At 47.3% G+C, this 451,526-nt stretch overlaps 3 protein-coding genes across 3 annotated transcripts; 1 reads left to right on the top strand and 2 right to left on the bottom strand.

Annotated features, from left to right (window-relative positions):
- Positions 1 to 47,441: 47,441 nt before the first annotated feature.
- On the bottom strand, positions 47,442 to 236,015 carry NUP88 (nucleoporin 88). The gene is made up of 16 exons (XM_086950279.1): positions 235,668 to 236,015; positions 199,973 to 200,142; positions 196,466 to 196,591; positions 196,127 to 196,213; positions 183,173 to 183,346; positions 160,363 to 160,549; positions 159,822 to 159,972; positions 139,678 to 139,776; positions 138,627 to 138,717; positions 137,370 to 137,474; positions 126,822 to 126,980; positions 91,472 to 91,597; positions 86,365 to 86,430; positions 86,082 to 86,162; positions 51,798 to 51,924; positions 47,442 to 47,447 (listed from the first exon to the last, which is right to left on the bottom strand). Exons 1-16 carry the CDS (start codon positions 236,013 to 236,015, stop codon positions 47,442 to 47,444), a joined length of 2,103 nt encoding a protein of 700 aa, XP_086806405.1.
- Positions 236,016 to 236,526: 511 nt separating this feature from the next.
- On the top strand, positions 236,527 to 289,999 carry RPAIN (RPA interacting protein). The gene is made up of 7 exons (XM_086950282.1): positions 236,527 to 236,664; positions 255,383 to 255,571; positions 258,620 to 258,692; positions 265,847 to 265,958; positions 266,092 to 266,155; positions 284,754 to 284,894; positions 289,841 to 289,999. The coding sequence occupies exons 1-7, from the start codon at positions 236,593 to 236,595 to the stop codon at positions 289,868 to 289,870; spliced, it is 681 nt and encodes a 226-aa protein (XP_086806408.1). The 5' UTR covers positions 236,527 to 236,592; the 3' UTR covers positions 289,871 to 289,999.
- A 55,581-nt stretch (positions 290,000 to 345,580) lies between these two features.
- C1QBP (complement C1q binding protein) lies at positions 345,581 to 359,420 on the bottom strand. Its single transcript, XM_086950280.1, has 6 exons — positions 358,967 to 359,420; positions 357,034 to 357,184; positions 351,391 to 351,475; positions 349,822 to 349,917; positions 349,122 to 349,244; positions 345,581 to 346,334 (listed from the first exon to the last, which is right to left on the bottom strand). The coding sequence occupies exons 1-6, from the start codon at positions 359,193 to 359,195 to the stop codon at positions 346,185 to 346,187; spliced, it is 834 nt and encodes a 277-aa protein (XP_086806406.1). The 5' UTR covers positions 359,196 to 359,420; the 3' UTR covers positions 345,581 to 346,184.
- Between the last annotated feature and the right edge of the window lie 92,106 nt (positions 359,421 to 451,526).

Here is a 451,526-nt window from a genome sequence, read left to right as displayed (position 1 = left end):
ACGGAGGTGGTTGAATAATGGGTGTAAATGATTTGCATGTGTGTTCCTCAGCCCCATGTGGTTATTCATCCAATTACAGTTCACATAGAATCCATACACAAACATAATTGGGGAACAATAAATACAAAACAAAATAAATCAAAATATAAAACCAGCTGCATACAACGGAGAACATGTGCAAAAGTCTCAAGTCGTATCACAATGCTGGGAATGTTAAACATAACATATATAGAAATTGCACATAACTCTACTCTGCCTACCAGAAACATCTCAGGTTTATGGGCAAATAAGAGTATATTGTAGATAAAGGCAGTTCAATGTGGAAAAACAAAAATTGCACCACATGGCCTCCACATAATTTCAACAGAACTGATACATCATAGATCTATCAAACACATGAGTGTTATATATAATTGGATTAGCTGAAGCTGACTGAACATGTACAACTAACCCTTGTTGAGGGTGCATATTTGTCTAGAAACTTTTGATTTCCCTTCCTCTCCAATTTTGGAGTATTAATTGTAGATCGCTCCCCAAAAATAAATTCAATTTATTTGATTTTATAAATGATGAGTCGCCTGATGCATAGTTTCTGACTGAGACCTGGCTCCACGAAAGCTATGGACCTGACATTGCCATAGCCGTTCCCAACAACTATGTGATGGTACGTCAGGACAGGGCTTCCGGGAAGGGTGGGGGGGGGGGTTGCTATTATTTTTAAAACCATCTACCAATGTAAGTTGGAGCCGTTTCCCCTCCCTGGATGTGAGGCCGCATTATTTAAATTAATGATTGGCCCTCAACTAACGCTTTCCGGTATTTTGATATATCGCCCCCCCGGGCAATGCTGGCCCTTGGATATCGTCGTTGGCTGATATTATATCTCCCGTGCTACTTAAAACGGCTAATTTCACCATTCTTGGTGACCTAAATATCCATCTTGAAGATGTTGAAGGTACTCTCAGTCAGTCGTTATTGTCTGACCTTGAAGTTTTTAATCTCTTACTTCGCAACTCTGGGGCTACTCACTCGGCCGGTCACTTGCTGGATCCTATCATTTCTAATCTACCTTATGATTGCTCCCAAAGGGCCCGCCCACTAGAATGATCTGACCATTTTGCGGTACACTTCATGTTACCTTTCTCTTCACCCAATTCTAAGCCCTGTGTTGGTAAGAGCAAGCCTTCCTATCGGTGGGACAAGCTCAATATGGTGGCATTCAATCAACATCTTACTGAATCTATTCCGATTCTGGAAAGCTCTGGATCAGAATCTAATGCTGCAGTTTCCCAGTGGTTATTGGATGCTGTAACTGCATCCCTTCCTCCTTTATCTAATAACCACAGATCCCTTCATCCTCCTGCACCTTGGTTCTCTGAAGAATTAAAATTACAACGAGCCAAGTGCAAGGCTTTGGAAAGAAAATGGAGGCTTTCCTATTCTACCCCTAGTAAGGTGGCTTATAAAGTAGCATTAAAGAGCTACCATGCTAACTGTAAATTGGCCAAGGCCACCTTTACGGCATCCACGATCACTCAGCCACAGAACTGTCCACTGACTCTTTTTGCAGTGGTGAAGAAGCTAACGGGAGCAGACACGGTACCCTCTCCTCCGGCTTTGGATAAACCAGTGTGATGCCATCGCAGATTTTTTTTTATCTCTAAGGTGGAGCGTATCCATGAATCCTTGATTACTTCCCCGCCACTTGCTGACTCCCTACCGGTGCCTACTTTTAGCAGTCCTCTTCCTCCCCCTTCAATGTATATTCACGACTGGCTTTTATTTGATGACATCACCTTCTCATCAAGCCTGAACAGTATTAGGTCAGGCTCCCCTCGGGACCCTGTTCCTGTGAAAATCCTAAAACTGTTGGACCTCGAGCCACGGAGAGTCCTAATGAGACTCCTAAATACATCTCTTACAGAGTCTCTGGTGGCGCAGGAGTGGAAGCATGCCATGGTCGTTCCCTTGCTGAAAAAGACCGGCGCGGACACCTCTAACTTAGCCAATTTCAGGCCCATATCCCTGCTGCCTGTATGTTCTAAAATCTTGGAACGACATGTGAACACTCAGCTTATTTCGTTTGTCGAGAACGTGGGATATCTTCATCCGTCCCAATCCGGGTTTCGCGCTCACTACTCCACTGAATCCGCACTCCTCGGGGTGACGGAGAGGCTTCGGCACGGTATCGATCGCGGGGAAACCTTTGCACTCATCCTTTTGGATTTGAGTGCAGCGTTCGATACCGTGTCTCATTCCATTCTTCTTGACTCTCTCCGCTGCCTTGGTGTTGCTGGATCTGCGCTGGCCTGGATTGCCTCCTTTTAAGGTGAGCGCACCTTTCAGGTGTTTTCGACAGAAGCTGAATCTGCTGTCTATCCATCGGCATACAGCGTCCCCCAGGGGTCGATTCTCAGCCCTCTGCTGTTTAATATCTATATCAGACCCCTTGCTACCATCGTGGAGGACGCCGGGTTGACAATCTATTTGTATGCCGACGACACGCAGATCGTGTTCTCTCTTTCCAGCAGTGAGGGCCATGAGGTCTCTGACTTGAAATCTGGCCTGTCACGCGTTGCTGCTTGGATGCACGACCATCTGCTCAAGCTCAACGGTGACAAGACCGAGGTTGTTATCCTGGGCAAGAATAAAGATCTGCGGGGCCCTCGGCATTGGCCCAGTGATATGGGTCCTTTGCCGAATCCAGCCCCCGTCGCCCGCAACCTAGGTTTCCTCATAGACGATAGGCTCTCTATGAGACAGCAGGTAACAAAGGTCGCTGCAATCTGTTTTTCCACCTTAAGATGGTTGCAGAAGATCCTATGGATGCTGCCTTGCTCTACTCTGAGAACTGTCGTCCAGGCTCTTGTGATTTCTCGCATTGACTATGGGAATGTGCTCTATCTTGGGGCCGATAAGGCCACTATAAATAAGTTTCAAGTGGTGCAAAACTCGTCAGCTCGTTTATTGTGCAATGTACCCCGGAGATCCTCTGCAGTTCAGGCTCTGCGTGACCATCATTGGCTTAAAGTCCCGAAACGTGTAAAATTTAAGACCTTATGCCTCCTCTTCAAAATCAGGCAGGGTTCTGCCCCTAAATACCTGCAGAACCTTGTCCAAGTCTATAAACCTGGTCGGACTTTAAGATCTTCCACTAGTGGCGATTTCTCTGTTCCCAGAATTAAACTGGCCAAAATGGGCGGCCGCTCGTTTTCTTATCTTGGCCCAGAGATGTGGAATGCTCTTCCGCCGGCTTTGAAAGCTGAGACTGATCTTCTCCCTTTTCGTAAAAAACTGAAGACCCTTTTGTTCAATTAATATCCCTGCACTGTTTGTTCCGTTTTTGGGCCTTAAGCTTGTTTTTCTTTCTTTTATCTATCTCTGGCGCCGGGAAACCCATTGAGGGTAGCTGCGCGCAATATAAGTTCAAATCAATAAAATAAATAAAATGGCCTCATACTCATTAAGACCCCTGCGCACAGTATCAAAAATGTGGATCCATTTGCACTCGCAGACATTCATTATGTTGGCAAAATTGCCACCTCGTGGGTTGGTCTGGACTTTCTCTATAACCCATCACTTCAGTCTCTTAGCCGAGAGTCCGAAAGTAGTGAAATGATCCACCAAAGGGGCACCTTGTGTGCTGCACCGAATTCTACTACAGTGCTGCAAGATGCAGCACTTCACTTTCTGCACAGTTTGTCCTATGTACAGGAAATCACATGGGCATGCTATGGCGTAGATGAGTCCGGCCCAGTTACAGTTAGTATGTTGCCTAATTGTGTGCGTATAGAAGTTGTAGGTACATTGTTTAAGTTCCTTGGTTAAGGGGCATGCCTTACATGTCCCACATTTGTAGTGACCCTGACATGGTGGGATATTTTTACAGGGTCGATTGGTTTTCTCTGGGTTTTATGGGTAGCAGTGATTTAACCACAAAGTCCCTTACATTTCTGCCTTTCTTGAATGCATGCATTGGAGGTTCAAGAATGCCAATTTCGTCTGCCACCAGGTGCCAATGTTGGTTAACAATCTTCTTTACCTCACTACTTCTGGTGCAGAACGTGGTGCCGCAGACCTTCCTTTCTTTTGCAGATTGATTGTGTGCTTTAAGTTCTAAAAGGAACTCCCAGTGACAAACCCAAGCACGTTTTTGAGCTTTCTTGAGCCGACTTCTAGGGTACCCCCTATCACTGAGGCGTTCCATGAGGTCAGCTGACTCTTCAAAGAAATCCTCTTTCTTGCTACAGTTCCTTCGCAACCTTAGGAACTGACCGAATGATAAATTGCCCCTAAGCTTGCATCAATGGTGGCTGGAGTAGCGCAGGAGTGATTCCTCTCACTGGGTTTTCTATAAAGGGTAGTATGGAGTTTACCCCCCCTCCTCCTTAATTGAGATGTCAAGAAAATGTATCACCCTTTTGTCTGAGTCCAGAGGGAACTGGATATCCTGTGACTGATTGTTTAACCAGGTGTGGAACTCCAAAAACTGTTAATCGCCCCTCCATATCATTAAAACGTTGTTGCTATACCGACGGCACAGAGAAACATGGTCTCTGTAGAGGTTTGCTTTGCTGAAGACATGCATGTGCTCATCTGTGTCCATGTAGATAATATCTAAATCCGGGGCGAAGCTTGCCCCCATCGCCACGCCCTTTGTTTGCACTTAATGCTCTCCCTCGAAATAGAAAAAGTTCCTGGTCATGGCGATCTCAAGTAACTGAATTGAAAATTCAGTGGGGACCTGCCATGGTCTGGGACGTTTATCTAGTGCTACTCTGATGGTATTAAGCGCTGCTAGTTGGGTGATGCTTGTATAAAGCGATGTTATGTCCATTGTAGCTAAAAGGTTCTCTCAAGGCTCGAAAGGGCGTTCATCTACCAATTGTATGGGTTGCATAGTATCACGTAAATAAGCTGTAGTGTTCTCTGCAATCAGTTTTAGAAAAACATCGATATATTTACAGAGTGGTTCTAAAACCGAACCGCACCCCGAGATGATGGGTCGCCCAGGTGGGTTGGTTAATCTTTTTTGTACCTTTGGAAGTGTATATATGGTCGGCATCCTTGGTTGTTCATTATTAAAGTACGTGTATTCAGGTTTGGTAAGGAATCCATGGTTCTTGCCATTCTCAGTCACCTGCCTGATGATGCTGGCGATATCCCTGGTGGGGTCCATTCTTAACTTACAGTAGTTACATTCCACCACAAGTTGTGTAAGTATCTCTGTTTCTGGTAGACAGGGTACAGTTATGTGTAATTTCTGTATATGTTATGTTTAACATTCCCAGCATTGTGATAGGACTTGAGCCTTTTGCACATGTTCTCCGTTGTATGCAGCTGGTTTTATATTTTGATTTATTTTGTTTTGTATTTATTATTCCTCAATTATGTTTGTGTATGGATTATATGTCAACTTTAATTGGATGAATACCCACACTGGGCTGAGGAACACATATGCAAATCATTTACACCCATTATTCAATCACCTCCGTATTGTTAGGTCTCGCGCCTGCGATGCATATGGCGAAGCCATATGCCATCGCGCAGGCGCGATACTATTGCTGTCGGGTCTGCTTCCCAGGAGACAGGAGATGTCACGCGCACGCTGTGGAAAGCGATCGGCGCCGGCCGCGCGCGCGCGTTTCCCAATCTCCTGTCTCTCTGGGAAGCACAGTGAGCCCCTGAGATTGGGAGGCGCGGCTCCTCTTGCTCAAGGGCAGAGTCCTCGCTTTCAGCTTTGCGTGAACTCTCTTCCCTGTTCCTCTATTATCACAATGGCTCGCTCCTCTACCGGCCAATGGGTGGGAGTGCTTTCCGGAAACATTGACCTCATCCACATTCGTCAGTTTGGATTGGGCCCAAACGTGGACAAACACATGACCGAGGGCAGGCTATCGTCCCGGGGCGGAGATCCATTCTACACTTCTCAAAGAATCCAGAAGGCGTGCAGCGTCAAAGCAAGCGCCTCGAAGCCTGCAGGCGTGGGATGAGAGGCGAGAAGAAGGAACCACTACCCTTCCAGAAAGGTAATCGCATCGGATGTTCTGGTGGCATTTTAAATAAGATGGGGCAGATTTACGAGCCCCTTGTTCTTACGGGAAGCGGTGCACGTGACCGCTTTTGTTAAAGAACCGGATTATGGAGCATTTCGATGGCCGAGAGTATCGTTTAATTTCCTGGCATGGAGCTGGGCTCGTGGGAGGTCAGGCCTGGAACGTGATGCCAAGCCAGTGCTTATTGCTGGGGCATTTTGGCGCGCTGAACTTTGTATGCTCTGATGTTTGTTTATTCAGCCTGCGGCCAGGTTTTGAGCAACGCATTTTGTCTGAGATCGTGTTTATTTGATCCTGAAAGCAGGCCCGAGATAATTGTACCGGTGTTCAATTGTGTCAGGACCTGTGATTGTCAGTCAATTGGGATCGATCCAAATTACGATACATTAGATTCTGGCCAAGCTTCGTGACTGGCGTTACAACAAGGACGCCATGCTGCTTGGACTGTAAGGGCTCTGCGCACTTATGGGTCCTGGGATGCTTGTGCCCTTGGCCACTGCTTTTGTTTCGGAAGGGATGTTAACGGGTGTTACTGATGTTATCATGCTATACTTCAAATGTGCATTATGCTTGTGACTGTTAAAGGTTGAGGCCACCCTTAAGACATCCTGTGGCTACTTTACAGACTTTTTTTTTTGTTCAAGTTGTGTACGTTGGGTGTTTTGCAATGTTAATCTCATTTACCGTTAATCGAGGCTACTTGAGCTATGCAGCATCTAAGAGCCAAATACTGGGGCGGGGTGGCTATACTGGGGCTATGCAGCAAGGAACTTTGGATTATGTGCTTCGCCACTGGAATATTGCAGCGACGTACAAAACACATAGTGTGTCCCTAAATTTTGAAACAAAAAAAAGGCTAATTATATGGTGTAATTTAACACATTGTGTTGCAGTCTAATTTTACTATTTTGCCATTTTATCACACATACTGTGAGCAAAAGCTTCCGCTTTACCCGTTTAACTCATGCCTACTGCAGTAGGCAACAAAAGGTAGACAAACCTTTGCAAAGGCCTGCCACTGTTCCACACCATATCAGTTGTGTGGCATGGACTTAAATGCTGTTTGTAGCAATGTAAATACTTAATGTAGCAATGCAATTGCACATCTGCTTGCCTGCAGTAGGTGGTACTAAAGGCATGGCTCATGTTTGGGCATATTGGCCTCTCGTCCATGTTGATGACAAATGAAAGGCTTGTATCTGCTAAAAACAAGCATTTGCAACGCAATAGGTCTTGCATTTACACAAGTTTAAGCTATTGGCATTGTAAATGACAAGGCCTTTTATTTTGGTTTTAAAAACCAAAACAGAAAAAAGGCATTGTCATTTACAATGCCAATAGCTCAAGCTCGCATAAATGCGAGACCTATTGCATTGCAAATGCTTGTTTTTCTATATCCAATTGATTACAACTCATTAACATGTGGCTTTTAATAATCCATTGTTCATATTTACTTTCCGCCTTTCACTAATCTGTGCATTTATTCGCCCGTTCAAAATACAGGACGCTCGCCACCCAGTCGTTCTACGCGGTCATTAGTTCCAGCACATCATGCCACTGCCGAAGCTCCTAGTTGTACGTTCACGCTGGTACTTAAACCAGCTGAAAAAGCCGATCACTAAGCGAGGCCAACGGATGCGGCGCCTGTGATTTTCGGATTAGGAGACTTTCGCCCTCAAGGTGTTTTCAGACCTAATGCGAGCCCAGTCTTCACTAATTTTATTCCCAGGAAAGCATCCTTCCTTGTCACGCTTAGTGTGATTGATTATTTTTACCATTCCCCGCACACATACGAAGCACTTGATAATAGACCAGACTCCCTCACGCTGCTCCTCCACACAGCGGGTGAGGCTGTCTACAGGTTTTCTCCTGCCCAAACTCCTTTACACGTGATTACACGTTGTCCTAATGTTTCACATTTGTATGTTTATTATTTGTAGTCCTGGGTTTATGTTCCCACATCCTGATGAACGTACAGGACTGATAATTGTTGAACCATGAAGGCAAACCTTGGTTACTCACCAGACTATGTGCATTGGTGAGCTCCACTTTATTTTATATGTTGAGAGGCATTATTCATTATGTTTAGGCACATATACATATAGAACTGCGCCTCATTTGGCACGGCCACCTTTTCTGAAATATCAGGTTTAATTTCAGATACCCCCTACCCCCGTCCCGAGGGAAGACCCGCAGCAGAGGACCCCACTCACCCTTATGCACTAGGGTCGAAACGTCAAAGCCACTGAATACGCCTACACTCTACATCTGACCCCCTACACCCGAATCACAGATTATGTTACACTGTGAAGAAACCAGTTTAGAAATTGAACTGTACTTAACTGTGTTTACAGGGGTAGGCCTGAATGTCTAAAGGGAGACCTTTCAATTCATGCTGGATCCCTCATGTTATAATTTATTTGAATTTCTATCTTGATGCAACCACAATTTTTTTCCTTTATTTTCCATTTTTTCACATGAGCACCAACCTTCACACACTCCCTTCTTCTTGATGATAACCGTGTGGCTATAACATTGTATATCATGTGTTTGTTGACTCATTGTTTTTGGAATAACCCATCATGACTGAATAAAATGACATTATCAGTCATTTGGTAGTGGCCTGGAAACTTTTTTTGCCTTTATTCTCATGTGCCTAATGAATATCTTTATACTCATTTACTTGCTTTGATATTGAGCTATAATAGTCAAGGACCACTGTTTTTCTATACCAGGTGTAAGATGTCAGCATGAGTTTTAATCTTGTAATAGATTTGGGTGTCCTTGGCGTAGAGGTAGTAGTTGATGCCTGCTTGTTTAAGAATGAAGGTGAGGGGTTCCATAAAGAGGTTAAAGAGGGAGGGAGCAAGAATAAATTCTTGGAGGACTCCAAGGGAGACAGGAGTGGAGTTAGAAGGAAAATGCTACTTACCAGTATGCATCTGTTCTTGGCATGTAGAGCTGCAGAGTTGTACACTGTGCATAGATCGCCACCTAGTGTTGGGCCCGGATGTTTGCAGTTTGTTGTTGTCCTGAAAAGTTCTTTGGAAGTCACGAGTTAGGTGACTCCTCCTCTGGACCACATTGCGCATGGGCATCGGCTCCATCCCCAGATTGTTTTTCGCCATTAGGGAAATGATGGAGCTTTGCAAGTACAGGAAGGATGCCCGTGTAATTTGTATCTAATTAAGATAATACTGGAACAGACAAGGGTAGCCGGGGAGGCGGGTGGGCGTGTACAACTCTGCAGCTCTACATGCCAAGAACAGATTCATACTGGTAAGTAGCATTTTCCGTTTGAGGCATATGAGCTGCAGATTGTACACTGTGCATAGATTATATAACAGTACCCACTCTTAGCGGCAACCACCCATATCTGTTGTAAATGTAAATGTATAGGCATTTATATAGCGCACTACTTACCCAGAGGGTCCCAAGGCGCTTCGACCGCTGCGAAACCCTTCCTGGCTTCCGTGAGAAGATGGTCCCTTAATGGGTATCTCCAGGGTGAGACCAGGCATCCCCGGCGGTCTGGTGGGGCCGTTAGTGAAGATGAGGCAAGCTAATGCCCAGAGTTGCCGAGTGTGATCGCTGATCAGAGTGGGCACCGAGGCGAGAGAATTATCGAGTTCGCTGACCCTGGTCCAGAAACCTGCCGCACCGGGAATCGAACCCTGGTCCCGGGCCGTCCTCTGCTCTCGGGTCTGCCGCCTCCAACCAGTGAGCCACACTTTGGAATAATGTTTTGATAACAGCCTGGCCCACATTAGCTTGTTGTTTTGTTTGCACATCTACACAATAGTGTTTTGTGAATGTGTGCGGTGTAGACCATGTAGCTGCTCTGCAGATGTCATCTAGGGGAATGTTCCCTAAAAAATCCATTGAAGCCCCTATCTTTCTGGTAGAGTGGGCTTTAGGAGGAACAGATAGTGTATGTTTAGCTTTGTGGTAGCAAATCTGTATACATTTGACAATCCATCTAGCTATCCCAGATTTTGAAATGGGATTACCCTTGTGTGGTGGTGAGAAAGACACGAAAAGTTTCTTTGTCCGACGAAAGGGTTGTGTTCTTTCTATGTAGTATAGCAACGCACTTTTGACATCTAATGTATGAAGAGCTCTTTCTACTACGGACTGTGGTTGCGAGAAGAAAATGGGCAGTTCCACAGATTGATTGAGATGGAATGGAGAAATGACTTTAGGTAGGAATTTTAGATTAGTACGCAGAACAACCTTATTTTGATGCATTTGCAAAAAGGGTTCTTGAATGGTTAGTGCTTGTAGTTCACTAATTCTGCACAGAGAAGTAATAGCTACTAGGAACGCAACTTTCCATGTCAAAAATTGTAATTCACATTTGTGAAGGGGTTCGAAGGGAGGCCCCATTAGCCGTGTGGGAACAACGTTTAAATTCCATACATGTGAAGGTGGTACTCTGGGAGGAATTATTCTTTTAAGGCCTTCCATAAAGGCTTTAATGGCAGGCACTCTGAACAGAGATAGATGTCTGTTTTGCAGGTATGCTGCTATTGCAGCAAGATGTAGTCTAATAGACGTATAGGCTAAGTTACATCTTTGAAGATGCAGTAAGTAACCTATGATGTGTTGAATAGCCACATCTAAGGGATCAATATTGTTGTTATGACAATATATTACAAATCGTTTCCACTTGGCTGCATAACATGCTCTAGTGGTAGGGCGTCTAGCTTCTTTAATGACATTCATGCAGTCTGGAGGAAGGTTCAAATATCCAAATTCTAGGACTCCAGGAGCCAGATCGCAAGGTTGAGCTGAGCTGGGTCCGGGTGTCTGATCTCTCCACGGTTCTGTGTTAAGAGGTGTGGAGATAAGTGCAGTTTTTGGAGTGGTACCACAGACAGTTGTAGCAGTGTGGTGTACCACGGTTGTCTGGCCCATGTTGGAGCAACTAGGATGAGGGTCAGAGAATGCTGCTGTAGTTTGCGTACTACTAGTGGCATGAGTGGTAGAGGTGGAAAAGCAAATTTGTTTGACCAATTCATCCATATCGCATTGGTTTTGGACAGTGGGTGTTGATATCTGGCGGCGAAGCTTGGGCATTTTGCGTTTTCGTGGGTGGCAAATCGGTCTATCTGAGGTTGTCCCCACATCTGAAAGAATGTCTGAAGAACTTGCATATGAAGTTCCCATTTGTGGGTCTATTGTGTTTGACGACTTAACAGATCCGCTATAGTATTTTGTACTCCTGGGACATGTTGGGCTAGAAGGTTCTGAGGTATGGCCCACCTCCATATATCCTGTGCTAGTTGAGATAGTTGCAGGGAGTGCGTGCCTCCTTGCTTCTGTATGTAATACATTCCTGTCATGTTGCTTGTGCGGACTAACACAGCTTTGTTTGCTACTTGCTTCTTCTGGAAAGCCTTTAGTGCCAGGAATACTGCTAGTAACTCCAGATGATTGATGTGGAGTAACTTTTGTTGCGGTGTCCACCTGCCTTGCATGGTGTGTTGCAGTAGGTGGGCTCCCAAGTCGGAGAGCGATGCGTCCGCAGTCAAGATTATCTGAGGAACTGGCACTAGGAACGGTCGTCCCTTGGAAAGGTTTTTGGTGTTCCACCACTGCAGAGAGCGATGAGTCCGACCATCTACCAACACTAGGTCTGTCAAGTGACCTTGAGCCTGGTTCCATTGACGTGATAAGCACTCTTGTAACAGACGCATTTGAAGTCTTGCATGGGGTACTATGAAGATGCAAGAGGCCATCATCCCTATGAGTTGCATGAACACTCGTGCTGGGAGGGAGTGTTGTAGCTGAAACTTTGTTAAGAGATTTTGCATGCTGGCGATCCTTGCTGGAGTGGGATAAGCTAGCGCTGTTGAGGTGTTTATTGTGGCGCCCAGGTACTATTGTACTTTGGATGGTTGTAGATGGGACTTGGTGTGGTTTATTGTGAACCCCAAGTTGTGGAGCAGCTGGATGGTGGCATGAGTGTGTTTTACGCATTGATTGTGTGAGCTGGCTTTTATGAGCCAGTCGTCGAGGTACGGTAAGACATGGATGTGCTGTCTTCGTAGATGCCCTGCCACCACTGACAAGCACTTGGTGAACATCCTTGGTGCTGTTGTGACTCCGAATGAGAGTACTTTGAATTGGTAGTGCTGCCCATCTACTACAAACCTGAGATACTTCCTGTGAGCCTTGTGAATGGGAATGTGGAAGTATGCGTCCTTGAGGTCTAGAGTAGCCAGGAAGTCGACTTGTGACAAGAGAGGAAGGACTTGCTGACTGTATGTATATGTTTAGCAGTCTGAGGTCTAAAATAGGCCTTAGAGAGCCGTCCTTCTTTGGAATTAGAAAGTATAGAGAGTAAACCCCCTTGTTTTGCTGGTGCAGAGGAACTAGTTCTATTGCACTTTTTTCTAGTAGAGATACTACTTCTTGCTTTAACAGTGATAGATGTTCTTGTGACATTGGACGCTGTTTGGGTGGTATGTTTGGGGGGGGTAGATGCTAGTTCTAGACAGTAACCTGACTGAATAATTTGTTGCACCCACCTGTCTGATGTGATGTTGATCCAGGCAGGCAGGAATTGTTCGATTCTTCCCCCCACAGGAGTGGAATGTTGGGTGGGTGGGGGGGGAGGAAAGTCATTGGGTAGGGGTAGAGGCATAGCGGGAGGTGTTTTTGCCTCTGCCTTTGTTGTTGTTACCCCTGTAACCCCCTCTCTGGTAGCCCTTTGTGAAAGTGGATTGGCCAGGGGTTTTGTAGGAAGAGGAGGGACTTTCTGCAGAGTAGCCTCTTGTGTTGCCTCTGTATGATGAGCGACAAAAAGAACTTCTGGGAGCTTGCGTCTGCAAGGCTCCCATAGATTTTGCTGCGTCAGTGTCTTTTTTCATTTTTTCTAAAGACACATCAACATTTGGGCCAAATAAGTGTCTCATATCAAATGGCTGATTAAGTATGGAGTTTTGTACCTCAGGTTTAGAACCTGAAATACTTATCCAGGCATGTCTACGTAGTAGGGTGCTGGTATTGATTGCCCTTGAGGCAGTATCTGCGGCATCCAGGGCACAACGAATAGAGGTATTGGTGATATTTGTACCTTTTTGTATGAGTTCTCTAGTCTGTTTTTATAGTTATCAGGTATGTGCTGCATGATGGACTCTAGTTCGTCATAATGTGCCCTGTCATATCTTGCCAGCAACGCTTGTATGTTGGCAATGCGTCAGATGTTAGCTGCTTGTACCGCAGTTCTTTTGCCAGAGGAGTCAAGGAGCTTAGATTCTTGTCTGGTGGTGAGGCTTCACCTGTTAGGGAATTAGCACGTTTACGTGCATTGGACACCACTAAAGAATCCAATTGTGCTGGGCCTTCAATATAAACTGGGTCTGCAGAGGCCGCTTTATATTTCTTCTCAATGCAAGGATTGAGGACCCTAGCTCTGACGGGGTCTTTAAAGACCTCTGTTGCGTGCTTGATGATGCCATTGAGCATTGGTAAAATGGCAGTAGACTTTTGTGTGTTGTCAAAAGTGTCTAATAGGAAGTCTTCCTCTACTGTATCGGTGTGCAAGTCCACCCCATGAAAATTGTGCAGCCCTTTGGACTAATAGGTTAAAACCTATGGGGTCTCCGGGTGAGGAAGGTCTGGAAGGGTATACATCATCTTGTGGGACGTTAGGCACATCAGGAGTGTTGTAATCATCCCATGGATTAGGTGAAATAGGGGGACTATTAGTCTGTGCTGGGTAATATGCACTCCCACCTTCATAATCAGAATCTGTGTGTACATCATCGTCTGGATTATGGGATGGTGTAGGAGAATGATGAGGTGGAGGTGGTGTAGGAGGAGGAACATTATGGGGAGGTGGTGGAGAAGGGACCCTTAAGGGAGAGGTTGCAATGTCTCTTCTTTGCAGGGGGAGGAGGTGCTGGCGCCTCAAGTGGTCTCTTCTTGGAGCTGAGAGTCAATTGTCCAGTTTCAGGATCCTTTACAAGAGTTTTTTGCTGTGGATCAGGTGTAAAAAGTTCCTGTGAGCAGGGCAAATCCTTTGACGTCGAAATTTTCGGCTCCATGGGTTTTTTAGGCACCAAGTCGGTAGCTGGCTTAGGAGTGTGCCCCTTCAAAGTGTCTTTCACTGGAACCTGTTTTTTCGATTCCGAAAGTTTTTTCGGCTCAGATGCATGTGAATCTGGAGCTTTGGTTGATTTTTTACTCGGCTCAGAGTGCGGTTTCGGCATCGATGAACCGCTGCCAGTCTTCGACGCCGTGTGCTTGGGTGTTGAAGCCACGGTCGACGTGGAAGAGGAAGATGGCTTTTTCTTCGGTGTCGGTACTGGGTCGGCACCAAAGTAGGCTGAAGGCTTAATGGGCTTCTTTGCCGGGCCCGAAGGCAGGGCATTGGAAGCAGTCTCTCGGTGTGCACCCGAGTCCGAAGGTGAGGATGTGACAGAAGCCTTTTTTGAGGGTGTCGAGGAAGGGGTGGGGTCGACGGTCTTATTTACGACCCGTTGAGCTGGAGTGACTTCCTCGAAGTCGGAGTCTTCAGCATCCGAGGATCCGATGCTCTCCTCGGCGTGCTGGTGTTCTGGCACATCGACTCCCTCGAAGATGTCGTCGGGCATCGAAGTGGACGAGCGAGCCATAGTTCTTCAAGCTCGTCGGACCCAAATGGTCTTCTTGGAGCGGAATGAGGCACACGCCGAACCTTCTTTGGCCTCGTGTTGCGGTGAGAGGCAAAGGTTGCACACCTCATGTAGGTCGGTGTGGGGAAACTTCGCCCCACAATGGGGACACTTTTTCAATGGTGTCCTTTCCATGTGCCAGAAAGTGAGGCCTAGGTAGGCCCGAAGGCCTTCGTCGACACCCGGAATCGAAGACTTCGAAGTGGTAGAGAATTGCGTCGATGTAGCGCGATCAAAACAATACCGTCAAACGGGGTGAGGATTGCGCGCCAAAGGAAATTCGGTTCCAAACCAAAGCGCAGGAAGCACATCCGAGCCCGATGGCGGAAAAAACCAATCTGAGGATGGAGCCGATGCCCATGCAAAATGTGGTGCAGAGGAGGAGTCACCTAACTCGTGACTTCCAAAGAACTTTTCAGGACAACAACAAACTGCAAACATCTGGGCCCAACACTAGGTGGCGATCTATGCACAGTGTACAATCTGCAGCTCATATGCCTCGAACAGATAGTTTTGAATTTTGATTTGCTGAGTTCGGTGTTGTAGGTAGGAGACAAACCATTTGTGGGCAGTACCATTAAGGCCGAAAACGGGTACTAAGCACATTTAGTAGGGCTGAAGGGTTGACTGTATCAAACGCTGCGGAGAGATCAAGGAGGATAAGAAGGCAGGTCTCGCCATTATCAAGTGAGTGGTGGATGTCATTGACGACATTGAGCATTGCTGTTTCAGTGCTGCAGCCTTTCCTGAAGCCGGATTGAAAGGGGTCGAGTAGGTTGAAGTTTTTGATGCGTTTGTCTAGTTGTAGTAGGACACTTTCTTCAAGGACCTTTGAGAGAAGGGGGAGGTTAATGAAGGGGCGGAGATTGTTTAGGTCATTGGGGTCAGCATTGGGGTTTTTGATTATGGGAGAGATTTGTTCAAGTTGAAGGGAGATGGGGACACAGCCAGTGGAGAGAGAGGTATTGATGACTGTGGTCGAGTATGGGGTGATGATGTGCTTAAGGGTAGGGACAAGGTTAGAGGGTAAGGGGTATTTTGTGTGGGAGGACGGTTTAATGATTACCAATCATTTTAAGGACTTATAGCTCAGTCACGGGGAGGAAATTGAGCAAGGAGGCATTGTTCTTTAATTGTGAGTTAGGGGAGTTGGTTTCCAGAGATGTGGTAGGGGATAGGTGCAGTGACTGATTAGGGGTGGGTGAGGAAGTAGATGAGGGAGGGGAGTTGCTGGGGAGTGGTAGAATAATGGGCGGAAGTGAGAAGGGGTCAACTGGTCGAGGGGATGTGGAGTAGGCATTAAAGGTGAGGACAGGATTGCATTGGAAGTTGGAGGGGAGCTGTGTGGAAAGGAAGGATTGATCAATTTTGGCTATTTTTTCCGAGAAGAAGTGGGAAATTTCTTCACATCTGGCTGAGGAGGCGGGGAAAGTTTGGTTACAAATGATTTTGAAGAGTACCCTAGGTCTGTTTTTGGCACGATCAAGTTGAGTGCGGAAGAAGGATGCCTTTTCCTTGAAGATGTGTTTTTTGGACGTGGATCTTGCATGTCTGAGGAGTGCAAGATGGGAGGGAGAGGGATGGTGTCTCCAGGTTCTTTCCGACAGTCTGAGTGACCGTCTTTCGATATTAAGCTCGGTATTAAACCAAGAGTTGGAGGGGGTGTTTCTTTGGTTTTTGAGTTTATGGGGGGCTAATTGGTCAAGAATACCGGTGACAGTATTGTTAAAGTGTTCAGTGAGCTCGTTAGCATTTAGTGAGGGGGGAATGGGAAGAAGTTGAGCCTGGAGTTTAGACTCCAGAACACCCGGGGATACGTTTTAAATTTCTGGTCAATTTCTTAGGTCTGTTAATTTTGGAGGTGGGGAGAGTTGCAGTGGTAGCAATGGTAAACAGTATAAGGTAATGGGCAGACCAGTCAATATGGACGATATTTTTCACGGAGGCCAGATCTTCGTAGGAAAGAAAGGCGTCAAGGATGGCTCCTTTGGTGTGTGTGTGTCGGGGACAGACATAGTTGTTTGCGTTCATTGATGTCAAGTAGATTAGTGAGGAGGGAGATAGTGGGATCATCGGTATCGTTCCAATGGAGGTTATGATCCCCACAAAAGATTTTTTGAGTTGGATAATGAGGATTGTGTCAGGAGTTCAGATAAGTCTTCAATGAAGGGCTGGGGGTTTCCGGTGGGCGATCTATGTTATGTAGACGAATTGGGTGGGAATTTTGAGTTGTCAGTTCAGCTTCCAGGTATTCACAGGAGGAGTAGCCAGAATTATTGACAAGGGATAGCTGAAGTTCACTTTTAAAGATAATGGCTAGACCACCCCCAACTCTGTCAGGTCTATCTTTTCTAAGAATAGAGTATCCCGGGGGTGGGTGGGGAGAAGTTGACAAGCAAACAAGTAAGTGGTGTGGGGTTGCATAAGGTGGGTGGGCAAGAGTGAATCAACGTGAGTTGGGCCGGTGGTCTGGGTGAAGCGGGGGAGGAGGGGATTCTATTTGTCTTAGGATAACAGGGATGTGGGAGTAGGGGAGTGGAGGATTGGTGGCTGGTAAACTAGGAGGGTAAGAATTGCATAGGTCGGACAGGGAGAGATGGTTCGAGGTGCGGCAAGGTCTATGTATACGGCAGCGGAGAGGAGTTGATCTCCAATGATTGTATTTGGTGTTTGGGATTTCTGGGAAGGGGTGGGTTGGGATTTTATGGTGGGTGAGAGAGAGTTCTGGAGCTGAGGAAGATTGAATCTTTCCTGAATTGAGAAAGTTCAGTAATCAAATTAGATCGGTCAAGTTCAATGTTGTGTAGGCTCTGGGCAATTAAGGTGAGGGGAGGTACAGAGGGGGTGTGGACTGGGTTAGTTGTGGAGGGTGGACTGATGTTTGAGGGGGGAGATAGGGTAGTGGGAGTGGAGTGAGGGGTGACGGGGCTGTTAGGTGTGAGGTGTTCGGTAATCAAATTGCATAGGTCAAGTTCAGTGTTGTGTGGGCTCGTGGCAATCGGGGTGAAGGGGGGTGCTGAATGGGTGTGGGCAGGGAATGGTCTGGGTTAGTTGCAGAGGGTGGACTGATGTGTGAGGGGGTAGTGGGAGTGGAATGAGGGGTGAGGGTGCTGTTAGGTGAGAGGGGTTCAGGAATCAAATTATATAGATCGAGTTCAATGTTGTGTAGGCTAGGGGCAATTAGGGTAAAGAGGTACAAAAGGGGCGTTGGCTGGGGGAAGGGAATGATTTGTGGGTAGGAAATGGTCTGGGTTAGTTGCAGATGGTGAACGGATGGTTGAAGGGGGTTTTAGGGTAGTGGGTGTGTAGTGAGGGGTGTCGGGCTGTTAGGTGTGAGGTGTTGGGCTAGGTTGGACAGGAGGTTAAGAACTTCAGGAGATTTGGTCAGAGAAGAGTGGAGAGCGGATATAGTGGGGTGGAGTGGTTGTGTATTTATCGGGGGTTGGGATAAAGGATTGGGAGGCGGAGTTCGGAGGGCCTGAAGGGGCAGACTAGGGGGGATAGGGAGGAGAAGAGGGTGTTCGGGTTGGGTAAGATGAGGGGGTTGAGGAGTTGTGTTAGGGGATTGAGGGGAAAGGACGGTGGAGAACGTGAGTATTTAGGTAGGGGGGAGAGAGGTTGGGGGCTCATGAGGAGGGGGTAATAGGGGAATGATAAGTAGATGGGAGGGATTGGGGGTAACCGTATTTAGTGCAGGGGTCCAAGGAGTGAGAGTTTCGGAAGTTAGGGTAGAGAGGGAAATTAGAGGGGGATGAGAAATAGGTAACAGTGGTTGGGGGATGTCAATTTCTATAGAGAAGTCCAGGGAGGGTGACTGTGAAGTCAATTGTTGGAGGATGGTGTTAGCTGGATGGTTGAGAGTGGAGGAGGAGCGAGGGGGAAGGGGAGAGAGAGAGAGGTTGGAGGGGCGTTATTCAGTTGGGGAGAAGGAGTGTTAGGCGCAGAGTGGGAGACATTATGCTGAAGTGGTGTTCAAAGATGGAAATGTGGGATACCGTGGCTTTCATGAGGATGTTACCTGTTTTAAAGATGGAGACATCAATATCATCATGAAAGGCTGGGGAGGGAGCAGTGGTAATTTTGAATCCATATGGCATTTTAATTGATTTTGAGATTGGGAGGTGTTGTAGGAAGATGTTTTTCCATTTGGAAGGACGTTTGGAGTAAAAGATGTAGTTGGTTATAATGGGGGAAGTGAGGCTGAGGTAGTTATCAACAATAAGCGTTTCAGGGTTACAGATAAGGAGTTTATGTTTGACGTTTTTCTTTGCATCTTTGGAGAGATTGGGGGGGTACATAGGGTATACAAGCGAGGTTTTATGATTGGACAAATGGAGCAGATCAAAAAGATAAATTATATTGACAGCATGGAGCAAATGAAATAGATAAACAATCGGCACAGATGGAGCAGATCAGTAAACCAGCAGTAACGTTTTTAATCAAATAGATAAACAGTCAGCAGATAAGAGCAGATCAGTAGAAGACAACAACAATGCTTGCAAAGGCGTGTAATGTCTAAATTAGAGAGGGAATACCAGAAGAGAAAGTAATACAATAGCATAAATATAGAATGAGTTAAAGGGACATATGGATAAATCAATGAGCTAAGAAAATAATAAGCAGTAAAAAAGTTAGAGTAAGAAGGTAGAGTCAACAATCAGTAGAAACAATTAGAAAGGGAATACCTGAGGAGAGAGTAATACCAGAGCATAGATATAGAAGAGTTAGAGAGATATATGGATATATCAATGAGCAACGCAAAATTATAAGCATTAAAAAGTTAGAGTAAGAGGATAGAGTCAACAAACAATAGACTTGCGAGGGTGAGGAAGGTCAGACTTGGAAAGGGAATGCATGAAGCATGAGTAAAACAAAGAGAAAGATTAATACAGAAAGAGTGAGAGAAACAGATGTATAAAAGACCATGATAGTAAGTTTAGCAATTAAGCATTGGGTCACACAAGATTTTTCAAATAGGTACATAAGCAATGTTGAAGGACGACCTAGTGTGGGGTCAGAGGCATCTCCATTTTGTAGATTTTGAAGAGATGAAGTGACAGTTGTGGCAGGAGGTAGATTAGGGAGATATATTGAACTTGTTCACCAGGCAGATATATTGAACTTGTTGCCTCCTTGTTGGGATCTTACAGTGCAGTCCTATTTTAATGATCAGCAGTTTTCATATGTCCTCTTTCTATTACTGTAACTATTGGCTGGGGCTTGGCCGTGGTCAGTTCACTGGAATATGTCCTATTACTGTTATTATTGGAGGGGGTGTGTCCTTGGTCAGGTTACGGAGACCTTCTTGTTTCTTTTTTTTTTAAAGATATTTTTATTATAGAAAGTTTGTGACAGACAAGGGAAACAGTTTCACCACATGTTGTTAGCTGTCCACAGTCATCATGATACACATTAACAAGGTCAATAGCACACTTACATTATGCTGGTACATCTCTGTCCACTGTCCTGCACATTTCTAACTCCACCACGGGCGACACACAGATATCTCCTCTATATACATTCCATTTCTTGTTCTATTTCTTCGGGCATCCCCTGGTTATGAACACCTCTTACTAAGCAATCATACATCTATCCAGCTCTTTAAGCCAAACCGCTACGGAGGGTGGTGCCACACCCCCAATCACCTTGCCAGTTCTCTCTTGATCAATGTGAATCCCAGCGTCACCAGCTGTTCAATTTCAGTCAGGTCAGTATCTGTCCATATGTTAAGCAAACATAGTCAGGACGTCAGGCCCACCGACTTCCCCAACGCAGACTGCATGTGGTTCGTGGCCCTCTCCCATATACGATTCACCAACGGACACTCCCACAGTGCATGATAAAAGGTAGCCTGCTGTTTGCAGCCTTTCAGACAAAGCTCCTCTTGTCTCGCACCTATTTTTGCAAGCACAACCCCCGTCATATATGATGGGTGCAGTACCCTGAGTTGTATTAATCTAAACCGAAGTGTGATTGCCGCTTCTCTAGGCGACATAAGGGCCAACCAACAGTCTTCCTCCTCAATCAGACCCAGGTCTTTTTCCCACTGCCCCTTAAGCTTGCCAAAGTTGTCAGGTAAGTTATTACTAAGTGTTAGACCTGGCATCTTTGGCTTGGTTTTCCCCTATCTTTTTGCCTCTACCTCCTGTATTTTTGATGCTGGGCTGGATTTCGTTTTTGCTGGTTTAGATGCTTTGGACACTCTGTCACTGCTGATCAGTGCCAGAGTGTAAGTGCTCCCTATGTAAATTACTATTCTGATTGGATATACATGTTTGGCATATTTGTGTCACCATGAAGTCCCTAGTAAAATGCACAGGGTGTGCCAGGGCTGGTGATGACAAATGCTACTAGTGGGCCTGCAGCACTGATTGTGCCATCCACAGGAGTAGCTCTAAAATGGTGTCTCATGCCTGCCACTACAGTGCCTATGGGCAGTTTAGAAACTGCCATGTCCTCCTGGTCAGTGTCCCCACTGACCAGGCCTAACCCTTCCCTTTTTGTGCACATCAGTCACCCCTATGGAAGGCCCAAGGTACCCCACTGGGCAGGGTGCAGTGTATGTGAAAGGTAGAGCATGTACTAGTGCAGGTGACATGCTCTGATAGTGAATTACAACCATTTTCGTTTTTCACTATTGTAAGGCGATCTTGCTCCATTGGTTAACATGGGGGGTGCTGGCTAGAGTGGCTTCCAGCATTTCTTCCCATAGGAACAAGATAGGACATAAGTATCTAGTATCCCTGAACTCAGAATTTAATAACATCTTTTAGGAAAGGTTGTTTTTAAATCCTGTGTTTGAGAACAGCACTTTTAGAAAGTTGCTGTTCTCTTGTCAGACCCTTCTGTGTGCCTTGGCCTGTTTGTGTATTGACTGTCTGGTTTGTGAGTGACAGGGGCTGGGGATTCCCCAGGAGGCTGGCTGAGTCAGCCCTAGGCTGAATGACTGCATTTGCAACCTGAGTGGTGGGAGGAGTTAGCACCTGGGCCTGAATAGGGCTGTGCCTGCCTGCCACAATGCTGGCTCCACCTCCTGCTGGGCGGCTGACGACCCTGCCCCTCTCTCTTTGAAAGCAAAGTAGAAGCCAGCAAAACAAAGTACTCAGGATCCACCCAGAACTGGTTCAGACCGGGCTCAGGGCCCACATGCACTAAGAGAACAAAGACTTTAGGGGTATAAGTACAGGACCCCTGACAACAGAAAATTAGATCATCCTGGAATCTAGAAGGAACCTCTGACAAGGAGAAAGCTGAATCTGAAGAAGGAAGACTGTCATGCTGTTGCTCTGCTGGACTGACCTGTTGCTTTGCTGCCAAGGAGAGGGGAAGGACTTTGCTGCTGTGCTGTGTCCCCTGGTCTTGAAGGAATCTCCAAGGGCCTGAGAAGAGCTGGCTCCTTGTTCTGAAGTCCCAGGAACTAAAGGACTTCACCCCCCAGCTTCCCTGAACTCTGCTGAGAGAGTTCTGTCCTTCCTAGAGTGCTTGATCCAGTTGTGGGGCCTCTGAAAGTTGTACCTGTGCTGGGAAGCTTGAGAGACTTTTGCAATTGAAAAGTGTTGCATCGCTCGCTTGTGGAGCGCATCCCCGACAGTGCGAGAAGTTTCCCGCCGCTACGAAGGTCGAGATCGTCGCAGCGCCTGACGCCGCTGCCAGAGCCGTCGCATCCTTCGTTTGCGGGACGCACCCGATCGGTGCGGGAAGCCGAATATCGCTGCAAGTGTCGTCGCAGAGCCTGTCGTCGCTGGGTGAGATTGCCGCACCGCTTGCTTGCGGACCGCATCACGTCGCTGCGAGCATCGTCGCAGAACCATCGCATCGAGGAGCTGCGAGAGAGAGGATCACCGCTGGACCGCGCATCGTCGCCCCGGAGATCGTCGCAGCCCCTACGAGATCGTCGCATCGTGCCTTTGCGAGAACAAACTTCCTACGGAACCTACGCACTGGAATCCATACAAGTGGCCTTCCTCCCCATACAGACCGGATTTGTCGCAACACGCCCGCTATTGCAGCGGGGCTGTCGCATCGCCTCCCCAGGGTCTCAGGAGCAACGCATCGCTTGTTTTTCACCGCACCAGCTTCTGCGTTTGGAACTTTGTTGCAACTAAAAGATACTGTGAGTAAACGTGACGCAACTGTGAACTTTTCACGCATCTGTGGATTATTTTATCGCAATTTAAAGAACTTGGACTATAACCTTAAGAACTCTTTTGAAACCATATTCTTGAACTGTGTATGTTGGATTTTTGTCGTTTTGGTCTTGTGTAGTTTAGAATAAATACCTTTATTTTCCTAAACTGTTGTGGAATCAGTTTGTGGTGTTTTCACTGTGTTACTGTGAGTGTTGGTACAAATACTTTACGCATTGCCTCTGGTTAGCCTAGACTGCTCGTGCCAAACTACCTAGAGGGTGAGCACGGGTTATCTCAGAGGGTTATCTCCTTGCCCTGACTAGAAGCAAGGGTCCCTATTTGGACAGTGGTAACTACCTCTGCCAACTAGAGACCCCCAGTTCTAACACTAAGTTTTTTATATGTTATGGATATTGCTTAACAATGAAGTGGCCTGTCTAGCAAGCGGTCCTCCAGAGGAGATGAGTGTGGTATGTCTTCGCAGTTCGGGAAGGCCGCCCGCAGAGCATGTCCTATCTGCAGGTATCGGAATATCTCCGCCGACGCCATCTGGTAAATCCTTTGAAGGTCCTCAAATATAAGTATGGTCCCCTTTTTAACTAAGTCCCCCACTGCCGAGATTCCTATCGTATCCCATCTATCAAATCCTGGTTGGTGGCATACCATGCCTAATTTCCGCATGCACCATAGTGGTGTGGCCTTAGTAAGAACGTCAGCCCATCCCAATCGTGTGTTTGCCAGACGCCAAACTTGTATCGTGTGTAGGCCAATATACCTCTGTCTCTCAGTGTGAGATAGAGGGCCCCCAAATATCCAGAGCGATCCATCTGGTACCTATCCAGGGCATAGGCCAGGTCAGTCGGTGAAGCATACCTCCAATGGTTCACAGCCACAAGTTGAGAGGCCCAGTAATATAGTCTGAGGTTTGGCAACACTATCCCCCCGTCATACCATCCTTTCGTTAATTTCTGAAATGCCCCTATAAGGGCCCCACCATCCCACAACAGCGTGCGTACCTCTCCCTCAACCGCTATACTCATCCGGGATTCGATGCGGGCAGTTCTGGAGGACGTATAAGAATCGCAGGAGCGCCAACATTTTAAAAAGGGCTGCACGTCCAGCAAGAGACAGGGGCAGCGACCTCCAGTGTTTAACATCTGCTTGCAGTCTGGCTAACGGGGCTGCTAAGTTGTGACTATAAAAGAGATCCGGGTCTGAGGTAACAAAAATCCCCAGATACTTAAAGCCTTCCTCTGCGACCACCAGCCGACAATCCTTAGGGAGCCGGGGAGCCTGCCCACACAATACAAATAATACCGACTTACTCCAGTTAATTGCATAACCAGAGTATTTCCCAAAATTCGTAAAGATTTTAAGAACTGTATGCATGGACTTGTACAGGGAAGCGAGATACAATAATATGTCATCTGCATATAGGGATATTCTGTCTTCACATTCCCATGTCCATCGCAGCCCCCGTACCATGACATCTCAGCGGACCCAGGTCGCCAGGGGTTCCAATATTAGGGAAAACAGCAGCGGGGATAGTGGACACCCTTGCCTGGTACCTCTTCTCAGTGTAAAGGCCCTGGACGTATAATTGTTTACCCTGACTTGTCCCTGTATGTTTGTGTATAGCAATTTCACCCATCCTATAAATTTAGGACCCAATCCAACCCTCGCCAGCACATCAAACAAATATGGCCATTCAATCGAATCAAAAGCGTCTTCTCTCAGAAATTCCCTACGCGCCATTACATTAGACAATCGCATAACATAAACCCAGATTGATCGGGGTGCACCAGGGAGGAAATCGCTGTCCCAAGGCGCGTGGCGAGGACTTTCGGCAAGATCTTCGCCTCCACATTGATCAGCGAAATAGGCCTGTACGAGCCACATTAGTCTACGGGGTTCCCGGCCTTGTGGATCACCACAATGCTAGCTATACGCTGGTCCGCAGGATGGCGCCCTCTCTCACCGCTTTCTTTGTACATCACCTTTAGGTGTGGGACAACCTGTGAGGCCACAACCTTGAGGAACTCAATGGGAGTTCCATTGGGCCCCATCGCTTTCCTTGACTTAAGTTGACCAATTGCTTTCTGAATTTCCTCATTTGTCAAGTCTTCATCCAACGCGTCCCTATTAGACTCCGAGAGAGTCGGCACATTACTATCTGCTAGAAGCTCTCTCGAGTCCTCCGCAGTGTATGCGGTGGAGGGAGAATATACTCTCTCAAGGTGATCAGCAAACCCCAGATTGTCCTGCAGGTAATTTCCGGTTTGCACACATAGTTCTTCTTTAATGTCAGGTATTTTTAACAGCCATGGGTTTATAACTATAGTGGAACGTGCCTGCCGCTCCCCGTGTGTGAACTCAATCCCAACAGGGAAGTGGTCCGAGATACCTCTATGTAACGTCTGAGGGTGTCTAAAACTGCTGATTGAGGTGCATACGTTAGGAAGTAGTCGATTCGGGAGAGACTGTTGGGCACACTAGAGAAGTATGTGTAATTGGAGTCTGTTGTTTGCAACTCCCGCCCCACATCTAAGAGTCCTAGTGCCTCTGTGAATTCCGCCATTAATCTATTTGATCTAGCCCCCTGTCTTCTTGGGTAGCGATCTATCGTATCATCCATGGTCATGTTATAATCCCCACCCATCAGCAAGGTACCGTGGGGGAGTCCAGTCAGTACCTTACCAAGGTCCATCAATGCCACTCTACCCAGTGCCGGTGACCAATAAACCGACAACATTCAGAGCTCTTCCCTCCCATTGGGCTTCCGCCAGGGTCCGCCCAAGTCTTGTGCACAATAAGGGGCGTGTTTTCCTAACCAGGATACCCGTACCCCTAGAACCCGCGGTATACTCAGCATGAACCAAAAGCATAAATCCCCTCCGATTAAGGGCTTCACATTTATTACCCACCAGGTGTGTAGCAAAAGATCCGGGAATGTCTTTTCAGATACTGTTGAACAATACCCCTTTTTATTTTATCACACAATCCATTTACGTTCCAAGACAGGACAGAGAGCACTAATTCCCCGTCAACCCTCATGCCACAGCACACTTACATCAACAGCTAAACAGGTCAATATAAAGGCTAACCCATTATGTCGCATCATGTGAATGAGAACAACCATTCTATATCTACGTCTGTCACTTCCAAAACCAACATATGAACGATCACATAGCAAAACATTACATTTAGAAACCACCCTGTCTCTGAAACACCTCCCCCCTCCAATTTCCACCCCCCCTACCTGCCTCCCTGGATTTAAAACTACCCACTCCCCAACATGGCAGAGCGCCTCTCCCCCTCCCCAACATGCTGAAAATGCACAGAGTCGGTCAGTCCCTACACACATATCACAATTTATTAATTACGCCCTCCGCAATTTACGAACACATAAGTCTTGGGTGGGACCCATCAGGTCAACCTGCAATACTTTACCAAGTTGCCCTCGTCCACTCTCAGTGACGCACAGTAGATTCTACTCAGTGCCAGTCTCTTACCAACCGCACTCGCTCTGCTCACAGCGTTGAAAAGCCTTCATACTCATCCACCGAGTGTCTCAGTCTTGCTCCACATCCGGCCCTTCTCTCACCGGCGAGCCATTCTCACGCATTTCTGACCGGCCGCCTCTCTGTTGACCAGACCTCCCAACACAGTTTCTTCTTTGGTTGCCAGCCTTTCTCCACCCTTCCATCCAGTCCCATGCTTCACCCGGGGATTCAAAGAACCACGTTTTACCATCCAATTCCACTCTCAGCCGCGCTGGAAATAGCATTGCATATTTCACTTCCCGGTCACGAAGTTCCTTCTTAACTTCGACGTTGGGCCTGGACCTTGGCTGTGAAGTCCGGAAAGAAGGCAACTTTATATTTATCCACTTACAGAGGGGGGGGCCTGACCTCGCAATCTGTAGGATACTGTCTCAGTCTCGATAGTTAAATACATGGGCTATCAATGGCCTCGGGCCCCTGGTTTGGGCTTACCTCCTGGCACCCTGTGGGCAGTCTCTATCCAGAAATAGCTAGATAGTGACTTAGGTTTGAGGTGCTTGGTGATTAGTCCTTCCACGTAGAGGTCGGCCGCCGGTCCCTCCGTTCGTTCCGGAACTCCCAAAATGCGTATGTAATTACGCAGGGCGCGGCCTTCATAGTCATCCAGTTGTTCCGCCATTCGATCTTGTTTCCTTTGTAATTCAACCACTTGCGTCTGGAGCTCAGACGTGTCAGTTTGCAAAGCAGTAGTAACTACTTTGAGTTCTTTTACCCTTTCTTTCATCTTCTTGAAGTCCGCCCTGATTAGAGAGACCGCCACCGTAAATGCATCCAACGAGGTGCGCATACCATTAATTGCTGCCATTACATCATGCCATGTCGGTTCCAGGCCCTGTTTAGGGGTATCTGGCCCTCCATCTTGCTCTACTTGCTGTGTCTCCCCCTTCTCTCCAGCTTTAGACCACGCAAATTTGGCCAGTTGTTTCTGATCGTTCACTTTTGGGCCCCTGCCACCCTTCGCCATATCCGCAGAAACACAGCTCAGGTGCTAGAAGGAACCCAGAGGCACTTTCTGATCGTGCTTGTTGTTTGCGTTGCCAGGTATGATGGCTTTCTCCTCTGCCTCGGATTGTTTCCTCCCAACCGGGAGCAGGTGGTTCACGTGAGAGTGTCCACCAGTCATATGCCACTATCTCCATGGGGGCATGAGGCACACTGGACAGCAACTCACTGCAGATCTAGTTCTCCCCACCGTGGCTGCCCGATATCACCACTCTATGCAGTGCACCGGCACTGAGTAGCCCAGAATGGCCACTTAGGGGAGCCACTTCCTTTGCAAAGAGCACTCCTAGTCTCAATGAGGGCTCACATGTACTCCAGGCCTCATCCAACAACTGCTTAGTCTCCTACAGCCACGTCAATAGTGTTGCCAAGGTGTTAAATAGGGGTCCCCCTGCTGCAGGCTAACAAATACAGCCCCATCCACATCATGACAGGGGAGCCAACCTCCCTAGTCATAGGTAGCGCCTGCCACCACTAGAATCACACCAGCCACCTCCACAAAGGATCACACACACCTCAGGCTGTTCGATGTGACCCCGCCTTCAGCTGCTGTATGTGCCGCTTCTCCTGCACTTGGGGCCGCAGGTATCACAGGCAGCCACACTACCTTTTGCCTCGAGTCAAAGAGGCACTTCTGGCCTTCCCGCCTCCAGTTTTCCCTTGATCGCAGCCTCCTTGCAATGGTCCCGGGGCCTAGCTGGTCGCGCCTTCGGGGCAGTGAGACCCCCTGCATTTCTTCCTCTAAGTTCTCCTTCAGCTCTTGCTTCACTTTACGCCACAAAGCTGCGCTGCATCACCCGCCAGCCTACCGCTTCTTCCCCACAGCTTCGTCGAGCTTCCGGGGCACCAGACCTGTACACAGGCACCTCCCGGCCCAGCAACTCCTCCGGTTTCCGCAGAGTGGCTCCGGCAGTCCGCAAGCCGGGGCCTCAATTAGGAGCCCTCGCCGGCCGGCCGGCCTAGACCTCCCAAGCCTCCACTGTGCTTGCGGCTCAGACCCACTCACTACACTCCAGCCGTCAAGCCTCCGCTGCAGTCCACGCCACCTCCAGACCCCCCAGGCACTCCCGGATAGTTGTCCGCCGCCACCTCTCAGGCCTGATCCGCCGCTTCAGGAGGCCGCCACTACAGCCCTTACAGCATCACTTGCAGAGAGGGGAATCAATCGCTGCACAGCCGTCTTGATAATCGCCAGCATCGACCAGTAAGAGGGGGTAGTCCCACACCAGCACAACCATCGTTTTGGTGCAGATGGCATAGGATATTGTAGAATGCAACGCAGGAAGACTGGAGCTAACCTAGGCAGCAGCCATTCTCGGTGGCTGCAAGCCACGCCCCCACCATTTTGTTTCTTGAGGGTAATGTGGGGAGGAAAGATGTCTGGGGCAACAAATCAGGTCCTTCCCAAATTAATCTTAGCAGCCTTTTCGGTCTGTTGCTCTCTAAAACAGTCTTTACATGCTTGTTCTTCTCCCTCTTTTCTTTTTTTTCACAACAAATGTTATTGATTGAATTAGGCAGAGTAATAAATGTGGCTCCCCACAGTCAGGAGAATGCCACCAAGCATCTTGGTACAGTTTACATCCCAGGACCAGTGCCCAATCAAGAATAATAGAGAACACAAATGAAAGGAACTTCCACACCCGTCCCTACCCCCCCCGAACTCCCATTACCCAACCTCCCTGCTACCCCTCGGTTATCCCTCCCTAACCCTGTGCACGTGTGTATAGAGCTTCAGTGCTTGGTCGTGGTATGGCAGGCATGACGCAGTTCACAGGCCCGCTTGATATCGTGCGCCTAGAGATCTTCCTCAGGTTCCGCTGGGGGATCTAGTGTCAACCCCCTATAGTCTGCCCACCTCTTCCATATCTTGAAGTGCTTACGGGGGCATCCTCGTGCTTCAAATACTGGTCGTTCTAGACCCATACAAAAGTCCAGTCCGGCTCTCCATGCACTCAGGGGGGGGGGCCCTCTCATCCTTCCAAGCTCGGGCCAGATCCCTTTTGGCAACCACTAGCCCCAACAACAACAAGTGGCGTTTATATATGTTCCCACCAACTCCCTCAAGGATGTGGAGTAGTCCTAGGCGACGAGTGCGTGGAAGGTCGCAACCCAGTACTTCAGACAGGCAGCTCCATACACCCCTCCAGAAACCAACTATTCTAGGGCACGACCATACCGTATGGAGCAGCGTGCCCACCGCAGTCCCACAGCGCAGACATTCCGGTGACCCAATCAGTCCTGCCTTCCACAGCCGCTCACGGGTGTAGTAAGCCCTATGGAGAATTTTGAATTGGATTAACCTAAGCCGCATTGCAATGGCAGTCCCCCGCGGCCTCCCTCCAATCATCCTCATCTAGGGGACCAATGTCTGCCTCTCCTTCTCCCTCTTTTCTGACTCATTTTCCTGCCATCTGCAGGAAGCAACCCCCAGTGCTCCCCGGTTGCGCCTCCATTCCCAATTCCCACCGCTCTGGCTAAACACGTCATGTCGCTCTGACTCATCACCCAAACCACTGTTATTGCATCACAGTTTTAAAACTCTTTCATTTGAGCTCAGACAGAGTGCAGCCGTATCCTAACGCTCTGACTGCTGCTGTGCGAGAGAAACCCCCCCAGAAGCCTTCTAATTTGGCTCCAATTGATCTCTCTTCAGATCAAGAGCAGTCCACCCCCAGCAGCGCGACCTCTCTGTTCCTCACCGCCGATAGCTGCAGTTAGGCAGGAGAGTTCTCCAGAAGCCTTCTTCCTTGCCCCTAATTGCGTCTCCTCGCTTTCTGCAGATCAGGCAGTCTGATCAGGGCAGGCGGGCCGGGCGGGGGACAGAATGGGCGGGCGGCGAAAAGACAAATGGTGCATTACAGGAGGAAAAGGAGGAAAAAGTGACGTGTAGCCACAGGGGTTTTAGATGGAGGAGCGCCGGCGGAGGTAAGGGGACCCCAAGTCCATTGAGAAGTGGCTCAGGTCGGGGAAGGCGGGGGACCGGCCGGGCGGGGGCCCGGCATAATGGACAATGTTGGGGCGGGCGGGGAAGCTTCCTGTTGCTCCCGGACAAGGTCGGGACGGGCTGCTAGTACTAATATAATAAAGAGAGCCCAAACCTTTGAGGCAGGTAATCTCAGGAACCACAGCACCAATCACAACACCCAATACAGCGTTGGAAAGGGCATTTGCAGCAGAAGGACATAGGCTATGCAGACGCCCACCATATACATTTAAAAGGTAAAAGAACTGTGCCAGCAAAGTAGTCCCTTGTGGGCATGTCTGCGTTCTGTGGACGTGTGCTGGGGGCGTGACAAACGCTAGGGGCGTGTGGTACGTTCAGCCCTTCATGCCATGTCTCATATTGTGTGCTAAATCCCACCCTGCTCCCTTTAAATACCCCTGCAACCCATAATCATAACCCACCCATACTCCTTAAAATACCCCAACACCCTTAAACACTAACCCATCTTAACCCTATAAATATAACCTGTACCCCAAACCCAAACCTATCCCTAAACCCTAAAAATACCCTTGTACCCCAAAACCCAAACCTAGCCCTGAACCCTATAAATACCCCTGTACCTCAAAACCCAAACCTACCCCTGAACCCTAAAAATACCCCTCTACCCCAAAACCCAAACCTAGCCCTAGCCCTGAACCCTAAAATACCCCTGTACCCCAAAACCCAAACCTAGCCCTGAACCCTTAAAATACCCCTGTACCCCAAAACACAAACCTAGCCCTGAACCCTATAAAATACCCCTGTACCACAAAACCCAAACCTAGCCCTGAATCCTAAAAATAACCCTGTACCCCAAAACCCAAACCTAGCCCTGAACCCTTAAAATACCCCTATACCCCAAAAACCAAACCTACCCCTGAACCCTAACAATACCCCTGTACCCCAAAACCCATACCCATCTGTGAGAAGTTGGCCTGATATGTAGTGTTTCCAATTCTGGAACCACTTGGTATCAGTCCAAACAAACCCCAAAGATGTCTGGTTGTAAGTCAACCTTGTTAGACAAGCTATCCTAGTGGTAGCATGGACTAAGCAGCCTTAAAGGCTTAACTTAAGAGGTCGTGTTAAGCGAGCTGTTTTACCACATACAATCCTGTAATCAAATGAAAGGACACCACACAAGTATATATTGTAAAAATATATGTATTTATTTCTAAATTACTCCCCAGTACTCTTTATGAGGAAAGGGGCACAAGCGTTAAATCAAAAGCACAGTATAACATACAAAGTTGCACAATTATGGATGAGGGCGGGTGGCCACTCAAACCATATACTAAAAAAATGGTATAAGAGATACCAATCGAACAGTGGTTAGGCCTAGGGCCTAGAGAATCGCTGGGAGCAGTCAGGACTAGCAATGCTGAAGTCGGGAGTAGCCCACAGAATTCGGGTGCAGCACGGAAAGTGCGGCTTGCACCAATGCAAAGTCAATGGTGCGTAAAAGTTACACAAAGTTAGTCAAAGGACACTTCCGCTGAACCTAGAGGAACAAAACTTAAGACACAGACCCTAGAGGTGTGTACCAACGTGGGCACACTGGCGTTGCAATGTTACCTCACCCACAGTAAGTGGGTGCACAGGGTCGAAGTGGCGTCGGGTTTTGACACGCAGATTCTTGGTGCTTGAAGCTGAAGATGCTGCAGGCGATGTGAAGGAGAAGTGTCCGGTGGATCCAAGGGTGGATCTGAAGTGGTGAAGACCTGAAAGCAGAGGGGACAATGTTCAAAGTCACTGACCAGTGACCACCGTGGAACCAGATTGGAACCAGGCAAAGTCGGGTGCAAACAGGTGATGAGGTGTTGCTTCTCTCTGCAGCCACGTGGACACGAAGAGGTCAAGGACGTCCAGGAGTCGATCACGAGCTGTCCCTCGAAGGCTCTAGCTGATGGCGGTGTCGGCAACTCGATTGAAGCAAACAAGCCTTGGCTAATGCAAGCCACGGGGAAAGTGAAAAAGGCTTATTACTCGGACCAGCAAGGTCAGAGCGGGTACTCCTTTCTACAGGAGCGAGGGCAGGTCTGGAGCAACCAGACCCACAGTGTAAATCGTAGGTTTCGTCGCCAAGATGGCCGCTGACCACGTGACACGCGGACGGGATGGCGAGTCGAGTGGCACAAAACAAAAGGGCCCCACGCAGATCGTGGAGGGCTGATCTTTGGTGCAAATGCTGCTCGGTTGTGGGGCTTCTTAAACCCCAAAGCACAGAGTCGAGGGTGCCTCGGGTGCTGCGCAGTCAGCGTCTCGGGGGTCTTTCAAGATGTCCGCTCCCACGTCTCTCGGTGCCTCCACGGGTCCCTTCTTTGCAGGGACTGTGGATCGGGCTGGGAGAAGTCTGGGAAGCTGGGTCTTGTCAGGCTCTGCACTCGGGCTCCGGCGGGAGGCGGCGGCAAAGCAGACGTCGAGGTGCTGGGTGATGCCTGTGTTCACAGGGTGGCCCCTCCTAGGCCACAAGGGGGATGCTCTTCAGTCTTCTGTTCATCAGAATGTCGAAGTCCAGTCGTCTTCTTAGTTTAAAGTTGATTTCAGGATGATCTGAGTTGCATTGGCACTGCTCCCACTCTTATTCCAATCTGAGGGGTGGATCTCCTGCTAGGTCCCTCCCCTATGGGTGGGACCAGGAAGGGGGGTGGTTACACCCCCTTTCCTTTGTCCAGGTCTCACTGGAGCTGGGGCTGGGCTGCCCCAGAACCGGTTTGACCGGATTATGCAAGGGGAAGCCTTGTGCTCCCCAGGCACTGTCTGGTTTCATTCAAACCTCCCTGCTACAATCCACTATCTCCTGTCTGGGGTGGTGTGACACCTCCCTGCAACAGGAAAGCCTTTGTCCAGGCCTCCTCTGCTGAGTTTCGGTCAGCAGCAGGAGGTCAGACATGTGTCTGTGGCAGAAGCATCAATTTTGTGGATCTGAGGCTCTTCTAAAAATCAACCGCGTTTTAGCAAAAGTAACATGTCGTCCCCTCTAGAGGGGTGGAATGCTACCCCCGTCGCCAGGACTGGCGAGGGGGTAGTATTCCAATTCGTATGACACCTTACACGACATGTTTTGATAAAGCCAAACCAAATTTGACATATAACCACGAGGATTATAATGCACTTAATAGTATATGGTTTGGCATTATCCCAGAACAGCTAAGGGAATTGGTCCCAACAGCTGCAGACAGGCTCAGCTCATGCTAGAGCACCATCTCACATTAAACCACGCACTCTGCCTTCAGAATTGTTAAGGCCTGCCATAGGAGTGGCTCACAGGTTTATATGTGTCCAGATAGGTTTAGATATAGGCATACTATATCTAAGCAAGGGGTGATTACACAACCTTGCCCCAGCTGAGTGATCAGCCAGTTGTGTCAATTTTAGATAGCCAGCCAGGGGTGGCAAAAAGATATGCTGCAGCCCCTGGTAGGCCTTGGATGCACCTATGCCCTGGGCACCTATAGTGCTCTGTACAGGGGCTGATAAGGTGACCCAGGCCAATCTAGTTATGCACCTAGAGTACATGGAATCCATTTTACAGAGAGAGCAGATAGCCTGGGGCCCTGATTAGCAGGGAACCAGGCCAACTAAGTCGAAAACCAGCTAAACACAAGGCAAAAAATCTGGGGTAACCATAGTCAGGTAGCCACCTTCCTACACAACCCCCCCCCCCCCCCCAAACGAAAGGAAATAAGGCTGTCCTTGGCCAGGTAAGCCTATATTGCCTGAGTGGCCATATAAGGAAGTACCTGCACTAGCATGGGTACCCCCTGTCTCATGGTCCACTAAGCAGTCCCTCACCCTTGGGGTATCAGAGGGTCTCCACCATAGGGAATCACTACCTTGGGTGTGTCTTTGCAAGTTAGAAGGCTGGTTTGGATATGGAGTTTTGAAGTGAGGCTCCACTAATTTAGGACTCAGCTTCCTCCAATTATCTTCCACCATGTGTGCCCTTCTCTCTTCAACTGAGTTGCACTGTGCTCTCAGGGTCAGCCTCTGGCTACCTAAAGCTGGAGGCTGGGTCCCTCTGTTTGGCTTGCTGGAGGGACAGTTCAGGTTTGGGCCCTTTGGGTCCCAGGTTTGGCTGTGCCCAACAGAATCCACCTGTGGGAGGTCCCTAACTACTTTTAAGGGGGCTCCCTCAGGAGTTTTTAAAGTTTTCACCTCACTAGGGCTACTAGTTTTGGTGCCCCTAATCTGTTGATGGGGGTGCTTTATTTGACAGGGGGCCCTCTGGGTCTCACTGTCCTTCTTGTCCTCTGCAGCCCTGGGCTGACTAAGGCAAGGTAGAGAGGGGCAGGTTACCTGCTCCAGACTGGGTCCCACCTGAGAAGGGTCCACTGCCATCAGAGGCTCTGTCAGGCCAGGCCTAACAACCTCTGGGGCAGTTCCTTCATCAGGGGTAAGATCAGTTCCCTGAGGAGGCTGATCCTGTCCTAATGTCTGGTGAGGGGAAGATTTCTCTTCCTCCTCCATGCTCTCAGTTTGGGTGGAGTGATCCATCATTTCAGGCTTCACAACACACATATCTGTTTGAGTTTGGGCTGTGGCCATCACAGCCCCACCAACCTTTTCAGGAGGAGACTCAGTTTGGGTTTCTGCTGTTATCATAACAGCTTTGCTATTCTGTTTTGGAAGAGCTTCTGGTAAAGATGGGGCAGAGAGTTGCTCCGCCCTACCAACCTTTTCAGGAAGGACATCTTGGGTTGGGGCTGTAGCTATTACAGCCCCACTAACCTTTCCATTGGAGTTTACCATTCTAGAATGGATTTCCTGTTCAACCTCAGCCCAGGCTGAGATTTCTAAATCATTACCCAGTAGGCAGTCTACAGGCAAGTTTGGTGACACTGCCACTCTCTTTGGGCCAATGACACCTCCCCAGCTGAGACTTACTACTGCCATGGGATGATTTGTTTTGATGCCATCAATGTTTGTTACCTGGTATGTGGCACCAGGTTAAAGTTGCTTAGAGGGGACTATGCAGTCAGCCACCATGGTGATGCTAGCCCCTGTGTCTCTAAAGGCTTCAACTTTCAAACCATTGATGATGGGTTCTTGTCTATATTTGCTCAAGGTATTTGGGCAATCAGAAGTTGGCAAACCCCATGCCAGTCTCATAAACAAGATCATTTGGTGATGGGGACCTGGATAGGCCAGGGTCCTCCTGGGCTCCAAAAGTAAACCCACCCAGATTCCTGGGTGTGCTCCCACCTCCTGGGGAATTACTGCTGACAGTAACAGGAGGTGTTGGAGCTGGCTTTGGAGGTATGTTTTCTTTATTGCCATTCTTGTGACAACAGCTGTCTGTTTTGTAATGCCCAACCTGTTTACAGGCATGACAATAAGGCTTTTTCTCAGTTGATGAAGTGTCCTGGGACCCACCCCCATTCTTGTAGTTTTGGGGCCCTGGGGAAGTCTTTTCTTTACTTTTATCCCCACCCTTATCTTGAGGCTTGGTAGACTCCTTCTTCTGGTTACTGTCCTGATTCTTAGGCCTAATCCTGGTTCTGACCCATTTATCTGCCCTCTTTCCCAATTCTTGGGGAGAGGTCAAATCTGAGTCCACCAGGTGCTGGTATAAGAGCTGGTTCTGACAATTACTTAGGATCTGCTCCCTCATAATCAAATTATACAATCCTGTGAAGTCATGTACTTTGCTGCCATTTAGCCAACCCTCCAGAGCCTTAGTTGCACAATCAACAAAATCAGTCCAGTCCTGAGTCTGTGTCTTCTGGGTGTCTCTGAACTTTAACCTGTACTGTTCAGTGGTTAAGCCAAACACATCTATTAGAACACTCTTCAGGACTTTGTAATTGCTGGCATCCTCATGTCTGACAGTGAGGAGCCTATCTCTCCCTTTCTCTGAAAAGGAGTACCATAAGATTGCTGCCCACTGTTCCTCAGGAACCTGCTGTACCATGCAGGCTCTCTCCAGAGCAGTCATCCATTTGTGGATGTCATCCCCTTCCTTGTAGGGGGGCACAATCTTTGTCAGGTTTCTACTATCATAGGACCTGGGTTTCTCTTTAGGAATATTGCTGCCACCAGTGGCATCTAAGCCACACAATTTTCTTTCTCTTGCTAAAGCAAGTTTAGCTTGGGCCAAGGCTACCTCCTCCCTCTCTATCTGAAGTTGGACAGCCCTCATCCTGGCCCTATGCTCTTTCCTCTGGGGGGAAGTCATTCCCCTTTGAGATTCTCTTGAGACACTAGAAACATGAGAGTCCCCTGATGGAGATCTCACCCTCCTGTTGCCTGGGAGAATTAGGTTATGGGATCTGGGGAGGTGCTGGCCCTCACCACCCCCATGTAGGTCTAGATTGGCCTGGTTAAGCCTGCCAACCTGTACCTGGGTCACCCTCTGATCCTGATCTTCAGGCTCTTCTACATCTGAGCCTTCCTCTTCCTCCTCCTCATCTTCTGGAAGATCCTCATTCTCAGGGGAGTTCTGTCCTTCTCCTAACTCTAAGGGAGCCTGACTCACCTTATCTAAGTCATCCTTTTCCAGGATGGCTATCAGGGAAGGAATGGTAGGGCCTCTGCCCCTTTTTAGCCCTCTTGCTGTGCACAAGGCACTCAAGTCTTTGTGGCTAAGGTTGTCATATCTGGTAGTTGCCTTGGTAGGGTCAACTATCACAGGGGTAGAACCCGAGGCTCCTCCTGTGTCAGACATGGCTGTTAGTGAGGTGTAAGTGGTGCACTTACCTACACTAAGTGTTTTCCTACTGTACCTTGCTAGTGAGTTGTAGTCAGGGTGTGCTAATCCCTTTAATCTACAACTACTAAGTTCAGTAGAACTTAATATGCTAAGCTTTTGATTTATATGTACCTAAGGTACTTGATGTGATCTTTCAATTTGATATAAAGATTGCAATGGTAAAACAAACAGCAAGCTCAAATCCGCACCGCTGCACACCAATGTGAGAAGTTGGCCTGATATGTAGTGTTTCCAATTCTGGAACCACTTGGTATCAGTCCAAACAAACCCCAAAGATGTCTGGTTGTAAGTCAACCTTGTTAGACAAGCTATCCTAGTGGTAGCATTGACTAAGCAGCCTTAAAGGCTTAACTTAAGAGGTTGTGTTAAGCGAGCTGTTTTACCACATACAATCCTGTAATCAAATGAAAGGACACCACACAAGTATATATTGTAAAAATATATGTATTTATTTCTAAATTACTCCCCAGTACTCTTTATGAGGAAAGGGGGACAAGCGTTAAATCAAAAGCACAGTATAACATACAAAGTTGCACAATTATGGATGAGGGCGGGTGGCCACTCAAACCATATACTAAAAAAATGGTATAAGAGATACCAATCGAACAGTGGTTAGGCCTAGGGCCTAGAGAATCGCTGGGAGCAGTCAGGACTAGCAATGCTGAAGTCGGGAGTAGCCCACGGAATTCGGGTGCAGCACGGAAAGTGCGGCTTGCACCAATGCAAAGTCAATGGTGCGTAAAAGTTACACAAAGTTAGTCAAAGGACACTTCCGCTGAACCTAGAGGAACAAAACTTAAGACACAGACCCTAGAGGTGTGTACCAACGTGGGCACACTGGCGTTGCAATGTTACCTCACCCACAGGAAGTGGGTGCACAGGGTCGAAGTGGCGTCGGGTTTTGACACGCAGATTCTTGGCGCTTGAAGCTGAAGATGCTGCAGGCGATGTGAAGGAGAAGTGTCCGGTGGATCCAAGGGTGGATCTGAAGTGGTGAAGACCTGAAAGCAGAGGGGACAATGTTCAAAGTCACTGACCAGTGACCACCGTGGAACCAGATTGGAACCAGGCAAAGTCGGGTGCAAACAGGTGATGAGGTGTTGCTTCTCTCTGCTATTACAGAAACAAGGGTCCTTAAGCAAGAAAAATTATGACAAAGATGAATATAGACCAGATGGAACTATATTTTTGGGGCAATGTCCAGCCGGACAGTTTATTACCCTAATACAAAATAATCACAACAAAATAGAACACTGTGTGTGATAGAGGTGGGACACCAGCCGATGTCCGACTAACACACTGGAAGAACATGAACAAAGAGAAAATAGTAGGCAATAACAGGTCATCTGATTATTTTGAATCATAAAACAGACAATCTTTTCTATACACATATGCATGAGAAATGTAAATCAACTATGCATTTAGTGCATTCATGTCGACGACGTTTCGAACCACAGTAATAATCGGTTCATCCTCAGGACAGAGGGTAATTGCCTTAAAAGTTCAAATATACAGTATATACAGTAGTATCACGGTTGTGTGAAACTAGGGTGGCAAATGGGCGGATGTTACCCAGAAAATTGTATGCGGCAATGATCAAGGAAGAATGTCCAGGGGGTAACAAGGGTCGAGGACAATGCCTTCATTACCCGGGTCAGGTCTGGCGGTGCAGACAGCAAGTCCACAATGGGGAGGCTTGCAGCCACGTGGACACGAAGAGGTCAAGGACGTCCAGGAGTCGATCACGAGCTGTCCCTCGAAGGCTCTAGCTGATGGCGGTGTCGGCAACTCGATTGAAGCAAACAAGCCTTGGCTAATGCAAGCCACGGGGAAAGTGAAAAAGGCTTATTACTCGGACCAGCAAGGTCAGAGCGGGTACTCCTTTCTACAGGAGCGAGGGCAGGTCTGGAGCAACCAGACCCACAGTGTAAATCGTAGGTTTCGTCGCCAAGATGGCCGCTGACCACGTGACAAGCGGACGGGATGGCGAGTCGAGTGGCACAAAACAAAAGGGCCCCACGCAGATCGTGGAGATGCTGGAGGGCTGATCTTTGGTGCAAATGCTGCTCGGTTGTGGGGCTTCTTAAACCCCAAAGCACAGAGTCGAGGGTGCCTCGGGTGCTGCGCAGTCAGCGTCTCGGGGGTCTTTCAAGATGTCCGCTCCCACGTCTCTCGGTGCCTCCACAGGTCCCTTCTTTGCAGGGACTGTGGATCGGGCTGGGAGAAGTCTGGGAAGCCGGGTCTTGTCAGGCTCTGCACTCGGGCTCCGGCGGGAGGCGGCGGCAAAGCAGACGTCGAGGTGCTGGGTGATGCCTGTGTTCACAGGGTGGCCCCTCCTAGGCCACAAGGGGGATGCTCTTTAGTCTTCTGTTCATCAGAATGTCGAAGTCCAGTCGTCTTCTTAGTTTAAAGTTGATTTCAGGATGATCTGAGTTGCATTGGCAATGCTCCCGCTCTTATTCCAATCTGAGGGGTGGATCTCCTGCTAGGTCCCTCCCCTGTACCCCAAAACCCATACCCATCCCTAAACCTACCCCTGTACCCCATAACCCAGTACTATATCTGAACCCTTAAAATACACAAACACCCCAAAACATATACCTCAGTACCCCAAAACATATACCCCTATACCCATACTTACCTTATCCATACTTACCATATCCAAACATTTAAAAAAAACAGGCTTTTACCATTCATGCTTAAATGTATGCTTGGTAAAAGCATATAAAATGTAATGCCATGCGTTATAATGGCATTGCGGAGTCATGGTACTTTCGTAATGAAAGTATGCAGAGTTTTGGTATGCGGAAAGAAAGTTGCGGAATAATGGGTGTTTACCCTCCCCCGGTAAGTACATTGGTGGTACGGCGGCCCACATCTCCAGCAACATACTCATTTTTCTCCACCCATTTGAAAAATGCACAGGTCTCTCTCATTGATGGCCAGCACCGACAAACTTTTATACACACCTCCAGCCACAAGTTCTAGAATTGCGAACTTTAGAGCTGGGGAGCTACGTTCGAATCTCGGCATCAGTTCAACATTCTGCGATTCCAGGCAAATCGCTTTGTCTCCCCGTGCCTACCACAAATGAATGTGTTCTTCTGTAATGTAAATTGTGCTCATGCCATGTTGTCGAGTTCGCGCTATAGAATATTGCAAGGAAAAATAAAGTAGGGAAACTCGAGTTCACACACTACTGAACGCGCACTCTTAAGTGTATCAGCAGTGCACTATGAATCTGAACGTTTCACAGGCCTGTCACAGATAGTAAATGCTATCAAAACAATATACTACTGGCCAGGAGCGATTCACACCCGGACAACGTCGGGACGGGATATATTATATATACATATATATATAATATCCATCAATATCATCAACAACATTAAACCCAAATTATTTGGATAAAAATTGTTAAAAATATAAATAACATTTTTAAACATTATCATAGCGGTAAAATATAGTAAAACATGGAAAAGCAGGAAAAATACATATATACGTATTTACAAACTATATGCTGTCCAACCTGTATGAAAAATAGTTGCATATATATATATATATATATATATATATATATATATATATATATATATATATATATATATATATATATATATATATACACATATATATATATATATATATATATATATTAGAACTCGGGACTCAGCCTGGCGCTCTTGAAAAACAATAATATTATCCCCAACCCCCATACCCCGGGCCCAATCATATAAAGAGGAGGGGGTGAGCGCGTCTCCCTTCCAGAGCATGTTAAGGCCCAGTGACACCCTGCCTCCCTCCCCCAATGCTGAATTATTAATATAAAGGGAAGAGGTCAAGCAGTACCCCTCCCAGAGCCTTTTAAAAACTCCGGGAAACCATCCCCAGGGCAGACTCACTGACTGTTCCTGGGAAGCCCACTGTAGGAACTGGGGTCACCAGTTCCCCGGGGGGTAGCCTGGCACGAGCAGGTAGGCACCTGAAAGCTTAGGTGTTAAGTGACTACACAGCATACGCATCCACTGAGACAATAAACGCACAAGCAATGACTGAGACCACACCAGTGAGGTTTTTGATTCAAAACAATTAATTTTATCTAAGACCAAAATCAGGGTGATCAATTACTCACGGCATTAATACATTTCATGGGATAACTGTGGGCTTTCGTTTAGCACTTCATTTTGCAAGTGTAGACATTTCATTACTCAGCATTACTTGTTTCATTAGGGTAAACCCAAACATTTCCTGACGCAGGACTGGATATGGCATTAAAGATCAGGCAACTTCTCACTAGGCAGAAATAAAACTACTTATGCAAGAATAAAACATTTCCTTAAGCAGGAATAAGCATTTAATTAATCTCATTCGCCAGTATGGAACATTTCCTACATCAGGGCTAACCAGGTCATTAGGCTGAACTAAGCATTTTATCAGGTAAAGGTAAACATTTTCATCTGGTAAAGACAGGCATTTGACCCTCCTACCGAGCAGTCAGTCCCCCAACATGGGGTCATCTTCAATAACCTTATACCCCAAAGGTGTCTGGCAGGACTTTGGCCCAGTTCCGGTTCCTTAAGGGGCCAATCAGGGCCAACAGGGCCCAGCAACAGTTTCTACCGGGGAGGTGCGAACTCGGGGCCTTCTCCGGCCTTCCACCCTCCTCCTTTACCTTGTGGTCTTCGGCTCCTCTGGCAGCCCTTGCGGAGATTCTCTGGCGCCGGCGCGACAAACACGGGGCACACCGCTGTGACAGGCAGTAGGGCTCGGGGACCCAGGGCTTCTCAAGGGCACCGCAGTTCTGGGGATACCAGCGCTTCTGGCAGATCAGTAGGAGAGAGCTGGAAAGGCAGCTGAGACCAGTGAGGCAGTTCAGGGGGCTAGCGCTTAGCAAGCAGTTCAGGCCAGGCAGGACAGCACTGAGGGGCAAGGCAGGACAGCGCAGGCCCAGATGAAGACAGTGGAGCGCAGCAGTGGCACAGCCCAGTACCTGGTCGATCCCCAGTAGTCCTGTGGCAGTTATGTTCCTTCTTGGCGCTTGGTGGTTCTGGCGCCCTTTGTAGATAATTGCTTGAAGGGGGAGGGGGGTTGAGTTGGTGGCTGAAGGCAGATGGGTCCTGGTAGGTCACTGCAGGTGGTCCCTGGGTTCCTCTTCCGCCGGGCCAGATCAGTGGGCTAGCTCAGTGTTCCTTACACAGCTTGGTGGGCAGCGCCTAAACCCTGTCACCCCCAGTGGTATAGGTTTCTGACCAGGCCCTACCACCTAAGTCTCCTGCGTAGGGTCCCCCAGGTCAGTGATGCCCCAACTGACTAGAAAGTTTCCCTCCCATTTCTTTTACAGTGGTAGTTTGGTAGTTGGTGACCACTCCCCTATTCTGGAGCGGTGGAGAAGTGTGGCTCAATGATTAGAGCATATTTACAACAAGGGGTGGTGAGGGACAGAGTCTCTGAATTAAGCAGAAAGCTCTCACCCAGTCAAGAGATCAGGGCTAGATCCAACACCGTTTTTTAGCTCACTGCACCATCCCAGTTTCAGAACCTGGCTGTATGCAAATTAGTCTGTTCCTGTCCCAGTGCATGATGGGAACAGGGCAAACCAAACTACAAAAGCCAATTCTTACACTGGGAAGGAAACAAGCTCCCGGGGACCGGTTTCTGGCATTACAGCCGTCTTCGGCCCGGTTTGCTTGAATCCTGATGGTGCAATGAGCAAGGGTCTCACATCTGAGAATACCCTTCCACGCTTAGGGTGGACAAAAATATTTACAACAAGGGGTGGTGAGGGACAGAGTCTCTGAATTAAGCAGAAAGCTCTCACCCAGTCAAGAGATCAGGGCTAGATCCAACACCGTTTTTTAGCTCACGGCACCATCCCAGTTTCAGAACCTGGCTGTATGCAAATTAGTCTGTTCCTGTCCCAGTGCATGATGGGAACAGGGCAAACCAAACTACAAAAGCCAATTCTTACACTGGGAAGGAAACAAGCTCCCGGGGACCGGTTTCTGGCATTACAGCCGTCTTCGGCCCGGTTTGCTTGAATCCTGATGGTGCAATGAGCAAGGGTCTCACATCTGAGAATACCCTTCCACGCTTAGGGTGGACAAAAATATTTACAACAAGGGGTGGTGAGGGACAGAGTCTCTGAATTAAGCAGAAAGCTCTCACCCAGTCAAGAGATCAGGGCTAGATCCAACACCGTTTTTTAGCTCACTGCACCATCCCAGTTTCAGACCCTGGCTGTATGCAAATTAGTCTGTTCCTGTCCCAGTGCATGATGGGAACAGGGCAAACCAAACTACAAAAGCCAATTCTTACACTGGGAAGGAAACAAGCTCCCGGGGACCGGTTTCTGGCATTACAGCCGTCTTCGGCCCGGTTTGCTTGAATCCTGATGGTGCAATGAGCAAGGGTCTCACATCTGAGAATACCCTTCCACGCTTAGGGTGGACAAAAATATTTACAACAAGGGGTGGTGAGGGACAGAGTCTCTGAATTAAGCAGAAAGCTCTCACCCAGTCAAGAGATCAGGGCTAGATCCAACACCGTTTTTTAGCTCACTGCACCATCCCAGTTTCAGAACCTGGCTGTATGCAAATTAGTCTGTTCCTGTCCCAGTGCATGATGGGAACAGGGCAAACCAAACTACAAAAGCCAATTCTTACACTGGGAAGGAAACAAGCTCCCGGGGACCGGTTTCTGGCATTACAGCCGTCTTCGGCCCGGTTTGCTTGAATCCTGATGGTGCAATGAGCAAGGGTCTCACATCTGAGAATACCCTTCCACGGCCAGATCAGTGGGCTAGCTCAGTGTTCCTTACACAGCTTGGTGGGTAGCGCCTAAACCCTGTCACCCCCAGTGGTATAGGTTTCTGACCAGGCCCTACCACCTAAGTCTCCTGCGTAGGGTCCCCCAGGTCAGTGATGCCCCAACTGACTAGAAAGTTTCCCTCCCATTTCTTTTACAGTGGTAGTTTGGTAGTTGGTGACCACTCCCCTATTCTGGAGCGGTGGAGAAGTGTGGCTCAATGATTAGAGCGGCAGACCCTGATGCAGAGGTCTAGCCCGGGACCAGGGTTCAATTCCCCGCCTCGGCGGGTCTTGGGCTCAAAATTCCACGGACCTGATAATTCTCGCCTCGGTGCCTATTCCAATCATGGAGTCCCACTCTGCAACTCTGGGCAATAGCTTGCTTAATCTCCACAACGCCCCCCACAACGCTAAGGATGCCTGGTCTCCACCTTGGGGGTGCCCAGGAGTGGACGCCTCACAGGGAAAGCCAGGATGGGTTCCACAGCGGTATTCGTACAAGCGCCTTGAGACTCTTGCGGGTGAGTAGTGCGCTATACAAGTATCAATTTACAAGTTACAAGTATCTGGAAGGTTCCAGGAGCTCCCTCACTCTAGCTATGGGCAGGCAGGCAGGCTGGCATTATTACAATGTTTAGGGGTTCCAGCCAGCTCCTGGCTATTAGAGCGCGTCTAAATAGACCACGCTGCAGTAGCAGGGGTCAGTGGCAACCATGTTGGGGGAAGAGAGCACCTGCACCTTGGCATTGGTTAGCAATGGAAAGGTGCCCGGAGACCTAAGGCCAACAAAAAGAAGGTGGGAAAAATGAGGCAAAGGTGAAAAAAAATAGGGAAAGACCACCCTAGGGCTGACCGGGCTAACACCCACTGCCAGGAACAGTTTCCCTGCCTCCAAGATGTGACCAAGGAAACTTGTCTACTTCTACCTAGCAGGAGCTTTGAAAATGCTCCTGCCGAGAGGGAGCAGAGTTGTTTCCTGCTTGCGCTCATGTGAGAAGGGAAACTCAAATTGCTCCCGCCTGGAGGAAACAAACAAAAAAAGCTGCTATCTCCAGGTGGAAGCAAAGGGGCCAATCAGGGCCAACGGGGTCCAGCAACAGTTTCTCCCGGGGAGGGGCGAACTCGGGGCCTTCTCCAGCCTTCCGCCATCTTCCCTGGGGTTTACCTTGTGGTCTTCGGCTCCTCTGGGAGCCCTTGCGGAGATTCTCTGGCGCCGGGGGGTGGGGGGTGGCTTGTGCTTTCCTCAGAGCCCTCCGGTGTGTGTGGGGGCCGGTCCGGGCCTTCCCTTGGGCTGAGCCGGCAGGTGGGGGTTACCCGGGGCCTTCGATGCAGCGGTGAAGGCCCCGCACTGACTACAGACAAGCCCCGATCCTCCCAATGGCTCTGGGGGCCGGGGATCACTCGACGCAGGCAGAGGCAAGGCCCGCTCGCAGCCGCCAATGACAGTGCGGCCTGCGGGGGCGCAGCTTCAAGGCCCAATCACAGCGCGGCGGGGCGGAGTCTCTTCCGACGCCCCCCGTCACGTAAGTCAGGCAGGGTGACTTCGGGCCTAGCGCGGCCCGTACTGGAGCAGCGGCAGCCCTCTCCTGGCTCCGAGGGACGCCGGGGGAATACCGATGCCCGCAGAGGACTCCAAAAGCGGCACGGGCCGCGGCGGTGAGTGTAGCCCCGCAACTGCGCTTCAGGGGCGGGGTGGAGCCACGAAGCCGGTCGGCGCTGCTTCTCCCTCTGGGCACAGCGCAATGCAAAACTCAAATTGCTCCCACCTGGAGGAAACAAACAAAAACAGCTGCTATCTCCAGGTGGGAGCAAAGCCGGCTCCCAATGCACCCGGAATGGGTGCATGAAAGGAGCAAGTAGGGCTCCCCGGGGGCCCTTGGGCTCCTGCAGGCAGTCCCTAAAATACTGTCTTATGGGTGCCCCCGGAGGGCACTCCCGTTCGGCCCATGGGGATGTGGTCCCTGGTGAGGGGGAGAAAGCACCTCTCTCCCCTTTAATAAAACAAAATAGCCACAGGGATGATGTACTCAGGCCTGTAGAGGCTTGGGAAGACAGGCTGTGCACCCCTCTCCCCTTAAAGGAAACAGCTCCAGGGGATTGGGTCATTAGGGCACTAAAGGCACGAGGGGGCCCTCTCCCCTCCCCAATATTTAAAAAAATAAATAGAAATGCTGGATCCCGCGGACACTAATGATCGGTGGTGGCAGGCGAGCCGGCAGGGTCCAGCCCTACAGATGGGCTCCGGGACACCCATATTAAATTTAAGAAGAAAAATGCATGAGCAGCAGAAGCCAATCATTAATTATTCGCTGCTTCTACGAATGAGTACCCCAAAATGCCCTAGGACATTTTGAAATTCTATAGTTTCATGCGTGTGGTGACCCTAGGAGAGGCGGGGGCACCTCAAAGCATTTTATAATGTTGTGGAGTGCTGCAGGAAGTGCAGCAGCCCCCAAACAACTTTAACAAAAACAGTAAATCTCCTGGGTCATTAATTACAATGACCCGTGGAGAAGTTGCCATATTTTTAAAGCACTCTGAGCTGGAGCTGTATACTCTTCAGCTAGAGTGCATGGCCTTCTTGTGACTGTTTTTATGACTGCATATAGTGGACTAAAAATGTTTAAAAGAAAGACTCAGATATGTTGGATTTATATTTTTACTTTAATGTTTGAGTTTTTCTTGTCATTATGAGCCCATCAAAGGAAATTATAAAAACAATGTTAAAAGAAATATTCACAGGCGTGTTGATTTTTTTGAAATGAAAACCAATACTGTATGGAGGGTCTAAGGGAAGTTTATAGACCAGCCTAGGTTACCATCCCCAATAATACTATTCCCTACAAGAAAACCTAGGGGTCTTGAGTATGAGGAAGAAAGAGGAACCTCTATTTAGGGGTAACGATATCTGTCGAGTATACCGAATACCGAGGCGATCTTGCTGCTAAATTAAGCATTAAAACAATGCACACAGAACCAAATAGTGTTTGTGGGTGAAACAAATCAATGTTGGATTCCCATCAAAGTCTTGTTGTGATCAATACTATCATCTGGTCATCTTTCGGGATGGTGTGTCTCTAGATCATTGAGACGTTTCTACCAGACCTCGGTCGGAGTTGGGTTCCGACCCACAATCACTCCAGGACCATGTAGACATTGATGTGTGATGGGAACCGGTGCAGTGTAAAACCAAAAAGAATGTGTTGGAGTAGTGAGTTTAAGATAGGACAGAGGACAAAAAGAGAAACTTTAATAGAAATTGGCCTCTTTGTAATTAAAACCAGGAACAGTGCATGAAAAGACAGTTTCAAACAAATAACTGTATAGGGACCAACATGTTTCAGCCTTAAGGGCAATACCCTAGGCTTTCTTCAGGGCCTCTGTTCTTTAATTTTTAATGCTACTGCATGTGCTATTCGAAAAGAATGTGATTTACTTTTAAGAAGTAGTGATTAAGTTATACAAAAAAGGATATGTATGACCGGAAACTAATTACTCTTTTCTCCCTGTCAATCCAACATGTCTCACACCTGAAACAACAAAACACTATATGAAGAAAACTGTGTAAAAGTTTGATGCTATTCACCAATAGTAGTTAAGAAGTAAATTATCACTCACCCGGATTGTCCGAAGACCAGACCTCACCTCTCCTGGACCAGGCTCAGGAATTTGGAGGCCCCGCTCTTAAGGTGTGAGGAAAGTAGTGGCTTAACATAAACCTGGGAACTATCATTACTGCCCTTTATAGTTTAGCTATATAACCACCAAATATTTCCCTCACATCCTTGAGTAACCCAATTAACCTCTCATCAGTGCCAAAAGGCTCACCCTATGGGGAAGACACCAAAAGTTACTATATTACAGAAAAGAAAAATTTGGAAAAGTTGGAGCGCAATCTCCAATCTAAGTTTCAGGGGTATAGATGTAAATAACCCAAGGATAATATTATGACTAAGTTCTAGAAAAAGTCTAAGTCCCAACCAAAGGGACTCACATCTGGTAGAACTAGAAAAAACAGCAAGAAAGAACCTTGCCTACCTGTCCGTCGTTGCCTCTGGCGGATCCTGAGTCAGGGGGAGGCAAGGACTGGACCACTCTTAGTGCTTTAAATAGTGGCTACTTAGGCATATGGTCCAATAGTGTCTCTGAACAGGAAGGACCATTAGCGAATGCCAGTAGATAGAAAACACCAATTGCCAGCTCCCAAAATAGTATTCAAATTTGACATACTAGATAGAAAACAATAGCCTGCCTTTGGCCTGGTGGTACAACCAAATTCCTCTGCGAGCGTAATCTTGCGATGTTTCACGAACTACTAAGTGACATCACTCTTCATAGTTCTGTAGTTCTATGCCCAAAGAAAATAAGGGTAAAGACTAGTAATGAAGTTCAAGTTACAACCTTGTACTACCTTAGATTATCCTGCTCAACAGTTTAAAGGCGGCTCGTAAATGTATACAGTTATCGGAAGAGCATCGCGTTGCTGTTGCGAGCGTAATCTCGCGAGACTCTGAGAACTACCGAATGACATCACCATTCGTCACTCGGTAGTTCTAATGCCTGAGTTCAAAAGTCCTTAAGTGATACTAGGCGTCGATGAAACAGGAGGATCGTCATGTTCCCCTTTGTCAAAATTCCTAACAGCATGATCGTCTTATCAGATCAATTGTATGGTTTCGAGGGCGCCGGGGGACTCAAATGTTTTAACTGTTGACGCGGTCTCGCGATATTTAACCGAACTACAGAAGGACGTCAGAAAACGTCAGCTAGTAGTCCGTGAGACCTAGAAATCAAGAAAAATGTAATCTTGATGGTGAGTGTATTAGTACACATTATAATGAAAACCTCAAGTTACACCCTTGTACTGCCTAAGATTATCCCACTCAACAGTACAGTTATCGGAGTAGCATCATGTTACTATTGCGAGCGTACTTCTTTATAGGGAAGTCTTGTAAGAACAAAAGACAATGAAAACCTTAGTAATTCACCTTCAAAAACGAGATAGTACAAGAGAACCCAGCATATCAGTGTTGGTCTAGATCTATGCTACCCTCTTGAAAACAATAAACCACCCATAGATACTGGTATATGTCTGGAAAAAGGGGGGGTATGTATTCAGAAACGGACTACCTCTTCTTTAAATATTCCATTGCTTATGGAGTGTACCCGAATTTCTCAGTGGATATATCAGAGGCTAGTCCAGGGTATTCCGTCATTGAGGCCGCGGCTGTCACTCATCAGCTTGTATATACATTTCTACTCTTTGGTGAACAGAAACTTGGATACATCCCCTATGTATGAGGGTATGAAAGGTTTTTCCAAAACAATCCACTTGAAGTCTGACTCGCTGTGATTACGTTCAATGTAGTGTTAATTTTTTTTCCATTTAAACATTAAACATTTTTATGATAATCATTATTATGAATTAGTAAAATATAGATTAGGTTAAATATATTGGTGATTTTTGGAGAACGATGCCCTTTAAATATATTGTTATGCTCATCAATTGATAGAATCAATAGATCCACTTTTTATGTGTGGTGTTGAAGTCTGTGGTGTGATGTTACCTGACTGAGTGGGAATGGATGCAGGGCCTGACTACACCAGGCCCTGTAGTAAAACTCACACTAAGCATGGCCAAATGCCATACGCAGAATTAGGTTGGCATTGCATATGGCAATAAAACATTACTTCATGTTTAAAAACACAACTATAAATTAACTGAAAAAAACACAGGTTAAAGTAAAGTTATAATTCAGTATCATAATACTATATAACTTAGCATTTGAAAAACCATAGAAGCTTGTGCCCTCGCCATGCAAAGTTTTGTCCGCATTAATATCGTTGCTAATGTTGTAGTTATATTTCAATGATGTCACAACTGATGTAAATTACAGTTACCTTAGGGCACTACTAATAGTTCCCTGACATAACTATAACTGGTGTTTCAGTGGTTTGGTTAGTTTAAAACGGTATCTTTTCACTGACATTTTCATCTAACTATAACGTCCCATTAACCTTTGATTTTTTTTCAGTGAATATACATTTATATAACCTTGGCCAATATGTACAATTACATTTATCAACAGACATAGAATAGGCAAAACCCTTCGATACATCAGCCTCCTCTTCCAACAAGTCAATGCTGATAGCAGCTCACCTGCCAAACACCAAAGGCAGTAAACATTCAATGCAAGGTGCAGTGACAGGTACTTGTGACAATAGTGTTGTTGCCTTAAACAGGGGATACTAGCGAGAATAGGACACAAGATTTTCCACATAGCAAACAAATTCATAGTTGGAATGTGTCCCATTGTTGCATGATTCCTTCAGTGAATCCCGGCTTTTTATCCAACTGCACTTAACTTAATGCAATTTCAAGTCCTAGAATTCAATGTGACGACTGTTAAAAGGTCAGGACTGACAAAGTGAGACATTTGCCATGGAGGCACTTAGCCACTATGAATGTCTTCACAACAGAGTACAGAAAAGCAGTGGGCAGCATGGTTAAAGAATCAAGTTTCAGATGCTTTAGAATGCATGGCTATAAATGTATCTGCTGAAATTCGAAATGTAAAAGATTTAACAAAGTACTATGCTGTTGGGAAGGTTGCCCACTGTTATAATATTCAGTAAGGTGTAGGTGAATGAGCCCCAACCAACGTCTATAAATGAGTTTATTAAAACATTTGAATATAGCAATCTTACTAGTTTTAATGCATGAATAGTCCCTTAACCAGACAGAGCCCCAACAGAGCAAATGTGAGAGGTAATGAGATGTGGGTAAAAGTGCATTACACAGCCTTTCTATGCCAAGAACCCACTGCCAATGGTAAAAGACTACATCCTCTGTTACAAGGCATATTTAATTTAAAGAAGTAATGCAATCAGTGCAACAAAAAAATGTTTTTAAAAGTGGATTAACAGTTTTTGTCTTTTATGGGAGTTAACAGCTGAACAAACACTGATAAGCACTGATTTCAAAGGGTTTGGAAAACACTGAGAAAAAAACACAAAATCACTGAAAACTGGACAGTTTGATTATAGGTATCAAATCAGCACAGAATCTTAGAGAGGTATAAACGAAATGCACAGACATTTAGTATATTGTATATAGCTAATTCTAAGCATCATAACAAGATATACCAGTTATGTTAGGACATCCAAAAGAATAGCATGAAATACTAGCAAATATATGCCTTCATATTTTCCTAGTGTGACTTTGACTTCAGTCTGGTCTTATTTTTGTCATGCCACATTGCATTGTCACTAATGTCGATCCGTCAAAATACTTTATTTCGATCACACAGATCAACAAAGTAGAAAAATATGTCAATTTCCAAAGTGTAACATAGATTAAAAAAACAGACTGGCTGTTATAAAACAGATACAATTATTAACCCCTTGGGTGCTTATGACAGAACCACGCCGTCATGAGTCATGGGCGGCTTTCGCCCATAACAGCGTGGTTCCGTCATGCCGCTGCCGGTCCCCTGTGCGGGCGAATTAATGAGCGGGAGGGGTCATGATGGAACCGCGCCGCCATGAGCACACGCCGCCCGCGACTCATGAAGGCGTGGAGCCGCCATGAGCACCAAAGCGCCGCGCTCACCGCCTAGCCCCCACTCCCCCCGCAGTGGAATTCTTGGCGCAGGGAAGGGTTTAAGGCAAAGTAGAAACAGTTCATAAGCTAAACATATTTACGATTTGCAAAACACTTCACTGGTTTAATCTCTATTGTATTGCTCAGGAGGTGGCTACCACATTTTATAGGCACTTGGAGCGCCTTATCATCAAGGTTGCCATGAGAAACTTTGCCACACCGAAAACATGGGACCTGGATATACTAGTACTCAAAGTGCTAATGTCTATCAACTTACTTGTTTAATAGCAGTTCCCAGGTGGTCCAATTGATCGTTCACCATCTGTAATTCTTTCCTCATATCCCTCTCACTGTCAGATAGAACTGGGAGCTGGGAATGAAAGCTACGCAACACTTTTTTCATCCTTTTAGAAAAGATAAAGAATGAATGTTTACAAAATAAAATGAGGAAGCACTCAATATAAAGCAGGGTTCTCTAAAGTCGGTCCTGGAAGGCAAGATCCATTTCAGCAGCATGTCCCCATTTAGATAACCGTAGTTATCTTTAAAATCTGGCATGGATCCGGCCCTCAACGACCAACTTTGAAGAACCCCGATATACAGGGATGCAAAAGAAAAATGTAACCACTTCTCAGTTACTATATGAAATGCCAGCATTCATAAACTTTACAGGAAATCATTTTGTAAAGGAAAATTAAAGAAATAAATATTAACTAGCGGATCATGAGGCAGATGGGGACTACCTGATAGCAAATTAAAACCATAAAGTACCAGTCAGACTCATGCAAGGAGTGCACTGGGGCCAAAAGAGTTTACCTTTTAGTTACCTATTTTTTGCATCTGTGTTCTAAGGCAGCAGATCTGAATCCACACACAGCTTCTCTTTACAGATTCCTGTGGCTTTACTACTGAAAGTAACCACACACACCCTCATTCCTTTTTAGATGGGGACCATGATAAAAGCGCCTGTTCAACGGGCTTTAGTCCTTTGTTTGCAATGCATGGATTTGTCTCAGTAGGCAGTTGGTTTGTGCTGGTGAGGCACCTTTCAGTCATTTAGGTGGTCACACACCCTAGCTTTGAAGTTAAAGTTAGTAGGTAGGGTAAAGTTCAAATTCAACTGTTGCTTAGCTCCGATGAACGCCTATATGAAGGTGAGCAGAGATCCTGGCTATCTGCCTTTGCCTATGATTATATTGAACACAAAACGGAAGTCAGGCTACTCAGGTGTGAGTCAGGCTCTCATCAATGATACTTAAGCTCATGTTTTTCAAAAATGTAATTAAGAACAAGTTAAATATTAACATACTGCAGCTGGACCTTGCTGCTTCAAGGTATACTTCCAGCTGATTTACTTCATGTGAGATGCATTAATGAAATGTAAAAAGGGTTCGTTTGGAATGTTAACACCAAGGCCAGAGCTACAGTGTGACATGGCTGTCTCTCTGTACAAGTACTGGATTTTGCGCTCACATGTAGGTAGCAAAATCTATTCTGTGGGCCGCATGATTATGTGATTCATACACCACTTGCAAGGTTTGGGTGTATTTTAAGGCTGTCTTTAAAAAAGAAGTTACATATGCCAAGTTAAATCACAGCAAATCATTTCACATATTTACACAAAGTAGTGGTTCCAGGGACTATTCACAGATAAAGATATTATGTTGAAACGTCAAAGTGGGTACAAACTGGCTGCAGTTTTTAGGTCTGGTGTGGCAGCACAGCTATCGCTAGACTTTGTTATCAATAGAAAACTAGTTTTCAGAAGCACAAATGAGAGCGTCTCAGGCTATGGACAAATGTGTTTTTCATAAATACAGTATTTGATTGGTCAGAACCTGTGTGCTTCCACTGAAAAATTGTGCTTGTGTTGCACTTTTTTCCTTGTGGGTAAGCTTATGCTCAATACAGCAGGTCTGTGTTAGTTCAAGTTAGTGTTAGTCAAGGCTGTGGCCTGATCGGTTTATGAAAAGTTATGATAAAAGAAGAAGACCTTACATATTTATTTGTAAAAAGCATATGTCAAAATCACAGGCATTTCATGGTAATTATTATTACTCTGTATTCAAGCCTGCAGATATGTACTGTTACATGGAATCTCAGATTACCGTAGTAAGCAAGTGTTTGGTTGTTGGCCACCCCCTCCGAGAAACCATGGAGATAAGAGATTTACACTGTGATAATTCTGGATAGGCCGCAAGGACAGGTAATATTTTGATTTGTCAAATGTACGTTTGTATACATTTTTAATTTTACAACTGTTTGACTGATGTTTGTCTTGTGGGAAAGTGTATACTCAATACAGTAGACCTAAGTTGCATATATTGACAAGCAATCCATAAAGGCCACAGAACTGATTGGTTCAATATAAGTTAAGTCTGATGCCATAAATCTGATATGTGTATTATGAAACATTTTGGCAAAAGCAGTAGGCATTTATTAAAGCCAATAGGCCTTTTAGGTAGGGCTGTTATTGCACTGTGTAAAGCCTGAAGGAATGTATTTTCTTCCATAAAATCTCATAGATTTTCTTCGTAGGCAAGGATTCTGGTGCCAATTACAATCTCTGCAAACCCTAGGAAAGCGGTTCTTAACCAGTGGTTCGGGGACCTATGATGCCTACTCAAGGGGTCCACGACTGCTTAGAAAATGAAATATTACCAAAGTAATAAAGTAAATAAAAGAACCAAGCGGTGACAGATTTTTAAAACATTCTGTAAATATGAAGGAATTTGAAATAGTCGAATCTTACGTGTGTGCAGATTGGACGGCCCCGGCCATCCTCGGTATGGAAGGGGTTAAATAAAATATATCAACATTTGTGTATTTGTTTGCTGTATATGTTTGTTTAGGGATTTTGGTGTATTATTCTGTAGTTCAAATCTTCAAAATTGGCTAGTGGGGGTTGCTGAATTACAATAGCGACTCAGTTGGGAGCCTGTACTTTGGTAAAGACTAAGCAGGTGTCCACGATTCACGGGCCGGGAGGGAGGAGTGGGGGGTGGAGGGGTTGCAATCTCTTTGAAAGACCTGATCGGCTTCACTGTGTGCCAGGAGTTTGTAATTGGAATAAAAATTACAATGCATACATATATATATATATAAATACATAGAAGAGCTTTGGGTCAGGCCTCCTCTCCATTGGCTCTTTTAGCCTGTGGCTGACGGTATTTGATCACATGTGCAACTCCCTTAAAATCGATGGGACTGTGCTTCAGCTCCAGGGCTGGAGGGGCAGGTCTATAGTTTTCTATTTTCTCCTTTTATATGTCTCTTTTCTTTACGGACCATCTTTTTATTTTCATTTTAGAGTACACTCCAATTCCCCAGACCACTTGTTTCCTGCTAATTTCATCTACACCACAAGTAAACCTTAGTCCGCCAGTAGGGTATCCCAATCTTCATCCCTAAATTGCGTGTGAAGACCTGATTACCACAAGGCATGCAGTCCTGTGTATGTGGGTGAAGAAAAGCACGAGTTCAGCAATGTGACCTCTCAGGGGTATATGCAAACCCAGTTCTTAATGCTGCTCCACATTGTCATGATCCGTGACACCACAAGGGGCCAGCATCTGCTGGGTCACTAAAGAAAGTAGTCATTGTGGGACCGAATGTTATGTGGGCATGAGGTTAAGGTGTAGTCTCTCGCTTGTGGGTGCAAGAGTCTACAAAGGTCAAAGAGCGCATGATCCTGCATGGAGTCTCATTGGGCATGCCTAGCCCCATCAATGTGCGTGTATGGCCTGCCTGATCTGTCCAAGAAAGAGACAAGTGTAACACTCCTGTCCCCTCCAATGATAACTCTAAAGGTTCCAAATGCGGTCAGCAACCTAACAATCTTAGAAAGAAACCCATACTTAGATGTCTGTAGGGCAGAAAGAGGTAACAATTACAGGCGCCCCCGGCATTGAGACCTTGGAAAACACACAGCTACCACCAGTGTCCAACCAACTTTGGAGGCTTCTATAAGAGAGGTGTTGTGTAGAAGTACAGCAACGCCCTGTTTCCTAAGTGGGTCATCCCCCTCCTTCAACAATTGTGATGTGGGGGAGATGCTCGCGTGGTGGACCCAGCCCACCTTGCCACTCCGTAACTTATCCCTCTCTGCCAAGGTCTGGTGAGTTTCTTGACGGAGGGCGATGTCAGATTTGTGTTGGCCCAAAAGGGTGATTTCAAACTCCTTGCACACAGATACATAGCAATAGACAACATAGGCCCACCTACCTGAACAGACTCAAACTCCCACCAACTCTTCTGACACCTCGGCTCAATGTACTAACACTAACACACTTTCGCTGCATACACAAAAAGAGAGGAGGAGGTCGGGCCTTCTCCTACATCTCTCCGACAGTACATCAGAGCCTCCTCCTCACTTCTTGACTTCTATAAGAAACTGAAGACTTTGCTTTTCAAATAAATCTCCTGGGAGACAGCTGTGCACCCATCTGCGAAGCACTATACAAATATGCATAACATTTCCACATACGCTCGAGGCACAGGCATACTTATAAAATCAGGAGTAGATTACTGTCCTCTAGGGCAACTGCAAGACACGCGAGGCAGATATAATATCATGTGGGGTAGACTCGTTGGGAATATGGTCACATTGGTATGCTGTTATGCACCAAACGTTGATGACTCTGGGTTCTTCGCCAATCTCTGGGGCCGCATTTTAGAAATCGGATCCATGCACATAATCTTGAGTGGAGCTTTAATTTGACACTTGAACCTACGTTAGATCGATATCTCATACATACTCACATCTTCAGGCGTCTAAGCTTCTTTCAGATATAATGGTAGACAATCAACTGTTCGATGCATGGAGATTCCTTCACCCAACGAACAAGGAGGGCTTCTTTGTCTCCATGTGCATTCTAGCTGGTCAAGAATTGTTCTCTCGCTTCTCTCATCCGGTCTCAACACGTGGCTCAAAGGGGTGTCACACTTGGCTCGGACCTTATCTGACAACTCTCCGGTGCTAATGAAGCTCTACCCGCCAGGCAATGCCTCCCCATATCGATCGTGGAGACTATTGCCCTCGGCTCTATTAGACAGAGCGTTCTGCGAAGAAATATGACAGGAGATCGAAGAGTTCTTCCCAATTAACATTGACTGCATAGTAGAGACGGCATTTGTGTGGGAAAGCTTTAAAGTCATGATGAGGGGGCTGTGCATGGCCAAGAGTGGGGGAGATTCTCAAATAAATAAGTTCGAAACGGATATCAAAAGGACGAAAAAGGCAATTGCAACCTCTCTTGATCGACATCTCACTGCAAGACTTAAGGAGCGCCTCATAGAATACACCGAAGAAGCAGAACGTGAATCCAAATTTTGCTCGAAATAGAAAGAGGCTCGAGTGTATGGGGAGGGTGAGTGGCCAGGCAGGGCACTTGTTGAGGCTATTAGGGCCCCTAGGTTTGCCAACCATGTACTGGACATATTGGATGAAGAGGGTATTCGGCACACAGACACCAGAGAGATCCTCAAAACATTTTCTAACCATTATTCATCCCTTTATCGCTCTCGGGAACACAAAACACCTGACATAGTGTCTTTGCAGACACTGCACTGGGCTGGATAAATGACTCTTGCAGAGAATTTCTATCTGCAAAGTTTGAGGAAGACTAAATATGTGCTGCCATAATGGGGTTGCGATCGGGCAAGGCAATAGGGCCCGATGGACTGCATGTAGATTTCTCCAAAAGCTATATTGACCTGCTGGCCCCTATACTCAAGCAAGTTTTTGAGGAGGCTTTGGAGAAGGGTACTCTCCCCTTATCAATGCGCCAGGCCAAGAATATATCACTGCTCAAGCCAGGCAAAGCGGCCAATAACTGCGATGCATACAGGCAGTTGTCGCTAATTAACTGCTACACCAAAACCTTGCCACGGTCATAGCCAACAGGCTATCCCTACTGATGGATTTCAAAAGAGAGGGTACCCCACTTTCGCCAGGGAACAGGGTAAAACGACAGCAAGTCAGAGGGAAATCCCTGGAGTGCGCTAATTGACTTCACATACCAATATAGATACACTTATACATTTAAATGGCAGAAACCTATAGTTTACTGTGCTATAGGGAATACATAATAATTTCCACAGAGAAATAAAGTTGTTTACAATCTATTTTTAATAAAAGCCATACATCTGAACAGCTTAAAATACAAGACAATTAAAATTTCAAAGAAATATTCTTTGAAAAGTAAAAATACTTGAAATCAATATCTCTCATGCAAAATTAGACAATACAGCAGTTAAAATTTCAGGACAATGGGAAAACATATATATGACATTTCAGCAGTTCATAAACGATCAACAATGAAATACGAAATAAACACTACAAAGTGACGAACCCCTAGTATAACTGTGGCTCCTAGATGTCTTTGCCACTATTGATCTATAGATCCAAGGGCCTATTATTACATTAGCTTCTGTAGACAACTGTGACAGTAATACATGTACATCCAGTGTTTACTGGGCCCTAGTTGGATTCTTTATATCTGAGAAATGCGTCGACGCGTTTCGGTGCAGTACATTTAATTCTGTGGCACCTTCTTCAGGACTTCTTTGGTAGGGGTTTCTTGTTTCAAAGAGTCTTGGTTTTTACTTTCTCCCCACTGACTGTGGTAGAGGATCCAAGCTGGGGCCTGTGTAGCGTTTCAGTGGATTTCTGCAGTCTCTTGCTACTACGCCCTTTCTCTTTTTAAAGAAGCTCCTCGTATTGGGATGTCTTTTTCCGTCTTGTCAGTCCTTTTGGCAGTATAAACTTGTATATCTTGTAGTATTTTAAAACTTTCCTTGAACGGGCATAGGAGAACAGGATTCCTCCCGGGAACTGGATATGTTCTCGGTCTCGCCGGAGCCGCGTCTCTGCCTCGTTCAAATCACTCTCAAGAAGGTGCCACAGAATTAAATGTACTGCACCGAAACGCGTCGACGCATTTCTCAGATATAAAGAATCCAACTAGGGCCCAGTAAACACTGGATGTACATGTATTACTGTCACAGTTGTCTACAGAAGCTAATGTAATAATAGGCCCTTGGATCTATAGATCAATAGTGGCAAAGACATCTAGGAGCCACAGTTATACTAGGGGTTCGTCACTTTGTAGTGTTTATTTCGTATTTCATTGTTGATCGTTTATGAACTGCTGAAATGTCATATATATGTTTTCCCATTGTCCTGAAATTTTAACTGCTGTATTGTCTAATTTTGCATGAGAGATATTGATTTCAAGTATTTTTACTTTTCAAAGAATATTTCTTTGAAATTTTAATTGTCTTGTATTTTAAGCTGTTCAGATGTATGGCTTTGATTAAAAATAGATTGTAAACGACTTTATTTCTCTGTGGAAATTATTATGTATTCCCTATAGCACAGTAAACTATAGGTTTCTGCCATTTAAATGTATAAGTGTATCTATATTGGTATGTGAAGTCAATTAGCGCACTCCAGGGATTTCCCTTTGACTTGCTATCCCTACTGATGGACAGACTGGTCCTTCCCGGCCAGGCTGACTTTGTACCGGAAGGACCACCTCGCACAATTTTAGGATCACTTTTGCGCTACTACACGACATTGAACCTGATGAATCTGCTGTGGGAATCTTCTTAGACGTTACAAAAGCTATTAAAAGTTATTAAACACCAAGCCCGTGGCAATAGTACAGGTCAACAGGCTATATTCGGACCCGAACGCCATTACGAGGGGCACGCGGCAGGGGGTGCCCGTTATCCCCACTACTTTTTGCTCTATCGAACCCTTAGCTGCCAAAATTAGGCAGCACTATAGGGAATATGCTATTCCATACTCTTCTCCTCAAATACGGATATCGCTCTATGGCTGACTCATTCTTGCACGACCCCAGCTTCGGCCTCAATCCGATACTTTGGGAGTTCATAAGATTTGGTGATTTATCGGGAATTAAACTAAATTGGGCTAAATCCCTGATATTTCCACTCACTTCTAAAAAGGCATGTTTTGCCCTGGACTTCCCGCTATGTTGGTGCGATCAGGAAATCAAGTACTTGGGGGTTGTCATTACCAGGGACAGAGAAGCAACTCTCCAAACCAACTATGGCACAACAATTGAAACTATCCGCTCCTGGATAGATAGATCGATAGATGGATAACACAACCGCTGTCCTTGGCTGGGAGAGTGGCATTAACGAAAATGTATATCCTTCCCAAGCTACTTTATGGAATATGCTACTTACCAGTATGCATCTGTTCTTGGCATGAAGGGCTGCTGACATTCATATCTGTGCATAGATCGCCGCCTAGTGTTGGGTCCGGATGATTGCACATTGTTGTCCTGGAAGAGTCTTCGAAGTATCACGAGATAGGTGGCTCCTCCCCTGGACTACAGTGCGCATGGGCATCCTCTCCATCCCCAGATTGTTTTTCGCCATTGTGGCAGAGATGGAGTGTAATATTGAAAATGATGACCATGCCTGAAAATGCTTCTGAGAGCTGCAGCTGCGACAGGCACCGGGGAGGAGGGTGGGCGATATGAATGTCAGCAGCCCTTCATGCCAAGAACAGATGCATACTGGTAAGTAGCATATTCCGTTCGAGGCATGAGGGCTGCTGAATTCATATCTGTGCATAGAATAAATAGCAGTCCCCTCCTTACTGGCGGGTGCCCGTGCCAGCTGCAGCAGTCTGAAAGAGAGTTCTGAGAACAGCCTGACCTACAGCAGCTTGCTGTTTGGAGTGTACATCTACGCAGTAGTGTTTGGTAAATGTATGTATGGTGGTCCATGTGGCTGCTCTACATATGTCCTCTAGAGGAATATTACCCACGAACGCCATGGAAGCCCCTAACTTGCGTGTGGAATGCGCTCTTGGGGGAACTGTTAATGTGCGCTTAGCTTTTTGATAACAGATCTGGATACATTTAACAATCCACCTGGCTATACCTGACTTTGAGATAGGGTTGCCTTTATGTTGTGGAGAGAATGCAATGAAGAGTTGTTTAGTCTTCCGAAAGTCTTTTGTCCTGTCAATGTAATACAGGAGAGCTCTTCTGACATCTAAGGTGTGCAGTGCTCTGTCTGCCACCGAATCTGGATTAGGGAAGAAAACTGGCAGTTCTATATTTTGGTTAAGGTGGAACTGCGAAACCACCTTTGGCAGGAATTTAGGGTTGGTGCGAAGCACCACTCTATTTGCATGAATTTGCAGGTAAGGTTCCTGAATCGTGAGAGCTTGCAGTTCACTGACCCTTCGCAGCGATGTAATAGCTACTAGGAAGGCCACCTTCCAGGTGAGGAACTGTATTTCACAGGAATGGAGCGGCTCAAAGGGCGGCCCCATGAGTCGAGTGAGAACGACATTTAAGTTCCAGACAGGTGAAGGGGGGTGTCTAGGAGGGATCACCCTTTTAAGTCCTTCTAGGAAGGCTTTAATGGCTGGTACCCTGAAAACTGAAAGGTGCTGCCTGTTCTGTAGGTAAGCGGCTATGGCCGCGAGATGGATCCTGAAGGAACTGTACGCCAGGTTGCATTGGTACAGATGCAATAAGTAACAGATGATGTTTTGTGTAGACGCGTCCAACGGATCAATGTTGTTGTTGGAGCAGTAAATAACGAACCGCTTCCATTTGGCTGCATAGCAGGCCCTGGTAGTCGGTCGTCTTGCCTCCTTGATGATGTGCATGCATTCTGGAGGCAAATTAAGGTACCCAAACTCTATGACCTCAGGAGCCAAATCGCAAGGTTCAACTGATTGGGATCTGGGTGCTGAATGTCGCCATTGCTCTGCGTGAGGAGGTTGGGAGTGAGGCGCAGCCGCTGGTGAGGCACCACTGAAAGTTCCAGGAACGTGGTGTACCAAGCCTGTCGTGCCCATGTTGGAGCAACCAGGATGAGTGTCATTGAGTGTTGTCGCAGTTTGCGCGCCACCAGAGGTATGAGGGGGGCTGGCGGAAAAGCGTACGCAAATCTGCCTGACCAGTTCATCCATATCGCATTGCCCTGAGACTGCGGGTGTGAGAACCTGGCGGCGAAGTTTGGGCATTTTGCGTTCTCGCTTGTGGCGAAGAGGTCGATGTCCGGATGACCCCACTGTTGGAAGTACGGGCGGAGAACAGACGGGTGGATCTCCCACTCGTGCATTTGATGACTGTGCCTGCTGAGCAGGTCCGCCATCTGGTTGTCGACACCCGGGAGATGCTCCGCCAAGAGGAAGATGTTCCGTTGAATGGCCCACTTCCATATGCTCTGGGCTAGGTGAGACAGCTGCGGGGAGTGCGTGCCTCCCTGCTTCTGGATGTAATACATGGCGGTCATGTTGTCCGTCCGGACTAACACGACCTTGCTGCACAGGTGCAGCTTGAACGCCTTCAGTGCCATGAAGATTGCCATGAGTTCCAACACATTGATATGCATCCGTTGCTGTTGTGCAGTCCATAGTCCCTGCACTGTGTGGTGGAGGACATGCGCTCCCCAACCCTGGAGAGATGCGTCCGTCGCCAGTACTATTTGTGGGACAGGCTCTTGGAACGGTCGGCCCCTGCAAAGGTTTTGTGGGTTCCACCAATGCAGAGAGTTGTAAGCCCGACCGGTCACCAACACTAGGTCCTGTAGACGACCATGAGCCTGATTCCACTGACGGGCTAAGCATTCTTGAAGGGGTCGCATGTGCAGCCTCGCGTGCGGGACAATGAATATGCAGGATGCCATCATGCCGATCAGTTGCATGAAAACCTGCGCCGGGAGGGACCGCTGAGGCTGGAACCTCCGGATGAGCGCTTGCATGCTGTTGACCCTGGCCGTGTTGGGCTGCGCCGTGGCTGACTGGGTGTTTATCGTCGCCCCTAGGTACTGCTGGACATGTGATGGCTGCAGGTGAGACTTTGCATAGTTGAGAGAGAAGCCCAGACTGTGAAGGAGATGAATAGTTCGTGACATGTCTTGGCCGCACTGCTCGGCAGATTTGGCCTGCACGAGCCAGTCGTCCAGGTAGGGGTACACGTGAACACCTTCTCTGCGAAGGTGTGCTGCCACAGTCGCTAAGCACTTGGTGAAAACTCTGGGAGCAGTAGTGACCCCGAACGGCAGAACTTTGAATTGGTAATGCTGACCGTTGATGGTGAACCTGAGATACTTTTTGTGACTTGGGTGAATGGGAATGTGGAAATACGCATCCTTGAGGTCCAGGGTGGCCAGGAAGTCGCCCTGACGGAGCAGTGGCAGGACTTGTTGTAAAGTTAGCATGTGAAAGTGCTCTGAAAGGATGTACTGGTTGAGGGGTCTGAGGTCTAGAATGGGCCTGAGGGACCCGTCCTTTTTTGGAATCAAGAAGTACAGGGAGTAAACCCCCGCACCCCTTTCGTCGGCAGGCACGAGTTCTATGGCTCCTTTTTGCAGCATGGAGAGTACTTCTTGCTGCAATAAGAGCGAGTGCTCTGCGGACATAGGACGGCTCCTTGGTGGTATGTTGGGGGGGGGGTGGAGGTTAGCTCTAGACAATAGCCGTAATGGATAAGTTGTCTCACCCACCTGTCTGTTGTGATGTTGTTCCAGAGTGGCAGGAATTGTTGGAGTCTCCCCCCGACGGGTGTTAGATGGTCGGGGGGCAGTGACACGAAGTCACTGTTTGTTGGGAGTGGAGGACCTGGCGTTGTTATTGCCGCGGCCTCTCCCTTTGGCATTGTTCCCACGGTAACCACCTCTGGTGTTCTTATTGTATGTAGATTGCGTGTTGCCCTTGGCGTACTGCGAATGCTGTTGAGCCTGTCCTCTTGTTGCTCCCCTGTTACCGGAGCGACGAAAGGAATTGCCCCGAAACTGCTGTGACTGGAGAGCCCCCATGGATTTCGCGGTCTCAGTGTCTTTCTTCATCTTCTCAAGTGTAGTGTCAACTTCGGGGCCAAACAGGAAGTCCGGATTAACCGGCTGATTGAGGAGAGTTGTTTGGACCTCGGCTTTAAACCCTGAGATGCGCAGCCATGCATGGCGGCGAAGCATCACGCTAGTATTGGCTGCCCTCGCTGCAGTGTCTGCTACATCCAGTGCGCATTTGATGGACGCATTGGAGACTTGTTTACCCTCTTGAATAACCATCTCAGCTGCCTCTCTGTACATGTCAGGCATGTGCTGCATCAATTGTTCTAGGGTGTCGTAGTGCGCCCTGTCGTACCTAGCCAACAGGGCCTGTGTATTGGCTATTCTCCAAATGTTAGCGGCCTGCGCCGCCACCCGCTTCCCAGATGCCTCAAAGATCTTTGACTCTTTGTCCGGAGGGGGAGCGTCACCAGTGGATTGAGAATTAGCACGTTTGCGCGCATTAGCCACCACAAGGGAGTCCAATGGGAGCTGGCCTTTAATGTAGGTTGGGTCCACTGGAGCAGGCCTATATTTTTTGTCGATCCGGGGATTGATAACCCTGGCTTTAGTAGGCTCCTTGAAAATGGCAGGGGCATGCTTGAGGACTCCTTTAAGCATAGGCAAAGTCTTGGTGGTACGTTCAGAAATGGAGAAGGTATCAAACAAGAAGTCCTCTTCCACTGGCTCAGCATGCATCTCGACGTCATGGTTGAGGGCAGCACGCTCTAGCAAGGCATTGAACGCAGTAGTGTCCTCAGTTGGTGAAGGTTTCACGACGTAGGACTGAGAGTCTGGAGCGGAGTGGGGGTCATCAGGGTCATCTCCTTGATCCCCTGCTCCAGACCATTGATTGGAGACCTCTTGATCAGTGTCAGTATTATAGGAGAAACCCATTTGACTAAAGTCTGCATTTATGTCCTCCTCACTCTGTGTAGGAGAGTGAACATATGAGTAGTCCTGTTCCACAAGGACCGGAGAGGTGGTGGAGACCCTTTTTTGTTTGAGGGGAATTTTGTAACCCTCCAAGGGACGGTCAGGCGCATGCTTCCGTTTGAGGACGGTAAGCTTGCCTGACTCAGAGTCAATATAAATTTTTGCCTGGTCGTCATAAGAAGGTTCCTGATAGACGAGCCGTGCCTGGGAGGACACTGTCTCAGTGGACACTTGTAGTTGCTTCGGACGGGCTGTGGGCGGGAGGCCAAACTTAAGCGGCGTCGAGGCCGCGTGCTTCGATCCCGAAGCGTCTGTTCCGGTTTTCTTCGACGCCTGAATAGGCCTCTCACTGGACCGCGTCGAATCGAGCTCCCGGCGCGGTGCGCCTCCATCCTTGGGCGTCGACGACAAAGTCGGGGCGTCCTTGGCAGTGGCTTCGACCCTTTTAGGCAGCCCAGCCTTGAGACCCGAGAGGGGCGGCTGCAAGTCCTTTTTCAGCGTAGGTTCCTTGCCCTTCCCGCCATCTTTTGCCGATGACGCGGGCGCCGAGGCCGTCGAGGCGACGCTCTTGTTGACTGTGCCCTGCTTCGAAGGCCCAGCTTCGGCGCCGACAGGAATCTTTGGCGCCGAAAGGGCGTCGACAGCCTTCGAGGAGGTCTTCGACGTCGAACCGACCACCATCTTGAGCAGTTTCGGTTTCGATTTTGGCTCAGTCTGTTTCGGTTTCGATTTTGCAGAATCGACCGATGGCTCCTTCGAAAGGGTCATAGCCTGGCCATGACGCGGGGCTGTAGACCTCGAGGATGGATCTTGGCTAAGGCCTTTTGGCGATGCCTCGACCGGAGCCGGAGTGGGCTGATTGGCAATGGTAGGCCCCGTGGGCGGACTCGGTTCTCCACCGGAGTCGTTATCAACGGCCGCGAGGGCCTGATCGTCGTCCCCTACCTCGACGACGTTCTTGTCGTGGGCGAAGTCCTCATCTGGGTCGTCCACCTCGAAGTTGGAGTCGTGTTCCGACGCCGGTTCCGACATCTCCTCGGGAGCGTCGTCTTCAACCTCTTCATCGTCTTGGAAGAGTTCATCGTACCCGGCATCGAAGATGTTTTCAGGTGCTGGGGTTGACCGCTGGGCCGACTGCCTCGCCGCGCGTCGAAGTTTGATAGTTTTCTTCGAGCGGAACCTGGAGCAGGCGAAACATTTGGACTCGTCGTGGTCGGGGGACAAGCAGGTATTGCACACAGGGTGTACATCTAAGTTCGAATATTTCGAATTACAAACGGGGCACCGCTTAAATGGTCGTCCTTTCCATCGTCGATGTAGTCGGGGTCTGTGTAGCCGAGAGAATCTTCTTTCGACGCCGATCGAAGAACCGAAAGGGCCAGGCACCGAACGATACAATACCGACGCTAAGAAGGCCTTTTGGCCTTAGAAATCGAAAGAGTATAAGTTATTTAACTGGAGTTAAGATTAGACATCCGAACCCAATGGCGGAAAAAAACAATCTGGGGATGGAGAGGATGCCCATGCGCACTGTAGTCCAGGGGAGGAGCCACCTATCTCGTGATACTTCGAAGACTCTTCCAGGACAACAATGTGCAATCATCCGGACCCAACACTAGGCGGCGATCTATGCACAGATATGAATTCAGCAGCCCTCATGCCTCGAACCTATTTGTTTATATAACTTAATATGCTGGCCGACCTTTTAAAAACATGATCCGCTCCTTGCCGATTAAATTAGCATGGGGCGGTAAGCAGCCCAGGGTGGGATGGAAGGTCCTGACAACCATTTGCTGGGGGAGTGGGTTCAAAGCGCCGGACATGGAACTTTATCATAGCGCAAAAGCACACTATGCCACTTACTGGCTTCGCCCCCCCTTTAAACCTTTTGCATGCTCATGACAAGCTGAGCTCGCCATGAGGCACGGTGCTCCGGTGCTCATGACTAGATCAGCTCGTCATGGGCCGTGGAACGCTCAGGTGCGGGGAGAATTCCCCTGCTGTGCTGAGCGTTCCACGGGAGCCACTTCACCTGTGACGAGCTGAGCTCGTCATGAGCACAGGAGCGCCGTAGGTCATGACGAGCTCAGCTCGTCATGAGCATGCGGGCGCTGTGCGCGCCCCCCTTTCCCTCAGCACAGCAGGGGAATTACCCCCGCAGCGAAGAGGTTAATGCCGCATTTATTTGTCGAACAGGGGTACATGTGGCCCACGCCTCTAAATTCCTTCCTAAGCACCACGGTCCCTGGCGAGGGGGTAAAGCACCACGCGGTTAGTTGCACTAAATATGCATGGAAGAGACTGTACAACATACTGGGTGAACCAGTACTATATTCTCCTCTCCTGATGCTTCTGCATCTACCCAGTGCTCTGGTCACTCAGGAGGTTGCATGCCGGGAAATGTTTCGGAAACATAACCTTACTGCGTGGGCTGTCCTCTTTCACAAGGAACAGTTTAAAAACCAGCAGGAACTACTATCGGGAGAAGGGGTTACACCTTTGGAGGTATTCTTATATATAAGACTCAAACATGAGATCCGAGCCAATGTCCCCGGGTTCCCAGCTGATCCTCCTGTATTGGAGACACTTCATGCAACACAAACTAGCGGCCTGCCCATGCTGTATCTAAAATTTATCGAATAGCACTGAATGAGAGACCACAAGGGGTACACGAGGATCGAAAAGACTGGGACGCGTAATTGGGGGAACCCCTATTAGACGAGTAATAGACATACTGCTGCTTGCAAACTGAGGCCATCACTGCAAGTAGCAGACTGCGCAAAACCCATTTTAAATTTTTGAACAGAATATATTTCACTCCAACCAAGCTGCAAACATTTTTTTTTTTTAATAGTAGCATTTTAAAAGACATACAATGTCCAACATGTAAGTAACATACAGACCGTTGTACAACAACATCCATCATCCAGTTTTTCCAACTTTACATTGTTACCTGTAAATGCATTTTTTACAGCACAGCTGTTAAGCACACTTAGTCAACTTGGTACATTTGCAAATATTCAACCAAATATTTCCAGTAATCTCTAGGCTTTGAACTCGTGGGTAGCTCCTCCTTATATGTTTGCAAGGTATCTTTGCAATACGTCAAATCTTTGAGCCACTGTTCAATCTTTGGGGCCTTTCTACTACCCCAGCACAATGATATTCTGTGTTTGGCTAGCAGTAATACAATTACATAAAATATGCGCTTAATGGCCCGCACACCTGAAACAAGTCCCAGCAAGCATGTATGCACAGAGCAGCCAAACAGTAATGCCCAACATATCACCCAACATCTGTTACTTTTTCCCAAAATTCAGTCACTGCAGCACAAGACCATGCAAGGTTTATAAAATCTGCTATTTCTGCGTTGCAGCATTGGCATTTAGAATCCGTACGTAATCCATACCTACAAAGCCTTGCGGGGCTATAATAGGTCTGGTGCAGGTACTTACAGTGTAACATAGTGTCACAAGGGCAGCCGTGAAGAGAAAGACCCATGGGGTGACTGGTGGGAAGCCCAGGAACATTCAACCCATTTGTTTTCTCCTCACCAGGAAGATACTTGGCCAGTATCAGATACGGAGCTTTCTGCTTGCGAGGACGGTCCCTTTAACTGGGACGATGCCGCCCCCTCCTGTGAAGTCATGAGTTGCCACTCAATAAGGTGTCACAGGATACCGAACGCGGTGTGCGTCGACACCGGAGGAAGTCTGGGGAGCGCGGAAGGAACAGGACGTTGGAGTAGCACTCCCGAAGAGAACCCGAGTGGACCGGAGCAGATATCAGCCCGGAGGGAGAAGACCCGCGACGAGACTGGGAGCTGAATCAGGGGGCCAACAGGAATACGCTTCGCCGAGCCACGCCCCCGGAGGAGCGTGGCTGACCCAGGTACGAGCCAAATTCTCAGGCTTGGTCGGGAGGCGGGAGAAACCGGAGGGTTGAGATCTTTACCGCCTACTGCCTCCCTTTGTAAATATTTGTACTTAAACCCCTTCCTCACCTTCACTCCTCGCACACTTGCGTCCTCGTTGCCTCTCACCGGTGCACCAGAGTGATTCCTCACCCCCTCCCCCGTGTGTGCTAAGGCTACCGGGACGAGGTACTGACCGGGATTTGTGTTTTTCTTTTGGGCAATACGGATAACAATCCCTGCCTGACTCAGACAAATAGGACAGGACGACCCCAGCCGGAAAGAAGAGGAGGACTCTTCGTGGCATTCTGGTTTTCTTTCTCATTTTGTGTTCCTTCATTTAACTTTTTGAGCTCCCTCAAAAGTACTGAGGGGTAAAACTGGCTACCCACAAAAGACGAGACTATTTAAAAATAAAACCGTCTCTACCCAGACGCAGTGTACTTCATATTCCTTCAGATCCTGCTACACTGGTAGAGAATGCAGGCATAGGCACCCCCATCTGTGATACCAAGATGGACGCGCTAATTCAATATATAATTAAGGGGCCGGAAAAGCTTGAATGGGCAGTCGAGCGTCAGATGGCCTCCGCCAAAGCAGACAGGGACGTTTGTAAGGACACAATGGCGGCGCAATTGGAATGCCTTCAGAAGGCAGTAACAGAAACCCCTGCCAACCCCTTACGTGAAGTCCGAGGTCCCAGTCACCACACACCGGCTGGTGTCTCCCTGCAGAAATATGTACACGGGGAGGATCCAGATGCCTTCCTCACCAACTTTGAAAGGGTAGCCAGGGCATGCAGTTGGCCTCTGGAAAAGTGGCCATTTTTTTTGGCTCCTCTCTTGACGGGAGAGGCACAGGCGGCATACCAGGTGGCTATCGCCAATGGAGATACGCCATATAGCGAAATAAAACTGGTTATCTTAGACCACCTAGGACTGGACTCCGAGGCTTACCGGGTGCGCTTCCGGAAGGAAAGGGGGGCACCTGGCGACAACCCCAAAACACTGTTCTTGCGACTCAAGATGGCAGCCGATAAATGGCCAACCCCGAGTAACAGCTCCAAAGAGGACATAATGAAAAAGATATATCTGGAGCAGTACCTAGACGCGCTACCGTATAACATCCAGATGTGTCTAAGACTGCAAAGTCATTAACCGCTCAACAGGCGATAGAAATGGCGACCACCTTTTCGCGTGCCCAGCCAAAAGTGGGTGGATGGAAGACAGAGACTGCGACCCCAATAAGAAATAAGAAACCCAAGCCAATGGACATACCAAAGCCCAGACAACCAAAATACGAGCTACCTAATATAAAGGGCCCATAGTGCTTCGAGTGTGGGGAGTGGGGCCATATTGCCCATGCCTGTCCTAGGAAAAGACCGATGGAGGAACCAATGGAGGTGGGGTACATCCCCAAATCCATTTTGTACACCGCTGAGATGGGGTCAGCATTCCATGTAAGTGTGCAGGTGAACAGTAAGACAATAAAAGCCCTCCTGGACTCCGGCTGCAAACAGTCAGTTGTACAGAGCATGTGGGTCAACCGCGAGCAGCTAGTGCCTGATACCCAGGTACACATTAGATGTGTTCATGGGGATGTGAAACCCTATCCCACAGCAGTCATTCCCTTTATTCACACTGCTGGTATGAAGAGTTATATAAAAGTAGGAGTCCTAGATAGCCTCCCAGAAGATCTTATTATCGGACAGACAACCCTGACTTTCTTGACCTGTTCCGTGTGATATTGAAAGGTACGAAAGAGAGGGTACATCAACAGGACATCAACCGCGCCCCTGAGTCCCCCGCCCTGATCACCTCAGAACCATGGCTTCTCGATCGTAGTTTTAAATTCGCCCAAGCCAAAGATGCCTCCATGTATAATGCGTGGGCACAGGCCCATAGCTCTCAGGACAGCTCCAACCCCACCTACCCCAGATTCATAATTAAGGAGTCATTATTATACCGGCAGGCCGCCCCTTCTGAACCACAGCAGCTACTAGTACCCATGTCATTCAGGGAACAAGTCATGTTTCACACCTCACATTCATACCTCACCGCTGGACATACTGGGGCAGAGAAGAACACTCAGAATGTATTGAGGCATTTTTATTGTCCGGGTGTCTACAAAGACAAAAAGATACACTGTCAGACCTGTGCGATCTGCCAAAAGAAGAACACCCCAAGCCGTCCCCCTACAACCATTACTGGTAATAGGAGTCCCATTTGAAAGGGTCGGTATTGACCCGATAGGTCCTTTGCCACGTACCAAGAAGGGGAATGTATATGCACTAGTGAACGTGGACTATGCCACTCGCTTTCCTGAAGCCTGTCCATTAAATGCTCCTACTACTCGCAACACAGCGGAGAGATTCCTGGAGCTGTTTTCCCGAGTAGGCTTCCCTAAAGAGGTCCTAACAGACCAAGGCACCCCCTTCGTGTCTCGGTCAATGACAGAAGTCTGCCAAATCGTAAATCTGCGGCACATCAGGACGTCTGTATACCACCCTCAAAAATGGCAAAGAATGGGACCAGCTACTACCATTAGCCCTCTATGTAATAAGAAGTCCGGTACAAAACAGACTGGGCTGCTCTGCGTTTGAAATGTTATACGGCCGACAACCTCGTGGTCTCCTGGAGATTGCAAAGGAAGCATGGTAGAAGGAGGAGACACTAGAAACCATCTGATGCTTGAATATACACAAGGGCTGAAGGCTAAGATTGGGAAATTGCGTGACCTAGCATATACGAACCTAGCCAAGAAACAAACTCACTACTACAACAGAGGAAAACAAGCATTGGAAATGCAATAGGTCTCGCATTAGAAAAGTTGGAGCTATTGGTCTTGTAAATGACAAACATTTTATTTATTTGTTGGTTTTTAAAATAGCTAAATTGATATCTGTCATTTACAATGCCAATAGTTATAACTTTTGCGAATGTGACACCTATAGCATTTGGAATGCAACATGTTTTGTATTTACGTGACTTAGATGGCAGCTCTGGTCGTTAGGCCACATCTCTAGAGAGCAGGAGAGTGCAGCAGGGGAGAGAAGCACAGCAAGGGGTGTCGGAGGATAGGGGGGGGGGGTAGCTGGGGTTCTTGGTGCTGGCTTCACTGGCCAGGACCGTGGGGGTCGGTCCTGGGCTAGCTTGGGGGTTGGTGATGGGCGGAGTAGGGGCAAGGGGTCTTGTGCTGCACGCAGGCAAGGACATCGTGGGGTGGCAAGTAATTGTGAAAGTTATCGTTTAAAGGGAAGGACGAGGCGGATATTACATGTGTAGCAACATCATATTGTTGGAGGTCACTCGTTGGTGAAGAGGCACGCATGGTATACTGGAGGGATTAGGCATATATTTGTGAGTATGGAGCTGGTGGGGGCTCCCAGCAGAGGCGACCAGTAAATGGAGCGATTAAGGCATAGAATGTCATTAAGAGCGGTCCCAGTGAAATGTACGGGTGGTTGGGCTCGGGGTGATAGCAGGGTGCAAAAGGGAAACTGTGGTAGAAGGAAAGGGCGCCAAAGGGATTGGGGGGATGGGGCACCAACGCAGGCAGCCACAGAAGACCCGGCGTAAGGGGTAAGTGGCAGGAAAAAAAGATGGTCGGCAGAGGAAAGGAATTGGTAAGACGAGGAGAACAGGGAGGGGGCATCAGCTGCGGGGGTGCGTAGGTTAGGAGCCCTGCTGGGAGAGAGGAGGGGCTCGGGGAGGGACGAATGGGTGGGGGGTGGCAGGACAGGCGGCGATACGGAAGGAATGGAGGAAAGAGGGGATATTACATGCAGAGCCCATCATGTCGTGTGGATGGCACTAGACGGTGAATAAGCACTAAAGGCATGATGGAATTAAGGATGGATTGTGGATGAACTGGTTGGCTATGAAGGGCCCACAGCAGAGGGCAAGAGGGAAAGTTCACGTTACAGATACTTGAAGACAGTAATTGAGCCGGGATGCATAAAACGTCATTAGGCGCTGTCTCGGGGAAGTTGACTGGGGTTTATGCTCTGGTGGGATGGCGGGATGCAGAAGCTAATAAGGCTAATAACTTCTCCAATGCCTTGTGTATAGTGTCCGCTATATCTTCCTGTAATTTAACATATAGTCTAGACACCATGTGTTTAGCAGTGGGACCTGTGATTAGTAGCTGTAACGTGGACAATTGTGGTGGCTCCGCAGGGTAGGATGGGGATAGTTTCTTTATCGCACCTTGCAGTCTATGATATGTAAATTTAAACAATAACATCTGATTGCTAATAAATGAAAGCTCATCAAGCGATTTAAAAACACCATTACAATATAAATCCCCCAGGGTATCAATGCCTACTTGGCGCAGCAGACCCATGCCCACCTCTTCCTGGGTAACCAATAGTTCTGGATGATAATGTAGTGGCAGTGTAGGGGCGTATAACGGTAACTTATTGGCTTTTTGACCCATTATTCACCAAGCACTAGTTGTCGTATCTATAGTATTTATGTCTCGATTATGAAGTGGAGGCCTACAGTGCATTATGATTGCATTTAACGGAATTGGTATGGCATCGCCTTCTTCAATGGCGACATGAGTTAGGTAAGGGATCTGATGATACCAAAAATGCGCTTATTGTGCTTGTGCACATAGATAATAAAGTAAAAAATCCGGAACCTTGAATCCTCCTTGTGAATAGGGCAAAGTGAGAGCGCGCAACTCAATCCGGGCCTGTTTACCTGCCAATATCAGGCGAAGCACCATGGTGGTTATCGTATGAAAAACTTCTGCTGGAGGCTTAATCGGAATATTATTATAAAGGTACAATAATTTTGGCAGGATAACCATCTTTACAATGGCTAGCCGGTCAGCCAATGATAATGGTAGTTGAATCCATCGCCCTATTTTATCTTCCAATACACTAATTGCCCTGCCATAATTTGTGCGGATTACAACTTCTGGGTCACGGCGATACCAAACACCTGAATATCTTACGGGCTCTGATTGCCACTCTAGGGGATAGTCCGTGGGGTGTGGGTGTGCAGTGTCTGTTAATGTTATAATTAGTGATTTGGACCCATTTATTTTGAGGCCAGACTGTTGTCCAAACTTAATATATTCTCTCAGTAGAGGATTCAGATGGTTCTCAGGGTCTTGCACATATAACATCATATCATCAGCATATAATGATATATGCAAGGGTCTTTGCGGAAATTGAAGCGCTGGTTCCCTGCCTAATCTTACATGCTAACGGTTTAAGCGATATCGCAAATAATAATGGGGACAACGGGCAGCCTTGCCTTGTCCCCCTGGCAATAGGTATGGCGTCAGATATGTATTTATTGGCTCTAATACGTGCCGTCGGAGCAGTGCACAGTATCTGTATCCATTGTAAGAAAATAGGTGGGAATCCCATACGCCGTAGAACAGTGTGCAAGTACGACCACTCCATAAAATCAAATGCTTTAGCAGCATCTAAGAGAATTGCAGTGGCTTTAGTAGTGGGAATCAAGTAATGCGAGAGTGCAAAGAGTGTTCTGGTGTTATGGGCTGTTGACTTGAGGGGATAAACCCTGATTGATCTTGCAGAATTAAGTTGGTCATCAGTGGTTGCAGTCGAATGGCAAGGAGTTTGGTCAAAATCTTGGTATCCACATTAATAAGAGACAATGCACTATAAGAATCACAATATTCCAGGACTTAGTTAGGCTTCAAAAGGGCAAGTAACATCGCTTCTCTCAATGTTGGCGGTATTAGTTTCTTATCATGAGCATCCCCATACATCTCTACCAAATGAGGCGCCAACTGATCAACAAACAACTTATAAAATTCACATGTGAACCCATCAGGGCTTGGCACTTTACCATTTGGAAGCGATTTAATAACTTCAGTTACCTCCTCCACTGTGATCAGTAATGACAGGTAGACCCTCGGCGCATCTGATAACCACGCTATCGCTACATCTGCTAGGTAGTCCATTATTGTGTATGGGGGAACTGTATGCTGCGAAGCATATTAGTCCCCATATATGTTCATAAATTCCCTCAATATTCCCTGTGTATCATGTTGCAGTACCCCATTTGCATCTGTGACCGCCCAGACGATCTGTGGCACATGACCTGAACATATTTTAGCAGCCAGAATCCTACCAGGTCTACCATCTTCACCGTAGAATCTTGCTATCTGACGCTTTGCCAAGTATTTGATTTCGTCTTCTACATACGTTTGGTATTCTGACAGTACAACCCTAATGTCACCCAGTATCTTTGTGCATTGTGTACGCTCATATTCATGTTCCAGTGTGCGCAATTGCTCCTCGCGCATACGGAGCTGCCGTCATATATCCCGGAGAGTGCCAGCTGTGGTGCTTATGCAGACACCCCGAATAGTAGCTTTAAAAGCCTCCCATAGTAGGCCAGGATCTTCAGTAGTGGGCTGATTGAGGTCAAAATACTCTGTGATAGCATGACTAATGTTGTCAGTATACACTGAATCTAGTAATGAGTTTGCATTGAACCTCCAGCTATAAGGGGGTGGTACATAGTGTGGCATTGTCATGGCAAGAAATACTGGGTTGTGATCTGACAGTGTCCTGCACAAGTGATTTACGGAACGAGTCCATAGTAGTATGTCGTCAGTACCCAGCCAATAATCAATACGGGACCAGCTGTTGTGAGCTGCTGACACATGCGTGGCCTCCAGACGACCAGGGTGTTGGGCTCTCCAAACATCAGTAAGACGCAAATCGGTCATAATATCTTAATTTGCCCAATGCTCGTTTGTGAGGTTCCACTGATGTTCCAGACCTGTCAAGTCCGTCATGTAGTGCAATATTAAAATCATCCTCCAACCCCCCCCCCACAAAGCAAGGGGATATCTGGTAAATCATGAAGTTTGAGCCGCAATGTATGGTAAAATTCGGGGTCATCTATATTTGGGCCTTATGTATTAAAGCTAGTCTCAGTGTTCCCGTTATAATAACATAGCACCCCAGCTCATCTGAAACGGTAGTGTCTATATTAAATTGCAATCCTTTCTTAATCAGTATATCGGTATAGCGACTCCCCTATAGTAGGACGGATTGTGTATTGACTCCGCCCATCTTCGTCCTATGTGAGTGTTAGAGTGAGGTGCAATATGCGTTTCTTGCAGGAGGGCGATGTCAACCTGCAGCCTGTCAAAATATGCAAATATTTGTTGAATCTTTTTCGGGTTATTAAGCCCCCTAACATTCCAAGTTAACAAGTTTAAGTGTTTAGGTTGCAGTCTCTCAGTGGACATCTCTAACCATTGATGCCCAGTGTGTTGACGTGTAGAGCTTGCAGCATGCATTGCTATCGTTTTGTAGGATAAAACGAATGGTGCTGTAATCTTATTATGGCTCTGGACTTCAGCGATGTCTCTCAAGTACATTGGTCTGCATTAACAGTTCCCAATACCCGCCACCCCACCCAACACCCACTTCAGCATCCCAACCATGCCAAAGACATTCCCCTGTGGAAAAAAACGACATAACCTAACTTTGATTGGGGAACACCCGCTTAGGGGGCCCACCAGGTGCACACAACTCCATCCAACATAGTAGATGTGGTCAGGTATACATTAGTGATGCAGACTGAACATTTCCTACATTGTATGGGCTTCCATAATGACCGCCAGTTGTTTATACCTGGTTTGTACAACATTCTATTGCAAAGTGCCCATCACCCCTCCATATAATCCACACAAATTGCAGTGATGGACAAAGGGAGGGCCCAGACAAACAACAGAGTTATAATTTTCACATCAGTGTGTACAGTGCAAACACAGTACCATAATCTGCATAAACCTCCCTTGGCTTTACAACCACAGATACAGTTTTGTTCATTAATTTGAAATCAGCAGGGCCAATCGGGTAGACCATGCACGTAGGTCTACAGCATTTATCATCCCCGACAAGATCAGAATAAATATGTAGAGTGTAGATTCTTCCCTCTGAAGAGAGTAGGGCCCCCATTCGGGACTTCAAGTACATTAGTTAATCATTGGATACTCCAGCATGGTTTGTGTTCTGAGCTAACGTAGGCCTGGCCAAATATAGGCCTGTTCTTATCCGCCTACAATAAACTCCGGATGGTGCTGGAATTTTGTGCCTACGTTACCGCACAAGTATGTCAGCAATTCAGTCTGTTATTACAGTGCACACATATGCCTTACCAGTCTATAGTGTCCTAGATCCAATGATATCCTTCCCCCCTAGAAGCGTTTACTCCGAGTCCTGGTTCTGCTCCGCTCTCTTTAGTTCTTTCCGCTTATTGTTGATTTCCTTAAGGAAATCTTGTGCTGCCTTCGGTGTCTGGAGAAGTGTAGGGCGGCCCTAGTGTGTAACGCTCAGCTGGGCTGGGCAAAGCATAGCGTATTCTATTCCTAGTTCTCTCAGCTTCTTTTTAGCTGGGTTGAATTCTTTTCGCGCAAGTTGGACTGTCATTGTGAAGTCTGGGTAAAACTCCAATGCATTCCCCTGGTAGCTAATCTGTTGCTGCTCGCGAACCAGCCTCAAGATGACATCTCGATCTCTATAATAGAGGACACGGGCGATAATGGGTCTTGAAGTGGCGCCAGGCTTCGGTGGCGGGGCCAGGGATCTAAGCGCACGTTCTATCAGGAAGACCGCTGAAAGGTGTTCTGTACCAAACACGCTGCGAAGCATTTCCTCCACATAGGTTTCCATCCGTCCTGTTTTTGTGGACTCCGGAACTCCTGCGATTCTGTCAAGTCAAGTCAAGTCAAAAGATTTATATAGCGCGCTACAAACCCAGAGGGTCTCAAGGCGCTTGTAGAAGGGTGGGGAGTTACTTGTCGAATATCCACGTTTTGAGTTGCTTTCTGAATGCTAGGTGGTTCTGAGTAAGGCGAAGGTGAGTGGGAAGTGAGTTCCAAGTTTTAGCTGCTAGGTAGGAGAAGGATCTACCTCCCATGGTGGTTTTGTTGATGCGAGGTACAGTGGCAAGGGCTTGGTTGGAGGATCGTAGCTGGCGGGAGGGGGTGTAGAAGGATAGTCGTGTGTTGAGGCATTCGGGTCCGATTTCGTAGAGTGCTTTGTGTGCGTGGGTTAGGAGCCGGAAAGTGATCCTCTTATTGACGGGGAGCCAGTGGAGGTTTTTCAGGTGATCAGAGATGTGTTCTTTACGCGGGATGTCTAATATGAGCCTGGCTGAGGCGTTCTGGATGCGTTGTAGTTTTTTCTGGAGTTTTGCGGTGGTGCCGGCGTAGAGGGTGTTTCCGTAGTCCAGTCGGCTCGTGACCAGAGCGTGGGTGACTGTTTTTCTAGTTTCGGTAGGGATCCAGCGAAATGTTTTTTTGAGCATGCGAAGAATGTTGAAGCAAGATGAAGAAACGGCGTTGACTTGTCTGATCATCGAGAGTGAGGAATCCAGGATGGCGCCCAGGTTCCGTGCGTGGTCCGTCGGGATGGGTGCTTTTCCAAGGGCCTCTGGCCACCAAGAGTCGTCCCAGGCGGAGGGGGAGGTACCTAAGATGAGGACTTCTGTTTTGTCTGAGTTCAGTTTCAGACGGCTGTGCTTCATCCATTCGGCTACTTCTTTCATTCCTTCGTGTAGGTTGGTTTTGGCCGTGTTAGGGTCTCTGGTGAGTGATAGGATCAGTTGAGTGTCGTCGGCGTAGGAGATGATGTTGAGGTTATGTTGGCGTGCGATAGCCGCGAGGGGGCTCATGTAAACGTTGAAGAGGGTGGGACTGAGTGAGGACCCTTGAGGTACGCCGCAGATGACTTCAGTGGCCTCTGACTTGAATGGTGGAAGGCGGACTCTCTGGGTTCTTCCGGAGAGGAAGGAGGTGATCCATTCCAGTGCTTTTCCTTGGATTCCGATGTTTTTGAGGCGCTGTAGAAGGGTGCTATGGCAGACAGTGTCGAAGGCTGCGGAGAGGTCGAGGAGGATGAGGGCGACTGTGTCTCCATTGTCCAGTAGAGTTCGAATGTCGTCTGTTGCTGCGATGAGGGCGGTTTCGGTGCTGTGCTTGGCTCGGAAGCCGGACTGTGAGGAGTCGAGGGATTTGTTGGTTTCGAGGAATGCGGCGAGCTGGTTGTTGACAGCTTTCTCGATGACTTTGGCCGGGAATGGAAGGAGTGAGATAGGGCGATAGTTTTTGAGTTCGGTGGGGTCAGTTGTGGGTTTCTTCAGGAGGGCGCTGAGTTCGGCATGTTTCCAGCTTTCCGGGAAGGTTGCGGAGTTGAGGGAGCAGTTGATGACGTCTCGGAGGTGCGGTGCAATAATGGAGTCTGCTTTGTTAAAGATGTGGTGAGGGCAAGGGTCTGTGGGGGATCCTGAGTGGATAGAGTTCATCAGACGGATGGTGTCCTCAGTGGATTGGCTTCCAGTCATTGAGGATGTTCAGGGGGGGGTGGGGGTCCTGCAGGGGATTGGGTGGGTTGGTCTTCGGGTTGGTTGTCGAAGCTGTTGTGGATGTCTGCAATTTTGTTGTGGAAGAATGAGGCTAGGGAGTCGCAGAGGGCTTGAGAGGGGGTGATGTCGTTGGAGTTGGCTGAAGGGTTGGTAAATTCCTTGACGATGTTGAATAATTCCTTGCTGTTGTGGGCGTTGTTATCTAGACGGTCCTTGAAGGCTGCTTTCTTGGCATTTCGGATCAGTTGGTGGTGTATGCGGGTGGCGTTTTTGAAGGCGTCCTTGGTGCTGGTGGTTGAGTCTTTTTTCCAGGCCTTCTCGAGGGAGCGACAAAGTTTCTAGGATTTCTTAAGATCATCGTTGAACCAGGAGGCCTTCTTGCTGCCTAGTTTGATTTGTCGTTTTTTCAGTGGTGCTAGGATGTCGGCGCTGTTGGATAACCATTGGGTGAGGTTGGTGGCTGCTTGGTCTGGGTTTGAGGAGTGGGCGGGGGGCTTTTGAAGAAGCGATGAGGAGATCTGGTCGATGGTGATTTTGTTCCAGTTTCTTTGCAGAGTGGGTTGGGGGTGGTTGTTGGATGTGGGCTTGTTGTAGGTGAAGTGAACGCAGCTGTGGTCAGTCCAAAGGAGAGCTGTGGTGTGGCTGAAGGAAACATGCTTGCTGGAGGTGAAGATAGGGTCGAGTGTGTGACCTGCGATGTGGGTGGGGGTAGTGACAAGTTGTTTGAGTCCGAGGTTTGCGAGGTTGTCCAAAAGGGTGGTGGTGTTGCGGTCGTTGTTCTTTTCAAGGTGAAAGTTGAGGTCTCCTAAAAGGATGTAGTCCTCGGAGGGGAGCGCGTGTGGAGTGATGAAGTCCGTGATATCTTCACTAAATTGTGCGCGGGGTCCTGGTGGCCTGTAAAGGAGGGTGCCTCTGAGTGTGGTCTTGGGGTCGATGTGGATCTGGAAGTGAAGGTGTTCAGAGTTGGCGAGATTGACGTCTGAGCTGGTTGAGATGCGGATGGATTTCTTATGGACGATAGCGATGCCTCCTCCAGTGAGGCCGGTACGGTCCTTGCGAATGATCTTATAGCCTTCCGGGATGGCGATGGTGATGTCTGGGGCTGAGGAGGCATTCATCCATGTTTCTGTTAGGAAGGCGACGTCTGGAGAGATGGTGTCGAGTAGATTCCAGAGGTCAATGGCGTGTCTGTGGACCGAGCGGGTGTTGAGCAGGAAGCATTGTAGGTGGGTGGGATCGGATATCTGTTGTGTGTTCGTGGATGAGGAGTTGTTCTTGGTGCCGTCGAACTTGCAGGAGTAGCAGGAAAAGGGCCCATGGGTGTGTCCAGGAGCGGCTTGGAAGCAGGTGGGGGAGCGGCCAGGGTTAAGGGCTAGGAGGGTGGTGGCATCGTAAGTAATGCGGGAGGGGTGGGCAATACGGGGACCAGGGGGTCTGGCGCTGGGCGCGGTCCAGGCGCGGACGGGCGTAGACGGGCTTACCTTTGGCGCACCTTCGGCGCGGCCGTAGCGCGTGGACGCTGCACGTGGGGGCATTGGCCATAAATGGATGGTGGAGGGGGCGGAGCGTGGGAGGGGCCGCTGGGAGGCGGTCTCGGGGAGGTAGAGACGGGCCAGGAGAGCTGAAAACAACAACAAGATGGTGGCGGGCTGCTTGAAAACGAAACCGGGGCACAGTCCGAGTTAAGCCTGAGCTATTGCCACAAAAATAAACACCACTGGTGGGACCGGCCAGAAGCGCTATCAAAATAAATGCCAGGCAGCTCGCATGTAATTGCACAATCTAAATGCGTGCAGAAGCGCTATGTTATATCGTATGTGCAGCAGCCAGCAGCAGATAGTTCAGTGCAGGAGCGCAGAATTCAGACAATGCTAGCAGCGCTATGTGGAGTAAAAATGAGCAGTTAACGATACCAGCGCTGCTTCCAGGTTCGAGGGAGCGAGGAGAGCGACCGTGCAGGAGCGAGTCCATTAGGTCACAGCTGCACCAGGGAGGAGGCTAGATTGCTGTTCGTGGGTGGGAGGGGCCGCTGGGAGGCGGTCTCGGGGAGGTAGAGGCGGGCCAGGAGAGCTGAAAACAACAACAAGATGGTGTTATTGCGTCGAGATCTTGCTTCTAAATCCTCCGCTTTGTTCTTGATAACTTCCAGCAGCCTTTCATCTCCTTGCACTTTTGGGTCGTGCCGTGTGATTCGTCCTCCACCGCAATTATACGAGTTTCGGCCTCAACAAGACGCTCTCCGTGCTTGTCCAATTTAGCCGCCATATTGTCGACCCGTAGGGTGATGGTGTCCAAGTTCCCATTTATGTCCTGTAGACTTTGTTGAATTGCCTGCAAAACACCTTCCATGCCAGTGCTTGTTGTATTTTCAGTTTCAAGCTCTGTATCCGATTGCGCCGTCACACCCCTGGTGTTCCTTTTCGCTTCAAATGGCAACTTGGACTGTTGCTTGTCCGGCTTTACCATTGTTGCTTTATTAATCACAGCAGTCTTGGGAATGAAGTATCGCTTATGGCCTTGGTGCACGCGTGGTGGTGCGTAGATTTCGCTTCTTAACGTGTGCCCGTCCCCCTACTCAGGCCCTTCAACAGCTAAGTTAATCGTCACTCCACAACAAAGTCCACAACCAACCAGCAGTAAGAACGGCGTGTGATAGGAATTGAGGCGCCGCTCCAGGATCAGCTTCCCTCACCACAGAGGCAGATCAACTAGTGAAAGGGCCAAACCCACAGCTACTTCGCAGACTTGATCCTTCCTCACCCAGCTCTTGGCGCGATTAACATTTCACTGCGATCCCATCAGCCACATTCCTCGAGCTGCACAGAACAGGGGCCATCAGGACAGAAAGACAGTAGATGTCGCAGTCGACTCTCCTCATCACTCCATTACCAAGCAGTAGCAGTTCCAGCTTCTCGTGCAGGTTTGATGGCATCCAGTCTGGATTCAACAGCATGCCTGGTAATTGCGCACTATATACTAACCTCCATAGGAGATTCTCTGCTTTTGACCTCCATACATCTCCCAGTTGGAGCGCGATGTAATAGGCGCAATAGTTAAGTTACAGTCACAAGAGCTGGAAGTAGCAGCAGCGCCAGAGGGGGTCTCGCATCGCAGATCACACACATTAAGGCAGGGCACAATGTAATCTCCAATCTAGATGCCACGCTATCTTAAACCTCCGCTATCTAGTTCAAGTTCAAAGATTTGTATAGCGCACTGCTCACCCAGAGGGTCTCAAGGCGCTTGGGGAAGGGGGGGTTCAGTTTTTGTCGAATAGCCAGGTTTTGAGTTCTTTTCTGAAGGAGATGTGGTTTTGTGTAAGGCGGAGGTGAGTAGGGAGTGAGTTCCAGGTCTTGGCTGCAAGGAAGGAGAAGGACCTGCCACCCATGGTGGATTTTCGGATGCGCTGGACTACGGCGAGGGCTTGATTGGACGATCTAAGTTGGCGGGTGGGTGTGTAGAAGGACAGTCGAGTGTTGGGGCATTCGGGTCCTAGTTTGTAGAGGGCTTTGTGTGCGTGGGTGAGAAGACGGAATGTAATCCTCTTGTGGACGGGAAGCCAGTGGAGGTCTTTTAGGTGTCTGGTGATGTGATCTTGGCGAGGGATGTCCAATATGAGTCTTGCTGATGCGTTTTGGATGCGTTGGAGTTTCTTCTGTAGTTTTGCTGTGATTCCGGCGTAAAGTGTGTTACCATAATCCAGTCGGCTCGTGACCAGTGCGTGGGTGACAGTCTTTCTTTTTTCGAGGGGGATCCAGCGGAAGATCTTTTTGAGAATACGAAGTACGTTGAAGCAGGAGGATGAGACTGCGTTGACTTGTCTGGACATCGAGAGAGAGGAATCTAGGATGAAGCCCAGATTGCGTGCGTGGTCAGTGGGTGTGGGCGCTGTGCCCAGAGCGGAAGGCCACCATGAGTCGTCCCAGGCAGAGGGGGATGATCCTCCGTTTTGTCTGAGTTGAGTTTTAGGCGGCTATGTTTCATCCATTCGGCTACTTCTTTCATGCCTTCGTGAAGATTGGTTTTGGCGGTGTTAGGGTCTTTGGTGAGGGAAAGAATTAACTGGGTGTCGTCGGCGTAAGAGAGGATGTTGAGGTTGTGTTGACGCGCAATAGAGGCGAGTGGACTCATGTAAACGTTGAAGAGGGTGGGACTGAGTGATGATCCTTGTGGTACTCCACAGATGACTTCAGTGGCATCAGAGTTGAATGGGGGAAGTCGGACTCTTTGAGTTCTCCCGGCGAGGAATGAGATGATCCAGTTCAAGGCTTTTCCTTGTATGCCGATGTTGCTGAGGCGTTGTATAAGGGTGTTGTGGCAGACTGTGTCGAAGGCGGCGGAGAGGTCGAGAAGGATGAGGGCCACTGTTTCTCCGTTGTCCAGTAGCGGTCGGATGTCGTCTGTAGCTGCGATGAGGGCGGTTTCGGTGCTGTGTTTTGCTCGGAATCCGGACTATGAGGGGTCGAGTGAGTTGTTGGATTCAAGGAAGGCGGCGAGTTGGCTGTTGACGGCTTTCTCAATAACTTTGGCGGGGAGGAGGGATATGGGTCGATAATTTTTTAGTTCAGCGGGGTCTGCTGTGGGTTTTTTCAAGAGGGCGCTGAGTTCGGCGTGTTTCCAGCTTTCTGGGAAGGTGGCAGAGTTGAACGAGCAGTTGAGGACATCACGGAGATGGGGTGCGATGATGGAGTCAGCTTTGTTGAAGATGTGGTGGGGGCAGGGATCGGTTGGCGAGCCAGAGTGGATTGAGTTCATTAGGCGGATGGTGTCTTCGGTGGTGATTGGGTTCCAGGCGCTGAGGTTGTTAGTTGGTGGTGTGGGATCTGAGGAGGGTGGGGAGGGTAGTTCGCCAGGAGTGTTCTCGAAGCTGTTGTGGATGTCGGCAATTTTGTTGTAGAAGAAGGAGGATAGCGCATCGCAGAGGTCTTGGGAGGGAGTGATGTCATTAGATGCAGCGGCGGGGTTGGTGAATTCTTTGACAATGTTGAAAAGTTCCTTGCTGTTGTGGGCGTTGTTGTCGAGACGATCCTTGAAAGCAGATTTCTTGGTGGATCGAATCAGTTGGTGATGTTTGCGGGTGGCCGCCTTGAGGGTGGCCATGTTGTCGGTGGTTGGGTTTTTTCTCCATGTTTTCTCTAGGGTGCGGCATAGCTTCTTGGATTTTTTAAGGTCATCATTGAACCAGGGGGCCTTTTTATTGCCTGAATTGATCTGGTGTTTTTTCAGGGGAGCTAATTCGTCAGCGCTGTGGGTGATCCATTGCTTGAGATTGGTGGCCGCTTGGTTTGGGTCCGATGAGAGGGTGGGAGGGTTTTGGTTGAGTGATGTGAGGAGTTGGTCAGAGGTGATTTTGTTCCAGTTTCTCCGAGGAATAGGTTGTGTGCAGTTGTGGGTCAAGGTGGTTTTGTAGCTGAAGTGAACACAGCTGTGGTCCGTCCAATGGAGAGCTGTGGTGCGGTCGAAGGAAATGTGCTTGCTGGAGGTGAAGATAGGGTCGAGCGTGTGCCCGGCAACGTGGGTGGGGGTGTCCACAAGTTGTTTGAGTCCGAGATTGGCCAGGTTGTCCAGAAGAGAGTTGGTGTTGCTGTCTTGTTTGTTTTCGAGGTGGAAGTTGAGGTCTCCTAATAGAATGTAGTTTTCGGAGGCGAGGGCATGTGGGCTGATGAAGTCAGTGATGTCATCGCTGAATATAGTGCGGGTTCCTGGGGGCCTGTAGATGAGGGTGCCTCTAAGTGTGGTCTTGGGGTCGGAGTGGATCTGGAAGTGAAGGTGTTCGGCGGTAGCGAGGTTATCGTCGGTGCTGGTCGTGATTTTGATGGTGTTACTGTGGATAATGGCGATGCCTCCTCCTGTTTGGTTGGTGCGGTCTTTTCGGATGATCTTGTAAGCGTCCAGTATGGCTATAGCGATGTCGGGTGCTGATGATGTGTTCATCCATGTTTCAGTGAGGAAGGCGATGTCCGGTGATGCAGTGTCGAGTAGGTCCCAGAGTTCAGTGGCGTGTCTGTGGATCGAGCGGGTGTTTAGCAGGATGCACTTCAGGTGGTTAGATTCGGAGCTATGACTGGAGGGAGTGGATTTGGTGAGGGTCCTGGAGCAGGTGAACTTGCAGGTGCGGCAGGGGAATGGGCCGTGGGTACGTCCTGGGGTGGCTTTGCAGCATTGTGGAGTGCGTCCGGGGTTGAGGGCGAGGAGAGTTGCGGCATCATATGTGAATCTAGTGGGCTGGGTACGGCGGGGGCCAGGGGGTCTGGCGCTGGGCGCGGTCCAGTCGCTGACGGGCGTAGACGGGCTTACCTTTGGCGCGCCTTCGGCGCGCATGGGGCGCGAACGCTGCGCGCAAATGCAACTGCCGGCCATTTTATGCCGATTGTCAAGGGTCTTCACCATAGGCGTCCCACCGACTCTCTTCAGTAACTTCTGGGCACCCTGGCAGTATATCGCGGACTCTGGCCCCTCTGTTGCACGATGAACACAGCGTACACTCACTTTGATATGCCGCACCTCCGTGCTCTGCGCCGCATCTGCTCCGGTTCACCCGCACTTCAGGGCGCCGTCATTTTGTCCACAAGACACCTCGCAAGCCCGGCTATCTTTTACAAATTACCGGCGTTCACAGAGTGCTGCCAAGTTCTCGTTTCTCTCGCCTTAGGGCCAATATCTTCCGTTCCTCAGTCCTGTCATTTGCGGTCGGTTTCGCGTCCGCAGAACGCTCTTTTTATCACATTTTGGGCCTGACCTGCGGAGCGGTCTTAGAAGGCAGACATTCTGTAGTGCGCCCTCCAACCAAGCTGCATAAGTTTAAACTACGGGAGGATGATTGTTGCTTAAGATGCCGGTGTGAGGGGGCAGACTTTCTACACCTGGCATGGCACTGCCCGACTATCCGTAAATATTGGGGGAAGGTGCTAGAGGCACTATCTAAAATTACTGGGCTCACTATCCCAGACACCCTCATGATAACCCTCCTGGGATACACAGCTGTCTTGTAGGAAATTATTGCTCGCTAAACGCAGACTGGCATGCAGGTGGGGCAGAGGGCGAGCTCCCAAATTTAAATAATGGCTGTCTGACCTCACACAATGTAAGGACCAACTCACTACATACGCCAACCTCCTGCCACCATCATCTCGCCCCAGACACATATGGGAACCACTGATACCCTACCTAAGAGAAGACTGTGATGACTAATGTGCACGAATGTATAAACACATACACATATCCTTGGTAACAACTTGCTCTCGCTAGACTAGGTAAGAGCAGAGTACGACCAGCCCCCTACATCGGCCCAAGATGCATCCAATAGTAAAGTTAAACCAGATGTACCCTAATCTATTGTCCGGACTCACGTAACACCGATAATGAACTGTAACCAGGTGCCCTATGATCTGTACTTCGCATCAATCTATTGATTTGTATTGTGCAATATCTTGTTTGGATTCCTCATGTTATGATTTGTTGTACTTTTATTGGAAAATATAATAAATAAATAAAATAAATATGCATAACTGACCTGCTCATGACGTCCTCCTGCTTCTCTTTGGCATCTTCGTATTTGTCTGCTAAGCGCTCTGCCATTTCTCGAAGGCTTTTCCTAACATTAAAACAGAAAGTAGTCAGTGAAAAACCGAAGCAGACTAAGACAACATTCATAGGAAAATGGAGCTGCATCTAAAAGCAAGTTATCCGGTTCAATAAGATTCTTGGAACAATAAAGAATTTACTGTAAAAATACCAGTGACTACATATAAGTAAATTCTGTTACTGAAACTCAGTATTGGAACCAATAAACATACCTCTCCTCTCTGCAGATGCTGAGATCTTCAAGCTGTTTGGTCTTTTGGCCAATCAAAAACTTTACCCTTTAGTGGAAGAAAAAAATAAAACCATGCTAAAAACGATGTGCATTGTTTTTTGAAATTATAGGATTAGACCGTTCAGACTACAAGCAAAAGGAGACTGTAATGTTTACTTTCTTTGAACTATGTTGACCCCCATACTCTTTCCCATGCTAGTATGTATTTTGAAAATCTAATATGTGAAGTCTCAGATTACATATTATTTTACCTTGCCCAATAGTTTTTACCAATAATGTTAAATGTAAGTGTAATGGAAAAGAGTAGGCATGTGTGACACTGACTAAGGTTTGTAGTGATTTGTTTTTACACTTAAATGTGTTATTTTGTATACTGCAATTAAAATAATGTAAAATATTTAGAATAGTGCAAAGTCCATAAACCCTCAGTAGAACACCATTTCGTAGAGAACTTGTGAATGACTCCATAAAAGTTAATATTATTTAAAACTGTGGTTTGCTAAGTCTTACTTTGGGAGGGTAAAGGACAGTTTATAAGAAAATCCAAATCACTGTCCATCATTTACAAAATACATCCAAACCAGCAGACCTTACTACTCCACTGAAAAGGCAATTTCTCTTCGGTCATACTGCAGCATAGATCTAAAAAAAACTGGGGATCTCCTAAGAAACCAAAACACCGAAGGAAACAATATTTCTCATGAAACCTCCTGCACCTAGAAAGATAAACCCTTCCTCAGAGTATGCACACACATCTGTTCCTTCAAGAATACACTAATAACCCTCATCTGAGAATTTCTCCACATATAACCTCTTCCTGCTCAGCCTACACATTCTCTCCCACTGGTCTTTTGGAAGCCTATTTTAACTATACATATTCCTGCATTCTTGTTTTCCTGTTTTCCTCCACAACCCTTTGTAAACATCCATTTTTTATTTCTGCCACACACATGAACATAATTGCGCTCGATATAAAGAAATCCACTAATGCATAGGACAAGATTGTGCTATATAGATGCCCAATTAAAATAAAACCAGCCAGTTAACTACTAAAATCCTTCTATATCCTTCTGGTCAAAAGAGTTGACTGATATTTAAGAGAAGAGCCTTCACCATCCACAGTTGATGAAATGAGTAGCTGTAGGAACAAAGATGTTCTCTTGGATGCACAGTTGGATTTCTCATAAGGTTTTAATACTAAAGAACAATGCCTCAATTTATTTACTAGGGAACAAATACTTCTTAGATAACAATTGGGCAGGGGTACACTTGGCATTCATGGACTCTGTCTCCGTTCGGCCTCTACAAGCTATGGCAGATTCCGAGAAGCAGGAGGGTTAAAAAAAATCAGTTATTTTACAAATTGTGCTCACATCTCTCAAATCGAAGCATGGTATGGGTGCAATGGGGAATTTGGTCACTTTTAGATCAGAAGGGGATCACTAGGGGTTTGTTCAGGACCTATTCACTCATATTCTTGCTTTAGGTCAATGTTATGTTATGTTAAAATTATTTAAAGAGCGCACTTTCACCAGGCGGTTTCACGGCGCTGTGAACTGGGCACAGCAGATGAGTGAAAGGTGGGCATTGCGTTACTCATAAGCCTGACAAAACAACAGGGTTTTCAGAAGGGATCTAAAGTGGGTGTAAGATGTAGTTCATCTATATTCCAGGGGGAGTGAGTTCCAGAAGTGGGGGGCAAGGAAAGAGAATCTAAGACCACTGTGTTTCTTACGTTTGAAGATGGGGGTGGTAAGCAAGGCCAAGTGGGAGGAGCGAAGATCACGGGAAGGGAGATAACGGTGGGTCAAAGAGGAAATGAAAGCTGGGCCTAGACCGGCCAATGCTTTGAACGTGATGCAGCCTAGTTTGAATTCTCAGCGTTTAGCCACCGGGAGCCAATGAAGGCTCTTCAACAGGGGACGAAAATGGTGGTGTCTCGGTTGGTGAAAGAAGAGCCTAGAGGCCTGGTTTTGTACCAGTTGCAGACGGCGGAGCTGGTAGGCAGAAATGCCAACGCAGAGTGAGTTGGCATAGTCAATGCGGGAGATGACCAGGGCCAGAAGAGCGAGGGTTAGGACCTCGATGGTTAAGAATCTAGAGATCATTCGAATTCTACGAAGGTGGAAAAAGCAAGATGACACAACTGCGCTAATCTGAGGCTTCATGGATAGGTCTTTGCAGATTATAACCCCCAGGCTTTTAGCAGATTCTGCAGGACATGAAGGAGTGTCTAGGAGGGGGGTCCAGAAGTTAGAGTTCCATGTGTTAGAGGGGCCTCCAGTCAGGATCAGCTCAGTCTTGTCGCAGTTGAGTTTTAATTGATTGGCCACCATCCAATCGCCAATGAGGCACATGGTGGACTGGAAGTTGTTGACTGAGTAGTCGGAGGAGTCAATGTCAAACACCAGCTGGATGTCGTCTGCATAGTTAAAGGAGGCGACCTTACTTTCCCGCAAGGACCGGATTAGGGGAGTCCGATACTGGTTAAAAAGAAGGGGAGAGAGGGAGGATCCCTGGGGGACACCACAGGTCAGCTTAACTTTCACAGCAGAGAAGTTGGAAAGGCGGACGGCCTGGTGTTGATTACTTAGGAAGGAGGAAATCCACCTTAGAGCCGACCCCTGAATGCCAGCGTCGCTGACACGGCCGATCAAGATGTTATGGTTGACCGCGTCAAAGGCGGCCGACAAATCCAGGAGTACCATGGCCTGACTGATGTTACGGTCTGCCCCCCATCTCAATTCATCCTTGACTGCGAGATTGACCAACTCGGTAGAATGTGCTGGCCTAAATCCTGCTTGTTGGGAGTCAAGGAACTGTGAATGTTCAATAAATGAGCTGAGCAAATTGGTGACATGGGCTTCAAGCAGCTTGCTGAGGTAGGGGAGCAGTAAAACGGGGTGAAAATTACTCATCAGAGAAGGGTCGGCATTGGGTTTTTTCAGGATGGGGACGACTTCAGCTATCTTAAAGAAGTCAGGGACAGAGCCTAATCTGAGAGAGTTGTTAGGGAGTGCTAGTGGGGGGTTAGGGCAGGTGGCAAAGACTTCTTGTAAGATGTGGGATGGGCTGCAGTCTGTGGGGGAGCCTGTTCCCACCTTTTTTAATAGAGCGATAAACTTATCCCTAGTAATTGGGGGTATTTGGTCCACCACCTGGGGATAGTCCAGAGGAAGAACAGAGGCGAATTCACTCGGACGCCCAGAGAACTGGAGATGAAGACAATTGTGTCCTTATTCCTAGGACTGCGTTTCATCTGTAGCTTCTGCTGATCACAGTTCCTTATGGGTAATACTGGTCTCAACATAATGTACCAAAGTTGAAATGTTGTAAGGATCATGTCTTCCAGCGCAGAGACCCTTTTTTCATTTCAGTTTGAAGATGTTTTATTGATTATCTAACAAGTGATGAAATGCCATTGCGTCAAATGCACGTTTCTGGCATGTGCTTTTATTATGTAAATATAAAATGAATGTCAATCTGGTTTGGCTCCCTTGCACGTATAGCGCATTTTCAACGTGCCAGAAGACTCTGAGAGTGAATGGTATTTCGCATGGCCACCTTGTAGTCAAGAACGGCAGTGCAACTTGGAGAAGGACCCCTCTTTTAAACAAGATTTCATGCTCTGCAGCGTAAAGCTTCACTTCCCGCTCCATGGAGCTTTGGGTGCATGAGGGTGCACTTATCGCAGGACTTAGAGTTGTGACCTGGAGGACTAGCACAATAGGCAGACATCATGCAGATCTGTGACAGACAATTTCCTGCAGTCATGGCATAGCTTGAATTTTGTCGTTTTCAAGGAAGACATCCTTCTTGGCACACTGTCTGTGACAACGTTTAGAGTATGCTGACGTTGTAAGTGGTAATCAGTGTCCAAGTGAGTGGAAATAATGGAACGGACTTCAGCGAGCAGAAGAGGTGCTTGTATGCGGTTCTGCTTCATCACTTCCAAGTCAGTATGAAGTTACAACGGTCCCATAGGGCACAACCAACTGGCACACAGGGAGTATTGCTGAAAAAATCTCCAGATTCAGTGTTGCGCAAGGGAATATTCAAAAGGTGCAGAATATGCGGTCAGCAATATTGTTTATAATTTAGGTTTTATCTTCAAATTTGTTAGCTTTTCAGACCAATGCTGCTGGCCATCTGGTATTTGCTATGAATGCATTGTTGTGTACAACAGAGCAGATAAAATATTTTGACATCAGTATCCATTGGGTTGGAAACTACTAATTACAATACTCTGAAGGTGAAATACTTTGGCAGCAAAACAAGAATGTTCTTGAAACTTAAGAAACCCCTGCCCTGTTCTCTTTGTGGGTTTAAAAATATAGTGTTTGTTCTGCAGCAAATAATACTTGATTTAGATATGAATAAAAAGAACCGGGGGCTTCACACTGTAGGGAATGTAACGAGACACATGGAAGTTCTCAAGCCAGAGTAAAAGCTGGAGCTCCCAAAATTCCCTGAATAACACTATATTTGTCACCCACTTGTAGTAACTGCCAATAAGACTAACATTCAGCAAAACTGTCTTCAAAGCTAAGATTCCCATCTTTCCCTCCACCAACACAGACAGGCACATAACCCCATCCAAGATTGTTTCATAATAACGACCTATACTGTAGGTGATGAAATTAAATCACAAACCATCTTCCCTAATAAGGGAATCAAACGCAAATGCATCAAATACACTCAAAACGTATTAATCACTTTGTTCAGGGATGTTAAGTTGAGTCAGCGACCCTGATGTCGCTCCATTGATAGTAAATGCTGTATACCCAATGACCATGTTGAACCTTAAACAGGCAAGTAGAGATGAGGCTAACCATCTAATACACCTAATCGGAGGGGAGGGGTGGGTGACATTCTTCAGTCAAACCCTGAACCAAGAAAGAAAGCCTACGCCAAAGTTATTAAGTCTGTAACCTTAAGCATGATGCACAATGACAAAAGATAAAAAACACCTATATACATACACAGATCTGAGAAGCAAGGAAAATAGGAGAATAAAATGGATTCTCTGCCTCGCCTCCTCTAATCTGTAACAACAGATGTGCTTCCACGCTAAAATGGATTGTTACCTTCTTTGGATTTCCTCTCTTGCCAGATCTTGCTTAAGTATATATTCATCTCGGAAGACCTGGGTGGCTCTGCTTAGAAGCTGAAGACATTCTTCTGGTGGTGGTGCGGTGTCTTTGTCAGATGCCCTAAATAAAAAAAGGACATGTATTATTACAGTGGCTTGAGCAGTCATCAAGCATTTGGATGCACTCAGGTTGATCATAACTGAACACTTTAATATTTTAGCAAACACTGACAGAATCGTTGATCTGGTATTATTTTTCCTTGTAGTGCCAACATGCATAAGGATGTATTTTAGCATAGCTTAATAGGCATGAGAAGAGGGTACATGTATTTGTTCTTGAGTGAAACAAAGGAAAGCTGCATTTTTAAACCATATATAGCTATCATTTTGTCAACTGCTTAGTTATGAGATTAAAGTGCAACAGAACTGTTTACCTTTAATGAGAAGCTATAAACTCGTAACCAATAGATAGCAATGCAAGATGAATGAGGAACAGTTCCAAATGGACCTCCTCCATCTAGTTAAGATCTAATTAAGAGTGATCAGAAACAATATTAACAGAAACACAAGTTAATTACCTTCGGTGACAATATATCTGTAAGAAACATTAGTAGTGATAGATTCCTTACCTTAGAATTACCCCCAGGAGTCAGACTGGATCCGGAAAGTTTTCGGCAGCAGTGCCCATGCCCGTCGGTAGGCGTCGTTGAGCGGATCTGCGTGCGTCGTTGGCGCCGAGATGACGTCGCTGGATCTACTTGGACGCGCCCACAAGCGCGGACGTCAGTTCTGTAGACGACTTTCCGCATCAGGAACGTTGATCCAAGCAAGAAACTGACACAAGTTCCATGAAAGGGATGACATTAACCCTAGAAATCAGTTCACCGAACTGAGGGTGGGGCAGTAAGGAATCTATCACTACTAATGTTTCTAACAGATATATCGTTACCGAAGGTAAGTAACTTGTGCATCTGAAAGAAACACGCACTGATAGATTCCTTACCTTAGAATAGATTCCCCAGCAATACCAACCCTGGTGCCGGTGGTGGGTCTGCAAACCAAGATCATACCAGAATGTGCTGCAGAACAGAACGGCTAAAGAAGCTATCTTTCCGGACTTGGCTGTCCAGGCAGTAATGCTTGGTAAACATGTGCAGCGAGACCCAAATAGCTGCCTGACAGATGTCATGCAAGGGAACTCCCCGTCCCAAAGCAGTAGTGGCTGCCCTGGTAGAATGGGCACGTAGCCCCACCAGAGGCTTCTTTTTAGCCAAAGAATAACAAGCCTTAATGCACAGAACGACTCATCGAGAGGTGGTCCGCTTGTGCATGGTCAGACCTTTCTTGGCGCCCACGTAGCCAACAAAGAGCTAGTCATTCACCCAGAACTGTTGTGTGCAGTTAAGGTAGAATGAGAGCACACATTTTGGGTCCAGATGGTGGAGCCTCTCTTCCTCTTTAGAGGGATGCGGAGGTGGAAAGAAGGTGGGCAAAGTGATGGTCTGCCCGATGTGAAAAAGTAGTGACAACCTTTGGCAGAAAAGATGGACGAGTCCTTAGAACAACTTTGTCCTGATGGAGACTTTGAAGAAAGAGCCTGGAGCTCACTCACTCTTCTAGCAGAGGTGATGGCAACCAGGAAAGCAGTCTTTAAAGTGAGAAGACGAAAAGGACAATTATGAAGTGGCTCAAAGTGAGCACACATCTGATAGGTCAGAACTAGGTTCAAGTCCCACGGAGGTATTATGAAAGAACAGGAGGGAAAAGATGAGTAATGCTTTTTAAGAATCTGTTTACAACAGGGGACTTGAAAAGGGAAAGCTAATCTGGAAGCCGTAAAAACGCTGAAATGGCCGAGAGATAGCCTTTGATAGGGCCCAGAGCAGAGCCCTGCTGGGCCACAGAGAGGAGAAATAGAAGGACCTCTGAAAAAGGGGCAGAAAGGGGATCCACAGCCTTTGCTGTGCACCATGCCCCATATTTATTCCACCTGCAGGCGTATACCGTTTTAGTGGAGGGACGCCTGGCTGCCAAGATAACATCACAGACTTCGGGAGGCAGGTCGAAAGACGTCAATGTCCGCCGCTCAATCTCCATGCAAAGAGGTGGAGGCTGGACAGGTTCGGGTGGAGGACCCTTCCCAGCTGCTGCGACAGAAGATCCTCCCAAAGAGGCAGTCGGAGCGGGGGAATCGATCGCCAGGCGGAGTAGCTCGGCATACCATACTCTTCTAGCCCAGTCCGGAGCCACAAGAATAACTTGGGCCCGGTTGCGCTTGATCCTCTTCAGCACTCTGGGTAGAAGTGGTAAAACAGATAGTCGTATGGTAGACCACAGCTCCACTTGCGACGAAAAGCTTTGCCTAGCGAGTGCAGCCTTGGAAATTACAACGTGCAGAACTGATGACGTTGTGAGTTCTCTTCGGTGGCGAATAGATCTAACCAAGGCGCTCCCCACTGCTGAAAGAGACCTTGCGCCACTGATGGAGCAAGGATTCGCATGTTACGCGACTTGCTTGTACTCATGAACCTCGAATAATGTAACGTCATAATCAACCTGTTTTGTCTTATTAATATTGCACTTTTACACTACACGGGGGTGTCCCAGTGACGCTTGCCTATGTGTTTACTAATCCTAACTACGCTTGCATTTAAAATGGTCGCTGCTATGCGGGATTCTAGTCTGCGCATGCGTCGGTCATACCCATGTGACTGCACTCTCAGTTCTGGAGGGAAATTTTCGCTCATGCGCAGTACAGCTAAAAATGGCCGCTTTGTTTCTAACATGCTCTTCGCTTGCATTGCTGCTTTTGCTCAGCCGTTTCGTTCTGCTTAACTCCTAATGCTATAGTTATTATAAAATAAGGGATGTAGTATAGCCAATCATGGTATACAGTGTATTCATTTTTTCTGTGTTTCTAAATTGTTTTCGCTTACTTTTTATGTATCGATCTTTGTGGGCCTGGGAGAGGTGCGCCCTTCCATCTTTGAAGCCCGTGCGGTACTAATCACGTGATGAGGGAAAAGAGAGTCATACAGCAGTGGAACCCAGCCAGCTGGCTGCCGAAGCTAAGATGCTCCTGGGAAGATGACCCATGCCCCGGGAGAAGACTTCAACTCGTACCTGCATTCGCTACATGTTGCGATAATTTTTGTATGCTCTATTGTATTCTGAATTTCTATGCCATGGGAACTGGAATGTAAGGGGTGGGTTCGAAAACTGAATATTTAGTATGGGTAAGTTCAAATTATAGGTGGTGTTATGACCTAACCACCTCTCTTGTCCAATCCGAAGTTGGGGATCCTTTCACTTGCAACATTGGTGGGTGGTACACTGACCCAAAAACAGTATAACTAGCCTAGGTTTAGCTAGAGAAATTGTCTGGCTTGTCCGAATAGCTGACCTATCACTGACCCTACGAACTCTATAGGTGATTGATACAGAGAGCTGCGGAGCACTCTGTCCGTAATTTCCACAAACTCAGTCTGGGGTGGAAAACCTTAAGTGCTGTCGAAGCACTTTGCTGGGAGATTCGAGAACCCAATCGGGGTTATTGGCAGATTCCTTGCAGGGAGGGAGTAGCGCAGGCGTTGCATCCGAAGCTGCAGGTGTTGGTCGTACCCTTTGGTGAGCCCAGTCCTGATCCAAATCCTGGGGTGATCCTGTCCTGACTGTCCATGAGCTGTACCTGCTCGCCTACTGGCATCCTAAGTCCTTGAGGGTCCTTTCCCGCCTTTCCCAACTGACCCGTGGCCAGGGTTAGTCTTCATTCTGTCCTAGGTAAATATAATCCATGTGGGTGTTTGTCTATCTAAATCTTTTGTCCTCCTATTTTCTAAATAAAGCAAACTTGCCTATGTGATATTTTCTAGCATGTTCCTTATTTTTCCTACCTTTAGTCAAACATTGAATTTGTTTTGCATATCTAGTATGTTCCACTCTTACCCTCCCTATAGAAAATAAGTACATCTTGGAAAGTATCGTTTATTCTAACTCATTAGTATAATTCGAAATCAGCATTGTTTAGTATGTTCCCTTTCTTTACCCGCCTTTAGCAACGTCATGAAAGTCTGTTAGACATATTAAGCGTGTTCCTTAATTTTCCCCTTCCTTTAGTTCTCGAATTATAGATGATTCTTACTTTGATTCATAGCTATATTATATTTCTGATCTTAGTTATTGATGTTTTGATCTGTGTGAATTTCATTCTCATGGCATATGAAGAAGTTGATGACTAGATAAAGCTTTGAAAACTTCTTGTGTTTGTGGTTATTATATGGTATAAACATTATGCAAAATGTATATGGTATAGTTGTTTGGTGTTATCTTCCTACCCCTGCTAGCTCCTGATCGGTCGTGATCATAAGTACCTGTGACAAGGATTTGGTAAGTCAGGTACACGGAAATAAAAGTAAGGAAATAAGAATTACTGATGGTGGTGTGTAAGTTACCGGACCAATAAAAAATAGTGATAAACACGTTATGGGCCCAGAAGTGCATATTTTGGTAACATAAGAGTCGGGTGACCTGCGCGCTCTATCACCACGTCCGTGTTCAGATGCCATTCGTGGTCCATCATGCACCGGCGGCTGAGTACGTCCGCCCTGGCGTTCAGAGAACCTGCCAGGTGTTGAACCACCAGGGAAATGCCCTGATGGTCCAGTCATGTCCAGAGGTGCAGAGCCTCCAGAAATAGGGTCCACGACCCCACCCTGCCCTGTTTGTTGCAGTACCATATGACGGTGGTGTTGTCTGTGAACACATGCACTACTCTCCCCACGACAGAGGGAAGGAATGCCTTCATTGCAAGTCGGATCGCCCAAAGCTCCAGAAGGTTGATATGGAGCCGGGACTCCGACGGAAACCAGAGCGCTCTGATCTCCACCTCTCCCATGTGGCAACCTCATCCCAGAAAGGATGCGTCCGTCACAACTGTGTGTTCCAGTTGGGGAAGGGAGAGGGATCTGCCATGGACCCAATCGCGATCCGTAAGCCACAACTGCAAGTGTCGTGCAGTGCCCTCCGAGATCTGGGCGTGATCGGACAGGTTGCCCTGATGCTGTGCCCACTGGAACTTCATGTCCCACTGCAGAGCCCACATATGCCACCTGGCTTGATCCACTAGCAGGATGCAGGAGGCCATCAGGCCCAGGAGCCGGAGCATCATCCTAACCGAAACCCGGGATAGAGGCTGAAAAATCGGAATCAAAGCCTGAATATCCTGGACTCGCTGTTTGGGAGGATAAACCCGAAACTGTGCAGAGTTCAGAACCGCTCCGAATTAGAGGAGATTCTGAGAGGGAATCAGGTGCGACTTCTGCAGGTTGATGAAAACCCCCAGCAAATGCAGGAGGTCGGCCTTAATCTGGAGGTGGAAAGACGACTGCCTGGGGCGAGCCTGCCTTTAACAACTAGTCATCGAGATAGGGGGGAAACTGGAATCCCTGATCTGCGTAGATGAGCTGCGACCACCTTCACTTTCACTTTCACTTTCGTGAACATTGAGGGGCACTAGTAAGGCCAAAGGGGAGCACAGTCAACTGAAAATGATCGCGGCCTACCGTAAACCGCAGGTAATGGCGCTGGGCCGGCAGGACGGCGATGTGGAAATATGCCTCCTGCAAGTCCAACACTACCATCCAGTTTCCAGGGTCGAGGGCAGACAAGACCTGAGCTAGCGTCAACATCTAGAACTCCTTCCGGAGGAAGTGGTTGATGCTCCTACGGTCAAAGATAGAACGCAGGCCCTTGTCCTTCTTGGGGACCAGAAAGTAGTGGGAATAGCAACCACAACCTACTACTGCCCCAGGAACGGCCTTGATGGCTCCCTTGGCCAAGAGGGCAGTGACGTATAGCTGAAGAAGCACAAGATGGTCCCCAGACATGCCTTGGTACTGAGGTGGCATGGCTGGAGGGCGAAGTCTCAAAGGGGAGGTAGTAGCCCCTTCGGACAATTTGCAGCACCCACTTGTCCGGGGGGATGAATGCGAATTCTGCTTCCCACTGGCATTTGATGGCCTGAAATTCCAGACTTGGAAGGCTTTGAAGTGGATGCTGCGGGTTGGAGGTGGGCTGGCCCGCCCGTTGGCCCCCAGAACCAACTTGACGGTTCCCAAATCTGAGGCTGCGCTGATGTTGTTGTTGCTGCGGCCTGTGGCTCTGGAGCGAATGTGTTGGGGCACCCCTTCAGTGGCCACGAAAGGAGCGGAGGGAAAAAGGCAGAGGAGGCCGAGAGGCCGACAGGCCCAGGGACTTGGCCATAGCCCGAAGTCCTTAAATCGTTCCAACACACTTTCTGCCTTATGGCCATAAAAGGCGAATGCCATCAAAGGGCATGTCCATCAGAGTGATCTGGACATTCCCTGAGAAGCCAGTTGTCCTCAGCCAGGCGTGGCGCCTAAGCGCCAACGTCGCGGAAATCGCCCTGCCCAGCGAGTGGGCGGTGTCAAGCCCACAACATATGGTGAACTTAGCTGTGTCTCTCCCAAAAGTGATAGATTGGGAGAGTACTGTCCAGGCCTCCTCCAGACAGTTAAGCACCTTCGCAACCGTGTCCCAGAAAGAGTGGGAATAACAGCCCAAGATGCATGCAGTGTTCACTGACCGCAGCTCTAAGTTGGCAGATGAAAACAGCTTCTTGCCAAGCTGCTCCAGCTTTTTGGGCTCCCTATCCGGAGGGATGGAAGGGAACGCGCTCTGGGAAGCAGAATCTTGGACAAGCAAGCTCTCAGGGGTGGGGTGTTGAGAGAGGAAGAGGGGGTCGCCGGAGCCGGGCGATGGCGTCAGGCCACATCCCTGTCCACAGGAGCCCCTGTGTTGAGCTTGGACCAGGTGCCCAAAAGAACGTCAGACAGTGCTTCATTAAAGGGCAGCAAGGGCTTCAAAGAGGTTGCCGTCGGCTGGAGCACTTCTGTCAGGAGGTTAGTCCTGACAGCCACTGTAGAGAGTTCGAGGTGGAGGGCCTCGGCTGCCCTACGCAACATCACTGCGTAACTGGCTTCCTCCTCCGTAGCCACGGAAGGAGGAGACCGCATGCCAAGGTCAGGTGAGGTGTCAAGAGCACTGGCATCCCCAAATCCTTTGCCCAGTCCGGATCATAAGCACACTCTTGTGCGAGAGGGTCCTCAGACCCCTCCCAGTACTCCCCTTCCTCCGAATTCTGTAGAACAGGCTGAAAATAGGGAGGACGGACATAGGGAAAAAAGTGCCCCATCGGCGTCAGAATTGGCGCTGATCCTGCGTTGTGTCCGGTTCAGGGCTGAAACTGGGGACGAAGTCGTCCCGAGGAGCAGGCAACGTTGGTGGTGGTGCGGGTGGGGGGGGGGTCGACGTCGGTGAAGGCGTTATTAGGTCAACTGGCGTCGACCGGGGTCCGATTCCAGATCTCAGGGGGTCCTGAGGCGCCAGAGCCACCGGCAATGCAAAGACAGGACCCCAGTCGGGCCCGTGGGACCCGTAGGCACACCGGCGGGGCCAGACAACACAAAGAGTCGGGCCATGGCAGCAAGAAACTCTTGCATCTGAGCAGGCGTCGCCAACTGACCCGGAAAGGGCAGGTAGGCCGGTGGCGGCGACATTGCAGGTTCCACCGCAGCACCCTCAGCTGCGTCGCGCAACAGGAGAGCGCAAGTCGAGCAGTGACTACGCTTCTTCGACTTCTTTTTGGAATGTTTCATCTTACCGGACACCGTGTGTGAGGACTTAGATCCAGAAGAATGATGGTGACGGCTTCGCGACTGGTCCCTCGACCTCCCACAGGACCTTGAGCGGCGCGGAGCAGACTGCCGGACTTCCAGCAACTTTCGGGACACCTCCCGCAAAGTCTTCGGCGCCATGGCCCGGCAGTCGGGGCACGACTTGGAGTCGTGGTCCCGCCCTAGGCAGTAGAGACACAAGCGGTGTGGGTCCGTCACCGACAACATGCGGTGACAGTCCCCACAGTTCTTGAAGCCGGGCATCCTTACGACACCAGGAGTCAATCAACTCGAGAAAATGAGACAAAAGGCCGCAAAAAAACTGTGCTTGCTCCAGCGACGTCATCCCGTGGCCAATGATGCCAATGACGTTTGCGGAGCTGCACGACGACGCCTACCGACACGCAGGGGTACTGCTGCCGAAAACTTTCCGGATCCAGTCTGACGCCTGGGGGTAATTCTAAGGTAAGGAATCTATCACTACGTGTTTCTTTCAGATGATTGCAGTATAATCAAGCTGCCCCACCACCACAATAGGCCTCCAAAAGCCACATTGTGTGCATAAACCTTAATGAATATAAAGTTGTTTACCCTGGTACCCTCTCTTGGGCTGTGTATTGTCTCCGGGCCCATCCTCATGAACAGGTTTTTGGGGCCTTTAAGGAACTCTTTGTTTTTAGCTTTATACCGCCCACTCGCTTTACCTTTGTTTTATTCACCCCCTCCATGAGGCTTTTAGGACATCCTAGTCTTGACTTAATGGTCAGCCTTCTTACCCAATTCTTGGAGAGAGATTATACCTAGGTCTACTAAGTACTGATGCAGTTTTTCAGAAACACAGTTACTCACCGGAATGCTCTTTCATAATTAAATTATAAAGCCCATCAGTCTTGCATATGGTTACCTTTCAACCAGCCACCTAGTGCTTTGACTTGAGGTCAACAAAATCTACCCAAGTCTGATTCGAGGTTTTTTGAGTCTCCCTGAACTTAATCTTCTACTCCTCAGTGGTGAGTCCAAAGCCATCAATCGGGGTATTCTTCAGGAGGTCATAGGACTCAGCATCTGCCCCATTAAGGGTCAGGAGAACAGCTTCCAGAGTAGAGGGCTCCAATATATTTGGGGGAGTTTCCTTATCTTACAAGCCCTCTCAAAGGCTGTAAACCATTTGGTGATATCACCGTCTACATATTTTGGGACAATCCCTTTGTGGATTTTAGGGTCAAAAGCTTGTTTGTTCTCCCTATTTAAAATCTTGCTGCCACCAGAGTTGGGTCCTAGGCCCATCTCAGCCCTTTCCTATGACCAAGATTTTGGCTTCAAGGTGGTCTTTTAGCTAGTTTCTCAGGGTCTTCATCTTTTACTTCTTCTGGGGTACTGTTGGAGGTACTTCTAGTAGGGGTACAATCAGTAGGGGAGTTTTAAGAAATCATCATCATCCTCACTGACACCTCCATGCCCCGGAAGGTTTTCTATCATTGCCAGGGCTCTTTCGTGTTTGGCAATCAACTTCTGGAGGATGCCCTAATGAGTTTAGGTCCCATGGCAATGTCACATGCTTTACACAGGTCCTTAGGTTGTCCTAACTTAAGGTTCCTGTAGGGGGCCAGGTTGACTTCCTGGCTAGTACCCTCTGTATCAAACATGTTTTTAAAACAGCTGGGACCTTATTAGGAAATTCGAAAAAATTCTAAGAGACTTTTAGGCCTACCTTTTAGTATACTTTTTAAATTCTAAACAGTTTGGACGGGGGACTTAACACAAGGCCCTAACTTTTTTTTATAAACACATTTTTATTGATTTCACAGAAAGTACCAGCCAATCACCAAGATACCATGATAACAAAGGATTATTTGCATTAATCTGGACAACCCAAAGGCCAAAGACAAACAAATTCAAAAGGACAGATATATTGGAGCATCTCCATCGAGATCAGACCAATCCCCCCAACCACTTGCCACAGACCCTAAGATATTTCTTGGGGTAGCCACGTGCTATGTACATTGTCTTCTCTTGCGTGGCACACCAGTCCACCCCGGCCCACCACTTCCTCACGGAGGGAGGGTCAGGACACTTCCAGGCGGAAGCTATGTCTCTTTTGGTCACTACCATTGCCGTAGTGTAAAAAAAGTTTTTCGTTCCTGGTCCCATCCAACCAGTCTGTGATGCGCAGCAGTGCGTGTCTTGGGTTGTGCGGGATCTCCCACCCACCAAACACCTCAGTGAGTTCTCCTCAATGTCTCCCCAGAATCGTGCCAAGCGTGGGCATGTCCATACCATGTGAAAAAAGTCAGCTGGCTCATGACCGCACCTATCACAGGAGGGGGTCGGTCTGAGCCCCGGGCGATGTAAGCACACCGGCGTCACATAGGCAGAATGAAGGAAATAAAGCGGTGTTAGACGCAATCTAGCAGAAGCAGTGACTGTCCTGGGGGCCACAAGGGCATTGCACCAGTCCAGCTCTTCCAAGGAACCCACCTATTCCTCCCATTGAGCCCGTAATCGGTCAAGTGATGTTGGAGTGTTGTTTATGAGCGACCGGTAAATGCGGGAAATGCCCCCTCTCCCCAGGTCCGCCAGCATGATTCGTGCCTCGGGAGGGATATGGTCCGGAAGCTGTGTACCAGTCGCTAAGTGTACTTGAAGGGCGTGGCGAAGCTGCAAATATCTATAAAACTGTGAGTGATGCATGGAATGTCTTGCCTGGAGGTCCTGGAGGGAGCGCATGTGGTCACCCACCCAAATGTCACCTAGCTGGGAAATGCCTCTGAGGTCCCAGGACCGAAAGCCTTGTAGCCCGTGACTTCTCTGAGCCAGGTTCCCTGCCATAAGAGTGTGCACTCTGTCAGCGTGGGGGTCCACCCGGTGTGGCGCAGCGCGGCTCGCCAGACCAGGAACAAAGAACGCGTCACTTTCGGCAGGCGAGATGGGACAGGCGCCCCATACATCATCGACTGGAGGTTGGACAAGCCCAATTCACTGAGTTCCAGTCTGTAAGCCGGATCCGACCATCCTCTGTTGAGCCAGTCGTGCAGGGAGAACAGGCGTGTGGCTAGATAATACAAATATAGATGGGTCATTGGGCAGTATCCCCTAGTGTGCAGCTCTTTTACAATCATTCAATATTAGATGATTAGATTGATTAGGTGTGCGGTCTACACTACCAGAGAGCAGTTTCACTTTAGCCCATACCTGTGGACCAGCACCTGCCAAATTTGACTCAGGATGACGTCTTTCAAAGATATAGCAGAGTTAACCATAAATCAAGCAGAGTCAAAAGCATATACAGCGGATCAAGCCACATCAATTTGAAAATATGGAACAAGAAGCCTGGAGCAAAGTGTTGGAAGATATCAATACCAGATTGGATAATCATGCCAAGGAAGTCCACGAATGGAAAATACACAAATTCCGTTGCGATACCATAAACTATAAGCTGGACGAGGTCTATACTCGGGCGGAGGCATATGCCCAAAAAAGATTTTTCAAGAGGCCAGGTCATACATCATCAGTGGAGAGTGTTGTTCAGGATCAGGATTTATCGTTACAAAGACCACCAGCACCCGTAATAACATCTCAAACAGACAATACTACAGGAGAAGTGGCATCAACCTCAACTGAAAAACTGTCTTTTTTGGCGGAAGGCCATGTCATCCAATTTACCACCGGAAAAAGCGTTGTAATCAAAAGAAAGCGTACCCGGAGGGGACAAAGCAATAAAGTAATTTTATGAACTCAAAGTGAACCAACATGTTCTTGATCCAGATACATATATTCAGTTGGACTCTGACCCAACATACCAATTCACAAAGTTATTGGAAGGAATTGCAAATAAAGCCACAGATGAAGGATTGATCAATACCAACAAAAGAATTCTTGTGGATGACCACACCTAAAATACTGCATATGTATATGCTTCCAATGATACATAAGCATGCAACTGATCCCCCTTTTCGTCCTATAGTAGCCGGGTGCGGATCTATACACAAACCTATTGGCCAGTTTATAGACCACCATTTACAACCACTGGTGCAAAGTTGGGGAACATATGTGAAGGATACTACAGATCGTCTTGTCAATCTGGACAGTTTGAGTCACCTAGTTGATGATGAAACCATCCTATGCACAATTGACATTGTGCCATTATATACGTCTATTGCCCACAATGAAGGTCTGGAAGTGGTGGAATGGAGATTATTAAACTCAGACATGGACAAAGACTTTGGGATATTCTTATTGGAGTTACTCCACTTCTCTTTATATCAGTTATTTTGTATGGAAGGAGGAATACTATTTGCAGCGGACAGGTACATCAATGGGGTTTCCAGACGCTCCATTGTATGCGAATACGTTTGTGGCATACTATGAAGATACACACATCTAAAAAGATCCAAGGTAGTATGAACATACCCTGCTATATTTATGATACATTGACGATATACTAGTTATTTGGAAGGGCACCAGACTTACACTTGAAGACTGCATAAATGACATGAACGGGAGGAATCACAGGATAAAATTCACACACACTATACAAACTAACAAGATTAAATTCCTGGATATTGAAATCCACAAGACAACCCAAGGTTTTTCAACCACAGTGTATCGTAAACTCACCAATGTGAACAATGCCTTACACTATTCAGGTGCACATCTGAGAGCATTAAAAAAATCATTTACCAGTTTCTCAACTGATTCGTATAAAAAGGATAATTTCGGATGACACGATCAGTACAAACCTCATTGATGATCAAATTGAACGGTTTAAAGCCCGAGGTTACCCAGAGGAAGTTCTGAGGACTGCAAAACAGAGGGTAGCACAAACAAATCGCAGAGCCTTACTTAAAAAAAAACCAGTGAGGTCTGAAAACCCACGTATGGTATTTGTTCTGAAACAGTCTACTCAAGCAGCACAAATCAAGAAACAGGTGGGAAATCATAGCACAAGAACTAGATTTCACCAATATTTTTTAAGGAATGCCAATGTTTGCTCACAACTGTCCTAAAAATCTGAGGGAAATGCTTAAAAGCAAAAACATACCCACAAAAATCACATTCAAGGGCATGCTGTTCTGTACTGTTTTTGTTGCCTGTTCTCCCTGTAACTTGTTTTTTGCCTTCTGTATTGCTTGTTTCGTTTGGCCCCTTCGTCCTCCCTCCCCGCTCCCCGCTTCCCGCCACCGCCGCTAACCCCGCCTCTTTGCCTTCTGTACCCTCCCCGCTCCCGCCTCCCAGCTGCTCCGCCCCCCCGCGCACTTGGCCATATATGGCGACCGTGCGACGCAGGTGAGTGTGACCTAGCTCTAGGACACCCCCGCGCCGCACGGCCACCAGCTGCTGCGTGCGTCTTCCCCGCCTTCTGCCTCGCTGCCTCGCTAGTCGAGCCTCCGCTGCGTGACCACGCCCCCCGCCTTCTAGCGGCGTGGTCCGTGACCGCCTGACCTGCCCCCATTGTAATTGCTGTTCTGTACTGTTTTTGTTGCCTGTTCTCCCTGTAACTTGTTTTTTGCCTTCTGTATTGCTTGTTTCGTTTGGCCCCTTCGTCCTCCCTCCCCGCTCCCCGCTTCCCGCCACCGCCGCTAACCCCGCCCCTTTTGCCTTCTGTACCCTCCCCGCTCCCGCCTCCCAGCTGCTCCGCCCCCCCGCGCACTTCGCCATATATGGCGACCGTGCGAACGCGCAGCGGGCGCGCCGATTGTGCGCCAAAGGCAAGCTCGTCTACGCCCGTCCGCGCCTGGACCGCGCCCAGGGCCAGGACCCCTGGCCCACGAGGACCCCGGCCGACCCGCCTGACTTACACCGCCGCCACCCTCATCGCACTCAACAACGGCCGAACCCCAGGATGCTACCGAGCCACCCCACGACGCTCCCACGGACCCTTCAGCTGCCACGCCTGCAAGTTCACCTCCATCCGGACCTGCCCGGCACCAGCACCTGTCAAGCCGAACACCAGCAGCAACCACCTCAAGTGCATCCTCCTCAACACCCGCTCCGTCCACAGACACGCCATCGAACTCTGGAACCTCCTAGACGCCACAGCCCCTGACGTTGCCTTCATCACGGAGACCTGGTTGAACGCCTCTTCAGCGTCCGACATCGCCATCGCCATCCCAGAGGGCTACAAGATCACCCGGAGGGACCGCACCGCCAACCAGATGGGAGGAGGCATCGCCATCATCCACAGGAACACCATTCGTATCACGACTAGCACCGACAACACCCTAACCACCGCCGAACACCTGCATTTCCAGATCCACACCGACCCGAAGACCACCCTCAGAGGCACCCTGATCTACCGACCCCCGGGACCACGCACTCAATTCAGCGAGGACATCGCCGACTTCATCAGCCCGCATGCCCTCCCCTCCGCTGACTACATCCTCCTGGGGGACCTCAACTTCCACCTGGAGAACAACAACGACCGCAACACCAGCACCCTGCTCGACAGCCTCGCCAACCTTGGACTCAAGCAACTGGTGAACACCCCCACCCACCTCGCCGGACACACACTCGACGCCGTCTTCACATCCAGCAAAGACATCGCCTTCAGCCACGCCACAGAACTCCACTGGACGGACCACAGCTGCGTACACTTCACCTTCAAAAGAACGACGACCCACCACCACCAGCAACAGGTTGCCCGTAGAAACTGGAGCAAGATCACAGCCGACCAACTCGCCGCCTCCCTGAGCCATCACCCTCCTGCCAGCTCAGCGAACCCCAGCCAGGCCGCCGACAACCTCACGAAGTGGATCAGCAACTGCGCGGATGAACTCGCCCCTCTGAGGACCCCGTCCAGCAGACCCGGCAGCAAGAAAGCCCCATGGTTCACCGACGAACTCAAGAGCTCCAAGAAGAACTGCCGAGCCCTCGAGAAAGTCTGGATAAAGGAACCTACACCGGACAACATGACCACCCTCAAACTCGCCACCCGGAAGCACCACCAACTGATCCGCGCCGCCAAGAAAACTGCATTCAAGGACCGGCTGGACAACAACGCACACAACTGCAAGGAACTCTTCAACATCGTGAAAGAGCTCTCCAACCCCAACGCCGGAAACAACGACATCACCCCCTCGCAAGACCTCTGCAACTCCCTCGCCTCCTACTTCCACAACAAGATCGCGGACATACACAACAGCTTCAGCACCCAACCGACGCACGCCACGACCTCAGCAACACCGCCCACCACCACCCTCCGAGCCTGGACTCCGATCAGCACCGAAGACACCGTCCGCATGATGAACTCCGTCCACTCCGGATCTCCGACCGACCCCTGCCCTCACCACGTCTTCAACAAGGCCGACGCTGTCATCGCACCCCACCTGCGGGACATTATCAACACCTCCTTCGACACCGCCACCTTCCCCGAGAGCTGGAAGCACGCCGAACTCAGCGCTCTTCTCAAGAAACCTACAGCAGACCCCACCGAACTCAAGAATTACCGCCCAATCTCGCTACTCCCGTTTCCAGCCAAAGTCATCGAGAAGACCGTCAACAAACAGCTGGCCGCCTTCCTCGAGACGAACGGATCCCTCGACCCCTCGCAGTCCGGCTTCCGAGCCAACCACAGCACCGAGACCGCCCTCATCGCCGCCACCGACGACATCCGAGCCCTGATGGACAACGGAGAAACAGCGGCCCTCATCCTCCTAGACCTCTCCGCGGCCTTCGACACTGTCTGCCACCGCACCCTAGTGCAACGCCTCAGCAACATCGGAATCCAGGAGAAGGCACTGGAATGGATCGTCTCCTTCCTCGACGGAAGAACACAGAGAGTCCGCCTACCACCGTACAAGTCAGAGGCCACCGAAGTCATCTGCGGCGTCCCTCAAGGATCCTCGCTGAGCCCCACCCTCTTCAACGTCTACATGAGCCCCCTCGCGGCCATCGCACGCCAACACAACCTCAACATAATCTCCTACGCCGACGACACCCAGCTGATCCTCTCCCTGACCAACGACCCCGCCACCGCCAGAGCCAACCTGCACGAAGGGATGAAGGAGGTAGCCGAGTGGATGACGACCAGCCGCCTGAAACTGAACTCAGACAAGACGGAGGTCCTCATCCTGGGCTCCACGCCCTCCGCCTGGGACGACTCCTGGTGACCCCCCGCCCTGGGCACCGCACCCAAACCGACGAACCACGCACGCAACCTGGGCTTCATCCTGGACTCCTCCCTCTCCATGACCAGACAAGTCAACGCCGTTTCCTCGGCGTGCTTCAACATCCTGCGCATGTTACGGAAGATCTTCTGGTGGATCCCCACGGAGACCAGGAAGACCGTCACCCAGGCCCTCGTCACCAGCCGACTGGACTATGGCAACGCCCTCTACGCCGGAACCACCGCCAAGCTCCAGAAGAGACTTCAGCGGATCCAGAACGCCTCAGCCAGACTCATCCTCGACATCCCACGAAACAGCCACATCTCCGGACACCTGAGAGACCTGCATTGGCTCCCCGTCAATAAAAGAATCACCTTCCGTCTCCTCACCCACGCACACAAAGCCCTACACGATCAAGGCCCGAGCTACCTCAACAACCGAATCAACTTCTACGCTCCCAAACGCCACCTCCGATCAGCCAGCCACGCCCTCGCCGCCGTCCCACGCATCCGTAGAGCGACAACAGAAGGAAGGTCCTTCTCCTAAAAAAAAAAAAAAAAAGGAAGGTCCTTCTCCTACCTGGCCGCCAAGACCTGGAACTCCCTCCCGACCGACCTGCGCCTGACCCAAGACCACCTCTCCTTCAGGAAGAAGCTCAAGACCTGGCTGTTCGAGCAGTAACGGCACCCCCCCCCCCCCCCCCAAGCGCCTTGAGACCCTACGGGTAAGTAGTGCGCTCTATAAATGTCTTGATTGATTGATTGATTGATTGATTGATTGATTGATTGTGTAAATGTTGGAATTGCGGACAGTGTGGAAATGTAATAGTAGGCAATACATTTGCACATCCCAAGACTGGGCAAAAAATACCACTTAAACACACTTCAAACTGCAACACTGAAGGTGTAATATACCCCATTCAGTGCCCGTGTGGATTAGTGTATGTTGGGAGAACGTCAAGAAAAATTAACACTCAAATTATTGAGCATAAAAGTACCATTCAAAATAAACACCTGACGTCAAGCTTAGCTGCACATTGGGAGCATTCATCACACACCATTACACAAATCAGATTCACGGTTTTAGAAAAGGTAGAAAAAATAATGGGAAGTGATTATCATACATCCCTGTCTCGACGTGAGATTGTTTGGATTAAATATCTCGGAACAGTTATTCCTGGGGGTCTAAATGATCAATAAGAAATGTTGTGCTTTCTATAAAAAATGTTCACTAGTTGTCTGTATCTTGTACAGGATTTGCACATGTCCTCCCTGACCTTTCTGAGCCTACTCACCATAGGCATCAACAAGATCGTGAATATATCTAGGAATGCTTTCCTCCATTGTGCGCTTCGTTTAGTGTAAAAGATGATATCCGTGGTTATATGCCCATTGTTTGTAGAGAAGTAGGGATCAGAGAACTGTGTTTCCGAGTGTAGTTTTATCATATTGTGTTTAAAGCATTTAGATCACAGCTTTCCAAACTGTGTGGCGCGACACGTTACTGTGTCACGCCCCATGGGTAGGTGTGTCACGCGATCAGCATGCTGTTTAGATCACCTCTGCGGGCCTTCCAGCAACAGGCAGAGTGGCGCTGCAGGGACTCTAATATGAATGACAAAGCCTTATTAGCACGTTAAGTGGTCTTTTAAAAACCTGTGAAGTGCTCGGGTGCAGCTGTGTGTGTGCCCGGGAGCCGTCTGAGCCGGGGCTGACACACACGACAGAGGGGGGCTGGGGGATATTACATCCAGCTATTTGGGTGTAAACTGTGTTGTACAATGGGCATTGTGTTAAAAATTTATTTATATACCGAATGATTATAAAAATTGTTCCATTATATAAACACAGCGAATTCTGGTGCAGAAATAATTGCCATACTACACATTAATAGCATTTTTACTGGTCAAAATACACGGATACAGTCGGGATATAGTCAAGGAGGAAACTGTTGTTTCTTGTTTGCATAGCATGTGTTATCAATGTGCATTCTGTAACAAACATGATTACATACAGAATGCTACAAAATAAATTACATCATTGAGTTGTATCCACTCCACGGAGGGAGGCAAAATCATAGCGAATACAAGTGCAGGAATACTTGCTACATTACACACTATTAGCATTTCAAAATACATGAATACAGTCAGGGAGGAAAACATTGTATCTTGTCTACATATCAGAGTAAAGGTAGGTAAACCACGATGATGTTAATGCACTGTATTATGTGAATATTTGCCAAAATACCAATGCACGTGTGTGTGGCTACTCATTCATTCGAGAGACACGCTAGTTGGGAATGGCTGACTTCAGATTCATTAAGGCCATTATTGATGGTGTCAAGAAGTGACATGCATTTGCATTCCCTCACATCTAGTATGCGCCCCATATTTCCACACCTTGGGCCCAGAGAGGCCTTTTCCAGGATCAGCCAGCAAAGTTAATCAGGGCTATTATCAGCGTTCTGGAAGTGTTCAACCAGAGCATTTGTTAAACGGGGACCTGGAGGGTCGGCCGAGGACAAGGGGAGAGGCCTCCGGGGAGGGCCGTCTCCAGCGATCGTACAGACAAGTAACTTCCCCCCCACAGATGGACACCACACAAGGATAAGGTTAACGCTTTTTATATGTAGTTCTTGAAGCAAAGTATCACGGTACAGTGAGATCGGGACACGAGGGTCCTCTCAAGTCTAGTCTCTGGAAGGGAAAGGGGGTAGCGGGACAGTCTTGATACCGATCTGGTATTGAGGTGGAATGATGGATAGCTCACAATCCTCGAGCTCGGAGTTCTGGACGGTCGGGCCGTGGCAGCGCCAGCAGGCTCGGATGACAAGTCTCACTTGAGGAGGGCCGCGGCAGCGCCAGCAGGTCCCGACGATGATGTAGGTTGCAGAGGGCCGCGGCAGCGCCAGCAGGTCCCTTGGACGATGTAGGTTGCAGAGGGCCGCGGCGGCGCCAGCAGGTCCCGAGGACGACGTAGGTTGCAGAGGGCCGCGGCAGCGCCAGCAGGTCCCTTGGACGAGGAGGAAGGTTGCAGAAGGCCGCGGCAGCGCCAGCAGGCAGGACGATGGGTCACAAGGCAGGGCTGCGGCAGCGCCAGCAGTCCGTCAAGGATGAGTTCTTCAAGGTGTCTCTCGACTCCAGGATACAACTGCCTTCCTGCTCTGGAGCTGCCCCAGTTATAGGTCTGGCCTCCTTTGATGTCCGGACCCTCGCTCTTGGAGGTCGGGAGGTCCAGGATGAGGGAGTCCAGACACCCAGCAGGGGGGTGGAGCCAGCGCCCGGGGAGGCTGGGGGCGATCGGCACCTGGCGGGGGAGAGCCATCGACACTCCTCTCTCCCATTGACCTGCCAAGTGGTCCGTTCACCTCCTGGGTGGATGGTGGTGCCGGGATGTCGGGGCCTGGTCAGGCCCAGGGTTGGGGTCGAGCTGAGGCCACGCGGCCTCGTGGTGCAGTGTCCAAGATGGCGGCTGGCCCGGGCAATGGTGCTGGCGGAGGCCCGGGCCAGTGATACAGAGATGTCCGGGAGCAGGCGTCCCGTAGGGGACGGGTTGTGGGTTGCTTCTGTGGGTCGTCGGGTGGTTCTTCTGGTGACACCGGGAGAACCGATGTCCGGGCTCTGTCATGCGGGGAGGGAGCGAGCCCTTCACGAGGCCTGTCCAACATGCGTCCCCCCCAGCTGAAGGAGGGGAGAGTCACCCATCCTCTTGGGGACTCTCCTCGTCGAGGCGGAAAAAGCGTGACAGGCCGTCTGCGTTGGCGTGGTCCTGGCCTGGACGATGCTCCACAGTGAAGTCCATCCCTTGCAGGGAGATGGACCATCGCAACAGTTTGGGATTCTCCCCCCGCATCTGCATCAACCATTGCAGGGGTCGATGGTCTGTTTGTACCCGGAAGTGGGTACCGAAGAGGTAGGGCCGGAGCTTCTTGAGGGCCCACACTACTGCAAAGGCCTCCCGTTCGATGGTGCTCCAGCGCTGTTCTCGGGCCAGCAGGCGTCGGCTGATGAAGGCCACTGGCTGGTCGACTCCCTCGGGGTTTAGTTGGGAGAGGACTGCCCCAATGCCATGGTCGGAGGCATCCGTCTGGACGATGAACTCACGGCTGTAGTCGGGGGCCTGGAGCACAGGGGCGGTGCACATGGCGGCCTTCAGTTTCTCGAAGGCCGCTTGACAGTCTGGGGTCCAGTTGACGGTTTTGGGGTGCTTCTTGGATGTGAGTTCCGTGAGGGGCCCCACAATGCTGCCATAGTCCTTCACAAACCGCCGGTAATATCCGGTGAGCCCCAAGAAGGCTCGGACCTCGGTTTGGGTGACGGGTGGCTGCCAGGACTGGATGGCGGCGATCTTGAGCTGGAGAGGGGCCACCAGACCGCTCCCCACTTGGTGCCCGAGGTAGGTCACGGACCCCTGGCCAATTTGGCACTTGCTGGCCTTGATGGTGAGGCCGGCCTGTTGGAGGGCGTGCAGGACTTCTCGGAGGTGGTGAAGGTGGTCTGTCCAGTGGCGGCTGTACACAGCGATATCGTCCAGGTAGGCGGCGCTGAATTCTTCGAGGCCCGCCAATACCTGGTTCACAAGTCGTTGGAAAGTGGCGGGCGTTTTTCATGCCGAATGGCATTACTTTGAAATGGTAGTGACCATCCGGGGTAGAGAAGGCGGATCGTTCTTGGGCTCTGGGGGTGAGGCCGATCTGCCAGTAGCCCGCTGTCAGATCGAAGATGCTCAGGTAGCGGGCAGCCCCCATGCGGTCAACCAGTTCATCTGCTCGGGGAATGGGGTGAGCGTCGGTTCGGGTGACAGCGTTCAGGCCCCGATAGTCGACGCAGAATCGGAGCTCGGGGTGGTGCCCGGGGCAGCAGCTTTGGGGACCAGTACGACTGGGCTGGCCCAGGGGCTGTCGGATGGCTCGATGACTCAGAGTGTGAGCATTTTAGAGACTTCATCTTGGATGCAGGCGCGCACCCGATCTGGTACTCGGTACGCCCGGTGTCGGATAGGGGGACTGTCCCCAGTGTCCACATCGTGAAGGCACCAGGGGGTGACCCCGGGGGTGAGGGAGAACAGGCTTGCAAATTGCAGCAGGAGGGCCCGACAGTCTTGGCGCTGCTCCGGGGTCAGGGCATCGGAGAGTCGGACCCCGTCCACCGAGCCATCTTTCTCACGGGTCCTCAGTAGGTCAGGGAGGGGCTCGGAGTCTTCCTCTGTCCCACTATCTGTGGCCATCAGTAGGCTGAGCTCCGAGCGTACGAAGTGTGGTTTGAGTCTGTTGGCGTGAAGGACCCGGAGGGGGCTCCAGGGGGACTCCATGTCGATTAGATAGGTGACAGGGCCCTTGCGCTCGACCACCTTAAAGGGTCCTGTCCATTTGTCCTGCAAGGCACAAGGCTCGATGGGAGACATTACCCATACTTGCTGACCGGGCTCGAACTCGATGGAGGAGGCATGTTGATCGTACCATTTCTTCATGTCCTCCTGACTGGCCTCGAGATTGGCTTTAGCGAGTTCCCTGAATCGCCGGGTCTGGTTGCGGAGGGTCAGGAGGTACTTATACTCGTCCGGCGGGGTCTTCTGGGGGGCCATTTCCCATTCTTCTTTAACCAGGCTGAGGGGCCCCCGGACAGGGTGTCCGTACAGGAGCTCGAAGGGGCTGAAACCGAGGGATTTCTGGGGGACTTCTCGGTAGGCGAAGAGGAGGCACGGGAGCAGCACGTCCCACTGGCGACGTAGGGGTTCCTTCAGCCCCATGATCATCCCCTTGAGAGTGCGGTTAAACCGTTCGACCAGTCCGTTTCCTTGCGGGTGATAGGGGGTCGTGAACCGGTACGTAACCCCGCACTGCTGCCAGAGAGATTTCATATATTTGGAGATAAAGTTCGTGCTTCTGTCGCTGACGACTTCCCGGGGGAATCCGACTCGGGAGAAGATCCCCATTAGGGCTCGGCCTACCACTGGTGCTGTTACAGTCCGAAGAGGAATGGCCTCGGGATAGCGGGTGGCGTGGTCCACCAGGACCAGGATGAATCGATGTCCTTGTGCTGTTCGGGGGTCCAGGGGCCCCACGATGTCTATTCCCACCCGTTCGAACGGGGTGGTTACGACGGGGAATGGTTGCAAGGGTGCTTTGATTTTTCGGCCGCTCTCCCCGCTGGCCTGGCAGGTGGGGCATGCCCGGCAGTGGTTGGAGACGTCATTTCGCATTTTGAGCCAGTAAAAGTGGGTTACCAGGCGGTTGTACGTTTTGTCTTGCCCCAAGTGCCCAGCAAGGGGGACATCGTGTGCCAAGTTCAAAAGGAAGTCTCTGAAGCGGAGGGGCACCACCAGCACCCGACTGGCCCCCAATTCTGCAATTCTTTGCTCGCTGTATAGTAGGTCATTGTCCCAATAGATCCAGTGGGCCCCTGCGGTGTCTCCCGCGCTCTGGGCGAGTGCTTGCTGTCGGAGTCCCTCGAGGGAGGGACAGGTCTTCTGCTCCTGCCGGAATTGTTCCTGGGTGGGTCCACCCTCTTGACGCCACGGAGCCAGTTCTGGAAGATCTTGGAGCGGAGTGGGCCCTTCTTGGGTTTGCTCTGGGGTGATCGGGGGAGGAGGTGCTGGCCATTCGGGTTCTTCGGGTCTGGGGATGGCACGGGCGGCCATGGACCGGGTTGTTACGCACGCCCAGTCCGGGAGGCCCAACATCCCCAGGTGCTCTCTTCTCTCAACGGCCGCCCACGGGGAGCTCTCGAGGTCGTTTCCCAGGAGGCAGTCCACTGGGGCATCATCGCGGACAGTCACTTTTAGCATACCGGACACTCCTCCCCATTCGAAGGGGACGCAGGCCATCCGACACAGGCTCTCTGAATTGTCGGCTGATCGGACGGGGCAAAGAACGTTTGGCAGGATTTGTTCCGGGGTCACCAGGTGACAGCGGACCGCCGTCACACTGGCCCCGGTGTCGCGCAGGGCTTCGGCCTTGCGCCCATTTATGTTCACCCACTGGCTGTATTTTCTGGTGTTGGCGGGTAGGGGAGCCCGCGGGATCATGTCTCTTTCCCCCAGGCAGGCCAGGGTCATGGCGGCGGGTTCCCACTCGGGCTGTTCCTGCTCGTACTCTTCATACTCTTCGGAGGTTTGCTCCTCTCCTAGCGCAGCGGCAGCGACCTGGCGGGGCACGGGAGTCTGGTTCTTCGGGCAGCTCGGGTCGCTGGCATAGTGTCCGATTCGCTGGCACCGGTGGCAAGTAACGTTGGCTCGGAACCCTGGGCGCATCGGGGGGTTTCCCCGACCGGCCGGGGGCGGGGTGTTGCTGGTGGGAGCTGCCGGGACGGCATCTCTGCCCCGGCCCTGGCCTCCTCCTCCTCCTCGGGGGCGATGGAGACCTTGGTTGTTTCTGTTTTGTTCACTTGGCCCACTCCGGGCCACTCGAGTGCTTTCCCATCGGTCAGCTTCAGCGGCGAGCTGCCGAGGTTCAGTCAATTTACTGTCAAGGAGGTGCTGCCTGAGCTCGACGAAGCAATTGTTGGAGAGGTGCTCCCACACCATGAGGTTAAAGAGTTGCTCGTAGGTGGTTACGTGGCTGCCCTTGATCCACCCCTCGAAGGCTCGGCTGAAATAGTTCACATACTCTACCCAAGTTGTACCCGGGATCCGTTTGCAGTCGCGGAACCTCTGGCGGTACATCTCGGGCGTGAGTCCGTATCGAGTGAGGAGGGCGGCCTTCATGTGGTCATAGGAGGTCATCTGATGGTCCGGGAGCTGTAGCAGGGCATCGCGGCCTTCATTGACGAACCTCCCCGATAGTCCGGCTCCCCAGTCACTTCGATCAATCCGGTGGGAGGTCATGGCGATCTCGTAGGCCTTGAACCACTGCTGTATGTCGTCGTTCCGAAAATATTCTCTGACGACATCCTTGGGGATGTGGACCTTTGGTTCGGTAGTGCCCGGGCGCTCGGGCACCCCTAGATCTTTATTCTGTTTCCGCATTTCTATTTCTGCTAGCTTGCGCTCGTGTTCGTACGCCAGTTTTTTCTCTTCGAGTTCTCTCTGCCTTTGTTTCTCTTCCCGCTCCTCTCGGAGCCTTAAGTGTTCTAAGTTTATCTTTTGTTCTGCCAGTTTCAGCTCTCCGTCCAACCGGAGCCGTGCCAACTCCAATTCATGGAGTCTGCTTTTCTCTCGTTCTTGGATCTCTTCCAGGGAGAGACCCGCTCTCCTTTCTTCCGTCGGAGTGGTGTTGGTTTCTGGTGTCTCGCGGTTTTGGTTCCGGGGTGCAGCCGTACCCGTTTCTGCCCAAGATTCTAGGGTGTGTTTGAAGTCCTCTTTCGTGCTCAGTCCAGTGGTAGCAATGCCTAGTTCCATGCAAAATTGCTTTAGCTCTCGATGGTTGTACTCTTCTAGTTTCTCCATCTGGAATTTCTCTGCGGATCCGCTCTCTTTTGTTGTCATTGTGGTTGAGTCGTGGGGTGAGTTACTCTCTGTACGATTACGCGTCGGTTCGGATCGCGCCGCTGGCCACCAATGTTAGACGGGGACCTGGAGGGTCGGCCGAGGACAAGGGGAGAGGCCTCCGGGGAGGGCCGTCTCCAGCGATCGTACAGACAAGTAACTTCCCCCCCACAGATGGACACCACACATGGATAAGGTTAACGCTTTTTATATGTAGTTCTTGAAGCAAAGTATTACGGTACAGTGAGATCGGGACACGAGGGTCCTCTCAAGTCTAGTCTCTGGAAGGGAAAGGGGGTAGCGGGACAGTCTTGATACCGATCTGGTATTGAGGTGGAATGATGGATAGCTCACAATCCTCGAGCTCGGAGTTCTGGACGGTCGGGCCGTGGCAGCGCCAGCAGGCTCGGATGACAAGTCTCACTTGAGGAGGGCCGCGGCAGCGCCAGCAGGTCCCGACAATGATGTAGGTTGCAGAGGGCCGCGGCAGCGCCAGCAGGTCCCGAGGACGACGTAGGTTGCAGAGGGCCGCGGCAGCGCCAGCAGGTCCCTTGGACGAGGAGGAAGGTTGCAGAAGGCCGCGGCAGCGCCAGCAGGCAGGACGATGGGTCACAAGGCAGGGCTGCGGCAGCGCCAGCAGTCCGTCAAGGATGAGTTCTTCAAGGTGTCTCTCGACTCCAGGATACAACTGCCTTCCTGCTCTGGAGCTGCCCCAGTTATAGGTCTGGCCTCCTTTGATGTCCGGACCCTCGCTCTTGGAGGTCGGGAGGTCCGGGATGAGGGAGTCCAGACACCCAGCAGGGGGGTGGAGCCAGCGCCCGGGGAGGCTGGGGGCGATCGGCACCTGGCGGGGGAGAGCCATCGACACTCCTCTCTCCCATTGACCTGCTAAGTGGTCCGTTCACCTCCTGGGTGGATGGTGGTGCCGGGATGTCGGGGCCTGGCCAGGCCCAGGGTTGGGGTTGAGCTGAGGCCACGCGGCCTCGTGGTGCAGTGTCCAAGATGGCGGCTGGGCCGGGCAATGGTGCTGGCGGTGGCCCGGGCCAGTGATACAGAGATGTCCAGGAGCAGGCGTCCCGTAGGGGACGGGTTGTGGGTTGCTTCTGTGGGTCGTCGGGGTGGTTCTTCTGGTGACACCGGGAGAACCGATGTCCGGGCTCTGTCATGCGGGGAGGGAGCGAGCCCTTCACGAGGCCTGTCCAACAGCATTTGACTTTAAAATGTGTGATTCTGGGCAAATTAGTTGACCTCACTGTGCATAAAATTGTAAATATGTGTGGAATGTAACGTGATTGTAAATATATAAAATGTAATATCACAAATGTGCAAATCTCCTGTTCATGCTCTGTTACCAACCATGTGGGTTTTCTTCAGATCCATACAAAAATACGTACATTATCTGGGGGTGGATGTGTGTGGGGGTGTGGGTGGGGTGGTGTGTGTGTGGGGTGGTGTGTGTGTGTGGTGGTGTGTGTGGGGTGCTGTGTGTGGGGTGGTGCTGTGTGTGGGGTGGTGTGTGTGTGGGGTGGTGTGTGTGTGGGGTGGTGTGTGTGTGGGGTGGTGTGTGTGTGGGGTGCTGTGTGTGGGGTGCTGTGTGTGGGGTGCTGTGTGTGGGGTGCTGTGTGTGGGTGTGTGGGGGGCGTGTGGGTGGGGGTGGGTGGGGATGTGTGTGTGTGGGGGGATGTGTGTGGGGGGGGTGTGTGTGGGGGGATGTGTGTGGGGGGTGTGTGTGGGGTTGTGTGTGTGTGGGGTTGTGTGTGTGTGTGGGGTTGTGTGTGTGTGTGGGGTTGTGTGTGTGTGGGGTTGTGTGTGTGTGTGGGGTTGTGTGTGTGTGGGGTTGTGTGTGTGGGGTTGTGTGTGTGTGTGGGGTTGTGTGTGTGTGGGGTTGTGTGTGTGTGTGGGGTTGTGTGTGTGTGTGGGGTTGTGTGTGTGTGTGGGGTTGTGTGTGCGTGGGGGTGTGTGTGCGTGTGTGTGCGTGGGGGTGGGGGTGCGTGGGGGTGTGTGTGCGTGGGGGTGTGTGTGCGTGGGGGTGTGGGTAGGGAGTTTGTGTGGGGGGGTGGGTTGTGTATGTGGGGGGTGGGTTGTGTGTGTGTGGAGGTGTGTGTGCGGGGGTGTGTGTGTAGGGTTGTGTGTGGGGATGTGTGTAGGGTGGGGTGTGTGGGGGGGTGTGTGGAGGGGGTGTGGGGGGGTGTGTGGAGGGGGTGTGGGGAGTGTGTGGGGTGTGTGTGTAGCTGTGTGTGTGTGTGGGGATGAGTGTGTGTGGGGGGTTGTGGGGGGTGTGTGGGGTGTGTGTGTGGGGTTGTGTGTGTGGGGTGGGTTGTGTAGGGTGGGTTGTGTGTGTGGGGTTGTGTGTGGGGTTGTGTGTAGGGCTGTGTGTGGGGCTGTGTGTGGGGCTATGTGGGGGGTGGTGTGGGGGGTGGGGGGTGGGGGTGGTGTGTGTGTGGGTTTGGTGTGCGTGGGTGGTGTGTGCGTGTGTGGTGTGTGTTTGGGTGGTGTGTGTGTGTGGGGATGTGTGTGTGGGGATATGTGTGTGTGGGGGTGTGGGGATGTGTGTGGGGGGTGTGGGGTTGTGCGTGTGGAGGGGTGGGTTGTGCATGTGGAGGGGTGTGTGGAGGGGTGGGTTGTGTGTGTGTGTGTGTGGAGGGGTGTGTGTGGGGTTGTGTGTGTGGGGTTGTGTGTGTGGGGTTGTGTGTGTGGGGTTGTGTGTGTGGGGTTGTGTGTGTGGGGTTGTGTATGTGGGATTGTGTATGTGGGGTTGTGTATGTGGGGTTGTGTATGTGGGGTTGTGTATGTGGGGTTGTGTGTGTGTGGGGTTGTGTGTGTGTGGGGTTGTGTGTGTGTGGGGTTGTGTGTGTGTGGGGTTGTGTGTGTGTGGGGTTGTGTGTGGGGTTGTGTGTGTGTGGGGTTGTGTGTGTGTGGGGTTGTGTGTGTGTGGGGTTGTGTGTGTGGGGTTGTGTATGTCGGGGGTTGTGTGTGTGGGGGGTTGTGTGTGTGGGGGGTTGTGTGTGTGGGGGGTTGTGTGTGTGGGGGGTTGTGTGTGTGGGGTTGTGTGTGTGTGGGGTTGTGTGTGGGGATGTGTGTGGGGTTGTGTGTGTGTGGGGTTGTGTGTGTGTGGGGGGTTGTGTGTGTGTGGGGTTATGTGTGCGTGGGGGTGTGGGTAGGGTGTGTGTGTGGGTAGGGTGTGTGTGTGGGGGGTGGGTTGTGTATGTGGGGGATGGGTTGTGTGTGTGTGGAGGGGTGTGTGCGGGTGTGTGTGTGTGGGGTTGTGTGTGGGGATGTGTGTGGGGTGGGGTGTGTTGGGGAGTGTGTGGAGGGGGTGTGGGGGGTGTGTGTAGCTGTGTGTGTGTGGGGATGAGTGTGTGTGTGGGAGGTGTGTGGGGGGGTGTGTGGGGTTGTGTGTGTGGGGTGGGTTGTGTAGGGTGGGTTGTGTGTGTGGGTGTGGAGGAGTGTGTGAGGGGTGTGTGTGGGGTTGTGTGTGGGGTTGTGTGTGGGGTTGTGTGTGGGGTTGTGTGTGGGGCTGTGTGTGGGGGTTGTGTGGGGATTGGTGTGGGGGTTGGTGTGGGGGGTGGTGTGTGGGGGTGGTGTGTGGGGGTGGTGTGTGTGTGGGGGTGGTGTGTGTGTGGGGGTAGTGTGCGTGGGTGGTGTGTGCGTGGGTGGTGTGTGCGTGTGTGGGTGGTGTGTGTGTGTGTGGGTGGTGTGTGTGTGTGGGTGGTGTGTGTGTGGTTGGTGTGTGTGTGGTGTGTGTGGGGATGTGTATGTGGGGATGTGTGTGTGGGGATGTGTGTGTGGGGGTGTGGGGTTGTGTGTGTGTGGGGTGGGTTGTGTGTGTGGAGGGGTGTGTGTGGAGGGGTGGGTTGTGTGTGTGTGTGTGGAGGGGTGTGTGTGTCGGGGTGTGGTGTGTGTGGGGTTGTGTGTGTGGGGTTGTGTGTGTGTGGGGTTGTGTATGTGGGGTTGTGTATGTGGGGTTGTGTATGTGGGGTTGCGTATGTGGGGTTGTGTATGTGGGGTTGTGTATGTGGGGTTGTGTGTGTGTGGGGTTGTGTGTGTGTGGGGTTGTGTGTTTGTGTGTGTGTGTGTGGGGTTGTGTGCGTGTGTGTGGGGTTGTGTGTGTGTGGGGGGTTGTGTGTGTGGGGTTTGGTGTGTGTGTGGGGTTTGGTGTGTGTGTGTGGGGTTTGGTGTGTGTGGGGTTGTGTGTGTGTGGGGTTGTGTGTGTGTGTGTGGGGTTGTGTGTGTGGGGGGTTGTGTGTATGGGGTTGTGGGTGATTCGGGCTAGCTCGCGTACAAATTTCACAAAAGGTGTGTCACCAACATGAAAAGTTTGGAAAGCTGTGATGTAGATGCTTTTTTTCAGCGAGTGGGGGGTGGGGGGGTATTTGATGGTGTAGGTATGTGCGCCTGTGAGCTCCATAATAGGGCAGGCTCTGTAAATATGGGATAGGGTGTTAAGAGGCCACAGAAGGCGTAGTAGTCAACCAGAAAACACATTCGAACCAAAAAAGGGGCTGAAACAGCAGCCAACTTAAGAGCGGGCCAACCAAGACCCAGAGGGCACAATATCCCTCACAGAAAGTGTAACATCTCTCTGAAAACCAAAGATCAGGAGCAAGTGGGAAAACGTCTCCCACCAAGCCCCTGAAGAGCAGCAAACCAACCTCCGGAGGAGGAGGACGGAGCCCCGCAAGAAGAGTCTGCATGAGTTTTACACAGGACCCCATCAAAAGGGAGGTCGACCAGGCGCTCTCTATTGTTTTTACGGAAAACAGCATCGCATAGCCAAGCATGGGGGCAGAGAGCCACAGCAGTGGCCATAGCACGGCCAAAAGCATCGGCCACATTCAAAGCTGCACAAAGAATAAGCGCGGCCAACTCTACAACCAAACACATGGCCCGCAGATCAGCACGGGCCCCTCATGAGAGACATAAGAAACAAGGGACGACACAGAATACCACAGTAGAAGTAGCACTGGTCAGCACACACAAAGTGTTAAGCGCCCTCAAGGCAGCACTGGAAGAATAAAAGACATTACGTCACCATGAATCTATCCACCGGGCCTCCAGAGACGGAAGGAACAATACCACAGGCAAACACAGAAAACCATTGCGCAGTAGGGCGCCTTGAGTAGAAGGGTGGAAAGAAAGACAGACCGGGTCGAGCGGAGCAGGACGATGACGGTGGAGCAGTGCATTAGGCACCGGATCGCATGTGGCATGGCGCCCCCAATCCCCCATAAGAGAATTATGGAGTGGCGTTTCAAAGGGAAGGAACAAATACCGTCCACCAGAGCCCTGTTGGAGAATCTTCAAGAGGTTGTCTGTAGGAAATGGAGTGACATGTTCACCCATCCTCAGAATATCAGCAGGCATGGAAATAGCCCGAACAAAGGCAACACTGGCCTCAGTTTGGGCGCTGCGGAGGAGAAAGTCATTCCTCCGTGGGTGAAGGTTGCAGACTGAGCCGCCCATCCCCAAATCCAGGGGGAAGCGGCCAGCCCCACCATGTAGGAGGATCCACAGAGGAATGAGGAACCTGAGGGGCCCTAGAGGAGGTCGAAGATGCCGGTGGAGATGCCAGCCGTGAGCCACGGAAAGAAGGGTTTGAGGATTTAGGCCGTGGGGACAGAGGTGAGCCTTCCCTGGAAGATGTCGGTGAAAAGGCAACTACACGGCGCCCTGTCTCCGGAGACGAACACACCAGCAGATGACGGACCTGAGGCGAAGGGACCTCAGGAGACGAATCAAAACTTGGTGCCAGAGGAGTCCGCCATTGGCGCCTGATCAGCGTCGACTGGCGCCGGAGGAGGCCCACGTGGCGCCGGAGGAGGCCCTCGTGGGGCCGAACCGACCGGTGCCACCAAGTGCTCCCCAGGAGAATGCTCGACCTCAGACTTGGCAGCCATCCTCGCCGGGGACCAAGATGGACTCGGGAAGGCGCCCCAGCCCCCGGCCTCCACCCGCGAGTCCACCGGAGCCTGGGAGGAAGGTTCCCGGTGATGAAACGGCGCTGGCTCGACCTCTGGTAAGGCAGCCGCCTGCTCAGAGTATCGAGAGGGACTCGGGGAAAAGCCCGGAGTCCCGGCAGTCGCCTGCGACACCACAGGGAGCCCCATAGGGATTTGTGGCGAGGCAGGGAGGCTAGGCGCCGACGAGGGAAGCCCCGAAGAACTACACCGTGACAACTCCACCCTCCCACGACCTGAAGCCGAAACCTTTGGCGCCGCCGTGGAAGTCCCGCGCAAGGTAAGGGATCCGCAGGCGTCACAGAAGTTGGAGGAAGGGCCAAAGAAGCCTGCAGCGCTGCAGTATAGGCTGTCATTTGGGCTCTAGTCGCCTCCGTGCCAGGAAACGGCGGGTAGGGAGACGACTGGCGGGGGCACCTGTCCCGGGGGGGAGCCGTTGCCCACCACTGAAGGAAAAAACACAAGATGATGGACGGAATGTTGCACAATGGCAAAACATTCACCCCCAGTCACAGATCTGGGTTTAATCCATCGTTATTTTGCTCACCAAGCCACCCCAGTTCAGACATGGCCATATGCAAATCAGTCTTGACCCTGTGCCGCATGGGAACAGTCCAGACCGAACTGCCAAGCCAAGTCTTCCCTGGACCGGAATCAAGCATCCTAGGACCGGTTTCTGGCTATCAGCCGTCTTCAGCCAGGATAGCTTGACTCCAGTGGCTTAGTGAGCACGGGGCCCACGTCTGGGCATACCCTTCCCACATAGGGTGAACAGCGAAACACACAAGATGATGGACGGAATGTTGCACAATGGCAAAACATTCACCCCCAGTCACAGATCTGGGTTTAATCCATCGTTATTTTGTTCACCAAGCCACCCCAGTTCAGACATTGCCATATGCAAATCAGTCTTGACCCTGTGACGCATGGGAACAGTCCAGACCAAACTGCCAGAAGTAGGACAAGGCCTCGGAGACCTACTGAAAGACAAACTAGCCGGTGAGCCACGCCCAAAGGGCTGCGGCGAAAGATGATTCCGCAGACGCAACCAGCAGTTCCTTGCCTCCCAGGTATGGGACGGACGCTGGGACGACACAGACCTGGAAAAGCACGCCAACAGCAACTTCATCCATCGCTCCCACCGCGATTTAGGCTTAAGGTGTTGGCAGGCGTCCCAACTCTCCAAGTTGTGGTGTTCACCCATGTAACACATGCAAATCGGGTGGGGGTCCGTCGCCGACATGGGACGTGCACAACAGGTACACGTCTTGAAGCCCAAAGGCATTTGCACACTGTTCCACTACACTAGACGCCAAAGCGTAAAAAGAGAATGGAAGGCCTGATATGAGGCTAGGAGTGTAATCCAGATCCGCGTTGCACGCGGAAAGAGAAAAAAACCTGACGTAGGCGTGCCGGGGTGGGACTTCTGTATCCTCGCTGACGTCACCAGCGCGGACGACGTCAGGGCCGAGTCCTGTGGTGCTCACCCCTGGGGGTAATACTACTTTAAGGAATCTGCAGCTAGTAGTCTCTATCAGATACCTCTTGCCAGAGCAGGCGCTATTCCTGATTTCTCAGAGGGGGTCTCTCACTTCTTATGGGGTCAGAAGCACGTCTGCGGTGGCAGGCTGGACAGTACTAGTCAGTTAGCACACTTGTGGACTAGTAGGTTTTTAGGGGGTGCCGCTAAGATATCCTCTGGGTGCATGTATTAATGAATACATCACTGGAATCAGTGTGGGTGTATTATCAGAGATTTTTGATGCCAACCATCATTGGTTTCAGTGAAGCTATCATGTAGTTGGGGAACTCTTATTTACCATTGTTCAGTACATATCCTTAAGATGGCTTTCCTGTTTACCTGCTAGGTCTATAAATCGACTTAGACATCACAGGGGTATATCTGCTCATGAAGATATGTCTACACATGTAATATAATGCACTCTTCCTTAGGGTTGTAAGTCCTGCTGTAAGGGTGACCTATATATATTGCATGAAGTGTCCGCAGGCATTGCACACAGGAGGTGTGCCATGTTGTGTCTTCACTTTTGTCTGCACCGTCTCACGCAGCCAGCAATGGCAATTTGCAGGAGTGTGCGGAGGGGTCCTTTAGGGTGGCACAATACATTCTGCAGCCCTTAGGCATCCAGTTTAGGACCCAGGCCCCAGGTACCAAGTGTACTATCTACTAGGGACTTACAGGGGTGCTAAAGGTATTGCCAATTGGGGAACAAATGTACAGTTTTAGGAAAAGAGATCTGGCACTGGGGATCTGGATATCTGGAACCCAGTGCACTTCTGTCAAAATTGCATCAAATACCAGGCAAAAAAGTGGGGATGACTATGTCAAAAAGGAGCAGTTTCCTACATAGGGGTGCAGGACCTAGGCTCTGTGGCCAAACATAAGATGCCTTTGTCTGTTTCTGCCCTTAGTTGTAAAACTTCCGGGCAATGGGATGCCCTGAAGCGTTCACTGAAGGGCAGAGAAGGCAGGAAAGGATGTCAAATCGTGTTCAGATGGATGATGGAAAATGAAGCCCTCTTGCTTGCCTTCTTGTTTTAGTGGGAAAGCAAAAGCTTTGGTGAAATAAGCAAGTAATCCCTGAGAAACCTGAACTCCACCAATGTTGCAACTTTAGAAATGCAAGACTTTATTCACCTAACGACAGTAGCTTTAATCGTTGTCTTGCTTGAAGTAAGACTAGCGTTTGCAAAGTTGGTGCTTAGTCTCGTTAAAGGTTTTAGTCCACTCCAGGTAACATTTTAGGGCCTGAGACATCAAGATTGTGCAGGAGCTCTCCAGCAGAACAGAGATGAGATCAAAGTTGTAAAACTAAGAGGGCAATGTATCGGTTTCAACAAAACTTAATACCTGTGGAATAAAACAAGATATCTTTCAAAGAGCTACATTGGCCTTAAGTATGAGTGAGGCTATTCAGAAGGATAAGCTTTAGTCTCACCTTTGATTCGCTTTGTTGCATTCCAAATCGATTCTGCTGATGATAACGGCGAATCAACCAACCTTCTACTTATCCACCGGTCACCAAAGGCTCTAACCGCAGCCTTCATAGTGAGTGCAAACCCTTAACAGTCCTTATTTGGCATTTGTTTGGTTGAGTCAACTGATAGCGAGTTATTTTCTACCAGAAAGACCATCTCACAGATTAGCAAACAGACTTACAAGAAGCGATAGACCCCCAGGTTGAAGAATCATGTCAGAATTCTATCAATGGGCCACAGAGCAGACGGGGGCTACTTGGCCCTAAATGTGGTAGCTATGGTTGTTTTCTACTGGTGTCCTGGGCCCGTGCTACTATGGGTCTACAAACTGGACCAAGTACGCCCTCTCCGCACAAGACAAAGAGGAGGGGAGGGGAGGGGGAGAAAAGGGTCCAGCTCAGGGAAACTGGTAACCCCTCCATTCATGAATCGCTCCCTCATAGTCACTTACTTTAACTGGTCATTCTCTACATCAGGAACTTGATGGACTCCTCCTGCAGGGAAGGAAATACTCATTCCTTTGCTCAGGGAGAGGTGTGGTGCAACAGCCAGGGTGGCTGACTCCAGAGCTCACGGTTCGATTCTCGGTGCCGGAAGCAGCTCAGTTCAGCACCTTGTGACTCTGGGCAATAGCTTACTTGATCTCACCAGCTGCCCTCAGCGCCTTGAGACCCTTAGGGGGCGCTTTACCAATAACAGATTTAGATTTCAGCAGCCAGGCAGGTTTCTAGGCTCTAGGAAAACCGTAAGCTTCTCCAGACTTCAGGTGATACCTGCTCACATCTGGGAGACTGGCTATAATGCAGATTCCACCCTGGATCTCACAGAAGTCCTTTAAGCACTCGGTGGAGCGATTCCTTCCTTGGCATGAAGGATTTAGAATTGGAATTTTCCGACACGGGATGTGGGCCCACTATCTGAGGTTTTAGAATCTGTTTGCATTGGTTCTCGTTGAAGTGTAATTTTTTGGCTCTTCCGCAGACACTGCCTTTTTGTGATATTGTTCTCACAGCAGGTAGCAATGATGTTGGCTCCAAGCAGGAGTATCCAAATTAAATGAAATGCAAGATCTCTGCACCTGGCTGTAACCAGCCTTCCTGAATCTGTTATTAGGAATAGACAAAAGGCTAGGACCCTGCCTAGAAACATCTTTACCTTGAACACTTAAAAGTACACCAAATGAGAGTGCAATTTAGCAGCCCATTGTTAACAAGGCGCTTGTTGAATTTCGAGGGGGAAGCCTGGTCTACAACCCCCTTTATTTCAGTGTCTGGGACTCCATCCTTCAGCCACAGTAATACAGTCAATACACTGACACTGTCTGGGTAAGCTGTATCCACCCTCTTTCTTGTGCCATGCTAAACCAGGGATTCTCAAGAACAGTGGTTCTCATTAGTATTATTTATCTCTAATGTCAATAATCAGCAAATCCCACTACATGCACTGAATGCACCCAAATTAATACCTTATACGACCAAAACACTCCATATTTCAAGAGAAAAACTTTTCATCCAAAATTATCATCGAATTGTCAGTGTCCATATTTAAACTAACGACATGTGTGTTGTGTCCCCAGTGACAAAAAAAACCACAACTGAAAGTAAGGAAAGATAAGTGACTGTGATACAAACTATGTGTATTTATAACCAACAACAAATCATGGTAAAACGATTGGACAATTGTAAAATGTAGTTTGTTTCTTATCCTATATAGTCAATGACATTTCAACCCTCAACCTGGTACTGGGGTCTCATCACGTTAAAAATGATGAAGGGACATCCACAATTGTCAGTGAGTACGATGTATTAATGGTCCAAAAGTAGGGTAACACACGTGGGAATGATCACAAGTGCTTACAATAAAATGATATACTCACTCAGAGGATAATGTGTAACTCTGAGGAGTGAGTTAATTATTCATGTGCAACCACCACTATGTGTATCTCCACAGACAGTGACGGGCATCCTCACTACACTGCTACTACATCTCTGGATTATTCGTTTGGTTGAGCGGTCTTTCTGAATGTGGCCCTTTGTTCTGAAGTTAAAGTTCCTAGCACTTGGACAGCGCATACATCTGTAACATATACCTGCTTTCTAATGCAAACACTGCATGCATCACAATTTGTGCCACTTCCCCAGTTTTCTCAATGCCGCCTCTACCTACCTTAAGAGTGCAGGGTTAGCTGTGCTGCGACTCAAAATGCTTCGTATGTGCTTTTCAAATGAGTCTTGAGACGCTGCCAGAATACGTAGTGGAGTTTCCTTAACACCACTGTCCATCTGAGAGCACAATAAAGGAGGAGAAGCAGGGCGTATCGTTGTTCTACAAACAAAATGAAACCCAATTCCGGTGTAAAACATTTGATGACTGCTTATTAAAAATGTAGAGAAGTGGTTAAAAAGTTAGGAACAACATTCTAACTTTAATTTTTCACAAAGACTATATTGAATTCACTTTACATTTTGGTATTAGAATAGAATGCTTAGATGCTAAGAACTAATATTTGTTCAGCCTTCATGCAATTGACCATTAAATTGTTGAAACATGCAAGGGAACCAGTTTCTATAAATCACCTACTCAGTTAATACATGGGTCACTGCATTAAACACAACATTAAACATTCCTGGCATATTGAGTCAAGCTGTGGAATTTCAACTACCATTTGGAAAAGTAGACTTTTTTGACAAGACTGCAAATTCTGCTGCCTGGGCAGTTTCTAGATGCATGCTCTTTCCGTCTCGGTGAGGAGCCATTTTTGTAGTGTATGGAGTACTTCGCGTTTAATTATGCCTCAAAAGGGACCCAGGACAAAGCCCATGGGCTACAACATCGCCATTGCCGTTGGATCCTTTAGATATGCAGTTACTAGACTTGTTGACAATTGCGGTTAAGATTATCCTAACAGAATGAACATTATTTGGGTCCATATCCTATCATACATGGTGGGCTTGGGTATCTTTTTTTCCGTGGGGCTCATACTTCTGTGGAGGAGAAACATGTTTCACCCTTTATTTCTAGTGGGGTATGGAGATCTTTGAATAGATATGTGGACTTAGCTTCACAAGGCATAGTGGAGCAATATCCCTTTGTGTCTTTTCCTTAATTTTTCCCTCCCTATTGTAGCAGGGGTCTCGATCTCTCTTTCCCTTCTTTACTATTCTCTTCCTCGCTTTTTACAACTCTCTTTCTTTCTTCCTTTCTCTCTTCCTCTTACTAATTACTAATCCAAGTGATACAACTGACTTTCTCGTATTGTTCCTCTACGGTTTTTTACAACATATTAATTGATATGTAGGGGTTATATAGGACATTATTTATACTGATGTTTGCTTCTTTGTATGTGTATTACTTTTTATGGTATTTTAATTATTTATATTTCTTCTTAAATTAATAAAGATATTGAACACAAAAAAAGAAACCCAGGACAAATGTGTACCCATTTTTGCCCACAGTATGGGAATTCTAAAGGAACATAGGGTTTGTGAATCCCCCTGGAGGAAACCCAGAAAATAACCAGAATATAGTTTTTTGGATGGGGTCAAAAGGGTACGTTTGAAAAATTGGAAAAAGTACTGTGCAAGAAAGAAAAAGGGGCATTAACAAAAGGTATACTGTGCTTATAATAGTATGCACTCAGTTTTCAGGAACAAGCGGAGTTGTATCAAGATTTTTGAAGTGGTATTCAACTTTTCTTATTTTTGAGGTTTCCAGCTAATTGCTGTTTTTTGCAACACGTAGGTGAAAACTCACTAATGAACCCTGAATTCTACATATTCCTTAGAAGTAGACAAAATTCCAAATTCAGCAAGTGACCATTTGTTCAGAACACGAATGATAAAATCTGATTTAGAGGGCATTTTGCTAAATGTGTCCTTTCTTGTACACTGGCTTACATTTAGAAGCCAAAATTAGAGAGAAATTTAAATGAAAATAACATATGTTCTATTATTCTGTATTCCCACACTTCTGCTGATATAAATAGCATCCCACTTGTGTGGCTGGGTCTTTCGCCTGTGAAGGAAAGGCCACTAAAATATAACATGAAAATATCAACGTTTTGTGGTGAGAGTTGATCCATTTTGACGATGAGGGTAGGTGCAGTATTTCAGCTGGAGGAAACCTACTGAATCTAGACCTTTCTTAATATTGGACACCCAGGAGAATCCACGATGGTGTTACCTGTGTTGATCCCACAATGTTTTGTAAAGCAGAATGTCCTGCAAGCCTTGGATAAAATCATAAATTTTCTTCATATTTCCGTGAGGGAAAGTTACAGAACCTGCTTGAATCCACAAAATTCCTACCCCCCAACGTTCCCACACTATTCTCAATAAAAACTGTATCCTTCTTGTGTGGCTAAGCCTATTACCCGCTTCACGAACAGGCATCCAAACGTAACATGGAGACATCAAATTTTCACCATGAAAATTGAACCATTTTGGCAATAGGTAGCTTAGATTTTTGGGCTCAGGTTTGGCAAGCACCCCTTTAAACTACAAAATCTAGACATTTGTGAAAACTTGACACCCAGGAGAGTGCAGGGTGGTGCGACTAATGTGGATCCCAGAACAGTTTCTTAGCTAGAATACCCTGCAAACCTCAAACTCTAGCTCAAAAACAGACATATTCCTCCTATTTCTGTGAGAAAAGTTCTGGAATCTGCAGGGATCCACAAATTACACCAATTGTTCCCACACTTCTGATAAAAGCAGTTCTCATTTTGTGCAGATTGGCATGCCTCCGTTGACACAATAGGCCCCAAACGCAACTTGGAGACATCACGTTTTCCCCATGACAATTGATAGCAGCAGCATTTGGAACCGGGCTCAAACGCCACCTAGAAGAACCTATTAAACCCATGCATTTATGAACACTATAAATCCAGAAAATGCAGGGTAGCATGACTTATGTGGTTCCCACTCCGTCTTCTTACCAACAATATCCTGCAAACATCAAACTCAAGCTAAAAATAACATTTTCGTCACATGTCTGCGGGGGAAAGTTCTGGAATCTGCCGAGATAAACACACCTACCACCCAAGGTTTCCAAACTTCACCCAATACAAATTCTACCCTACATTTTATGGCTGGAATTATCTCCCGCGATTGAATTTGTTGAGACTGCTAAATTTTATGCCAATGCTTATAATGCTACACTCACATACACGGCCAAAGCCGCATCACTATTATGTGCCCTTCACAAACTCTCCATCAACACGACTCAGAAATACGTGATCAGGCTGGCGTTGCAATCTTAGTTCATGGTAACAGATTGGCATGTCACAGTTGGGGTGGCAAGCAGCCGGCACAGAAATGCACGAACAGGAAACTCGGGTCCATCCCCCAGATAAGCGCAACACCACCACAATGGTCTATGGAAATTGGTCCCAATAAAGCACACATTACCAGAGGGGTGTGTGCATTCCCACACACCATAAGGTTAGATGCCACATGGAGTTAGGAACACATAGACAATCAGGACACAGCACACATAGTATAGGAGAAGTATCTTCTCCGAGATAGGCTATGACCGCCTTCCTCTCTGGCAATTGTCTCCGGGGCAAGGTGAAGTCGTAGTGGTGAGCGTCCCGCCGTCTGCCACCCAAACCCTTTTGACGGTCTGTCCTGATCTCAGTGTTGTCTCCCTGGGTAACCTCTGTTAAGTTCAGCAATTGTATATCTTCACGCAACGAGCAGAGATGGTGAATCTTGCCTTCCCATTGAAAAATCAGCCGGAAGGGCTGGCCCCAAAAATATGGGACCCCAATTGACCGCAGGTGGGCCGTGACCTGCCAAACTCTCTCCTCTTTCGTAGTGTAGAGGCTGTGAGGTCTTGATATAGAATGGGCTGGAGGCCCCGAAATTCTGTTGGGTGCTTGTCTCTCGCTGGTCAGAGAATTCTTTCTTTAAGCTAAAAGTCATTTACACATGTAAGTATATAAGCCGGCAAGGCCGGAGGCAGCCTCGTTGGGCCAACTCTGTGTGTGCGGTCTAACTTGATTTACTGGTCTGGCTGGGCACCCAAGATGGAAGGAAAGAGATCCTCAACATACAATGCAATCTCTGGTCCCTCCGCTCCTGCGGAATGCCTTGGATTCCAATGGTATTGCACTGGGAGCGATTTTCAAGATCCCCCGCATGCGCCTGGCGGGCCAGATGTTGATCTTTTAGGCAGAGGATCTTTTAGGCAGAGGATCTCTTGTTGAAGTTGGTCTATCTCCTCGTCCCTGGTGAAGGCCTGCGTTTTTAATGTGTTCACTGTCTCCCAACGAGTCCAGGTCCTTCCGTACCTCCATGATTTCTTGTGCCAGTTCCTTTTTCATAGTTTAAGATCGTCCTTTAGAGAGGCAAACAGGGTTTTGTGGAAGTAAAGAGTAACGGTGACCTGACCTCTGCACCTGCTGAGGTCCCTGGCAGGGACAGCGGCACATCTACAATGGAGGTTGGTGGCTTGAGGAGGAGATCCCTGACTGAGCATTTTTTTCCCTTAGTTGACGTCATTTGTTGGGCACAAGGTGCCTTTCCTGGTTGGCCCCCTGGACACGTCGGTAACCTTCTGTCTTACTGTGAGTGACTCTAGATTGGGGTGCCAGCCTCTAGCGCTCTGCGGTGGTCTTCCAGAAACTACTTCTTCCCACCCGCGGGCCGCGCAGAGGTGCGCTAAGTTAGAGTTTGGAGCTTGAGGAGCCCGCCGCAGTTCCAGTCTCTCTGGAGCTGGCCTTCAGGCCTCAACGTTTAAGTGCCAGAGTTGGCCTCATATCCCTCACCACAGGGGGGAGAAGTAGCTCTCCTGCGGCGCCTATCGTGTATTCCAGGGGTGCAAGAGTTATCGTTGAAACACACCTGGTGATCCGTAGCCTTCACAAATGTGCAAGGGGTCCCGCCGTGCACGCCAGCAAAGTCACTCGCTACATTGTCTGACCTTCAGCAGTAGCGGTCTCAGCCCCCATTCAGGACCGGACCTACATCTGCTTTCAGCAGTCCCAAGGGCTGGCCGGGCCCCTTCCGATCTCTGAGGATTTCTCCTCTCCCCTCCGATCGTGGTACCCGGGGGCCTGAGCATCCAGCCACCCACTGTGGGGACCAATATATCCTCCAGCCGCCTGCCTGGGGGACAGCTCTGCTTTGTGTGGGTGGGTATGGGCTCTGCTGGCTACCCTCATCACTCCAGCTGCAGCTCGACTACTTGCTCCAGGAAGTCTTCGCTGGGGGCAGGGGTGAGCCCTGGCCTGCTCCGCTCGGCCGCTCTCCCTCTCGGGTATAGTGCCTGCGTCCGCAGTTCTGATCCTGCTTGTGGCAGTCTGATCTTCTTGCAGCAATTGCTCTGCTCCTGGAAGGGGACTCGAGCTTGTTCGACCCCTTGTCCCGCCTGGACGGCTCGAGCCCGGTATAGGCCTCGCTCTGGTCAGACAGCGCGCCAGCAGCATAGTTAGTTGGTCACACTGCTATGCGCTGGTCCGCCAGCGAGGAATGAGAGGTTGCTGAATTCCCTCTGCAGGCTGTCGTACCCGCTCCAATTCAGCTACATGGGCTCCCTGAGAAATTTGTGGAGGAAACAGAAGCCCCGGGAACCCCACAGGGCCGGCCATATGAGGCTTAAACTACGGAGCCCTCTCGGCGGGACGGAGCGACGAGCAGGCACGTCCTACTCAGTCTCCATCTTGGCCACGCCCCCCTACAATTTTTTTTACCAGACCTTCATGTTTTGTCCCACATCTTCTGCTACTCAACTTTGACCACCTATAAAGGAAGTGCAGTGAGTGGCTATGGAGGGAATGGACTGGATGTGGGAGGGGAAGTCAGAGGCATGGGAATGAGAGACAAAGAACGGGGAGGAGGGGCAACAATCAGAGGCACTAAGCTGATAGACACTACAACAGGAGGCAGCTATAGGACAGATTAAGAGATCAGAGAAACATGGTTGAGAGCCAAAAAACACAGAAGGGAGAGAAGAGAAAGGCCTATAGGTCAGAAATAGAGATCAGATCTTAAATAAAAATAAGTGAAAAAGCAGAAGGCTCCATGAATAGAGAGAGAGTTCCAGAGATGGGAGATAAATAGACTGTAGAGTGAGAGCATAGGGGGCTTGGTGAAAGACTGAGTGATAGAGGCAGACAGACAAGGGTATGCAAGACCGACAAAAAAAGAAACCAACAGAGTGTAGCAAGGAGAGAGGTGTGAGAGTTAGAGAGAACGTGCAATCGCGATGGGGGTAGAGGGGACATAGCACTATATTTCCATGAGATCTCGGACACTTAGCCAGAATCTTGTAAATATCCTGTTTGGCTAAACATTCTATCATCAAGAAGTACAGTAAGAATACCCTGAATTCGTCATCACAGGATAGGTTTTTTGAGAATAATATGATATATGCAATAAGAAACTGCTTAAATAAGGGTTTATATATGCTAACTAGAGGTAATGCCAGCGAGCACAACATACATGGGCAATAGACACACACCAAATGTACACCTCAAATGAGCACATTGTATTGCATTGTATTGTAATTGCATTTGTATAGCGCTTACTACCCCTGACTAGGCGTCAAAGTGCTTTTTTGGTGTGTAGCACGCTACTCCGGGACCCATAGAGAATTAGTGTTGAATTAGTATGAGGAAACATGCAAGTAAAATTTAAGGGGTGGATATGTTAGTCAGTTATTTAGATTCGAAAGGATAGCAGAAGGATGGAAGAGGAAAGAAGGTTTTCATTTATATAGCACTTCCAACCCCTGATTGGGTGTTGAAGCGCTTTTTTTGGCGAGTAGCACGCTACTCTGGAAACCCATAAAGGATTAGTGTTGAAAATTAGTATAGTGAAATATGAAGTAATTTGAAGCAGCTCTGATTCTTACAGCCAGCTATGGTTTTGTTAGCATTAGATTATACTTCTGTACTTGCAGACAATGGAGAGATGATATGCATGAAGATAGTTATCTGCCCTGTATTGCATAATGTGGTGAAGGTGAGAGGCGGGGCCTTGCTTCTAGTCTTAAACTAGTAACTCGATCCTTCAATGAAGAGTTTTCCCACCCTACATGGAAAACAAGAATTATCTCAACAGACCTGCACGTCAAGGCCTAGTGGAACAGGGCCAGAACTAGATAGAATGGGCCTCAGTGTACGATTCAACATGGTCTTGTTATCCAACTAAAAGCAATGAGTCCCAATGAATAAGAGTAAGTAGAAGACACTAAAAAGCAAACCTGAAACTATAAAACTGGCTACTCATTTGTAACAATAGGCTACTCTATATGTTGCATGTTATATATTCTACATGATCATCCTATCTTGCTCAATTAAAAAGATCAACTTCCGTGCCTCAAAACGTCTGTGTGTTGAGCATTAACTCAGAGTGTCTATAAAGAGACTATTTCCATTACAGAAGACCATTAACCTTAGCCCCATTACAAAATGATGTTCTTTTGCATCTTCTATTTTGGTCTATGTAGGGTATGATTCAGAAGTGCTCCAACTACCATGATAACCTCGGAGGAAAACAAATTGTATCGGTCAATTCGGGGTAGCATTTCTGCTGCAGATTCCTATGCTGTGCACAGAATAGCAAGTATTCAAAAAGGCTTCTGACCATCATTTTGTTCTACCTGTGAGTCTCTTCTTGCCTCTGTGTCAACACAGTAACACTATATGTCTGTATAAACAAGTTGTTCCTTAAATGCCTCGCAAAATAATATTCTTAACTTTAAAAAAAAAAGAAAAAGCAGCTAATCAAGGAGTTATAAGGCCCACTACACATCTTGTTTTTCACCTCCTTGCCAGAATGGCCATTACAAATCTAAATGCTCTGAACAATTCATCTGCTTAAAACAGGCTTTGTAATTTGTGTGCGAGAAAGAATGAGTGTGTGCGCACAAATGTAAACAGAAGTCTGCATTTTTAATGACTTGGTCAACATGAGGCGATGGGACCTAGGTAGCAAATTTATGGTAAAATGCACAGCACAACCCAGTGCTTATGTAATTTTATGAAAGGAACTGGTTCTGTAACTCAGTAACTCTTCAAAACTTTTATGCCTGGGATAAATAGCCTCAAACAAGGAACACAGAATTCTACTCTAGACATGTTTAAGCAACACCTGGCTTCATGGCTATAGGCAAATGGATTTAATACTTTAAAAAAGGGAAGCTGCAATGGCACACATAATAGATAAAAGTACTAGGGTCTTTAATTCAACACCTCTTCCATAGGTCCCAGAATGCAATTTTTTTTTCGGGGGTTTTATTTGTGGAAGATATGCCCATGATTTCTAGTTCTGTTACTATATATAGTGCTCAGGGAAGACAACTTAAGTCACGTACTGGGCATTGGTCATCACGAGTCACCCAGCTACATGATGGCTCCACTGAAAATACTGGTGTTTATTATCAAACATCTCATCTTAATAAATATATACTGAGGCTAGTACTAGATTTATGATTTAAACCCGGGTCCACCTTATAGGTGCCCCCTTGAACTTTACCAGTCTCAGAGTGCTGGCTGAACGGACTCTTCCAGACTTCCAGCACAGATGCGTTTCTGACTCCCTGCCAGGGAAAGCCCACGCTATAAGAGGCCAGAAACAATACCTGTTCCAAAGGAAGGTGTTCAGATCACCTCCAGCAGGATAGCAAGTGAAATTAGCATGTCAAGGCCAGAAGTTTCAAAGCTTCTGCCTCCTTTAATATGCAACCCTGGCTTCTTCCAGACCTGGAGAATACAACCCTCTGCTCGAGGCCCATTTAGCACCAGGACACGCAGGAAATTAGATAGTTCGGAAGTGTGATAAATTGACCAGCTAGTCATATCCCTAAGTGGGCTACCTGAAGTGGAGATGAAAACGAACTTCACCATCTTGGTTGTGGTGAAATTAGAACTATGAGACAGGGTTATGTCCACTCGCCACTGGAACTGGTCATATAGTAGGTGGTGTAGTGATCCCAGGGGTCAGTAGCCCATTCACTTCAACCCAATTCTCCTCTTAACGCTACTAAATTGAGTATTTAGGTGTCCCCCTGACACAAAAGAGCAGAAGACGTGAGAACAAAGGTTCTGCATCAAAGACTGGCACCAAACACTGGCAGGCTGTTTGCACTGCGACAACTACCGAGACGGACTCGTCCTCAAGCTGGCTTGCCTCCCTAAACCCTTGGCCAGCGCTTCATCAATCCAGCAACATCTCCCTTGGGGTGGAGGAGCCATCCACCCTGTATCTGCATGCCCCAAAAGCATTTGTCGGGTATCTCGTTCTGCTGACCATCAGTTCCAGCGAATGATCATCTGGTCACAAGGAGATCAGACATACTAGGTGGTCAGCCCAGTTTCCCCAGCGAGTTTCGAGACACTGACACCTCCAGGAGCCCCACAGCACTAATACCCTGGGTACAGGATTAGTTGCAGCATACAAGGCTAATTGGGTCCAGCCTGGACCCCACCGCCGAGGAACAGTCTGCTCAGCTAACATCTTCATGTTTGACACAGTGTACAAGTCACAGCATATCCTAATTTTAAGAGAATTTTTCACATGCCTTGCATTCAGCTTTGTTTTGAATCCGAGGCAAATACTAGTTAAAGGCATAGTTCTCATCACTTGAAAGGAACTTCAGGTTATAGCTGGATGGAAAAAATATACAGTTTTTCTTCTATAACCCTTAAAGTATTGCTATGCAGTTTAGAACTATAAAACTTTTAAAATATATACACACTCGCATATAACATGGTCTGGTGTCTGTCCCAAAAAGCCATGTGGTTGATCGCTGCATTATTTTTATGGAATGTGATTGGCAAATTCTCCTGCAGTGTGCTATGTGCCTGGAACAAATGACGGAAAACATCAAAAGCTTGTTTAGCAACATGGGCATTATGGAGCACTGACAATTAGATTAGAGGATTTTCTTAACAGACACTAGCATGGTGAACATCCACAATATAAAAATTGAGGGGGAAAGTTGGCCTTTCCAACAAAATCACAAGATGGACCGATATGGACAGTGTGTAAATCCAAACCAGAAGCATGATGAAAATGATGGCTTTATGCCTGCAAATATTGCACCTAAATGAAGCATATGAATCAATTCAATTGCTAACATGAAGGCTCCACTTTCTCCTGGTTAGGTTTGCACTATATAAAATGCCATATAAATACAGTTCCGATTCTCCATTTGGCTTTCCTTACAAAATGTTCAGCTACATAAATGTTTACAGTTAGGACTACTCTTGTTTACTGACCGCCAACATTTCTGAATTGTGTGTATCCAAAATAACTAGCCAAACAAACTGTAAACTTATAGGAAACTCTAAAACAGGGAAAGTCAGGAATAGAGGATTGTAGGTAACAGGCATGCACACCTTCAGAAACATCCATCCAAAAACCAGTTGTGCATGTGCGTTTTGTTTTAACCTATCCCACACCACACAGTCATCCAGAGACCCCCCCCCAAGTCATTAAGTTACACCATGCTTGAGTTCTGCCTTTTCATTCAGTAGCACATTGCAGTCTGAACCTAGTAGTTATGCCTTTACCATTATATGTAAAGTCTTGAAGAATCCTACCTCACAAAATGCTTTCATCTAAAAAACAATAAAACACAACTGCCTCAAAAATTCATTTGACACACAACAATACATGGTACTATAAATTGCTTAACATACTCAGTTTTATTGTCTTACAGCCCAGATGCGCTCTCATCCTCAAAGTGATAAGTAGGGCTACTTACAACAAAGGTCTTGTTATGCACTCGTAGGTGTTGGTAATGCAGATCATCGTCGTGCCCAACGATGCATCAGAGACAATCCAGAAGCCTTGAATTGGAGATGGCTGGCTAGGAACATAAATAGATTTGCATGAATGCATCCCTGAAAGTAGTCGCTAAAGCAGAACGAGCTGGCAAAGTTGAACATGTTTGTCAAGATAAATTTTTGATGAGTTTCAACACCCCTCATCTGTATCTCTATTATGCTTCTGTGTGGTGCATTAGGGTGTTACCTCTCAATGCATTTACAAATGTACATTTTGTCCACATTTTTGCCATCAGTCTATACAAAGATTGGATTTATTACACGCCTGCACTGTAGCATTTGCTCACTTGGTTAAAAATGTGAATTGTAAAATGTTGTAACCAGCTCACCTGTACTGGGGAAACGGCCACTACAACGCGGCCGTTCCACGCCAGCCTTTACCATGCATGCATTAGAACGCATGCGTAGTAAAGGCATGTGTGGTAAAGGCAAAAAAAAAAAAAGGCGGCTTGGGGGTCTCCCCCCCCCCCCCCCCCCCTCAAAGAAAAAAAAAGTGAGAAAAAAAACCGAAAACCACGTGAGTTAGCGAAGTAGAGGCAATCGGCGTCGTTAGAGAGGAAACTAAAAGAAACTTCTGCTTCCTCTTTACGACATGGGACGTCATCAAGGAACATGAAGAGACAACGTGAAGAGGTAAGGAGAATTTTAAATAAAACATTTTTTTTTAAAAAAGATTGAGGGTTAAGGGCAGGGGTAATTCGACGAAGGTTTGGGGACTGGGAGGGACACGTAAGGGCACAGGGGAGGGGTATAACCTTTCCCAAGAGTATGCCCATACCATGCATAAATTTACAACGAAAATCGTTGTAAATCTATGCGTGGTAAAGGAATATTCGTGGAAAAGGTAATGCGTGAAAAAAGCATTCCGCTGTAACGCATGTGTGGTAAAGGCATGCGTTGCAACGGAATGCATTGTAATGACATACAACCCTGTACTGTATTGAGAAGTCATACTGCATGGTCATAATTAACTTTTCACTGCACATGAATTTATTTAATAATGGTAGTGGGATTCAAATTCTCATGAATATGGGCGCCCAAGAATCAATTCAGGAGTACTCTACACTCAAGAAACATGGTGGGATTCCAAAAATCTCAACTGACAAGGTTATGCAAAAAGTCCGAAAGAGTGGAAAATAACTGAAGTACTTCTACCAAAAAGGATTATTCCTTACCTGCATGGCAACGGCTTGGTACAAAGAATGTGCTCCACAACACACCTCTGCTCTGCTGAAAGCTCTTGTAAACTGTCCTTGTCTTCCTCATCTACAAACAAAATCAGACAGCAAGAATAAATTAGAACATTTAAGGATGTGGTTGATCGAAGCTTGCATCTGTGATAGGTTCTTGTGTTCAGTGCTGGTAATTAAATTATGCGCGAATTAAGTTCTGTCATATAGTAGTGATATGAGGCATGCTCGGTCCTCTAAAAAAGTGCTTCACTCCTTCTCCCCGATAGTGGCAAAGATAAAACTGCTTTAGGTTGCAATCATCCACAGATTTAAGAATTTCCACGATTGATATGAGGTTCATCCTCAAAGATCCAGTCACAAGATCAAATTAATTAATAATTTGATCCTGTGACTCCTCTCATTCCTTATGGAACTATTTTGTTTGTTTCAGCCCTGACGAAGTCCTGTTTTACTGAATGGACGAAACACGTATTGGCATGAAGCTGTTATGTTAACCAAGAATGTATACAGAAGAATGGTTATGTTATGTTATATGCACTTCTACCGCGCGCAGATAATCGGAGGAGTGTCCTGGCGCAAATAGTGAATAAGAAGCCTAATGTCTGAATAAAAGACACTGGATAACTACGTACAAAAACGAACTCGTTATTTGATCTTGGAGTTTATCTTTAATTTATTGAGAAGACCGTTTTCTCCTGTCAAGGAAGACATGGTGGCTCTCACTCCTCCTCAAGCACCATTCTATAATATTTGCCTTTTCTATGGACAATCTTGGACCAGTTTGGAGTGTGCGTCATTTTCCCAGCCACCTAGTATAAAGCACTGAAACATCTTAAGTGAAGTGACGTGGTCGTGCTCTAATTGAATTTTAATTCCATTTTCAAAAACATGGTGCATCACCTGGTTTCCCATTCTTTACTCTGGTCATTCTGTATGCCCGTTTATTATGTCCCTTGTCTACCACCAAGCGTTCCTCTAATTTTTTATTTTACATTATCTCTTCAGTTGTTTAAATGAACATTCAGTTCCTTACCGGACGTGAGGAACTTCTGTAGCTTATTAGTCCATGAGAGGCCCACACTATGCACGCCAGCTTCATGTGTGCAGTGATACCTGACAGAGCAGACAGGATCTGAGAATAAAGAAAAGGGTCAAATTACGAGAAAAATGCCACACAAAGCCCTGCAGTATAAGATTAAAATTGAATGCCATTTCTGACTTAAATTACATGTTTGAAAAAACGGACAAACACAGATAAACTGGCTCCAAGATTGTACACGTCTCATGTTACCACTACTAACACATGTGCAACCTTTAGAACAAACATAACATTTTTATTCTAAAAGTATCGGTCATCTGGATGTTTTCTTTTAAATAAGCAAATAGCAAACTTATGAGACGCAGGCCGGGAAAAATAGTATGTTTTGAAATGCTGCTGATAGATGGAGGAGCTACCATCACACCTTACTTATCGCTCAAGGGATACTGCTCTCCCTGTTTTCACAGGAAGGCAAAAGCTATTCTCAAAACATATAGGCAACAGCAGTTGGATTTCTGAAAAATTAAGTGAACAGCAAAATATTGGAAAATTACTGAATTGGACTTGTGATATTTTAAAAGAGGAACCACTTAAATTCGATTTTTGCAGATTTAAAGTGCTGGTTACAAAAGTTTTTTTTTTAAATGTATATGAACTGAGGGACAATATAATGGGTCAAATAAAAGAGACAATTGAGATGAAAGTTAAGAAACCGACAGGAGAAGATTGGCAAAGGTGAATTCACAGCAGCACATCTTAGTTTGTAAGTGGGGATTATGCTTATATCATTAATTCACTTTATTATAAATTCAAACAGCTGCCATTTTAACATCAGTTTTGGTAGAAAAATGAACATTCCCATAAGTTATGTTATGTTATAAAATCTTTTATAACGCGCTCTATTACTAAAAAAAAGTATCCTGGCGCGGAGAAGTGAGGGCAAAGATAGCGAGGGGGTTACAGGTTCATATTGACCATCCTGACTTTGTCAGAAGCAGTCGCTCCCTTCAGCCCCTGCTCTCCTGTGCCTTCTCCACCTGGACACCATAGCGCTGCTCTGCTTTGCTGACCTTCATAGCGCTTTACTGGGTATCGTAGCGCTGCTTAGATCTGCTGAGTTTTATAGCGCTTGACTGGATATCGTAGCGCTGCTGTGATCTGATTTTAAAGCGCTTGACTGTGTATCTCTATGTTAAGGGCCTGACCGTTCTAAGCCATATTGCGCCCCATTCCCTAAGCGCCGCTTTGCCCACAGCATCATTATATAACTTATCTCCCCCAACCGGATTGCGGTTTCGTTTCTGCCGCCATTGTGATAGTGGTTGTTGTTGTGCCCGGAGCCCGCCCTCTCCACGCACCCGCCCCTCCCAGCTGCTCCTCCCTCCCACTAAGTGGCAAGGCTCTCCTAGCTGACCGAGGCGCTGTGACCATCCTGACTTTGTCAGAAGCAGTCGCTCCCTTCAGCCCCTGCTCTCCTGTGCCTCCTCCACCTGGACACCATAGCGCTGCTCTGCTTTGCTGACCTTCATAGCGCTTTACTGGGTATCGTAGCGCTGCTTAGATCTGCTGAGTTTTATCGCGCTTGACTGGATATCGTAGCGCTGCTGTGATCTGATTTTAAAGCGCTTGACTGTCTATCTCTATGTTAAGGGCCTGACCGTTCTAAGCCATATTGCGCCCCATTCCCTAAGCGCCGCTTTGCCCACAGCATCATTATATAACTTATCTCCCCCAACCGGATTGCGGTTTCGTTTCTGCCGCCATTGTGATAGTGGTTGTTGTTGTGCCCGGAGCCCGCCCTCTCCACGCACCCGCCCCTCCCAGCTGCTCCTCCCTCCCACTAAGTGGCAAGGCTCTCCTAGCTGACCGAGGCGCTGTGACCATTCTGACTTTGTCAGAAGCAGTCGCTCCCTTCAGCCCCTGCTCTCCTGTGCCTTCTCCACCTGGACACCATAGCGCTGCTCTGCTTTGCTGACCTTCATAGCGCTTTACTGGGTATCGTAGCGCTGCTTAGATCTGCTGAGTTTTATAGCGCTTGACTGGATATCGTAGCGCTGCTGTGATCTGATTTTAAAGCGCTTGACTGTGTATCTCTATGTTAAGGGCCTGACCGTTCTAAGCCATATTGCGCCCCATTCCCTAAGCGCCGCTTTGCCCACAGCATCATTATATAACTTATCTCCCCCAACCGGATTGCGGTTTCGTTTCTGCCGCCATTGTGATAGTGGTTGTTGTTGTGCCCGGAGCCCGCCCTCTCCACGCACCCGCCCCTCCCAGCTGCTCCTCCCTCGCCCCTCCCCCTCCACTTTCAGCATATGTCAGTTGCATTCTCGCACAGCGTTCACGCGCAGCGGTCGCGTCCCAGTCGCGCCGAAGGTGCGCCAAAGGTAAGCCCGTCTGCGCCCGTCCGCGCCTGGACCGCGCCCAGCGCCATACCCCCTGGTCCTCGTACTGTCCACCCCGCCCGCATTACTTACGATGCCACCACCCTCCTAGCCCTCAACCCCGGCCGCTCCCTCAACTGTGCCCAAGCTGCTCCTGGATACACCCATGGACCCTTTTCTTGTTACTCCTGCAAGTTCGACGGTAACAAGACCAACTCCTCATCTACAATCAGACCACAGATATCCGACCCCAACCACCTACAATGCATCTTGCTCAACACCCGCTCGGTCCACAGGCACGCCATTGACCTATGGAATCTACTAGACACCATCTCTCCGGACGTCGCTTTCCTAACAGAAACATGGATGAATGCCTCTTCTGCCCCGGACATCACCATTGCCATCCCGGAAGGCTAGAAGATCATTCGCAAGGACCGTACCGGCCAAACAGGAGGAGGCATCGCTATCGTCCATAAGAAATCCATCCGCATCTCAACCAGCTCAGACGTCAATCTCGCAAACTCTGAACACCTCCACTTCCAGATCCACACCGACCCCAAGACCACACTCAGAGGCACCCTCCTTTACAGACCACTAGGACCCCGCGCACAATTTAGTGAAGACATCACGGACTTCATCACTCCACACGCGCTCCCCTCCGAGGAATACATCCTTTTGGGAGACCTCAACTTTCACCTTGAAAAGAACAACGACCGCAACACCACCACCCTTTTGGACAACCTCGCAAACCTCGGACTTAAACAACTTGTCACTACCCCCACCCACATCGCAGGTCACACACTCGACCCTATCTTCACCTCCAGCAAGCATGTTTCCTTCAGCCACACCACAGCTCTCCTTTGGACTGACCACAGCTGCGTTCACTTCACCTACAACAAGCCCACAACCAACAACCACCCCCAACCCACTTTGCAAAGAAATTGGAACAAAATCACCATCGACCAGATCTCCTCATCGCTTCTTCAAAAGCCCCCCGCCCACTCCTCAAACCCTGACCAAGCAGCCACCAACCTCACCCAATGGTTATCCAACAGCGCCGACATCCTAGCACCGCTGAAACAACGACAAATCAAACCAGGCAGCAAGATGGCCTCCTGGTTCAACGACGACCTTAAGAAATCCAAGAAACTCTGTCGCTCCCTCGAGAAGGCCTGGAAAAAAGACCCAACCACCAGCACCAAAGACGCCTTCAAAAACGCCACCTGCATACACCACCAACTAATCCGAAATGCCAAGAAAGCAGCCTTCAAGGACCGTCTAGATAACAACGCCCATAACAGCAAGGAATTATTCAACATCGTCAAGGAATTCACCAACCCCTCAGCCAACTCCAACGACATCACCCCCTCTCAAGCCCTCTGCGACTCCCTAGCCTCATTCTTCCACGATAAAATTGCAGACATCCACAACAGCTTCGACAACCAACCCGGAGACCAACCCACCCAATCCCCTGCAGGACACCCACCCCCCCTGAACACCCTCAAGGACTGGAAGCCAATCTCAACTGAGGACACCATCCGTCTGATGAATTCTATCCATTCAGGATCCCCCACAGACCCCTGCCCTCACCACATCTTCAACAAAGCAGACTCCGTTATTGCACCGCACCTCCGAGACGTCATCAACTGCTCCTTCAACTCCGCATCCTTCCCGGAAAGCTGGAAACATGCCGAACTCAGCGCCCTCCTGAAGAAACCCACAGCTGACCCCACCGAACTCAAAAACTATCGCCCCATCTCGCTCCTTCCATTTCCGGCCAAAGTCATCGAGAAAGCTGTCAACAACCAGCTCGCCGCATTCCTCGAAACCAACAAATCCCTCGACTCTTCACAGTCCGGCTTCCGAGCTAAGCACAGCACTGAAACCGCCCTCATCGCAGCAACAGACGACATTCGAACTCTACTGGACAATGGAGACACAGTCGCCCTCATCCTCCTCGACCTCTCCGCAGCATTCGACACAGTCTGCCATAGCACCCTTCTACAGCGCCTCAAAGACATCGGAATCCAAGGAAAAGCTCTGGAATGGATCACCTCGTTCCTCTCCGGAAGAACCCAGAGAGTCTGCCTTCCACCATTCAAGTCAGAGGCTACTGAAGTCATCTGCGGAGTACCTCAAGGATCCTCACTCAGTCCCACCCTCTTCAACGTTTACATCAGCCCCCTTGGGGCCATCGCACGCCAACATAACCTCAACATCATCTCCTACGCCGACGACACTCAACTGATCCTATCACTCACCAGAGACCCTAACACGGCCAAAACCAACCTTCACGAAGGGATGAAAGAAGTAGCCGAATGGATGAAGCACAGCTGACTGAAACTGAACTCAGACAAAACAGAAGTCCTCATCCTAGGTACCTCCCCCTCCGCCCTGGGACGACTCTTGGTGGCCAGAGGCCCTTGGAAAAGCACCCATCCCGACGGACCACGCACGGAACCTGGGCGTCATCCTGGATTCCTCACTGTCGATGAACAGACAAGTCAACGCCGTTTCTTCATCTTGCTTCAACATTCTTCGCATGCTCAAAAAAACTTTCCGCTGGATCCCTACCGAAACCAGAAAAACAGTCACCCACGCTCTGGTCACGAGCCGACTGGACTACGGAAACACCCTATACGCCGGCACCACCGCAAAACTCCAGAAGAAACTACAACGTATCCAGAACGCCTCAGCCAGGCTCATATTAGACATCCCGCGTCAAGAGCACATCTCTGATCACCTGAAAAACCTCCACTGGCTCCCCGTCAATAAGAGGATCACTTTCCGACTCCTAACCCACGCACACAAAGCACTCTACGAAATCGGACCCGAATGCCTCAACTCACGACTATCCTTCTACACCCCTTCACGCCAACTACGATCCTCCAACCAAGCCCTTGCCACTGTACCTCGCATCAACAAAACCACCATGGGAGGTAGATCCTTCTCCTACCTAGCAGCTAAAACTTGGAACTCACTTCCCCCTCACCTTCGTCTCACTCAGAACCACCTAGCATTCAGAAAGCAACTCAAAACATGGATTTTCGACAAATAACTCCCCACCCTTCTTCAAGCGCCTTGAGACCCTCAGGGTATGTAGCGCGCTATACAAATTTCTGACTTGACTTGACTTGACTATTAAACAGATGGGTTTTCAGCCCATTCTTAAAGCTGGCGATGGATTGCGCAGCCTTAAGATGAAGTGGAAGAGCGTTCCAGGCCCTGGCAGCCCTGACTGAAATGGACTGGCCTCCAACTCTGGAAAGCTTAAACCTAGGTACTGCCTCGAAAGAGTCCTTGGGACATCATAACATTAACAACAAATCAGGTCAAGGCAGCCCATATATAGCCCCTTGCCTCTGTCCATGCTGCCTCTTTTCTTTTCTGCACAGCAGCCACAGATAAGTGTTCTCCCGGGGTCCACAAAGCACATCTGTAGAGTTTCCTGAAGCTGGAGTCACGCGCCGCCAGAGGGGCCTGAAGCCTTGAAAAACTTGGAGATTGACGCCACTTGCTGGGGTCTGAAATTTCTGATAGAGTACCTGGTTTTGACGCCCTAAGAGGTCTGTAATACAAACTATCTTGAGATGTCCTGAGGGGTCTGTAACAGTTGCATGCCGGCCATGCTGGTCTCAGTAGGGACAGTCACAGGCTTGCCCACTGTATTATCCTGGATTTTATGTCCCCGGGGCCTTATTTCCCCCTAATTATTGAGCCCTCCCCAGTGTCGCCAAACCCCACATGACCCCCAAGTACCATATTGACAGCGCTACATGTCGCCACTATACCTCTCGTCCTGGATGCCATGCAGACGTCTGAGAGTACTTATGTAGAGGAAGAGTCTCAGTCCTTTCTCCCTTGGGATGATGGTTTTTATGAGGCTGTTGCTTCCATATATAGGGCGGTTTCAAAAGCCTTAACTCCCACTGAAAAACGCCTCTAAAGGGGGTGGAGCTAGCCAGCGTCGGAGATGGCCGCCTGAATCGTTTGCTCCTCCGCCTAAGCAACTATCCTCGCAATTTTCCAGCAGGTGACGGTGCCCAAGCGTGCTAATAAGTCCTTCTAATCGCTTTATGAGGTGGGGAGCGGACGCTGGCTTGGAAACGACCGGCTCTGAACCCGGGAAGCTCTGTTTCTAGGTCGCCTTGGTGAGAGGCGATTGGAGTGGAGCCGGGCCTGCCAGGTAACCGCATGACTGAGCTGCCGGACCCCGGGGACCAGCTGTGAGGTGAGAGCATTGGACGACCAAGCCGGCGGTGCACCACGTTGCTTCAGAGCCATAGCCGTTTACGCGTGGATCAGGCCCTCGCCAGAGGGCGGAGAGACTGTGCGGGAGAGTGACACCCGGCCTCGGGATCCTGCTGCGGCGCTTCTTGCGAACGCCCGGCTTCAACTGCTCCGCCGGGCCTATCCCTCCTGCTGGGGCCCGGCGCTGACTGCGGGGACGCCTGTTACACCGAGACCTGCCCCTGGGATGGAGAACCGGTGGAGACACTCCGAGGAGAGGCGGCGTATACACATGCCGGGGGAGCCGCAATTCTCACCCCCACTAAGCCTTGATAGCGTGCTGCGGCCTGCCAGTGTGGCCCAAGGGGTGAATTGACAAGGCGTGGGAAGGACGCCCCAGGTCTGGACCCTCCACTCCCCCCCACCCCCCCCTCCTCTCTCCCCCCCTTACCTCTCCAACGCTGACCCGGAACGCTACTGTGGCAGCACGGACTGTACACACAGGGGGACTGCGATCTGGCCCACGAAAGTGATTTCCCCGCGACGCCATTTTGTGATGAGGGAAGTGTACCCTGGGGCAAAGAGTAAACCCCAATACTGACTGCAGCTAGGTCGGCCTTGCTAGTGGTGCTATATTGGCCCCCTCCGTGCTACATAAACATTACTTTAGCAGACGCTGCTGGTACATGCCCTGTGGATTGAGAGCTCTTGGGCTGAGGGGGACGGAAGAGTTACTGCTCTGAAGCCATTTAATGCCCGGGGATTGCTGCAGACACATCCAGGGCTGACGGCTCAAACACCTCTGTAGGCCTTGGACTAGTGGACCTGCATAGATAATACATCTCCTTGACGCTGAGGCTGGGCATAGAGACTGAGTAACGTGGCTCGAGTGCAGCTGGAGGTGGTGGTGCGGCCCCAGGACAGCGAGATGGATCGCCCTGATAGGACACAACCTAAGATATCATTTGACTCCAGCAAGAAGCCAAAGTCCACTGACAACCCGGCCCGCGAGGACGACGCTGGACAAGGAATAGCAACAGGGGGTGAGGATACTGAACCGGATCTACTCCACATATTGCTCGCCACGGAAAAGAATTTACAGGGCAAAATTACGCCTTTGGGAACCAAAATGGCCGCCTTAACGCACCGCATGGACCGCATGGCGGAGCGGCTCGATAAGCATGCCGAACGCCTGGACATGTCAGAGCGTCGCATTGGTGTGGTGGAGGAGGTTCAAACAACCCTGGACACAGAACATAAACAGCTAGGTAAAGTGATCCAACTACTCCGAGATAAGGCCGGGGATTTGGAAGCAAGGTCACGTAGATGTAATATACGCATCACTGGCCTACCGGAAAGCACCCCTACCAGCAACATGGAACTCTTCGTGGAGGCCCTCCTAAAGAAACTGTTGGGTGAATCTGCATTTTCCGGGATGTTTGTGGTGGAGAGAGCACACCGTACGTTAGGCCCCACCTCATCAAATTGTAGCAAAACGATTGAATTACAGAGACCGTGACGTTGCTCTGAAGCTGGCCAGAAAGAAGCAACCTCTGCACTACGAGGGGAGCACTATGTCCCTGTTTCCCGACGTCACGGCCCGGACAGGAGGCACAATGCCAATTTGTCCCCATGAAGCGCCAACTGAGAGAGCTCGGGTCGACTATGCAATGCTTTATCCAGCCAAACTGCGGATCAACAGCCAGGGAAGGTCTACAATCTTCACAGATCCAAAAGCACTTCAGAAAGCCATGAAAGACTGGCGGAAGGACCAGCAACGCTTTGCGGACGACGAACTATCGGAAGAGGCCTCGGGAGGGCCCATGGACTAGCAAGACTAACTCTAGGACCCGCTCACACGTGTGCTATTTAACCGCAGTGACTGCGGTGTGAATTGATCTTTTTATGTGACTTCGTACGTTGCCTCACAGCAGCGGGAAAATACCTTGACATATAATTTGAGAACAGTGTTTGCAGCATTCCAGCAAACGAGACAGGAAGTGCCGGCAGTAGCGGTATTCCTGGATATGGAAAAGGCGTTTGATTCTGTCGAATGGCCTTTCCTCCGAGCGGTGTTGCAACGCATGGGTGTTGGGGAACTTTTCATACAACTGCTGAACACATCACCTACGTCGCGTGTCCGCATAGGATCATTTACGTCAGAACCCTTCGGTGTTGGCCGCAGCTCTAGATAGGGCTGCCCCCTCTTCCCTCTCCCCTCTCCTTTACGCCCTGGTTGCGGAGCCCCTCGCGTGCGCCTTACGGGAGTACCATGAGCACTGTGGTATCAGTTTTCCTGGGTATAATTTGATAGTATCCACGTACGCTGACGACACCTTACTTTATGTGCGAGACCCGGAAACTAATCTCCCAAAAGTGCTGAGAGAAGTGGTCTTGTTTGGATCACTATCTGGGATTCAAAAGAACTGGAACAAAACCGTAATGTTCCCTCTCACCCCAGCCACAAGTAGGTTAGAGTCGGATTACACAATACAATGGACCACGGATTCGGTCAGATACCTGGGCACACGGCTCCACACGGACGCGGAGGTGGTCCTAAGGGAAAATTATGGTGTGGCGGTCTCCAAATTGGAAGACGATGTAGAAAAATGGATCCGGTCAGATACCTGGGCATACGGCTCCACACGGACGCGGAGGTGGTCCTAAGGGAAAATTATGGTGTGGCTGTCTCCAAATTGGAAGACGATGTTGAAAAACGGATCGGACTTCCTCTTTCCTTAAAGGGCCGCATCTCCTTTTTAGCAATATCCCCATGGTGTTGTCTAGCACGTTTTTTAAGCAACTGCATACCCCGATATTACGACTGGTCTGGGCCAGCAAGCAACCTAGGGTGGCTTGGGATATTCTTATCGGACCTTATGAGGACCGAGGCCTGCAAGCTCCTGATCTGGAATTATATTATCGAGCCGCTCAGGGCGCCCAAGCGTATTGCTGGATGCATGGTCCCGCTAATGCTCCCCATATACTTATTGAAGGAATAGTAGCTAACCCAACTCCGTTACCGGCACTCATGGCTCGTCCCCGAGACAGACGTACGGGCCGATTAGATTCCCTTAATGCTGTCACGCACGCTTGGCACCATCTTATGGATGCGCAAGCCTGTTCGCTACTGTATGCGCCGGGGGCCAAACTCGAATGGTGCTCATGGCTAGGCCCATGTAGGGACAGAGGTGTTTTATCAGCACTTGCAAAATTAAACTTAACCACCATGGGAGCTCTTTTTCTTAATGGAAAGGCTCACACGTGGGAAGAGGTAGACGCGGGAGATGGTCCAAGCACTCAGCCTCTCGCTCGGTTCCAGTTCCAGTTCCACAGGGTAAGGATTGCCCTAAGAGAATTACTTGGGGAGGATATGGAAGAACCACCGACAGTACAGACATATGACTATGTGGTCACGGCGAAATCTCCGGTGCGTCTAATATCACAACTCTATCGTGACACATTGACGGCGAAAACAACACATTACGCTAAACCCAGATTAGCGTGGCAGACAGATTTAGAGATTGATCTCCCTGAGGACAAATGGAGATATTGTTGCGTCAACGCCAGGAAAGTATCCCTTAACGGCCGCCACCGGCTACTGCATTTTAAATTCCTTAATAGGGTGTACTACTCCCCTGAGCACTTGTTCAGATATGGCTTACGAGATACTCCCAGCTGTGAAATATGCACGGCGCACTCTGCAGATTTCTTACACCTTGCCTGGCTGTGCCCGAAAGTTGCAGACTTTTGGCACGCGTTTACTCCGAGGTAAACAAGGTCACTAACTTATCGCTATCCCCCACAGCGCTGCTTGCGTTGCTGGGCTATTCCAAAGATATAACACCGGAATTTTGTCACCTGGTTGATATTGCCTTCCTAGTGGCCAAGCGATGCGTAGCGCTCACTTGGATGAGAGGGCCCGTTCCGACAATCACTAGGTTGTCTAGGGATATGGTATACTGCTGCACAGAAACTGGATTGTACAGCGAATTGTTACCTCCTCGTAATCGACCGAAGAACTACTGGGCGCTGAACCTGGAGAGGAGACCTGTAGCGGACGATGATGACTTTGAAGACACACGATCAGACTTGAAGACTAGGAGAGCGCGGGAACGCGCACCGTGGCGTGACGGGAGGGCAACGCAAAACATATACTGAGCATACTGACACTGACGATGTAGGAGTGGGACTGGGTATCGACAACACTCGGTGACTCTCACTGTCTGGTGTGGTGTCACACTGTCTGTTATTGATCGCAGTTGTCTCGGGACAACAGACAGATGGGCTGGTTGCGGACGGACATGCAAGAGGGCTACGCACTGATAATTTGTAAATTGCATTTCACATGAAGAATTGGATGTGTAGGGGATTGCTACGTACGTCAGGAGGGGAATAATGGTTATTGTTGAGAGTAATGCACACAGACTACAATGTATAGCAATATCAGTCTGATATGTATGTCAATGTCATTGCCAAATTGATTGCACTCCTTTTTCTTTTTCGATATGCCAATAAATAAACTAATTTAAAAAAAACGCCTCTAAATGCAGATCGTTGAGGAATATGTGAGGACGCCTCAACCTTAAGACTCCCAAGATTCGGGGGACACCCTACCAAAAACTAAACAAATGGGGGTGGATAACGATGCCTTTGGGAGCCTTAAGCGGGCCTTGCTAGTCCAAATCAAGTCCTTTTGGAGTTCCCTCAACCTAATTTTTTGGACACAGTGGAGGGAGAGGAATCCCATAGGGACTCAGACGAGGAGGCAGGTCCCGCAAGAACATGTTGCCCCCCCCGTCTCTACCTGCCACTCTTGAACACCCCATCCTAAACTGTAGCATCCACAGTGGATCCCAATACCATCATACAGCCTAGGTCAGCAGACTTGGCTCCAGCAGACAAAGTGGCCAAATATGTTGCAGGTTGCCGGCACAAGCCCCTAGAGAAGGAGCCACACAGCAGCCTACGGGCAGAATTCCCTCGGCACTGTCTTGAGGTAAAGGTAGCCCTTACCCCTGGAATTGATACAAGGATGGCCACATTCATAAGGGACACCAAGAACAGGATTCATCTTTTTTGGCATTCATTCCAGGATAAACTGGATGTGGTAGGTCCTGTGACAAAGATTTTAGATATGACAGAGGAAGCAAAAAGGTCTTGAGGTCTATAATCTCTCCTGAAGTGCTCTCTGTCTGGGCACAGAGAGCCATCATATTTTTAGGGAACACCAACGGTGCCCTTTCTAGGGAGTGTTGCCGCTCTCTTCTCATTAAGGTGGACCCAAATTTGGGTGACTCAGCATCCTCCGAAGCGGAGACAATGGCCCTGGGAGGTCTTTTCATCGACCCCTTCATCAAGTAGTTGGGGAAGTTTGTGGCAACCTTCTCGTCCCTTGACAAAGCCCAAACTCCTCAGGTTTTCCAAGGGGCTGGCCGTGGCACGGGACGACTGTGGCAGGGGTCACTCGGCCCCAAGCACGGGCCGTCCATTGTAGGGGCCACTCGCCCGGCCATTTCTAGTCTCAACTCCCCCTCCGGGGACGAGGCTCCAGTCACGAACAGTCCTGGTTCACGACATTCTACCCAAACAGAGGACAGAGAAGCAGTGGCGGCTCCAGGGGACAGGCCTTCAACTCCTCCACCAACAGTGAGTGTTCACCCTTCTTCCCAGCTAAAAGTAGGGGGCCACCTGACAATTAGTTTCCACACGTGGGTGTCCCTCCAAAGGTATGCGTGGGTCGTTCAGACAGTCCAGAGTTTCCAGATCAGGTTTTATGGGTGTAAACGCCAATTGTTGTGCCCCGGTTGATGAACTTTTCTCTGAAGAATATCAGTCTTACAGACAAGGAGGTGAGGCCCACTTAGACAAAGAGGCCATCTGTCTGGCTATGTCGCATCCCTACGGGTGCATCAGCAACCTCATTTTGGCTGACAAGCGAGACGGAGGTCAGTGGCTGGTAATCAATCTCAGGGAATTGAACGAGTGGCTGGTGTGCTGCCACTTCAAGATGGAGGGAATCCATCTTCTCAGGGTTGTCCTCCAGCCATTCGACTGGGTGGTGCGTCTGGATTTAAAATAAGTCTACCCAAACATCCTAATCTTTCTGCTCAATCAGTGTTTTCTTCAGTTTATCTAGCAAAGCCATGCCTTCGAGTTCACCACTCTCCTTTTCCTCGATTCGAACCAAGTCCCATTCCAATTGGTGATGGAGGGTTCCATAAGCGTGATGGCATGGTGGATTATAGGCAACTGTGGGAAATCCTGGGACTTTCGAGAAAGGTCGAGATCCTCTTGGCCAGAAAGCACGATTAAATGGTCAAATCGGCCTGGATGAGATGGATGGGTTGGTGTATGGAGCAGGGTCTGGATCCTGTGATTGCATATGTAGTCCAGATACTACATTTCTTTTATGACTTGTTATCAGAGTGTTTGGCTTTCAATTCACTATATCAGCAGGCCATGGTCTGATTGAAGGATCCCCGGAAGGAAAGCATCCTTTTGTACATTGATTGTTGCAGGAAATACACCTCTCCTTGCCGCCAGAGCCTTGCTACTCATCTCTTTGGGATGTTAATCAGGTTCTCAAATTCTTTCTATCAAGGCAACCAAATAGGTTTTTGTTTAGGAAAGAACTTTCCACAAAATTGCCCATGCTGTTGTGCCTGGTGTCATGTAGAAGGGTCTCGGATGCAAGGGCCCTTGATGTTACAGGTAGAGTATTTTACCCACAAGGCGTTTCCTTTACAGTTAGCAGACAAACTTAGTCCAATACTAGAATCATCTCATTCCCTGCGTTCGCCAAATCTCCCAAACTTTGGAGCGCTTGAAGGCCTACTAGGAGATGACTGAGGAACTCAACCCACTAGGTGAGCAGCAACTCCTGATTGCCCAGTGGAAGCCGTATAAAGCTGTCTCTCCACCCAGAATCACCTGTTGGATGCGCTGGGACATGCAGGAAGCAAAAGACAAATAATTAATGATAGGATCAACACTGATTTGCATATGGCTGGGTTCAAACTGGAATGGCAAGGTGAGCAAAAAAATTATTGATTTAGGCCCAGATCTCTGTATTGGGGTGAAAGTATGACATTGTTCTGCATTCTGTCCATCAATTGTTTTTTTTGCATTTATCACCCTGAGTGGGACGAGTATGTCCAGACGTAGGTCCGTGCTTCCCATGCCACTGAAGTCAAGCTATCCTGGCTGATGAGAGGTGAAACCCCAAAACCGGTCCTAGGATGGTTGTTTCCAGTCCAGGGAGGACCTGGCCTTGCAGTTCAGGCTGGACTGTTCCCTTTGGGCACAGGGTAAAGACTGATTTGCATATGACTGGGTTCAAGCTGGAATGACATGGTGATCAAAAAAACTTCTGGATTTAAGCCCAGATCTCTGTACTGGTGCGAATGTAGGACATTGTTCTGCATTCTGTCCATCAATTGTTGTCGTTCGTAGCAAATTCTGTTAGAGGAGTGACGGCCTTAAAATCATTTCAGCTAGGTGCTCGTTTGCAGGACATTATGAATACAGCAGACAGGTCCTTGGACTCCAAACCACAGGTGGGTGTGGCACAATTGGTGGTAAGCAAGCTTTCAACTAGCATATAATCACCTGTGGTCCAGACACAAAATGGAAAATTTCCTAGATGTTGTAACTCAAAGTTTCAATTGTAATAAGGACTCAGAGATAAGGATTATTCCACCCATCAAGAAGTTCTCAATTGATTTCCTCTCAGTTATCAGTAAGTAGTTGTGTTATTCTAAAATGTTTCTATTGATCGACTGTTTCTTGCTCATAACTAATGTGGTATTTTTATGGCTTATTCGATCTCCTGTCAGATACAGCTTTCACTTACTTACCTGGTTTCTCCTCCTTCACAAGGACTGATGGTTCCTATAAGGATTCTTGAGCAACTGGTGGAATTATTCATGCAAACAAGAGGCAGCATGGACAGAGACAAGGGAATAAATATGGACTGCCTTGACCAGATTGGTTGTTAATGTTATGGTGTCCCAAGGACTTATGGGAATGTTTGTTTTTCTACCAAAGCTGACGTTAACATGGCTGCTGTTTGAATTTTCAATAAAGCAAAGAAAAGATATAAGCATAATCTTTGCCATCGGGTCCTTAATGGAATTGAAAATTCCATTAAGACAACTAGGAAACTTTTCATTCCGTAATTTTTCCACCTTACAACACTGGGCAATGGTATGCATGTTAAACGGCTTTGGCACGAGGTAAGCTTTCTGTGACACCGACACTCAGTGTGGGTTATAAGGGACTATTTTCACTATCTTCGTGACCCCGGGGCCCTACAGGCTTTTCCAGTCAATATTAATAATCATTCTGTGGTATAGAGAACTCTCCCCGACCACTCCATTTCCCCAAACAGACTTACCCGTTCAAGCACTGGTGTACCTATACAAGTACTCTACACTTCGCCTGCACCCTGTTAGCTCTACTCCCAGTTCTCCATGCTCTGTCCCAACAGTATAGTGGGAGGTGGTGGGAATCTGAATGGAAGCACCAAATACAACAACTGGCCCTGCTATCAACCCTCTTTTTTTGTCTTTTATTTTTTTTAAATATGCTCTTCCTTTAGACTACTCTCGTATCCTCTTCATCTGTCTGAGCTTCCTAACTTCCTACCCTACTAACTATACTTTCTGCCTGGCTGCTCTATTGCTCAGGAAATTGTAGAATGTGCAAATGGTGTAGAGTTGATGAGAAATCTATACTTGGTACAACTGGTTCTAACGAGGTAGGTATGTGCCAAAGAAGACTCCGGATTGTTCAGTGTAACAGAAACTACTCCAATCACAGTATGAACACCCATATTATAATGATTAGTGTGCATGAAGACAATATATGGCAGCATACCACAACCTCAAAACTGGGACACAATTCACTATATAATATCGTCTTTTCTTAAAATTTTCATGTTAGGCTTTTCAGATCAGAGCAAAATCACAAAGAATACCTGCCTCCGAACCTGCACCGCACCCGCCAAGCCAAGCACCAGCAGCAACCTCAAGTGCACCCTGCACAACACCCGCTCCGTCCACAGACACGCCGTGGAACTCTGAAAACTGCTCGACACCACATCCCCAGACGTCGCCTTCCTCACGGAAACCTGGATGAACGCCTCCTCAGCCCCCTGCCATCGCCATCTCGGACGGGTACAAGATCATCAGGAAGGACCGCGTCAACCAGACCGGAGGAGGCATCGCCATCGTCCACAAGAACACCATCCGCATCACGACAGACTCCAACGACACCTTCGCCGCCTCCGAGCACCTCCACTTCCAGATTCACACCGACCTAAAGACGACCCTCAGAGGCACCCTCATCTACAGACCCCCGGGACCACGCACACAATTCAACGAAGACATCACGGACTTCATCAGCCCACAGGCCCTCCCCTCCGCCGACTACATCCTCCTAGGGGACCTCAACTTCCACCTGGAGAACAACAAGGACCGCAACACCGCCGCCCTGCTGGACAACCTCACCAACCTCGGACTCAAGCAACTGGTCAACACCCCCACCCACTACACCGGCCCCACGCTTGATCCAGTCTTCTCATCCAGTAGGCACATCACCTTCAGCCACTCCACCGGACTCCACTGGACCGACCACAGCTGCGTCCACTACAGCTTCAGAAGAACCACAACCCACCGCCACCCGCAACAGGTTCCTCACAGAAGCTGGAGCAAGATCACCGCCGACCAGCTCACCACCTCCCTCAGCCAGAACCCACCAGCCAGCAAAACGGACCCCAACGAAGCAGCCCGCAACTTCAAGCAGTGGCTGACCGCCGACGACCTCGCACCACTGAAGAACCCTCCCAGCAGACCCAGAAGCAAGAAGGCCTCCTGGTTCACTGACGAACTCAAGAAAACCAAGACCTGCCGCACCCTCGAGAAAGCCTGGCTCCTCGACCAGACCACTGACAACATGACCGCCCTCAAACACACCACCTGCAAGCACCACCAGCTCATCCGCACCACCAAGAAGAAATCACTGAAGGAACAACTGGACAACAACGCCCACGACAGCAAGGAACTCTTCAACATCGTCAAGGAGTTCTCCAACCCCAGCACCGGCAACAACGACATCACTCCCTCACAAGATCTCTGCGACTCTCTCGCCTCATTCTTCCACTGCAAGATTGCCGACATCCACAACAGTTTCGGCGCACCAACGCCCCTCACCGCCACCCTCCGCACCTGGACCACGGTAACCACCGAAGACACAGCCCGCACGATGAACACCATCCACTCCGGATCTCCGACCGACCCCTGCCCCCACCACGTCGTCAACAAGACCGACTCCACCATCGCACCCCAACTCCGGGACGTCATCAACACCTCCTTCAACACCGCCACCTTCCCGGAGAGCTGGAAGCATGCCGAGCTCAGCGCCCTACTGAAGAAACCAACAGCGGACCCCACCGACCTCAAAAACGTCCGCCCCATCTTGCTCCTCCCTTTTCCTGCCAAAGTCATCGAGAAGATAGTCAACAGATAGCTTGCCTTCATCCTCGAGACGAACGGATACCTCGACCCCTCGCAGTCCGGTTTCAGAGCCAACCACAGCACCGAGACCGCCCTCACGCAGCCACAGACGACATCCGAGCCCTGCTCGACAACGAGGAAACAGCGGCACTCATCCTCCTGGACCTCTCTGCAGCGTTCGACACGGTCTGCCACGGCACCCTAGTTCAACGCCTCAGCAACATCGGCATCCAAGAGAAGGCACTGGAGTGGATCATCTAGTTCCTCGCCGGAAGAACACAGAGAGTCCGCCTTCCCCCCGTTTCGATCCGAGGCCACCGAAGTCATCTGCGGCGTTCCGCAAGGATCATCACTCAGCCCCACTCTCTTCAACGTCTACATGAGACCTCTTGCTGCCATCGCACGCCAACACAACCTCAACATCATCTCCTATGCAGACGACACCCAGCTGATCCTCTCCCTCACCAGAGACCCCGACACCGCCAGAACCAGCCTACACAAAGGGATGAAAGACGTCGCCGAGTGGATGAAGAACAGCCGCCTGAAACTGAACTCAGACAAGACGGAAGTCCTCATCCTGGGACCATCGCCCTCCGCCTGGGACGACTCCTGGTGGCCCCCAGCCCTGGGCACCGCTCCCAAGCCAACAGACCACGCACGCAACCTGGGCTTCATCCTGGACTCCTCCCTTTCGATGACCAGACAAGTCAACGCCGTCTCCTCATCATGCTTTCACACCCTACGCATGCTTCGCAAGATCTTCCGATGGATCCTGACCGAAACCAGGAAGACGGTCACCCAGGCCCTCGTCACCAGCCGACTGGACTACGGAAACACCCTCTACGCCGGAACCACAGCCAAGCTACAGAAAAGACTCCAACGCATCCAGAACGCCTCCGCCCGACTCATCCTGGACATCCCCGACGCAGCCACATCTCCGGCCACCTGAGGGACCTGCACTGGCTCCCCATCAACAAGAGGATCACGTTCAGGCTCCTCACCCACGCACACAAGTCTCTCCACGACCTGGGCCCCAAGTACCTCAACGACCGCCTGACCTTCTACACGCCCACCCGCCAGCTACGGTCTACTAGCCTAGCCCTCGCCGCCGTACCACGCATCCGAAGAGCCACCGCCGGAGGCAGATCCTTCTCCTACCTGGCGGCCAAGACATGGAACTCCCTCCCCATCCACCTTCGGCTGTCCCAGGACCATCTCGCCTTCAGGAGACAACTCAAGACCTGGCTGTTCGAGCAGTAGCGGACCCCTTCCCCCAAGCGCCTGGAGACCCTTCCGGGTGAGTAGTGCGCTATACAAGTGTTATGATTGATTGATTGATTTAACATGGAATAAGTCTCTCAAAGACAAACAGTAACATGTGCAACTTTATTTGCCATCGAAAAGAATAAATAAAAAAATAACTGAATGGGCACATTTAATGATGTTTTGCAGTGCTCACCATAGAAGGGGAAGGGAGACAGATGCATAATTTACTCCATTTAGGCTGCATCTTGCAAAGAACAGCGTCACTTTGAAAACTCTAAGGGGCTCATTGCCCTTGCTGCGGAATTACTGCATGCACACACCATTCAGAGTTTCAACCTTCAGAAAGGGGGTTAGAGCACCAATAGAGTCTCTTCCCCTGTTGCAATGTGCGTCAATTCAGAGTGAGCGCAGTTTGCCAAAAGGGTTTACTCTAGGTATTATTTGGAGCTAATCAAGCAAACAAACTTCGGCGTTTGTACTAATTTGTGCGCAACTGAGAAAAGATTTTGGAGCAAGCTTCTATCTGTGCCCAGATCGAGATCCAAGTTGGAAAGGGGATGAACCTATAAAAGTGCAGTATGTGAATTGATCAGATGCAAAGCCAGTGAACAATGAAATACCAAAAACAAAGTAGTACAGGAAGACTGAAAGCAACTCTGCCACATGAGGAACCAATAGAAGCATGTTATCTCCTGTCAAGCCACTTCCCACAAAAGAGGGCACAATTAAGATGGCTGCACTACCAGGTTTATGGGAGCTCTTTTGGGGGAAGATTATTTCTGTCCAGCAGGAAGTTTGGGCTAGAAGACTATTCTATACTGCAAATATTTCCCTTCTTTCTAGATGGAAGACTCCCTTAAAATGTCTTCATGGAGGTCCCAGGTCCTACTCACATGCTCTTTGGCTGCTTTGAATATTGGGACTTTCTTTTAAATAAAACTGTCTCACTTGTTTTCAAACCCAAACATGGACTTCAGCTGTTAATCTCAAAAGCACAGTTCTGACCTTTCATCAACTGTTTCCTGTTTTAGTTTAACCACCTTAATTTTTAAAACCTTATACTTTCACCTAACTGCGAGTCCTGTATATTTTTGTAAACCATAATAATGGCCTGTAAGTATTCAATTTCTCAGTTTAGCATCTAAACAGTAACTTTTACTTTTCACCTTTACAGAAGTCTGACATTTGCTCAGTTTCTAAGCTCTGCATTTCATCAGATGCTTGATAGAAAGCATTATGGGTATTGATTAATATGTATGTATGCATACATGCATATACGCACTTAGCTAAGGAGAAAGAGTACAATGAAAGTGGCACAATCCCATGGATGTAGTTAGGCACATCATTCAAGGATGAGGTTTTACCAGTGTGTGAAGTTATAACGTTCTTTGAAGAAACAAGTCTTCATTCCTCCTTCAATTCAGAAAGAAGATAGAGCAGTTCTGATATTGACCAGAATGGTGTTACATATCCTTGGAGCATCGATGGAGAAAACACTTCTTAGTTTTGACTTTACGGCATGCAGGGGAGCTGGAACCATGGTGGACTGGAGAAATTATAGCTTGTCAGAAGAACACCTGACAAACTGACTCGCAAAATGTTCATACTCAGTCAAGGATCTAAAAAAAAAATGGGTAACTGGTTGCATGGCTTTTTCCCCAATGGGAAGGGTGGTGTGGGTGGAGTTGGGGGTTGGGGTGGAATGTGACGTATGGCAGAATGAGTTTACAACAATTCCTACCTTTGTGCAGGCGGATTGGGCATGAGAAATCAGACTCCAGTGTATCTTCAGTCTCCACAGAAACCACCTTCAGAGCAAGCTCCAACTCAACACATTCAAACATGTATAGAGACGGGATATGATCGGAGCGCTGGTCCCAGGATTTGTCGGTCTAGAAGAAGCATTAATACATATATATATATATATTTTTTATTTAACATCTGTTTCAAACAACAAACAATCTTGAGAGAAGGCAAATAAATACAAATTTGAAGGTGACACAAGTATTCCGTTCTTGTTTTTCCATTGATAATGCATGCTTTGCTATACCCCTTTGTTCTTCTATCCTTAACAACATATTTTGTTGCATTTATTACCTTCATTGATCTTTTACACATTTATCAGTCATGAGAATTATCCTGCAGCCTGTATGTGTTGGGGTACACTATGCAAATTTCTAACTCAAACAATAAGTGATTGTGTTGTTTACCATTTGATATGTTCATTGAGCAGCAAATAGCTTAAAGGAAAAGTACACAAATCATAAGGGAATTGCACAAACCGTCTGTTCATCATCCTCTTCAGCTTCCAATACCACACAGTGGTACAACATTCCTGATTCAGTGGCAATCACCAAGATGTTGGGGACACAGGGAAGGCAGAGCACAGCACAAGCATCATAGCCGTAGTTGTCCTCTGCGGCCGGGTGCATAGGTAAAGGGCCCAACAGCTTCCCAAGGTTTGCTATGCTGGAAGGAAAGGAGGAGCAATGTTTCTGTTCTGAGAGCAAGCTATATTTTTCAATTTAAACTTTAACTGATCGGTAGTTGTGTACTGACAGGTAAAATCATCATCTTAAACAGAAAGATTTTTTTGCTATGGTTTACCATGCTGACATTTACACTGAGCTTATCAAGACATACTTTCAATCTTCAGTTATGAACTGGCCCAGGTGTCTTTTTAGGTAGTATGGCATCTTGTTAGAAAGTTTCAATAAAATTATTTCAAGTTGAACTTCAACATTGAGAAAAGACCATGGTAGGATACTAAAAATTAAAGGAATTTGTGATACCACCTGCACCATCGGAAAATCTCCCTTGTTGTTAGAAGTATTAGTTATGAGCAAAATCAAAACCTTGTGTTGTCACCACCTTACACAATAATAACCTGCAGCATTATAAACGAGTTTCCATTTTTAATTACCGTAAAGTGTGTAACCAATATGGCATGACTCATGGTTATGGTGAGAATGAAAGGAACGCTGGGATGCAGACAAAGTAAGGATACTACAATCAGAAAAGGCAAGATGTGCTACAGCAGGTGTCTACAATCAGTCGACTGCGAGCTACAAGTAGCTCGCAGTAACTATGGCATTGGGTTTACTGAAACTATGAAAATTGTATAGTACAAGGAAGCCAACCTGAAGGTGTGGAATTAGGGAGAAGTCTTTAATGTTTGCCAAGAAACAACAACAACAAAATAAGCAAATAAGAATAATGGAAAACAAAGTCATTCGTTAGACTGACTCCCCCTGAAGGAGCCAAACAAATTCAGTACTATGGTACTACTTGTGGGCCACCTTTTTTGAAGAATGTACTCTGGTATTGTGCCCAGTTTTCCAAGATTGTCCTTGGTCCTTTTCTGTTATGAGTTGTCAGGAAAGGGCTTCCAAAATCATAGTCCCGTCCGTCGTGCTTGAACGCAATAAACAAACAAAAGAAAAAGAATAGGGGTTGAACCAAGTAAGGATCTGATTTATTTCTTAGTAGTGGGTTGTGGACTTTTACGTATGGCCTCCACTTTATCTATTTGGGGTAGGATACACCCGTGTGTTATTGAGTATCCTAGATAATTGATATGGTTTGTGGCTAGAAGAGTTTACTTTGGATTGAGGGTCAGGCCGGCTTGTGTGAGAGTGGCTAGGATTCCCTCCAGGTGTACCAGATGTTTTTCCCAATCGGGATTGAATACAACTATGTTGTCCAAATAAGCAGCTGCGTATCGTTGATGTGTTTTTTTTATAATGTCCATCAAGCGTTGAAAGGTAGCAGGGGCGCCATGGAGCCTGAAAGGAATGACCTTGAAATGATATAATCCCTATGAGGTGGAGAAAGCAGTTTTTTCCTTTGCTGTCTGTGTCAGGGGTATCTGCCAGTTTCCTTTAGTAATGTCGATGGTGGACTAATACTTGGCTTTTCCCACTTTTTCTATCAATTCATCAACTCTAGGCATTTGATAGGAGTTGAAGTTGTATATAGCATTTAATTGACGGAAGTCGACACAAAAACGAAGCCTTCTGTCTGGTTTAGGTATAAGAACTGGGAAACACTAGGTGCTTTGTGATGGTTCAATTATGTCTGCCATGAGCATATCTTCTACCTCCTTCATAATAGCGGTCTTCTAGATGCGGGTACTCGGTAGGGTTTCAAGCATACGGTTTCCCCTTTTTTGTAATAATGTCATGCTTTTTGACACTACCGTAGAGTATTTTTTTAACAACTTTTCTATCTGAAATTTTGGGAGGGATTTAATATGTGACATGTCTCCGCCCCCTCAGGGAGGTTTTTATTAAATATCTTGGGTGGATTATCGGATTGTTGTGCAAGAGTAATATTCGCTACTAACGCTGTTTTCTTTTTGGTTTGTGGCTCTTCCCATTTCTTTAGGAGGTTTACGAGATATATTTGTCCTCTATCACGTGTTGTAGGTACTGCTACCCTATAGGTGACCGGGGTTACCTTAGCTAGGATGTTATAAGGCCCCTGCCATGTGGCTTGGAATTTTGAGAAAGTAGTAGGTAGAAGGAGAAGGAACTTTTTTTACCTACAGAAAATTCGTTTATTTTGGTTCCTCTATCATATCCCTTTATCTGTCTTTCTATGGCTTTGTCCATATTCTGGTGTACGGTATCCCATAAGTGGCGATGGTTTCTTTAAGGGAAGCAGTAAAAGTTAGTAACGATTTTCCATTGTCTTCTCCCTCCACCCATTGCTCAAATGTCATGTCCAAAAGCAAACATGGTTTACGCCCGAAGACCAACTCAAATGGGAAAAACAAGTGGACTTTAGTTCATTGGATCAAATGGCGAACAAGACCAATGGTCGTTTTTTATCCCACTCCCTTCCTGTATCATGTACTACTTTTCTTAAGATTGTCTTGATGATCCGGTTATACCGTTCTACAAGGCTATCAGTCTGTGGGTGATAAACAGCAGTATGTATTTGTTCTATTCCCAAAAGCCTGCATACCTTTTTCAGCAATTGGGAAACAAAAGGGGTTCCCTGATCGGTAAGTATTTCACGTGGAAAACCAACTTTAGAAAAAAATTATATCATAGCCTGTGCGACGGATGAAGTGGTCGTTGTTGTTAAAGGAAAGGCTTTGGGATACCGGGTTGCATAGTCGACAATGAATAGGATATACTGATGACCTCTAGCAGAGGGTATAAGGAGACCCACTATATCCATCCCTACTCTTTGAAATGGTACGTCGATAATTAGGAGGGGTTCTAGTGGTGCTTTATTTATATGTGGAGGGTTGATCAGTTGGCATCCTGGACACGAGAAACAGAACCTAGCCACCTCACGATATACGCCAGGCCAATAGAATCGATTTAAGATGTAATTCAGGGTATATTCTTGGCCATAGTGACCTCCTTCCGCCTTGTTATGAACAAGGTACAGAACGTGTTCCCGAAAGGCTAAGAGTAAGAGGAGTTGTTTGACAGTCTTATCAGTGGTTCTATTTACTCTATACAACAGCCCTCGTTCAACACAGAAGTAGGGGCCCACCTGCTTGGAATCATTTTCTTCCTGTGCTCTTTCCCACGCAAATTGCAAAGTGCTATCGTCTCTTTGAGAGGCTCGAAAGCTTTGTGATGGAATCGTATCTGTGTCCAAAGAGGAGAGGACAGGAGCAGCGGAGGCGGAAGACCCTTTTTGGTAGTTCTTTCGTTCTGTCCTTCTCTCTCTCCTAGTTTTTGGAGTCTTGGGAGTGGAGGCTTCTATGTCGACCATGGAGAAAGGGCTTCTCCTAACCAGTCCACGGCTTGCGAGTCCTGTGGTATAGAAGCGAGGAGTTTCGTGAAACATTGTCGCTCAGTCCCTAATATAAGCTTTTCCGCCGAACAGGGGACAACACCCATTCTACACAACAGCATCTCTGAGTCGACTGTTAGCAGGACTTCAGCCACGGGATAAGATTTCACGTCACCATGTACACACAACACAGAGATGCTCTTGTTTCTCAAGGGGACTCGGGGAATTACTTCTTGAGAATCAAATGAGTGTTCGCATCCGGTATCCAATAGAGCCTCTACTGGCTTACCATTTATATAAACAGTTTTCATGTAGCAATTCAGATTCTTTCCAGTCATTAGAACTCTTCCTTTCACATAGCCTACTTCCATGGGTTCGGTGGTGTCTGTTTTATGAGGGCAATATCTGGAAATGTGGCCCCATTTGCCACAGTGAAAACATTGTGGGCAGGTATGTGGACTTAGGATTTCTGATTCATGCCTTGCTATGGTTTTGGGGTGAAAAGAACCCTTTTCTTCTGGCGCTCGTGAAACTGGACGAGAGGATGGTCTAGAATGGCTTACGGGGTTCTTTTGGGTAGCAGTGGTAGAATGGAAGTCAGGGGAACGGTGATAAGCATATACTGAATCGATTGCCGACTGAGTTGTTAGGTGGGTATGCTGCTTAACCCATGAACGTGTGTTAGTGGATAAGGCCTCCAAGTATTGTTAAAGGAAGACTTTTTCTGATACCTGTTCCACAGAGGAAGTGTCAGGTTGTAACCAGCGAATTCCTAAGTCACAAACTCTATAATACAAGGATCTAGGGTTATCACCTGGAACCCACTTCTCTTTATGGAACTGGGCACGATAGTACTCTGCATCACAACCAATACGTTCCAGGATAGCCTTTTTGATTTCTGGATGAGGAGTGGTACCAGCTGGGTTCGCTGCCTCATAGGCAGCCTGTAATTCGCAGGCAAAAGGGGGGCTATATACTGACCCCACCTCTCGGGTGGCCAGGCAGCAGAGGAAGCTACTCGTTCGAAGTTCACAAAGAAATAGTCCAGGTCATCTCCTTCTTGAAACTTATGTAAGACAGACTCTGGTACGTTTGGGTGTATTCTAGCACTAGCAGCAGCATCTGTGAGACGAAGTATTGCAGTATCCTGCACTTGTTGATTCGTTGTGATTAAGGTGGCTTGTTCTTTTAGTGCAGCTAGAAACGCAACTCGTTTCTTCTGAGCTGCTGTTAACTAGTTGTACACGGCGCTGCCTCCCAGCAAGATGCACTATGACGTCCTGCATGGAGATGGGTTGCGTTCTAGACACGTTATCCCACTTCTTACACCAACGTGGTATTGGGTTTACTGGAACTATGGAAATTGTATAGTACAAGGAAGCCAAGCTGAGGGTGTGGAATTATGGAGAAGTCTTTAACGTTTGCCAAGAAACAACAACAACAACAAAAAGGAACCAAGAATAACGGAAAACGAAGTCACTCGTTAGACTGACTACCCCTGAAGGAGCCAAGCAAATTCAGTACTATGGGACTACTTGTGGGCCCCCTTTTTTGAAGAATGTCCTCTGGTATTGTCCCCAGTTTTCCAAGATTGTCCTTGAAGCCTTTCTGTTATAAGTTGTCAGAAAAGGCCTTCCAAAATCATAGTCGCAGTTGTTGTGCTTGATTACAATAAACAAACAAAAGAAAAAGAATAGGGGTTGAGTGGGCTTTTTTTCTGATACGCAAGCTTAATGCGACCGCACCCTTCACTCTTGTGCTGTTAGGGTTGCTCTCGTGTTTACTCCACTCCCCTCCATCAGCTGTGTTTGGACAAAAACCTAAAGAGAGAGACTTGCCTGTAGCCACGTCCCTCCTGGGACGTTGAAATGGGGTGTACCGGCGAGTTCCTGCCCAGCCGCCTCGGCGGTAACAGGAGCATTTCTCAGTGTCTCCTTCTGGGAGGGCAGGGCAGCCTCATTTCAGAGCTCCTCCGCTGTACTCTCAGCGGTCTCGGTTTCATTGTCGGGCTTTCCGTAGTCTTCCTTCTCTTCTGGAATCGGGTCAAGTTACGATGAGGTTTCATCCTCCGAAAGACGCTATTCCTGGTCTTGCTCTTTTTTGAAGTCACCACGTCAGGTTCCACTTCCGGTTGGCGTACCGCAAATGCTGGTACGCTACCCTTTGTCTCTCTTTGTTCTTCACCGGCCGCCATGTTGGAATCTGGGGAGACGGTCGGGATGATATTACAGTAACCTTCAGGGTAACTCCCAGCTTTATGTTCATTTTTAACTAAGAACTGCAATAAATAGGTGTAGCAGTTTACTTTTAAAGTAAAGGGAAGGCTATGTATATTTTACTTTATTGACAGGCTGCAGTGCTCCACTCAGATTTAGGACCATGTGGGTCACAGAGATTCAGAACTGAAGCACCGAGGTATTTAACTCTGAAATAAAAGTTGGGTCTCAACTCAATATTGGAGCAGGAGAACAAAATTATATTTCTGAATGCTTTTGAATGAGAGAAAATTAAAAGAAGAGTTTAATGATTAAATTAACTCTTCATTTAATTTTTCTTCCATTTAAAAGTGTCAAAATGTCTCTATGAAACATTGTCTTAATGTTTTTCTCTACTTTAAATTAAGCCAATTAACTCCCAATGCTTTATGAAGCATGTTTCTTCACTTTAAATTCTTCACATTTGAACAAATGACTTTTTTAAGACACTGGGAGTAATGCAGCATGCAGATTGACAACCTGGCTAATTAAATCAGATAACAGTGGTGTCCAGCTAAATGTCACAAACAATGAACAGAATAATATTAAATACTCTCAGGGGGGAATTAACACAGCAGTTAATCCTATACAAAAGAGGGACAGATCCACCCCTGTGGAAATAGGTGCATATCTAGAAGTATTCCTCTGACAGCTGGACCTAAAGAGCCAGGAAAGGAAGGACCAGCTAATCTCGATAGAGGCAATTAAGGAAGCCCTTTCGGACATGGCAAAAGGAAAGACAGTGACAAGGATTAACTAACCAGAGACTTCTATAGAAAATATGTGGATTGCGTAGCCCTGAGACCAGCTATCCTTTATGTGGTGGTGTTTGATGTTGTAAACTGCCCCCCACAACAGGTGAGGCACTGATGGTATCACTGCAAAAACTCCTGAAAGACTCGCTTGAGAAAGCGTCATTTCGACACTTACTAACTTTAAATAAGGATTTCAAAATACTATGGAAACCGCAGGCCAGAATATTACACCTGCACAAGCAAGTATAGATCCATAGCTACTAGAATGGGTTTATGCCAGGCCCCATCACATCCTTTAATATCAGAAAGCTTGTCCAAATACTCTAGGCAGCACCCACTAAATAACTGCGATCTGTGCTTCTGACCTTAAACCTGGAAAGAGCCTTCGTTCCCCGAGTTGGCAAGATCTAATCCATGTGCTCAACATATTCGGCATGGGGAGAATCCTTATCAGGTGGCTCTGGTTGTTATATGCTGACCTGAAAGTCAGATTCTGCACTTGGAAAGCAATATCGGCCCCTATTAAAATGGTAGTAGGACCAGTCATGGATGCCCTGACTCGCCACCCCTATCTGCTCTTCCAGTAGAGCCCTTAGCTGTCATATTGAGGGGTGAGGGTCGATTGTGGGTCTTGCCACTGGCAGAAAGACTGCACTTAGTCTCACTATATACAGTTGACATACTTTAAGATGTGGGGGACAACTTGAATCAGATCACTACTGCATCAAGACACTTTGGGAAAGTGTTTTGAGGCTCTGAGTCAACTGGAGAAATCATGCTTATTCCCACAGACCTGGTTTTCAATCAGTATACAATTACGGTAAAGGGGCAGACAGTGGGCACCAGATTTTGAGCTGTACTATATGGCAGCCCAGACTCTGGCTGGACAGTCGTAATGTAGGTGAAGTGGGTAAATAGCTAGTCCCTCAATCACAATACATAGATATATAACCCATTAGTGTCTAGTGCAAAAACTGAGAACTCATCCCAACAGATAGGAGTCGCGCTGGAGTGTTACCACATAGTCCTAAATAAGACACGTCTGGACAAGCTGCATTCACCAATATTTTCACTAATGAGCTTCTCAGAGTGACTGCGGTTTCATTTGGAAAGAATGCAGCAATGTTGGGAAACAACAGGGATCACTGCGATAGGGGACTTGTTTAAGGACTGAATATTAGCAACATTTGGGATGATGTTGGAAGAGTTTGATCTCCTTAGAATACAATTCCAGAAACACAGGACCTTAATAGCAAGGATGTGCAAATTATGAGGATTCGTGGTTTTGGAACAACTAACACTCAAACTTGTACATTCATAATATACCTTGGGAAATGGGAGAAGACTAATAACATAGTTTAATAGAGCACTCTTAGGACAATCTGACACCTCAGTGGAGAGGCTTAGAGACAAATGGAAAAAGAGTGGGACACAATGCCAGTGCACCTCTGGGTGGGGCGGGGGGGTGGGAGAGCAGGGAGGGAGAGGGAGAGGGGCAGCCTCCTTTTTTGTACACCGTCTTTTCGGCAATCATGCAACGGTCCATCTCAGCCATCCAGCCCACCACCAACGGCTTTTCTTGGGAGCCCCATCTCATCGCAATGGAGCGTTTAGCTATTAGAAAACCCAACGCCGCCCACTGCAGTTCCAGTTCATTCAGGTCTGTGGCCCCCCTTATATTAAGAACACATTCTTTTGGCGACGGTAGGAGTGACATACCCAGGGAACTGCTCATTTTACGGATCGTTCAACCCCAAAAGTGTTGCACCACTGGGTACTCCCATAAGATGTGATAGAAGGTGCCAGGTAAGCCGCAGCCCCGCAGACACAGTGCGTCAGGGCGTCTGCTAATTTTAGCCAGTGTAGGAGTGGACATATAGGCTCTGTGTAAAACCTTCAGTTGGATTAGTCTGAACCTATGGCAGATAGCCGATTCTCTGGGGGACATTAGGGCCGCCCGCCATTCCTCATCAACTAGGGGATCCAAGTCTCCCTCCCATTTGCCCTGCAAAGACTGGAAGGATCGTGGAGATTGTTACAAAGCTTGCGGTAAGTGTAGGAGATGGCTTTCGCAGGGAGGGGTTCTGATAGTAGTCTATCCTCCAGGGGTGGGGGAGGGGGGGGGGGGGGGGGTTCAGGTATGGATGTGAGGTCTGGGATGGCGGCAAGGATGGTGTGTTTGATTTGCAGATAGCGGAAAGATTCTGTCAATGCAAGGGAGTATTTGGCCTGAAGATCTGTAAATGTCAGTAGCTTACCCCTATGGACATTTGTCGAATCCCTGAAGGAAGCAGAGGGAACCCAGGCGTTGCGACGACCATAAGGGTGTCGGCTCAGTGAGTTTATCTGAACACCCCAAGCTTTTGTTGGCCCTGTGCCATATTGCGACCGTGTGTGCCATGGGTCCGACATATCTATCCCTGGCTAGTTTGCTGTAGAGGGCCCCTAGGTAGCCCTCCCGTCCAGTCTGACATCTGTCAAGGAGGAAGGCTGGATCCAGGGGTGAACCATGAATCCAGTGATTGACAGCCACCAATTGCGACGCCCAATAATAAAGGCGGAGATTAGGTAGGGCGATGCCTCCGTCGTACCAGCCTTGGAAGAGTTTGACCCGCCATCCCACAACAGAAGATGGATTTCACTGTCCACAGTGCTAAAATAGGAGTCCGGGATCTTAAAGGGACAGTTTTGCAGAGCGTACAGGAAACGCGGGAACGCCAGCATTTTAAACAAGGCCGCCCTGCCGGGGAGGGAAAGTGGGAGGGGCCGCCTGTGGGCCACGTCACTGTGCAGACTGCGCAGGGGACCCAATAGGTTGCGATCATGGAACACCTTGGGGTCTGACGTGACATAGATACCAAGGTATTTAAATCCATCTGGAGCCACTGCGATAAAAAAACCCCGGGGTAGACGGGGTGGGGGGCCATGTAGCATGTACAATGTTGACTTAGTCCAATTGATCGAGTAGCCCGAGTATTTCCCAAAGTTAGTAAGGACATGGAATAAACTATTAATAGAGGACTGGGGGGAAGCTATGTATACCAGGATGTCATCGGCATAGAGGGAAATCTTGTCCGTTACCTCGTCATTCCATTGGAGGCCTCTGATGGAGACGTCCGTGCGGACCCAGTGGGCCAGGGGTTCGTGGGTGAGGGCGAACAACAGTGGGGACAAGGGGCATCCCTGTCGGGTTCCCCTGTGGAGGCGAAACTGTCGAGACGTGTGGTTGTTGACCCAGACTTGGCCCAGTAGGTCTGTGTATAGGAGCCGCACCCAGCTAATAAAATTGGGCCCGAAGCCAAATCGAAGCAGGACCTCGAAGAGATAGGGCCATTCGATCGAGTCGAACGCCATCGTGGCATCAAGGGATAAAATGGCGGCGTCTTGTTGTATGATAGATTGTCGACTCAAGACATTATTAACCCTCCGTAGATTTAGTGCTGTGTTGCGGCCCGGGAGGAAACCGGACTGGTCGTCGTGTATTAGGGAGGTAAGCACGAGAAGAAGGCGGTTTGCCAGGAGCTTAGCCAGGACTTTTGCCTCCGCATTAATCAGAGAAATCGGTCTATAAGAGCCATCGTCAGTGGGCTGTTTATTCGGCTTGAGGATGACCGCGATGGAGGCTACTCGTTGATCGAGCGGTAGGGTACCACATTCACGGCTTTCTTCAAACATGTTTTTGAGATGGGGACAATTCCCGGAACCATGCCCTTCAGGAATTCAATGGGGACCCCGTTGGGGCCCATAGCTTTGCCGGAATTAACGGCAAAGAGCGCCGTAGTGAGCTCCTCTGCCGTAATGTCGGTGTCTAGGGTCTCCTTATCAGCGTCTGAGATGGTAGGTAGGCGCATCACACCCAGAAGTTGTCTGGACTCCTCTGAAGTATAGCATGCTCCAGCGGTATAAATGAGTTCCAGATGGTCGGCGAAGGCCTCCGCTATTTCTTGCGGATCCACAACTTTGAGCCCATCCGGTCTTATTATGGATGACACCCATCTAGACCCCTGGTCACACCGTTCCAGCCATGCAAGCATCTTACCTGCACTGTCACTGAACTCATACACGCGGTGGCGCGTGTGGAGCAATCAAGCTTGCGCCTTTTCCTGTGCTAATGCTTTGTAGGACATTTGCTGGGTTCGGAGACGGCGAGGCGTGTCTTCCGAGGGGGCACCATTGTGGGACGTTTCTAGGCTAAGAAGGTCAGATTCGGCCTGAAGAATCTGTTTGTTGTGCTTACGTAAGTACCCCATCTTAAGTGCCAGTGTCTCACCCTTGACAACAGCTAGGAATGCCTCCCAAAGCGTGACAGCCGAGTCCACAGAACCAATGTTCTCTGTGAAATAGAATTCAGTTCGCTCAATCAGGCTATCTTTGATGTCTGGGATCTGCATGAGCCAGGTTTCAATAATAATGGGACCGCGTATAAATTGACGGTGATAGGTGTGGTCTACGCTAAGGGGTGAGTGATCAGAGATGCCTCGGGGAAGACCTTTCGGGCGGATGAAGCAGCCAATGTCTGTGGTGGGACAGAATAAATAATTCGGGATATGCGGTTGTGTGTGTTAGAATAGTGTGTGAAGTAGGGTGTGTCTGGATAGTGATGACGCCAAATGTACTCAAGATCCATAACATACACGAAGTCGGACAGATCTGAGCTCTGCTGATGAGAGCTGCGCTTAGGCCGGCGGTCCAACTCGTTACACATTGTCATGTTGAAATCCCCCCCCCCCCCCGATTAGGAGTGTGCCAGTGGCGAGGCCTAGCAGTCGGGCGCTCAGCTCCTTGAAGGAGTCACAAACTAGGGTCGGTGGAAGATATGCAGAGATAATGTTTAGGGGACGTCCCTCCCACGCAGCCTAAACTAGTGCAAAGCTGCCCAGAGGGTCGGCCCACGTCTTCGTGTGAGTGAGTGCGAGACTCTTTTTAACTAGAATTCCCGTGCCACAGGATCCAGAGGTGAACCCCGCGTGTACCAGTAGTTTATAGCCGCCTCTCTGAAAAGCTTGACAAGTGTTGCCCACCAAGTGTGTCTCTTGCAACAAGACAATGTCAGGGGAGTGGCGCCGTAAGTATTGAAGGACTATGCCTCGTTTTATTTTGTGCCCCAACCCATTAACATTCCATGACAGTATCGTGAGGGTTCTAGGGATGGGCTGCGACATGTGGGATCCATGTAAGAAGAGATGAAAGAGAGGCCGTTCGGGCCGCCGGTCTATCGGGACAAGATAGGATACATGATCAGGAGGTCTCCGGTTCTCTTGGGGATAAGGTGATACCCAAGGTGGCCAGCCCGCCATATTTGTACCCTGAAGGAGAAGTGAAGTGTGACAAGGAAAGACTCTGCTGAAAACATAAAAGAAAAAGAAAACCAAAACAGAACACCCTAGAACCCCCCTCCCTCCCTTTTCAACCCCCCTCCCTGCCCCACTGCCCGCAGACTTGAAACTATCCACTCCCCAACTAGGCGGAGTGCCTGTCGCCCTCCCAAACATTGACGGGGTAAGTGGAGAGCCATGGGTGCCCTCGCTCCGAGTTAACAGGATTGCAGAGCCTAATGCACCTTTAAGACGAAGTACATCAGCAATGGCATTCACACATTACAATAAAGAAGGAAACAACCTGGATGATCCATAATGCCCGGACCAGAAAGGATACGTGAAGACTATGGGCGGTTGTAGGAACCGGCCTCGTGGCGTGGTTCCACTCCTCCCGCATGGCGGGCCCTGGACGACAGCAACCCCTGTCCTTCGGCCTGAAGATACCCCCACCAACCTTCACGAGAGCCGCCACTCATGGCAACCCCCGGCTCTCCCCCACCAGAACATGGCGACCCCTACTCGCCCCACGCTGCTGGTCCGACCCCTATCCCAGGCCACCCTCTCAGGCCCCGACTCCATCTTGGGCCTCCCCCGTCCGGGCCCCGTGGCCTCGGCCCGACCTCGGCCCCAACATCGAGGCACCAAGGTCCGACCAGGTGGTAAAGTGGCCACTTGACGGATCAAAGAGGAGGAGAGTTTCAATGGCCCTCCAGCCGTCCCCGGACGCCTGGTTTCGATCGCCCTCCGGCCTCCCTGGGCGCTGGCTCCACCCTCCTGCTGGGTGTCTGGACACTCCTCCCGGCTCCTCTGACCCCCAGGTGCGAGGGTCCGGACATCAAAGGACTCCAGACCTATATCTGGGGCAGCTCTGGGATGGGTCATAGTTGTATCCCGGAGTTGAGAGACCCTGAGAAGAACTCGCCTACTTTGAACCCTGAAACTATCTTTGGGGCCCTGCTGGCGCTGCCGCAGCCCGACCTCGCTGAAACCATCTTTGGAGCCCTGCTGGCGCTGCCGCGGCCCGACCTCGCTGAAACCATCTTTGGAGTCCTGCTGGCGCTGTCGCGGCCCGACCTTGCTGAAACCATCTTCGGAGCCCTGCTGGCGCTGCCGCAGCCCGACCTCACTGAAACCACCTTGAGAGCCCTGCTGGCACTGCCGCGGCCTGATCTCGCTGAACCATCTCCGGAGCCCTGCTGGCGCTGCCGCGGCCCGACCCCGAGGAACCCCCCAGCTCGAGGATTGAGAGCTGAGCGTAGGGTATCCCCGTACCAGGCTGGTACCAAGACTGTCCCGCTACCCCCTTCCCACCGTTACTAAAATCTTAAGGATCCCTCGATCCGTTTGTACATATATTTCTGAGATAACCTGCCTTGATTGCTGATAAAGACGTTAAGAATTTATCCTTGTGTGGTGTCCATCTGTAGTGGTGTGATTGCTCGCCTGTACGATCCTAGAAGAGGAACCTCGCCAGGAGGCCTCTCGACCGCGCTCTGCCAGTTCCAGAAGGGGAGGTGGGTCTCGGGGTGGTCGCCCAGACAGCCTCTGCCTCCCCCCTGAGATCGCCTTTCTAACATTGGTGGCAGGCGGTGCGATCCGAGCCGACGCAAATCGTACAGAGAGTGACTCACCCGCTACTGACAGAAACACACTACGACCATGACTACTCGTGGAGAAGTGTGGCTCAATGCTTAGAGCGGCAGACCTTGATGCAGAACGGTGGCCAGGGACCAGGGTTCGATTCCCGCCTCGGCGGGTTTCAGGCTTAAATTCCTCTGACCGGATATTCTCGCCTCAGTGCCGATTCTAAGCATGGGTCCCACGCTGCAACTCTGGGCAATAGCTTGCTTAGTCTCCACAAAGGCCCCCTGATACACAAGGGATGCCTGGTTTCACCATGGGATGCCCAGGAGTGGACACCCCACAAGGAAAAGCCAGGAGGGGTTCCCTTGTGGTAGGAGTACAAGCGCCGGGATGCCTCCGGGTCACTGTTCGCGCTATACAAATACGCCACATTCACATCACATTTACAAGGAAACCAGACCGACCGGGGAGTTCCAGAAGGAACGGTTGGAAGACTATAACCACAAAGAATTGAAACAATTCTGCAAGGACCTGGGCATCGCTACCACCGGACTAAGCACCAAGGACGATTTCAAGCAGGCCCTGCAAACATGGGTAGAGATAGGAGCGATGCCACCCCAGAACAAAGATATCACGATCCCAGAGAGGCACCCGGAAACCATCACAACCACAGCAGAGGAAAGAAATACCAACGTAAACACGGGCCTCTCCCACGAAGACGCCCGAGAGCGAGAAAAGAGCCGGCTCCACGAATTGGAGCTGGCCCGACTCCGTCTGGATGGAGAACTACAGCTGGCCGAGAAAAAGATAGCCCTTGAGCAACTACGGCTGCAAGGGGACCTGGAGGAGAAACGAAGGCAGAGGGACTTAGAGGAGAAAAAGCTCACATACGAGCACAAGCGTAGTTTAAAAGAACTTGAGATCAAGCTAAAAACGGGGAGGCCAGCGCCTCCGGGAACCGGAGCCCACCTCCACCTGCGGACACAAAGGTCCACATCCCCAAAGAGGTCGTCCGAGAATACTATAAAAACGACGACATCCAACAATGGTTGAAGGCCTACGAGGTAGCCATGACCTCGCACCGGGTGCCGCAAAAAGACTGGGGTGCCGGCTTGTGGTGAAAGTTCGTCAACGAGGGGAGAGACGCCCTGCTACGGCTCCCAGACGCCGAGATGACCTCTTATGAACACATGAAAGCCGCCCTCCTTCCTCGCTATGGACTCATCCCCGAGATGTACCGGCAGCGATTCCGAGACTGTAAGAGAATCCCGGTACTACATGGGTGGAGTATGTGAACTTCTATAGTAGAGCCCTAGAGGGGTGGATCAAAGGCAGCCAAGTCACCACCTACGAGCAGCTGTTCAACCTCATTGTATGGGAGCACCTCTCCAACAACTGTTTTGTTGGACTCAGGCAGCATCTTCTCGACAGCAAACTGATCGAGCCACGTAAACTCGCCGTCGAAGCCGATCGATGGGAGAGCACCCGGGTCCCCCGGAACTCGATGGGAGACCACGGACGAGCTCCCCAGGGGCCCCACCGTCAGCGAGGCGGCGGAGGAGGCCCGAACAGGAACCGGGACGCCCCCGCGGTGCCTCCCCCGACCAACACTTCACCCTCTCTGGCCAGCAGAGGGCCCCCCCGCCCCAGCACGGCCAGGGCCCCGCTGAAACGTTATCTGCCACAAATGCCAGCGACCCGGACACTATGCCAATGACCCCAACTGCCCAATGAACCAGCGATCCAGCACCACCGGTCCGCCAAACCGCCAGATCGCCGCCACCTCCCTGGGAGAGGAGAGGGGCGAAGAAGCGGACTATGACCAAGACCAGACAGAGTGGGAGCCCGCCGCCATGTCCCTGGTATGTCTGGGCGAAAGAGACATGGTCCCCCGGGCCCCACTCCCGGCCAACACTCAGAAGTACAGCCAGTGGGTCACCATTAATGGACACCGGGCCAAAGCCCTCCGCGACACGGGAGCCAGCGTGACACCCGTCCGTTGCCACCTAGTGACCCCTGACCAAATCCTGCCCAATGTGCTGTGCCCAGTGCTGTCCGCCGACAATTCAGAGAGCCTGTCCCCCCTTTGAGTGGGGGGGCGGGGGGGGGGGGGGGGGTGAGTGTCGGGCATGCTGAAAGTGACCGTCCAGGACGATGCCCCCATAGACTGCCTCCTCGGGAACGACCTGGAAAGTTCCCCCTGGGCCGACGTCGAGCGGAGAGAGCATCTGGGGATGCTAGGCCTCCCTGAGTGGGTCTGTGCGACCACCCGATCCATGGCCGCCCGAGCCACCACCCCAACCGAAGAACCAGAGTGGCCCGAGCCTCCGCCGCCCGCCGTCTCCGAAGACTCCGACCCTGAGCCCGGTCCACTGGGACCCAACCGTGAAGAAATTGCCCCGCTCAGCGACCTCCCGGAACTGGCCCAATGGCGCCAAGAAGGTGGCCCCACACGAGAGCAGTTCCGTCAAGAACAGAAAACGTGTCCCTCCCTCGAGGAGATCCGACAGCAAGCCGCCGCTCAAACTGCCGGAGACCCCTCGGGGTCCCACTGGGTCTATTGGGACAACGATCTCCTCTACAGTGAACAAAAGATTGCCGAGCTGGGGGCCAGCCGGGTGCTAGTGGTCCCCCTCCGGTTCAGAGACTTCCTCCTGAATCTGGCACACGATGTGCCCCTAGCCGGGCACCTGGGGCAGGACAAGACATATAGCCCCCTGGTGACCCATTTCTACTGGCCCAAGATGAGGAACGATGTAAACAATCACTGCCGAACTTGCCCCACCTGCCAAGCCAGCGGGAAGAGCGGCGGGAAGCACAAGGTCCCCCTGCAACCCCTCCCAGTCGTCAACACCCCCTTCAAACGGGTGGGGATCGACATCGTGGGACCCCTGGAGCCCCGAACATCTCATGGTCACCGTTTTATTCTCGTCCTGGTGGACCATGCCACCCGTTATCCCGAAGCCATCCCTCTCCGGACCGTGACGGCTCCCGTGGTTGGCCGGGCGCTGATGGGGATCTTCTCCCGGGTGGGCTTCCCCCGAGAGGTCGTCAGTGACCGGAAAACGAACTTCATTTCCCGCTACATGAAGTCCCTGTGGCAACAATGCACATTGTACATATATTGCTGAGATAACCTGCCTTGATTGCTGATAAAGACGTTAAGAATCTATCCTTGTGTGGTGTCCATCTGTAGTGGTGTGATTGCTCGCCTGTACGATCCTAGAAGAGGAACCTCGCCAAGCGGCCTCTCGACCGTGCTCGGCCAGTTCCAGAAGGGGAGGTGGGTCCCGGGGTGGTCGGCCAGACAGCCACTGCCTACCCCCTGAGATCGCCTTTCTAACAGCGGGCGTCAACCAGCGGACACCCAGCCAGTCAATAGTAGAGGGCCTCATCAAAACAAGGCTGGTCACGGGCCAAAGTCCTGGAATAACAGTAGAGAAGAAACGACAGCTGAAAATGTTACTGGTCTCCTTGAGTGCCTTCGGGAGCGAACTTGGATCAGTGCGTGCAAGCGATCCCCGGTGATGAGTTGGAGTGGTCTTCGATGGATGCCATCCCTCTATCCAGTCCTAGACTTCCTCAGGGGACACAAAGAACCAGGTCTTGCCCTCAGACTCCACACGCAGTTTAGCGAGAAACAGCTTTGCCTATTTTATGTCTTTGCCGCAGAGTGCCCTTTTGACTTCAAGGAAACTGCGTCGGCGGGCCTGGACTTTCACGGTGAAGTCAGGAAAGAGCGTGATTTGAGCGTTCTCCAGGCGTAGGGATGACGCCGTTCGTGCCGTCTGAAGGATGACATCACGGTCACGAAAGTTGAATAACCGGGCAATGATGGGGCGGGGGGCGCCCGGCTTCGGTCTGCCCCCTGTGACCCTGTGTGCCCGTTCAATTGAGAAGTAGTTAGATAGTTGCTTTGGCTGGAGGTTTTTCAGAATTAAATTCTCGACAACGAGATCGGTAGTCGGCCCCTCCATTCGCTCCGGAACCCCCAGGATACGGATGTTATTGTGCCGTGCGCGTCCTTCATAGTCGTCGAGGAGCCCTCCCATCTGTAGCTGTTGTTTCTGGAGCTGTGCCACTTGTTGCTGGAGGGTGGAGGTGTCATCTACGAGCGATGTGGTTTTGACCTCTAGGTCTCGCACTTTGGAGTCCATTTTGCGAAGGTCAGCTCTGAACAGGGTGACCTCTATGTTCACCGAGTCTATACGGGTCTCCAACGAAGAGCGGACCCCGGCTATCGCCTCCATCAGGTCTTCCAGCGTGAGGGTTCGGCGGAGGAGTCGCCGCAGTTTTAGGTGCAGGTTCTGGGTTCCCCTCCTTGGACTCCCCTTTAGATCCCAAGGAGAGTTTATTAATCTGCCTTTGGTTAGGCGGCCTGTTGCCTTTGTTGGAAGCCATCGGGAAGGCCAACGCTCACAGTGCAGTCCAATGGAGCGAATCTGGGGCACAGTCAAGGAGTGGGCTCTCACACTCCCAGTGCAGGCCACCTGCTACTACCCCCAAATGGTCGGCGCAGCTAGAGAGTTTAGGGCTCTGGCAGGAGCGAGAGGAGTGGAGCAGAGCAACAGCGATATACAGGGGAGCGCAAAAGCACCACCCCCTGTGAGGCCGGTGACTAGTTGTGTGGTGAAGCGCCCCACTCAGGAGATATTCCAGCCAAGTAGTCCAGGAGAAGAGGGGGGGGGGGGGGGGGGGGAGACTCGCGTAGAGCAGACCCCGGGTGGCAGGGGGAGTCCGCAGGTGGCAGCACAAGTCAGCACTCACCGGTGCTAGTAGAGCAGGGTCTCCGCAGGGCCGCCGCCAGTCGTCTCCTCGGGCTCTGACGTTACCCGCAGCTCGTCCCAGCAGCACCAGGACTATGGAATCAGGCCCGGAGTCGGGCCCCGTAGCCAGCAGCAATCTCGGCCGCCATCTTGAGGTCTCGGGACCGCAGGGAGTAGGGAGCCTGTAGACAGGCAACAACGACCAGGCTGTCATGCAATCGTTACCCCGTGGTGTAAGGGGGAAACAGGCGCGTCGGCTGAGGATTAGGAGCCGATAATTGAGCGAGGGCCGAGGAGCCGCATTAGAGCGCGGCCGTTCCCCATTCCCCTGAAAGTTGAGGGGGATTTGTCAAGTGGGGGCTGAGAAAAAAGGGGGTCCCAAAACGTGTTTTCCCCATGTTATTTTCCATAGGACGATTAGACATGGCTACAGCCCGAACTACTGAACGGAATTACAAGAAATTTTGCAAAATGGTAGAGTCTGATTCGCAGATAGTGCTTTTGCTTAAATGGTGTAAATCCCTCCAGTAGTTCCTGAATAAATCAAAAGAAAAAATATACAAATATCTAGGAGCACGTACCCGTGCGCGTATCAGGTGTGCGCAAGCTAAATTCTGATTTGCTGTTAGACGTCTGTCAACATTTCAATCGGTCGAAACCAGGAACTGTTGGCCTCCATTTTGTGTCTCCGAGGCAGAAGAGAGCCAAAAACAAAAGTGTATAACGTGAAAAGGGAGCAGGGTAGAGACCCCCTGACCCTCTAGACCTTCTCAGGGGGTCCCTGAAGGACCCCGAAGGCCCAAAAAATATTTTTTTTATTTTAAAACACGCGGTATGCGCACGGTGCATGCACCCGTACGCGGACGGTGCGCGTACGTCGGCAAAAAAAAGACAAAAAAAATACAGTTAAATAGCAAGTTTGAGTGTTTAGATGTTGGTTGGCTCTAAAAAGAGCCGTTGTGTTCATTCAGTGTTTTTTGTACCTACAAGTAAGTACCAATGCAGAGTCTAAAGTTCATGAGGAATACTCTGTTCCCCGCATCTGTGAAATGTACACCGTATCCTCCATAAATGCCTTGCATGTTGTAACGCAAGTTGTTGTGGTATATATAACCCATGCCATAGTCTCTGAGGAAAGCAGAAACAGACTTAATTCACATGTTTCCTTGCTTTCTCAATCTGCGGACAATATTGGTTGGACCAGTTCCATTTTTGCCTATGGCATATATTAGAATATACAAAGGCAGTTTGTGGAAAACGTTACATCAGTTGCCCAAAGGTGTCCTTTAAAAGCATTTCCAGACCTACCCTAGTCAAAGTGCTTAGGTCATTGCCACCACAGTGCACAATTATGAGGTCAGGGTGTGGGAGATGCAAAAAGGATTTTACCAATGGCATCAATTGGTGACATTTCAATCCTCTCTGGCCAATCCACATAATATCCACATTTGGTAAATCAAGGTTGAGAAAGCATCTCTTTGCTGCATACTTTTCACTCCAGAAAATACAGCTGTGTCCCACAATTCACACTCTAAGCATCTTGAAGGGATATCTGGTTGTACTCAGATGGGCTCTGGAATTGAAATGGCAGTTTGTAAAGTAGGAGCTTAGAAACAAATGTGGATGAGATTCGGTGCACTTGAAAAAAAAGAATTGATTGGTGGTTTCTGAAAATTCAACATTGCAACATAGGGTGCATGCTACTGTTTTTTAAAATGAGTAATGCTAATGGTTGTGAAAAAGTCATTGAAAGGAACATTGCACAGAATAAGCTGGTATATTGAGAACTAACTATAACATGAGTGCTCCTCCAATGCTTCAGGGCAATTTGGTGATTCATTTTGGTGCACGGCTGCCCGGCCATGGGAGAAAGCAACATCGTCAGCTGGGTCAAAACAGTGTTCCCAGCTGGTTTAAGGCCAGAATTCTGAACTTATCAGGACTTTCATCGGTACGATGTTTTAGATACAAATTAAGCAGGCTTTCCAGTGCTTGCCTCACTCAGAGGAAATGGATGCAAATATTTTAAACACACACATGAACTTACTAAAAGGAGAATAATTAACTGCATAACGGACTCCATGCGCCATAATACATCAAGGGACTCCATGCCCCATAATACACCAAGGGAGAGTATAAAATCCTAACACCCATGGTGAGCGGAAATGGTGAATAAATACCGGAAATGACATGCAGGGCTCAAGTGTGTTGTTTATTGCCGAGGAAGAAGGGGCTTGTGGTACTAAAACGCGTAGGCAGAAGAGAAGAAGAAACATGCACTTTGAAAGCAGGCTGGATAATCAAGCTGGATGGCAAGACATTGTGAGTGCGCCTCCAATGCTTCAGGGCAATTTGGCGATATATATAAGTGCACGTTTCTTCTTCTCTATTTATTCACCATTTCCGCTCACCATGGGTGTTAGGATTTTATACTCTCCCTTGGTGTATTATGGGGCATGGAGTCCCTTGATTGAGTACTAGGTAGCGTATATATATATATATATATATATATATATATATATATATATATATATATATATATATATATATATATATATATATATATATATATATATATATATATATAGATAGATAGATATAGTATATATATACGCTACCTAGTACTCCTCAATTAGAGAGCAACAAAAATCAAGCCACTTCATAGTTGAGCCTGGATACCCAACAATAAGCAAGCCTGTTAACATGGTGCAGGACTGCTGAGTGAGGGCGCAACAATACCACAGTACAATGAGTTTCATACCCCCCCCCCCCCTCCTACTTACAAATTGATAATGTATAGCTGAACAGTTTAACACACCAGGCCTCAGATTTGCTTAGTGAGCTGAAAAAGTCTGGCAAATACTGCACTCCTCTGGCATGTGCTCTGGGTGCAGGCAGTACAAACACTTTGTATGTGGATCCGTCACATACATTTCTTTTCCCTACAAGATTTACAGTTTTTAAACGCTTCCTCTGTCATCATTAACATTGTTGTATCTTTACAGAGCTGTCAAGTAGGGTTACTCACACCTGATCGTGGGGTACATTATCTGACAGTTTGAAGTATCAGCAGGGGGACAGCTGGGTGTGGTGGTTTCTAATTGATTTAAATGTAGATCATTGTGCTGATAAGAATAGGTTGTAAAAAGTTGCAATGAATATTAATATAAAAGCATGTTTGTACCTCCGTTGGTAATGTTTACCGGGGTTTCCCAGTTTGACGACAGGGAAGAATTCAAGCATGTGAATCTATGAAAGATCCAATGCTGGAGAAGTATATATAGCCTTGGGCAACCTTGAATAGTTAACGGGGTCAGAAAACATTTTGATGTGACCAGCTGATTATCATGGTATGAAAGATTGAATACTATATATTAAAATGTTGAATAAGTAACTTGATACTGCCAGAGTGTCGGTATATGACAATAAGTTCATCAAGATGTGGAAAATGTATGCTTATTTTAGGAAAAAAAGTAGACCAAGCGCAAATGCAAAAACTCTAACCAGACACAAATCGAAAGCACGCCAAACCACTTAGAGAACACACAAAATATGAATCACATGGAAGATCCAAGGACCTCCCACAAACCAGAAACAGAATCAGATATATCAGAACCTTTGCACTGATAGAATGATGGTCCCTACAATTGCCCAACAGAGAAATGTGGCATTAAAAGATACAGCAGCACCCGAACACTAAAGGGCTCCCTGTTGACCCTGTTTTTGTTTTATCTTGTTGCATTTTAAATCTTTGTTGATTTTAAATTGTGATCCAATTACTTAGACAATAGATTGGTATTGAGTTTTCTGTCATTTTAAATTCTCTCTCCTTCTGACACACACACGTAATAGTCTTTATTGACTTTGTATGGTTTATAATTAACTTGACTTCATGTGTAAAGGAGGTTATTCAACATTGCAAGAAATACAAAAAAAATGTTTTTAAATGATCAAGGGTATTCATCTAGTCTGAGGAAAGGAGTTAGTCAAAGCCTCCTTTGGGGAAGAAGTGATTGATGGATGAAGAATTCATCTAGGGATAAACAGAAGCATGAAAGCTCATATGAGCAGCAGAGGGAGGACTAGAACAAGACAATCTGAAGGAGAGACAGATATGTGGATAAGTCAAGGCTTTGTCTACAGAGTCGGGCGAATGGTTTCAAATGTAGTAGGATATCACAGAACACTTGGGATGCAAACAACAAATTTGTGTCATACATATCACCAGATTTCTTGGCTTTTGTGACTAGGCTGAGATGGTCCCTAAGCTTATGGGCAATCAAAATGAAGGTTGTTTTATTCTTCTCACATTTACAGGGACTTGATTGTCTGCTCAGCATACAGAGGCAGAGGAAATGCTCCTCAATCCACTAGATCAATCAATTTGCTCTCCGGTCAGAAGACAAATTGAGAATCGTTGGCATATATATGAAAGTGAGTTAGATGATTTAGTATGTATGCACAATGGAGGTAAAAGAAGAACACAAAATATAAGAGGGATAACCAACAGGCCCTGTAGCCAGTGACCATCAAGCTTTCCCTTAACAATGCAGGGTCAGCCTACTCAAAGTGCAGCAATAGGACATTCGAACAAGCGTTTCACGTTCTATATAGCACAATTGGCAATACAATGGTAGTGAACATTAATAATACTTACTTTAGGGTAAGGTTGATATACAAAAGGAAAGTCTCCCCATTTTCATACAAGATGTAGACAGGGTAGGCCATCACTTCCTTCCCACTCTGACCCACTACAGTCTTCGGAACAGCTACAAAGGGACCAAAGTCAAAAGCCACAGCAGTTTCACCTAGTGAGGCGGTGTAAGAGCGCCTGAAAAATAAAATGAAATACAGTGGGTCCTGTTAGATCTAACATTATGCATGCAGTTCCGATTCACCCCTGTCACATATTTAGTAGTATTAATGTTTCTTGCACACTTTGTTCTTTGAATACCACCATATCTTCCTCAAATACCTCCCACAAAAACACATCATATAAAGTGCTCTTGTTGTATCCTGGCTAAGGAGCAATCCTAGTCTTACGAGCTGTTCGTTTCCTTAGTCAATCTTTTCAAAGACCATTGTAAACAACATTGCTCTATGTGCAGGGTTTCTTTTAAATCACACCAGGAGGAGGTTGCAAACCTCGCTAACACCATTCGATTCAAAGTATTTTATCCACATTATGGGCTGTGTTTAGAACCAACCACTTCTTTGTGAAGACAAAGTAAGGCCCATCCCTGGAATGACACACTCTTCACTCCTTGATCTATTCTCAATAACTAAACCTACCACCTCCCAGAACACTACATGCAGTTCTAAAATAAGCGGAGAGAATATCCATTGCAGGGTAAAAAGTATGTGTTCTGTGTTAATTAATAACATTATTAAAGGGAGGCATCTATCTCTGATTTTATCAGGAAGTGAATAGCATGTGGTATATGAAGCCTGAATAATGAAAAGAGGTTCCTTTTAATAGAAAGCATTGGCAAAGCCACTTAATGTGTCATTTTCACTTGCGCACTGACGAAAGCAATAACAAATATGTGCTGCAGTACAAAAAAAGAAAAAAAGATTGCCTGTGTATACAAAGCATAGAGGTGCTAACAAAATAAATATGCACTGACCAAGTGTATTTTTCAGATGCAAAACAGTCCCTTGTGCATTCCAAAGGTAGAATACACTCAAAACAGCTAATCGAAAGAAAGTGTGACCAAAATACTCCTGTGTGATACAAAATGTGATTTTTCTCTAGCCAATGGCTGAAGGTTCTTGAACAAACAAAAAACAATGGCTGAAAGAGGCTGAAGCAAAGCCCCAAGGAATATTTACAATATGTTCAGCATGAAAACTTCAAGTCGTACTACACAATAAACCAAATAATATTCAAACCAACTTTATTGCACTTTCTTCATTATTTTACTAAAAAAGATTCAATGAATGATGAAATGCAGTTTATTCATTTAATATGTGTGGTGAGTTTTGGACAGTAATGAGTCAAAAGCGGTCTATTAAAAAAAGTGCCTGCATTAGTTGCCCTTTCACTCCCAAAACAACTGTAGCAACGACTCACTCCTTGGAAGTGATTTCACTGGATCTTCAATAAAGTACTTTCTAATATATGCAGAAAACAAATTTTAGATTGTAATTCATTGGCCCATCTTGAAAGGAGGGTGTGAGATCTGTGAATATAGTTTCAGCATTCCATGACACATTTACATTACATTTCTTTCTGTGCAACCAGGAGTATGTAGGTTTGTTCTTCTATCCAACAATAAATCTGTATTCGATTTCATGGGCTCCATCAAAAGAGTGCTGTGTCCATGTAAACAATATGGTATTTTCTGATCTCAATTCCTGAATCTGAATGAAGTATTGTACTGTAGCATGGGTACAGCACTTCATACACATCACAAAGCCACAAAGCGCTTAGATTTCCATTAATTTCTATGTGACCATTTGGAGCTGTGTGGTAGAAAGTTGGTGAAAGTGCAATGCCTTACTCTCCTTCGTAGAAGTTGTAAGTTGAGGTGACTGAGGTGCAAGGATATTCTTCAAACATGATGCAAAAACCTTTGCATCGCATATGCAGAAAGTGTTGCAGAAAGAGTAAGAATAGCTTCATATTTCATTCTTTTATTTTACTTATAATAAAATCTGTCAAAACAGTGGGCAGGTTTCAATGTCCCATGTGTTGCATTTTGCCAAGTCAGTCCCAAAGTGAATCTTTTGCAGACAGGTCGTCCATTACATTTCAACAAAACTGTATCAAGTATGGCATTACTCTCAAAGCAGTTTCACCCATAGACTAAATGGAGTGCAGTTTCACCACGTCAAGTTAGTGCAGTTGTCAGAGATACAATGCCTAACAGCAATAATACTGTTCTAGGTTAAAAAAAAGTCTGTGTGCAATAGGGTGCTGTGCCTTTGTGCCTTGGGCAGAGGTGGTTCATGGTGCTCGTGGTTCAATACAGCACAAGATCAGACTTTCTTTTCAATCACAGCTACAGAAGGTGAATGGAGAGGCCATACATAAGCCCGGAGCGGAGGCCACCTAGAGACACCTCTCTGATCAATGAGGTGCACTGTCTCTGTCTGGGAGCTTCCCTGCCCCAATAAAACGTTGGTTGTGGGCGATGTGGATGGGGTACCTGGTGCCTATCCCCTGGTAGCAACGAAACACATTGAACTACAGCTTGAGCACCGGGTATCTGCCCCGGGGTATTACTGACTGCAGATCCCGGTGGTGGGAGCACTGAGGCTCCTTGCAAGTCTATATCTGTGGTAACATTACAATTACTCTACACTAGAGGGGTTCCCCTACAGTGGCATTCACTGCTTCCTTTGGTTTGTATTATGTTTTGGGGCAACAAACGCTCTGCACAGTTGGTGAGGAAGGCAGTTTTAGGTCTGTCATGCAGGCAGGCTCGGTTGGGGGGTGGGTGATAATGGGAGTTGTGTTATAAGCTCAATATGTTTTTTGTATGCACTTTCACTTTAGTGGTGACAGCTCTTTATGGCCAAGGTGGCAGACCAAAATACTGGACCCAATCTCCTTTCTACTCAACTCCAGTAGGGAGCCCCAGTGTAGATTCAAACTTGGTATTCCTGATGTCCTCTAGCCAATTGTTGTGGTCCCCGCTACAATGCACAAGCGCCTCCGCACTTGAGGGGGTCCCCACTGCGGGTGCGCCCAGATTTCCCCTCCAACAGTCCCCCATGGCCGCCAACATAGATGTTACAAGTTTCAGGGTGCTATCAACTCTTGGGAGCTGGTTCTTTATGTGATATACCAATATTTTGTAATTGGCTCTATTTGCGGTGTGTGGTCGAGCAGCGTTAGACCTAACACAGAGGAGTGCAAGTCATTTGTTATGTACACAGTGATTAGTAAATGGCACATGACAAAGAGGAGATCCACACAAATTTAAAAAATATGCTTCTTTCTAGGTTTATTTTAAGACCAAGGTTTACGTTAAAAGGCAAGTACATTTTTTAATAAAAATATTTTTCACGTAAAAAACTTTCAGTTCAGCAAAGTTATTCAATAGGAGGAAAACAAGAATTCATTTTGCAGGTAAGTATACATTCTTGGTTCTCAGGATAAAGAATCAACAACATGCAACGATCAGGTAGGTAACAACTCTGCACCTCCAGCTGCACAGGGGCGGCTGGGTGCAGGGTTCAAATTCGGAATCTGGCGCCAATGTTATCCAATGGAGAAAGGGGGTATGTATGTATGTATAATGTATAAAATATTTTATTACGCGCTCTGCTACTACAGAGTATCCTGGCGCGATATGTGAGCTAAAACAGAGCCAAACCAAAGAGAGAGGAAAAACAGCTAGATGCTGAGTTTAAAAAGATGGGTTTTCAATCCTTTCTTAAATTCTATCAGTGTCGCTGACGCTCGCAGAGAGAGCGGCAGGGTGTTCCAGACTCGGGCTGTTTGGACAGAAATAGACTGACCACCCAATCTCACATATCTGAATTTAGGCATGTCCATCAGAAGGAGATTAGCTGATCGAAGTGCTCGGCGAGGGGTATAGAAAATGAACCTTTTGTGCAAATATTGTGGTCCCTGTTGGTGCAGGGCACGAAAGGCCAGAACCAAGGATTTAAACACAATACGCTGTGCCACTGGAAGCCAATGGAGCTTTCGGAGATAAACAGATGCGCTAGTTCTTTTTGGAAGAGAGAAGAGAAGTCGAACCGCCGCATTCTGAATAATCTGCATTCGGTTAATGAGGTATTTAGGGAGACCACTAAAGAGAGCATTGGCGTAATCCAGCCTTGATAGGATCAGAGCACGCAGAACCGTCTCTTTTGCTTCCCTGTGGAGCAGTGGAAGGAATCTTTTTAGTGACTTGAGGGTCAAGAAACAGGTCGCCGTAAGTTTTTTTAGGTGTGCTTCAAACTTGAGATCCTGTCCAAACCAGACCCCCAAGTTTTTAGCCAGGCCTCCAAGAGAGCTGGGGCAAGCAAAATCGGACGGCCAAATGAGATCCTGAAAATTGGCCGGAAAATTGCCATAAAACAACAGCTCAGTCTTGTCCTCGTTACATTTAAGTTGGGCTAAAAGGAGCCACCGAAAGACGTTGGATAGACAAGAGCGGACGACACTGGCATCTAAACAATTTTTAGGCCAGGTAAACAACAGCTGAGTGTCGTCAGCATACGCCATTATTTTGGCTCCCCACTGCTCAGCCAGATGGATCAGCGGGGTCATATAAATGTTAAACAACAGAGGGCTTAACGTCGACCCCTGGGGGACCCCTGTGCTGAGCTTCTTGGGAGACGAGGCGTGGGGAGGCATCCAAACTTGCTGCGTCCGTTCCGACAAAAACGAGGACAGCCAGGCCAGAACCGCGCCAGACAGACCAACCTCGGCCAGCCGGTTCAGCAGCAGAGCATGGGGCACCGTATCGAAGGCGGCAGATAGGTCCAGCAAAACCAGGACCGCACTGCCGCCTCCGTCCAAACACTCCCTGATGGCCTCCGAGACTTCCACCAGAGCCGTCTCGGTGCTGAAGGCCGCCCTGAAGCCCGATTGAGCCGGATGCAGGGCCTGAGAGGACTCAATAAAATTATTCAGCTGCCTAAAGACCACCTTCTCACAAACCTTCGCTAGTGCCGGGAGCAGCGATATCGGCCGATAGCTGGACGTGGCTAGAGGGTCCAGGCCGGACTTCTTAAGGAGGGGAAGCAATTTCGCCTGTTTCCAACAGAGGGGCACAGAGGCAGAGGCCAGAGACAGATTGACCACATGAGTGGCCTCCTGGTATACCAAGCTCGCAGCACCCCCCAGAACCCTAGCAGGGCACGGGTCAGAGGGAGAGCCCGACTTAAGAGACTCTAGGATGGCCAGCACGTCCGCTTGCACAGCTGGCTCAAAGGTGGAGAATTGGCTGGTGGATTGCTTCACCCCAGAACTGGCAAAGGGTAACGCGGGCTGAAGAAGATCGCAAGAATCTCGGAGCTCCTCTTGGATTTTGATGATTTTGTTATCGAAAAAGCAGGACAGTTCCTCACACCAGAGATCAGAAGCCGGAAGAACTGGGCAGGCAGCACAGGGAGAGAGGAAACTCTGAACAATGGCAAAGACTTCTTTGCCATTGTTGTCCGCCTTCTCTATCCTATCAGAGAAGTACCTGCTTTTAGCAGCTTTAATTTCCGCGTAGTAAACCTTCTGCGCCCTCCGCAAATCAGTCTTCAAATCAGGGCGGAACTCGCGGCGCCAGGCTCTCTCCAATTTTTTACAGCCGACTTTAAGTTCCCTGAGAGCGTGGGAGAACCAGGGTTTAGAGGGTGATGACCTAACCCGTGTGCAGCCCCCTTTATTGGTGGGCACAGTGACACTTTGATTAACCCAAGCATTGAATAAATCTACTGCAGACTCTAGGTTAGACGGCAACGTTGGCCGATTAGCCATAAGCGAATCTGAAAAGGTGGTTACATTTATTCTCTGGGCGTGAACTTGAGGGGCAGGCAAATCACTCAACACTTTAGGACCCAAGGGCCAGGTGAACCGAAGAAGGACATGGTCCGACCAGGTGACCCTCATAGGGGGTGACATGGTGATCTCGAAGTTGGAACAAACTAAATCTAGCCAGTGACCAGCCCGATGAGTAGGGAAGTTCACCCATTGTGTTAGGTTCGCCACCGCAAGGACATCAGCCAAACCCCTTGATTCGGGCAGGTCCCCAATGTCCATATGGATGTTAAAGTCACCCAGCAGGAGATATCGAGAAAAATTAAGGGCACGAGGCACAATCACCTCCTCGATATTGCCCATAAAACTACCGGCATAGACGGGGGGGCGGTAGATGAGGGTGCCTCCCAAGGTGAAGTGGGGGGAAAGGACCACAGCAAAGTGTAACATTTCAGCATCGCCAAGTAAATCTGGCGGTTCACTCACCACTACCCAATGGTCACGGTAGATAACCGCCACACCGCCGCCCCTGCCAGATGGTCTATCCATCCTCGCGATCCTAAATCCACGTGGAATGGCAAGTTCGATCACCGGCATGCAGGAATCCGTGAGCCAAGTTTCAGTAATGAAGAGGAGATCGAACTCCTGGCCATCGAGCAGCTCAAAAATATCAGCCGCATGGCTGACCATAGATCTTGAGTTAATCAGTCCGGCTTTAATATTATCTAAGTTGGTCCTGGATATAATGGCAGGGGACGATTGGCGTGTAAAGCGGAACCCACAGGCTGAACAACAGCGGAGCGGAGTCTCCAATACCTCCCAGTGTTTGGCGGCATCGCAGCTGAAAGTATTGAGGGCGATAAGCTCCTCAGAGGTATACTTCAGAGAGCCAGCACTAGCACAACGCGCACGATAAGGAGGTGGCAGGGCCCTGGGCCCGTCCGGGACACGGACGGGCACAGACGGGCTGTCCTTAGGCGCTCCTTCGGCGCGCAGACGGCGCGACCGCAGCGCGCGACCGCTGCGCGCTCTACGCATTGACGCGTTAAATAGGGGCGGCCGCTTCAGGAACCTAGAGCGCCAACCCCGGTGCAATGCGGTCCCGCCTCACTTCCGGGAACCGCTGGGGCCGAGCGCTGAGGGCGGGAGTGCCCTGAAGTGTGCAAACACGCAAATTTCTAAAGTGCACAGTGCCGAACAGCATTACACTGAGGTAGGCAGAATTAATAAAGTTTCGCGCTAAGCGCCAGAGCAGCAGTAAGAAATAAAAGCAAGTTAAAAATGAGCTTGATTCACAGGTCGTTTAAAAAATACAAAGCGAGTCTAGGGCTCCGTCGTAGTCACATAGAACATCCCTCGCCTACCTGCTCCGATTAAATAGGGGCGGCCGCTTCAGGAACCTAGAGCGCCAACCCCGGTGCAATGCGGTCCCGCCTCACTTCCGGGAACCGCTGGGGCCGAGCGCTGAGGGCGGGAGTGCCCTGAAGTGTGCAAACACGCAAATTTCTAAAGTGCACAGTGCCGAACAGCATTACACTGAGGTAGGCAGAATTAATAAAGTTTCGCGCTAAGCGCCAGAGCAGCAGTAAGAAATAAAAGCAAGTTAAAAATGAGCTTGATTCACAGGTCGTTTAAAAAATACAAAGCGAGTCTAGGGCTCCGTCGTAGTCACATAGAACATCCCTCGCCTACCTGCTCCGATTAAATAGGGGCGGCCGCTTCAGGAACCTAGAGCGCCAACCCCGGTGCAATGCGGTCCCGCCTCACTTCCGGGAACCGCTGGGGCCGAGCGCTGAGGGCGGGAGTGCCCTGAAGTGTGCAAACACGCAAATTTCTAAAGTGCACAGTGCCGAACAGCATTACACTGAGGTAGGCAGAATTAATAAAGTTTCGCGCTAAGCGCCAGAGCAGCAGTAAGAAATAAAAGCAAGTTAAAAATGAGCTTGATTCACAGGTCGTTTAAAAAATACAAAGCGAGTCTAGGGCTCCGTCGTAGTCACATAGAACATCCCTCGCCTACCTGCTCCGATTAAATAGGGGCGGCCGCTTCAGGAACCTAGAGCGCCAACCCCGGTGCAATGCGGTCCCGCCTCACTTCCGGGAACCGCTGGGGCCGAGCGCTGAGGGCGGGAGTGCCCTGAAGTGTGCAAACACGCAAATTTCTAAAGTGCACAGTGCCGAACAGCATTACACTGAGGTAGGCAGAATTAATAAAGTTTCGCGCTAAGCGCCAGAGCAGCAGTAAGAAATAAAAGCAAGTTAAAAATGAGCTTGATTCACAGGTCGTTTAAAAAATACAAAGCGAGTCTAGGGCTCCGTCGTAGTCACATAGAACATCCCTCGCCTACCTGCTCCGATTAAATAGGGGCGGCCGCTTCAGGAACCTAGAGCGCCAACCCCGGTGCAATGCGGTCCCGCCTCACTTCCGGGAACCGCTGGGGCCGAGCGCTGACGGCGGGAGTGCCCTGAAGTGTGCAAACACGCAAATTTCTAAAGTGCACAGTGCCGAACAGCATTACACTGAGGTAGGCAGAATTAATAAAGTTTCGCGCTAAGCGCCAGAGCAGCAGTAAGAAATAAAAGCAAGTTAAAAATGAGCTTGATTCACAGGTCGTTTAAAAAATACAAAGCGAGTCTAGGGCTCCGTCGTAGTCACATAGTAATCAAAGAGATGCTGTTTATAGGTAAGTAACACGGTTTAGTAACCCCTCTCTGGGAGTTAAGCTAAGCATGGGGGTGGGGGAAGGGCACAAGGCAGCACCAAACTTAGCTCCCATCTGCCCCAGTGCCGCTGAGGGTGTAAGTACAAACACTGCATCGGGAACCAATGCAAATCAATGGGGGAGATCTGTTCTGGAAAATGGCTGCAGGTTCTGGCCAGGAGGCTGGACAAAGTAAACACACATCTGCCCAGATAAAGACTGATGCTTGGGGACACAGTTGGTTGAGCTCCCCAAGGTCGAGGGGCTTCGGGTGCAGGGGTGTCTATAGGCGTCGAAAAGTCTTACTGGAACAGATCACGGTTGGGGGAGGGGGTCGTGATGCAGAGGCTGCAGGTGTCGCTATGGAGTCTGACAGGGGTCAACCCATGATGGCCTCTTGCTCAGAGTCACCGGGGAACATTCACAAGACCAGTGGGCCACTTGGATTCGTGCCGTTGGGTGAAAAAATGGGTACGGTGGGAAGTTTCGTGGTTCCTCAGGGTAGAGCACCGGATTTCCTGATCTTTATTGCAGGCAGTCCTTCCAGGGCTTTTGGGGTTGCTGGACCTGCAAGCCAAGTCGATTTTTGTAGCAAGAGCAAAAGGCAGCAGAGAAGCTGGCAGGGCTGGCGCCAAGTCAGTCACTGGTCCTTCTTCTTTCTTGCTGTTGCGGCTCTTCAGTATCCAGGCTTCATAGGTCATCAGGCATCGGACTTCAGGGTCTGGGGGTGCCAACTAAATACTAGATATAGGGGTGTTACAGAGAAGTGACAGGTAGGAACCAATGGGTCCCTTACCTGGGGTGTCAACACCCTCTAGTATGCCACCCCCCTGTGGGAAGGGAGCATAGTCCTAGCCCTGATTGGATAAGTCCCGCCATCTTCAAGAAAGTAAGCACTGAAAAATGTGCATCACTTCGCCTCCAGCATATGAGGGGTGGAGTTGGCAAAGGGGGCACACCTCCTATTCTCACTTAGTTTTCCAGTGGTTTTCCCGCCAAAAGTGGTGGGATGAAACCGGGGATGCCATCTGCTGCTAGCAGGAGAGGCTGGGGTCACATTACAAAGGTAGCAAGGCCTTTGTAGCTTCCTTCTTAATGACTCTGCTTGCTTGGGGCAGGAGTTGCGACATCTCGGCCCAAATGGGCTTCGTTTCTGGCCTCAGAGAGCAAGGGCTCTCATCACATGGGTCCAGAAACATGTCTGGTGAAGGGGTTCGGGGAATCAGATCGCCCGACGCCCAAACCATGTTGATGTTTAAGATGGGCAAGAAGATTTAAGGTCTACTTTGTCAGACAGACAAGAAGACATTAAATTGCGTAAATAATATTGTAGCTGTTGGCACTCTAGGGCTCACAGTCAATCAGAAATGGTGACAGAAACTCTGAGAACCTTTGGAGGCCTTTGATCGACATGAGCACCGGACCGCACTACCCTCCCCCGCGTCACCATCATGTTACCAGGCACAGGAACAATCTATGCCCGTGCCCCCTTTAAACATGAATTGAGCGCAGTCAGCAACTAAGCAGTGCAATACACAAGTTAACATTGTCATTGGCTGCACCCCCTACCCGCCACCATCAAGAAATGGAGTAAGTGGTTAACCCTGAGGAATGGGGTAAGTGAACGCCGCACTGGAGGTCCAGCCTTGCACTAGCCTTAAAGGTCTGAGGTACCAGCTGCTGCAATGGGGTGTCCTCCCGCCGTAATTTCTAATAATCTGTGCTTTGAAGAGAGCACCAAGATGGAGATGTGCAAATGACTTGGAGGTGATTATCAGAGGTCAATGGGGAGGCCCGGGATTGTGACGATGTTCATTGCGAGGCAGCATGCACCCAAGGCAGGTGGGTGTCTACTGTGAACCTTTATGCGTGTGTTACAAGAGTCTGTTCTGCCATAGGCATATGTTCGCCACCCGTTTCTGTGTCACTTCTTTGTGTGTGAACGGTGACTCCAAATATCTGGTATTTATAGAATGCGCCACTGACACATTTTGTTTGTTTTTCAATGGTTTTCAGGAGACGCTGGCAGATTAACTGGGAGGTCATCTTGTTTAGTCAGGATCACAAAATCACCTGAAGAGAAATTCAGGATTATAAATTTTTTTTCTCGAAATGCAGTTAACAATTTTGACACTGGACTACATGCCGTGCCAGTGAAACGGAAGTCTGTATCAAAAGGATGTTCGTAGTCTTTATGGTATGTGGGCGACTGTGCATGTATTTTGGGATAGTTTAAGATGAGTGGGTCTGTGTATGAGGAATTGGCGATGTCTAGAGTGTATTTTTATTGTTAGATGGGGGTGATATTGATTTAAGATTTTTGGATCCTCAGTCTGTGGGTGGGCTTAGGGGTACTCTGCAGAAAAAAAAGAATGTCTGTGCATTTCCAAAGGTCATAAAATGCAGGGAATCTCAATGCCCCAGAAAAGCTGCACATGAAACAGGAAAACATTGCTTCAATGCCACATACTTTAAACAGTCACTAGTAAGAGGCTGGGGAGGGGATGGGGAGGAGAGGGGGTTTCATTCCTGCCATCATTTCGGCTCTGTCCTTTGTAAGTTGCTCTGGTGTCGTCTTCATTCTAGGAATCGGATGTAGGTTCCTGTCTTGTTATTTGTCTTTTCGTCCCCTTAACTCTGTGTGGCCCTGTGCTCAGACATCAGGCCACCTCAGCACCCTCTACATTGCTGAATGGTTATAAAGGATATACGACAAGCTCCATGTTGTGCTACAAGCAGGAAAGTCCGTTTTCACAGGGTCTACACTACCCAGCTGTCCCTCTGACATGGACTCTGAAGCAGTCAGAGCATGCATTGCAGTTTCACTTAAACTGCCTGCCCCCAATAACCTTGTGCATCAGACACTGGCAGTAGCTGAAATGCAAGTGCAGATGCACGGCTACTGTATTTATCTAGTGCTGCAGCAGAGTACTGGCCAGTTAACCCGATTGCTGCTGCACCAATTAAATAAATATGCAGTTGATTCACACATGTCAAGGATTTTTCTGCAAGTTCCTAATGATGTCTTCCTCTCAACTAAAAAAAACGCTGTGCTCTAACCCTGGGCCCTTTCGACTTTAGAATGTCGTAGCTGATTAAGAGCGGGGTGAGTGGTGGGATGGTAAGAGCCATTCTATGGTGTGTGAGAGAACATACACCAGTAAGATATTAAAGCCTGTAATTCTTATGCTATGCGTCTCAAGTGCAGGTTTAAGAACTTGGTACACCCCATCACTTATCCTTCATGATGCAGAACAGAGGACCTGCAGGAATGGGGATACAGGGCGTATAAGCAAGAAAAATAGCTCAGTGAGTTCACACACCTGCTGCCACCATAAGTGTACTGTCTAGTTGTTATGTTGTTATGTCAAGGGGTCTACCTCTGTATTTAATTTTGGGGTTTGCCCAGAGTGCTACCCATAAGGAGTTTTTGATGCTTATCTCAAGTTTTTGTTCTACCTTGAGGAGAGCCTGTTTTGTTATTTTGAAACTTGTTTTCCCTTTTAGTGCCTTATTGTTGGTGGTTAGGAGTGTAAGTGGATCGATGTTGCCGAGGATGGCTTTTTCTAGTGCTAGCCAGGTCGGAGTGTACTGTGGATTGTGGAGCACCCAGTGCATCCCCTGCCTGGCTATCGCTGCATTCTGGAAGGTTCTAGGGTCTGCTACGTTGAGGCCCCCATGTTCTTTTCTTAATCTCAGTTTAGCGAGGCATATTCTCGTTTTTTTGTCTCTCCAGATGAATTTGTTGAGAGTTTGGTCTATTTTCTAGTGGAAGTCGTTAGTTAGTGCTAGGGGAAGCATGCTGATTAGGTAGTTAACTATTGGGATGATCATCATTTTGACTGTTTCTTTTCTTCCCCACCAGGTAATATACTTGGGCGACCAGTTTTTAAGTAGTCTCTTTATCTTGTCCAGGGTGTTTTTCTCATTTTGTTCTAGGGTGTTTTTTCGGTCCCTCCCGAAGTTGATGATTAGATATTTGATCGTTCTAGTTTGCCATGCTAGCCCTGAGTTACCCAATACCTCTTTAATTGTGTATATGTTTAGTGGCATACACTCTGATTTGTCTCTGTTTAGTTTGTAGCCGGAGTGAGATGCGTAGGTGTCTATGGTGTGCATGAGAGCCGGTATGGACTTGGCTGGTTCTGGTTTTGTGATTACTAGGTCATCTGCATAGGCACTAGTTTTGCTGTGGCTTTGTTTATTGTTATACCTGCTATGTTCTCATTTGCTGTGATGTCTCTGATCAATGGTTCTTTTTTTTAATAAACTTGCATATTCTCTAGCAATTCCTTGTTTGGAAAGTCTTTATTTCTAATCAGCTGTTGCTAGTTACCATCATAGTGCAATGCTAGCAAGAAATTTATACTCAAACATAGGTGCCATATCATTAACAAGCAGCATAATATACGCATCCTACATACCATTTGGTACAAGTTTCTTTCCTGTGGACCATTAAAACAGGCATACCACTTACGCTTTTGGAAGCACAGTATTCTCTTCCTCAGGCTCTGAAAGGATGAGAACTTTCACAGGAGTAAGTGGGTCCTTTAAGCTGTATATCCTTGACAAAGCAATACATAAAAGAAAAATGATGAACAAAACAGTGGTTCAAGAGTCATAAAGTGGAAAAAAATCAAGGCATTTTGGCAAAAAGCAAGCAGTAAAGCATTGGGTAAATAAGAACAATTCTACAATTCTTCACATTTAAAAAAAAACAGATGATGCAAATTTTGAGTGTGCCTGGTAAGATAGACTGAAGGTGTACGTGAGAGGCAGTAGGAGAAAATAAACAATTTCAAGAAACCACTGTTACCTTATTGAATTATCGGATGTCAACAGAACTAAATGAGGCTCCAGAGACTCACAAGGATACCAGGCTGCATGTTTTAAAGTGAGTGAAGTCGAGCTGGTGAATAATCGTTCAGCCACAGGAATGGTCCTTAAACCAGAAGGAAAAACATATCAGTCATTTATAAACTACTTGGGGGGGAATCAATCACTCCTTTCACTATTCCCACATCTTGTCTTGCATATCACAATTATAAAATATTCATACATCATTAAAGCCTCAAGATACATCTAACTTTATATTTTAAAAACAATCAATTGCTTTGGCTAATCAATTGAATGTGAGGGCCACACACAGCAATCCATTTAATCCAAATGTTTAATATGAATTTGGTTCCAATTCAATAAAGTAATGAAAATCACTATGCAGTTATTTAAGTCTCTAATCACCACAGACTACACTTGAAACGCTCCATACACTTCGATTCCGGTCTATCGACCAAGCAAATCTTCTATAGTGAGTGCACCGAAACCAAATAAATGGTAGTTTTTTCTGTGTGGTTTGACTTCTGTTACAAGTTAAGATCTTAACTCCTGCCCTGATACTATATGTGGGACATTTCATCTAGCAAGTAACTGCGCATGACTGGTTAAAAAAACTACGAAGAAAGCCTGTCCCAGGAGCACGCTGTATGTTTGGTCAATCTACATTAAGTCTCTATTTCTTAGTTTCTTGATGCAGCAACAAGACAAACATCTAAAAGAAAGACAATTACCACAGATGTGTCATACAAGAGATGTGGGGAATGACCAGGTTTGACTGCCTATTGATTATCTGATTGTCCAATAACATAAAAAATTTTAAGGAGGGGGATACTGGGGAAGGTGTAAAAGGAGAATTGTCTGCCTTTCAGAAAATAGCTCAAATGCAGCTTTCAACATGGCTGATTTTCAGTTTCCCTTTAAAAATGTGTCAAGCAATGTTGTAGAATGGTCCCTGATGTAGTGGCCATGAGTCTTTTGATATATAATGCAGTTTGGGGATCCAGACTGATACAAACGTTGTCTTCAACTTCTTCACTTTAGCGTGGGACCATTGGGCCTGAGGAAATGCTAAAAACACTTTCGAAAGGGCAACATGGGTGGTCAGAGACCTTGGTTTAACATGGCATAGAACTCTGGACATTCGTTCACTGGAGCTGCGGAGTACTAGAGCTGGCTGGGACGGGGGGCCTTTCAATCTGCGCCCTTTCTTTACGACACAGAATACCGGGTATCAAAAGTGAAAGTCGAGCAGAAATATTTACAGTATTGTTTTTTAACAGACCAGTTAGGAAAGGTGATTTTTTTCTAATTTCTGAGCAAATCTGATTTACAAAACAACAACGCTAACACAGTGGGGGCACCATTTGAATCATTTAAACTCAGGTACTTCTATTCAAAATATTTTTGTGGGTCATCATACATAAATAAAGAAACACAAGGAGGCGATGGATGGAGAGCTAAAACTTGTCAGACACTCAGCCCCAGTCACAGACGTGGGTTGCTCACTTTGCCTCTAGATTTAAGCTAGTCTGGCTTATTTGGGGTGCTACCCCGAAACCAGTCCCAGGATGCTTGTTTCCGGTCCAGGGAAGACCTGGCCTGGCAGTTCGGGCTGGACTGTTCCCATAAGGAACTGGGTCAAGACCGATTTGCATGTGGCTGGTTCTGAACTGGGCTGGCGAAGTGAGCTGAAGAACGATGATGGATTCAACCCGAATCGGTGACTGGGGGGCGAGTGTCTGAAAAGATTCAGCACTCTGCCCATCATCTCCTTGTGTTTACATGAAGAGCCAGGGAAAGATGGCCATTCCAACCAACGATTTGACTGAAGACATAATATATGATTTGAAGGATCCCTTTGAGTGTGGGCTTGTGCTGAGAGATTGGTGGAACCTTAAAAGACCAGGATGGTAATTCCTGCGGAAAAGGAGCATTAAAAGTTTGCAGCAAAACATTGCCATCATCTTCGATGTACAGCGATTTGCACTAAAATGACTTCTTGAAACATCCACACAAACTATTAATTGAAAAGAACATCTTCAGCGTTAAGACATAACAAAAACTGGAATTTTAGATACCAAGGAAGGCAAAGATAACCATGTTACTACAGTGAATCTCTTAAGACAAAGACTGCTTGCATGTAGACTAATGAAATTTCACACACCAATCTCACATGCAACTCGATTTTTCTTTAACAAGAAACAAGAGTAGAAGGCACTGTTCAAATGAACCAAGACCAGAAAGCTTGATTAGAATGTGAAACGTGTTTGCTGTAGAAGCGTTCAACTACGTACAAAGGCAGCATAGTAGCAAGATAATGCCATCTGCTGGCAAAACATTTTTTGATTTAAAACATGAATTATATGTGGCTGTGATAACAGTGAAAATGATTTAAAGACCATGCCGGGGTTGGAATCTGGTTACACTGAGGAATGATTGATTTGAAGCTGCGCTGTAGATAAATGATAAGCAGCAAAATGTATTGGTTTATAAATAGGAGATTGGATGGAAACAAAGATAAAGAAAAACATGTCTGTGCTTTTAAGATTTGATGTTGTCTAAAATAGAAGTTGGTTGTGTCCTTCTTTAGAGAATGAATTACAAGCTTATTGAGTGTAACTGATTTTAAAATGATGGTGGTTAGGAAAATTTAATTAGGACTGTTGCCAATGTACTCATTGAAATGAATGTGTAAAAAGAGATATCTTTGGACAGCAGTGCTATTGCATGATCTCTCTCATCATAAAAGCGAAAATTCACTTAGACCTTAGTACTGCAAAAACTATTATCCAAGTCCAGATCATATTCTTAGGATGAGACTCCAAGCTTGTCATCTAGTAGGGCATCTTAACAATCCGTTACCACAATATTACCTCAAGTCTGAACCTGAATACACTTAATTAACGACCTACATTTCTAGACCAGATGTGCAACTTTTTAATCTATTTCTCTTATTTTATGCATGAAATAGATGATGCATGTGCTTATCAATTTAGAAAACATCTTATTTTCAGATACTTTATAGCTATATATTCGTTTCATAAACTGTTTCTTCATTTTGGTCTCTGCTAACTTTGTTGAGGGGCAATTTGTTAACACAAAACATTCCCAGAACCCTGGTGTACATTTTTAAAACAATCAGCTCCCAAATTGGCATTTTATAACAGGTTTGTGATTATTGATTATTGTGTGCTCCCAGCTGCCTTCAAGTTTCAAAAAATTATCTTTTTACCTACCACCCAGCTGCAATGGGATTCAAAGAGTATACTATTATTTGCCATTTGCATACTGTTATTTTGGTATTTGCTAAGAACCCAGCCTGCTGGTAGAGTGGCATGAACACTCCTAGGTTGGTGAGAGCAGGCGAGAAGAATTTGATCTGTTCCAACTTTGGAGGCTAGTTTCATTTGTCATTGCTGCTCCACTCCTATTCACCAAGTGTGTCAATAATGTATTTGTGTCCTATGTAATCTAAATAAACACTTACCGGCAATTGACAGTCTTTTCACCGCCTTGAAATTCCGAATTCTTCCCCCAGCGCTTTGGCACTTCTAGCACCATAATTCCTTTGATTCCGATGAGTGCCACATGGTGCTGCAGAGGACTGACCAGAACATGGAGGACTTCAAACAAGGGCGCATTTATGCATTGTAGAGTCTGAAAACGTGAAATGATGAAAGTCTCAACAGGTGTCGAAAAACGTAAGCAGAAACTTTTAAGCTATCACATGATCTTCAATTTAAAAAAATCTGGATAACATTTAACTACTGGCTATGGTAACTTGATGTGAAGTAAGAGCACCAACTACTGTGCCAGGACACCTTCCTGATGACTGAAATAATTGCAACCATCCCCCACCCCACCCCCCACACTGTTGACACTCTTCTGCAGGAGCAAATGACAAAAAGGTGCCTTTAAATGGCAGAACAGGCCTATGCAACCTTACAAAATGCAAACATTGATTCCCAGTGTGCCTACCCAGCCTCGCTAAGTGTGGCACCATCCAAGGAGCTTGTGTTAGACTACAGAAGGGTTTGTCCCTATCAACTGCAATAAAGTCATGGTTACTAATCCTACTACTGTAACCTCTTCACTGTTATAACTTAAACGTGTGCAGGTTATGTAAGGATTAGTAGAACCCACTTAGATACAATTGAGATCTGGAAGAATCTAAAATGTATGCGTGTGTTGCGAGTGGTGTGTGTTCCTTATGAAAGAGCCGACGCTGGTGGGCCTACTAAGAGATGGAGCATTAGCTGGCTTTCTGGAGACAGCCGGATGGAAGAGGGCGCTTTGCCGGCTTGTCCCTGAGCCCTTGACGACATGGGCTGGGAGCAGAGGGGTCTGGCGGTACCTACTCCAGGTGGACAACGTCTGGAGGGCCACGGAGGTACCATGAGCAGAGTAGCGTATCCAGGACAAGACCAGAGGGGACCGCACTGACCTATAAAAGCAGCCTGGATGGGCACAGAGGTGCCACCCACAGGCGGTGCACCCTGAACAAGCCTGGAGGGGGCCTTGCTGATCTGGCTGAGTGGCCTAGGATGATTTTTGGGCTGCATAGGAGTGCTGCTGGGACCCTAGAGAAGGTTGAGCCCAGTTCGCCTACAGCCTATTGACTGACGCAGCTGCAGCAATAAATGAGGCTTCCAGGGACCTGTCAGGGTTAATAGCCTGGCAGAGGAATTGCACGCCCTTGGTGAGAGCCATGTGAATGTTGCAGAACTGATGGGCAGGGAAAAGGCTGAAAAGCCAAAAACTGCCACCTGCACCGCAGCTGGCACCTCACAAAGATGCTCAACACTTGAAAGACATTAAACAATTTGATAGAACGTTTTTGGCGGGACTTGGGAGGCAAGGGTAGGCTCCAACCCCAAGCTACAGCCCTTGGTAAAATCGCACCGATTTTCTCAAACAGATCTAAACACTTCTCACCAACACTCACTGGTGGTCCACCTGCTTTTTCTGCACCCAGTACCACCCAAAGCACTTCGGAGGAAGCCTCCTCGCACCATGTTTTGGGCAAATCATTGTCCCATGTGGCTTTGGATCCTGTCATTGTAAGTAAAAACAAATATGAAGTTCTTTCTGATCTTTCCAGTAGCAGTCCTTTGAAATCTCCAATGTAACAAACACTACTAGAGGTGCATGTGTAACTCGTAAGTGTTAGCGCAAAGGAGCTGGGATCTTGAGGCAGTGCTCATTGTGGTTAAGAATTTACAAGCGCAGGTCAGCGACTTGAGAGCTGAAATCTCTGCCTTAGACCAAAAAGTGGGGGCCCTGGGGCAATTAAAACCCCCTCCCAAGGTGTCTTTTTCTAACTCCACCTATCATTTTCTTATAGACTAACAAAACTGTCCAAAAAGTGCAAAGGGTCAGGTGGTAAGGGCAGGGAATAGTAAAAAACATGCAGTCACAACTTGCAACCAATGCTAATGCCCACATAGCCGTGCGCAATAGATGCACCCTGAAATGGTCACAAATTGTTACTCGGCCAAAGATCCAGACAAAATAAATGAGGCTCTCTCTAATGCCCTCAGCCACAAACGTAATCTGAGCAACCCAGCTAATAGGAACCGGGACATTAAGTGTATTCACGATTCCCTATATGCTATGTTCCAGGACCTTCTTCAGCCCGGTCAAAGTAGGACTGGTTCGTACACTAAAACCAGTAATACATGATTTAAAAAGGAGTGTAGAGTAGCAAAGAGCAACTTGCTTGTTGCTTTAAGAAGTGGGGATCGAGAAACAAAGGCAAGGAGGGACCAGTATATAGAGATACAACTGAAAGTGCAGAGATCCTGGGATGCCCAACTATGTGATCTCATGTTTGAGGAAGTTAAGTCCAATGATCCAAAATATTTTTTTACGATCAACCACATCAAACCGCTGTCATCGTGGGAGAACTTTTTAACACTTTATGGCATAGAAGCCGAATAAGCTTACACACTTCCTGAGTTAGGTGGGCAAATCATCTCTGGTGTAGTCCCAGGCCTCTGCATTGACGTAGAAACAACTAGAAAGACAATCAAGAGTCTTGTTCCAGGTAAAGCTGCAGGCCCAGATGGAATCCCTGGGGATCTTTTTATTGCATACATTGATAATTGGGCAAACTACCTGAAAAAGCTTACTACGGCAATCCTGGAGGAAGCAGATATCCCATCTTCGTGGAAACCAGCAAAAATAGTTCTGATTGGCCCAAAGGACATCCCATTAAATTATAGGCCAATTAGCCGGTTAGATGTCTCTCAAAAAAACATTTGCCAGACAGATCTAATTATCTCTAGAGGCATGGATTGAGGAGGCTACTGCCATGTCCTAGCTCCAAGAGGGATTTCGCAAATAGGTCAGCCCCAGATATCAAGTGTTTTGATTCATGATTTTTTAATGGAAGACTGTGGACAACATCTTTATGTTATTTTCGTGGTTCTAAAAATGGCATACAATCTAGTTCCAAGAGTCAAATTGTGGGAGACGCTGAGGGACATGGGTATCCCTCCTCCTCTTTTAGATATTCTAATACGCCTACACACAGACGCCTTAGCAAAAGTCCAATGGGGGTAGCAAGGGGAACTTAATTTCAGGTTACGGTTAAACACAGGGTGCGGCAGGGCTGTGATTTAGCTCCTATTCTGTTTTCACAGTATCTGAACGGTGTAGTGGCCTCTATGGAGCATTGTAATGGGGATGCACCAAGGATAGCAGGTCACAGTACGCCAAAATTACATTTTGCAGATGACACCTTGCTGGTTTCCAGATCCTCAATGGGCCTACAGACCCTTATGGAATGCTTTTCGGAGTTCTATAAGGAAAGGGGCCTGGTAATGTTATGTTATGTTATCATAACTTGTATAGCGGACAGCTGCCCCAGCTAAGGGGCGTCCCGGCGCTTTGTCTGGCAGAAAGAACACAGCATAACAACAAGCATTGGAAATGCAATAGGGCTCGCATTAGGAAAGTTTGAGCTATTGGTCTTATAAATGATTTTTTTTAATTTATGTGTTATTTTTTAAAATAGATAAAGTAATAGCTTTGTCAATTAGAATGCCAATAGTTATAACTTTCGCAAACACGTATAGCATTTGTAATGCAACATGTTGTGTATTTACGTGACTTAGATGTATTGATATTAGAAATTACAATGGCAATGCCAATAGCTTAAACTTTGTAAATAAATTTTGTGAAGATTATGTTCAGTGTTTTTTATTGTGACGAAAATCCAAGAACAGAAGTGAAATATTAACATTTTTTTGTGATTTGTAATAAAGCATGAAAGCTTGAAAACAGCTTGAAACATTGAAAGAACATATTTGAACCAGTGATGCTGTGGTTGCGCTGAGTGATGCTGTGGTTGCGCTGAGTGATGCTGTGGTTGCACAGAGTGATGCTGTGGTTGCACAGAGTGATGCTGTGGTTGCACAGAGTGATGCTGTGGTTGCACAGAGTGATGCTGTGGTTGCACAGAGTGATGCTGTGGTTGCACAGAGTGATGCTGTGGTTGCACAGAGTGATGCTGTGGTTGCACAGAGTGATGCTGTGGTTGCACAGAGTGATGCTGTGGTTGCGCAGAGTGATGCTGTGGTTGCGCAGAGTGATGCTGTGGTTGCGCAGAGTGATGCTGTGGTTGCGCAGAGTGATGCTGTGGTTGCGCAGAGTGATGCTGTGGTTGCGCAGAGTGATGCTGTGGTTGCGCAGAGTGATGCTGTGGTTGCGCAGAGTGATGCTGTGGTTGCGCAGAGTGATGCTGTGGTTGCGCAGAGTGATGCTGTGGTTGCACAGAGTGATGCTGTGTTGCACAGAGTGATGCTGTGGTTTCACAGAGTGATGCTGTGGTTGCGCAGAGTGATGCTGTGGTTGCGCAGAGTGATGCTGTGGTTGCGCAGAGTGATGCTGTGGTTGCGCAGAGTGATGCTGTGGTTGCGCAGAGTGATGCTGTGGTTGCGCAGAGTGATGCTGTGGTTGCGCAGAGTGATGCTGTGGTTGCGCAGAGTGATGCTGTGGTTGCGCAGAGTGATGCTGTGGTTGCGCAGACTGATGCTGTGGTTGCGCAGAGTGATGCTGTGGTTGCGCAGAGTGATGCTGTGGTTGCGCAGAGTGATGCTGTAGTTGCGCAGAGTGATGCTGTGGTTGCGCTGAGTGGTGTGTGCATCGGTGGAGGTTAGTGGGTGCATTGATGGAGCTGTGTGGTGGGTGCATTGGTGGAGCTTAGTTGGAGCATCGGTGGAGCTGTGTGGTGGGTGTATCGGTGGAGCTGGGTGGTGGGTGCATCTGTGGAGCTGTGTGGTGGGTGCATTGGTGGAGCTGTGTGGTGGGTGCATCGGTGGAGCTGTGTGGCGGGTGCATCTGTGGAGCTGTGTGGTGGGTACATCTGTGGAGCTGTGTGGTGGGTGCATTTGTGGAGCTGTGTGGTGGGTGCCTTGGTGGAGCTGGTTGGTGGGTGCCTCGGTGGAGCTGTGTGGTGGGTGCCTTGGTGAAGCTGTATGGTGGGTGCCTCGGTGAAGCTGTATGGTGGGTGCCTCGGTGGAGCTGTGTGGTGGGTGCATCGGTGGAGCTGTGTGGTGGGTGCATTGGTGGAGCTGTGTCGGTGGAGCTGTGTGGTGGGTGCATCGGTGGAACTGGGTGGTGGGTGCATCGTTGTAGCTGTGTCGGTGGAGCTGTGTGGTGGCTGCAGCGGTGGAGCTGTGTGGTGGGTGCCTCGGCAGAGCTGTGTGGTGGGTGCCTCGGTGGAGCTGTGTGGTGGGTGCATCAGTGGAGCTGTGTGGTGGGTGCATCAGTGGAGCTGTGTGGTGGGTGCATCAGTGGAGCTGTGTGGTGGGTGCATCAGTGGAGCTGTGTGGTGGGTGCATCAGTGGAGCTGTGTGGTGGGTGCATCAGTGGAGCTGTGTGGTGGGTGCATCGGTGGAGCTGTGTGGTGGGTGCATCGGTGGAGCTGTGTGGTGGGTGCATCGGTGGAGCTGAATAGGTGGAGCTGTGTGGTGGGTGCATCGGTGGAGCTGTGTGGTGGGTGCATCGGTGGAGCTGTGTCAGTGGAGCTGTGTGGTGGGTGCATCGGTGGAGCTGGGTGGTGGGTGCATCGTTGGAACTGTGTGGTGGGTGCCTTGGTGGAGCTGTGTGGTGGGTGCATCGGTGGAGCTGTGTGGTGGGTGCATCGGTGGAGCTGTGTGGTGGGTGCATCGGTGGAGCTGTGTAGGTGGAGCTGTGTGGTGGGTGCATCAGTGGAGCTTAGTGGATGCATTGATGGAGCTTTGTGGTGGGTGCATTGGTGGAGCTTAATTGGACCATCGGTGGAGCTGTGTGGTGGGTGCATCGGTGGAGCTGTGTGGTGGGTGCATCGGTGGAGCTGTGTGGTGGGTGCATCGGTGGAGCTGTGTGGTGGGTGCCTTGGTGGAGCTGTGTGGTGGGTGCATCAGTGGAGCTGTGTAGGTGGAGCTGTGTGGTGGGTGCATCAGTGGAGCTTAGTGGATGCATTGATGGAGCTGTGTGGTGGATGCATTGGTGGAGCTTAATTGGACCATCGGTGGAGCTGTGTGGTGGGTGTATCGGTGGAGCTGTGTGGTGGGTGTATCGGTGGAGCTGTGTGGTGGGTGCCTCGGCGGAGCTGTGTGGTGGGTGTCTCGGTGGAGCTGGGTGGTGGGTGCATCTGTGGAGCTGTGTGGTGGGTGCATCTGTGGAGCTGTGTGGTGGGTGCTTCGGTGGAGCTGTGTCGGTGGAGCTGTGTGGTGGGTGCATCGGTGGAGCTGGGTGGTGGGTGCATCGGTGGAGCTGTGTGGTGGGTGCATCGGTGGAGCTGTGTGGTGGGTGCATCGGTGGAGCTGTGTGGTGGGTGCATTGGTGGAGCTGTGTCGGTGGAGCTGTGTGGTGGGTGCATCGGTGGAACTGGGTGGAACTGGGTGGTGGGTGCATCGTTGTAGCTGTGTCGGTGGAGCTGTGTGGTGGCTGCCTCGGTGGAGCTGTGTGGTGGGTGCAAAAGTGGAGCTGTGTGGTGGGTTCATCAGTAGAGCTGTGTGGTGGGTGCATCAGTGGAGCTGTGTGGTGGGTGCATCGGTGGAGCTGTGTGGTGGGTGCATCGGATGAGCTGTGTGGTGGGTGCATCGGTGGAGCTGTGTGGTGGGTGCATCGGTGGAGCTGTGTGGTGGGTGCATCGGTGGAGCTGTGTGGTGGGTGCATCGGTGGAGCTGTGTGGTGGGTGCATCGGTGGAGCTGTGTGGTGGGTGCATCGGTGGAGCTGTGTCGGTGGAGCTGTGTGGTGGGTGCATCAGTGGAGCTGGGTGGTGGGTGCATCGTTGGAACTGTGTCGGTGGAGGTGGGTGTATCGGTGGAGGGTGCATCAGTGGAGCTGTGTAGGTGGAGCTGTGTGGTGGGTGCATCGGTGGAGCTGGGTGGTGGGTGCATCGGTGGAACTGTGTCGGTGGAGCTGTGTGGTGGGTGCATCGGTGGAGCTGTGTGGTGGGTGCATCGGTGGAGCTCTGTGGTGGGTGCATTGGTGGAGCTGTGTGGTGGGTGCATCGGTGGAGCTGTGTGGTGGGTGCATCGGTGGAGCTGTGTAGGTGGAGCTGTGTGGTGGGTGCATCAGTGGAGCTTAGTGGATGCATTGATGGAGCTGTGTGGTGGGTGCATTGGTGGGGCTTAGTTGGACCATTGGTGAAGCTGTGTGGTGGGTGTATCGGTGGAGCTGTGTGGTGGGTGCCTCGGCGGAGCTGTGTGGTGGGTGCCTCGGTGGAGCTGGGTGGTGGGTGCCTCGGTGGAGCTGGGTGGTGGGTGCATCTGTGGAGCTGTGTGGTGGGTGCTTCGGTGGAGCTGTGTCGGTGGAGCTGTGTGGTGGGTGCATCGGTGGAGCTGTGTGGTGGGTGCATCGGTGGAGCTGGGTGGTGGGTGCATCGGTGGAGCTGGGTGGTGGGTGCATCGGTGGAGCTGTGTGGTGGGTGCCTTGGTGGAGCTGTGTGGTGGGTGCATCGGTGGAGCTGTGTGGTGGGTGCATTGGTGGAGCTGTGTCGGTGGAGCTGTGTGGTGGGTGCATCAGTGGAACTGGGTGGTGGGTGCATCGTTGTAGCTGTGTCGGTGGAGCTGTGTGGTGGCTGCCTCGGTGGAGCTGTGTGGTGGGTGCAAAAGTGGAGCTGTGTGGTGGGTGCATCAGTAGAGCTGTGTGGTGGGTGCATCAGTAGAGCTGTGTGGTGGGTGCATCAGTGGAGCTGTGTGGTGGGTGCATCGGTGGAGCTGTGTGGTGGGTGCATCGGATGAGCTGTGTGGTGGGTGCATCGGATGAGCTGTGTGGTGGGTGCATCGGTGGAGCTGTGTAGGTGGAGCTGTGTGGTGGGTGCATCGGTGGTGCTGTGTAGGTGGAGCTGTGTGGTGGGTGCATCGGTGGTGCTGTGTAGGTGGAGCTGTGTGGTGGGTGCATCGGTGGAGCTGGGTGGTGGGTGCATCGTTGGAACTGTGTCGGTGGAGCTGTGTGGTGGGTGCATCGGTGGAGCTGTGTGGTGGGTGCATCGGTGGAGCTGGGTGGTGGGTGCATCGGTGGAGCTGTGTGGTGGGTGCCTTGGTGGAGCTGTGTGGTGGGTGCATCGGTGGAGCTGTGTGGTGGGTGCATTGGTGGAGCTGTGTCGGTGGAGCTGTGTGGTGGGTGCATCGGTGGAACTGGGTGGTGGGTGCATCGGTGGAACTGGGTGGTGGGTGCATCGTTGTAGCTGTGTCGGTGGAGCTGTGTGGTGGCTGCCTCGGTGGAGCTGTGTGGTGGGTGCAAAAGTGGAGCTGTGTGGTGGGTGCATCAGTAGAGCTGTGTGGTGGGTGCATCAGTAGAGCTGTGTGGTGGGTGCATCAGTGGAGCTGTGTGGTGGGTGCATCAGTGGAGCTGTGTGGTGGGTGCATCGGTGGAGCTGTGTGGTGGGTGCATCGGTGGAGCTGTGTGGTGGGTGCATCGGTGGAGCTGTGTGGTGGGTGCATCGGATGAGCTGTGTGGTGGGTGCATCGGATGAGCTGTGTGGTGGGTGCATCGGTGGAGCTGTGTGGTGGGTGCATCAGTGGAGCTGGGTGGTGGGTGCATCGTTGGAACTGTGTCGGTGGAGGTGGGTGTATCGGTGGAGGGTGCATCGGTAGAGCTGTGTAGGTGGAGCTGTGTGGTGGGTGCATCGGTGGAGCTGGGTGGTGGGTGCATCGTTGGAACTGTGTCGGTGGAGCTGTGTGGTGGGTGCATCGGTGGAGCTGTGTGGTGGGTGCATCGGTGGAGCTCTGTGGTGGGTGCCTTGGTGGAGCTGTGTGGTGGGTGCATCGGTGGAGCTGTGTGGTGGGTGCATCGGTTGAGCTGTGTAGGTGGAGCGGTGTGGTGGGTGCATCAGTGGAGCTTAGTGGATGCATTGATGGAGCTGTGTGGTGGGTGCATTGGTGGAGCTTAGTTGGACCATCAGTGGAGCTGTGTGGTGGGTGTATCGGTGGAGCTGTGTGGTGGGTGCCTCGGCGGAGCTGTGTGGTGGGTGCCTCGGTGGAGCTGGGTGGTGGGTGCATCTGTGGAGCTGTGTGGTGGGTGCTTCGGTGGAGCTGTGTGGTGGGTGCTTCGGTGGAGCTGTGTCGGTGGAGCTGTGTGGTGGGTGCATCGGTGGAGCTGGGTGGTGGGTGCATCGGTGGAGCTGGGTGGTGGGTGCATCGGTGGAGCTGGGTGGTGGGTGCATCGGTGGAGCTGTGTGGTGGGTGCCTTGGTGGAGCTGTGTGGTGGGTGCATCGGTGGAGCTGTGTGGTGGGTGCATCGGTGGAGCTGTGTGGTGGGTGCATCGGTGGAGCTGTGTGGTGGGTGCATTGGTGGAGCTGTGTCGGTGGAGCTGTGTGGTGGGTGCATCGGTGGAACTGGGTGGTGGGTGCATCGTTGTAGCTGTGTCGGTGGAGCTGTGTGGTGGCTGCCTCGGTGGAGCTGTGTGGTGGCTGCCTGGGTGGAGCTGTGTGGTGGGTGCATCAGTAGAGCTGTGTGGTGGGTGCATCAGTAGAGCTGTGTGGTGGGTGCATCAGTGGAGCTGTGTGGTGGGTGCATCGGTGGAGCTGTGTGGTGGGTGCATCGGATGAGCTGTGTGGTGGGTGCATCAGTGGAGCTGGGTGGTGGGTGCATCGGAGGAGCTGTGTAGGTGGAGCTGTGTGGTGGGTGCATCGGTGGAGCTGTGTGGTGGGTGCATCGGTGGAGCTGGGTGGTGGGTGCATCGGTGGAGCTGTGTGGTGGGTGCATCGGTGGAGCTGTGTGGTGGGTGCATCGGTGGAGCTGTGTGGTGGGTGCATTGGTGGAGCTGTGTCGGTGGAGCTGTGTGGTGGGTGCATCGGTGGAACTGGGTGGAACTGGGTGGTGGGTGCATCGTTGTAGCTGTGTCGGTGGAGCTGTGTGGTGGCTGCCTCGGTGGAGCTGTGTGGTGGGTGCAAAAGTGGAGCTGTGTGGTGGGTTCATCAGTAGAGCTGTGTGGTGGGTGCATCAGTGGAGCTGTGTGGTGGGTGCATCGGTGGAGCTGTGTGGTGGGTGCATCGGATGAGCTGTGTGGTGGGTGCATCGGTGGAGCTGTGTGGTGGGTGCATCGGTGGAGCTGTGTGGTGGGTGCATCGGTGGAGCTGTGTGGTGGGTGCATCGGTGGAGCTGTGTGGTGGGTGCATCGGTGGAGCTGTGTGGTGGGTGCATCGGTGGAGCTGTGTCGGTGGAGCTGTGTGGTGGGTGCATCAGTGGAGCTGGGTGGTGGGTGCATCGTTGGAACTGTGTCGGTGGAGGTGGGTGTATCGGTGGAGGGTGCATCAGTGGAGCTGTGTAGGTGGAGCTGTGTGGTGGGTGCATCGGTGGAGCTGGGTGGTGGGTGCATCGGTGGAACTGTGTCGGTGGAGCTGTGTGGTGGGTGCATCGGTGGAGCTGTGTGGTGGGTGCATCGGTGGAGCTCTGTGGTGGGTGCATTGGTGGAGCTGTGTGGTGGGTGCATCGGTGGAGCTGTGTGGTGGGTGCATCGGTGGAGCTGTGTAGGTGGAGCTGTGTGGTGGGTGCATCAGTGGAGCTTAGTGGATGCATTGATGGAGCTGTGTGGTGGGTGCATTGGTGGGGCTTAGTTGGACCATTGGTGAAGCTGTGTGGTGGGTGTATCGGTGGAGCTGTGTGGTGGGTGCCTCGGCGGAGCTGTGTGGTGGGTGCCTCGGTGGAGCTGGGTGGTGGGTGCCTCGGTGGAGCTGGGTGGTGGGTGCATCTGTGGAGCTGTGTGGTGGGTGCTTCGGTGGAGCTGTGTCGGTGGAGCTGTGTGGTGGGTGCATCGGTGGAGCTGTGTGGTGGGTGCATCGGTGGAGCTGGGTGGTGGGTGCATCGGTGGAGCTGGGTGGTGGGTGCATCGGTGGAGCTGTGTGGTGGGTGCCTTGGTGGAGCTGTGTGGTGGGTGCATCGGTGGAGCTGTGTGGTGGGTGCATTGGTGGAGCTGTGTCGGTGGAGCTGTGTGGTGGGTGCATCAGTGGAACTGGGTGGTGGGTGCATCGTTGTAGCTGTGTCGGTGGAGCTGTGTGGTGGCTGCCTCGGTGGAGCTGTGTGGTGGGTGCAAAAGTGGAGCTGTGTGGTGGGTGCATCAGTAGAGCTGTGTGGTGGGTGCATCAGTAGAGCTGTGTGGTGGGTGCATCAGTGGAGCTGTGTGGTGGGTGCATCGGTGGAGCTGTGTGGTGGGTGCATCGGATGAGCTGTGTGGTGGGTGCATCGGATGAGCTGTGTGGTGGGTGCATCGGTGGAGCTGTGTAGGTGGAGCTGTGTGGTGGGTGCATCGGTGGTGCTGTGTAGGTGGAGCTGTGTGGTGGGTGCATCGGTGGTGCTGTGTAGGTGGAGCTGTGTGGTGGGTGCATCGGTGGAGCTGGGTGGTGGGTGCATCGTTGGAACTGTGTCGGTGGAGCTGTGTGGTGGGTGCATCGGTGGAGCTGTGTGGTGGGTGCATCGGTGGAGCTGGGTGGTGGGTGCATCGGTGGAGCTGTGTGGTGGGTGCCTTGGTGGAGCTGTGTGGTGGGTGCATCGGTGGAGCTGTGTGGTGGGTGCATTGGTGGAGCTGTGTCGGTGGAGCTGTGTGGTGGGTGCATCGGTGGAACTGGGTGGTGGGTGCATCGGTGGAACTGGGTGGTGGGTGCATCGTTGTAGCTGTGTCGGTGGAGCTGTGTGGTGGCTGCCTCGGTGGAGCTGTGTGGTGGGTGCAAAAGTGGAGCTGTGTGGTGGGTGCATCAGTAGAGCTGTGTGGTGGGTGCATCAGTAGAGCTGTGTGGTGGGTGCATCAGTGGAGCTGTGTGGTGGGTGCATCAGTGGAGCTGTGTGGTGGGTGCATCGGTGGAGCTGTGTGGTGGGTGCATCGGTGGAGCTGTGTGGTGGGTGCATCGGATGAGCTGTGTGGTGGGTGCATCGGATGAGCTGTGTGGTGGGTGCATCGGTGGAGCTGTGTGGTGGGTGCATCAGTGGAGCTGGGTGGTGGGTGCATCGTTGGAACTGTGTCGGTGGAGGTGGGTGTATCGGTGGAGGGTGCATCGGTAGAGCTGTGTAGGTGGAGCTGTGTGGTGGGTGCATCGGTGGAGCTGGGTGGTGGGTGCATCGTTGGAACTGTGTCGGTGGAGCTGTGTGGTGGGTGCATCGGTGGAGCTGTGTGGTGGGTGCATCGGTGGAGCTCTGTGGTGGGTGCCTTGGTGGAGCTGTGTGGTGGGTGCATCGGTGGAGCTGTGTGGTGGGTGCATCGGTTGAGCTGTGTAGGTGGAGCGGTGTGGTGGGTGCATCAGTGGAGCTTAGTGGATGCATTGATGGAGCTGTGTGGTGGGTGCATTGGTGGAGCTTAGTTGGACCATCAGTGGAGCTGTGTGGTGGGTGTATCGGTGGAGCTGTGTGGTGGGTGCCTCGGCGGAGCTGTGTGGTGGGTGCCTCGGTGGAGCTGGGTGGTGGGTGCATCTGTGGAGCTGTGTGGTGGGTGCTTCGGTGGAGCTGTGTGGTGGGTGCTTCGGTGGAGCTGTGTCGGTGGAGCTGTGTGGTGGGTGCATCGGTGGAGCTGGGTGGTGGGTGCATCGGTGGAGCTGGGTGGTGGGTGCATCGGTGGAGCTGGGTGGTGGGTGCATCGGTGGAGCTGTGTGGTGGGTGCCTTGGTGGAGCTGTGTGGTGGGTGCATCGGTGGAGCTGTGTGGTGGGTGCATCGGTGGAGCTGTGTGGTGGGTGCATCGGTGGAGCTGTGTGGTGGGTGCATTGGTGGAGCTGTGTCGGTGGAGCTGTGTGGTGGGTGCATCGGTGGAACTGGGTGGTGGGTGCATCGTTGTAGCTGTGTCGGTGGAGCTGTGTGGTGGCTGCCTCGGTGGAGCTGTGTGGTGGCTGCCTGGGTGGAGCTGTGTGGTGGGTGCATCAGTAGAGCTGTGTGGTGGGTGCATCAGTAGAGCTGTGTGGTGGGTGCATCAGTGGAGCTGTGTGGTGGGTGCATCGGTGGAGCTGTGTGGTGGGTGCATCGGATGAGCTGTGTGGTGGGTGCATCAGTGGAGCTGTGTGGTGGGTGCATCGGAGGAGCTGTGTAGGTGGAGCTGTGTGGTGGGTGCATCGGTGGAGCTGTGTGGTGGGTGCATCGGTGGAGCTGTGTCGGTGGAGCTGTGTGGTGGGTGCATCAGTGGAGCTGTGTGGTGGGTGCATCGTTGGAACTGTGTCGGTGGAGGTGGGTGTATCGGTGGAGGGTGCATCGGTGGAGCTGTGTAGGTGGAGCTGTGTAGGTGGAGCTGTGTGGTGGGTGCATCAGTGGAGCTTAGTGGGTGCATTGATGGAGCTGTTTGGTGGGTGCATTTGGTGGAGCTTAGTTGGAGCATCGGTGGAGCTGTGTGGTGGGTGTATCGGTGGAGCTGTGTGGTGGGTGCATCGGTGGAGCTGTGTAGGTGGAGCTGTGTGGTGGGTGCATCAGTGGAGCTTAGTGGGTGCATTGATGGAGCTGCGTGGTGGGTGCATTTGGTGGAGCTTAGTTGGAGCATCGGTGGAGCTGTGTGGTGGGTGCCTCAGCGGAGCTGTGTGGTGGGTGCCTCAGCGGAGCTGGGTGGTGGGTGCCTCGGTGGAGCTGGGTGGTGGGTGCATCTGTGGTGGTGGGTGCATCTGTGGAGCTGTGTGGTGCGTTTTAAGGCCTACTACAGTATGGATGGCGTGTGATTCCTACACCTTGTAATAATACTCATTGTTTTATGTAACAACTCCTGTATACTGATTTACATATCATTCACTTTCTTTGTATAATGTGTGCGTGATCGAAAGTGTCCTGACACCATACACTGGTAGAAGTAGGGCTAAAAAAACAAATGAAAAGCATGAGATTACAGAGATGAGGGGCACTGTTGAAGGATAGAAGTGAGTTAATCCGTGGACAAGGAGGTCATAGGCGGTGCCAGCACTAAAGCCAGCCTGCGTGTCAAGCAGTTTTCGCAGTAATACCGAGTGCAAAGGCTATTTCAACTTGATTTTTCAGAGTGAATGATTTTGTTATGGCAATTGATCGAAGCACCATTCCTCAAACGTGCAGTGACATGGACAGCAGCAGCTTGTTCATTTTTTAAGCACATCTCAAATATTCCATACTTGGCCATTCTGTGAAGTCAAATTAAAGGTTTCAAGTGAGGACGGAGCGCTGAATTGGTGTTAAAACTGGCGAGAAGAACATTGTTTGCAGGCAGGTTAGCCATAAGAGAATTACTTATGCCTCAGAATGCATACATAAGGTGATCTGAACTGATGAAAGTTGTAGAGTAAACATTTTTATGGCAGGGCGGTATTACAAAGAGGGAGCACACCATTTCAGAGAAGCACAGGTCACACGGCGGTACGAGAGTGGAAGTACATGTAAAAGGATGAACTTAAAGGAGACCACATAATTTAGAGGCAGGAAAAAAATACAGTGGAACAAGTTTCAAGAACTACAATCGTAGCAGGCAATGATTCGAAGGAGCACGGTTCGAAGAGCATACAGTGAAAAGGGGCAAAATGCTAGGACTGTAAAAGGAAAAAAAACACAATTGAGAGCACAAATTCAGGTGTGGTGCTTATCCAGAAGTAATGCCAAAGCAGCGGACGATAATAGTAATTAAGGGACGATGAGGAAATTCAGAAGTGCATCAGTCACATGACAACAGACTGAGCCCAGCAGTGGAACTGAAATCTGTACAAAACTGGACAGCAAGGGCAAAGTAGTAGTAATTCCGAGGTGCAGAGACTTGGAGTAAAGGATGAGCACAGATCAGGCGTGGAGTACAGCCAGTGCGACGGTAAGGAATGTGAATAGTAATTCATGAACATAGGTGAGTTCTGCAGTACATAATCAGGTGGACAATTCAACAAAGGGCTGTTAAGAAGCAGCAATTCACAAAGTGAATTAGGTTTCAAGTTCCAGGTCAGATGTGCCATCCTCTTTATTCATTGCATTAACTAGTGTGCTACAATTCATTTTCATGTAAACATGCTGGCTGGTACAAAGCCATGTATGGAGTACAAATAGAGGAATCTACACTACAGCACAGAAAACAAAAAATATCTGCTGCTAAACTGAACAGCAATTCTAACGGTTAAACGATGCTCTACCTCTTCACCCAATGCAATTTAAGGCTGTGAATAAATACAATTGTAAAATGTAAAAATCTTAAATATTAATTTAATGTTAATCATCTTTTATCTCCAAGTTAAATAATGTTGCCTGATGCGTATCCGGACTAGGGCTTGGTACGCCCGCCGCCATCGAAGGGTTTTGGTATACAGACTTAGCTGGGCTACGTGCATGTTGAGCACAAGAGACTAGGAATTAAAGCAATACTGAGCAGTAGAACAAAATGCAAGGGCAAGAAGCAGCAGGAGAAACCATAACTGGGGTAGCCAACGTAAGAAAAACGAGAGGGTGAAAGATGGGACGACAGGTTTAGAGGCAGCGACTACAGCAGAGCATCAAAGGGCTGGGCGAGAAGGGAGGGGGGAATGCGAGGAGATAAGGACCCAGAAGGGGGAGGAGGGAAATGCGAGCAAGTTAAACAAGTTATAAAAGGAGACTAAACTGAAAGTACGGCCGGCAGGCCGTGAATAATTAGGGGGTGACAAATGCGCTGGGAGGGCTGCCTTTGATGTGGTAATGCGAGGCAGGCAGGCAGGCGGCATTGTGCACGCGCTTCATGCACTGCAAGGAATCGCCAGTGGTGGTTAAACACTGGATAATCCCCTCTACAGCTTGCCAGCTGTGCGCATGCGCACAGCAGGCGAGCCCTAAAAAAGAGAAGTAGCAAAGGAGCAGTTCATTACGGTCCGGGAGGGAAAAGGTAGGTTTTAATAGCCCTCCTGAACATAAGTAGGTCATCTAGAGCACGGATGTGAGCTAGTAGAGAGTTCCAGAGCTTGGCTGCACGAAAGCGGAAGGAGCGACCTCCCGCTCTGCAGCGTTTAAACGGTGGAACTGTAGCCAAATTTTGGCCCAATGACCTCAAAGAGCGAGAGGGGACATAGGGAGTGAGAAGATGTTCTAGGATCTGGGGAGAAGACAGTTTAAGAATCTTGAAGGAAAGACAAAGGGTCTTAAACTCAATCCTTTGGGCCATGGGCAGCCAATGGAGTTTCCGGATGGTTTCCTTCGCTGAACAGAATCTAGGAAGACCCACAAGGGCCCTAGCCGCCGCATTCTGCACGCGTTGCATCCGGGTAACTTCCGCCTGATTGGCCCCCAACAGAAGCGAGCTCGCATAATCAAGCCGCGAGAGCATGGTGGCCTGGATTATCAACTGCCTGGTAGGGGCGTCAAAGAATTTTAAGATAGGTCTGAGCCCACGAAGAATACCAAAGCAGGTGGCAGCCACTTTTTTGGTATGTCCGCAGAAACTGAGAGCGGGGTCCAGCCAAACACCTAGATTTTTAACCTCGGATACCGGAATGGGGGTTGGACCCAACTCTGGAGGCCACCACTGATCGCCCCAGAGGTTGCTATGCTTACCAACTACAAGAACCTCGGTTTTCTTAGCATTGAGCTGCAAGCAGTTTGCGGTCATCCAGCCTGCCACTGCTGTCAGACCCTCCCTGAACCGAGAGGCCTCAGAGTCGGAGTCCCCACTGAGTGCAACCGCCAGCTGCTTATCGTCAGCATACGAGACCATAGTCAGGCCCCACTGCTTGGCGACCGCAGCCAGCGGCTGAACGTACAGATTAAACAATGTGGGGCCAAGTGCCGACCCCTGCGGTACTCTCTGCTCAATGTAATGTGGTTTAGACTCAAATGGAGGTGTCGCAACCCGAAAGGAGCGGCCTGTTAGAAATGACTGAAACCATTCAAGTGCAAACCCACAGACCCCCGCCTCTCCCAGACGTCGTAGCAGTATCTCGTGTGAGACTGTGTCGAATGCGGCACTGAGGTCAAGTAATACCAGTGCCGCAGTCTGACCAGAGTCAAGCACAGCGCGCAGATGTTCAGTCATAGCGAGGAGAGCAGTCTCAGTGCTATGACCTGCCCGAAATCCATTTTGAGAGGGATCTAGAATATTAGCATCTGGAGATGTTTGATCAAGATTTTATTGGCATGAGCCTCCGCAACCTTTGCGGCCCAAGGGAGAAGAGAGATCGGACGGTAGTTCTCCAGTAGGAGAGGGTCCAGTGCGGGTTTCTTCAGGATGGGAGTGACGTAGGCCTGTTTCCATTTCGTTGGAACTATCCCAGAGGAAAACGAGAGATTGATGAGTTGGCGCATCGGGGGAAGGCATAGTACAGCCGACTCTCTAAACTGCGCAGGTCTAAGAGGGTCGGCAGGGGATCCAGATTTTACTTTGGTCGCCAGCCTATCAAGCTCTACCTCAGAGATTGCGGGAAATGTGGGAAGAACCACATTAGTAGTGGGGTTGGACCTTAAGTCCTCACTCTGAGGGATGGTACTAGGGAAAAAGCGATAGATAGTGTGCACCTTTTCCAGAAAAAAGGAAGCCAGCTCTTCGCAGAGGGACCCTGAGCATATGTCGGCTGCTGGAGCTCTTTTAGCAGTCAGATCTTTAAGGACTTTAAAGATCAGCTTCGTAGGATTAGAACTGCGTTTGAACTCTTGGGAATAGTAAGCCGCACAAGCCCTACATATGGCTCTGTGGAGAAGCGTGGCTCAGTGGTTAGAGGCGGCAGACCCGGAAGCTGAGATCGGCCGTGGACCAGGGTTCGATTCCCCGCCTCGGCGGGTCTCGGGCTCAAAAATTCCACTGAGTCAACAATTCTCGCTCCGGTGCCTACTCGACTCACGGGGTCACACTCTGCGACTCTGGGCAATAGCTTGCTTAATCTCCACTACGGCCCCTCGCGGCGGGATGCCTGGCTTTCACCTTGTGGATACCCGGCCGGGATATCTCACAGGGGAATACCAGGACGGGTTACCTAAGCAAGCGCCTTGGGACCCCTGGGTTAAAGTGCGCTATATAAATCTAAACACATTTACATTTACATTTACTCTGTGGTAGACTTTAACTTTAGCAAGGTACTGCATTTTTTTCCCTGCGTCATAGGTGTTACGCCAGTCTCTTTCCGCTTGTTTGCACAATTTATTTAGGAGTAGTAGGGTGTTATCATACCATGGGCTAGGTTCTACGCTACGGCACTTACTCCATTTAGCAGGGATCAGGGAATCAAGTGCCCTAGAAACCCACTCACTAAACAGATCATAGACAGACTCGACGTCGTTAAAAGAGCCGAGTGGACATTCACCGAGCAGTCGATGGAAATCCTCAAGCTTTAATTTTTTCCATGGGCGTTTAAGAACAACTCTGTCTATGGTATTAAAGGGGGGGATCTCCGAACGTAAGGCACAGCTCCACCAAGAGATGGTCCGACCAGGCTATCCCGATAGGTGGTAGGGCCTTTGCCCCGGTCAGATTGGTAAATATAGGGTCAAGAATGTGGCCACCCACATGCGTGGGGTGGGTAATCACCTGACTTAACTGCAGCGCCTCTAGATCAGCGAGTGTGCTACTAATAGCTGGGGTGTGACAGAGGTCAAAATGGAGGTTAAGATCGCCAAGGATACTGAAATTAGCAGATCCCATCGCCAGAGAGCTAACGGTTTCTGGGAAAGCCTTTCTAAAAGCAGTATCGTTGCCAGGAGGTCTATAAATCAGAAGCCCAGAAAGGGTAAAGTGGTGATTTACCGTAATGCGAAAGTGCGCACTCTCGCATCCATCCATAGTTAGTTTTTTCCAGATACAGGGATAGCTCGATTTAACTACCACTGCAATACCGCTGTTAGACGGACCGGGAGGGTCGGCCGAGGATAAGGGGAGAGGTCTCCGGGGAGAGCCGTCTCCAGCGATCGTACAGACACGTAACTCCCCCCCCACAGACGGACACCACACAAGGTTAAAGTTCAACGAGACTTTATAGGCAATTCTTTAAGTTACGGTGGAATGGTACAAGGAGGTCTGGACTCAGGGGTCCCCTCGGTTCTGGTCTCTGGCTTGGGAAAAGGGGTAGCGGGACAGTCTTGTTACCAAAAGATGAAACTAGCTCTCAATCCTCGAGCTCAGCGTTCTAGATGATCGGGCCGCGGCGGAGCCAGCAGGTCCCGAGATGGACGAAGGAAACGACGGTCCGCGGCGGAGCCAGCAGGTCCCGATGAAGATGATGGTTACAAACGGTCCGCGGCCACGCCAGCAGGTCCCGACGACGATGAAGGATATGAAGGTTACGAAGGTTGCGGCAGCGCCAGCAGGCAAGACGATGGTGCACGAGACAGAGCTATGGCAGCGCCAGTAGTCCGTCAAGGATGAGTTCTTCTCTGCGTCTCTCGACTCCAAGATACAACTGCCTTCCTGCTCTGGAGCTGCCCCAGTTATAGGGCTGGTGTTCTTTGATGTCCGGACCCTCGCACTTGGAGGTCGGGAGGTCCGGGATGAGGGAGTTCAGACACCCAGCAGGGGGGTGGAGCCAGCGCCCGGGGAGGCGATGGGCGAGCGGCACCTGGCGGGGGAGAGCCATCGACACCTCTTTCCCCCAGTGACTTGCCAAGTAGCCCGCTCACCTCCTGGGTGGATGGTGGTGCCGGGATGTCTGAGACCTGGCCAGGCCCAGGGTTGAGGTCGATCGGGGGCCAGGCGGCCTCGTGGTGGAGTGTCCAAGATGGCGCCCAGGATGGGCGCGCAGGCCGGCAGTGGATCAGGCCCACGAGGTCGACATGTTCGAGGGTAGGGGTCCCGGAGGGGACGGAGGACGTGTAATGGTGGTGTGTGGTACCTGCGTGACCGGGCTCGGGCCTTGTCGGGCCGGGGGAGAGTGGCCCTTCATGTGGCCTGTCCAACAACCGCCACCCCTAGAGTTACGATTATGAGTATAAATAGAATAGTCTGGAGGGAGTGCTAGATTCAGTTCAGCCACGGCCTCTTCATGGAGCCAGGTTTCAGTCATAAAAAAAAATATCAGGAGTCTCTTCCAGGATAAGGTCGTGAATTTCGGAATGATGTTTTACCAACGACCTAACATTAAGGTGCCAGATTTTAAGATCTCGAGGAGCCGAAGGCTCAGTGGGCGAGAATACAAAGGAAGGGGGCGCGAGGAGAGCTCCAATAGGGGTTGGGGGATTAAGGGAAAGATTACCACATGGACACTGAAAAGGGCCACACAGCGGATAAAGAGCGGGATGCTCACAATACCGGGGGAATCGCCGAATATTGAGTAGCTCCTCCCGCATATAGATACCTCCGTTGGGCTTAGGAGGCACAGTATCCCTGGCGCAAGGCGCCTCCTTAGCGCTGACGGGCGCAGACGGTCAGGACTCTAGCACGACTCCGCTCAGCGGACGCGTACAGCGGACGCGCCGGACCTACACCGGAGACATGACCGTCCCCTTTTAAGCGCAGCTAGAGCGCGTCCCAGCAATAGCCCACACCCAATATGGCCGCCGTCAATCACTCGCCTGATCGGAACCAGCTCTCAGCGTCAATGCTCGGCCGAGAGAGGTCCGGTGGCGAGGGATGGGGGGGAGAGGTCACAGCACAAGTAATCACAGGTAAAGGATAAAAGCTTATTAAATCAAGCCCAATTGGAAATAAAACGCGCGATTTAAAAAAATGCGCTAAAGTGAGAGATAGACCTCCCGGCTTCTGCCTCAGGAGGGGGAAAGATCGTTCTGCCTAGACAAGCGCCGGGCTCCCAACAGCCCCTTTTAAGCGCAGCTAGAGCGCGTCCCAGCAATAGCCCATTCATATACAAGTCTAATCCAAGTAGTGCATAATCCAATAGGTCTTCATTTTTATTGATGATATCAAAAAGCCAGCCAACGTGTGTGGTACTTGAACTTCGTCAGGATAGTTAGAGTCGTGTATCGATCAGGTTAAGTGTTCACTCGCCGTAAACCCAGTCCCTTAATTGCATTGAATCACCAGATGTCCTGCTAATGTAAGTAATTCAACTAGGATTCCCTATTAGGCCTCCATCCCAGACACCTTAGTCCGTGTCCTGCACCATTTGCTTCACTTGGCACACCTGTGGACGTCTTGTTCATAACATATGGATGTGTGGAGCTGCGTTAAACAATACACATGGTGCAGGACACGGACTAAGGTGTCTGGGAAGGAGGTTTAAAGGGCTGGAGGTCTAATAGGCGACCTTAATAAGCTGAATATGATGGGCATATGAAAATAAAGACGTACTGGACTTGTATATGAATGGACCCTAAATTTGCGGTGCACAACCACTTGTGTGCTTTGAACTTTGTCTGACCTTTTGATTGCAAATTGAGGGCAGCAGGTGCTTGGGTTTGGTGAGTGCATATTGGGACAAGCGGAGGTGCAGTATTAGGGGTGGCTCATTGCTCTCTATGGTGTATGTGGTTCTTTTCCTGAGTTATCTTTCTGCCAAGAGTGGTCGACCCAGTCTAAGTGTGACATTTTGTGCCCAGCCTGCCTTCGGGAAGACAAAACACTTTAGAGGTGGATTGTTCCCATTTGTAGACAACCCTGTATAAGGCAATGTCATGCTGGCTTTAGGATGTTTTGTGCAGAAACAAGCGAGGCAACAGTCTTTGCTGTTGCCAAGTTTCCACATTGGAGCTGGGTTATTAGTGCGCATACAATGGCCTCTCAACAACCGGCCTCACACAGTTTTTAGCTGACCAACTGGAGCATCTATTGGAATGAAAATCCTGCACTGAATTTAGTGTATTCCGTTTTTAACACTTATCAATCCTGAAACACATTTCTAGAGATGCACAGCACTATCTGCACCAGCTTTGGTGAAAAACTACAGTTAATACTGAAGTAGGCACTAACTGTGTACTGCATTTGCCACAATGCAAAGGGGCGAACTGTGTTAGGATGTGAGGCAGTGTGCTCCCAACCCCTTCTCAATAAAGAAATATATTAGGGGTGTGGCTTGCCATGCCTGTGTGAAGCTCTGCAGGGTAGCAATAGCAGAGGAGAGGCAGCGGTGGTCACCTGTCCACTTCATTTTCAGCGCCCGGGGGAGAGACGTGCACCTCTGAAACACTGCAATGCACTTTTCTCCTCAAAAGCTCCCGCTATGTTGTATCAGAGCAGAGAGAACGCAGACGGAAGGTGAACATATGTGCGCCCGCGGTAATTAACGCATCAGCCAGCTTCAATGTTTGCCCCTAGGTATTTTCCACATTACCTTCATTTTCACTGGCAATTTGTTAGGAAAATAATGCCTGCCTGCTTAACAGTGACATTCTCCTGCCCATAAAGTATTTTTTCTTTCATTTCCTTCTGAAACAATGGTGACAATTCGCTTTTCACTTTTGCACTATGACTTTCGTATTACTTTTCATTAATGTGCACCATTTAACTTAGAAGCAGCAATGTATTTTATCTCAAGCTAATTTCCACGTGGTAGTTTAGGATAAGTGAATACTGTGGCTTTAAAGTCTCCCGTTGTACATGGGTAGAATGACCAAACCTAAGTCACTCTTTAAACATTCGTCAGACAAAAATAATAAACATTCCTCAGCAATCTCTCAGACTATCACCATGGAAAACTAGTGTTCTCCTGTTTATAAAGACACTGCTTTTTCTTCATCTGCTTCTCCCAATATAGGTCCTACAACAATAAATACATGGAATGCATCAACTAAGACTTAAAAAAGATTTCCCTCTCCTACCAAGTCTCTGTCAAGTGTGTCCATGGACCTCCTGTTGGAAGAGATTATGGCTCTGCACCACAACTTAGTGACAGATGGTCTCACATAGAAGAAAGGCTTTCCCCAGCAGCAACAGCAAATGACAAACATCAATAAAACCTCGCACAAGGAAAAAGTCCTCCAAACACACGTTGAGGAACTTAAAAATCGTAACAGAAGAAACAACCTACGGACTTCCTAAAGATGCACAGATCCTATCACATTTTTCAAATCCTTTCTTCCAAAACTACTAAAACTACCAGATGGACCAACACTAAATATTCAATGTGCTCACAGACAGACATCCGCCTGGACCTAGGGGGTGCAATTTTTTTTTTACAGTAAACTGAACTACTACAAGTAATCTCTGCAGCCAAACAGATAAAATGAATCTTGTGGTCAGGTCATCGTCTTTACTTCTCCAAGGATTACATCATGGGTACCGCAGACAGACGCAAAGATTTCTTAAGCATGAAACCAGCACTTCACTCCACTGGTGATCACTTTGGACAATTCCACAAGTGCCTCTTCAAAGTCAACAAAACAACATACAAAGATTCTAGTAGGCTGCAAGCTTATCTGTGGACGTATACCATTTAGACAACGGAGGTTTCTAGATCCACTGTAGGAAAGTACCCTTTATTGACATGGTACCCCCACTTTTTGCCTGGTACATGAAGTTATTTCGACTGAAAGTGTATTGATTTCTGTCAACCGGGACCCTGTGCTAGAGCTCTTTCCCAAAAACTATACAATAGTTTCCCCAATTGGCAAAATCTTTAGCACCCTCTGTAAGTCCCTAGTAAATGGCAATCTGGTTCCCAAGACCCGAGGTACTAAAGAAGGTCCTTAAGAATTGCAGCACGAATTGTGCCACCCTAAGGGACCCCTCACCAAGCCATGCACGACTGCTATTGCAGAGAAAAGTGAAAACATAACATGTCTCACATCCCTGTATGAAATGTCCCCTACCACTGCATAGGATATTTGTAATTCAAACCTACAGCAGGCCTGACAGCCCTAAAGCAGGGTACTTAATGTATGAGGGCATATCTGCATTATCAGATATGCCCCTTTGCTGGTCAGCCCTATTGCTGCCAGTGAAAGTACAAGTGAAGCCATCTTAAAGCATGTACTGAACACTGGTGAAAACGAGTTAATCAGCTACATGATGGCGCCTAGAAGTGAGAGGACACACTTTGTACCCTTACCAACTGTACACTGCCCAGTGTGCACACGTGTCATGCATATGCTCTGTGTGTGTGTTCTGCACACATACTTGGGGTCTGCCTGGAACACGTACACGTGTGCAGTTCGTGCCTATATGTCCTTCTTGTGCCGTCTACATTGGTTATCATAAATATCCTCTGTATGCATTCATTTTCCATCTATGCATCTTTAGAATGTGCGTTTAGACGTTGTCTGCCTACTCTGTGCATATAGTTATCTTCGTATGTTCAGTGTCTACATCTGTGTGTATATCGCCTAAATGTATGTTTGCTGTGTGCTGTGTGCGTACGTATGTTAACTATGGTTCACCTGTACATATCCATGGCATGTTCTCTGCTTCTTGGCTCCCCCTGTTCATATTTTATTTACAATTCACATGTAGATTTTCTGCCTGCATGTTATCTCTACATGTAATCTGGCTAAAATCTATACATTCCTATCTTTTCTGTGCACTGCCTGCACACAATACCCTCCTCCTGTCATGTCTTGCGTCTGTGCATGTGATTTACATGAATGTATCATGTCACAGATATCCCTACACTAGAGCAATCTACGATGCACAAGTACATATCTGCATGTGATGTATCCTGCCTTTACATACACCGTATCTGTGATAAACGCATACATGTCCATATTTTCTACTTGCTGTCTATATGTGTATTGTATTTTATGTATGTTCGGCGTATAGCTGTACTGCTATGTGTATATATGTCTCTTTGCCATACCTAACATCTTAAGTCAGACATTGATTCCGCAAAGAGGCATCTTCCTCAAATAAATCTCAAATTCGGGTCTTTCGGAGACTGGCGGGTGACAGATGAGGGAAAAATGCAAGCTATTCAGAAAACCTAATTTTCTTTTATTACTAGATCAATAAACCCATTTATAACTGATGTTTTGCTTTTATCAAGAGAAGCACCCATAGGTGCTGAGAACTGCACACTCCGGGCTAAGGAGGGGGTTTTGGTGGAATGAGGCTGGATGTGGGCCTAGGCTGGGGGAGTTGGTGGGGGGCAAGGTGAAGAATGATGGAGAGGAGGTGGGGAGCATTGCTTTGGCCTCACTTTAGACTAGTAGTGATATTAAAATAGAGTTCATTTGTACTTCACAAACCACTAAATCGTTTTTGTTCTTTGTCCTTTTCATTACAAATATCATCTAGCACCTAGCTCAATGAGGTGAACATATTTTAGTTTATTTTAAAGGCTTGCTGTTTAACCTGAGGTTCGTTCATTTTAAGTATTGTACATTAATATTGTTACCAATGTTTGAGAGGCAGAAGAGGCGGGCAGGAGCAATCTATTTTACTTCCTACATTTCTATAATTTAGAGAAAACGACCCATTAAAATAACTATTTCTAATTAGAATAAAAAATGTTACTTTATCCAAAATCGAGATTTCCAGCTGCACCAACTTGGGTGTGAGTAGGTCAATTTTGCTTGTTGTGTTTTTCTTACGTTGATTTGTGTCATTCTTGACAGCTCATCTAGACCTTCACTTTTATTTGTAACTCAAGTTTTATGTCCGGAGTGAGTAGCTGACAAGGATCTATTTTTCCCAGATCTCCTGTTGCGTGTCGAATATGAATAGCTTACACTTACTCAAAGTCTCGGATTGTGCAATATCAGGTCAACGTGGGTCTCCCCACCATGTTCATCTGGAAACATATTATGTCTGTGCAGCTCAAAAAGTATTCTTTTTTCTAGATCTCAAATAGTCAGGTGTGGATAGCGTATGCAGTTCTATGTTTTTTAGGTCTTGCTCACCAGACAACTTTTAGCCATCTTTAGGTGAAAGGCTCTTATGGACCATGGAAAAAAAAACATGCAGTGGGCATAGAGCCCACCAACTGCTTACCACAAGTTGCCTTTATTATCAATCTACTTTACTTGCTTTTTATTTGATGTCTTGCCATCATCTTCTTGTGATTGTCTTTCTCCTGGACTTTAGCTTTTACACCATCATTTGTATTGGCTTACTTGTATCCTACCTCTCCTCACATAAAATAAGTACTTTTTTTCTTTTCCATTAAACAGCCCATGAGGGTGCATGTATTTTCTTGCTTTCTCTTGTGTTTTGCTTCCCTCTCAAAATAACCCTGCCTGTTGTTTCCTCTTTACCCACTTCCCACCCTCTCCCCAAATCCTACCGGCAGCTGCTATTTAAGTACATAAAAGATTTTAACTTTCATTTTTTGGAGGGCTCTGGGGCCACCATTTGTTGCCAGGGCTATCCGCCCCATTTCTGCCCTCGACCACTTCTCGCCTGGGCTATTTCACATTAAAAAAAAACATTTTTCCACTAATAAAATGTCTTTCTTTATTTTTTGATTTATCAATCTAAGTGGCGTCTGCCATCTTGGTTTGGTAAATAAATGTTGAGAAAAATAAAGGAAATGGCATCTTCCTCATTTTGTGGGCTGTCACAGGTTCTGAGTCGTACATAGCCATACGTCATCCCACATGGGCGCATCTATAGAATTAGGGGTGGCCACATAGGAATGCTTTTTCGCCTCTCTTTTATCTGGCTGATGCTTTGCAACACCAGCAAAAAGCATTGGCAAAGAAATAGGTGAACAAGGAGAATCCTATTGGCTTTGTATTAGTGCTTTTTAGTTTTCTGAGAGTGACCCGCTCGGTGGAGTGTCTATGCCCAGGTGTGGGCCCCGTAGCTCTCTGTGTTTTAGGGCCCCAAGCTACATCTCAAATATGAGGCTCTTCAGGGCTGTATGTGTAGAGGGATACCTGTGCTGCCATCAAAAGGGTGTGGCCTAACGATAGAGACTGGGTGACCCTTTTGGGGGCAGGACTAAGTGATTTGTACATGGTCAGTCCTCTTCCAAAATGCACATAGAACAAAAAACAGTTGAATGGAATGTGCCCCGAGTAATCACCAAAAGGCCGGATTCATTGAAGCATTTCCTCCATCACATTTCTTTTTTTTCTCTGTGTTTGAGCATCGAGGCGTGGGGGGCATAGAGTGACATGTGTCTTGCTGCTTTGACCCACCTGCTGCATTGCCATTAAGCTCCCTGTTTGAGAAGGACGTGTGTGGTAAGTATTGTGAATGTGTGTCACCCTCACGAGAACGCCTCAAATGTCTGGATATTCTCAGCGGCTTGGCGAGAGGCCACTGTAATCCTGTCTCACCTTGGTCACTTTCTTAAACACTGTCACTTGATCGCGAGAAGAGTCACTGGCTGGCATGCACACACCATGCGGGGTTCCGCGGATATATATTTGGCTGTGTACGGCGCTTCAATGTTGGTAGGCTGCAGGTTAATTTATTCAGTGAAGTGCATTGAGAGTTGCCCTGGGCGTGACAGGCCCATACCTCCTTGATGGCATTTCCCAACAACCCCCAGAAACAAATAAATGCTCCCTTATACCAAAGGTGTGTGGGACTCACTCACCCTCAGTCCCACCAGCATAATTAATCCACTCCAGGATTCTATGTTTGACCTTGTGGTGGCAGGTTGGAAACCTGGCCGGCCCACTCAGCCTTTCATCCTTCCTTGGTCGATAAAATGAGTCCTACTGAGTTGGGTCAAAACAAGCATCTGGCATTCGGTACAAAGATTCCTCAAAGGGGGGGCTTGCACGTTAGAGGTCCGCACTTAGTTTTGTGTAGCGTCTATAAGTGCAGTTCTCTAGGCGCTTGGGTTCATTAGACATCAGTTTGAAAGGCACTTGCGAGAGAGGCTAACTAATTCTCGAAGGCCAGATATTATTTTTCCACTGTAGTCTTAATATATCCCGAAGGGCCCATGATATTTTGGAACTGTACCTTTTGTTGCTAGAAACATAATTTTGGAGGCAAAAGGGTCTTGCACCTGCGACGCAGCGCGAAGCGCTGTCGCAGCAAGACCTATAGTCGCCGGCTATGCTTTCAAGGGCTTAAAGGGGGACAGGAGATGAGCACGCGCAGGCCGGATCGGTGAACGCGCACGTTCACCACGTACAGTTACGCACTGAGTCCATCTCCTGTCCCCTTCCCGTCCTCGCAACTCGTAAGACTCATACAATTTCAGCTTTTTTTAAGTGGCACACAGGGACCATAAACAGTGTTCTAAGACACGGTAATGACTCTGCACTGCCTCGCCCCTGCTCTGTTTATCTAAGGGCAGTGACGTCACACCCTGCGCATTGAAGTTAAGCTCGCACTGCGCTAGAAAGTTGGGTACTGCACACGGTTCTGTTTAGCAGTGTTGCGTCTCTCAAACTCACAACCTGATGAGGAGCTTTGCTTCAGTGCATTGAGTCGGAGGAGAGCGGGGCTCGCATGCACGGCAGTGCCGCCACTCACCCGGCTTGGTCGCCTCCTCAGCCGAGCAGCATGGCGTACAGGGGCATGTTTCAAATATCCATGGATGGCCACGTGAACTGACCCGCTGGTGTAAGGTATGTTTGATATTAATGCAAAAGCACCCTATGCTCCTCGGGACCCTCGCGTCGTCAGCAGTAGCACACGCATGGTGTGCTTTCCCTCCCTCCCCCAGGCCCCTCCTTCTTCCACTGTGTACTGGACGGGAGATTGTGCGCGGGCACATCCTCAGGCGTCCCTTCCGCCTTGTTATTGTAGTGGGGACAGAATACATCTTTCATCTGGGTAGAGCCGGTTGCACAGGAAAGGCCCCTACAATTAAAAGCACCGGCTGCAACCGCCTGGTGCCTGACAGGTTGTTGAGCGAGGTAGATTGATGCTCAACATCCTCGGGACCCTTATTGGCACCCCCAGGCACTATATACTGGTCGGGAGAACAGTTGAGAAGAGGCCCGTGCTGTCCAAATATAGAGCGCGCCTCGTGTGTGGCTCGGCCCACTGTCTATGAATGCAGGCTGGGCAGCACATGGCACAGGGGCCCTCTAGGCCGCGCACAGCGGGATGTGTCTCATCTTCAGCTAGGAAGGTTCGCCCTTGCTCAACAAAGGCTCTCTACTGACGCAATGTATGAGACGTTCCGTCACTAACTAGAAGTAGATACAATAATAAACCAGGACTCCTTCCTTACACTTGGTGAGTGTGAAAGTATAACTTTAAATGCACACTTTCGGAATTCGTGTATTTTTAAAGTATTCCTTAGACTAATATCTAAAATGTGATCTGTTTCAAGGCTTCATTACAGTTAGAATGCCGGAAATCAAATTGTTTTAATTTCTTCACTGGACTGAGAATATTTGAGGTCAAGTATTGTTTTTATTCATCACGTCTGTTAATATGTGTGAATTTATACAGTTTTAACCATAAAATGCATCTGATATGCATTGAGTTAAATATTTTTTCATTTTTTACTAGTTAGGAATGTGAAGACATATATGTTTTATTAATATAATTTCTGACAACAAATACGTTTTGTATACTGTTTGAGGTGCGTGATTCCGCATTGGCAGCTTTAGAAAATTGAATCATTCAAATGTATGTATAGCGTGTGAAGCCAATTGTAGCATCGAGGGTTGCTGTCAGTTCTGCTTTTGGGGAAAGGACTGGGGGGAGGCTGTTTTTTGTGCCTGCCAAGCAACGATTATGGGTTATCTGCGGCAAGTGTTGACAGCCCTTTAAATACTGTACACAGCTTAGCTTGATGTCTTTTCTGTAACACATGTGTTGCAGATCACAACAAGAGTCACAAATTAACTGAGCCAGGCATCGATAAGAGACAGCCCGCTCCGAAGGACGTCTCCAAACTCTGCACAGTAGGATATTTTGTAAATTAATGAGACCTCTACAAAATACTAGTAAAACTCTAAGTGTGTTGATGGACTGGCAGCCAGAAAGAAGAACGACTTGTTTTTACTTCCCGATATAGTTCGTTGGTTGTGTAGTCGTCACCAGAGTCCTTTAGATATATGAGTGCACTTCACTCACAGTTGCCACTTTCCTGCTTCGTAGCTGTGAAACATGGATTGCACTGAGCATTGCCTGTATAAATCTATTCCCTACGGTAAGAGTGATGGGCAGACATCAGTCAAAATATCACACAAAACGGCGTGATAAGTTAATTTGATTGCAAGATTAAAAGGAATTCCTCTAAGAGATCGTAGTAACGGCGACAGAGCTTTAGTATCTTTGCATAGGTGCGGGCAACGCTTTAGCTGTGCTCAAGCGCAAAATGTATAGTGCTTAATTTGTGCAAGAAAGAGTGCCGGTGCCCAAAGCTATTCTCATAAACCTGTGGCTGTGCTTAATTTGTAAATGAAAAGGCACTGGTGCCCGAAGCTATGCTCAGAAACATAGGGCAGTGCTTAATTTGTACAAGAAAGAGTGCCGATGCTATTATCAAAAGTCTTGAGCTCTTGAGCAGTGCTTAATTTGTACAAGAAAGAGTGCAGAAGCCCGAAGCTATTCTGAGAAGCCCGGTTACAGTCCTTAATTTGTACAAGAACGAGAGCCAGTGCTGAAGCTATACTAAAAAACACGCGGCCAGTGCAATTAAATATTAGGGCACCGAATACGAAGGCTGAGTAGTCTTCTATTCACCTCAGAGCTCTTTAATCGAGTACCAGACACACTTTGCTCCTTTATCGCTCTTTCCAGTCACTGCTTTCCCCCTGACTGTTTTGCCTTCTTTCTTTTCTTGCGTCTTTATAATCTGTGTGTCCCCCCCCCTCCTCCTCTTGCGCTCGATAAAAATATGATGTGGAAAAATAAGTCCCAGTTCCCAACAATGAGCGCCGGTGCTCCCTCCACCAAACCCCCATGCCCCTCCCCCAAGCAGGCACCGGCTCAAATTAAGCCCTGGAATGACCCAAAGATATACCAGTGGGGTGGAGGCGATAATTTGTACACTCAAAAAAAATTATCTCACCACGTTTAACCTTTTAGGGGATTGCATAATCTATTAGGGACAGGAGTAAGGTTTGGTAATGTGGCCAGGGGCCATATACAGCAGCCCTGGTCCTGACGGTAAACTAAGGGGACACCAGACACTCCTGGGTCTAGGCGTGGCCATGAGTAGGCCTGTTTATTTATACCTGGTTATTTTAAGTCTGCACACAGTCTTCGATTTAGATTTTAAGTATGGTATTTTAAAACCTGCCTTTTAAATGCAAGTTTATATTAATGTAATGTTATGTTGTTTAAATGGATTTTTTGGATTTCCTTTAGAGGTTTTTCACATTTTAAACCACAATTTCAGGGTTTAGTACCCAATGTAATGCTGCGCAGTTTACCATCCTTTGTAGGATGGACAGCTGGATTGTTTCAGGGAGGAAAGGGTACTCTATTTTCACCCAGCAAGCATTACCCCACGAATTGGAGTTTGGATTTTTTATCTCGGATTGAAAAACTGAAAAAATGATTTACATGTAGTATCTACTTTTTTAGGTCTCGCTGAGCCAACACGCACACACAACCCCACACACACAACTCCTCCACAAACACACAACTCCCCCACACACACACTCAACCACACACACACTCAACCACACACACACACTCAACCACACACACACTCAACCACACACACACTCAACCACACACACACACAACTACAACCTCACACACAACTACAACTGTACACACAACTACAACCGAAAACAGAACTACAACCGCACACAGAATCACAACACACAACCATCTATCTATCACCCTCACTCTATCTAGCTATCGCCGTCGCTCTATCGCCCTCACTCTATCTGTCTATCTATCTATCGCCCTTACTCTGTCACCCCTCACTCTAACAATCTATCTATCGCCCTCACTCTATCTATCGCCCTCAAACTATCTATCCATCCATCCATCTATCCATCCATCCATCCATCCATCCATCCATCCATCTATCCATCTATCCATCCATCTAGCCATCCATCCATCCATCCATCCATCCATCTATCAATCACCCTCACTCTATCAATCTATCTATCTATCTATCTATCTATCTCCCTCACTCTACATATCACCCTACCTTTAGATAGATAGATAGACAGATACATAGATAGATAGGTAAAGTGAGGGTGATATGTAGAGTTAGAGCGATAGATAGATAGATATCTATCTATCGCCCTCACTCTATCTATCTATCTATCGCCCTTACTCTATCTATCTCCCTCTATCAATCTATCACATCACCACAGCATCACTCAGCACCACCACAGAATCACTCACGAGCACCACAACATCACTATGAGCTACCACAGCATTACTGAACGCCACAGCATCACTCGTCGCCACCACATCACTCAGTGCCACCACAGCATCAATCTGTGCAACCATTCAACAACTGGTTCAAATAGGTTCTCTCCATGTTTCAAGCTTTATTACAAATGTCACAAAAAGATGTTAGATAGATCTATCTATCGCCCTCTATCAATCTATCGCATCACCACAGCACCACCACAGAATCACTCACGAGCACCACAACATCACTATGAGCTACGACAGCATTACTGAACGCCACAGCATCACTCGTCGCCACCACAACATCACTCAGTGCCACCACAGCATCAATCTGTGCAACCATTCAACAACTGGTTCAAATATGTTCTCTCCATGTTTCAAGCTTTATTACAAATGTCACAAAAAGATGTTAATATTTCACTTCTGTTATTGGATTTTCGTCACAATAAAATACACTAAACATAATCTTCACACAAGTTATTTACAAAAGTTAAAGCTATTGCCATTATAAATTACAATAATTTTTATTTAAGTATTAATTATTTTAAAAAATTAAAAGCCATTGTTATTTGTAATATCAATACATCTAAGTCACGTAAATACACCACATATTGCATTACAAATGTTATAGGTGTCACATTTGCGAAAGTTCAAACTTGGCATTGTAAATGACAAAGCTATTAAATTCGCTATTTTCAAAACCAACACAAATAAAATATTTGTCATTTACAATACTAATAGCTCAAACTTTCCTAATGCGAGACCTATTGCATTGCAAATGCTTGTTTGCATGAAGCCCCTGTTTTCACGATCACACAGTGTTAGACAGTTGAGGCCCCATTTAGGTTCTGTGCTGTTAATCACATTCACACTATTGTGTGGATTTGTGCAAACACAGGAAGGAGGCAGCAGGCTGACAGTGACTATTAAACAAGCATTTACAATGCAATGGTTTTGCCTTTGTTAAAGTTAGAGCTATTGGCATTGCGCTTGACATTTTTATTTATGTTGTTTTTTAACATAAAGAAATGGCATTGTCATTTACAATGCCACTAACTATATCTCTCGCAAATGACACACAAAGAGCCCCCCACACACACAGCCACACAAAGCTTCCTACACACACAGCCAAACAAAGCTTCCCACACACACAGCCAAACAAAGCTTCCCACACACACAGCCACACAAAGCTTCCCACACACACAGCCACACAAAGCTTCCCACACACACAGCCACACAAAGCTTCCCACACAGCCACACAGAGCCCTTCACACACAGCCACACAGCACAAGCAGGCAACAGGGGCACACGGAGGCACAAGCAGGCAACACGGAGGCACAAGCAGGCAACAGGGGCACACGGAGGCACAAGCAGGCAACAGGGGCATACGGAGGCACAAGCAGGCAACAGGGGCACACGGAGGCACAAGCAGGCAACAGGGGCACACGGAGGCACAAGCAGGCAACAGGGGCACACGGAGGCACAAGCAGGCAACAGGGGCACACGGAGGCACAAGCAGGCAACAGGGGCACACTTAAGGAATAGAGGAACCTTGGGACTCATTCTAGTATCCTTTGCTCCAATGTAACCCCATGGTATCACAATATGACCTCATGGCAATGGAGGCGGAACTCTGACTCATACTTCAATTTTTTAACATTTAAACCCAACAAATGAGAGAAATATCTGTGCAGCGTTGCAAACACTATTGGCAGGGACAAGATGGCAGGGATCATCAAGAATTAACAAGGTTAGCCATCGTTACTATTTTTTGCAATGGTATCCTGCCGAAATTAGCGGACAGCGGGAACGGGAGCCGAGGCAGCTGTAGGGGGGCGGGAACGGGGCCGGGGAAACACGGAGAGCGAGGCAGCGGTAGGGGGGCGGGAACGGGAGCCGAGGCAGCGGTAGGGGACACGGAGAGTGGGAGAGGGGTTGGGAACGGGCAAAAAAAAAACCCTGTTATCCTCTTGTGCGCTACAGTGAGGTCGAGTGTAGTGCTGACGTCACTTCCCGTACCCCTCCCCATCCGCATCTCTGCCCCACTGCAGAGAGATTGCTGATGTGGCTCTGTTCTGCACAGTACATTATGTACACTGGGGACTGGTTTAGGATCTGGAAGTTGGTTTTAAGTTACCTGTAAAAAATTAATGGGAAGGTGTGGTAAAAGTGCTCCAGGTTTGGGATTTCTTTTACGTGAACCTCGCGCGTTCTTTAGTGTGGGTCAGGTTGTATTTGATCACAGCAACTTGGAGCGTGTTTGTTATAATTTAATTATTTGTTATGTATAGCGGCGGAGGAGTTCTTGCAACCGTTCATTCCGCATGTCCATATGGGCATGCTGCTTGCAGCATCACAGTTCGTCCTCAGTTCTCACTTTGTCTGGTAAAGCACCTTGTTACAGGTCGGCAGAGTGTCACAAACCCTTCCCACTGAGCCTAGCTAGGGGCTTTAATGGGACTTAACCTGATTAGACTTGCCAGAATACAATCGATGACAAATAAGTCAAGATATCTGTTCCTTCTCATTTTAAAACTATCCCAGGCTTCAATTATTGTTATTTCCGGTGCTTAATAAAAAAGTGCCAATTTGAACAAGGTTAGCCATCGTTACTATTTTTTGCAATGGTATCCTACCGAAATTAGCGGACAGCGGGAACGGGAGCTGAGGCAGCGGTAGGGGGGCGGGAACGGGGCCGGGGAGACACAGAGAGCGAGGCAGCGGTAGGGGGGCGGGAACGGGAGCCGAGGCAGCGGTAGGGGACACGGAGAGCGGGAGGGAACGGGCAAAAAAATTTTTAAAAAAGCAAGCACTCACCTGGACTTCTTCCGGGTGCCTTCAATGCCGGAGCAGATTCGGGGGCGTTCCCGAGAAGAGGCTTTCGGCTGACGTAGCCAAAAGCCAAAAATTCTCGGGAACGCCCCCGAATCTGGTCCGGGATTGACGGACGGAGCCCTCTCCCAATGGCTAGCCTCCATTTATGGAGCTAGCCAATGGGAGGAGGGGGCGTATACCCGACCCATACACACAACTCAAAAGGTTTTTTGGCGCATGCGCAAAGCGCATCGCCGGTCAAAACCTAAAAAGGCCTGGGAGGTAAGGAGTTTAAAATGACTTTAATCCCGACCCGAGACTTTGTGCAAGTGTTTGAATATGGCTGTGTGCTTGCCTGCTTGTGTGTGTCTGCTCTTCTGTGAGAGAATTAGAACACACTCAGGAGATATTTTAAGGGGAGTGTTGTGTTTGTGTGTGTGTGTGTGTGTGTGTGTGTGTGTGTGTGTGTGTGTGTGTCTGAGAAGTTATTGTATTGTGCCAAACAACAACAACAAATAACAGAATGGCATTAAGAAGCAGCAAATATTCAGAAACAAGGAAATGGTAACATATCCTGTTTGGCTTTCATTTTATGTGATGAGTTAATCTGTTTTGTTGACATAAATGCATTTCTCATGTTATTTGATATGTGCTGCAACTGGTACAGTAGTTATTATGTATGATTGTATCTTCCTGTAGACCCCGCCCCTAGCCCCTCCCACACCTCAAGCTCATTTGAATGAGTACCTGCACTTATTTTTTTCCATTTAAAGCACTGGGCTTTTCCAACTTCACCTTCCAGTTGAAATCTGCTTGACTGAAGAATATTTAAGCAAAATGCAGATTAAAGTGTCCCTGTTGCCAAAATGAAGACTGAAACTAGGGCCAGATGTCAGTAGAGACAGTGGAAATATTCACATGCGTTTGCGGGCCCTCACCTGGTAACGACAGAGCTCGGGCTCTTCCCCAGTGAGCCCCTTCAAGCCCACGCAATGCAGCCCGCCGCGCTCTCCGTCCCACACGCACAGATCGCCGCCCAAAGTTAGCAGCAAGTTTCTAATCAGGTGTCTGCTAGGCTGCCGGTTCCCGACCTCGTCCCGCAGCCGCGCGAACAACACATGATCTGCCAGGGATTCCCGCCACTGCTGTCCACCGCCTGCCGCCATCATACTCCAGGCACCGGCAAGGGGTGTAAACACAACTGAAGCAGCCGGGGCAAGACTAGAACCAATGACACTAGGCAGGTGCGTCACAAACATGCGTCTAACGTCACAAAGAGACGTCATGGAGTACTGTAGCATACTGACTCAACTGTGGAATAAGGAAACTAGGAAGAGGGCAAGACTGCTGTATTCAGTGTATGGTAACATGACGGCCATATTTGAATGGTGGTCTTTTCTGTGTAGCACTGGGAAACTACATTTAAGGAAAAACAAACTCATTTTAATTTGCAGCGTTATGATTAAAACATTGTCTAATAGGTATATTCTAAATAATCTAATTTAATAAAAACTATGTAAGTATGCGGTTTGCATCACAGTATACAATTTTCATTTGCATGGATTTGAATACGTTTTATATTTTGTTATAAAGGGACCATTACCTATACATTACGACATTTCAAAATTCGGACCGCATTTCCCTACTTTTTTGAACGACATTTCTCGATTTGCTTTTAAAAGCAGCTCTAAGTGGACTACGTTTCTCAGAATGTCCGAAATGTGAACATTCGTCTTCTAGAGCCCAGTGAACCACGATTCCCAGAATCCCTTCCGCAGAGCCACTCCGCCTCCAGTGTCAAAGAGCTCATAAATTCCCGGGCTCGGAAATTGGCCTCGGTACAGTTAACATCATTGTTGTGCTATGGCGGCTGCGCTAAAACATCGTTCCTTGTACAAGGCTACACCTCCTCCTTGGAAAGAGACCTTCAGAAGGGTGCGTTTTTATAAACAAACAACCTGTCGCGTGCATGTTAATGACTGTAACAATCTCTAATGGTGAACTAGGGTTGGTATCATAGAACGTTCACCCGCGTTCCAAAGATAGCGTTTGATTGTTGTCTCTTTTCGAACGTTTTGTTGACCAAGGATGTTGCCGCTTTCTTTTAACTAGATCTTTACTCCATATTGTTTTAGAAAATGTGTATTTATTCAGAATCGGGACATTTGTGTGTATTGCAGTCTCGCCCTGCAGAGCGAGTGCGTGTGTCTGCCTTTTTAGTTTTTTTGTTATCTTTTTAACACTGCAACCTTGTTCCGTGAAACTTTTATTTGACGTTTGTTAATATTTTCGCCTATGCTACTGCTACAATTTTTGCCATGTAGTTGTTGTAAAGTACCAGCACAGAAGTGATGTCGTCATGTATGTTAAATAGCACCCGTAATGATTTGGCAATGTTGCTTGATTCAGCTTTATTACAATTATGCAGCATTCTTATACTTCCTTAATGTTTGTTAAGGAAGTGCGGAATTGTCACTCTAGGACAGTAATTCTTAGAATTTTACTAACGTGACCTCCGTATTTAAGATTGCTTCCTTGTCGGACGCTTTCCCAGTGTTTTTTGGGGTAGATTTCAGACGTTCTCACAACACAGGTTTATCATGCCGGTTAGAAAGTTTAAACACGCATTGGCAAAGCCAGTAGGTATGGCACTTTTTTGTTTGTTACGTGCAAACCAATTCGTTGTGCAACATTATGAACCTGAAGTAGCACCAGAGGTACACCAGCCCTTGCATTGAAGTGCAATCCTTTATGACGGCTGTACAGATGTGATTAGGAAACCATGTTACTAGGAGTGCAAAAAGAGAACAGTTTTGTGTCGGTTTTACGTTTTAAAGTTTTGTACGACCTGCACGCATCAGCTTTATTATTCGGTGTAACATGTCTTCGCTTCCTCATTCTTGAGGAAGGAAAGTGGGGAAACTATCCAAGTTAGGCAACTTGGTGAAAATGGAAGTCCTCATATCTCCCCCAACCCCATATGCTTGGTGGCCCCCTGCCTTTGGCAACCCTCCCACACCCACTGATCACGCCCGCAACCTCTGCACTCATACTCTACTCCTCCCTCACCATGGACCGACAGATCAATGCTATATTTTTCACGTGCCTAAACGCACTCCGCAAGACCTTCAAATCCAAAAAGAGTCACACGCGCACTCGCAATCAGCAGGCTGGACTATGGGAACGCCCTCTATGCTGGAATCAACACATTTCTGCTCCACAAACTCCAGACCATCTAGAACGCTGCAACCAGGCTCTGCCTCCGCATCCCACGACAAGACCGCATCACCCAGCACCTACAAGACCTCCACTGGCCCACTGTTGAAAAGAGTGAGTTTCGGACTGCTCACTCACACCTACAAATTCCTCCAACACCGGACCCCCAATGCCTCAATGAAATCTATTTGTACGCCCCAGAGGAAACCTCTGCTCTGCCGACCTTGGCCTGGCCGAAATCCCTCTTAATTCGCAGAGCCAGAACGGGAGGAAAAGCCTTCTCCTACATCGCTGCCAAGACCTGGAACAAATGCTCCCTCCACATCGGGCAACCCCCCACACTGCAGGCAAGCTCTTGGTTGAATCTGAGATGCCCTAATTCCCCCTCACCCCCAGCACCTTGAGACCCTCACAGGTGAGTAGTGCGCTTTACAAATCACTGAGTCAGTATGCAGGTGACATGGTGTGCCAACAGCAAAAGGAGCAAATGAAGGACAGATTGCTGAACAATATAAACATTCACCCCCGGTCACAAATCTGCTTTTAATCCATCATTTATTTGCTCACTTACCCAGCCATATGCAAATCAGTGACCCTCTTCCTCATGGGAAGAGTACAGCCTGAACTGCAAGTCCTCCCTGGAATGGAAACCAGCCTTCTTGGACCAGTTTCGGGGCATCACCCCATATCAGCCAGGCTAGTTTGAGTTCAGTGGTGCAGTGAGCATGGGACCCATGTCTTGGCATACCCTTCCTACTTAGGGTGACAACTGCAAAAGAAACAAATGATGGATGGAGTGCTGAACACCATGTGTCCTCTCATGTGGCATCGCAGGCAGTGACATCAAAAGCCATGCCTTTACCCGGAGTGACCTCTCAAGAAGTCAGATCATAAGATCCCACACATGTCCATCTGGTCTATTAGGAGTACATTGCCGGCATTACGAGTATACACACCAACTCTCCCGATTCAGCAGCGGACTTCAGTTTTTGTAAACTAAACCTAAAATAATGTTGCCTTTTGTCAGTGTAAAGCTTCCTTTTCCCAAGGATTAAACAAACTAACTCTACCGCCAATGTACCTCACTGGCATAATATTCCATATGCAGCAAATTTCTATGTAGATGTGATTGCTTTAGCTGCCTGTGCTCTCCAGAGGTGAGACCGCCCTCCAATGCAAAGTATGCTTACTCAGCACTACCCACCACTTAATCAAGTGTTGCAAAATCATAACAAGCATTGGAAATGCAATAGGTCTCGCATTAGAAAAGTTGGAGCTATTGGTCTTGTAAATGACAAATATTTTATTTATTTGTTGGTTTTTAAAATAGCGAAATTGATAGCTTTGTCATTTACAACGCCAATAGTTATAACTTTCGCGAATGTGACACCTATAGCATTTGGAATGCAACATGTTTTGTATTTACGTGACATAGATGGCAGCTCTGGTCGTTAGGCCACATCTCTAGAGAGCAGGAGAGTGCAGCAGGGGAGAGAAGCACAGCAATGCAATAGGTCTCGCATTAGGAAAGTTTGAGCTATTGGTATTGTAAAGGACACATTTTTCATTTATGTGCTTGTTTTGAAAATTGCGAAATTAATAGCTTTGTTATTTACAATGCCAATAGTTTTATCTTTCGCAAATGTGACACCTATTGCAACACAATATGTGTTGTAGCACTGAGTGGGTGTGTGAGGGTGAGTGGGTGTGTGAGGGTGAGGGTGTGTGAGGGTGAGTGAGGGTGTGTGAGGTGGTGAGGGTTAGGGGGGGTGAGGGTGAGGGGATGAGGGTAAGGGTGTGTGAGGGAGAGGGGGTGATGGTGCGAGGGTGAGGGTGTGTGAGGGTGAGGGGGTGTGAGGCTGAGTGAGGGTGAGAGGGTTGTGAGGGTGAGTGAGGGTGTGTGAGGATGAGGGGGTGAGGATGTGAAGGCGCGTTTGGCAGTGTATGTTTTAATGCTCGGAATATCATAATTAAACGTACGTAGCGTCACCAGAACTCATTTTGTTTAAAAAAAAAAAGTAATAAAAAATTCGCAGTCTGTTGCTGTCCTTGCAAATCAGAGAAACACTGCACGGTAACAATTATTCACCTTCCTTTAAGTAGATTACCTCGTCGGCCATCTTGGATCGGTTATTGATACCGAGGTCCAAACCATGTAGTTGGGGAATCTTACTAAGCCCTCTTTTTTATATCTACGGGGCACGGTAAGCAGCCAGTTCTAAGATGGCAGCTCCTGCGCGTGGCCCGCGTGTGGACTCTGACAGCAGCGAGGACCTGCAACGTTTTCGAGAAGCGACGTGGGTGGTGGCACCGGTGCGAGGTATCGTGGGGAGAAAAGGGGTGCATAGAAAATGTGGATGTGTTTGTACGGCGCTCAAGCGTTGAAACTGAGAAAGGACCAGAGTTGCAGGCAGAGATACAGAGGGTTAATCTATGTCAACCGACTGCGGCTGGTTGCGTCTTATTGTGGGAAATAATGGAAGCGACCAGGCTGGAATGGACTGCTTATCAGACGACCGTTTTGGAGTTTCATGAATTACGTCAAGGGGGTGTGACCGTGATGTGTTAATGAGCGTAATAAGCGGTGCAAAATATTGCTTACGGCCGCAGAACAGTGGTGGTCGTAATTCAAAAAGTTGAATGTTAACAGGTGTTTACGTGCTTGGAGTGGAGAAGAATGGTAATTAACTACATGCATACCTTGTAGTTCGTTTTACTATACTTTTTTAAATGTCCACGTCCTGCTAATACAAGATGGACCGCTCTGTCAACAAGAGAATGCTGTGCTTATAGCTGGTGTAGTTGATGTAAGAGAGCAATCTGTTCTGGGTTACCTAGCGGCCATCTTGGAGTGATGCAAAGTCACAGATAATGTTTAGGAAGGTGTGGACTTTGTGATCGTTGAATGAGTTACGTGATGAACGATCAGATTTTTTGGGGACAAAACATGTTGCAAAAGAAACGTGTAGGAACTTTGAATGAACCCTTACCTTTGTTTGCACAAAGGTTTATGTTCTCTACAGGATGCGAGTACAAGTAGGGAAGGCAGAGAAGGGGAGGGGGGAGGAGAAATGCGACACAAACAAGACGGATGGAAGGCTGATAAGGGGAGGGAGGAGGAGAAATGCGACACGGCGGGCAGGGGAGGGGGCGAGGGGGGAGGAGAAATGCGACACAAACAAGACGGAGGGAAGGCAGATAAGGGGAGGGGGAGGAGAAATGCGACACGGCGGGCAGGGGAGGGGGGAGGAGAAATGCGACGTGCGGATGAGGGAACTGATGTGCACGCGCTTTTAAGCTCAATGCGCATGCGCATTGAGCTTAAAAGTCACGGGCACTGCAAGGAATCGCCACGATTCCTTGCAAGTTAGTTAAAGAGTGGTTAAGCCCCCATAGTCTCGCAAGCTCAATGCGCATGCGCATCGACAGGCGAGACCTAAAAATGATACTACAACTGCGGGTCTAGTTACTTAAATAATCTACTTAGTTCATTAACAGCATTTCCATCTGGGCGGGGGCAGGAATGTTTCTCTTTGTGTTTAAAAACTATCACTTTTAATAAACACATAACTAAAGCATCAAGTTTAGCACAGTGTTATTTGTAATCATCAGATTGTACATTAAAATGGCGACGAAGTTTCCCATTGACCTGCATCTTTACTGATTAAAACCCATTTAGTGAACAAACTACGTCTGGCAATAGTTTCTGTAGATGTGTCATTTGCACATAACCAAGTAAAGTGTTCTGGTTAGTTTTGCTCCTATTTAACTCTTGCATCACACCTCTTAATTACAAAAAAATTGCTTTTATAATGCCTGATATATTTGGAAATATTTGCAATATTAATTTGCAGGCTATTTATTTAAAAGTTGTGTTGGAGAAAAATGATTGACGTCTTCAGACATTTCATTGACAAAAATCTCCAACTCTAGTAAGAGAAAAATAAACCTAATTTTCGAAGCAGCAATTAGTTAAGACAAACTGACTTTTGACCTTTGTTTTCTTGAACAGATAGCAAATGCGTCAAGATATAAACCAGATTTGGGGAGAAGTGTAGTTCACTGGTTAGAGCGGTAGACTCTGAAGCGGAGATCAGGCCCAGGACCAGGGTTCAAGTCCCAACGCGGCAGGGTCTTGGGCTCAATGTCCGCGGACTCGATAATTCTCGCCTCGGCGCCTACTCTAATCATGGGTCCCATGATGCAACTCTAGGCAATAGCTTGCTTAATCTCCACAACGGCCCCTACAACACTGGGATGCCTGGCTTCACCTTGGGGGTGCCCAGGAGGGGTATCTCACAGAGAGAGCTAGGAAGGGTTCCACAGCGTTATACAGCGCCGGGACGCCCTGTTGGGGCAGCTGTGCGATTTACAAAATACACTACATTTAATGGCATATTTATTGCTCATTCACTTTCTGAATGAACAGAACACCTGTTCCTTTCCAGCTTAAGTACACTCGCCAGATAGGACACGTAGGTGGAAGAGTAGATTTTTTTGAGGCCTGTTAATGTGTCTGTGGTGTGCACCTGCACTCATTTTAGCAATTTGGGGCTCATTTCATCAACAGACCATTATCCAAAGCAAAATAGAAAGGGAAGCAAGAGATGGGAAAACAAGGCAGAAAATAGGATGAATGGGCCACTTCCCATCATAAGATTAGCCACCATAGTAGTCCTACCAAAAAAGACAAAACCCTCACGAGTGTGCAAACTCTTTTTACTAAATGCAGTGGTAAAAATACCAGTTAAAATATGAGCAACCAGGCTGAAAAGTTAGAACGACCCTAGTTTAAGCCAATGCTGGGATGTGCAAACTGTATATAGCCGCCAACATTGAGGTCCCTAGATGCCTTGATGGCATTCATCACTCTTGAATTAGATCATATTTGCAGTCTTGAATAGGCTGGGCTTTAGTCCACAGTTAAAAATTGGGTACAACTCCTGTATAACCAACCACTCACTAGGATTACTGTCAATGGAGTGCAATCTAGTATCCCTGAGCTGGTGAGAATAAGAGGCTGCCTGTGCACCCACATTGTCCCTGATATTTGCACCTGGCAGTCACACCAGTGGCAGCATGGATCAGGCAAAACCCATTGGTCAGATATGCATTGGTACGAGTGAATATCTCGAAGTGCAGACAATGTACTGCTGTGTGTAACGGACCCAGAGCTAACAATCTCTAGGTTAATGCAAATACTGCACAATTTTGGCACCTTAGGTAGTAATCCCCCTCCTAGATATAACAAAATATTATTGGGCGTCACATCTGGCCATGATCAGCAATTTGGGTCTATGCAGCGCAGACTAAGCCTGCAGTTTAAATGGGCTGAGAACTTGGGAAAGAGACTACCCTGCAGCACTTTATAGACTGACAACCAGAGGAGATTTAATTATCCATACCAACACAGTGGTCTCGATACAGAGGAGAGCATTTTTAGGCTGGAAGGAGAAACTTACTTCTGAAATGCCATTGTGGAACAGTGACTCCCTATCCGCTGTAGGTAACTAGAGCGTTTTTTCAAAATGGGATTTTGAAATGTATAAGCTGGGGAATCTGTAGATGGAAGGAGACCTAATCCTCCAGACACCCTCCACAGTGAATATCTCTTAGCAGCCACTCGGACCGCCTGCTACATGCAGGTCAGGCATGCGTGTCCAGCCCACATCACAAAAGGGAGAGAACTTCAAGAATCTTTGCCACTGCTTGCTGACCCACTGCCCTGGGGTGGACATATAATTACTCTATTTAAACAAAAAAAATAATGAACAACTCCTCTGATCGCCCAGGTCCCTTAGGAAGGTCTGGGAGGGCAACCTAGGGCCTTTAAGGATTGGGAGTTTGGGGAAGTGTTGGAAGGCCCATGTGTCATTGTTATATTATGTTATTATACACTGGTAGAGTGCGTTATCACCCAGGGATATCTAAGCGCTATCAGCCGACATACACCATCAGCAAAGCACGGAGCCACCGACTCACAGAGGCCCCATGCCTCCAAGAAAAGCACTGTCTTTAGTTTCTTCCTTAAAGGAAGGAGATTAGTTTCCTTCCGGAGCTCAGCTGGTAGGCAGTTCCACACCTGGGGAATGGTACTAGAAAAGGCTCAAAGACGCAAGGTTGAACCTAGGGCAGACTAAATTACAAGCCCCAGCTGCCCGAAGGGCCCTGCTTGGCATGTAATTGACTAGGCGGTCTTTGATGTAGCTAGGGGCAGAGCCATACATGGCCTTATGTGCTATACAAAGGCTTTTGAATTTAATTCTCTGAGCAATTGGAAGCCAATGCAAGTCCTGCAGCAGAGGCGTGGCTCGGGTCTGCCTAGGCTTTTAAAAAATTAATCTAGCCGCATCGTTCATCACAACCTGGAGCCTTGCCAAAAGATTTTTCGGTAGCCCAAAATACAAGGAGTTACCGTAGTCAAGACGTGCCAGGATCAAGCCGGAGACCGCCAGTCCCAGAGTGGAGAAGGACAACAAGGAAGATAGTTTCCGGAGCTGGTGCAGCAGGCCGACACATGTGCCCACCACGGCCGACACCTGCTGTGTCATAGGTAGTCTAGCATCAATTTTGATGCCTAAGCTTTTTTACTGCAGGTTCTGGAAACGGCCCTAATTCGGCCGGCCAGAACAGATCACTCCATGGATTTGAGGCTGTGGTGACTGCTAGGACTTCGGTTAATGAATTAGCCGACATCCAGTTGATGGTAAACTTGAGAATGTCTTGCATTCTCAGGTAAGCTGTCGAACGGTCAATCTGGATCAGAATTTGAGTGTCGTCGGCATAATTATAAACCCTACAGTCCATCTGGTTTAATGCTATCAAAGGCTGCAGGTAGATGTTAAAGAGCAGAGGTGATAGAGCCGAACCCTGGGGCACACCACAGGTCGAATTGGTTGGCTCAGACACCAGATCTGCTAGTTGCACTCGCTGCTAGCGTTCGGCCAGAAAAGAGGTCAGCCAGGCCAGAACCGTGCCCTGTATTCCTTGGTCCTTTATCTGTGACACTAATCGGTCATGATTAACGGTGTCAAACGCCGCGGATAAGTCCAATAAGACCAGGGTACACAGAGCTTTCCTATCCACCCTGAGTCTCAGATCATCCAGCACGGAAAGCATCACCAATTCCGTGCTGTGATGAGTTCTGAAACCCGCCTCATTAGGCTCGAGGAGATGATTACTTTCCAGAAACTGGGTGAGGAAGCGCAAGACATCCTGCTCTAGAACTTTAGCCAAGAAAGGCAACTGAGAGATTGGCCTGAAATTCTTAAGATTCTTTGGATCTGCGCCTGGTTTCTTTAGAAGAGGGACCACCCGCACTTCCTTAAAATTAGAAGGGACAGTTCCCATATCCAGGGAGCGGTTCAGGTGGGCAAGTACTTTATCCTCCATCCCAGACCATCCCAGCTTAACAATTTTGGGCGGGCAGGGGTCCGCTGGAGATCCTAACTTCACCCGGCCCATTAAGGTTGACAGGGACTCCTTAGTAAGAGCAGGCACCCTAGTCAAAACCTCCATTGTCCGTCTAGGGAGGATAGATGGAGGCTCGATTGAACAATGAAAAATTGTTGTACGACTGATATCTAACATCAAATCCCTTATCTTATCCACGAAGAAAATTTGGAAGTCTTGGCAGTCATTATGACTAAATGTCGGGCTGGGCGTCCTAACCGTCCGCAAGTCGTTTAAAACCTTAAACACTTCTTTCTGCGGGTTCGCAGCCTCAGAGATTATTGCCTCATAGAATTCAGCCTTCCTCAGGCGGATGGCTTTTTTATACGCAGTAAACTTCAGCGTATAAGCAGCCAAAGCACTGGGCTTGCAGGACTTACGCCAGACCCTCTCGCATTGGCGAAGGACTTGTTTTTGTTCCCTGAGATATTATCAAACCAGGGTGCCCCCTTGCCTATCAGTCTAACTCTATGGGCCGGTGCTACTACCTCGATAGCATCCTTACTTGTGGATAGTACGGTACCACTTTCAGTCTCCAGATCATCCTTCCTGGATAAGGAGTAATCCGAGTGTAACAAGATAGCTGTTAAGTCAGTCCCCTTAACCTGTTTCCAACTACGCAGCGTTTTCCAACCTGGTTCAGCTTTTGCTCTTCTTGTTAAGAGTGGATATTGGCCTACAATTAGGTGGGGAAGTGTTGGAAGGCCCATGTGTCATTGCAGTAAGGTCAGGGTTCTGACTTGCGCAGCTCCGCATCATGCATTGACCCTACATCTCTGGAACAGCCTTGGTAAAGATGGGGTCTACTTTGATCGATGTTTGAGAGGTTGTGAGCAATTAAGATCCTTCAAACTTTCTTGGAAATATTCACGTATATGAAGCTACTAGGTCATGGGGTGCATGGTGGAAGTGTAGAGTGTCACCGAACTCTCTCAAAAGAACCCTCCTAAATATATGGGGTGAAGAATCTGTCCCAAAATATCAAACTTTAGCCTGCACTAGGATTAATTGTGGCAAAACAAAACCTTGCTATCAAGTTGTGGGGGGATTTGCCAACTCTTGAGGACTGTAGTAAAGACATGAACTGGTGCAGGTTGGATGATAAAACCATATGTGAAGGCAGAGAATGCCCAAAGAAATGGAATAACATTTTGGATGCGTGTGTACACATCAGGGTTCCTGAACGTTTATGATCGTTCACATAAGACCACACATTTGACAAGTCCTGGCGAACCGCTGCACATTAAGGATAGTTAATGGTTTGGAGGTTGTCAATACCTCTGACTTGTAAGCTCGCCCCAGGTCGTGAGATATTTGGTGGAAATACAAACCTGTTTTAGTTATCCAAAACACATATGTTGTGCCACTTATTTCACTAATACTCGTAACTGTTGCATGCCTTTTGTATCCAGTCTTGAATTCAAGAACTTTGGGTTGCACAGATACATTCTGGATCCTTGAAGGCCATTTTTAAACCAGTTTGTGTTTTTAGGTCTCGGCGTCAACGCGCGGAAGCGCGTCTCCGCCGGAGATCTTTTGTCAGGGACTGTGCTTCCCAGGAGACAGCCTCTGGCATGCGCATTGCCTCTTCAAGGAGGCGATTTCCGCTGGCCACGCGCTCGCGAACGCGCTCAGCTGCTGTCTCCTGGGAAGCAGCAACACCACACGCGCATGCGCAGAAACGGCGACAGACACACACACGAGCGCTCATGCACGCATGCACCCACACATACAGCGAACCCACCCCCGCCGTCGCATGCATACACACACACACACGTGCACCGAGCATCCCCCCCACCCCTCCGTTGTCGCACCCCCCCACCCCTCCCCTCCGCCGTCGCACCCCGCCCCTCCCCTCCGCCGTCGCACACACACACGCAGACATACAGGCATTCTCTCCCCCCCCCCCCCCCCCCCGCCCCGCTCACCGGTCAAAGGCCCTCCGGACACGCAGACATACAGGCATTCTCTCCCCCCCCCCCCCCCCCCCCGCCCCGCTCCGCTCACCGGTCAAAGGCCCTTCGGACTTGTGCAGCCTCCGACCGCGGGGCTCTCCCTCGGTGCTCCTCCAGGCACTCCGTGGGCGCGGGCTTCACAAAACGGAAGTCCCGCCCCACGATAGGTTTCGTTTTGTCAGTCCCGCCCCACGATGCCTTCTCCTCAGGACTTGTTTCCAATTCCTGCCTCCTTCCGATCTCCTCGGTGTTTTGTTATCGGTCCCACTGCTATTCCTGGCCCCCGCCTTTCTATTCTTGGCCCCCTCCTGCCCAGGCATCGGAGCAGCAGCCACCTGGGTATGTATAACACCTGGAGTACGCCATAGCCTGCGCCGTCACTCACACGGAGTCTGACAGCATACGGGGTTACCTGACCACGTGCACTGTCCTCCCCTTGTAAAACCTGATAGCCTCCACTAGTATTCCCGTGAATACCCGACGGCGCGCACAGTTGCGCACATATAGTGTATGTAAACAATGATTGTTAGCCCCAGGGAGCAAATGACACCATGCATTATTACCTCGGGCAGTACCTCACAGAATACATTGTTGCCCATAGGGAATATGTGCAAGCATGCCACGTTAGCCCTGCACCACCCCCGGAAGTAATAGCATACGGGCTTTAATGCCTAGCCTACATTATTAGTCCCAGGGAGTATATGCAGTATGCTTTGTTGGGCACGGGAATATTTGACAGGATGCACTGTTACCGCTAGAGAGTATCTAACAGCAAGCAATGTTACCGCCCCCCCTCCCGATCTGAAAGCATGTAGTTTTATCCCCAGCCTATCTGACGCCTGCATTTTTAGGTCTCGCCTGTCGATGCGCATGCGCATCGAGCAAGCGAGAGTATTGCGACTTATCCACTCTTTATCTACACTGCAAGGAATCGTGGCGATTCCTTGCAGTGCCCGTGACTTAAGGTCAATGCGCATGCGCATTGAGCTTATGCGCATGCGCATTGACCTTAAAAGCGCGTGCACGTCCGTCTATGTTTACCCGCTCCGCCCCCTCCCGCCGTGTCGCATTTCTCCTCCCCCCTCCCCTCTCGTCTATGTTTACCCGCTCCGCCCCCTCCCGCCGTGTCGCATTTCTCCTCCCCCCTCCCCTCTCTTCCGTCCGTCCGTCTTGTTAGGGATAGCCTGTAATCTTCTTGCGAAGGGTCCGTATAAGTGCATGCCCCTCCTTTCACTGTGGTCTGATGAAAGCGGTCCTTGGCACATGGAACTGGCATAGGCATTGCCCCCATACAAGCGAGCATTAGGGATTGCTGCACTTGCTTGTCCTATGGACTAATGGATACCAGGCGCGTTCAGTATGATACCAAAAAAGCATGAACAATAACTGCGTCTCCTCCCCCCTCCCCTCTCGTCTATGTTTACCCGCTCCGCCCCCTCCCGCCGTGTCGCATTTCTCCTCCCCCCTCCCCTCTCTTCCGTCCGTCTTGTTAGGGATAGCCTGTAATCTTCTTGCGAAGGGTCCGTATAAGTGCATGCCCCTCCTTTCACTGTGGTCTGATGAAAGCGGTCCTTGGCACATGGAACTGGCATAGGCATTGCCCCCATACAAGCGAGCATTAGGGATTGCTGCACTTGCTTGTCCTATGGACTAATGGATACCAGGCGCGTTCAGTATGATACCAAAAAAGCATGAACAATAACTGCGGACTGCGTATGCGGAGAGACTTATTTTAGATTTTTTTTTTAGATTAAAAACATATTTTTCTAAAAATATGAACTTTTCAGTGTTATGGTAAGTGAACAGGGTGGCTGGGGCATAGACCGTGGTGTGCAACCAGAAACTTTCTTCATGATTTCATCAAACCCCCTCCCCCATCACACACATTCAAGCACATTCTCTCTTGTGACTTTTGGATGGCCCACCACAGTAAGCCCCAAACTGAATTCAGAAAGTCTTGCTGGACAAAATAGCATTCGTTCAAAGAGTGAGAGAAATCTCTCAATGTTTAGTTTCAAAGGAATGTTGTGAGCTCTTTACAAATGCATGCCGTTGCTGGTTACGGCATTTTAAACACTGACCACAGATTTCCACACTCTGTGCATGGCCTTCATTCAGCAGTAAATGCCTCGCTGGCGGTCACTGAAGCATGTGCATATCCGGGTTTATCATTAGTTTAGGATTGTTTTTTTTATCCTTTGATGTTTCCTACATCTCTGTAGTTCCACAGCTGTTATTTAAATCTTTCTTAGACTGTATCGTATCTCCTGTCCCAGATGGAAAATCGCGCAGAGCTAGCATTATTCGAGGCTGAGCCAGGTTATGCTGTGGTGTTAACTATCGGATATGACTGGCCTAGAACTTTTATGGATTTTTTTCACCCTCAACCCCTCACCCTCACTCACCCTCAACCCCTCACCCTCACTCACCCTCACCCTCACTCACCCTCACCCTCACTCACCCTCACCCTCACTCACCCTCAACCCCTCACCCTCACTCACCCTCACTCACCCTCAACCCCTCACCCTCACTCACCCTCACTCACCCTCAACCCCTCACCCTCACTCAACCCCTCACCCTCACTCACCCTCACTCACCCTCAACCCCTCACCCTCACTCACCCTCACCCTCACTCACCCTCACCCTCACTCACCCTCACCCTCACTCACCCTCAACCCCTCACCCTCACTCACCCTCACTCACCCTCAACCCCTCACCCTCACTCACCCTCACTCACCCTCAACCCCTCACCCTCACTCAACCCCTCACCCTCACTCACCCTCACTCACCCTCAACCCCTCACCCTCACTCAACCCCCAACCCCTCACCCTCACTCACCCTCACTCACCCTCACTCACCCTCACTCACCCTCACTCACCCTCACTCACCCTCACTCACCCTCACTCACCCTCACTCACCCTCACTCACCCTCACTCACCCTCACTCACCCTCACTCACCCTCACTCACCCTCACTCACCCTCACTCACCCTCACTCACCCTCACTCACCCTCACTCACCCTCACTCACCCTCACTCACCCTCACTCACCCTCACTCACCCTCACTCACCCTCACTCACCCTCACTCACCCTCACTCACCCTCACTCACCCTCACTCTCCCTCCCTCCCTCACTCACCCTCACTCTCCCTCCCTCCCTCACTCACCCTCCCTCCCTCACCCTCCCTCACCCTCCCTCCCTCACCCTCCCTCACCCTCCCTCACCCTCCCTCACCCTCCCTCCCTCACCCTCCCTCCCTCACCCTCCCTCACCCTCCCTCACCCTCCCTCACTCACCCTCCCTCACCCTCCCTCACCCTCCCTCACCCTCACTCACCCTCACTCACCCTCACTCACCCTCACTCACCCTCACTCACCCTCACTCACCCTCACTCACCCTCACTCACCCTCACTCACCCTCACTCACCCTCACTCACCCTCACTCACCCTCACTCACCCTCACTCACCCTCAACCCCTCACCCTCAACCACTCACCCTCAACCACTCACCCTCACTCACCCTCACTCACCCTCACTCTCAACCCCTCACCCTCACTCACCCTCACTCACCCTCACTCTCAACCCCTCACCCTCACTCACCCTCACTCACCCTCACTCTCAACCCCTCACCCTCACTCACCCTCACTCACCCTCCCTCACCCTCCCTCACCCTCCCTCACCCTCCCTCACCCTCACTCACCCTCACTCACCCTCACTCACCCTCACTCACCCTCACTCACCCTCACTCACCCTCACTCACCCTCACTCACCCTCACTCACCCTCACTCACCCTCACTCACCCTCACTCACCCTCACTCACCCTCACTCACCCTCACTCACCCTCACTCACCCTCACTCACCCTCACTCACCCTCAACCCCTCACCCTCACCCTCACCCTCAACCCCTCACCCTCACTCACCCTCACTCACCCTCACTCACCCTCACTCACCCTCAACCCCTCACCCTCACCCTCACCCTCAACCCCTCACCCTCACCCTCACCCTCAACCCCTCACCCTCACTCACCCTCACTCACCCTCACTCACCCTCACTCACCCTCACTCACCCTCACTCACCCTCAACCCCTCACCCTCACTCACCCTCAACCCCTCACCCTCACTCACCCTCAACCCCTCACCCTCACTCACCCTCAACCCCTCACCCTCACTCACCCTCAACCCCTCACCCTCACTCACCCTCAACCCCTCACCCTCACTCACCCTCAACCCCTCACCCTCACTCACCCTCAACCCCTCACCCTCACTCACCCTCAACCCCTCACCCTCACTCACCCTCAACCCCTCACCCTCACTCACCCTCACTCACCCTCACTCACCCTCACTCACTCTCCCTCACCCTCACTCACCCTCACTCACTCTCCCTCACCCTCACTCACCCTCACTCACCCTCACTCTCCCTCACTCACCCTCACTCACCCTCACTCACCCTCACTCACCCTCACTCTCCCTCACTCACCCTCCCTCACTCACCCTCCCTCACTCACCCTCCCTCACTCACCCTCCCTCACTCACCCTCACTCACCCTCACTCACCCTCACTCACCCTCACTCACCCTCACTCACCCTCACTCACCCTCACTCACCCTCACTCACCCTCACTCACCCTCACTCACCCTCACTCACCCTCACTCACCCTCACTCACCCTCACTCACCCTCACTCACCCTCACTCACCCTCACTCACCCTCACTCACCCTCACTCACCCTCACTCACCCTCACTCACCCTCACTCACCCTCACTCACCCTCACTCACCCTCACTCACCCTCAACCCCTCACCCTCACCCCCTCACCCTCACTCACCCTCAACCCCTCACCCTCACCCCCTCACCCTCACTCACCCTCAACCCCTCACCCTCACTCACCCTCAACCCCTCACCCTCACTCACCCTCAACCCCTCACCCTCACTCAACCCCTCACCCTCACTCACCCTCACTCACCCTCAACCCCTCACCCTCACTCAACCCCCAACCCCTCACCCTCACTCACCCTCACTCACCCTCACTCACCCTCACTCACCCTCACTCACCCTCACTCACCCTCACTCACCCTCAACCCCTCACCCTCACTCACCCTCACTCACCCTCACTCACTCTCCCTCACCCTCCCTCACCCTCACTCACCCTCACTCACCCTCACCCTCACTCACCCTCACTCACCCTCACTCACCCTCACTCACCCTCACTCACCCTCACTCACCCTCACTCTCCTCACTCACCCTCCCTCACCCTCCCTCACTCACCCTCACTCACCCTCACTCACCCTCACTCACTCTCCCTCACTCACCCTCCCTCACTCACCCTCCCTCACTCACCCTCCCTCACCCTCCCTCACCCTCACTCACCCTCACTCACCCTCACTCACCCTCACTCACCCTCACTCACCCTCACTCTCCCTCACTCACCCTCCCTCACCCTCCCTCACTCACCCTCACTCACCCTCACTCACCCTCACTCACTCTCCCTCACTCACCCTCCCTCACTCACCCTCCCTCACTCACCCTCCCTCACCCTCCCTCACCCTCCCTCCCTCACCCTCCCTCACCTCCCTCACCCTCCCTCCCTCACCCTCCCTCCCTCACCCTCCCTCCCTCACCCTCCCTCACCCTCACTCACCCTCACTCACCCTCACCCTCACTCACCCTCCCTCCCTCACCCTCCCTCCCTCACCCTCCCTCACCCTCCCTCCCTCACCCTCCCTCCCTCACCCTCCCTCCCTCACCCTCCCTCACCCTCCCTCACCCTCCCTCACCCTCCCTCACCCTCACTCACCCTCACTCACCCTCACCCTCACTCACCCTCAACCCCTCACTCACCCTCACTCACCCTCTCACCCTCACTCACCCTCCCTCACCCTCCCTCACTCTCCCTCACTCTCCCTCACTCTCCCTCACTCACCCTCACCCTCCCTCACTCACCCTCCCTCACTCACCCTCCCTCACTCACCCTCCCTCACCCTCACTCACCCTCAACCCCTCACCCTCACTCACCCTCAACCCCTCACCCTCACTCACCCTCAACCCCTCACCCTCACTCACCCTCACTCACCCTCACTCACCCTCACTCACTCACCCTCACTCACCCTCACTCACCCTCACTCACCCTCACTCACCCTCACTCACCCTCACTCACCCTCACTCACCCTCACTCACCCTCACTCTCACCCTCAACCCCTCACCCTCACTCACCCTCACTCACCCTCACCCACCCTCACCCACCCTCACCCTCACTCACCCTCACTCACCCTCACCCACCCTCACCCACCCTCACCCTCACTCACCCTCACTCACCCTCACCCACCCTCACCCTCACTCACCCTCACTCACCCTCACTCACCCTCACCCACCCTCACCCTCACTCACCCTCACCCTCACTCACCCTCACTCACCCTCACCCTCACTCACCCTCAACCCCTCACCCTCACTCACCCTCAACCCCTCACCCTCACTCACCCTCAACCCCTCACCCTCACTCACCCTCAACCCCTCACCCTCACTCACCCTCAACCCCTCACCCTCACTCACCCTCACTCACCCTCACTCACCCTCACTCACCCTCACTCACCCTCACTCACCCTCACTCACCCTCACTCACCCTCACTCACCCTCACTCACCCTCACTCACCCTCACTCACCCTCACTCACCCTCACTCACCCTCACTCACCCTCACTCACCCTCACTCACTCACCCTCACTCACCCTCACTCACTCACCCTCACCCTCACCCTCAACCCCTCACCCTCCCTCACTCACCCTCACTCACTCACCCTCACTCACTCACCCTCACTCACTCACCCTCACTCACTCACCCTCACTCACTCACCCTCACTCACTCACCCTCACTCACTCACCCTCACTCACTCACCCTCACTCACCCTCACTCACTCACTCACCCTCACTCACCCTCACTCACTCACCCTCACTCACCCTCACTAAATATATTTAATAAACTTTAAGCTATTGGCAATATAAAATAAAATCCATTTTATTTACGTATTATTATTAATTTTTTTTTAAAGCCATTGATTTTTTTTATATCAATACATATATGTCACATATAAGTCCCGTTAATACAAAACATGTTGCTTTACAAATGCTAGAGGTGTCACATTTACAAAAATTATAACTATTGGCTTTGTAAAGAAGAAAGCTATTAATTTAGCTATTTAGAAAAAACAGCACATAAATAAAAAACAAAAAAATAAATAACACCTATAGCTCAAACTTTACTACTGCGAGACCTATTGCATTTCCAATGCTTGTTAATTCCAGGTTGTACATGACAGCATGTAATGTTGGTATCACACAGGGAATATCTGAGTGTGTGCACATTTACAGCACGACGGCATAAACTGTTAGACCGTGGTGGTGTTTGACAGCATGTTTTTTTACCCTACAACATTTATTGTTATTTGCTCCATTATTATTCCCAGGGAGTATCTGACTGACAGCGTTCACTGTTGCGAACAAAGAGATTCAGTAAACCTCCATTTTTATCCCACAGGGAGTAACTCACACCATGCATTGTTACCCCCAGGAGTAACTCTCAGAATACAATGTCATTTATTTAAGATTTAAAAAAATAAATAAATAATGACCAATGCCAATAGCTCTACCTTTAATGCTGCCGAGACCATTGCATTGTAAATGCTTGTTATTTCTTTAATAAACTTACTCCATTGTGCTAAATCGACAACCTTTATGACGGTGGTCTTTTTTTGGTATCTACTGACAAGACCCAAAACACACCAGTAAAAGGGACCGAGTTTATTTCCGAATGTGTTCTAGTGGAACTTGTGTATTAAAGCTTAGTGCAAAAAAAAAAAAGACATGGCGAGCAAGAAGGTTTGAATGAATTTATAAAATGATTTTGAAAATCATGAGCTCTGCATTTGAACTCTATGTACATCTAGTTATTAAGACTTGTCTTTTCTTATATTTCATCTTTTCTGTGCAGGGCATGCATGTTCCACTCGGTTCCTCTAATCTTCATTTTATCCCTTCTTTCTTCATTGAAGCGATGTGTGGAGCGATTGAAGAATAGTCGTTCACGCCTTCTGGATCGATACCGCCAGGTGCCAGACGGTGAACGAGGTGGCTTGCGGCGCTCCCTTCTGGTGCAGGATGTGATGGAGGAGGAGTGGCAGGAGCTACAGCTCACAAACGCCAGCCTGCCATCGCTCTGGAGGAATGGAGACTTATCACAGGTCTGCTGCTTCAAACCTCACATGCCTTAGTCTTGAATCTATTTTCCTGATCATGCCCTCATTGAAGTCGCCATAGGAGCAGGCGCAGTGCCTCCATAGGGGCGTGGGGGCTTAGCCCTCCGCCCGCAGGAGACACCAAGGGAGAACTGACGATGCATGCCAGTCAGCATGACGTCGGGAGGCGTCATGTTGATTGACATGATTGTCACCAGGCAGGCAGCAACACGAGTGCGCATGCGTGGGGACGGAGGGTGAATTTTTTTACCCGTGCCCACGCATGCGCACTTGTGTTCGTGCTTTTTTGCGCATGCCCATTAGGAGCCCTTTGGGCTCCTAATGGGCGTGCTGTGGACGTAGAGTAACCTGTGCCCCTGCAGCGCCAGGATTGTCTGAAATATGGAAACAATTAGTGCGGACATGGCAGCCTGTTGACACGAGCTGTGCAAAAGAGTGACCACACGCAAGTAAGGAGGAAAAAAGTGTTATGACGTGTTTTATTTGTTTAAGATGCCCGACAGCACTGCAGTGCTGAAAGAAGAAAAGCGTGCAGTCTTAAGTAAAGAGTGCACCCTGTACGGATGTGTGCAATGTGGCTATTATTCAACCGTAGACAGTGTGAAAAAAGTTCAGTGGGGATGTAAACTTATAGCCAGTTTCTCGCAGACTCCTGTCAGGTCAGTTTTCCTCCAAAGAGACCACGGATGTTTACAGTAAGGGTAACATGAATGTGAATATATTAGATGGTGGAGTTGGGGTACCCAGCTTAAATGTGATTGGCCAGTTTCTAAGAGCCGCAGCAAAGGAAATTGAACAGGGAGAGTGGCTGCATGGATGGATGGATGGATGCATGATGGGTGGATGGATGCATGAATGATGGATGCAGGTTGGATGGGTGGGTGGATGCACGAATGAATGATGTATGGATGCAGGATGGGTGGGTGGATGGGTGGATGCATGAATGATGTATAGATGGATGCATGGATGCATGCATGATGGGTGGATACATGATGGATGGTTGGATGCATGCATGCATGCATGAATGAATGAATGAATGATGTATGGATGCATGAATGAATAATGTATGGATGCAGGATGGGTGGGTGGGTGGATGCATGAATAATGTATGGATGGATGCAAGGTGGTTCGGGCTCGCTGGCTGCGGTGCAATATGCAAATTAGTTTACGCCTCACCACTTTCAAATGTCACCAGCCGCCCCTGCATAGGAGTCATTTTATATACTGGGCTAAATGTAGATCTTATGAATAAATATTCATTCTGATCTGGATTACCTTCTTTTTTTTTTTTTTTTTTTTTTTAGTTTTTTTTTTTTCTTTTTCACCCTGAAAGTAAAGGACTGGTTATTTGCGGATGGGAAGAGGTCTGATTGGAGTTGAATACCACTTTCACACTTACGACAACCACTCCTTGTAATGCTCACTTCTCACACCCTTGCACAGGTTTTATGTCTGCAGATAGCTAAATTCTTAGTGGAAAATCTTGCACAAATCCATTTATGCCTGCCAGAAATCGTTTTGTTAACTCCAGGCAGGTGTAAATTGAGCTATTTTCGCCCATAAATGTACATACGTGACTGAATACCTTAATGACTCGGGCCTACGATGTTTTACTGGAACTTGGTATTGACATGAAGAGGCAGTAAACTCACTATTCTAAAATCTCCTACATTTTACTATCTTCTAGGAATTTTCGCTTCTACTTTCATTGCAAGTCATATGTTTTTGTTGCTGAAACTGACCTAAAAGTTGTATAGTATGGATAGATCCTTTTAATTGACACTTGGCCAATTTGGAAAATTTACATTCAGTACTCGAAGCATATTCAAGACAAGCAGGTGGTAGGTGGGTTGAGTCCAACTAGTAACATTGTTAATACAGCTCCAGGTATAGTGGATCAAAAGAGGGTTTATTCAGCAGCTTCAGTTCAGGTTTGTTTTCTTTTTAAGCTACTCTTGCCTGTCCACCTTCAACTTTCAGCACAGAATGGTAAATGACAGGACCAAACCTATTCTTGGATTACTGTTCCCTTGTTCCATGGTCACGTTCTTGATTCTTTCAGAGATTGGTGTGTACCTGTCTTGCAGGGCAAGGTAGTAATGCTTTGACTGTTAAAGCCTTAGTCAAAGATGGAAGGTTTGAAGATGTTTACTGATGGAAGTGCTCCTTTGAGGAATCGGTACAGCAAGACTGTCCTCGGACTCGTGTTGTGCTTAAAACGCGGTGTACAAATTGAAGGCATTAGTCTGAATAGCAACTTATTTCGGAATCTGAGCCCCAGTGGAAACCTCTGAAGGCGATGTGCTTGAAATTGTATGTTTTTAGGTAGGAGATGGAGAACTTTGGAGATGAAATTAAGTTTTGCCAGTGGAAGATGGGGGGGGAAAAAAACAATTTCCAGACAGACTAATTTCTGATAGACTGTGTTTCTTTTAACACCTGTTTAACCATTGATGCCATCCTGAATGTAATGTTGACTTGAGACAGTTGGTAGCTGGCACAAAATTGCAAGTTATTTATAACCTGATCTAAACGGTCATGAGACTAACAGTGGATGTTTAGGAAGTGGTGCATAAAATGTTGGTATTTGAACATTTGTGTAGATTCTTTGTCTCAGTTTCCTTGTATTGGGTGGGTACTTACTCCATAAATGATTACTCGTGTTTGAACCGGTGTCCTCTAAAGGATATTCAATGGACTAACTAGTTGCACGAGGACTGAAGACTTTAGAATAAGTTTGATTTCTAAGATCATCCCATATAGCCTCTCCTGTTTAACTGTTTATCCCTAATACAATAAAAAAGTTCAAATGACATGAAAGCTGTTTAGTAGGATGGTGGTAATTTGTAGTGCATGTAGTTGCACAACTGTGACATACTTTTCTAATGTAACTGACCCCTCCTCCTTTGTATTTCACACAATTTGCCTTTAAGAAACCACCCTTCTTGTCGTCATTCCTACCAGTACCCTATTTATTTTAATTTGGATTGTTGCATATACATATCCTTTGAGTAATTCTAATCTTCGTTGCAGGTTTTTGGCATGCTTCAAGATTCTGACGAACTGACCCTGCTGGAGGAAATTAAACAAGAGTTAATTTTAGAAGGTATGTTTCAATTGTGCATTTTATAACAAACTGGTGAATACAATGTCCTTTTGAAATGGGGTTCTTTTGTTCACCAAACTAACCATAGTGTGGTCTGCCTGACCACTTTATGAAGTGCTTAAATTGAGTGCAGACAGAATGACCTTTTGCAAAACATTCTGGTAAACGTGAAAATCTAGACCAGGGTACAGAGCCCATTGGACCTCAGAGAACGTAGATTAACCAGTTTAAATACTCCCTAACACCAACGATTTGCATGGATAAGCCTTACTAACTGGATCATATTGCTCAACCACCTGGCTGAGGAAGTGTTTTACCAGGATGGAAGAGTCTTGGTTTCTTTTTGAAAGCCTCAATGGTGTGCACAAGTGTTTTGTCCGAGCAATGCACTTCCAGAGCTCAATCCTTGATCGATAAAGAGTCATCTGTTTGGAGGTGTAGTGTAATCTTAGTTTAAGGTACAGGTTTGGCATAGCAGTGACATTGCTGATTTACTTTCCTGTAGATGAATTGTGGACAAAGCAAACCAAGGGTTTTGAAAGCTAAGTGGGCTTTACTGGGTTGCAAATGGTGTCCTATGAGTGGGGGCGATTAGAGTTTTCAGATTCCAGGGTTTCCCCTCCCCCGTTGCTAGTCTTAGCCTTGCTGTTTTGTTGTGGTCCACCTCAAAATGGGAATGTTGGTATTACAAGAGACTTCAGTATTGGGAGTTACAGGTAAGCTTTTGTTGAATAGATGGATTAACACAAACGAAAAGATCATAAAATAGGGGATGATCCACCCCTGTGTTCTAGCTGTAGCGTGAGGATGTGATCTGGATATACCATTACCATGTGGTTGGGGGAAGTGGGTGTTGGCAGTGGTCTGGGACGATCCTGCATGCATTGCCAGTTTGAAGTATGCATGATTGTTGTGAAAGAGGGGGACATTTTTCCTGCAAAACTGCTGCACTCAAAAAAGATTTAAACCTAAAAACTGCTGCACATAAGATTAGTAAGGTATCAAGGGCTATGCGGAATGACCGTATAATATGCACGTAAAACGTGCAAGTAGAGGGAGTGTTCACCGCATCCAGGACATAATTGCACCCAGGCCCAAAGAAGATGAATAGCTACTTAAATTAGATTGTATTGAACACACGTTCTGCAGTATATGAACATATTTAAACTAAGGCAAATCTGTCATTGCCTCTTTATTGGTTTTAACACCAGTACAAATGAAGTTTAAAATGGGTGGGGAATGAAACTTCCTAGTAACCATGACGGAAAGTTTCAATTCTATTAAGGACGCGGAGGCGAAGATTATGCTGTAACTTCCTTTATTCCTACAGCCAGCAGTGTTCAACTTAAACATATAACAAAAAACTAGCATTCCCAAGGTGCTCTGGGCAGTCCATAATGTCCGCCAATCGGCATGCCCCGTCATCCCCGAGGCGTGTGCTTCCTGGGTCACCTCCTCTTTCTTGACTGCCGGCCACAACCAATTAGAAGTCAATCACTCATTCTTGGCGCCATCAGATCCTGAAAGAAAGAACCAGAAGCCCATGACTCTGTTCTCCAGACCCAGAATCAACCATAAGCCATAACAGAAGCAGGATGACCCAAGGCATGCAACTTAAACCAGTAATACATAAAAGAAATACTTATACCATACGAGGCCTCGCTTGCCCAGAGAAGGCAAAGATACGAAAACTCAATGCCGGGCGGGAACAGGAGTTCGGTAGAGCCCTAGGTGGGAATAATCCTCGTCTTCGCGTCCTTAATAGAATTGAAACTTTCCGTCCTGGTTACTAGGAAGTTTTTCATTCTATGGAAGGACCGGAGGCGGGGATTATGCTCGTTAAAAGCTTGTCCACCACCAGCGAGGCCATATCCACGACTGGTTTAAAATAGAATCTTTTGAACATAGTCCGACGACCAGTCTGCCGCGTTAAGGATATCCTCCAACCTGGCACCCAAGGAGAAGGCCTTTGACGCCATGGTTCCTCGCACAGAATGGGCACCAAACTGCGAAACATTTATGCCCGCTTCCTGCATCACCGATCTGAACCATTGTGCAGTCGTTGGTGATGTAACAGCCTTGAAGGGCTTACGCAATAAAATCAGCAATTGACGTTCGCCCGGCGGGCGATTCTCTTCCAACATATTCCTTGAGCCGTCTGACCACACAGAGCTTAGGAGAGTGATCAAAAGATGGATAAGAAATGATCCTAGAATCCGACTTCGTCCTCCTGACGATATGGAAAGTCACCCCTTGAGGGGTATACACTCTACCCGAAATGTCCAAGGCCCGCACATCCGAGACCCTGCAACAGGAAACCAGGCATAACCGCATTGCCAATTTCGCTGATAATTCCTTCCTAGAAGGATATCTATTGGCCTGCCAGGACTGAAACAGATGAAGGACTTTATTAACGCCCCGCAAGGAGGAGTACCGGGGTTCCGGAGGGAGCGTCAAGCGAACACCCCTCAGCAACTTGCAAACCATTGGGTGTTCTCCCACAGGCTTACCCTCAACTGGTATATGTCCCGCGGGAATCGCTGAACAATAAGAATTGATCGTCCTATAAGCCAGGCCTTTTGATGCCAGAGACGCCAAGAAATTGAGAATGGCTACCACATCGCATTCCATGGGATCTTGGTTGTTCCGAACACACCAAGTGGTCCATCGAGCCCAGGCCGATCTGTACCGCTTGTTGGTGCTGTCAGCCCATGCCGCCCACAGTAGCTTCTGAGCGTCTTGTGATAGTCCGCCAGCTCTCCATCTATGCCTGAATCTGCCACGCCACAAATGGCATCCTCTCCTGCTGGGGAAGGGGGTGAGGGAGGCCTTGGGGATCTCTCAGAAGATGATCTCGGGGTAGTAGGATTGGAGAATCCCAAGAAAGTTCCAGAAGAACTAGAAACCACACTTGAGACTTCCAATACGGTTGATCAACACCACCTTCGCCCGATGCCAGCAAACCTGAGTCGTGAGTCTCATGATCATTGTGAACTGGGGCAAGGCATAGCCCGCGTCCACTGACCAATCCTGCAGGAACGCATCCGTGGCTGCTGCTAGATGGTCCGGCTTCCAACTGTAGAACTTCGGCAGTTGGTGGTCTAGCCTGGACGCAAAGAGGTCCACCGAAAACGGACCCGGACTGTCGTTGAGACGCTGAAAAACCGCAGGCTGGAGTTGCCAGAGGCTCCTATCCGTCCAGCTCCTGGAACACCGGTCCGCCACCACATTGGCGACTCCCGGAAGGTACTCCGCCGACACTTGGATATCGTTTGACAGGCAAAAAGTCAACAGATCCTTGGCCGGGTCTGCCAATGATTCGGACTTCGTTTCCTCCCCCCAGGTGGTGGATATAACGCACTGCCGATTGTCTATTTTCAATAGGACGTTGCATGAGACCTTGTCCTTGGTCCAACAACGAATGGCGAAAGAGACAGCCATCAATTCCAGGCAGTGGATATGCAACCGGCTTTCCACAGCGGACCACTTTCCTCCTGTAGACGAGTCCCCGCATCTGGCCCCACCTGTTCGCTGGCATCGGACTCTATGACCAAACTGGGTCGCCGCCTAAGATGGCCCTGCCATTCCAGGCTTCCAAATAGTCGAGCCACCATCTAATTTCTCTGCCTACTTCCTCTGTGAGAGTAACTTGATCTGAGTACTGAAGCCCTCTGCGGAGGTGTGATGCCTTTAGGCGTTGAAGAGCGCTGTAATGGAGTGGCCCTGGGAAAATCGCCTAGATGGACGAGGACAAGAGACCCACCACCCTCGCTACCTGGCGAAGCGATGTGGAAGGGCGGGCCAAGGTACGTCTAAGCTCCCTTCGGATCTTGACTATTTTCCTAGGCGGAAGGCTCAGGGTCCAAGCCACCAAATTGATCGTGAACCCCAGGAAGGTCACTAACGGGCAGGGACTAGAAAGGATTTCTTGTCGTTGATGATAACCCCCAGGTGCTGTAACAAGTCTGTGTCTTTGAGACGATCGGCCAACCGCTCTGGACATTGTTCTAGCAACAAAATATCACCCAAGTAGACGATGAGGCGCAGACCTTTCCCTCGTAGCGTTTCCACTACCGGCTTGAGGACCTTTGTGAATCACCACGGTGCTGACGAGAGGCCAAAGGGAAGGGTCACAAACTCGTACACCTGATCCCTCCACACAAACTGCAGGAATTGCCTGTGCGGAGGAAACACTGGCACCCTAAGGTACACGTCCTTCAGATCCAGGCGTAACATCCAATCCCCAGGTTGAAGATCGCGCAAAAGTTGGATTCCCTCCATCTTGAATTGGCGGTAGACCAACCACTGGTTGAACTCCTTGAGATTTATGACGGGGCGCTGACCACCATCCGTCTTGTCCTCCACAAAGATGTTGCTTAGAAAAGGGGGCTGGGACTATCGCCCCTTTCCGCAGGAGGTCCTCCACCTCTGTCTGAGTGGCAGTATCCCGTGCGAAAAGCAGCGGCCGGGGGTAGAGTGTTTTGCACAGGGAATCTGTAAAACTCTATCTGGAAACCCCTTATAGTCTGCAACACCCAGGCATCTGAGGTAATGGACTCTCAAAGAGCCAACCTGCCCCCCACTCCGAAATATGATAGAGGGAAGGCACTCACCTGAACCGGCCCCCTGCTGGCCGCGTCCTCTGCCACCTCGGCCTCTGAAACCCTGGCGGGACTGGAAGAACTTTTGCTGTCCTGGATCTGCGGGCTTCTTTCCGCCTCTCTGAGTTGAACTTGCCGGCCGAGCGGCCCCTGTCACGGCCGGCGCTGACAAACACGCGGGCGGAACTCCTTCTTGATTGAAGTCTCTGCCTTGTCCAGCGATGTAAATGTCGAAACAAATTTTGTCCGTTCCTTTATGAAAGGATCCCCGAACAGGCCACCATCCACTATGGTGCCCGCCTCTGAAGAGGCTAAGTCACCTAGCTTGGAGTCCACCTTGAGCAAGAAGGAGCTGTGCCTCTCTCCGTAGAGAGAGCGCAGTTGGCATTTCCTAAGAAACAATCGCCCTCTGGGCCCAATTAGAGATGCGCTCAGGGGACAAGACCGATCCTGAAGCCTTGGCCTCTTCAGCTAACTCCAGAATGTTCGTGAATTTTTCCAGGATCTGTCTATACCCTTTTTGGGATCCCGAATGTATTTCTGAAGAAAGGTCGCCATTTTCTGGTAGACCTCTGGAGTTGTGGCCACCTTCCCTGGCAAAGCTGGCCTAGGGCACTCGGCCGTAAGGCAGGCCCTAACCTCCTTTTCGAGAGGCTTACGGAGCCCGCTCGTCCACAAATGCAGACGCCTTCGGTGATGGAAGCCAGGTAGGCAATCTGGAGTGTACTAGGCCCTCGGGGACCAGCATGTCCGCAGGTCCTTCAGGTTGAGCCGAAGGCTCCGATGGGGGAGCGCTGGAATACCAGGAGCACGGTCCTGCCTCATCCAGGGAATGCCCCTCAGAATCCTCATCCCCTTCACCGACAAGATGCAGCTCTTCCGGGGGCAAATCGTGCTCCAAGTTGAGTCTTTGCCAGGAATGCAGTCTTCAGACGCTCAAACGCCCCTTGTTCATGTTCTTTGGCCGTCTTCCGCTTCTCAGCACGCTGCGACTGCTATGTCTGGCTGGCATAAGCATATTTCATAATGCGTCTTTCAAAGGGCCCCATTGCTGCCTCTATGGCCTTCTAAATGGATGTGTCGACCGCATCGCAAAATTAATCATCCAGAGGAATGACTTGGATGGTCTCCTCCTCCTGAATAATCAGCTTCCATCGTTTGGTAGAGTAGTGCAGTCACAGGTAAGCCTTCACCCTTTTTATAGAAGGCAGGCTTTTAATGCGCGAAGCGCTGAATTTTGTGCCGCCCGGCGACTGGTCAGAGAAAATGGGGCGACTCACCCTACACTCGATGGGTGTCTGAAGTCTGGGCCTGCCTCCACCAAAACAAGCGAGCTTTAAAATTGGAACTGCCCGCAACAAAATGCCTCATTGCAATGAATCTGACCCCTAGGGGTGTCCCGCTGTGGAGCTGTTAGCAAATTATTCAACTTGCAAGTAGGCGTCCCGGTCCCAGACACAGCTGCCGCGTTGCACTGATGCTTCCGTTTGCAACTCGCGGGCGCGCTAGAACTCACTGGTCCCCACCGGAAGCTTTACGCGGACAAGCAAGACGATCCTGCCTTACCCCCGCCCCATGGCGATGCGCAACTGCGGCAGAAACTGGGTCGCGAGTGGAGCTTTCCCGCGAACGCTCCCAAGGTCCCTCAAAAGACCAGAGCGGTAGCGTACCGCTCACCTCCGCCACCTCCCAGCCACAAGTCCCGGAGCAGTAGGAGACCCGCTACGGACCTGGTATTTCTTTTGGCGGTCCCGTAGCGAGATTCCCCACCTCTGCGCATGCTGAGGAAAAGCGAGGCGGCGCCTAATGAACAACCATGCACCCTCGAGTGCGCACAGCGCCGAGGCTAAAACTATCGCCACTATCTCCAAATGAAACCCATTTCAGGCAGCGCTCTAGAGCAAACATACGCTAGGTTATGAGGCAGTGAGGAAAGCAAACGGTCCCAAAGCAGAAGCCCTGCTAAAGTCACATGAAATACACACAAAACAGATTCTTAACCCTTTAAGTGCTGCCAACGGTCGTCGCGAGCACTACCTTGCCAGTGCTGCGCGCGACCGTTGGCCGACGGGGCCGCACCCGTTATTCGAACGTTCAGCACTGGGCGCTGAACGTTCGATGCTCCTAAGGTGTTAACCACAAAAATCTTGTGCTCAAATATCACATCAATCCGCTCATAAAGAAAACCGAAACACTTCAAACATGTGAGGAAGTATAGAAAGTGAAAGAAAGAGGTGACTCTGAAAGCACATTCCTTCGGGGATGACTGGGCTTGTGGATTGGTGGACATTATGGACTGCCCAGAGCACCTTGGGAGTGCTAGTTTTTTGTTATATGTTTAAGTTGAACACTGCTCACTGTAGGAATAAAGGCAGTTACAGCATAATCCTCGCCTCGGGTCCTGCCATAGAATTCCAGACCTGTGTGAACTGATCTAATGCAAAGTGAATAGAAAGATTTGGCATGCTGGTGGGTAGAATGTAAAGTGACAAAGGTGCTAGGGTTGAATCCCCCACAGCAACACCATAACTGAAGCGCTTTCTCTGTATACAGAACAGTGCATGGTCGAAGAAATTGAGCGGGTCCTTCAGTTTGAAGAGGAGTGCCTCAACTCTGTTATCGGGCTCAATGCAGAAAACCAGGTTGTCTGTCCCGTGTGTAACAGGTAAGGTTTCCTATGAACTTTGTACCATGTGTCCTGGGAAGATAAAAATTTTTTACCCACTGTTACTACTCTGGTCAAGAGTTCAGTGCATCAAAGAGGGACCAGATAATAATTTTGTTTTTCTTTCCTATAGGAATAACGTCACAGTTACAAGTCACTTTGTGCTATGCCCCTGCGGCCTGTACATTAACACTAAAGTGAGTAGCAGTGTAAGCAATGTTCATTGTGTGAGTGAAACTTTTCCCCTGGGACAACAGCCCGGTACCTTTTGAGAAATCCCTGTAAACAGTTCCTCGAAGATTTATGAGTGCAAGAGATGGTGTATTGTAGAAAAGGAAAAAGAGTGCCTACTAGCGCTTTATTTTATCACCCAAAAAACGTGATGAAAAAACCATTAAAAAACCCAAAACGTGATTAAAAAAAAAAAAAAAAAAAGATAAATGCAGACTGATCTCAAACCATGCAGAAAAATTGTGTTCAACTAGTGAGTGGGGGGCTTTTTTGGGGTTGGAAGTGGGATATTTTCTGATGCTTTCTGGAATTTTTTTTAATGGTTTCTGTAAGGTGTAAAACCTTATGCAACCCCACATGCAAGATGGAAGCCACCGTCTTTTTCTTAGAAGACATTTAGTGAGTGGACATATTTTGGGCTGAAGCATGGACATCTGTCAGCACTTTGACTAATCATTGCTGTGTGGATATTCCTGTATAATACGAGGCACAAACAGGTCAAAATGTTTTTAAAACACTATTTACTACTGCCATTAGTCCTTTCGTCGGCCACCTCATTTACAGTGGTAGATACTGTTTTTTACTTTTTGTGAATAAGCTCTCCATTTGCTCTAACCTATGGAGGAACAAAAGGATTCCTAGCACTCCACTGGTCACTGGCTCCCATGCTGGGAATCATGACTGTTTCAGCGGCACTGATTCTGTCTGATTGGGGGACATCCAGACAAAACAGTTTATAATGGAAATCTATTGCCACAGAATTTGACCTGTGTCAAATTTCATTGTTGCTTTAATTTAGAGCAACTTGACTAACTGATCAAGCCCATGATCATCTTCCAGGCAAGTCAACCATTATTTTTCAGCTATGGCGCTTTTATGTTGCTCTACTTTGAATTCTTTCCCATCAATGCGGTGCAATTTCTCCATTTATAATCTGCAAGGTACATTAGTAACTAATTTAGAGTTTGCCTATGCACATTTAGTATTTTTCCCCCCACTAAGGAAGTGGCATAATCCCAACTTCCTAAGACCGTGTGCACATTAAATGAAGTGATGCTAAGCAGCTTTCTTCAATGTTTTTGAGGGCGGGTTATTTAGGAGGAAAAAAAACCTAGTTTGGAAAAAAGAAAATCCCTGTAACCAACAGAAAAATGATGTAACTTTATAAGGGCTTTTGGGTATTTTGTTACTTTCACCGGTATCCAACCCAAGAGGTCCGTCCATCAGAACGGTGGTACTTTAGTCTGTCAGGGTGAAAACATGTCCGCACCTCATCTTGACACATGATGAATTCCATTGAATCACCTAGTGTGCCGCATCTTTCCTTCTTGTGATAGGGAGGTACAGTAAATTGTCTACTTCATACCTTTTTTTAATTATTCTAACCCCCGTGGGTAGTAATCTAATCTGCTGAATTCCTTGACTGGATTCCTCTCCCTACTCTGCATACAGGGGAGGGCCTCTCCACCTCCCTGCCAACATCACCACAGTCTAGAGCGAATGCAATGATGAAGCATGTCACACAAGTGAAGGTAAGTTCACTATCCTATAAAAAAACAAAAAACCTTCCTGAGAAGATGGTCTTTAGCTAGCTATTTCTGCATCTTCCGGTTTATGAAATTCACAGATGGTCTAAAGTGGTTCCTGGTCCGGACAAGGGTGTTCCTATTTTCTAGGCAGAAATGTCTGTGGGGTGGAGGCACCCTTTGTCCTTTACTCTCTCTTCCCCATATCTGTACTACTATAGTATCAAGGGACCTTCAATTCAGTCTGAATTTTGGGTTTCTAGATAAACTTCATATGCTTAAAGAAAAGAAAACTGAGACCCTGTTGCATATTGGAACCTGGGCGTTTGATACAGTATAAGCATATAGTGCTTCCACTATGTATAGTATCAAAAGGACTAGTTATGCTTCTTAGTCGATAAAATGCAGCAACATTGAGAGTGTTCAATGGGTAAAACATATCTAGCAACTGAAGCAAAAATTCTTCCACAAGATTGATTTGTATTTAGTTCAGCCAAACGTATACATTGATGGTACAGAATCGCAAAGTGTAGATGAGGCAGAGCTCCATACAAAAGAGCTGAAGTTAATTGCAGGTCGCATAATATTGTAGAGTTGTGTGGGTCCCCTTGCATATTCTTTTCTGCGTTAACTAAGGCTTCGGGCTCCTACACCAGCACTTTTGCCAACCTTAGCCTCTTAGGTGCTGCGCCTATTCCAACGGCCGACGGCACCACTACCTCAGGAGTGCTGCCGTTGGACGTTCGAACCTCACCTGCGCAATGGAACGTTCAGCACTGGAGCTGGACGTTCCATAGCTGCTAAGAGGTTAACCCTCCTTTTACTGGCTTCAAGGCACGGTGTGAGAGGGGCTGGTGAGCGTAACTTTGAGTAAGATCTGGAGATTGAAGGCATGGTTAGGATAAAATGAACAAATATGTATTGCCTGAAAGGTGGCAAGTGTCTCTGCCTTAAGAGGTGCTCCTGCACACCACAGGATTGGTCTAAGTTAAATTCTAGCACATTTGTATGTGGAATATCTTCCGATCTGACTCGCAAGAACATGAACCATGCTCTACTCTTTTGAGGGCATCAAAGAGTAAGGCTCACTGTCTGCATTAAAGTGTTTCTTCCACTGAGAAGCACAGGTTAGTGGAATATGCTTTTAAGTGGAACAAAGCAAGTGGGGCAGAGTTGCAGAAACTAAGCTTCTGCAGGGCTGGGAGAGAATTAAAATGGGTTCTCATGGCCACAAAGTGATAGCTGCACAGCAGCTAAAAAAAGGACTTCAATATCACAGTGATTGCATCACAGCATGAAATAAAATCTGGCAATGGGTGTAAAAACCTCCTACCAGCCAGAAGAAACCATGTGTTCAGTACCCTTTTACAGGGAGAAATAATACAATTACATGATCAAAGTGTCAACTGTTATTGCAGATAGATTTTTCTATAATTTGGGAAATGGTGCAGTACTCCTTAACCTATTACTCAAATTCTCCTTTATCTGTTGCCTACTGTATCGTGCAGATTGAAGCTGTGGCACAGTTCACCAAGGTTTATCTCGCAGCTATTTCAAGATGGATGAGAGGAATTAATCAGATTTCATTTATGTTCTGAACGTCTCCTGGGGAACAAAATCTACTTCTAGGAAAACAGCTGAGCAGTCTGAGAACCTCACTTCTGGGAATGGAATTAGAAAATGAACTGCAGCCTGTGCAAAGGCAATACATGAAGGTGCTCTACAAACAAGCCAGTCGGCACCTCTTCCAGGTCTATCGTACTATTTTCGCTATAATTTGTATGTCCATTCTGAGTGTCACCTGCTGTACCAGTAAATTCATACAATGTACTTCTGCCTGAGAAATAGCTCAACCAATGTATTCTTGGCTTTTTCAGCTACTTGAACAGTCAATTGCCAGCTGTGCCTGGAAAATAACAAGTTGGTAAATACTCTCCCTTCCCAGCCTAAAGCCATAAATTTGACAAGAACAGTCTCCTGGAACAAGAACCCATACTCTTGCCTGAATGGGCATCTCTCTCAAAACAGATACATTTATAAACCTCTTAGACTAAACTCCTGCAACGTTTGCAGATTTGTATCTTAAAGGGGTTGCAGTTTCTTCTCCCTATAGCCTAGAACTATAGAAAGACTTGTTAGGTGGCTGAGGGGTTCTCCTTAATCTGTATATAAAGCGGCTTGTGCACAGAGGGTTAGAGCTATAATGCTTGCTATGAATCAGAGATGCTTCCTTAACCTGATCTGGATACTTTTAAACCTCAGAGCGTTTGACTTAAATTGATCAGCTGTGTGTACTGAGCTGTAAATTATTGTAAGCCCTGACTGATAGTCAGTGGGAGCTTTACAACAGCTGAACTCGCTCCACAGTCAACCTGTTGGTTTCAAATCCTAAACATATCCCTCACAGGGACTACAGACAAAGTCTCAATTAGTTTGATCACTTCATTCAGTAAACCCCTCAAACTGAGATGAAGTATGGTCTATGTTGCCTTCCTTTAACTGCAGTAACTCGTCCGATGCAAAGGTGTATATCAAACCTGGTCTATCAAAGACACATCTCTGCTTATTTTATCTTGGCCCTAAAGTGCTTTTCAGTGTGTTTCTCTTCAACTATAGTATCTCTAGTGGCATTCTCTCAGAATCGAACAAGCAAAAAAGGCCTTCCCTGCTCTTGACACCTAGGGAATACTTATGTTTTACTTAGTTGGATCAATGAGTTCTGCCAGAAACGTATTTTGCTTGATCAAATATAGTGCACAGTCATAATATCCAAGTGTATGAATTTGTCACTGCAAGCAAGGCAAGTTGAAGTGTTATGTGCATAAGGGGAGTAGCAGTGGTCCCAGCTTTGCATTCAGGACTTGGAAGTATGACTTCAGCAGACTTTGGCAGAGCAGCAATATGGATAACATTGCACACCTTCTCAAATGCTACTCTGATACATTCTCTGGGGTCTACCTAGAATCGCTGGGTTCGGATTTCTAGCCCCCCGGCCCTAAAGACTTAGTGTGCTAACCTGAATTATAAATCCAGTGGAATTGCAAGACATAAGCATCCCAATGAGCAATATTGCGGGAAGTGTTGCCTGGTAATGGTCAGTCAAATAAGATAAGTTCAGAGACAAAGTGGAACTACAAATCCTCTTTAATTAACACACTCCAGTAGCACCAAGAAACAGCATATATATTTCTATTTATTTTATTTGTTATCTTCTTTTAGTGCAGATTACCTGAATGTTAACCACACAGAATATAAACAGTAATACACCAGAGCAGATTCTGGAAAACCAGGGAAATTCTAGCATCTTTTTGAGTTCTATTTTCCAAATGCCTTCACTCTGCTGCTTCTAGGCACGATGCTAGTTTTTACCCTGTCAGTAAATAAGACTAATCTTGCGGTTGAGGTGGTGTGCCCAAAAAACTTGTTTGAGACCACAGGAACTGTTTCATTCTGAAGTTGTACGCTGGATATTTCTTATCACAGTTGTGCAGCACTAGAACATAAACCATGACAGGTGAAGGCCACTCTTCTTGCTGTCGCCAATGTCTAAAGCAGGTGCTGCAATCGGACGTGCCTTCGTCCACGATAGCCCTAGATCAGAGCTCCTCCCTAAAATGCAACCTAATACTGGAGTTTTTGTGGGATCTAGTCGGACAGCAGTGGTGGCTGACGACAGCTGGGAGGAGGGATTGTGGAGTTCGAGGGGGTAAGGTAACCCTACCTTTCCCAACTGGTCATAGGGTGTCCTTGTCCATGATGCTGACTGACACACCCCACGCTATGACGATTAGGGGAAGGGTGGAGTGAATAGCCGTTAACTGCCATGCATCCACACTCGAGCTGATGCTCATGGCTTCGACAAGAAGGGGCGCTACTGTGTCCATCTACGGGTGGAAACCATAGCCCTCGTATAATGGTAGACATCATGGATGCCCAACCTTATCCCTGGTCTGACACCTGGGCACTAGAGCATGTGTCAGTAAGTGGCTACATGACCCCCCTAACTCGAGCGTCCGAGTCTGATTTCAAATCTCAAACACAGGGCATCTGCTGTCTGCCTAGTACGTTTTGTTTTCCTGCTTCAATTATCAGTGTGAATGGTACATAATCACAATAGACTGCTTTTAATGTGAATATTTCCCAATGTGGATGGCATATAAATGAGCACAATTGTGTTGGGGGTGCAGCTTCTATGCCCAAAGAAAGCAGTCACCCCCGAGAACTAGTTGAAAAGCCTTTAATTCAGAAAAGCGCACAGTTGAAAGGTCTTTAGATCAAACAAACATTAATATAATAATGGAAAGTAAAGATGGAAATTGTAAACATATTTGAAAATAACAATGTTGTAATAAAATTGATAAGGAGGATAAATAACATGGATGTGAAAGCACCAGCTTGACCATGTTTGTCTGATAAATGTATCGCCCTAAACAGTCCTGAAAAACAGATGTACACTAATGTACTATTACCCCTCATTTCATGCAAGAAATAGAGGCACCTGAAAAGAAAAAAATATTTATTTTGTGAAAAGGATGTAAAATTTACATTCTATGCAAACTAGTGCTTGAAAATCTGGAGGTAGTGCTTGAATCCTATTAGTTGGACAGGCAATTGTAATTGAATTAGATAGCGCTTATTACTTCTGACAAGGCATTGAAGCGTTTTGTGGCGATTAGCGAGCTGCTCTGAAACCCAAGATTAGAGTTGGAAAAAAAAAATGATTTATTGACTCTTAAAGCTTCCGAATCCCACAGGGGTATCTCCGCGCTACGGAGGTGTTGTAGTCCAGGCAAATTAGAAGAAGGTATTTAAGAAAGATCTGTTTTAAGGAACTTTCAAAATAAAAGGTATTATGGGTATTTCCAGAGAGTAGAAAGCTGATTCCAGTAATAGGAGCTAGGTGGAAGAATGCTTTCCCACCCATGCGAGATTTCTTAAAACGCCAAGCAAGGATTTTGCTCCTGAGCAAGGAGGTCTGGGTGGCTGGTATTGAATACGTTTTTCTGCTAGGTAACCACGACCTTTACCGTCTAGTGCTTTGTGCACAATGCAACATATCTTAAATCTAACCTGCATGCTTATTGGAAGCCAGTGTAAGCATTGTAATAGCGGGAGAGAGGCAATTCTGGCAGTAGAATTTGAGACCAGACGAGCCACGGTTTTTTAACTACCTGAAGTCTGTTTAGAGAACGCACTAGCTGAAATCAGAAGGGCATTACAGTAGTCCAGGCAGCATATTACCAGTGCTTGGAAGAATGTTTTTCGTACAGTCAGAGGAGGAGAAAAGGAAATACCCTGCATAGGTGGCTTAACATGTGAAAGTATGAGCACAAGGTGGTTGTAACTTGCTCTTTCATTGTGAGTTTCTGGTCCAACGTATGCCTAAGTTCGTGAACACAGCCTTTGGGATCTGGATGGCGCCTAATTCGGGTGGCCACCACTCTGGAGACCAGAGCAGAGGGGCTTGATCTCAGATTTCCCAGCATTTAGCTGTAGGGAATTATTCCTCATCCAGGTAGCAATAACAGTCAAGACTTCTGAGAAAGTGGTCTCTGTGTTGGAGTTTTTATCAAATGACAGTAAAAGCTAGGTGTCATCCGCATACGAGATCGGAGCAAAGCCCAGCTTTCTAAGTAATCCAGCTAACAGAGCAACATAAATGTTGAACAAACTGGGACTAACACAGGGTCCCTGAGGTACTTATTTGGTGAGTTCCATGGTTTGTGATTGATGGTCTGGATCCAATGTGTCAAGAAGCACGAGATCCACTGAAAGGCTTGTCCCCGGATTCCAATTTCTGAGTCTCCGTAGTAGAATGGAGTGGGATTCCATGTCGAAAGCCGCTGACAGATCCAGCAGCACTAGTAGTACTGCTTGTCCGTTGTCATGGGAGTGTCTTATATTATCCGTAACTGCAATCAATGCTGACTCTGTGCTGGATTTAGGCCTAACCCCAGACTGAAAGGAGTGTAGGCATCCAGTAGCTTCGATCTACTCAGATGTTTAATGTTTTTCCAATAATTTGGAGGTAGAAGAGAAATTGGGCGGTAGTTGGACAGATCCTTACATGGGGCATTAGCTGTCTTTCAGATGGGAATTATTTGAGCGACTTTTTATTCAAGTGGTAGTTTGCCCTCTCTCATGGAGAGATTGAGTATTGAGCAGATAGAAAACGGCATCTGTTTAGAGTAGAGGATATTTTAGCTGGAATAATATCCAAAGGTGAACCAAATTCAACTGTTTTCAACAGTATCTCCACTGTATCTATGTGAGAGGTTAATAGTAGAGGTGTGTGCGTGTGTGTGTGTGTGTGTGTGTGTGTGTGTGTGTGTTTGTCTTTCTTTCTGTCTTAGTTGATAGGTTTGTGCTCTCGCTTTCTTGAGTGTTTAGTAGTTTGGAGTACGGATGGAAATAGATTTCAGAGGGGGAAGTAATGTGTTTTTTAACATAGTGATCATGTGGGCCTGTTAGGTAGGTGACATGGCTAAAACAAGCATTTACAATGCAACGGTTTCGCCTTTGGAAATGTTAAAGCTATTTGCAATGTAAATGACAATGCCATTTATTTATCTGTTTTCAAAACCAACACATAAATACAAATGTTGTCATTTACAATGCCAATAGCTCAAACTTTTCCAAAGGCGAAACCGTTGCATTGTAAATGCTTGTTTTGTGTGGTAGTGCATAAATGTGTCTGCAGAGAGGTGGGGCCTCTTCACTGGTAAGACCTACGACAGCATAGCTGCCAAGGTTTCAGATTGCTTATGTATGACATTTTCATAATTTCTGTGTAATTATGAGTGACATTTAACGTCTATGAGTGACACTTTCTCACGAGCAAAGTCAAGCAATGAAGACGAAGAAAACAAACATTAGCAATTAAACCCATTTGAGCAAAAGGAAGCCCCAAAATATCTTGATACTGCTTCAAATTCCTTGAAATGGAAGGATAAGATACTGATATAAACCTATCATCTGGCCAGAAGACATAAAAGTAAATCAATCATCATAAAACGTCTCACATCCCCATGCCATTGCACTTTATTGCACCCTAGCAAGTAAGCATTTGCTACAGGGATGAAAAGAACAGAGGGTAGATATTTTGTTGTTCCCGTTGGTGCAAAAAAAAAATCACCTAAAGCTGTTAAATATATTTTTTTTTATCTGTACGTACTTCAAAGAACAAATATAAATAAAAAGCACTTTTAAATGTGTTCTAGCGCTGATCCATGGCTAATTCTTAAAAGTAAACAAGTACAGAAATGGCATGTTACAAATTAATAAATCCGATTTTGTTTTTAGTTCTATTTGGTATCATATTTAAGCATTTGCAGACTCTTGAAACGAGTAAACTTACCGACTGCTACCATTCTAGCGCTTGGGAGCGTGTTTCAAAAGCTGAGCGCTTCGCCTGCTAGCTTTATGTACACAGAGCTGCGGTGTGTAAATAAAGGTACGTGGGACGAGGTCTCTGTTGGGGTAGCTGGGTATAATAAAGGATTTTGTTGTCATTTACCAGATGCACATTTTTACTAATTATAAATAAAACGTGTTTAACTTGAGCAGTAATTCGCTCTGTCCCGTTGTATTTAATCCCTGGATTGCTTTATGGGACCTTCTGAAAATTGTACAGACACGTACATCCTCACGTGCAGCCATTTTCAATGTATTTGAAGATGATGCAAAAAGTATTAGTTTGCAGTTAAGAGCACAACAAAACTGAAGCCAAGTGCAGACTCAATGTGGCACAATTTTCCCACAGCTGTCCTGGTATTTATAGAAATGCGAGCCCTCATGTAAGCACAATCATTTCTTTCTGGCACTGTTTTCTTCTTCTGCTCACTTTCGTTTAATTTTTATGGCCTAAAGCACGTAGGCGCATTTCAGAACTGATTTATGAAGATAATGTGCGTAGCATATTCGATAGCAGTAATAAGCAGGTTGTCTTAAAGATTTTTCCCCCATTTTTATTAACTGCAGCAGCGCTGGTCCAAGCAGAGCTCGTGTAAATCACACCCGAGGGTAAACGAGCGCAAGATGGGGAGACGAGCTCCGGGAAGCAGCTCTGAAAGTGAAAGAACCCCAAAAAGTGCTGATAACCTCCAGCCCCTTTATTGCCCTTGAGCACAGGATACCGTCCCTCACCAGTACCGAGATTTATGTCTGCACGGGCGGGGCGCGCCTTGAAAACCATTCTTCGGACAGGGAAGAGAAATGTAAAGAAAATGCGCAATGCCCTTCAGAGAAGTGTTATGCTTGTTCACCAAGAAATATCAGTACTATCCCTTGCACTGACCTTACTGCGTCTCAAGCTTTTCAAGGCGCAAACACCGGAGGTCCGCATCACTGTTGGCAGACTCCCCGCACCCATTATGCCAGTCATGCTGCATGCAATCAATGCGACGGGCCTATTCTAGGTGGTGGTGGAGTGGCGTGCGCTGCACGCTGAAAGCAGCAGTTTCTGTTCAAATGGGACGCGCGCCAGGCAGTGCCTCGCGGGCGCCGCCTCCAAAATGGTGCCGCCTGGGGCGGACCGCCCCCCTCCCCTAGCTACGCCGGTGACGCGATAGCAGCTACCGGCATTCCGTATCCTCGGGCATCGCAGGGCGAGATTACTGCTTTTCATGTAGCAAATGCGCCGGCAGTTTCAATGATTGCAAAATGCTTCTGAGCGCGTGGGGCGCGTTTCCTTGCTCTCTGCCTTTCCCATCACCCACTCGCTAAAATGATTATTGTAGCACGGAAAATGATGAATGCTTGCAGTCTGAGTGTACAATTATACTTTATAGTTCCAGCTCGGGATTTTATGCTTCAGATTGGAGCGATCTGCTGAGGAGTACACATTGCAGTGTAGCTTCAAGGATACTCGGATAAGAAATGGTTATTCCGATTATTTTCCTGGACTGAGACACATGTCCTTCATAAGAATAACACGGGGGGTGGGGGGTCTGGCCGAGAGCGGGACGGAGGAGGGATGCGGGCAGAGGGAAGCGAGAGCAGGACGGAGGAGGGCTGTGGGCAGAGGGGGCGAGAGCAGGACAGAGGAGGGCTGCGGGCAAAGGGAAGGGGGGGCGAGCGGAGCCGAGCAGCTTCAGAAAGAGCTGAAGGCGAGAGACAGACACAGACGCAACGCCCACGGATCACATCAAGCCGTCCTTTAGACTAGGGGGCGTGTTTGAAGAATGTGAAAAGAAACGAAAACAAGTCAGGTCCCGGGCCGCGCTGTGATTGGCTGACGTCACGGGGGTGTCCCGGGCCGGCAGCCAATCACAGCGCGGCCCTGGAATGACGTCACGGGGGTGTCCCGGGCCGGCAGCCAATCGCAGCGCGGCCCGGGACAAAGGGGCGGGGCTTAAAAAAAGCACCAGAAACGCCCCCGAATCGCGTTTTCAAGAGAGAGCGCGATTGACAGCCTCTGTCTCCCAATGGCTAGCCTCCATTTATGGAGCTAGCCAATGAGAGGCAGAAGCGGGGCCGACATCCATACTGAAGACAATAGTTTTCAAACTGGGAGGGGCACTTCGTGCCCCTCGCCAGGTCGAAACCTAAAAATACCAAGAGGGATATGCCAATGAACCAAAATGATCAACAAAAGTATCACCATCATAAAAGGAAAGGAAAAGAGAGAGAGAGAAAAGAAGCAAGGAAAGAGGAAAGAGAACAAGAAAGAAGACAGCAAGAAAAGAAAAAAGAGAAGAAAGAAAAGGGGGGAAAGAAGACAGCAAGAAAAGAAAAAAAGAGAAGAAAGAAAAGGGGAGAAAGAAGACAGCAAGAAAAGAAAAAAGAGAAGAAAGAAAAGGGGAGAAAGAAGACAGAGAAAAGAAAAAAGAGAAGACAGAAAAGGGAATATACTTGAGAGTCATACTTTTGACTTTGTTCAGTCCCCTGAACAGACCAACATTTTTACAATGCATACATATGTCTGATATCTGCATGCACTGTAAAAATGTTAGATGTGCTGGTCTGCCCCAGTATTTACATAAATAAGAATTTAAATCCCGTTATTTTGTTTTTCCTTTCATAGCGCTACTCACCCCAATACATGGTGTCAGAGCGCTTTATATCACACGGAAATATTATACATTGAAAATAAACCAGTGTGTAAATCAATGTACAAGATGCATTATGTAAGGCAATAAGGGTTACAAGGTGTGGGAGTCACATGTCCTCCAGAGCTTATTGTGCTATGTTAGAAACTTGGCCATTTATGAACTGCAAGTAACAAGGATGTCTGTGTTAAAAGCAGTAACGCACTTACCGATCTTTATAAAATACAAACCTGTCATCTGCATGTTACGTGATGTGCCCAGCAGGAGACACATGAGTGCTACTTTGACTCCAGACTGGCACTAGACAAAACACAGATCTCTCCAACAAATACATTAACCCCCTGAGTTATCTTTCCATTATTAGTATTCTCTGAGATTTACTGGGCACAGAAAGATCTCTGCAGCAGGTAACCCCATAAAATATTTTAAATGCCACGTCTCCCCTTGTTGCCTGTTTATTTTTGGCAGTGTTTACAAAAAAATGTATGAGTTGAGGCCCAGATTTTGTGTCGGTGTGCGCCACTTTTTTCGGCATAACCCTGACACAAAATCTAATTTGTTAAAGTATGTAATGCGTTTAAATGTATTCACGATAGACCTGCTAAACATATGTCTGAGATCTTAATGTATGATCTCACTTCTTGAGAGGTCACTTCCTGTGAAGCCACTGCATGTCACCCGCTGTGACGTCATGCACTTTGACATCACGCACCATGATGTCACTTGGATACTGCCTAACGTGGTTTATCCTCTCACTTCTCTTTTTTTGGGACTTGTGCCCTGCTTGGATATGATACAACTATTCATATCTTTGCGAGGAATGACAATCAGGGACAGTGGTCCGGGATCACACAGAGTGTCCGCTGAGGAGCCAGGCCTCAAACTCGTGAAATCCCAGACCCAACGTCTTCACTGAGGAAGACAGAAAATACCACGGTCCTGCTTCATTTACACACACCTGAGTAGAAAGATGCATACCCTACCCAGGAGGAAGAGCCGGTCAGCCACCTCCCACCTTGCACAAGGAAACATCTGGCGCGTCCCCAGCTGTGCGCCACGCGCCTTTGACTTAATAATGGCTCGGCGCCCAGGCAGCTGCCTTAGAGCCGGTCCCGCACATAGGGAGTAAAGCGTAGAGTTGTACTCACCCGGCCTGCCTGTCCTTGAATCAGACGTATGTCCGCCGCTCGAATCCCTGCCTCCTGGCCCCTGCTCGTACCCTTGGGCCACATCCTCCTTCGGTGTCCATCCTGTGCGGGCGCACCTGCTGCTTAGTGTGATGTGTGGGGCCTTCCAGCAGGCACACGTTGGATGGGGCTCACCCGGTGAAAGCTGCAGGCCCAATGGGTGCTTCCCGCCCATCGGGCCGCTCGCGACGAGTCACCGACTACTCCCACACCAGGAATGAGACTCCTGCCACATCTCACCGCATACCTGCTCCGAGCATTCCTGTGGTAAACTCCGCCGTCCTGACCCACTTACAGAGCGCCCCGGGGAGGCCCGGGTCCAACCATTGTGCGACTGGGGGGAAAAGAGGGTGTTTAGTGGCAATTCCCTTTGGTGCCGCTGCATCTGCTGGGATTTCCCTGTGTTTCACCCACGCCTCTTGGAAATTCCATGTTTAAATCACGCACCTTTATAGGAAACTTGTCCCGGGATAGGTACTCGCCTAGCGCCAAAATCTTTTATTGGGTGAACACTGCGCTTTATAAATGCCACCATTTCTGTGCAAAAACCTCAGAAGGGCATTATTGGTACATTGTATACTTCTGATTTTGGCTTTACTGTTATTTTTCCACCCTTGAAGACACATCACCTCCTGTTTCATTAGAAGGCGGTGCCACGCCCTTCGACTGCCCATTCAGTGTGTAAATAAATGTCAGCGCCGAGTTCCACGTTTGCATTTGTGGGAAATTCCAATTTAAATGTCCGAATTCCTCGAATGACTGGTATATCCCGTTTGGCAGGCTGGGGAACAGCAATAGCTACAGTTATGTGCGCGTGGGAAATTCATTGTGCTGTAAAAGGATGTTGGAGATTTTATAAACACACTGCGAACGTCTACTTGTCATATAATAACTTTTATTTAGCACTTCCTACTACACGCCTGCCCTAAGCGCTGCAAATAACAGATGCTGTTATTACATTGCAGTGTAGCTTCAAGGATACTCGGCTAAGAAATGGTTATTCCGATTATTTTCCTGGACTGAGACACATGTCCTTTATAAGAATAACACGGGGGGGTCTGGCCGAGAGCGGGACGGAGGAGGGATGCGGGCAGAGGGAAGGGGGGGGCGAGAGCAGGACGGAGGAGGGCTGTGGGCAGAGGGGGCGAGAGCAGGACAGAGGAGGGCTGCGGGCAAAGGGAAGGGGGGGCGAGCGGAGCCGAGCAGCTTCAGAAAGAGCTGAAGGCGAGAGACAGACACAGACGCAACGCCCACGGATCACATCAAGCCGTCCTTTAGACTAGGGGGCGTGTTTGAAGAATGTGAAAAGAAACGAAAACAAGTCAGGTCCCGGGCCGCGCTGTGATTGGCTGACGTCACGGGGGTGTCCCGGGCCGGCAGCCAATCACAGCGCGGCCCTGGAATGACGTCACGGGGGTGTCCCGGGCCGGCAGCCAATCGCAGCGCGGCCCGGGACAAAGGGGCGGGGCTTAAAAAAAGCACCAGAAACGCCCCCGAATCGCGTTTTCAAGAGAGAGCGCGATTGACAGCCTCTGTCTCCCAATGGCTAGCCTCCATTTATGGAGCTAGCCAATGAGAGGCAGAGGCGGGGCCGACATCCATACTGAAGACAATAGTTTTCAAACTGGGAGGGGCACTTTCGTGCCCCTCGCCAGGCTGAAACCTAAAAATTGCTGTATTTCTGACAATTTATCTGTCCCCTCCAGGGGAATACACAAACCCTGTGTACCTTTAGAATCCTCACATGTAAGAAAAAGATGCATGTTTGGTTTGGATGTGGACAAAAAGTTACAGGGGCCTAAGCGCAAACTACCTCAAATAGCCAAAAAAAAGGCTTAGCATGGGGGATGGGGGAGTTGGCCTAGCAGCAAAGAAGTTAAGGTTAAGACACCTCTTACACATTACCTTTAGGACAGTACTAAAGTAGTCAGATAGGCTTAATTCTGCAAGGACATTTCACACCGGGTTGTAAGTGTGGACCGCCCCTCAGGGATACAGGTGGATTCACCTGTGCAATCTGGGTAGAATTAAATTCAAAATGGGCCTCAGTGCTGTGTAACACACCATGCAACTATAAATTGTAAATAGATGTAACTAGTTAGGCTGCAGCTTAGGCGAATGGAACTGTAAATTGCGAGTCCTTTATTTGCCTTGATATGTTATTAGAACAAAATGTTATATTTACGTGGAATTATTTATTAAACTGCTTTCTTGATGTTGTTTATTGAGATAAGAAATATAACCTGTGTGTACTCAAACCTAAAAGACATTGCATTAATGTCATTGTTTCAGCTGAGTTGGAGGGAGTGGGAATGACGTATAACTGTGAGCATCCTGGGCATTACAGCTATCCTAGGCCATTCTCACAACAAGCGTCAGTGTGCGCGGCCTTCAGACAGCACGTGTTCTAATTACCATGGAGGCTTTGTCATTTTATTTCCGAGTTTCTCGAGAAAGTGTCCCTGGTCCCACACAATCAGGTTTTCAATGGCCTCCTACATTTTTTTGTAGGCGTGACTGCGCCTTGAAATTGCTTGGCAGCTTTCTGAAAGAAACGGGCTATCTGGAGGCGTCCGTCCCTCCACTATTTCACGTAAGCCGTCCATATTGCAAACTGCTGGCCTGCAGTGCGTCCTAAGCACATAGACTTTACTAGGGCGGCCGCCATCTGTTGGAAATCTGCTGCATTCATGCCCCTGTGATCCGGCAGATGCTCCGCCTGCTGCAAGACAGTCACATTTGCCAGAGTCTTGTACGTTCTGCGGATGATCGGATGCCTCTTCCCATCCTGCTAAACCTCCCTCCGGCCTCCAGCCTTGCTTCAATTTTGGAGACCTTATGCTATCTACTCAGGTTTGCCAACTCCTGCAACCTTAAGCATGTCAGATTGCAATAAATTCTGAGCGACACTAAAACACGTGCTGTTCGGGATGATTAATAAGTGCAGCGAAGTACCTCAAACAAAAACTTAAAATGAATGACTGTCACTCCGCCATCCTTCGACAAGTGACATTTGACAGACCTGAATTTTAATTGCCTGTTTAAAGGAAGCCGGGAGAGAAGTGCCTAAATCATTTTATTAAACTTCTTAAATGACAACATTAGAATGTAAAACCGGTTTTATTACTTCAAAAGAACCGCCATTAAATCCTGCCCAGTCCGCAGCCTCCCCCCATCACTCCTTTTAACTGACTTCTAATTAATTATATTAAGGACATTTCTCTACATTTTACTAGTTTGTGGAACATATAAAGCAAATTAAAAGTTTTAGAGGCAGTATATTTTTGAATTTTACTCGGTGCTCAAGCGCTACTGACTCAAGGAGGGAGCTGTCGTTTTAGCCTTCAACTGACAGTTGCTCCACTCTTAAAGTTCTGAGATGACTTTGCTGCAGAGATCAGGCCGCAGTTGGTATGTGGGGCCGTGGTGATAGAAATAAAGGAGATTTCACTTGGTGATTGTGCCAGGGCCATTTCCTTGCTTGTGTTTAAGCGGTCCATCGGCAGCTGGCAAGGAGCGTCAGTAGTTAATTAAACTAACCCTCCAGCTTCGTCTGGGCGGGCACAGGCTGTGCACATAAGTGCGGGGTGACATCCGAGGTTGTAAACCAAACCTAAATGGCTAATATTACCAGAGAAGCATGAACAGAGCTGAATAGACTAACAGGTCAGGTCCCGGGCCGCGCTGTGATTGGCTGACGTCACGGGGGTGTCCCGGGCCGGCAGCCAATCACAGCGCGGCCCTGGAATGACGTCACGGGGGTGTCCCGGGCCGGCAGCCAATCGCAGCGCGGCCCGGGACAAAGGGGCGGGGCTTAAAAAAAGCACCAGAAACGCCCCCGAATCGCGTTTTCAAGAGAGAGCGCGATTGACAGCCTCTGTCTCCCAATGGCTAGCCTCCATTTATGGAGCTAGCCAATGAGAGGCAGAGGCGGGGCCGACATCCATACTGAAGACAATAGTTTTCAAACTGGGAGGGGCACTTTCGTGCCCCTCGCCAGGCTGAAACCTAAAAAGGAGGGGAAAGTTTGAGAAGGTTGTATGACCATTCATAAGAGTCAAAGTTTTGGCATGCATCCGAGATAATAGGGATGGGGGGGAGGGGAGGTTGCAAGGAGGATTTGTTTTTTTTAAAAGCAAAACTGAAATTAATGTATACATATGCACATGACACTTAGTAAGATCGTAGTGGCTGGAGAAAGCCCCTCTTTATAAACACCCCTATGTGTACATAAGCAGTCATAAGCTCATGGTCTGACGTGCAGTTATCTTATGAAGAGGTATAGAATTAGTTTGACCCCTTCTCAGAGTTTTAGTAGTTTGTTTTTATATGCATATATATGTACATAGAAGAAACGGTGAAAACATTATCTGAGATGCATCTCTTGTGGTGTAGTATACTTTTTTTCTCCCTAAATAGACATATCTGCTTATAATACTTGGGTCTCTGTATAAATGTCGGTCTCCAAGTTGACTTGTGGAGCGCTGAGTCGCTAAAAATAAAGAAAAGACTTCAGAACTTGACTATTGTAAGTTGTTGCAGGCAAGTTATCACAGTGCCTGGTGTCAGCAGCTGAGGTGAAAAGCAGGTCAGGTCCCAAACCATAATTGAAGCCGTTGTCTCAAGCCACAAAAACAGAATTTTGCTTTTCTTTCTTCTGCTATATTTTTATAGCTTACATTGAAATGCACAGAGTATTTATTTTTTGCACTCCTTAGAATCTTTCTGCATGTTTCTACACTTTCTGAGCTATTGCAGCTTTTCTTTTTTTAGACTGACTTGTATTGAACTGTTTCTGATATGTTTGCCACAAATATCTAACAGGTTTTTGATATGTTTAATTTTGCATTAGAGGTTTTATTTGTATTAATGTTTGTAAACATGCTTACTCTTTCATTTGAAATGACTATGCACCAAGTGGTTTGTGGGGAAGTTACGAGTGTGACCATGTTATATGGGCTAAAGTACCCCCTGGTGCACATGACCAGTACACCGCAAATCACTTTGGAGCTCCACAATCCCACTAAGTTCTGCCTTCTGCCTTGTTCCTCTATATCAGCATGGAAGAATTTTGGATATGAATAATGTCCCATAACAGAAAATATTTGAATGACTCATGCTAAGTAAAAGTAAAGACCTCTAGGGCAACAGACTATTCCTACAGTATGACTGGCCATAGCCCCCCATTCTCTCCCTACCCCTCTTCAACTTTCCTTTAACCAGCACCACTTTGTTGAATCCTCTCCTTACCTGCACCAACTCCTTCTGTGCGGTCAATGCGTAGGACACTTTCATTAAATTGCTACTGTAGATTACTAAGCAGTTTGTCCTCTGGGTACTTGGTCAGGCCATCTTCTGTTAGATCGCAAAGCGGAATCCTGCTGCACACTTGTTGCAGGAATTTTCATGTTTGCGTTTCAAGTTCATATTACTGCTGTTTAACACCAAGGTTTCTCAGCCAATTTGAAGTAAATCAAACCACATCACTACAAAGAAAGCAATGCTTTAGTTCTTAAGTTACAGTTAAATATCATTCCCTTTATACTCCACACGAGCCCTGTTGAGTACCTGCAGGATTTTCACTTTTTCAAAGTGTATGCTTTTTAAATCATTAGTTGAAGACTAAAGTCTTGTGTGGATAATACTCACTAGGTACGCTACCTTCTATTTTGCTAGTCATTTTCCATTCAATCCTGGGCACTTTATCTCTGTGCGTATTGCATTTTGACTTGCCGTATCCTGCTTTGTGGCTCTTTTTCTGAAGTAATTGTTAAACTTATGTTTCATTGTTTTTTGGTTTAGTCACGAGAATTAACGGTCGAAAAGCTGCGGTCCCTTCTGGAAAGCCATTTGTTGGATCATCGATGTCATTGTCTGCATTCTCCTGTATTTTCTGTTCCCTCCTGGGCGGAGGGAGAAAGTAATCTTTTCATGAGCTGTCAGGTGAGCTATTCTGATCTTGTTGTGGAACCATCACGCCTAATCAGTCTGTGTTGCACTAGGTTACCTTGAAATATATTCTGCATAGGTGATAGAGGCACAGATAGCCTCTGCTTCCTAGGGATGATCTGACGTGATACATTTCACTCTAAAGAGTAATGTTAAGACTTGGGGCAGACCTCTTTCAGTCCAGGTTCAGGCCCATTCAGGGGACTGTTTTTTTTTTTTTTTTTTTTTTTTTTTTTTTTTTTGCGGGGCGGGGGTGGGAGGGTAGTGTTCATGAGACAAGTCTGAACTTTCTTGCTACTGCTCTGGTTATGCTTCTCGTACTGCGGAGTCTCAGCTGCTTTTGACTCCAGGGTTCATTGAGTATGTAAAGCAGTGCTAGAATGGATGAAATTATTCTGGTCTATCGGGTGCCTAATGAGGGTGTACCAGTCTCAAGGGATCCTCCTAAACTCCTGCTTCCGTTTAATAATTATATTGGCCCGCTAACTGGTGCACCGCCTGAATTTCCAGGTATATGGTACTAACACTCCACTTGAGGTATGCCTTTAGAAAGGAGATAGGCAGATGAAAGACTTAAAGCCCCCAGCAATTGGAATAAAGTTGTTTCCGTAAAGAACAGACCTGAATGCCAGTATGATGGCTCACCCTGAATGGGTCTAAACTAAGTCTTGCTGGTTCTCTCTCCAAATAACCGTTCAGTCCTTTTACTTCCGCTTAGAGTAGGTTGCTAGTCCCAGTGAAACATGCACTAGTTCTGGGACTAATTGTGGAACATATGCCCCAGTAGTCCCATGGCAAACAGGTACTGAATGTGTAAATGTAATGTAAATGTAATTTGTACTTGTAAAGCACACTAATACCCCAACTGGGGTGTCCTGGCGCTGTAACTCATACCGCTGTGGAACCCTTCCTGGCTTTTCCCTGTGAAATATCCACACCTGGGCACCCCCAAGGTGAAGCCTGGCATCCCAGCGCTGTTGGGGCCGTTGTGGAGATTATGCAAGCTATTGCCCAGAGTTGCAGAGTGGGACTCCATGATTGGAATAGGCACCGAGGCGAGAATTATCAGGTCTGAGGAAATTGAGCCCAAGACCCGCCGAGGCGGGAATTGAACCTCTGCATCGGGGTCTGCTGCTCTAACCATTGAGCCACACTTCTCCACCTTGGGGCAGTACAGATACCAATGGAGGAGAGCTATTTGGTGTAGTGATAGCTGTTATTCTTTGCATGGATAACAATATGATGTTAAGGACTCAAGGCTATTTTTTAATGTTGGTTTACCACAAAGTTGATTAAAAAATGATTATCGGACCGCAATTCATATGATCTTTGCTCTACCTGCCTTATCTTCAAAGCACTCTGCTTAACTCTACCTGTACGTAAGCTGTGCATTTGGAACTGGATAGCTAGAATCTCTTCAACCAGCCACAAGAGGTAGTATTCCTGCCTCGTAGAGGCAATAGTAGGCCTTCCAACAGTGCTATTATCAGTAATGTTTCTGAAAGCTAATCCAGGCCTGTCATGTTAATGGTTATACCTGCTAGATTGTTTGGATACCATGATCAGTGCCCAAACCTGCGCTTCAAACCTAGAAAAAAGTAATTCAGGCAATATTGGGAGGGTTGGGATAATCCCATTTATTTGTTCGTGGGGCCAGTAAACATTTGATGAACCTTGTTTGAGGTGGCGTTTTGGCCTGGCCATCCCAGTCGTGCAGCGATATTTGTGATCTAAGCATTGTTCTTCAACAGTTCAGTTCACTCATGCCTATGTCTGGAATTCACTTTTTTGTCCCTTGCACAACACTGGCCTAGTCCAAAGGACTGGTTATCCCTTGACAAGCTGGTGTGATGCAAACGCTAAGTCCACACTGGGTTCTTGATCTGTGCCATAGCTTTGTTGAGATTTTAAACCTTGAGGTAAAATAGCAGACAACACTACTGCACTAGGAAATCTGCCTTTACCCAAAACCTCCTGGTTTGCACTAATACTTTGACCTTTCGTGTATGTTTAATCACTTCGCTGGTCCACCTCATCAGTGACTTACGCTAATTTGCCTTGTTGACCGATACTCCTATCTTATTTCTGGTTGCTGAACAAACCCTTTTGCCTGTATACTGATTATTTACATATTTATTTTTTTTGACTGGAGATCCTTAACTGTGTGCGGAGTTGACTGCATACTCCTTCCCGTACTGAAAATAGGTCTTTGGATGTAGTTCATAAACCTCCGCGCTCAATCCTGGGGTAAAAAAAAATATATACCCTTATGAAATGGTCTAATTCAGAGAGAGTAACCAGGCTAGTGACACACATTATGGAAATGTGATTTTATTTTCGTTTTTTGTTTTTGGAGGAAAAGTGTTACTGAAAACAAACTTAGACCCATCAACTGCAGTAAAGTGAAAATTAATTGCACTGCGACAGTCCTAACCAAGTTTAGACTAAAACAACTTTGTGGATAGCCTACTGACAAATTACACCGTCATCGCATCTCGTTGCAAATGACCAGTGGGCAATTTGAGTATGCAAGAGATCTATAGACCAAGATCACGCAGTTACCCAGGGAAGCGTCCAAACCAGTCACTAGCGGTGTCTCCCGATTGCTCAACAGCCACCCAGCACCAGCAGGGAGGAACACAACACTATTTTTATCTATTCATAGGGGCATTGGTCCCAGTCTAATCTCATATGAAAGGAAGCCAAATATCCCTAGAGTGGGCCATGAAGGCCGGGAGAAGCCGGTACAGAGGTTTGAGACCTAGTTGCAGATAAGTCACAGATTCGGTCTGAGATGCAAGGGATGGGACCCCTCCATCACTCACGAACTAAACTCATTTTGCCAGCACTATAATTTTTTTTTTTAGATGTCTGGGACTTATCTAACCTCTTCCAACAAGGCAACATGTGATGTAATTAATTATGAGGACACCATCCTTCAGGTTTATTTTTTGTATGAGCTTCTAACCAGTCTGAGGAGATCGGTGGACATGCACAAGAATAGTGAAAGAAGACTGCCTCGGGATAAGAGCTAGATGGATACTTGGTGCCTCGCGTCAAAGCCAAAACATTTAAGATTCATGGCTATGTGACTGACTATGTGGTGCAAGTTGGTGTCCGTCAATAGCTCAAGATTGATTGTGTTGGAGCCTTCAGCTTTCATCACTTGCATCCAACATTAAGTCAGCCTTCCTGGCTCCTTGGGAGAATAGCAATGGCATAGTTGCCAACATTCCAAAAAAGAATTCCAGGAACACTTAGCAGCATAGCTATCAATTACTTACTTGTCAATTTACCATACCCACTGCCCCAAAGCTCCGCCCAACCCTCATAATTGGCATAATGTAACTCTGCCTACTTAAAATACTGTCCTGGATTGTGACTTGCATTATAAAATAAACCATGTGCTTTTAAAGTTCGTTCATGCATATAGTCGAGACCGATCACACCTTCCCAACTGGAAGAACTATCAATCTGAAACCGCTCAGTGATGGACATTACTTACTCACTCTCTGGACCAGCAGCTGGCACCCAGTTCAACTATCCTTTTGGGGTGCCCCATGGCCACGTTCTCCACGGCTTTCCTGCCAGCCACTGGCCAACAGTGCCCCTCCTCTCTGCATAGTCCCTCTGTCACAAATATTTAATTTGTTTTTATAGTGCTGCTCATACACGTACAGGGTTTCAGAGCACTTAACATTAGATGTATTACACAGACTATGAATCATACGTGTGAACTTTCTAGTCGCATATAGAAAATGAATTGACTAGTAGTTGAAACTGTATCTACCACTGTTTTTCTACCATTGGAGGAACAGCTGACTAGAAACTATGTAGCTAGTCATGAGGAGACAGGAGCTTGTATGCCCAGTGTTTGGGATGCAGAAGGTCCGAATGGCAGGTGTTGTATTGGCCCAATCCAGGGAGTGGAGTGACTTGGTGCCCACCCCACCCCTGCGTCTGAGAGGCCGGATGTAATGTGTCGCCAATCCTCTCCTTTGCCGAGCTCGTCCAGGGTGTTGCTGTTGTTTCTTGTCATGCTCCCCACTTCCCTCAGCCTAGCGAGGCGTGGTTGGACAAAATGGCAGTGTCCACAATGCGATGTGGGCTAGGATTTCTTCGGATGTGAGGTTGATGCACAAAGCGTTATGAAAGCTCGCCCACCATGTGCCGGGAATATTCCGGAATAGTGAATTACCCGGAACAGTGTCCAACTTGCCAGGACGGTCCCGACAAAATTGGGCAAGTTGGCAGCTATGCAATGGGAACACATTGAAGGAAGGGATGCACGTTAGCCCCCCACCCCCCCAAAAAATTCTGACCTGGATGTTAAGTCTTTCAATGCAAAAGGTCCAAACCCAATGATGAGCACACTGCGAATCCTGTGATATAAAATATGTCCAATGGCAAATGAATCTCAGATGGTCAGTCGTTAAAAAGGTGCTAGAGGGGAAGCAATGACTTACTTGTATGTTTGTGTTCGTTGACTCTTCCGGGATAGGAAGTAGTTTGGCTAGGCATTACAAACGTGTTTGCCCTTGACCCCGTGGTTTTCTGGAGTCGAGCATTGCACACCACTGTCGAGCCTCCTCGGGAGTGAAGTAGGTTGTTATGGTCCATTTGGAAATCTGAGGATGGTGCATACTTTTAACTGTTTATTTGTAAATTGTTAGAGATGCACCCAGACATTGGCTAGAATAAGATGTGGGGGGAGCTTCTGGTTAGTGTAGGTACTAAGGAACATATTTGCAAAACGCACAGATTTCCTTGTGGAATGCTTACATTTCAAATGTAAATCTTTGTCCTAGTTTATTGAAGTTTAGATTTGTCTGCCCTCCCAATATTAAAGCAGTTTGTCAACCATCTGTTAATAATGGTCAGTCGGCATATTAAACATCTAACGTTACTCCACTTTCTTTTTTTTTTTTTTTCTTTTTCAGGTGTGCGACACTGTGGCTGTGGTCCTATAATTTTCACACAGACTTGGGCATAGAAATGCTGGTGTTTAAGGAGTACCCTTTATGCCTGTTGTCTTATTTGTAGTTCGTCTTTTGTATGTTGAGCTGTGCACTTTATATTCAATAAAGCAGAGTATTTTACATACTTTCTGTGTTTTGTATTTTAAGATAGGCCCTGTCTGCCAAACTTTAAATCCGCCCAGAGTTGGTGGAGAACCCGGACGGGCACCCTGACAGTCTGTGTACTGTACTTGATCTGGGAACTTTGGTGTAAGTAATGTGAATAGTCTGGCAATTGTGAACCGAAAACCACCCGCTTGTTTGCAGCTGTATGAAACCTGGCAGTAGCCCAGCAGACTTTTAGTGCGTTTGGTGGCGGCTCCTCTGAAGTCTTGGAGATCTCTGCTTGCCCGGCAGATCTCCAGATGTGGCCAGTACTAGTCCGTCAGGACAGCGGGGGTTACTACCTCTGTTTCCCGGTCACGTGAAGGCGCGCCAGCTAAACTGAATGGACAAGTTTCTCCTATGTGGCAGACTCCAGCATGAGGTAGAGGCAAGGGTTACAAGATTGACATTGAACAGTTGCATCACTGTGCGGAAATAAGCAAAGCAACACATGTCCAATTTCACAGCTTTCATCCCTACCCCCAATTGCAGATGTTTTAGTTCGCCCCCAATTGCGTTTGAGAAAATGATGTAATTTTAATACAATCGCATGTTAGTATTCTTCCTTTTTATGAGAAACTCTGCTACTGGAAATGGAAAATGAAAAACTGAAATCTGTAAACGCTCATGGTTTTTGTGGGGTGGGGAGGTGCAATTGAAACCTGCCTGGACACAATTCCAAAGAACTCTGGACTACTTTGCAAGTAACTTAAACTGTGACAGAACGTCTAAAGCATAAGATGCTATATATACATGTTCATTATGTAAAAAAGAACCCACCATACTGAAACATCTGCATTGACCCACCTCCTTAAAGAGGTCACATTTTGATCTGCTCCGCACTCACCAAAGGAAATGGCCCTACTGCCCTAACAGAAAACACTTGATTCTCGCCTTGTTATTCAGTCACCTATGATCTTTCAGATGGACTACCGAAATACCACCCTTAAACCTTTCCAAAATCTACTGTGGTACCTTGCAAAGCTAGCTTTTATTCAGCCACTATATTTCTACCTATTGTGCAAAAAAGTGGCCTTGTGGCACTTTTTTCAAGTCTTCTAAATCCTCTCTGATGAGGGCAGAATCTTATTCTGACTTGCATGCATCATACATAACCTTCCAGCAAAACCATAACATCTAAATTTCTCTTTAACTTCAGGGAGTGATTAAAAGCCTTAGGAGAAAAGACATTTGGGACTGATTTAATAGAAATAATATTTTCTGCATGCAACTCTAGTATTATCTAACCCCCCACTCCAGATAAAGGGCCCAACCATAGAGAAACGAGCATTTGTAATAGGTATTGCATTTTTGAGAGTTAAGAGCTATTGGCAATGTAGGTGGGGGCGTGGCTACGCACTGAACATGGCGGTTTTAGACCAGCTACGGACCTGGGCCTCAAACATCCTGAAAATATTCCGTCAAATCCACACAGTCTGTACCGGACTCTATAACCACCAATGAGATAGCAGGACCTGACTCTGCTGCTGGCGCTACGACAACTCGCCAAGATCCAGAATCTTGAGATGCGGGCCTGGCGTCGCAACTATCGGGAGGCGCCATCTTGCATCTGCGGCGGGGAGCCTAAGAGATAGCCGCTAGCCGCTGTTGAACTGCGGCGGAGAGGCGCTGTTGCGGTCTGTGTGCTGACCAACTATCGGCACCGGGGAGTGGAGGTCTAGGGAACGTCGGCCTGCGGGCAAAACGAAGGATGAGGGACTGGCCCGCATGACGGACATCAGAACCAGTAAGGCCAGGGCTGCGGTGCGGCCGACGAGACACTGGGCCGAGGTGCAGAAACACTAATGTGGACGCTGACTGCTTCCCGCCCTCTGATCAGTGTGTGCGGGGTGGCGGCTGTGGAGTGACTTTGGATCCCGCACTTACGCCCAGCCCCTGACTATATATGGCGACATCGGCGCCGAGGCCCTTCCGACACCTAGGGCGGCCGCTGCGCCCTGGAATGCGGCCGCGGAGGGCCCGTATTCCACTGCTGGGGTTTCTCCCCCAACCGAAGCGACGGAGCATCACTTAATACCCGCGGCTGCTCCCTGGGTCGGGATGGCGTACACTGTGGCTTCGGTGGGCTCCAGCGCCGTGGGTGAACCCTTGCAGACCCCGCGGTGAGTTCGCTATATGAAGCACTGGCACCCATTTCCAGACCCCCATGTGTATTCGAGGAGAAGGGGATTCTTAAAACTCATTGAGCCACACAGACGGAGCCGAGGCTGGAGTAGCGGATCGTCTGGCTGGCCCTGGGCTACCTGGGGGTGAGGAATCTGGTGCAGGAGAACCGACAAAGACTGGGTTCTGTACTTTACCATCCCCTGGGCTTATGGTGGTTGTCCTGAGATGATCCTAATTTGAATACGGCATTGGCCCTGAGGAATTGGCAAGTGGTGGGGCTCATGGTATGCTAGACTAGTTGGGGCACAGTGGAGATATTGTCCCTGTGATCCGCCCGAGGAAATACACCTGGTAATAACATAGAACAGGCTGCGCAGGGGGTATACCTGCAACACTTTGGAAGGGATTAGGATCTCCGCAATGACACGGCTAGACACACTGGAGACACTGCTTTGGAGGTCACTAATCTCACTGCCAATCATTTCACTAACCAAAGACAATCGGGCGAAACAGGACCATGGTTACACAGACCCTGTGAAGGACATAGCAGACCGTGTGGACAGCACACTTGCCTCTGGTTGTGTCCCGCCTACGGCTGTCACTGCGCAAGTGGATAAATTGGACCTTATCCTACAAAAAGTGTGTGACTCTAGAAAAGCGATCTCGCTCCAGATTGGGACCCTGACTACTGGACTTAATCTGCTCCGGTCGGACCATGCCAAGACGTCGGACAAGGTGAAGGAAAATACGACACCACTGACTGAAGTGGTGCCGAAACAGAAGCAGATCGAAACTGATGTGAAGCAACTGCAGACACAGGTTGCCATTTTACTTGACCGCATGGAGGATGCAGAGGGCTGGGCAAGAAGGAACAACATCTGAGTGATTGGAATGCCAGAAGAAAGTGTAGGGACCAACGCACCGCGATACATTGAGCAGGGGTTCCGAGACCACGTCACGGCAGAGGGCCTCTCCAAGCAATACTGTATCGAGCGCGCGCACACAAAATACCAGCGGAGCGGCCGAAACAGAGTGCTCCACCGTGGCCACTCATAATCAAGCTGTTGAACTTCTGTGATACACAAGCAGGATGGGAAGCATATCCGTGGATAGTGGGAGGGGACTGCAACACAGTAATGGATGTATCTTTGGATAGATCGCACCCGCCCCTACATGGCACTGGGGTATTCCAACAGGCCGAAGCATTGGGAAGGTGGACTGAGGGATGGGGGCTATGTGATGTATGGTGGATGAGACATCCTACACATAGTGCACTGTGGAATAGTAGGAGTATTCCCTATCTCCACACTAGAAGTGACATGATATTCTTCTCTGATAGAATAGCCATGCAAGTGCTTCAGTCTACGTATCTGCCCAAAACTTTCTCAGATCACAACCCACTAGAGATAGTTATCACATGGGGCAGAGTGCACACCCCGGTCCATACATGGCGTCTCTGGCCGCAGATGCTTGACGACCAAGTGTTTCGCACTAACCTCTCCGACACTATAGAATGCTATTTTGCAGAAAACAGCAATACGGCCACGAGCAGACTGGTGGAATGGGATGGCTTTAATGCAGTAATAAGGGGGAAAGAAATTAGTAGGACAGTGGGAGCACAACAGAAACTGCATAGGTCTCTCTTGGAAATGGAAGAGAGAATGGCTAGATTGGAGCAAGAAGCAATGACTGATGTAGAGCGAAAGGGCCCATTGCAAGAGGGGCGATTCAGGCACGCTGAACTTTTAGAATCGCTAATGGTCATAGATTACAAGGCATATACACAACGTGCGCTTGCTGAAGCGGACAAGGAAGGAGCACTACTCGCTAGACTGATTCGAGACACTCACCCAGAAGTGGATATACATGAAATTAACACAGGGAATGGGACCACGGTGACCAGTCAGGAAGCTATCAATACCGCATTCAAGTTTCAAGTTTGACATTTGTATAGCGCCCTATATACCCAGAGGGTCTCAAGGCGCTGGAGGGAGGGAGGTGCTTTACTTATCGAATATCCAAGTTTTCGGGGAGGAGCTACGACAGCAAGCAAGATGGCCGCATAGCCTCCCGGTTCCGCCGACCCCCGTCCTTCGCTCGAAGATCCTGTCGTATATCCTGATTTCTCGCCCCATATCCGGGTGCATGAACTATTCTGTGGACTGATGGTGCAATCCCGAGAATTTTCCGACATGGTGGAGAGGAGTTATGTCGAGGTTTAATTTGAGGCCTAGCCCAGTCTGGAAGCCGGGGTCGCCAGTGTTGGTGTAGCCGGGTCCGAGTTGAACAGCGGACCGGTGAGAGCGGCAGGGTCCGGTCCATGGAACTTCCGACATCTTTTTGATTGCTTCGCTGCCGATCTGCTGCCTGGAATTGTATCGGAGGTGAGGTGACGAGTGACGCCCGAGGTGGTGTGTGTGGGGGTCTGAGATCCAGGGGCTTGGCGTACGTAGTGCCTGTGTCATCGGATCGGAGACTTGGTGCGCACTAACGCTTATTGATGATCGGTCCCTCACGGTTCATTCCTGCTCCGCCTAATCTTACCCCGGGGAAGGCGCCTCTCCGTGGGGGTCAATATGCTTGATCTTATGCGGAGCGGGTTCAGTGCGGCCCGTCATTGCGGTCAGTGATGGCGGCCCTTGAGGCACTTCAGGCGACTATGAAGACCCAGGCCTGGAATCTGATGGCGGCGGCGGACAGAATTAGAGGATCGGGACCGGACTCTGATTTGCTGCCTGAGACCCGGTGGCCAGTTCCTTCCCCCTATTGCTACCCCATCGATGCAATTTGACCCGGTGCTCGTAGCTTTCCATGCTCCTGTGGAAGTGGAACGGTTCGAACATGTGGAGATCGGCGATACACCTACAACGTTGGACTCTTTGGAACTGCAATTGGCGGAACTTTTCACTGCTTTTCCCGATTTGGAGACGCTCGCTCGTAATTGTGATTCGTGTGGGACTGTGTGGACCCCCCCCCTCCCCCCCTTTCCAACGGGTCCGTCAAGATGGCGGATGGGATAGTGCCTGGTCTTAGAGTCGGGAAGGGGCATCGTTGGACTCGAGCGTCTATTTTGGAACTTGCCATCCTTACTTCGACTTATAGACTATGGTTCGACAACTTCTGTTTGACCTTTGACAATCTTGCGGTGGGGCTCTCACTATCGGAGGTGGATCAGCGAATTTGCTCGACGGGGCCCAGGTTGAGACTGTTAGAGGTTTCACAATTTTGATTTATTGGTAACTGGACTGCTTTATTTGGTTAGCGGAGTCCGGGGCGGCATTTCTAGTTTCCTCTGCTGTACTGTTTCATTGTGGTCTGCTTGATCGTATTATCATGGCGGGGGATTCTTCGTTGAGACGGGGGGAGAGTCCGGGAGTGTGTTGGACATAGCCCTCCTCCATTACTCCCTTTTTGGGTAGGGTTTTAGTCCCTTCTTTCTCTTTTCTTTCTTTCCCTTTGTTCTTCTATATTTCGGGTTCATTTATGGGGAGACAGGCACGCTGCTAGGGGGGTAGGCCGTAGTCATCTGCAGGGGTGCAGGGTGGGGGTTGGAGGTGGGGGGGGATTTTGTTTTTATTATTTGTTTCTATGGCCTTTTTTCTTATCTTTCTTCGCCTTTTCTTTTGTTTCCTCTTTTTCGGGTCAGCGTAGTGGGTCTATTCTTTTGTCAACTGTCGTCTTTTTATCTGTGCCTATACTTTCATGGTACTTCAGTACCATCGGGCGGGCGCTCCACTGGCGCGAACATTAATTGAATGCTTGTTTATCCTGATTTGTATTCCTCACCCCCATGGTTTTGAATAATATCGAATTAACTGTGGACCTCCTACTGTTTTGCTCGCCCTTTATGCACCTTTGGGATATTGTACGGCACCTGATCCTTCTATCTTTATATTATAAAATGGAACCTTTATTATCCTGTTATTCCTATAGTATGCCATGCTGCCAGTTTTAATTGTAGTCATACTGTGCTCGCCTCCCGGGGGGGCCATGTCTGGTTTTAATTGCTTGGTTGAAATGATATTGATTAGCGGCCAGCCCTGGTGGTTGTAGACCCATACTTGTAACTGGTTGAAGTATCAAAGGTTTTCCAAAAAAATAAAAAATAAAGAATATCCAAGTTTTCAGTTGTTTTCTGAAGGAGAGATGGTTCTGTGTAAGGCGGAGGTGGGAGGGGAGAGAATTCCAGGTTTGGGCCGGTAAGTAGGAGAAGGATCTTCTCCCCCCGCCCCCCCCCCCCCCACCCCCCCCCCCCCCCCGGTGGATTTGTGGATGCGTGGAATTGCGGCGAGGGCTTGAGTGGATGATCGTAGTTGGCGGGTGGGGGTGTAAAAGGACAGGCGCGTGTTGAGGCAATCTGGTCCTAGGTCATAGAGGGCTTTGTGTGCGTGGGTGTGGAGACGGAATGTTATTCTCTTGTTGACTAGGAGCCAGTGGAGGTCTTTCAGGTGACCGGAAATGTGAGCTTGGTATGGGATGTCTAGTATGAGTCTGGCTGAGGCATTTTGGATGCGTTGGAGTTTTTTCTGTAGTTTGGTTGTGGTTCCGGCGCAGAGGGTGTTTCCGTAGTCCAGTCGGCTAGTGACCAGTGCGTGGGTGACCGTTTTTCTTGTCAGTGGGGATCCAACAGAAGATTTTTTTGAGCATGCGTAGGATATGAAGCACGATGATGAGACGGCGTTGACTTGTCTGGTCATCGAGCGGGAGGAGTCCAGAATAAAGCCCAGGTTACGTGCGTGGTCCGTAGGTATGGATGCGCTTCTCAGGGCTGGTGGCCACCATGAGTCGTCCCAGGCGGAGGGGGATGAACCTAAGAGGAGGACTTCCGTTTTGTCCGAGTTCAGTTTTAGACGGCTGTTCTTCATCCACTCGGCTACTTCTTTCATTCCTTCTTGTCGGTTGGTTTTGGCGGTGTTTGCGTCTTTGGTGAGGGAGAGGATCAGTTGTGTGTCATCGGCGTAGGAGATGATGTTGAGGTTGTGTTGGCGTGCGATGGATGCAAGGGAACTCATGTATACGTTGAAGAGTGTGGGACTGAGTGATGATCCTTGTGGTACGCCGCAGATGACTTCGGTGGCCTCTGATCTGAAAGGGGGGAGGTAGACTAAGGGAACAAACGGAAGCTTTCCTGTCCACCTTAGCATTTCCAGAACTACCGATATCGGCTCAGAAAGAACTCACAGGACACGTCACACAACATGAGATCAAGGTTGCTATAAAAGGTCTGCCACGTAATAAAACCCCCAGCATGGATGGACTCCCCATTGAATTCTATGCCACATATGCAGAAGCCCTAGTGCCTCAGCTAGTGGAGCTGTTCAAAACAATATGGGACAAGGGTTCCCTACCCCTCACCACAGCGCAAGCACTTGTCATATCGCTGCCAAAGCCGGAAAGAGACCATACCGACATGGCTAATTACCGCCCGCTATCGCAAATATCCACTGAATATGAAATATTGAGTAAAGTGCTGGCTAATAGACTACTACCACACTTATCAAAATTGGTTCATATAGATCAAACTGGGTTTCTGCCGGCACGCAGCACCTCCCTAAACATTAGGAAACTACACTACCTGATGAGAGGCTCCAAACAATACCCCCATGCAGGCTGCATCTCGTTAGATCTAAGGCAAGCATTCGACTCCATTAATTGGGAATATATGTTTCAGGCGCTATCGAAATTTGGGATACCGGGAGGGTACATATCCTGGCTGCGTTTGTTATATAATGCCCCAATGGCACGTGCCAGAACGGGATGATCACATTTCGGAAGAATACACCATACATAAGGGGACTAGACATGGATGTCTTTTGTCTCCTCTCATCCTTATTTTGGCACTGAAACCGTTAGCCATAAAATTAAGACCAGATTTCCTAGATTGGGGGGTACCGATAGGGAATACGACCCACTTATTTTTGGCCTATGCCGATGACCTTCTTATGTATATAGACGATCTCCGCCTGCCCCTGACCCCAATGTTTGAGACATACCGACACTTTGAATTCTTATCGGGCCTAGCTTTAAACAGTACAAAATCGCACGCATTTTTCTTCACGGACCATGCGGACATTACTGACGCAGAATTCGGGGATACCAGAATACAAATAACACTGTCCACGTTCAGGTATTTGGGCATTCAGATATACAGGATACATGAGGGTATGCTGGATGGCAATTTAAACCGAGTAATCAGAGCTTTACGATCCAGTGTCACTTTTTGGACTGCGCTGCCATTATCTATCATGGGAAGAGCAGCAATGGCAAAAATGGTAGTCTTGCCAAGATTACTGTATTACTTTACAAATTTACCACGGATAGTGCCACAGGCCACTTTTAAATTACTAAATACTCTGGTCACAGACCTTATATGGGGAAAGGGCAGAAGACGTATTAGTCTGAAAAAACTGCAATTGGGTACTGGTATGGGGGTCTGGGTGTACCGGACTTCCGGGCCTATTATTATGCCTGCCAATTGCAATGGTTGTCATATTGGACGGCGAGGCACAATTTGCAGGAAATAGATTATACAGACACGGACATTGACAATGGGGCGTTACACACCTTGATGTTGCCTGGTAATAGAAACCAGAGTGATCTCCCCCCCTTTATTAAATGAAGCGCTTAAATGCGGCACTACAGTACACAAACACTTTCTGCATACGCAGGCAACTTACCGCTATTAGGTATCCCATTGGCGAGCAGCAGGCTCACTAAACTCATACTAGCCCCCTGGATGGAAGTAGGTATTAGCACAGTGGCAGATTTATTCGGCGATGAGACACTGCTTGACCATGATACCTTTATAAATGAAACGGGAGCCCCAGCACAACTGTATTTAACTCGTGCTGCACTGATTCGATACATTAAAGCACATTGGGTTCCACAGAGGAGAGTTCCTCCCGATAATGAGCTGATCAAAAAGGTGCATTATATGGGCAGGGGATGTCACTTAATCCGATGGTTATATGCTGGTATTAGCTCCCACACACTAGTCTCCTTACAGCGCTGAAGGCTGTATCGGCAGCGGACAAAGGTAGAGACCTGACAGACAAGGAATGGTCGGCAGTAATTGAGCACCCCAGGAAAGTCTCGAGAAACGCCAAATTCAAATGTATCCAGACAATGGTCCTACACAGCGCTTACCTGACCCTGAGTAGGCTAGATAAAATGTTTCCCCAGACACAACACCCATGCTTGAGATGGATGTCAGAAGGGGCGGATCTACTTCATATGTTAAGGGAGTGCCCGAAGGTAAGGGGATACTGGGACACAGTTAGGAGACTAACTGGGACGGCCGCACATCATGTCATCATTAATACAGTGGAGGAATGCATTTTAGGTTTCCATCTTCACTTATCCAAACATAAGGTACAATACCAATTCATAGACCTTGCATTAATACTGGCTATCAGAACCGTTACTATGAGATGGAAGTCACATAAACCCCCTGATATACACAGCTGGTACACAGAAAAGTTGTGGTGGAGTTGTGCAGAAGGTGCTGCACTGCGCAGGGAAGAGATAAGAGGGTTGCGAATAACGCCAATAGTGCTGGATTGGGAGGCTATGTTAGAAGAGATGAGATCACTGGATACAGATCAAGAAGGTTAAAAACATTGTACGCTGTCACAATGAAGGGTGCCCATACCTCAAACAAATTGTATACCAGGAGGAGTTGTGTAGCTATGTATGCATTGCTTAAGCGTATATGAAAGCAAAGATGGTTCATGTATATTCTTCACAGACAGACTGAGACCGGGAACTAGAGGGTGGGGGGAGAGTCGGGTAGTAATGTTTTATAAGTCATAAAGATTGTGTGTACAGGTACAACCTAAATACTCGGAAGATCCTTAACGAGTTGCAAATAATGATTATGGTTTGAAACACTAATATTATCGTAACTATGAGAAACAAATATCGTACGGCGATGCATTATGAGAAGAACAATGTATGCCGATTATTTGCCATGCTGATGTATGACACACCTTTGAAAAACTCAATAAAATCAGTTAAAAAAAAAGCTATTGGCAATGTAAATGACAATATCTTTTACCTAAGCGTTTTGGGTTGATGTAGTGTATGTATGAACAGACTCAGCTGCAGCACTGCCTAGGGGATTTAGAATGGGTGAGTTACTGATGGGACCAGAGAAGCAGCTTGCAGCACTATCTAGAGGACTAAGAATGAGGAATTACCAATGGGACCAATATGCTAGCAGCACTGTCTAAAGGACTAAGAATGAGAAATTGCAAATGGGACCATTGAAGCAGCTATCAGGACTGTCTAGAGACCATCCACTCATGGATTGAAAGTGAAAAGCGTGGTGATTAAATTATATCTATTTCATATGTTTTATGTAGTGCTGAATACACCGCCCTTTACACACATGGCAGTATGTGTATAAGGTGCCCCATTTTTGACAGTGCTGTTTATATGCTGGCTAAAAAGACCAACCCATCAAGAGTGAAATAGCTCCTCCCTTAACATCAAGAGAATCTTCAGACCACTGGAGGCAGAAGGAGAATTTTAATTTAAAGGAGAGCTTTTTATTTTCTTGTTGGAGGTTAGACAGACACAGCAAGATTGATGGTGTTATTTTTTTTAATATATATTAATACATGTAATAGGTATATTTTTGGAATGTGTTCACAGGCAAGTTATTGATGAGCTATTGATGTTTTGGTGCATATCACTAAATTACAAATTTCCTCACAAACCAGAACACCTTGAGCTGTGCAAATGTTATCCAGTTGGTCTTTGAATGAGCCACTTGGCAAAGATGTGTGCGCAGGCTCTATTCTTATGCACGCAAACTAACAGTATACATTTAAGAACCCATATTTGCACAGGAAAGGGTAAATGTATGTCAAAAGTAAAAACCCCTGAGCTTCGTAACACTCTTTTGCCAGCTAATTTGGCAAAGCCATGATAAGAATCTCTTTACAAATGCTGATCAAGCGATGTCTGTGCTGACCTACCAGACTAACACCAGATGCCATGTAAGGTATCGCAAAGCCCGGTCAGCCAAGTATAAAAAGTTGTGGCTCGCAAGTAGACGCTCTGCAGTGATGCTCTGTGGTTGAATATGAGGTCAAGGCTCACCTCACTGCCCTCCAGGTTGTCTACGGCCATCTTCTGCCAGGGATCTGCAACTGCGCCAGCAGCGAGTCAGTGCTTTGCAGCTGAAGTTGCTGCCAAAGAGCACAAAGACAGTCCAGTCCCCTCTCACCACTGGAGAATGGGAGGACCGGTGAGAGCCCCACATTGGAGACCAGGAGGGCGACCCTGGGAAAGCAGGCTGTGCGGCGGCTGCTCGCTTAATTCCAGGTTAAAAAGAAGACATTTGCAATGTAATAGACTTCACATTACTGAAAGTTTGAGCTATTAGCATTGCATTATTGCAACACCAATAGTGCAATCTTTTAGTAATTCGACACCGATTGCTCTGCTTACTGGAAGTGTACAATATTGGAAAAAAAATGTTTGGCGAGCCACGCCAGAGATAAGAAATGTGTGTCTTCATTGTTCAACACGAAGGTGTGTCTCACGGGGGGCGTGGCTAGGCACGCAACGTGAATGGCCGCCTTGGGGTAGAGCTCCGCTCCGAGCTCCCCTTCCCGGTGTAATTATCCGGTAAATCAGACACTTGCCCAGCCGAGTGCCGACGGCGCGGCAGTGGGACACCACTCTCCGACTCCCTGCCGACTTTGGAGGCGATCGGCGCTTCCACGCCGCACCGAGCATTTCGCGGCGCCGGAGCCGCCTACGCTGCATCCGGCCCCGGCGGGAGACCAGGCCAGACCGGGGCTTCAACACGCGCATCAGGCCCCAATCAGTGGCCTACCTACAGGACCTGCACACGCTACTGGAGGGGACAAGCGGCGCCCAGGACACGACGTGGCTCGTCTGGGACCACCACCCACAGCGGCCCACCAGCGGAACTGTGGGGCCCCCGGAAGCCGACAAGTGACGGGCCGGAGCCGGCTGGGAGAACAAAGGCCCGAGACGGAGAGGCACAACATCCTCGGCGCCACACAATCACCCCCCACGCGAGCTGGGAACGTGATTCAGCCCAAGATGGTTAGTCGAGTGCGCGCTACCGGCAGCGGGCGGTGCACGAAGACAGCCGGAGCGACGGTACCAGACGACCCCACAAACGCCATTACTGGGCGGACCCGGAGGCCTACATGAGACGCCAGGACGCCCCCCACACGGCGGAGAACAGCAGGGGCACACAAGCGCACACATCCCGGAGCGCACAGCGAGCCTGAGGCCCACGACGCCACGTGGAGGGTGCGGACATCCACGCAATCAATACCCACGCCAACAGCGCGACTGGTGGCCACGCGCCGACATATTGCTACACGCACCCAAACTTTTGGCAGCCGAGCCGGCGCTGGAACACACGGAGAAACGCCGCGCCCACCTACTTTCCAACTACTACTCGCTCGCAAGCCACGGCGACCACCTTCTCCAGATATCCCGGCACAAGCCGTTTGGCCGAGGCGGAGGCGAACCACAAAGACAGATGTCTACTGGGCCCAGAACCCGAACTGGGTCCAGCGGCTCCAACTCGAAGGGCAAAATGGATAAGTCTGGGAAAGGCCCCGACCCCGACCAAACGACGACGAAATTGGACACCAAGCTGGCGGCCATGGAGAGATTAGAGGAATCCATCCAACTGACCCGCACGTCCCTGGCCACGAAAATTGATAGCGTGGTCATCGACCTGACTCATCTGAGAGCGGACCATAAAAAACTGTCAGAACGCACCACGACTCTGGAGAGTGACATGAAGGTGCTCAAACCTCAGACGGACCAGTCGCACAAACAGATACAGGACTTATTGAACAGAGTGGAATTCCTCGAAGACAGGGCCGAGGACGCGGAAGGTAGGGCACGAAGAAATAACGTGCGCCTAGTCGGGGTCCCGGAGAAATGGGAGGGGAGAACCCCGGAGGAACACATGGAACAATGGCTGAGGGGTTTGCTACTGGAGGGGTCACTATCCCCGCACTTTGTGATAGAACGGGCCCACAGAGTTCCTACCAAACCACTGGCGACGGGATCCAACCCAGACCCATGCTGCTCCGCATATTGAATTACCGCGACAGGGACTCAATATTACGGGAAGCACGCAAACTCCACGAGATCCGGATTGAAAATGCGACCGTGATGTTCTTCCCAGACTACACGATACAAGTACAGCGGCAGCGGCAGTGGCATTCGTTTCTGGAGGTGAAAAAGCGCCTGAGGCATCTGGGGCTGCAATATTCCCTGTTATTCCCTGCGAAATTGCGAGTGGTGGCTGGAGACCACACTCACTTCTTCACAGAACCCACGGACGTGGAGGCCTGGCTAGACAGCGGAGTGGACACAGACCCTAAAGCACCCTAAGGCGACCCGGGAGAAGCAGACGAAGGCGCAGACTCCGTCAACAGGCACGGTCCGACACCAATGACATGGCGAAAACTCCCCCCCCAGGCGGATGCTGCGAGGAAGGAGAAAGAAGACGCCCTCCGCCTTGTCATGGAACTCAGCAGATCCCCTGCACAAAGCGAGGCAGCGAGCGGCAGCATGCAGGAACTCCCCAGTGATGACGAAGCCATCTATGGACTACCGGACTGTCAAACATCGGGGAACAGTCCGGACGTCACTCCACAAACAGCGGACTACATCGGCTAACTACAAACAGAACCAACACTTCTCAGAGACATAGCCTAAGAAGTCCACGCTGATCCAGACCTGATTTCACACATGAGCCAGTGCGTGAAACAGTGGCCAGTGCCCTCGGACCTCATAGCCGGATGGAGGGCCAACCCGCCTTGAACACACCCCTCCCGGGTGGACGAGTGGCCCGGGGTGACCTTGGACCCCGCGTCCAGCTGATACCCTGCCCTACATACACTACGCCTAGACACAGAGGGCAAGAGACACGTAAAGTATGATGTTTTCTATGTGTATTAATGGGGTCCCCTGCTTGCAAGGGCGGCACAGACTGGTATGCCACCCCCGGGATTGAGGCGACCCCACACGCAAAGATACTAGTGACTCACTGCTATTGACACTGTGCGCATAGCACAACCACCCCCCTAAAGTTTAGACTTTGTTGCTCTCCTAGAGAGTATGGACGGGAGCACGTTTCGCATCCGACCTTTTGGTATTTTGGCAGTTCATACTGTTCAATGGCTGCATGTTCCGTTAGCCATGTTCCCACACTTTTCCTCGTTTACACTGCAGTGGTCTATGCTTATGTCCTCCAGCGCGACTGTGGGTGACGCCAGCCGGATAACGAACATTGGGTGCATGGGGAGGAGTGGAGGGGTCTGGGCTGTGGGGTTTGCTACGAAATGTGATGTCTGCTGTTAGGATGTGCACGTGGAACGTGCGAGGTATACACACACCGACACGCCGCTATCAGATTTCCTCCTACCTCAAACGGCACCACGTCCAAATTGCTCTTCTCCAAGAGACACACCTTAACAATACGGAAGTACCCACACTGAGACGTAGATGGCGCGGACAGCTACATGCCACAGGTTTCTCGTCCTATGCTAAGGGAACACTAGTGTGGGTTAGACCTGGAGTTCCTTGGACGACGTTAGACACACACATAGATCCCGAGGGGAGGTATGTCGCGATACATGGCAGGCTTGACGGTAACCCACTGGTTCTGGTCTCGGTGTACGCGCCCAGTACTGGACTGGCAGACTTTCTCGCACAACTGTCCAACACATTGGCCCCCTGGCATGGAGTCCCCTGGGTTCTAGGCGGAGACTACAATAGCACGCTGGACACTGCCCTGGATCACTCACACCCTCCACCCCCCACCTCACAGGCTCAACACACCGCGAACACACTCCAAGCATGGTCCGCGCAATGGGATGTACACGACGCATGGCGCAGCCGCAACCCAAACACTAGACACTACTCATATTATTCGGGAGCTCACACCCTGCACGTGCGACTAGATAGGTTCATAGTGTCTAGCGAGCTCCTACCACACATCACTGACACTTGTTACATGGTCCGTACGCACTCCGATCACAACCCTCACACTCTAGACCTGTTATGGGAGCGACCGCGACCCCCGATACCCACATGGAGGCTACAGCCTGATCTACTGCTCGACCGTCCGCTCCGGAGCTCCAAAGCTGCACAAACAGCGCAATATTTCGAGGACAACACAGGCACGGCATCGACACCACAAATAGAATGGGATGCGTTTAAGGTGGTCGTCAGAGGGCACTGTCTGGGCACCCAGGCGCACTCCCGGCGCCAGCTGGAAACAGACCTCCGGCGCTTGGAGTCAACCCTGCAGCAAGAGGAACAGGCGGCGGCCACTGACGACAGCAATGCCTTACTGGAGGCACGTGCAGAACACAATAGGTTGATTGATCGATTGAAACACATCAACTACACGGCCCACTCAGCGCGTACACACCACGTCGGAGATAAACCTGGCAAGTTGTTGACCTGGCTCATACAATGCGAGGAGCGCACATCGCCCGTGACAGCGATTCGCCTGGCCAATGACCAGGCGGTATACACCCAGGCGCAAATACACGGGGCCTTTGTGGCGCACTACAGTGCACTATATGAGTCTCGGCTACTGGCCACACGTACGTCCATCGAATCATACCTAGATGACATAGCGCTGCCTGTCATAACGGATGACCAACGTGACGACCTGGGTGCCCCCTTGGAGGCAGATGAGCTACGAGAGGCCATATTCGCTCTTTCGAATGGTAAAGCCCCCGGCCTAGATGGGTTACCGGCGGAATACTATAAAGCCTGCTCTGACAAACTCATCCCCGAACTACTCAGGGTGTATTCGGCGGCGCTGGACGACTCAGCTCTGCCTAAGTCAATGAATGAGGCGACGTTGGTATCTCTCCTCAAGCCGGACCGCGACGGCATGCTCCTTGGGTCATATAGACCATTGGCACTGCTGAACACAGACTACAAGATATTGGCGTCGACCTTGGCCAGACGCTTGGCAGCCATGGTGCCTGCCTTGGTGCATGCTGACCAAAATGGCTTTGTGCTCGCTAGGTGCACCTCCCATAACATACGCAGGCTGTTCCGTGTCCAGACCTAGGCAGTACAGGAATGGCCACGCTTGGGTTGCCTGGTTCTAGACCTAGAGAAGGCATTCGACTCGGTCGAATGGCCTTACTTGCTGTCAGTGTTGCGCAAATTCGAATTAGGCGACGACTTCATTGAACTAGTCGGACTACTATACAATCATCCGGAAGTACGAGTCCGCACCGGCAAATTGATGTCTGACTCCATCAGAGTCCGACGCGGCACCAGGCAGGGCTGCCCACTGTCTCCACTGCTGTTTTCACTAGCGATAGAACCCCTAGCCGAGACATTGCGCGCCAAGGGCGCACACTGGGGCATTCCACTGGCGGACGGCGTGCACATAGTCTCGCTATATGCGGAAGAATATATAATGTTTTGTCTTGTTTAAAAGTTTCTTTGGGATGTATGATGTATTATTGTTTTTGATTTAGTGTACATATGGAATGTGAATGTACGTTTGCGAATTACATTGTATATTAGTGTAAATATATTAATGTACCGTTGTTCTACTTTTTTGCATAAACTAACTCCAAAAAAAAGTTTTCAAAAGAAAGTATAAAAAGAAATGGTATAAATAAAAATACCAGGTCAACCCAAAGATTTTGTTGTTTGACCGTTTAATTGAGATCAGGTATAAGAAAGGGTGGTGGAGGCACATTTTTGCGGTTTTAGCTATGAAATAATGGCATTCTTCTTATTTTGTACTCTAATTTTCATCAAACTTAACTTTCTACGAAATATTACACAGTTGTCTTGGGCTTTGTTGCTTGGTACATCTCCGTAAGTAAGGAAAGTTAGGGGACAAAGAGGTTATGCATCTATTATTTACCAGTAATCTCATTACTCTTAGCCCTTCCTCTGTTTTCTTACTTGTGTCCCTTTTGGGTTGCCCGGCCAACTGCTTATTGAGGCAGCAGCGCTTGCTACTAAGAGAGGGTCGGGGTGAGGGCGTGGGAAAGCTGTTTTAGGTCTCATCTAGGCAGTGTGTGCACTCTCTCTTTGAGACTTGCTGAATCTCTGCTATAGGCTTGAAAAAAACACCCATCTTTCATTGGTTCCTGTTGCTTAGAAATGCTGGCTTTTCATTGGTGGATACACTTATTAGTTCCTCCATTTGGAATTTTGTATCCTTCCATGAGGACTGGCCCTCTTACAGTGTTCTTAGTGCTCAGGTTATTTATAATTCGCGAGAACTCTTTGGGGTTTTTTTGGGGGGGGGGCCTCCCACTTTGCTCATTAACTGTTCTGTTGACTTGTGCAGTGAAACTTCAGTCACATCATTTGCTTGCTGTCTCTTTTTTCCCCATGCCTCCCCTCCTCCCATAACACTGCTTCAGTTGTTTCATGTCCCTTATTCTCCCTGGGCCTCCCCCTTCCTGCAACACTGCTCACTGGCCTCCCCACCCCTCCGAGGCTACAGCTGTTTGGCTCGTTTGCATGGTTAATTTATGCATAATTTGCAATGCAGTGCCTTAGTTTATTATCCCTTTGCTGTCTTCCCACACACCCCCCTGCATGCCCGCCCCAGAGATCGCTGCATTGAATTCTTATGTTATTTTACATTAAACACTTTTTATTCATATAGTGCACCTAGCCATTGACTCGGACATTAAACAATCAGCCTATTATCACAGGATGTTGAGCCGACAACAGACTTAAACACTGATCCCCAGCTCTCACTACTGCACCATATCCTTTTCCAAGCTATATTGGAGAATGCAGTACGATATGTGGCCAAAATAGGTCCTAAAGAACACTTAGTGATAGCCAGTGGAACTGCATCCTCAGAACTCTTCTTGTGTTTTTTTTAGCAATTGTAGCGCAAACCAGTGCTAACTTTTTCCAATAAAGACTTTTGTATTATAATCTATGTGATTAATCTGTGCGCTAATATGTAGCAGTTTAATTTCCCTTTGCAATTAGGCGTTCACCGTTGGGAGAGCTTCAGTGACTATGTTCACTAATGGAGGAGGCACGGTTTTCATATTATTTCTTTTTCTACAATTGTAGTGCAAACTCGACCGAAATGTATTGGAGCACTTTACATAAGCACCAGTTCCAAAGTGGCAGCTTGCCATGCTATTATATTCCAACAAGCACATATTATAATCAGAGCGACTGCTTTGTGCACTAATATGAAGCAGTGTTTAATTTCACTTTGCAATTTGGCGGGCACAGTTGGGTGCGCTTCGGTGTCTACACATACTAATGGAGGCAGCACTTTCCTATTCTTTAGGTCTTGCTATGCAGCACGCATGGGCTGCATAGGAAAAAGACCTTTTGTAATGGATTTGCTTTTCGCCCTAAAAACGTGCACGCGTTGCATTGCTCTCAATGGCAACACGTGCACGTTTGGCGATTCCCTTGCGGGTGCGAGCTTTGACACCATATGTTTGTAATTAACTTGCAAACACATGGTGCCCCTGACTCGCTCCCGCAAGGGAAACGCTTTGTTTTATGCAATCATGTTGTACAGAGAACTTTCTAACAACGTATCCAGTCTCGTATTTCCTTATATTAAGAAACTGCACAGAGCACTATTTATCGGGCACATCAATCTAAAACAAATTTGGTATTTCACAAACTCTAGGATCGCATCTCTCCTCCAGTTATCTCTGTATTTTCATATTGCTATACAGACCATGTGAAGTGTTGTTTTATACTGGAAAAATCGTGGTTTTAAGAGTTTTATTATTAACTTTAATCCGTTTTTATGTGGCAATATATTACTGATCATAAATGACTTATTGCGAAGTACTTATCGCTTTCAGCACTAGAAGCATTAAACCCGGATCAGTGAAATACATATGGGGCAGCGACCCTGGTCACTCACCCATTGTCTTGTTTCTGCTCGGACACCCCCTGGCCGAACCATGTCCAGTCATGTGCAGCCTTGTATGGACCAGATGCCCTCTGTTGTCACTGCCCCAGGAGTGTGGGGCTCCCTGTGGGACTCGCTCCCCCTCAGCACCGTTGGACGTGCCACGCTACCAGGGGAAGGGGTCTAGGTCAGGCTTGTGTGTAAAGCTTCAAATTGTGCAAAAACTCTCTTCAACACAGTGAAAACGTCAGCTGGCTCTGATGCAATAGCCAAACCACCCACTCTGTCTCAATCTAAATGTGAAGAACTAGCGACTTTCTTCATAGACAAAGTGGAAGGTATTTATCAAGAAATTGTCTCACAAGACACGGAGGCCTCAAGGTCAGAGGCTACCATATCTAAGGGTACGCAGGAATCCAATCAAGGAAAGATCGATCATGCACTAAAAGATTGGCCCCTAGTAACAACTAATATTGTTGAAGACCTATAAAATTCAATCAAATCAGGGTCACCGAGAGACCCTATTCCAGCCAACATTCTTAAACAGCTAAATCACTCTGTGATATCCACTATAACGCAGGTACTCAACATTTCAATCAAGGAGGCCAAAGGTCCCTCCCTCTGGAAGCATGCTATGATCCACTCTTTATTGAAAAAAACAAATGCAGATGTAAATGTAAATGTATTTGAGCTTATATAGCGCACAGCTACCCACAAAGGGTTTCCCGGCGCTTGCTTAGGGAACCCGTCCTGGTATTCCCCTGTGAGATAACCCCGGCAGGGTATCCACAAGGTGAAAGCCAGGCATCCCGCCGCGAGGGGCCGTTGTGGAGATTAAGCAAGCTATTGCCCAGAGTCGCAGAGTGTGAACCCGTGAGTTGAGAAGGCACCGGAGCGAGAATTATCGAGTCCGTGGAATTTTTGAGCCCAAGACCCGCCGAGGCAGGGAATTGAACCCTGGTCCAGGGCCGATCTCAGCTTCCGAGTCTGCCGCCTCTAACCCCTGAGCCACACTTCTCCGAAGATACGAAAAAATATTGTCCCATTTTCTTACTCCCAATTCTATCAAAAATTTTGGAAAAACACATTCACTTACAATTGACACAATATGTGAATACCCACCAACTTCTTCACCATTCACAGTCCGGTTTCAGGGCAGGCTTTTCTACGGAAACCACGCACCTAGGTGTGTCAGAGGCTATCCGCCAGAAATTGGATAATGAAGAACAAGTAGCGCTCATCCTATTGGATTTGAGCGCTTCTTTTGATACCATCTCACATAAGGTGCTCCTAAATACACTGAGCAACATAGGAATTAGTGGGGATGCCTTGAAATGGATTCAGGCTTTCCTCTCTAATAGGACATTCCAAGTTTTCTCTCAAAATGCGTACTCAGAAACCCATTCTTTCAGTCATGTCGTACAGCAGGGATCCATCCTGAGTCCACTTCTCTTCAACCTTTATGTTAAGCCTTTGGCTGAGTTAGTTGAAGAGTCGGGACTCACGATCTATTCCTATGCAGATGATTTGCAGGTTATTTTTTCACTGGCGACTCAAAATGCAAACAACATCTCTGCGCTCAAAACTGGACTAAATAATATCACTATCTGGATGAAGGAAATTTTTTTAAAGCTCAACGGAGAAAAAACAGAGGTAGTCATTTTAGGGAAACAGAAGCATCTATGGAGCCATCAACACTGGCCAGAGAAAATGGGTAACCTCCCAAATCTAGTTTCGCAAGTACGTAACCTAGGGGTACACCTGGATGATACCATGAGCATGCACGCACAATCAGTTAGAGTGACAGCTACCTGTTTTTCTATCATACGGTGGCTGAGAAAAATCTGTTGGATGCTCCCAGAGTCAACCAAAAAAACGGTGGTGAATGTCTTGATAACATCCCGCTTGAATTACGGAAATGTTCTCTACTTGGGATCAAACAGGGCTATTTCGCCACTGCTTACAGATGGCCCAAAACGCGGCAGTCCGATTACTATGTAAGGTACCTAAAAGGGAATCAGTCTCTTCATTCCGACGTAAGCTACATTGGCTAAATGTAGAAAATCAAAAGAAATTTAAAGCACTCACTTACATGTACAAAATAAAAGCCAACACAGCCCGAAGTACCTCTGCTCACTGGCAAAAACATACATCCCATCCAGAAATCTTAGGTCAGCCACTCCGGGCAGTTTCATGATCCCTAAATGTAAGCGCCCACGTGTAGGAGGAAAATCCTTTGCTTATCTAGGCCCGTTTTATTGGAATTCTCTCCCCATCTCACTGAGGAATGAACCTAATTACTCTAGCTTCCGAAAGTTGCTAAAAACCTGGTTACTCGATAAATAATGACTCTTTCTCCATCTTATAACGGCAGAGATGCGTCTGGAAACCCGATTTGGGTAGCCGATGCGCAGTACAAGTGCAAAAAATAATATAATAAAATAATGGAGTCCTGTGTCTGCTCTGTGCCATCCACTCACAGCAGGCCCTTCTTGGGCAGAGGCGAGGCTGTCTGCATTCTTACACTTCGAACTACTTCACAAAACTGCGAATCACTCCCGAGCCTCCGCGGCAGTTGCTGCTTCCACACACTGGCTATTCCAACTTTCACCAGTGCCTACCCCTTAAATGGGAAGCCCAGGAAATGATGCCTCTGACAATAGCCAGAGGAGCGTGCCCTTAATCTCATTGTGTTCCGGTGATTGTCATATCTGACTAATCCCTGAATTCAGGAGTTAACAAGTGCCGGGGTCCCGAACCTGGCGCCAAGTTCATCTACGAGGCGCTCCGGGGTGGGGTAATTGCATCTGGGCGCTTGTATCGCTGCGCAAATTACTTTAGAGTTTTAACCATTCATTGGCTCCATTCTTGCAAATTGATAATGGGGACATTGTACAAGTTATCTTGCATTTTACTGGCTTCCTTGAAGCTGCATTCTTTAAAGTGATATACAATGGCACCTGGCTCAAAGCCTGCACCTCTGCGGGCCTGTCATGATGGTCTCCTATTATGTCCTGCGGGGCTCGTGTCGGCCACCTAATATCTCTGCCCCGCCCACCGCGCCATGGACAGACCGCCGACAAGACTAGCGGCTGTCACTAGCAAAACGTCTCTGCGAAAAACCTGCATTTTCCATGGGAGATTTTTAATGCATCCTTTTGCTGCAAAGATGGATCCGGTGCACTGATTCGTTGAACTATCACACCACAGCCGTAAATGCCACGAGCGCCACCCATATACACATGTAAAATCCATCTATCTACCTATTTATCCAGGAGCGGTGCAGGTAAGAGCGATGAGGCAATGGGAGGGCTCCACAGGCCACGATGAGGGAAAGTCGAGTTGCCCTTCCACCCCCACTACCCCCCACCGCTCTCACCTGCATCGATCGATCTATCTCATCCATCTCTGTCTGGTGCTGCTGTGTCTGTAAAGGATTCCCGGACATGTAGCTGATAGCTGATATTTTGAACTTCAAGTAATTGACACGGAATAAACAAGTGGAGCGGACATGTACACAGATGTCATATGTTGAAAATTGCGTATATAATGCTGCCGGCACTAGGCCTCTTATCCTGCAGATGCAGAAAGACGCATGTCATTGCAGCCCAAAGAGAGTAATCCGTGACAGACCACCGAAACGGCACGTTGTTCTTAAACAAATGACCACAATAGACCTCGCAATGACAGTGTCTTTCTGAGTTAAGAACACATTTCAATTCTGCGTTTAAAAATCTTTTTCTTATGACTAAAGGTGACCGGAAGCATGAGTAGGTTGCGCTTTTCCCTTCCACAATGTCCAGGGCTGTGAGAAGGTTATATCTTTTTTCAACTCACACAAGGACACTGCGAAGAACGGGAGAGATGTAACAGAAGGCCAGCAAGTCACATGCTTTTCCAGATACCCAACCATTCAAGCTTCAGAGGAAAGTAGATTTTGGTCATGAACAGAAAGGAAAATGCTACTTACCAGTAGGCATCTGCTCTTGGCATGTACAGCTGCAGATTTCTACACTTTGCATCAGATCGCCACCTGGTGTTGGGCTCGGATGATTGCATGTTGTTGTCATCTTGGAAGAAGTCTTTGTAGTCACGAGATAGGTGACTCCTTCCTAGGATGATAGTGCGCATGGGCATCGGCTCCATCCTTGGATTGTTTTTCGCCATGATGGGAAATGATGGAGTTAGTAGAAAGAAAGAAAAGATGTCCCTGCGTGTATATCTAATTAAGATAATACTGGAACAGATACTGGTCCCGGGGAGGTGGGAGGGCGTGTAGAAATCTGCAGCTCTACAGGCCAAGAACAGATGCATACTGGTAAGTAGCATTTTCCTTTCGAGGCATATGAGCCGCAGATTCTACACTTTGCATCGATTGTGCAGCAGTGTCTCCCATAGGGGTGGTCACCTGTATCCGTTGCAGTTGTTTGAAAGAGAGTTTTGAGGACAGCTTGGCCTACTGCAGCTTGCTGCTCGGCTTGTACATCAACACAATAGTGTTTAGTGAAGGTGTGTGTTGTAGACCATGTTGCTGCCTTGCAGATGTCTTCTAGGGGAATGTTCCCTAAGAAAGCCATGTAGGCTCCTAGTTTGCGTGTGGAGTGCGCTCTAGGAGGAACTGTTAATGTGCGTTTTGCCTTGTGATAGCATATCTGTATACTTTTAACAATCCACCTTGCAATTCCTGATTTAGAAATGGGGTTGCCTTTATGTGGTGGAGAGAAAGCTACAAAAAGTTGCTTTGTTTTGCGAAAGGATTTAGTCCTATTGATGTAATAGAGAAGAGCTCTTTTGACATCTAGTGTGTGTAGAGCTCTCTCTGCTACAGAGTCTGTGTTTTGAAAAAACACTGGTAACTCTACAGATTGGTTTAGATGAAAAGGAGTAATTACTTTAGGAAGGAATTTAGGATTAGTCCTTAGAACCACTTTGTTATGGTGTAATTTTAAGAATGGTTCTTGTATAGTGAAATCTTGAATCTTACTTACTCTTCTAAGAGAGCTAATAGCAATGAGGAACGCTGTTTTCCATGTGAGAAAGTGCAGTTCACATTTGTGTAAAGGTTCAAAAGGGGGTCCCATGAGCCTGGTAAGAACAATGATGAGGTTCCACACTGGAGAGGGTGGTAACCTAGGAGGAATAATTATTTTTAGTCCTTCCATAAAAGCTTTTATTGCTGGTACTCTAAACAATGACATTTTGTTGTCTGTTTTGTAGATATGCCGCAATGGCTGCAAGATGTAAGCGTATAGATGAGTATGCTAGATTACATCTCTGTAAAGGGAGAAGGTAACAGATAATATTTTGGATGGAAGCATCCAAAGGATCAATTTGATTATTAGTGCAGTAAATGGCAAATCTTTTCCATTTAGCAACTTAGCAAGCTCTAGTAGTGGGTCTTCTGGCTTCTTTAATGATATTCATACAGTCTGGTGGCAGGTTAAGGTAACCAAACTCTAAGACTTCAGGAGCCAGATTGCCAGATTCAGTTGACTTGGATCTGGATGCCTTATGTCTCCATGGTTGTGCGTTAGCATGGATGGTGTCAGAGACAGTTTTTGGTGTGGAACTAAAGAGAGAGTTCTAGCAGTGTGGTGAACCACGGTTGGCGTGCCCACGTGGGAGCTACTAGGATCAGTTTGAGAGACTGTTGTCTGAGCTTGCGTACCACTAGTGGTATTAGTGGGATTGGCGGAAAAGCATACGCAAATCTGCCTGACCAGTTCATCCATATTGCATTGCCCTTGGATAACGGGTGTGGAAACCTGGCGGCAAAGGTTGCGCATTTAGCGTTTTCGTGTGTGGCAAACAGGTCTATGTCTGGATGACCCCACTTGTGAAAGAATGGTTGAAGAACTTGCAGATGTAGTTCCCATTCGTGAATCTGTTGTGTCTGTCGACTTAACAGATCGGCTATCTGATTGTGAACTCCTGGAAGGTGTTCTGCAAGCAGATATATCTTTTGTGGATTGGCCCATCTCCAAATGTTTTGTGCAAGGTGGGACAGCTGCAGGGAATGTGTGCCTTCTTGTTTTTGTATGTAGTACATGGCTGTCATGTTGTCCATTCGGATTAAGACAGCTTTGTTCTGTATGTGCATTTGGAAGGAGTTCAGTGCTAGGAAAATTGCCAGCAACTCTAGGTGATTGATGTGAAGCATTTTTTGTTGAGCGGTCCATCTTCCCTGAGTTGTGTGGTGGAGCAGATGTGCTCCCCATCCTATCAGGGATGCGTCTGTTGTCAGTAGTATCTGTGGAACTGGCTCTAGGAACGGCTGCACTTTGAACAAGTTTTTGGTGTTCCACCACTGCAGAGAGCGATGTGTGTGGCTGTCCACCAACACCAGGTCTATTACTTGTCCTTGTGCCTGATTCCACTGATGTGCTAGACATTCCTGCAAAGGGCGCATTTGCAGTCTTGCATTTGGTACAATAAAAATGCAAGATGCAATCATGCCTATTAGTTGCATGAACACTCTGGCTGGGAGAGTGTGTTTGTTTTGAAACCTTGTAACTAAGGCTTGAATGCTCTGTGTCCTGGCTGGACTGGGATAAGCTAGAGCTGTATTGGTGTTTATGGTAGACCCTAGGTATTGATGTACATGAGAGGGCTGGAGATGTGACTTGGTGTAGTTTATTTGTAAACCCCAAATCGTGCAGTGTTTGAATTGTTTGAGATGTGTGTTGGACACACTGATTGAATGACTTGGCTTTTATGAGCCAATCGTCTAAGTATGGGAAGACGTGCATATGTTGTCTTCTGAGATGTGCTGCTACTACTGCTAGGCACTTTGTAAACATTTGTTGTGCAGTTGTGAACCCGAATGGAAGGACTTTGAACTGATAGTGTTGTCCTTCTAGTACAAATGTGAGATACTTCCTGTGAGAAGGATGTATGAGAATGTGGAAGTAGGCATCCTTGAGGTCTAGTATGGTTAGGAATTCGCTTTGTTGCAACAATGGGATCATGTGAAAATTATCTGATTGTATATACAGATTGAGAAGCCTTAGGTCTAGAATTTGTCTTAGTGTGCCGTCCTTTTTGAGTATTAGGAAATAGGGTAAGTAAACCCCTGTTCCTTGATGTTTTAACGGAACTAGCTCTATTGCATCTTTTTGCAGCGATGAGAGAACCTCTTGTTGGAACAGCGTTAGATGTTCTGTAGACATTGGACGCTGTCTGGGTGGTATATGTGGAGGGGTAGCCGTAAGCTCTAGGCAGTACCCATACTGGATAATTTGTCTTACCCACTTGTCTGTTGTGATGGAATTCCAGACAGGTAGAAACTGTGTTAATCTCCCCCCTACAGGAGTGGTATGCTGTTGGGGTAGATGAAGGAAGTCACTGTTTATTGGTGGAAGAGGATCGATTGTTGTTTTTAACTCTACCTCTTCCCTTATTGTTATTAACTATGTAACCTCCTCTAAATTATCCTCTATTGGAGGATGTTTGCGTATTGTTTTTAAAGGAAGTTGAATTGTCTGCTCCAGTTTGTTTGGAGCCTCCTCTGTAAAAGGAGCGACGAAAGGAGCCTCTTGGTTGAGTGGACTACAGAGCGCCCATAGATTTTGCAGTATCCGTGTCTTTTTAAATTTTTTTAAGTGCTGCGTCTACCTCTGGACCAAACAATTGTTGTTGGTTGAATAGTTGATTTAAGATGGTTGTTTGCACCTCTTGCTTAAACCCTGAAATGCGTAGCCACGCATGTCTTCTAAGGAGGACGCTAGTGTTCATTGCTCTAGATGCAGTGTCTGCTACATCAAGAGCGCTCTTGATGGAGGCATTTTAAATAAGCTTACTCTCTTGTATAAGGTCATTTGCCTGTGCTTTATATAGGTCAGGTAGATGTTGTAAAAGGGTTTTTAACTGGTCATAATGAGCCCTGTCGTATCTTGCGAGGAGGGCTTGTGTGTTAGCTATATGCCATGTATTGCTAGCTTGTGCAGCTATCCTTTTGCCTAAAGCATCTATTATTTTTGATTCCTTATCAGGAGGTGGTGCCTCACCTGATGTTTGTGAATTTGCTCTTTTTCTAGCCTTTAAAACGACTAGGGTAGCTGTCCTTTAATGTAAGCAGGATCCCCAGGAGCGGACCTGTACTTTTTTTCTATTCTTGGGTTTATGATCCTAGCTCATACAGGATCTTTAAACACTTCTGGGGCATGCTTAATGACCCCTTTAATCATGGGTAATATTTGAACAGATTTTTGTGAGTGTTCAAAAGTGTCTAACAAAAAAACTTCCTCTGCCTCCTCTGAGTGCATTGTTAAAATATGATAGATGGCAGCCCTATTAAGTAGATGTCCAAACCCAATATTATGTTCAAGAGGAGATGGTTTGGATGGATATGTATGTGGGTCAGGGATATCTGGTACATCTTGTGGGTTTGGATATTCCCAGTCTGGTACATCACTAGGGTATGGAAAGGGCTCATCTGGGTCTCCCCATCCCCTATGTTAAACTCATCTTCATTCTGCAGAGGTGTCTGTGGAGGTGAAGATTGAGGTGGAGAATTTGGTGGTGAAGGAGCAGGTGAACTTTGAGGTGAAATGTTAAAAGGAATAGAAGGTGAAAGAGGAAGTACAGGAGAAGAAGGGTGCATAGGTGATGTGGCAGAATCCTTCTTCTTGACAGGCTCTGGAGTTGAAGGTGCTGTATCTATCTTCCTCTTTCTATGTGGCATAGTGGAAACATGTCCTGTTTTTGGATCTATGTATATCCTTTTTTGCAAAGGATCAGGTCGAAAAAGCTCTTCTTCTTGAGAAATCGCTTTCTGCGACAATTTTTCTCGGCTCCGGGCCTGGTTTCTGCTTGTCTTTAGCCTTAGGAGTTGTTGTATAGTCCTTTGGCGTAGTTTTTGGCACCGAAGGTATTGTTTTTGGAGTGGAGGCTTGGTTCGAGGGCTTGGATGCATCGGAAGCAGGCTTTGTAGAGTCCAGCACCTAAGATTTTGGGGTGGAAGCCAATGTTCCCTCTAATTTTTTTCCTCTGTGTGCGGCAGTTTAGGGTCTCTGTGCGCTGCAGCCATGGCTATGTGCGCCAGAAACCAGACTGCGCGTGTGTGCAGCGCCAAATATCCCTCCAAACTTTTGTTGAAAATACTGTGCTTTTCAACACCCACAGCGCCACATTAAGGGTCTTAAGGCAGATTTGCAATTTGGATACACAGAGGCTTATGCTTGTTTAAATCCGCTGAGTGACATTAACCATGGTTATGGAATGAGGCTATGTCATCTAGAAGTGCGTTCTCACTTTGGTTTTCTTTCGAGGCAGCTATCATTTTGCCCGGCTGTTGCTCCGCTGCTTTTATACGTCGGTGTGGTTACGTCTTTCTGGGTCCCTTGATTTCTGGCCGTGCACCGGCGCTGAAATGTTGCTCATGCACATTCGGTATAGCTGCGGTTTCTCTCCGTTGTCGCCTCCTTTGAAACAACAACTGTCGCCAAAGCAGGGATGAGAAATCCCAGCCTGTGGTTGGCTAGGGCGGTGGGTGGTGCATGAAGTGAAGGCCAAGAGAGGAGTTACAGTGTCACTGGTCCGATCACAAGGAGCTGGTGTTGGTGGATATCTATGGCCTGCCAGCTGCTGTGAGGCTTACTGTGGGAGGGGTGGCACCATGCCACCAGAGCTCAGCTACTACCGACAACGGCGCAGTTCCTCTTCATCCCACCTTCACCCTCCACCCTCGTTCTCTTTTTGGCACTTATTCCCTAATCAGCCTGCCTCCGCCCTGGCTTCTGTCTCATTGTCACCTGTCCCACAATTCTCTGTGATGCCCAACCTCTTCTGGTGTGCTAATAATAATAGCAGGAACAATAATGTGTTTTTGTATAGCCCTTTATATACCACGCCTCAGTTATAAGGAATGGAAATAGCAAGCAATATTATGCAATCATAGAAACTCCAAATGCACGTGGATGTGGGCAGTGAGCATTTTATTACCTTCGTGGTGATGCATGGCTACATTGTTCCAGGCCCTCCGTGCCCCATCATCACAGCTATTCCAAGATATCAGCATACTCTTTCTTTCACATAAAGAAAACTCTGACATTCTAAAAGTATTATTTCTTGTACGTGTGCAAATTTCTGAATATTAAAACAGATATTATATACAGTATTTTATATCAGAGAGACCCCCCTGGGGCCAAATTCTGAAACATTTTCTGGCCCACAGGAGTACAGGGGCCGCATTGACTCCAGCAAGACTCCAGCAGGATGGGAAAAACATTATAAAACAAGAATTTGCAGTGCAATAGGTCACACATTTATGACGAGTTTGAGCTACTGGTATTGTAAATGACAATGCCTTTTATTTATGTGTTGACTTTTTCTTCAGGCATTTGCCAGTTGTCTGGTGCTCATTGGATGCTGGGCGGGAGGTGTGTATTCAAGCTGGTATGCTAATAAGAAAGATAACACGGGCATCTGGGTACTGGAAGGTGTCCCACTATTTGCACAGTGTGTGATATGGCTTCTGTCTCAGTGATCGCGGCGTGGCTATGGCTACCTGTGAGTGGGGGAACTCACTGTCCATCCTTAAAAACACTGGAGGCGGGCTGGGGCCACCGGGCGGTAAACTCCTATTCCAGTGGCCCACAGTGGTTCGTGTCCTGATCTTGCCAGTGCCTGCAGCCTCCTGGGTGGCCTTGGCAGAGTCTGTATCGCTGCCGCCAATGGCAATGGAGAGGCATAACCACCACAATCGGACTCCCATCTGCAGCTGAAACATGTTAAATTTACCAGCCTGTGTCTCGCACCGCGCGATCAGGTGCTAGCTGGTAGTAATGCTCAGAAGGTGTAATAGATGGCCGGACCAGCGCAGTGTGAGGTATCTAACTGCATGTTTCATGTTGTAGGGCCTCTCTGACATCGGTTCCCTCTTGGGCCGGGTCACTCACGTGACATCAGAGAGAGGCCCAGACCCTATGTTTTGCTGATTTTTATGGGAAGGAGGGGCCCACGACAAAGGCTGGCAATCTGTGTTTGGCAAAGGCTGGTAGCAAAAGCCTCCAAACAACAGTACAGCCAAAAAAAACAGCTCCTAGGCTAATGTACAGAGTCTTGATTTAATATATTGGAAATGAGGTTTCTGATATTGGTATGACTCCAAGTGTATGACTTAGACATGAGTAGCACGCAGTCTATGTAAGTAGGCACTTGGGTACCCCACATTGGGGGAGTGAGGGGGACTACGTGCTATACAAATACTACAGTGCAATGCGAAATCCCATATGCAAATGGCATAATTATTTTTAGAATTTAACATCTTCTGATTGCATGCTCTCAAAAGGCCTCCTCTGTATTCCTAAAACTATGCATTCCTATAGCTTTTACCGAGGGGCAGCGGTAGTACGTCACGTCCTGCTGGCTGACACTGCCAGAGCGGGTAGTTTGGTTGCGAGGAACTTAGGCCGTCCAGAATCATGCTGCAGCTCGGTCTACAATGCTACTGTTTCCATATGACCAGCCTGTCCACCGGTGCTCTTCTTTATTTATGGTCAGCGGCATTCAATTATAATTTCCGAGCCGGCCAAGGACAGCCAGCAACCTAGATCAAAGTCTAAGACCAAGGCAGATTTCCGCAGGGTGTGCGGCTTGCGGTCTGAGTACACAGCTGCATTGTTGCAGTGTGACTCGCTGACGGGCCAATCTGACTAAAGATCCGTAAGTAGACAGTGTTTTACTAGTTGCCAGCCCTGAGTTTTTGTCATTGTTAACACAAATGTACTGAGAGGGCAGGGTCTGGAATCTGAGGTCCTTGTGCTGGTGCTGGGTCCCTTACCATCATCTTTGCCTGCAGTGTCGGCCCGGATCCAACAGCAACTCCAGAGCTGAGCTGGAGGTCACTGCCAGAAGCGCCTGTAGCTCAGTTTCAGGCTGCCTGCAGCAGCAGATGTGATCTGGTGCCTGCTGCTGGGCAGGTAGGGGCACCGCTCACCGATTGGGGTCGGCCACCCAGCTCGGGTAATTATGTTTATTGGGATTGAAACTCCTACATAATGAAATACAGCCTGTTATCTGTGCGTGCCACAGCCTCACTCTCCTTTGTAATTTTTAATATTTTAATGTTTCCTGTGTCTTCATTGCTTGATTTTCCTCACGAGAAATTGTCAGTCATAGTCTTTGAAATGTTACTCATAATCGCACTGAAATTATGAAACTGTCACACATCGGAATCTTAAACCTTGGCAGGTATGCCCCTCCCGCTCCGGCCTCTCTTCCCCTGCTCGGATCCGCCGCCCTCTTCCTCTCCAAACCTCTTTCTGACAGGCGCCTCTTCCCTTTCTCTTCAGCGTCTGTATTAATTTTAATTGCAGCGCACACGGAATGCAATTAATATGAATACTACCTCAATGGCCCTCAATCAGCCCCGCATCTGTGCACTGTTAAGAAAAGAAAAACTGAGTGTCAAACACCGCGTGTGCTAAAGCACACGTCGTGTTTGAAACTCAGTTTTTCTTTAACAGTGCACAGATGCGGGGCTGATTGAGGGCCATTGAGGTAGTATTCATATTAATTGCATTCCGTGTGCGCTGCAATTAAAATGAATACTAACTCAATGGCCCTCAATCAGCCCCGCAGCGGCGCACTGACAGGAAAGGAATCGTGCAAGTGCTAGGGCCATTTGCACGTGAAAGTGAACAGCAAATTACGGGTTTTCGCGCCGCTCGCACGTTAATAGCGGCGGCGCGAACAGTCTCAGAATGTGCGCGCTAAATAATAAGCACTGCGCGCTTGGGGTGCCTTCAATGCGCGCGAGCGCAGGCGCGCAGGTTAGTGGGAACAGTGGTGGAAGCTGTTTTGGTCGGCTTGGAAGCGTCAGAAACAGGCTTCATTGGTTTCGGTGCCGTCTTGTCTTTAGGAGTCAACGGATTCTGAGTGTTTTTCGGAACCAGGACTTCTTTCGGTTTCGGTGCCGAGGGAGCTGGTAGTTTCCGCACATGAAGTTTGCTCGGCATGGAGCAGGCTTTAATATTTTCCTCGGAGCCGGGCTCGATGGCGGGGCTTTTGAAGCAATGGCTCTGTCTCGACTGGGCCCCGAAGGCGGAGTTTTGACCTTAGCCTTTGGGTTTAGGTGTTGGGGCTGGGATAGGGGCAGTCATACTCACGCGCTGACCTGATGGTATGGAGTCATCGGAGTCGTCTGCCTCAGATACAATTTGGAAATCAACGGAATCTTCCTCAGGGACACATGGACCTTCATCGAAGATATCCACCGGTTCCGGAGCTGATCTCTGCATGCCGTGTTGACGGGCCCTCCGATCTCGAATGGTCTTCTTGGATCGAAAGGATGCACAAGCTGTGCAGCTCGACTCGTCGTGTTCAGGTGATAAAGTTTGTTTTTAGAAAGTTTTGCGCGTTGAAGTCCATGAAAAGTAGATTTCGAACCGGAGCAGAAAAGTTGCATCCGAACCCAGTGGTGGGAAAAGACAATCTAAGGATGGAGCCGATGCCCATGCGCACTATCCTCCAAGGGAGGAGTCACCTATCTCGTGACTACAAAGACTTCTTCCAAGACGCCGACAACATGCAATCATCCGAGCCCAACACCAGGTGGCGATCTGATGCAAAGTGTAGAATCTCCAGCTCATATGCCTTGAACTGTGTATTTTCAGTGATCCAGCAGTTTTTCAGAAAGTGAAACTGCTGCTCGTGTGTGGCCTGGGCGAAGGGCATAGAAGGAGCCGGGGCCACGCTCACCGCGAGCAGCCCCATGGAGATTTAAGATTTTACAGCAAGATGATGCACGCAAATATTAAAATGGAAACTATAATCAATCTTACACTAACACCGAGAATAATCAGAATATATATCACTATGGTAAGAAAAAAGATCAAAACATAAATTGCCTTTAACTAGCACTTCGTATTGTGGTTTCGTTGTTGTATTCCCAGTCTGGTACATCACTAGGGTATGTATGGAAAGGGCTCATCTGGGTCTCCCCATCCTCCGGAATTGGGGCCTACTCCGACTCCGGTAACGGAGACAAAAAACTTCGGTGTCTGGTTTGATCCTGCCCTTAGTTTTGTTTCCCATACCAAGAGAGTGGCCGCCAGTTGTTTTGGCATTCTGCGAGGATTAAGACCTGCACTGAAATTTTTTGATGCCTCTACTAGGCAGCTGGTGTTGCAGGCAACGGTGATCTCCTGGCTTGACTACGCCAGCTCTCTTTTAGTGGGGGTGAACCAAGCGGAAATTACACGCTTGCAACGTATTCAGAACGCAGCAGCCAGAGCTGTGGTTGGCTTGCCCAGGTTCTGTCCCGTTGCTAATACTCTACGTTCCCTCCACTGGCTCCCAGTCAAGCAGAGGATCCAATTTAAAGTGCTTTGCCTCTCCTACAAAATTCTCAAGGGCCTTGCTGCCCCGATTCTCTTGAATCTTTTGACACCCTATGTCCCTGCTCGCCCCTTGAGATCTTTGGGTCAGGACTTGGCAGTTGTCCCTCGGTTTAAGCGCAGCCGAGTGGGAGGCCGCTCCTTCAGAGTTCGGGCCACAGCTTTGTGGAACTCTCTACCTTTAGAGATACGGGCGTCAGGTAATCTTTTCTTATTTCGCAGGGCCATCAAGACTTTGCTATTTCCCTGAGTCTGTTTGCTTTTAGTCTATTGTCTGGTTGTTGTGTTGTGTAGGATACCTTGTCAGGCGCCAGGGCGCTCCTTCGCTGGAGCAGCTGTGCGCTGAATAAATATTCCTAACATAACATATTGAGTGGCAAAAAGGAGTTACCACTACTTATATAAATTGTGTCTGTTGTATCGACTTCGATAGCCCTGTCAGGACCTTAAATCCTTAATCGGCAATATTATGGACACAGATCTCAGAGAGAAATCAGATCAAAGTTGTTGACCTAATGGCTAGGGCGGTCGACCTTGAATCTGGGGAACAGGGTTCCAACCTTGGCAATGGCGCTGAACATCCTGTGATTTGGGGCAAATCACTTAATCTCCGGTGCCTAACAAAAACAAGCATTGGCATACCAAATGGGTCTCGCCTTTGAGACCTTATAAGTGTTTAGTTATCCAGCACAATATCCTTGGTGCAACAACATCAACTGTTGCATAACTAAACAATTATAAGGTCCCAAAGGCGAGATCTATTGGCTATGCCAATGCTTCTTTTCATTTGCAATTGTAGCGCAAACCCGATGGCAGGGTATTGGTGCGCTTTACTTGAACAGCAGTGCTCCAGTTCCAAAGTGGCAGCTCACCGTGCTACAATTTTACAAGGACATCTGACTACATTAGGTTTGCTCCTCGGCTCACTTGCTGAAAAACCATATCTTCAAAAAACAACTCTTACTCTCTTTCCTCGATTTGTTCCCCTATGAAATGGATCCAAAAGAGAAAGAAACACTTTGTCTGCAAATGTCGTTTTTTTCCTCTGACATTTTTCTATTCCAAAGTGCAGTCTCAGGACGGTGAGACAAAGGTTCAAAATACAAAAAGTGTCCAGATTGGCTTTATTCACAACCAAACACAGTAGCGCTACTTTATAAAGTTTGTTAGTGAAGCGCTACTTTCGTGTTCTCTTCTTTGAAAAAGGTTTTACTTCTCCTGCTGCCCCGCCCCCTTTCTTCCTCTTATTCCCTCTCTTTCTGTCTCGCTCATCCTCACCTGCTGGAAACTCTGACTTCCTCTCCTTTTTGTTCCCCTGTGAAATGGATCCAATAAACAAAAAAAACACTTTGGCTGCAAATGTCCTCTTTCGCTGACATTTTTCTGTTTGAAAGTGCAGTCTGAGGATGGAGAGCAAAAAGAGGGTCAACATATGAAAAATAAACACTAAATAAAGCAAGACAAAGTGACTATATTGGTTTTTTTTAATTCATAACCGCATACATAAGTGCCACTTTACAGAGTTTGCCAGTGAAGCGCTACTTCAGTTTTCTTGTTTTTCTTTGCATAACATTGTTTTTCCTGGGTGGGGAACTGCACCATCCCTAGCTGTAATGCAATACCTTGTTTATTTACAATGCAATAGGTTTCGCAATAGTGAGCTATTGGTATTGCAAATGAAAAAGTGTTAGATTTTTTTTTCCTCAGAAAGTATCCCAGCAGTATGTTACTTCTAAAAACAGGCATGTGCTCTTAAAATGTATACCACTTGCCTGTGAAGTTAGTACGACTACTCACCAGTAAGCTAGCTGTTATATTTCAATATTGATGTATCACACATGATGTTATGGTTTGTTCCTCATTCTAATTCGATGAGGAAGCTTCTTGTAGAACTCTATGTTTATGAACAGTCAGTTGTACTGAGTCTTCATCAAGATCAGACTGCTCTATGTTGCTGTGCTGTAATTTGGAATTAAATCATTTAAACTACTTTGAATTATTCATTTGCTTCAATTGGCGACGAGGATGGGAACACTTCACTTAACAAGGAGGTGCAGCACAGAAGAGTTGTGTTCCTGAACCCTTTTCTGGATTTTACAGTTTTCCATACAAGTAAAAGGATCTTGAAACCATTGCTCTACAGTAGAAGAAAAACGGGTCACCTTACTACAAACCATGTGTTCATGGTAATTTATGGACTTTTTTTTTAAAAAAGGAAAATATTCAGAAGTTATTTTCATCTATTCATGAAAGAATCATAAAAGGATTTTATAATATTTGTGGCAAGTAAAGGAACTAACATCATTTCTAGACTAAAAACCGGATAAGATTATGACAATCTGCATGTTATGGTGAGTTATGGACTGATATCATTTGAAAAATATCGCTAAACACATTGCGACTTTTAAATTTTTTAAAAAGCAATCATCTTGTACTGGTGTGCTGATCTGTTGCGAGTCCTGTATTCGATTGTGCGATAGTGCTGAATCTTCGCAAGCCGGAGACGGTGGAGAGAGCGGCATTCGTTTCTCTGTGGACCTTGTTACGTGATCACGCTGCGCTGTGAATTCTGGGAACAATGTTGAGCACACACACGACGGAAAAAAGTGGCAGCCATTTTAATTTTCCCTAACAACCGCCTAAGCAACCACAACGCGGTACAGCAAAAAGGAAAAGAAAATCTTCATCGTTTATTCAAATAAGCTCGTTTTTAAATGATTTTAATATTCAAAGCTAGTTGAAAACAGAGCAAGTGGCATTTACATACAGATTTTACACACAAAAAAAAGAATTCCCCTGTTTTTCTACTGAGATTACTTTATTCAATTTTTTTTTTTTTTTAACCAAGTAAGTGATATTCATTTAATTCCCAAAAGAGAACATTGGGTAGTAGGAAGGTTTGTTTTTCTACATTATAAAGATTTACAAAGACTACAAGTAAAGTGAGTTATTATTAAATAAGGTTCTTCGGTTAGGTATTTTAACTTCTGCTTTAAGTCTTTATGTATCAATAAAAAATCTTTTTAAACAAGTTTATTTTTTTATTATTAATTATAGTAAATTATATTAAGCAAAATGCAGTTTGACTCACCAGCTAAGTTTTTGCAATCTAAGGGTGATACCCCTTAACATGGGCTAGATGGAAAGAAGAATTCATAAATTACATGAAAGCTATTGATGGTGAAAGAATGGGTGCGGAAAGAAAAAAAAGTATATTTTTGCACTGTCTAGGTTCGGAGGGACAAATGATTTTCAGAGCATTACCCCAAATTTGGTATTGTAGAAAATGGAGAGGCTACTAATATTTACAATGAAGCTTTGCTCAGGATGCAAAAAAGATTTAAACCTACAAGTAATATAGTGTTGAATAGGTTCAAATTTTATACAAGGATACAAGAGGAAAATTAGTCTTTTGATGATTTTTTAACAGCTTTACGTACTTTGATTATACATTGTAACTTTGGCAACATGTCGGATGAAATGATAAGGGATCAAATTATTGTGCATGTAAGATGTAAAAAAATACAAGAACAGTTATGGTTAATCCAAAATTATCAGGAGCTATGTCCACTGCCAAAGCTTTTGAAGAAACAGAAAAATGGATGCATACTGTAAAGAATATTAATAACCAGTCTGAAAACACAGATGTTTGTGCTGTCAAATGCCATGATGAAGTTAAAAATGACTTTTCTAATTTTAATTCGCATACCACTCAGAATTCTAATTTTAATAACTTTAAAAGAGTTGATAGAATGGGAAAAGTTCTAATTTGCTACAGATGTGGAAACAAAAACCATATGGCTTCATTTGGGGGATGTCCAGCTATTAAGAGAATGTAGGAACTGTGGAAGGATTGGACAGTTTTCCAATATGTGCAGAGATCAAAGGAAATATACTCCTCATGAGAATATGTTACAAAATGCAGGATTTGTTGTGCCAGTCATGGATAGCATAGCAAATGTTGAAGATTCAGGTGACATGTCCATTAGAAATTCTCCTATGTGCATTGTTCAGGTATCAGATGTAGATTTAAATCTTATGGCTGATTCTGGTTCTACATGGACCATTATTTCCATCTGATATAAATCCTGTAAGCTATGATGGTTCACACATTGACATGGTAGGATACTTTAAAACAATCTTATGTTTTAAAAATAGAATGGCCAATATACACTTATATATTTCTGTCAAAGGGATAAATGTACTTAGTTGGAGGGATCAATGGAAGCTTGGCATAATTTTAAATCTGAGACTTAAAGAACCTGTGACTTTGAATGAATCTATGTGTACTATTTACATTTCAGTTACAGGTTGTGATGACATGGAAAGATTTTTAAAAGACACTTACAAGAAGTATTTACTGATTCATTGGGAAAACTAAAAGATTATTCTCATCAGATCAAACTTAAGAGTAATGTCACCCCTGTTAGAAAAAAATTTAGACCAGTACCCATCAACGTCAGAGAGGAGTTAAAGGATGTTTTAACAGAGCTTGTGTCAGAAGGAATTATTGAACCAATTAATTCCTCTGAGTGGGTTTCACCCACTTTTTTGGTCCACAAACCAGATAAAAAATTGAGATCATGCGTTGACTTAAGAGCATTAAATTCAGGCATTATTGTGGACTATCACCCTTTACCCATCATAAATGAGGTAGTTTCATTATTAGAGAGTGCTAAAGTTTTTTCAACTTTTGATTTGACATCAGGGTATCATCTGATCCCTCTTATTGAAGATTCAAACATTTTAACAGCGTTTATCACTCCACAAGGATTATATCAATATATCAGAATGCCGTTTGGTTTGGCCTCTGCGGCATCGGTATTTCAAAGAGTCATGTTCAACATCTTCAGAGACATTGATAATTTTGTATAGTGTTTTCAGGACGATATTTTAATTTTTTCTGCTAATGAGCAAGAACATTTCAAACGTTTGTCAGAGGTTTGTTAATGGTTGAAACAAAGTGGTTTGACACTTAGCACATAAGTGCAAGATGTTTAAGAAAAGTGTTGAATATTTAGGTCACACTCTTACAGGTGATGGGGTGATACCCAAAAAATCTAACGTTGACGGTATAGTAAATGTCCCTGCTCCTAATAACAAGGAGCAATTATTGTCCTTTGCAGGCATGTGTGAGTATTATTCCAAGTTTGTGACTAACTTTGCCTCCAAAATGGAGCACTTGAGGAAGCTTTTAAGACAAAATGCTGTTTTTGAATGGGGAAAAGAGCAACAGGATGTATTTTCCATCATTAAGCAAGATATTGTAAATGCACCTACTTTAAGACCATTTTGCACGAACAAACACGGTGTCATAACTGTGGATGCCAGTTGATATGGCATAGAAGGGGTGTTGTCACAAAAGTGTGGAAAAGAAGAATGGAATGTGTGTTTTGCTTTGAGAACTTTGAATGAAACCGAAAGATGTTATGCTTTTATAGAGAAAGAGTTACTTGCGTGTGTATGGGCAATTGAGCATTATAGGAATTTTACTTGGGGAAGCAATTTTACATTGAGGACAGATCATAAACCCTTGGTTAATATTCTTTTGCCAGGTGGAGGTTGGAATTCCAACTGCAAGAATTGCTAGGTTAACTTCAAGATTACAAGAGTATTGTTTCAAAACTGAGTTTGTACCAGGTGCCAGGTACCACTGATTTTATGTCACATCATCCATGTGATATACAGTCATCAAAAAAGATGATGATATAGAAATGATTACTACTATTCAGGATGTTGTGGTTTGTGCGTTTGCTGATATTTCAGAGGAGAAATGGAAATCCAGTGAAGAGAATGATTCGTTATGACAAATGGTCAAGAGGTATATTGTGGAAGGCTGGCCTACAACAAAAAATATTAGTGAAGAACCTATGCCCATGTTTAATAATGCAGAGGAATTAGAGTTGGATGGTGATTTTGTTTACAAAAATGGCAAATGTGTGCCACCCTTTGGTGTGCAGGAAATAATTCTGAGGTTAGCTCATAATTGACATCCAGGGATGTCTGCTATGAAACGTTTAATAAGATCTTATTTTTGGTGGCCAGGAATGGATCGCATGGCAGATCGCATAGTGGGAGAATGTGATGTATGTATTTCAAGTGAAAAAATGCTCAAAGTCAATGTGCCTCTTCTTAAGAATACGGAGTGGCCAGAAGAGCCTTGGAAGAAATTGGCCTTTGATATTTCGGGTCCATTTATGAATCTTCCATCTGATTCATGATATGCTTTTAGTCTTAGTTGATTATCACTCAAAATGGCCAGAAGTTAAGTTTGTGCCAATGTCTTCTACTAATAGAGTTTTGGATTTTTTAAAAGGAAATTTTTGCAAGGGAAGGTTGTCCCTTAACAATTGTAACTGACAATAATGTTCAACTGATTTCAACAGATATGGAGGAATATCTTAAATATCACAATATAAAACATGTCACCACGTCCCTGTATGCACAACATGAAAACGGTCAAGTGGAATGCTTCAATCGCGTTTTTGAAGGGTTACATTGCAGATGTTGTTAAACAGAGAGATGATTGGAAAAACATATTAAGGGAAAGATTATGGATGTATAGAATTACTCCACACTCCATTACAGAGGTTAGTCCCTTTCGCCCTTTGAAGGGCAGGGATCCAGTTTTCTAATATCTGTCCCTGGTGGCTTAAAGAGAAATGTAAGAATAACATAAGGAATGATCATAATATGCTCAATACCAATATAAAGGTAAAAGATAAACAAAATAAGTACAAGGAGTGGTCTGATAAAAAGTAGAATACCAAGTAACATAACTTTAAGGTAGGAGACTGGGTGTGAATTAAAAAACCAGGTTGTGTTGGTAAGTGTATGAGCAAATTCTCTAAACCCATCAAGATCACTAAGATATTTAGAAATTCTCTTATTACTCAGGATGGTAAGTTGTGGAATATTAGCTGTGTTTCTAAGTGTCCTGAGAATTTTAGGACCATGACTGAATTACGCAATGTCAACAATTCTGATTTTGGTTCAAATGTGGCCATGCCAACTATTTCACGTAATGTTCAACGTAATTTCTCTGATAACACGTTTTCTTACAATGACTCCATTCCTTGTATAGATAAGGGCTCTAGTCGCTCAAGATTGTTACCTGTAAAATTATTAGATTTTAGTAGATCGGCTTGCATTCCTTTCCTGTTTTCTTTATTTTCTTTGCTTTGTTTTTTTCCATATAAGGGAGATATGTTATATTTTAATATTGATGTATCACACATGATGTTATGGTTTATTGCTCATTCTAGTTCCATTAGGAACCTTCTTGTAGAACCCTATGTTTATGAATAGTCAGTTGTACTGAGGCTTCATCAAGATCAGACTGCTCTATGTTGCTGTGCTGTTATTTGGAATTAAATCATTTAAACTACTTTGGATTATTAATTTGCTTCACTAGTCTTTATAGTCACAGTTGTTAATGTAAGTTCTCACCCAGAGACCAACAACCCTTTATCTTGTAACTGGGAAGTTGTGTGTCTTTTAAAATAAAAAAAGTTTTTATTTCCACCTCCCTCCTTCGTTCCCCCTTCCCGCTCTTGCAGGTACGACCTCCAGTCCAGGAGTAAATCTGCTCAATTTGAAGGAGCTTTGCCTACCTCAGCAGTTCACAGAGCCCTCTGCACCTACTGATCCATGCCTTCTTACTACATTACAGCATTTCCTCACTGGGACGAGGCACTTGCAATCCTCACCCCATGCTTTTGGTGAATTCAAGCCAAAGTTACCACCATGAAACCCCGAGCCAGACTGATGGGCGAACAGAAACCTCTGATTATCTTGGAGACACAGACTGTTTGCTTGTTTAAGAGATGTTGCCTGGCAACCCACCACAGAGACAGGGACACCATGTTGGCTCTTGGCAACATGTTTCTTGCCTGATCTTCCTGCTGCCAGGCGCATTAGAATGCAAAGAGTGGAGGACATGAAAGGCCTCCTAAAGCTGGGCAATCCTCTGCACATATCTGGAACACCACCTGCAGCATGGACCGCACCTAAATACCTACTTGGCATAACACAGTAGCAAACGGGGACAAAACAAGCACATGTGGCTCTAAGCCAGAAAGAACAGAACAAGTCATAGTGAAAGTTATCATCTTCAATCGGAGATGGATTAAACTGGTGGTGCAGAGAGGAGACATGGTCATGAAGTGTGTGACTCATCAGTACAAAAAAAAACACACAACAAGCATTTGCAATGCAATAGGTCTTGCATTTACTCGAGTTTCAGCTATTGGCGTTATAAATAACAATGCCTTTTATTTATGTTTTTGCTTTAAAAAACCTAAACAAAAGGCATTGTCATTTACAATGCTAATAGCTTAAACTCTCGCAAATGCGAGACCAAAGGCATTCCAAATACTTGTTTGTAAAAGCGACCTATGCCGCGTTTTCACTTTAATGGCAGCCACGCCCTTTTCTTTAGACTACTAGGATCTAAAGAAAAGTGCGCAGCTGCTAATAAAGTGAAAGTGCGTTATGGGGCGCTTTTACAACAAAAAAGGCATTCAAGTTGACAATTTTTTTTTTTTTGATAAAGCGCCCCATTCTGTGCTTGGACTTTAATGTTGGCTGCACCATTTTCTTTAAAACGCGGCTCGTCTAAAGAAAGATGCGGCCACCATTAAAGTAAAAGCGCGGTATGGGGCGCTTTTTAAAATAAAATAAAATGTGCTATGCTGCGCAGGGAACATTTTTGAAAGATAAAGCACAGCGTCCATGATTGGACGCCTCACTGTCATGAAAACAGGGTGGGTTAGGGAGAGCCTGTCGGGCCTGCAGAAGCAGCTAGATTAAAGACCTTAAAGAAAATAGTGCCCACAGGCTGTAGCTAAAACAGACTGTGTAACAACATAAGTAAAAAGTCCAGTCCTCATGGGAGGTTTCTTCATGTCCCTTTATCTCCCTGTGCCTCCCCTCACCCCTTCTTCAACACTGCTCGCAGGCCCCTACCACCCCTCTGAGGCCACAACTGACAAATGCAGACAAGGGGTTACTCAGGCAGGACTAACAAGCATATTCCTGAATCTGAAGCAACCATTTTGAAAGGACAGTAGCAGGAGACAATTGAAAAGATGGGTGAGAGAGGGCGGATCTTCAAGTTCATACCTGAATATAGCATGCCTTGCAGAGCAGCACATTTGCTGCCCTGGGTCCACCTAAAAAGTCTTATGGACTAGATTGAAAATGGAGTGAGCATTCTTTCTAGTGGTAACGGGTTTTCCGTCTTTGGGGATGATGTCTCACCTCATATAACTAAGAAATGGGATGAAGACCGACGCCGGGGTAATGGGTACTTTAGTGTGGCACAATAGGAGCAGATGTGGCTTTAAGGGCTTGGTCCAGGAAACCCACTGTGTGGTCTTAGGCTACAAAGCATGCTATTCCTCTGACAACTTTGTGCAGATAAAACCTCTTCATCTACAGCAGTATTTATTGGTGATTTGTTCGGCTCCTCGTGTAGCTTGTAGAGATTGCATTTTAGTGCCTTTAGATACGCACTTTTTGTTGGCTCCTGTGGACTTGCCTAACCAGCTTGGACAGGGTGAGGATGCATGAGGAGGCGAGACCATGCATGTACCAGCAGAAGCAATTTAAAACACATTTGTGTTCATCGCTCCGGAGGGTGCAGCCAGGCCAGTCTGTGCCTGGAAGAGGCCAAGCCATACCACTTGCTTTTAAAATATAAATATGGGGAAAGTTATGATTCAATTTTATATAATGGAAAATAGCTGGGTTAAAAAGCAAATTTGATAACTGCCCAAAATAATTCCACTAAGTATACAAAACAGTGATGGATGGAATGCTTGAATTAATCTCAGCCACTGGTAATCACTAGGCCCATCCATCGTTTTTTTGCATGCCATGCTACCTCAGTTTGGACCCAGCCATATGCAAATCAATCTTGACCCTGCTTCAATAGGAACAGTCCAACTAGAACTGCCAAGCTCGATCTTCCATAAAGTGGATACCAAGCAACCCAGGACAAGTTTTGCACTAGTATGGGCTCAACAGCTGGGAATAACTTTGGTCTAGTGACAGTGTGCCTGGGACCCAGGTCTGGGCATACCCGTCTCACAGCGACACTAGTATACAAAACTGTGATGGATAGAATGCTTGAATTAATCTAGTAATCCACTAGTAATTCCTCGGGCCGCATACCAATCCATCTTTATTTTGCACACCATGCCACCTCAGTTTGAACCCAGCCATATACAATCCAGCCTGAACTGTGAATCAAGGTCCTCCCTGAACTGTAACACAAGCAACCCAGGACCAGTTTCTTGCTTCCAGCCTAGGGAGGACTGGACATGAAAGCTCGGGCTGGACTGTTCCCATTGGAGCAAGGTCAAGACTGATTTGCATATGGCAGAGTCCAAACTGGAATGGCATGGTGATCAAAAAGATTTTTTTAAACTTTGGCTTCAGGCCCAGATCTCTGACTGTGGGTGAGAGTTTGACATTGTTCAGCATTCCGTCCATCATTTGTTCTTTTGGCATTTGGTACCCCAAGTGGGACGGGTATGCCCAGACGTGGGTCCCGTCTATACCATGCCACTGGAGTGAAGCTATCCTGGCTGATGAGGAGTGACACCCCAAAATCGGTCATAAGATGATGCTTGTTTCCGGTCCAGGCCTGGTAGTTCAAGCTGGCCTGCTCCCATGGGGAGCAGGGTCATGAGCAAAATTCGATGGATTTAGGCCTGGGGGGGTGTGTTTGACATTGTTCAGCATACCATCCATCAATTTTTCTTTTTGCAAACTAATTTCATTAAAAAATATAATTGTATTTGCCTACAGGAAACGTGGGCACTACACACACATTGATGGTAATACATCTTATGTCACTCTAGTGTCTCAAGATCGGGTTAGTCAAAGGAAATGTTGTTGATTTTGGTGTGACTCTCTCATAGAATTCTGCGGTTTAGTATGGATACACCGGATTGTCAGCCACCATGTTTAAAGGGTAAAAGCAGTCAAACAATATTAGTGGTTAATTTTAAGTACCCTTCCAGCCAACCCAATTTGTCAAATTATACATTGCCTTAGAAAATCAATAGAGGCTTGGCAGGAGGTAGAAAATAGAAATGAATTAATAATACAGGCTGGTTATGTTAAAGCTTGTTTATGTACGGCATCTGCTGGAGCCGCTCGAGGAATATGACTTGAATGAGCATACCCTATAATGAGCATCACTTGCAAGGCAATGCCTTAAATGTCTGTCTGTTTTTTGGTTTCAACAGTTCTTTAAGTTCTCTCTCCCACATTACCCACTTTCATTAGAAGAGAGCTAACAAGCACCAGAGATTGTTTACTTATTTCTAGAGACAATAGTGCACTGGTCTCCAATTTTTTTGAATTCCAAGATCTTATTTTGGGGACCATAATACCCCCCCAATAATTATTCACACCGGGATACATTCTTTGCTCACTGTTTAGTAGGACTCCAGATATGCAAGCTAATAAAGGTATGGAGAGGGTCAATCCTAGGCATTTAACTGCTGTAATAAATACAACCATGGGAGGGTTTTTATGCTCTTCAGATGCCTTGGCACTGAATCATTGACAGTAATGAAGTAATTTGACTGTGTGCTACAATAATAAATTTAAATAATCTTTACCGTTCCAATAAGACCGGGATTAAAATTTTTTTTAAAGATGGTTTGATAAATCCTATTTCTGTGCCCACAAAAACGTGACTGCATGAAAAAGCAAGCAGCGTAATGTCGCAGAAGTACAATCCTACAGATGAATCTATAAGAAGGCTGGGCAGGATAGGAAACTTAGTATAAGGTAGCAGGCTTGGGACACTTTGGGGGGCAACTAGAGCCACTAATGACAATTATGCCTTATGAAAGGTCCTCTGTCAGAACCTTTTTTCCAGGGCCAAAGGTCACAGAGGGGCTACTGTGCCCAACGGTTGTGCTTGGGATCTTTTGCTCTGATGTCCAAGGGCCTGACCTACTATTGATTCTGCTGAACTGGGCCAAGAACCCCTTAGGCACTTGAACCCCCTGTAGTAACTGTGGTCGAGCAGTGAAGGCTCCCTTGGGGGAGAGGTGTTTGAGATGTAGATACAGGTCAGTGAACACAACTCCTAATGCCATCACTTCAGTACAATAAATCTGCGTCCAGCCAAATACTTGCTTTTTGAAGTAAAAAAAAAAAAAAAAAAAAAAAAAAAAAGTGTATTTTATTTCCAATTCTATATATGCAAAGAAATACGATATTCAGATGCAACTACACTATTCCCCTTGAGGTCAGGTCTCTAGTAGTAGTCAGGCAAATTCCCGTTTCACCCTCCTTCGTGTAACAAGTTATGCCCCATTCCATGGTGGCTACATCAGGGAATGCAAACTATTTGGCCATACTCACTTCTGACCTTTTAAGGAACTTAGTCAAAAGTATCTATGGTGCTGCATCATCATCAAGTCACCCAGGCCTCAAAGGCCCATTTTCAGTCTTACCTGCTACAGCGGTATGGCAGTGTTCAAGCAGTGCAGAAAGTGCACTCCCCAGTCCAGAGCCTGTACACCGAAGTTGGGCTGCTCACAATTGACGCAGCACCACTCTGTGGAACAGACTGCTCCTGTTGAACATCGCTGGTGGTCGGTTTCTAGTGAGTGGAGCTGCTGCTGCTCAGCAGACACAAAGTATGTTACTCTTCCTTCTACTGGGGGTGTGATCCTCTGGCTCCAGAGCAGAGCTCCAACGAGGGTAAGATATCCCCAGCGTTGTCTCACTGAACCATGAAAGGCTATCGGGTGCAGATCAAAGCGAGCAGGCTCGACTCACTGTTCCCCTTCGATCCAGGTGATGGCCTGAACTCTAGGCCAAAGTGGTACTGGAAGCACCTCCTGGCATACTGGCTTGCCACAGTAACCATAATCCAAGCGTAGACTCTCCATACAAGACCACAGTTAGTACGGCAGCCCCTCTTGGCATACAGGGGTTGCCGAATTCTGTATCCACAGGCCTTGCACACATGGCCCAAACTCAGTTAACCAGAACCCTCCCCCCCCACCTTATACATCCCTACCCATGTAGTAAAGTTAGTAGCCTCAAGATATGCCAGCCATAGTTTAGATTTTCTGGTGCCAGACAGCATGCAGTCCATAAGCAGAAGGTAAATTAATGATCCAATTACACTGATTGCCGGTAGCGCCTTTCACTGGAGATAATCTCAGGAACCACAATAAAGACTCCACAGGTATCTCAAGACCACTGCAGGCTCGGTATATCAAGACTGCCCCCACAGAGATCCTTCTTGCAGCTGAGCATTTTAGTAAAGGCACTGCTTGAGGGAGGTTGTCCCCCCTTTCACCACAAGTGCAGCCTGAGTGATTCTTCCAGATCTAGGCTCAATCTGTAGAACGCAACACTCTTCCTTCTGGATCAGTCATCCTCATGTGCATTAGCAAGCACATCTGCCTCAATCATTGAGCAGAAACAATAAATGCCTTATTGTTCAAGGAGACCAGTAGTTAATTCACTCTGGGGAACGAAGCATGAGTACCCAAGTGGTCTGCCCCTTTCAAAGCTCTCCAGGCTCCTCCAATCCAGGAGGCGCATGATCCCGGTGTGATGACTTCATGTTTAGATGAAGTAGCTGCGCTGCCTCCTATGTGGAATTGATAGACAAAATGCATTCCAAATAAAGGCATATTTCTGGATGGAAAGGGGGCTACTTTCCACCATCTGCAAAGGCAAGTGGTTTTAAGTTCAAGTGTATATGCAGGACTTGGGGTGAGAGCTGAACACCAGAAGCCTTAAAATAAACAAACCACCATATGCACCCAACAGCAGTGCTCTCAACATCACAGCCCTGTAGTAAAACTGGAGGACTTGGAGTGTGGAGTTATTTAGAAGAAAACAATGAAACACGGCTAGCCATGACTGAGGACTTTCCTCTGGTGTATGGATTACTGTCTGGGATATCACCTCGCAAATTAGATGAAACAGGCCTGGGTCCAGCCACCATGTCTTCCCTTCTTTAAGAATAGGAAGAAGCAGGCCAGCTATTTTAATACTCCCGGTCACCCATGCCCTATTTTTGAGTATACTTCGTGACACCTACTCATTTGTTTTGCACCTTTACTCTAATTTTGGAAAAAGAACACAGGTATTTAACAAAAGGTAATGCCCAACTGCAGTCGTATAGTAAAATGTTAAGAATCTTAATTCCTTCTGCACAAATCAAGAATAATTCCAGATTACAAGCACAATCATCTATCGATTACATGGGGATACTGTTCGGTATCACTTTTGGGATATTTGTACATCAAGTCACATAAAAGGCTTCTCGGCGAGAACTGGCAATTTTGTCAGTCACCTGTGCTTGCAAACAAGTTGTCAAAATGTTAATCACCGTCCAGGTTCTGTCATAATTACATATAAAAACAAGCTTTTACAATGCAATAGGTCTCGCATTTACACGAGTTTAAGCTATTGGCATTGTAAATGACAATGCCTTTTTATTTATGTTTTAAAAACAAAAACAGGGGTTGCCCTTTTACTCTCCGGCGATGGCACTACTGGATGCTGCCCCTTCCTACCAGGGGTGGCATTTTAGCCCCACCCTCTTGTCACTTGTAAGGTTTCGCTTGACTTTGCCTGGCAGATGTGACCTTCCTGCCTCTACAGTGGGTAGCTTAATGTTCCAGGTTTGTTATGGGGCTTACTCGTGCCACATGCTGGGTTTTGCTTTACTCTGTGCTCCATGACAGTTGCAGGCATAATGCCGTTTGATGAGAGATAAGTGCACCCCTTTCCCTCATGCTGTCTAGCAGGGGTGGCCCTCCGAGCCAAACCATTTTTTCTGTTACAATAGGTTGACGGGAGTGCCCACAAACACTTCCGGGCTAGGAACGCAGTTCATTGTTACTTCGCCACAGCCTATCCCAGCATGCGACACCTGTTTTACCTTCTAGAGCTGGTCCACCCTCCTGTCACTAGCCACGACTCTTCAGAGCTCCCCACAAGCCCTCAAGTGTGGGAGAGTAGCCCATCTTCAAACTCGGTATGCTTCAGTGATGTCACCTAAAAAACTTCAGATATTGTACCACTGTCAATTATCTGTGTGTTGACAGGTGCAGCAAGACTACAAGAACAGTGCTTCCTTATGAAAGGAGTTAGAAATGTATAAGCAAGTTAAAATGCTTTTAAAGAATTACTTGGACTAATTTATCAGAATGGCGTGTTCATGTCTTTTTAATGCGGCACTTTTTTTCACTTTTATATAGCGCAAACTTTACACACAGGTATCAGAGCGCTTTAAATCCGCATACTTATGACAAGCAAGACTAGCACTCTATATTACTGCCAACTTTGCTTAGCAACAGCTAACCATTCACAAACAATGTTTATATACCAATTTCAAATTAAAACAAAAAAATGAATGCAAAGCATTGTCATTTACAATGCCGGTAACTCAAACTTTAATGCTGCGAGACCTATTGCATTGTAAATGCTTGTTTCTATTTATTTGCCGATCAGAGTTGGATCACAAATAAAAAGAGCCGGGAAAGGCGGGTAGGTCAAGTGTATTACACCACATTGGACCACTTTATTTCCTGGCAGCAGAGCACGGTCCTCTGCCCACACCGAAGGTGCACTTACCCCTCCCTAACAGGGTCAGATCTTTATCGTCCTGTACCCTCGTAGGTATAGTAGAGACATCACTCACATTTTGATACCCAATCAAGTGACGGCTACGTGTCACATTTTCTGGTCCTGACGAATTGCCTAAGATCCTGTTGAACCCCAAGGCAAGAAACATGTTAACCTCAATTCACATCTCATGCACTGTCGCTGATCATTAGTCCTAGGGACAGCCACCATTCTTTTTTTTACTCATGCCAATGGGACCTCCGTATTAAAATACATTAGGTACTTCTTAGACATTTTTAACCACTCACTTCATCACCCACAGCTCCATCACAGATACTCATCACTGCAACCAACTTTAGAGATCTCCGCAAAGTTCTCCCTCGAGGGGCCTGTTGGGCATTGCAGCGCCGGCCCAACGGGGAGCTGCCAGATGATGAAGCATGACACCCTTTTAGTTGTGTGAGGGCCATTGCTTCTGATCAACTGGGTCCCCCAATCTGGTTGATCAGTTCCCCTTTTTCCGACTGACTGCTGCCACCACCCTCTCCCCGTCCTTTCTTTTGCTTTAGGAACAGGATACCTTTATTGGTTACCATGAGTCCGCTTAGACACAGTAAATGAGTGATTAGATACACATCAAACAGATATTGATAGTTTATGTTTTTATTGCAGAAATAAATATTACTAACAACAGGGTGTTGATGGCACAAAACATGTGAAGGTGAAGTGATGCAATACAACCTCCGGTCCTGCTGACGAATGCGCAATTCTTTGAGTGGACTGTTTGTCATAGGAGCATTTAGTGTAAGGAATCAATAGCAAGCATTTTTACCTTAATATGCATCTGTATGTTTCACTTTCACCTGCATTTCACCAATAGCACTCACCTGTAGGAACAACACCCTGTTGTTTGGTTTTATGTTTTGATTGCAGAAATAGATATATTAAGTTAAATACCTCTTTTGGTGTGTATCTAATCACTCCTTTGCTGTGTGTAAGAGTACTCGTGATCAGTCTCTTTAAAAGTACCAATTTGCCTTCTAAAATAGATTCCAGACAGAATCATTAGGCTGTACTCAGGCCCAGATTCTGAGGGCTACCGGGCTCACCCTTTGCTATCATAACATATGCAGACCTTGAGGCATTTACATTTTTTCTGCACTTGTAGCCTTGTATTTATGTTCATAGTTCTGATTAGCACATTGGAATGTTGGCAGCTGTAAAATGACTGGTATTCGCCCCCAACATCTCAATATTTCTTCCTGTATCAGCGATAATTCTGCCCTTAATTGTAATGTTGCAAAAGCTTTCTGACCCTTTCTCAGAGAGATTTCCCACTCATTATAGAACAGTCATCTGAGGCTTTGGTTATAACTGTGTCGTGTATATATGTCAGCCAACATTGACCTGGGCTTTGAACTGTAACGCTGCTATTATGCACCGGAACCTGTAAAAAATGCATACAAATTGTGACTAATTTTCGTAGTTTTTGTATGTAACATCACTAATATGAAAATTAAGGAGCTAATGTACTATAGTAAGTAATTACAGCTGAGTTGGTATATTAGTGTCTCTCCCAGAGCACAAAAAGGGGTGAGACACATGTAAATGAACATTCAATCTGCATTAAAGCAACAAAAAGGAATGCGTGGGTACACTGAACTATTTCCCTGTGCTTAATTTGAGCCAGTGGTTTTATGTTCTTAGGGGTTGCCAACACCGGCATCTATGATAATCTGACACGTGGTGGCGCTGTCTGTTTTATTTAGAGAGGAGATCAACAACAGTGTTTATTAATTCAATATAAATAAAAAAATTACAAATACCTACCACTCAAGCCATTCCAATAGCTCTAGGGCAGAGGTCTTCAATCTGTGGGGCGCGACCCCCAGGGGGTCGTGGAGTCCTTGGAAGGGGGTCGCAGATTCTGTCATAGTGCAGTTCCTGGCTTGGGCTGATCGAGGGTGCTCGGTGGAGGCCTAATTCACACCAAGGTGTGAAAAACATCAAAGTCCCATTAACAAGTAAAAGGTCTTTTAAAGACCTGTCAAGTACTCGGGTGCTGCTGTGTGTGTGTGTCCCTGAAGCCGTTTCGAGCTGGGGGAGGAGGGGAAGTGTGGGGGGGGTGGGGGGTGGAGGGGGGCTGGGGGAGCAGGCTGTAGTGTAGCCCTTTGGGGTCAATGGATATTGCGCGCCTGGAGTTGTGGGTCCCGTGACACGTCCCCCGCCCCCAGCAGGGAGGTACAGGATGCCCTCCCATGATCGGGAAAGAAGGAAGATGCAGCAGAGAGATACTGATCCCCCCCCCCTCCCCCATGAGAGAGGCACAGAAAAGGAGGGTGGATGAAAGGGTGGATGAAAGGTTGCATGGATGAATGATGGATGTGTGTGAAAAGGTGGGTGGATGAATGATGGGTGAATGGATGGATGAAAGGGTGGATGGATGAAGGATGGATGTATGGATGGAGTGATGAAAGGGTGGATGGGTGAAGGATAGATGGATGAAGGATAGATGTAAGGATGTAAGGATGAAAGAGTGGACGGATGAAGGATGGATGAAAGGGTGGTTGGAAGGATGAAAGTGTGGACTGATGAAGGGTGGATGGATGTATGGATGGATAAAAGGTTGCATGGATGAAGGATGGATGTATGGATGGATAAAAGGTTGCATGGATGGATGTGTGAAAAGGTGGGGGGATGAATGATGGGTGGATGTATGGATGAAAGGGTGGGTGGATGAAAGGATGGATGTATGGATGGATAAAAGGTTGCATGGATGAATGATGGATGGATGTGTGAAAAGTTGGGTGGATGATTGATGAGTGGATGGAAGGGTGGATGGGTGAGTGGATGGAAGGGTGGATGGGTGAGTGGATGGAAGGGTGGATGGGTAAAGGATGGATGGGTGGATGGGTAAAGGATGGATGTATGGATGCAAGGATGAAAGGGTGGATGGATGATGGATGGATGTATGGACGAAAGGGTGGATGGGGGAAGGATAGATGGATTAAGGATAGATGTATGGATGTAAGGATGAAAGGGTGGACGGATGAAGGATGGATGGATGAAAGGATGGATGGAAGGATGAAAGGGTGGAAGGATGAAAGGGTGGAAGGATGAAAGGGTGGAAGGATGAAAGGGTGGAAGGATGAAAGGGTGGAAGGATGAAAGGGTGGAAGGATGAAAGGGTGGAAGGATGAAAGGGTGGAAGGATGAAAGGGTGGAAGGATGAAAGGGTGGAAGGATGAAAGGGTGGACGGATGTATGGATGAAAGGTTGCATGGATGAATGATGCATGGATGCATGCGTGAAAAGGTGGGGGGATGAATGATGGGTGGATGGATGAAAGGGTGGGTGGATGGATGAAAGGGTGGATGGATGAAGGATGGATGTATGGATGGATGGGAGGATGAAAGGGTGGATGTATGTATGGATAAAAGGTTGCATGGATGAATGATGGATGTGTGAAAAGGTGGGTGGATGAATGATGGATGGATGGAAGGGCGGATGGATGTATGGATGGAAAGATGAAAGGATGAAGGATGGATGGATGTGTGAAAGTGTGGGTGGATGAATGATGGATGGATGTGATGAGGTCTTACAGGCGCATTTATGGTTGTCAAAAGAGGATGATGAGGAGTACCAGTTTCTAGAAACTTTTGTCGGAAGGGGGTCCTTACCCCTAAAAAGGTTTTTACAAGGGGGTCTCGGCATCAAAAAGTTTGAAGACCTCCGCTCTATGGCCTAGAATAGTCTGAATTTTCGCACTTTTAAGAGTGTGTCGATTAGTATACACATTGGTAGTGTCATTGGCGGCAGGGGCAAAGGGTGGTGCACGTTGGAGAGGCTTCCTGAAGACGGCATGAACACTTATTTTTTCCCCACAAATTAGGCACTGCTATTTCTCACTGAATATTCATATTAAATGGCTGACAAAGGAAACATTTATAGCAGTATAGTTAGTGAACTGCTAATCTTTATTAAAAGGAAGCAGTATTCTGAACTACAGCACATTTTAAAAATGACAAACTGATTTAAAAAGTTTCCTCCCAAATGCATGTTGCGTATCGGTGTTTATTTCCCAGTGCAGATTTCATGTTGAGTCTATACGAATGCACGCGTAATCTTTCATAAGGAACAAAATACAGAAGGATTTGGAGTAGGTGGGTTGTGTGATTGTGTTATAAGGCATCATGTATCCTCTACTCTATGCTTCAAGGATATTGCAGGTCAACTCTGCGTTCCCTGATGCTATGAAGTCTGTGACTTGCGTTCCCTGATTCCATGAAGTCTGTGACTTGCAATATCCTTATGTATGATGGGGGTGAATACTGGAGCCCATATGCTACAGCTGGTGTTTGCTCCTGGTCTCAACATTCATTCAATATACCGCCTTCACCCCTTTCAGTTCAGAGCATGTCTTTTTTGATGTAGCCTCACAAATCTTAACACCTGTTCACGAACTGGGAAAATGCAGCTGAATATCTACATATTCCTAATAAAAAAGATGGTGTTTCTATACATTGGATCGGGCCTTGGCAGCAATACCACTCCATGAAGCTCGGTATGTGCCTTTGTGTTGTCTTGGCCCACACGGGCTCCACCCCCGCGCGCGCTGCACTGTGTCCACACTGTTGTCCAGCGGTTCGCGGAGGGTGTTACCGGCAGAGCGTGGCCTCGCTCCCGGCGGGCCTCGTGGATAAGCTGCGGGGATAAGGCGGCCCGAGCTGCAGGGCGGCCTCGGCGGTGCTGTAATGTCTGAGCGCCTCGGAGCGCTGCATTCCTCCCTCATGAACCTGTCTGCAGTGTGCGCCCTCCCCAGGCCGGGCCCGAGGCCGAGGGAGGCCAGGCCACGGCCCTGCCTTCACTGCACAGTCACCCTGCTGAGCACAACACACAGGTCAAGGGGGGGTGACCCGGTCAGCCCGAGGCCTGCTCTCCAGGACAGGTGACCCTGGGACAGTCCCTTCGTTACTTGGCGACTCTGTGTCTTTATCTGCCGAGGGCAAGGGATGGTGCCTCGAAACTGGCTTAACCCCGGCGAGGCGCTATCACTTGCATCATACCCGGCTTTCCGCAGAATTGTGTCACACAACGATGTAAGAACTCGGCTAGAGGAGAAAATAACACAGGTCCAGTGGAATAATACAGAATGTCCAAGCGCCCTGGATCTGTTTTCTCAAATCGTTTGTGTGTTTGTATTTCCATAACAAGGAGGGTCCATCCAAAGCACACTCACACAAAATAAAAAAAGGGGCGGGAACAGGATACTGAATCCCGCCCCTCCAGAACTCCCTGACATGCCTCATGGTTGCCAAAGCAATATTTCTAAAAAATATTGTCGTGCTACCATAAGGCAGGTCATGGAGTCCTCGAGAGGCGGGATCCAGATCAGACAAATCTGCTAAACAGGAGCTTTTTCCAATGGCAGGCCTCCGTTTCCAGAGGCCTGCCAATGGAAAAAAGGGGCGTGGCTTCACGCCATACTGAAATCCCCTGCGCACAATATATCTTTGCCTGCAGAAGGGCATGCCCTGCAATGCAGGCTTCGACCTAAAAATCTTCCTAAGTAACTCTCCAGAGAATTCGCCCTGTAGGAAATCGGAGGAAACACAAGGCGTTTGGGGAAAATTAAACTCAGAACAGCTTTAGAAGCGGATAGTTCTCACTCAAGCTGCCTCACTCCCATTTCAACTGGAAGCCACTTCATGGCCCATCAGTGTGCTAGGGTGCGTCTCCCAACAGGAGCTAATATCCACTTTTGTGCAATGCTTTCCACTGGGGTTGGGAGAGGGGTGGGGGAGGCTAGGAGTAGAGGGTAGATGTGTGCAGTGAGAGTACTCTAACTTCAGACAACTATTACCAAGGGTGGCAAAATGGATGAGATTCAAGAAGCTAGAAAAAGTGAATCTAGTGACTGTTAAAAAATGAAATTTGAAAAAAGATTAAGACGAGGTGTTTACTACATTGAGAATAAAGCTCAAACATTACCCAACAGCTCATCAATAGGATATGCAAAAGGTTCCAAAGAGCCCATAAAAGTGGGTTTTAAGACTTGGCGGGCGTCATTTTACCTTGCACTGGCCAAAAAAATCCACCAACTTCAAGGCAAATACCAGCACCACATCATTTTTCATCATCAGTTTCTGGTCCATTCATTGAGGCAAATTCCACTATGCAGACAACTGCACTTACATTTCTTATGTAGTGCTAAATAAAAGGTAGTAACATTAGTAGTTTGGGGGGAAGAGTAAATACCTGGTTTTGAGTTTTACAGTACATTTCTTAAGAAGGATGCTCAAGATCACCCGCATCTATACAGACATTGTTAAAATACAAAATTGCATGAGAGCTAATTTAATAATTAATCTTCAATGAAGTGTCTAATTCTTAACGGCAGTCGCACAAACTTTCTCCCTTGCCTAAATGCTTGTTCAATGTTCTTCGATTCACAGTGCAATATAAAACTAATTGGAAACCATATATTTAACATCGTGAACAAATGTCAATACATTCTGCCAAGAACCACGTGGTCAACAAGGAACAACATTTATGTTAGATTTATTTTTTGACATTATCGTTGTCATCCACTTTTCTATTGTACAAAACAAAGTGCTGAGGTCGTAGTTTGCAATACAAGAGCAGACATTTTAAACTGAACACAATTATTGAAGGAAAAAAAAGAACCATACACTTAATCACATTGAGAAATGTAAGTCCAATTTCCATGATACCATCAAAGACTAGGCATTACCTCAAGGTATTAATCCTATACATAAAAAGGTACCTATTGACGTGCTATTTTCTTCACGGTAGCCAAAACTCACTCACGACCAATGTATTGTTCACAAGGAAGTTTGCTGAGCACTTTTATGCCTAGCAATCCTACAGATGGGTAATGGAATTAAGCAGAAACCCAGAATGCTGGATTTGCACAAGTCAGCTGCTTCTTTGACCAGTCAGTCTTAGGCTTTTTGATATAGAGCTTCTTTTATATGCCACAGACATATCCCAGCACTCCTTTCAGAGGAAGATTGCAGCTTACACAAAACAATGTTCTCCTATCTGAAAGAGAGAGCAGTCACAGCCTTCCTCAGATGGTAGTGCTCCATGAGCTCTTCAGCTTCTGCAGACAATTATTGAACTAAAACGCCGACAACTATTGACATTTGACAAAGGTTTTGAGCTCCTCGAGGAATTTAATATACTCTTGATGCTCCAGGGCAGTGCTCAACTCAATCAACTCATCAGCAAAAGTGTTGTCTACACCACGGTCAGCCAAGAAATCCATCAAATGATCATACAGCGCCTGCAAAATAACCAAATGGAGCCTGTTTAATAGTACATTTGGGACAACTTGCATATCAAATGAACAGAAAGTTTCATATGCAAGTACAACGAAACACTAGTTTTCATTTTCTAAGAGTAAAGGGAAAGATTTGAATAAACAAAGAAAACCATCAGAGTTTACAGTAAAATTTCGTCTTAAAACCGGCCATTGACCGAAAATCAAAGTTGGAGTCGTTTGCAGAAAGCAGCGTCTATGATACTTATTAACAGGTGACATTTGGTGAACTGCATCCAGAAATATAGATAGCAAAGAGTCAAGAAAAAGTTATATAAACATGGGGGCAGACACCCCGTTTCTGTAATGACTCTGACCCCAATGAGCAACCAACTGTTTCAGTGGGATTTTTCTTGGCGAACATCATAACAGCACCATTCCCACGCTCCAAGTCTGATCAAGTGTCCTACCCTCCTCACCAGGGAATCTTACAACATTGGAGGTATGAACTGTGTTCCAGGCACCGTATCTCAAGGCACAAGCTGGGCCATGTTTCCAGATAGGTCACATTGCTGATTTGCAAGAGGGGACGATGCTGCAGTAAAAACGCAGTGTACAATATGGATATACAATTTCGAGTACCATAACCCTAGGGTGAAGTTATAGATACCCCGGGTGGGCTCTGTGTAATATTTTAGATTTTATTTCACGTCCCCTATGAGAAAAGAGCCAGGTGGCAGGTCCGAATGGTGGGAAAAGGTTTCCCGAGGATTAAGTCAATGTGCAACATACTGAATGTGGGTATTTCTCTTGGTGCCCACAGAGCTTAAAAGCCAGGTGAAAGTGAGGACTCACATCAGGAGTACCCCAGCATTCGTTCCTACCCCGGGGCGGCCGGTATGATCAACCATGGCTGACTCTGGGTAACTATGGGCTTCTACCAGCACGTCCTATACTGGCAGTATTGAGTATGTTTACATGTTTTTAATGGTCTACATGTGCCTTTTCCTTGGCAGTTAACACAGAACAAGTGTCCAAGAGTGGAGTGGCAGCATATAGTGCAGCCCTGATGAAACTGCCAAAACTGTAGTGGCAGTGAAACATGTCGGCATTTTAAATCGGTAATGGTATGCAGGACTAGCTACCAGCCTTTTTATTGGCCCAGCACACCTGTTTCCCTACGAATAAAATTGGGTGCTGTGTTGTGTGCACTACTTTATGTTTTTTGTTTGTCACTAGCAGATGCCTCTGCTTCCCACTGTTTGTCACACTCCTTTGGTTGTTTGTTTTGGACACTCCTTTTTCTTACTTTGAGAAACAAGTGACTACCGATGATGAGACAGGGGCTTGTCTGGAAATCACATACCAGTTACCCCGTTGGTGGTGTTTCTGTGAGGTGTCACTTGTTTTCTCACACATTTTTTCTATATAGATATTGATCCAACGCTGCTGGTGTGGATATTTGATATTGACCGTGGAGGGTCAGACAATCTGCATTTGGTTGTTCTGTGTCGCTGTCAAGGAAGTTGGGCTGTTTTTAACATTTAAATTGGGACGCTAAGCAGTGAAGTATTCCCTCACAAATTTTAAGGGATTGGAATAGTTATAAGTACAGTCAGGCTAGTCTATCTCCGAATAAATGACATATGTGGACGTCCACTCAACAGGGTCTTTTGTTGTGTATCTAGTTCTGAGTGGAGGGCGACCCTGTCCGATTCCCTCTGTGCTCCCATTGATAGTTGGGCAATTAAAGCATGACAGAGGGTGGGGTGCTGTGGAAAGGGGTGGGAAAGCAGGCAGAAACAGCTGTGAGGAGGCCAGTGGGACCAACACAAGCGATGGGCAGCAATGGCAGGGCTGAATTAGGACTGCAGAGACATGCAGAAAGTTAATGAACATGCATCGTGAAAAGCAATTGTATAGAAATTGGGCCTCTGCAAAACATGAATCACTACTGCAGGTATTCACCAAATGTATTACAAAGCCTTGTTAACCAGTTCCAAGGGGATTTAATGGTCTTTTAAAGACTTGTGAAATATTCCGGTGAGGCCGAGATAATACACCAGCTACTGTCCACAGAGCCCTCAGCAGCTCAAGCACTGTGTGTGTCTCCTGGAAACTGCATCAGCCCTGCTGAGACACACAGGGCAGTGGTGAAGGCCTGCTAAAGCCTGCCATGGACACACATACTCCTCAAATGGCAGCAAGAAGATGGACTGCCAGAGACCAGGAGCAGTAGTGGTCTTGGGAAAGCAGAGGCACTATCAAGGGATGAAACAACAAGCTGCTAGAAGAGGAAAAGGGAATGGGAGGAGGACAGGCAGGGAGGGCACAACAGGTAGAGGTCTGACCGCTGCAGGGAATGTGCTCTGCTAGGAGACAGAGATTCTACAAACAGAGCTCGTGTGGAGTGTTCAAACACAAATAAAAAAAGTAGGTCCTAAAATAGGAGCAGCTGCAGGACAAGTTCTTGGTCCCTGCTCTCAGGGAGGGCCAAACACAAGAGGAGGCATACATGCAATGGACAAATAGGGACAAAGGATATGAAAGCGACAATGGAGCAAGCAAACGGGAAGCCTATGGGTGGGCTGAAGCTCACAGATTGAACGCTAAATGTCTCTTCAAGATAGACAATGCTCTTTATACCTGAGACCTAAAAAGTGAAAGGCATACCACAAGTCACAAGCCCGTAGTTGCTTACCAACCTGGATGAGAATTCGTTTTTAGAGGCCAACGCACTGTTTAGTACATACATGAAAAATAATAAAAAGTGGGGGAAAAAAAGCAATGGAGACATTTAATTGCACCTACCCAATCCAAGGAGTCTGTGTTCAGGGTGTAGCTAGTTTCCTTCCAATCAGTTTCCCCAGTGGGCTGGAAACTGACCTCACGAATTGAGAAAATATCACTCTCTTCTTCCTCGCCATGTCCAATCTGTAAAACAGGATAAATTAGAGGGAAAAAATAAATAACTATATACTTGCTCTTAGCACCCCCTATAGTGACATAGCAATGGGTTGTGCCAAAAAATAAACTATTGTTGAAATCACAAAAGAATGTATAAAGTTCATTTCATGACTCGTCGAATAGCAGCATACTTTAGATGGGCAGGCTCCTTCAATAATTATGTATACATATTTTTCTGAGACCTGGTAAAGTCCCTAACTGCCAAACCAGGGCTGTTCATGCTCATTTGCAGCCGTGGTTAGGGTTAGTGGAAGTAACGTTAAGTGACATCACACAGGCAGATTAAAATTGTAGGAGCAAGCCCTCAGCTCCCCCAATCTCATCTGCAACAGTATTAACAGACTACAATCAACATACTTCACTTTAACATGCATTAAGGTTGACAACAGTTCTAAAATATATTGTATGGAAATATAACGGTGCACAGATAAGAACAGACTATGAAAATGTGCAAAATAGAATAGCTATAAACATTTTTTTTAATTAAACCTTCAACATTAACATCCGCACAATTATTGGCACGCTTTTTCCTGTAGCTACTCACCTCATCTTCAGGATAGTGGCAGTCCAGCACAAGATTATGCCTAGAGTCCTGTTTTGCTACTTCCACAACAAAGTTTGGGGTTGACACAAGATCCGGCTAGAAACAGAAGATATTGTCAGTACAATCCCACGCCTAAACCAAAGTCCTCAAGAAAATTAAAACTATTCCAGAGGAAAAGAATACAAATGAGCGTTGCTGAGAACATAGGTTCAGCAAAGAAATTAACACCGAGATTAGCAGATCTTCATTTATTTAAGGAACCTGAAATAGCACAGACCTGGCTTAAAGGCAGCAGATCTTTTATACCATAGCAAGAAAACCTTACACAAGAGATGCTGTAAATACAACAGTAGCATGAGGTCAGGCTGCAAATGCAATTATAGAAATCGGGACAAGAGAAGGTGAGAACAGGTAATCAACTGGCACATTGCGCAACAAGTGACTACCTTATAATACGTGCACATTTGTAACTGAAGTAGAAGGGGAGAGATTTTTCAAGAATCATTCTTTTTGGTCAAATGTCAAAGCCAAGGGCACAACCAGGTCTCCGGGTTCCTCCAATGTCCATGATTTGCCCACCTAACCATATCAATGTTGCTGACAGAATTAAGGGATACTCAAGAACCCATATTTGTTCCAAAGCACACCCTTAACCTATACGTCAGGCATAATATGTATATTTTAAAATACAAAATGTAACCCTTCAAGGCAAATCAAAAATTATTTTCACAAGTCACAACTTTACTAAGAATATCAATGTGATGAGCAGAGCAAACAGTTCTTTCCTGTAGCTACATTTTTTCATACATCTAAATGTATTTTAAAAAAAGTTACTCCTGCAATGACCATTATTACAGACATCACTGGCTATGTAAATATAAATGTAGTAGTATTTGTAGCGCACCGAATAGACCCCCGAAGGGGTATCTCAGGCGCTTGTACGCATACCGCTGTGGAACCCTTCCTGGCTTTTCCCTGTGAAGTGCCCACTCCAAGGCACCCGCAAGGTGAAGCTAGGCATCCTAGCGTTGTTGTGGCCTTTGGGTTATCAGCACATTTAGATAGTTCCTTATTATTTTGATGTACTTTGCTAACCTTGGAAATCGTGATTTTAAAGCACCTTTCTGAAGTCCAGAAAATTGTACATTTGTGAACCAAAAGGACTGATCTTAGCTCTCACTGACACTGCACATAGCAATGCTCGATATCTAAGAGCAAACTTAAGCAACCCTAACGGTTATAGCCTTCTATGGTTGTATCCTTGAGACTCAAGGCCGGCATTGACCATCACATCATTTATATCAGCCTGCTGCTGAGAGAGGATTCCAGTTTGTGACGAATGGCATCCATCACAAAGAATGGTTCCATCTCAGCAAAACAAAAAAACTAAAACCTTTACGCCCACCAAGAGAAATAACAGAGATGATTTTCTTTAGGCATCAGCCTTGTAGCAAGGGTCTGTAGCATATGCATGCTGCAACACCATCACCAACGCCTAAACAAAACCAAATCCTGAACTTTACCACACATGTTCAAATGGATACAAAAAAAAAAAAAAAGTAGCCTTACTTCCTTTTCGTCCCCCTTCTTGCTTTCATCTTCTTCATCAAACGATGGTGGAATGCTATTGTTCGTGTTAAATGTAACTGTGATACTTTAAAAAATAAACGCAAAAGGAAAAAAACATTACGACACAGCAAAACAAAGACTCGCCTGAAGCTGCCAACATTCACAAATTCTACACAGCATTTACACGGGGAAATGGGGTAAAAGAAAAAGGATAAATGAAAACACTCCATATCATCCAGTCTACATTATCACACCACATATTAAGTGGAGATTATACATTTTAGTAACTCCTGGAATGAAAATTGTAACCTTATTCTAGACCCGTGGGTTCCCCAAGATCAGCTGGCCCCAGCACTATTTAATTATTTCCAATAATATATTAAAATACAAAAAGTACAGAAATAAATCTGGGCGCTTGCATGGCAATACAGCACACAGGCCCCACCTACACCAAACATCCACTTGAATTTCAAATCCCAGTACCTAACCTCAGCAATAAAAAAAACAAAAAAAAACACAATCAATGGGTAGACCTATCAGAGGAGGATAATGGTACATTCAAACCCCCAGACTACATATTTTGAGGTGAGATTATAAAACCTCTCCAACTGACATGTATTCGACTGAAAATACGACTAAATCAAAATAAGAACTATCAAGGAATGAGAGAAACTCCTGTATGAACTGCCACTCGATGGATACCAAGGGACGAATCAGGTCCACTGTCTGACCGCAAACTTATGAAAGAAAGGAAAGAATGCATGTACCTGGAAACTTAAGGTAATCAAACTGGGACCCACAGAACTAAAGACAGTTCCTAAAATAAGGGAAAGGGAGACTGAAGGCAACACCCATCTCCCCCACGAGGGGGCAAGCTATGTTTATCTGTAAACAATGTGGTAAACTGAAGAGTCCCAAGGTCACCAGAGACAACCTGAGCATACCCCCATGGGACAGCACTGGCCATAGGAACATGGTCAGAGAAAATCTAGGACCTAAATGCTATAGTTCAAACAAAGGCACTCCAAAGAAATTCTGGTTTATTTTTATAATTAAAAATTAGAGCAGCGTAAAAACTGCCAGGACGTGTTTCGAGCATAAGTGTCTCTCTCATATACAGCAGCCGCCATAATTGTTACCTATTTATGGTGCACTTCAACAAACAAGGCATTCTGGTTCATGTAGTACCTTTACAAACAAAACTCATTTAGCAACAATGTGGTTCACATGAAAAATTCAAAATGCTTTACTTAAATTCTTACACATAAATACATGATTATTTTGAACAATTATAGCTCTATGTATGTACATAACGTTATGACCTGCAAAACCAACATTATGCTACTTATAACTGCTTTTTTTTTAAACTTGTAAATAAAAGCCCAAATAATCTTTGCTGCCAAAGTAGATGCTAGACACTAAGTTTATGAGGCATCATTTACCGTGTCATGCACAATAGTCAGTCAGAAAACCATAAAAGAATACAACATAGTTCATTTAAACAAGTTCTGCAAAAAAAACTATAAACAAAATCTCCATACAATAAAATCTCCAGTTCATAGCGTGTTCCTATAACAATTCGCCAACAATACATGTGCAAGGTACGCAAAAAACGGGTACTAGCAACTTCGGATTGTCCTATTTACAATTCGTGAGTAGCTGTATTTATCAAACAATGTCAACTCCCAGGCGACCACTCACACTAAGCCTTAAGGTCATCTTGTAATACAGGTATGGACCCTCACAGAGGTTAGCTCAATTCGCATAGAATGAAAATGTAGGAGGCCAGACAAATTGCTAAAACAGCATATTACCTTACTTTGGTTACTAAGGCCAAAGCAAAATAGTTGCATTATACAAGTAAAAACTATTTATAACCAGCTACAATTACTTGCCCACCTGGTTGTGCAGCCTAACAGCGGCCGCAATGAATCTATAAACTGTCAGAAAAACCATGTCTGATTGAATCAATTGTAGATAGGATAAGGCTGGCCTACAGGATCTAACACAGATATTTCAGAGTGTGTGTGTGTGTGTGGAGGGGGTGGCGGGGCGCGTTAAAATGCGTTTCCTTTGAGACCTGTATAAAATCACAGTAGAAGAAAAAATGTAGCTGCAACTGGGTAGATTCAGATTTGCAGAAGATCTTTGTTGCAATAGGCCTCTAATGCTGTCTGGTGACGCACTGAGTGGTTTCAACAGTTAGCATGTGACTTTCATGCTCGACGCCCAGCGAGCACAGGATCCACGCCTGGGCATACCCTTCCTAATTAGGGCAACAAATGCAAAAAGAACAGACGATGGACGGAACTCTATATTAATCAAAAATTAATCCCAGACAGAGATCTGGGTTAAATCTGTGACTGGGGGTGAGCGTCTGAAGAATTTCAGTGTTCTGTCCATTATCTCCTTGTGTGTGCTTGGTTCGCCCTAAGTTGACAGGGTATGCCCAGACGTGGGTCCCTTACTCGCTTTGGCACTGGATTCAAGCTAGCCTAGCTGATAAGGGGTGTTTTCCCGACCGATACTGGTCCCAGGATGCTCGTTTCCAGTTCAAGGAAGACCTGGCTTGGCAATTCGGGCTGGACTTTTCCCATGAGGAACAGGGTAGGGACTGATTTGCACATGACGGGGTCTCAACGTGGGTGGCTAAGTGAGCTAAAGAACAATGACGGATTCAACCCGGATCTGTGACTGGGGGAGATAGTCTGAAGGGTTTCAGCACTTCGTCCATCATCTCCTTGCGCTTGCTTTGGAGGTAAAAGAGAAGCACTCTGCCTCCTAAGTGGAAGCAACACTCCCTGCATACACTTGTCAGAAGTGCACTCCAGGGGATGTATGCAGGAAGAACACTGAGCAAAACAGGGATGGAGGCAAACCAATTAGCCCCTGGAGAACACTAGGGAATATAATAGGGCACAGGTAGGCCAGCACACAGGGTCACTTGGCAACGTGCTCGTCCCTTCAGCCACCCAACAGGTGGCAGGTTAGTTCACAAAGCCAGCAGTCCAAAAACATGTGTTCCTCCTGGCACACAGCAGTCCTCATGTCCCAGGTCCAACAGGGGTGCTATCTGAAGTGTACAGTGGTCATCCAGTTTCTGAAGGCGGCCACCCAAACACCCTTACCTCACAATCTAAGAATTGAGCAATTGTCAGCATTTTGTTTATTGGTAAAATATTGGAAGTCAAAGCCTAACACCAGCAGCAAGATGTTGTACATTGATTCTTCATGTAATATGGTTGTATTTTGTCTCAGTCCTTTCTTTGTGTTTTCTTGTTCTCTTGTCTACCACAATGCCTATGTATGTTCTGACTTCTACCTGGAGAATTCCACTAGTGTCAGTTGGTGGTCTGGTCACCTAGCGAGGTTGTGTGCTCAGCTGTGTCCAACAATAAATCTACATGTAATCAACTAGAAGTATCCGGTCATCACTTACCATCCTATTTACAACACAAGACCTTAAGGAACAGCACAGGTTTTTACAGGCAAGAGATGACACTTCCACTTGTACAGCTAAGAAGCTCCCCAAAACACAGATGGTATGGCATTGTGGAAATGGAGCAGGAAGATGGCTTTAAGGATATCAGATTGCCATTTCCGAGATTATCCTGCATTCTATCACTAAGTTCTTGGGGAGGTCAGTTGTAATGGGGAAAATCATATACTGCCCTGCCAGTTGTCCTCCAGAATGGAATAGCCTGTCAGGTGAAACACAGCTTTAAGCAAATCCAGATAGTCCCAAGAATTTATGCCTAAAGAGGTATTCCAAAAAGGAAAGATCATGCCTGCTTGACAGCCAACTAGAGGACTGGCAGACCGGTTAACTTTCAGTCTGTAAGTTCCTTTGTTACACGATGGGGCAACAGAATGGAAAGAAATACTTCTTGGCCAACAAGGAACTGGACACAGGAGTGAGCAACAAGTGGACTTGCGATGGTCACTATGCTGAACTGCAGCCATGTTGACAGTCCAGCGTGAGGAAATTGGACAGTTGAGTTGAATTGTACCACTAAGGAGGCAATTGACATAGAAGGTACAGCCTAGGTGCGATTCAGCACAATTGGAGAGGGAGGCAAAATGCCCAAAGGGGTGGGGGCACCCATCAAAGCAGCTGCACCCTTCAAATAGCCAGGTATTAAACTAAAACCACCAAGCAAAAAACTAACAACATAGCCCCTGCCACAGGTAGTGAGGATGGACACAGAGTATGGTAAACCCACGTTTGGGTCGGTTTAATTAAGAGAACAGGTGCACAGTAATGTGATACAGTACCACGAGGGTATATCGTGTAAAAGCAGAACTTCTGGGAAGGCCATACACAACTGCTGCAAGCTAAGAATTTTACCTTGATGGACCCCCAGGTATCTTGAACACATACACTGGTGATAAAACAGGATAGCAACTGAACAGAACTTAAAACTGCGTGCATGGGGTGTGGATTTGTCCTACAATCTGTTGTAGATTGTCAGGTTGTCCGTTGCTTCAGACTATAGTGATTATTTCAAATGTACTATTCATAATTTCCGGTAAATTAAATTACATGAAAAATAAATCCTTGTAAAGAGAATGAACTAATGGGAAAACCTTCTGGTTTAAGACAAGTGGCAAAATAGGACAGCAAACTTAGGGAAAAAGTATTGGCCAACCCAATAGGTCTGGCGCTAGTTATCCTGTCGTTTTTTAGGCTTTGTCAGTGCTTGTTTTGGTGGCATTTCCAAGATAATCTAGGTGGAAGGACAATCGCCGTCCCTGTCCTTGTTACAATATGGCAACCCAGAGAACCCTGTACTTTATCCTTTTTTGTGCACTTTACAAGGAACCGAGGAAAAGATTTTTGGCACCCCTACCAAAGAATATTCGTCCATGTCCGCATGTTGAGGGGTTCAGATATCTGCAATCGGTTACTAGTTCTGTTATTTGTAGCGCAGTGGCAAACTTTATCAAAACTGCAATGGCTATTAGGAAACGTTATGAATCACAGTGATTTATTGGCGAGAAGAAATATTTTGTAGTTTATTTTTAATCAATATGAAATTTTATGGTAGATGATGCATTTAGTTTTAATGATTTTATCTTAATAAGGATTTTTAAAAATGTTAAATGTACTGTCTGCTTGTTAAGCTTTTATGTTCTTGGTGCCGAATAAAGTAATTTTGACTTTACATGATTTGGTAAAACTTAATTGTTGGGCAGTTGCTGGGCTCTTGTGAATATGTATAAACAAAAAAAAAGGCTACTTTTTGGGGGTTCAGAAAGCACACATCTATCGACAGACACTGTGTTGATCCTTGTGAAAAGAGAAGAATGCTTAATATGTCCACCGGTAATGCAACTGGTGCTCATGTAAAGCGCTCCGATAGCTTCGGGTCTAGTTCACACTATATAGAGTTACCCCCACGCCCCAAAAAATGCTGGCAGTCGAAGTGAAGTCAGCCAATGGCTGAAGTGGATTGAGCCACTGCCACATGATGTATACTGCAGTGGGTTAAAGACCAATATGAATAAAAACTAAAGCCCACAGGATGAAGACACTCAGTCGGCTGAAGGCGGCAATAGGCGTTTCAGACAAGAACGCAAAAGAGGGTGGGGGCGTGGTGCATTTTTAGAATTCATGAATGTAAAAGTCTGACCAACACTTACTTTTCTCCTGATATTTTCCGTACCAATTTAGCTTCTGTCCCGTTCAATTCCAACTCCCAGCCGCCAGACATCTTTGGAAGAGCTTTGTGTTTTTGAATTTTTGCCTCCTCCTTAATTTCATCTGTGAGAAATTCTGCAAATGCTTTGTCACCTAAAGGCATGAAAAAAACATTTGGACCATGTCTAAAACACAGTTCAGATGCAAGAAAACTATTCACTGACAAAAAGGTGTGAATGGTATTTTGGGGCACTGGGAAAGTCATTGCTCCAGCGCTGGGATGCTCCCGGGTAGCCATGCGCTATATAAATGCTATTTTCATTTCATTGAAAGCTTAAACACGCCACTTCAACATGTACCGGATAAAACACAAAAGCATAAACTGACATTAACAAAAAAGGTTTTACAGAATGATTAATACAATGCTGGTACATTACGCTGTATGAAACACCTGAAACTTCAAAAGAACATAATGCCGGGGATTAAATATTTACTAAAAATATGATTAGATAAGAATTTAAAGTGGTGGAAAAAATAGGATCACTTCAAGGAGATGGTATCTGAGGGGGTGGATAAACCAATAAGGATCATCATTTAATAGCACATAGGAGCACCAGGCAAGGCACGAGAACAAACCACAATAATCAGTGTCAAACTCCTCTAAACAGTTGCACAAAGCTATCTGTTCGATGCCAAATGGCACTTTAAATAGGAGGGCATACCAGATTATAAATGCAGCCTAACAAAACCTGCTGCAATAATCGATTGCATCTACATGCACGGCAGACATAAAACGGGCCTGAAATACAGCAGGGTGGAAATAAAAAAAAAATGAATACAAACTGTACATACATGCGATACTGAAATACAAGTACGACATATAAAAAGGTTTACACTTTTAAACCTGTGAAATGTGTAGGTCTAGCACACAGTCTCTGGTGGTGTAATCACATGTAAATTAAACCCCACTCAGTTTTAAGCACACACAGATTCACAAAAAGGCATAACTAGGTACTAAGACGCGAATGGCTACAGTGCGATATAGGCACATTAGTTATCTCCGCCAGACAAATAACGGAGTCAAGCTCTTCAAACCGTTAACAAGAGAAGGACCATCCATCCTTTCACATGAATGAGTTTGAGGACCTACACAGGACTCCCAGAGTACCCCAACTCCCTGGACATCGGACTTAAGACATACTAGTCGAAATCTGCAACACCTGTCTCCGTAGATCTTTACAGTAAAGGCTCCTACCCATAGCACATTCTAACGCCTCATCCCCGGTATTCCTCCAAACCGTGCCGGCGGCGGTCTCCACCTTGCCTACGTAACGCCTGTTCTTGTGCCTAGCACTTATTGCAGTATTATACCTCAAATTATACTCTGTTTTCTCTTATAACTGCCCACTTGTCACTTTTCCTCTTGTGCACTTTTGACTACCTCATGTATTTTTGGTTGTTCACAATTTTTACTACCTCAAGTATTTTGTTTGCTCACAATTGTCACTATTACCTTTACTACCTCATGTATTTTTGGTTGCTCACAATTTTTACTACCTCAAGTATTTTGTTTGCTCACAATTGTCATTATTACCTTTACTACCTCATGTATTTTTGGTTGCTCACAATTTTTACTACCTCATGTTTTTTGTTTGCTCACAATTGTCACTATTACCTTATGTAAGTAACGTATGTTTTAGTAATCTGCTCTTCTGTAATGTTTCTCATTATGTTTCATTTCTGTTCCTAATGTGAAGCGCTCTGACGCCTTCGGGTAAAGTCCGCGCTATATAAAAATGCATAAATAAATAAATAAATAAATAAAAAATCACTAGTAATGGCATCTATAAAAGCTCATTCAGTGACGACCCCGGCCTCTTGGCAATAATAGCGCTCTCCCTAGCCGCGGCGTACTTCCCTATATTCATCTCTCACCTTCTGTGTGCAGTCCTCCGCAGCCGCAGGACACGGATGGCAGTCCTCGCTGGGAGTGCAGCAGACCGGGTCTCTGTGGGGTGGAGGCGGAACCCAACAACCAAAGGCTACGAGTAAAAGGACGCGTAGGGCCAGCGGCTCCCAAAGCCGTGCGAGGCAGAAGAGGCTCCAGCGGTCGCATAGCCAGGCCAAGAGCAGGCCGTAGCACCCGGGACATGGAGCTCAACATGACGGAAGGTAGAAGGCACAAGCGCGCTGCGGAAGACAGGACAGGACAGGACACAGGAACACACGTGCAGAGGGCACAGGGCGGAAAAACGTCACCTTCACCAGCGCGCCGGAAGAACTTCCAGATTGGCTAAGCACCCTCCAGAACCGGTAGGACAGTGACCTAGTAAAAGGACTACGGTAGAAAGCTCTGCGTCAGTAAATAATTTGTGTGCCATCTTAGAATAGCGTTCCTTGTATCGCATTGTCGTTTATTTATTTACTTTAGTATGTTGTTAATGTGTGAGAAATATGAATTCTGGTAGTGTATTACTTAATAGTAGTTTATTGTACTCTCTATAGTAGTTTATTGTACTCTCTTTACCTTTATGTATTTAGTGAAATGATCTGGAGTTTGGAATCTTCTTGCTCGAGGATCTGCATAATGCGTTATTTGTAAGATGCTGTAGCACCTAAGCTGGATGGCCCTCGCTCATGCATGCCCACATTTCACAACTAAAAAGTGAGATATTTTTAAATAAACATCAGAGGATTGTATTTTCCTCAATGACTATTGTTGAATATGCACTTTTAGGCCAGAGAAAGCTAAAATAAATCTGTGGTAAGCAAATGAGGACTCTTGAAAGATGTAATTATACGATTTATTGGGGATGTAATATCCGAGCAGAAATACTTGGCTCTCCCTCTGGCTGGTCAGCAGGCAACTGCCAGAGAGTAGAACTGTCAGCTATCAAGGAATGTAGAACGCACTAGGCACAGTGCTCTACAATCCATAGCTGACACATAAGATTACAACAAAATCACTTTTTTATTTAAAAAAAAAAAAAAACAGGAGTCTCATGGTCGAGTCGTCTGTTGGCATGTGTCCTCTGGTCGTGGGCTTTTAGTTTGCCAATAAACTACATTTAAAGTTCATCTGAGCTCCTGTAAGTATCAGCAACATTCTGGCAACTATACACACATATATATATATTCTTTTTTGTTTAATAGCTATTTCATCACAGAATGTTCAATTCTATTAAGGTCAAGGAGGCGAGGATTATTCTTTTCTTACGCTTCTGTAAAAACACAGCAGCCAATCATGTTACAGTAAAACACAACAAAAAACGTAATTTCCCATGATCTGCCCTATGACATAAGCACCCTTTCCACCAATCAACACCTGGGAATGACTAGAAGACCTGCTGTCATATTGCGCTTCCTCTTTCTTTGCCAGAATCCTAGCCAAAAAAGAACTATAACATCTGCAGCAGATAACGATCTCAAAAAAATCCCTGCAAAGGTCCCCCACTGATTGTCTCCAATCCTCATGGAACACGACATCTGCTTGCCTCCTGCGGCAGAAATGTGTATCTTCCTGAAAGAACTGGACTACTTCAACCAAAACTACGCCCGGAATCCCGGCCATCAACCTTGTTTTCCGTCTGCACCTGCGAAAAAATAACAATCCATAATCAAACGCGAGCAACCCCTATAAAAGCAAGGCCGGGCAGTATCTAATGGTTAACATTGCACGTGAGCATATTGATTACATCAAACATTAATAAAATACAGTAAGATACCTTTGAGGGGGATAATCCTTGCCTCAGAGTCCTTAATAGAATTGAAAATTCTTTGACGCAATAGCTATAACATTTTTTATTCTATGTCAGGACCAGAGGCTTCGGATTATGCTTGTTCAAAAGCTGACCCACAACAAGAGAAATTACATCAACAGTTGGCTTATAATAGAAAACTTTAAAAGTAAAGTCCGATCATCAATGGACAGCCGCCATAATGTCCTCTAAGTGAGACCCCAACAAATAGGACTTGGAGGCCATTGCTCCTCTCACTGAATGCGCACCAAATAAGGACGTGTCCACACCTGCCACTGGCAACAACCACTTAACCCATGGCCAAGGTGGCTGATTTCACAGGTTCAAGATGTTTTTGTAAAGCGATGAGTAGCTATCCACCACACCCAACAAACCCATCATTTCCATGCTGAAGCATATCGCTTGTGTTTGTGCTGGGAGCTCAAGACTGTTTGATATAGAAGAAAGCTTGTACTGAAAGACCCGGCATTTGTCAGCATCTCCCAATACCCTTAAAGCATCAGAACCAGCTGGCCTGACAGAATTACATGAGGAAACCCTAAGGGGTCAGTGAGAAGATCCTATAAGGTTGGAATCTGAATTGGACACTGACATGACGTTTCCAGCAATAAAGGGAACAAGAGCTGAGTCCTCCAAAAAGGGGTCACTAGAACCAGCTCCGTCATCTGGGACATGACTCTCGGGGTCATGGGGGAAAAGTATAATGGATGTTCTCTTACTAGTTCTGTAGGAAGGCATCCAAGCTCACTGCAAGTGCATCTGACCTCCAGCTGAAAAAAATACGAAGCTGGGCGTTCAGATAGGAGACAAAAAGATCCATCACCCAGGGGGCCCCATTGGTGATTGAGACATCAGAAAATTCTGGGGTGGAACATCCAATCGTTCAAGTCTCCCAGGAAGCCGGAATTCCAACCCGCCACCACAATAGTCTTCCCCAGGATGTACTCTGCTATCACCAAAATTTTGTGTTGGAGAAAAAAATGCCGAATATCCTTGGAAATGACAGCTAGAAGCTGCGACTGGGTACCCCTCAATTTGTTTATGTATCTCACCCCAGAGATGTTGTCCATCTATAGTTCTACGCAATTGATATGCAGTTGCAACTCGTCCTGAGACCAATGGCCACTGGTAGAAACATGGCCACATCTCACCCCAGCCCTATCTGCTGGCATCTGATTCCATAATGACATCTGGAATACTGCCAAAAAAGGCTCTGCCATTCCAAGCGTCTATATGGCCCTGCCACCAAGTCATCTCTATCTTGGCTTCCTTTGATAAGGAGATCTGCTCCGAGTATGATAAACCCTTCCGTAGACGGAGGATCTTTAGTCATTGAAGGGTTGGGAACAAATCGCCTGAATGGACAATGCTAATAGCCCCACAGCTCTGGCAAGGATGCCCAAAAAAACCATCGTAGACTAGATAACTCGCCTTAATTCTTTCTTGATCAACAGAATATTTTGAGCAGGAAGATTCAACTGGGCTTGGAATCTATCTGAAATCCAAGAAATTCCAGGGACTGAGAGCGATCAGACTCGATTTCAAGACGATAATGGTGAATCTCAAGTCTTGCAAGGACCAAAGCCATTATGATTAGAATATCTAGGTAAATTACTAACTTTACACTCCTGAGGTTGAGGGACTCTACAAGGGGACTCATTAACTTGGTGAAACACCAAGGGGCAGAGAAAAGCCCAAAAGGAAGGGCTGCAAATTCTTACCACTGTTGGTTCCATTGGAATTGAAGAAACTGTCAGTGAAATGAGAAAATAGGAACCGTTACATACGCATCTTACAGGCCGAGCCTGACTAACCAGTCTCTCTCCTGTAGAAGGTCTCGCCCTCCATTTTGAAATGGTGATGTCACGCAAGTATTGAATTGTTTGAGACTCAGAACCAATCTGCAACCACCCCCTTCTGTATGAGGAAGATCTTGCTGCCAAAACATTTAGGGAGAAGCTGCATCAACACGATCGACTGTTTGCGCAACAGTTCTAGAATCTCCCCACTGACAAAGTACACTTCTTATCAGGAAAAACCTAGGTGAGTTGGAGGCGCTTGCTGCACTGGCGCTCAGTAGAACTCCAGTGCAGCAAGCACTCCAGCCTGTACCCCTGTATCGTCTTTAATACCCAAGGGTCAGTTGTAATCAATTATGAAGTAAATGACACACTCTGCCTCCCAAAATGACCTCCCAAAAAGGAATAAGGGGGACTTAAAAATGAGGAGGCTGCATTCCCATTCTCAGCTGCTCCACATCAATAGATGGCCCTGTGGAAACGGCATCAACTATGTCCGATAGGGTAGAAGTTGCCTTAACATTGGGCATTATTCCAACCGCCTCTGCCTGTGGGATGAGAACCTCTGTAGGAGGCCTGGTGCTCAACCTCTAAAGCACCTGGCCCTGGTAGAAAGGCTATTGTGGAAGACCTTTTTTTTTTATAACCAATTTTATTGATTTTTGACATTAAACAAATACCAGCAAATCAGCACAGTACATTATACAGGACAATTCTCATTCAGTTGGATGAGCAGTCACGTAGCGCGGGACCCCACTTGATTTAGCATAGTATAAACATTTAGCATACGTTTCAGCTTTAATCCATAAAGCCCTGATGTGAAGCATTTTAGAACCAAGCGTAATTTACCGATTCATGCTCTTATATAGCTATAATTCACATTGCCCTTATATAGGCATAGAAATCATACCCATATTTAGACATAACCCATCCAGTCCAAATACAGGCATGGCTACTTCCACTGGTTCCAAAAAGCCACAACGATTTCTTGGAAAACTCGGCTTCAGAAGTCAGGGACATCCCCTTACTTGAATATTGATTTGTCCTAGAAATCATGGTGTTTTCAAAGAACTACCATTCCCTTGGGGTTCTTTGGTGATGTTATTATGTCTGACTTTACGTCAAACAAGGCACCATCAAGGTATAAATATGCCTACACTTGCCCTAGCAAACACGCAGTGGTTCAGAGCAGCTCGACTATCTACTTGTCCGACGCAGCTCGCTACAGCAAGTTCCGAATGAAGCCGACCCTCTAGCTGACGCACTGACAGAGAGGCTGCCTTTCTCTTGCTGAGAATCCAGCTCCAGTGTTTCCAAGCTCCCCTTGCGGGGTGTTGGGAAATCAAGTCCGGAAACAGAGATACCAGACCTCCTTCATTCTAAAACCAAGGTACGGAGCTGATTAGACCCTAAGAGAAATCTTGGTTAGATTCTTGGCAAAGAAACTAAACCTATGCTACACCACACTTACTTCTTCCCTCGTACAAGACTTAGGTTAGGTACATTGGGGTAGGCGTACTTTAGAAGCAACAGTTGAGTACTTTTAGCCTTTGTTATTTATGTATGTATTTTATGGCTTAGAAACCATACCATGCTTTTACAGTATTATTTTATAATACTCTTCTTACTGTACGCATTATACTTTGCAGCCAGTATTACGATTGTAGCAGTTCATTTATTCTGCATGAGAAAGAAGACTGTTCAAAAAACCCTTTTATTGAAAACGCCCGTCTCTCTATTTCTCTGCACCTCTGATGAAACAAAGCATGCACGATTGACTGAGTGAAATATCTATCTATTGTTTCCATGACTCTGAAGATACGTTTTATCTTGAGAAAACAAAGTTGTCATGTTTATGCAGTTGTCAGAAACTAATCCCTTCTCGTGTATTCCAGAAAGTTTCTAGTGACCTCTGACCTAGCTGGCACTCACAATTAAGTCTAATATATTCGATAGAGACCTAGTTGACCTAAGTCCTGCGTCAAATCTATAGGATAGATTATTCCAATGCGCAGAGCCTATTGGGAATATAGGAACTACACTACAAGGCGCCCTATCTTTTGATACTAGAGTAACTCAGTCGTGCTTTTCACAGAGACCTCTTTTTCCCGTAAAATACTCCAATAGACGTCTGGAGTGGGTTAAAGGATAAAATATCCGCCATAACTGAGTAGGACGAAAATCCTATGTATTAGTTTTTGGTTTGTTCAACGTTGAAGGATACAGTGTCCCAAAATATTGTGCACCTTATCTTTGTTTCCTTGAAACTTGCTCTACAAACTTTCGGTCAAAAAAATGAGTGACCCCGAGAACGGTGGAGCTGCAGCTGCAACCCGACCGGGTTCAGACGTTACCGGTTTCCAAGAAACCGACCCAGATGCTATAATTATCCCGGAAAATTTAAGGAAAACCATCACAATAAAGCTTATAACAAATGGCCTATCATCGAGAGGTGGTAGGTTAATTTTTGTCATATAGGCACACAAATATCGGCAGACAGAGGTATTCTATTCATGAATTGACTTCCTTGAAGCAAATCCAGTAACACATGTGTTCCACTTCTACAAAGTAGAGGAACCTCCAACGGAAGACTTTCCTTTCGAGGACATTGAAATTCCACTAACATACCAAGAGCATGCGCTCTGGTTTGAAGGCGCCCTACAACATCAAAATCCCATTACCAGACTTGGTCCACTTGGTAGACCTGGAGCAACATGGCCAGTACTAGCCAGCTATACACCACATCCTGCCATTGAAGAAATGTCAGGTCCGGAACTATTAGTTCAACTAAAACAATTAATAAAATACATCAACAATTGGTTCAATATGTCATGCGGACTCTAACAGTCCAGCCTCCTATCAGGATTCCACAGCAAAACTCTCACCAGGGGAACACAAATAAAATTACACCACAGACTATACAATCAGTCATTGGTAAATTGCCTGCAAAAAGGGAACACATTCCATTGTGGATAGCTCAAAAAATTACTCAAATCTAGGCAGTATTTCCTGACAGTACACCTCATGAGAAGTACAGAATTTTAACAATCTGTTTACCAATGGGGATTGCACCACACCTGGAGGACTGTGACACTTGGGGTACAGTCTTTGCTACAATTTACACAAAAACACATGGTGTTCCGTCTATGGCGGTGATACAAGACGTCCTGAAAAAGATTCAAAATGAATACGGGGCAGAGCCTGATTTAAATCTGGGTGTGAAATTACTGAAAGATTTCAAACAGGTCTCAGCTATAATATTAGCTAATATCAAAGGTGAAGCAGCATCTGTGGCGATCCGCCAAAAAATAAGAGAAATTGATATAACTGAGCAACCCTATGAACTGGCTAGAATAATTGAAAAATCCTATGAAGAACTAGGAATAGATAGTTTGGGTGGGAAACCAGTTAAACCCCAACTAACAGAAAATCCTGAAAAGGTCTTTATTAAAACAGTCTCACTACTCTTAAAAAGAAGTGGGAAAATACTAAACAAACTTCTAATGAGAAGCGTTCTCAGTCCTGAGGAAGGTCTCCTCAAAAGGAACCCTCTGAAAAGAGGTATAGCCTCAGGAATAGGGATAATTTGAGAAAACCTGATAGATATCAAGATACTGATACACGCTCCTCTCGTACCTTTCAGACTTCCTCACAGAAATCGGAAAGAAGAGGACGGTCAGAACATAAGGAAGAACACGTGAAGTCCAAAGACAATCAACACGTTCCAAAAAATAAGAAAACCCAATTCACCAAAAGGAAGGTAGCAGGTCTAAAAATCAGACATGCAGAGGATCTTGAGGACACAACTCAAGAACGGTAAGTGGGCCCAGACAATGCTGGACAGCGCAGCAGAGGTCACCATAGCTCGCAAGATCTTGAAGGATCATCTGGAGACAGTGGACTTGAATGAGTACATTCAAGTTGAAACAGCTGATACCAGGGTTAGTGTACCCCATAAGTTATATGAAGTAACACTCCGGATGGAGTGGGACATAACTAGGAAAATAAGAGCACTCTTTAGGGAGAAGCTCTCTGGGTTATGACATTCTTCTAGCTGAAAAAGACTGGCCACCAACATTTGTCAGGGAGTGCCCACACAGCGAAAACATCATTATGCCAGCCTTCTCAAATCATATTCCAATTCATTTAAAATACACCTATGCCAGAAAATAGGCAGTAGCCCAGGCTCCAGCATTATATAAAAATCTTGGAGGATGGGATGAGGATTCTCCTCACCACAAAATCCAGTTAAAAAATCAACCAACTTCTCAAAGGCAGTATCCAGTTAAGCAAGAAGCTAAAAAAACAGGTCAGGGAGATATCAGATCAACTTGAATACCAAGGGGTGATTGAAACATGCACCTCGTCAATGAACAATCCTTTGTTTCCTGTCTCCAAACCAGACAATACATATTGTCTAGTTTTGGACTACAGACATTTAAACTCTTGCTGCAAAACCTTTGCAGTACAAAATGCACACAGTGCAGCACAGATGAATAACATTGTGCGCAAAAAATATAAAACTACATTAGATATTTCTAACGGTTTCTTCTGTCAAAACATTGTGCCTGAAAGCAGGAACTTGACCGCTTTCTCAATTATGGGGATACAACGTCACTTCTGTCGTCTCACCCAGGGATTCAAGAATAGTCCGAGGTTATTTTCAGTCAGAATATAAGAGTTACTACAAACGTATGATGATGAGGCAATATCTTATGTCGACAACATCTATCTTACAGACAATGATTTGGACAGACACTTGAACAGAGTGAATACAATTATACTTGAATTCGCCTCTGAAGGGTACAAATTCAAGTTTAAAAAATCAAGAATTGCCCACCTCAACGTCCTATTCTTGGGATACAAGTTATCAAGTGGAGGCAAAAGCCTGGCAGCCAACTTTTTAGAAAAGTGTGCGCTGCTCCAAACTCCAAAAACATTGAAAAACTTACAGTCGATTCTAGGTTTCCTGAATTTCAGAGGAACTTATATTCAAAATTATGCAGAAAGGGTTAAACCTCTCTACGAATTAATCAAACCTGATTTCAAAACTACTAATTGGACTCAAAAACACACAGAAATGACAAGGAGCTTAGCGGGCTTCCAAGATTGTCGCGTGAGCACAGAGCTCCCCGGACCCTCGCCGCTCCTCGCACTTTATCCTGAAGATATCCTGACTTCTTGGACAGCTTATTGGAGATGTACCTCAGCTGAGTCCATAACTCTTCTCAGAACTGAAATCGGACGTCGGTGACCGGAGATATGGCACTTTGAACTTTTCTGGCCCACCTTGAGGCTGTGCCGGGGTCTTGGCTACTTGCGGATCCGGGACGGAGTTGAACAACAACAGCAGTGGGGCCTCATCGGTGACCGCAACTCTACTTTCGGTTTTGTTCCCGGATCTCCACATGGTCTGATTGAGAGGCCGTCTCGCCCGGCTGGGGACCAGTCCGGCCCCCGCTTTGTGTCTGAACTGTCTCCTCATTTCATCCTTTTTGGATCACATCGTGCCTTTTCTTGGTCCTACGAGCCAGCTCTTGTGGTCTCATTGGCTCCGGACTGTCGGCGGCCATTTTCACTTAGTCGTGTGGGCCCCTCCGGGGAGCAGTTTCCAGCATGGCGGGCAAGGGTGATGCCGAGAAGCGGAAGACCAAAACTTCTCTTCGTGGTGGACCGGTCCAGACAAATGTTATTGATCGGTATACTCAAGTCAAAGGCTCCCCTGGACCTCCCAGTTGTTCCCCGGAGGACGCCCGAGGCGGCCCTTCCATTCCTGCCGAGTTGTCCCTGCAGGACATTATGGGCGCCATCACCGGCATGAGGGAAACCATCGGCCAGCAATACGAGGCCCTGGCTAGCAAAATTGACACGGTGGCTGTGGATGTCACTCTGATCAGGGCCGACCTGTCCAAAACGAACCAAAAGGTCAAATCACTCGATCTGAAGACCTCCAGCCTCACGGCCGATGTGGTGGAGCTCCAAACTGAACTTGGGAACTTAAAAGCGGTGAATGACCAAATGTCCCATCGGCTGGAGGATTATGAGAACAGGGCAAGGCGCAATAACGTCCGCATTATAGGGGTCCCGGAAAACCCCGAGACTCACTCTGTGGATCTCCTGGTCGAGGATCTGATCCTCACCCATCTTGCCCCCTCGGGCTTGAGTAAATTCTTTGCGGTCGAGCGCGCACACAGAGTCCCGGGCGGACAGCGTAAGCCGGGCGCCCCTCCGACGTCCATCATTGCGAAACTTTTTCATTTTAGAGACCGTGATGCGATCTTGCAGGCATCGAGAGTGCATGGCCTGGTGAAATTTGAAAACTCCTCGATTAACTTTTTTCCGGACTTCACGCAACTTGTGCAAAGACAAAGGATGGGCTTTCTTGGAGTGAAGCGGCGTCTCCGGGACCTTGGCCTTAAGTACGCCATGCTTTTCCCTACTAGGCTTCGTGTGGAGTATGAGGAACAGACCTTCTTTTTTGACCGACCGGACATTGTGAGTGACTGGTTGGATTCCCTGCCGGGCCGCGGCGATCGTACGGAGCACCCTGGCGGTGCCGAGGGTGGTGACCCTACGCATAAGTGACTCTTCGGTCCCGGGTTTCTGCACATTGGACTTTGTTCAGCTGGGTACTGTTTTTCTGCTTTTGTTGCCTTTTAGTTGGCCATATTTGGGTGGTGGGTGGGAACGGGCCTCTTTCCTCCTCCGGGGTATTTTTGTAGAATGGGATTGTTAGGGTGACAGGCACACTACACTTTGGGGGGGCTTTTTAGTCTTTTGCAGGGGTGCAGGGAGGGGGGAGTTGTAACGGGTTCTAGTTGGGGGGTGGGGGGTTTGTGTTTGTGTTTTCCTTCCTCAAGGCGCTGTAATAGTTCTTTTCTCTGATCCTGATGTCCTGCTCTTCATGGGGAACCCCATGCAACATGTTTGGGAATGGGGGGTAGTGGGCTGAAACTTATATCTTGGAATGTCAACGGTTTGGGCGATCGTATAAAACGGGGTGTTGTTCTGCAGTATTTGCGACGTTTGTGCCCTGATGTGGTACCTTTGCAGGAGACGCACCTAGTTGGCAATGTATGTCACGCGATGAATAGATGGGGTTACCGACTGGTTGCACACTCCGGATTTACCACTGGTTCTAGGGGCGTGGGCATTCTGATTCGGTCTTCCCTCCCGCTACGCTGCCCTCACTGGTAGGTGGGAGGGCAAGATTCTCTCTTTGGTTTCTGTTTATGTACCCCCGGGACTCCAGACCCCTACATTCTCAGACGTTGGTCGGCTGCTGCTGGGGCTCCCTGATAGTCATATCCTTGTGGGTGGGGACTTCAACTCGGTACTCTCCGGTGATTTGGATCGTCACCCCCCCAGGGACACCTTTGGTCTGGTGGATTCCTGGAGGCTAATGCACCCGGCGCTACGTCACTACACCTTTCACTCCGGCGCTCATGGGAGTCTCTCCAGGCTAGACTATTTCCTTATGCCCGCTGTCCAGTCCTCCTACATTGGGGAAATTACCCACTTGTCCCGGCGTATCTCGGATCACTCTCCTGTTTTACTTCTTTTTGATATGGGTTTACATACTGCGGGACGGGTTGCCCCTATCAATCCCTGGCATTTATGTAACCCCAAGACCCGCGCCAGCCTTATAAAGTCACTTGACCAATACTTCCTGGAGAGTGAAGGGTCTGTCTCGTCCTCGGTGTCCCTGTGGGAAGCCTTTAAGGCTGTGATTCGTGGACACGCCCTATCCTTAATAGCAGAGACCAAGAAAGCGAGGGATGGGGAGGTCGAGAGTCTGGAGGCCGCAATATTGGACTTAGAAGATGATCTAGACAGGGGTGTCTCCTGGGATAAACTCCACGCCCTTAGCTTGAAACAGTTTGATTATAAATCCCTTGTGAAGGATGCTGCCAAAACGATGTACAGAGAACAGCAAGGTAGATTGTATGACGTTGGTGACAAGGCGGGTAAGCTGATCGCTTGGCTTGATAAGAAGGAGAGAGCGAATCGTGTTGTCACTGTGATTCAGTATCCTGCTGATGTGGTGGTGACTGACCCTTGTGAGATTGTGGAATGTTTTGCTGACTATTTTCGTGTGGTCTACTCCCCGGTGTCCGACAGGGATGAGGATGACTCTCGTCTTTTGTTGAGAGACATCGCGCTGCCCTGCCTGTCTGAAGAGGATCGGGAGAGTATGGAGGCATCGTTCTCGGTCGATTAGATAGCGACTGCCATTGGTTCCCTCCGTTTCGGTAAAGCCATGGGGCCTAATAGCCTGCCCATTGAATTATACAAACTCCGCCCAGATAAGGTCGCACCATACCTCCATGACATGTTCACGGAGTCACGTGATCTTGGCTTTCTTCCCATCGATCAGCGCCTGGCCACTATAGTGGTACTTCCTAAGGAGGGCAAACCGCGTGACCGTTGTATCTCGTACCGGCCTATCTCCCTACTAAAGGCTGAGCCTAAGATTCTTGCGAAGGTTCTTGTCAACCGCCTCTTCACTGTTATTTGCGACCTGATACATCCAGATCAATCCGGCTTTATCCCGCACCGGAACACTGCTCTAAACCTGCGTCGCCTTCATGGCGTTCTCGCGAGGGCGGAGCTTCTCTCGGAACCGGCCATCTTGGCTTCATTAGACGCCACGATCGCCTTTGATACGATAGAGTGGCCGTATCTCTGGGCCACTCTTGAAAAGTTTGGCTTCGGTGCGGGATTCATTAGTTGGGTGAGGCTACTGTATGCGGATCCGCTGGCTCAGGTGGTTGTTAACGGTAGAGTCTCCCAGTCTTTCGCTCTTGGAAGGGGTACTAAACAGGGGTGTCCGTTGTCCCCCCTGCTCTTTGCTCTTGCCCTGGAACCGCTCGCTGCCTGGCTCCGATGGGAACCCTCCATAAAGGGCATTCGCTGGACCCTTGATTTTGAAGACCGGGTGTCGTTGTATGCTGATGACATTCTTCTGTATCTTACCTCCCCTCGCAAGTCCCTCAACGTCGTCTTTGACGTCCTAACTTCCTTTGGCAAAAACTCCGGGTTGATTATCAACTGGTCTAAATCGTGTGTTTACGTCATTTCTGGTGGTCTTCCTCCCTTGCCTACCAGGTTCCCTATTCAGGTCTCTCACTCTGGTTTCAAGTATTTAGGGGTCCACATATCGTTGGACTTGGCTGCCCGTTATGAGTATAATCTCCTTCCTCCTCTTCGGCGCTTGAAGCTCGACGTGGACTGTTGGCGTAGACTGCCGCTGTCCTCACTTGGTCGAGCGGCGCTATTTAAAATGATGTCCCTACCCCGATTTCTCTACGCACTCCAGAACTCCTTTGATATTATTCCAGCGCGCTACTTTCGGGAGGTGGAGGGACTACAGAGGAGACTCGTTTGGGACGGTCGGGCGCGCATTGCTCTCTCAAAACTGACCCTCCCCTGGTATGACAGGGGTATTGCGCTCCCGGATATCAGGAGGTATTATTGGGCCTCCCAGTTGTCCGCCATTAACCATGCTACATACGCTCCTGGGCTGAATCCAGCGTATGCTATGGATAAATACCTGTTGCCCGGTGGCGACTTTAACAGAGCACTCTACTCTCGGACGGCGGGGAGGAACCTCACAGGACGCACTAAAATCGCAGTGCATGTATGGAAGGATGCTAATGTGGCTATGGGGTGGAATGATCGACTGACGCAGGTGACCCCCTTGTTTGCTTCGGAACGATTGGGATGCCTCTGGACGACGAAAGGTTTTGAGAACTGGGTCACGATTGGACTCAGTAGGGTGGGTGATCTCTGGGTGAAAGGTGCGGTGAAATCCTTTGCGGAGCTTCAGAGTGAATATGAGTTGAGTGAGCGGGAGTTCTTCAGATATGCGCAGGTGCGTCATGCTCTACTGTTGGTCTTCACGGCCGGTACCGTAGTCCCTGAATCTTCCCCACTTGAGGACCGTATACTTGGTGGTCATCTGCCCGATAGTACGATTTACTTGATCTATAAAAAGTTGATTAACAAACGGGCGGGTCATCTGGTGCGCCTCAGGGAAACCTGGGCTGGTGACGGGTTGGAATTGGACGACGAAGATTGGCAGTCTGCACTATCCTCCCCTAAAGAGGTTGCCATTCCGGCCCGTCTCCGCCTTGCCCAGCTTAAGATTCTTCACCGCGTGTATGTCACTGGTCCTCGTTTGGTTGCCATGGGTTTTTCGTCGGATGGGTTGTGTAGGCGTGGTTGTGGAATGAGTGCCACTTTTCTTCATATCCTCTGTGAGTGCTGTGAGGTCGCTACGTATTGGCGCCGTGTGCATGTTGTGATGGAGTGCGTCACTGGGGTCGTTCTGTTGCCTGAGGCTCAGAGATGTCTGTTGAATGTGTGGGAGCCGAATGACTACAACGTTGCCCAGACCAGGTGGGCGGCACTTGGGAACATGATAGCCAAAAGGGACATCGCACAGCTCTGGGGTTCCCAACGGCCTCCCACAGTGTCGACGTGGAAGGAGAACATGGACTGGTGAGGGGAGAAGACGGTATATTTGGCCAGGGGCAAGCCTAGGGCGTGGAGTACAATTTGGGGCCAATGGAACGCGTACCGGGGAAACATCTGCACACCCCCCTCGTAGAGATTCCAGATGCTTCTCTGTCACCCTGACCTCTGAGGTTCCTTGATTATCATATTTCTTGCTCGACTGTCCTGATTCCCCACTGCCCTCCCCCCAATTGACTCTCACCAACATCCTCCTGATTTTCGATCCATTATGGTAGGTCCCCAGTGTTTGAGCTCGACCTCTTTTATCATGTCTCCGCCTTGAGTTGTTTTTTTTTTGTTTTTCTTTGTTCTTTTCTAAAAATATAAATCGTGCATCCTGCATACTTCCTGTGTTGCCGACAGTGTTTCCTGTACTTCTGCTGGACCTACCGAGGTCGACTGTTGCCTTACTGACTGCTTATTTACTTGACAAACACTAGCGGCCGGCCCCCTGGGGTTGTAGGCCCATACCTGTAATTCTTCTGTTTTGCACAATAAAGTCTTTATAAAAAATAAAAAAAACACACACAGAAATGTTGCGTTCAGTGCAAACAGACATGTTAGCAACATCACATTTACAGACACTCGTAAACGTCCGCAACCTTGTAATCAGAATAATCCCAGGAAGTACACACAAGCTGAAATGAAATTCACTTCAATAGAAAAAATTCTGACAGCGGTTCAAACTGCAGTAGCGAAAGAAAGACCTATCGCACCGGGTAAACGCATAATGGTCGTTACTCCTGTACCTGCCTTAAAAGCAGTGACAAAAGCTAGCATTCCTAATGCAAAGGCTTTACATCTGAGATGGATACAATGGGTTAACTCGCTTGCTGCAACAGACGTTGAATACGTTTTTGACCCCCTACTTGAAAACCAAGAATTTTTACAATACGAACAAGAATGTCCTCTGTCGACTGAAATTCTGCCTCTAGAACAGTACGAATGTATAATTTATGCAGACGGATCAGCACAGCCCGCAATTGGGGGTAAACAAGCTTATAGTGCTGCATGCGCGATTGTTAAAGGTCGCTGGCGCGATGGTAAATTCCGACCAATGGTCACAAAAACACAATCTCTCAGAGACTGTACAGCTTAGCGAGCTGAATTCAGGCTTTCAAGATGGCGCTTGAAAATACCGATCGCAAATTTCCCACACTCATAGTGTGCGATTCGTATTACTGCATCCAGTCTTACAATGAATACTTGCAGAACTGGGTTCAAAACGGTTTCAAAGATGCAAAAGGTGGCACAATTAAGCATAACTTGCTTTGGGAACAAGTAGTTCAATTACAGAAAGAACTACAAAAGACTCACGTGATCCATACACTGAGTCATCAGTGTGATGGCGTTCACGTTGCAGGGAATTAATTGGCTGATAAAGCCGCAAAGGCAGCTGTGCAAACAGCTTCCGTAGCTGCAATCACTCGTTCAAAAACAAAAATTGACGGCGAAACAATGCTAGCTGTCAATGCCACAAGCAAAGGCAGCGGAGCGGCGTTACCTCTAAAATATCCACTCGAATATTCATACATAATTGATGCTAACTCTGTCCCTTTCGATCGAATCCCTGGAGTTGGGGGATAGAGTAATACCAAAAAGGAGACGTAGAGGAGCTTTGATACAAGAAGCTCATATGGGAGAGGGTCTGATACATCAAGGGATCTCTAAATCCATTCTGGAATTAAAAGAGATGTACTGGTGGCCTGGGATGAATGCCCACATTCACGAGTTCGCGATTAATTGCCATGACTGCAACAGAGATCGCAGCAGAGAATGCCACCAGATACCTGACTACAGTATAGCTAGCCAGTACAGACACCATTGTTAGACAGCATTAGGCTCTCTACACGCAGACGTCACTTTGGACGAGTGCGGTCCCATTTCTATTAGGACAAGACTCATTTGGATGTGGCCTCAGCGCTCGGCTGACACCCGAACTGTTATAAAGGATTTGTGAGTCTTTATCGGTACATATACAATCTGCATGCTACATTCTGACCAAGGTCCTGCGTTTAGCTCCAAAACTTACAAAGAGGCCATGGCCAATCTGAGCGTTGCATTGCATTGCGGTATTCAAGTCCATTCCATCCTGAGGGAAATTCGGTTGTGGAAAGAAAAAACCGTGACATAAAGCAATCTATAACAGCTAGGGTATTAGGCTCGGGTGACGGGTGGGTCAAACATCTAATAAGTGTCCAACGTAGTTTTAACAATCTGCCAAGAAATTCTCTGGGTGGAATCACTCCATATGAAATCCTCCTTGGTACTAGAATGCTTGTCCAGGATCTCGATCGTCACACTTCAGTGGTGGAACAAAAACCCTTTGATGTCAAAGACCTTTTGGCTGTTTTGCAGGACTTAAACGAGAAAAGAAGAAGTCAAAGCAACACGATACAGAAGCCAATAACCACTGAAGGAGAACCACCCGTCCCAGCAAGGCCTGTCTGGATTCCAAAGATTGGGGATCTAGTCAGAGAAAAGATCGCGTATAAGAAGGAATTTGGGCCTTCTTACAGAAAACCAGTACCTGTATTAGCAATCCACGGATCAAGAACAGTGTTACTGCCGCCCCTTGCTGGAAGAAAAGAGAACAGGTTCGTATCCATCGACCTGGTCAAACCACATCATGTGGCTGATAATAAGTAGTAGGCCCAGTAGACTAAAAAGATGTAGCAGAAGACCAAATCTTGATACTATCCAAGAGGTTCAGATTGAGAGACTAATAAAATTTGAAGACTCTGCAGCACAGAACAAAGGACTAAGCAATAAAGATTGAACTTGTGCCTCCTGAGACCCAAATAACAGTGTGTCAAGACACTCCTGTCTACAATGATGTAGCATCAGACTACACTGCTATGACAAAGGATCCGGTAGCCCCAGCGATTTCAAATAATCCTGATGCAATTCCAACAATTGACAGAACTGCCTCTGGCTATTTCATCAACTTTGATATGTTTTCTGAGGATCCCAGTGAGCCCGAAACAACACCAGCAAATAAAATATTTAAAGATCAAGTACCAGAACTCTTTCAGCAACTTGAAAAACCGTATCTAGTTTCACCATGGGTTGAACTTTGGATTGTGCTTGGGGTACTTTTTCTCCTACTTTGGCTAATCATGGTATTAACTTTGGGGATGCTGATAAATGGAAAAAATAGAAAAATGGACATAGCAAGTAAGAACATCAACTTGCTCCTGAAACCACACAAATCATCTCATCGTGAACAAAGAGACTTGACATCAGTAAACATCACAGCTGTTTCTATACCTGGTGGTATAGCATGGGATAGAAATGATTATGACATCTATGGTCCGGCAGAACTGCTGAAGATTCCACATTAATTTAAGGTTTCCTTGAGTGACTTTGTTTCACAAAGCACGTTTTCTGATGATTGGGACTTTGAGACTGTTAATAATATGATGTCAGATTAGAGATGTCTGCTAAATTTACAAAACATGAATACTAAGAAGGTTCATCAGATAATGCACAAATGTATTGTTATAATCACTATGGTCATCATTACTTGCACAAATCTGCAAGCCCTAGAAATGTTTATACTTTCAATCAATGGGAACATTGTCCAACGCCACCAAAAGGTAGCTCAAAAACATTCTATGAAAAATGATTTCCATACTTCTCAGGTTTTAATACCACAAATCCGGAAACATTTTACTTCAAAAATGTTAATAAGACAGGAATGAAAAGTATGTTGACCAATACAAAGCAAATTTATTATTCAGCAGCCTTTTATGCCCAGCTGTCCTCATTAGGTTTCGATTTTTGGAGTGACAACATTGAAACAAAAACTGTCTGGGCGCAAAAGACTGGCAAGTGCAGGGAATAGAAGCTTTATTTCGAGCCTGCATTATTCCTGAGCAAATAATGTTTTTAAATGACACTGTTCAACAGACATCCTGCCTTGGCCTAGCCAAGGTAAAAGACTTAAACAAACCGTCTATACCTACACCTACACCAGATAGTAAAAACACTACAGAGGGAGGGGTCGACGTAAAAACTATTTTACTTAAAAACAGAACTGATCCTGATTGGAAGAAATGGTTAATCTGGCCCACAGACACGAATAACTGTCAAGATAGATTCCTGAACAAGATACAAGGGTTTACAGTAACTAGGCCAGATCTCAGATATGTCCAGAGACAACATCCAGGGATAGTAACAACATACAGTGTAGGAAAACTGTGCCTTGAGTGGCTACAAAAATCTACACTTACAGAGGTTAAACAACACTTATCTTTACTTAAAGATGGCGTTGATTTAAGGGACTTCTTACAAGGCCCGGCAAAACGACATCATAAACGTTTCATATACACAGGTATATATTCCATTTATAATGAAGCTTGGAAAGAGACACAGGTGGAGACTGCCGAAAAAATACGAGGAATTGATTGTATTAATTTAGAGAAAGCATTCTCTGTAGTTGACAATGGGTTAACGACTCTGTCATCCAGAATGTATTCTTTGGACGGCATAGTATCCTCTGCCATTGACATAATGGAATAGGACTTGCTCATGCTACAGCATGGACAGTCACAATTACGTTCTATAATGCTATTAGGCTGGACGTTGCAAAATCTTCGTTCTGGATATGTGCCATGGCGTCTAATCAACTCCACGTCATTGTTTGCTGTATTTAACCTTACAGATAAACAAACAAGTTTGGCACAGAAAGGAGCAGACTATACGGTGCTGAGCATTGAAATACTGGAAAGATTACCATTAACTGTTTCAGTAAAGCCTGCAACAGAATGGATAATACACGGGCTAATTACTCTGCCTGTCACAAACTTCAATTTTCAATACTGTTTGAAACATATACCAGTTGCTGTTTATGAAAGGTTGGGTAAGGAATACATAAAGGCAACCTGGGAATTACCATACACACACAGATGTTGGAGTGGGGGAAAAGAGGTATTTCTTAGTGGTACACAATGCAAAAGTGCACTAAGTGGTACACTCTTATGCCAGGGTATTAATTTACACGGGGCCTGTGAAGGTTCTTCGAACAATTTATCCTGCCACCTGCAAGGTTCTCCAGCAGCAGTGATAGATTTTTAGGCAGCTTTCTAACGGGAGCTATATAACGTTGAATGATCACAGCCGTTGTGGAATGATGCCAGGAATAGCCTATCTCGTAACAGTGTCAGCCAGGGTCACTTGTTGTATGCAAGTATTGTTTCCTAAAGCTAAGACAGACGGGGAGTCGCCACTATGGCCTTCACTGAACATCTCTTCTATTCGAATTGATACTTTAAGCAGAATGAAAACCATTCTTTTATAAAAAACTGTGCCTCTGACCTCGTCCAAAGAGACGTTTGAACTACAAGTTGCAAGGTCCTCTGCAGATATACATGCCCTTTTATCCACAAACTGTCCAATACATTTTGTAGGAATGTTAGGTCATATCTTAAACATGTCTGATACTAGTGGTATTGTACATGTATTTAAGACAGTTTTTTCGGGACTGTTAGCACCTTTTGAAGCAGTCCTCGACATTTTTCCAAACTTCGTGCACTCTGTGTTCGGAAGCCTGCCTCTCATTTTGGGACTCATAGCAGGAATACTATTCTTGTTCCTTCTGCTCTGATATGGCAAGTCCGGTCAGCAACGACACCCTGATTACCATTGAGTACACTCTCCTGGCAATGAAGTGTGGTGAACGCATGATACAGATCCTGGGCCTGGCTCGGTTAAGAGATCTGAATACCATGTGGTTCCTATCATTCTGACCAATATGGCAAGATTGCATCTTACCTGTTCTATGATGCCTGCTATGTGGAGAAGAATGTGTGTTGGATATCTGTCTAACACTTCCATCAGCACTGCCAACGGATGTTGATACCCTGGTTGGTTCGGTAATGGCCCATGCATCATGTTGTCCCCAGCGGCTACCAATCCTGATGACGGCATTCATTGAGATCTCACAGATGCAATCTGCTGACAGTGGGATATGTGGATCGACAGGCACACAGGTACCACCTTAATCTCCATCTCCGACAAACATTGCTAACGCGACTAACGCCTACGGCGATGCTTCACATTTTTGTTCTATGGGTTTACTTAGTGAAGTGGTCAAACTTTCACCTTCTATGGTAGACCATTTCTTTTCCAGCTTAGAAGATTTGATGTTTTCTCCTAACAATGAGAATGATTTTTGAAGTTAGCAAACAGCGTTCTATGGGACTCTGTATTCGACCTTCACTTTTCAAACAAACATTCCAACTTTAAGAACTCTATTTTTTCTACGATTTGACTTTTCCCAAATTGAATTTTTTTTGGCACAAAGTAATCTGCTTAAGGTAGAACTATTCTTAGAGAACAAGAATTCTTTGAAACACTTCCAAGTGACAATATTTGACCTTGTCCACAACCTAAACAGTTTATATATTCTGTCATGGAATGGTCTCGACTATTCTTCTGTTTTTAAGAGCCATTTCATAAATGCTATTTCATGACTCATTCTGATAAGCATTGTTCAATGTCACACTACATGCTTTGAATGAAAATATTGCTTTTTAAAATGTGTACAGCACAAATGCTATTCTTTCGTGTACAGCCATTTGGAATGAATTCTATGTATTTTGGGAGGTATTTTATACACATCTCGCTTTAGATATGTTTAAAGGTGCTTGGAATTTAGTAATATCAAACATAATAAAGTGGAGTGTGTGTTGTGAAGCATTTAGAATCAAGCGTAATTTACCGATTCATGCCCTTATATAGCTATAATTCACATTGCCCTTATATAGGAATCATACCCATATTTAGACATAACCCATCCAGTCCAAATACAGGCATGGCTACTTCCACTAGTTCCAAAAAGCCACAATGATTTCTTGGAAAACTCGGCTTCAGCAGTCAGGAACATCCCCTTACTTGAATATTGATTTGTCCTAGAAATCATGGCATTTTCAAAGATCTTGGGGTTCTTTGGTGACGTGATTATGTCCGACTTTACGTCAAACAAGGCACCTTCAAGGTATAAATATGCCTACACTTGCCCTAGCAAACAAATAGTGGTTCCGAGCAGCTCGAATATCTACTTGCCCGACGCAGCTCGCTACAGCAAGCGCCGAAGGAAGCTGACCCTCCAGCTGACGCACTGACAGAGAGGCTGCCTTTCTCTCGCTGAGAATTCAGCTCCAGTGTTTCCAAGCTCCCCTTGCGGGGTGTTGGGAAATCGAGTCCGAAGACAGAGATACCAGACCTCCTTCATTCTAAAACCAAGGTACGGAGCTGATTAGACCCTAAGAGAAATCTTGGTTAGATTCTTGGTAAATAAACTAAACCTATGCTACACCACACTTACTTCTTCCCTCGAACAAGACTTAAGTTAGGTACATTAGGGTAGGCGTATTTTAGAAGCACCAGTTGAGTACTTTTAGCCTTTGTTATTTATGTATGTATTTTATGGCTTAGAAACCATACCATGCTTTTACAGTATTATTTTATAATACTTTTCTTACTGTACGCATTATACTTTGCAACCAGTATTACCATTATAGCAGTTCATTTCTTCTGCATGAGAAAGAAGTCTGTTCATCAAACCCTTTTATTGAAAATTCCAGTCTCTCTATTTCTCTTGAGGTTCTTTGATTTCTGACTTCGTTCCGTATCTAGCCGCCATTTTGTGTCTCGTCGCCATTTTGTGTTGCCCTCACTCAGGCTGCACGGCGAACTGAGTGTTTTTGCTTTTCCCAGCTGCTGCGTGTCCTTTCAGTTAAAGAGTAACTCCATTGCCCTTGTTTATGAAACCGATGTCAGGGTCTGGTCGAGTTCGTTAATCTATGTCTGGGTTAACCGATCCCCGTCTCGACTATTTGCCTTCTCCTATTCTTTCCTTACATTATCTTATCCGACAGGCCTTCACTATTCTTTCCTTGTTTTGTCTTATTACACAGCTATCCTTTGAGGCACACAAATACGTCCTGCCACCTGCAAATTGGATTGTTGCAACCATCACTGATTAAATTGTTGGGGTCTGAGAAAAGGGCGTATTTGAGATACTTGATAGCTTGTTTTCCAACTTTTCTCATTGGTCCGTTTTGTATGTGTAAGGAGTGAATTACGTAAATTAGTTTCCTATAAAAGATTGTGCGCCACGGATTGAAGTGGCAGTCTCCTCAGAACCCACCTTGTGTGTAACTTCTGGGATAACTGTGCTTGGCTGAAGCTAATAAACCTGGTTTCCACGCTCAACAGAGGGTCTCGTGTCTCTGTTCGATAAGGCAGGTGAACTCGGGGATTTAAAGCGTGCCCTGCGCCGCCAGGCCCTTAAGGCCTGGTTCTCCAACTGGCGCCCAACGTGGGGCGGCTTCAGTGGTAGCGGTTCAGCCCGACGGTCATGAGAAGCCCCGCAAGAAAATTCCGGAGGATTCGCGAACCACATCAAGCGACCCCTGTATGTTGAAGTGGACCGAAGGTCTTTTGCAGCGTGGCTACTCCTTTCCGACAGCTGCTGACGACTGCTGCCCTGACTGCCGCCCTGCCTTGGACCCTCTGGTGATCACTGGTATCGCGAGACGTCAGACGGACCTCTGTTGGCGTGAGAAGACCATTTAGTTAAGTATTCGTGGGTAGCGCCCACTTCTCTTCTTTGTTTTGTTTTTTACTTTTATTATTCGACTATTGCAATAGCCGAAGCCTAGAGGTGAGTACATTTGTACCGTGTTCTTTGCTTTCACTCCTTGAAATTGGTAAACGGACCAGTGTGCTTGAAAATGACCGGTTTGAGCTGATTTTGGAAACTCTGTAGTTTTTGCTGTGCTAGGATTTCCCGACTCGAGGACTCATGTCCGATTCCTCCGGTTGGAACTCCTACTTATGAGCTCTATTGTAAACATGGTGTTGGCCCCATTGCCTTTAATGAGGCATGGATCCGATACACGAAGAAAGATGGTGTTTTACGATGTCCCCATAATGGTAGCTTTGAGCCTGATGTTTTAGATAATCTGGAAGCAATTTTGTTTAAAAGAAAAGCCCGGCCGGCAATGTTTGACTCTTTCCGCCTCTGTCGTAAGGAAGCCAAACAGAGAGAAATTAAGCAAGCAAAAAGAGATAGAAAAGCGAAAGATACGACGATCATACAGGCTGCTCAACAATTCAAGGATAATGAGACTGAACGAACAATTGAAGTTTTAGACAGACAACATCATATGGCAATAGATAGATGCTACCCTGTGTTGCCTACTTCCCCACGGAGTAAGGACCCTGACGAAGATCCCTTAATGTCCCATTTATTAAGATTGCATCTGCCTTATGTACCGGGAGCTAATGCACCCGTATTATTGCCACCTGTTCAGTAACTTGTTGTTCAGCCAGGTGCTCTGGCTTCTCCACAATTGCCTCTTCCTGTATTGTCACCTTCACATCCTTTGCCACCAACTTCTGTACCTTAGTCTCCTTCACCTTCGGGTTCTCTTGTAACGGCTAGTTCTTCTCTTCCTTTGCTTAATACTGCATCTCCAGTTTTACTCCCTACTTCTTCCCCGATTCGTAATCGGTTCGTTGATACTGTTTCTGGTCTTTTCTCCCCCCTTCTTGGGCCGTTTACTAGGACTCCTGTTTTTTTTCGAAGGCAATCCCGTAGTCAAATTCCAGATTCTGACGAACAAGTTGTATTCGACTCACTTGCTCATAAATGGATTATGAGTGGTCCGCTGTATAGTGTACCCTATATTCTGAGTACCTTTCTCCAGTGGAATGCGCCTACGCAGAGATACGTTTTTAACGTCATGTGTGATGCTCTTGTCAAAGGATGGGAGGATATGGAGTTGGATTTAACTCCTCAAGGTCTATTAGATATACAGGACAGGTTTGATAAAGGACTTATTGTGGGTTCTGAAGTTGAGGACGCTGTAAAGACACTTGTTGCTTTCAGATCGTTACATTCTTCCCAGACTATTTCTGAACCTGATCCTGCAGTTAGACAGAGAACGAAGAATTATCCTATGAGGGAAGTTCCTCCAGTTTGGAGAGTAGCAGTTCCGCAAGCGGGTAATATTCCAGGTGTCCCTGCTCATTTCCAGCGTATATGTTTACATGTTCCTTGGAAACGATCTGAAGTTTTAGCACTTAAGCAGTCCTTACCGGACCCTCGTAAAAATCCTGTTGGATATTATAAAGAGCTGTCCCAGACTGTTGATGCGTGTATCATGAACCTGGCCGATATTGATATGTTGATGGGGAATGTAGTTCCACAAGCATTGTGAGCTCGGATTCGTAGAGAGGACCACGTCCAAGCTTTAGGTGGTTGTTGGGCCGATATAGCCACTGCGGATGCAGCACAAGTGGGTGGTGCTAAGCCAGATGATTGATTACACAATTGCCTGGTAGAATAATCGCTTTAATGAAGACAATGATGCCTGCTTTACGCGTTAACTGGGATAAGTTAGCTGCGTGTAAGCAGAAGAAAGATGAGAGTGTCTCCGATTTCTTTACTCGTTTTGAGGAGACATTTATTGATCACAGTGGTCAGGATATGAGTACTGAAGGTGGACAGTGATTTTTTGTGGATACATTCGTATTTAGTTTACTTCCTGAATTGTCCCATAAGTTGAAAGACTCCAAAATTTCCTGGGCTGTTTCTTCTTCTGCACAGATATTGGCCACTGCTCAGTATTATGAGAATAGGCATAAAGAAGAGAAAGATAAGATGGAGAAGAAGACTAAAGAATTAAAAACAAAGGTTCTTCTTCAACAGGCTTAATCCCCTCGTTCTGGCCAACGTCAGTTTCAACAGCCTCCCCAGCCTTAGCGGTTGTTACAGAAACCTGAGCCTTTTGTTCCGCGACCTTTGCTTGGTCCTAATCAATGTGCCTATTGTAAAGAGGAAGGTCATTTTAAGAATAGCTGTCCGGTTTTATTGCAGCGTAATGGTGGATTTCCAGGGCCGCGAGGCCGTGGTGTTTTTCAATCAGCACCTAGAGGTAGAGGGCGAGGTGCGTTGCCTCAGGGATGCCGTTCCTTTCCCCCTCAGAATTCTTTGAATTATTTTGATCAGCAAAATGCCCAGTCTGCGCAATATTACAATGACGATTATTGTGTTGAGAGTGAGGTTCAGGATGTTCATTTTAGTTAGGACAGCCATGGACAAAGTAAGGGAGTCGTATCAGCTCCAGTGGATCAGAATGGACCTTATGTTGAAGTAGTTGCATTGGGTGTTGCAGAGCCATTTCACTTGGATACTGGTGCAATGAGAAGTTCTATCATGCATTCCAAACTCCCTGGGGCACCTTTGTCTGGCTTAACAAATGTTTCTGTGGGATTCTCTGGCACCCCAGTTGCTAACCCGGTTTCTTGTCCTTTGCCTCTTTCGATTGGTCCTTACGAGTTCAAAGCTCCGCTTATTCTAACGACTGGTTGCGGAGAAAACTTGTTGGGTTTGGACTTATTAAAACGTCTGCATGCAACGTTGTATTGTTCCCCCTCTGGTGTGCATCTTACTTTGGGTAACAAGCTCCCCTACATATCTATCCAAAGATCGGTTTCCGCCTGAATTGCAATCTCTCCCTGCTACGCTTTGGGCTACCGGTCCGAATGATGTTGGTATGCTACAGATTCCACCTTACGTGGTTACTATTAAAAGTGATGTTAAATTGCCACGTATTCTCAGTATAAGATTTCTAATGACGGTGAACGAGTTCTGTTGGCTATTACCTACGATTTGGTTCAGAAGGGTGTGGTGGAAGAGACGAGAGGAAATGTTTGCAATAGTCCTGTTTTGCCTGTTCTTAAACGTAATGACCCTTCTCAGCCTCCTGTATATCGCTTTGTGATCGATCTTCGGGAGGTCAATAAGATTGTTGTCCCCCAGTTTCCTGTTGTCCCAGGTATCACTGCTTTGCTTGGTATGATACCAGCTTCAGCGGCATGGTTTTCAGTTATAGACCTCAAGAATGCTTTCTTTAGCATTCCTATTGCCCAGGAAAGCAGGTATATTTTTGGTATCTCTCTTGGAGGTCGAAGTTTCCGGTTCAAACGTGCACCTCAAGGCTATTGTGAAAGTCCCTCCATTTACAGTCAGGCTTTGAAATCCCAGCTTGATGCTTTCATTTTGCCCCCAGGTGCCACTTTGATTTAGTATGTCGACGATTTGTTGGTTGCTGCAGATTTGGAGGGTATCTGTAAGGATGCGACTGTTTCTTTGTTGCATCATTTGTCTGACTTGCATCATAAGGTGTCCCCCTCTAAGTTGCAATATTGCTGCCAAGAGGTTACCTATTTAGGTCATCTCTTGTCAAAGGAGGGAAGGCGGTTGACCCCAGAACGAATCCAAACAATTGCACAAATGTCTGTGCCATCCACACAAAGGGAGGTGCATTCCTTTCTGGGCATTACCTCTTATTGTAGGCAATGGATCCCAAATTTTTCCTTGCTGGCTAAACCTCTATTGGCACTCACGTTGAAAGATACACCACAACCTCTTCCTTGGACTGATGAATGTCAGAAAAGTTTTTCTGATTTATGTACTGCCTTGTGTTCTGCTCCTGTGTTAGGCAATCCAGATTACAGTAAGCCTTTCACACTCTACGTTCATGAAAGAGAAGGTTGCGCGTTGTCAGTTTTAACGCAGCAATTTGGAGACAAACAACGGCCATGTGCCTATTTTTCGGCTACGTTGGATCCAGTAGTCAAGGCGTTGCCTAGTTGTCTCAGAGCTACAGCAGCAGCAGCAGCAGCAATCTCTATCCGTCAATCTGCTGGATTGGTATTAGATAACACTCTTGTTGTCATGGTACCACATGCAGTAGATACTCTTTTGAACAGAACGAAGACACAACACCTCACGAGTGCTCGCTTGTCTGGATATGAGCTGACGCCTTTTGGCTAGCCATATACACATCAAGCGGTGTAATACTTTGAATCCATTAACATTGTTGCCCATTCCGGACGAGAAAGGCATTCAAGAACAGCATGATTGTTTTCTCCGAACAGAGGAGGAGACGAAAGGCAGAATAGATCCAAAAGACACACCACTTGTGGACCCGGATGGGATCCTCTGGGTGGATGGGTCTTGTTTCAAGCTTCCAAATGCCGAGATGACTGCAGCTTATGCCGTCACCACCTTGTATACGGTAGTGGAGACAGCACGTATTGCACAGAATTCAGCAGCTGAATTAATTGCCCTGACGAGAGCGTGTGTGTTGGCTAAGGGAAAGAGAGTGAATGCTTACACTGATAGCCAATATGCCTGTGGTGTGGCTCATAGCTTCGGTCACTTGTGGAAGGAAAGAGGATTCTTTACTTACCATGGGACTAAAATACAGCATGGTCAGTTGGTGACTGACCTTCTCGAATCACTTGCTCTGCCTACACAGATAGCAATAATCAAGTGTAGTGCCCATAAGAAGATTACTAACGATGTGGGTCGTGGGATATCTTTTGCAGATGAAGTAGCGAAGGAAACAGCGAGAGATGTTACAAGTCGCATGTGTGTTGCGGGCCCTGCAAGATGGGTCAGAGAAGGAGGAATGTGTGAGGACACGATAGAAAGTGTGAGAATGATTCAAGAAGTGGCTACTGAGAAAGAATTGAGTAAGTGGAGAGAAAGTACGGGAATGTTGGACTCGACTGGTTGTTGGACGGAATTGTCAGAACATCAGCGTTGGCTGTTACCAGACGCCTATGTACTACCTGTCGTTACTATGGCGCATGGTCCAGCCCACATCAGCGCAAAAGGCATATGTAAACTTTTGGCTCCTGTATGGCAGAATGAAGGAATTCCTAAATGTGCGGAAAATGTGGTGAAGCATTGCATTGTTTGTTTAATGCATAATCCAGGAAAGGGAACCCAACTCCAGCAGGTCATTTTGCTCCTCCTACGTATCCTTTCGAGGTATTACAAATCGATTACATTCATATGGATCATTGTAATAACCTCAAGTATGTTCTGGTGGTGGTGTGTGCCTTTTCCAGATGGATAGAGGCCTACCCCCTAAAGGACAATATTGCTTTGTCTACTGCCAAAGTCCTTTTGAATGAGTTTTTCCTGAGATTTGGTTTGTCGCGCATTGTCTGGTCTGACAATGGGAGTGAATTCGTAGGCCAAATTATGCAGAAAGTATGCACAGGTCTTGGTATTAGGCAGAAATTCCATGCGGCAAACCACCCTCAGTCAGCAGGTTTGGTAGAGTGCTATAATGGCACTCTCAAGCTCAAATTGGCAAAGATTCAGGCCAGCACGGGTCTTGCTTGGCGTGATGCCTTGCCATTGGCACTTCTGTCCACAAGAACTACTGTGCATTCTCGTTTAGGTCTTAGTCCGTATGAGGTCGTTTTTGGGCGCCCAGCCAATGTTTGGGTATTCCCTCGACCTAAAAAGTATTCTGATATCCCATACCCAATGCTGATTGACTACTTGCATGACCTCACCACTAAATTACGTGTTCTTCATCAACAGGTTCAAAATGCTTTGCCAGAGGCCTCTCTGGACCCAGGTCACTCCATCCAACCCGGTGACTGGGTCTGCATGAAGAATTCTCAGCGGAAAAAGAGTCTGGAACCTCATTGGGGCCCGCCGCAGTAAGTTTTATTGACAACACGTACAGCAGTAAAGGTCGTCGGGAAAAAGAACTGTGTCTACGGCGTGCACTGTAAGAGGGTACCTTTGCCTCTACCTTTGATCAATGGGTTCGTAGGGCCATGAGTGATAGTGAAGGCGAAAGAGGCCCTCGATTTGTACCTTTCAGTAGTGCACGCCTGGACCAAACAAACTCCGAGAAAGAAGACGACGACGTGTTGCAAGAAGCTGTGCCATCACATCTGCGATTGAACACTGCCAACCCAGAAACTTTGTTTAAAGAGCAAACGATCCCTAATAAGACTCGGTATAATTTGCGACCAAGAATAACAAAGAACAATTGAATTTTTCTTTTTCTGATTACGTTTTTTTCCACTATTCATCAAGTTGCAGGGTCACGGTAGGAGTCTTAAGCTGTGACCTGAGTAGTGACATAGGTCTGCAGGACTTGCAGTGTCATAGGACGGCTAACAATCACAGTTAAGTGATCTAGGAAGATTGCCATGAGCAACGCTTTAGAGTATGGCTACAAAGGTGGAAATTAATGACCAAAATTTGTAAATGAAAAGTAAAATTAAGAAATACTTGGTTAGTCCGTGTGGCATAATATTATGTATTTTAATATGTTCATGTGTTTCATTAGCGTGTGTAAGTTGGGTTGTTCATACTATGCAGCCGTCACCTGTTCCAACCTCTGTCTCTTTATCTCTCTTTACTACTGCCTCTCCACATCAGTTTCATACACTCCCAGAACACGAACAGATTAGGAGAACAGAATATTTCAATAATTCATTTATTCAGTTATTGCATCCGCATAAACTGGTAATGAATACTACTAATTGTTGGGTCTGTGGGCTCATGCCTCATAATACAGAGAGAGGGATGCCATATTTGATTTTTCCGTTTTCCTATGAAGGCTCCGCTTGGGCCTATCTGGCTATGTTCTCTAATGTCTATCAGAATCAACTACGGTATCCTCCTGGTAGTTCATATGGTGGTGGAGCAGATTTCAGTCATAGTTCTTTGATAAAGGAAATAGTGGCTATGGCTAGAATTTCTGAGATTAGTAAGATTCCCATGGATGAGAAAAGAGCATATGATGGCTGGAATATAACTCGTTATGTTACTAGCCTCGCTGATAAGGCTAGGCGAAGGAGATCCCCACCAATTTGGACTGTGCCTCATCGAGGTAATTTCTGTCTACAAATCAATGCTCAGAATGTTAAGAATCAACAGGAAAGGAGTGTTTGTTCTCATGCTTATGTCTATACACCTCAGATTCCCACACCATTAGTGCCATCGCAAGGCACATATTTTATCTGCCATGACAGAGCTTATACATGGCTTCCTACTTACTTTTCAGGAATCTGTTTTGTGGCTTTTCTTCTTCCTCCAACATATACTGCTTCTTCAGGTCATCATAGGAAGAGATATGGCAGAGGAATTATTGATTCGAAAGACACCGCAGGACAAGAAGTAGGTGACTTTATTAAATGGTTGCTTCCTTTCTGGGGCCCAATGGCCAATAGCAGAGACATTAGACAATTAGTTCATGTTGTTGAGGCTACTATAAATGTAACTTCTGGAGCCTTGAGTAATCTGACAGCCGAACTTCAGGCGGATCGCCTTATGACTTTGCAGAACCCAATGGTTCTAGACATTGTCCTTGCAGATCGTGGAGGAGTCTATAAATTGATCGGGTCTAGTTGCTGTGTTTACATTCCTGATAATGCCCCTACGGTATACTAAGCTATCTCCAAGTTACATATCATCTCCGAGTCTATACATCAGGACACAGGAGATTGGTCTGTGATGGGATGGTTTTGGGGACTACTGTCCACATGGGGATGGAAGATATTAACTTTCCTTGGAATGATTTTGGCCATCATTTTCTCTTGCTGTCTCTGTGTACAGTGTGGACCTGCCATCAGTGGTCTTTGTGCTACCATGTGTGTCTCATAGCCTGTGTCACAGAAAACAGAGAATATTAGAATGATGTTACAGCAACAGCTCGATGACCTTATGGCCATTGACATCGATTCAGACTAACTTGAGTCCTTTGTGTTTTGCCTGAGTAATGGCAAAAGGAGGGTCTGAGGTTCTTTGATTTCTGACTTCGTTCCGTATCTAGCCGCCATTTTGTGTCTCGTCGCCATTTTGTGTTGCTCTCACTCAGGCCGCACGGGGAACGGAGTGTTTTTGCTTTTCCCAGTTGCTGCGTGTCCTTTCAGTTAAAGAGTAACTCCATTGCCCTTGTTTATGAAACCAATGTTAGGGTCTGGCCGAGTTCGTTAAACTATGTCTGGCTTGACTGATCCCCGTCTCGACTGACTATTTGCCTTCTCCTATTCTTTCCTTACATTATCTTATCCGACTGGCCTTCACTATTCTTTCCTTGTATTCTCTTGTTACACAGCTATCCTTTGAGGCACACAAATACGTCCTGCCACCTGCAAATTGGATTGTTGCAACCATCACTGATTAAATCGTTGGTATGGGTAACACACGGGGTCTGAGAAAAAGGCGTATTTGAGATACTTGATAGCTTGTTTTCCAACTTTTCTCATTGGTCCGTTTTGTATGTGTAAGGAGTGAATTCCGTAAATGAGTTTCCTATAAAAGATTGTGCGCCACGGATTGAAGTGGCAGTCTCCTCAGAACCCACCTTGTGTGTAACTTCTGGGATAACTGTGCTTGGCTGCAGCTAATAAACCTGGTTTCCACGCTCAACAGAGTGTCTCGTGTCTCTGTTCGATAAGGCAGGTGAACTCGGGGATTTAAGGCGTGCCCTGCGCCGCCAGGCCCATAAGGCCCGGTTCTCCACTCTGCACCTCTGATGAAACGAAGCGTGCACGGTTGACTGAGTAGAATATCTCTGAAGATACGTTTTATCTTGCTGAAACAAAGTTTTCATGTTTATGCGGTTGTCTGAAACTAATCCCTTCTTGTGTATTCAAGATCGTTTTTAGTGACCTCAGACCTAGCTGGCACTCACAATTAAGTCTAATATATTCGATAGAGACCTAGTCGACCTAAGTCCTACGTCAAATCTATAGGATATATTATTCTAATGCGCAGAGCCTATTGGGAATATAGGAACTACACTACAGCCCAACCATTTGTCCCACACCCTACGGTATTTCTTTGGGCAACCCTTACCTCGTACATCGGTTTTTCCTGTGTCGCACACCGGTCCAATCCCTCCCGCCACTTCCCGAGGCTAGGCGGAGCTGGACGTTTCCAGGCAGTGGCTATGTCCCGCTTTGCTACTATCATAACCATGTTAAAAAACAGCTTGTCATTCCTGGATCCATCCAGCCCATCTGTGATCCCCAGAACCGAGTGTTGTGGATCATGGGGAACCTATCACCCCAGAACCTCTGTGAGTTCCTCCTCAATGCCCCCCCCCAGAAGCATGTCAGTGGGGGACACGCCCACATCATATGATAAAAATCAGCTGGGTTTTGGCCGAACCGCGGGCAGGAGGCGGTTGGGTACAAGCCTGCCTTATGAAGGCATTCCGGGGTTAAATAGGCAATGTGCAAATAGTATTGTTGAATGAGGCTGAGTTTAGTCGATGCAGTGACCATCTTGGAACCCATGAATGCATACCTGCAGTTCTCTTCCTCCAATGGGCCCACCCAATCTTCCCATTGGCTTCTGAGCCGGTTCAGTGAGGTTGGGGTATTGTTTTTTAGTGTATGATAAATGCAGGAAATACCCCTTTCCCTAGATTGCCCAACACAATTTGTGCTTCGGGAGGGCTGTGGTCCGGGACTGCTGTGTCTTCTGATATGTGTGCATGGAAGGCATGCCGCAGTTGCAAAAATTGTGACGGGTGTAGGAAGTACCTGGATTGAAGGTCCTGAAAGGAACGCATGTGCCTGCTAGCCCACACATCCCGAGTTGTGAGATCCCTATAAGGTCCCAAGATCCGAAACACTTCAGCCCACTAACTTCCTGGAGCCAAGTACCATGCCAGGGAGGTGTTTGTTAGGTTAGTTTGTGTGTCCAGTGGGTGTGGCGCAGCAACGCCCGCCAGGCCAGAAGCGCGATACGTGTCACCTCTGTAAAAGTGAAAGTTATGGAACCCCCGTACATTAGAGATTTAATTTTGGGTAGACCCAGCTCGCTCAGTTCAAGTCTGTATGCCGGATAGGACCATAGCCCATTAAACCAGTCGTGTATGGTGAGGAGGCGAGTCGCCAGGTAATATAAATATAAATGTGTCATCCCCATTCCCCCATCAAAGGGCGGAACCCGGCATAGGGTCAGAGCCAAAGGGGACCGCCCACCCCCCAAAGGAATTTGGTGGCCGTGCTATCTAGCTCCCGGAACCAAGCTAGCAGAAAGCAGAAGGGGGTGTTTTGGAGGACAAAGAGGAACCTGGGGAGAATCAGCATTTTGTACAGGGCGATCTTCCCCAGGGGGTTAAGAGGGAGCGCCCTGCCACTTGTGGAGGTCTTCCTTCACTTTTTTAACCAGGGGGGTGATGTTGAGAGACCAGCTGAGGTCAGGGAGGAGGGTGACCCAGATCACTAAATACTTGAAGGATTATCAACTAAGGGATATTGTGGATTGCCAGCTGTAGCAGTCACTGGCTAAGTGTAGGGGGAACAGGACTGACTTACTGGGGTTGAGACTTAGGCCGGAGGCTTGCCCAAAGGAGTGTAAGAGCCGGAAGCAATGGGTGCCTGATTGAGCAGGTTCTGCAAGAAAGATTAAGACATCGTCTGTGTAAAGGGCAATCTTGTCAGCCTCCATGTTGGGCCATTCCGATCCTTGAAGGCAGTCCTCTGATTGGATCAGGGCCGCTAGGGGCTCCATCACCAGGGCGCATAGGAGGGACGAGAAGGGGCATCCCTGTCTCGTCCCTCTTGGAATGGGGAAGGCCTCTGACAATGCCCCGTTGACTAGTACCCGTGCTTTGGGGCTGGGCATAATGAACCTTTACCAGACTGCGAAAGCGAGGGCCAAAACCCATCGTATCCAGCACACCTCCTCGGTACTGCTAATCAACCGAATCAACGGCCTTCTCTAAATTAACAAGAAGGAGTGCCAGGTAAGGAGTAAGCAAGTGGCGATGTGCCATGGCCAGATGGAGACAATGGAGGCAGTGCCTAGTGCCTCTCATGGGCATAAACCCATACTGGCCCGGGTGGACCAACATGGCAAGGAAGGGCTGAAGCCGTTGGGCGAGAATTGCAGTGAATATTTTAACCTCTGTATTTATGAGAGAAATTGGGCGGTAGTCTGCACATCAGGGAGACGGAGTTTGTCTTTTAGGGAGAACAACAATGGTGGCCAGGTCTGTCTCAGGTGGAAGGGAACGCTTCTCCATGACCTCCTCCAAGAGATTTGCGAGATGTGGGATGAGGGTCTTCCGGTATGCGGCGTAATATTCTTGGGGGAGCCTGTCCGGGCACGGGGTCTTGCCCGACGATGCTTGAGTTATCGCTTTGCTAATTTCTTCATGAGTGATGGGGAGGTCCAAGTCGGATAATGCCGTGGGACCCAGACGGGGGAGGTGGGTATGGCCCATGTCCAGCAGGGAAGAGAGGGACATTACAGGGCTCTGCGCCACATAGAGCGTGCGATAATATGAGGCAAAAGTGCGGGCCATTGCCAGCGGGGATCGATGGGTCAGCCCCTCCAGGTCTACAATTTCGTGGATAATGCGGTTGGCCATTGGGTATGTGGCTAATCTATGGAGGATCTTCCCGTTCTTATCACCCCAGCCATACACCCTGGCTATGGACGATCTCCAGAGGAGCTTGGCGGCATCCAGTGAGAGCTGCTCAATTTCAGCCCGAAAGGCGAGCAAGTGTTCTCTCACGTGTGGTGTCGCCGTTAACAGGGGGGGATTGCTCAAGAAGCAACGCTTGCGCCTCACGCGAGGTGATCTGTTGTAACTGGGCCTGTCGCTGGTGTTGAAGCTGGTCCTTGACAAAGCCCCGGATGGTGGCCTTGCCTGCCTCCCATAGGGTACCCGGGGAAGGAACAGCTCCAGCTTTGGCGAGGAAGTACTGTCGGAGCTCCAGCCCCACCGCCTTCCTAAATTCTTTCTCTTGGAGGAACCAGGCGTTCATCTGCCAGGTTGGGCACGCCATTGGGGAGGCCCGATTCAAAGGAGCATTGGGGTGTGGTCAGAGATGCCTCTAGGAAGTACACGGATATCTTGGATCATTTGGCAATCAATGAATGGTACTAGTATGGCATCTATGCATGCCTGTGTGTGGTGTGCTGCAGATGTGTGAGTGAACTGTCTGATATGAGGGGGCCAGATTCGCCACGCGTCGCATAGACCCAGGGAGTCGGTCCAATTAATTAATTGTTTAGAGTGAGCAACTCTAGAGGTGGACGGTCGGCCTGTCGTGTCGAGGTGTGGGTTGGGGAATGCGTTGAAGTCTCCTCCAATTACCGTGGCGCCCAGGGGCACAGAGGTGAGGAGGTCAGTAGAATGCTCCAGGGTCGATGTGAGCATCGAGTGGGGTGAGTAGATGGACACAAGATTAAGTGGATTTCCAACCAGCGTTCCGCTGAGATCTACAGACCTTCCCTGAGGGTCAAGAGTGGCCCACGTGAGCACAAAGGGCAGGGTGCCAGGAAGCAGGAGCACATCGGCCCCCAGGTGTTGGGTGTAGCGCAGGACAGCTATTCTTTTGAGTCTATCTAGGAGCCCATTTATGTTCCAGGACAGTATGCGGAGGGAGGCTACCAGGTTGATTGTGTCAGTCATGGTGGTTGTTAGTGGGGGCCATGGAGTGCCCCACCCCGAGTAGCCGGGGGCAAGCATTGGGTCTGGTGCGGGCATGGAACTACGTTTGTAAATGCGCCTTGTAAGTGGGAACATCGCAGTGTGCAAAACCAACAAAGAACAACAACAATGGGAGAACGGTCCCATCCCCTTCTCTTACCCCGTACCCCAACCCTATACTTCAGTTACTGAAGCATCTGTCGGCCCAACAGCAACAAGTAGTAAACAAACTAAAACGCTTGGGGTGGGCTGCGTGAAGGACCCCTCCTTGTAGACGGATATGCAATGTCTCGGCAGAAAGACAAACGGAGTGGAGCTATAAGTCTGCCGTGGCACCTTGCCACTAAACCCGTGAGGGCACACCTCTGGAGAGGGCTGCGGAGGCCCAAGTACGTCTGGGTGCAGCTGGACCAGGCCATAGGAAGGCCCTGTTGCAGTTCTGTGGGGTGTGGAGAGAAAGCTCGGACAGTAGTACAGAGTGTTGGTGCGGTCCCTACTCGCAGTGGCTACAGGATGTACTCTACTGCACCCCCAGTTTTCTGTGCAGGGTTCACCGACTTTACCTCAGAATGTCAGGTGGCGCCAACCCCTCAGCTCAGGGATTCGTCTCCATGAGTGTCAAAGTGTAGGGCTGCGTGACAAGTCCGAGTCCGCAGCCTCCAAGTCCCGGTGGACCGGTGAGGTAGGCTCCCTAGATGAGCCGCTGTTCGATTGGTGTCTATGGTGAGGCAGGGAGCCCGAAGGGCTGGGAAAACCTCTGATCCTGTGGGCTGCCAGGCTCGATTATCTGGGCACCTCTCGCTGAGATTGACGCCTCCTATGGGATTGTGTGCACCTCCGGTGCTGCTGCTTGGGGGACTGAGGCCCGCGCGGACTGGAGGCCCAAAGGCGAGGAAGACAAGTTTCGCCGTGTTCCGAGGAGATGTTCTTCTGTCAACCACGTCCAGGCGGCTTGGGATGACTCGAAGAATCGTGTTTTTCTCTGAAATATGACGCAGAGGCGGGCTGGGAACAGGAGCCGGTACTGAAGTCCAAGGGCCCGCAATTTCTTTTTGACATCCATGTAGGAACCGTGTTGGTCTTGCACTTCCGGAGTGTAATCTGGGAATAACATGATGGTGCTGTTTTGGAACTTGAGGGGTCCCAGGTAGCCTGCCTCATGCAGGATGGTGTGCCGGTTCTTAAATTTAAGAATTCTAGCTATGATGGAACGATGTGGGGCCCCTAGTGGCGGTTTGCGAGCTAAGCATCGATGGGCTCTCTCCACCGCGAACCGGGAGTAAAGTGAGTCTTTGGGCATCTAGGAGAACAAGCATTTGCAATGCAATAGGTCTCGCATTAGGAAAGTATGAGCTATTGATATTGTAAATGACACATTTTTTATTTATGTGTTGGTTTTGAAAATAGCGAAATTAATAGCTTTGTAATTTACAATGCCAATAGTTTTAACTTTCGCAAATGTGACACTGTAGTGTAGATCCTATTTTCCCTATAGGCCCTGCGCATTGGAATAACATAAACAGCAGTGTAGACGTAGGACTGAGGTCATCTAGGGCTCTACTGACTATGTTAGACTTAATTTAGGTTTGCGCCAGCTAGCTCAGAGGTCACTGGAAACTTTCTTGACTGAATAGGAATGGATCAGCTTCCCTGGCTCAGACAAGAAGGGATTCAGCTTCCGACAACCGCATAAACATGACAACTTTGCTCCCTCAGAATAAGAGTCAATCTCTAGAGTCGTGTGAAACAATAGACAGCTATTTCACTCAGTCAGATGTGCATTCTTAGTTTCACCAGAGTGCAGAGAATAGAGAGACAGGCGTTTTCAATAAAATGTATTATTTATTGAGCAGTCTTCCTTCTCATGCAAGAGAAATGAATTGCCACAATTGCAATACTTAATGTAAAATAAAGTACGTACAGTAAAAGGAGATTTATGAAATAATACTGTAAAAGCATTGATATGGTTTCTTAGCCATAAGACACTTTAAAATGGATAAAATATATATACATATATACATAGGCTAACGTGCTCAACTGGTGCTTCTAAAATACGCCTACCTTAAAATACGCTTAGGTACCTGACCTAAGCCTAATACGTGGGAAGGAGTAAGTAAGTAGCAGTTTAAGTTAAGTACGTTTTTGCCAAGAATCTGACTCAAGAATTCTCTCCAAGGGTTTAGTCAGCACTCTACCTTGGGAATAGAATATAGGAGGTCTGGTATCTCTCTCTCAGGACTCGATATCCCAGTCACCCGCAAGGGTAGGCTGGAAACGCCGGAGCTGGATTTTCTCGGCAAGAGAAAAGACAGCGTCTTTCTCAGCGCGTCAAAGAGGAGGGGCAGCGTCCGAGGGCTCTTCGCGTCTGCTGGGCTCTCGGCAAGTAGATTAGCTGCTCTGCTCCGAAACCACCACCGTGTGTTTGCTTAAGGCAACGTTGGTATATTTATACCTGAAAGGTGCCGAGTTTGACGTAAGGTTTGGACATAAGACGTCAATAAAGATGTCACTAAGAACTGGCCGTTCTTACAGTGCTCGCAGGAGTTCTATTACAAATCAAAACAAAGCAAGAGGGGATTTCCCAGGTTGCTGGAGGTTTGGTGTGTTGAAAGAACTCGTTGTGCTTTCTAGGAATCTAAGGAAGTAGCTTTTCCATGCCTTGGGCTGCAAGGGCGATTTACTGAAATATGGATCTGCTTCTTATGCCATTATAGGGATATCTATTGATTATAGCCGTGTAAGGGCATAAAATGGTAGTATTGATTCAGGTTCCTAGATAAAAACACTACACCCACTCCACGATTTTATGTCCATCAATTACTAAAAACGAAGCAATAAAGATGCATGTGTATTCCAACCCACCCCAAAATACATTTTGCATTTGAAATGGTGTATGCGAAATACACGGAAGATCATAGGTACTGTACGTTTTTAAGCAGTGTAATCATTCAAAAAAATGCATATATTTTTAGCTGAACGATTTGCGGAAATTACACATGAAATGTCTCTTAATTACAGAAAAGAAGGTTGAGACTATTTCATCACATATAAATGAGATTACTTGTAAGTGTGCTAGAGGCTGAGGTAATATATTGTCTCTAGAATTACTAAAAATAGAAGCTCTGTTCTTTATGAATAGTCCTACTGTAAGCAGAGTACATGTGCCAAAAAAAGGTAAATATTTTGGAATTTAGAAAAAAATAATTTTGTTTTCAGGGGAAAAAATAGTTCCAAATGTTTTCAGTAGCTTTTGTTTTTCAAAGCTGAAGGCCGAATTCAGAGTTCATGGGAACGCTGTGTGCCGGATTGATTAAAAGTTATTCTTTTGGTTTAGGGGAGAACATTACTTCAGATAGATGTGCAAAAAAACAGTCTACAGCTTCAGGTGAAAGTTCGACCATGGTTGAAAATGCTGTAACTGGGCAGTCGTGAGAATTTATTGCTGTCATCGGTGTCGGGATCAGCAATGCTCACAGAAGGTCGTACCTGGGTGATGTTGCTCTCATTACTTGCTTCACTGCCACCACCTAATCGTAGTGGAAAAGTCTCAACAAATGCCGTCATCAGGATTGGTAACCGCTGGGGACAACACGATGCATGAGCCGTTACTGAACTTAGCAAAGTATCGATATCCATTGGTACTGTTGATTGTAGTGTAAGACAGGTGTCCAACACGCATTCTTCTCCGCATAGCATACATCAAGGCACAGGTAACATGCAGTTCTGCCATATAGGTCTGAACGAAAGAAACCAGGTCATATTCAGATCTCTTAGCCGGGCTAATCCAAGGACTTTAGTTATGCGGTCCCGGTAGCGTATAGCTAGGATCGTTTCTTCCATTGTTGCTGGACTCATGTCTGCGTTTTGGCTTGCCATATCAGAGCAGAAGGGGCAAAAATAAGATTCCTGCTACGAGTCCCAAAAGTAGTGGTAGGCCGCCAAAGACCGAATGGACAAAATTGGGAAAGATGCCCAGGGCTGCTTCGAAGGGTGTTAACAGTCCCGAAAAAATTGCCTTAAATACATGTGCGATACCACTGGCATCTGACATATTTAGGATTTGGCTTAGCATTTCTATGAAATGCACAGGGCAATTAGTTGATAAAAGTGTATGTATCTATGCCGTTGTCCTTGCAACTTGAAGATCATACGTTTCTTTTGATGACGAAATAGGCACTGTTGTCTGTAAAAGCACAGACTTCATTCTGCTTAAAGCATCAATACGTCTAGAAGAGATATTCAATGGAGGCCAAATCGTCGCCTCTGTATCAGTAGGGACGGTTGGATACAATGCTTGCATACAGCAAGTGACCATGGAACTAACGCTTACGAGATATGCTTTCCCTGGCACCATGCCACAACAGCTGTGGTCCGTTATTAGAACGTAACTCCCATTAGAAAGTTGTCTTAAGAATGGCTCTATTTGTGTTGCAGGTGTGCCGTGCTGGTGGCATGAAAGGTTATTTGAAGTCCCCTCACAGGCCCCATGAAAATTAATACCTTAGCACAGAAGTATACCACTTAGTGATTGTTTACAATTATTACCACTAAGAAATACATTCTGGTTTTTGTCACTATAACATGTATGTGTATAAGGTAATTTCCATGATGACTTAATGTACCCTTTACCCAACCTTTCATACTGGCCTGCTGGTATATACTCTTGGCATTTTGTAAATTGGAAAGTTGTTATCGGAATTGTGATAATTCCGTGTATTATCCATTCAATGACAGGTCTTTCTGACATTGTCAATGGTAATCTCTCAAGTTTTTCAATGCTCAGAATCGTATAGTCTGCTCCTTTTTGTGCCAAACTGATTTGTTTATCAGTAAGGTTAAAGATAGAGAACAATGACGTTGTGTTGATTAAACGCCAAGGCACATAGCCTGAACGCAGATTTTGCAACGTCCAGCCTAGCTGTACAATAGAACGTTATTGGGAATGACCATGTTGTGACATTAGCAAGTCCTGATCTATTATATCTATAGCAGATGATACAATACTGTCCAGTGAATATATTCTGGAGGACAGAGTCATTAACCCATTGTCCACAACAGAAAGTGATTTTTCCAAATTAATACGATCAATTTCTCGTATTTTCTCTGCAGTCTCAATTTGAGTCACTTTCCATGCTTCGTTGTATGCAGCGTATATACTGGCCGCTATGAAACGTTTTTGACGCTGTTTGCGTGGTCCCTTTATGAAATCGCGCAAGTCAGCACCGTCTTTAAGTAAAGTCAAGTGTTGCTTAATTTATGCCAGTGTGGATGTTTGTAGCCATTCTAGCAGAGTCCCAATCATCAGAGAATGTACTTGGTTTCACAAAGTCACATAATGAAACCATAAACTGGTGAGGATATTTCAAGAGTTCGACCGGACCATAGATTTCGTAATCCGTTTTGTCCCAAACTACCCCCCCGGGTATTGGAATGGCTGTGACATTCACTGATGACAGTTCTCTTTTCTCGATGTGAGATGACTTGTGTGGCTTTAGGACCAAGTTGATGTTCTGACTTGCTGTGTCCATTGTACTGTATTTTCCCTCAATGAATTTTCCCAAACAAAGTACCATGATGAGCCAGATCAGGAGGAAAAGTACACCTAACACTGTATGTTGTTTCTATCCCTGGATGTTGTCTCTGGGAGTATCTAGGGTCTGGTATGGTCCTTTTTAACCCCTGTATTTTGTTCAGGAATCTATCTTGACATTTATTTGTGTCTGTTGGCCAGATTAACCACTTTTTCCAATCAGGATGTGTACTGTTATGGTGCAAAATTTTGGATACGGCTATCTCAATATCTGTGGTTGTATTATCAGGTATTGGCTTTGGAATAGACGGTTTGTTTAAGTCTTTGATCTTGGCCAGGCCAAGACAGGTAGTTTGTTGAATGGTGTCATTCAAGAACATTATTTGTTCTGGGATCATGCAGGCTCGGAATAATGCTTCTAGACCTTGTGCCAATCTTTTGTACCCCAGATGGCTTTTGTTTCAATGTTAGTTTTCCAGAAATCAAAACCAAATGTAATCATTTTTTCATAAAATGTTTCCGAATAAATCAATTTAGTATTTGTCAGCATGTTTTTTGTCCCTGTTTTATCTAACAGTTTGTAATAAAATGTTTCTGCATCACTTGTGTTAAACCCTGAGAAGTATGGGAATTTCTCACCGAATGTTTTTGAACTGCTTTTAGGTGGAGTTGCACAATGTTCCCATTGATTATATTTAAAAACATTTCTAGGTTGAGCAGATTTATGCAAGTAGCGGTGTGCATAGTGGTTATAGCAATACATCTGTTCATAGTTCGATGAACCCTGTAAATATTCATGTTCTGTAAATTTTGCTGACACTACTAAATCTGACATCGTATTATTTATGCTTTCAAAGTCCCAATCATCAGAGAATGTACTTGGTTTCACAAAGTCACATAATGAAACCATAAACTGGTGAGGATATTTCAAGAGTTCGACCGGACCATAGATTTCGTAATCCGTTTTGTCCCAAACTACCCCCCTGGCTTTTGGAATGGCTGTGACATTCACTGATGACAGTTCTCTTTTCTCGATGTAAGATGACTTGTGTGGCTTTAGGACCAAGTTGATGTTCTGACTTGCTGTGTCCATTGTACTGTATTTTCCCTCAATTAATTTTCCCAAACAAAGTACCATGATGAGCCAGATCAGGAGGTACACCTAACACAATCCAAAATTCTATCCATGGAGAAATAAGATAGGTTTCTTTGAGTTGATGAAAGAGTTCTGTTGCTTTGTCTTTAAAACTTTTTGTTGCTGGCGTTACTTCAGGGTCACTTTGATCTTCAGTAAAGTTATCGAAATGTATGAAATAGCCAGATGCAGTTCTGTCAATTGTTGGGATTGCTTTTTCAATTTGTCTTTCATTAGCTCAGTCTGAGGCTACATCGTTGTAGACTGGTGTTTCCTGATGAGCTGTTTTAAGTTGGGTTTCAAGAGGCACAAGTTTCATGGCATTTTTGCATAGACCTTTTGTATTCACTGCAGGTTTATCAAATGTGATTAGTCTCTCAGTTTGAACCTCTTGGATTGTAGCAAATTTTGGTATTCTGCTATTTCTTGGGAGTCCACTGGGCCTACTACTTATTATTGGCCACATGATTGTGGTTTTACCAGGTCGATGAATACAACTCGGTTCTCCTTTTTATCAGCAAGGGGCGGTAGTACAACTGATCTCGTTCTGTTGACTGCTAAGACAGGTACTGCTTTTCTGTAAGAAGGCCCAAATTCCTTCTTCACTGCTATTTTCTCTCTGACCAGATCCCCAATCTTTGGAATCCGGACAGGTCTTGCTGGGACAGGTGGTGTGTCTTCAGTGGTTGTTGGCTGTTGTTTTAACTTTATGTTGCTCAGGGCTTTTCTTGTTTCATTTAAGTCCTGTAAAACAGCCAAACGATCTTTGATGTCAAAGCATTTTTTCTTATCTTCTACCACTGAATATACATTCTAGTTCCGAACAATAGTTCGTACGGGCTGAAACCTTTTAGAGAATTTCTTGGCAGATTATTAAGACTACGTTGGACACTTGTTAAATGCTGGACCCACCCATCACCCGAACCTAGTACCTTTGCCATTATAGATTGCTTTATGTCTCGGTTTTTTCTTTCCACAATCTCGTTTCCCTCAGGACGGAAGGGACAAGAGTACCACAACCCAATGCCCATGCTGGTCATGGCCTCCTTATAAGCTCGAGAGCTAAAAGCAGGACCCTGGTCAGAATGAAGCGTGGCAATTGCGTATGTGCCGTTAAAGACTCGCAAATCTTTTATAACAGTTCTGGCGTCAGCCGAGTGCTGGGGCCACATTTTAAGTGAATATAGTCTTAAAAGGAATTAATAGGACGCTGGATTTTATGTATAGATAGCCTTATGCTAACTACAGAAATGGCCATGGCAATACTCCGGTTGGCTCGTTACTGCGGTCTCTGTTGCAATCTGGACAGCTTTTTGCAAATTTATAATGTTGCAGGCTCATCCCCGGCCACCAGTATTCTGATTGTAATTCTGTCAGAGATTCCTTCATCTGTTTGTGCCTTGGACCTTCACCCATGTGTGCGTCTGCTATTAATAAGACTCTCCTGTTCATGTTTGGAATTACCTTATCCCCCACTCCAGGGATTCGAGCAAAAGGAACGGAGTTTGCGTCTATTACATATGTTTAATTGAGTGGATAGTTCACGGGTAGTGCTGCACAGTTGCCTTTTGAAGACGTTTTTACCGCCAGCATGGTTTCCCCGTCTACGTATTTTTCGGAACGCTTTTTTGTGGCTACGGAAGCCGGTTGAGTTGCTTCCGCTGTGGCTATATTAGCCAATGAATTCCCTGCAACGTGAACGCCATCACGTTGATGACTCAGAGTGTGTATCACGTGAGTCTTTTGTAGTTCTTTCTGTAAAAGAACTACCTGTTTCCAAAGCATTTTATGCTTGATTGTGGCATCTGTGTCATCTTTGTAATCGTTTTGAACCCAGTTCTGCAAATCATTATTGTAAGATTTGACGCGGAAATGCGAATCGCACACTATTAGTGTCGGGAATTCACGTTCGGCATTTTCAAGCGCCATCTTCAAAGATCTGATTTCAGCTCGCTGAGCCGAACAGTTTCTCAGTGATTCAGTTTTTGTTATTTTCGGTCTGAATTTACCGCAGAGCCAGCGACCTTTAACAATCGCGCAGGCTGCATTGTAGGATTTATCATCTACATTGTAATGCTGTACAAATCTGTCTGTATAGATTATACAAGAGTACTGTTGGAGAGGCAGAATTTCGATTGGCAGAGGATATTCTTCTTCATATTTCAAATCATTCCGTTTTTTCAGGTTCGGAACAAAATAGTATGTCACGTCTTCTGCAGCAAGAGAATTTTCCCACTGTATCCATTTTGGATCCAGGGCCACCGATTTTAGATTAACTGGGCTGAAAAATGCCTCAAAGGCTGATTCTGCTGTAAAAACAGTTATTCTTTTGCCTTGGGCTAGGGCTCTTTCTTTTGCTATAGCCGTCTGAACCGCCTTCACAGTATTTTCTGTAAGACTGAATGTTTTTTCCGCTTTTGTATACAAGTGTGATTTGTAAGCTATTGGTACCGTTTCTTCTTCCTGGGATGACTCGGATTACAAGGTTGCGTGTATTGTCACGTGTTTCTAATTTTGTTTTAGCTAACATGTCTGTTTGCAGTGATCTAAAAATTTCTGTGCGTTTCTGAGTCCAATTTATTGGTTTGAAATCAGGTTTTATTAATTTGCAGAGAGGTTTAACTCTCTCCACATAATTTAGAATGTAAGTTCTTCCGAAATTCAGGAAGCCTAGAATCGATTGTAAGTTCTTCAGCGTTTTTGGTGCTTGGAGTACAGCGCACTTCTCTAAGAAGTTGTCTGCTAGGCTTTTGCCTTCACTTGATAATTCATATCCTAAAAATAGGACAGTTAGATGGGCAATTCGTGACTTTTTAAAGTTGAATTTGTAACCCTCTGCTGCAAACCCAAGTATTATGGTGTTCACTCTTTTCAAGTGAGTATCCAAGTTGTCGTCTGTGAGATAGATGTCATCGACATAGGATAATGCCTCATCATCATGTATTTGTAGTAACTCTGTTACCCTTGCTGAGAATAATCCTGGGCTATTCTTGAATCCCTGTGGGAGTCGACAGAAATTTTTCTGTGAACCCATTATTGAGAAAGCGGTTAAATACCTGCTTTCTGGTGCGATATTTTGACAAAAGATTCCATTAGAGATTTCTAATGTTGTTTTGTATTTTTTGCGAATTATGTTATTCATTAGTGCCGCACTGTGCGAATTTTGTACCGCAAATGTTTTGCAACATGAGTTAAGGTGTCTGTAAGCCAAGACTAGACGATATGAATCGTCTGGTTTGGAGACAGGAAACAAAGGATTGTTCATTTGAGAGGTGCATGTTTCAATCACCCCTTGGTATTCAAGTTGATCTAAGATCTCCCTGACCTGTTTTTTAGCTTCTTGCTTAATTGGGTACTGCCTTTGTGCAGTTGGTTGACTTTTTAACTGGATTTTGTGAGGAGGTGAGTCCTCATCCCATCCTACATGATTCTTATATAATGCAGGTGCTTGAGCTACTGCTCATTTTCTGGCATATATGTATTTTCTATGTATTGTAATATGATTTGAGAAGGCAGGCATAATCATTTCTTCGCCATGAGGGCACTCCCTGACAAACTCTGGGGGCCAGTCTTTCTCGGCTAACAGGATGTCATAGCCTTTTGAGAGGTTATCCCAAAACAGACCACTTACCTTCCTAGTCTTATCTCCCTCTATACGCAATGTTATTTCGTATATTTTATGAGGGTCGCTAACTCTGGTGTCTGCAGCTTCCACCTGAATGTATTCATTCGTGTCCACTGTCTCCAGATGATTCATCACGATCTTGCGAGCTATGGTGATTTCTGCTGCGCTGTCTAGCATTGTCTGTGCCCACTCTCCATTTTTCAGCTGTGTCCTCAGTATCCTCGGCATGTTCGATTATTTTAATACTGGCTACTTTCTTTCGTGGAAATTGTAATTTTTTACTTTGAGCAGGTTCCTTGTCTTTGGACTTGACGTGCTCTTCCCTGTGTTCTGACCGTCCTCTTCTTTCCGATTTCTGTGAAAAAGATTGAGAGGGACGTGTATCAATATCTTGATATCTATCAGGTTTTTTCAAATTATCTGTATTACTAAGGTTGTATCTTTTCTCAGAGGGCTCCCTTTGGGGAGACTGGTGTTCTCGGCTCGGAGCTCTTTCTCTCCGCTGAAGAGACCTTCCTCTGGACTGGAAACTTTTTTCTTTGGGAGTGGATTGTTTATTTCCATCCCAGCTCTTTTTTGGAGTGTTCAGATTATTCTTAATGAATATCTTTCCAGGATTTTCAAGTAGTTGGGGTTTTACCGGTTTCCCACCCAAACTATCCCTAGTTCTTCATAGGATTTTTCTATGATTCTGGCTAGTTCAATTGGTTGGTCTGTTATATCTGTTTCTTTCAATTTTTGGCGGATCACCACAGATGCTGCTTCTCCTTTTATGTTGGCTAATAATATAGCCGAGACCTGCTTGAAGTCTTTCAGTAATTTCATACCAAGAGTTAAAGCAGGTTCTGGACCGTATTCATTTTGAATCTGTCTTAGCACATTTGGTATTACCGCCAGAGACAGAACACCATGTGTTTTTGTGTAAATGGAAGCAAAGACTGTGCCCCAAATGTCACAGTCCTCCACATGTGGTGTGACCCCCATTGGAAGGCAGATAGTCAGAATTCTGTGTTTCTCAATAGGGGTAGTATTCGGGAATACTGCCTCTATTTGAGTTATTTTCTGTGCTAGCCAGAATGGAATTTGTTCCCGTTTTGCGGGTGTTTTACCAAGACATGATTGTATGTTCTGTGGTGTAATTTTATTTGTGTTCCCCTGATGAGGGGTCAGCTGTGGAATATTAAAAGCTGGTTGGACTGTTGCAGTCCGCATTACATATTGGACTAACTGTCTGTGAATTTTAATTAGTAATTTTAGCTGGGCTAAAAGTTCCTTGTCTGACATTTTATCAATGTCAGGATGTGGTGTGTAGCTGGCTAGAACCGGCCACGTTGCTCCTGGTCTACCTAGTGGACCGAGCCTGGTGATGTGATCATTATGTTTTAGGGCGCCTTTAAACCAGAGCAGGTGCTCTTGGTAATTTAGTGGGATTTCAATATCCTCGAAAGGAGTATATTCTTCCGGAGGTTCCTCTATTTTGTAATAGTGGAATTCGTGTGTTGTAGCGTTTGCCGCTGGAAAGTTTATCCATGAATAGAATACCTCTGTCTGCCGATATTCGTGTGCCTCTATCACGAAAATGACTGTACCACCTCGTGATGTCAGTCCGTTTTCTATAAGTTTTAAAGTTATAGTTTTTCTTATGTTGACCGGAATGAGGATAGCATTCTGGTCATTCTGTAGGAGACTCGTGTCATCCTCCATTAGTCGGGCTGCTAATCTAGCTTCTTCCCTTTCGTCTTCACTCCCTGGCATTTTTACTGTTAGAAAGGTTTTTGTTGCAGATCAAGTTTCAAGGAGACAAAAGATTAGGTGCACAATATTTTGGAACACTGTATCCTTCAACGTTGACTAAACCAAAAACTCTACATAGGAATCTCTTCCTACTAAGTTCCGGCGGATTTTAACCTTTCACCCACTCCAGACGTCTACACCCTAACACAGAAAATCTCAACAAATCCAGTGGGAATGTCGTTGTTACACGAGGCAGCACTTTAACACCTAGACAATAAAAAGCAGTTATCGAAGACTACAATGAAAGACATGCATATTAAAATCAAAGACTGCTTACGCACAGAATAAGTACCATCCCGAAAAATATGCAAAGCCACTACCAAGCAAATCACGGAAAAGAACATAAAAACAATATGCAAAATGAGCTCTCTGCATTGCGTGGCGGGGGAGCGGCTTAGACACTTTAGTGAGGCAGCGCTGCTCAGAAGTGAGGCACTTATCAGAAGTGCTCAATGTCAATAATATTTAAAAGAACATTGCGTGTGCCACAACAGACTGGCATTCACTCCAACTGAATAATGATTTGCCGGACTGGGAGGAAGTGAAATCACAGCAGAAGAGAGGCCAGGGAGGGGTCGGAATAAACAGAGCAGGCGTGAAAGCATGGCGGGAGAGAAGCCAGGGAAGGGGAGGAACAAACTGAGTGGGATGTGTATGGGCGAGCGCAGACAGTGCAACACGGATTCCTTTAAAGTCTGATGGAGGGGGGGGGGGGAGCGGATTTCTTTGAAGTCTGATGCCGAGTCTGGCTGGCGAGGTGCACGCACCCAGCTCACATGAACTGCACCGAATCTGCAGTTTGGGGAGACTTTACGAAAGCCTTACCATAATCTCGCTCACCATCCCTAGGGGATGGCTTAGACAAGACCTAAAAACCAGGATTCAATGAATCTGGACACTTGTCCCGTCTCAACCCCTTCGAGGAAGCCCACCAGACGGAGGTTGTTGCGACGTGAGCGGTTTTCGGCCTCCTCCGCCTGCCGATGGAGTTCCTTGGTGTGCGATTGCAGGTGGGCTCCTTGATCTTTTAATTGGTGAATATCGTCTTCTGCTGTGAAGACGAGATTCAGCTTCTGTGATATGAACGGTTGCATTTTGTAGGTCCTGCCAAATAAGGAACATGTCCACACTGACCTACCCAATCTTACTCTCCACCAATGCTTGTGATGTGCTGATTGCCTGTAGGATGTAAAAGTCTTTGCCTTGAAGGATGGTGCTGCCCTCACCCTACCCCGCGGGCTTGTGATCCGCTGTAGTAAATTGGTCCATCTTTGTTTGCGTGTGTTTGGAGGACCGGTCCTTCCCCATGACGGACGGTGAGCAACACTCTGACGGGGGTTCAGGGAGTGGGGCCTGCGCGAGGGCCCCAGCAGGTCGAGGCTGGTGAGGCGTCATAGGCGGGAGCACAAAGTTGCGACCGGGTCTGAGGTCACAGCTCCGGGAAAAAAGGCAGCTAGAGAACCACTGCCGGCAGGCCACTCCTTTGTGGATGCTTCTCAGGGTGGGAGCCAAGGGGAGGTGTAAGTGCTGATTAGAGGAGAGATCCCACCTCAGTGTGCCAGAGTTAGTGTGGCAGCACTGCAGGATCGGCATGGTCAGTGGCCAGTATGGCCTGGAAGAAGCACCACTGGAAGGAGAGAAGAGGACAGATGGGGAGGTCCCGCTCCCAGGACCCCCCACTGGTCTGTGGCCGCAGCTGGTTCCACCTCCCTCTCAGATGGCCCCCACCGCATGGCGGTGCCACTCTAGCTGGGCAGCTCGGGATCAGGAGGAGCGCTGCTGGGTCCGGCGAGGGAGGGCGGTGGAGGGGGCACTCACCCAGGGCCCATCACTGCTTGATGGGTGCAGCCAGTGCCCCCCCACCCCCCATGAGTTGCCTGTGGGAATGGGAAGCTCCGTGCAGGCTAACTCCCCAAGACTAGGAGCTGGGCCCGGGTGGCCAAAGCCTCTGGAGCTCGAATAGGGCATCACAAGATCAGGAGAAAAGGTTCAGTGGAGGGGGCCCACACCCAGGGCCCCTCACTGCTCAACAAAGCAGCCTGTTCCACCCCCCCAGCTGGCCACTCAGAGGGCACGGGGCGCCACTTACGCGAGGCCCAGGCCCTCCCACGGCCTCCTCCACACTCACAGGATGTTTCCTGGAGTGTCCGGGCCCTCGGGGTTGGGTGGATGGGTCAGTAGGATTGTCAAGGGCCGCCGGGGACAGCGAATGCCTCTTTGAGGCGTCCTCCCAGTCCGGCAATCTAGGACCCGAATGCCTCAACACTCGACTGTCCTTCTACAAACCCACCCGCCAACTAAGATCGTCCAATCAAGCCCTCGCCGCTGTCCCCCGCATCCGAAAATCCACCATGGGTGGCAGATCCTTCTCCTTCCTTGCTGCCAAGACCTGGAACTCACTCCCCACTCACCTCCGACTTACTCAAAACCACATCTCATTCAGAAAAGAACTTAAAACCTGGCTATTCGACAAATAATGAACCCCTTCCCCAAGCGCCTGGAGACCCTCTGGGTGAGCAGTGCGCTATTCAAATGCCCGAACTTGAACTTGAACTTGTGGCGGTGGGGCAAGCAGTCAATGCCGCAGGGTGATTTGAGAACCAGCAGTCCACAGTAGCTGCAGGCGGTGGAGGGCACTTCTGGGCGCAATGGAGGATGAAGTTGTAGTCCCAGGCTGCAACGCCCGAAGACAGGTCCGCACATTAGTAGGTACGAAGGATGGGGGTGATGGATGACACAGAGGATCCCCATGCACCCCCACCGCGAAAGCAAAGCAGACACCTACCTCTGCGTAGGTCCACTGATCAGGGGCTGCAGGTCCAGAGAGGCCGGAAGATAGGAGGCTGGTCGTAGATGGACCCAGCCACCGCAGCCTGGCCCCAGCTGCACACTGCAGGGTCACCAGCGGTAGGTCGCAAGATGCACAGTGGCTCTGATGAGGAGCAAGAGCCCGAAGGCCGTAGCTTTGGCAGGAGTACGCACCCAGAGTAATTGGCAGGATGCTTGGCCAAGGTACCAGTGGCTGCAGTAAGCTCAGGCCCTGGGTAGGCCCCGGGAGCTGAGCGTCGTGAGGGCTTCAGAGGTCAGCAGTCGTGTCCCCCGCCCGCGGAACGCAGCCAGGCGGGGTCTTCTTGTAGGCTGGTCAGGCCGCTGTCGGGGGCCAAGCACAGGTCCAGTAGGGCCTGGAGGGGTAGGAGGGCCCAGATCCCAGGATCCGCTGCCCGGCTTAGCAGCAGAATCTTCCGTAGCCGCACGCCCCGGTCATCAGCGACCACTCCTGATCCCCCAGGCCAAGCCAGCTGCATCAAAAGGCACGGGCGGGAGGGGCTCGTACCCTAGGGCACAGTGTATGATGCTCCTGCTCCTGGATTCATTGGTGTCAGGACACCACCTGGTGCCCGGGGGTGCAATCTCAGGATCCCGGTTACAGGCAGGACGGGCGGGGAGCGGCAGGGGCACTGAGCCTCAGGGAGCTGGTGTCGCCATCTTGGGTGTAGGTGCGTCAGAGGCAGGAGCGAAGCTTTCCCTTTGTTGTCAGGATAAAACGCCGCCAGCTTCACTGTCGTGTAGCGCCAACCGGAGTGGATGCGGTTGCGACACGGTAGGAGAAGATAGAGGTGCTGATGGCAGTAGATTATAACGCGGATGACGGTGGGGTCTGGATAAAACCTAGAGTGCGACCGCCATCTTGACGCACCAAGCGACGCCCCCTGCGGAAGGCCTTTTTAAGTGTAGATTGCACCTCTCCAGAGTTGAGAAGGTTGACACAAATGTTCCCAAATCCTTAACAAAACTATCTCCGACTAGTTGCTAGTTAGAGATTAATGCGGATTTTGATGGAAGGTCGTCTCTCAGAGGAGATTGCGCAGTTGGCCTAACAAGCATATCACTCTCTGGGTCCAACCCATAAGGGTATTCAGGTCCACAGAAGAGCCTGTATCCTTAGCCTGTACCACCATCTCAAGGATCTTGGTCAGTGAGCTGGATAAATCAAGGACCTTGTCCTGAAAGCTGTGCCAAGCGTGGTCAATGCCCTTTATTTGGAGAACTTCTTCATAAAGACCGCCATACTCTGATCGATTTCTGGTGTGTCAGCACCCTTCTCAGGCATGGAGGGATGAGGGTATTCCATGCGCGGTTTTGCTTTGACCTCTTTCTCAAACCCTTTGCGCAGCCTGACCTACATACTGAGCCACTTCAAATGAGGGGCACCACTCTGTTGACCTTGGGTGTATAATCTCCTCTGGTTCGAAATCCAGGAGTCTGTCCTGGGATCCCTGTGGATCCAGGAAGTGAGTCTTGCGTTTAGGATTCTGCACTTGAAGAGGGCACTTATCTTGGGATAGATCGGATTTAGACAAGAGAGACTATGTGGTCAATAACGATCCTGTTTGGAAGGGCCCCAAATCAGATTGGGGTTTGCCAAATCAGATTCAGAACCCTTGTTTCTGACCAAATCATACACAGTTTTGAACGACGATTGCGATGCCCGGAAACCGTTAGGGCTGTCCAAATCGGTACAGAAAGGCATTTAGACAGGTATAGCCTTTCAGAGCCAAATGGCACAGATAATGGACGTGGTTTCCGAGCGAGCGATTACGATGACCTATTCAGACAGCCATTCCAATTTGGTTTGTCCCAAACAAAACGGCTGTCCGAATCTGTCTTTGGGGGCCAGTAGCAGGCCCCGTTCACCCGAGGTCCTCTGAATCGGGCCCATTGGGGTACCCCTGGGTTCACTCTTCCCAACCATGCACAGTGTGGCAAGCACCACGGGGTGCCCGCCACAGGGTGCAATATTTTCCCCAACCACCCCTTTTTTCAATGGGAGCCTGTGTTCTCGTTCGGAACACAGACTCCCATTGAAGTCAATGGGAGTCCGCCCAAATCGTATCCAAATCGCTCGGTCGGACTCCCCCGATCTGAGTCGTTCAGAAAGCATTCCGGAACTAATTCGGTCGGAATGCTTTCCAGACAAGATTGTAATCAGCCCCTATGTGTCATCTCAAATCTGCGGGTCACTGGTCCCATCCTTATGGGCACACTTTAGTTCCTCTGTGGGAACTGCAATTCTATCATTCGAGGCAATACCATCGATCATCCAATGAAGGGTAACAAGATCAAACTGCAAGTTAACGCTACATGCGACACTAGTAATGTCATCTACGCCCTAAAATGCCAGTGTGGAAAACTCTATATCGGGAAGACAGAACGTAAGATTAAGACCAGGCTCATTGAACATAAGTCCAACATTCGTCTGAAAAGTACCAAGTCAACATTAGCAGTACATTTCCATGAAGCGAAGCATAACATTTCTCAATTAAAGTTCACGATATTGGAAACCATTCCAAAACAAGAGGGCAGAGACAATACTAAATTTCTCCTCCAAAGAGAAAATGAATGGATCCAAAAATTGTCAACACAGAAGCCACTGGGGCTTAATGAACGAATTGAACTCTCTTGCTATCTGTAAAGTTGCTCACGGACTGTGGCAGTGATTCCTGAACGATTCAAGGAACACTGACTAATTGTAATTTTAATTCTAATTTTACTATCATTTGTTAAATGCTCATGCGCTGTTGATATCTCACATACGAATTTTCCCCAGTCCTGACAATTCCAGGGTCAAGTCTCTTTTTTCCCCGCTTATTGTTACCTAACCCATGTCACTCTTGACCCCACCCCACAGCCAGGTTACCAGGTAGTCCACGTACCGTTAGGTTACTACATTTCCCAAACTGCATCACGCCCCCGATCCTCCCCTGTTTACTAGAACTTTTACACGGTCCCTTAACACTCTCCCGAACACGCCCCCCAACTGTCCCACGTGACGGTGTTCCCTTAAGGTAACGAAACGCGGTTAATGGCGTTCCGCCTGAACCAGCGTGGAAGAAAGGAGGACCTTATTCACCATAACCAGGTCAGTTTGAGCTCACAACTCCCCACTGCACTGCGTTAGATGTATCAATTCCGCAGTATCGTTACCCGGTAACTGACGCGCTCCTACCCTTTCTCCTTTCAGAACAACCAGCATACCTACTGCAAGACGCACGTAAGCCGATGCGCGCTGAGCATGTATATTATTCCCCATCACATGGAACTACTTTGGAATAATAATCGGTGTACCTCATAGTTTTTTCCCCCCACCCCTCCCCCTCCCTACCACCCAGGTCACAACAAAGTGCATGAATGTATTTATTTTTCTTAATTTCGTGACTCAGTTAGATACTTTTTGATTGTAATGTTTCTGTTTGCAGTGTCCTTTCCCTGATGAAGGGGTGTATGTTAACCCCGAAATGCATTGGATACATAAGGATGGTACTACGTTATGCTGAATTGAAATGAATAACCAACAATATTAATGATGCACTATAAAGAAACCTACGAATAAAAAACCAAACGGAACTTTGCCTGAAAGTCTTTTTTGAAACCTCTATTACCCATAGAGGAACTAAAATGTGCCCATAAGGATGGGACCAGTGACCCACTGACCCCACACCATGGTCTGTTAAATGTTGATGTCGAGGGACGCCTGACATCACTTGTGGAGCACCTCAAGCAGTCGAATAACCTCATTCGAAAATAGCTGTGCGCCAGCCCTACCCATCTCATAGTTCTACATTTTCGCGTCCATCTTGGACCGGCGGCACGCCCATTGCACAACATGAGCAACTTTGACGATATATCTAAGAGCACGGAGGCCCGAGCCTCGACCTTTGCATTTGAACAAGAAGCAGCGAACCGTATTTACGCGCTCATTAGGGAAGAGAATGCTCAGGAAACCACCACCCGCTCCAAAGAGCAACACATTAAACAGTTAATATATCTAAGCAAGAGACGCATTAATCAACAACTACACGCAAGTACTTTGGTTAAATACCACCGTAACCTACGCATACCAAGGGGACTCAGAATTGCACTCAGACCATCGCTATGTAAAAATTCTAAAAATTTCCAAGAAAGGTGGTTCGAAATCCTTAACAAGTGTTCTCTCGACCTCATTCTCCTTATCATTGAAGAACTATCTGGAATATTGGGCGAGCTTACGAGAGAAATAGAGGAAACGTCAACAGAATTGTCTAAAATGCTGACAGAGGAGGAACTTAAAAACATACTGGAAGACATTCAATCACAGATGGAAAAACACACAAATGATATCAACGAACGCAAGATTCGCAAATACAAGAGGGATACTCTTGACTATAAACTTGGAGAAGTTTATACTTGGGCGGAGGTGTACGCCCAGAAAAGACGTAACAAGCCGTATACATCACAGACAGACACCTCCTCATCGGATAGTGACAACACTCAAAGAACTAGGAGAACTCCACCGACACCATCTCAGCCTGACACAACTAAGGCACAACAACCCACGACCAGTCAACAGATAGATCCAAGTCCTTTTTTAGAACAGGGCCAAACACAAAAAGGAGACCCCGGAGAGGACAAAACAAAAGAAAAAGAAACAAGGAAAGACCCACCAACCACGAGGAGTACAACGGGAACTATCAAGGACAAACTAACCAAGAAAACACAGAACAATTAGTTATCAATATTAGCGACTACCAACTGACCCAACATGAAATCCAACTCCTACAGAAAGGAACTTCCTTTGTACCTACAACCGACACAAATAACTTGGAACTCAAAGTCAGTTTCTTTAAGCTGATGCGCAAACTTCGACTCCGTCATTTTTTTGACAACGTGCTACCCCCCAACCCGTCAGTAGAACCAGATCAGCTTCTCGGATTGAGACCACATAGTACATTTCAATCACCTGTAAGTCACAAAACATTGGACTTGTTTGAAAACAGAGTTAAACAGGATCTAATGAAAATTCAACACAAACACAAGAAAACCAAGAATATCACACAAAAGGATTTAACCACGTTGAAGAAAATATCTAATAATGAAACCATAACATGTGTCAAAGCAGATAAGGGCGGTGCCCTTATAATTATGAACACAGTCATGTATGAAGCGAAAGTGTTGGAACACATCAGCGACACGACGACATATATGAAACTGGATGGAAACCCCACAATGGAGTACATGAAAACCCTCACCAACATATTGGATAAAGCATTGGAAATGGGAATAATCAATATGAAAACTAAGAATTTCCTCACCAAATCCAATCCTAAGAGTCCGACTTTGAGAATGCTCCCCAAGATTCATAAAAACTTACAGGACCCCCCTATGAGACCTATCGTCTCTACATGTGGGAGCCTGCAGGAACCCGTTGGACAACTATTAGATAAATATCTACAACCAATGGTACAAATAATGAGGACATACACCAAAGACACAACACATTTTATCTCGAAACTAAGGAACCTACAACCAGAAACCAACCAGGAACTGATTCTATGTACAGCCGATGTACGGTCCCTGTACACGTCAATACCCCACTCCTTGGGGATTGAAGCAATTGAACAATGCCTGCTTAAATCTGACTTGGAAAGACCATTTCAAACGTTCCTAATGGAACTTATGTTATTCACGCTGTACCAAAGCTATTTTAAACATCAAGAAACATGGTACCAGCAACTCGTGGGAATGGCTATGGGCAATTCAGCGGCTCCCGCGTATGCGAACATTTTCATGGAATACTATGAGGAAAATCACATACTCAGCAATAGACAATGGACTGATCACCTCATGCTTTTCACAAGATACATAGACGATATCTTTATCGTCTGGAAAAGCACACAAGAAGAACTACAAGACAGACTGTTGGAATTCAATAAGATCGACCAAAGAATACAACTAACTTGGGAAATTTCAAATACAAGTGTTAACTTCCTGGATGTGAAAGTATCCATTAGCGGACAAACTATTGAGACAGACCTGTACACCAAGCCCACTGATAGAAACAACATGCTTCATTACAGCAGCTTCCATGAATCTAACTTAAAAACATATTTACCATACTCACAAATGGCACGGGCCAAAAGGATTACATCCAACCCGGAGAAGGCTGTACAGCGGATCAAAGAAATTGCATGCAAATTTCGTAACAGAGGGTACCCTGAAAACATCATCGAAAGTTCAATACAGAAAATTAATAACACCGATAGACAGAAACTACTACAACCCAGTGTAAAAAAAGAACAGACACGCATAGTAGTTGTCTCAAAGTTTTCTACCAGCACCAATAAATTTAAAAAGATCATTTATCAACATTGGCCACTTTTGAATCTTGAACCAGACTTTAACCAGATCTTTCAGGAACCCCCCCTATTTGCACATACCAGATCACGCAACTTAGGTGAAATAGTGCGACACAAACCCACCAAACCAGTCTGTTATTCGGGAACCAAACCATGCTTTAACTGTGGGAACTGCAATTCTATCATTCGAGGCAATACCATCGATCATCCAATGAAGGGTAACAAGATCAAACTGCAAGTTAACGCTACATGCGACACTAGTAATGTCATCTACGCCCTAAAATGCCCGTGTGGAAAACTCTATATCGGGAAGACAGAACGTAAGATTAAGACCAGGCTCATTGAACATAAGTCCAACATTCGTCTGAAAAGTACCAAGTCAACATTAGCAGTACATTTCCATGAAGCGAAGCATAACATTTCTCAATTAAAGTTCACGATATTGGAAACCATTCCAAAACAAGAGGGCAGAGACAATACTAAATTTCTCCTCCAAAGAGAAAATGAATGGATCCAAAAATTGTCAACACAGAAGCCACTGGGGCTTAATGAACGAATTGAACTCTCTTGCTATCTGTAAAGTTGCTCACGGACTGTGGCAGTGATTCCTGAACGATTCAAGGAACACTGACTAATTGTAATTTTAATTCTAATTTTACTATCATTTGTTAAATGCTCATGCGCTGTTGATATCTCACATACGAATTTTCCCCAGTCCTGACAATTCCAGGGTCAAGTCTCTTTTTTCCCCGCTTATTGTTACCTAACCCATGTCACTCTTGACCCCACCCCACAGCCAGGTTACCAGGTAGTCCACGTACCGTTAGGTTACTACATTTCCCAAACTGCATCACGCCCCCGATCCTCCCCTGTTTACTAGAACTTTTACACGGTCCCTTAACACTCTCCCGAACACGCCCCCCAACTGTCCCACGTGACGGTGTTCCCTTAAGGTAACGAAACGCGGTTAATGGCGTTCCGCCTGAACCAGCGTGGAAGAAAGGAGGACCTTATTCACCATAACCAGGTCAGTTTGAGCTCACAACTCCCCACTGCACTGCGTTAGATGTATCAATTCCGCAGTATCGTTACCCGGTAACTGACGCGCTCCTACCCTTTCTCCTTTCAGAACAACCAGCATACCTACTGCAAGACGCACGTAAGCCGATGCGCGCTGAGCATGTATATTATTCCCCATCACATGGAACTACTTTGGAATAATAATCGGTGTACCTCATAGTTTTTTCCCCCCACCCCTCCCCCTCCCTACCACCCAGGTCACAACAAAGTGCATGAATGTATTTATTTTTCTTAATTTCGTGACTCAGTTAGATACTTTTTGATTGTAATGTTTCTGTTTGCAGTGTCCTTTCCCTGATGAAGGGGTGTATGTTAACCCCGAAATGCATTGGATACATAAGGATGGTACTACGTTATGCTGAATTGAAATGAATAACCAACAATATTAATGATGCACTATAAAGAAACCTACGAATAAAAAACCAAACGGAACTTTGCCTGAAAGTCTTTTTTGAAACCTCTATTACCCATAGAGGAACTAAAGTGTGCCCATAAGGATGGGACCAGTGACCCACTGACCCCACACCATGGTCTGTTAAATGTTGATGTCGAGGGACGCCTGACATCACTTGTGGAGCACCTCAAGCAGTCGAATAACCTCATTCGAAAATAGCTGTGCGCCAGCCCTACCCATCTCATCTCAAATCTGCGTCAGACTCAGCCGAAGCGCTTGAGAGACCCTGAGGTTCAGAGGCTCCGTAGCCATGGTCCAGCAGAGCGTCCTAAGCTATCTTATTCAGGGCCTTCTTGTGTGGCCAGGATGATTCAGTTGTGTTAGAAACAGATGAGCTGGATGATGCACTGGATCCTTGGAGGCCTCTACTCAGGTCTCGGAGTGCCTAACGCTTCAGGGGTCATCTAAATATTCGCAGTGCAACAGCCAGGGCCTTGTTCACAGACTCTCTAACAGAGTTATTTATAGCTTCATCCAACTGCTCTTCCATATGTTACTCATTTGGGTCCTCATATTCATCATATTCTTCATACTTCACTGAATAGAATACTGCCATGACAGGAATGCACATGTCTTAAATACGGGTCTTGTGAAGCAAGAAACAGGAAAGGGGGGGGGGGGGCAAACCCAATAAGGCTGAATTAATTACTGAAGGAAAAGTACTGTCAAATAATCTACTTTGGCTGGTTATGTTTAAGTTTATGTTTATGTTTAGGTTTAAAGATTTCTAGAGCGCATGGCTGCCCATAAGCGTCCCAGCGCTAATGATAAGAACGAGCGAGAAAGAAGGAAGAAATAAGGAAACAGCCAGGTCTTTAAGAGTTTATGGAAAGAAAGAAGGTTGGGTTGAGCACGAATGTCCAGTGGGAGTGAGTTCCACAATTTGGAGGCATTATACGAGAAAAGACGGCCACCTGATCGAGCCCTTTTGATCCTGGGTGTTAAAGTCAAGTGGAGATGTGTGGATCGAAGTATTCTGTTAGTTGTATAGGGGACAATGAGGTCTTTTAGAATGGGGGGAGCCTTCCCATGCAGAATTTTGTGAGTTGTGCAAAAGGCCTTAAAATGGACTCTTTCAAGTATTGGCAGCCAGTGAAGTTCTCTGATGGATGGTTTGGCCGAACAGCGGTTGTTGGCGCCTGTGAGTATCCGGGCAGCTGTGTTTTGCACAACCTGAAGTTTGGCTGTCACTTTCTTTGGGGCACCGAGGTAAAGGGCATTACCATAGTCCAGCCTGGACAGTATTAGGCCCTGAATCAGGAGCTTCCTGGACTGAGTGGGGAGCAGAGGTAAGATTTTGCGGGAGGTATGGAGGAGGCCGTAGCAAGCTCCGGCCGTTTTCCTCGCTTGGGTGTTAAGTGTAAGCTCTTGGTCCAGCCAGATCCCAAGGCTTTTGATGTCAGATTTTGGGGTCGGGGGCGGACCCATACAGGGGGGCCACAAGGTCTCTGGCCGAAAAAGTGACAGGTTGCCAATGACCAGGATCTCCGTCTTATCACCGTTCAGTTTTAGGTGGGACCTGTCCATCCAGTTGCATATGTCACCAAGACAGAAATACAGGTCGATGGAAGGGTGGTCCTGTTTACTTAGTGACACAACGAGCTGGGTGTCATCGGCATAGGCCAAAAGCTTGATTCCATAAGGGGTGACAATTTTTTCGAGGGGGGACATGTACACGTTAAAGAGTGTAGGGCTCAGGGATGAGCCCTGAGGAACACCACAGTGTACTAGGGTCGTTTTAGAGATGTGATTCCCCTCAGCCACCTGTAACGAGCGGCTGTGTAGAAAAGATCTCAGCCAGGATAGAGTGAGTCCGGAGATACCTAGGTCCCTAAGCCGGTGAACCAGCGTGAGGTGGTTGACGGTGTCAAAGGCCGCACTCAGATCCAGGAGGATCACTGCCACTGATCCTCCTGAACCGATGATCTTCCTGGCCTCTTCAACTACCACGATCATCGCAGTCTCTGTGTCCTGGCCCGGGCGGAAGCCCGTCTGTGAGGGCTTGAGTAGTTCACTTGATTCGAGGTAGCTAGATAGCTGACCGTGTATATATTTTTCTGCCACCTTGCTGATACCTGGCAGAAGGGAGATAGGCCGGCAATTGTTCAATTCCTAGGGATCAAGGTTAGGTTTTTTAAGTATGGCCTTAACCACAGCCTTCTTCCATCTCGGAGGTACAATGCCCTGTGAGAGGGAGGAATTGATCAGGCTCGCCATCGGGCAAGGATGGTAGGTGCAACAAGTTTTAGGGCGTTCAATGGGGCTGGGTCTAGCGGGGAGCCACTTTTAATTGACTGGAAAAACAGGGAGCAGCCTGTTAACCCCTAGAGCTTCACTCTTAATTTATAACAGCTCTAGGGGGTGTAGGAGGAGACATTTTTAGCTCTCTGACAAAATATCGCCTGTGAAAATATCGCCATACCAAAATATTGTGACCAAAATATCGACGTGAAAAATATTGTCATTCTATTTTTATAATGGTAAGCACAAAAATATTGTTGTTATTAATATCATTGTATTGAATATAATTTTTAAGATATATATATGCATTTAAATATGAAGGGGCTCATTACGATGACTGACCTACCTCCGATAGGCGGTGCTGCCACCACAATTACGATGTGACCGCACATGGTGTGATCGCATGCTCCCATAGATAAATTAGAGTTTCTGTTAATCCCTGTACCATGTGGCAGGCACAGTGAGGTGGATAATACCAGAGATTTTAGTGCTGGTCCTCTCTTCAAGTAAGAAATGGTACCTTTTACCAAAGAGGCGTGGTGTGGCATCACCTCAAACCGGCACCACTGGCGATTTGGCTGCCCTCCAGAATTCCACAAAACCCAATTTGCAGCTTTATGAACTGGAGTGCCCCCGACATTGCATGGGAACAACGAAGAATCGATGGGCTGTTGGCAACTGAACCTGTTGGGCGCTGGGAATTTAATTGTTACCCTTGGCGGGGACTCGAGCATTGCAGGAAGCCCTACAACACATTTGATATATCGGAGCCAGGCACTGCAACAGGCAACTGCTTAACAATGATTCTCTTGGCCCTTTTACTATTAGCAGCGCGAGTATTGAAAATGCAAATTTCAGCAGTTTCAGCAGAAAAACTATGATGAGCACTACCGCAAACACTCCATGGATTTAAGGAGCCTTGCATCTTAAATTCAAATGAAAGTGGCAGATTTGTAATGTGACCGGTCTGACAATACTTACCGAAAAACTTAACATGCATTTGTGATAGACTGCCAGCTTGTTTGGAAAAAGGAAATGTGAATTAATGAGATGATGCTTTTACTAATACCACTGAGAACTTGTAGTTAGTACGATGCTTCTAAAATGTCAAAACAAATTCTGCTGCTGGAATCTAAAGACACACGTTTTAAGCAATTATGACAACATGTGTTTGTTCAAATAAAACTTTATTGAGAGATTGTGAAAACACGAAGATAAAGGGAGCATAAAGTAATTCCTTCATGTAATGGGCAACACTTGTGGAAAGGATTTAAATGGAGTGAACAATTAGGTGTTCAAAAAAGTTTTATTGGTTGTTTTCATAAACATTAATACATGTACTCGAATCGAACGCAAACAAATTGCTCACATGATATCAATAAACTGATATAAAACATTGATACTTGAGGCTAAGGTGGTATCATGGCATTCTAAAGATTGCTTTCCTAAACCTATGACAAACCCTTTGGGAAGATACTTGAAGGGCTGTATGGGTCCCCTTAAAGCTATTCACATTATATTAAACTTTAAATATAGAAAATATAAAATAATACAAATTATACATTGACGGGATGCATCTACTAATACTTCAACACAGCATTGTCCAGGTACGACCCTTCTACGGGAATGTTTAGCCAGCATGTAATACCAGAATATGGACAGACAGTGGGCCTCCCTCCAACTTTAAGATCTGTGGTTTATGGCGGTTTTTGTGATTTGAAATATGGGTCAAGGCTGCCCCACATATGTCTGAGGGGGGTTTCCATGGTGAATTTTGAAGAGGAATGTTGTCAGCACCCCTAAGATTAGAGACCCAATTTAGCCAACAATTAAAAGACGCCTTTTGTGTGTCCTTCCAATTATTCAAGATGACCTTAACCGCTGCTGTCAGGAGCAGGTCCAAATCGCCACTGTCCTTATCATTCAATGAATCTACCCTGAGGAAGCTGAATGTCAGCGTAGAGAGTTCCCTTGCGAGGGAGCATCAGAATAGTTTAGCAATAAAATTGAATACCCTGTCCCAAAAAGGTTTCACACATTTGCAGAATAGTAACAGATGTGCAAGGTCCCCTGTCTCTTTCTTACAATTCCAGCAACTAGGGTCTTCACGTATCTTGTGTAAGTGTAGACAGGCTGGAGTACAATAAGCCTTATGTAGCAGCCAGAATTTTGTCTGTGAAAGGGCTGGTGGCATTTTCTTCCTGGAGGCGGAGCTCCATGTTTTGGTACAATCAGTGTCGGAAATCGGGGAAGAAGAATGTGAGTCCCAAAATGAGATGAGTTTCTTATTGAGGGCAGATTGTTTTGGGTGGAGTAATTTGTAGATCCAAGAAACCTGGTGACCAAACGTATTTATCTTTTCCGCGTATTGTGGAAGGGAAGGGGCTGAGGGCAGTAATTTAGCTTTTGTTAGTGCTGCCTTTGCTTTTAAAAAATGTTAAACTACAGGGAGTCCAAATTATATTTAGACCGTAAGGCTTTGAATGTAAAGGGTATGCAGAGTTGAATAGTTGGTGTAGAAAGAAGATACCTCTCGCAATCCAGGCCCCATTATGTAGGGTACTCCCTTTATATAAAATATTATGGTTGTCCCATAGTGACTCATGATTAGTGCGTCTTATGCTGATGTCTAGTTTTTAATCTAATTTCATTAGGGCGGATTTTGTGTCCTTGAATATGGATTTTGAGAATTTGACGTTCGAGACAGGGCCGTTTCTAGGTGTTTTGCCACCATAGGCGAGAATTGAAAAATGCAGCCCCTTCCCTTTAACAACCATAACTGTCTCCCCCTGTCATCCAGGTGTTGGGGAATAGAGGCCTGCTTTAGTGCCTCTCTATCGAAGTCTGGACTGTCAAATCCATATTAAAGATTTTATCCCACATACTACACCTTTCACTCATTCTCCCACCTCTCCAGATTCACTTTGTGCCAGGCTCGAACAAGGTCCAGCGCTCAGCTGGTCATACTTCTACCTTATTAGATGGTCTAAGCCCACGCTCTGCATACCACGACCCTTACAAAACCCTCGCTTTACAAAGACAGTTTTCTATGCCGCATTCTTAAACACTCCCAAATTAGTCTTGTGAGATCAATATATGAAACACCTTCCCAGGGAATTATATTCCTCTATCAGACCTAGCTGTGTCCGTGCTGGTTGTCCTGGGGTCATCTTTGGTAGAAATTAAAACAATATGAAGTTCAGTGACGTCGTCAGACCCCTGATGCCTGCTACCTGTCCTGAAGGCCTGGCTGATGATCTGTCACTTACAAACAATGTCGTACATCAAAGGGGAGAGAGTGGGTTTATAACAGCAGAGGAGACTGGCCTTCACAGCAGGGTACCGCTGTCACATTGTTACTTTGATGCACAGTCTGTAATATCCCATCTTTTGAGACATACATTGCATTGTGCTTGTTGTCAAACACCAGTTAGCCCACAGCCCTCTCCCGTCTCCAACCCAGCCCACAGCGCTGTTAAGGCAGACATCTCTGCAGCCCCTGATGGAACTGCGGCCCTCTTCCCTTCCTTGATGTGATGTGCGCAGCCATGGGAGGAGATGTCTCCCAACGGCCAGAGCTCTCCACTACCTTTGAAAAACTGTATCCGACCTTGTGTACTGTAATCTATCTCTAGTGCAAGACGCAAGTTCGCCCTCTATGAAACTGCAGCAGCACAAAAGACTTGGATATATTTACTGGCATTCTGGTGGTCTCCTTTCTCAATGCTCAGAGTTTTCTTCAGTTATAAATTGTTTGAGTTTAACAGACTCGTGGGAGCTTTGCATAACTGGGAATACAAAATACGTGATTTAGACACCTGGTGAGATTGTTTAATGGCGTGCGTGTCAGAATCTAGTCCCAAAGCATGCACTGGGTACCCATGTGCCACGCACTGCCTGCCCCTGAAGCCCTACCCTTTGCTTTGCTAACAGGCTGTGAAAATATGTGAAAGCTTGTGAGCTGCGGTGATTTATACCTCCTAAATCCATCTGCTTGTCTGACGTTTTTTTCTCAATTTACTTCCTAAGTGTCTATCGACTGGTACAATGCATGATACACATTTCCAATTGAACAACTTAAATGCAACGGTTCGTAAAGTGACCTCGCCCACGCATATGATGTTTTTTGCCGCCTTCCCCCTTGTGTCGCCCTAGGCAGCCGCCTAGGCTGGCCTAATGGTAGAAACGGCCCTGGTTCGAGAAGTTGGTGGTAAGAAGGGCTGCTGGGGTAAGATTATTAAGCAATGATTTTTCAATTCCTAGCCAGACAGGTGCATACTCTGTGGGTGATACAAGCCAGTATGAACCCTGTTTAGCTAATAACGCTGTTTGGTACAATTTAAAGTTGGACACCCCCCCCAGAGTTTTGTCTAATCTAAGTTTTTTCAGCCCAATTCTGGCCTTTTTCCATTGCCATAACAATTTTGATATAAGAATGTCTAACTTACGGTGGAAATCCTCAGTCAATAAGAGAGGGAGCAGTGTGATTAGGTAATTCACTAAGGGCCTGATCCTCATCTTGATGGTTTCGACTCTGCCCAATGTGTGATAAATCTTGGTGACCATGTGTCTAGAAGTTCTTTAATTTTCCCCAGGGTGATCGATTCATTCTGTTGAAGAGACTCTAAGATAGTGTTGCCGAATTCTATCCCTAGATATTTGATAAATCCCGGCTGCCATGCAAGGCCTGGGTCTCCCTGTATCTCCCTGGTGCAGTGAATGTTCAAGGGCTTAAATTCGGATTTGTCTCTGTTTAACTTATAACCCGAGTGAGATGAATAAACTTCTATGGATCTCATCAGGGTCTTACCAGAAAAGTTCGGATCCTCTGTGACAATGAGAAAAAAGTACTCCTCTTATTTCTTTATTACTCTTAATATCTTATATTAATGGTTCTAGGGCTAGGAGAAAGAGGGAGGGAGAAAAAAGACAACCCTGTCTAGTTCCTTGCTCAAGTGTGAAGGCGTCTGAGAGGGATCCATTGATCGCTATGCAAGCGGTAGGTGATGAATACATAGCCATAACCATGTTGATGTACGAGCTACCTAGATTAAAAGACAGCATGCATTGTTTCAAGAATGCCCATGAAACTCTGCCAAACGCTTTCTCAGCATCCTGGGTGATGGCTATAGATAGGACAGGCAAGACCAATCTTATGATCCAGTATGTTTTATTAATAATCATATATTTTGTTTGAGATGGCGCTGGCGAGACTTTATTCTTGAATGAGGATTTGTTTATAATTCCCCAGTCTGCAGAAATATTACTAGAGTTCAATTCTATTTCCCATTTTGATACATTTCTGTGGAGGATCTTGCTAGGGGTTGGTAGAAGGAGTTTGTACATTTTGGAGACCATGTGGCCCGCTCTGGATAAGAGGCCTAGCAAGGGTGGCAATGAAGGATTCGCAGTCGAGAATGAACCTTTTGTGATTTGTACTTCCAATTTTAGTAACTAAAGTCTAGGTTGTCTAGATTGAATCGTGTCTGTAGGATGGAGAAAGGGTGTGGTGTACTACCTTCTTAGATGTCATTGATAAAATTGATGCCCTTATCCGACCAGTTTGGCCCAAGTGGCAAGTTCAAGTTCTTACATATTCACCAGAGGTGGGATAGAATGATGAATATATAATATATGCAAATAATATTTGTATATCGGTCTGTGTACTATATGTCATCTTTCGTTCTGTTGGGTTTAACATGGGATTTATGATGGTTATAAATGTATGTATATGTGGGTTGCTTTGTGTTCTATTATATTGAGTCTGTTTTTGTTGTTGTTTGTTATGTGCCAAAAACCTTTATATTATGTTGAGATTTGTATGAGATAGAGATTTAAATGTGTCTTTTGTTTGTTGTATGCAAGTACGTAGTGTCATTATATGTGTATTGGATGTGGTGATTTATACTGTCTTTTAGGTGATTATTTCAGCCCTGATGAAGTTCCTATGTATCAAGGAATGAAACACGTTGGCTGATTTTTAAAATGTTGTATAATACAAAGGATTAATAAACGAAGATGATGGACTTAACCGTATGAAATTGAACATCTTTCCTGGTGCACCTTCCCTTTGAAGAATCTCCATAGAGGTTGGGTATTGGTGGGGTAGGGGTCATTGATGGAAAGGGTGATGTAAGAGTGATCTGAGATTACTCTTGGTTCGATTGTGGTTTGGTCGACTTGGCATAGGGAGTTGCCGGTGATAAGCATGTAGTCAATGTGTGAGTGGGAATTATGTGGGGAGGAATAAAATGTGTTATCTCTGTCTGTGGGATTTTGAATTCTCCAGCCATCAATCAAGTTGAATTTAGTATACATTTATTAAGTGCTTTGTAAGATTTATTAGGGTGAAATGGGTGTTTGCAAGTTCCTGTCTAATAAGGGATCTACTGGTAAGTTGAGGTCCCCAGCTATTATGACTGTAGCAGAGTCTGGAATCTTCTCAAGTTGTGTGGAGAGTTCGTCCCAGAATAGCGGTTCATCTTTAGTGGGACCATATACATTAACTACATAAAATTAATAGGAGTCAGGGGTGGGGAATTCCTATCTCCCGACGCCCAAGACATCTAGATTTCTTAGGAGGGCAAGAGGTTTTAATTTGTATTTTGTCCAAAGGACAAGTAGACAGTTTTATGGTAATCCGATACACAGCTGTTCAACCCTGTAGGTCACAGCCAGTTAATAAGATGCTCTGAGCAGTTTATTGGCAGTGAAAGGGTGAATGCAAAAGCTGGGGCCTGCACTTTAATTTCCCCAGAACAGAACAACAAAATGATAAAGCAGAGCATGAAGTTGGAAATCGCTCGTGCTCGTGTAGCTTCCAGGCCCCATGTAAGAGGCTGCCTTATCTGCCTCTTGGCCCCTTGCTCTGACTTGAACTGTATGACCCCTGCCTTGTATTCTCTGCTCCACTCCTGGGCCTCTTCTTTAACTCACTTTGCTTTCCCTTCTCATGCACCCCCTCCTTTGCACTTTGCCTTTCCTGTACACCTTATGTTTCACCCGGTGCCTGAACCTGCTCCCCCCACCCCACCCCCCTTAGCCGCCCTCTCTGACATCTCTGACCCACTCCCCTTGGCCTCTCATATCTTACACATCAAGGGCTTATATTAAAGCTCATTAGTTTCCCCATGGGCTTTCATGCAGGTCTAAGGCCACCCCCAATTCTGTCCTTGCACTAGGCCTCTCATGTCACTTTGTGCCTGCACCAGGGGCATTGTGAACACACTGCTGTAGAAACTACAGCAGATATGAACTTTTTGATGGGCCTCTTCAGTCTGCTGGTCCGCAGACAAAGGCCCATAATGGACTTGAAAGGGTGGGTGGGTGAGTGAGTGAGCGAAAGGGTGGATGAATAGATGCATGTATGAATGAGTGAAAGGGTGGATATACAGATGCATGGATGAATACGTGCAAGAGTGGATGATAGATGCATAAATTAATGAGTGTAAGGGTGAATGGATAGATGCATGTATGAATAACTGAAAGGGTGGATGTATAAATGCATGGATGAATACGTGCAAAAGTGGATGATAGATGCATACATTAATGAGTGAATGGGTGAATGGATAGATGCATGGATGAATGAGTGAAAGGCTGGATGGATGAATGAGTGGAGCGTAAGGGTGGATTTTTAGATCCATAAATGGATGAATGAGTGAAAGGGTGGATGGATAGGTGCATGGATGAATGAGTGGATGGATAGGTGCATGTATGAATACGTGAAAGGGTAGATGTATAGATGCATGGATGAATACGTGCAAGAGTGGATGATAGATGCATACATTAATGAGTGAAAGGGTGAATCGATGGATGCATGGATGAACGAGTGAAAGGCTGGATGGATAGATGGATGAATGAGTGCAGTGAAAGGGTGACTGGATAGATGGATGAATGAGTGGATGGATGTAAGGATGGATGTGTGAGAATGGGAGGATAAGAGCAAGGGTGAATGAAGGGATGGGTGAGTGGATGGATAGGTTGAAAGTGGATTGATGAGTGAAAGGATGGACGACTTACTGAAAGGGTGGATTAATGGGTGAGAGAGTAGATGAATAGATAGCTGACTGGGTGAGGGATGGATGGGTGGGTGGCTGGGTGGAAGGGTTGACGGATGGCTTGGTGGGTGGAGAGTTGAGTGTAAAGGTGGATGGAGGGATTAGTGAAAGGGTGGATGGATATATGAGCGAAACGGAAGATGGATGGGGTGGATGGATGGAGGGATGAGTGAAAGAATGATGAATAGGAGTGAAAAGGAAGATGTGTGGGGTGAAAGGATGGATGGATGAGCAAAAGGATGGATGAATGAAAGGAAGGCGGGATGGATCAGTTGGATCGATAGGTTTGGAGATGGCAGGATAGGCTTTAGCAGCTACAGTAGAGGTGGTGGAACTCTTGATGGGCCTCTTCTGTCTGCAGCTCGGCAGACAAAGACTTGTAATTAATTTGAAAGGATGAATGGATGAGTGAGTAGAAGTGTGGCTGGCTAGATGGATGGATGGATGAATGAGTGACCGGGATGGTGAATGGACAAAGGATGTTATAATGAAGGAAAGGGTGAATGAGTGGATGGGTTACAGGGTGTAAGAATTAGAGAGCGAAAGGATGGATGAATGTAAAGGATAAATGGATGGATTGATGGATGGGTCGAAGGGTGGGTGGAAGGATGAGTGAAAGGGAGGGTGGATATATGAAGTGAATGGAAGGGTATATAGATGGAGTGAAAGGGAGGGTGTATGTATGAGCGAAAGGATGGATGGATGGTTGAAATGGATAGGTTTGGAGATGAATGGGTAGGTTTGGATATGGATGAGTGGATCGAGAGACAGATGAACAGATGGATGAACAGATTGGTGAAAGGTAACGGATAAAAGAATGAATGGGTGTCAATGTAAAGGTGAAATGCTAGATATCAGTGGGTGAATGGATGAATGGATAGATGCTTAGATGGAAGAGGCAAGAGAGCTATTGTGGAGAGGATTCCAATTACTTTTTTTCGCTTGCTTGGTGTCATAAGAACTTTGAATCAACGTGGGGGGTATTTAAATGTTCTGGTTACTCACTTGGCCTACATTGTGCTCCTTTCTCTACCTTGGGATTATCAGGTAGGCGTGGTGCTGTTTGCCAGCAGGTTCTTACTAGACAGCCAGTATTTGTTCTCATAAAGGCCACATTGCCATAGAAATTCCCGGCACTGAGCAAAACTACTTTGTAAAAGAGCAGAATGCTGTCACACACAATGAAGCCAGCTCACAGATAGGAAGAGATAGCATTTCAATAAAAACAAAAGGTCTTGGTTAACTCAAATTTAATTAGGGGCTCAAATGTTAAAGTCACGAAAGTGCACCCATGATATATGTCCCTTTATTAAAGGAGATTTACGTTTTTCATGAATTCACATGAATTTCCTTAAGTAGGCCAGGAAACCATAGTCCTAGAAAATATTTGTGAATTGCATCTTAGCATGAGCAAATATGAATATGCCCCAGCGGAAATCTGTTGAGTGTTTACAAGTTCACTTTTTCTCCAACCACATTTTTCCCAGCCCTGGAAGAAACTTTACTTCTGCCGTTGTCGGGGGTAAATTTCCGACCTTTCTCAGTATGGGAAAAGATTAGAGAAGAGCTGGTGAAAAACTCCAAAATTCAAATCCTTCTATAGTAATAGCCTGACATAACTAGAAAGGCTATTATCAGAGCCCTTCTATAAAGAGATTGCAGCCATTAGTTGACAGCGCTCTACAAGGCACCAAAGGGACAAGTGGATTTTGCTACAGGACATGTAGATTTATGAAGCTACTTGTCCCATGGACAAGTACATATTTCAATAAATTCCACACCCCTGAGGAGTTTTTGGATAATTTTGAGATGGTCCATCTTCCTTGTGAGTTTGAGAGGTTCGATATTAAGTCAATCCTAGATTTATTTTAGCAATTAAGGATAAGACCCCATTTATCTTACCCATTGCTGCTGAATATGTCAAGTCTGAGAATTGGAAGGTCCTTAATCAGGAGCATTGTGTAGAGTCAAGTTTGGTTTCCTGTAGCAATAGAATGTCTCCTTTTTGTTTGTAAATATAGTCAAGTATTTTCTTTTTCTTGACAGGGTGATTGATTTCTTTCACGTTCAGGGGTATTATTGTAATAGTTCCAGACATGACCTTCAATATGGTTGATCAGAACCTAGATTATTCTGATGTTCCTTATTTGAGATGAGACCATTTTCTATAAATTGTGGTCTCTGTAAGATGTCAGTGATGGCAAGAGTGTAATAAGTGACTTTAAGAGACTTCTTCCTTCCTTTTGATTGCTGACAAAAACAATATATAAGCAAAATCATTCACAGAGTATCTAAGAAAAAAAACCGATATAGAGATAAAGCAAAAACAAGTAAGCCAAACTCATCCCCTGTGTACCCCCCTAGCAACCCTCCACCCCCCAAAATAGACAACGGACATGGTGATAGGAAAAAGAACTGCTCCTCCATGAGAACAAACAACGAATCTTCACATGTACTAGAGTACCTTGGTCTAAGAACTATTGTATCCACAGGAACTTGCTGTTCAACACCGATGGAATTGATGCAGTACTTGATTACCTACAGAATGGGTAGCTAACTGAGTAAGCATAAAAGGTTTGCAGTTCTACCGCTTAGAAAAAGTGGAGAAGGGTAATGAAAGGTCATATAATATGATTCGCAAGCGACTTTGCGAATGAGAAGTAAGGTACGTATGTCGCCTGTTTAAACAAATAACAATTTAAGTTGAACAGTTATCCGTTTGCCCATTACCAGTTTTAGTAATTTCCATTAACATAAGTGTAGTATTCATCTACCTATAACATACGAGTGTATGTACTTAGCTGTGTACACTGGTGCATGTCGTCTGCCATTGATCGTCACTTATTTCCCTCCCTCTAGCTAGTTTGCTGTATGAGATACTAACAGACAAGATGCAAATTAGCACAGTACTTCAAGAATCAGGGAGGCAAGATGGTGCAGAAGCATACTGACAAATAATTTGTACTGTGCTGTCTGAGGTTGTGTTACTCAGGGTTCGCTAGTCCCCCAGCGGGGGTTGCAGTCGTCCATGGATCCTATTCACTTAAAGTATTAGGTGCAAGTTCAGCATATAGCATAGATTGCATGGATTGTGGTTATACAAGATAAAAGTAATAACGTATGATTCAATCTATCTTAAGGGACAGTGACGCTACAAGGTTTTTGGCTCATGGTGGTATTGAGTTCTCTGGGATTTCACTGACAGGACTTCCTCAAGCCAAGCTGAGGGGCACTAATGGAGCCATGAGCTAAAAATACATGTTTGGAGAGGCAGATGTTTCAGCATTTTGGAGGGTTGCACTAACCGAGCCTTGAGTTGATGTTTCATTTAGCGTGCCCACAGCGTGCAAGTTGCTGCCCCCCACTGAAAGAATTCACAGGGGAGAGACAACTTCGAGTGTGGTTTAGCCAAGGTGTAGCACTTTATCTTTAGTCACACAGCCTAGCTTCAGTGAGAAAAAAGAACCACAGGTAAGCAGATATTATAGTTATGAGTATACAGGACATAAGATCAGCACAAAACAGCTCAAAGTTTGTACAAGTAGTACAACAATTGTGCATAGTGCCAGAAGGCCATTCTTCTCCCATGCCCTGAACAAAGGGCATCCCAGGGATTATTGGCAAGCATACCTTAGTGGCAACGTACACGTACCCTCGGTCTCATACCCACAGTTCGATACCAACACATTCACCAGGGCACTGCATGGCGCTCCCTTCCTACGGGGGTACCTTCCACCAGGCAATTTTAACCAAAATATTCAGCTTTGGGCATCCCGGGATAGAGCAGAAAGGGCCAAGACCACCAGCAGGTCAGTCTCTCCTTCCTGCCTGCCTGCCCAGTGCCCACACAAAACAACACCCCAGTTCAATGTTCAACTCAAGGCATTGCGCCAAAAATTTTCAACTCCAGGCATCCCGGGGGTAGGGTAGGGTAGGGTAGAAAAGGTCCCAGACTACCAGCAGGACAGTCTCCCCTCCTGCCTACCCAATGCCCACACAACTCAACACCCCTCAAAGTGGTCAGTACAGTAAATCTGTCCAAATGTTTTGGGTAGTCCCATTTTTCTGCTGCTAGAGGTCGAGGAGGTAACTGACGAACTCCCCTTCCCCCTCCGCCGCTGTAGGGCTTCGCTAATGGCTCTAAAGATCGTGCAAATGCAAACCGAAGAGCTTGAGGTCCTCAGACGGCAAATTACCCCATCACCAATACTCCTGCCCCAGGTAAGCCCACTGGGTACGTGTAGACTGGCTGACTGCCCAGCAGCCAACTGTAGGCCATACCACCGCCTAAAAGCGTAACTATTAGACCACCATAGTAGCATCTCGATTCAATCTGGCAATGTAAGTATTCCACCAGATCTCAGTTCCTCCCAACTAGGAGGCTAATGTGCCCTCGCTCAACTGCCTTTGTCCCTGGATTGAAGTTCTCTTCCGTGCCCTCGTGGCATCGGCACTGCTTACCTGGAACTTCCTAAACCACAAATGGAAGCTGCCACTGACCGCTTGCTCTGCCTCTTTGAAGCCGGAGTCATTGTCGCTTGATGGTACCAACTAGCCCTACCCATACGTAGACAGTTTGAAAATTGCTCTGCAACGTGGAATTCATGTTTTATTGAATGACACAACAACTTGTGGCCTGAACCACTTGGCCACACTGACCCAGGCATGGTCCCCAACTAATCTTAGTAAACTTAGAAGGGGTTGGATCGCCTATTAGCTGTAGAACCTCCGTGCATCCCTACCCCCTTCCACTCCTTAAGCAGACAGCCATAAATTCCTGCCCGATCTAATAATGGCTCCCAGTCCTCCATTGGGCACTCCCATTACGGGAAACTAGATAATGGGCTGACAATTTGTTGCTGAACATCCAACAACCTCCTTATCCGAGGATCCCTACTGATTCCCCGTAAGGTCATTCAATGGACCTATGCACCCCAAATGAAAGCAACTGATCATCAGAGGGAACTTGGTTCTACCCCATCACATAGCGATATAGCCTACCTTCAATTTGCTGTTGCAGACTCGCTCCATTTCCCTTAGCTAGGCCCACTTTCTTCTAGCGGAGAATTGTGGGCTAATATGTATAAAGGATGATGAAAACCCCCACCTCCGTGTTTCTTAGGTCAAAACAGCTCTGGGTTGATGTTACCGTAGTGGCTTGAGGTGGGGTAAATGTGCGAGAGCATGGTGGCCTCATGAAGAGTCGCACAAAAATACCCTACTACAACAGAGCTTTTTGAAAGTATTCAACAGGAGTCAATGCACGCCTATACAGGACGACCAATCCGGATACCAGCTGCTGCACGCAGATAACGCTTGGCATCCCCTGCTCCCACCTCTGTTGAGTGAGTGCCAATCTGAGCTGGAGTGAGACGTACCCCTTCTTGTATCACCTAACTAATCCAATTATCTGAACTGAGTGATCTACCCTGAGTTGCAGTCTACCCCTTGAGAAGTGGATGAACAGGAATCTGCAGCCTCACATAGAAAGCCACCATTGAAGAATGAAATATATTCAGTTCCGGAGCGACGCAGACTGTAACTCAAACAGTTGCTTACAAACATCTCATTCCCTGGAACTTGGTCTTCTGAAATTCAGCACATCAAAGTTAACACCTACATATCCTGTTCTATAATAACCTGTTCTTTGCTTGCCTCAACATTATTCTATGTATTACTTCTGCAAAGCGGGCTCCCCCATGAACCCAATCATAACACACTATATGATGGACCTAAAGAATACATACTGGCTTGACCCAACATCCGATCATTAAACATGTGGCTAATTTGAGCTCTACGACCAGAAAAGATGCTAGACAACCAGAACCCCTACACAAACCACAGAATGCATATTTTCAGATAGGCAGTAAACTCCTCCTGGAAATATGTATGCACATTTCTATGACTAGTCCCCACTTCACAGAGGGGATTTCTGCGATGGAAGTGTATGGCTGCTATAGCAGGTTGTATTTTCAAGGCTTTCTCTGCTCTCTAGAACACTAGAACTATGTCCATTGCCTTAGTGCCCACTGATTCCTTGCAGGTCAGTTTGGGGAGGGTGAAAAAGGGGGCTGCTCACGTCAATGGACCCCCAACTCCCATTCATGTGGCCAGGGGATGCCTTTTCTGAGCGGGCCATAAATACCATTTCCAGTGCAAATAAAGGGTATACTGTGCCAAAGGTAGATATGAACCTGTGTATATCTACGTCTATATCTGCAAGAGTAATGCTGCACAAAGACGTAAACAAATTACGAAAACTCTACAAGCCCGGGGGCCAAACATCTGGAAAATGACATGGCAATAATGCAATTAGATCAGTGGATTAAAGGACCAACCCACACAGCTGTACACACACCGGATCTACTGTTCTCTAACATTGAGACACCAACGTCTTTGATATCAAACCGTTGTCTTGGACCGATCATTCCCTAATCTCCTTCTCTTTCAGCCTGCCAGATAAACTACCCCAGACAATCACAGGGTTTCCATCTGGAAAAAGATTATGGAACCCAATTACCCCAACTTGTTTGCCTCACACTTCTCACCATACAACCCTGGTATGTCTCCCACACACTCCGTTCAAGCAGAAGCCGAGCATCTGCAAAAAGAAATTGAGAAAGCTCTTGATCAGGGCACCCTTAAGCCAGACAGTAAATTTAACAATACAGCACGATCCGAGAAGTGGTACTCACACAAGCTGAAACTAATAAAAAGAAAGTGTAGAACCCAAGAACACTAATGGAGACTGTCGAAGGACAGTAAGGACAGACAATGCTACATAGACAAGCTTAAAAACTACTATTCAAAAATAATAGAAGACAACTGTAGTTCATCCAAAGAACTATACAAAATAATTTGAGAACTCTGTAAACCTACTAGCATTTCTCAAACCATAGCCCCTACAACAGACAACTGTGAGCTACTTCACAACTTCTTTACCGATAAAGTGACCAAAATCTATGCATACTTTAACAATGAGCCTGAGGGAGACAACATAGATTGGGAAACTCTGACACCCCATCCTCTACTCGAGCTCGGCGGGGAAGGGTAGGTCACTACACCCGGACGCAGCGGACGACAGCCACATCTTGGGCTCAGCGCTGCAGTTCAGCCCTGCCGAACACTCAGGGGGCCTCTAGGTCTTGATCTTTAGACATAGACATAGGAGGACCCACTAAGGTAAATTTTAATAACATATGATACAAGCATGATGTTATCCTCACTTCTTGGTCCTGAAGAATCGCGGTTAATGCACCATGAGCGAGAAACATGTTGACCACATGCACCACTAGCCCCTTCTAGGGTTACACAACGTAATTGGTTAACACCTAGAGGACTAGTTTCACCTTTTAAGCGTAGCTAGGGGACCCCCAGAATAAAAGTCAATTCAGGTACCCCTTTCTACATTTTAACCACCTCACTATAGGTATACACCGACCAGCCCACATACCCCCACTTCACCTACAGGCAGTTGGTAAAAAGATCTCCGCCAAAGAGCCCCTCTCTGAGGTGTGCCCGTCGGGGGTTGCACCGCCTCCCCGACGAGGAGCAACCGCCGATGATGAAGCATGACACTCCTCGGGGTGTGTGAGGCAAATAAATCCAACATAATGGATTCCCCAGGGTATTAATAACCTCCCCTCTCCCTCTTCCTGTCACGCCAGCAAGAACTTTCCCAACTCTACCTTCTCGAGGAACAGTACAGCAACCCCCATTTTTGGTGTAACCCCATCCTCTGGCTCAGGCCCATCTAGGTATTCTGCCCCCCTCTCAGAAGCAAACACAAGGAGATGATGGACGGAGCGCTGAACCTTTTCAAACACCCACTCCCAGTCACAGATCTGGGTTGAACCCATCATCATTCTTTTTTAATTTTTGAAAACCTTTATTGTGCAGTAAGGATGGTACAAATACGGGCCTACAACCGTCAGGCCGGCCACAATACTGTTATGCACAGAAACAAACCATACGGTCCCCCAGCGCCAGCAGGCAATATAGCGTCAATTAACAGCAGTTACACTTAGCAGAACCCAGTCGCCAGGGGAAGGAGCAGTGAGGTTTGGATTTTAAGATTTTTAGTGTAGAGATAAATCAGTGAAGAATAGAACCAAGGAGTACTGAGTCCGTACATTTACTTCACCACATGGGCAGGCAGCACCAAAAAGTAACAACAGTAATAAGGAACCCCTCATCAAATCGGCAGTTCAATACATAACATCAGGAGAGTCGGCTAGCATACACGAACCACACATAGTACTACCCGCACCCCCTAAACCCTATCTCAGACTCAGGACAGAAAAAAGAAGAAATCATAAAAGAAGGTCATACGTAGGCACCATAGAAAAGAAACTAAAACTAAATGTAACCCCCCACCCTACACACATGCAGAGGCTACGGCCTGCCCCCCCCCAGCAGAGTCTCTGTCGCCCCAAAAACCCGAAATTTAGAAAGAGAAGAGAAGTGGCGAAAGGAAAGAAGGGAAAGGAAAGGAAAAAGTCTCCAGTGATGGAGGGAGCAAGGAAAAAGCCTATCCCTGGACTCCCATGAAAGAACATTGGAGGAGGAGGTACACTTCGTACACGCTCGGACACCGCCATCTCCGCAGCGCTGGTGAGCAGGCATCGCCATCTTGCCAGCCGTCCACAGGGCACCAGGAGGGGGAGACACGGGGGCCCCGGGCCCCGATGGGAGGTAGATATTGCCCCTGCAACAAACTGTACCCCCTCCGGTGTGTCACGGGAGCAGAGGACAGCCGGTAGTGAGGCAGGCAAATTGGGCCGTGAGGAGTTCACCGGCAGCCTGCACAGCAACGGAGAAGTCCGACCGACAACATGGCGGCCACAAACAAAGGGAACCTCGTGAGCCCTCAAGTATCCGTGCCGGCGCTGCTCCGCTGGATCTCGGCAGGGCTGAGGACGCGGGTATGGCAAGCAGCAGATGGGTGAAAGCGCGCCCGTATGTTAGCCAGGCGCCGTAGCAGACTGTCCGCCTCGGGGCATGCGAGGTCCGGCATGCGCCGATGAGCGGGCGGTGACCCGGGGCAGAGACGAGCCGCCCAGAGCTCACGACTCCGGGCGGGCGGAGAAATCAGAGGGACACCGTCAGGATCGGCTCCGTGTCCCGCATATTCCGGGCGAGGGAAACCCCAGGATAGGAGTCAGGATGTAGCGCGGGTCTCCAGAGCCGGCGGAGCCGAGCGACCACACGTCCGTTCAGGTCGCCATCTTGGCTCCTCCCCCCATCATCATTCTTTAGCTCACTTCACCACTCCACTTCACACACAGCTATATGCAAATCAGTCTTGCACTGTGCATCATGGGAACAGTGCAGCCCGAACTACCAAGCCATGTCTTCCCTAGACCGGAAACAAGCATACCCTCTCAGTAAAGCAGGTAGCAAAAGCTATATTTGAAGTCAAGGTAGGATCGCCACTCGATCCCTGCCTACACTTCATCTTCTCTTGATTAATATCAGTCTTATGCACCTATGTCAACAAAATTTGTAATAAATCTTTGGAGTCTGCAATCTTTCCCAACCATATGGAAGGAAACCGTGATAAAAAACAGACCTAGCAAATTATCGACCTATTTCACAGCTACCGTATCTATCCAAGGTATTGAAGAGATTGATTAATAAACAACTTACCAACTTTCTTGAAACCAATGACCTCCTGGACCCCTCCCAGACTTGTTTGAGAGCTGATAACAGCACTGAGCCACATCACGTGCTGTGTCTGACAACATCAGATCCTTAGTGGACCAAGGCAGAGCCGTAGCATTGATCCATGCCTTCAATACCGTATCACATAATAATCTACTACAAATTCTCCACGAAAAAGGATTACATTCTAAAGCCCTCTCTTGGTTCTCCTCCTTCCTGAAAAACAGAACCCAAAAAATTCAAACTGGTCCATGCTCCTCAAAATCAAAAAGTATCAAACATGGAGTCCCACAGAGAGCCTCCCTAAGCCCCACTCTTTTTAATGCGTAGGTCTCCTCCCTAGCTGCAATCCGTAGGAAATGGGGCTTTGACATCTGCTCATACGCCGACAATACACAATTACTGATCTCCCTTGATGACAAACGTGCTGACACTAGGAGCAACCTAATTAATTGTCTCATCGAAATTGCAACTTGGATGACAGATCACTGTCTAAAACTAAATGTCGGGAAATCTGAGATTTTACTGTTCGGGGTGCACATCTAATCTGGGACAGCACTTGGTGGCCCCAAGCATTGGGAACTGCCCAGAGTGAAGAGAATTGCAAAAAATGTGGCCATCCTATTTGATAATGCACCATCTATGTAGTACCATGTGCAAACGTTATGTGGAAAATGTTTTGCCATACTGAAACTATTCCGCAGACTCTTCCCTTGGATTCCGCTGACATTCAGAACAAATGCCACTCAAGCTATTTCCTGAGCAGACTGGACTATGGGAATGCACACCACCAGAGTTAGAATGGGAGACAGCTCCTTTTCTAAATTGGCTGCAGCTCAGTGGAACGACCTTCCGCTTGACCTACGACTGACGGATGAATATCTGCTTTTTAGAAAGAAACTAAACACCCTCTTATTTCCTAGATACTAGGTAGATCAGCCATCACTTAACACCCTACTCTGTAACCAAATACCCTTTCCTTTACACCACAAAGTACACTCTCCTACATCCGTGATGTCCATCGGGATGAATAATGCGATCTACAAATACAAATACACAAGGGGCTGAAGTGTAAACATCCGCCCTGCCAGCACTGTGCCTTTCGCTGCACAAGGCCAGAAAAAACACAAGAGTGTGCGAAGGAGAAGTGGGTAGAGCACAGGCTCTGGTTCATACTTTCTCAAATATAAGTAACCGTCCTTACATAGACGACTGGAGTTTATTTGAACCAATGCTGTCTGGCATTCAGCACCGCCACTGTCAACTCAAGCACGCATGATAGTCTGCCACATGGTGGCGCTGTATGTCATTTAGAGATAAGCTCGTGGTATGCCCAAGGGCAGACACTACCACCAACACATGGTTTGCCAGACCTAGGTGTAGAGCGTCATCCAGGCTCTCCTCAACATTGTTGCCAGCACACACTCCTCGGGCGGGCTCGTCCTGCGAGGAGAAATGACAGGAGACCCCTCAGGGTCTTTCCCGCCATATCTCTAACATGGAGTGTGAGCGTCCGTTATTTGGCCCCGCTAGGACCAAGCTGCCCCCAAACTGCATAGCTCCACATTGGCGACGAGGCTGGTACCGGACCCACGCCCCGCTGATCTACCTGGAAGGGGGCTAAGACTCTCCGCGCCAACCCAGCTCATACGGCAGCAGAAAAGCACAATCAGCCACCATCTCCTGGGCTCCGCTGATCCTGCAGGCAGCGCGCCCTTCTGCAGCCCCCTCTGTGCATGTAACCCAAGCTAGCCCCAGCACCTTCGCCTGCACATCGCTGTTGGACAGAGGCAGCGTGACTCGTGAAACGAGCTGGAGACGCCGCAGGCAGCAAGGTCTTCTGGAAGCCACACCCAACACGTATTGTGACGGCCAGGGAGAGGCCTACAACCATGAGTGCAGGAGAAGGCCCGGCAACAAGCCCATCAGCCCCCAGGCGCGTTGAGGCCCAGCAAGGAGCAAGACACACGCTGGCACGCAAGCAAGCAAAATAAATAAACGCAGCGCCCCCATCAGACTGCTAGACCAGAATATCGAAGTAAACATGTGAAGGCACAGCATACATAGGGAAAAAAATAAAAATAAAATCACAAAAGAGTGGCAATAAAGACAGGAAGCACAGTACAGGGACTCAGAAAGAGAAAATAAAGACTGTAAGCCGCAAGCGGCCGGGAAGTGGGCCCTGCAAGACGCATTACAGAGACACACCCCAGGAGACAGCCAGGCTGCAGCAGGTCGGGCAACCATGAGCACACAACAACAGGCAGGTGCTGCAGGCACGCAAGCAGAAGCCAGGGAGCCACAAGCAGGCGCTGTGGCACCACCACAAGTACACAATTATGCAGCAGTATCCCCATTAACCCCATTCAGCGAACCTGCAACAGCAGCCCAGCGTTGGAAAGCCTGGATAGGGCACCTCAACCACTATTTCAAAGGCACACGGGAGATGGATGAAACAGTAAAGAGGTAGCTGCTAATATACTATGGAGAGATCTACGACTTATTCAAGACACTCCCAAACACAGGAGAGGATGAGGATGACGATTACGAGGCCGCGGTTGCTGCGCTCAATCAGCACTTTGACTCCCAGCTCAACTCCAATTTCGAGCGATTTAAACTACAGCAAGCAAAGCAGTCCGACACAGAGTCTGTGGAAATGTTTTACGCACAGCTAATGAGGCTGGCAAGCACATGCACCTTTGCTGATCAAAGGGCACCTTTGCTGATCAAAGGGAAGAAATAAGAGCCCAGGTGATCTAGAGGTGTCAGTCAGTCCTCCTACGGAAACTGATCCTACGCAATATGGATATCGTTGGACGAAATCCTCATTCTTGCCAGGTCCCACGAGCTTTCGGATGCTCGAGCAGATTAAATGGAAGCAGCCAACAGACGTTGCACACTCCAGATACACCCAAGTCAAGGAAGAAAGGGTTGAAGCTATCCAGAGGCGCGCTAACCTCATGAGCACGGCCACAGAAACCCAGACGGGTGGGACATGCGGAACGTGCGGAACAGAACATCCCACAGCTGGCCCATGCTTTGCGAAAGGGAAGAATTGTTCCTGATGTGGGAAACCAAAACACTTTGCAAAAGTATGTAGAACCAGCAGATTCCAGCCTACACAAAATCATGTGGAACCACGCAACAAGTTTGACAACTATCAATGACCCTCGTGCCTAAGAGACGGGTATGAAACAGGGGCACAGTTTCCCCATCGAAGATGATGATGATGACGTGTTTGTCATATCCGTTGAAAGCTGGTCAGATAAACAGAAGAGACCTCTTCCCATGTGCTCCGTCAAGGTGGCCGGATCCATCGCCCAAGCGCTGATTAACACAGAGGCGTCAGTGAGCGTCATGGACTCAGAACAGTATGAGCAGCTATCTCCACCCCCCCTGCTCACCCCCACAAAGCCCAGGATCTACACATATGGAGGGACTCACCCAGAGGGGTAACCAAAACTAAAGTGACCAGCTACCATGATAGCCAGGTTTCACATCACCGAAGGCAAGAAAAGGGCCTTACTCAGCTGCCACATGGCAGAAGATCTGGGCCTGGTCTTTTTTGCAAATCAAGTACATGACTCCCACGCTGAAGCCATTCTGCAGGAGTTGCGAAATTGTTAAGGGACTAGGGAAGCTCCAGGGCAAACAGTTCAAACTACATATGGACCCAACTGTCAGGCCGACAGACCTGAGCCACAGGAGAGTGCCATTCCATTTGCACCCACAAGTAGAAGCATAACTGCAGAAATTAGAAGACCTGGATGTCATTGAGAAAGTATCCGGGCAGACCCCGTGGGTGTCGTCGCTGGTCATCACGCCAACCCTCTTCAGTAATTCTCTGTCCGCTACTCCACCAGCCCACCTCTGTTGGTTCCTAGCGCTTGGACGCCCCCGGGCAGCAATTCGCGCTCTATAAATTCAGCTTCATTTCATTTCATTTCATTTCAAAGCCCAAACAGCCTGGAGTTTACCGGCTGTGTGTAGATATGCGCTTCCCGAACCAAGTGGTCAAGAGAGAACGGCATCTGACGCCCATGATGGATGACATAGCAGACCTCAATGGGGCCATGTGGTTCTCAAAGCTTGATTTGAATGCTGGATACCATCAGCTGGAGCTGGAGAGCCGCAACATCACCACATTCTCCACCCACGTGGGTCTCCATAGGTACAAAAGGCTGAGTTTTGGGGTGTCCTCGGATGCAGAACTCTTCCAAAACACCATCAAAGAAATCCTGTCTGGCCTACATGCTGTCATTAACCTTAGAGATGACATTCTGGTGTTTTCAAACACCCTGGAGGACCATCACAAACACCTGCGAGCAGCTCTCCAATGTCTGGAAGACTGCGGCCTGACTCACTACAGGCTTCTTTGGGTACATATTTTCAAGAGAAGGGCGAGAATGCATCCCAAGAAAGCAACAGCCATCCGGTTGGCTAGAACTTCCACCACACCAACCAAAGTTCACAGATTCTTGGGTATGGCCCCCTAATGCGGCAGGTTCATACCAAATCTTGTCTGGGCCACTACAAGCCCTCATGCGCAGTGGAAGCACCTGGGAATGGACCACTCTAGCCAGCACTGCATTCCACGCCATTTAAACAGCACTAATGGGCAAGACAGTCATGGCTTACTTCCAACCAGGAAGGCGCACTGAACGGGTAGTAGATGCCAGCCCCGTTCTGCCTTGGGGCAGTCCTTCTCCAAGAGAGCAAGAGATACCTGGGCACCAGTTGCATACGCCAGTCGAGCCCTGTCAGACACAGAAACAAGATATGCCCAGATTGAGAGAGAGGCCATGCCCATTAAGTGGGCATGCCAGCACTTCCACCTGTACCTCTATGGACAAGAATTCCAAGTGGTGACGGACCACAAGCCGTTAATCCCTCTATTCGCAGGAACATCGAGACTGCCCTCCCCAAGAATAGAAAGACAGGCAGTAACACTACAAGCCTACAGATTCAAAGTCCTATTCCGCCGTGGAGCACACAACCCAAGAGGAACTCGCTGAACCAGAAAGAACCTGGAAACTACCTCCGCAACAGCCCACTGGGATCACCAACTCCTGACCAAGACTCTGAAGAGTCCAGGGGTAGCGCGGCCACGCAGGCCCCCAAGACCTCCAACCAAAACACCCAGACTATACTGACACCATGCAGCCAGGCCAAAGCAGGGATCAGTTCCAGCTCCCGGAGTCAGAAGTATGGTCCTGGTCGAACCCTGCGCCAAGGCAGCGATTCAGAGACTTTGTGTGCACATCACCTTGAGCATGTAACCAGTGATTGATATGTGCTAAAGAAAAGGAGGGATGTAGAGAGCCATCCGGGTCCTCCTCAACATTGTTGCCAGCACACAGTCCTCAGGGCGGGTTCGTCCTGAGGGGATAAATAAACGAGGGGAGACCGCTCAGGGTCTTTCCCACCATATCTCTAACAAGGAGTGCGAGTGTCCGTTATTTGGCCCAGCTAGGCCCAAGCTGACCCCAAGCTGCACAGTTCCACACTAGTGTCAACCACTTGTGTCAGGAAATTCCTGATTCTGCCCAGGAAACAAAAAAAACATCTGCGTCGCATGCCTAGATGCGTGGACTGGACCCCTGGCTGCCTCGGATTGCAGGCCCAGTAGGAGTGCAAGACGAGTTACACAACCTCCCCGAATGGGCTACAGAACACAATAGGTACTGGGAACCACTTTCCACTAGCTTGCTCTCTGTATGTCAGGTTCGACTACCAAGGCTGTGGACTTCTAGGTGGAGTGGTTTAAGAGGTCAGGAGACCAAAAATTTGAATGGGAAAAAAACGGAGATTCTGAAATGTACATAGTTTTGCCAACTTTTATGCCATTTTCGAATAATACCACCAAATACATGAAGTTGTCTATCAAGATGATTGTCCAGAATGATGTCAATGCAGAGACTCGAAACCACCTAAAAAAACAGCGCTATCTCGACCGTAGGTATTCTCTGTTTATACATGAACACAGGGGGAGATTAAGTGATTTGCCCATGCCGCCTACGTGAGGCTCCTTGCCTCGCTCTCATTGGAATAGTTGCTACTAATAACCCCTCCCCCTATTTGAGGACGATGTCTGTGACGGGGAGGAATCGGGTCCGCCAGGCTTACCTGTCTCACCTCTCTTTGACCAGCATACAGGCGCCTGGAGACACACGGAAGAACCGGACGACACGGACCCCGAGGATGCTGGAGAGTCCTGCTACTTTAATTGGGCGGAGTTGGACAGAGACAACGTCACAGGTCACGCCCCCTACGCGCAGGTAAAGGCCGCCCAGGAACCCTCACAGGTGTGTTATACACTCGGAGGTGCAGAAGGAGAGACGGACGGTTGGCGAGAAGAGGACGAGGTCGAGTGGAGTTGGAGAGCGGAGGAGGAGAGCCGGGAGCTGAGGAGAGAAGGAGAAAGAGGAGCGGAGCAGAGTCGGGAAACGGAGGAACATCCGAGGCAAGAGGCAGAGACGAGAGTGGGAGGACGGCGAGGATTCGAAGGGACGGTCAAAGACGAGGAGAGAGAAAGGAGCACGGAGAGAGGACAGCGGAAGGGAAAAACCGACAAGCCGGGAGGCCAACAGGAAGGCACTTCGCCCAGCCACACTTCATCGAGGGAAGTGTGGCTACCAGAGGTACGATCACGGCTTTCAGGCTGGGCGGGCTTTAAGTGGGTTAAACCACGAAAGTAATTCGGCACTCACACCCTATGCACTACCCCTCCCTCACTACCCATCACCGTAGTCCCTAGACGGAGTTGTGCAAGTGTGATCCCTCACTCCCTTCCCCGTGTTGTGGTCCAAGCCAGTAAGCTAAAACGCTGTTCTCTTTCTTCCCTGCACGGTGGACGGCACGACATCGTGGAGGAGAACGCCAGGACCACCAGTCCCAGAACCCACCGGGACGTGCGAAGAACAGCAGTGGAGAAATGCCTTCAAAGACTCTCAGACGAGGCTGAGACAGCACTGCCTTACTATAGAAAGACCGTACACCGCAAACGAACCTTTAAGTCAATAAAACCAGCGTTACCTAGATTACCGGTGTCTGTCAGTCTGTTTGAAGGGACTGTAGCCCCACCTACACCCCCGCTCAACGTACATAGCAACCCCGAGGCGCCACAAGTGGTGGAGAATGCGGGCACTCCAATAGCCATCTGGGATCCGAAGATGGAAGAGCTTCTACAACGACTAGTGAAAGGACAGGAGCAGTTGGGTTGGGCCGTAGAACAACAGATAGCTACCGCTCAGGCCGACAGAGACGCTCTCAGAGACAGTGTGGTAAAGACCCTCGGGGATTTGCAACCGATAAGGATCGATACTGCAGGCAACCCATTGCGGGAAGTAAGACAACACCCCCCCACCCCGTCCGGCATATCACTACAAAAGTATGTAGCAGGGGAAGATCCGGACGCCTTCCTAGTGAATTTTGAAAGAGTTGCTCTGGCGTGTGGGTGGCCCTTGGAGAAATGGCCGTTCTTTCTTGCCCCGCTATTGACAGGGGAAGCCCAGGCCGCATATCAAGTGGCCAATGGAAACGGACAGACCCCTTATGCGCAGATAAAGTCTATCATTCTTGATCACTTAGGGTTAGACGCCGAAGCATATCGCGCCCGCTTCCGCAAGGAGAGAGGAACACCAGGTGAAAACCCTAAGACCCTGTTTTTCCGTCTGAAGGCAGCGGCTGATAAGTGGCTGACCCCCGCCCAGAGTACAAAGGAAGCCATAATGGACAAAATATACCTGGAGCAATATCTGGAGGCTCTGCCATTTGGGACACAACGCTGGTTAAGGCAGCACTCCAACCTGACCACAGCACAAGCGATGGAGATGGCCTCTACCTATTCACGTGCTCAACCCAGGTTACACTCTATGGAACCAGAAAAAAATGTAAGACCTCCGGTTCGAATAGACCGGAAACCCAGACCGCCTCCCGGGCTTCCTGCTCCCAGACCTCTGAACCCGGATGTGTCCCCATCGAGAGGCCCTCAATGTTTCGATTGTGGCACATGGGGCCACATAGCTAGGTTTTGCCCAAAGAAGAGAATGCAGGAGGAACCCATGGAGGTTGGCTATTTACCTCGAGCTGTTATGTTTTCAGCGGAGCTTGGAGGCGCTTATCACGTGAGTGTCCAAGTGAATGGGAGGATGGTCAAGGCTCTGTTGGACTCTGGGTGCAAACAATCGGTGATGCGGGGTAAGTTTGTGTGTGATTCCCAGGTAATGCCCGACTCCCTAGTTCACATTAAGTGCGTGCACGAAGACGTAAAGAGCTACCAGGTCGCCAACGTCCCTTTAGAGTTGGAGGGGGGGCGGCAGATTGTAGTATAGGTGGGGATAATGGACAACCTACCAGAGGAACTCATACTTGGGACTGATAACCCCCACTTCCTAGACCTGTTTTCCGAGACACTGAAAAGGGGGAGGGTGGACCCAAAGTCAGTGCTTATAGCCCCTGAACCCTGGGAGGGTGACCGAAGTTTCCAATTTGCGCAAGCCAATGACTCTACGTTGTTCAATGCCTGGGAACAAGCTCATGCAGAGCAGGATAACCCAAGCCCCAGATACCCTCGGTTTTTGATACAGGATGACCTGTTGTACAGACAGGCGAAGGAAGACGAACCCAAGCAGCTTCTTGTTCCAGTATGCTTTAGGGAACAGATTATGTTCTATGCACATACCCATCTTTTAGCAGGACACACAGGCAGTGAAAAAACCACCCAGAACATCCTAAGAAATTTCTACTGGCCAGGAGTCTATCAAGACATCAAGACTCACTGCCAAACCTGCGACGTATGTCAACGCAAGAACATACAGAAACCCCGGCGGTACCGTTGCAACCACTACCGATAATAGGGACCCCGTTCGAGAGGGTAGCAATGGACCTCATCGGCCCTCTTCCACGGACAACTAGAGGAAACCAATACGCTCTGGTCATTGTGGACTACGCCACCAGATATCCCGAGGCCTTTCCCCTAAAGTCTCCCACCTCCAAGAAGATTGCTGAGAAGTTCCTAGAACTGTTCTCACGTGTTGGTTTCCCGAAGGAGGTGCTCACCGACCAAGGCACTCCCTTTATGTCGCGTGTTATGAAGGAGTTGTGCCACATGTTGAACCTACATCAGATCAAGACATCGATATATCATCCTCAGACGGATGGTCTTGTGGAGCGATACAACGGGACACTAAAGAGCATCCTAAAGAAAATGCTTACAGCAAACCAAACCGACTGGGACGGTTACTTCCTCTGGCGCTCTATGTTATTAGAGGCCAAACCCAGAGCAGCCTAGGATGTTCTTCCTTTGAAATGCTGTATGGAAGACAACCCAGGAGTCTTTTAGACATGACAAAGGAGTATTGGGAGGCCGAGCCTACTAGAGACACGAAAACACTCCTTGAGTATAGCCAGACTCTGAAAAACCAGATAGGGAAAATACGGGAACTGGCTTATTCACAACTGGAGAAGAGTCAATCCAAACAAAAAACCCACTACGATAAGGGAAAGAAATGGAGAAAGCTAGAGGTAGACGATTGGGCCCTAGTGTTGCTACCCTCCACCACGAAGAAGTTTCAAACTGAGTGGCAAGGGCCTTATCAGGTCATAGAAACCATTGGCAAAACAACCTACCGGCTACGGTTATCGGGAAGGAGAAGTCAGGTCTTCCATATCAACGTCCTGAAGAAATGGCTCGGAGCCCCTCCCCTCATAGCCTATACACTACCTGATAAAGAAAACAAGAAAGAAAACACCGTACAAAATCTTGTCATCAATGAAGAGCTATACCAGGAACAGCGAGAAGGGTTACAAAGAGTCCTTAAACGATGTGCGACCATATTTTCCGACCTCCCGGGATCCACGAACCTGGCCGAACACAGAATCGAAACCCCAAAAGGGACCATTGTAAAACAACGTCCATATAGGATACCCGCCGCCAAAAGAGAAGCCATAAGCAAGGAGGTGAAAGAAATGCTCTGCCTAGGAGTCATCCGTCCATCAAGAAGCGAGTGGTCTTCACCAATCGTGATGGTGCCCAAACCAGACGGGAGCAGCAGGTTCTGCATGGACTTCCGAGCTCTGAATGCTGTGTCGTCGTTTGATGCCTACCCCATCCCAAGGATAGACGAACTGATCGAGAAGTTGGGTGAGGCCAGATTCATCAGTACCCTAGATCTCACCAAGGGATACTGGCAGGTGCCACTACGCGAGGAAGACCGCAAGAAAACAGCGTTCTCAACCCCTGACGGTTTATATGAGTTTACTGTACTCCCGTTCGGACTACATGGAGCTCCCGCGACGTTCCAGAGGTTGATGAATGAGGTACTCCGGGAACACCAGGTATACAGTTCAGCTTATTTGGACGACATCATCATCTTTAGCCCAGACTGGGAGACACACCTCCGACACCTAGAAACCATCCTGCTGCAGTTATCCAAAGCCGGTCAACACATCAACTCAAAAAAATCGAGGATCGGATTCCAGAAGGTGAAATACCTAGGATACGTTTTGGGTCGTGGGCTCATTGAACCCCAAGATGAAAAAGTGCGTGCCATCGCAGACACCCCTTTTCCCACCAACCTCCGTGATATGAGGGCCTTCTTGGGGTTAGTGGGATATTACCGGAGATTCATACCCTCCTTCTCCGACATTGCAGCCCCACTTACAGATACCCTGAAGAAACAAACCCCAAAGTCGGACTTCCTGAATCCCACACCGGAGATGAGAAGAGCCTTTTCAACCCTCAAAAAGACAATCACCTCCCGTCCGGTGCTCACATCCCCTGATTTCACCAAACCCTTCATTCTACACACAGACGCCTCCGATTTCGGGATCGGGGCAGTCTTATCACAAACAACAGAGGAGGGACTCGAGCACCCCATTCTATACATAAGCAGGAAACTGTTCCCCAGGGAGGTGAGGTACCCCACAATAGAAAAGGAGTGCCTAGCAATCAAATGGGCTGTAGACAAGCTATGGTATTACCTGGAGGGTCACACATTCACACTGTACACTGATCATGCCCCTCTCCAATGGATGAGCCGCAACGCCCAAGAGTCATGAGGTGGTTCTTGTCGTTGCAACCCTTTTCCTTCCAAGTACTGCACCGTAAAGGGAAGGACAATGCCAATGCTGACTATCTCTCCAGATTTCCTCTCCCCGATCGGGAGAATCGTAAGGGGAGGGGTGTGACTGGGAGGAATCGGGTCCGCCAGGCTTACCTGTCTCACCTCTCTTTGACCAGCATACAGGCACCTGGAGACACACGGAAGAACCGGACGACACGGACCCCGAGGACTGCCTTACTATAGAAAGACCGTACACCGCAAACAAACCTTTAAGTCAATAAAGCCAGCGTTACCTAGATTACCGGTGTCTGTCAGTCTTTTTGAAGGGACTGTAGCCCCACCTACACCCCCGCTCAACGTACATAGCAACCCCGAGGCGCCACAATGTCCCATATCCCTGCTATGTAAAAACAAGAAAGTAGTCAGTAATACCTGGTATCCCCTTTCTGAACATGTACCCCATGCTCGTTGGCTGTCCACAGGAGTTCTCCCACACTATCTGGCACCTCCGTTCATCACAATGAGCTCTTCCATGCCTTGCACTGATCAGGAGAACTATTCTGTAGTCAGTAACTAAAAGCTAAACACTGTACATGCTTGTCATCTGACCTGCAAGTGCAAACAATGCAGTAAAGCGTTTAGAAAATATGACAATCTCCTAAAAATGAAGTCCTCCATAAGGTCCTCAAGACTCCAAACTAAGTGGGAATCCGCTTACTATAGTCTTGACACCTGATATGAAAATCAGTGGTCTCAAAATCTTTCCTTCACTTTTACAGACAAAGCTCTGGTTACTACACAGGACCTTCTGGACCCCAGCACGCCTCCACAAACTCTCCCTCAGAGAGACTCCATCTTGCTGGAACTGTAATGAACCTATTGGAGATCTTCCCCATCTCCTCTTTTACTGTAGCACGGTCTCTCCATTCTGGGACTCTGCATTCAGCTTTATTCACTCTATCCGCAGAGTCCATCTAGAAAGGAACTTTATAACACTAATCAAAGGCTTCTATGATCCAAATATCAGATCCTGCAACGATAGCCTTTCTAATGGATATCCTTCTTACTGCTGCCTGTAAAACAATTCTAGCTGATAAACAATAAATCCGGAGCTAAAAAAGTTCATCAATATCAAAAGACAAATATTGAGTCCAAGATTTCAAATTATCTTCATTATTCTTCATTTATTGTCATTTTCAATAGAATCCAATCTTCACCAATAAAAAGGTAAACAACCGCTGCCAACACGTGTTTCGTCTGGGTCGTAAAGACCAAAGACTTCGTCAGGGCTGTGAATGTTACAATAAATATGATCATAATTCCATTCCACTTGAATTATATAACAACAACAGCATGTAAATCATAATCCTAAATAAAACAAAGTGGCGTCAGATTTACAGTTAAAGCTTTGCTGGCTGTAGTGACTTAAAACAGAAAAGGAGGGGTCTTTGCAAAATTGATCCTCCAATGCTAACACATATATTATATCAATTTACAGAGAGATTGCAACTGTATTCGCTATTTAGTCATTATACACATTAGAAGTATTTACAACAATCCTTTAAAAATTAGATAAACCAAGAATAAAAGAAGTGGGGTAGAGGGCAGTGCAAGAAACCCGAAAAAAAGATAGTGCTGTAGCCGATAGACCATAGTGATATAAAGTGAGAGTGTGTTAGTCTACAAAGGACATGAGCAGAATGGTGTAAAGTTGTAGAAATAGATACACGACAACCAATCACCCAAAACATAAGTGATGACACCGAACCGGAATAGTAGTGCGTCAATAACAGAACCGGAATCGTTGTCACTCATCTAATAGTGATGAGATAGTATATTAGCCAAACGAATATATAAGGACAGCGTATATTTAAAATCGCTCACCATGTAGTTCAAAAAGGAGAAGTTCCGTAGAGATAATAAGAGGAATACTTTAGTCCATAGTCAGCAACAACTCATATACTGAAAATACAGATTTAGGTCACTGTTTAACATATAAGTGAGACCCTCCAAGACAAAAATTAAGTCCTGAAGTGCAGAGATAACTAAACATAATAACGGACCATCATTAAAGTACCCAAATATCAGTAACAAATGTATATCACACTCACTCCTTTCAAAAGTTTTCCAAGCTCATAAGTATATCATTTCCAAAAGCCCAGTCCTTAATGTTGAATAAGCCGTGTCCAAATCACTCTGGTGAAAAATTAACGAGTACACTCTTGTCCTGAAAACCAAAGTAGAAACATATTCACTGTCAATAGTTATCCTCAAGGGGAAAATATCATTTCCACCGAGTAATGATAAACTTAACAGGTTGAGTCATAAATTTAAAGCCTCAGTCCATGCAATCCGACATAAGAAGAGTACCGATTATAGGTCGTAATTACTGTTTACTCGCAATAAACATAATGAAAGTTCCAAGATCCAAATCAGTTGCCTCGTCCAAAAACCAAAGTACATCGGCCCCCACCTGTACATACATATAATAATCTTTGCTAATAACCGATAAAAAAGGTCACACACGTTGTTCCGAACAAAACATACCTCCGAGTGCAGAGACATAAGACAGTGTTCCGGTATTAAGCGGCGTGCAGCAACAGCGCCATGTTGTGCGGCTCTTTAACAACGAAATGCGCTTTAAGGGTAACTAAAGAAGGACTTCTAAAAGCGTAGTAGAAAACGCCGCCATTTCGCAGTGGCCAAAAATTACATGAAACGGTTCAGACAGACATCGTAATAAAAAGTACAACCGCATATTATATCAGGAGATTACCTAATTAGATGCAAGGTCATTTGTATCAATCCACACGTTGCTCATCACTGTATCACCCGAAATATGTTAAAAACAAAGTAGTTTTTACCATCAAGGCACATTAGCACTAGTTAGCGAACATGGACAAGTGGGTCCCGATCATATATAAACAAGTCATCTGCTTGTCAGTAAGGCAGAAACACAACCTGTGGGTGTTTAGTCCTGATTTAACCATGAAGACAGGATTTAATATCAAGGACAAGAGTTAATTTCTAATAAAAATATCTAAAGTAAGATAGGAAAAAAATATATAGAACAGTATTAGTAAGGTGAACAGAAAACAGAAGGTTTCAAAAACTAGAAAAGATAATCACATATAAATCAGTCATATAAGTTCATATTTGATAATACTAAAAGCACATCCAAATGAGAAAATTTAATAATTTGTCAACATCATTTTGGAAAAATATATGTATATACTTGCTGATGATTAGTTCAACATTCAGCAAACATCCCAACAGTTCACAGATTCATCATATGGTGATGTT

Source organism: Lissotriton vulgaris, unplaced genomic scaffold (assembly GCF_964263255.1).
Source record: "Lissotriton vulgaris unplaced genomic scaffold, aLisVul1.2 SCAFFOLD_686, whole genome shotgun sequence".
Taxonomy (NCBI): Eukaryota; Metazoa; Chordata; class Amphibia; order Caudata; family Salamandridae; genus Lissotriton; species Lissotriton vulgaris.
This window is presented reverse-complemented; position numbering and strand designations above follow the sequence as displayed.

What these genes read in the sequence shown, in the direction of transcription:
- RPAIN (XM_086950282.1), top strand. Translation starts at nt 236,593, where the DNA reads ATGGCGGCTGCGCTAAAACATCGTTCCTTGTACAAGGCTACACCTCCT. An exon ending in GGAAAGAGACCTTCAGAAGG is followed by an intron (nt 236,665 to 255,382) that starts GTGCGTTTTTAT and finishes TCTTCATTGAAG; the next exon opens with CGATGTGTGGAGCGATTGAA. An exon ending in GTCTGTCCCGTGTGTAACAG is followed by an intron (nt 265,959 to 266,091) that starts GTAAGGTTTCCT and finishes TCTTTCCTATAG; the next exon opens with GAATAACGTCACAGTTACAA.
- C1QBP (XM_086950280.1), bottom strand. Translation starts at nt 359,195, where the DNA reads ATGTTGAGCTCCATGTCCCGGGTGCTACGGCCTGCTCTTGGCCTGGCT. An exon ending in CGGAGGACTGCACACAGAAG is followed by an intron (nt 357,185 to 358,966) that starts GTGAGAGATGAA and finishes TCATGCCTTTAG; the next exon opens with GTGACAAAGCATTTGCAGAA. An exon ending in CGGAAAATATCAGGAGAAAA is followed by an intron (nt 351,476 to 357,033) that starts GTAAGTGTTGGT and finishes TATTTTTTAAAG; the next exon opens with TATCACAGTTACATTTAACA.
- NUP88 (XM_086950279.1), bottom strand. Translation starts at nt 236,015, where the DNA reads ATGACGTCTCTTTGTGACGTTAGACGCATGTTTGTGACGCACCTGCCT. An exon ending in GAAAAGACTGTCAATTGCCG is followed by an intron (nt 196,592 to 199,972) that starts GTAAGTGTTTAT and finishes TTCTGGTTTAAG; the next exon opens with GACCATTCCTGTGGCTGAAC. An exon ending in AATACTGTGCTTCCAAAAGC is followed by an intron (nt 183,347 to 196,126) that starts GTAAGTGGTATG and finishes TTTATTTTTCAG; the next exon opens with GCGCTCTTACACCGCCTCAC.